Source organism: Hermetia illucens, chromosome 1 (genome assembly GCF_905115235.1).
Source record: "Hermetia illucens chromosome 1, iHerIll2.2.curated.20191125, whole genome shotgun sequence".
NCBI classification, from domain to species: Eukaryota; Metazoa; Arthropoda; class Insecta; order Diptera; family Stratiomyidae; genus Hermetia; species Hermetia illucens.
In genome coordinates, this window is record NC_051849.1 from 161,825,274 (window position 1) to 162,387,728 (window position 562,455).

Here is a 562,455-nt window from a genome sequence, read left to right on the forward strand (position 1 = left end):
CGCCTCTTGGCAGTCTTGGTGGAAGACTAATATTTCTTCAGGCAGTCCTTGTATCATCATCAACGGCGCAACACCCGGTATGCGGTCTAGGCTTGCCTTAATAAGGAACTCCAGATATTCCGATTTTGCGTTGAGGTCCACCGATTCGATATTCCTAAAAGCTGTCTGGCGTCCTGGCCTACGCCATCGTTCCATCTCAGGTCTGCCTCGTCTTCTTTTTCTATCATAGATATTGCCCTTATAGACTTTCCGGGCTGGATTATCCTCATCCATACGCATTAGCTGACCCGCCCACTGCAACCTGTTCAGCCGGATTTCATCCACAACCTGACGGTCAATAATAAAATCAAATTATGACTCCCCTCTTTCGTTGATCCCCGAGCTATTCCAAAGGAAAAAACAAATTTGTCAAATGACTTTTAACAGACAAAGGGGGGGGGGGCTGATTTCGTGATTTGTAACTTACTGTGTATCGGGGTCGATACTTGCTGCTTGTTTAGTTTCGAACTGAGTATTCAACAAAAAGTAGTAATTCCTCTGCGTTGAATATATTGACTTCGTCACATGAATTAGCCCCTTCAGTTAATCACAATACGTCTCATTTGTCCCTTTTCTTAAAAAAAGTAGTTCTACGAAAGCCGAATTCTTTTCAGTTATAAGTGCACGAACTAAGAAGGGCGATTTTGATGAGCTTCGCATTAAGGGCTAACTCTAGCAAAAATAAGTGAAATTAAGAATGGGGAAACACCCATTCACTTTCTTGACTCCTTCTCTGGGCAATTAATTTCCGACTGCAAGCAAATGTGCCGCGTTAAATATGAACAAGTTGAAAAGCAGAAACTTAGCCAGGTATGGAAGTTTTCGTATACTTCTTCTGTAAGAACACTTGATTGTTGGACTGTTCCGTTTGCATTGAGCTTGTAATGTGTTTGCATGTCAGATTACTGACTTTAGTATGATATTGACATACAATGTTTAATGCAATCAAAAACAATCGGACCAGAAGGGGAATTCTGCTATAAATTGTGCTGGAAATGTTTTACCAAGCATTGCAAATCACTTCGAGGTAACAAAATAAACTCATGGGAACTGTTCTGCCTCGAAACCTCCACTTGAATCCTGCCTATTTGCATCAATTGAATATCCTTTCGTCTATCAAGTTGAATTGAAGAACTTTATTTCTTACGCTATTTCATTATATACACCATGTTGCTTCTGAAAATTTTTAATGTTTTAATGATAATTTAAATGCAGCAAATGAGCACATTAAACTGAAACTTGCAATCATTTAAGAAAAAAACGGCTTTATTTCTGCACAATTGATCTCAAAAATAATTGTTGTAAACATATTAAGCGTACATTTCATATTAGCTTTCTAGATATTCGCCATTATTTTCTTTCTTTTGGTTGTGTACTTTCATATGTGCCTGTAAAAAAGTTAATGAGAAATATGTAATTCAATTTAGAACATACCCTCCCACAAACCGATAAATGATGTCTCCTTTTAAACCTTTTAGTGCATACTGTGCAAGAGAAAGGAAATAAATTCTGATGAACAGATTGAATGTGAATTTTTAAGGTAGCTGGGCTTGTGTACATTTGCTGACAATATTCGCATTGTATGGTTTTTCCAAAATGTGTATAGCGATGATTTTTCATATGGGTGTGGGCTCTAAACTTCTTATCTAGAAGAATAAAGTTAACAACAAAGTAAGGGAGAATATACAAAACCAATTCAGTGATTTCTTACCACAAATATCACACTGATAACGTCGCTCATCCGTATGCATCCTCAAATGGATTTTCAAATCGGACTTTGTCAGGAAACCTTTGCCACATAAGTGGCATTGTACGTCACGAATATTCCAATGGTTATTAATATGATTTACATAATGCACTTTCTGATTGAAGGATTTTGCGCATAAATCACATCTTTAATGCAAAGAATATTTATATTGAAGCTTCAAATGTTAAAAATGCTTTACTCACTGATAAGCCGGCAACCCTTGATGTACATTTAAATGCACTTGTAACTGCTCCTCGGATAAAAATTTCTTGGGACATAAAGTACAAGTAAATCTTTTTCGTTTGTGTTGAGCGGCTCTGCAAATTGAAATAATTGAATATCGGAGAGAATACAGCTTACTAATAAGACGTTAAATATATATTTAAAACGCTTCTAATTAACTACGTAATTTACTCCACATCGACTGGGCGAGGGAGGGTCACGTTCGAGCTGTCAAGCGATGTTGTGCAAAAGTTAGTTGCGACTAATGACCAACGAGTAAAACTAATCCATTCAAAAGTTAGTTGCAACTAACAACTAACAAAAATTCAATGGTTATTCGAAAATATGCAACTAATTTTTTGATTTCATTCAATTCATTTCCATTTTCAACTCGAATAATTTTCGTACGCACGATTCCTATAGAATTAGTTGGAAGGTTAATTGCCAATTGTGTGTCAAAAGCTCTTATGACGCATATATCAATCTGTTTATTCAAGTGTTCATTTCTGATGAAAATTCCAAAACCCTCGTACTTTACTTCACACTCCGAGCACAACGAAAGGTAACCACCAAATAAACACTCTTGAATTGCGACGACGCAATAGCATATGACGTCGCGTTCTCAATACACATCGAACTGTTGGCAATTTGTCGTGGTCTCGTTCGCTCGCTCGCGTTTAATGTATTTTGGCTTTAAGCTCAGGATACAATTAAGGCAGCAAGTTGAAGGACGATTCGTCCAAGTTACCTCAATTCAAATTTATACCACGCAATTGTACGGCGCAATTAAGGAGACTAAGCACAGGAGCTTCATCTCCCAGCGCATTGATCGAAATTGTATGGTAGGGAAAAATCATTGCGCGTGTTCGACCGTAATACGGTAAATGCACGAGAAAAATTCTGTGCGTTAAGTTTGGTGTTAGCCTTGTGTATATGATGCGGTGCTTTGGTGTGCAGCCACGCTCTATCAAGGGCCACGGACCGGTTAGCTGCCTGGTCCCTATCACATGAATGCGAAATTATATTCTTTTCCCCTTAGACACTTGGATTTGCTCCCCCTGTGTTCAGTCTTCTTGGACAGAATATATACCAAACCTCGCTCGCTGAATCACTCGCAAGAAATGTGGGGCAAGTTGAAAAATTGGTGTCCATGAGGCGCGATATGTTGCGGTGAGTGTTTATTAACTGTTCACGTCATTAGTACGTACATTAGGCCGTACGTTTGAAGTAGGTTTTCTTTCAGTAATATATATGGCGCCATAGGTATCGCAACGAACTGCGCTGGCGTAATACATATTTCATTCGTCGTTCACTATTGCGTTACGTTCACTATTTGCGTAACTAGAGCTAATTATTATTGTCACTTGCATCAGTCCCGTCGCTTCTATTCATAAAAATTGAATTTAAGCCGGAGGTATGTGCGCTCTTAGTGGCATTTAATTGTTGTTTCTTAGAGTCGAATTCAGTCAGTCCAAATGAGCCGAGTGCAACACACAATATTATTATTGCTGCCAAGCCTCAATCGGTAATATATAAAATTACTTAAAGCCAAATAGCAAATGACTAGACTCAGTGAAGATATCAAGTTCCTGAAAAAGTATATACATTATAGCATTACACCAAAAGGACCTAGGGTAAAAGTAGAAAATAAGAAGCGAGACATACAAGATAGAGTAAAACAGTGGGAACACGACTTTATTAAAACAGACATACGCAAATTATATTTAAGACTCAACACAATAACACTAATAGCGTATGAAGAACACCGAAAATGAGAGAGCCAGAATTAGCTGTCAAGAAAAATGGTTGATATGCGAAATGCATAAAAATGGAAATATTTACAACAACATAACAGTACGAAAAATATCAGTGTGTATGTCGTTTTTGTCTAGTTTGTTTATAGTTAGAAGAACCAGAAAAAATAGACAAAATTTTCCTAGAATGCCGAAAAAAATTATTTATCATTATTACACAGCATATATGCATGCATTATATAGCATTCTAAAAACAAGTCGGGAAACCGGAAGCTCGGCGCTTCAGGTATGAAAGGTTTTGTTTGCTTTTTCTGTGGGTATATTTGAGTGCAAAACTATCCAATTTGTACGTAACCCATTAAGTATATGCATTTAGCATGTCAGACTACTCACATCAGTATTATGTTGATGTTTAGTTGCACTAAATTTACACGGTAAAGTCAATTTTGAATTACTGTAACTCTGTTAGTAATAGTATGATTTTGATCAATAGTTGGCACAACAATCCATATTGGATCAGGGCCTTGAAGTGTGTTAGAGCACTTCATTCAAGACCGTAACTGTACACTACAATACAGTGTAGGAGGCAATGTGGTCATCACAAGATAATTACCCTGATTTGACTCAGGTACTTATTCACAGCTGAGTCGACAAATCCCACTGCCACCAGTGAGATTTGAACCGTGATCCTCTGGATGAACTTGGGGATAACATGCTTCCTATTATATTCTATACTACTACAAACTTTTATAACTCAGGGATAAACTTAAGGGGAGTTTTACTCAATTTCCTCAAAAATATGGCAATATACTATTCGTATTTTAATTGGAGCGGATATCGATATAGACAGCATTTTGGGGCCTGGACACCATATAGAGGCAGGTTCATGGTTTTTTTAGATTTCTCGGTTGGGTAGTTTCTGAGAATAATAATAATAAGTTGTTCTGTTCAGTCTGGTTCAAACCATGCAGAAGTACACCATTCTGCATACGTGCTCGATGTTGCGGGGAGTACTCGACGGATTCTCCCACTGACCTACCACCGGCCACCACCACCAGTGCCCCTTTTAGTTTTTAAGTAGGTAGGATCGTCCGAGCCTAAATGCTTGGCACTTAGTGCTAGTATTAGGTAAAATTCGGCATCTGCCGAAATTGTGATAACTCGGAAATAATAATCGTTGGCGCAGCAATCCATGTTGGATCAGGGCCTTGAAGTGTGTTAGTGCACTTCATTCAAGACCGTAACGGTACACTAGGAGGCAATGTGGTCAGCATTGCGCTCGCCCGAGATTATTACCCTGATTTGACTCAGGTACTCATTCACAGCTGAGTCGACTGGTATCCGACGTCAAATCACGATACAAATTCCACTGCCACCAGTGAGATTTGAACCGCAACCTTCCGTACGACAGCCTTGCGCTCTAACCACTCAGCTATTTCTGAGAATGGATCCGTTAAAGAAATCATCACTTTCCACCTCTCCCACCCCTCGCCTTTCTAAGAAATGTCAAAACTAAGACCGGCTTCGGAAAGTACTAATCGAGATCTTTCATTTGATACCCAACATGACTATATTTGGTGAAAAGAAATTTTACACCCTCCTTTTGCATATATGGGGACCCCCCTTAGGCTCAACGTAGAAAGATATCGCTTACTGCAGGTCTGGGCGTTCACAGTTCCCACCTTCTTACCAAATTTCGTGCCAATTGGTATAGCGGTTTCTGAAAAAATTGCGTGTGACCGACGGACAGCCAAACAGACAGACAGACAGACATCTTTACCGTCTAAATAAACTAATTGCCTAAAATTTGAATAAAGAAATGTTCATGGGGTTCATGGGATATCATTACACGACTTGAATTTATTTGTTTAAATGGAAGTAGTAATAACGACCAAAATGTTGGATAACCTAGAAGCATTTCCACCAGTGTATACATTTTTTCAAAATTTGTTCAAGCTTCTACTAGGAACGTCCTCATGAAAATACATATTTGACAATGGTTATTTCATTTATTTTTAAGAAGAAGAAAACATAATTTATATAAAAAGCGAACGACATCCTTTTCTTAGAGAACGCTAGAGTCAACCAGCAGATGTATTTTGTTCGATTTCGTCTTTATTTCTATCCTTAGAATGATTTTCAATGTGCCTCTGTAAGAATGGAAGATATTTCATAGCTTTCATACTAACTTGAAGGAAGCACAGGATATTACATTTAAATAGTACTTCCTAGTGAAAAATTTGTTGCATATGGAACACTCATATCGCATCGTTTTCTCATGAACGCATTGGATATGTGTTTTCAGGGTACCTGGTGAAGTGTACTTTCTCCTACAAACAGGACATTCGAATTTCTTACCAAAATGTGAAAACCGATGATAAGCCATGTGAGAATGAACACGAAATCGTTTGCCTGAAGTGATTAATAGTGATCAAAAGGAAAAGTTGGATTGGACAACAGAAATTTACCGCACATATTGCACTCGTAAGGCCTCTCGTCATTATGTACTCGTATGTGAATTTTCAAATCGGCTTTTGTTAAAAACCTTTTACCGCATAAGTGGCACTGAAGATTTCTTTCGTTTCTATGGCCTTGAAGATGGACGGCGTACAGTGCTTTATGTTTAAATGATTTATTGCATTGAGCACATCTGGGGGAATAGGTTTCTGATAAAGAGGAATCAAATATTAAAAACATGAAATTAAACTTACTCATAAGCTGCTAGGCCGTAATGTGTTCTCATATGAACATCAAGGAGTTCCTCAAGAAAAAACTTTTTCGGGCACAAAGTACAGAGGAATTTCGTACGTTTATGTTGCTCACTTCTGCAAATAGTGAAAAACATAAAATGTTGTAAATCCAACGACATCTAGTTATATTAAGTCGAATACAGTCTTTGGGCACGATCGGCCAATATTGTCATATTTAAGATTCTATTGAGAATAATTCTTATGCAGCCATAACGGGTAATTGAAATATTGGTAACAATGAAAACCAGGTATAAATGAAACATTTTGAGCTTCGATGTATACCAAACACAGAAAAGGTCGACAATCCACGATTTGGATTTGGGTTAGAAGCGCTTGCATGTGCTTACTTATAAAACAAGATAAACTGAGCAGCGGTCATAAGCGTATGTCGTCTATCGAAAGCCAAGTATTGGTTGTTAGTTGAACAGCTGTGCATCTTCTTATCCTTCAGTTCAATCGCTAAGGTAATAGTTCTTACATTACATAAGCTATGCAGTGATATGTTTTACATCTTACAAATTAGACAGAGTTTCACACTCGCCATTCATCATCCATGTTGCATGATTGCTGTTCCCCTGTTCGCATTGCTAGAGTGTAAGCCCGCATAACGGTTTTGCATATAACCGCATACTTTTCAGGATTTATGTCTCTATACGACTGAGGAGCGGGCTATTCTGTGGAGAATGCTGCAGACAATATTCGGAGCGAAGGTAAATCAAACTTCATTCTGCTCGGTTTATTAGAAGCGAAAGCCTAGACATGTTCCAAATGGGTAGAACACTTACATCTGATTAAATTAATTAGAGGCTAAAAAATTTGGAAAATTATTTAGAATCACTTTTTCCGCTAAGAATAAGAGAGAAACGGAAAGAAAGAAGGTTTAAATAAGGCACTAAGGTACTAACTCGCATAGCTAGGAAAAAAATTTCGTAACTCTTTTCCGCTTGCTCAAGCTCAATAAAAAACTAAATGTGATGGAGAAGAGAGATCTACAACACGACACTAAGAGTCCAAATAAAAATAAGTTGCCGTTTAAATTTTTACAATCGACCAATAGATGATGTTCCTGAGTTGTTGCATAACTATATTTAGGAACATTCACGTTTGTTATTGGCAAAAATAGAACTGTACTTTGGCATATCACAGACTGCAACACAATGAGAGATATTTAACGTGAAAGAAATATGTATAATCTCAGCCTATAACACTTAACCAAGAAGAAAGGACAGGGATTTGATTGATCTAGATAGGCTCATTGCAGAGGAAAAAATCATAATCCTGACTTTTTGAAGTCTGTCTCCCTCAGTCAAAAGTTTTTAATTAAAATTATCAAAGCACCTGGATTTTTAAAGAAAATCTTTTAGGAAAAGATGTAGCTATTTCATTTCTAAACGAAATACTCCATGTTTTGGTCATAAAACCGTAAAATATTTACTCGTTGTATTTTCACGGAAAACAAGAATACGATCATAGGTGCTTTTTATATGCGATGCAATGCTATTTTCTCTCCATTAACTTAGATAATCGAGTACTACAAAGTTTGCCAACCTTTTCGTAAGAAAAGAGCGTGCAAAGGTTTTCCTAAGGTTCAGCGTGACCCATAGTTGTTTCAAACCTGACATAGTTTCACGTGCGAAATCTAGCCTAGTTATTACCATCAACAAAAATAAGTCAAAACTTCCGCTTTGCCTAAAATCGCCACAAAAGAGGCTTTTTGATTGTGGCAAAGGATGAAGTGGAGTCTAAGGAAGAACAATCTTTCAGGGTGCTTCTATCCTTATTGCAGAGCTCGCATCATTTCGTAAAGCAATAGCTATTATTACCACAAATAACTCACTACTTAGATTATTTCATGTTTAAAACATTTTACACCATTCAGTATACAAGCCCAATTACATTTAGTATTGTGGAATGCCGAGAGTTTTATATGTTTATATGGTTATCAATCACCCCTTGGTAGCATATAACGCATCAATCACACCAACGCGCCATCATAATCACGGAGGCTTTTGGAGTTTGAAAATAACTGTCCGTTACGTTGGCGACATAGAGATTGCATCTTATATTCTGCTCTGTTGTTCAGTCACCGATGTTGGTCCGCCATTCAGGGTGCACACCGTGGATCAATGTAAACACCAATTTCGCTAACTTCAGAAGAAGAAGAAATGTCACAGAGTTTTTTGTTGCATTTTCAGGAAAGTCATGAAAGGAGTCAGGTAATAACCTCACATGATAGCCTCATTTGGAGGCAAGTTTTGATGTTTTCTGTGTTTAAAACATTTTTATAACATTCAGTATACTAGCCCAATTACATTTAATACCGTGAAATACCCAGAGTATTGGAGTTTAAAAATAAATACCGCATACGTTGGTAATATAGAAATTGCCCCTACTATTGTTTTGTCCTTTAGTCATCATCAGTCTGTCTCCCGTAGGCTACTAACTTTAGCCAGTATCGCCAAACGGTCTTTCGAGAAGATCACGAACAATTCTTTTATTCCGCTTGATTTACTATCCGGGATCACCGATGCTGCTTAAAAGCTTTGTACTAATCGAAATGTCATGTCGAATGGACTAACATCTTTTTTTGTAAAAATGAATCATTCTCTGTGGCGGAGATGAGTAACCCTCAAACCTCCAGCTCCTAAGGTAACACTTTGTGTGGAATAACTGGCAAAGCTGAGGGCTACCTGAACCTCAGGACGGCTATAAATAATTCAGGCATAGTGAGATACACTCTCCCAATATCATAGCAAAATCACCTTGTACTGGACCAAAGAATAGAAAAAAAGATTTCTAGAAAAAGCCTGGAATGAGACCCTCTACTTTAGTACTAATACCAGTATGAAAAGCCATGATAAAAGTAGCTCAAATCAATGACATTCAAGAGTAATCGTAGCAATCTTTAAATAATTTATAAATTGCACCAAGGGCGTGTAAGCGAATGTTTTTCGCAATAATTATTTGCTTTCTTTGTTTCGATCTTCGAAAAGGCAAAATTGTTATAATTTGCGAAAAGCCTTGATATTAGTTATTCAACTGAAACTGCACTCTGTAATCTTCAAAATCTTTCATTTTTTCTAGATAATAAAGTAAACAACTTACCTATGTTTAATCAATTCACTTTTCTTCGTGAATGCCATATCGCAGTTTTTGCAAGGATAAGCACCAGTTGATATCCGTAGTTCTGATTTCTTATATTCATCATCGACTGATTCGTGGGCTGCTCCAATTTCCAATCTTGTAGGGTCACCTGATTCAATATCATCTAAATACTGTACATCTTCAAATTCACTTTCTATTTCCCTCTCTTCGGGATCCTCCTCTTCGTTTTCATATAAACCTTTTACATCGAATGGTATTACATCCACACTAGTATCTACTTCAGATTCTTCTATGTCAACGGAATCATATTCAGACTTGATCTTAATGTCTTTTTCATCAAGTTCATTAGCTTTTTGTTCATATGAATAAGTGATGACCATGACGGACTCTTTGTTTTCGGTTTGAGTGAATTTTGCGTGTGATTCCAATGCTTTTGTTTTGAACTTGTGAAACAGTTTCATTTGTAAACTGCAGTAATTGCATAAAAGTTGCGGATGATTTGAATTATTGTGAATCTGAAAATGTATAAAATTGAACGTGAATGAAAAGACAAAAGCTCTGTGAAAATTTATTTGCAGGTATTGGAATTCAATTTGCCGAATATGTATATTTGTATTTTACACGACACCAACCGAGAAGTTGGTAAAATAGAAACTTGATATAAAGTTGCAGAAATTTATGTTGTTTGTTTGTTCCTTTGTAGTGCATAGAGCACCTTTAGTTTTTTTTCTGTATTGTTGTTTTTCACCTATTTCATTTACAATATTGTTGTGCAAATGGTAAGTCTACAGTTGCCAGGACTAGTCAAATATAAACATGACATTCACATTCATGACACGACCAGGGTATCCACCGCACAAGACAACGAGAGTGATGTTCAACAACTTCATCCCCACTGCCACGAACAACAAAACTTTAAAAACAAGTCGGAATGCCGGAAGCTGGACGCTTTGAGTATAAAGATTTTGTGTTCACCTTGTGTGAGAAATTTCCTATTCGCGTTTTCCCATTCACATATACCTCCAATTCAAAATACTCCTTGATTTACAGATGTGTTTTCAAACTCCAACTCCGCCGTTCATATGAGTTCACTTTATATGATGATCTGCATAAAGCAGTGTATAGTGCTGGACGTTGGATGTCAAGTATGACAGTGTTCATAACAAGCACAAAGAGGAGTGGTGCGAGGGCGCATCCTTCATAGGCAACTACAGAGACACCAAGCGGTTTTAATACTCCCGCCACACTTCGAACTTTATTTTTCGGATCGTGGTAGAGCAATTGAATCCAGCACACGAGTTCTTCAGGCACTAAGTGTTGTCGTAGAGCATACCAGATGTGTTCGTGTGGCACAGGGTCAAACGCTTTTTTCCAGATCCAAAAATGCAATGCAAAAAGGCTGATTTTTCATGAGTAATCGCGTAAGGTGTATTGCGGCTGAAGTTTCGCAGTTCTCAATAAATCCGGCTTGATTCACGGTTATTTGAACGATATCGTGAACACGATTGTCAAGAATACGTTCAAAAATTTTCACATTCGCATTTTGCTGGATTGTGAAATAAAACCTTATTAAAAACGATTCGATGTCGGTCTGTCTGTCTGTCACATCCGATTTATTCGGAAATGGCTGGACCGATTGTCACGAAATTTGGTGAGAACGTGTGATCTGGGAATCCCTTTGCATATAGCAAGTGGCATCATATTGTGTTGAGTTGAGTATTTCTTTAGCAATAGTGCGATTACCACCAAACCTGGTAGGATCATACTCTATGTTATTGCCTATACAGCTGCAATTTTATGATTCTAGGAATTACTTAAGGGGTTTTGGACTCAATTATCAAAAATTATAGTAATATACTATTATTAACTTTATTTGAAGAGATATCGGTCTGGAAGATATTTTGCAGCCTAGGCAATGGTGAAAAAAATCACAGTGGTGTACTTAAACAAATTCTAGGCCTCAAAATACCTCCCGTTCCGATACATGCACAATTAAAGTTAATAATAGTATATTAGCATAGTTTAGAGATTTGGCCTGGAACTACCCTCAAGTTCATGTTAGAACTACAAAATTTGGCACTTAAGGAATAACATAGGGCATAACTTGAAGTATGCAATCTAAGTATTATTAACAAAGTTATAGAATTTGTGTGAATTTCGTGCATTCTAAAATGTGTATGGCGTCATCATAACATATCAATTCGTCAATACCACAACAAAATGAACTCAGGTGAATGGGAGGTCGCAGGGAAACATTTCGTTTCATTTTTTTCAATCATTTATAAATTACTCCAGACAGACATATGTATGTACTTATATGTATATTTAAACGAAGCTTTGGAGTAGTGTCTAATACAAATAGATATATTTATATATTCAACAAGTGGTATTCAATCTACGTTCTTTATATGGTCATAAAAATATACATTATGCAGGAAGTAAATCGAAAATAGGTGTCCGATCAATTTATATATTAGGTTGTTGCACATGAAATGGCCGATTTGGTACTAACATTTGAAACGACTGTAAAGCTTATAAAAATTTATTTAATTAATCAAAATAGGTGCCTGTCGATTCAAAACACTTCTCCCAGCGAAATACGAGAGCATATATACCAGTTTCGTCAAAGTCCAATTTTCGGGTGTTGATAAACTCGCCGAAGGCAATTTTGATGGCCTCTTCATTCCTGTTTTTTCCGATAAAAAATAATCCAAATGCTTAAAAAAGTGGTAATCAATTGGCGAAAGGTCCGGTGAATATGGTGTATGAGGTAAAGTATCATATTGCAATTCGTTCAACTTTTGAACCGTTGTTCTGGATACATGCATTGTCATCTGTGTTGACTAATCGCGGCCGATGAATACTCAATTTTTGATGCATTTCCTCGAGTTGGACACAGTATTTCTGTGCATTTCTCCAGAAAATAATAGTGGATAACTCCAGCTGTAGACCACCAAACAGGCCGGGAAACTGTCGAATAGTGTACGCTCAGTTTCTCTGCAATATCTCTCACAGACTGACGTGTGTCGGATGGTCCTGGATGTCCACGTGGTTCAATTTGAAGGTTTACGTCGCCTGACCGGAGTTTTTCGAACCACCGCCGTGTGGTTCGTTCGCTTCCCGCATCAGCTCCAAATGCGCTGTTAATGTTAAAATATTGCAAAGTGGCTCTTGGAAGAAGTCAAAACGTTAGGCCTTAAAATAGGAAAACGAGCAGTGGGGAGCAGCAGAGAAGTCATTGCCAGATTCAACGAGGCCGGGGGGAGACAAAGTGATGAATGAGTGAGGATACTAGATCCTTGGACATAAAAGCGCTGTTCCTAATCTACCAATGAAGGAAGCCCTATACTTGTTCGAAGAATCAATCACGACACCCGCAAACACATCTGAATGGATGAAGAAGGCTAAACTCTGAATCCTATTTCAAATTCAGGAATAAATTTTATAAAACAACCTCCGCGCAGCAATGGGCAACCCCCTCTCACCGCTGCTATGCGAGGTATTTATGGAGAGCCTGAAGAAGGAGGCTGGGGCACTGTCGAGATTTTGGATTAGATATGTGGACCATGTATTAGTAATCATCAAAAGGGAAGAGGCAGGAACGATCCTCGAGAAATTTAACCGGGCACACAAGAACAAGGAATTCACCATGGAGATCGAAAAGGAAGGGCAGATACCGTTCCTGGACTTAAAAATAATCCGGGAAAGAGGGGATTTTGAATTCGACATCTACAAGAAACCGAACAGACACGAACCATCACATATACCTCAAACCAAGATTTCCACCACAAGATGGCAACATATAACTTTATGATTCACAGGATGGTCACAACACTGCTCAATGAGGAGAAAAGAAATAAAGAAATGAACTACATCTTGGAAACAACCAAAAACAACCGACACAACAGCAACTTCATCCAAAACCGGACCAAAAAGAAACTACGCCAAGCTTCAAGGCATCAACTTTCAACACTCCTCCAGGACGCGAACGCAGAACCTAGGCAATGGATAACATTAACCTACCCGGCTTGGACGCAGAACATCAAAAGGCGACTACACAAACGTGGATTCCGGGTTACCTCGACCAGCAAACGATGCCTACTTAGGATCCGGTTATAATCAGTCAAGAACAAAAACGAGTGTACGGAAAAAACGAGGGTATCGGAAAAAACGGCATTTATAACATTTCCTGCCCAGACTTCGACAAGGTTTATATAGGGCAAACAAAACAGCTAGTCCACACCAGGGCGCTAGAACATATAAAGGAGGTCGAATCCTCTAAAAATAAGAATAACCCATACATACAGTCCACGGTTGCCAGACATATAATAAAGCAGGGACACCATTTGTCGTTGAACAACGCCAATATTTTGAACGAAGTGAAAGACGTTAGAAAACCAGACTCTTACGTGAGCCTCCACATCTCGGAAATTGTGTGGGTTTTGTCATTTTCGGTGCTGACGTCACCACCATATACTTCGTCTTGCCGCCATTAATGTGCAGCTCAAGATCTCGCACTGCCTGCTCGGTGACAGACTATTTCTCGGGTTGTTCTTATCATAATGTCAACATCGGCAGTATAGGCCAGTAGTTGAATGGACTTGAAGAGGATGGTGCCTATTACATAAATATCTGCATCATGGATCACTTTTTCTAGGGCCAGGTTAAAGAGAACGCATGACAGGGCATCCGCTTTTCTTAGACTGTTATTGATGTTGAATGGCCTTGAGAGTGAACCTGTTGCTTTTATCTGGCTTTGCACATTGATCAGGATCAGCTTAGTCAGTCTTATCAATTTAGTCGGAACACCGGCTATCCGGCTTAGCAAGATAACGGAGAATATCTTATAGATGGTACTCAGCAACGGGATACCTCTGTTATTGCTGGACTGCTCTTTTTATATATGGGACGGATAATGCATCGTTGCCAGTCGTTAGACATTGATTCGCTGTTTTATTAAACCACATTTTTGTTAACTTATTTTTTCACTTCAATAATTTATTATTTGTTTTTTAATTATTTTTTTATTGTTTACTTAAAATTTTATTTTGATTTATTTGTGTCGAGCAGTTAGGCTCGGACGATCCTACCTGGTTAGAAATATAAAGAGGCTTTGGTGGTGATGGATGGTAGCAGATTAGTGGGATAATCCGTAGATTATCCCCCGCAACATCGAGCACATTTATAGAATGACATGCAGGGATTTGCATACAATACCTGAAACTAACAATATTATTGGGTCAACAACCACTCCCCATCCACTTTCTTCTCCATATATTTCAGTTCAATGCTGCTATTATGGGGGATAACAGCATTAATATTATACGCGGAGCAATTAAAAGCATTTCAGGCTTATTGTGTGGAATATGGTTATCAGTTAAAACTATCGAGTATTGTCTGCTGTTCATATTGGTAAACTGGATATTTTCCCGTGATCGGTCGAATCACATATTCTGCACTAGTCGTTCTCTACCCGTCTTTAAGATTTTGTGTTAAGTAAAACTTTATAAAAATCGGTTTACTGTCTGTCACACGGATTTTTCTCGTAGACGGTTGTAGCGATTCACACCAAATTTGGTGGAAAGAGGGGAACTGTGAACGCTCACGCATACAGTGAGTTGCATAATTCTACATCGAATTTAAGGGGGTTCCCATCATCAAATATAGTCATGTGAGGTATCAAATGGCTCGGTTAGTACTTTCCGAAGCCGGTCTTTGTTTTAACAGTTGTTGAAAAGATAGGGAGTGCGGGGGGTCGAAAGTCATCATTTCTTTAACGATCCCGTTCTCAGAAACTATTTAACCGAAAAATCTGAAAAAATCATGAGGCTGCCACCGCATGATGCCTTGGCTCTGAAATACGATATCTGTTCAAATAAAGTTAATAATAGTATTTTACTATAATAGAAAGAATAAGATATACATAGAATAGACTAAACGCCTGATAACGACTAGATTTAATGAAAACATCAAGGAAGCGGTAAGTAGCGTTCGGATATATTCGTGCATAAGATCATCAGTGGCAGCACACATAGTCGAAGAAGCCCATTCTATTGAACGGGAAAATCTTGAGCTCTAGCGTCATACAAACCGAACGACAACCTTGGACCCTTGGGAAAGTTTAGAAATTTTTATAGAAGACGCGACGGGATTATTAAACACAGATTGAGGTCACTGCCTCTCAAAATTAATAAGACTCGCCGCGGTAATTAACAGGTAATTGGGTTGATAGTTTAAACATTTTTTAAACGTAATTTAAGTAATTAGTGAACAAGTATAAAAGAACCGTATAATCGCAATTGTTTTTAGTAGTTTTGTATTGATGAAGGGGGTAATTTGCGCTCGATCGATTGGCTCTTGGTCTGACTTCACTCCAATCAGAGCATCAGTCAGTCCGCAATCTGTCTTACAAACGGCCACATGCAAGGGACTTGCATACCCTTTGTTGTAAAACTAAGTACGTAGCGGATTGATTTAACGATGTTGTGTCGAATGTTAGCTACACCCCTGGTTCCGATGTCCCAAGATAGGTTCATCCGCTCCACGGCAATATTTGAGCGATTCATTTGGAATTTGGACATAGTAGTCTGAATCCGATGTTAGACGTTTTCCAGATTCATCCATATTCTGTATGCATTTGCCATCTTATTTTATTTTTCTCCTTGAGACGCGATACCTCTTCGGAGGCGGATGGGCTCTGAAGTGGTAGTACCCTCAGATGAACGCATTGCCAAGGTGGTATGAAGCCCTTTCATCAATGACCTCGAAAACTTTAGTTCCCAATCAATGCAATACAAATATAGGACATCGATTAACCAGATGTGCAGGATGCTGTGGAAAGCCTGTGTAGCTCTTCTGCTCTGCTACAATAAAGTATATAATTTGTAATATTGTTGTTAGGATGCTTGTTCTCCTAATTATATGGAAAAAAGTTAATCATTTATCTCACTAAAGTGCACCAGATAATTAGTTTGTTTTCAAAGATGACTAGATCTTGTGAAATATTATAAAAAATTCGAAAAGCAGCGACTTTATATGAAAAAGTGAGATTAGGTCTATGAACTCCTTTCGATTGAATGAATCCAAGCCCACATACCGTCAATTGAAACAGCTCCTCGTACAGGAGCCCTGTAGGGGATAGTTCGGATTTTGTTTCATGATCGACATAAACACTTTCGAAATCTTCACGATAGTCTTGCAAACAGACACGGCACATTGTTTCACTATAATCGGGCATTGTTTTGCTGTGTTTTATAAAATTGGGGATGTTAATGTTCATTTGCGACGGAGCTGTCACATTTGAAAGATTTGGTTAACAGATGTGATGTCAACATGAAACACAACATACGGGATCCGATGTTAATCATAAAAAAATTACAATGAGAAGTTAAGAACGAACAAAATTATCATTTCGAGTTTGTATGTAAATATTTTTAAGAACTTGTGCTCAAATCGACTCGAATCATGAAAAATACAAACAATACATGTTCTTCTTCTTCTTGCAACTTTAGTGCTTATAACTTTGTTGCTTCAGTACGTATAAGATATTCACCTACTTTAGGTTAACCGCTCATATTACAAGATTTGTATCACACTCCGCTAAAATGTAAAAATGTGGGCAAAAATGTGATTACATTATAAAAATCATTTGAAAATAGACTAAATAAACCATTTTCGATGAGCCTAACAGTTCTTCAAAATAATTGTACTTGTAGAGTACAGCGCTTGTTAAACTGTAAATGTTATTTCTAGTCTGTCTGTCCCGCCTTATTATTGTTGTCATCAGCTGTATTACAAGTTGTCTTGTCACTCGCGGAGTATATAATTCGGGGATTCCAAACTCTGTCAAGGATTCGCCAGCTCACTAATATTACCGGTGTGACGTGCGCAGGATTTCATAGTCTATTCAAATGGAGATACCGTTAAGAAGTGCATTCAAAGAGAAGTTGAAACGCATTAGCAAGGAGGACTTGAAGTATGTGGAGAAGGATTTGCAATATTACGAGAAGGCAAGTGCATTTGATTTCATGAAAAGTGTGAACGCTGGAGTCCATGGTGGGTTAGGGTGAAGGAAGGTGGCTGGCAGGGTGGTATTTTCTGGGACAGTTAACTTCAAATTACATGATAATGCGAGCTACGCTTTGAAATCATATTTTCCGATTTGAATTCTCATTATCAAGTTTTGATTCACTAGACTTAGGTTAGATAGAAAACTTGGGGGGGAATTCCTGGTACCCAGGCCTAACTATGTGAGTTCATAGTTCGCTGCTGTATCTGTTCAATTCCGTGGTACTGCTCGCAAACATTCCTCGTTGAGGGGGACGCACGGTGATTCAAACGTTAAATCTAGCGCGAGAAAGTCTTAACTTCGCAATTGTTGAAATTCTGAAATTTTACACGAAGTTCTGCTTAAAAATTATTTTGATTACCGTAAAGCAGTAATCCATCGAAGAAGTGATCGTGGCCATTCTTTATGTATGAAATCTATACGAAGAAAATATGAATTAGTAGTTATTTCATCAGCATCAACGGCGCAACAACCGGTATCCGGTCTAGGCCTGCCTTAATAAGGAACTCCAGACATCCCGGTTTTGCGCCGAGGTCCACCAAATCGATATCCCTAAAAGCTGCCTACGCCATCGCTCCATCCCAAGAAGGGTCTGCCTCGTCTTCTTTTTCTACCGTAGATATTGCCTTATAAACTTTTCGGGCTGGATCAGCCTCATCCATACGGATTAAGTGACCCATCCACCGTAACCTATTGAGCCGGATTTTATCCACAACCGGACGGTCATGGTATCGCTCATAGATTTCGTCATTGTGTAGGCTACGAAATCGTCCATCCTCATATAGAGGGCCAAAAATTCTTCGGAGGATTCTTCTCTCAAACGCGGCCAAGAACTCGCAATTCTTCTTGCTAAGAACCCAAGTTTCCGAGGAATACATGAGGACTGGCAAGATCATTGTCTTGTACAGCAAGAGCTTTGACCCTATGGTGAGACGTTTCGAGCGGAACAGTTTTTGTAAGCTGAAATAGGCTCTTTTGCCTGACAACAACCGTGCGCGGATTTCTCATCGTCGTAGCTGTTATCGGTTGTGATTTTCGACCCTAGATAGGAGAAATTATCAACGAACTCAAAGTTGTAATCTCCTATCTTTATTCTCCCCGTTTGACCAGTACGATTTGATGTTGTTGGTTGGTTCTCGGTGCTGACGTTGCTACCACATATTTTGTTTTGCTTTCATTGATGTGCACCCCAAGATCTCGCGCAGATTACCGCCTGCTCGATCTGGATGAAGGCAGTTTGTACGTCTCGGGTCGTTCTTCCCATGATGTCGAATTTACCTCAGCATCACGGATCACTTTCACGAGGGCCAGGTTAAAGAGGACGCATGATAGGATATCCTCTTGTCTTAGACCGTTGATGTCGAATGGTCTTGAGAGTGATCCTGTTGTTTTTATCTGGCCTCGCACATTGGTCAGCCTAGTCAGTCTTATCAATTTCGTCGGGATACCGAATTCTCTCTTGGCCGTGTAAAGTTTTACCCTGGCTATGCTATCATAGGCGGCTTTAAAGCCGATGAATAGATGGTGTAACTGTTGTCCATATTCCAATAGTTTTTCCATCGCTTGCCGCAGAGAGAAAATCTGATCTGTTGCTGATTTGCCTGGAGTGAAGCGTCTTTGGTATGGGCCAATGATGTTTTGGGCGTATGGGGCTATCCGGCCTAGCAAGATAGCGGAGAATAAATTATAGATGGTACTCAGCAACGTAATACCTTTATAATTGCTGCACTGCGTGATATGTCCCTTTTTACGTATAGGACAGATAATGCCTCCTTGTCAGTCGTCAGGCATTGTTTCGCTGTCCCACACTTTGAGCACAAGTTGATGAACCACTTGGTGTAAGTGGTCGCCTCCATATTTAACTAGTTCGGCTGTAATTCCATCGGCTCCTGGCGACTTATGATTTTAAGCCGATGAATTGTACGGACTGTTTCTCTTATACTTGGTGGTGGCAGTATTTGTCCGTCGTCTTCAGTTGGCGGGACCTCTAATTCGCCGATGTTCTGGTTGTTCAGTAGTTATCAAAGTACTCAACCCATCGCTCCAATATGCCCATTCTGTCGGAGATCAGATATCCCTCTTTGTCTCGGCAGGATGAGCATCGAGGTGTATAAGGCTTCATCCTGCTGGCTTGTTAGTAAAACTTCTGCGCCTGGTGCGGTTGCTCCTTGTACTTTTCCAGTTCACAGACTTGTTGGTTCTGCCAGGCTTCCTTTTTCTGTCTGTGAAGTCGCTTCTCCGCTCGACGGAGTTCATGATAAGTCTCTGCGAGTGCCCGCGATCTTTGAGAATCCAACATTACTCGGTATGCAGCATTCTTCTGTTCCACTGCTAGCTTACATTCATCGGCAAACCAGTCGTTCCGACTTTTCTTGCGGCTGGGGCCAAGTATATTTGTGGCCGTATCAATGATAACGTTCTTCAGGTGGTTGTGAAGATAATTTGTTGATGCTTCATCTCCAGGACCCCTGTTAACTGCGGTTATTGCGGCATCCATTTCCCTCTTATAGGTGTCGCGGAGGGTTGTATTGTGGATGATTTCAGTATTCATTCTCACCTGATTGTCAGAGCGGATTGTAGGTGGTGTCGTAATTCGAGCTAGGAGCACCACGCCAACGAGATAGTGGTCCGAGTCTATATTGGCCCCCCTATATGTTCTGACATTCATCAAGGTTGAGAGGTGGCGAGGTTCAATCAGCACGTGGTCAATTTGGTTGAAAGTGGTCCCGTCTGGAGAGTCCCACGTTTGTTTGTGGACCGCTTTCCACGCAAACCGGTACTATTAACGGGATAATGCGCAATCCGTTATCATTGGTATCTCTATGTAAACTATGGGAGCCGACGTATCGCCTCAATACGGGTTCCGTCCCTACTTGACTTGACTTGAAATCTCCAAGGACGATTTTGATATCATACTTGGGATAGGCTTCGAAGGTTCGCTCAACTGCCTCGTAGAAGGTATCCTCCGAATCTGCAGTTTCCTCTGTAAGGGCGTGAACGTTTATGAGGCTTATATTTCTAAACTTGCCTCGCTAACGCGGAGTGCATAGCCTTCCGCTTATATTTTCAAAGCCGATAACAGCAGGTTTCATTTTTTGGCTGACTAAGAAACCTACTCCGAGCACATGGTTTACTGGATAGCCGCTATAATACATGGTGTAGCGGATTTTCTTTCACACTCGCAGTGCGAACATTTTTTTGGGGTATTGTATATACATGTCGGAAAAAGAAAAGAAAATGGAAAGAGTATGCTATCTAGAGTGTCATCACTATCATTGCAGTGCAGGTTTTCTATTTCTTTCATCCATGGATCAGCTATTAAGTTTATAGCTTCTACGCACAATGTATGGGAATTGCGTCTGCATATTCAACATACTTGAGACAAGCTTCCTGTAATACACAGTATCAAATATTTTTCTATCTATCATCGTTAGTTGAAAACTATGTTTTATATTATTGACATCTTTGACTTTCCCAATTTCCTGCAGTATTAAAGATTTTTTCTCTTTCGAAAATACAATTATGATAGGTATTCAGAATCGAGTCGATTACAGCCGCAGATTTTGACAAATAATTTTGAAATTTTCTTTAAGCTGTAACAATACAAACTTCGCACAAATGTTCGTCAGCTTTATCTGAACTGTTATCTCAGATTTTTTGTTTTTGAGTTGCATAGCCATCCATCACATCCCCATTTATCCAGTTCACGTTGCCTTGGTTCTTCTATTGTGTGTGTGTTTGAGATGGGGGGAAGCCTCTGAGCACTCAGAAACTAATGGCGATGGAACATGAATTTGGTGAGGCTTCAAAAATTCGTCGCAGGTCGATTCGAAGTCTGTGACTTCTTACCACTTGGAGAGTTACAATCCTTTGTTTATCGATCGCGGATATCCTCTTTTCGGATGTGATTATGGCGAGTTACACCACTGGTCCAACGTAACATCTTGCGATAAATTTTAGAATTGCGACATTCGTTGATACGTCGATCACAAAGAACAACAGTTATTGAAGATTACTTCATCTATTGCGCTAATCCGTGAAGTAATTTCATAACGGAGTTCTTCATTGGCGGATAGCATTGACCCGGAGTATTTAAAGCGCTCAATTCTGGGCAGATCACTGCCACTGACATTGATAGTGCCTGTTTATGAGGATCGGTCGATAAAAATTCTGTTTTATTTAGATTAAATCTGAGTCCATTTTTGGACAAGTTGATCAAGATCAGATGAGTTCATACTGTTGTTCACCATGAGTAAAGTTACCGCGTGTATTGCGTCAGTAGTTTCGCAGTTCTTGATAAACCCGGCTTCATTTGGTGGTGGTGGTTATTTGGACGATGTTGCGAATGTGGTTTGTGTACGGCATTCAAAAATCTTCATGGTATGGGACAGCAATCGGATCAAACGGTAACTTTCTTTTTCTTTATTGGAACGGTAGCACTTTTTTGCCAGTCAGATGCTGTTCTACCTTTTTGCTTGATTCACAATTTTGGAGTCAGTGACGGTGATAAAACGTCTGCATCTTATGAGGACATCGTCGAATTGCGTTTTATTGTTCCCACTTTAAAATGTAGGAAAATAAGATAATCGATGAATAGACAATCTATTTACAAGTACCAGGTCGTGAGTGTCGGCAAAATCGACTATACGCTTGCCACCCTTATTGGCCTTTTTCATGGCCGCCACGATTCACACTTGCATGCGTCCGACACGCAAGTTGCTGGGTTTGCCACAACACTTCACCCCCAGCTGAAATCAAAGGGGGGTTTCAGCGAAGAACCAGACGCATGGCTTCCTCAACTCGACTGCCGCAAGTCAAAACGAACATGCGGCGCGTCTCTCGCCCTGATTACGTTTTCTTGCCGGATGAAGGGTTTTAGTCGAGCTAGTTTAGTCGTTCAGGCTACAATGATGTCGGCTTCGTTCGAGGACTTCGAAGGGGTGTCTCCAGCGGCTTCCGAGGAGCGTCCACCCTAATTAGAATATGCGTACAAGATTCGAGATCCCTGGCTACGTCAGTCACGGCTTTCTCATGGTTGGCGGGCGAATTTTTTAAAGCACAAATGATGGTAACACTAGCGGAAGATTAATTGAAAAACCCTCAATTAACCATCTACAAAACAAAAGTAGATTTTAATTTGATCATCATCATCAACGGCGCAACAACTACGCCCGTCTAGCCCTGCCTTAATAAGGAAATCCCGACATCCCGGTTTTTCTCCGAGGTCCACCAATTCGATATCCCTAAAAGGAGTTTGTCGTCCTGGCCTTCGTCATTGCTTCATCTGAGGCAGGGTCTGGCTCGTCTTCGAAACAGTTTTTGTAAGCCGAAATAGGCTCTGTTGGCAGCCAACAACCGTGCGCGGATTTCACCTTCGTAGCTGTTACCAGTTGTGATTTTCGACTCTAGATAAGAGAATTTATTATCGGTTTCAAAGTTGTAGCCTATTATCTTTATTATTTCTGTTTGACCAGTGCGATTTGATGTTGTTCGTTGTTTGGTTTTTGGTGCTGACGACCACCGTATATTTCGTCTTGCCTTCATTGATGTGCGGCCCAAGATCTCGTATAGTCTGCTCGATCTGGATGAAGGCAGTTTGTACATCTCAGATCGTTCTTCCTATGATGCCGAATGGTGGGGTGGGCTTAAAGAGGATGATGCCTCTCGCATTTACTTCAGCATTACGGATCACTTTTCCCAGAACCAGATTTAAGAGCATGATAGGGCATCCGCTTGTCTTAGACCGTTGTTGATGTTGAATGGCTCGAGTGTTCCTGCTGCTTATAGTGCAAGTGATGGCCATATTCCAACAGTTTTTCCATCGCTTGCTGCAGAGGGAAAATTTGATCTGTTGCTGATTTGCCTGAACTCAAGCCTCTTTGGCCAATCATACTCTGTATGTATGGGGCTATCCGACCTAGCAGGATAGCGGAGAATATCTTATAGATGGTACTCAGCAACGTGATACCTCTGTAATTGCCGCACTGTGCGATATCTCCTTCTTTATGCATGGAATAGTTAATGCCTTGTATCCAACCGCTTGGGACAATTGGTTGCTTCCATATTTAACCAATTCGGATGTAATTCCATCGACTCTTTTCGAATTATGATTTTTAAAAGCGATGAATTGCACGAATTGTTTTTTCTATACTTGGTGGTGACAGCATTTGTCGTCATCTTCAGTTGGCGGAATCTAAACTTGACCGATGTTCTAGTTGTTGTAGCAGTTCATCAAAATACTCAACCTTTCGCTCCAATATAACCTTTCTGTCGGAAATGAGATTTCCCTCTTTGCCTCGGCAGGATGAGTATCGAGGTGTATGTTCTGTTGACTTGTTGGTAAAATTTCCGCACCTGGTGCGGGTGAAATTGTCAGCAATAATTCTGGGGCTGTGGTCTCTAGCGTTCAACAACAAGCCATCTAGGAACTCCTAACAATACACTAGTATTCCACTAGGACCTGTTGGTCCTCCGAGGCTACCTTTTTCCGTCTGTGAAGTCGCTTCTCCACTCGACGCAGTTCGTGATAAGCCTCTGCGCGTGCCTGCGTTTGTTGAGAATGCAACATTACTCGGTATGCGGCATTCTTCCGTTCTGTTGCTATACTAGCTTACATTAATCGTCGAACCAGCCGTTACGATTTTTTTGCGACAAGTATGTTTTTGCCCAAATCAATGATAACGTTCGTCAGGTGGTTGTGAAGATCATTCGTTGATTCTTCATTTCCAGGACCTCTGTTGACTGCGGTTATTGCGGCATCCATTCCCCCCTTATATGTGTTACGAGGGGCTGTGGTGTGGATGGCTTCAGTGTTAGCTCTAGCAATCACTACATGGAGGTGGAGATAGGGTTTGGTAGTAGAGCTGTTGGTGTTGGTTCAGCAGGCGTTTTCCAGGTATTATGCTCCATCGTGGGTACCAATCCACGTTTCGCCCTGGGACCTATATTACCCTTTGACCTATCTGTTGTAGTACATCTGCGGAAGGAGTACATCAAAGAAAACAATAAATAATTTCGCTTTGAACTGGTTTAAATGAAATTATGATTTCTTTTTGAATGATGGAAGAGTTGAATAGAGTAGTGAAAGACTAAATGGAATTGAATTGAAAATCGTTGTTCTAAACGCTCTACAACAGCTAGCTTGTTATTTTGTTCTACAAAGGAAAATTATGTATTTGTCATTCTTCATTTTAAACTATTTTTGGAAATTTTTAATATATTGAACATCATCGTATCAAGGAGCCTGGTTAGCTGGGAGGGTAAAATAGATTCGAATAGAAAATGTAATAGAAGGAAACAGTTTAAATTTGTTGGAGTAAAACGGGTGAGTAGGATTGAAAACTGTACCCTGATTGTAAGTTTGCTTCGAAGGGCGATGTTATAAAATTATAACAAGTTTTTTTTCCAATTCATTGTAACTTCTTATTTCCTTATTAGAATTCAGGCATTACGTTCATTTGTTCGCAGGTATCCCTTACATTTCTATTGTTCGGAAGTCAACAGAAGCAAAATGTTTTTTATGCTCTACAAAAACTTATGACTATGTTCAATAGTCAAAACGACGACTCTCAAATTTTGTACGACTTTGCAACGATAACACATGATGATGATTGGAAATTGCCACTCATCGAAGCTCTTGCCATTATCCAAGCTAATCGTGTTATACGAAAATTAGGTCTCGATAAGGAAGAAATTTATGAAATGTTCTTACCGCTCACACCTGAGCTCAGCACCAACATACACCCCATATTAAAGATTTTGTATAAAATTTGCGAAGTATTAACCCCAGCCGAAGCCGGAAAACTCCTATCGATTAACAAAAACTCGACTCTACGTTTCTATGATGAGTCGTATTTGGAGGTATTTTTTCTCGACTGGATTTCAAAAGATATTATTGCTATCGGGGACGTACTGAAGAAAAAACCACCAAATTTGGATGAACTTGTTGAATATTTCAAATTCAATGGAAAAATTGGACTGTATGACTTAACACTGAGTGCAATTAGCAGATTTAATGAGAACATACGCGCAAGGAGTAATGTCAACGATTCAGCGTTGGGGACCTTCAGTACTGATATGTCAAGAAGTCGAAGCTTTGATAAGAATGATAGTCTACATTTGGAGGAAGCTGATTTGTCGTATAAAATTGGATACGAAACGGCGGGATATTTGTTAATAATAAATCAAATGGAATTCCATAGGGAAACTGATCCTGAACTGCAGGTATTATTGGAATTCTATAGCGAGATTGCCCCACTTCATCAACTAATCATTTATTTCAGCATTTACTACCTAAAAAAGAATTGCGTCACCGTGAGGGGTCTGAACTAGATGAAAATATCTTAAAGGAAACTTTTGCCACATTTGGATACAAGGCTGCGGTAAAACCTAATTTGAAACATCACGAGATAACGTCAGTAGTAGCGGATTTTGTAGCTCGTAGCGCTGCTTATGATTCATTAGTAGTTTGCATATTATCTCATGGAGCACAAGGTGAAAAAATATTTGCTTAGCCTGTTTGCATTCGACATTTATTCTTTGCTTTTTTAAGGCATCGTTTACGGAAGCAATAGCATACCAGTTGAACTTTCGAAAATCGAAAAACTTCTCACCAACAATAGCCTTTTGAATAAACCGAAGTTGTTGATTGTCCAAGCATGCCAAGGAAGTGATTTGCAGGAAGCAAGGAGTGTAAGTAATATTTATTGGTCAGATAACAGATTTTAGCTCATGAAATCTTCAATTTATCAGAAATATTATTTAATCAAATTTTTCAAGTTGTTGAGTTTTCCAAAGAAAAAAGAGTAATTCTTGAGGAATAATGAAAAGTGGAAAATTTCAGATTAATTCAGAAGAGGAGATGGATGGTCCTGGCGATACAGCTGCTCCGCATGCGGATATGTTAGTGGTAATGTCGACAGTGCAAGGCTTTGCTTCCGTTCGCCACGTGAAAAAGGGAACATGGTTCATTCAATCATTGTGCAAACAAATACGAACCTATGGGAGAGAGTAAGCTCATTAAATAAATATGAGAGAGGTGGGCATAAAACTGTTAAATGTTTTTTCGTTGCAGAAAGCATATTTTGGATATTTTAACAATTGTCTCTCAAGATGTACAGAAAAAACGAGGAAGTGGCGATGAGTGCATGGTACCAGTACATTCTTCGACTTTGAAAAAGTTTTTATATCTTCCGAAATGTCCTTAAAATATCTTTACATATATCTGTATACTTTCGAAATATCACTGAAAAATTTTTACATATATGCAAACATATAACAATAAACAGTTAATTTAGTAAGAGGAAAGTACACATTTCTTCCATTTCTTTTGAAAAGCATGATCTGTTCATGGGTGATTCAAAGTTGCATTTTTACCAAAAATTTATTATTATTTTCAAAATATGTTAAATGATTAGGGAGGCAACCAGTGTTGTTTTTCTGCAAAATATAATAATCGACCGAATACAGTTTAGTTAGTTTTGGGATAATTTTAAGATTTTGTGTAAAATAAAACCTTATTAAAATCGATTCAATGTCTGTCTGTCTGTCACATTCGATTTACTCGGAAACGGCTATCACAAAATTCGATGCGGACGTTTGGTTTGTGAATCCCTTTATATATGAAAAGTGGCGCCATTTCCTGTTGAGTTTGATGGGGGCCCCCCATACATGATTTCAATTAATACGGCCGTGATAGGGGAGTGGAGGGTCACGATGTGTGCCCCAAAAAGTGAAACAGGTCTCCTTCTCAGAACCTATACAACCGAAAAGTTTGAAAAAAAGATTAATAATGTATCTATAAAATCGAGTCCTCAAAGTACATCCCATTCCTATATCTGCTCAAATAAAGTTAATAATAAAATATTACCATTTTTAGAAATTTAGCGGAAAACCCCCTTTAAGTTCATCCTAGAAGTACAGAATCATCAACATAAGTGATAAAATAGGACATCATTCTGAAAAGTTTGAAGTATATCCCATTATTATTAATAAAGTTGTAGATGGTCAAAGTTTTTTCAAATAATTAAGACTTGCTTTCTACTCGCTGTTATTTATTGGTCTTGCAAATACCCATATTTCGGGAACCACTTGTTCCATACATCAGTGCTAACAAATCTGCTCTTCAGTGGGTTTATTAGCTATTTTTATACTAATCTAAATCTATAATACTATATAATATTATTCTAATAATGCTGAAAAAGAAGAAATATTTAATTACATTTTAAAGACTTATTTATATATCCTAAAAGAAGAAGAGTCTTTTCTTAGTTTTTTTATAAGATTTTTAAAAAACGGGTTGTTTGCTAATGAATAAGCTTTCGTAGGCGTCCAACTGGTTAATTTTTCTTACCTGTTTTAATACTTTGGATCGTCGGTGCTTATTTTATGGTCACATTCCACCATATGCTAAACCACCATGGTTGCTAGCCAACTTTGCCTCCTTCGTATGCGCCCTAAATCTAATGGTTACCAGCCTTGTAACCCAGTTTCATGTAAAGCTCGGCGAATAGTACTAGTTCTTGCACCTTTACGGTCCTTCATGTCATGCGCTATCCTCAGTGTACTTTCTAAAGTGGGTTTTCCGGACTCTATGCACTATATTTCTTTTATCGCCACATAAAAAACTTTGTGGCCGTCCAGAACGAAGAAGATCTTCCAATTGTCTTGTGGCGGTGCTTATTACTTCCAGACATTTTTTCTGAAATTAGAATTTCAATTATCTATTCCCTAAAAGTTAACTAATTGCTTTACGGTTAAGTAGAACGGTCACTCGGTAGAAGAGACAATTTACTCACAGCTCTTACTTTGTGAACTCCATAATGAGAAAGAAGCAGGATCGATATTGGATTTAAATAAACATATCACACGGTTTTTATTCAACTTCTGTTATCAACCTCAACTGGTAATTCCCAAAGTCTAATATCTAATATTTATCCAACACTTTTTTCCGGCCAGTTTCTTAAATCTTAAAGACTTTTGCTGTTAACATTTACCAAACGACTTAATACCAAAAACGTTAATGCGGAATGTAAACAACAGCTAACAAAACGGTCAACGACACGATCATTTACAGTTATTTTCCCATTATACATAAAGTATATACTTTCTTTCGATGTGTGAATTTAGTGGTTTTCGCATATTTTTTGGATACTATTCATATTATCCGGAATATGTCCTTAATTTTTATGTTTCGAAAAGAGAACAAAATAACACATTCAGAAATACAAAATTGTATTCTAAACATCTGCGAGCCGCTTCGGTCACGCTGCTCCCAGGGCAGGAATGAGGCAGCGTCAGACGATTTGCCTCTGCCCTGGTAAGAAACCGTAAAGCCGCCATCGGATGATATGAAGAAATGTTTTGCATTTTTAGCTATGCACGAATTGAAAAAACATTATCAGCTTAAACACCTCTCTATTGTAGTATTTCGTGTTGCACCGGCCGTGTTTGCATTGTCAGAATTCAAGCCCGAACAAATTCTAATTTCATTTTATGTCAATGATGCTCCGTTTATTCTCTACATACGTACTTCGGCAGTTTCTTCAGCGAAATAATCCCAGAAATGTCCTAATCTAAATATATACCAACTATTTTAATCTAATTATCTAGAGGAAAAAAGTCGCATCTACAAGATGTCTTGCGAAGGTTGCCCTTGTACATACGTAGGGTAAACCAAACGGCTAGTCAACACTTGGGTCAAGGAACATTTAAAAGAAGCTGAGTTAATAAAATGGGGCAGAAAAACATATCAATTCTGGAGTCGCACGGCATATTGTAGAACATGCCCATAAAATGGAGAGAATAACGGTACTGAAAGAGCTCAAGCGCAAAGAATTGAACCCTTGGGAGAGTTTCTTCATTGGAAAAGAGCCTCAGGGGCCCCGATTGAATACAGTTATGGGTAACGCGCACTCATATCTGTATTCACTGATACCGCAGAGGTTAAGAGTTGATTAAGATATAATTAAGGCCTAGTCCTTAAGATAATTCGATTAAAGTAGTTAGTATATAGTTAGATTAAGAACATTTCTGGGATTATTCCGCTGAAGAAGGCAGCAAGTGACTGCCGAAATACGTAAACGGAATATCATTGACATAAAACGAAATAAAAATATTAGGTTTTTGGTAATATGATCTGTTTGAGTTTAATATAAAGCAGTACGAAGCTAATACGGAACTTGCAACTCGCGACGTAAATACAACCATCAAATATGGTCTCCGCAATCAGTTAACTTGGGGCTTCAAAGCGTGCAGATTAGAAAGTTTCGTATGTACTGGTTATAACATGAAGAGCAAATAAGACTAATGAGTTGTACTATAATTTGTTATAAAATGCCACCTTAGGCATGAAACAACCGTTTGTGTCTCAACAGAGCAACAATCACAAGTACACTTCCTTTTCGGTACGAGAGTGGTTATTGTATAAAGTTTCCGGCCGATCTTATATGTTTCCCCAATCTACTTAGTCCCACCTCTGAAAAATTTGCAGGTGTTTTTGAAGGGTTGCAAAAGTAGTTTTATGAGTATTATTATAGGAAAATTCAAAATATGTTCTCACCTTTATTTCTTTTTCCACTACCTAGGGTGGGACGTTAGAATAAAATTAGAACCGTTATTTGCTAACTAGTCACCTTTTGTTTTTTTTCGGGAACATCTCTTCTCGAGCTTTGTAGTGTGTTTAACGGTACATGTGAGTAAAAGCATTAATTTTATTTTGCATGCACATCTCAGTTTTTTTAATAACGGTAAATTAACACAAAAATGGGTAAATAGATGTTTCTTTTGAGAGAGGGAAGACCAAGCTATGCTGCGAACACCTTGAATGTCGGTGTTTCTAAATCATCAGTGGTTGAAATAGCAAGAAAATTCAGTATTGTTCCTGATAAACCAAAGGTTTTTTTCAGAGTAATCGAAAAAACGGAATGCTACTCACGGGGAAGGCCGACTAATTTCGCCAAGGTTTCAAGAAGATTGAACTATATACAGTGGAATGCAGGAGGCAGGCTAAAAAGCCCGCTTGCATGAGGATTGCAATTCGATCTGTGGGAAAGAGTTAAATTGATTAGAAATAATTTTTTTTATAGTGGCAGGTGTTTGATTTTTTTCAGATTTTTCGATTGGGTAGTCTCTGAGAAAGTGTTCGCTCGGGGAACTCGGTGGACGATGTTGTCACCGCGGACATTGTAGCCTCCTCATCTTGCATCGCTGTGGCCGCCTTGCTACTCACCTCAGGCGGTCAAGGTCAAGACGCTACTGGGGCGCACTTCGACGATTACCGCTTTTTCTATTGTGCTTAAGATAGGAAATTACCGGACACTTTTCAAAGTGATAGTGCAACACAACTTATTACAAATAATCGTGAAATACGTGTGAAAATGACGACGTTTGCTTTCTGCATTCGATAGGAAAACCGAAGATGTCCAATACAACGGCAGTCCATCGTATACTTTTCTCCCTGGGCCCGGACTTTTCTCGGGGGACCTTCGCCACCTGACGTTCGCGGCTGATAAATAGTGCGAGTAGATTTCGCCCTTGACAGTCGCCTGCCGAACTATACCGACTATACCCGCCGAAGAACTGCCAAGAACAGAGCCCCATCTGGCGAATCCATCAGCTCGCTCATTCCCCTCTATGTTCCTACGACCGGGAATTCAGAGTAGGGTGACCTTGAGCATGCCGCCCAAAATGCTTCGACGCGTTTCTGCACTGTCCCACTAGCCTGGAAGATGCCGTCGCTGAGTACAAGACCTTAATGACCGCTTGGCTGCCGGTGAGAATAGCTATGTTACGGTTGGGGCTCGGATCATGTCCTAGCCATCGACAAGCTTCCAGTATCACCAATAATTTCGCTTGGGACACAATGGTGAAATCTGGTAGACCAAACGACTCGGATACACTGTGTGTATTCGCGAAAACCTCCGCGCCGACTCTATAGACCATCTTTGATCCGACGTGAAGAATCCTGTGTGCCTTATAACATGCCGCCGGTCTTCCACTCTGTCCTGGTTGGAAAGTCCACAGCAAAATTTCTCGTGAAGTTCAGCTTGCATGTAGCATAGGGGATGCCCAGATTTCCCAAGGTACTTCGTCTAAGATGTTACTATGGCCTTAGGACTTCGCAGTCCATCATCCGGACTCACGTAGTCTGGCGGCACTACACGCTACAACGTATTTAATGTGGAGGTCTAGGCTGAGGAGGTGTAGGAGTACATTGAAAGTATCTGCCGGGCAGGACTGCAGAGCCCCGGTGGCACCTGCACACACGATTCAATCTCCAATTTAGTCTTGGATCTAGAATTACACCCAGATACTATACATGGGAGGAAAGAATCAATATTTGTTCATTCAGCCGCGGTAGGTGGAATTCCCAACGCTCCTTCCAAAAATGTCACTCATAATGAAGGGAAACATCCCTTTAATATCAACAAGTCGTCGGCATACGCCACCACCATCACCCCGCTGCTGTCCAATATTGGTAAAATTTCATTCGCCACTATTAAGCAGAGCACCGGAGAGATGGCGCCACCCTGGGGCGTGCCTTTGTTCTTGCCTTTATCTATCCTCGCACATTGGTCAGGGTCAGTCTAGTCAGTCTTATCAATTTAGTCAAGATGTCGAATTATCTCATGATCATGTACAGTTTTACCCTGGCTATGTTGTCATGGGTGGTTTTAAAGTCGATGAAATATAGTGCAACTGATGTCCATATTCCTACAGTTTTTCCATCGCTTCCCGCAGAAAGAAAATCTGATCTGCTGTTGGTTTGCCTGGAGTGAAGCCTCTTTGGCATGGGTCAATGATGGTCTGAACGTATGGGACTACCCGACCTAGCAAGATAGAGGGGAATATCTTATAAATAGTATTCAGCAACTTGTATAATTGCTGCACTGCGTGATATCCCCCTTTTTATGTATGGGACAGATAATGCTTCGTTGTCAGTTGTCAGGCATTGATTCGCTGTCCTACACCTTGAGCATCAATTGATGAACAGCTTGATGTAATTGGTCGCTTCCATTTTTAACCAATTCGGCTGTAATACCATCGGCTCCTGGCGACTTATTCTTTTTAAGCTGATCAATTGCACGGACAGTTTCTTCTATACCTGGTGATGACAGCATTTGTCGTCGTCTTCAGTTGACGGGACCTCTAACATGCCGATATTTTGGTTGTTGAGCAGTTCATCAAAATATTGAATCCATCGCTTCAATATACCCATACGGTTGGAAATCAGGTTTCCGTCTATGTTTCGGCAGGATAAGCATCGAGGTGTAGAAAGCTTCATCCTGCTGACTTGTTGATAAAACTTGCGCCTGGTGCGGTTGCAGTCTGTACTTCTCGAGTTCACAGACTTGTTGGTTCTCCCAAGCTTAATTTTTTATTTGTGAAGTCGCTTCTCCACTCGACGGAGTTCGTGATAGACCTGTGCGTGTGCCCAGTATGCAGTATTTTTCTCTTTCGTTGCCAAATTACATTCATCGTCGAATCCGTCGTTCCGACTGTTTTCGCAACTAGGGCCAAGTATGTTTGTGGCAGTATCAATGATAACGTTCTTCAAGTGATTGTGAAGATCATTTGCTGATGCTTCATCTCCAGGACATTTGTTAGCTTCGGTTATTGTGGCATCTATTTTCCTCTTGCAAGTGTTACGGAGGGCTTTGTTGTGGATGGCTTCAGTATTCACTCTTACCTGATTACCAGAGGGGATTGTAGGCGGTGTTATGATTCAAAACCGGAGTACTATGCCAAAAGGATAGTAATTTGAGTCTATATTGGGCCCCATCAAGGCGTTGATTCAACACATGGTCAATTAGATTGAAAGTGGTCCCGTCTGGAGAGGTCCACGTATGTTTGTAGGCGGCTTTCCGCGCAAACCAAGTACCTCAACAACCACTTCGTGTGACTCCGCTAATTGAATAATTCGCAGTCCGTTCTAATTGGTGGTTTTGTTTAAGTTTTGGCAGCCGCCGTATCGCCTAAAATATAGGTCCTGTCTCTTGGGCAGGCTTCGAGGGTTTGTTTTACTGGCTCGTAGAAGCTATTCTTTTCCGATTCTGCCGTTTCCTCTGTAGGGGCATGAATGCTAATGAGGCGTATATTTCAAAATTTGCAAATTGTGCAAACGCAAAGTGCACAGCCTTTCGCTTATGTTTTCAAAGCCGATAATAGCAGGTTTAATTTGTTGGCTGACTAGGAAACCTACTCCGAGCACGTAGTTTATTGAATGGCCTCTATAATATCTGGTGTATCGGCTCTTCTCCAGGGAACCGGTCCCTGTCCTGCGCATCTCTTGTATCATTAGCCTTATATTGTGACACGATATCGGCTTGCTGCTATGCAGCATTCGATCTATACAGAAAGCTTACGTTAGCCCATTTTCGTTGTGAAATCTGTCCAGACCGAGGCTCTTTCGTGGGTTCGGAATTTCGGTTTTCCGTGTAAGATTGTCAGTTTTACCAAACCTTCAAATTAGAGGACCAGTTGGCACAATTTGTACCGTCTTCAGATGCAGGAGACTCGCCTTCATCCTTCCCCATCTTCGGTTCTTCATTCAGAAAGAATTCCCACCGATCACCACGTGGAGGTGGAGGTAGGGTTTGGTAGTAGAGCTGTTAGTGATGGTTGATCAGCCGTTTTCCAGGCTTTATACTCCATCACTGGTACCAATCCATATTTCTCCCTGGGACCTATACTACTCTTTGACCGCCTTTTCAAAATATATATAGCATACACATATAAACGTAAAAAATCGATTTCTTGCAACCCTCACATAGGAAAACTTCGTTAAGTCTTTTCAAAGCTGTAAAATCGCAAGTTAAATTTGAAACAGGGGATGGGTCTTACTTTTGCCTACTCTATCTGCATTTTTTGATAATAATATCTTATGATGGATGATTTTAAAGTAGAGCAAAACAAATAATACTTTGGTACATTAAACAGACTACAAAATTGTTGTGTAAAATAACCCATTCAGCTATAAACCTGCCTGCTCATAAGCTAGAGTTGTTCTTATCATTAGAAATGAAATTAGCCTATCACTTCTTAATGTGCATTTGATATCAAAGTGTGTATCACATTCTCCAGAATACTGATTTTATCTTTCCCACCATCAAATAACCGATTATATATTTGTATCTACGCTTCTTTAAAATTACATAAATTAAGTTGGGGCTGGAATGGTATGAAGAACAGGTTTGACCAGCCCCTTTTCGCAACCTATGAAAATTCAGACCGAAGATTTTATTTTAATCAGTGCGAGACTTGGTAACTAGATGCAAATTTAAATAAAAATAATCTTGTTTACGCGAGATTATAAAAGCCAACGACAGATTTTAAACTTGGCTCAGTTCTGATTCGACTGTATCCTTCGCGTGCGTGAATATATTTAACAAAAGTGCTGTGTAAGCATTGCGACTTGTATAGTGAAATGAGTGACTATAAGGTATCGTTTATTGGTTTTATTATTTATAATTTAACTTTGATAAACGTATAAAATGCGTGTGTTATGTTTTGTGCTATAATGTGATGTGTTTCGCGGAACAGCTCTTAGTGTTTAGCTCTGGACTCTGAAATTTCGAGGAGTTATTCCGGCTACGTGCAAACTTATTTTGATGAATCTAGATAACAAATATAGTTCTAATTATAGAACCTACCAACTGCGCTATTATCTGGAAAAACAAGTTGACCAAGACTACTTCGAAATCATCATATCATGCTAATCGACACGTACCTACCCACCGGGACTATCTGCAGTTTCGAAATTACATTTTTACCTCACTTGATAGGACCGCTGAATGGATTTAATGTTTCTGGAAGATCCTGTAGGATTTTGCCTTGGGGCGAGCATATCTTCCAAATAATATTTCTTCGTTACTTAGAATTGTTTTCATTATTTCCACAAAAGTGGAAATATTAAAAGTGCGTCATATTCACATAGCAAAAAACTAAACTCATTTCAAGTGCTATTTAAAAATATAGGCTGGACTTAAATGACTGGGAACTGTACATCCTTTGGAGAAGCCTAGCCTATAGGGTTCAGAAGAATATTAGCTTTCCTATTTGTGCTTCGCTGTTAGTATAAGTAACAGAATTTTGCTCGAGGACTCGATCACACCAGAGACACTACTAAGCCTTCCATGTAAATAGACTACTCTACCTAAAATATAATATAATGGACATGGGCCAAAAAGTTCTATCATCAGTAAATTCTATTTTTCGGTGTAAATTCGCGACCAAACCGTCAAACTGCTTTTTTTAGTGTGTCTGAAAACAATAGTGTGGAATCGTCCTATTAAATCGCTTCTCTTTTCTTTGCTTTCGAAATTTATAAACAAAGTCAAGATGTTACAATGACCATGTCTCAGCAGTATTCCTCGAGAGGGGTTTGGGAAGGGGGTCATTCCTCCCTAGCCCGAAGTTTTCTTGGGGGCCCGGAATAGTAGCCTTTATTCCGGACTAAATGGACATCTTGGTAATATAGAAGGGACCCTTACAAAGCATACAAACGAGTGTTGACCAAAACAGACCATACAGAAATTGTAGGGATAAAAGGCTAGGCCTTTTGCCAAGGAGTGTAAAAAAATCCATGCTGTTCGAAGGATTTAAGGGTTTTAATAATCGTCACATTGCTCCTAGCGCCAGTTATCCAGGATTTGTATCCCTAGATTACTTTCCAAATTGTCATTACAGAAATCTTTCAATTAATTTGGAGATTGCCGATTAAATATGTGGAGCGCTAAAATGCGCCGCAGTCAAACCAGAGGGAATTGCAAGATGCAGCTTTATGTTCTATGGGTAGACTGCGTGCATTTGTATAACTGCAATGATCCTCCAGACCAATCCCAGTGAATTTTCGTTAGTGTGAATTACACGACCATTCCATGATCGGTGTAACCTCATATCGATCGTGGACATCCTCATTTCGAATCTGATCATGGTGTGTTACGCCACTAGTCTAACGCCACATCTTCGTCTCCATTACCGCGAAGCACTGCTCATTGCCTCTTATAGTCGGCCAACACTCATAACCATAGAGGGTGACAGGGTGGACGACACTGCAGTAAATTTTGGATTCGAGACCTTCGTTGATACGTCGATCACAAAGAACAAAAATAACGCAATTCATCATTGACTAATAGCATTCGTCCGAGATTCCTGTTTCATGGTAATCGGTTGTCAAGAGTCTGTTTCATTTAGAATTAATTTGAAACTTTGCTGCGTGAGGTGATCAAGTTGCTGAAGTGTTTGGGGCATTGGATGTTGGATGTCCGGTCTGTGAGTGTCCATAACAAGAACAAAGAGAAGTAGTGAGAGGGCGCTTTCTTGATGAACACCGACAGAGATACGAAGTGGTTTTGATGCACCCGCCACACTTCGAGCTTTACTTTTCGGATAGTGGTAGTGCAATTTGGCCCGGCGCACGAATGTTTCTGGTTTTAGGCGGTGCCACAGAGGATACTAGATGAGTATGTGTGTCACACGGTTAAACGCCTTCTTCAGATCCAGAAATGCAATGTAAAGAAGGCGATGCTTCTCGCGGTGTTTCTACATTAGTAACCGAGCTGCGTGTATTGTGTCAGTAGTTTCGCAGTTCTTGACAAACCTGACTTGGTACACTCTTATTTCAACGATATCGCGACTGCGGACTGCGGACTGCGGGCGGTAATTAAAACATTCTACTGGACTACCTTCCTTTTTCCATATTGGAATTGTGGTGCTTTCTTGGCAGTCAGATGGCGCCTCAATTACTGGATTGAAGAGCTCAGTGAGCCACGGTGTTGGATCTTAGGTTTTCGTTTTCCAGTGATCAAATGCGAAATCGTCAAGTCCTGTTGCTTTTCCCGATTTCATTCGTTTTATTACTTCTTTGAGTTTAGTTGCGCCGACAAGTGGAATTGCTGAAAATATTGACAGTGCTTGTAAAAGCGGAGAATGAACAATTTCATCTGCTTTGAATATTCTCGCCATTTATCCGTCGCGGCTCGTCAGTCGGTAAGCAAAGTACCGTTCTTGTCATTAACCCAACAGATATGTTCGATATCCTGTGAGCGTTCGTGTTGGCTTTTGACAAGTCAATACAGATCTGCCCCGCTATCCCCAGTGTTCAGTTTATCGTAAAGATCTTTGTAATGGACTACTCGGGTATTAGCGATTGCTTTCTTTCTTCCCATTTGATATTCTTCGTCAACGTTTTATCAGTAGTTGTTTGTATTGAGAAGTTGCCAGAAGGCATCTTTCTCAGCAACAGATCGGTGTGTGGTGCGAACGCGGTGAAGAAATGAATAGTGCGATCAGCTGATATAATGGTGAGCTTCATCAATCGGCCCTCAAATCGACTTTTTTAATTGCCCATTTCTCCACTGGACCGGGGCCCGTCGTGTCGTGCCGCGTCGACTGAGGTGAACGTCCTAGCATTTTTCTAAGGCTTATGACTCAGAACGATCATTTTGTTTTGAATGACATTGAATGCATCTCCTTGTTTGGCCTGTCGCGAGACCTGTCACCATAAGAAATCATGTAGAATTTAGCATAGTGTACTAACTTCCAACTATACTTTATTTATCTTTTTACCTGATCTCAGAATTTTATTTTTGTTGTACTGAGGGCAGTACAGAGTACGTTGCTTCAAACCCCCTCCTGCAAATAGCATGGCCAAGTTTATTAGTCAACCAAATCTTTTGTGACTTTTTTTAAGACGTTATAACTTAATCCTTATCGGAGATAAAGACGATATCGAATAACAGTTGAATCATGCAAATGGTTGGTGTTGAACTTTGAGAGTTGAAGACTGCTAACCCTGTAAGAAGTAGCGAACGCAACACGCAAATGAATTAAGAAAAGAACTAGGTATTGTTCCTTATTCTGGAAATATTTTTATTTTCCTTCCGCATACAATTGTTTCGGAGACCACGTCCCTCCTTCGTCAGTGCTAGTACCTTAATTAATTAATGTCTTAAACTACCCCTATTTATACGGTAATTTTTAACTCTATTAATTGCTCCCATCCTTCCCACTTTTTCTCCTATTTTTTATTACATATTGCATACCTTTTTTACCAAGGTCATTGCACAGTTTCCTTCATCGTGATTTAAGGTTGCCTGCCCCCTTCTTTGATGATACATATGCTTTTCGCTGCATCCAGAAGGTGTGTTTTATCAGCCTCGCTAAAGCGAGATACAAATGTGCTGATCTAATGTCTCCTAGGTAATAAGTATTTTAACCTGGCAAATAGATTTCCAATGCTTCTAGCAATAGGAGATTCCTTGAAAGTTTTTGGAGGGCTGCGGGCATATTAAAAAGTTTTCGATATTTTCTTGTTCTGTTTACATACAAAATAAATAATGAGTCTTGTTATAATCTAGCGAAATCTGTGCACCAGTTACAGCAAAGTTTTCGACCCTGTAATGAAACGTTCTGCCCTGTCCATGATAAAAAGTGTTTTAATCAACGAACTTTTAGGTCGATAAGTTGCAGTCCAGATCAGCCAAAATTATGAAGTTCTAAATCTGTAAAACGACTTTATTAGGCTTGTGAAAGCTATAGCTGTATCACAAATGGTGAACTAACATTCCACGTGTACTAATTTAAATTTATAGTATCAAACAGGGTTTGGGTCATACTTCTCATCAGAGGATCCACGATGTCCAAACTCGCTTCCTGAAGGGCAGAATTCCCCACAGAAATGCGCTTATGGTCTTTATGCAGAGCAACTGTCCGGATCAGCTTTTACAGCCCCTCGTACTGAAAACACGAAATCGTGGCTCTATAGAATCCGTCCAAGTGTAATACATGAACCGTTCAAACGATATGAAGAAGCTGTGCATCTAACCCGTAATTGGGATGAACAACATCCAAATCCAAATCAGGTGAGTAATTAAAGCTATGAGGTAAGTGTTTTTGCATGTACAATCGTGAAATTTTATACACTCGAACCTTTCTAAGCCGAAATTCCTCTAAGCCGTCTGTCATTCGCGTTCCCGTGAATTTCTTATCAGTAGAATCCGGATAATTCGTATCATCAAGGGATTGACAATTTGGTCTGAAATATCGGGATTACCAATTATTGGGAGCGCAAAATAAAGAAAATTAACTCTGGGGCCCGCAAATTTCTACGAATTAGCCGAAAATACGAATTATCGATGTACAAACTACCTGGATTGCACTCTATACAAATCAGCCTTTAATAAGTCGAAAATTCGTCGGGGAGCTATGAAAAAATTATATGTGGAGAAAGTACAGCAATCAGAAAACTAAAAGGAGATGAATGTTTTGATAGAAATCAACAACCCTTAGACCTCCACATTAAATACGGTGTAGCGTGCAGTGCCGTTAGACTACGTGAGTCCGGATGCTGGGCAGCGAAGTCCTGAGCAGTTTGGGCGGCACGCTCAAGGTCACCCTCCTCTGGGTTCTCGGGCATGGGAACATAGAGAGCAATGAGCGGGCTGACGAATTGGCCAGGCGGCAGCAGTCACGGTCTATCTACCTAAAAAGCAAAAAAAGGGTAACTTTGCCGATTAGAGCTGACATTGCTGGGTTAAGCAAGTTGAAGTCTTCAAAAAAAGGAAGAAGTAATCAATTGAATTCTTTCGACGTGTATAACTTATTCGTCGAAAACAACAAGATCGGGTTATCAATTATACAGTAAATAGGATGGCAGGGGATATCAACCAAGGCTCATGGGAATCATTCAGAGGAGCTTCAAAATGCATTACCAGAACCGCAGTTTAAAGAAAGTTGTGTAACTTTTATGAAAGTAAAAAGATTTTAGTCCATACTCAAGATACTATGCCTACCATAATTACAATTTTTTTCAAATATTTCGAGAAATTTCTGTGGGATTACCACAACTATTTACCTTTGCTTTTTTTTCCAACGTATGGCTGGAAACAACGAAAATAAAATAGGAAAAATTTGCAATTTATTGGAAATTAGAAAGGCCAATTGTTCTCAACGAATTCTGGAAGACAATGATGATGATAATGATAATGACGCTACAATAAAAATACTTGATAGAGAAAAAATCAACCAATCAATCATTAACTTGCAAATGTCAAATGTATTGTAATATTCTTTGCACCGAATAGATTTTTTTCCGACAAAAGATAAAGAAGAATCTCTAAGACAAAAATAACAAAATAACAATAAATTTCCTGGCAAATACTGTTTTGCGCAAAGTGCTCTTGTAGGTTCCTCTGCATGGAATGCATGTGCACCGACCAAGTCCTTGGTTTGAAATATTATCGTGCCAGCGTACTCGGATGATACTTGGCAGACAATTTTTCATAAAGGTTTGGAGCTTTTGAGTGAAAGTAGGGGATCACTTTCAATGTTCCATTCCCATATAGTAACATACAAAGTATTGAGATGACTGCATTTCCAGATTTTAGACAAGGTGGGAGAGGCGGTTCGAGCGCTGTTAATGCGTTTAGCGACAGCACGTTCGGTGCCATCATAGGCAGAAACGAATCTTTCTATATATACAAAATGGTCGACGCCATCGATGCTCTGCCCGTTAATGCAGATGGGGAGAGTGCGATGACTGGCGAACCCAGCGGTTGTACTTCGTTTGAGTGCATTGATGGCCGAAATGATTTTCCCTTTGCTTGGAGGAACAATCCGTATCCGCATTTTTCGCTGACTAGATATTTCATCCACAAGGGCTGGATCTTCACGAGATGAGTTGTACCTGAAAAAAGAGTATTATTGATGGCGACCCAGTGCTCATCGATATTCTCAGGCGGGTTAGTCAGAGTATCTGCCGTCCGATCAGATAGTCCTTTCACTGTCGAACGATAGCTGGATCATACATACGACCGATATTAAACTTGCAGGTCGCAGCTCTCCAACCCTGCGAGAAGTAGCAGATGCAGCACGTGAACCACTTTCAGATGGTGATCCCTTCCAAAGCCGATGCTACCCTCGTTTGTTACGCACATCAAGAAGACAACTGCTAAATTTACAACAGATCTCAAAGGGATTAATCTGATCGATCGCACGGTGTCGGTCAAACCCAACCAATCCTAGGCAAGTTTTGGTTTCGAACAACGTATTATAACTGAATCCACATATAAGTTAATCAACATTTAATTCGAATAAAACACGGAATTGTAAATATAAAAACAATTTATTCATACTTCAAGATGATCTAAACGGTAATTCGACTACGTTTGTCTCGTCTGATCGACTGGCCCTTTTCTAGAGCATGTCCGTCTCCTTGCCGCCATTCCTTTTTCTACCACATTCTTGTAAATGAAGTCCAAACATTTTAGTTTAAGTAATTATCAAGACCATACACACAGGACACAGTTATCTAACAAATGTGTGCAGGCCAGGCGTCTTCAAATATTGCCTAGCAATTTCATCATCATCAACGGCGCAACAACCGGTAACCGGTCTAGGTCTCCCTCGGTTTTGCGTTGAGGTCCACTAATTCGATATCCATACAAGCTGTCTGGCTCGACTTCGTTTTCTACTATAGATATTACTCTTATAGATTTTCTGGGCTGGATCATCCTCATCCATACGGATTAGTTGACCCGCTCACCGCCACCGTTGAGCCGGATTTTATCCACAATTTCTTAATGGGGAAATATTTATTTGAAATACCCGCAACTTCTGATGTCTAAACGTCTATGAAGGAATGCTACAAAATGGTGGAAAGAATGAGAAACCATTTTTGGCAGTGATGGAGCGTAGGATATCTCCACCGCCTACAGCAGCGACCAAAGTGGACTATTCCTCGAGAAAACCTGAAGAAAGGAGATTTGGTACTGGTGAAGAAAGATAACTTTTCATCAAACAAATGGCCATTAGCTAGAGTAGCAGAGGTTCATCCCGCAGCCGATGGAATCAATCGTGTAGTCACCCTGAAATTACATTGGAGAATGGCAAGATGTCCTATCGAAATAGCTAGCAGAACCGATAACCAATTTCTAAAAACAAATGGAGCAGAAACAGAACCAATAAGCTAACAATGTCGTAACCCATCCAGTGAAACTTGAACGTGTGCGAATTGCACCCATCAATAAAGCCTGGCAGGAGACTTTAAATTGCCAGAGGCAAGGGAGAAACCTCAACAAGTCTCCTCTCCCGGTCTCTTCTACTCTGCACTCTGGCATTATATTGTTGTATACCGGCGGTAATCGGCAGCGTACACATTACTCAACTTAAAAATGGACTGTATGTATATGTAGTTTCCGCTAACCTACATCGAGGCCCCCTACAAATTAATGTACATCTACCTTGGAGCAACCTTAGGGAAGACAAGTCTAGTATGGCCACCGTCAGCACGAACATATCAGACTTATGCATGACTAGTACCAGAATATCGCTAGGCATGGATTGTAGGAATCTCGTTCAACATATTGGAGAACTCGAAGAAGAAGTGAAACACAAGATAGACACACTCCGATTCCATAGAATTAGATCACGAGCGGACTTTTTGGTTCTCTATTAACTGCACTTTTCGGAGTAAATGATGAAGTGTACAAACATATTGGCCATCTATTCGAGAACCAGCAACAAGTGCGGCATACCATCGACGCCCAAGGGAACCTGATGTCGAACACGATCAGAGCCATCAACCGTACATCGAGAAGCATTAATCAACGGTTTACCCAGTTTCAGACAAAGCTGAAATTAACAACTTGGATGTATGGTACCAAGCAACAGATCATAACCGAATCAATATTAACTTTATAGCCTCATATCAACGAGCATTAAACTTTGTTCAAGAAGTTTTTGGCAAGTACGGCGCCATTCTAGCAACCGTTACCTCTCGAACTTTATTATGGGAATGCATCAAATTAAGTGATGCTGATATTGTTCGGGCACAAACTTTACTACCTGCTCACCTTCAAATCCTACATAGTATAACTGAACCTATCCAGATACAATTTGATGAAACTACACTCCGACTGAAAGGTTTATTACCCATTATCGATATTCGAAGTTATAAAGTGCTTAAACCAACGCCTGTTCCAGAATACCTGAGTGACGGTATCTTCACGACTTTCGACATTGGTACAACAATACTTGGAGTGAACTACAACCTTCAACAATACTTCGAAATCCCTGATCTTCAAATTTCTCAATTACCAGAGAGCAAGTATCTAGTGACCCAGAACACGCTTTACAATATCAACAACAGGCCGAATTGCGTCATTAATGAGGTTTATCATGCGTTTGGAAAGGACAAATGCCCAACTCACTCGTTCAAACTGAAGAGTATTATGTGGAAGTAATTGCACGCTACGAATACACGGATGTTTGTAATACCACACACAGTACCATACCAAACTGTGTGCCAGGACCATGGAACTAACATAGTTCTTAACGGCACCAAGATAGTTCAGCTTTTTCAAGAATGTAGTTTAGTTACGAACGAGTTTATACTATCTATTGATCAAAGCAGCCCCTCATCAAATTGTACTATATACATCAAATCCATGCTCCCTACAATCAATGCTTCGGTACATCCGGGGAAGGCCCCCGAGCTGATCGCTTCTATAGTCATCCCATCATCAGAGCCATTTTCTTCGTACTTTCTAGAAGAAGAGGACATAACCAGCATAGACAAATCTACCAGTACTACCAGTATTTGACATAAACAACGTTAGTGGGTCCTATATAGGCAGTTGGACCTGTTTATGTGATTCATATGCAAATCTTTCCATATTTTAACTTTTATATATGATTTAGGAAACTGAGAAAATATTTTTATTTAAATATATTTTTTTATGAATTAGATGAGATGGAATCCCTTCGAAATTCCAACATCTGGTAAAATTGATTTTGTTCAAGGACTTCATACAGTCTGTGGTGCTGGAGACGCGCGTAGCAGACATGGCATTGCTATCCATGTTTATCTTTGTAACTCGTCGATGGAAAATAAAGCGATGTATAATAGCGATGGTGACTTTCTGATTGGTAAGTTAATTCAACCTAATTGAGGTATACTATTGAACATGAATTTTTCTAGTTCCCCAACAGGGTATCCTGGATATTAAAACCGAGTTCGGCAGGTTAAAAATTGCACCCAACCAAATATGTGTCATTCAACAGGGGATAAGATTTTCGGTGGATGTAAATGGACCAACAAGGTAATTACACTGCCATTCTAAAATAAATTTAAGAAATTGAAGTTGTTCCCATGGTAAGTTGATTAGTCATTGTAAGTGACAACTTTGCGAAACATATATATTTCAACTAAATATACCTTTTTAATATAGAGGATACATTCTGGAAGTATACGATAATCATTTCAAGTTGCCTGACTTAGGACCAATAGGAGCAAATGGATTGGCCAACCCACGAGATTTCGAGACACCAACAGCATGGTTTGAAGATAAAGAAGTTGATGGTAAAATTTATGAATACCCGGTTAAATCATGTGACCATCAATTCATTTCTTTTCAGAATATAAAATTATATCAAAATTCCAAGGAGCACTTTTCATTGCAAAACAGAAGCACTCTCCCTTCGATGTTGTCGCATGGCACGGAAATTATGCACCTTTTAGATACGACCTTTCTAAGTTCATGGTTATCAATTCAGTAAGCTTCGATCATTGTGATCCCAGCATTTTCACCGTTTTGACGTGCCCCAGTTCGCGTCCCGGAACAGCAATTGCCGATTTCGTTATATTTCCTCCACGTTGGTCGGTTCAAGAACATACGTTCCGACCACCTTATTACCACCGTAAGATACAGTGCTGTTCAGTTCGTTTATGAAAAACTCATTTACAATGGTGTTTAGGAAATTGTATGAGCGAATTCATGGGATTGATTCTTGGCAGATATGAGGCAAAGGAAAGCGGTTTCCTGCCAGGAGGTGCTTCGTTACATTCAATGATGACCCCACATGGCCCTGATCGTAATTGCTTTGAAGGAGCTTCCAATGCTGTTTTGAAGGCTGAAAGAATAGCTGATGGAACACAGGTAAATGTTTACTTCAATTGGTGCGATTGCAATGGTTTTGTGACATTTTGAATCATTCCAGGCTTTCATGTTTGAATCATCTTTAAGCATGGCTGTAACAAAATGGGGAGAGGAAACTTGCCAAAAACTTGATAAAAGTTACTATGAATGTTGGCAATCTCTGCAAAAACATTTTAAAATTTCTGATTAATATTAATACTAATAACTCACCTATTATAAGTACCAATAAGAGCATATTGAAGGAATGGGCTTGCATTTGGAGATCGCCCTTCGTTTTTTTCCTGGAATGCTTATCTGATTTGTCCTTTAATCTGCAACCTTAAAATCTTAAAGAAAACCTTTTTTTCCAGTCTTATATATATTTGCTTTTATTTTAACACACAACATAAACGAACCACAATCCAATTCTTAACAGTAATTATTTCTTTTCTCCATTCTCACAATTATAATGTATTTGTATATAAACTATTGCACAAAAATATAGTATGCACTATGACTTAATGTTGCAAATAAAACGGAGACAAAAGTGTCGTGTCTTGGGTTTTATGGATTTCAAAATAGTAGAATGAAAACATTTTACCAAAAAAAGATTCAACTTACACTAAATTACTGAAATATTGTAAAACAAAGCATACACCTAAGTTGAGTTTCGAGCAACGATAATTTTGGAATTCAAGAATAAATGGTCAAAGGCTTGGATTAAGCAAATTTAATCTATTCGGAAATAATAAAAAAAGAACGCTTCGTAAGTGAAAACGATAACGTATATACGTAGATAAGAGGAACTCTGTCAAGGTACCGTTTTCTTGTGCAACTCTAATGCTAATCAGTGAGCTGCGTTTAGTCATTATGGAGGAATGGATTGAGATCGATACTAGGAAATTACGGGACTGGGTCCAGGATTTTTATTGATTAGCTGATTAGCTGTTGTAGCATTACAAGTTACAAGAGTTGCATCCGGACGGATTACCTCTGGAACTCGAGGACACAACAGTTGCCTTCCGCTCCAGTTCTTCCTTTTCCTTTTGGTAATACTTCAGGAATGTGTCAGAATTCCTCTAAAATTGGTTTACTTTGAGTATAGACTCAAAACTTTACTAGGTACTATAAATATTAATATGTACGTTTCAGAATCATAAAAGTTGTAGGGACAATTAATTTCTGTTCAGTTAAATTCATTAGGTGTTACTGGTAGTTTTCGACTCACAACTAGCAATGCTGAATATTAACGGGTTTTTTTCCAAATCTTAGTTTCGCTAAACATAGCCACAAACCTTATGGAAAAAAGACGGAGAGAGGGACAAAGAGAAGGTAGCTATCAGAATAACTAAAATCTAAGGACAAACAAGTTACACATTTTCAAATTTTGTTATTGCGAAAAACCGAACTCTCTTTCGGTTCTGATTTCTCACGTAACACGCGGCAGGCTACTCTGGGTTATCTAAAGTGATAGGTCAATCCAACTTCTACAATTTTCAGCACTTAGTACATCATTAACGGTTTTGGTCGAGACAAGAATTTCCCATAAAGAAAATTAGGTTTCAATTGACAAACAATATATTTAAGGTCTACTAGCGATTGCCTACCTAGGCGAGGTGGGGAAAACTTGAAATTAACTCAAACCCAGAGAATGGTTCTCTCGAACGAACAATTTCGAAATGTATCCCGAAGGAAAATTAACCTTTCATCGCAAGTAGAGTGTCGTGTACAAACTTGAAGTTCGAAAGAACATGTTTCCAGTGGTTGCTGCAAAAACTCGGTGTAAGTTAACAAGAAGGTGTCATGATGACTTAAAGGATTTGGATTGATTAATTAGAACAAGCAACACAACACGATACACTGTCCAAAAGAAGATCACGTTTACCAAATATGATAATGTATATAAGAGTTTCCGGGGGGGAGGGGCGTAACAGGGTTCACATCTTGGGCACAAAATGTTTTGTCCACATACTATAATTCTGAGAATCGTGTCGTCCCCAGGAGGTTACTGATTTATTACTCATCAAGATAAGCGAACACGTTGAAACACTAAATCCCAAATCTTCAAAGATTGATTTTGCAGAGAAGAAAAGCGAGGGTCAATTGACTAGCAAAAATACGTGTCAACCTCAATCGAGCGATGTCATGACACGGAAAGCACACGAATTCTCGGGCAAAATATAAAATCAATGATACTTGAGCCAGGAGTTTGTAGGGAGCTTAACGTTTTTGTAAGTGGGTCCTCATATTACATTAACTGGTTATTAGTTATTTCTCATAGTTTGTTGTTCAAGGGAATTTCTAAATAAAGGTATATCCGAGATAAGAATTCTTTCTGAGCACGCAAAAACATCAAAGATCCTGTTTGACTAAATCGCTTACTTTGTTAAATAGCGCATCTGCGTGACTTTCAGTGTTTGGCATTGGCTCGTATTATCCAATCAAGCTCGCTCAAAATCCAACTTCCCACACAAATCATATTATCGTTTATCACATTTTGTTCAAGAATAAGTCAAAGACAAAAAGCTTGAAATCCAGTACATTCCTGGAAATCAACAAGTAGTCAATATTTTTATGAAGAATTTTTGAGGATCATTTTTTAGTTTCTTTGTAATAAATTGGGAATGATGGAAAAATTTCAAGTTTGAGGGGAAGTGTTAAAATTCAAATCGGTAATGTGTGATATCAAAAATTGACATGACTTGGTTTTGCTTACTTTGCACCTTTTTTCAGGGCAGGGCAGCGTATCGGCTTTTTCTCGCAGTAAGCAAGCATGCCTCGGTTGTCAATAACCACCGGCCGCCGTGTTTTAGTAGTACGAAACCTACAAAAGATAACAGTGGAAATTATATCCACATGGGATCCTTTTCTGAAAAGTTCTAAGCATGAGAAGTTATCATATAGGACAACGACAGTAGCCGAGGAGGAGACTCTGTGCACTGTTGCCAAGACTTTTAGTGTAAATCGTGGAAAGGAGCAATCTGGAATAGTGTTTCCTCTTCTTGGGGATCTCAAAAATGAAACGTTTGAGTTCATAAAGAAGAAGCGTAATAGCTACCAAAACACTCGGGCTCTGCTAAGGAGAAACATCAGTGCCTGAAGGAAAAATTCTGGTATCCCCGAAGTAATCTTAAAATTAAAAACAGAATTGCTACAAACATATGAGGATAATAAGAACATGTTAGCGCTGCCTATAAAACTGTTGTGAATAAGATGTTTGGGCAAAAGTCACCATAAGTGACGCGCCTGCGGTTCTTGTTGAAAATAATTACAAGTGTTTTTTCTACTACAGCAGAAGGAGAGAACTCAGCCAAGGGTTCAAAAGGATGTTTTCTCGATGAGGTTACTGAGAAGAAACTATGACAGATCTGCGGATGAATTGGAAGGCTCTAAAAATTTAGAACATTGATCTATTCACGATGCGATGGCTGCGTTAGCTTCTCAAACTCGTTGCCCTGGGTTTGAATCCCAGTCGTACTGGATCGTTGTGTTCGTTTCGCTGCTGTTCGCTTATCATATGGACAGGATTAAGTGTGATGATAATGAAGTGGAAGCACAATCTGAATGGTCTCGATTAGTATTTTCCGTAGCCGGTCTTAGTCTTGACATTTGCTGGAAGGGTAAGTACTGCAGGGGGTCGAAATTGAGCATTTCTCTAACGGACCCATTCTCAGAAACTACCCCAACCGAAAAATCTGGAAAAAATCAGCCTAGGCCCCGAAATATCCCCCATATCGATATCCTCTGAAATAAGGTTAATAATAGTATATTACTATTTTTAGTAATTGGTTGTAAAACCCCCCTTAAGTTCACGAAAGTGCAGCAATGTGGGCTATGATATAGAGCATGATCCTACCAAGTTTGATGGAAATCGCACCATTAGTCACAGTTATAATATGCCAAAGTTGTCGCTTCTTTGCAAATTCAAGACTATGAATGTCAATATCACCCGGAAGTGGATACTCTCACATAATATATGCATATATTATCTTCTATGTACTAATGGGGCAAATGAAAAACTTTTCATACTTGAAGCGTCCAGCTTCCGGTTTCCCCGACTTGTTTTGTATTGTAAATTGAAGGATTAATTGTTGAACTACTTTGAATCAAGTAAAGTTAACGTAGTTTGGTCTGTCGGACTCATTCTTGAAGGCTTAACTATTCTAAAATTCTTCAAGGGGACTTTTCACAGTCAGCGTTTTTTTGCCAAATTTTTTTATTTACTAATTCGATAGAGTATAGTTTCACGAATCATAATTCAATTTTAAGTCGAAACTCGCAATAATTTGTTTTTGAAGATTTTTTTTTTAATGCAAATCAGGAAATTTCATGCACGTCGCTACCGACAGAAGGCACAAAGCAGCACATTTTTTATATGAATTGTTTTTGTGACACCACGTTTTTCTGGATACTTTTTGAGATTCCTTGTCCAGGTCAACTTTGAGCTACTGTAACTTTGCTAGTAATAGTACAATTCTGATCAAACTTGGCGATAACATGTTTCATATTATATTCTATAGTAATACCAACTTTTATAAATCTAGGATAAACTTAAGGGGGGTTTCTATTCAATTTCCCCAAAAATATGGTAATATACTATTATTAACTTAATTTGAGCGGATATCAATATGGGGAGTATTTTGGGGCCTGGGCACCATATAGACATAGCTTTATTTTTTTTCAGATTTTTTGGTTGAGTACTTTCCGAGAATGGGTCCGTTAAAGAAATCATCACTTTCCACCCCTTGCTAACAAATGTCAAAACTAAAATCAGTACTAATCGAGACCTTTCATTTGCTACCCAACATGACTATATTTGGTGAAAAAAAATTTTACACCCCCGCTTTACATGTATGGGGAGAAGTGTGTAGAACTGAAAGAAGATGATGTCAAAAAATAAAAAGTTCCAAAATATTGTAGGAATCGAAAAAGCAATCTCGGAGGAGGCAAAACTGGATGACAGGCGAACGCAGTCGTCGACCGAAGACTGAGATTAGTAATCTGAACGCCGTGAAGTGAATTTACATATGTATGAGAGATATGCAATAAAGTGTATTTTGACCATAGTTAAATTTACCGTTTGATCTATATCTCCCTACAATTCGGGGACCCAGCCGGGAAAATTCTAAATACTGGACGCGACGCGCAATAAATTGACAAGAATGAGGGTGTGATTTACAAACAATCAACATACTTTGCTAAGATAGCTTATCATTGCCGATAGTGAAAACCATAAAAAAAACCTTCACAAAGTCGTGTTTGGCAAGGAGTCTTCGAGAATCCGCTGGATATAAATTCAGTATCGGCTCGCCGGAATATTGCAAGAAAATCGTTTAATGGCGGAGATAACTATCTAGTGAAGAAATGGGTTGAAGAGATGGAGGAAACAGGGACCTCGTTCGGGTGGACAGAGACAGACAAACTGATTGTTATGAAAAGGTTATTGGAAGGGCTAGCAAAGATTTTTGTGCAAGACGTATCAAATCTAACAACCTGGAGTAGACTGAAAGCGGCTGTTTGCGAAGAGTTCGTAGAAAAGTTGAATGGCGCTAATTTACATCATCTTATGAATCGCAAAAATACAGAAAAAGAGTCAGAGTCAGGGAGTTGGAGAATAGTGGAATCCGGATAATTTGTACATCGATTATTCGATTCACATAAATTTGCAGGACTCCAGCGTTAATTTTTTTTATTTTGTACTCCCAATAATTGGTAATCCCGATATTTCGTACCAAACCGTCAGTCCCTTGACCGCATCTGGATTCTACTGTATTTGCTAAAAATGAAGGAGATAGTTAGTCGCGCTGAAATCGGAGAATCGCCCATGTTCACTATATCCAAACTGGTTGACACGGGCAGTCAAGTTAACCTGGTATTAGCGGAGACGTTGCAGCTATTAGTGTTCCGATTATGCGGCGAACAGGGGAATGACGTTTACCCAAAAAGGACATTTGGAACGAAAGTGAAAGGAGATGGCGATGATTATACTGCTAGATTTTCGTTATGCCTTTTGATATCATTGTTGGAAGCGGCTTTTTCCAAAAAGCTGCGTTGATTCTAAATTATGCCGGGCGGTTCATCAGAAAAATATAGCCCAGTGCTTCGCTAATGTACATCGATGTACGACATTATGAAGAATGGAATATTGGCGAAACAATTTCAATCCAGGAAAAGAAAGAGATCGAAAAAACTATCGCTGATTTTGTTCTCAAAAGGATAAAAGAAACTGAAGTAAAAATGTCTATCGTAGTAAAGGACACGAAACCAATATTCAGCGTACCAAGAAGACTTCAAATAAAAGAGCGTGAAATAGCCGACAAGCAAATCGAAGTTTGACTTCAAAAGGGTATCATCGAAACATCAGTATCGGAATATTCGAGTCAAGTCCAAGTAGCATTGAAAAGGGCAGATAACCTCGAGTTGTGATAGATTATTGTCGTCAATAAAATAATCAAAAAGGATTGGTTTCCAGGGGGTTTATTTATCTTCACCACATTAGACTTGAAGGACGGATTCTTCTTCCTCTTCCGACCAATATCAGTTTCGTCATATTTCGCTTGGCTTGAGTAATTCACCATCCATATTTCAACGATTTATGAATTGCATATTTTGGGACTTGTCGAATCGAGGAGTAGCATTTCCATACATGGGCGCTATTATTGTAACGGCATACGATGAACGTGAGGGAAATTAAAAGTTGAAAGCAGTATTGCAAGTAGTCAGGGACTATGGTCCAATCATTAACAAAAAGAAATGCCAATTTTTGGTAAAATGAATCGAATTTCTGGGAAGCATTTTCGAAAATGGTGGCATATCACCTTCTCGACAAGTGTTAAAGAAGTGCAAAACTTCCTGGGATTATCAGAAAATTTTCGAAAATTCATCCCGAAGTTCTCATTGATAACGAAACCACTGAATGACCTACTTCGAGACGGTGTAAAGTTTCAGCGAAAAGGACTTAACATGTTGAAAAATTCAATGTCGGAGCAACCAGCTCTACAGATTTACGACTCCAATCTCGAAACAGAAATACATACCGATGCCAGTAAGCAAGGACTTGGAGTTGTACTTTTACAAAAGTCAGTAGAAAACGTTCGATTTCATTACACGTACTATACCACGCGCAAGAAGAAAAGTTATCATCCTACGAATTAGAGGTTCTAGCCGTATTTCAGGTTCTACGTAAATTCCGGGTATATTTGCTAAGTATACCCTTCAACATAATGATTGTTAGGTTTCGAATAAACTATGAAAAAGAAAGATTTTGTTTCAAATAGCTCGATGGGACATGTTTCTGGAAGAAAAATCAATATGCCATCAAATATAGGTCTGGATCAAAGTTCAACATATGGCAACGGCGATAGAAAAGGGACTTGGAGATGGGAAATGTACCGTTGCATACTTATCATGCTGAATGTCTGTGTCCACCAATATCGTCGCACGAAGGATGTAAGATTTTGGTGATTGTGGATAGCTCCACGAAATATGCGTGGCTTTACTGGAAGAAACAACGATGGCAGCAGAGCTAACTGCAAAGATGGAATGGGAATCCGTTAAAAATCGTCACGGATCGAGGATCAGCGTTTACGTCCTAGAAATTTGAGAAAGGGAAAGGGAGAACATACAATATCTGCTCATAACGACTGGATTACCCCGGGCAAATGGATAAATCGAGCGATTAAATAGCGTTGTCGCATCAGCTCTGTCGAAATTAGCTGCGGATGAATCTACAAAGTAGTGCAAGTACGTATCATTTGCCCAGCTGGCAATCAAGTCGACTTTGAACAGAAGTATAGACGTAACATCATTTGAGCTGTTAGTGGACATCATTGAAACGCCTATCTCGACATTCGGTAATGAGAGGAACCGCAAACGTGAAACTGCAAAACACCAAATCGCTAGGTTTCAGAAAAAAACACTAAAACGTGCGTACGTCGAAAGAAACCTCATCGATATCAAAATGTTGACCTGATAGCGATAAAACGTACGCAATTTGGGCCTGGACTAAAGTTGAAACCTAAATATTTGGGGTGTAACGGCACGTATGATGTGATAAAGTAAGGGATTCATGACGGGCCGAAAGCTACCACAACCTGTCATGAAGCGGTGAAGTGTTGCGAGCCTTTTTCATTTGAGTCGTATGAATCGCAAGATGGCCGAATTGTAGGAACCGAACGAGTAATGTCGGAGGAGACAATACTGGATTGCAGGCGAGCGCAGCCGTCGACCGAAGACCGACAGGATTCGGAGCGCTGTGTATTTTGATCATAGTTAAATTTTCCGTTTGATTTCTCTCCCTACTATACATCGTTTTTCCTCCTCCTTCCTTTTCAAACCCGAAAAATCGGGTTGACTATGTGAACCTAGTTGAGAACTCCTGAGCTTAGCCATTAGAATGGGACTATCCATGCAAATAAATAATAAGCATAGGACCACAAAACTAGACCCTACATAAGTTACCTATTCATCCACCCTTTTCTTTCCTTTCTATATATTCCCATTAAAAGTTTGTCGAACAAGTCTAATCATAAGTGTGGTTGTGATCGAGAGATGGACTGCAATCTTCGATTCTCATAAAGTTTTGTTTTTACATCCTCGAACGTGAGTCCCTTCCTAGCTCTTTACATCAGGAAACACAAAACCTTTTATTCCTGAAGAGCTTAGCTGCTGGATTGTGGTCTCTTTTCTATTTAGTATAAACCCTGAGACGTTTATCTTGTCTGCGTTTTTATTATTCACAAAAGAAAAAAATATAATAAAGGCCAGGGCGCGTTAGGCTTCGCGGTTTTTACCTTTTACCATAATTCCTCAAACTCTGCATACTTTTCCCGCAACCTTTGCAATTTAGCTACCGTATTCGGATGAAGGGCAAGCTTGGTTCTACCTCTAATAGAAAACATTAATAGAGGCAGGCAAACTGACAACGACATCCATTCATTATACTAGTTTTGCCTGTATGAAGCCCACAGCCCACTGGGGTGTCATTCAATCTTAAAATGGGAAAACATATTTTCACCGAAAGCATAGAGTCACGCATCAGCATTGTATGATTGATATCGTTCCCTTTTGTCAGGAGGTAAAACGGGTTACACACATGGTTCACGCGTTCAATCAAAAACCTATTTAAGGTGCCGTCACCGCTTGAATTCCAAATTTCTCGTAAACTCAACAAACAAAATATTGGACGTTACACTAAATGACTATAGAAACTTCACAAAAATTGTCAAGATCAACAAAAATCAGACCAGAATATTGAATCACAGCTTGCATAAACAGAACAGCAGTGGGATGAAGGCTCCGATTGCGATGAAGACGGGCAGCATCACGGACGAGTCGTCCATCGAGTAGGGGTTGGGCTGCCGCGGGCCACTCGTCTTTCGTGCTTTCGTGGAGGTCGGCTTCTCGATGATATCCTCATTGATGATATCTTGCTCTACTGAGCGTTCAGTTGGGTCGTCATTGTTCAGGGGCGGCAATCTGGGCACTCGTTCGACGTCCCCTTTAAGCAGGGCAAAGGCGTTGATCTTCGGATTGTCGCGGTCAGTTTTCACGAATTCTATGGTAATCTTGGAGGCTTTGATATCCGATTCTTCTTCCTTGTAGAACAATTTACCGCGGGATACAGTGAAGAAAATGTATTCGTCATGGGCGACTCCCTTGCCAACTTGTTGAAAAATATCGAGCTCAGCTATGACTGTATGCTCCCCATTTAGGACCACATCGAAAACCTTCATGTTTGGAGCGTTGAAGTAGACCTCGCAGAACTTGAGCACGAGGACATAGTCTCCGTCGCCGCTGATTGGAATTTCGTAGCCAAAATTGGCGGTGTGGTAGCGTTCGGTTTGGTAAAGGATCTCGTCACTCTGGGGCACTCGGCCGATCATCAGCAGCTGTTTACCGTAGGCAGAAGCGGTGCCGATGACCCCATGCAGAGGATCCGCCTCATACCGTATTCCATGCCGGTCCGTATGCTCCTCGCCGCCGGCGTTTACGGCATAGATCACTTGCAGCGGCTTATTTGTCGCTTGCACTAAACTCAAAAATTGTACGGTGAAGGTGACTAGAACTAAGACTTTTATGTGCTTGCACGTTTGCGTTATCAAATCGATCATTTTTGTTGCGTTTTATATCGAGTTCGCGCTGTTAACTACTTCGGACACGTAAGAAAAACAAACTTTAGTCGTGGCGGTACGGGTGCGCTACTCAACCGATCGCTTTCGTTGCGTTCCCATGCATATTCTCTACGTGGCAGAATAGTTTTGGCGGCTACTTTTCGGCGTAAATAGGTTATACTGAGAGTAGTGTCATGTTGTAGTGATTGTGATAAGTGATAACAGCAGGTTTAAGTTAGAATTTATGAAAAAAACGAGCTGCCTGTCAATTACTGACACGACGATAAATGACGAAAACAACTTTAAAAAATCAATTTGACAGTTAACAGCTGATGGGCGTTTGAGGGGAATTTTGGATTTTGCGATTGGCAGAGGAACGATGGTAATGGGTGGGAATGGAGAAACATATGGGGTTCCTATTCGAATTTGTTTATTAATAATTAAACATCCCGACTCTGTAAAGGGAAAAACCAATTAACCATAAAACTTATTTTCAATGAGGAGTGTAGATGGTTTTCCCACCAGAAACCTAGTTTCAGCATTTCTAGCATTCTAAAGCATGGAAGGAATATTCCGACCCCTTTCGAGAATGTAAACCGCCCGCCACTGCCACAATAAGCACGTGTGTGTGCCGCTGTCATCAACTGACATTTCTTCTAATGTCAACTTCATAACCTCAAAGAAACAAGCGGTGGCGAGTGTCGTATATTGTCACGAGAGATTTTAGGACGTCGTCAATGGTTGAAAGCATTGCGAGGAGATGGTCTGTCTAGTGACCCCGGTGAAGGGAAAGGACACTCGTGAATCAAAGGCAACTGTGCAGTGTAAACATTCAGACGCGATGGGCGACGGGAATGAGGACGACAACCTTAAACTACGGCGACTGGCTGGTGGCAGTATCGTCGACTACCCGCCACTATTTTCCTCCGATGGAGAGTGAGTTTGGTAAAATCAACATCATTTTGTGGTCCTACAGTGTTTTGCTTCTAGTGCTATTCTCGTTATCTTCAAAAATCTGGTGCAAGTGTACTCGACAACGACAGGGGAATGGCTGCGGGACCTGGAAGGAGTCAAGGACGAAATCATAGGAATTCAATATGACCTGAACAACCCGAAAATTGTGTTCGCTCTTTCGAAAACGGGCGAAATGATTCGCTGGAAGTGGGAGACGGGAGAAAATCTGGGCACACGGCTGCTGCCTTTCGACAATTACACCGTGCTCTCGTTCCACCTGGTTGATGTGCTTCCGGAATCGACCTCGGGGTTCATGACATACACCAGCAGCGTAACAGGAAGAGTTGATTGGGCCGTAGTTGATATGCCAGTTGGCGAGAGGTTGACGAATTTAGGCTGGGACCTAGATTTGGGGTGAGAACTAGGCGTCGCTTTAGGAACGATTATTTCCCTAAATTGAATATTTCTTTCAGACGCGGCTGGGTTCAGGTTGATGTCGAGAACGTTCACTTCCACTATGTGGCGATCATTCAAGGAATGAGGATGTACTTAGTGAGCTACAAACACGGATTCGTTAAACAGTAAGTAACGCGATACGTCTTGCTTTCATTTTAAAAAAAGTTGAATTAAACTTAACTCGCTACTGTTGGACACTTTAGTTCTTAGAAAATGTTGGAAATCGCTTCATATTTGGCTATGTAAGTTTCTTGTATTTGCAACCTAATTTTGGGAATTTGCTATCCGTTGAAACTGGAGAACATCGGCACCGAAGATCTCATGTCCGATGCGTCTATAGGGGCATAGAAAATGGTCCGTGGATTTTCCTTCTTCATTACAGAAAGGACACGTATCATCTTAGAGAGTTCTCTAACATATGTCCAGCTAGTGAATTATGGCAAGACAGAATGCGGTATGTATGTTGTCTAGTAGTATTTAGACTCTGCCACCTCCCATTGTGGGAAGCTTCTTCCCAGTTTTTGAAGAAAGCCTTAGCTTTCAATTGCTCGTTCCGGCCTTGTCATGGAGGAGATTGAATTCTCTTTTGCTAAAGTATTCGAGATTTCATTTCCCTCTACAATACAGTGACCAGGTGTCCCGAGTAGTTCCATTGTATTGAATCTAGAGATAGAATTCAAACGGTTTCTTCATTTCTGAACGATTTTTGAGGTGGTCACAGGAATATTCAACGACCTCAATGCAGCCTGGCAGCAATCCCTGCGTTAGCATATCATAGATCCACTTAATTAAAGTATCATCAATACCATGCGCTCTGGCGGCATCACAAAGTTTTTGGAAAGGCGCACGGTTAAAAGTCCCTTCAAGGTACACGAACACCCCCATCGTGTACTCACCCTTCAGTGTTGCATCATCTATCTTTGAAACCAAAGAATGAAGAGCAGACTCACAGGACTTTCCACGCTGGTGAGCATGTTTGTTTTCATTAAGTGGGTGCGACCTAAGTGCCTTCCCACGAATGTGACACGCAATTAGTCTCTCCAAACCTTTCAGCAAGAATGAAGTCAAGCTGATCTGTCTGAAGTTCTTTGGGTTAGAAAGTCATCTTTCCCAGACTTCGGTATGAAGACTACCTTCACCTGCAAGAGCAAGACATGCTAGAAAAATATTTCTTAGCAATCGCTCTAAGTGCTTCACACCTTTCTTTAGCATTGCTGGATAGATGCCATCCATTCTAGGTGCTTTGAAGTGTTCAAAGGACAGTATGTTAGCTTTCACCTTTTCATAGGTTAAAACCGCTTTCGCAGTGTTCCAGTTAACCTTCCAACATTTGCGTGTTGAAGACGTTTCAAGAATTGTCTACTCTTCCCCTACCACTTCTCTCATCCGTTCGCGTGGATGGTGTATTTTCAGGAGCTTTTGAAAGTTCCACCGGGTTTTCTAAGAGAGTTCAACTTGGCCGACTCATCTCTTTTAAGGGCTCCGCACAGACTTGAAGTCTCTCTTTCACCTTCTAGTTCCTCACAGTACGCTCTAAACGAGTCTCGCTTCGAACACCTAACGAGCCTCTTATATTCACGCTGTGAGTTCTGGAAATTTAATCAGTCATCACTCTTATTGCTTCTACAGGCACGGTTCAGAAGTCGCCTGATTGATTTCCTGAGTTTTTGCAGCTCCCCATTCGACAAAGGAACCATTTTATGGCTTTGGCCTGGGGAAATAGGACAACCTTCTTCATAGCACTCTAAAAGTGTCCAATTCAGAGTTTCTAATTCATTTTGAAGCGCAAAAGCATTACTTAGCCACCTAAGGAGCTGCTCTTTATTGCCAAGAAGTTTATTGGAACTTTCTCCAATCCGTTTTCCTAGGGTTCCTAGGTTTCCTAGGCCTTTGTATTATAGGCTGTTTACCCGCAATAGTCAGATTCAATTCTAGGTATCGGTGAGCTGACATGCTCCTCCTCTTGGATTGGATTGTTTTTCCTCTCGCCATTAATCTGGTAGATCTGTTTCAGCATGGTTCTAACCGTCTTGACATCAGGATACAAACTCTCGGTTTTATCTTTCATCGTAAAAGGAGTCAGAAATGAGGCTGCAGCTTCTCTTCCTTCCCGCCTTCGTGTCCGTATTTCTATGGGAGGGACTAGTTTCGTTGAGATTTCTTTCGCTGATTTGATTACATGTATATCCTGCGTGCATTCCCGCTGACAAAAGCGTCTGGTGCGTCTAGTGTGGGGGGGGGGGGGGGGGGTGGTCACCAGGGTTATCAGTTTATCCCCACTTACTTACTTAGGTCCGAATTCTATGCACATTATCGCACTTAGTAGTACAGCCCCGTACATGTCCTCATTCCCAATCTCCATCTTTCTTTGCAGTGCCTTCTTCTTCCGCCGGCTTAAAGCCTTCCCAGGTTCACGGTGCCGGGCCGTTTTGGTCCATTTCCACAGCCAATAGTGTCCACGTCATCAGCTTCCCTTTCTTCCGGTCCTCCCGGTAAGGGTGAAGGACTTCTAACATGCAGGATTCAGCTTGTAGTCCCCCCTCTTTAGTGGCTGAAGTTCACTTTTGCCGAGTCTTCCTCTTCCGTTTGCGAGTAGATTTGGGCTGTATTACCGCGAACGGGCCGGTCGTAGTCGGATTTCCAGTTTCTCCCAAGTTGAGAGTTGCCGTACTTTTGGTTGGCTTCGCCGTAGGCACTAAATGCAGGCTTTTCATTGAGTCGGAAAGCATGTCTTCTACTAATTTCGCCGCGCCTCAATCGCGACATGGTTGCTCATGATCACGGATGGATTCGAATTCTGCGACTTCTTACCACTTGAGAGTTCAAATCCTTAGTTTCCATATTCATGTTTGGATACCCTTAGTGTAGTAGTAAACTACTACAGTCTACCCCACCACGACAAGGTGGTGTCCGGGGTAGTGATGGCGCTATCTTCTTCCACGGAGGCCACACTCCGAATTCCAAATCAAATATGACTAAGATCTTTCTAGCTACTAGAAGCGTTTGTGTCTATTTCCGAGCAAAGTAGTCCTCTGTACTGAGAAAAGATCGGGACATGATGTTAATGCAATTAGCCTTCGCCATTAATTAGTGGTAAATAGTAGCGATCCTCTGGTATTAACGGGGAGGTTTCTATTCACACCTTTGAATTCTAAATTAAGGAGAAGAGGGTTTATCTCGTCTGGTTTGTCATTGCTAGAGTTATAGATGCGCTGTGGTGCGTTGTTTTGATGCCACAAAACCCAGGACCGCGAATGCTATGGTAAGTAAGGAAGCGGAGTCCAGCCACGATCTTCAAAGCCACGAATGAAAGCAGCTTTCCTACCTCGCAGCTTGAGATTTCTCTGAGGTCCTCAAAGAATGGTTTACCTATGGTTTGTAGCTTGACTCTAGCTAGAGCTGGGCAATCGCAAAGGAAGCGCCTAAGGGTTTCTTCCCTTTCTTCGCAGCTTCGGCAATTCCAATTGCAGAGTATGCCGAGTCTATCAGCATGGTCCCTTATAGGTCAGTGCACCGTGCAGATCGCACGCGTCTGGCAGAAGAGCTCTCACGATCGGATTTTGCTATAGGTGGGCCACATCCTCCTTGAGGTGGCACAGGAGGTAAGTCTTCGCCATCTAAGGTCCGCGGCTGCTAACTAGTGGGTGTAGATTTCATCCTTGATAGTCAGCAGCGGGACAGATTGTGCCCATTGAAGGACTGTCAAAATGAGAACATCACCTGGCCAGTCTGTAAGCTCGTCGACCGGGAAGCCAGAGGAGGGTGACATTGCACGTGCCGCCCAGACTGTTCAGTCTATTTCACACTACCCCGCCAGTCTGAAGGATATCGCGCTGAGTACAAGGCCTTACTGGCCGCTTGACTGTCGATCAGAATAGTTATGTTACGTTTGGGGCTCAGATTATGCCATCGACAGACTTTCAGTATCGCCAGTACTTCCGCTTGGAATATACTGCCGATTCCTGGAAGACTGTACGATTGGGATATATTGTGTGTATCTGAGAAAACTCTCGCCTCGACTCCACGGACTATCTTTGATCTATCGGTGAAGGATACTGTGTCATCGCCTTTCAACACGCCACTGGTCCTCCACTCTATCCTGGTCGGAAAATATACAGCAAAGTTTCTCGTGAAGTTCGGCTTGCGTGTGGCGTAGCCCGTGGAGAATGCCCAGAGTTTACGAGCTACTTCGTCTAGGATGTTTCTGTGGCCGTAGGGCTTCGCTGTACAGCATCCGGATTCACGTAGTCTGACAGCACCGCACGCTACAGCGTATTTAATGTGGAGACCCTATGGGGAGGAGAAGTTGGAGTACATTGAGAGCATCTGCCGTGGTTCTTGAAATTTTATTGCTCAGTGCCTGTCACCATACAATAGCACTGTACGTTAGGATGGCATATACCACGGCACCACTCAGAGAACCATCTTCGGCCGGAGACTCCATTCTCTTGCAAAGGTCCTCTTGCACACATAGATAAGTGCTCAGGGGTTTGTAAAGGGTAGGACAGAGGTACATTGTGCTAAAAGTGTGGCGAATTCGGGCACGAGCGAAGACGTGTAAGTGGAAAAAATGCAGTGCAAGGACCGCGTCCTGCAGAAAGAATATGTGGCTCATGTTTCCGGTTCCAGGTGGTGCCAGGTCTTCGAAGTAGAGCTGCAAAAAGTGATAAGTCAAGCATCCTGCAATCGAATATAGGAGTGCAACTGCTGATGACCTGATGGATCAGATGGTGCAAGAAAAAATAGCTGACTTGTTGTTTCTCAGCGAGTAGCATCGGGATATGAATTCATCGTGGTATACCAGTATATCTGGTACTGTTGTCCTCTTGGTGAGAGATATGCCCAACTTTAAGATGCGTCCTTATGTTCGGGGAGATGGCTTCGTTTGGGTCCGGTGTGTGCAAGTAAGAAGAGTTATAATTGGAGGAGACGTTAATGCCACAGCTCTGGAGTGAGGCATGCCTTAACCAGATTCTCGAGGGACACAAAATTATTGAGATGACCCCCAGAACAGGACTTATTGTCCTAAATATCGGCAGCACTCCGATATTCTGCTCTGTTTACGAAGGCGCTCTCCCTGACATACCAAGATGAGATAATCTTTAGATTCGCAGAATACAAGAGAGCGAAAAAGGAATTTTGCCATGAAATCAACCGACAAAAAACACGCTGCTGGTGTCAGCTAGTAAGCGACTGTAACAGGAACCTTTTGGGCTTGGGGTATAAGTTGGTTACCGAAAAACTCGGTGTGCCTCAATCCCCTCAATGGGGGAGTACTGAGGAGTGAATTCAGTATAAAGGAACTGGAAGAAGGAGTCTTGTCCATGAAGGACAAAAAGCAGTAGGATCGGATGGTATTCCCAGAGAAGTTCTGAAACTTGAATTCAAGTATATGTGGGAGTTCTCTACTCAGCGCATTTAATGTATGTTTGGAAGGGGTGTTTTTCATTTCCCTCCTAGGATCGCTAAGTATGGATTCTCTCTAACTTTTGAGAAAACCGAAACGGATGTTATAACCAAGGAAAGGGTTTTCGCAGTTCTTTCTATTCAGGTTGGTGAAACCATGGTCTTCTCGCTTTGCTATCATCGCAATGGTTAAATTGGACTTCCGGGTGGGTTCGTGAGCCTTCAAATTTAAATCCTTTAATTTTCTTCATATAGTGCGCTCAGACACGTTTAGATTGCCTTCTTCTGAATAAGATTTTATTGTGTATTCTGTTCTTTAAACAAATTTCTGTCAGACATCTTATCTAGCTTTGGTGGGAACACTGACTTTCTTCCGTACTTTTTTTCCTTTAATTTCCTTAATTAAATAAGTATGCACTAGCTTCGGACAAATTTAACCTACGTGATACATTACGATTACAAGCACTTTGTTATTAATAAATGCTTTCTTCCGCGGTGAGAGATCCACTTTTTTGTTCATGACAATATATCACAACTTAATGAGTCACTCGATAAATATCAAGAAAACGAACGTTTGCTCCCATTTGATGGGTAATATTCGTAAATTTGCCCTAAATAAGCCTATCTTGTAGAGAGTTATAACTATAAAAGGATACTTAACTACTGTTCAACCACTTTTAAATATAAATCAGTTGCTTTTCTTCTTGAATGTCTCAACGTACTACATTGATTGGAAAGTTGCAAACCCGATCTGATGGCCGTGCCAATCTCGTCCTTCCATGTTTCATATAGCGCTTTCCCAGACAGTTTTCCGTGGGGTCATTTGGATATTCTGCGTGTCCTTAACCAGATACAGTTTCTTCTGATACCTGGAATTTTTTTCTCATATGACTTTAAACGTAAATATCGGATCAGTAAAGCGTGAGAAAAGGGAGACTTGTGAGCATTATTTACAGATTGCATTTAACCAATATCAGTATGCCCCGATTTGGATAAAACCTCCAGTTAGTATGTTTTTCGATCAATTCTGAGTAAAAAAATATCACCTTTTGAGGGGGATTATCTTGAAATCAAGCTTAGTATCGTATTAATTTTCAATTTGAAGCTTGCGAATCGGCCACTAAGAGGTAAGTTTGATCTGAGCTGGTGGAAAAAATATGAATGTCCTCCTTACGGTTTCGCAACGAGAGGGTGTTTTAATCTGTAGTTTGAGAAAAGAGCCCGGCGCTTTATGATCATTTCAGTTGGAAACTCTATTAGCGTCAGTTAAATGCGAGATATATTATCGGACGTGTCTATGAAAATTTTGCGTCTTTGGACTGTTATGAAAATGCGAACAAATTAAATTGGAAAAAAAACCGTAAAAACATTCAGGAAGAGCAAGTCACATCGTCCAGTCTCTGCTTTGTCTAAACGCATTAGTAGATGTTAAAAATAATTGATCCTTATTTTGCCTCTAAAAATAATGAAGGCACTGTACCATTCAGTTCAGTTCTGAAGAAAGCAGTAATTCTGCCACACGATTAGCCATATTGATGATGTGCTGTCTGTCATGATTACTGCTACGTTTCAGATTGCTTCCTCCCCTTCCCTGGTGGCGTATTTTATATCCAATTAGCCACCGGAAATTAGTTGGTAGCAAGCTGCAAGAACATACACTTTTTCCACTTCCCTCACGTATCTGATAAGACAACGAATTGCCCCTCCTTTTTTCACAAACGGCATTAAACCGCTACCTCTGGCTTAGTGTATAATAATGCAGTGGGGATTTATTAGTTTAGTTTCTTTTTAACAATTGACCTTTCCCATTCTTAGATAGCGTAATTCGAAATTTTTATATTTCAAAATTAAATACATTGGAAAGTATACAAACAGAAAACACAGTCCAGCTTCAAAACTTTTTAATAAAAATATAAAAAAATAATATCTAAAAAATGGCACTCGATTAGTCTTGTGACTTTTCCTTAAATTGAGTGTAATACTGCATTAATACTTTGCGTGTCCAACTTTTGCTTTTAAAATTACTTGAATTGGGCAGGACATGCTGTGAATTAAGTTCTACAAATCATCTGGATCAATTCTATCCCATTCTGCAACAGCACGAGCATAAATTTTAACGAAATTCCTTGCAGGGTCAGGATGGAGCACTATTTTCCCTTTTAGTTGTTGCTAAATGCGCTCGATTTAAATCGTCGATCGTGGTGGCCAGTTGACTCATTCAAAGGACTGATTTTGTTGTCATGTTTTCGTCACCCTAGCAGACTGCTTCCAGGATCATTATCGTGTTAGAATATAATGCCTGTAACGTTTTTTTTTATTCTCGAAACTATTATTTAAAACAGCAATGTAGCACTGCACAGTCATGCTTCCCCAAATACTCTCTCACACATACCGACCTCCTCTGACGTCATGCAACCCAACTTCATAACATTAGCATCATCCTTCCTTCTCAATTTTTCTCCCGCAACGCGCCATGTCCACTGACGTCTGCACGATCTCAATCTATTTATCGCCTGAAAAGATAACGCCCTCCCAGGCTTCTATAGTAAAGTGTTCGTATCTTTTCTCGAAGCTATGCCTTAGTTTCCGATGTCGTTTGATCAAATCGGTTTTTTTGACCTTTACGAGGCTCCGCAAATCGCTCTTCATTCAAACTCAATGCACTGTTTCTGTAATTTGAGTGGCAGCCCATTTCATCTTTGCGGTATTGCATATAATCCTTCTTTTATTATGGTTGCCCGATATTTACTGCCCGTGCTAATTGATATACCCAACTGTGTAGAAATTTGATGGTGAGAATGTTTGTTGTTTTTTTCTTAATTTTCGCCGCCAAATCTGAATTTATCGGTCTCATCGTAATTGGAAATGTAGGAACCACAACAACAACTCTTGTTGATTCAAAAATCCTTGAAAAATATCCAAACATAGTTTGAAGCTAAAAAAAGGAAGGAGACTTGTAAAAGGGACTCGAAATTTTGACTAATTAACATTATACATTTGGAACTCAGACAACTGATCGAATGTACGGTTTTTATTTTTACCAGAATTTGTCACTATTTTCATAAACGCGATCTATTTCAAACCTACCACACAAATGATAACAGCCTAAACTGAACACTTGCTTGGTGGTATTTTGTTTTGTTAATCCAATAACGGTTAAAAAACTTAAATATGTTCTGAAGGTGATTATTCGATCGGACTTGTAAGTCACTGTATAAGACCATATTTGGCAGTAATTTTGCTAAAAACCGTCTGTCAGCATGATATAATTTACGATTTTTTATTCAACAGATGGAGAAATGGAAATAAATCACCGTTCACTGTTGTTCGAGTACATCCTGAGGAGGAAATGATTGCAACTGGTGATTCAATGGGACGGATATTCCTATGGCGCAATATCTTTGGAGCTCATCAACCACAAACCGTGAGTAAATTTCTTCATATCCTACCGTTCAGTCCAATATTCCTTGCTTTTCCCGCAGTGTTTGTATCACTGGCATCATACACCTGTAACAAGTATAGCATTTACAAAATCAGGCTCTGGATTCTATTCTGGAGGCCAGGAATCAGTACTCGTTCAGTGGAACATGTCGAGACCGGATTTGAAAAATTTTTTGCCACGTATGCATGCGATTATTATACACATTGCCGTTGGCGAAAACAACCGAAAAGTCGCTGTTTGTACAGCGGATAATGGTAAGGCTTAAGGAAAAGTGAGGGTGAATTTATTAATAAGAAATTTCCTTTCTAGGCATTCAAATATTAGATTCACAGAACAAAGCGAAATGCATGCTCCAGGGGTTCACATATGTTTACAATGACAAGACTGGCTTGGATAAGTTCCCAATGGGGATGAAATTGAATCCACGAACCAATTCGTTAGCATTAAATGGTCGCATTGGGCATATACAATTTTATTCTACCTACACTAGGCGGTTGTTGCATAATGTGAGTTTAATAGGAGTTCGATCATAATTTGTAGATGATTTGATTTTGGCTTCTACCTTTAGGTGGATGTTGTGTTACAAAATCGACTCTCAATGGAAAGTGAGAAAATTCTCTATAATATTCGAGTAACTTCAGCAGCATTCAATGTTGATTGGATGGCGACAGTGGAGGAGTTGAATGATCAAGAACATTGCCCAGAAGTAAGATTGAAATTCTGGCAATTTGATAAGGAGAGTCAGAAGTAAATAAAATAAAATATTTTTAAAAAATGGGGAATGCTCAAAACATCTATTCACAGCTATACTCTGAACACAAATGTTGAACAACCTCACGAGGGAAGTGTTAAAGCAGTTGAATTCTCCAGTGCATTGGATACTGAAAACTTATTGTGTGCTACGGCTGGTTGCGATAACTACTTAAAAATCTGGGCATTAGAAGATTCTGCTAGTATTCACAGTCAGTTTGTTAAAAAAATGTGGTTTATTCTTAAATTTATATATATTATTGGTTCTTTCAGAGAAAGGAAAGGTGTGGTTCTGCATTGCTCGTACAAATTATAAAAATTTCAATTTAGAATGCATAAGTTTCTCACAAGATGGTTCATTATTATCGGCTGGCTTCCGAAATTCCCTTTGCATTTATAAGTCTCAAACTTTAGCTTTGAAAGCTGTTTTGAGTGCGCCTGGAAAATTCAATGGCACAATCCAGGAGGTCGACATACAAATCCCACAAGGAAAGTTAGAAAACTCACAAAGTGATTACAATGGCAAAAAAGGTGAAGTCTTGGAGAAACGTCGAAAAATTTTGGAATTGTTTAAAAGTCTTCTAGAAACTAATGATAATAAGTTGATTCAAGAGCTACAAAAAGGCGATGATGCTGTGAAGAAAAAAAATATTAACTCAGGACAGTCTTTATGTAATATGACTTTGGATACTGCGCAGCAAGAATATCTTTTCAAGAAGATTCGTTCATTGACTGATTTGAGTCTCTTCCAAAAAGTGGATTTGTACCAAAAACTTGGTATCTACTGTTCGGTTCCTAAAGAATCGAGAAATCAAATAGCAAAATACATAGCAAAAAATATCTTGGAAAAAGATAGTATAGAATGCAATCTAGATAGAAATATTAAATCTTTAAGCAAAAAATATAGATTCAAGGCGAAGTATCGCATTCATAAGCATCTTAGTCGGAAGGTAAAGCATGAAGACGATGATAAATTGATTTCTGTCATGAGTTTGCTTGGTCTGAGCGATCATCCTACAATGCACCACACCAGTCACAATAAAAAGTCAATAGTAGATAGTAAAGGCTGTAACGGTTTCATTGAAGATGATGCTGAGATGGAGTCCTCAAGCGATGTCATGGAGACATTAAAACCTCTTGAAGTTGTGTCAAATATTAGGCACGTTGCATTTGCTACGGGAGAATATGCACATTTGGTAAGGATATACTTTGTTTTAGGATACGTTGATGTTATTTCATGTTTTTTAATTACAGGTCATAGTTTGCACAGAAAACCGGGTACTTATTTGGAACATTCTAACACTTCGTCTTCAATCAGTGCTCCGACTGTCTGTGTTTAGGATAACTGTTGATCCGTTAACTAGTTTATGTGCAGCTTTCACAATAAATGACGAACGTATGTTTAGAAGCTTTATATTTCTGGATCAGCTTAATTAATTTCTTTCCTCTGATTCTCGCAGTGTATGTGTTTCCTCCAAACGCCCCCATGCCTCTATATCATCGAGTGAATATTCCTAAAATTCATGATGCAATATGGTTGCCAAGAAGATATCCAAAATCTTATTCATTGAATTTAGATTGGCAAGCAATATCAACTTTGTATTTCCTTACCAAGGACCAGGTGAGTTCTCTGTACCAAATAGTTTATTTTCGTGTGACTAATAGATTTATTATGCTAGGAACTTACGTACTTGGCTGATGATAAAGACGATGATATTACTGTTGCTGCCACATTCACCAACGAAGCTCAAGATGTGGCGCGGTATTCGACGTTTGGCACTTTTGCTGCGAAACAAGCAAATGCTAGAATAGTGCAATCTTCTAAGAATGCAACAGCGATTGGAGTGACTGGGAAGGCAGCAGTTAAATCGGTGAGTCTTTTTCGAGTTTCTTTTTTCAAGTAGCTATTTGAATGAACACTTTATCCCCCTTTCTGTCGGTTTTGTGTTAAATCACGTATTCTACTGTGATGAGACAATCAACGGATATACGAAATACATAAGTATTCGGAAAGGGGGTAAAAGGAGTTGTATGTGGATTGTTTTTTTACAAGAACGTAACGTACAGTTTGTTGGATACAAAGAAAATCAACGAAAAAGGATAAAATAAGAGGGCAAATAAAAACAAGTCGGGAAACCGGAAGCTGGACGCTTCAGGTACGAAAGGTTTTGTGTATTTCTTAGTACGTAGCACGTAATATATCCATATATTATGTGAGAGTATCCACTTTCGGGTGATATTGACATTCATAGTCTTCAATTTTCAAAGAAGCAACAAATTTGAGGTATTATAACTTTGTTAGTAATAGTGCGATTTCCACCAAACTTGGCAAGATCATGCTCTATATTATAGCCTATATCGCTGCAAAATTTCATGGTACTAGGATGAACTTAAGGGGGGTTTCCAACCAATTACAAAAAACTGTAGTAATATACTATTATTAACTTTATTTAAACAGATATCGGAATGGAAGGTATTTCGGAGCCCAGGCACCATATACTGGCAGCCTCCTGATTTTTTTCAGATTTTTCGGTTTTGTAGTTTCTGAGAATGGCCCCCTTAAAGAAGTGATCACTTTCAACCCTCCGCGCTCCCCACCCATCCAACGAATGTCAAAACTAAGATCGGCTTTGAAAAGTACTAACCGAGACCTTTAATTTGATACCCCACATGACTATATTTGATGAAAAAAAATTTTACACTCCCCTTTTGCATGTATGGGGACCCCCCCTTAAATTCGACGTAAATTCACTGTATGCGTGAGCGTTCACAGTTCCCACCTTTCTACCAAATTTGGTGTCAATCGCTATAACCGTCTCCGAGAAAAATGCGTATGACGGACAGACAGCAGTAAACCGATTTTAATAAGGTTTTGTGTTTACACAAAACCTTAAAAAGAACTCTATTGACGTATGCAAAATTGAAATTCGGACAGTGCCAGAAAATAGTGATAATGACATTAAAAACTCAAAAAATGACTAATTTACTCATATATTTCGTATGGGTACTTTTAGCATCATATACACCCTTCAATGGGCAGTATCATGAATTTAACCAAAAGTTGTATATATTCAGCTGGAATTTTCCTCCATTATTCGGAAAGACGGTGCATTAGGTACACATTGTTTGTTCGAAATGGGAACTTCGCGAAGCCTACCATCGACATAATCCGGCAGGTTCTCAATAATATTGCAGTCCGAAGATTGTGGAGAAGTTTTGAATAGTTTCGGACAATCAAACACTTCCACATACCTGTTTTTATGCTTCGGGTCACTGTTTTGGCATATCATCAATGTTTTATATACTATACATATTCGCATCCAGATTCCCCTCCACGAATACCACTATGTGCACACCGTTCGTTCCGTCAGAGCACTGTAATTTTCCTAGCCCTCCCGCTCTCCCGGCTTTGGGAGCCTTCAAGTCAGGGAATTCCTTTCACCAACGGGAGGGGAGGGGAAGAATGGAGTTGTTAGTTCAGGGAACCCCTTACGGTGCGATCCCTCTGCCGGTCGAGTTCAATCTTCTTCGTAGTAAGAAGAGCCCGAACATAATGCGCAATACGATTCCAGCTGCCAGCGCTCTTCAGTATCTCTCTGACAATGTTGTCTGGAGAGAGCTCCCCTGCGTCTGCATAAAGCTGCTGGCGGAGGCCGTCCCACCTCTCGCAAGAGAAAAAGGTGTGTTCAGCGTCATCCGCCACTCTATTGCAGAACACACAATCAGGAGATCGCGCCTTCCCAACCCTGTGCAGGTAAGACTGAAAACCTCCATGCCCACTTAGAAGTTGGGTAAGGAAGTAATCAATCTCACCGTGCTTTCTGTTCAACCATGGGTCTAATTTGTCGATGAGCCGCGCACTTGCCCCTTGGCTCATTTTGCCAAGCAAGTTGCCACTCTTTAAGGGTGCGTTGACGTTCTTCACGGGCAACCACTTCTCTTAAGTTTTCGCCCTTACGGCGATAGATAGCTTTGCGTTCCTTGGCAAGGAGGGCAACGGCGATCACTCCCGCAATCACCATCACAGCCGGTTCGGAGACGGTGCCATAAGCAGACGCCACTCACTTTTCCGTTGTTGGAGAATACATTAAATTTACACAAAGACAAAGAGTACATCATCACTTCATAAAAATAAATTTTATTCCGTGCGATGCTTGACATGTATGACGAGGGAAGATATATGGATATTTCACTAAAAAGCAAATCTTTTTTGAAAAATATTCATAGGGCCTTCCCTGGTGTATACTGGAGTCTTAATGTATTGAATGAAATTTTATGGATACTGCGGGTAAAATGTTAGTTCTCTGCTTATATTTACTAAAATTTTATACCCATTTTTCGGAAGAGGCGAGGACGGGATAAGATTTGCGGTTCGTGTGATTAGGGGTTTGGGCTTATAATAAGATATTCTAGAATCGTGTTGAAAAATAATTTCTGTTTTCAAAATCTATTCTATCTTCAGCTATACAGTGCACAAATGTACCTTTCATTCAGGGTAATGATCTTGTACGATGTATCATACTCATCAAGCAATTTTTAAGCGATTTCTTCGAAACACTTTGTAGACAGTGAATCATTCCACTTCTATGAATTTTCTATTTTGGTAAAAATGCCTCGATAATATAAAAAATTACCTTCGGGGTAGGGATGATAAATAAGAGGGTTCGTCAGTGATATTCACTGAGTCTTTTGGGTTAAATTCGGCTTCAACTACTGTTATTTACGATGATGCATAAATATCGGGCAGAATCTATTAATGGTATTCTCGGGGAAAGGCTTAAATATGGCAGAACAACATTCTTTATTTTTCGTTTGTCCTTTTAAATAAATTTAATATGTACAAAGCTGAAACGATAGAAGAAAACAATGAGTACATAAGCCTTCAAATTTAAACGATGTGCGCGTTTCTTTTCGATTCATACTCGAATAACATTCCATACGACGCGGCTCCCATATAGACTGACACATATCCTACCAACGCACTGCAATATTCTTCTTACTTGATCTCTTAGTCTAAAAATTAAAATGAGAGAATAGCATATTATGGCCCAAAACCACTTGTTCCCTTCATCAGTGCGGACAAGAAGACTTGTTGCAAGAATAAATATCCACACCAACGAAAAAGAAACAACAAGTTTTTTATTATTTCAAATGGAAGTCGTTTCTTAAACGTCAACGTAGGGAGGCTAAACTGCAAGTTGCCAAAGAGTATATTCGGTGAGCTACAGAGTGGAAAAAATTGTTTTCTCAGGTGAAAAAATGAGTTTACATGGTCCTGATTCTTCTGGCTGTTATTGCTATGACATAGCAAAAGAAGATCTCCATATGACGAACATCATTTTTGGAGGATGCAGTGTTATGGTTTGGGGAGCATTTTCAGCATCTGAAAAAGTGACTTTTCTCTTTGTCCCCCAAAAAATGAATTCCGTTATATACAATGATGTGGTGAAAGGAACTCACACTCCTTTCTTGGATTAGAAAATGGGTGAAACTTTAATTGCGGGTTTATGTTTCCATAAATGCCTCCAAGGCCCCAGTTTTGCAGTTGCCAGCGTGCAATCTCGATCTGAATTCCATAACAAATCTGTGGGTTTACATGGAGCGCATTATTTATAAAAATAGAATGTAAAATTAGATTTTTCTTTATGTCACGCGATTCACATTGAACATTAACGAAGTGTAGGGTCAAGAAGATTTCAATTTGCTCCAAACTCTAGTGAAATCCATGCTTGAAGTTATCTAAAACAAGTCGGGATAAGGTTTCGGTCGAGAGTTTGATTTAAACTTGAATATAGTGATAAAATGAAAGCGATAGCTGCAGCAAACGTAAAACAAAAGTATATTTACAAAAACGAAGCAGTTTTCATGACATAAGATCTGGAAAGGAGCGGTAAAACTAACAGCAGTTCAATATTTCGCTCAACAATAAACAAAAACGAAGTAATGCTTACGTACAATGTATTAACAGAGAAAGGTTCAATATTTGGTTGTGTGTCCTTTTACCTTAATAAGTGTTTCGCAAAGATGTTTCATCGAGTCCAAAAGCTTTTATTATCTTTCAACAGGCTCGCCTTCCAGGAACGTTCTATAACAGTCTAAAGCTTGCTGTTATTTTTTGGTTTTGATTTTAAACAAATTTTTCGACGTCGTTAGACGTCCCCCTAAAAATCTTATATTGGATTGAGATCAGGCAATTTAGCAGGCCACTTCATTACGGCAACTTTATTGTCCAAATACAACTCTTTTAGTTTCAGCCCGTATGTTGTGGGTCACTGCCCTGCAGTAGGACCTATTGAAGAGGCATTCCGTACTTAGCATATAGGAAGCTAATCCCCTGAAAAATATCTGGATAGACATTTTGATCTACAGTGCTCTGGATCCAGTAAAAAACAATATTAGGAAAGCGGGCCTACATCCAGTATCACGACACTGGCTCCTCCACTGTGCTTAATCGTTTTTGCCCGCCGCTTCAACATAAATCTTTGTGTTCGTCTTTGGGTTGTCCTGCTACTGTAGGCTTATCAGCTGCATAGCATTAAGTGTGATCATAATGAAACTGAAGCATACTCTTATTGAAATTATGTGAGGATGTCCTATACTTAACGAAGGAGTGAACAGAAGATATACAATTTTTTTTGTCAGCAAAGATGGGTGACAGTTTCGTCAGAAGGAGACTCGAAAAGCTTTGATATTATGGATAATAAGTTGATTGGACTATATGAGCTCGCTAGTGTTAGATTGTCAGCCTTGAAGGTAATTGTGACGTGAATAGCTGGGTTAGGATAGGTTTAGTTACTAAACTTAGGAACTTTTTTCGAGTCGACTTTTTGCAGTACACAATTTATAATAGCATATGCTTTTATTCGAAAGCCATTTACTGACCTGGTCGGGATAGGTATAATTAAGGATCGGTTATATCATGTTAAGAATTTGGTTGAAAAACATTATCTTTGTAACATAAGTCGTGAATGCTTTTCTTTTCCTCTATAGCAGCTTTCTGTCGACGATGTCTCTGAATCTACCACTACTGTTCGGCAGGGGAGTGGCATACCAGGCTACTGTGCCGACGTATTGATTTAATAGTTGGAGAGCACGATTGATAACGGGGCAAGTTTAGAGGGGAGCATCGGTGTGGAGACGAACGTTGGTGGAGTTTTCGTAATTTAGCCAGTTTGTACTTTTACTAGTTATGTTGTCGGGATTGTTTAAATTTATTGCTAGGCTGTTTATAGTAATTACCATATAACAGGAGAGTGATTTCATTATAGGGTGTGGCGCAAAGCTGCTCTTATCGTATATTTTTGGTGATCTCAAAATAATGAGATAAGAAAGAAGCTTTTTCTAAATTCCTTAACAACAGCGATAAAGAATGTAAGGCAATTTTTTTGGCCAATAATTTCTTTCATCTAACAGCCTGCCAACTGGGGGCGATTGAAAGACAGTTTCTGATTCACCGTATAAAAGATACAATCATCATCCTTTTTTGTAAAGGAAAGCAATATATGGGTCCCTGTTAGAGCTGCTATGAGTTTACCACGTGCACAGTGGTAAGTGTAATGATAGTAAAAGACAGCCTGACTGTGCCGATGCTCTATACTTCACTAAGGATTCTAAGAGGTTAACTGGAAAAACTAATATATGGGTATGGTTCAAATAGATTTCAATTCCTAGAACTAATGAGTGACAATATAATCCTATGCTACTGTTGAGGGGTTTTTGGACATTTATTCTTCTTTCACGTTATTCCTTTAACTAAGTTAAATGTGTCCGGATAGCTGAGTGGTTAGAGCACAAGGCTGTCGTGCGGAAGGTCGCGGTTCAAATCTCACTGGTGACAGTGGAATTTGTATCGTGATTTGACGTCGGATACCAGTCGACTCAGCTGTGAATGAGTACCTGAGTCAAATCAGGGTAATAATCTCGGGCGAGCGCAATGCTGACCACATTGCCTCCTACAGTATACTGTAGTGTACCGTTACGGTCTTGAATGAAGTGCTCTAACACACTTCAAGGCCTAGATCCAATATGGATTGTTGCGCCAACGATTATTATTATTATAAGTTAAATTTAAGTAGAAAAGCGAAATTTTTAGAAGAGACTAGATGATGAACATTGTAAATTTATTGCGTAAAAAAAGTAGTTTTTAATTTGTTATTTGTGCAGAGATCTTTCATAGGAAAGGGAGGTTAATTTATCCAGCTTCTTGAATTTCCCGTGAGATAAAATTCGCTTGTAGTTGTTTCGGGGTGCCTTTTCAGTCTTACTTTTTACTAGCAGAACATTCACTTGCTTCTATTATTGTCCTAGTTTTCAAATGTTCATGGAGATGACCGTCATGAAAATACCAAGGAGTAACACAGATTATAAACGTATTAGCGACAATTTGTTCATCTGCACCTGTACCTTCAGTTGTTATATATTTATTCATGTGTGGCAAAAGTGATAACGATGGAAAAAGTGTTGCGTATATTTGGAATTGGTAAAAAAATAACTGACGATTGTGTTCGGCGCAGAGACAATTCATTAGACTCTGCCTCACCTTTGCTCTGGGAGCAGCGTGACAAAACGTATCGACAGGGGGTAATCGCAAACACGACATGAGTGGGAATTACATTCAAGTGAATTCAGACTTAAATTGGACCGAAGTGAATTGAAAAATATATGTTGGAGTTGGTTGTTGTTGGTGTTGGAGAATAGTAGCACCACAATTGAGATTTGGAAGGATGTGTTTCTCTTAGTGACAATCTTCAAGATTTGCATATGGCGAGAGATTCTATGACAAATATTTTCAACATGATCCGCCTTTCCTATTCGTGATATTTTCCAGGGTACATATTTGTACGCTATACGGATTGAAGATACTTCATAGCTAAATTGAAAATGCTTCTTCGGTGATCATTCTTGGTAATATGTTCTGCGAAAGGCCAATCAAGAGAACGCGTTGAATTTCGCTAACAAGCAATGATCATGCCATTGACTAGCCCTTGAAAAGATAAAAGGGCGTCCATCATACTGTACGTGGGTAGACGAGCCCCGGTCTTGTCGAGAAATGAGCAAGGGTTCTTGACGCATGGACGGAGTTAGGAGTCTTGAACAGATAAATGAGTGTTGGTACGCTAAATGCTGTAACCCCAACTGGTAAGACGAGGAAATTTGTAAGGATGTAACAAACCCGATAGTGTTGTGCCAAAAGCTACAACATTGAACGCGAATGCGGTAAAACAAGTTATAAACTTCCCTACCTTGGTAGCCCATGCTCAGAATGTGGTGCCGGCGTTGCCATCTCTGAGGGTCGGGTCCCCATGACCCCTCGGGTACAATGGTCTGGATGCTCAGAGACTTTGCCTCTCCCCCACCTTATACACCCCGTGACCCTATTAAAGAAGCTAAGCTACTTGATGATCGCATGATGAAGTTCATTATTATATTGGCTGACGCACGATTTATTATTTCATCGCAAATAGATTGACCCGACATCGAGAAAGACGCCTTCTGGCAATTCCTCGATAGAATGACTTGCACGTGCATGTCGATGATTATATCGTCATTGCGGGGTATTTAAAGGTCATGGTGGCGAACGGGCAGACGGCAGCCATGGTTGTGAAGGATTTAGAACATGCATTGAGGGTATCGACGATATTGTCAATTTTGTTAACACTTATGACCTTGTACTTAGCTCATTAAATGGTTGCCTCAATTTCCCACATTTCATATTGCGAACGCAAATCGACGGTTCATCAACCGAGATATTTGTTTTAGTAATTCCGATACTCAAATGACGTTCCAGGAGACGAAGCATTTCTATTATAAGTTTCTCGATGAGAAAACGCTGGCTATTCGGCAAATTTATAAGAATCCAATCTCTGTTACCCGAGCCATTCATTATAAATGTCTTTACAATAAACTGGACACTTGAGCTGGCAAGAAAGATCTATATGCGTATCGATTTATTAAAAGGAGGAATCAATATGCAGGAATGTATAAACGACAAGGACGGTTCTTTGGTGATTCGGACAGATTGCCGGAATGCTTCGAGTAGATTTCAACGGAAATTGCTGATCCACCGCATTTGCAAGCATTGTCGACATTTGGAGCGATTCCACTTATTAACGTGGTAGGTGGTGGTGGGAGGGGGCAATTAAACAAGTGAAATCGCAGCTAAGCTCTGGAAAACGAAGACTGGGACCAAACATTGTGGCCCAGTGAGTTCTTCAATTGGATTAGTGTGGAGGGTAGAGCGTCATCTGATTGGAAAGAAAGCGCAACTGTTATAATATGGAAAAAGAATCTGCTGCCTTATTCAAATTATTGTCCGATCCGGTTGTTCTCCTATACTATGAAGACTTTTGGGTGCAATTTTGACAATCATATTCGCGACATCGTTGAAATAAGAGTGCACCAAGCCGCGTTTGTCTATAACTGTGGAACTACGGATGCAATATGTGCTGCATGATTACTAAATGAAGAAATTCCGTCAGATGTATTGACCTCTTTACATTGAATTTCTGTATCTAGGGAAGTCATTTGACCGTGTGCTTTGCGACCACACCTAGTGCCAGACGAACTCGTGCGCTGGGTTGAATCGTTTTACCGCGATCAAAATCGCTTCCTGTCTCTGTATGTATTCATCAAGGAAGCACCCTCTCCACACTCCTCTTTATTCTGGTTATGGATATCGTCGCAGGGGACATCCAACGTCCACCGCCCGTTGGACTAGTAGCATAGCACGCGTTGATCACATTGGAAATGAAGATATTCGTGATCGGTATGGGGTTGTACCGGTCGTGGAAAAATCGCGAGAGAGGTGTCTTCAACGGTATAGAAATGTAATCCGCGTTGGCGAAAACTCGCTTGCCGAGATTGGTATGAGCATCGAAGTCGATAGGAAACGTTCAAAAGGGCGATCCGTGTCTACGTCGCGCGTTCATGCCATTTCTCTTGTGACTGTCTCCCGTGACATCCAATGTCCAGCGCCCTATATACTACTCCATGTAGATAAATGTATTCATAGTGTCTCACACAAAGCTGATCTCGAACAACTTGCCCAAAAGTGGAATTATCACCTCAAACAACACGGTTTGCGACTGATCCAGATTAAAATAGAGTTTTCGACGACCGTCGACTGTCGTTGGCAGCGACCTGTTGAGAAGAGACAAATTGAAGTACCTCAGATCAATGTTCTGAGCCAACGGTGAACTGCGCTATGATTTTTTTTCACGCATCAGTGCAACTTGGATGAAGTGGTGTTTCACAATTGGAGTTCTTTGTGACCAATGCATCAACTAACCTCTGAAATCGAAAGTCTACCACAGTATCCTCAGCCCGGTGGCTTTCTATTTTCCTAAATGATCCTCGGCAGCAAGAATCACCTACTAGCGAAAATTGGTCTACACATCAAAGTGGATGGGGAGCATCCAAAGGCCGACCGAAACGGTGATGTATGATACTTGTTGCTATCTTTTATATTATGCAACTCTTAGGTTTCTCGCATTTGGCAGTTGGTATTTTATTTTAGTTTATGACAGAGTGAAGCGAATTCATCTTAGCAAGGGTAGTGCAAATTTCTTCTACTAGGTGATTTTGGAGTCCTTATAACGTATAACAGTGACAATTCCACGAACGTCGTCAAAATAGAGGCTACCCCTTCTGGGTCGTAACTGTTATTTGGGCATTCGTTTTTTGTGACCTTTCATTGTTGTATGCTATTTAACTGGTGGTAAACTGTACGATGCAGGACCTATGCCCTTACTGTGGCTGTTTTGCTGATTTGTGGGACGACTAGACTTCGCATGTAGTTGGCCGTGTACTTTTCTTCGCATTTATTGCGTCTTTTGTTATCAGGATGGTATTTATTAAGGTTTTGTGCAGCAGAAACCTTATTAAAATCGGTTCATTTGTTTGTCTCTTTGTCTGTCGTACGTATTTTTCTCAGAAAATTTTTCTTCCTCTTTTTCTTCAGCCTTTATCCCGTTCACAAGCGGGGTCGGCTCTTCGTGATCGGTTTCGCCATTTGACTCTATCGAATGCCTGGTCTGGGTGCAATCTCGAGGCTTTTAAATCCCCATCCAGCGTATCAAGCCACCGTTGTTTCGGCCTGCCTTTCGGTCGTTTACCATCGACTTCGATGTTGAGACCAACCTTGGCAAGTGAATTCTCGTTAGCACGAATTGCGTGACCATATCATGGAAGACGCCTATCTCGCATTTTTCCACGATCGGTGCAACCCCATAACAATCGCGGATATCCTCATTTCAGATCTGATCAAAACGTGTCACGCCACTAGTTCAACGCAACATCTTCGTCTCCTATTGTCGGTCGAAAGGTGGGAACTGTGAACCCCCACGCATGCAGCGTGTAATATTGTTCTACGTTGAGTTTAAGGGGGTGGGGAAATCTCCACACTGGTAAAAGAGGGATTGAAAATTTATTTTCACCGAATATGGTCAATAAATAATTTATTGCAAAAGGGGAAGTGCGAGGGCTGGAAAGCAATAATTACTTTCACGAACCCATTCTTAGAAGCTATGCAATCGAAAAATCGGAACAAAATCACCAAGCTGCAACCATATGGTGTTTAGGCTCCGAAATACCGATATCTGCTCAAATAAGGTCAAAAATAGTCTATTACTATAAAATTCAGCAATTGAATGCAACTTTGAACTTTTTAATTGTCCTGTGTTTCAATGTAAGCTCTGAGGAAGGGAGCAACTGGATCCTGGAATATCGATATCTGCAAATAAAAACAAAAGGGTTGTCCCTAATAAAAAAACAATCGTTTCGTTTAATTGAGTGCAAACTACTTTTAAGGTTATCCTAGAATCATAAAATTGCAGTAGTATAGGCTATTGCAGCATGATGCCACGAAGTTTGATGTAAATTCCACTATTACTAACATAGGCCAAGGTTGTCGCTTCTGTGCAAATTCATTGCAACCTAAGCCTTTGAATGTCAGTATCACGCTCAAGTGAATAGTCTGACATAATATATGCATATACATTACGACCTGGGTACAAATGGGACAGATGTCCTGAAATACTTGAATCATCCAGTTTGTTGGATGTAAGTTGTCACAGGCGGCATGAGCGCTCTACAGTCTATAATAAGTTTTGGTGTGTCCATACTCTTGGCATCGTTGGCACTGACTCCTTGATGTTTGCTCTACGGTTCAGCATACTCCGAATGTTGTGGATGGGGTGCGGTCTACTCTTCAGCGCTTTATTGACTTCTTATGTAGACTCGATTTTAAAGATCGTTTGCGCAACTATGGCTGTTTTTCAGATCTTATGCTCTCGAACTTCATAGATACTCTATGATGTCTTGGGAGGAGCTTCGGGCTCGATTTCTTTGATCATAATCGCTCTTCAACTGATACGCGTAGTACATATTTTATATTTTGGCTATATCAATTTCTGTGATGAACCCTTATCGAAGTTAATGATTCAATTAAGTTGATAGAATTTAATATTCTGGATACTCATCTATTGTCAATAAACATTGCCTAAGTAATTTAGTCTGTTTTATAGGACATTTAAAATAAGTCAATAATGGGTCACGAGTACCACACGACTAATGACTTCTTGAGAATGTATCCACTTTATTTTCGCCCTTGATAAATTGTCGTTGCGTGACTGCTGAGCTATGTACTGTTCATTTATTTCGTAGCACACCTCTTTCTGGTGTGTGAAGGTCCTTTTATGAAACCCATTAGAAAAGAAATTAACGGTTAAATCCCAGCAAAGGCCGTGTAATGAAAATACTATTCTAAAAATAGTTTCCAAATCAATATCCCATTCACCGAACCTTATATAGTTTTGTTTGTAACTCCACTAACGAGTAAAGTTTTATAATATTTTATTGATAGGAAGTTGATTGAAAATTGAAAATTCTCAATACAACAATGTATTGTTCGACAATAAAAGACTCTTCCCGACGAACAAATATTGGCCGGTATAAAATTTCCAAGCCTTTGCGTGTTCCACCCTACAATTGCCTCAGCTGCCTTCTTTCATTGTGGCAGAGTTACATGCTGATAGTTTCGTTTTCCTCATTCTTACGAGTAATGTAGCACAACTCAAGAAAGTCGCGTATTTTATAGCAAATCAATATCTTTTCAATGAACACAGAAAAAGTCAACGTAGGTCAAAATATGGTAGAAGGTCGATGATTAAGATTGAGAATTCCATTTGTGACAATATTGTGTTAAGCTGTGGAGAAGGCCGTCACTTTGGCTGAAATTGAAAGTGAAGTTTAGAAGGGTTTGGGAATTAGCTAGTATTAGGGTTGCTTTGAGTTCATAATAAATTTAGCGTTGGTTTTCTGCAAATAGACTAGGGGAGAGGAAGGGGTGTGTGATATGGATAAAATAGAAGACTGTTGGAAACTAAAGGGCTGCATTTGGTGGGGAATGACTGGAGTTGGCTACAGAAGTGTAACTTTAATGCTTGCTTGGTTTTTATTATTACTGCTTGTTCGTTGGTTCAAATAGAGATAAACTTGATAGAATATCTTTTTTTTGAAATATTGATTATTGATCACCTGCCCAGATAAAGAAGGACGGCTTGTTGCAACGGGCCTGGTGTTATTCTCAGCGAAAAAAAAAAAATAAAGAAATTTTGTTTACGAATTGAGAGAGTCCTAAGTCCGTCACCCGCTTGATGGCAGACCGGATCAGTTGAGAAGCAACTTATTTCCACGGTCCCTCACTGTTGGACAAGCACTCAAGATGCAAAAATTAGACCTGCGGTTTCGTCCAGGGCAGAGGCAACTCATCAGACGCAGCGTGTTTGAAGTGGCTACAAAGTAGGGGGTATTTGCTCCCAAATTCGTAAATTTATATAAGGGAGCAAATGCCGCTTTGCAGTCGGTTACGTTGCTCCCAGGCTGATGAGTTGCCTTTGCCCTGGACGAAAGAAAGAAAATTAAGAGACCAGGAAAAGAGAGAATTTCAGCATTGCAATGCTTAGCCGATGATCCCTAGTAGGCACTAAAAAATGAAGATGACATGGATGAAATCTTGGAAGGATGCCAGGGCTTTCACCGGAGTCGATATGATAGGGGGGACTTCGATCTGGCTAAGAAATAAAAGTGTCTCCGTGATCTACGGACGGGGTTAAGACATATAATAATAATAATCGTTGTCGCTACAATCCATATTGGATCAGGGCCTTGAAGTGTGTTAGAGCACTTCATTCAAGATCGTAACGGTACACAACAGTACACTGTAGGAGGCAATGTGGTCAGCATTGCGCTGACCTAAAAAAAGGAGGACAGGAAAGTCAGCAAGATTCGATTTTGCTCCTTCAATGAGAGATGCATCAATATATATGCTTTATAATGAACTTAATGGAATAATACCAAGAGCAACAATGGTTCTAAACTGTTGCATTTGGGTAGGCCCACCGACCAAAGTCCATCTCCGAAGGTTTCCTCGACAACAATAAATCGATGGCTGGCTGTGTGAAGATAACCATTGCCCTACCTGATCTATTACAAAGCCTACTGCAATAAACAGAATATTTGTGATCTGTTGACTAGTCAAAATCTGACATCGATGCACTCGCGCTACGTTAATAGCTAGGATGATGATTTCATTACCGACAACCACCATTTTCACTAGTACTGCCGACTTTCAGCGCGATTCCACTCACGAGCGTTACAAAATCGAAGAGGCAATTAAATACAAAAAGTCGCAAAAAGTGGTGCGACCTGATGATATTGCAGATGAGATCTGGCAAATGTGGAGGTGGAACCCAATATTCTGGCTCATTGAATTTTTCAATTGAGTTTCAATTAAAAGGAGCAGAATGTTACTTGATTGGCAAGACGGTATAACCATTAAGATATCTAAAGAACTGACCAATCCTGTCGAATGCCCAGACTACTGTTTATTGGTTTTTTTACACAAATCTTTATTAAAATTGGCTGCGCCCATTGACATTGGCACGAAATTTGGTGAGATGATGGGAACTCTGAGCCACCAAGCATGCAATGAGTAACATCGGCCTGCGTTGAGTTTAAAAGGGGCCCCATATGTGAATATGTTCATGTGCGGTATCAAATGAAAGGTATCGATTAGTACTTTTCAAACCTGGCTCCAGTTCTTTGTTTTGATGCTAAATCTTTCAGACCTGAAGCGCCGAGGCTTTGGAGGATATTCTCTATAAGCCATTGGAGATATCGCTGAAATTATTGGCAACCAACTTGATTTTGGAAGAACTGTGCTACTTTTGACGTAATTCACTCCTTTCGGTTTCTCATGGAGAAACAGTGTGACAAACTTCGGGAGACTAGACTTTACCTCATGCCACACAAGCTTACTTGATATGCATTGCGATAAAATCGAGTGCTAGATTAGCTCATTCGCCGAATTAAACTCCTCGATGGCGCTCCAAACAACAACATGTGAAGTGTGGCCTTCTCATCAGAAACATTCCGAGTTTCCACCAAAGATACGTTCTTTCGGGAGTCTTCTTCGGTATGTTGCTGTAGCTGTGGTACGAACTTATGTGCTTGTACATATTCAATTTAATTTCAGAGGTTTGCTTCGATCTTATTCGTATCGAAGCCATAGCAAGTAACGCCTTAATGAGATCTCCTTCTGCTTTAGTAGTGAATGACATGGGAGTTGCTGAGCAATTGAAAGTGTGTTCAACGTTATGGGGGAGCCGTTGCACACTGAATAGGTATTTTGGATGTACTGACTGATTCGTGACATGTACGAACTGAGGAGAGAAATGCCCTCCCCCTGGTCTGTTGATATCGGGTTTAAGTTCCATATTGATTTTAAGACCACCTAATGGCCCAGCTGAACAATGGCACGTAAATAGATTGTACTTTCGAAAAGTTTCCTCTTAAATCTCTGGACGTCCCTTTCTTGTTACCTCAAATGTTACGGGGAAGTGATGTTTTGTCCATTAGGCGTAGGAGGGATGATCACTTTGTTAACATCCTACTAGATGTTGCTTCGTAACCAGGTTAATATGATCTCCTAGTACAGATGGTCTGTTGCGAGCAGTATTCTGAATGTTCCTTCGTTGGATGTCATTAGAATGGGGGCTGTTTGTATCGATCGTTTTGTAGGGTACCAATATGGTGTGCTTGTCCTTCCTCTAGAAAGCTTCAGCTAAGTCTGAATTGGACTGGATGTTACTTAAGTTAACTAGATGGAAGCAGTATAATTTGCTAGATATTTACTGATTGCTGCCAATAGTGTTTCTTTACAATTCCTCCAGGAACTTTCAGTTAAGTTTTTGAGTATTGGCAGGCGCAAACGATCCAGGCATGTTATCACATAACATCGACAGTTCATTATCGTAGCTGATAATGTAAGCCGCCTTAATAGATGCAAATTGAACAGGATCGGCGAAAACACTCTTTCTCGTCTGGCGTCCTGTTCGATTCTTTGAAGTTGGGGCTGATTGAATCTAAAATTTGGGAAAGAGCTCATCACATAATTAGCAATTTATTTAATTATTTGATTCGAGAGCAATTTGGTTGATGAGGTGTTTGTGACTGTGTAAACAAATTTTGTTGGGTGAAGGACCACCAAAATTATCGGGGACAACAATGGAGCTGTTTAAGGTCATTGTGAATTTGGGTTGTTATAACATCCAAAGCCGTCGTGGTATTGTGGATCTTTGGAAAGTTGTGTTGATAACTGGACAGTTGAACATGGGTCCCTAGCATTGAGTCGATTAGCGCTTTGAGAGTGTTGCTTACAGGTGATAATGGGGCGATTGCTCGATAAGATTCATTTAGTGTTACGTTCTTCCTTGGCATTACGATCGAAATTACCTATGTATCATTTTCTCCAGATTCCGGGAATAATCAGTGATGGCATCGAGAGGCTTAGGGTGATAGTTCGGTAGTCAATGGTTGGCATCTCGAGGTCTTCTGAGCCAAGGTCCTAAGGCTTTTGGACTCAATGGATGTGAATTAAGCGCTTGGCCAATTTTTAGGTTCCCAATGTTCCTGCATATTTAGATTTATGCTCGACTACTTTTTTACAGATAATCAAAGTAAAAGTCGATAATTATTGAGGTATCGGGGTTGATTTTCTGGATGCAGTCATTTTCCGCTGAAGTGGGAAAATGTGTTAGAATTTTGGGGTTCGGTACACTAGAATGTATCTTTCATCCGCTTTTAGTGAGATTGGTTCAAAAGTAGTTTGAGCATTGCGCATTTCAGTAGGTATTATAAGCACTAGAAAAGCCGCATTAATATGTTTTCTAACGCTGTTTTACTCAGTATTGTTATAATTGATAAAGATGTGATGGTATAAGATTGTGTATTAGCTAATCTGCCGAGTGTTATGATAATTGGGAGAGCGGGCAGGGAAGGGATCGTGAGAACGGGTTGTCAATAAGCTTCGTGATGAAATCAGCACTAGCAGTACAGATGTCCGAAAGACTGGTGCGTTTACGGATAATAGAAGAGAAGTGTGTATGAACAGAAATGTCATCGTTCAGCTAGTAGTGCTCCTTTTAGCAGCCGGATCTTGGAACCCGTTTCACAACGGCCTAGAGCTGAAAAACCCCTGCAAGGCAAGACGGATTAATATTTTTTGCGTCTTCTGTATTATCTGTTTTTCATATGAATTGCGGGCAACATATTTGAAGGCTACTAATTGCAATTCTCTCATCTACATCGGCACTAAATTCAACTCTGGATCTTGAAACTACTGGGTATGCCACATCATGGACACGCGTAGGACCTCGAGTCAGCATCATATATGCTGCTTTAGGCAGATGATGCTTTCCCTGCCAGCAGTAACAAAGCTTTCTTTTCTAACTAATTTAAATTTGGAATATTCGCCTAATGCATCACCTTTTTTGGCTCAACCCGAAGAAAGTGGACCAGATTGGGACGATCGTTAACATAGCCAGTAACCTTCATAGAAGTACCTCAGATCGGTATTCTCAGCAAATGGTGAAGTACGGTATGAAATCAAAAAGCGAATTGGATTAACTTGAATGAATTGGGCAATGCAACTAGCGAATTTGCCTTCTTTCTGATTGGCGCATCAATGATTATCTTAGATGCAAAATTTACCCCATAATCGTTTGTCTCAAGCGTGTTTTCTGGTAAATATCCCTTGCTTTGGTTTTTGTTGAGAAACGCGCCTTTTTCCGTTTTATAAATCTTCATACTTGCGGCCTAATTTTCTTATATCTCCTTTGTGCTTTATTAATTTTACAGTCTCCTTGGAAATGGTATAGTTCAGTAAGACGATGTGTTACGGTGTGTTTCGATCTGAAGTCAGTCGATCCTTTTTTTCTGTCTCCTTTTTATGTTCGCTGGGGGTGGTCCAACTTTCCTTCTAATTTGCTAGATGTGCACTTTTTAAGGTTTTGTGTAAAACAAAACCTTATTAAAATCGGCTTACTGCCTGTTTGTCTGTCCGTCCGTCCGTCTGTCACACGCATTTTTCTCGGAGACGGTTATAGCGATTGACTCAAAATTTGGTAGAAAGGTCGAAACTGTGGACGCTCACGCATACTGTGAGTTACATCCTTTTACGTTGAATTTAAGGGGGGGGGGATCCCCATACATGCGAAAGGGGGATGTAAAGTGTTTTTTTCATCAAATGTAGTCATATGAGGTTGAAATGAAAGGTCTCGATTAGTACTCTTCGAACCCGGTCTTAGTTTTGACATTTGTTAGAAAGGTGGGGAGTTCGGGGAGTCGAAAGTGATCGTTTCTTTAAGGGGGCCGATTTCAGAAACTACCCAACCGAAAAAAACTGAAGGCTGCCACTGTATGGTGCCTGGGCTCCGAAATACCTTCCATACGGACATCTCTTCAAATAAAGTTAATAATAGTATATTACCATTATTTTTAGTAATTGGCTGCAAAACTCCCTGAAGTTCATCCTAGCACCACGAAATTTTGGCCATAATATATAGCACGATCTTATCCAGTTTGGTGGAAATCGTACTATTACTAACAAAGTCATAATACGTCAAAGTTGTTGCTTTTTTGAAAATTCAAGACTATGAATGTGTGGATACTCTTACATAATATAGGCATATATTTACATACTACGTACTAAGAGATACACAGAACCTTTCGTACCTGAAGCGTCCAGCTTTCGGTTTCCCGACTTGTTTATATTAGGTGTTGTGTATACTCCAGATGCAGCTATTTACTCGATCGGGTCCTTAGTTAATCCCAGAAGAGGTTTAATCTAGTTATTCCCCCCTACTGAAAACGACCTATGTTCAAACCATGTTTCTATAGCTTTTGTTGCAGTGCAAGCGAAATTTGCTTAACGTGAACTCCAGTACTAATCTCAGTTTGTACTATTGATCAGGAGGAAACTTAGTGATTTCCAGTTGAAAAAGAGCTATTTGATGCGCTGGTGACATTTCCGCGGAAACGACTTTCCTCACTTTCCTGGTTAGTTTATGGATTGTAGGAAGCTCATTGATCTTAAGTAGTGGCGGGTTAGAGACAGCGAGTTTAGTTGGCACTCCCTGATCACTTAGTCTACCTGTTTTGCAAGTTGCGGTAGAGGATCCGTGAGTCGTTGTTCCTGGTCTTCCGAATGTGTGCAGAAATCATCTGCTGTTGTAGTTCTGATGTGTTCTTGTTCTACTGATGAGCAATGATTCGTTGATTCCTGCTTTTGGGCCGGTGATGAGTAGTGGGACGTTTGGTTGACTTCGGGTGGCAAACTTGACCTTTTTTATTGTTCCGTGAAGGAGTTGCGCGAACTGGTTTACCATGAAATTGTTGATCTAATAAACATAAGGTCTCGCTAATGTATTCGGCTAATATTCTCTTTGAAAACTTCTAAACTTCTTATCGAGAGGTTTCCTTTCGGTTCGTTTTCATATCTTTCCGGTATTTTCAGTTTGGTAAGAAATAATGGGAACGTTTCGTGGTATTGTCATGGCAGTTTCAGGGTGCCTGGGATAAAATTTCGTTGTCAGTTTCCTGGAATAAAATTTCGGTTTCTAGTTTTTTTATTTTATAACAATCAAACGACGTTCACAACCTGACCAAAAAATAAAAATGTTGAATGTTGGGATGCGTTTTCACAGTCATTGCACTTTTCCAACCATTCAATTTGCAAGGCATTACTTGTTATTGTTAAGTTACTCAAATGATGAAGGTCTTCAGCAATATAGAGATAAAAGAGAAATCAGAAATGAGTCATTGAAAAACAGTCTGGGACTGTTATACATTTCATATGGGAGAAATGAAAAGTACTTTCTTATCTGTTAACTGTTTCAAATCCAGCTCATTCTAAAAATACTTTGCCATTCAGATAAGAAAATGACAACCTTCTCTGCCAATCGCTTAGTTTTTTCCTGTGGTGAAAATACATAGATACAATGTACCAAAACATGGGGTGTCTATTTCAAATATATTTTTATTTCTTAATAATATTATGAAACAAAGGCTGCTTCGTTACTTTTTATAATTATCATTAACTCTTCTTTTTTGAGAATTAAAAGTACGTCGACGATATGTCGCTACAGTTATCTTATCAAAGAAATAACTGCGGACAAAGTGTTATCAAAAATGTAATAAATGCCGGTATCATACCCAACTGCATTATTCGAATATTGGAATCGAATTTTAAACCTTTTCAAATTTCAACCATACACTATCCTTCGGAACGACCGTTAACGAAGATTCATCTACCTCCAAAGTAGTTGGAGTATTATCGCACGTTATTACCAGATAGTTGCTTAGTAATTTCACTAATGCAATTTTTGTTTGCATCATTGCAAATCTAGCGCCAATGCAGATTCTCGGTCCTTCGCCGAATGGAAGGAAGGCGAATGGATGTCGTTTCGATTTCTCCTCTTCCGTGAAACGTTCTGGATCAAATCGTTCTGGTTCCGGGAAAACGTCCTTATCGTGGTGCATTGCGTAGACTGGTAGAACTAGGAAAGTTCCCTTTGGAACAACGCCACCATTTGGAAGAGTATAGTCTTGGTTGGAAACCCGATGTACTGTTCCGACTGGGGGGAATAGTCGAAGAGTTTCTGAGGATTGAAAAATAAATGCAAACATTAATAAAAATGGTAGGATAAGGTAAAACATGATAGTCGATTTTGCAGGGGGTTATCAGATAATAATTAATATACGGAAAAGGACAGCTGGATCAATATTTTCATTATTATTAAGTTTCTGAATGGCAACTAATTTGTTACCTTTTCTATATTAGCCACCACCTTGCAATTCATTGAATAAAAAAAATAAACGGCCTCACATTTTTCGCTTTTCGATTAAGGGGGGCCTGACTGTGATTTAATATGTGTCAACTACTTGATTTTATATAGATAAAATTCAAGGTACTAAACAAAGTAATATTGTCGCAAAGGGAAGGTAGGCAGTGAAAGGGCTAGAGAGGATAGAAATCAGGCGAACTGTATCTTTAATGAAAATTGTAAGTGAATGTCATGCGGGATTTAATGAAAATAATCCTTCAGATTAGAGAATCATAATAATTTATCTTGACAGCTTTGAAATTGAAGATTTTCATTAGTAATTTGAGTGATCAAGCCAACAATACAGGGATGTTTTAAGACAATATATATTGAATGAATCACTTGAGCCGTTAAAATTCTGGTTTTATGTCTTATGAATATCCAAGGGTTTTGCAGGAGTACAGTAGTTGTATAGGCATAATGTCATGTCCGTCTTTGAATTTGATGATCCACCGTGTAAGAACATATTGTGGTCGATTTATTATTATGGGTGAGGCAGCATTCATATTCTTGAAATACCCCTTTTGTTACAAAGAGGAACCACCCCTAAGGTGAAAAGCAGATTTAGATTTATCGGGTTTATATTCAATTACTCTTGCAACAACAAATAACTTAATTGAAATCTTGCAGAAACTTCACAGCTTAGACCAGTTAAAATAAATTACCTGCAGGTTCAAGTTTTATTAAAGTCTGAGGTCATCTTTGAAAGCAAGGTGTGAGCTGGGGCCGAAAGATGTGCGTGAACATCACTGACAATATTATGCTACCTAGAAGCTAACTAGCTCAGCGATAGTTTAATGGACCTTCAAACTTGATAAGTGGAAGACTTGCATCAAAAGTGACAATTCGGTTCTAAAGAGTAGAGTTCACTTGTAGGATAGTAAGTTGATCCTACTGAGTAACAAGTTTTTCCCTGACTGTTTGTCTTACTGTAAAAAAGGAAACTGGAGAAGTCAGTTCGTGGTGTGGATATTATGACCTGATGAGACTAGGAAGTTTTGATACAGATCTGTGCAAAATACTCCTCTAGAAGGGATTGGTTAAGAGGCGTTCGATATAGCGGTCAATGCTGGTATTATAAGTTAGATGAAGCTTAATTTGATCGTCAAATATTTCATGCTCTCAGTTTATTCCTTTTTGAAGTGAATAGAGAAGTCTTCGAACATCCTCTTAATCTTCAACGGATGCCTACCGAATTCTCGGGCGGTTACTAAACTATGAAAGATCTAGTCGTTGTTATATTAGATTCTAATTCTACCTCGTTTCATCTGACACACTTTGCTAGTAAACAGAGCAGCTTAGGTTGATTTTCTGAACATAAGGTAGAGATCATGTCTTTGGGTCGGGCGATAGTTTGCGAATGGAGTACATACTTAGGTGATTTTGCTGATTAAAAAAAAACGATAATCTAAAAACAGTGTCCAGGAAGGGTATTATAAGAATAAATCCGAATTTCGCGATTAGGTGTAGTTGATTCGAGGCTTTTATTCAATTAGGAGAGATTTTTTTTCATGTCTTGTTTGCATAAAGATACTGGGTCTGGGGAAAGGTTAGTGCACAGATATTGAAAGGAATGTGTTAAATGTACTTATTGCAAAATATTGAGAGATTACAGAGGAAACGTTTGTTTTTCGCAAAAGCTGATTACAATCTAATTTCGTAGTTGGAGTAATTTAGTCAGGGAACTATTAAGTAGACCGGTAAGTCTAAGAATAATGGTATTACACTCTCCCATTATTCTTACTGTATTGAAAAGATGTAACGCAGAGATCCATAGTGAGAGTTTCTTAAATCTTTACTTCTCGTCATATGTTACAATTAAAGGAGCTAAGATTTTACGGATGCGTTGTAACTCGTGTCTTTCCACTACTTAATTCCATTTTAACAGATTTTTCAAGGGCTTGATACGCTGGATGGGGATTTGAAAGCCTCGAGATTGCATCCAGATCAGGCATTCGATAGAGCCAAATGGCGAAGCCGATCACGACGAGCCGACCCCGTTTGTGAACGGGACAAAGGCTGAAGAAAAAGAAGTAGAAGATGCGTGTTTTACAAATAAGGTCAAACTCAATCTATGCAGATTTTACAGTAGTTTGTTGTCGAATTGGAACTCTTTCTCCGGCCCATGGTGGCACCCCACAATGGATACCCTCAACATAATGGAAACAGTAATGACTGTCCGATCAGATTGAAGAAGCCCAAACAATTTGGCAATAAGTAGAAAACCTACCCCCATGGGATCTCAGCTGTATACTGAAGACCCAGTGAATTATTCACTTGTCAAAAGGTATTGGAAAGAAGACCAAATGTGGAATAGGGCGAACAATTGACTTATCTAAGGACGATCTTATAATTACAAATCAAATCCGCTTGTATTGTATGGATCGTAGTTACCAAGGAATCATTCAACAGAAGAGTAAGACTCTTGGGAAATCTGATCAAGAATTGCAGCATAAACCACTCCGATTCTGCCTGAACTGACTAATGTGCAGGATAACGGTTTTTTTTATTTGAAATTGTAAGCTACCTTTGTAAAGTAAGGTACCCAACATTGATCATTCAAAATGATCGTTTCTTATTATCGCTAACTTTTCGGTATCAATGTTTGGTGTATAGCCTTTTCTAGTTAACCGTTCGTCCCTCGCTACATATCTCTATTGAAATTGTCATAGTTAGCCGAACCGGAGCGATATTCTCCAATTTCTTTTTAATAAATTCATTTTTTGGAATCTTTAATCAATTAATGTGGCTTTATTATAGATAGTATTGGTAGATAACGGGGTCTAGCCACGAATCGATATAACACCTACAATATCCGGTCCTCTTAACGGTACCAGTTTCATTATAGACAAAACTGGTGAATGGTCTACAGCAGTCAAAAATCATCAGGTTTTATTAAGGTTTCACACAAAACCTTACTAGAATCGATTCGATGTCTGTCTGTTTCTTTGTCTGTCTGCCTATCTGTCATACTCGATTTATTCGAAAATCGTTGCCACGAAATTTGGCGAGAACATGCAGTCTGTGAATCCCTTTATATACAGAAAGTGGTGCCATTTTGTGTTGAGTTTAAGGGGGTTACTCATATGTGTGAAAGGGGGGTGTTATATTTTTGCACAGGATGTGGTCATGTAGGGTATCAAATGAAAGGGCTTAGTTAGTACTTTTCGAAACGGATTTTATTTCTGATACTGGGTGAAACATAGGGGAGTAAGGGCCCCGAAAAGTGTAACAGGTCTTGTTTTCAGAACCTATCCAATCGAAAAATCTGAAAAAAATCATAATGGTGCACACGCACAGGATGAATGCAAAACCTTTATGCTCGAAGCGTACAGCTTCCGTTATTCCGACTTGTTATTTTTGCGTAGTGAGCTTCTGACACGAATACGAGTGCGTATGTTTTCTCCAATAATGTTCTTTCTATTCTGCACTAATATTTTCTTTATCTGGATGAGAATGTTTTTGTTCGTTTTTGCAACTTCGGGTTTCAATATCGCTTCGACGATTTCTCATGATTGCTTTTGCTTCATCTTGGATAAAATAGATTGTTGAACTGATTGAGCATGGTATATTTGGGTTTTCTAGTGATTTGCGTTTTGTTCGTTTTATTATGAGGTTATTAAGGAGGATGCTTAATGGAATTCAACTGCTGTGCCTCAGAATGGCTATGAAGTCGGAAGAACGATGGATTCATATGCACGTGTGGAAAGTAAAAACGCAGCATTTTATTGATGTAAAATTTCAGACTTCGAAGTTAACAAAGTCTTATTTATGTTGTATGCGTGGTTATCTGCGATTGGCCTCTAATGTTACAAAGGAGAAAGAGAGATGCTTAGAGCCGATTCCAGCCATCCCTTTGGGGAGTGCCTATTGCGCGCATTCGGGAGATTGCACGGGATATAATGAGTTGTACGGGATATAAAGTGCGGTGATGAGTTGCACTTTCTCCCATGAATTAGTAATCTTAGTAGCTAGGTACTGATCTTCTCCTTCATTAAAACTACTTTCAGTAACAATGTATCTCAAACACAAAAGGGAACAGGATTGCTCTGTCTCTTTGAATAGCATCATCAATTTCGAATACGTTGTCCGTGGTTAAAGCTTTCTAACTGTCGCGCTCTGATCGTAGGAAATTTTTGTCTTTGGTGAAAATCTAATAAATCAATGGAATTATAAAGCTTTTTCTACAATAAACTAGCGACATCAACAGCACCAAGTATCCAAAGATATGTCCTTGTGTTGGCTACAATTTTTGAGGTCTCCGCTACTATTAAATCGACCCCCTTCTGAGCATCCTGTATAGGGGTATTTCACTGACTACTCTTCTGGGCATAACTTATGATCAATTTCATGCAAAATAAATGAACAGCACCCGACCATTGAATAGTTCTTTCATATGGATTATGCGCCAAATATTCATGTGCCATGAAGTTCATTTTATGCTGAAGGGAGCAATAAACACGCAAAATTTTGAATGTGAATTAAATTCAATTGGAAAATTACAGTTTGGTACGGTGTTCATACTGACAGAACAATTTCTCTCTACGAAGATAACTATGGTGGTAGTTATTGTTAATGAGATACATTTCAAGACAGGTATTATTCGGAGGTTAAAAACAGTCTGTCAAATCAACTGTCGATCATATGGGAGTCAAATACAATGAAAATAGTAAATATTTCAACCGGTCATCCGTAAATTCGATGGAAAATTTTAGACAACGGGCACATTACATAATATGGACTTGCGCAACCCTTTGAAAAGTGGTGGAAATCTAAATGGGCGAATTTGGATAATAAACATTGTGAATTTTTTTCCAGTTTTTCAGAGAATTTAGTCTGAAACTTGAATCGTTACCCCTTTTTAGAGAACTAAGAAAAGAATGAATTTCCACTATTATAACACTAAATATGCGCAACTGATGACTACTTTACAAGTAAATGCTAATTATATATATACATTTATCCATTTACAACCGTGGTGTTCCATCAAATTGTAGGGAATTAACATTAAAAAGTATTTCTAAATTGAATTGATAAAGAAATTCGACTTTCTTTATCTTTTAACCTTATATCTCAGATTCAATAGAAAAGAATGTCCGCCATAGTAAAAGGGTTTTTGCATTTGTTGCAAGTACTATATTTCGGTAACCAGTTGTGCTCTCCGTCAGAACGACCTTTTCCGAGACTGCTTTTTTTGCTATAAAGATTATTGCAATTACTTTTATGAATAATCTTGTCCATGATAGGGCGTCTTGTCAGTTGACATGCGCCAATGAAGACGTGTGCATCAGTTTCGGCTTTACCGGCGGGTGTTGCCAAATGATATGCAGTTGTATTGAGCGAACGAAAATTCGCCTTAAAAAGTGTTAAGTGCATAACTGGCTTCCGAAATGACGGCTGTAAATTTTCAAACGAAAAAGGAAACTATTATTTTGCTATTTTAAAACTGGGCTCGTTATTGGTTCAGAAGATGATTCTATATGAAAAGTCTATTTTTATAATGCATATTTCTGATATTTCTTTGGGATCAACTATAGCTCTCACATGCTTTCTTCGAAGCTGCGTGGTGCACCACTTAGAAAGCTTACCTAATAATATACGCTCCAATAGCTCCATTTCAGCTAGTCCCTCATAAGAAAGTTTATTATCGTGCTTGGATAGAACTGTTGAGATTTCTGCACGCGCTTGCTTCTGGATATTTGGATTCTTCGCCAGGTGATAAAGCGCTACTGTGAGTGTCGTAGAACTAGTCTCAAATCCAGCGAAGAAGAATATAAAAGAATTAGCAACTACTTCATCAATAGTCAATCCGCTGTCGTTACTATCATCTTCTTCCACTAACTTCAAGTGTTCGATCAAGATTTGCATTAAGTCGTTACGATGGTAGTTATTCTCTCGTCGGAATGCAATTGTTTCGTGAACCATATTCGTGAAAAAATCGGTGGTTTCTTCGTTGAACATACGAAATCCTAATGAGCGAGCTTGTTCTCGCATTATCATGGCTACGAATGTAAGAAATTGTCGAAGTTTTCCCAGTTTTATGGCGTTCAGGCCAATCCTGAGAAATTCCGAATTGGGCTCCTTTATGCTTTTTCCTTCCAGACCAAATACACAGGAACTGATAACATCAATCGTGAAACGTGCCATGAGGTTTTTCATGTCTACTTCTGTGCCTACAATTTTTTGTTCTTCCATGTAGGAAGTTAGTTCATCTGCGACTGCTGTTACGGTATGGAACATGGTCTTCATTTTGCCTGAAGTAAAGGCCGGGCTCAATTTTGATCTAAGAGATTTCCAATCTGGTCCTTCCAGGAAAAATAAGTTTCCAGACAAAGGATCATGCTTTGGATTTGAATAGACTCCGCGGTCCGCAAACGTGGCGAAGTCTCGTACTAGGACATCTTTTGCAAAATCCGCACTAGTGACGAATAGCATGGGTGATTTAAAAGACCAGATTCCTGCATAGTCTCGTTTTCCTTTCAGTTTCTCATATAAGTCACGGGTAATGTAGATAAAGTGGCGAGACTTGGTGATATCTTTTAGATTCCCGAATGGGAAACTGGGCTCCAAATATGGAACATTTAGAGAAGACCACAGTCGATACGATTTTTTAAAACTGATATACACATACGTGATAATAATCACCACTGCCGAAACCAGGTAGATTATTACCGCCATTTTCTCGCCGCCTCAACAGTACGAATGACGCAGCTGGCGACAGATAAAACGATACACCCAAAAAGATACTCTTTTTGGCTCCGCGAAGACCGAACGAGATAGATATTAAAGTTTATGTTGTGATTTATCTACCAATCATGGGAAACTGCAAGTTTCACTATCGTTTGTTAACCGAACAAAATTGAATACTGAACAATCAAGATTCCAACTAACTAACCACCAGGAGCCCGAACAAATATTGAGGCTACGCTCAACCGCGCCGTTGAATCATTAATTTGATTACCACGTTCGTCGGTCTTGAAAAGTTTATTCTTTGCCTGACTCGACTTGTACTGTGGACGGGAAAACAAGCTTTTGCAGAATATACGACTATTTGGCTAAATAAAATACTCGTGTCTCTATTTCTGTCTCGGCCATAGCCACGCTATGATATACCATCATCAAGTGGAAAGTTATCGCCTTTATTCGAATTCGATGGTTATATACGACTAAGCAGCTATGCTAGCGTTGGCGTGCATCTAGAAAGAATAACAAATTTCAATATGTTCGCATAGGGGCAACGGGGTACTCTGGGTTTTATAAGAAATTGGTTGAGGAAAGTAGGTTCATTTCAACCCTAATGTAATATGTGTCAACTAGGGGCATCCGGGAAAGACGATATCAAAATGATACATTGAGTGTATACATACTCCACTGAATAGTCTTCTGGGTCATTCTATAGTTTGTCTAGTTTTATTCCAAATATGGTAATTTACTATAATATTTACCAAGCCTTTAGACAATCTATCTTCATTTCGATGTTGCCATAGAGTTTCCCTATTAAAGCGCATCTATGGAGATGATGCTTATATTTCAAGGAATCTATCATTTCTGTATCTTTTTCCTTAACGATGATCCATTGTAATCCTCTTCTCAGATTCTGGTTCCATAACAAGAGTTTGGTAAGAAAAATACTTCTTTTTCGTTTTAAATTGACACTTTTATCAAAGACTTGGAATTCCATCAGTGTGTTGGTACATTTCAATGGTTTTCGGGAGGATTGCTCCAAAATACTGTATATATTTATGAGTTTATAAGAGAGGATATTTTGGACGATGGAACTGAGCTTGTCGTATCAATTTTTCGGGTAGATTTTGTTTACGTTTACACAGGAAAAGAACCAAATCGGGTCAATGTTAAAGAATCTGACTAAGGAAGGTTCTGATGACAATTTGCAGATTTCTACAATTTTCAGCCTTTCATTAGTGATGGCTGTTGCACAAAACACGAGTTAATTAGGTCTCAGTTGACGAGCAAGCTATGGAAGTAATCGCAAAGTTTCCCAAAGCGCCTGAAACGCTTGAAATGCCTGAAATGCTTGGGCGTTCCACTCGAAACCTGATATCAAAGCTGCCAACATTTTAATAAACCGGTAAAACCGTGGCAATTAGGTTTTGGCATCCAAGGATAAACGCGGGCTTGTATTGTGAAGGATTGGAAAAACTCAGACGTGCAAGTTAGAACGAGGGAAGAGGAATGTGAAAGACGGTTGTAAACATTGTCTACGACAGCGCCCGGTTAACCGTTCACGACGCATTCCCGCAAAATAGAATAATAGAACCACAGCATCCACCCAATCTGTAGTTTGAACTGGTAACTATCGCCACTTCGCTAAGCTAAGAAGATGTTTCAGTTCAAACGACGGGATGCAATATGGGGTTGAATGGTATCTCTCTTTTTCTTTAGCCTTTGTCCCGTTCACAAGCGGGGTCGGTTCGTCATGATCGGTTTTGCCATTTGGCTCTATCAAATGCCTGATCTGGATGCAATCTCGAGGCTTTTAAATCCCCATCCAGCGTGTTAAGCCGCCTTTGCTCCGCATGCCTTTTGGTCGTTAACCATCGACTTCGATGTTCAGATCAATCTTGGTAAGTGAATTCTCGTTAGCGCAAATTGCGCGGCCATACCATCGCCTCTTTCGCAATTTTTCCACGATCGGTGCGACCCCATAACGATCGCGTATATCCTCATTTCGGATGTGATCAAAAGGTGTCACACCACTAGTTCAACGTAACATTTTCGTCTCCATTATCGCAAAACGCCGTTCATTGTCTTTTATAGTCGGCCAACACTCAGAACCATAGAGGGCGACGCTCAGTTCTGGGCAGATCACTGCCGCTGACAGTGATTGTGCCAGTTTCATGGGGATCGGTCGTCAAAAATTTAGTTTTGTTTAGATTCAATATGAGACCGTGTTGCCTGAGGCGATCATTCCATTTTTGGATAAGTTGCCTGAGATCATTTTTGCTATTAGATGCTAGGAAAACATCATGTGCATAAAGCAGTGCATAGGGCGCTGGACGTTGGATGTCCCATTTGACAGTGTCCATAACAAGAACAAAGAGGAGTGGTGAGAGGGTGCTTCCTTGATGAACACCAACAGAGACATAAAGCGGTTTTGATACACCCGCCATACTTTGAACTTTACTTTTCGGATGGTGGTAGAGCAATTGAACTCAGCGCACGAGTTCGGTCGGACGGTAATTTGACCATTCTGCTGGGCTACCTTTCTTTTTCCATATTGGAACAGTAGTACTTTCTTATCAGTCAGATGATGTTCTTTCTTCCTTAATAACCAGATTAAAGAATTCACTGAGCAACAGTGTTGGATCCCAGCTCTTTGTTTTCCAGAGATCAGATGCGATGTCGTCAGGTCCTGCGGGTTTTCCTGATTTCATTCGTTTTATTGCCTCCTCGACTTCAGTTGCGCTGACAGGTGGAACGGGTCCAAATGTCGGCAATGATTGTGGAAATGTAGGGTTGAATGGTATAACGTGGGCATAAAAAAGTTTCATTTGTTTTCGATTATTTTCTATTGTTCAAAAAGATCCAATATTCCATCATTATAGAATTGCTGAAGTTGAGGCATGTGGTTTTTATGGCGATTTTATATTAGCAAGGTAATTTTAAAAAGATTGGAATAAATGATAATCCGATGATCCTATGTCAGGACTACGCAATGGACGCACCGAAACTCCTCAGTCAAGGTTTTCAACATTTGCGGAGTCAGCAAAGATGTGTATGGTTTGGTCTTGTCACCATAATCGATTCTTGTCAATTGTTTGTTCCAACCGCAGCAAGTTCAAGCAGTAGCTATTGGAGCCAATCGTTTAACTACACAGAAGCACTCTTCTGCTCGTCTAATTCTGACATTGCTACCGTTTGTAGAATATTATCATCTTTTCTTTGACCATTAAGTTGCTTATACGATGAGATTGTTCGACGTCTTCTATAATTTCATCGACATATTCAATGATAGCCAAAACAGAGCGAAGTGCATTTTTCACTTCAATATTTCTAGAGCGAAAGTAAGTTTTTTATAGGGTACTGTTATCGTAAGCAACATAAATCTATTTACACGCCTGCGCTATATTTTCTTTTCGCCGTCGTAGTAAAGTTGTTAGATACACTGAATTTTCTCGGAAATTTCACTCAAATGTTGATGCAGCCTACTTATCTCAATAAGATTAACCGTCAATGACCATCTGATCCCTGAATTAAACGAAAATGGTTGCCAGATACAATTTATATTTTGAAAGTTATGATATTTTGAGGTCAAGTGAACAGAAGACATCCGGTTTCATACCTGAAGTCGCAGGAAATAAACTACTTATTATTAATTTCGAAAAGTAGACGAGTATGATTATACTACTGCGGGTTATGTAACATAATGGAACGATAGAGAGGTCTTCGATAGATTTAATTCATGCTTAAGAGGCTTCATTAGCAAAGTTTGATCTGAAGATCGAAGTTGATGGCAAGCGACCCTAAGGGCGACTGGTACGTTAGATGATTTGAGGGCCTCTTGACTTCACTTTGACCGAGAAAAGTAACGAATCTGATTTTAACGGGCCGATCTCGCTACCGAATGGGACAAAAGGAAAAGAAGAAAGGACTAATCAACTTTTCCTTTAACTATATCTGTATCTCTAAGAAGAGGAGTATTCATTTCCTAGGAGTCTTGACCAGAATGGTGGTTGCAGGGACCCTGATCATTTTCCTATATCTGTCATCCGCCAGAATCATCAAACAAAAGACTTTCGCCAAATACCTAAATTTGCGAATTTAATCTCTAATAATCACTTCCAATAAAATATGATGATTTAGCTTGTTGCGATATTAAGAAAAAACAGAAAATGCCTTTTTTGAATATACGGCGGTTCACCGCCAAGTGTTGCATTCTATTTTTTCGGCTGCGGCTCGACATCCAAGCACCACTCGCACGATTGTTGACTCCATGTCAAATTCGTAGACCCACGTATCATCAGCAATTATACGTTTCATGAAGGGCGGGTCATTATTCGCTTCAGAAATCATGTCCTCAGCCACCGTTTTTCGATATGTTGTTTTTGGACGAAGTTAGGCAAAGCACAGACGGAAGTGTCAGACACAAAAGTATTCACTATCATTGCATTGATACAAGAATTAAATACTTGCACAAAGTCCCACTGGTATTCGTGGAACGTTGTACATGTGCAATAATTTCTTCCACCACACAAATTCAAGCTGGGAGGCTTATACGATGCCGTGTCTGACAGGCTTTATGCTGGGGATGGAACGCATAGTAAATGTATGGGAGAATTCTTTAGAGTCTGACACGTTAGATGCTTGACACGCTAGCTGCTGGATCGTATGAATCCTTTCATTTGTACTGTGCTGGGCACGCTTCGCGTTGGATACGCTAAGCAGTGGACCGTGTGAATAGAGCCTCATACGCAAAATTTACATAACAGTGTACTGATCGGTTTCATATGCAATGCCAAATTCACAAGCAATCTCTCATAGGCTTGTATGACGATTTTCAAGAACCACTTCTTTCCATTTTTTTGATGTTTTCGTCGGTGTTTGATGTGGACGTGTTGACAGAACGAAGCGAATCCTCAACTTCTGAACGGCTACTTTTAAAGTCTTTACACCACTCATGGGCCCGAGTTTTCGACAGTGCAGACCTCCAAAACTTTTTGCAGCGTTTTCAAAATTACAAACAAACTCTTTGCTCACAAAACAATCCATATTAGAATGTAACAAAAGGTAAAAGTTGATTGATATAAACAGACGCCAAGGAGATACTAATGATACATTGACACTAAAATATTGACATGTAAATTAGTAAATAATTTACAAAATTCTATGTCATTGCTGGGGATTCTTTGTATTAGGAATCATATTTTTTTTCCTTTTATTTATTATTTTGTTAAGTTTAAAACACATTGGAGAACACATTCTGATAAGAGGCCAACCCGTGATCAGTATTCATTTAATTGTGTAAAAAGAAGGGCGAAATAATCAAATTGTTGGTGGCGTAGATACCTTTTCGAAGTCCAACTCTTTTCAGCTATTTTCAGCACTTTTCACTTCCTTCAGCCATTATGGTGGGGTGACATTAGTCTAGCTAAGTATTTACTAAGGGACCGCTTAATTTCTTCTAGTATTATCCTGGTCTCCAAGTCTTTCAGGGAGCATCGGGTATTCATCTCAGAATTTTAGACTGAGACCTCTGCTGTTTGATACATAGATGAGTCCCTTAAGTACCGATGGATTTTGTGGAACATTCAAAAACAGTTTTTGAATTTAAGTTTGAGTTGTTTATTTTCCTAGGTATTTAACGTCAAGGCTGTCGTACGAAAGGTCACGATTCAAATCTCACTGGTGGCAGTGGAATTCGTGTCGCGATTTGATGTCGGATACCAGTCGACTCAGTTGTGAATGAGTACCTGAGTCAAATCAGGGTAATCATCTCGGGCGACTACATTGCCTTAAAATTGCAATATCGTCAGCATGGTAGCTGTAGTGGTAGCGCAATAACAAAAAAATTCGCCATGTATATAAAATACGTATAGTACCGAGTGTACTCCCCTCAAGTATACTCTGATCGTTCTAAGGTTCACTTTTATCTTAATGATATTTTGAACTTCATTCAAGGATATTTGCATTAATGGTTACCATGATCAAATAATTCATGTAGTTCGCGAACGATTTCATGAATTAGGGATATACATTTTTCTCACTAAACAGTCAATATTTTGATGCTGTTTACCGAAGAATGACTTAGCTCCGGTATTCATCAAATTTTGTACGAATCCCCGACCTGCTGATCTTTTTCGGAAGGCTTCCCGCCCTGCTTGAAGAGTACAAATACGTAAAAATTGCAATGGGGGGGGGGGGGGGGGGGTCTAGAAGTTGATTTGGGTTGCAATGTACGGTCTTGCATTACTAAGTAGCGGTAGAACGTGGTATCTTTTCGATCAACATATAAATTGGACTTAATCACGAACGTTAGGGTAGGTCCCGTTGTTTGCCAAATATTCAGTAAAGAAGTCGGGACAGAAGACTTCGGTGTCAAAGGAAACATCTTAGGCATATTTGTTTTTGAGTTTTCCATTTTGAGTTATTTTATTATTTGCCCTGAAAGGAGGGGGAAGCCATGTCGTTAAAGCGGAAGATTTTCCATTGTTATGGCATAGCAAATTCAGTGACATGCATTGTTCATTGTGCGCTCCGCTATATGAGTTGGTTAGTAAAGCAGAAGTTCTCAGAAAAAAGGAATGATTTCCTGCTACCAAAACTACATATGATATGCTACATGGAGTTAAAAAGTTCTAGGAATATGGAGACTATAGTGGAATTCTGCAGGAGTATTTTGTCATAATTCTTTTTCCTGTGGTCGATAAAGTACTTCATAATGTTCTGTTTGGCAGACTTTGAAGAATTTTGTGGTATGGGATTGGCATAAGTAGAGGATACCGCGCAGAACAAGCCTAGACTCCATCACACCTGGCTTTTGGTTAAAACCATTCGTTTTTGTGGGTGTTTTCCGAGAATTTTATATCTTTAATCAATTCTTCTGTATTATGTAGCCTAGGAACGACTCCTCGTTGTGCTTTCTAGAAAATTGGTGTCACAGCATAACATGCCGACCATTGTGCCATTGAATGTCATCCATTCGTTATGACAGTAAGTAGGTTGAATAAATGCGAGGAAAAGTTTCCCTATTGTAATATGTCTAGTTCGTCTCTTACACTGGCTGGCGTAAATCTGAGGAAGCCGGACAGGACAGTTGCATATGAAGCAGAGGCCGACTGCTCTCCTTTTTTACATTGACTTTTGGTAACCGAATCAATCACTCCGTTCGTCTTCGGATAATATTTGAATAAGCAGGGCCTTCTTAGAAGTCCCTCCGGTGTTTTCATTTCTTCCTGTTCTCAGGCCCCTTGGTAGAGATTTTTGCATGCCGACAGGGCTTCCAATTTCTCCATTTGGTTGCGTGAATCCTTTTTGTTTTGGGAGTAGGGTAGGTGAATGCGTTTACGCACAGAGTGTTGGACTACCGCTGTCCCAGCTTTGGGAGCCTTCAAGTCAGGGAGTCCTTTTCACCAACGAGAGGTGAGGGGAGAAAGGGAGTTGTTAGTTCAGGGAACCCCTTACTATCTGATCCCTCGGTCGATCGAGTTCAATCTTCTGCGTGAATCCTTGCTTCTGAGTAGACTTAATAGTAATTCCAAAATTCACTTTGCTGAAAATTGAAGTTTTGCGACCACCAAAGACGGTTTGTTTCAAAGCTGATGCCATCGCCTTTTTGTTACCCACAGCAAGGCAGTTCCTAAATTCATTGTTGAACACGATAATGTTTAATTTATTTACTGTATCTTATCGATTAGCTGAACCTCAAATAAGAATACAAAATTCGTTACTCGTTGTACGTGACCGGATAGAACGATTCATATTGAATTTGGTAACTTCTATGAATGAGTTATCATTTATTATATTCGCTCCATTAAATTTACATAAATTACGTTCTAAAGATAAAATTATCGCCGATTCGCCCATGCTTCCCCTGCTGTTAAACCCATTTTATGGTGAATATGTATCACTCGGTAGACTTGTACGTGGTTGTAAACAATATGTGGAATCTTAAAGCCGGTCTGATTATGTCACAATATTGTTATCGGCTTTCATTCTCGACTGTCCATGATTCAATGAACAATGGAAGACGACAGATGCACACTTCAATACCCATTGAAATTAAAGTTGTTTACTTGTGTAATATTCGAGTCTAAAGCTTTTTCCAAGTGTGGGTGGCCGTAACTTCTTATTTATTTCTTCGGAAGACTTTCAAGCTCAGACTGCAGATAAATTGCGCTTGAAGTTTGGTGTCGGTTTTTGGCTTTGCTTAGATTTCACCTCCAGTGGTGAATATATTTTTGATACTAAATAGAGGCATAAAGGCAAACTCAATGTTTGTTTTTCGCTATCACCTATCTTGCTATCTAAATTAGATACCAAAACTGCTTGAATTTTTCATTTATGTGCAAATACTATGGACCTTTATAGTGCTTATAAAGGTTTTCTCTCCATTTCTCCAATTATTTGTTGGAGGCTTTATCTTGCTGTTTATTTAAAACCTCTGTTCGTGGAATAAGGAGCGCCAGGTATTTGTCAGGGTTTTATTTTTCTTCTTTGACAAAATTCCCTTCCTTCTTCCCACTTGATGTCAATATTTGGTATGGCCTCTAGCTTTAGGGTCTGTCCTTATTCTTTAGTTCTAGAGCATAGTAGGTTCCATTGCATAGCGATGGAGTTGTCCCCTTTTCTTGTATCAGGTTAGAATATTCTGGTGACACGACCCAGACATGAATTAATGGAAGCTTAGACCTTTTGCGTAACAGTTTTGGTCACTTCTAATGTGCTACTCCTACATAGCAGCGCGGAACAGCCATCACTCGATTTTGGTGTTGAGATAGTTGCACTTCTAGATTTTTGACAAACCAGCGAAGGCGGATTTAATGCTGTTAATACGTCAAGCAAATTCGAAGCTGCCGTCCGCGGAAATAACGCTTCCTAGTCCGGATAGCTGAGGGGTTAGAGCACGAGGTTGTCATACGGAAGGTTGCGGTTGGAATCTCACTGGTAGCAGTGGGATTTGTATCGTTATTTGACTTTGGATACCAGTCGACTCAGTTGTGAATAAGTACCTGAGTCAAAATCAGGGTAATAATTTCGGACGAGCGCAATGCTGATCACATTGCCTCCCATAGGGTACTGTATTCCTGTGGTGTAGTATTACGGTTTTGAATGAAGTGCTCTAACACACTTCAAGACCCTGATTAAATTGGATCTTGCGCCAACGATTATTATTATGGTTGTTAGATATATGTACAAACTGTCCAACGACAGCATTTGAGGGAGATGACATTGTCTGTTGAATACCATTTAGGGAGGATAGTATGAAACATAACAATAGCAAAAAGTATCGGTTAGCTTTAGAAAGCCTCTCTTGAGCTGCGTGTAGATACTCATGGAAAGCCTCCTTCTCCTCTATATCGGAAATTCCCTGTTTGTATGTAGCACTACACAATTGCAATACTCTTTAACCTGGAGGGGAATCTTGCAATCAAGATTCTGTTAGAAACGGGTTTTTAGGACATAAGAATGTGCCCTCCAATCGTCGTCAGTAACACCTTGGTACGATCGATACAAAGGCATATTGCTGCAAAAGGGAGAGAAGTACTTACCAGAGTCTCACTTGGTCTAGGCCAAGAATGTTCAGCTTATATAGTTGGATTTTTTGCTGGAGTTTTAGAAAGTGAGTCATTTTTCGGCCCCTGATTCTGTTGCCGAGGAGCGGCCAACCATAAATAGCCAAAGTTAGCTGTTATGGCAATACACTTTAAAGTCAAATATCTGGAAAGCGCAATGATATTTTTTAATAAATTCTTGAAAGAAAAACAACATTTTTTATGTGCATTTTCACCGTTGTTATTATTTTATTAGTGTTATTTTTAACAGAAAAATAGTGATAAAACCAAAAAGTTGGCGATTTGCACAGTCAAAGAAGAAAGTAATAAAAAATTTAATAAAAAGAAAGTAAGTTTATGTCAACAATTGGGTAAATTACCCCAAATATTTTTTATGTGATATTCTAAATCCTTTTTGGTCCTTATCTCCCTTTTTCACAGCTTCTATTCCACGTGTGCACACAAGTGCTTTATCGGATTTAAACCCGGATTCTTAAGTGAATGAGGAAGGGTCTTATAAAGTAGCCATTCCTTAATGACCATATCTGTATGTTTTAGGTCGTTGTCATGAACTAACATAATATCTGATGGCAACCACAATATCGCTATCGTAGCTGGTATGTGCTTCCTTAGTATATTAAGGTAGCCTACTTAAGTGAGGTTTTCCTGGATTATATATAGGGACCCCGGTCCTTTAGGTGCCATAGCACCCCACACTATGATGTTGCCACCGCCGTGTTTAACTTCTGGTACAATGCTATCGTCTTCTAAGACAGGGCCCACTCTTCTCCGCACAAATCCCGGGCCTTGGGAACCAAGCATGTTAAATTTCGACTCATCGCAAAAAACAATTGATTTCCAAAATTCTTCTGGCTTATAAACGAACTCTTGAGCATATTCAAGTTGTTTTTCAATATTCTTTTGGGAAGAGAGTGGTTTCTTCCTTGGAGTATAGGTTCTGTATTCCTTCCTGTGGAGAAAATTTCGGACGGTTTGAGGATGAACTGTCATTACACCTTTGTTCTTCAAAGTCTGTGCAATAGATACTGCAGTTGTCTTCGAATTGTTCCTTATGTCCTGCAAAATTTGTCTTTTTTTTTGCTCCCACTCCCACAGGTCGGCCACTACCTGTTTGCGATAAACGGACCTACTTCCTTTAAAATTTTTTATGACGTAATACACAGTGGATTTTGGCTTTTCTATTATTTCAGCTATTTCCCGTACACTTTCCTACTATTGAAATATTTAATGATTAGTTCTTTTAGGTTACAAGACAACTGCTTATTGTCCATTCGCCTTTACCGCGCAATGCTTGCAAGGAACTATTCGGTGCAGTAGATGTTAGGAAGCCCAGCACTTCTATGCACAATACTAAATATAATGGTATTCCTTTTGAACCGCAATCACACTACGTGTTGCCGATATGAGAAGGCAACTCGAAGTGACCAATTTTTTGTTTGGCCACGATAAATACAACTTTTTTGTTTTTTGCCGATTTTTCTGTGCAATAAAAGATAATAAAAATAATAACGGTAGAAAACACACATGAAATGTTATTGTTTTTTCTTTCATAACTCATTTAGAAATATCAGCTGGTTTTCAAGTTATTTGACTTCAAAGTGTGTAACTGTCCAACTTTTTATTTGGTCGACTGTACGTCTTCCTATTCTATTCGCCAGCGGGTGTATTCTTAAATCTCAGTGGAGACTTAGTTATTATTATATAGTTTTATTGGAATGGGGAGATTGGGAGGTGGTTTTTACCTTTGAACGGAAAGGCAAGCGGACGCGTTGTTCAGATGGAAGGATAGAGTTCTTTTGATCTATATAAACACATAAATGTTGATATAAACACATAAATTTTAATTAATAAAGTTTTGTTAGTCCTCTCGAATGTTTATACGTACTTTTCATTGAATTAATATGTTAATATCTTCAATTATAGATTTTTAAAATGTTCAAAATTTATCTTAATTCTGTTTCCTTTCTTTACAGCTCATAGAGATGGCGACGCATACAATGGCACCTAATCATTTATTATGCGGCGATTTTATTGAGTCTATGCTTAAAACTCAAGCTGATCATACACCTGCGAATACCACAAATGTAAATGCAAAAGTAATGGAACCAGTGCATGAATCTGACAGTGATGAATCAGACGGTGAAGTTAAACGAAAATCCAAGAGGGCTGCACTAGAAAAATACACATCAGTTGAGTCAACAGAAATTATTAACAAAACAAAACAACTTAAGAAGCGAGAAAAGCTGAGAAAAATGCTGGAAGAAAACATTGAAATAATACTTTAAATTGACTTTTTAGTTATTAATTTAAGAGTAATATGTGAATATTCTGTTTCTTTCTTATAACATAGATTTTATGAGTATGTAAATCTTTTTAGAGTAATAGTTTTACAATATATAGTTTTTGAAAGAACAATTGATATTTGTTATTTCTCAAATTCTATCAGTGAAAATGGTAAGTAAGTCGCTGCTATAAACGATATCATAAACAAACCCACATTCCTCATTTTTAAACCCGATGAAAATTCGCGGCGGTTGAAAAATCGCAGTGGCTGCACAACGTGGATTTTCCGTATTCCGGAGCTTATTAAAATCGGGTTTTAATCAAATATAGTTATATGGGGTATGAAATGAAAGGTATCATTAGTGCTTTCTAAATCAAGTCTTAGTTTTGAAGCCAATTGCAAAACGGGGCAGTAAGTCGGTCATAAAAGGGTCACTTAAATTAAGGGGCCTTTCTCAAAGACTACCCACCAGAAAAATTTGAAAATCATGATGATGGCTCTATCCGAAATCTAGATTCCGAAATACGCTAAATCCTTCTATTATTGACAAAGTTAAAGTAGGTCAAATTTGTCTATTTTATGTCATATTGGTACTCACTACTCTAAGAAAGAAAATGTCAGTACCACATCGAATTGAATATTGGATACGTTCACCGTATATACACTACCCGAATATTATTACATGAAAGATCAACAAAACTGTTCATACCTGAAGGGCCGAGCTTCCGGTTTCCGACTTGTTATATAATAGATTAGAGTTTTAGTCATACCTAAGGAGCTTCTTTTATGTGATGCTTCATACTTAAATCTTTTCTGGATTTTTTTGGCAATAAAAAAACAATCTTTTTAATCTTTTTATATGTTATTATTTGGGGTCTTGAATTATGATAAAAAATTTTCAATTAATGAATCATTTTTTTTTTGTTTGTTTTTGGTCAAAGTTGACTCTGCCAAGAAAGGTGGATGGATGGTGGGAAGCACATCTCCATGTGTAGTAATCTGAAACAAAAAAAAATCCTTATTCCGTATACTCGACTTTATCGTCCAAAACACGATTACTGAGCGTTAAAATCATCATCATCAACGGTGCAACAACCGGTATCCGGTCTAGGCCTGCCTTAATAAGGAACTCCAGACATCCCGGTTTTGCGCCGAGGTCCACCAATTCGATATCCCTGGAAGCTGTCTGGCGTCCTGACCTACGCCATCGCTCCATGTTAGGCAGGGTCTGCCTCGTCTTCTTTTTCTACCATAGATATTGCCCTTAAATACTTTCCGGGTGGGATCATCCTCATCCATACGCATTAAGTGACCCGCCCACCGTAACCTATTGAGCCGGATTTTATCCACAACCGGACGGTCATGGTATCGCTCATAGATTTCGTCATTGTGTAGGCTACGGAATCATCCATCCTCATGTAGGGGACCAAAAATTCTTCGGAGGATTCTTCTCTCGAACGCGGCCAAGAGTTCGCAATTTTTCTTGCTAAGAACCCAAGTTTCCGAGGAATACATGAGGACTGGCAAGATCATAGTCTTGTACAGTAAGAGCTTTGACCATATGACGTTCCGAGCGGAACAGTCTTTGTAAGCTCGATCGATATCGTCAGCATAGGCCAGTAGTTGGGTGGACTTGAAGAAGATCGTACCTCTTGCATTTACCTCAGCATCACGGATCACTTTCTCGAGGGCCAGGTTAAAGAGGACGCATGATAGCGCATCCCCTTGTCGTAGACAGTTGTTGATGTCGAATGGTCTCGAGAGTGATCCTGCTGCTTTTATCTGGCCTCGCACATTGGTCAGGGTCAGCCTAGTCAGTCTTATTAATTTCGTCGGGATACCGAATTCTCTCATGGCCGTGTACAGTTTTACCATGGCTATGCTATCATAGGCGGCTTTAAAGTCGATGAACAGATGGTGCAACTGTTGTCCATATTCCAACAGTTTTCCCATCGCTTGCCGCAGAGAGAAAATCCGATCTATTGCTGATTTGCTTGGAGTGAAGCCTCTTTGGTATGGGCCAATGATGTTCTGGGCGTATGGGGCTATCCGGCCTAGCAAGATAGCGGAGAATATCTTATAGATGGTACTTAGCAACGTGATACCTTCATAATTGCTGCACTGTGTGATATCTCCCTTTTTATGTATAAGACAGATAATGCTTCGTTGCCAATCGTCAGGCATTGCTTCGCTGTCCCATACCTTGAGCACAAGTTGATGAACCACTTGGTCTAACTGGTCGCCTCCATATTTAACCAATTCGGCTGTAATTCCATCGGCTCCTGGCGACTTATGATTTTTTAGCCGATGAATTGCACGGACTGTTTCTACTAAACTTGGTGGTGGCAGTATTTGTCCGTCGCCTTCAGTTGGCGGGACCTCCAACTCGCCGATGTTCTGGTTGTTCAGTAGCTCATCAAAGTACTCAACCCATCGCTCTAATATGCTCATTCTGTCGGAAATCAGATCTCCCTCTTTGTCTCGGCAGGATGAGCATCGAGGTGTATAAGGCTTCATCCTACTGAGTTGTTAGTAAAACTTGCGCGCCTGGTGCGGTTGCTCCATGTACTTTTCGAGTTCACAGACTTATTGGTTCTCCCAGGTTTCCTTTTTCCGTCTGTGAAGTCGCTTCACGCTTTCGTCTTTGAGAATGCAACATTACTCCGCATGCGACATTCTTTCGTTCCGTTGCTAGCTTATATTCATCGTCAAACCAGCCGTTCCGACTCCTTTTGCGGTTGGGGCCAAGTATGCTTGTGGCCGTATCCATGATAACGTTCTTCAGGTGATTGTGAAGATCATTTGTTGATGCTTCATCTCCAGATCCTCTGTTGACTGCGGTTATTACGGCATCCATTTCCCTCTTATAGGTGCCGCAGAGGGTTGTGTTGTGGATGGCTTCAGTCTTCACTCTCACCTGATTGTCAGAGGGGATTCTAGGTGGTATTGTTATTCGAGCTCGGAGCACCATGCCAACGAGGCCCTCCTATATGTTCTGACATTCATCAAGGCTGAGAGGTGGCGGCGTTCGATCAACACGTGGTCAATTTGGTTGAAAGTGGCCCCGTCTGGAGAGGCCCACGTATGTTTGTGGACCGCTTTCCGCGCAAACCATGTACTTCCAACAACCATTTCGTTTGACCCTGCTAATTGAATAATCCGCAGTCCGTTATTATTTGTTTTTTCGTGTAAGCTATGGGAGCCAACGTATCGCCTGAGTACGGGCTACTTTCCTACTTGGCTGTTAAAATCCCCAAGTATGATTTTGATATCATATATGGGACAGGCTTCGAGGGTTCGTTCTACTGCCTCATAGAAGGTATCCTTCTCCGACTCTGCAGTCTTATATTATTTCTTCTTATATTTCTAAACTTGCCTCGCAAGCGCAAGTGCATAGCCGTTCGCTTATGTTTTCAAAGCCGATAACAGCAGGTTTCATTTTTTGGCTGACTAAGAAACCTACTCCGAGCACATGGTTTACTGGATGACCGCTATAATATATGGTGTAGTGGCTCTTCTCCAGGAAACCGGTCTCTGTCCATCGCATCTCTTGTAACGCTGTTATATCAGCCCTATATTGGGACAGGGTATCGGCTAGCTGCTCGTCAGCTTCATCTCTGTACAGGGAGCGCACGTTCCATGAGAAAATGCGCAAATCGTTGATCCGTTGTCGTTCCCGGGTCCGTCGTTTTAAAGTCCGTCCTGTCCGAGGCTCCTGTTGTGGCTTCGTAACAAGTTGTTTTCCGTTTAGGGTTGTCAGTCCTACACAACCCCCAACCTGGAGGACCAGTTGGTACAATTTGTCCCGTTTTTATTATAGGTGCAGGAGACTCGCCTTTATCCTTCTCCGCCTGCAGCTTTTCGTTAAGAAAGAGCTCCCAGCGGTCACCACGTGGAGGTGGAGATAGGGTTTGGTAGTAGAGCTGTTGATGTTGGTTCAGCCGGCATTTCCCAGGTTTAATGCTCCATCGTGGGTACCAATCCACGTTTTGCCCTGGGACCTATACTACCCTTTGACCACCCGCGTTAAAATGGAGTTAATGAATAATGTGTAAAGATTTCAGTCTGATCGGTCCATCAGAGTTTTAGTTGTGCTTCTAACCAATTGAAAATATATGGTTTCGGGAAGAGCGCGTTTAAAATGTTTGTTTTATACTTCGCTAATATGGTGCGCCCTCTTCCGGTTCTTGAAGCTTTGTAAATATTTTGAATTTCAAATAGAAAATTTCTACAGACTCCCAATATATTCTGCTTTCCAAATATACCATAAAATATAAAAGACCAAATTGATTTCTGGGAACTTCACTTAATCTTGATTACTTCGTTTGGCGAAGACAGTTTTGTATGGCTTAGTTCAATGCATTATATTTTTAAGTGCCATTCCCTCATTTTTCTATAGAATTTTGAGTTGCTATTAAGGTGGTTATCCCGTGTGAAGGCCGTCTTTTTTTGGCTTTTTTTAGAAATTTGTTGTGAAGGACGGGATAAAGATACAAATACGAATTTTTCACCATAGATTTATTAATATCTTGACAGTGCATAGTAATTTTTTCAGCCCGATCGTATAGGTCGTTATTAAAATACAAATCAATTTATTCACCCATCTCCAAAAAAAGGTGTTTTTCTGCTGCTACGCTAGAGGGGGCTGTGATCATCTTAAAGAAAAAAAGTAAACGGCAGGATTATTAAAAAATATTAAAAGCTAAATTTTTGGTGCTTTGTTAAACTTTTTTTATGAATTTTGACGTTTTTTCAAGGCTTTTTCAATGAATAAAAAAAACTACTGAATGAATCGTAATTCTCCTAGTTTGCGGACCGTAGACATATACAGACATAGACAGAATTTCGTTGGATAGATTTTGGGCTATGGTAGCAGCCGATTTTCAACATGCAGTTTCGAGAAAAAAGCATTTAAAAAGTAGAATGCGATTTTTAGCCATAAAACCTTAACTGGCCAATAATCTGCTATACCTAATCCATAAATCTTAGGTTTTTTTCAAGAAACACATGTACAGCCTTGGCTTCAATTCTTGTCCTTTTAGCGAAGTCATTTCAACATCATTCAGACCAACAAATACGGGCTTTATTACGGGGATCGACATAAATCTGGCATGTGACTGATCACATGTTTAACACTGTAATTTCCGAACGATTCCGAATATCAAAAAATCACTTCGCCCATATATTCTACACTATATCTAGATACAATTGATGCCAAAAAAAAACTTCGGTGCCTCGGATCCGACACACGGGATGACCCCCTTTATTATTGTCCTGTAGAACGTAAATTTATCCGCATTTAATCTGCCTGCTGTCTTGCATATTTGTCTTTAGGTAACTGTTTTAATTTAGATTCGCTGGTTTGCTAAGGTTTTGTGAAAAATAAAATTTATTTTCCTTATTTATTGACTCCCAACTTCCACCAATTTTCGTCCTAATCTGAGACACGATGACACCACTTCAAATGGTTTTTTTCACACAATACGGACAAGCAGCCGATCCTGGGTATCAATTGATTTCCTCGGACGTCCGCTACACTTTGTCTTGCAACGGAGTTCGCTTGCTTTCTTCAACTTTAGCGGGAATTCAAAAAATATAAGGTGGACATTCTGGGTCTAGATGAAGTAAAGTGGTAGGAATCTAGAGAATCCTCCTCTCCCTCTTGCCACACTTATGGTAATGTGTTTTTGTACTCCGGAAAGCCAAGTGGTACCTGATGCGAATTCAGTGTTGCAAGGCATACTCTCTTGATCTGGGAGCCGTTTTCTGACTGACTTCCTGCTGGAATATTCCCGTCCACGTTAAGGAGCATTATATTTGTGCAGTGCTATGCACCAGCGAAGACTTCCGAAATAATCGAGAAGGATGCTTTCTACGAGCAATTACATCCAGTTCAGGGAAGGCTTCCCAAATGTGACATTGTAGTCGTGGTGGAACAAGAGCGGTGCTAATATCTGCCTCAAAACGGATCATCATCTGATGGTCGCTTACATTCGCTTGTGTCCACCACTTCTGGCAGGGTTGAAGAGCCGTGACCCCCCAAGTTCATCATCGACTACTTGTGTTATCTACCTGTCACTCGACAGTGAGAGAGCTATCTTGCTAATCGGATGGCAGATATACTGAGTAACCCGCCTGAGAAAATCGGTGAGCATGGCTGCCATTAAAGATGCTCTTTTCTGGGGTGCTATGCAGGTTATCGGCCACATCTTAAAGGGAAAAGATCTGGCTGACTGCGGAATCGTGGGAGCGGATCAATGACCAGAAGGGATTGCAGGCTCTATTAACCGCTGCGAGTAAAATCAAGGGTGCGCGTTCGAACTCCGATACCGAGCGAAAGTCTGAGAAGTTGAGCTTAGTGAAAACAGGGAATTTTCTATTACATTGGTCAGGGATGCGAAAGAAGTCGCAGAACGTAATGATTTTAGAAGTGCATACCGCCTCATGAAAGAGCTTGCCAGTGGCCATACATTTTTCGATGGTCCCGTGAAAGACGTTAACACAATTGAGAACTTGGAAAGAACACTTAACTGTACCACACCCGCTGACGTTCCACCTCTTGTGGATGAAACATACCACCGCAACATGCGGATGTGGACTGCTGGTCCAACCACAAGAGAAATCATTTCCGCCATTAATGCACTCAAACGGAGTAAAGCCGTTGAGGTTGCCGGTCTCCCCGCACCTGCACTTACTGCATATCTACTGCTTATACCCGTACGGAATATTGGGAATTTGAGACTTTTCCCAGTGAGTGCAAGATGATGATCGTCAAGATCCCAAAGTAGGGGACCTATTTTGAGTGTGACAATTGGAAGGGTATCTACATGCACCTTACCGTTGCAAAGATAATAACTAAAATAATCCACTAAAGGACATCTCGAACACTTGATCGACAGAGAGCAGGCATTCGGAAAGAACCTCCGCATCCTCCTGCGTTAACCACATCAATCCTCTTTAGATCATTCTGGAACAGTGCACGGAGTTTAGATCTCCGCCGTAACTTCTCTTCATCGATTTCAATAAAGCTTTCGAGAGTATGGATAGGGAGCATATCGGACGTCCTCTACACAGGAGGGGCATTTCGGAGAAACTGATAGCTATTATCAGAGCGTCATATGAGGATTTGCAGGTCGTAAACGGAGCTCACCAGGGTTGCATCCAGTCAGCGATATTATTATTGGTGCCGTTTTTCATGCTACCTTGTCCGGAGGACGTGGAGGAATTCAATGGACGATGACATCTTTCCTCAAACACCTCGAATAAGCTGCTGAAAGCCTTTTGCTCTCTCACCGAGTCATAGACTTTGACCAACTGACTCTGGATTTGGAAATAGAGATAGGTAGAGTTGGGCTGATGATAAACACCAACAAAGCCAAGGTTCTCAGTCCGACGGGTCATCGCACTGTCCCTATCTGCCGCCATGGGCAGAGCATCGAAGATATCGATCAACTTGTCTATCTAGAAAGCGTAGTTTCTGCTGGCGGTGGCACCGAACTGGGTGTTGCCCAATGAATTAATAGGGGTAGATTCATTTTCGCTGTCCTGTCTGAAATCCGGAAATGCAGTTATTTCAACACCAAGATCAAGTTGAGATTGTTCTTTGTTAGTGTGCTTTCTGTGTTGTTGTATAGGATTAGCACCTGGAAAGTGAATCCCTTCTTACCCAAAAATTACAAACTTTCGTCGACATCTTTCTGCATCGCCTCATCAGAGTACGCTGATCTGAACTATCTCAAACGAAGAAGTTCGTTAGCTACGCCATACAGTGGAATCCATTCTTCCAAGATAGCCGACGAGTGGGTCGCCCCAAGGGCACTTGGCTCAGAACAGTATAGAAGCAGTACAGGCGTCTCAGGAAATCCTGGTGAGAGCTGAAGGGCATTTCAGTTAATCACGAACGATGATGCGTAGGTGTGGTTGACGCGCTGTACCCCACGAAGGAGTAAATGACAACTATATATTACTATTGTGATAAATCACGTAAAGGGATGTGGTGTTTTGTCAATTCTTACTATATGAGGCATGTTGTGGACTCTTTTTGTGGAATTTAAAAAAATATGATTGACCTTTGTCTACATGCTAGGTTTGGGCGAATTACGTTATATACATACAGTAGTGTGTATCTTCGTAAGTTGGTGTGACAATAAAAGTCATTGTTTGATAAGTAGATTGGTGTTTCCTTATCGCTGTTTGATAAAAAAAGTGTTACAAGAAGCGCAAGCATCGCCCTAAATAGAGTCACACAGAATAATTCTAAGGAATGGAACTGCAAAAAGTGCGGAAAAATGTATTCGCGGATTTCCTTTTGGTTCACATTTTCTTTACTTGTCACGTGGTGACCCAAAGCTCACGTTGACTCAATTGTAAAAGATTTGTACTATTATTTTTCGTTTAGCTGCCAAACTGAACTTTTTCCTTGTGTATTATTTATATCAATTCCTTTTTGTTTGTTATTTCTTGTTGATAATATAAATGGAAATCGAGTTGATTGTTTTGCATTTTATAGCCCCCTTCTTCGTCATATTGTTATTTTCAGCGAAACTATTATGAGAGGTGGTGGTAGGGCGGGTATATTTGGCTGCGTTTGAGCCAGTATGCATTTCCTTCGTTCTTTCTAAGGTTTCCTGTAAAACAAAACCTTATTAGAATCGATTCGATGTCTGTCTGTCTGCCTACATACAACGGATGGCATCATTTTGCACTATTTTTAAGAGGTTCCTTATACATTTGAAAGGGGGTCTACATTTTTTTCACAGAATATGGACGTGGGGGGTATCTAATGAAAGGGGTTACTTAGTGCTTTTCAAAACTGATGATATCCTTGATACCAGGTGGAGCATAGGAGGTCTAACAATGTCTCCAGAACCTTTCCAAACGACAATATGCACTCTAGGTTAACTTCATCCTATAAGTACGAAATTTGGTATGAGTAATAATAAATTTGGATAATAATAATCGTTGGCGCAACAATCCATATTGCATCAGGGTCTTAAAGTGTGTTAGAGCACTTCATTCAAGACCGTAACGGTACACTACAGTACACTGTAGGAGGCAATGTGGTCAGCATTGCGCTCGCCCGAGATTATTACCCTGATTTGACTCAGGTACTCATTCACAGCTGAGTCGACTGGTATCCGACGTCAAATCACGATACAAATTCCACTGCCACCAGCGAGATTTGAAGGGCGACCTTCCTTACAATAGCCTTATGCTCTAACCACTCAGCTATCCGGACACAATTTGACAAAAATTCAACTATTATTAACAAAGAAGATCAAAATTGTGTATTTCACGGGAATTCATTGCATTCTAAGACGTGTATGACGTCATGATAATATAAAGTGAACTAATATGAACGGCGGAGTTGTAGTTTGGAAATAAATATGTATTATCAAGGAATATTTTGAATCGAAGGTATACGCGAATGGAAAAACGTAAATAGGGAATTTCTCACATAAGATGAACCCAAAACTTTTATACCGAAAGCATCCAGCTCTTGGTATTCCGGCTTGCTTTGATATGTCCTGTTTCGAAGGAGTTAAAACGAGGCACGCCGATGACAGAATATCTTTTGACAGTGTCTTGTAAGTTGTCCTCAAAAGTTTAAGGCAATAGCATAATTCATTGCTCATTTAAGAATTTGCAGGAACCAGTATTCCATTCACCTTAGAAAGTAACTTACAATTCTTTAAATCTATAGATAGATGAGAATACGACTGATTTGGCACCGGGGCTTAAAGTGCTAATTTTCTGAATCTGTAGGCTACAAATTTCTGGTATAAGAGAAGTGAAGTCCTAGGTTACTATCATTCTATCAAAAATGTAATATAACCTTTGGCGATTTTTAATGGTTACCAAATTTGATCTTACTAAACTTCAATAAAAACGCAATTTCCATTAGACATTTATATATACATAGAAGTTTTCAATATATTTAAGTTATGCTCAGAAAAGATGTTTACATGAGACTTATTACAATTTACCTACAATGAATGGAGTATTGAATGCATTCGAATACATATACAAATATAGAAAAAAAAAATGCGAATAAAATATCACAAATTGAACATCTAAAGCAGTGCCATCTGTTCCACGGAATAAATTGTTAAGTATTTTTCAGAAAAATATATTTAAAAAAATGTGTAAAGTTGGTCTTGCTGCTGCTGCTGCTGTTATGGATTAATCCTTCTGCCAACAAGTGGTCCTCTATGCATTCTACATCTTCGCATCATATGAATGTCGTGTTTGAAGTAGCGTAAACAATGCCATTGTGGAATTTTAAACATTCCATTCTCCTGCATCTGGAAAGGAAAGATTGATTAATGGAGCTTGTAATGTTTGGGCTCTCGTGGTTAAATTTGGTATTTTTAAATTGCTTTGTATTTTCACATTACTATAATATGAGAGAAGTTATGAGGCCATTGATAATATGATGAGAGCATGGTATATGGTCTTAAGTTTCTTGAAAGGAATTCATTTTAGGTTACAAATGAGGCAATATTTTCTATTCACTTGATATATGTATGCATGCATTTATCAAAATAGAGATATTAAGTTAGGGCTTTGCAGATTCTGTGATTTGCCTATACATAAGTAAGCCAGGCCTAGACTGGACGTTGCGCCGCTGATGAGGATTGTACAATAATTTATAATACAAAAGTTACTTATTATATTCATCCTTGTATTCTTATTAAAGAAAAGTCATACAAAGTACTATATCCAAAGGTGGAGCGTACTGTTAAAGCTGCTTCTATAGTGAAAAATCGACCGCTAAGTGAAGCGACAGGCAAAGATTTCGCAGATACGAACTGTCTTCGTTTAATTTGGCGGATCTACTGTTAATCGTAGTTTGCAAGATGGGAAGCTCCGCGTATACATATAACACAAATATGGTATATTTAGATATTGTGATCCCTCATAATTGCAGGGCTGAACGGAAATATACACAAAACAATGGCGATATATTGAAAAACAAGTCGGAATACCGGAAAATCGACGCTTCGGGTATAAACGTTTTGTAATCATCTTACGGGAGAAACTTTCTATGCACGTTTTTCTATTGTTACATAGTTGAAAATTCAAATAGTCCCTCATATATTTCCAAATTTCAAAATACACACATGTACATATTTCTTCCCATTTTGTTTTGTTTCACATAAAACCTTAATAAACAAGTCGGGAAACCAGAAGCTGGGCGCTTCAGGTATGAAAGGTTTTGTTTGCTCCTTCTGTGAGTATATTTGTGTGTAGAACTATCCCATTTGTACGTAGCCCGTTATGTATATGTATTTCGTATGTCAGATTTAACACTTCGGGTTGTAAATTTACACGGTAAAGACAACTTTGAGTTAATGTAACTTTGTTACTAATAGTATGATTTGGATCAAACTTAGGGATAATATGCTTTGGATTATATTTTATACTATTACCAACCATTACCATTTATAACTCTGGGATATACTTAAGGGGGGTTTTACTCAATTTCCCCAAAAATATGGTAATATATTATTATTAACTTAATTTGAACAGATATCGATATGGAGAGTATTTTGAGGCCGGGGCACCTTATAGAGGCAGCTTCATGAATTTCAGATTTTTCGGTTGGATAGTTTCTGAGAATGGGTCCGTTAAAGAAATCATCACTTTCCACCCCATTCCCCGCCTTTCCAACAAATTTCAAAACTAACCGGCTTCGAAAAGTACTAATCAAGATCTTTCATTTGATACCACACATAACTATATTTGGTGAACAAAAATTTTTACAACCCCCTTATACATGTATGGGGACCTCCCCTAAATCTCAACGTAGGAGGATGTCACTCACTGCATGTCTGGGCGTTCACAGTTCCCAGCTTCTCACCAAATTTCGTGTCAATCGGGGTAGCCGTTTTCTGAGAAAAGTGCGTGTGACAGACAGACAGGCAGACTCCGAACATGTTGCGCCTACCGAACAACATCTTATGAGGCAGCATGCGTCATTGCGGCGATGATCTCGGTAGATATTCTAACCGATGAAGTAACTCGTCTGTACGAAAATCAGGAAACAAGCCTAAACAAGCAAAGTGAGCGTTTGCGGTCACATGGCAAACAGCATGGGATCAGACGGAGAATGGCCGGTGGACACACAGGCTTATTTCTCACATAAGCCTGTGGACTATGCGAAACCACGGTGAGACAAGTTATGATCTGACTTAGTTGTTACCTCGACATGGTGGATACAGGAGTTACCTCTATGTATGTAATCAAATACAACATGGGACGCGGTAGTTGAAATGACGAAACGGATCCACCAGCAACTAAAAGCAGCAGAAGTACTGCGGAGACATAGGAGGGAAACTACTGCAATTTGTTTTACAAACAAAACCTTAAAAATCAAATAAGTAAAGTAGGGTAAACATCTCTTATCTTGTAATTCTCATCTTGCCCGTTTAATGTTTAACTATTGTGATCTAACGGAATCCACCAACCCAACGTCTCCTATCCACGAAACTAATCCTCAGTGGTTTGACTATTTGATAATCTTATTAGGATGAGTTTGTACTTGGTAATTAATACAAGTTATTTAGAAAGTATGCTGACCCCAAGGCCAGGTAAAGGAGAAGGGTTTGAGGCAACGTACTTTGTACTATCCTCGGTAACACAAAAATAAAATGATGAGATCATGGAAAGAGATGAATAAAGTATAGTTAGAGTTATTCCACTATGCTAAATCCTACCTGATCTCTCTTGGTGATAGGTTCCGCGAAAGGTCGACCAAGAAAATACATACAATGAAGTTAGAAACAACATGATTGAATCGAGTAACAGGCCTCGAAAAAATGCTAGGACGTCCATCTCAGTCGACGGGGCAGGACCGGCGCCGGTCCTGTCGGGAAATGGGCAAGGGTTCTTGACGAATGGACTGCGTAAGTAAATTAGTCTGATCAAAACAAATACGTGTCTATACGGTTGGCACCCTAACGGGAAAGACCGAGGAACTCGCAAGAACCCTTCGGAAAAGGCGCCTTGATATCTGGACGCTGTAAGAAACCCGATAGTATAATGCCAAAAGCTGCGACGGTAAAAATGGCTATAAACTTCTCTATTTTGGTAGCCCACACACTCAATACTATATTGGCATTGCCATCTCAGAGGATTTCCGTGATGCCATTAAAGAAGTCAAACGATTTGATGATCCGCTGATGAAGCTGACCATTATATCAGCTGATCGCACTATTCACTTCTTCACCGCATACGCACCACAGACAGGTCGACCTGATGCCGAGAAAGATGCCTTCTGACAACTTCTCGATGGAAAGACTGCCTGCTGACGACTATGTCATCATTGCAGGCGACCTTAATGGTCATGTGGATGAAAAGGGAGACGGTAATAAGTGTCCTGGGGGAAAGGGGTTTGGAGCGCGGAATGAGGATGGCGAGCATATAATCGATTTTGCGGACATCCATGATCTTGTACTTTCATGACGTTCATCAAGCGATTGTCTCATCTTATATCTCATATCGACTATATTCTCATAAGACGCCGACATTTTACCACCGCCACTGATTGCAAAGCCGTTCTCTATCAGACCATCTCACCTCAACATCGGCCGTTGATTTCCGTCCTGAGAATTAAGCTACCGATAAAACACGTGTGGGGGCGCACTGGCCTGCCACGCATTAAATGGTGGCGATTTCGTCAGAAGAAAGAAGAAATGATCTCACTTACGCGATTACCAACCATTACGAATGTCGAAGAATCGCGAAATCAAATGAAAGGTACGATCCACAAAGCGACCTCTGCAAACCTCAGGGTCAAGCCAGGTAAGCGGTACATCAAACGAAATACTAAGCTTTGGAATGACGATGTTGAAATGACAAATTTATAAGAATGCCAACCGGGAAGCAAGGAAAGCGATCGCTGTTATCCGAGCAGTCCATTGCAAAGATCTTTATGATAAACTGGACACTCGGGATGGTGAGAGAGAACTGTATTGACTTGTCAAAAGTCGACAAAAATGTACACAGGATAACGAACACTTTTGTTGTGTTAGTGACAAGAACAGTACTTTGCTTAAAAAAAGTCAAGCGACGACGGCTTTACGGTTTCCTACCAGGGCAGAGGCAAATCGTCAGACGCTGCCTCACCTCTGCCCTGGGAGCAGCGTGACCGTAGCGGCTCGCAGATGTTGAATGCTCCTTTATATAATTCGTAGAACACGACATGCCTACGAATTATATTGAGCGCAAATCCGCCTTATTGACCAGAGCTTGGCCAGAACTGAAATATTTGTTTTGAGAATGATGGGGGGGGGGGGGGGGGGATCATCATGCTGCTCCCAGGGCAGAGGTGAGGCAGCGTCTGACGATTTGCCTCTGTCCTGGTAAGAAACCGTAAAGCCGTCGTCGCTGGACTTTTTTTAAAAGTTTGGGTGCAAGCCCTAAGCGAGGGGTCCGTGGACCAGGAAAGAGGGAGTAAGTTGCTCCCCATTTGGTCCGGTCCAGCATTAAGTTGATGCGGACTTAGGACCCCATCATTCTCAAAACGAGTACTTTGCTTACCAACCGTCGAACCGTGACGGATAGATGGCGAGAATATTTTGAGCAGATTTCAACTGAAGACTTTACTCTCCTCCACTTCCACAATCATTGCCGATTGAAATCGGGGAAAGCAACAGGTCCTGACGACACCGGATCTGAGCTCCGCAAAACGAAGGGCTGGGACCCAAAATTGTGGCACAGTGAATTCTTCAATCGGGTTATTCAGGAAAGTAGAACACCACACCATCATCATTGGTGAGAGAGTTCCGATCTGGCACTTGCGGAGGAAGGCCTGCTATCAAATAATTGGGAGTGATGATAGACGGGAAGCTCAGCTATAAGCAACACGTGCAGTATGTTTATGATAAAGCATCCCATGCAAGTGTGGCCCTGCCAAGGATGATGTTGAACGTAGGGGGGCAACGGCATGCTTCTAGGTTGCTTATTGCTAAGGTAGTGAGTTCGATCCTGTTCAATGCAACTGCAGTTCGGGGAAAGGCATTGCAGTTTACAGATGAACAGCCCTAAGGGTGTGCCCTGCATTCAAGACTGTCTCCGATGTGAGCAAAATCCCACGATTGCCACCTCCTCAAAAAAAAAAAAAAAAAGACGGACGGGCAGACAGATTGTAAACCGATTTTAATAAGGTTTTGTTTTACACGAAACATTAAAAACGTCCATTTATAAGAAATTTTAATGCAGTTTCCGAAAAAAATCTGGAATTAAATGATCGAGTGAGTGGAAAATTGTGATTTTGTTGGGAAGGTCTAGTTTTTGATACTATTTTCCGGAAAACGCTATAACTCTGTTATGCTAAAAGATAGAGTGCCTATTTCTGGGCCAGTTTTCATTGAACAAGTGGTTCTATCTCCTCCTAATGGGTGTATTTATGTGGTCAGGACAGGAAGATCTAGCCTACTCTCTATAGATAAAGCATTCAAGGTTTTTTTTTGTGCGCTCTAGGAAGACTCTAGCCATTATATTCACACCAACTGGTCGCATTGAGGACGGAATTTTAACGATCATCCCGTTTTTCTACTCTTTGGGAAAAATCTCAGATTCCCAGGATTTCACGAATGACTGGAAATAGTAACACAACAGAGGCCGCATAAGATGCGATGATCAGTTCAGCAAGGAGACCGTCAAAACTGAAGGGGACCGACGTCAGGGCCGACGTCAATGGCAAAGATAATTTCACTTCTGTTTGGTGAAGCAATTTGTATTCGCAGTAAGGAAATGGTTCATATTTGCGGGAGGTTATGTTTCCCTATCAATTCAATGGTGGAATTCCTTTTGTCACGGAACACTCAACTCTTCAATTCCTGTAACTTTCTCAGTAATGGAATTCCAGCGCTTGCCCTTACTTGCAGCCATCAACGGCAGTTTAAGCTCCTTGCATTTATCGATACATCCTCACGTCCCCGGAGTGAGAAGGTGTTGCGACGTCTTTTTGGGGCGTGGCCAATAACATCGTCCACACCAAAGATAAAGGTATTTTTGATGGTGGTCTAAAATTAAAGCATTTAAATGTTATTTTCTGATGACTTGTAGTTTACTGGGCGATAGCTGGATCGCCTAGACGACCCGTAGTGAATTTAGGGATCGACGCGTTTCCCCTGCAGCAGATGCTGCAGTCACAGAAAAGTGAAGGTAAGCGACCATCAGATGGTGGTACGCACATTAAGAAGACCGCTCTACTAGTGATCGCGATTTGATCGATCTGATTAAATGTTCATGTTTATTGCAATCAGTTGTCAGAGATTGAGCTACTAAGCCATGAATGGTCAATCCTAATCCGTGGCGTTTTTGATGTGTTCGGAGCAAGAAAATTAGTATTTATAAAAGTAAAAATCAGGATGTTATTACTGAAAACATATAAAGATTGACAGAGTGCAGCTGGCATGTCTCCTTTGAATTGTGGAAACGACGATTGGTACTATGGAATTAATCGCGCAAACTCAGCAGAACCGGTACGGTTGAAAGTCTCTTCAGCAGGCCAGCAGCTAAAAACTGAAGTGCTAGCAGTCCATTAAATAAAATAAGTTGATTGCGAATGTACTGCCAAGAAGTTGAACACAACTGTCCAAAGTGGTTAGCTGTCAGGAAAACAGAAGTGTGGAGTAGCCTTGATAGTGAAGATGGAGTTTAAGTCGAAGATTAAAGCCAAGTGTCAAAAGCATTTTTTTCTATATCTGGCCCAATTTTCTTTTCGATTAAAGTTGAAGACAACTTCTGTAAATTAAAGACAGTATCTTCGAGAGTCTGAAAAGATTTTTCGATTCACTGCTTTCAAATGGCATCAGCATCTAAGAGCGTTCTTCCGTTGTTTCTAGCGATTAAATTAGTTGAAATAATTAGACACATTTTTTTTCATTTTCGCTAGTATTTATTTAAACACGACACTGAAGAAATGAGCGAATGGTTCCCGCAATATTGATATGTTCCCGTCAAAATAAACAAACAATAAACAATAAAACAATTCGGGAACTATAAACTGGATGCTTCAGGTATGGCAGGTTTTCTGTATTTCTTTTATAAAAACATTCAAGCGGATATTTGTCCCATTAGTACCTACCACGTAATGTATGTGCATATATTAGGTGAGAATATCCACTTCCGCGTGATACTGACATTCAAACCGGTCAATTTGCACAGAAATGACAATTTTGACCTATTATAACTTTGTTGGTAATAGCGCAATTTTCACCACACTTGGTATGATGATTCTAGGATGAACTTATGGGGGGTTCTGCAGTAAATTACTAGAATTTTTAGTAATATATTGTACTAGTAGTAACTTATATGATGGTGTATTTTGGAGCTTAGGCACCATATAGGGTCAGCTTCTTGATTTTATAAGATTTTTTGAGTGGGTAGTTTCTAAGGATGGTTGGCTGAAAGAAATGATTACTTTCGACCAGTCTACTCCCCATCCTGCCATGACAAAAACTAAGACCGGCTTCGAAAAGCACTAACCGTGACCTTTCATTTGATACCCAACATAACTATATTTGGTGAGAAAAATGTACACCCCTCTTCTGCATGTATGGGGACCCCCCTCCCTCCCCTTAAATTCAGCGTAGAATGACGTAACTTGCTGCATGCGTGGGCGTTCACAGTTCCCACCATTCCTTCAAATCGGGCGTCAATCTTCATAATCGTTTCCGAGAAAAATGCGAGTGATAGACAAGCAAGCAGACAAACAGACAGACGGAACACTGATTTCAAGAGGGTTTTGTTTTACACAAAACCTTAAAAAAAGGTGAAGAATTTAACTCTGAGGAATCTTTCAGGGAGTCCTGGTGAGATGAAAGAAGTTCGAGGTGAGCAAGGAAAAAATGTATCGAGGAGCCAAATCATTTACGAATTGCGGATTTGCCAATTTTTCGGTTTCATTGATAGCTCTGTTCTTGCGGCTTACAACAGTCAACTGCGATGTTCATTTCGAACATCCCCTATCTGCACTGAGTCATTATCTTGTCTTTAGGAAATAAGTTTTTTAAATGAAAACAAGTGTTAAGATGGATGTAATAAACACAAAAAAAGTAAATTATAGAGACGTTGGTTAAAAAAATGCAATAGTCACCCATTTGAGATAAACGAAGATAGTTTTTTTAGGTAATCATAAACTTAAGATAAATCATGAGAAAATAAATACCTAAACCTAACCTTTTAACATTATAAGTTTGCTTTTATAAAATTCTCATTCTGTAGGTCGCGGCTGAAGCAAAATGAAAGAAAGTTCAAATTGCGGTGAGAGTTCATATTGAGGAGTGAACATTTGTCTCTACATCTTTAAATCCATTAATACAAATCATCTGAAATCTGTGGCCAAACTCTGCAAAGTAATAACCAAACCACTAATTAATATTCTCCCTTATAAGTGAACTTTTCCATTCTTTATGCATATCCAGCGAAAAATGCCTCACGGGGGTAGAATTCAATTTAATCTCGTGTGCTGCCCTTTTAAATTAAACTAAGAATAGATTGATGGCTGCTTTCCGATGCGATTTTCCCTTTGAATGAAATTTCAAAAGCGTTTATTCCACGAATAGGTCCAATTTAATTTCCTTTTTATATTTGACCAGACATGTCTTAATATATTATGATAGAGGGTACGAAATTGGATAAAGGTCAAATGAAATGGAAATTTGATAAATGCTTTTCGAAATTGTCAAGGTATTCCGGGACATCCGAAATTTTATAATACCTCAAGGAATTCAAGTAATTTGGTTAGGGAAATGGGGAAAAATATCAGTCATAAAAATAGAATTCTAGCGAATATTGGGCCCAATTTTCATTGGAGAGACATCAAGTTATTCTAATCTTACATGAGAAATACAATTTAGATATTTATAGGTAATATCTGCTTCGAAAATAAGCTAATTGGATCATCAAATTTATTCCCGTTTGGCATGAAGGTGTAATTTATTTTCTTGAGAGGGTAAAGTCAGTAGGAGAAGTTAACTCCTTCATGTTAAAACTCGTAATACTTTATAAACATAGGTCCAACTGGAAGTATCTAGTCGATACCATGTTCCAATAAAAGGCTATTGTAACAGCGTTACTGTCACCATGAAGAACTTCCGGGTTATAGTGGGAATATTCACTGGTCAGTGCCGACTAAACTATCACTTGGGGAAGCTAGGGATATCAACGAATACTGCCCGCTGATTCTGTGCGAGAGTGTGTTGAAACCTCCATACACGTTCTGGTATATGGTTTTGTTTGTTTCTTATATACTTATATTTCAGTGCGGAATTATATGTATACTTAGCATGTCAAATTACACACTTAATGTGTTATTGACATCTACTATTTTGATTTCCTGTAAATTTACATGGAAAGGACAACACTGAGCAACTGAACTTTATTAATAATAGTACGATTGGGTTTGGGATATCATGCTTCACGCTATAGTCTACATTGATGCATTTTTATTCATCATCATCAACGGCGCAACAACCGGTATCCGGTCTAGGCCTGCCTTAATAAGGAACTCCAGACATCCCGGTTTTGCACCAAGGTCCACCAATTCGATATCCCTAAAAGCTGTCTGGCGTCTTGACCTACGCCATTGCTCCATCTTAGGCAGGGTCTGCCTGGTCTTCCTTTTCTACCATAGATATTGCCCTTATAGACTTTCTGGGCTGGATCATCCTCATGTAGGGGGCCAAAAATTCTTCGGAGGATTCTTCTCTCGAACGCGGCGAAGAGTTCGCAATTTTTCTTGCTAAGAACCCAAGTCTCCGAGGTATACATGAGGACTAGCAAGATCATTGTCTTGTACAATAAGAGCTTTGACCCCATGGTGAGACGTTTCGAGTGGAACAGTTTTTGTAAGCTGAAATAGGCTCTGTTGGCTGACAACAATCGTGCGCGGATTTCCTCATCGTAACTATTATCGGTTGTGATTTTCGACCCTAGATAGGAGAAATTATCAACGGTCTCAAAGTTGTATTCTCCTACCCTTATTCTTCCTGTTTGACCAGTGTGGTTTGATGTTGTTGGTTGGTAGGTTTTCGATGCTGACGTTACCACCAAAATATATGGTGGTCTTGCCTTCATTGATGTGCAGCCCAAGATCTCACCTTAATTGCCGCCTGCTCGATCTGGATGAAGGCAGTTTGTACGTCTCGGGTGGTTCTTCCCATGATGTCGATATCGTCAGCATAGGCCAGTAGTTGGGTGGACTTAAAGAGGATCGTACCTCTTGCATTTACCTCAGCATCACGGATCACTTTCTCCAGGGCCAGAGGACGCATGTCGTAGATCGTTGTTGATGTCGAATGGTCTTGAGAGTGATCCTCCTTCTTTTATCTGGCCCCGCACATTGGTCAGGGTCAGCCTAGTCAGTCTTATTAATTTCGTCGGGATACCGAATTCTCTCATGGTCGTGTATAGTTTCACCCTGGCTATGCTATCATAGGCGGTTTTAAAGTCGATGAATAGATGGTGCAACTGTTGTCCATATTCCAACAATTTTTCCATCGCTTGCCGCGGCCTAGCAATATAGTGGAGAATATCTTATAGATGGTACTCAGCAATGTGATACCTCTATAATTGCTGCACTGTGTGATATCTCCCTTTTTATGTATGAGACAGATAATGCCTCGTTGCCAATCGGCAGGCATTGATTCGCTGTCCCACACCTTGAGCACAAGTTGATGAATCACTTGGTGTAACTGGTCGCCTCCATATTTAATTAATTCGGCTGTAATTCGATCGGCTCCTGGCGACTTATGATTTTTCAGCCGATGAATTACACGGAGTGTTTCTCCTATACTTAGTGGTGGCAGTAGTTGTAGGGACCTTCAACTCGCCGATGTTCTGGTTGTTCAGTAGCTCATCAAAGTACTCAATTCATCACTCCAATATGCCCATTCTGTTGGAAATCAGATTTCCCTTTTTGTCTCGGCAGGATGAGCATTGAGGTGTATAAAGCTTCATCCTGCTGATTTGTTGGTAAAACTTCCGCGTCTGGTGCGGTCGCTCCATGCTTTTCGAGTTCACAGACTTGTTGGTTCTCCCAGGCTTCCTTTTTCTGTCTGTGAAGTCGCTTCTCCGCTCGACGGAGTTCGTGATAAGTCTCTATGCGTGCCCGCGTTCTTTGAGAATGCATTTTTATTAGTTTATGATAAATTTAAGAGGGGCTTCTAGTCGATTTCCAAAAAAACCTAGTGGCATACTATTATTAACTTAATATGTACTCATGGGGATCTTTCATTTGATACCTAACATGACTGTATTCAGTGAAAATGTGAATGTAAATCTATACTCCCCTTTGGCATGTATGAGGCACACCCCTTAATTACAACGTAGAAAGACATAATGCGTGCGTGCATGCGTGGACGTTCACAGCTCCCACCTTCTCACCAAATTGGCATACCGGTATATCTGTTTCTGAGAAAAGTGCGTGTGACAGACAGACTGGTCACTGGCGTAGCTGAAAATGCATGCATGCACGTAAGGGGTGATACTAGCAAGTATTGTGCTGTGATTATCTTTGACGTGCAAAATGCGTTCAACTCCGCCAGTTGGAACCCTATGAGAAGGACATTGGCGGTTAGTGTACCCAGTTATTTAACTGCGCTAGTCGACAGCTATTTAACAGCTAGAAGGGTTTGGTGCGACATAGACAGTGGAATATTGCTTCCGCGGGTGTTCCACAGGGATCTGTGCTGGGACCACTGTTGTGGAACATCATGTATAATGATGTCCTCAACGTCTCAGTTGCTAGCGGGGTCACAATAGTGGTTTACGCCGATGACAAAGCGGTGATTGTTGATGCAAATGATCAGGCGGAGTACTCACAGAGGCGGTGCTTATTACCAAGCTTCGTAAGGAAACCACTGCCCGTATCAGTATGGGGAAGCATATCATCATTTCAAAACCAGCAATTAAATACCTTGGAGTGATGATAGATGCCAGGCTGAATTTCAAGTTGCACTTACAACATGTTTGCACCAAGGCGTCCAATGTTAGCATGACTCTGGCAAGGATAAAGCCAACCGTTGGGGGTCCGCGATACCGTCGTAGACTGCCTATAGGTAGACTGGTGGGCTCAATACTGTAGTGCCAATTTGGGCAACTGTTTTGAATATCGCATGCAGTGCTCAAAAGATGAGCGCGGTCTAGAGAAAGACCGCCTTAAGAGTGGATTCTTCTTATAGACCCATCTCAAACGAAGCGGCCTACGCGGTAGCTGAAATGATGCCGATCGACATTTTGGCCGATGATATGACACGCATCTATGATGAGTACCCGGGGCTTGTTTTCTTCCATTGTCTTAGATTCGCAGGGGAAAGGAAGAGTCTAGAGGAGATTTTGGGAGGAACAACACCGGAAAATATAATTGGGAAAATATTGGGGGGGGGGGGGGGTGATGGGAATGGGAAGTTGATCTGGTGAAGCCAATAATTCGTATAACGTTTTTTGTTGGTTTTGTTGTCGGTGGAACACGATGTATTATACTTTGTTCAAAACTTAGGAATGCAGTTGTATATGTCAACAATAAGATCGGAATAAGTTTGCTCCACACCAATATTCTCCCTGGGGGCCGCTGGCCTACTTAAAAATTCCATATAATCGTCGACTTTTTTCATCGTGGGTATCCTGGCCTAAATAGTCTTAGACGAAAAATTATGTTATCATACGCTAGTCGCTAGTAGACGTATTGATTAGAAGGTGTAGGCGATGCAATCTACTGTCTAGGGATGTGGCCGAATGGGTCGTCCTGGAGCTACAATATTGGAAGCTGGGAGCAGGTTCAAGGAAAGTTCATACACACATATGATGGATTGCAATTTTGGCCTCCTAGGGTAGTTTCTCGAGCATTTTTCCAGTAATATGCTCGCATCGCGGGAAATAAATAAAGCGATACTGTCTACTGTCTAGAGAAAGCGTTTGGCCGGGCGCCACTACGAGAGCACTTAGTGCCAGAGGAACTCGTGGGCTGGGTGCAATTGCTCCACCACGATCCGAAAAGTAAAGTTTGAAGTGTGGCTGGCGTATCAAAACCACTTCGTCTTCCGTTGATGTTCATCAGTGAAGCGCCCTCTCACAACTCGTCTTTGTTCTTACTGGGGACACTGTTTCACGGGACATCCAATGTCCAGCGCCCTATTCACTGCTTTATGCAGATGATGCTTTCCTAGCATCTAATAGCAAAAATGATCTCGAGCAACTTGTCCAAAAATGGAATGATCGCATCATGCAAAATGGTCTCAGATTGAATCTAAATAAAATTGAATTTTTGACGACCGGCACAATCACTGTCAGCGGCAGCGACCTACCCAGAACTAAGCGATTTAAATATCTCGGGTCAATGCTATCAGTCAATGGTAAACCGCGCTATGAAATTGCTTCACGCATTCGCATCCGTCCTGCCCCTAATGGTTTTGAGTGTTTTTCGACTATAAAAAACAATGAACGGCGTCTTGCAGAAATGGACACGAAGGTGTTACGTTGAACTAGCGACGTGACACGCCTTGATCGCATCCGAAATGAGTATATCCGCGATCGATATGGGGTTTTACCGATCGTGCAAAAATTGCGATAGGGATGTCTTCGGTGGTATGGTAATAATTCGCGTTAACGAGAATTCACTCGTCAAGATTGGTCTGAACATTGAAGTCGATGGAAAGCAACCAAAATGCCGGCCAAAACAACGGTGGCTTGATACAGTAGATGCAGATTGGACAGTGTCGCGATAGCATTCAGATCAGGCTTTTGATAGAACCAAAGGACGCAACCGATCGAGACGAGGGGCCCCGTTTGTGAACGGGACAAAGGCTGAAGAAAAAGAACAGTCCATTAGAAAAGTTATTCGCTAGAATCTTTATTTGGTTCTAATTGGTGGATTAGGAGGTGTTTATTGCATTTCCTGGTCTTTTTAAGGTTTTGTGTAAACACAAAACCTTATTAAAATCGGTTTACTGTCTGTCTGTCTGTCTGTCCGTCACACGCATTTTTCTCGGAGACGGCACCAAATTTGGTAGAAAGATGGGAACCGTGAACGCTCATGCATGTCGTAAGTTACATACTTTTACGTCGAATTTAAGGGGGGTCCCCATACATGCAAAAGAGGGGTGTAATCTTTTTTTTCATCGAATATAGTCATGTGGGGTATCAAATTAAAGGTCTCGATTAGTACTTTTCGAAGCCGATCTTAGTTTTGACATTTGTTGAAAAGGTGGGGGTGGGGGTTGAAAGTGATAATTTTTTTAACGAACCCATTCTCAGAAACTACCCAACCGAAAAATCTGAAAAAAATCAGGGGTCTGCCACTATATGGTGCTTAGGCTCCGAAATACCCTCCATACCAATAGCTGTTCAAATAAAGTTAATAATAGTACATTACTATAATTTTTGGTAATTGACAGGAAGACCCCCCTTGAGTTCACCCTAAAACCACGAAATTTTGCAACAATGTAGGCTACAGTATAGAGCATAATCCTACCAAATTTGGTGAAAATCGCACCAAAGTTATACTAGGTAAAAACTGTCGCGTCTCTGCAAATTCAAGACTATGATTGTCAATATCACTTAAAAGTGGACATTTTCACATAATACGTGCTACATGCTAATGGGACAAATGTGCACTCAAATGTCTTCATAAAAGAAATACACAAAACCTTTCATACCTGAAGCGTCTAGCTTCCGGTTTCTCGACTTGTTTTGTATAAATGCACCACGTAGATTTGACGTAGTGCTTTACCGATTGGTCTTTTTGACCATTCATTTGGGTTTACGTTTAGCTTTGAGTAGATTGACAATTTAACGAGTATAGAGAGGTGCTTTTGTATCCTTGAGCATTTTTTTAGCGATAGATAACATTGTATAATATGTAATAGTTGCTGTCGGATTAAGTAACGCGCGTTCTGTTTTACTGTCGAATTAAGCTTTATATGGGAACAGTACCCAATGTTTGCTTGAATGTAAACATTTTTACTAGATGAAGTAGTTTAGAAATTTAGTCAAGTTAGGTGTAAGCCTTGCATCTTTAAAATTATGATACGAATCGCTGGGGTTTTGATCACGTTGTTCGTGGATTTTGAGCAGTTTGTTCCGAGACATTAGGTCAAGTTATACTTAATTTAATTTATCCGGTCTCGTACCAGCCGTCCGAATTATTTAAAAATCCCATTAGAAGCAGAACCATGGACATAGGCCGTCGATTAGGCAATAAATTTCGCCGCTTTATGTTTTTATAAGTAATCCTATCGTCCGAGTTGAAGACATTTCCTATTATTATTATTCCTATTATTCGTACATCATTATTGTTCTATCATATCAGATTTTATTATTATCTTCAGACGTATTTTGGTGAAATGAATCTATGTAAAGATGTCAAGGACTGTTAAGGTAGAATACCAAAATTAATTAGTCTTGTAAGAACGTAATTATCTTGAGTCAGGTTCATTGAAAACTTTCCAAACACGTGTATTTATATCTATTGCGTGTGAGTAAGACATTTTTGAAGAAAACACATTTCCGAAAATCGCTAAAATATTGCTTCTCCTGGTCGGGTTACTATCGCCTCCAATTTCTTTGATGAAGCTTTTAGATGATGGCTTATTTTGATAAGCCAGGCGACTGTAATAATGTCAATGCCTCGTGTTATGTCATATTATTCAGGAGTCCGTAAATTGGTAGTTTGAATTTCCATACTACTATTTGTCCTGAATTATATTCGCGCATTCAGTTACTACCTGGTTTTTGGTGTTTAGAATATGATACGTAACCAAGCAATTTTGTATTTTAATTATGGCAATATAACCAGCAAATGAGGTTATTAAAATACAACAAGGACAATTCAGTTCTAGTCTGCGTTTTTCACTGATAACGAAGTACTCCACATACGTATGCAATATGCGATTTATTCATATCATTTCAACGAACCATAATTCATCATTGGATTAGGAAGTGTTCACACTAGTATCATTGTAAATAGGATCTGCTTTATAGCTGTTTTATGTAATCTGAAATAGACGGGCCTTTTGGTAACTACAAAAGGTTTTTATTATTCATCAGCGCCTTGAAAGCTCTGGGAGAGCACTCTATTTGAAAAGGAATGAGATGTTCATTATTCAATCTGAAATCATTAGAAATATGCAGATATTGGTGGTTACTTCGAATAAGTTATCGCGTTGAATTCAAAATATCAACTCTTGCTTTTGTGAACAATAAAATCTCAATATATTTAAAACCTTCTATAGCACACAATATTAGTTTGCACTTTGCATTTCTGCAGTACCTAGCTTAGCGCTTATCTGTTATCCGCCAAACGCATAATCGGACAAAAGGTGATTCATGTTTTGAACATGTTTTCAAGGTTTTGTGTAAAACGTTATTAAAATCGATTCAATGTATGTCTGTCTGTCTGTCACACGCACTTTTCTCCAAAACGGCTAAACCGATCCGAATTTGGTGAACAGATGGGAACTATGAAATCCCACACAGACAGCGAGTGGCATAAATTTAGGTGGAGTTTAAAGGGGGGCTCCCCATACATCCAAAGGGGGGATTAACAAAATTTTTCCACCGGATATACTCGTGTAGGATATCAAAGGAAAGGTCTCGATTTGTACTTTCTGAAACTGATATTAGTTTTGACGTTAATTGCAAAGTGCGTGAGCAAGAAGTCAAAATGTACGCACTTAAAGTGAGACAGGACTCATTTTCGAAAATTACCCAACCTAAAAATCCGAAAAAAATCAGGGTGGTGCGCTTAGATGAAATGTAGGCCTCAAAATATGTCCCATTCCGATATCGGCTCAAATAAACTTACTAATAGTATATTACTAACTTTTAGAAATTTACTGTAAAACCCTCCTTAAATTCATTCTAGGACTTCTGCATTTTGCACCAGCATAGAGGATAATATTTTCTATATATGCGCTAAATTTCATGGAAGTCTGGCTCTTAACGCCAAAGTTACAGCAGTTCAAACTTAGCACTTTCGCGGGAATTAACTGCTTCCAAAGCCATGCAAATAAGATGCTGACGTCATTAACGGGAATAATTGACATTCGCGTGGAACATTAATCTGAAAGCTGCCTTTATATGGTACCCAGGCCTCAAAATATTCTCCATATCGATATCTGTTTAAATAAAGTTAATAATAGTATATTACCATATTTTTGGGGAAATTGAGTAAAACTCCCCTTAAGTTTATTACAGAGTTACAAAAGTTGGTAGTAGTATCAAATATAGTATGAAGCATATTATGCCCAAGTTTGATCAAAATCATACTATTAGTAACGAAGTTACAGTAACTCAAATTTGTCTTTACCGTGTAAATTTACAACCCGAACTACTAAATCTGACATGGATATACATAACAGGCTACGTACAAATGGGATAGTTATGCACTCAAATATACTCACAGAAGAAGCAAACAAAACCTTTCATACCTGAAGCCCCAGCTTCCGGTTTTCCGACTAGTTTATATTTGATGTAGGTTACATTCTTGGCATTTGCTAATAATTCAGAGTGTGAAGCGTATGAGGTTGACTATCATCAATACACGGGTTTCCATCAAATGATTTATTTAAATCGCTTTCTAAAAAATACAGGGCAATGGAATTTTTAACTATGTGACAAGGAGCTGTCGCGCACTCATCGCTCCTCACATCCTTTTCTTTTTCTTCAATCGTTGTCCCGTTCACAAGCGGGTTCGGTTCGTCGTGATCGGTTTCGCCATTTTTTTTATCAAATGCCTGATCAGGATGTAATCATGAGGCATTTAAATTCCCATCCAGGATATCAAGCCTCCGTTGTTTTGGCTGGCTATTTGCTTGCATTGCTTTGATGTTCAGATCAATATTGGTAAGTGAATTCTCGTTAGCGTGAATTATGTGACCACACCCTCGAAAACGCCTCTCTCGTAGTTTTTCCACGATCGGTGGAAACTCATATCGATCGCAGATATTCATTTTAGACGTGATCAAAGCGTGTCACCACCAATGCAATGCAACATCTTTGTCCCCATTACCGCAAGACGCCGTTCATTGTCTTTTATAGCCGGCCAACACTCAGGACTATAGAAAATGGCAGAAGGACGACATTGCAGTAAATTTTAGATTTGGGAATCGAGATATTTAAATCGCTAAGTTCTGGCAATGGAAGTAACCTGCCCAGAACTGAGCGATTTAAATATCTCGGGTCAATGCTATCAGCCAATGGAGAACTACGTTATGCTCCTCACATAGGGAAACACAAAACCTTTTATACCTGAAGCGTCAAGCTTCCGGTCTCCCGACTTGTTTTTGTACTAATTTATCAATTTGTTTTTTTAAATTTATTTGCATCCTTTAGATAATGAACGGCCCTTTCAAGAGAAGCATATAACATAATATATTTTTAGAAACTTCCCTATAAAAAATGTAAAACCGGACAAACGCTTCAAAAGCGGGATTTCAATATTTTAAAGCACATCCTTTTCACAGCTTCTAAGCATTGGAGTATCGAGCACACGAGATTTGCATCAAATTTTGGAGAAATATTATTTCGCTCCTGCTTGATAGCTTTCTCAAACTTCTTTATAATTTTAAATCCTAATTTCTCTAATTTTCGTGCCAATTCTTTCCAAAAGTGTTCAATACCAGATCTGAAGGTGACTGCGAAGGTGTTTTCAGAAATTTCGGGCAGTTATAGTTGAGGCATATTTCAAGAATATAGCAAAAGGGCCTGGGATCATCGCCAGCTCCTCAGCACTTTGCTTTACATTTTGCTTTAAGATATGTAAACATTAGAATCTATCCATGTTACCGAATATAAAATAAATATTGTATTTAGCGTTTTCCAAGGGTCAACATCCTTGATAAAATATTTTTTACGGAGCTAAAGCCGTGAAACTCTTTTTATTTACTGAAGTATGCCGTTTTTCCAACTATTCTGCAATGAAAATCATATTTCCCTAGAAAATTTTCAACCGTGTCAGCACAAACATCTTTTTTTGAATCATTTGGAACTACATTTTTCAATTCATTTCCCGTTAAAAAATATTTTTATTAAGTTCTTTTAAAATATGCCGCTTATCATAATGTCTCCTGAGTAGTTCTACTGTTATTTTCAATTTGAAAATTTTTGTTTATAACGTTTTATAAGGTCTAAATAGTTAAGTGGCTTCCACCAACGATTTTTCCGATTCTTCGGACAGTTTTATCCCCTCCATCTAGCTTTATTATTAGGTGATGGATTTTGAGAATTGTTTGTTTTGGCACCGACAGCCATCGTTTTCATATTCTTTTCTTCTTTTCTTCTCGAACTTAAATAAAACTCCAACTCACGTACCAGTAACAAAATAATGTGATATGAATAAGGAGACCGTTGCTAATTTCTCCCATCCTGGGTCGAAAATCACAATCGATAACAGCTACGACGATTAAATTGTTGGCAGCCAGCACAGCCTTTTTCAGCTTACAAAAACTGTTCCGCTCGAAACGTCTCACCATGGGGTCAAAGCTCTTGCTGTACAAGAGAATGATCTTCCCAGACCTCATGTATTCCTCGGAAACATGGGTTCTTAGCAAGAAAAATTGCGAACTCTTGGCCGGGTTCGTGAGAAAAATCCTCGGAAAAATGTTTGGTCCCCTACATGAGGATGGACGATTCCGTAGTCTACATAACGACGAAATGAATGAGCGATACCATGACCGTCAGGTTGTGGATAAAATCCGGATCAATATGTTACGGTGGGTAGGTCACTTAATCCGTATGGATGAGGATGATCCAGCCCGGAAATTCTATAAGGGCAATATCTATGGTAGAAAAAGAAGACGATGCAGACCCTGCCTGAGATGGAGCGATGGCATAGGTCAGGACGCCAGACAGATTTTAGGGATATCGAATTGGTGGACCTCGGCGCAAAACCGGGATGTCTAGAGTACCTTATTTGATGATTTTTGATGATGATGATTATTCGTTTGACGTGAATTTTTGGCTATTTCTGATTGTTTTGATTTTTTATAATAATTTTGAAAGAAAATGTGTTATACTATATACATCACTTGAAAGGTAAGTTTATTATCTTAAAGCTCGAAATAAATTTTGAGAAAAAACTTACATTTTAATACAAATAAACATGTTCAAAACAAGGAGTATTCTTTATCCGATTATATATTTGACCTATGTACTGTGTGTGCATATATAAAATATTGTTGCAAGTGCGTTGCAATTTTATTACCCAAGAACGAGCGAACTGATTTTCACCAAAATTTAAGATTATGTTTATATAATTTGTGTTCGGACAGCTCAGTGGTTAGAGCACAAGGCTGTCGTACGGAAGGTCGCGGTTCAAATTTCTTTGGTCGCAGTGGGATTTCTATCGTGATTTGGCGTCGGATACCAGTCAGCTGCGAATGAGTACCTGAGTCAAATTAGGGTAATAATCTCGGACGAGCGCGATGCTGACCACATTGCCTCCTATAGGTTACTGTAATCCTGTAGCGTACCGTTACGGTTTTGAATGAAGTGCTTTAACACATTTCAAGGCCCTGATACAATTGCATTTTTTCGCTAACGATTATTATTATTATTATGTAGTTTGTGTAAAGTTTTCTTTTTTTTAATTTCCAGCTACACATCATTAACTAATTAGTTTCGTTTTGCCGTACTGTGGCAATAATTTTTTCACCGAAAGTCGCCAAAGTTACAATAATTCTATGGGATGAATATCTAATGACCCATCAAAAACGTTGGGAGCATTGAATCGAACATTGAAGGATCTACGTGGAAATCAACAGTTGTTCGGCGATGCATCAATATAATATATCTGGTGATTTTCGAGAAATGTTGTGCGTTGTTTCTAGATCAACTCCAGCTGATGAAATTAATGCATGTTTAAAAAGTTCTCTTTTGTGGGGAAATGTAGAGAAGTTATCCCTTAACATAAAAATGCCTGTGCTTCTTCTGTCTTCCAAATGATCCATCAGCACCTGAGTTTTCATAATAATTACTGGAGGTTGACGATTTCAAAATTGCAAGTGATTTGAATGGGTTTATCACGTTACTAAATAAGTTTTGCGCAATTTTACCATCAACGGTTTTTCCAAACATTGTTCAAAACCACAAAAATCATTTTTGTTTAAGAGAACGCTCAATTTTACCACCAAAAAATGAAAATATTGATCAAACAAATTTTCCAATGTTATAAAAATTGCCAAGTGACTTGGTATCATACAAATCCACTTTTACTGCTAACATACGAATGAAGAAAACGCAGTAAATTATCCGGTTGAAATCCTAATTAGGAGCCACTCGATATGTCACCGCATCTTTTGAATTTCAAAGTTGGTCAGACTTCTTCGAAATCTAAATTCCACCAAAACTTTGCAATGGAATGAGACTTTCGGTAAAAAAATGAATGCAAACTTGATCGGCAAAGCAAAAGAGAAGTTGTCCTGATAGAGTGAATCCCATTCCCGTGCGTTTATCCTACGAATTTGGAGGAATTGTGCTTTTCGCATGGACAATTATACGCAGCATTTTCCAGAGTGGGAGCACCAAACAAATTTACCAATACTTACAGATAAAGGAAGCAATAACTTAAAAACCAAATATACTTTATTTAATATTAGTATTTGTCAATAGCGAAGAACGCCGGGATCTCCAAGTTTTATACAAAGTCTATATAAGTTTAATATGCTAAGCCAGATGTTAGGTGAATCTTGATTGGTTAGACTACGTATTTGATATTCTAAAGAATTTACTTTGTAACTCAACTAAAAAGGGCCAGTATTGGTAAAGCCAAGAAGCATTTTTGGGTTTCTATATACAAGAGCGACGCAGCAGGAATCTTAAGGGTTTCGACGCTCGATACTTTAACTCCTGTTTAGAATTTTTTGTGGCTACAAAAAGAATTGTAATCTTTTCCATCTTTTTATACACATATTATTACTGCAGTCTTTTAATTAATGAATTGATAATCGTTTATAATTGTTTCTTGCGGTCAAAGTGGGCTCCTATAAACATGGTGGGTAGCTGGTGGGAAGCATATCCCCATTTGTAATAATCTGGAACCAGGCATTTAGATGCTCTTCTATTCTGTATACTTGCCTCTGTCATCCGAACCATGATTATAATTTTACACTACTAAACATTAAAATGACGAGCTTGTAAAGCAAGATCTTCAAAAATCGGCTCTGTTTTTCATTGACTATTCAGAAAAAAACTGGTAACTGGAACTTGGTAAAATATAATATTTTGAATTTTGGTCCAAAATTTCTAATACTCCCGACATATTCTGCTTTCAAAATGTATATGAATCGATTTCTGGAAACCGTTACATAGGAAAATCCCCTTAGCGGATCAGAATTTAAATATACATAATTTAGCGATTATTTAAATGAAACTTTAACAAAGCTGAACCAAAAATTAGTACAGGACTATTCGGTTCCACAACGAGTGACAGTAGTGTGAAGCACATGAATATCGTTATGAGTCTATTTAAAATACCCCAAAATCTGTTTTGATTGAAAAGCAACATGCTAATTGCAATTTGATACCCACACCACAAAACTACATAATAAATTTTGTTCAATTCGTCTGTGTTACATATGTAGTACAACAGCAAATGATTAGCTATCACTCTTTAGATCAAGGGATTAAGGGGCGGCAGAAAGAAAGATAATCTATAAGATATATTCAGTAAAGCAGGTTGTGGAAAAAAATTGGGAGTACAACTTTAATGTGCATCAAATCTTTTCGCGGACTTCTAGTAAACGTAAAATTATGTTTCAAACAGGAATACAATCGAACGTTGTCCTATATGAGAGAACTATGGAACTCTAAGAGACCCAAGTCAGAGTCAAGTATGAATTCACCGAAAGTTTTAAAACAAAATCAGGGTTGAAGTGTGTAGATGGTCTGACTCCTGCTGTTGAAACCTGTCTTTGGAATATGTTAGTATATCATTTATATCAGTTAACACCGAAGATACAAGTCCCCAGAAATGTTGTCGTTCGTCGATGACATGAACTTGATGGTAATGTCAATATCATATACGAAGGAGGCGTTTTGGATTTAGGTTTGTCAGCATAAGAAGTTTTTCAGGATAGTTTTGGTGTCGAAAACCGGCAGAGTAGTGGAGGGGAGAAGGTTTTTAAAGATGCAGAATTGAAATCATTACTCAATTAACACTTGTACCATGGGAAGTGGTTTAAGAGACTAGGCTACTGTAGAAATTAAAAAAAATATCCTTTTGTTTTTTTCTACTGAAAAAATGCAGTAACACCATAAGAATGACATGCTCAAAGGATTAACGTGCGGAAGATATCTAATTACTTCCATATGGCACAGCGTCTCTTATTCCGATGCGAACATACCTTTTTCAACTTGGCCGAACTCCTAGCTCGAACAAAACTTGGGCGTTTGATTTGATGTACATAGGACTTTTGGGATTTCTGGCAATTTTTTGGAAAATTTTGATATCTTGCTACTACAGACTACGTTGCTGCAAATTTTTGTAATTCTAGGATAAATTTAAGGAGACTTCTAGTAAATTTTCCAAAAGAATGAATGATAGTAAGGTACTATTATTAACTTCACTTGAGCAGAAAAGATAAGGGAAGTATTTTGAGGCTTGAATACAGTATAGATGCAGCTTCATGGTTTTTTTTCAGATTTTCTAGTTGGGTAGTTTCTGAAAATGGGTCCGTTGAACAAATCATCACTTTCAACCCCCCGGACTCCTCGTTTTTTCAACAAATGTCAAAGCTGGCTTCGGAAAGTACTCATCGAGACGTTTCATTTGATACCCAACATGACTACATTCGGTGAAAAAAAAATCAATTCCGTTTTGCGTGTATTAGGACCCGAATCCCCCCCCCCCCCCCCCCCCCCCCATCATCTTACCAAATTTTATGTCAATTGTTACACTCGTCGTCAATCGTTAAAAGTGTGTGTGTTATAAACAAACCCTTAAAAAATGATTTAGACAGTTTATCACATGTATGGTACCATTAAGGACCTTTTTTATTATTTTGATTTACTTCATTGTCCTGTTGAAAAAAAAATCCAAAATATGCTTGATTTATTGATCTGATATTGGGTATCAAGATGAAAAGGCGTTTATTTACTTGAGAACAGCTGTTTGAAGGGCAAAGCCTTAAAGGGTTTTTACTTCCCATTGTGTGAAGTCCTATTTTTGGTGGGGCCAACTCGGCCTAGTTTATTATGAGCTGTTGAAATCGCACAATCATAGGCGATTAGTATTGACGGCAATGATATGTTTAATAACGTGACGAATATTATCATTTATATTGTTGTAAATATGTTTGGCTCCAGTGTCGAAATAAGGCAAAACGACTGGTTCGACGATAAATGTAAGCTGACAACGGAATGGAAAAAGCTGCATACCGGGCAACGTTACACTCTCAAAGAGTGCGGACGCGTGCAGTAACCTATCACGAACTCCATCGAGAGGAGAAGCGACTTTACAGCCAGAAAAAGCCTGGGAAAACCAACAGTTCCGTGAACGCTAACAATAGAAGGTGAAACCTTATACTCGATGCACATCCTACTGAGATAATAAGGGAAATGTGGTTTTCGATCATACGGTCCAATATGTCCGACGCGATGAGTTGAATACTTTGGTAAATTGGAGGCCCCGTCAACTGATGACGACGGACAAATACTGCCACCACCGAGCATGAAAAAAACAGTTCGTGCAATTCATCGAATTGCAATGGGGCATTATTCGTTCCATACAAACAAAAAAATCAGCGCAGTGCACTAATTACAAAGATATCAGGTTACGCAGTACCACCTATTTTCAGCTAACTTGCTAGGTCAGATAGCCTCATATGCCCAGAATATTTATGGCCCATACCAAAGAAGTTTCGCCCGATGCAAATCAGCAACAGATTAGATTTTCGCTGTGCGGCAAACGATCGAAAAATTGTTGGAATATGGGCATCAATTGCACCACCCTTTCATCGATTTCAATGCCTATGATAGCATAGTCAGGGTAAAACTATACAATGCCATGGGAGAATTCGGTGTCCCGGTGAAATAATGATAAGAAATGATAAGACTGACTAGGCTGACCCTAACCAATCTGCGAGGGGATCACTGTCAAGATCATTCAATATCAACGGTCTAAGAGGGTGCCCTATCAGGCATCCTCTTCAACCAATCCCCGGAAAAAGTGATCCGCGATTCTGATGCTAATACAACTTTGCATTATGGGAAAAACAGGCCGAGATGTGCAATCTACCTACATCCTGATCGAGCAGGCGGTGATCGACGCGAGATCTTGGGGTGCACATTAATGAAGGCATGATGAAATATATGGTGTCAACGTCACCACCAAAATGAAAGAATCAACGGCATCAAATGGCACTGGTCAAATGAGAGCGATAAAGATAGGAGACTAAAACTTTGAGATCCTATCTTGAATCGAAAATCACAGCCGATAGCAACTATGACGATGAAATCCGTGCACGGTTGTTGGTAATCAGCACCGTTTATTTCAGTTAACAAAAACGGCTTCGCTCGAAATATCTCACCATGTATTACTTTAAGATTTGGGTTCCCAACAAGAAAAATTGCGAATTCTTAGCTAGGTTCGAGAAAAGTATCCTCCGAAATTTTTTGGGCTCTCTACATGCGGATCGACGATTCCCTAGTCTATATAACAATGAAATTAATGAGTGATACCTCGACGCTCTGTGGTATCCGTTTGGCTGCCGATGGTCCAGCCTGGAAAGTTTATAAGGACAATATGGTGGAAAAAGAAGACGTGGCAGACCCTGTCTCAGATGAAGTAATGGCGTAGCTAAGGCAAAGATTCGTAGGTGAGAATTCATTTGTTAGGTCGAGATGATGAGCTGTATTAGAGAAAAGATTCTCGGCGTCAATAGTTCGCTACCAATTACTTCGTTATGAAAATTAGTAAAGATCAGATGTAACCATTTGTCATTCTGTTTAGTCGAAATAACCTGCCATAAATCGCTGCCATAAAATGTACCGATGGGGTAAAAGTCGATTGTGTCTAGATTTACTGGTAGGTCGACAATAAACTTGATGTTTCGACGATAGAAGTCTTCAGCCGTTAGAATTTTTTCTTCGTTCAAGAAAGTATATAGTCAGAAAAGGGGGCGTCCCTATAAGTATATAGGAACCGCATAAAAGATTATGTAGGTGTGTTAGATATGGTTTGTCTCCGGAAACTTTGATAAAGTTAATTTCAAAACTATTGTTGCAGTTGGTTGTTTTATTTAGGTAATGAAATGTCAATATAGAGGAAGCCGGGTCTAGCTTCCGTCACAATACGAGTTGAGTGAGGAGCAAGTGAGAATCTAAAACGAATTGGCATATTAAAGTGTGGCCTTAAATAAGAAGGTGCTCTCGTCATTTTGCCCTTTAACTTGGTGCTCGAGTATATCTTTAGGAAGCTGATAGACGGTGGCATAAAAGCTAAAGCTCAGCTCTAAACAATTGGTGAACAACGTGGATATTTATACTGTGTGTGTGAAATAACTGACCTAAACGTGGAAAACTACTGAAGCAGTTTTTCATGATGGGCAAATACAATTTGGTGCAGACTACTCAGTTCACTTGCCTAGGGATTTTTCTCACCAGCGGGGAATCACGACTGCCCATAAATGATTTTTTTCGGTTTCCTCCAGGCAAGGAGGATCTATCAAAAGAAACTAGGTATCCATAAGATAGAGATACGCCATATAAATATAGTAAGGGTACGAAGGTTGGTAATCCTTGGAACAAATAGAGGCTGAGTAGGCTAACTATGTAACTATTTACTTGGTGTGGTTGGCTAGAATGATTGGAAAGGACAATGTCGGAAAATTAGTGTCGAAAAAGGTCTACAGCACCATAGAAGCAAGGATGCATAAATGCAAAATATATTCGTATATATTGTAGAATATCTGTTATTACTAGATCTCCTTTTGTTCAGGGTTATTTCTAACAATAAGAACTCATATCTTTGTTCTATCAAGTGAAATATTTGATTTGATTCATTGGAATTTCCAATAAACGACACAAATAAATATTTTTTACGACCGGCAGCATCTTCACTGTACGAATGTAAGAAAATTGTTACACTTTTATGACTGTTTTAAAGGTTTCTCATTGAATTAAATGTTGCAACCATAAATTCTTGGGATGATTGCCCAGTTCTCAGTATTGATTGTCGGCAAAAGATGGTTTAGTCCTGAAAACTTGAGCTATAAATGGGTATGAGGATTGCAACGTTTCGACGCCAAGCCCAGGATAATCGAATGTAGTTGCATATTTGTGGTTGGTTAGGAATTTGAGAGTATTAAACTGGAAAAGCGGAGAATTGTTGGAAGGGAGTTTATTTTATTGAATAGAAGTCAAGGAACGAGAACGAGAACGGCGACTTAGTAAGGCAATGACCTAAAGAAAAGCTGTATTGAAGAAAAAACACAAATTTGGAAAAGGTGGTTATGGGCATATGTATTTCTCTTATTTACCCCCTGCTGTGGATTTGTAAGTGATTATGTACGGCAAATTAATGGGTTACTGCTGGGGTATAGGATTAAGGAATAGGAGCAAGTCTCTGCTAATATGATAAGTTAGGGATTATTTTCTTAGAGAAATAAACTCCGCTATACTTTCCGGAAGGACGAGCCTGTAATTTTATTATGCAAAATAGTGTTGCTCATGGGATCCATTAGTTCCTTCTCGCAGAATATTCTTCAAAGAAAAGTCGCTTTATTTAATGTAATGTAGCCATTTTACGCAATTTGAAGCTGCTGCTATGTATTTTCTAAATCAGAGATAAAACCTGGTGGCGGTAATGTTATCACGTTCACTACACGGATATGGATTGGATAACCCACAATCCGATGTAATTTCATTCGTCCTCAGGGACGGAAAGTTTAGATTTGGTTTTGATTGGAAGTTGCGAATTTTAATGCACTTTTTCAAGTATGCATATATCTAATGGTTAACAATTTTATTTCAAAAAGTTGTAACAGTTTTAATCAATTTTGGCGGTTTTGAACAAAAAATGACTATGAGTATAAGTGTATTCCTAACAACATCGCGTGGAGTAGTTTTTTAAAAACAAAATTATAAGATGAATGATTATGGCTAATGGGATTGATCAAATTATTAATTTATGATTTGCCTTTCAATAGTTATTGTATTATAAAAACTCACCATTTGTGTATTTACGGCAGGCATTGCATCGGAGTCCACAAACATTAGAATTAGTACTCCCAGTGCAAAGCACAATGTTTTAAGATGCATTTTTAAACTTCACGTTAGAAAAGTGGAATAAGGGTTGAGTACTAGAACTTCAACGTATAAGAACTATTGAGAAATATTCTAAGTTCACAACACTAAACGTTCCTCACTCCCACTGTTCACTGTTTTTTTTCCAGCGATAATTGCTCAAATTGCGATAGTACGAATTTAAACTCCGATGGCCTCGGGAAACCCAAAAGAACCTTCTGAACGAATCTTGTGGTCACGATGATGATCTTTGCGGTAATAATCGGCGTTCTTTGACTTCCACTAGGAATACTCGCAATGTGATGACTATGACCTGACTCTTCGTCGTGCACAATTCAATTTGTCCATCACTTGGATGTCATGTACCCTTATATAGTGTAGATTGGACGGGAATCCATTCAGCTTGGCTGGTTGTTTGGCTTTGGGAATGACATGGACTGACTGTGGATTTGGGACTTCAGCTTGTTCTCTCGGCGGGAAATCGAGTGAGCTTTCATAACTTAATCGATGGTTCTGGCTCGGAACATTCTGTTAAGAATAGTCTCTATATTCCGTAGTACGATGAGGAAAAGTGAGTATATTACGAAGCTATAGGAAGTGGCAATCTTGAAATTCTACGAAGCAATGTTCAAGAGGATTAACCTATTCAGTTAAAGTGGATAATGATTTTTTGAAGAATTTTTATAGCTGATACCTCTTTCAAATAATTCTACAAAATATACTATGATACCGGACTGTTTTGCACATAAAATAGAAAATATATTAACCCAGTTGTTTATTTTCCTACTGGTACCGATGTTCAGTATACATATTTGGGGCGGGGGAGGATTTATTCCTCGTAGTGTTGGGACAAACACCGCAAATATCGTGTTTCCCATTCATTCATAGCCTGCACGCTCTACGCAGTAATTGTATTCACGATGCGTGAGTTCCATTTCCTGGTGGTTATTCTGCTTCATATTCTGGAAACTGCATGATGAGAACTGTTGGCAGGAGAGCTCCCATTTTTTCTGTGAAGAACGTTGTTATTATATTTTGCAAGAAATATGTATGTTCTGAGGGTAGAGAGTACCACGGTATACTTTTGAAATTGATAACGTATGACTTTGAAGTTGTTTGGGATATCAAGCAATTTGTTCTGTTTCTTGTGGGAGTATGTTGTTCGCAAAAAGCTTACTGTCGGTCCTCCATACTTTTAATATTGAATTGTAATTCACTCAAGTAGATGAAGTTTTCTTGTTAACTGTTATTTGATAAAAGCCATAAATACACATGAGGTGGGAGTGTCTAGAATTTAGTCTACCTTATGAAATATTAACCATGGACTACTACGCTATCATACCAGAAGCTGCGTAAAAACAATCAAGTCCCAAAATAGATAATAATAATTGTTGATTTTCTAAGAGACGTGGGGGTGGTTGCTGTATGAATGTATCGAGGAAACTTTTACTATAAATTATATACTTATGGCTTTGAACATAAAGCCAATTCGTTTTATGGAAAAAATGCAGGGACAGTTATAGAGATTTGTTAGATAACCACTCGAGAAAATTTGTATCGAAAAAGGACGGAGACAAAACGGATTAGATTCATAAATTGTTGGAATTAGATCTGTAATCTGTACTGCTTCTTTCATAGCCACTACTAGCATTTTCATTGTTACAACTACCAGCACTTAGTTGCCTTCTTGCATGGGTTAATGGCCGAAAGTTTTTATCTCTAATTTCTAGTTACTAGCGTCTGTAATTCAGACAGGCCGAAATGGTGTTCCTTCGCCATGTTGTGTATATTGCGTGCTATTCCCAAGCTCAGGTAAAGCAGGATGGGTTGGGGCGACTTGTCTATTATTGTATATGTTTATGAGGGTGAAGTTACTTCTTAAATGAGGCATATTTCATCAACCACAATTACGCACTATCGTTCATTGTCGATTCGCTGAAGTATATTTGGGCTCCCTCTAGGTCTCCCTGAGAAGTTTGCAAACATTCTGCGCCACGTGTTTCTAGATCGACCCACTCTTAGGCGACTCTGGGATAGTGGATTCAATTGCATAACATAGCCAGTAAGGCAGCCATCGTCCACTGCCGCTTCCACCATCTACCGGTACCTTATCCGTACGCCGACGTAGTTAGCCGTTTGTAATTATATCGTGCGAGAGTAATCCGAGGACACGATGGAGACGGATGTTAACGAAGGTCTGAAGCTTTCAAGTAACATTGGTGGTCATATGCTGCTCCCATAAAGCAGCAACAAATAGAACATTGGCGTGAAACAATCTCAACTTAATTTTGGGGATAATCATTATCATTATCAACGGCGCAACAACCTGTATCCGGTCTAGGCCTACCTTTATAAGGAACTCCGGACATCCCGGTTTTGCGCCGAGGTTTACCAATTCGATATCCCTAAAAACTGTCTGGCGTCCTGACCTACGCCATCGCTCCATCTCAGGCAGGGTCTGCATCGTCTTCTTTTCCTACCATAGATATTGCCCTTATTGACTTTCCGGGTGGGATCATCCTCATCCATACGGATTCAGTGACCCCCCTTCATTAGTGTACAGCCCAAGATCTCGAGCCGATAGTCGCCTGCTCGATCTGGATGAAGGCAGTTTGTACATCTCGGGTCGTTCTTCCCATGATGTCGATATCGTCAGCATAGCATAGTAGTTGGGTGGACTTAAAGAGCATCGTACCTCTTGCATTTACCTCAGCATCACGGATCACTTTCTCGAGGGCTAAGTTACAGAGGACGCATGATAGGGCATCTCCTTGTCGTAGACCGTTGTTGATGTGGAATGGTCTTGAGAGTGATCCTGCTGTTTTTATCTGGCCTCGCACATTGGTCAGGGTCAGCTTAGTCAGTCTTATCAATTTCGTCGTATTCCAACAGTTTTTCCATCGCTTCCCGCACAAAGAAAATCTGATCGGTTGCTGATTTGCTTGGAGTGAAGCATTTTCGGTATGGGCCAATGATGTTCTGGGCGTATGAGGCTCTCCGGCCTAGGAAGATAGCGGAGAATATCTTATAGATGGAACTTAGCAACATGATACCTCTATAATTGCTGCACTGTGTGATATCTCCCTTTTTATGTATGAGGCACATAATGCCTCTTTGCCAGTCGTCAGGCAATGATTCGCTGCCCCATACCTTGAGCACAAGTCGATGGACCACTTGGTGTAACTGGTCGCGTCTTGGTGGTGGCAGTATTTTTCTGTCGTCTGCAGTTGGTTCAGTATCTCATCAAAGTTCATCGCTCCAATATGCCCATTCTGTCGGAAATCAAATTTCCCTCTTTGTCTCGACAGGATGAGCATCGAGGTGTATAAGGCTCCATTCTGCTGACTTGTTGGTAAAACTTGCGCGCCTGATGCGGTTGCTCCCTGTACTTTTCTAGTTAACAGACTTTTTGGTTCTCCCAGGCTTCCATTTTCCGTGAGTTCGTGATAAGTCTCTGCGCGTGCTCACGTTCTTTGAGAATGCAGCATTACTCGGTATGCGGCATTCTTCCGTCTCGTAGCTAGCTTAAATTCATCGTCAAACCAGCCGTTCCGACTCCTTTTGCGGCTGGGGCCAAGTATGTTTGTGGCCGTATCAATGATAACGTTCTTCAGGCCTTTGTGAAGATCATTTGTTGATCCTTCATCTCCGGGATCTCTATTGACTGCGGTTATTGCGGCATCCATTTCCCTCTTATGGGTGTTGCGGAGGGCTATGTTATGGATGGCTTCAGTGTTAACTCTCTTGATTGTCAGAGGGGATTGTAGGTGGTGTCATAATTGGAGCTTGGAGCACCATGCCAACAAAATTGTGGTCCGAGTCTATATTGGCCCCCCTATATGTTCTGACACTAATCAAGGCTAAGAGGTGGCGGCGTTCAATCAGCACGTGATCAATTTGGTTGAAAGTAGTCCCGTCTGGGGAGGCTCACGTATGTTTATGGACCGCTTTCCGCGCAAACCATGTACTTCCATGTACAACCATTTCGTGCGTATTACCCGAATACGGGCTCCTTCCCTACTTGACTGTTGAAATCTCCAAGGATGATTTTGATATCGTACTTGGGACAGGTCCGCTCAACTGCCTCGTAGAAGGTATCCTTCTCCGACTCTGCAGTCTCCTCTGTAGGAATGTGAATGTTAATGAGGCTTATATTTCTAAACTTGCCTCGCAAACGCAGGGTGCATAGCCTTTCGCGTATATTTTCAAATCCGATAACAGGAGGTTTCATTTTTTGGCTTACTAAGAAACCTACTCAGAGCACATGGTTACTGGATGGCCGCTATAATATATGATGTAGCGGCTCTTTCCCAGGAAACCAGTCCCTGGCCATTGCATCTGTTGCAGCGCTGTTACATCAACCTTATATTGGGACAGGGTATCAGCAATATTCGGTGTGTACAGAAAGCGCACGTTCCATGAGTAAATGCACAAATCGTTAATCCGTTGTCGTTGCCGGGTTCGTCGTTGTAAAATCCATCCTGTCCGAGACTCCTTCCGTGGGTTCGTAACATCGGTTGTCCGTGTAGGGTTTTCAGCCCTACCCAACCCCCAACATGGAGGACCAGTTGGTACAATTTGTCCCGTTTTTAGGCGGGAGACTTGCCTTTATCCTTCTTCGTCTGCAGTTTTTCATAAAGAAAGAACTCCCAGCGATTACCACGCGGAGGTGGAGATAGGGTTTGGTAGCTGTTGGTGTTGGTTCAGCAGTCAGTCAGGTTTTATGCTCGATCGTGGATGCCAATCCACGTTTCGCCCTGGGACCTATACCTTGACCACCATTTGGTGGTAGTGAGATGGACAAATTGATCGACACCTTCAATGCTCAACACAATAACGTAAATAGGAAAATTGCGATAATCTGCCAGTCTGAGAAGCTTGGTTTTATAGGTATTTATCTTCTCTCAACTCCTCCCGCAGCCAATTTAGAGCAAGAGAGAGAACAGATATCATTGCACAGTCGAGATGTTCGAGAAAATATGTAATTTTTTATTGAACGACGTTACTATTGACGGTAGAGAATATTATCGGCGCAGAATACAGCCCTGAACTTGAATTGGGTCAGAGAAAAGAGTTCTTTTAATGGCGCCCTAATGCTGATCAATATACTATGGTGAGCAATTGATGTCAGCAAGATATTTTGTTCACTGTCCAATGACAGCCAGGTGTCGAAAGTGGATCGTGTTGAGCATAGGGGGTCGAGGATGCGAGAATATGCGATCTCAATATGCAAGTGAAGGCAAAAAACCGTTAAATGATGATCTTGGTCGAGGTCATTCGGAATACTACTGATCTGGATGTGGCTGATTGGAACCTGACCCTACGGTACCTTCTGTCGCTAATGACGAGGCGTTGGATGTTGCAGAAAACCACAAACCTCTCGCCAATATTCGTACAGTCTCTAGAACCGTGTTTTCCAAAATTTATGCGGGCAATGTATTATTAAAAGCCACCTTGGTGTTCAGATGACATATCACGATAGCAATGCCAACTTTAGGAAGTCTCTCCTAAACTACATTTAACATAGTTGCTCATAGAAAACAAAACCTCCTACTCTTTTGCATCGGAAATCTTCGTTGGTGAATCAATCTTACTATTGAGATGTTGCTACCGAAACGTCAACAACGCCTCGTACAGGGACTGACTGCTCGCTTTCTCCGCTTGAGCGGGAATTGCAGCGATATAAGCTGCACATTCTGGGCTGGTGGGACTCTGGAGAGTACTCCCCTCCCTCTTGTGACACTAATGGTAACGTGCTTTTATAATCTGGAGAGTCAAGTGGTAGTAGACGTGAGTCCGGTGTCGAGGTGCTTCTGAGGAATACCCTCAAGGTGTTTTTGTTTTACCCTGGGAGCCGGTTTCTGACAGACTTCTAACTGCGAGATTCCGGTCCGGGTTAAGGAACATCACAATTGTTTAATGCTACGCATCAACGGAGACTTCCGATATAATTAAATTAAATGCAGTTCAGAGGAGGTTTCCTAAATTTTACATTGTGAGCATGATCTGAATGTCAAGGCGGGATCTGACAACACCTTGTTCGGACATGTGATGGGGAAATACGGTCTTGGCGACGGCAACGATAATCATGGAAGGTTCGTGGATTTCTACAACTTCCACCGCATTGTTATTGGTGGCACATTATTCGAGCACAGAGCCTGCCATAAAGTCAGTTGGGTTTCAACTGACCGATGTCGTAGGGGCAATCAGATCGACCACTTCGTAATCAGTTGTCTTCTGGATGTGCGCAACAAGAGAGGTGCTGACAACGGCCTCAAGAACAATCACCATCTGAAGGTAGCTTAAGTTCGTTTGCTTGTTGCGTCTGCCACTTTCCGTAGATTTGGAGAGCTGTGACCCCCTCAGTTCAACATCAACCGCTTGTAAGACCCAGTTGTCATTCGACAGGGGGAGAGCTAACTAGCTGATCGAATGGCAGATATATTGAGTAACCCGCCTGAAAATATCGATGAGCACTGGGCCGCCATCAAAGTGATCTTTTCTTGGGTACTACACAGCTCGTCGTGTCCGAAGGGACGTCATAAGATGTGGCCGATTACAGGATCGTGGAAGCGGTGTGATGAACGGAGGGGGCTGAAGTCTCTACTGTCAGCTGCGAGCGATGGTGGGCTTGACAAACTCGATCTCCGACATCGAGCGAAATCCTGGGAAGTTCAGCAAAGTGTACGCCGTGAAAACAGACAATTTGCTATTGCACTGGTCAGGGAAGCGGAGGGTGCCGTAGATCGCAATGATTTCAGGAGTTCCGCATCATGGAAGAGCTTGTATGTGGTCGCAAATCTTTCGATGGTCCTGTGAAGAACGTCAACGGTTAACTTCTCATCCACAATGAAGAACAACTGAAGAATTAGAAACACTTCACCATGGTTCTTAACTATATTCAATCAAGAGTGTGTCTGGACTACTCTACGCAGGAGGGGCATTCCAAAAAAGCTAATAGCTATTCTCTGAGCGAAATATGATGGTGCAAAATGTCACGTACTGCACCGAGATAAAATCTTGGAGGATTTTGGAGTCCAAAGTCCAAATATCTGCTTGCTCTCTCCCTGGGTCTTGGACCAAATGGTTTTGAATTTGGAAAGAAGGGCAGAACTGGACTGAAGATAAACTCCAACAAAACCAAAATTCTTAATTTGATGAGTCAACGCACTCTCCCTACATGCATTAATGGGCAGAGCATCGAAAGTGTCGATCAATTGGTATATCTAGGAAGCGTGGTTTCTGCGGACGGTGACATGCCCAACGCATTAACTGCGCTGGATCCGCTTTCACTGCCCTGTCTAAAATCTGGAAATCTTGTTATCTCAACACCAAGATCAGGTTGAGACTGGTCTGTGCTAGTGTTCTTTCTGTGTTGCTAAATGGGAGTAGCACATGGACGTGAACTCCACCGTTACCCAAAAGCTTCAAGCTTTCGTCAATACTTGTCTGTGTCGTGCCATCGAAGTACGCTGGCCTGACACTATCTCAAACAAAGAACTTGGTCAGTGCACCGGGCTGGCACTCGTACGTACTGTGATGTTTTCATGGAAGATAAAGACCAAGCAATGAATAATCATTTCTATAGTTATCCAGAGCGAAGTTACAATATATACCATACCATGGCATAACGTTAGAATATTATTTGGGGACAACAAAGTCAAAAATGTTGATACTGGGAAGCAACAATTTGAATAAATGGGTTGGTGATATTCCGAAATCTTGGTTGCCCGTAGTCGACCTATCCCAAACAACTAAGAATTTGCTTAAGTTGACCGTGAAGGTCGGCCCGCAAATACTAAAGTTCCACTGAAGTGTTCAGACGACACGGGCTTGCTCGCTTCTTGGCTAACCGTTCTTGTAGAAAAAAAGGGGGGGCGAGGCGTCATTTGAATACTTCAGTCCCTCACGTGTTGTATAAATTCTTACGTTGGATTTGTTTTACCATCCTGTTTGTTGTTTGTCCAATAATCTGTGAAGTATGAATATAAGAATATAAGAATAATCTTAACTATTTTCTCAATTTAAAATTAAAAAGACAGCACTGTACTTTTACCAGTAACTTCATTTTTGCTGGCAACGATGAGGAACCATACTCGAGGCACTTTACGTCTGGATTCTAAAGGAATCTGACTGTGCTTATTCTCATTTAGAGCAAATTACACTAGTTGTTTGTGATGCTGAACTAATGACTTAATGTGACTTGAAATATTATGAAAAATATTCTACTTTCAATATTCAAAAATTAATACTCGTTGCTTATGATTGTAACAAATGGCCTATGGGTATTAAAAGAAATATGAAAAATACGTTTTTTATAATTTAAATGCAAATAATCATGGACTAAAGGTAGGTTTAAACAAACTCATCCACGGCAAGAAATTGAGAATGTGATAAATTTCAATACGTGTCATTTTATGAAACTTCACGTGTTCTTAAACCGATGCGAAGGTCCGAGCCGGAACAGAAATAACCAACAATCATGGGGATTTCGCGCTGACGTATCGGAATAACATATGCAAATAAAGGGAATTACAAAAAAGACAGCTTGACCAAGCGCGTGCAACAGTAAGATTCCGGACCTGCATGCCGCGATTGAGAGAGAAGATCTACCATGCATCAAAACTTGAATCGATGCTCTGGAAGATGCCTCTCCGTATACGGATGGGCTCTGAGGTATTAGCATCCTCAGTTGTAGGCACTGATGAGGTGGTATGCCACCCTTCCATGACTGTCCCCAAAAAACCTTATTAGTTTCGGATCAATGCGATACAGATGTAGGATATCGATTAGCCAGGTACGCAGGACGGTATTAAAAGCCTTGGCATAATCAATATAGCAACTAAAGAGGTTTCTTTGGCTTCTAGTTGCTTGTCCTACAACTACCGAGTTCTTTACAACCCCTTGACTCAACTCGACAGCCACCGGGCCTCAAATGTCTACTTCTTCGCATTTTATACCTAATTGCCAGCGTTCCTGCACTTTCCTCCCGTACCCCCTGAGACGCTGCGGTGGCGTATAGTCATTCCATCCATCCATCCCTCCTCCTTTCACAACCGGGCTTGGGATCGGCTACGGCGGAGTTTCTTATTATTATTCAATTTAAAATTTAAAAATAAAAGAAATTAAATAACTAGTGAATAAGTATAAAAGAATCTTGTAATCGCAATTGTTTTTAATACTTTTTTACTGAAGATACCCCCTCCTTGCATTGATGTACTCCAAAATACAGAACTCGAAAAATATCTGTCCTTCTGCTCGTAACAGCAGGTACAGTTGGTTTTTCCATGGGGCTATTGGTGGAGAAAACCCTACATGTCTTCTTTTGGAAAATTTTTATCTTTCAATCAATATTATTTGAATTATTTAACATTTCCATTTATCATTTCTGGAATTGTGTGTGAATTATGCTACTTTTTCTAGCTCCGCTTTTCATACGAGTTTCTTAGAAAGTTTCAAATTTGTATGCCTGCAAGTCGTATATCAGTCTAATGAACAAAGCATGTTTGTTCTAATATACAATATGTATGTAGGTATATGTGCATTTGCTCAATCATAAAGTTACAAATCGGGTCGGGTTTTCACTATAATTTGCTTTACAACACGCCAATTCCGCCTACATCGCGAGCACAAAAGAGTTCTTCCCATTGTTAATTAGCACATGAACTGCATTTAACCAATTCATGCTCGGTTGAGAAGTGGAGATCACGAATACTTCCATAGATGTGGAACTATCTTAGCCGAATCATCCAAGTTTGTAGGTTTCTGCGTCAACGCACTTTATAATTTATGCACGTAGTCCAACAGTTACTTTAATTGAACTGTTTACTTGGCTTGGCATGAGTAAAGGAAGCGAACCCTGGCTGACATCATGGCTTGGAAATTCCATTTGTTGGTAACTGCAGGAGGTATGTATCTAGTATCACCATAGCAAAAATAATCTTCTTTTGTGCGACTTTTAACAATCACATAATTCATCACGAGATTGACATGTTTATTTTTAAGAAAGAACAACGACATACGTACATATTCTTGTAAGTACTTACATACGAGTATATGAACGCTTCTACTTCTAAAGTTAGGAATCTGGAAGACGAGTTAGCGTAGGAATCTTTCACCTCATCATAAAGTGGGTTACGGTGTTCAAAGGAGGAGATGCAGAGACGATTTTTGCGGTTAACATGGCATGCTCTGATCAATCAAAATTTAAAACTTCTTTGTGTCTCTATCAATCATTTACCATATGGTAGATACTCTATAGGAAGAAGAAAGAAATTGAACGTAATTATAGTATGACCTATGGATATGGTAGTTACATAGAGATTTTCTTATTGGCAATCTATATAAATGCAAATAATAAAGGTTGAATTTTCACAAACCGTACAGAAACCTTGATGGTGGTGTATGGGTCACAGATTCGACTGGTGGAGCGGTGATATCCGGTTGTCAAGCCATACAATATCGCATGGGGTAGGCGGCGAGGACTTCACGTACGCTGTACCACCAGGCAATCACCTTTGAACTAAGTACGGAGCCATAAGGCAGGAGACGATGGATGATAAAACATTCACGGAGACCTAGCAAAGCAGGCACCTCTACGGATAGAGCTCTCCATGCCACACAAATCATCTCTAAAGCATGTGACGCGTCGATGACTAGGAGATGCTCATTCCCCACTAGTGAACTGGCGAGGCTCCTATCGATTTGCTACCAAGCCAGACGAACGGCCCAGAAGGCAATAAGTAGGATCGATCAAGGGCACAAGGGGAAGCCGGCAAGAACCTGAAGCCCGGAATGAGGGAATATTTTAATTAGCTCTGTTCGGAAGCGGACATAAGTCCGAGAGGTAGCGTTTATAAAATGGTGACCGGACGTTGAAAATAATCCGGGCGTTATTTCTATACTAACAGGGTACTGATACCAGTGCCTCCTGAATGCGACGCCGATTCCACCAGCCACCAGGAACGAGCTGTTGGAGATCAGCAGTCGAATAAGCCCTGCAAAACCCTGGGTCTGGACGGCATACCAAATAAGGCCCTCAAGCTTGCCGTCAAATGTAGACCGGCTATGTTCGCGAGGCTGTTCGAAGCGTACAGGTCTGCGGGTATCTTTCCTGCAACATGGAAGCGGCAGAAGCTGGTGCTGCTGCCTAGGCCTGACAAACCTCAAGGGGAATCGTCCTCCTATCGACCATATGTCTTCTAGCCAATTGGAACCTTAACGAAAGTCTCTGGCGACGATTGGTGTTCCCACCTACATCGCTGCTATTGTCGATAGCTAGCGTACGCTCTGGTATAATATCGATGATGGGCCCAAGGAGTACATTATTTTCGCGGGTTTCCCACAGGGCTCTGTACTGAACCTACTACTGTGGGACATCATATATAATGATGTAGTCAATCTTCCGGTTCCGGAGGATGTAGTAGGTTACGTTGACAACATAACATTGGTTGTTGTCGCAAAACATCTCGAAGATGCTGAGTTGTACTCAAGCGAAGCAATGTGTTTTGTTAGGGCTTGGTTAGAGAGTGCTGGACTGTCGTTGGTGGAGGAAAAAACGAAAACGTTCCTCATCACTAAGCGCCGCAAGAGAAATTACCTAGATTCGAATCGGGAATCGTATCATCACTTGCAAGCCGGCCATCAAACACTTGGAGTGATGATAGACAGAAAACCCAATTTTAAGCAGCACATAGAGGATACTTGCGAAAAAGCATCCACCACGAGTATTGCTCTGACAAGGATGATGCGGGATGTAGCAGCACCGCGTCATACTTGCAAGCTGCTCATAGTGTGTTCTGTCTTGCTGTATGCAGTCCCAGTTTGGGGAAAAGCGCTGCATGTTTTAGGTAATGCACATAAACTGAATGCGGTCTACAAGAGAACAGCCTTGAGGGCATGTTCTGCCTTCTATTAATAATCTGCCGATTTTAATAAGGTTTTGTTTCACACAAAATCACTAAATCTGCTTTCTATAATTTGTCGAAATTCTGAAAGTGCAGTTGCTATCTGGATACCAACCAACGCTCTGTGCTTGTATGAAGGGGCAACACATGCAAAATTACGCCTATTGATACTTGAAAACTTTGTTTGGCCTATTACAATTTCGCAAGAAGAACGTCATTGGTGTTCCTGGTAGATATCGGTAGACGTTTTGATTAGAAGATGTACGTGGAATTATTATCCATTGTTGACTATACCATGCAATAGTAGAGTGGAATAGTGCATTGTCCTTGAATTGCTTGATATAGAACCATAGAGAAGTGGTGTAGGCTTCACAGGTAGACCTGGATGGAGCTGAAACATATTGCGCTAAACCTACAGCGATGGCGCGTAGTTATAAAATGGGAGCAGCTGTAAACGTGACTGGAACGCTGGAACTCCTAATAATGGGTGTTAAAGTGGAATTACAAGAAGAGGGCCTTACGAAGCTTTGGGATCGCATGGAACAATGTTGAGAAACGAGACTTCCATGATGGGACGACAGCTCTTCATGCGAAGAAAGATGGGCAGCATTGAAGAAAAGATAGTATAAGTAGATATGGGGACGATATATTTAATTGTAAGGAAGCTTTAGAGGGCTGGTAGGTCTGCAGTAAGATGACATCCGACAATATTAGGTATTGATAAGAAGAGCATGGGCTTTTGTAATGCCATTACAGGATCAAAGAGAAATCTAGAATGAGGTAACAACCAAAATTTGGACACAATGTCGAAATATTCCGCAATGGAATGAACGTTCCTTCAAAGTTTGGAAATGGGAAGGACCAAGATAGACAATATTATTTTGAGTATGAGTAAGCCGCGAATGTTTTGGATCGCCAAATTCCAAATGAAGAACAAATAGTAGCTTCATTTAACTAGCTACCGTTGGTTATTGACAGAGTGGATAAGATTTTGTGGGTATAGTGTATCCAAAAAGGACCAAAGACGCAAGAAAGGAAGAGTGCTTTTGGGGGAAAGATGTACTGACAGGTTGAGCGGAATGCTTGAGACATCGCAGGAGGATAGGCTTGACGAATTTATCTTTATTTTGAGCGTTTTTTTTTGTTTATTCAATTCATTAAGTAATTCAATCATGCCTGTTCATTCATAGCCATTTCTTATTTCTTATTTCAAATATTTCCCTAAATTGAAAGAATGAGACCCACTTTTCAAAGTTTTGCTGACTTTTCATCCTTCTTATTATAAGAGCAGTTCCGGTTTAGAAAATTTCAATCAAAGCTGAAGAACTGGGGATTTTTGGTATAATCTTTGTTTTTGGCGGTCGGAATTACTGAAAGGAGAAAATAGGATTTGATATTTTGAGGAGGAGTTGGAGGTTGGTAATGACCGCCGGTAGTCATCGCAATCAGAAGTTGTGCTGCGGTATTTTTATTTTAGCACTAAGAACTGAAACTGAAAATCAGATTGCTCATTGTTTATCACGTCGATACAACGAGGTGAGTGGGAGGCGTTACAAAAACGTACGTTCGTTGTGTAAAAAATGCGGAAATGTGTTTATTTGGCTGACAAAGAGCGACTTTCATTTGTGCTCATTTGCGATGAGAGTGGTTTGGACGTTTTGAAGAGTACAAAAGTTGGCAGAGAGTTTTGTGAAGTGGTTAATGCCTTATTCTTATCGCCAATCGTACTGACTTTTTGCCTTATTTCTTGCAGCTAAATAAGTTTAATGCCTGCTGGTTGTGAATATGGAGTTGTATAGGAAAACCAGGGGTTGGGGTCCCGCCTAATCGATGTTGAAGCTGGCGATTTTAAATTTCTGATCGACCCGCAAGCACACTGCAAGTTACAGTGACTAGGTTGACAGAACAGAGATTGCACGGCCAGAATGTGAATCATCGGTAATGCATGCGGTTGTGATTTGCCTAGATACTGCAAACAAATATTGCTGTACTATCAGTATCTGGTATGCCATTGAATTTCTATCGTTGTGAATTCAAATCAATGATAATTGGAACTCCAGAGCTTTTCCAACTATAATTTGAACTATGAATCCCAATTAATATTTAGGTTTAGAAAACAAACACTTAATTGGATTTTATTTTCAGAAATCTATCGGTTGTGATAGAAGGACGGATAGAGAGTTTCAGTCTGAACGGCTGTAGTCTATCGCAGATTACTGCCCCTTGTTGCACTAAAGATTTGTTAAGCATTTCCGCATCCCGACAGTCATCAGAGAGCGTATTCGATTTGAGGTCATCACGGCAACTGGTGGCCAAAGATCAATGGAAACAGAAGCGGTGGCGTTAATGACACTTAGCGCACTGCGGGCAACAGTTTCAGTAGTCGTCGAAGCACACCTCTCTACCATCCGGCTGAAGTTTCCGCTTTTCCGAAATGGATCCTTTGCATAAACCAGGTATTCCCAGGCATTTTCAGCAGCTCCGAGAATACTATTTCGAATCAATGATGAGGTTATGCGTTGATCTGTTGCTACTGTATGGATAATTGGTCAGGAACGTCGACGGGACTGACTAAGGCAAGCCTGCTAGGTTGAGTGAATTTAGCACTGGCAATGTTCTCAGGGGGATGAAGAATAAAGTGCAAAGGGTTTTCCGGAACTACGTCATCCCCAACAAAACCTCAGTAGCTGAGATTCTGGACACACTAGAACAGAAGCTTTCTGTTGTATGCATTTGGTTGCGACGGTGTGGTGAAATTTATTCCAGACATGTTCGAAATGCAAACTATACGAGTAACCAGCGGAGGTTTTCCCAGATTACCCAATGAATCCCAACAGAGTATCCAGTAACAGCACAATTTTCGGTAATCGAAGAGAGAGTATTAAGATGAACTTTGGAGGCTACCCGCCCAGCATGCTGAGCGGATTGCCGCTGAGGGCACCTGGCATGACGTTATGCGGTGCATGAATTTTGCAGATGCAACCAAATAGGAGGTTCGACCGGCGATAAACAGTTCGAAGAACCGGAGGGTCCCTGAGCTGGATCAGGTGCAGAAGCGTAGCGTACCATCTTATCTGTGAGTTGATCTGAGAGTGTCAATACCTCAGAGCCTGTCCATATATGGATAAGTATCTTTCAGGTGGATTCGTTGAATCCCCTTTGGTTTTACATGGCAATGAGCCCCCTTTCATAACCGCTATAAACTTCTATAAGTACCTAGGAATTCTACAAGGAACCCATGTTCGAGCTTGTGATCTGAAGGATGCTCTGCTGTCCGAATTCCTGCAACGTGTGAAGGTGGTACTAAAATTGCATCTCTCGGAGAAGAATTAAATAAACCGACTGCCTCGCATGCGCATTCGGATTATTGCCGTGGACGAAGACCGATCTGGAAAACGTCCAACGGCGCATAGGGACTACTAATGCTGCTACAAATTCCGAATGCATCGTCCAAATTGTACGTAGAGTGAATGAACCTACCTCGTGACATCAGGGGGAGGGGCGTGGTTGAGGTTGTGGCACAAAATCACCGCCAAATCTACTCGCGATGCGCTTTTTATAGGAAGAAACAGGTGAGGTCTTCGTTTATGGCTGTTTGTAAAGGAGATTGAGAGCGAGTAAGCGAATCGATAGAAAAGAAAACACTTAATGAAAGAGCGCCGGAGAACAACCAGAGCAGAAAGTGTAGTTTGAAGTCAGAAACGTTGGACCACCTCATTTTTAGCTGCATTGTTATGTTATTATTTTTCCTTTCTTGATTTGAAATTTTATATCTCTCCATGCTGATAATATTTTGCGATTTATTCATCAGTGGACAAAGCTTTTGTTTCAGTGCAAGCGCATGTCATTTCAGTTGAGCTGTATGTAAGTGCCGGCAATCTGTACGGTCAACATTTGCCAATTCCTTCATGTGATATATTTTTGTCCTTTCGCTTCTCTGTCAGCCCAAATGTTCAATTGACTGCAAAAGGCATGACTGAAGGAAAGTCGTCATCGACTAACGTAAGTCAATTTTTGTTTCGTTCGGGAAAGTTGACTTTCACGAAAAGCAGCTAATATTATTCCAAAGTCATGAAAACTGTCAGTCCAACGGGAAGGACCATATTAAACAGCGAAAAGAATAATGTTGGTCAAATACAATGAAACGTACATAACGGGCCAGCGGACGGTGTAATGTCAGTCTAAATTGAAAGTTTTCGCAATCAGAAGTGACACATATTTAATTAGGGTAATGAACCATAAATGGTTCAATCAATCCAATTATAATAGAAATGATATAAGTTCCAGTCGAAATTAATTCAAACATAATTTTTTTACGAGTGAGTGTTCAAATTTTTTGTTCAAAATTATACAGTCGCTGATAATTACTATTAGGTTGTTACACATGAAATGGCCGATTTGGCAATCAAGTGAAGTTAGTTGCGATTTTCCTGTATCAAACTACCACCAGTTGGCGCTGTTGGTGTCGGATGATGAAGTATGAATCCTCCTATATTTAATCAAGGAGTAATTTCAGTTTTGACCATCGTTGTGAAAACAGTGAATAAAAAAAAAAAAAAGGATGGAAAAGAGCCAAGAACGTATACTTTTTTTGTATGAGCTTAAACTCGGTCATAAAGCAGTGGAGGTGACCAGGAACATTAACAGCGCATTTGGAGCTGATACGGTAAGCAAACGAGCCACACGGCGGTGGTTCGAAAAATTCCGGTCAGGCGATGTAAACTTTCAAAGTGAGCCACGTAGACTACCAGGATCATCGATTGACAACGACGAACTGCATTTGCTAGTCGGATCCGATACACGTCAGTCTGTGAGAGACATTGCAGAGAAACTGGATGTACACTATTCGACAGTTTCCCGGCGCAATAATTTGGAAAGGTGGAAAAGCTTGACAAATGGGTTCCGCATACCCTTACGGAGCAAAACATGGCCCTTCGAAAGGAAATTTGCAGTTCTTTACTCTCCTGCAACAGGATATTTTGCACATGATAGTGACATGTGATGAAAAGTGGATATTATACGACAATCGTCGCCGATCAGCACAATGGCTATGGGATGAGCCACCGAAGCATATGCCGAAACTGAGCCTCCATTCGAAGAAGGTAATGGTGACTGTTTGGTGGCCTACAGCTGGAGTTATCCACTATTCTTTTTTGGCACCTGGAGAAACGATAAATGCACAGAAATACTGTGCCCAACTCGTACCAAAAATTGAGTATTGAACGGCCGAGATCAGTCAACAGGGATGGTGTGATACTCCTTCACGAATATGCACGACCTCATGTATCCAGAATAACGATTCAAAAGTTGAACGAATTGCAGTTTAAGACTCTGCCTCACCGGATCTTTCGCCAATCGACTACCACTTTTTTAAACATTTGGATCCTTTTTTGCGGAAAAACAATTTCGGAATGAAGAGGTTGCCAAAATTGCCTTCGATGAATTTATCAACCCCCGACAGTTGGACTTCTACGAAACTGGCATACATGTTCTTGAATCTCGCTGGGAGAAGTGCTTTGAATCGACTGGCACCTATTTTGATTGAATAAATAAATTTTTGTAAGCTTTAAAGTCGTTTCAAATTTTAGTACCAAGACGACCATTTCATTTGCAACAACCTAATATTTTTACGAGCGTTTGGGAATATGTATAAGAATCCTGTCTGTTTTATTATGAGATTTGATTTATCGTGGTAGCAAATTGGACTTTTCTGTAGTGAGGAGATATGGATGACAAATTGTAAATAAACTTAGGGCTGCAGGGAGATGTTGGTGCAGTTCGTTTGCCACTTCTGTGGTGTGGTATTCAGGAGTGACTTATCTTAGTGGTGACGTTTTATGTGTTTGTTTTCCTATTGGTAAATGTGAGCCCCTGGGGTGTCCAAGGTTTAGTTGTACATGAGGTTTGTTCTCCTACGGGCCTCTATATTATTTTTCCCAATGGAACCTTATTCATGAAGCTCAACATTGTAACAAAATAGAAAAAAACATTTTATTATTCAGAATCATATAATAAAATGCAATAACATCAAAACGAATTAAAATTTACAATAAGTTTTATGTAAATGGATCATATGTACAATAATGAGAATCACAATGTTGTCTCTGCTCGTTGACGATTCAGTGGAAATTCCGCCTCCTTTCTACCAATCCTGCATGCGTCAGCACTGAATAAATCTCCCAGCGTGGTATTTTGTCTGAATGTCGGTCAAACACCTGCAGAAACATTTAGTCCTAGGATGAGAACTCTTGGGAAAAAGATAATCAATGAGATACCCACCAGCTGCTCCCCAGGTCCAATCCAACTAGCATACGCTAGAGCTTCCCTTATGCGTGGAGTTCTGTAGAAGGGGTTTCTTAAGAAGTCTGGTAGGGTTTGCTCCATTGCATCATTCTCCACCACGGCAATATTTTGATATTGAGCCAAAGCTGTACTGATGATTATCGTTACGTAGATGATTTTTCGCAACCTGAAAGCAGAGTAATACCTCGTTAAAATAATATGCAGTTGATAAATCTCTGTAGGTTCAAGAGAAAGGGAACGTGTTTGTATGGTGGATTTCGGAACGCGAGACGAGTTTTCATGATGTTGTTCATTCCATTCAGAGCAGTCATATTCCTCAATAGTCTCGTTTTCGGTCATTTAATCAAAACAAAATCACAAACTGAATTTATTACGAAATAAATATTGAATATAAAGAATGGAATGCTGCATAAAAACTGTTTTACGCTTTTATAAACATGAGACTCATGCATTTTGGATAATTCATATCTACTTTTTTGTCACAGTTCTGTAGTTGTATCTATGAAAAACGAAACTTCAAACAAACGAAAATATCTCATTAAATCCACTATATCTCAGATAATCACTAGCTTACAATGTTATTATGAATCGCAACTGGTCAGTGGATATATTTCATTACTAACAAAAGGAAAGAAGCATTAATTAAAAGCTTTCAGAAAAAAAAATTCAATTTTCCATTAGGCATTACACTCTTGGACAATCGAATGCGTACGTAATCTTCAATCAAATATGGAGATAAATCTCTTAAATCTTCGGTGATCTGAGCGTAACAAGTTGGCAACAGCATTCCACTCGGACATTTCTTACGCATAATAGCCGGCGCTAAAAACATTGCATAAACTCTGACGCCATTTGAAGCTTTGTTAACAATAATAGAAGATGCCCAGATGATGGTTGGTGACTTTCACAACTACTTCAGTAATTTTTATGTTTTTCCGATATTAGCGCGACTTTTTTGAGACAGGAGCCAATAACGGAGATGAAAGGCTGCAGGATTTTGTAATAATTCATTATCAATTGGAACTACCCTAAGGTAGCAGAGAGGTTGAGGTGGGTTGTAATAAAGCAATCTAATCATCAACTACTAAGCGTCTAATATAGTACACAGAAATTCGGTATTATTACAGATTGTGGGATGCTTTATGAGAAAATTGCAATCAATTTAGCACATTATAACTAAAAGTCTGCTAAATTCAATCACTATAAGATTAGATAAGTTAAAAAAACGTACTTTTGGTGCCCAGATCTTCATTATCTTCAATTAGAGCTGACACATTTGATTATGTAGGTGTTTCTGCACACTTTCCTAGGCATATTCAGAGGTTAATTACTCACAAAACAAACCGTGAAGCGTCGGCATACCTGGCCAAATAAAGTTGCCCAAGTGATTCACAAGAGCGAATTTGAATGCAATTATAAGTGGCGCCTTTTAAAATTTGGGATGACTCAAATAAATATTCGAGGTGACTATTGTTAATCAAACAAACCGCAAAAGTGGTGAATATTGACTGGTCAGAGAAAAGGGATGACTGACAATTTCGTCCGTCCAGAGGCAATGTGAGAGGCTGCCTATGACAGCGTAGCCACGGTAAAACTGTACACGGCCATGAGAGAATTCCGAATCCCGGTGAAATTGATAAGGCTGACGAGGCTGACCCTGGCCAATGTGCGAGGCTAGATAAAACCAGCAGGATCATTATCGCAATCATTAAACAGCAAACACGGTCCAAGACAAAGGGATAGGGGAGGGCAAAGAACCAACAACATCGAGTCGCACTGGTCAAATGAAAACAATAAAGATAGGAGACTACAACTTTGAGACCGTTGAAAATTTCCCCTATCTAGGGTCGAAAATCACAGCCGATAACAGTTATGACGATGAAATGACGCACGGTTGTCGGTTGTCAACAGAGCCTATGTCAGTTTACAAAAACTGTACTATAGGGTCAAAGCTCTTACTGTAGAAGACAATGATCTTGCCAGTCCTTATGTATTCTTCGGATACCTGGGTTCTTAACAAGAAAAATTGCGAACTCTTGGCCGCGTTCCAAAGAATTTTTCGCCCCTTGTATGAGGATGGACGTAGCCTAGATAAAAACGAAATCTATGCGCGATACCACTATCGTCTGGTTGTGGATAAAATCCGGCTCGACGGGTTGCGATGGATGGGTCACTTAATCCATATGGATGAGGATGATCCAGTTCGGAAAGTCTATAAGAGCAATATCCACGGTGGAAAATGAAGACGAGGCAAACCCTGCCTAAGATGAAGCAATTGCGTAGGTCAGGACGCCAGACAGTTTTTAGGGATATCGACGTCACACTTATCTAAAACAAGTCGGGAAATCGGAAACTTGACGATTCAGGTATAAAGGATTTTGTGTTTTCCTATGTGAGAAGTATAACGCACTTCTCCATTTGCTGACAGCATTGACTCGACATATTTAAATTGCTCAGTGCTGTCACCTTCAATAGCTTGCCCAGAATTGAGCGAATAAATATCTCGGGTGAATGTTATCAGCCAATGGAGAACTGCTTTTTGAAATTGCTTCACGCATTAATGCGACCTGGATGAGGTGGCGTTCCACAACTGGTGTTCTTTGTGATCGACGTATCAGCGAACATCTCAAATCTAAAATTTACCGCAATATCGTCCGTCTGCCGCTCTCGATTGTTCTGAGTGTTGGCCGACTATAAAAGACAATGAAAGGCCTCTTGCGGTAATGGAGACGAAGATGAAGTGCATGAGAGCTATGTGTCACGTAGTTAAAAACTCTATTGTCCTCTAGTTTTTAGAAAGCGATTTGAATAAACAGGAAGAATAAGGATAGGAGAATACAACTTTGAGACCGTTGATAATTTCTCCTATCTGGGGTCGAAAATCACAACCGATAACAGCTACGATGATGAAATCTGCGCACGGTTGTTGTCAGCCAAAAGAAACTATTTCAGTTTACAAAAATTGTTCCGCTCGAAACGTGTCACCATAGGGTCAAAGCTGTACAAGACAATGCCAGTCCTCATGTATTCCTCGGAGACTTGGGTTCTTAGCAAGAAGAATTGCGAACTCTTGGCCGCGTTCGAGACAAGACTCCTCCGAAGAATTTTTGGGCCTCCTACATGAAGATGGACGATTCCGTAGCCTACATAACAACGAAACTTATGAGCGATATCATGACCGTCCGGTTGTGGATAAAATTCGGCTCAATAGGCTACGGTGGGCGGGCCACTTAATCCGTATGGATGAAAAAAGTCTATAAGGGGTCTATAAGGGTCTATAAGGGCAATATCTATGATAGAAAAAGAAGTAGGTCAGGACGTTAGGCAGCTTTTAGGGATATCGAATTCGTGGACCTCGGCGCAAAACCGGGATGTCTGGAGTTCCTTATTAAGGCAGGCTTTGAAAGCAGTTAATTCCCGCGAAATTGCTAAGTTTGAACTGCTATAACTTTGGCGTTAATGGTCAGATTTGTATACGAAATATTGTTCCCTTTGCTAATACAAAATTTGGAAGTCCTAGGATGAATTTAAGGGGGCTTTTCCAGTAAATTTCTAAAAGTTGGTAATATACTTTTAGTAAGTTTAATCGAGCATATATCGGAATGGGTCATATTTTGAGGCCTAGATTTTATCTAAGCGCACCACTCTGATTTCTGATTTTTAGGTTAGGTAGTTTCCGAAAATGGTTCCTGTCTCACTTTAAGTACGTACATTTTGACTCGTCACTCGCGCACTTTGCCATTCACGACAAAACTTATACCAATTGAAAGTACTAACCGAAACCTTTCATTTGATATCCAACACGACTATATCCGGTGAACATTTTTTTTAAATCCCCCCTTTGCATGTATGGGGAGCCCCCCCCTTTAAATTCCAACTAAATTGGTGCCACTCGTTGTATACGTTGGATTTCATAGTTCCCATCTGTCCACTAAATTTCGGATCGGTTTAGCCGTTTTGGAGAAAAATGCGCGTGACAGACAGACAGACAGACAGACAGTGAATCGATTTTAATAAGGTTTTGTTTTACAAAACCTTAAAAAGTATGAAATTTAAATATCTATCAACATTTTGAAAGAGCTGATTTTGCTGCGCTATACGACCGAACAGGAATGTGACTGATTATGCTCCTTTTTAAGATTTTATATGAAACAAAATTTTCAGAATTGATTCAACGTCTGTCGGTCTGTTACAACTCACAGGTTTTGGAAATTTCTCACACAAGATGAGGCACAGCGTTCAGCTTCCAATATTCCAAGTTGTTTATCATGGAGAAGAGGAATGAATCCAAGCTATGATAATTTCTGCACTTGACGAAACTGCTCTTTGAATGCAATGAAATCCATAATCCCAGCGGAAAATCAGCCGTAACGCAATTTGGAGCAGACTGAGTCTTGATTCCGTTAAACGGCAACACCACATTAGTAGGGAGATTACCAAGTTTTGGATACTTGGACCTTGAGAAGTTAGAGTGGGCATACTAAAATGCTACAATAAAGGGGCGACAAATCGACTGCAATACTAAGTGCCACTATGCAGGTAGATAATTTTGCCTGCATCGTGACTATGAAGCTTAACTTTTCAGGAAATGGTCGAGATCGACATAGCTTTGAATATTTTGGGGCATGAATACATTGATTACAGAAGCTTTGGGAAGCATGCCGCAGCATATGGTGTTAATCACCAAGACGGCAGCGAATTCAGGTCGACGAAAATGAATAAATGAATTCGAACTACACAAGGATTAGTATTTGGAGTTGACGGTAGCGGATACTAAAATATCTACAGCTTCGACAAACTTTTTCCATCGCGGCGTAGCAGGATTCAGCAATTGGAAATTCCTATATTGGATGGTAGACAAAGACCAGGACTTAGATACTGTCGAAAAAATGCAATATTTAAAAATGCATGTGACTGGAGAGGCAGTACTTAGACATGTTCCACAAGCTAACTGGCAAGGACCAGTTTGTAGGCATTAGGACTGACTTGATTGCCAACATGCAGAAGCTTGGCATTAATGCAGGGAAGTGGGATAATCTGATAGCTTTTTCGACTATTCGGCGAAATAACTCTGAGAATCATATACCGGAGCCGAAATCCCAATCTAGATACGGTCTTGCGTTCTTTTTCAAGTAGCTTCAAAATGCTAAAAGCTTTGAATATACACAAGAAATCATTGAGAATCGAAGCGCTGGCACGTCCGTGAAGGAACAACATACGACACATCCAATAAATGCCCCTGTCCGCAACAATGTGGCAAGTTTAAAGCGATGAGCTGGGAGCAATGTGAAGAAGTGGTAAGGAGTGGGTTCTGTCACAACTGCTTACGTAAAGGAAGTACTATAAACACTTGCCCATTTATGTTCAGATGCCGCACGCATGCTAAACCCCATCGTTGCTCGTCAACAACCATGCGGCTCAGCCGAACAAGACTCTAGTACCAATCGCGGAAGTCACGAGAAATCGCAAAACCCACCAGGACAAGTGACCAAAGCCAGGATTAAAGCAAGAGACGTCTCTTTAGAGTTAACGGCGCTGAAGCCTCACAGCGGAGTCTCATCACTGAGCCAACAGTTAGAGCTCAAACATAAATACAGTCATGTGAGAATTTTGAGAACAGCCTTCAAGGTTCGATTGAAAGGGATCGTCACTTTCCAAATAGAGGCTAAAATATGGGAGGGGGTTATCAGCGTGGCAGAATTGGTAACACACTTCAAGGCCCTGATCCAACATGGATTGTTGCGCCAACGATTATTATTATTATTAATCTTGCAGTGACGCTTCATACGGCATTCATGGGCGAATCGACATCTTGCTCGGTGTAGATGTCCCCAATTCTGTGGCAGTGCTAGGTTTCCGTGCTCAATCAGTGTAAGGGTTCGGAGCAGCTTCTCTTGGATCCATCACCGACTCGATACATGTCAAGAATTCCACGTCTGTCGTCGTCATTGGAAAAAAAGTAGAATAGTACGATCACTCTTGCAAATCATCGAATCCACCAATTAGTGAGAGCTTAACCACAGAAGATAAGGCTGCAGTCAAAAGGGACCAAAAACAATGAAATGGGGAGAACCGGCGAGATTTAGAGTGAGGTATCAATTCAAGAAGGGTGATGAGCACGCACACAGTTCACGTGATTTTCAACAAAAAGTGCATATAAGTTTTTCCCAACTAGATAGCCGAGTAGTTAGAGCACAAGGCTGTCGTAGGGTAGGTCGCGGTTCAAATCTCACTAATGGCAGTGGGGTTTGCATCGTGATTTGACGTCGGATACCAGTCGATTCAGCTGTGAATGAGTACTTGAGTCAAATCACGGTAATGATATCGGGCGAGCAAGATGTGTGAAGTGTGGGATGAAGAGATCTAGCATAGCAATATATGGTAGTAATTGCAGTGCTGCCACTGCGGTATACCATTGAAGTCTGCGACATCGTTACAGAGTCGGTGGCAGATAGCTCATACAACTGCTTACAAGAATAATTAATGAATTGATCGTGTCAGGAGGAAAAAATGAGACAACTTATGCAGAGCATTTCCATGAGCCATTGGAAATCCTCTTAGTTTCTCCGCTGCTTGCACAGACTCAGAGCCACTGGTGCAAAATCTACGATTAAAGCGCTTACTGTTTGTCCTTCAACCCCCCACACTGAGGAGAGGAACACACTTAAGGTAGCGAGTGCAGTAATTGTCAACTCAAGTGGGAAATGGAAATAAGCGCAGAAAGTACTGTTCCTCCTAAATACAGGCGCTGATATGTGCATATATCCGGACTTCAAAACTGAAGGAGCAAATAACCAAATCAGTTATGAAAGATCTTTTTGAATTTTTATGCAAGAATATTTAGGTACACGATGCCCCCTTTAAAACAATATATAGCGTGCGTTGAATATAAGCGATATCCAATTCAATGTGATACTGAGTTTTCATCTCCGAAGGACTAGTTATTTGACGCGGAAGAGGTAAATCTGAACTATCATAACTTTGTTAATAATAGTATGCTTTCCGCAAAATTTGTCAGTATGATTCTTTAATCCAAAGCCTGTTTACTTAGGAATGAACTCAGAGGGGGTTCTCTGTAAATTTTCAAAATAAAATAATATGCTTTTCTTAACTTTATTTGAGAAAATATTGTAACGAAGGGTATTATATTTGGAGGCCTAGACGCCATGTGCACGGATCACCACATTTTTTCAAAATTTTCGGTTCGGTTCTGAAAATGGGTCCTTGAAGCAATTACCTCTTTTGGGCCCCCACATTCCCTTGACAGCCAATGTCAAAACTAATATTTACCTCAAAAAGTACTAATAGAGACCTTTCGTTTAGTATTCTACATGACAAAATTCGGTGACAAAAACTTTTGCACCTATCTAAGGTCAACGTAGAACAACGAAATTCACCGCATGGCTAGGGGTTCGCAGTTTAAATCTTCTCTCCAAAGTTCCTGTCAAAAGGTGTAACCATTTCTGAGAAAAGCGCGTGTGACAAGCAGATAGACAGACATCCATGATGTAACACCTAATCGTGGTTCCACAAGGCAGTGGGAGTTTTATAAAGTTTTGTTTCGAAGCGAGCCACGCACCAACTGCAGCAGCAATCACAAATTTGTCGCCAATAACGACCCCAACGGCTACAAGCAGAGGCACCAACATCTTACCAGCCGGTACAACAATGCATCGTGAAATAAATGTGCAAAAAATGTCGCTATCTTGGGTTTGGTACACAGTGTTTTCGTTGCAATGACCAGCGTGCCTATTAGTAGCATATCCAGGGCGATTACAAACCATGTCTTCAACCGTAACAACGGCCCGAAAAAGCCCAGGGTGTATATCCTGTGATTAGCATAGCGGACAAGCTTTTGAACTGAAAGTTGCCGGACTTAACTTCAAAGCGTTTATCGATCGAATCAAACCTGCTTACGAGATGATCGACGACATCTAAGGTAACTTAATATCGGGTCAACCGAAAAAAACGATCGTAACAATCCCCACCTCTGGAAGGAACATCCCGAAAATCGGTCAAGCTCTCACTTGACAAGCTGCAGTTAGAAACCCAACTAAATTCGGTTTCAAGTTTATTTAATGAGTTAGTGTAATGTTGTTTTGGATAATATCCAGGTGGATGACTCCCGAATATTGATTTCATTTTAAACAAGACGTTTCGTGCCTCTTCGATTCTATATTTTACCTCCTGGGAATCGTCCCAATATAGATGGGAGGCTACAACTTTGAGACCGTTGAGAATTTCTCCCATCTAGGGTCGAAAATCACAACCAAAGCTATGACCATGAAATCCGCGCATGGCTGTTAGCAGCCAACAGAGCCTATTTCAGCTTAGAAAAACTGTTCCGCTCGAAACGTCTCACCATAGGGTCAAAGCTCTTACTGCACAAGACAATGATCTTGCCAGGCCTCATGTATTCCTCGGAGACTTGGGTTCTTAGCAACAGGAATTGCAAACTCTTGGCCGCGTTCGAGAGAAGAATCCTCCGAAGAGTTTTTGGCCTTCTACATGAGAATGACGGATTTGGTAGTCTACATAATCACGAAATCTATGAGTGATAGCACGACCGTCCGGTTATGGATAAAATCCGGCTCAACAGGTTGCGATTGGCGAGTCACCTAATCCGTATGGACTTTGACAAGAAACATCATTGATTGAGCGGAATGTCTGCAGCAAGACTTGATGAGCGAAGGCATCAAATTACAGAAGTAGGATGCTTACCGCCATGTTCTCTTCACAGCGTCGATCGAGAAGTTAAAATCTGGGACGGCTATTAAAACTGTGCAGAGGGCTCGCTAATATATTCATGCAGGCATCCAACATAAAACGAGTTCCAAGGAAAACTGCGCCCGTTCTGAATGCAATTAGCGTCACTTTAGGCAATTCCATGACATTGCAATTTCTCACCCATTAATTCCATTGGCATTCATGAATTTTGTGTAGCAATTTTTTTACGGGTAGATCAGTAGCAGTGGATAGTTGAATTTTTAACCCCGTCTTCGGAGGGCCAATGAGTTTATGGAGGGCTTGCTGGTGAACCCAAAAGAAAATTAATGGCCCGCAGGGTCTTTTTATTATATCATTAGGGATTGGGAGAATATATAAGAGGAAAGGGAGTTGAAAGTTCAATTTTTACCTATAATCGATACCACATCTGTGATTATTAGCTCTAGTAATCGATTTGAGGTAGGATACTCTTGACGTTCACAGTTGGAGTCATCTCATACTCATGGATTCGACCTCTAACGGCGAGCTGGAAGGTTTTCCCGGCAAATAGAGTTAGTCAGTTGGAGTCCAATCTAGAAGAGCCAGATATTCTTGGCGGGCAGAATGTTTGGAAATAATAAGTTATAAAGATACAATAGGATAAGTTCGTAATATCATAAATAATAATCCATTTAGTTTGAATATTGTGATGATGTATTTCGGCTAAAACAAGTAAATATATAAACGTATTATAGCGTTAATTTACAACAATTTATACGCCATGTATTATTTCTGAATTATGTAATCAAAGTTTGCAAATACTACTGGATTCATGGTAAACATAAGCGGCTGCTCATATTACATTCAACAATCGAAACATATGTATGTACACAAGTAACTCAAATTCGTTTCTTACATAGACGTTAACGAGCTTGCATAAAAAATGCATTGCTTAAGGAAATTGCATGAGAGCTGACTATTGACCTAGGAACGGCATAGCATTTGTTAATGTAATATATGGGCTGTGTGAATCTAGTTAAATTAAGGAATTTAAAAAACAAGAAAAATATGTGCATCTAAACCAGTTTCGGTGCAATTAAATTTTAACGTTGTTTAAGTAATTGAAGTGTTTATTTCCAAACTTGCCTGGAGTCTGTTCCCGAGCTTGAAGACATTTCTTGACTTTCAGTCAGTTCGGTTTTGAGAATTATCATCAAAGTGACCAAATCTTGGTAATTCTTTCTAATCAAACAAACCAAAAAAGTAGTAAATATTGACCGCTCAGGTCCATAGGTGCCTACGTATAACTACAACGAAGGAGATACCCGTGAACGAATGATCGTTTGTTTTTTGGTAGCCAGTTCTAGAAGATATTTCGGACGCTTGGAATTATATTCCCTTTTTCGTCATTCATGTGTTTTGAGCCTGGTGCATTGGGGACTTTAACGAAACGAAGAACAATATGAATGACATGTCCTTTCGCTATCATGTTGATGAGTCCTGTCTGCATTCATACGTGTTTGACATCTCTATTCACTACGAAGTCATTAGGAAAATTTTTATTTTATGACATCATTTGTTCACTCTATTCCGAAATTTACGTAGATTTTCTTTACTTCCATCTCAATTACTTTTTGCTTCCCCGTCCAACCACCCAACCTCTAACAATTTTCTTTTTTTTCTCAAGCCACTTTCTTTCTTCAACTCTTACAATGTAATCCACATTCATATTTTCAATTTCTTTCTTCTCTATCAATAAACATCTTAAACTTGATTTTTTTAATATCATCATATATTTGGACGACGCCGGCACTTTATGTAAGCAAAGACTTTGAAACGTTGCTTCACAAGTAACTACTAAGCTCTATTTACACGATCCGGCAGCTAGCGTGTTCTGCACCTAACGTGTCAGATACAAAAGAATCCAGCAGCAGACGTTCCGTGTCCAGGACGAGGAAAAATATTCTTTTCAAAAATTATCACCTGTGCGGATACGGAAAGCCTGCTATGTATACTCTCATAGAAAATGTATAGAATAATTCTTTTGTGCTGGCGCGTTCAGTGTTGGACACGTTAGTTTCTGGATCGTATAGATAGAGTTTTAGTTGGCACCTTCATGCATTATGTACATTTAAAGACTGACTTGAAATTCATGTTACCAGCTTTTATTATACAGGGTGCGGCAGCATAACTTCCTTTCTTCAAAACTCAATAAAAACTATTGTATGCATCGGAAAATATTTATTTATTTTTTATAATGTAGGTATATGTCTAAAGTTTTTATTTACATTGTTTTGAAGATCAAATCTGTTAGGTGATGTCCCCCATTCTCCATACATTGCGTAAACCGATTTCTGGTTGGTGTCAGCCCAGTAGCGCATGTTTTGTTTGTTAACCGACCCACACAAATGAAAATGGGCTCCATCGCTAAAAAAACAATAGCACCCTCGTGAACGACATCAAGAAGAAGCTCACACGCGTTCATCCGAGAATTGAAGTCACGTTCTGGAAGTTCCTGCACTATCGCCATCTTATAGGATGAATAACCGAACATCCGCTTGAAAAGTAAACCTCAACGGCAAAGGCACGCTCCTCACTATTCCAACGCATGATGCCGACTGAACCGTGTCGGGACATCTTCCCATCTTGAACGAGACCACTAGCGCTCCGCTATGACATCAACTTACTGAGTGGCGCGCATTTTAAAAAAGGAAGTTATGCGCACCCTGTACATTAAAACTTGGTGTTTACTCCTCTCTCGAATAATTTAGACGATTGACAAGTACAATGCAGACAGTCAGAGCAACATCCACTTCACCAGAATACCTTCCAAAACTGCTACACAACGAATAGTAACCTCTATGGAGACTCACTTTTACTGGCTTTCACTGCTAACTCTCCCAGTGGAAGTTCTTTATAATGGTCTTTGCCAATCGGTCTGCTGTTGTTGATCTCGTACCAACCTAATTGCCCATGGGGATAATACATAGCGTAATAACAATTGAAAGTAAATAAACATTTTTATTCATTGCAACCCAACGATATATGGGTTGAAGGCAGTAGTAAACAGAAAGAGTTCTTGAGAATTTGAGAATTAAATTTTAACAGAATAATAATTTTGAATTCAGATAGGGAGCCGAGGAATAAAGGACTTGATGCAAAGGGACTCGTAAAAATGTTATTGGAAAAGAGGAGGATGTAAACAAGTAGATGAATTTGCCAGGAAACTGCGGGGTATGACGAAGGATGGAAGGGGATTTTCTGTGAGCTATGAAGCTAGCAGAAATGACAAATGGCTGGGACCCAAGATTGATGACATATGCGGTATTCTCCTACTAATATGCAGTGCTTACAGGCGATATCATAAAGCAGGGAACTCGCAGTAGTATTTATTGTTGGAAGTGAATTTAAAACAAAACTGTTTGATTCATAGCAACTTTCTGAAGAATTAATTTAATGTGTCAAAACTCAACTTAGATGAATTGAATGAAGTCTAGGAGAAACTGTCTTTAACTCATATGATTTTGGCTCGCCAAGGTGTTTTATATTTATGGTAGGTAGAACTTTTCAGGAACGTATTATAATTAAAATTTGAATGATAATATTCTTCGTGTTGGGTTGATTCTTGAAATATATGTATGTGTATATTAATAATACAAATTGTATTAATGTTCTTTCTGTGCTTCTACGTACGTGCAAGCTATTGTTACTATTGTTAGAGGATATCCAGCTCTTATGATCGATTTTCTGAGAAGATTTATTTAAGTAATCTACCACTTGAACGTGTCGAATGTATTGCGTCGGCGTGTTAGAAACCGGTTGGTGGGCGGGGGGGGGGGGGGATCTCTATACATGCAAAAGGCGGGTGTACATTTTTTTTCTCCAAATATAGTCATGTGGGGTATCAAATTAAAGGTCTCTGTTAGTACCCTTCGAAGCCGGTATTAGTTTTGACATTTGTTGGACAGGTGGGGAGTGCGGGGGATTGAAAGCGATCATTTCTTTAAGGGGGCCACTTTCAGAAACTGAAACAGAAGAGGCTCAATAGGTTGCGGTGGGCGGGTCACTTAATCCGTATGGATGAGGATGATGCAGCCCGGAAAGCCTATAAGGGCAATATCTATGGTAGAAAAAGAAGACGAGGCAGACCCTGCCTAAGATGGAGCGATGGCGTAAGCCAGGACGCCAGACAGCTTTTAGTTATATCGAATTGGTGTACCTCGGCGCAAAACCGGGATGTCTGGAGTTCCATATTAAGGCAGGCTTAGACCAGATACTGGTTGTTGCACCGTTGATGATGATGATGATTTTCAGAAAATTCTGAAAAAAATCAGGAGGTTGCCACTATATAGTGCCTGGGCTCCGAAATACCTTCCACAACGATATTTGTTCAAATAAAGTTAATAATAGTATATTACTGTCATTTTTAGTAAATGGAGGCAAAACCCCCTTTAAGTTCATCCAAGCACCACGAAATTTTGCAATAATGTAGGCTATGATATATAGCATGATCTTACCAAGTGGTGGAAATCGCACTATTACTAACAAAGTTTGGAAATTCAAGACTATGAATATCAATATCACCCGAAAGTGGATACTCTGACATAATATAGTATATGCATATATTACGTGCTACGTACTAAGAAATACACAAAACCTTTTGTACCTGAAGCGTCCAGCTTCCGGTTTCCCGACTTCTTTGAATATCGCTGTTGGTATAATGGAAATTGATTAACATAAACTGCATACTTTTCTATAGATTTTGGACCATAATGCTACGGAAGTTTATTCCTATCTAAATGACGTCATAGAGTTTCATAATTAAATTTGCAACGTTGTAAAATGGTCATTACCTTCACCACCATATATAGTTCATTCAAATCGATAGTAAAAAAATTACTGGTCCAAACTTTTAGTATGGAGGGGCCACCTTCAGCTGTTCAGCTTGTTACGATTCCTGAGAGTTAACCTTGATGAGGTCCGAGCGCCTCAAACAAGTTTTCAAAAAAAGTGACCTACTATTTATACCAAAGAAGGTAGGAATACCTCTATGAAATTCGGAACTACCAAAACATAGAAGAACGGTAGGGATATTCCTTCACCTAGTTTTGAAGATAGATCGGAGGACTGGAGGCTTTTTTAAAAGACGGATCTAGTCAACGAGTGTAGTGTTTGAAGAATGGGCGTTATTTGAGGTGCATTTACCTGGTGGCACGTGGTGTGAGTCTTCATCTGAACGTTATCCTCAAACCATAACCTGGTCCTTGACATGCAGTACGGACGTTTTCTTGTTCGAATTGGCAAAGGATGTTAAGAGGAAATCTCAATCTGTATTCATTTCCTAGTAGAATTCTTTCTACTATAACTTTGAAATTTTGTAAATAAGTAGATATGCCATTTACCACGATAGAGAGCTATTGTTTCAGGAGGGTGGCTAGTGCTATAAAAAAGTTAACTAAGCCTCTTATTCCAAGGGTGACTAAACTATAAATTTGCCCTGAAAGTTTAAGGCTGGATGAGAAATTGTAGAAAATAGAAGTCGAACGACCAATGGCGAGTCTCAGCTGCTTCAAAGGTCGACCTTGGTCATGGAAACAAACAAGAAATCATTAAGGAGAATCATGCGTCTGTTTTTTGTGCGTCTGGCTTCGAAAGTTGGAAAAAAGGTATGTGACTGAAGTTGGGTTTTACATATTGAATTCCGGCACTTTAGATGCATGGCAAAGTAAGTGGAATGCAGGATAGACTGATGCGAAATATAGCCCTTTCGACACCCTATCTCTCTCTGAGGTAGATATGTGGCCCTCCAGGAGGAGTGAGAAGTCGAGAAACACCTACCCCAATCCACGGTGTTATGCAAACCCTGACCATTGAATAGTTGGCAATTGAAATTAACCGATTGTATTCGAACGGAGCCGCGCTGATACCTGGTCGTCTCAGTGAGTAAGCTTGACTTTACCGTGCTACGGTGGACCTCCTAAACTCCAGGCTCGTGAGATTCATACACGCCACCTGCACCAAGCAAGAGGTACTAGACACAACTCTAGGGAATGTTCTGATGAACGTGTTGGTCAAGAATTGGAGGGTATTGGATGAGCACTTTATATCGAATTACAGAGTAATAATATTCGACATTAGGGGCAACTCGGGAGTAGATATGATAATAAGAAATGTCAGGAGAACTGATTGCGACTCCTACACAAGACACCAAGGTGACAACATGGCTCATCTTCAGACGAGCAGTGACGTCAAGAGCGAAAAATAGCTGCAAACTTCTACACAAGACACCTGAGTGACAACTTGGCTCATCTACAGATGAGCAGTGACATCTGGAGCGAAATAGAACTAGAAACAGTAGTGAAGAGACTCAGCAAAGTTGGTATTGACGCATATCAGGCCAGGTGTTCGGCTAAGACAGTGAAGTCATCAAGGGACGTACCTTTGTGGAACAGGAACAGTGTCAGGATGAGAAAGAAGGTGTGAAGTCTTTTCAACCGGGTGAAACAAACCCGGGACTGGCAGGGGTACAAAAGAGCGCTAACGACGTATGGCAATGCGATCAGGAAAGCAAAACAGCTTCAGCGAATTATGTGAATAGAAAGAATAAATCACAGAAGCATTCAGGGTATATAAAACTATAGCTAAAGACGAGGCATTATCTTCTGTTCATCTGAAATCTGTCTCTAAACCACTGAAATCACAAGTAGTAGATGGCATTTTCCTTGCACTATTGCAGAGAGTCCTAGAAATTCTCTTAGGATATTTCCTAAGAGTGATAAGGGGCAGCATAGGATTCAGATATATAAGGGCATGAAGATGCTGGTGAAAAGAATCTTTTTCACTCCAAATCTTGAAGACTAATCTACGGACGGTCAACCGAAACTGTTCTATATAAGCTGGCGGATGCAGCACGGAATCCCATAGAAACAAAGGAAAAAGCACTATGTCCGTCTTTTGTACATTGAAGGAGCGTTCGATAATACATCGCATACGAGAGAGAGATACGAGATGCCCTAATTCGTACGGGTTAATGCATTGGTGTGTCGGTGTGTCGATGTCGCCTAGAAGGTTTTTTGTGTGTGTTTCCCCATCCTATCCTAGCAGGAAACGAATGCATGCGAAAGATTGATTTTGGATGCGTCTACTTATTTACTTCTCACTTCTTAGGAGAGCAAACTTGGATCAATTGCTGAGAATGCTGTGCGTGATTGCTTTCGCTAAGCTTTTTATAGAGGAATTCTGAAGCATTCTCACCATCTGATTCCATTAAGATCAATTGCCATTAATCCTAAATGAATTTTTAAAGAAACTCTGCCTTTGGTTCCCGCTGAGATGCGGTAAGCCAGAAACAGCTGCGCAATGTCTATTGTTATGACAGATGCTGCCATGTGCTCGCAATAACTTCCAGCCAGTTGCAATGATTCTCCGTCTTCATAAAATTTCAAAGAATCGCTGGGAGTTGAATCTTCTGTATATAATCTTTTTGGATGGGCAACTATGGTCTGAGTGCTTAGAGGCTATGCTCCTCTCCCACCTCAAGTAGATACCCGCACAAATCTTGACCCTAAACATATTACGGAAACTGAAGTCTTACATATATGAACTGCGGTTGCAATGAGGACCAATTTTGGATTGTCTATTGAAGATGGAGTTATGATATCACAAGTGGGGTTGGTTCCTGCTTTGATAAAGGAGAAACTTTAAGGAAGATGCTTTTGAGCAACAATAAATTTTTATTTAGGATTATCGAAGACGCCTGACGTTTCTTTTACAATGAAAATTCAGTTGCGAAAATAACAGAAGGCTGGAGTTAAGATACTATTAGAAACATGAGCTACAAATAATATTGATTTTCCTACCTTGTCTCTACATCTACACTCAGTGTCTTTAGTATATGTTCCCATAATCTCATATCCTAGTTCCTTATTGGTCAAGGATAATATTGGAGGTATGCACTGATTATGGGGCACGTGTGACCGGCCTTTTACTTGCTGAAGGCTACACTGCGCGATTACGCGCAAATAAATTAGGTGAATATTCAAAGCAGAGGGAGAAGTTGAAGGATATTCTTCCAAGAAGGTTGAGCTCCACGTGGATTCTAACGAAATGCCACGTGTTGGTGGATTTTCATTTTAATGTTAATTCCTTGCTTACATAATGTTGGAATTTTCGATTAGAGCAATATTTTTATTGTGAATTAAAGTCGATTTCGACAAATTCATTATTGTCTGTTGCTGGCACATTTCTGCAGTGGTTAAGTTTACACATTTATACATGGAAGAGCTGTATAAGATTGATGGAAATAAATTCCTCTGAATGTAATTAAATTTCTCTGAGCTATTTGCAACACAATTAGCACCTCTACACTGAGCTTGGTTTCCCTCCTGGTGGCTATAAAATTGTTTAAAGTTGCATTCTTTTAGAACTTGATTGGGTGGGCTATAAAAACAAAACTTTGTCGAGTTGGTTTAGTCAAACTTTCGGTCAACTTTCGTAGGGATGAGGTTAAAAATTAGGGGTTGTTAGTGCTAACATGAAGGTATATTCACATCCATCTCAATTTATTCGACATTGAAAATATTGACTACTGAAAATATCTCAAGATAATGTGCAAATACTTTTTGTATCTGCGAGCAAACAAATCTATAGTAAAACATTTTCTTGTGTGAACTGCACTTGGATGTCAAAATAGAGCCATGACCAGTATTACTCACTGGCCATCATGCTAGCCCCTTCTTGGCTATACATCAAACCTTCCACAGTTGAATTTCTTTCAGAGTTTACGCAAGAAAACGATTAGCAGGTGATTGTATTCAATTGGATCCGCGATTTTACACACGATTCCAATGCGGTCAACTCACCTGTATGTATACGGTAAGAGGCGCCTATAATGCAACGGCGGGTGGTGCCTCAAGTTCAAGACTTCATTACGCAATTTGGTTGCTCAACTCTTGTCATACATACCATCGCGTTCACATGCCGGTAGCGACTGCTTTAACTGGATTTAATTACCATACATTAAAGACATATTAAATTTTGGGAGTTGGGAAATTGAAAGTGACACCGCTCACCGGGTTGCGTTATGCGAGGGTAATGATGCTGAATATTTCAGGGGCTTTGAATTGTCTTTTGATATCTAGTGTTTTTCCTTCTTATAGCATATGATTGAACGATGCGACTTCGTCACAAAAATTTAATTGTGGATTAAATCTTTATTTTGAGCCGTCCAGTTAGGTACGTTATCGAACATCCACCCTAGGTTCAGTCTTTCATGACCTGAGGTAGAATGGGCCACCATTCTTTTCCGATTATAATTCTAAGCTAAATTATTCCCATCATTTGGGGAACTACTAAAGGTTTGTTGTTAATGACCAAAAATATGCAATTATGCTATTAGCCTTGCAATTAGGACCTTTGCTCATTGTTTTTGCGGGACCGAAGCATGGCAACTGGCATCCCGAACGACAACCACCTGGAGGCAGCGCAGCATTACGTCAACTGGTTCCAAACCACTCTGCAGATTCATCAGTTGATTCAATCAGACGGCAAACTGGTGATTTCCTCGATTTACAAGCTATCATGTGGTTTCAGATTGATAAGTTGTCGGTTGGGTTTTTGGTTCTCCATTGTGGTACTTTCTGCACATTACATCCGACTATGAAATTGCATTAAATTGACACGGCATGGGACTGATTTTAAAAAGGTATTTCGCTCGCTTTCACTCCTGCATTTGTGGACTTGTTGCATTGTTCGTGCTAATGCGCACGAAGCGCAAGGACGCTAATTTGGACAACGAAACATTAAGTTGGTGTCGTAATTCTCGCAAACTTGGACGCAACGTTGTCACCATTTTAGGTGACCTACTACTGCGCCGATGTGCCAAATGAATTTAAATCACCTGAATGGCGATTATTTAATCGTTTGTTTATGTTGTTGCGGGTATCATAAACGCTTGAGTAGTACATCTGAAAAACTTAATTTATGGAAGCCAAGTGGAATTTTAAAATGGAAAGAGTAAATTCCTCCACACGACTATGGAGAAGCAATTTGATACCGTCATGGATAATCTACCGGATGGTTATGAAATTTTATGATGTGTGATATGCCTTTAATGGCATTTGATCGGGATCATCGTGCTAGTAAGATAATGGTAGAATTGCGGAGCTTAGTGAGTTTCATGTGCTGTAAAAATGAGGCGCTTGCAACTTTTATGGGGAGACATGTCTATCGTAAAGTGTGCTAATGGATGTTTATATAGGACTTGCGAAATTTCGCGTTGTCTTCAAAAGCTTTAGTCATGTCTTTTTCAACTCTTCTAGCAACGGGGAATAAGATAGTTTGCGTTGTGAACAGAGAATTATATATCTTACATCTTTGAAACCTTTGAAAATCTACGAAACCAACTGAATCTTTCTTATTGCGATATGAATTGCATCAAATTTGCACCAGATCTCTTTTTGGTTGGAATTTTGTATAAAACTGTAATTTGCTTTAGAGAAACAGGTAAAGTTTCGGAAAGTAACAGTTAGAATACTATTGGGATTCTCAAATGGTGCTTCACCTGATAGTTGATCAATTGTAGTATAGAGTGTGAAACTCCATGTTTTTAGGTACCAACGAAGGCTTAGCAGTTTTATTGGCTTGCAACTAAAAAATCAAATTTTACAATCACTTTAACTAGCTGTATTACGTTAAGGCACTGAAGGAGAAAAACCCATATGCCACCTCTTCAAGAGAGAGAAGAGAAGCTTGTAAATGAAGTAAGAGTAGAACAAGTTAGTTCTTGGGAGGCCAGAACCCGTCAATAGGAAAAAGCTTCTTCAGCGAAGAAAACACCCGCAACAGGCGAAAGCGCAAACGCTAGGCGAAGGCCAGCAGAAAACAGGAACAGAATAAAAGTTCATCAGTTTGTCTTCTGATAATATCTCTCCAAGGGTTGAAGGGTAATGTGTTCCTTAGAGGAATTGGAGACTGCAATTCTCAGAAGCAGCTGGGCAATGCAAGCTGACACCTATAGCTCTGCTAATGAATCCTGTTTTCACTTCCGCGTTGGTAATTCTTGAGCAATGCAAAGCAGCAGATGAGAGGTGAACAAGTTCTCTGCGTCATAAAGCAAACTGCGCAATAAGCTGGCAAGTCATGGAATCCGAAATTCAGCTTGAGATATGCTCAGAAATACAACAACGACAATGGTAACGGGAAAAGGACTACTGGCTTGGGACCTGGATTGTGCACTTCTTGTTCAGACCTTAGACCTTAGACCTTAGAGAACTAAATGACTAGGTTGAAAAGTACAAGATAGATGTCTTGGTAGTCCAGAAAATTTTTATACTTCACGTATTTGACTATCGAACGAATACTATTTTTAAAAGTGGCAAAAGTCGAGAACGCGAGAATGTCACATAGCTTTTGTCGCCTATAAAAATTTTGCCCGCAATATCATACACTTCGAACCAATCAGTGAAAGAATACGTGATGCCTGGTGAATCGAATATGGTCGGACATGCGAATGATTTTATGGCACTGGCTACTGCATGCACAGTTGAGTTAGCTCAGCACACACTGAGAATGATGATGCGGCGATTTAGCAAATGGAGGACTGAACATGAATTAGATGAATTGGATTCTTAATAATAATATCATTATTCGTTGGCGCAACAATTAATATTGGATCAGGGCTTTAAAGTGTGTTAAAGCACTTCATTCAAGACCGTAGCGGTATACTACAGTACACTGTAGGAGGAAATGTGGTCAGCATTGCACTCGTCCGAGATTATTAACCTGATTTGACACAGGTACTCATTCACAGCTGAGTCGACTGGTATCCGATATCCAGTCACGATAACAAACGTCTCCGCCCCCACTAAGATTTGAACCGCTTGAGCTATCCGGACACATGGATTGTCCTTAGCTCTAGAGAATACGGAAGTCGTTATCTTGACTAAGGAGAGAGTTCCCACAGTTCTCCCTATTCGCGTTAGTGCAGTCATGGTGGCAGTGAAATACTTCGCCGTGATGACAGACACGAAGATGAATTTCTTCAAGCAATTTCACAACACCGCAGATAACACTGCGGCTAGAATGCTTACGATATATGACTACACCATCAGCAAACAACGCCTCCTGGATAAGGAATTTCCGAAATTGGACATCAGCCGGCAAATTCCTTATCCGGGAGGCGTTGTTTGCTGATGGTGTAGTCAGATCGTCCTTCTTTACGATTCTGAAGTATGGGCTGACATACCGCAAGCACCTAGCGTAAGTACAACGGCGACGCGCTTTACGAGTTGTGTCCGTCTAGGGTACCGAATCGGAGCTAGCAGAAATAGTGATAGCAGGAGTTATTCCGCTCACTCTTCATGCTGCTGAGCGGGGGTTTATATATCTCAGCAAAAGGATTTGGTAGATGGTGCCTGTCGCACCTTTTTCTTCTGTAGAAGGTGAGAGTGCCGTCGCCATCACCTTTCGTTGTTCTTCATTCTGCAAAGCGAGGAGACATATAGAGACAAGAAACGAGAGCATATAAACGAGGGGATCTCCAGACTGAATGATAACTTTAATAGACAAAATTTAAGATCCACCTACAAATTGACAAAAAGAATGGCAACAAGATTCCAATCCAGAATCAAAATCGAAGAGGCCAATATTTCGAGGAGCTACTTTATACCACTACCTAAGCTACGCGTATCGTCACACCTGTCAAAAATAGTATCGAAAGAATGCTAGTTTAGGAATTGGAAGAGTCTCTAAGTCCGCCTCCCACTTGATGTGAACTGGACCAGTTGGCAAGCAACTTACTTCAACGGTTGTGGTTCGTGGACCCCTCAGTCTTGGGCAAGCACCCAAATGGCAAAAATTATGCGTTTATGTCCTGGACGACATCGCAAATCTAAATGTGCATTGTTGGTAAATACCAAGGAGGATTGCTATGAGCAGTTCATCAGATATACTCAGTAAAGCAGATACTGGAGAAGTATTGGGAATATACCGTTCATGACAATTAAATTTTCGTTGATTTCAAATAGATTTATCTGAATAACAATGAGTCAGTCTAGAGCTTAAACTAAGCAACAAGACGATTCGGCACAAACTCCGGATTAAAGCAAAGCAGTATGGCTTACCCATCTAAAGTCAAGTCCCCAGGAGAATCGTAAGTTCAGTGAGAGTGGACGCAGGACGCGAATGAGATACAAAAGTGGGTTGTACACGTTATAGGACCAGAAGCCGCCATCGATATTAAGATTGGAAAGCTCCAATGGGCAGGCTTTGTAGAACGTTGGGACCACAGAAGAATTCCCAGGCAGCTACTTAAATGTAGGGTGGAAGGGAACCATCCAACAGAAAAACCACGAAGCAAATGGGGGACTCTGTCGGATCGTTAAGAATAGAGACGAAGGCTTCCGGAGGCCGAAAATCGACATCGACATCTTTTGAATAAAAAGAATCCCAAGCTGAAGTACTTGGGTGATAGCGCGAGTGATATTAAACGAATACTTAACTTAAGGCTAGAATAAATAAATCCAATTTCCTCGAGAGGAAGAGGTCAATGAATCAGTAAGTTGCATTAAGAAGTCGAAAGTAGAAGATAATCACAGAGTACAAAAAGATTTTGGCCAATAGTTGCTGGAGATCGTGGCCTTGAAATAATTGCCGACGATAACATTGCGCCAGTATTAGAAGTTTGACCACCAAACGAAGGTCAGGGGCTGCGTTGTTGACCTTTTGTATTTTTTTATAGGTAGGAAATCCTGAAAAGACGTTGTTGGGCTAGAGTACAGAAGTATGAGGAATTCGAAGTAATAAAAGCCGTCAACATGTTCAAGTGGCGGAGCTGTCAAGGCTGTCTCGCTCGAATTTGCCTGATATTGCAACATTTCTTCCGTAAGTTTATGGGCTCCGATAACTTTGTTGAATGCATTGCGTAACCTTATTTTCTAACATGTTTCATAAGGAAATGTGTCAGGTAGTACTTTAATTACCCATGTCTTTGCTCAAAATATTTCTCAGTATAAGGGATCAGTGTGTGATCATTTTCCTTGTTATTTCACCGCTGTTGTCGCCTCCTGTACAGTTCCTTCTAATCGCTTTTTGGAAGTTTGCAGCCACTTTGGAAGTCCACTAGAAAATCGGTAGGAATCATAACGGTAACAAAATAATCTCTTCATCCGATGTTGTCCTAAATACGCTGCACACTCTCAGCGGAATTGACTCTACTCCTTTACTTTACATTGTTATTCACCTCTCCACATAGAGCATAGAGCAACTTTACTTTCAGCCCTCGTTTAAGATTGAATATTATCTTTGCTAGAGATCAACTAATCTTTGCTGTTTTTCATCGCTAAGTATTTAACGATCGATTTTGCTAAAGCTTCGTGATTACCATCTGGATATTGGCAACACCAACTAGCGTATTGACAGTATCAATATTTCGATATTGACTGTAATTTTATGGACCTTTTATACAAAAATAAAGCGAAAGGTAGTAGTAGGCTAAACAATTTAAATAGCCAACCATTGAAATAAAATAAAGTTAGATAAAAATAAAAATAAAGTTAGGTATATGTGACTAGTAGAAGAGTATTTAGTGTTTATAATTAAACATATAATAATAATAAATAATAAAATTCCGTAGCCTACATAACGACGAAATCAATGAGCGACACCATGACTGTCAAATTGTGGATAAAATTCGGCTCAATAGGTTAGGGTGGGCGGATCACCTAATCCGTATGGATGAGGATGATCCAGCCCGGAAAGTCTATAAGGGCAATATCTATGGTAGAAAAAGAAGACGAGGCAGACCCTGCCTGAGATGGAGCGATGGCGTAGGTCAGGACGCCAGACAGCTTTTAGGGATATCAAATTGGTGGACCTCGGCGCAAAACCGGGATGTCTGGAGTTCCTTATTAAGGCAGGCCTAGATCAAACACTGGTTGTTGCGCCGTTGATGATGATGAATTAAACTACTATCCATACATACAATACGTACATAATGTTTTATAGTAAGGACCTCTATCCTAAACCTTGAGAAATACCTATTCGCAAAATGTATTCTTTCGGTCCCTCAGAGGTTTCGTTTTAGAGAACCCGCTTCAAGAGGAAATTTCTGTTTATCTGACGTCAGTAGCCATCCAGTTTAGTCAAAGTGCTATAATCCAACTTCATTTGGCATATAGCATGACAAGCACTCACTACTTGCAAGAGGCCACTTCCTCCCAAGTTAGAGCTACCACTATTACTATCGCATCGACCGTAGAATGCGCACGATGAAACTCATAATGACGCCTTGAAAAATCAAAACCTTGTATACCATCTCTTTCAAAATCTCCATAATGCCTATGCTCAATCCTGCTTTTTGCAATCAAGCCTTTTCCAGAATCGCAAATATCTTGTAGTTTCCTCTTTGTGACTCCTCTTCAGACCTACCATATGTTAATGCAAGCCTGTCAGCCCCTCAGTGAAGTTCATTTGAAGCATTCCGTGCATACCTCCGTGCTAGTTACGCTTGGAAATACAGGCTAGGGTTTTGGAATACTTAGGAGCCTTTAGCGCCATTTACAAAAAATTAAAATGTCTAGGACCATGGCGCAATTAGAACCAAATGCAGTAGAAGCACCAGAATAGAACTAAAGTTTTACATTAGGAAAACCGCAAGAAGTTATATGTAAACGCGAAACTCTAATTCTGCGGAGCTAGAAACTTAGATCAAGTCTCATCAGATGCCTAATCAGTTTATGGTATTGGTGAGGCACGTCCTGAGATGCCGGGGTTGGGTAGAGGACCCCAAAGATCATTTCTCATTAACACCAGAAACTCTGGCAGATCTCTGGAAAGTGAGGAAGATAAATTGGGGAAAACATGAAAGTTGTTTTACGACGAAGCCCTAAAAATTACCTCACATTATATTTTTCAAGTAGTTGTTCTATCTTTTAGTTATTAGTGGAGCGATCTAGCTATGAAAATGCGTGAGATATGAGTTTCAGCGAGTTGATTTTATGGTCGATACAATAGCAAAAGTCATGGATCTAGCACAGAATGTGATGGATTTCTTTCAAAAACCCGTTAAATTTTATGTATAACGAACTTAGAACTTCTTCGATCCGACTTAGGCTTGAATTTTGCTAGGTCCTGGTTATAATTCATACACGTGTCGTATTTTTGAATTTATATAAGAAATCAAATACTACTTTGCAGCCACTTCGGTTACGCTGCTCCCAGGGCCGAGTTGCCTTTGCCCTGGATGAAATCGTAAGTCAGAAAATTTGGGTGCTCGCTCAGGAGTTAAGGCGGGGTGATGGTGTTATCTGCCTGCCTATATGGGGCTCTTTTTTAAGCGAAAGTTTTATCCAGCATTATAAGTCAGAGAAGAGTGTTTTGGTTATTAAATTTCCTTTCAGGAAAACTCCTGAACAAGTATTGAATCACGGGAATGGCCACCTAGCGACTGAGACAATCTACAGGAGAAGGAGAACCAGTCTATCTTATGATTGAATGATGCATTCTGAAAAGCTAAGGAATTTTGATGATAGAATGGTAAGAGCACGAAGCGTATAGAGCAACAACATGAAGAGGTAAATCATTACTAGATAAAATTATTTCAGGGAAAGGGGGGACATATGAAGAATTGGAATGCTTTCTGTTAGATGAGTCTCCCTACTGTCTTAAATGTATTCCCACAGTATAAAATTCGGACAAAGTCACATTCTGTTGTCCGAAGTTTCTGGAAGAAAGGAGGTGGTTGGGTAGAAATTAACGTGGTCACTTGGCCAAACTCTCTTAGGCATAGAAATACTACAACCTTCTTGGAGGTATCGCGATAGCGTTGGTTGGCTTTTGGCAAGCATGCTTTAGGAGAAATAGTTACGTTCATTAGATTGACCTTCATCATTATCGTACTTTGGGCATAAAGGTTTTCTGTCTTACCTGCACAATATCGGTAAGGCGCGATCCTCTGATCGGATGTACTACAATGGATTCTGCCCGATGTGAATTACAAATTTCTCTCTTGTAGAAAGTGGAATGGAAATTGTCAGCAATACAGGGAAGTTCTTTAAAAAAGTTGTCAGGGAGATCTTTTGGAACCTTAACAAAAGAGGTCTTGTCGGTTTGGCTTTTCTTCCCGCAGAGAAGGTTGAACACGACCGACAGAGGGGTCGGTGGCAGCGTGTTCCTTCAACTAATAACTCTGGTCTGCTCTTTCTCCCCTCTTGGTTATGCAAAGAATTCCCTGATTTGGGGATTCTCTAAGTCGGGGTCATAGAGAGGTCAATTGTTGCTCACACCGTTGGGTGAAAGCCAAAAGTCCAATGAATTAACAACTAGTGTGCGTTACAAACGCTCCTGCATTGGGCGCTGGATGGTGAGCGTTACTAAAGTTACGACTTACGATTAGTTGGAAAAGAGTTATTCATTCATCAATATAAGCTTTTTGTCTTTTTACTTCGTGTTTCTCATACCAGATTCCCCCCCCCCCCATTGTGCAATCCTTGCGACCTTTTGTATGAAACAAAACAATATTAAAATCGGTTACTATCTTCCTGACTAACTGTCCATTTTTAAGGTTTTCTGTAAAACAAAACCTTATTTAAAGCGGTTTACTGCCTGTCTGTCTGTTCGTCCCTCTGACTGCCTGTCCGCCACACACACATTGCTCTCGGAGACGGTTACAGCGATTGACACCAAATTTGGTGGAAATGTACTCCCCATACATGCTAAAGGAGGGTGTAATTTTTTTTCATTCATTTTAGTCATGTGGGGTTTGGTCATTTGTTGGAAAGGTGGGGAGTGCAGGGTGTCGAAAGTGATCATTTCTTTAACGGACCCATTCTCAGAAACTACCCATTCGAAAAATCTGAAAAAAATCAAGAGGCTGCCACTAGGCACCTAGGGTCCGAAATATCCTCCATAGCAATATCCTTGCAAATAAAGTTAATAATAGTATATTACCATAATTGTTAGAAATTGGCTGCAAAACCCCCCCTAAGTTCATCCTAGCAACACAATTTTGTAGTATTGTAGGCTATAACATAGAGCATGGTCCTACCAAGCTTGGTAGAAATCGTACCATTACTAAGAAAGTTATAATGGGTCAAAATCGCTTCTTTGCAAATTCAAGACTATGAATGTCAATATTACTCGAAAGTGGATACTCTCACATAATATATGCATATATTACGTGCTACGTACTAATGGTACAAATTCACACGCAAATGCCTTTATATAAGAAATACCCAAAACCTTCCATACCTGAAGCGTTCAGCTTCCAGTTTTCCGACTAGTTGGAGGCGGAAGGCTTTGAAAGACACTGGTAGAGCAGGTTGGAGTAGTGTGAATTCTTTCCCACTAAAAGCGATCCTTATTCTTTTCTACTCCTAAAGCATACGCTGGATCGTGTTTTGATTTCCAAAAAAATTTCTCTGAACCAAATTGAGGATAGTAGAATCTGACATGCGAGAAGCTGTTAAGATGTTCAGGCTGCTTCATTGAACTCAAAAGAGGAATCATCAAACGTGAATCGGAATAGATTTATTTATTTATTTATAAAAGACAATATATGTACAGAGTGCCCAGAAGGAGGAGATAGTAAGATAGATAGAAAGATGAGTTTATCGTGAACGGAAAAAAGAATACATCTGGGTTGTTTTACGTAAGGAAGATTAAAGTAGTTCATACGGGGAGGGTTCATCTTAAAGAAGAGGGATCAGGTGAATTAGGTTTGAACTTTTTAAAGGATAAGCCAGTCACAATCGCGGAAAGGGCATATCGGTACTTTAAATGAGGGTGAAAGGAGGTAACGAGGGTTGGAAACAATCAAAGTCAGAAGAGGATGCGCGCGGGAGTTGTGTCCAGCGCGCAGTTAATTCCACGTCGCTGAGTCGACTCTTTAATACAGGTAATCAGTTTGGGGTGTAGTAACGCTTTTGGGAGTTACCTAACCGTTGTTGTGACTTTTACGGTGATTATTGGTTTACCACTCTTCAGCACTCTACATTTTTTAAGTGGATTTACTCTCTTGTTTTCGTACAGGAAGCATACTTCACTTATACGCTAGAGCTTCATTTCAGACCGGAGCCGTGTATAATAGGGTGGAGCAAATTACTTTGGCGGTATGTCGAGCATTATTTCTACTCACAACCTATGACGGCGAAATCCGCGCATGATTGTTGGTAGCCAACAGGGCTTATTTCAGCTTCCGTTCGAAATCTCATCATAGGATCAAAACTATTACTCTACAAGACATACCGCATGTATTCTTCTGAGACTTGGATTCTTAACAAGAAAAATTCTGAACTCCTACCCACATTCGAGAGAAGAATCCTCCGAATAATCTTTGGCTCCGTACAGGAGGATGGATGATTCATATAGAACGATGAAGTTCATGAGTGAAACTGCGACGGTTTGGTTCTGGATAAAATCCGACTCAACAAGTTGCGATGAGTGGATTATAATTCATATGGATGAGAATAATTGAACTCCGAAAGTCTATAAGGGCAATATTTCTGGTAGAAAGGAAGGCAGAGATGTAGCGACGGCGCAACAGGACGTCAAACAGCTTTAGGGATACCGAATGGGTGGACTTCGACGCAAAACTGGGATGTCTGGCAGATCTAAAACAGGCTTATACCGGATACTGGTTGGGGCGCCGTTGTTGATGATCGTCATCTCTGCTAGCAATACGTTAGTATTTGACACTTTCTTGCAAGCATAATACTCACCCCTTGGTACTTAATAGCCAGTTTTGAAGTGGTGATGTGGCCATTAATCTGAATATCAATCGTGAGCCTTTTGTTCTGCTAGGTCCACCTATCTGTCTATCATACGTGATTTATTCGGAAACGTTTATACCCATTGAGTTCTGCAGGAATGTTGGAACTGTCAACTTTTATGCATGCAGTGAATGGCATCATCTTATGGCGAGTTTAAGATGACATAAAGAAATGAAGCCAATAATAGTATATATAGCTAATAAGTCCCCTGCTGTAATATACTTCAAGGGTAATATTATACTATAGTGAATAGTCTGACATACTAAATGCATGTTACAAACTATGTACAGATGAAATAGTTGAGCACCCAAACATTCTTGTTTTTACTTAGAAGACCTTTCAGAGCAATTTTCGCTTACGTCTGAGGAAACTATACTACGGCATATAAAGCACATTTCTGGTGTCATCTTCCGCTAAAAGACTATGATCTCCCGTTAAGCGGCTACTTTCTAGTCATTAATAAGCCTATTGGTAGGGCAATTAAGGGCAAGGAGTCTTCTCTCTGTAAAAACCCCTTTGAACATTGCGAGCATGATTATCCTGCCAACAAGCTAATTAATTTTACGAAAGTGCCCCTTTTCGGAGTGCCTTAACTTTTTAAAAGGTAGTAACTGCTGCAGGTTCTCTTCGAGGATAGAAGGGAAGGAGCCCCTTTCATGTCTAGATACTTCGGATTTGAAGTGCCATAATTTCTAAAGGTGGGGTGAACGCCTCGATTTTTCAACAAGGTTGAGGAAAAAGGACCTCCCGCTTCCACCCTTCCCTATGTCATGAGTCGCCGTGACTTTATAATATTTGTACATTACAATTAGTTCCTTCTATTATCCACGGACACAGTTTAAGATCATCTGAATATAATGATTCACTCTCCTAAAAAAATGTTTCCAAAAAAAATACTTTTCTTGTGCAGTATCTATCTACCACTATCAACGGTTTTCGCCGAAAATTTTGTAAAGTTGGAATTTACGCGGTTTGAACGAATTTTAATATGTACATATGTTGATTAGGAATGCTGAACGACTTTATTACGCAATATTGCTTTCTTTCGCGGAGAAAAGGTAAAATGAAATCATAATTCTCAGATTGCCATTTTATACGTTATATCACTTTTCATGCTTCAAAAACTTTGCAGAAATGCTGACTCAAAACAAAGCACCATTAGCGGAGCGTTGGATATCGTACTTTTTTCCATTGAATAATGATCAAAATTTAAATTTTATTAATCGAACGAGACTCAGTCTATTAAGTGTGTGGCATTTATGTAGAAAGCTAGGAAGATTTCGAAGGCAGCCCCTGCTGCTTCTCAGCAATCTAATGTGTGGCATGTGATAAACTTTAGTTTGGCAACAGAATGATACAATTGATTGATCAATACCGACTTTTTGGTATAATATTGTAGATAGGTGGCTTCCGCATGATGTTTTGTTTTTCTTTTGCAACCCATGCTGGGATCTCCCATGAAGTGCTCGAAAAATTCAGTTGGGTCACTGCAATATTTTTTGCACATTTTTCCTGGAAGTTCATATTATGCAGGTTCCTATTATGGACAAAAAGTTTAGGTGTGAGGCCTCAGGAGTTCTTTCTTGCTGCTTCCGTTATTTTAGTGTGTCAAAGCAAAAAGTGTTACCTTTCGTATCTATAGCACCATGCGAGCGGACTCTGTTATATAATAGTATTATAGACATGGCTCTACTTGGAACACACAAAACTTACAACGCAATCCTTGAGAAGATAAATCGGACAACCAGCTAGTTGCTTATATATATATGCGTGATCGCAAGGCATTCAAATGCGTTTGGAAAGTTCTTTGAAACTGAGTGTAATTATTTTCTAGCGATTAATTATTTGAAATGATAAAAAAATTGTTTTTTCCTTTTTCGCTGGTGTAGATATTTATTCTTGCAAATACCGATATTTCGAGAATCACTTGTTCCCTTCATCATTGTTAGGAAGTACGACCTATTTGATATCCGCTGAAACATAGGGAAGTAAGGGCTCAAAATGTGACCATCAAAAAGTGTAACGAAAAATCTGAAAAAAAATCATACTAGTGCATCTCTACAAAGTCTAGGGCTCAAAATACATCCGGTTCCGATAGCTGTACAAATAAAGTTAATAATAGTATATTTCCCACTTTTAGAAATTTACCCTACAACAATGTACCAGATTTAACGTTAATACTAAAGCGATAAAGAAAAAATTTGAACCAGAATACCATTGGGGAGCATTCACGGAAAGAGCCAGGATAATGGGATCCGATCTCAATGGCGAGAGCTGCCAACAGAAGGTCCCCTAAGGCGAAAGGCCCGTTGAGAAAGCTGTGTTCAGGGGCTGCAAGATGCGGACTCAACATACTTCCAATCATAAAGGAGCTAATACTATTTACCTCAAAGGTAAGGGTACCCAAATTCCAGCTCCTGCGGCTAAATAAAAAAAAATTGGGTTAAGAAGGCCTGTATAGCCGTCTTCGCCTGCTAGGGGACGTTTTTAAGCAAACGGGGTTTTCGGCCGAAGATGCTTCTCTGGATGTCTAGCTGCCCGGCAGATGGTTTCAATCAACTCTTGTACTTCCTCACCTTGGACCTCCACATTAAATACGTTGTAGGGTGCATTTCTGTCAGACTACGTGAATTTTAATGTTGGACAGCGAAGCCACGATTTTCCTAGACGAAGTACATCGCAAGCTGTGGGCGTTCCCAACGGACTACGGCATATTTATGCTGAGCTTCCTATTAGGGTATAGTGAAGAACCGGCACCGTGTGGCATGGTTATAACATAATATTCTTCACCAACGGATAATCGAGATGATCTGTGGAGTCGTTGCGGAAGTTTTCTCTGATATACATAGTATGACAGAGTCGTAAGTACTCCCCGGTTTCGCCAGTGTATTGCAAGAGAAGTTATTGGCGATTCTGAAAAAGTGCTGATGTCTGAAACATGAACCGAACCCGAAGGATAACTTTAAAATTCTAACCGACAGCCACGCAGTCTCGACATGGAATAAATTCACTTAAATATGGTAGTGTTAGTGCTTCGGTGCGTTAATTTTCTATTGTTCTCAATCAAAACTAGCATATCGAAGTCAATTTGTTCCATATCAAGACCACGTTTTCTTCCATTTAATGCATAATATTCGAAAATTTTCAATAATTAAGCCCATCATTTGTACTTGTTATTTGAAAGCCAATACAATGAGACAACTTTTATCAACTTTACAGATTTGTAAGCTTAAAGTACCGTTGTAATAATGCATATTGAAAATTAGATAAAAAATCGATTTTGAAGTTTCTATAAAATTTACACAGTTATAATGTTCGAAGTGATGATGACCTCCGCAATTAAAAAAACTTGCATTTATATGAAATTTCACTTAGTTTCCGAAAATGAAGGAGAAGGGAAGGGGAAGGGGTAGGTAGATAGGTATCAGTGGCCGCTCCGAGGAGCCCAATTGGCGCTTTGGTGCGCCGTTTTGATGCCACAAGCTCCTAAGACCGTGACTGTTGTTATGGGAGCAGGGAGGCATACTCCAGCCGGCTCGGATCTTTAGAGCTAGCCTGTAGCATCCACGAAAGAAAGCAGCTGTCCCACGTTGCAGCTAGAAATCTGTTTGAGGTCCCCAAAGAATGGTTTACCCAGTGTCTGTAGTCTGACTCTAGCCAGAGTCGGGCAATCGTAGAGAAAGTGTATAAGGGTTTCCCTTCCTTCTCCGCAGTTTCGGCAATGCGAATTGTAGGGTATGTCGAGCTTAGCGGCATGGTCCCCTAGGGGCCAGTGCCCCGTGCAGACCGCTGTAATCTTGAAAGCATTTGCACCCGCCTGCCACAGGAGCTCTCGTGATCAGGCTATGTTATAAGCGGGCCAAGTTCTACTTGGCTTGGCACAGCTCGTAAGCCTGCGCCATCTTAGGCTCGCGGCTGCTAGGTAGTGCCTCCCAAGAGCAGAGGCTTGCCTGGCCAATCCATCAGCCCGCTCACTCCCCTCTATGTTCCTATGCCTGGGAAGCCAGAGGAGAGTGACCTTGAGCGTGCCGCCCAGACGGTTCAGCGCGTCTCTACACTGCCCCACCAGCCTGGAAGATGTCGTCGCTGAGTACAAGTCCTTGATGGCCGCTTGGCTTTCGGTCAGAATGGCTATATTTTCTTTGCGAACGTTCTCTTGCAGGCATAGAAGGCTACACAGGCCTTCTTAACCCTCAGTTCTATGTTCAATTTCCAATTTAGCTTTGGATCCAGGATTACACCCAGATACTTTACATTAGAGGAAAGAAGCTATCTTTGCCCATTCAGCCGCGGTAGATGGAATTCAGGTATCCTTGCCTTGGTTGTGAATAGTTTCAGTTGGGTTTATGCTGAGTCCGCGTCTTGCAGCCCACAGGCACACCTTTTGCAATGCTCCTTCCGTGATGTCGTTCATAATGGACAGAAACATCCCTGATACTAATCACCAAGTCGTCGGCAAACGCCACTAACTTTACCCCGCTGCTGCCCAATGTACATACAATTTTGTCCATTACTATGAATCAGAGCACCGGTGAGATGGTTCCACCCGGGTGTTCCTTTGTTCACAGCTCTGGTTCTGGTAGTTGCCTCTCAGATCCGACTAGATTATCCTGGTGCTTAGCATGGATATAATCCAATGCGTGAAATATCCCTCCAATCCAATACCGGTCAAGGCTTCCTTGATGGCATTGGTACTGACGTTGTTAAAAGCTCCCTCTATATCGAAGAAGGCAGCTAGGGTATACTGCTTGCACTGCAGCGATCGCTCAACCGTGGCAATTACCTCGTGGAGGGCAGTTTCAGTGGAGATTTGTTTGGAGAGTTAAATTTTTGACACTATTCAGTAAAAGATAGAGTGCCGATTCCAATACTAATTTTCCTCAAACAAGTGGTACTATCCACTATTAAAATTTGTACTATAATAAACGGGACACCCTGTATGCAATAGGCCATTCATCGATGAAGGTGATGTTCTCTCAAAAGAGGCAAGATGGGATCTAGTGAGCTCGTTTTATGGCCGATTTTACAGTATGTGGTCTAATTCGAAATGCGATCATCTTCGACAAGTGCTGGATATGAAAAATATTGTGGCCAATGGGTTATTTTATGTGTTGTGAAATATGAAACATAGCACAACCGCTTAATACTAATTTTTATAGGTTTTGGGTCTCTTTTTTCAATAGGACTGTGTTTTAATTTAATTATCATCAAAGTTAATGCTATGAAAGTGGTAAGCTTACAACAGCGGGATAAATATAAACATCTCTAGAACCCCGAGAATCCGTGGCAATCAGATCGAGAAATTGACGCCGAAGCAACATATCGCGCTATCGGTGTTAATTGAGGTTATTTCGGACAGGGATGAGGGGTGTTTCTTGAAGAAACTACTATGGTGAGAGGTTCTTGAAAAACTGAAGGAATACATTCCTACTTGAGGAATTATCCTAAATCCGTTGTGGGTTTTATAGAATGAGATATAAAATGAAACGTTAGGTATTTTTAAAAAGAAGACCACTCATCGGTTTTGGCCATGAAACACAGCATAGTCGTGCAGCTATATAAAGTGAAACTATTCTTGGCATGAAAACATGACTGCGAATGGTCGGACTGGTGGTCCTTATAACTAAATCTAGGAGAAATATTACTGCCAATATCTAGGGTGCTGATTACGTGTTTGCCTGGGGTCAATTATTAAGTATCCGGGGACGGTGGTCCATGCCAGGCTTTTCTTCAGGAAGACTGCAAAATATATTGCTGTTACTTTGGGAGCATCTTACCATAGAGTTAAAGCTCTTATTGTACAAGACGCTGATTTTGGCCGTTCTTACATATTCCTCGGGGTTCTAGGCTTTCTACCGGAGGATAGATGATTCGGTAGCCTACATAACGACGTAATTTATATGCTATACCACTACTATCTGGTTGTGATTGAAATTCGACTCAATAGGCTGTAGTGGGCGCGTCATTTAATCCGTGTGGATGAGCATTATACAACCCGAAAACTCTATAAGTGTAATATCTAAGGCAGATGTTTGAGATGAAGCAATGACATACGGCAGGACACCTGATAGTTTTTAGGAATATCGATTTGGTGCCGCAAGGCGGGCAGGCCTGTATTGGACAAAGGTTTTTGCGCCGTTGATGATGATGAAGATGCTTAAATCGGAGCAACCCTGGGTCGTAGTAAACTTTCCAAACGTGACGATGTGAAATAAGTGAAGTAAAATGCACCCGCAAAGTTGCGTGGACGACTAATGTAGATATGTTGGATTAGACTAGAGTCCGTGCGGATAAAGTTGGGTCTAACTAGGTGTGAATTTCACCCAACAGTTTTTTAAATTTCTTACTTCCATCCATGAAAAAGAATTAAAAAACTTTTTTCAGATTTTTCGTTTGCGTAGTTTCTGAGGATAGTCCCCTTAATTCATATCATGATCATCACAACGGCCGGTCTAGGCCTGCCTTAATAAGGAGTTCCAGACATCCCGGCTTTACGCCGAGGCCCAACAATTCGATATCTCTAAAAGCTGTCTGGTGTCCTGACTTACACCATCGCTGCATCTAAGTCAGGGCCTTTTTCTACCATAGATATTGCCCGTGTAGACTTTCCGGGCTTTCCGCAACTTATTCAGCCGAATTTTATCCACAACCAGACGATCGTGGTATCGCTCATAGATTTCGTTGTTATGTAGGCTACGGCATTGTCCATCCTCATGTAGGGGACCAAAAATTCTTCAGAGGATTCCTCTATCGAACGCGGCCAAGAGTTAGCTATTTTTCTTGCCAAGAACTCATGTCTCCGAGGAATACATGAGGACTGGCAAAATCATAGCCTTGTGTGTGTGGTGGGACGTTTCGAGCGAAACAGTTTTTGTAAGCTGAAATAGGCTCGGTTGGCAGCCAACAACCGTGCGTGGATTTCATCATCGTAGCTGTTATCGGTTGTGATTTTCGACCGACGAGGAGAAATTTTTAACCGTCTCAAAGATGTACTCTCCTACCTTCATGGTTTTCGTTTGACCACTGCGTTTCGATGTTGTTCGTTCTTTTGGTTTTGGGTTTTGGCGCTGACGTAGCCACCATGGACTTCGTCTTGCCTTCATTGATGTGCAGCCTAAGATCTCGCGTCGCCTGCTCGATCTGGATGAAGGTAGACTGTACATATCGGGTTGTTCTTCCCATGATGTCGATATCGTCATCATAGGCCAGTAGTTGGGTGGACTTAAAGAGGATGTACCTCTCTTGCATTTACCTCAGCATCCGTGATCCGTGATCCGCACTTTCTTGAGGGCCAGGTTAAAGAGAACGCATCACAGTGCATCCCCTTTCAAGTCGTTGAAAAGGTGGTGCAACTGATGACAGTTTTTCCATCGCCTGCCGCAGAGAGAAAATCTGATCTGTTACTGATTTGCCTGGAGTGAAGCCTCTTTGGTATTGGCCACCGATGTTCTGGACGTATGAGGCTATTCGACCTAGCAAGATAGAGGAGAACAGCCTATAGATGGTACTCAGCAATGTGATACCTCTATAATTGCTGCACTGCGTGATATCCCTCTTTTTATGTATGCGACAGGTAATGCCTCGTTACCAGTCGTTTGGCATTGATTCGTTGCCCCATACTTTGAGCATCAGTTGATGAAACACTTGGTGTAACTGGTCGCCTCCATATTTAACCAATTCGGCTGTAATTCCATCGGCTCCTGGCGACTTATCATTTTTAAGCCGAAGAATTGTACGGACTGTTTCTTCTATGCTTGTTTGTGGCAATATTTGTCCGTCGTCTTCAGTTGGCGGGATCTCCAACTCGCCGATGTTCTGGTTGTTCAGTAGTTCATCAAAGTACTCAACCCATCGCTCCAAAATCACATTTCCCTCTTTGTCTCGGCAGGATAAGTATCGAGGTATATAAGACGCCATCCTGCTGAACTTCCGCGCCTGGTGCGGCTGCTCTCTGTACTTTTCTAGTGCATAAACTTGTTGGTTCTCCCAGGCTTCCATTTTCCGTCTGTGAAGTCTCTCTTCTCTCTCTTCTCCTCTCGACGGAGTTCGTGATAAGTCTTTGCGCGTGCCCGGGTTCTTTAAGAATGAAACATTACTCGGTATGCAGCGTTCTTCCGTTCCGTTGCTAGCTTACATTCATCGTCAAACCAGTCGTTCCGACTTTTTTGCGGCTGGGGCTAAGTATCTTTGTAGCCGTATCAACGATAACGTTCTTCAGGTGGTTGTGAAGATCATTTGTTTATGCTTCATCTCTAGGACCTCTGTTCACTGCGGTTATTGCGGCATCCATTTCCCTCTCATAGGTGTCGCAGAGGGCTGTGTTGTGGATGGCTTCAGTATTTACTCGCACTTGATTGCCAAAGGGGATTGTACGAGTTTTCGACAAAAACTTAAAAATGGTTAAATCTTGGTGTACTCTGGTTTTCCCAAATAAATACAATGAGGTACGCTAGTAAGGTCATGGTTAAAAAGTATTCTATCTTGGGCTACACGTTTTCTGGGGTAGTTTAGATACACTCAGGCACAAACGATACCGAACTTACTGTACGTACATATATCGTGTTCGATAGGAACAGCACCACTAGAGTAGTCAAAACTCTGCGGATTTTTAATACTGCAGAGAGGAACAAACAAACAACAAAGAGAGGGAACATATTCGAGTCTCAGAGAGTGTTGGAACTCGTTTTTAAAAGTTGTTCTATCAAAAAACTTTAAACAAATGGCTATGGAGCTTACAACTCAAACAATTCCCAAAAGGCGTCATTGTGTCTCTGTGAAATTTTTTTCCAGCGAATTCACACGTTTAACTGAACTGATTTATATTTTATAATACTAACTGGACGGACATTCGTACGAAAACATATGGTCTATAATTACACAATTAAGGTCAAGCCATTTGTTGTTAATACTTTGAACCTTTTTATTGCCAAAGCTAAATGACATATGTATGTACACATTGATCGTAAAATTTAGTTTAAGCGCTATTTGAAGAGTAAGCTCAGTCTTTTCGCTAATGATGTGGCCAAAAGTATATCAAAAAGTAATCATTCCACCCACAGAAATGAATTCGCCGCATATAAGTCGGCCTCTACATAATGCATTTAAGTGCATTCATTAGATTTGTAAATAGGAATTTAGTTTATTTGATTTTATTCAATATTTGTTATTTATACAAATTTGTCAAAACATATTCATTTGTTGGACAAATATGCATGTATTTGTCAATAAAAGTATATTTTCATCTTACCTTGAAAGTAATATCGGTTTCACTGGTCATTGCGTGTGAAATGTGCGTTGAAGGTTGCGGTACTTGTGAGTTAAGGTTAAATGGTGTACAAAATGCTTATAAGATACATTTGGATAAGCTCTATTAAGATTGTGATTGAGAGGCCAAATTGAGCATAATAGGCAAGGTGTACTCGGAAAGTTCATTATAATTGAAGTTGGAGTAATAACTCACTTAAATCCAATTGAGGAAATCAGTGGTATTTAATGCGTTAAGTTTTTAGGCGAATTTATGAAAATATCTCTTTCCTATTTGTATTGTGTGGCATTGCATTGATTGTAGATGCATATTTCGACTTGAGTTTATAATAGTTTTCTCGAAAAGGCCCGTATTTTTAGAGACTGTTGGAAGGCAATCATTTGTGAGATATAAAGCTATGGTATAACGGGAAGAACAATGGAAAACAAACGAGATGGGATATGCAGGAAGGAAAGCTTGTTCGGCTAGGATAGATCACTGCAAAACTATAAGTCGTTAGAGCTCCTGCTCTAGGGAAAAGCTAATAGAGTTTATGTAGACTACTGTTGAAGGCTTTCTATTTAGCTGCCCCAAATTTCCCAGTCCTACTTTAGGTGAAGCTGCACAGCCGCTATTCGCCAATTTCCATAGTGTGTTCTATGCCTGTTTCATCGTTAACAAATGTACTCTGATATACCCTGACAATTTCAAAGGAGCTCGGTCTAATCGTGCCAAGTAAGATAAGATCCCCAAGGCTCTTTTAATCCTCCTGAGCGTGAAAGGAACATCATACAAAAATATAAATAGTGGCGGTTTCGCCTGTGAATTTTGATATAATAAGTTTGAGGGGCAGAGGTAATAGCCTCAAATAGGCTCGCAAGAATGTGCTGATAATCAAAGTCTTCAAATTTCTAAAATATACAGGTTTTATTACTGAGAAAGAGTAATAAAGTTTTCAATTTCAACGAATGGCATTTTCTGCTACAAGAAAGTCGGAATACCGTGAGCTCGGATCTTCAGGTTTAGAGGTTTTGTGAGCAACTTTCTGTACACATTTTTCCATTCGCACATAGCTAAGAATGCAAAAATTCCGTCATATATTGCCAAACAAAATGTGTCAACGTACATACATATTAAAGCCATAAATATTGTGCTTTTCCTAAACAAACAAAAATTTCCTATTACCGTATACTAATGCGCAAAGAAAAGAAAGGGTCCCCTTGGACCTTGTCATGCAATGACTTCACTTCATACATACGATGATACACGTCCTAGAGTGTAATAAACTTGTTATATAGTTAGATAGCGTTCAAAGTTTCCAGAATTATGTCCTATATTATCCCTTAAACTGATGTCAAATTTTGTATTTCGATGATGGTCTTAAGGGGGATTTTTGGGTAAAATTCCAAAATATGATAATATACTATTATAAACTTTATTTGCGCAGATATGGAAACAGGATGTATTTTGAGGCCTAGATTTCGTATAGATGCACCACAGTGATTTTTTCATATTTTTTGGTTGGATAGCTTCTGAGAACTAGACCTCTTCCCCTTTTGTGGTACACATTTTGAACTCTTACTTCCTTACGTTTCACGCAATATCAGAAATAAGATCAGTTCCGTACCAAAGTACTAATCGAGCCCTTTATTTGATGCCCAACATAGCCATATTATGTGAAAATAGCAGACAGACATTGAATCAATTTCAGTTTTACTGAAAACCTTAAAAATGATGGATTAATCTAAATTTGAGGAGTAAAAGTGTATCGCATACGAGTGTGAAGCCTGTGCGCCGACTAAGGTGTTTGGTTGAGATAGTATCAAGCCAGCGCACCCCGATGATACAACGCAGACAGTTATTGACGAAAGCTTAAAGCGTTTGGGTAACAGTGGAGTTCAATTCCCATGTTCTACTCCCTTATAGCAGCATAGAAAGAACACAGAATACTCTCAACTTGATCTTGGTGTTGAGATAGCGAAAGCGAGATAGCGAAAGTCGTTCACCCGGTGAGAGAGCAAACATCAGTGTAGTCGAGGTATTTGAGGAAAGATGTCATTATCCATTGAACTCCTCCACGTCTTCCGAACAAGGCAGCGTCCCGACCGTCACTAATAACAAGAAGAAATAACATCGGAAGCAACCCTGGCGGACTCCGCTTGGGATTTCAAAGTTTTGCAGGTAAGCAAAGATTTAAATTCCGCGCACTGTTCCAAAATTATTTGTAGGGCGTTGATGTGGTCAATGCAGGAAAATCCCGAGCGGAAATCAGCCTGCTCTCTGCCGGTCAAGCTTTGGAGATGTTATTTGATGCATTCCAGAATTATTTTAGCTATTATCTTTGCTACGGTAGTGAGCATGGAGATTTTCCTTTGTCACGGCATACACTACGCCGGAATTTCGCTCGGTATCGGAGTTCGAACGAGTCATGCCCGTCATCGCTCGCAGCGATCAGCAGAGCCTTCAACTCCCTCCGTTCATCAATCTGCTTGCATGATTTCGCAGTCAGGCAGATCTTATGACACCTCTTCGAGACGTGACCGACGACCTGTGTAGCACCCGAGAAAAGAACACGCATTTTTTATTGCAGTTCAATGCTAATCGATATTCTTAGGTCACTTAGTATATCTGCCGTTCGATCAGCGAGATAGTTCTTCCACTGCCGAGTGACAGCTGGGTCATACAGGCCATCGATGTTGAACTTAAGGGGTCGCAGTTCTCCAGCGCGTGCTGGAAGTGGCGGCCGCAACACGTAATCGAACGCAAGAGACCACCAAGGGCTGATGCCAGAACCTCTCTGGTTATGAGCATCCAACAAGTAACTGCTAAATCTACTACTGATTGCGAAGTGATCGATCTGATTGTGTGTCCAAGCAAGGTGTTGTCAAATCCTACCTTGTCATTCAGATCACCCGTCATGATCACATCGTAGAAAACATCCTTTTTCACTATATCTGAATTCTCCACTGGCGCGTAACATTGTACAATTGTGATGCTCCTTATCCTGGACCGGAATCTTACAGTTAGAAGTCTGTCAAATCAGGTGGAAACTCTTAGAAAGTCACGTCCGCTCCAGTTCAGCGCCGCGAACGTCGATTTAGAACTGGCGTGTGCGAGCTTCGCACACTCTCCTGACCATGTGTGTGTCTATGCATAGTATAGCACACTTATTTCTTTCGCCAGAATGTTGACAAGGATCATCCTCCCAACCACCAGTATTGCTTTGTCTAATATCATTTTAAAAGCGCTGTAAACCTTCAAAGCATTAGTCGGTAAACCGAATCGTCTTTACTACAAACTTCAAGACTCTGTAAGCGACGTCATCCAAACTTGCGACTCTGTTATCGCCGATCTTACCCCATATTTCCACAGGTATTATGCACTTGTTGAGGTGGACCTTTCACCTTATGCTGTTTTGGTGCTGAAGAAACAGAGTGGCAATAATCACTTTCAGGATGCGCAGGTAATATTTGCAGATATTCTGGGCATCACCTGGCAGTACTTCAGTCTAATGATTCTTAAAGAATGATTCTATAAAGAAGAAAAGATGGGACCATAACGCAATATTCGTCTACCTGAAAACAACGAAGTATTAGGGGTTATGCATAACATCTCTCTATAGTTATGTGTTTTCAATTTGATACTAGCTCGCTCCACTTCTTTAACCCGACATAAAACAAAAGCTGTTTTAATTTTGAACCTTACATTAGACTCAGCAAGCCGACCTCAAGTGAAATACCTTCATTTCTAACCTGTTCGCCCTACAAGGCAGATCAAAATCCATGTTGAAAGTCACGAGGAAGAATCGTAATTTCAATAAATGCAAAGAAAAGCTTAATAGCTCGGGCGGTGTTACAGAATTCACGTGAAAAGGACTGTATTATAGACACCTATGAAGGGCTGCCTTGTGCTAACTTGAGTTATAACACAACGTTAATGAAGGGAAGGTTAGGGATGAAGTACACAATGAAACTCGAGGGCAATATCAAAATGACTGTTTACAAAGCACTACCGTTGGCGCCATTTGTTAAAAATGATGCAGCTTGGAGACTGCTATGATCACCACTTGGGTTTGCATTTATTAACCATTATTAAAAAATTATAGGACAAACGGTTTCGTCCAGGGCAGAGGCAAGTCGTCAGACGCTCCCTCACCTCTGCCCTGGGAGCAGCGTGACCGTGACCATTTGGTCTGGTCCAACAACAAGTGGTTGCGGACTTAAGATCCCTCAATTATCCTAAACAATTAACGATTATTATTTATTATCTCCAAAAATTTAGCAAGTAGTAGGTCCGCATGCATCTAATTGTTGCTCAACTATAGTGTCCCATCGAAATGCAGTTGCTTGCCCCTTGCCAAGCCGGAGTATGGAAGGGCTCTTGGGATAGTTCAGCCCGTCTCGTTTCATACTTAAAATAACTTGCCTTGTTTAGCGGTTGGGACTCAGACCAAGATAGATTTAGCATCAAAATATATTAGTGAATCGCGAAAAGGCAGCTACAGACGGATGGAAGCTGAAGTAAAATGCATGAGTGTTCAGTGTGCGTATAGCCGAACACTCAATGCAATCTAGGCTCACGAGCCTACATTCATTATATTTCAACTTTGACCAATCTAGTTAAGTTTTCATAATTCTCCAGTATACACTCACAGTCACAATTAGCAGCCCACATTTTATTTATGAGAAGTACGTTGAAAACTACCTTTGAGGTAATAAAAAAAAAAGGCTTGCAAATAATGTCGTTTATAAAAGGATAGTAATAATAATAATCGTTGGCGCAACAGTCTATATTGGATCAGGGCCGTGACGTGTGTTAGAGCACTTTATTCAAGACCGTAACAGTACACTGTAGGAGGCAAGGGGGTCAGCATTGCGCTCGCCGGAGACTATTAAACTGATTTGGCTCAGGTACTTATTCACAGATGAGTCGACTGGTGTCACCAATCACGATAATTTGAACCGCAACCTTTCGCAACGACACCCCAGCGCTTTAACCACTTGAGCCATCTGGATGCTTAATAAAAGTCGATTTTGTGGATATCATCAATGAAAATTAAAAAAAAAAGAAGTTTTGAAAACAAATGTTTCAGTGCCGCCCTTGGAGTCGGGTTGGCTATCCTTTCATGATATGGTATGTGAACGTGAAAAGTACAGGGAGTAACCGCACCAGGCGCGGAAATTTCAGCAATAGGTCAGCAGGATGAACCCTTATACAACTCGATGCTCAACCTAATCAGACAGGGAGGGAAATCTGATTTCCCTCAGAATGGGCATATTAGAGCGATGGGTTGAGAATTTTGATGAACCGCTGAACAACCAAAATATCGGCAAGGTGGGGGTCCCGCCGACTGAACATGCCGGACAAATGCTGCCACCACCAAGCAAAGAAGAAACAGTCAGTGCAATCCACCGGCTTAAAAACCATAAGTCGTCAGGAGCCGATGGATTTACAGCCGAATTGGTTAAACATGGAAGCGGCTAAATACACCAAGTGATTCATCAACTTATGTTCAAGGTGTGGGACTGCGAATCAATGCCTGACGACCTGCAACGAGACATTATCTATCCCATACATAAAAAGAGAGATATCATGCGGTGCAGCAATTATAGAAGTATCACGTTGCTGAGTACCATCTATAAGATATTCTCCGCTAGGTCGGATAACCTCATACACCCAGAACACCATTGGCTCATACGATGACCGTTTCGACATTATGGGAAGAACAACCCGAGATGTGCAGTCTACCTTCATCCAGATCGAGCAGGCGGCGCAAGATCTCATGCTGCACATTAATGGAAGCAAGACGAAGCATATGGTGGCAATATCAGCGCCAAAAACCAAAGCACGAACAACATCGAATCGCACCGGTCAAACGAAAACAATAAAGAGAGGAGGCTACAACTTTGAGACCGTTGAAAATTGCTCCTATTTAGGGTCGAAAATCAAAACCGATAACAGCTATGACGATGAAATTGGCGCGCGGTTGTTGGCAGCCATCAAAGCCTACTTCAGCTTACAAAAACTGTTTCGCTCGAAACTTCTGACCATAGTGTCAAAGCTCTTACTATAACAGACTATTATCTTGCCAGTCCTTATGTATTCCTCGGAAACATGGGTTCTTAGCAAAAAACATTGCGAACTCTTGGTCGCGTTCGAGAGAAGAATCCTCCGAAGAAGTTTTGGTCCCCTACATGAGGTTGGACGTTTCCATAGCCTAGATAACAATGAAATCTATGAGTGATACCGCGACCGTCTGGTTGTGGATAAACTCCCGCCCAACAGGTTGCGGTGACCGGGTCACCTAATCCGTATGGATGAGGATGATCCAGCTCGGAAAGTCAATAAGGACAATATGTATGGTAGAAAAAAAAAGACGAGGCAGACTCTGCGTAAGATGGAGCGATGGCGTAGGTCAGGACGCCAGACAGCTTCTAGGAATATCGATCCATTCCTCCACAGTCCAGTCAGCATATTCTCGTGTAAAAGCAGATCTAGTTCTATGATGTTTTGGGGCGCGAGTTCGGCGAAAAGCGCTCAGATTTCTATCTGCCAATCTTCTTCTAATGGTACGTTGATGACAACGAAGCGATCATCTAGAGTTGAAGGGCATCAATGTCGGCCTGGCGCCATTAATGTTTAATTAATTGCCAGAGTATCCACTTGAGAAAAAAGAAACAAAATAGTTGATAAACCGTAGTTAACGGAAACAAACAGGGCCATGAATTATATATGTGTAGGTGGGCGGTTAATTGCGCCTGGGTATGTAATTGTTAAATCCAATTTAGTGTGAGACCCGATTTCATCGGGTAGTAGGACATGTGGCTTTTATATATGACTCGAGAGCAGCTGAAGTATCCGAAGGATTTTTCCACATCCCGAAGTCTGGCTAGTGAAGAGGCAAACACGCCTGTATCGATTGGTTTGGGGCTTTAATTGAATTGCATCTAGATGCTAGGGGCCTTCGGTGTCTTATTTTGTCGCCTCCAAACTTAGCGTCACAGAAAGTGCTCGTACTTGATTTTTTTTTTAATTTTTAGCAGCTGAACTATTTTGCTTTACGTGCATTGTTACTTCTAGCTTATCCTAGGCAACGTTATAACTTAGGCGGTTGTTGAAATTGTGCTGTAAATCTCGGGACGGCATGGATAAACATTTATCTTAAGTTCAAACTTTGGCAATCGAACAAGCTTTGCCTTCATATTGTAAAATTTTCCTGATCCAAGTTATTCCAGATATTCAAATAATTTACATATTTTATTGCCACCTTCTGCATATTGTCTTATGCAACCAAAAATGAGAAAGAGACATTTTATTATTCACTTGATGTGAAGTTATCAAAATTTATAGCAAATTAATTTTAATTCCGATATTCATGCGGCATAAAATTATATGCGTGACTTCACCGAAAAAAAACACTTTTCTATGTTATTAAATTATGGGGAGAGAGTGTATACGCTGGGTTTATGGAAATCGCCTAATGCTTTTAGTTTCGGAAGACAATTTTTTAATACCATAAACTGATATCGTTTTTGTGATCGGAATTTTAACTAGTGAATGAAATGTTGACTGAAATTAATTTGCAAATGGCGATAGTCATTCAGCAATGATTATCTAACACTGCAAAAGTTAGACACGTTGTTTATTGAGCTTTTTTTTCAGATACTATCAATCACATGATATTCCGTCGAAAAAAACTGTATGAATATCTGATGAGAAGGTGTTAAAGTGTCAATTTTACATATGTAAATGATTTCATAGATAACCCTCAACACAATCCAATTCTTCACTTTCATTTTTTGGCCAAGCTTTTGGCAGCGGTCAATGAGTTTGTAAGTCTTTGTTTGGTGAGATGTGAAAATCTCTACTATCAATGGAATTTCCTCTATTATTGACTTTCTTTCATTAAAAACCAATTAAGCTTCTTGATGAATATGCATCAAGAAAATGATCACAGAAATTGGAATGCACTTGAAACAGGGTTCGCTTTGTTACATTTCTTAATTTTCATTTATTTTTCACGACGATTTTTCATAAGGGTTAGCTAACCCGATAGAGAACAGAATATGAGTTGACAACAATATTCTAAAATATTACTATATGTATAAATATGGTCAATAGGCAACAGAAACCTGAATTGCTCTTGGGAAAAATTTAAGATAATCCCTGAATAATAATGATAATCGTTGGCGCAACAATCCAATTGGATCAGGGCCTTGAAGTGTGTTAGGTCACTTCAAGCTCGTAACGGTACACTACAGGATTATAGTCTCCTGTAGGAGGCAATGTGGTCAGCATTGCGTTCGCCCGAGATTATTACCCTGATTTGACTCAGGTACTCATTCACAGCTGAGTCGACTGGCATCCGACGTCAAATCACGATCACGATCGAAGAGGGGTCGTCCTGAGCCATTATAGCGGCTTCCAGCGTCCTGTGACACTTTTCGAATACCCTATTGGACTCTGATTTCCGAGAAGCTGGCTCAATTTCGAGAAAAGGAAGGACTCGAACTGCATTCCCTGGTCGATGATTGTAATTGCTGGCACATCGGAGTGGGGAATCCATTCTAGACAGCGGGCTGCGCCACAGGGTTGTCCACAAATGTCTTTCAGAGATGTTACCATTCTGTGATGATCGTGAGTCAACTCCTGAAATCTTGTAAAAGGCCGATTATGTCGGGATGGATTGGGTGGTAGCTCTTTGTGCACCAAGGGAACACCCAAACCACTTTCCTCACCAGTTTTGTATATGGTTGTGCATCTTTGAAATGCGAACCACTGTCTGGCTCAAAAGCTAATCTCCTTGTTCATGGACGACCAGAAATATTTTACGATGACTAGCCAATTGGTTTTCCGGATGAAGGGGTGCGCTTGATTGTGAACGGCGTCAAATACTACCGTGAGGAAATCGGCCGGAATATATGGCTTTCGTCCCTTGACTGGGGCCTCGAAGAATATATTGAACGTTGAGGAAACTCCCTACATGTGTATTTGGAGTCGCTCCTAAGGCTCTGAAAAACTGCGGCGTGCTTCTACGCCCCACGATTATCGGAAAGCTTATGAAGGCGGGGATCTTAACCTCTCTACGAAATCTTTTCCACACACGTGTACTGGCTGATAAGGCTCAGGTGCCGAAATTGGCGAAATTACATTTGGTGGGGCTTCTGTTTCAAAGCAAAGATGAGTGGCTTATGGTCTGCGAATATTGTTAATGGCCTGCCTTCAAGACAATACTCGAAGTATATTATCGGTAGATTATTATTTTGTTAAGGGAAAGTCGCACCGCGTCCTTGAAGAACTATTGTGCCCCTTTTACTCGTTATAGTGTACCTATTGATCATAGTATCTCAAGCAGGCCTGTAACCGTTAGGAACTTTGGTATGCTCCCCATTTCCAGATGTTTAAGCTTTGCATCTGGTATTAAGTTCTCCCAGATGTCCCGACCTACTTTGCACAAGTGCCGGACACTGTCCCAGGACGTGTATAGAGGTTTCGTCCTCCTCCTCACAAAACCTGCAGGCAGTGTCCGTACATAGATATCCCTAGCTTCCCTAGGTGATAGTTCAGCCGACAATGACCAGTGAGAATTCCCACTATGATTCGGAGGTTCTTTTTGGTGAGGTTTAAGCAATCCTTTGTACGCATGGATTCATATCCCCCAATAAGCACCCTGGACTGCTCCATCCCTTTATCGCTAGATGCGCGGATAATTATCAACAATCGCATGGTGTTGTAGTTCCATTGAGCGGGATTCTGTTGCTTTGAAAAGAAACTCAACGGTTGCCAGATTTGGTTTACCTTTTAGTAAAGGGTAGTACCTACAGCAATGTTTAATGCATCGACGAATACGGTAGAGATGCATCTAGTTGAAAAATTGCCAGATATATAGCTTTCATCAGTTTGTTGCTTGGTGGTCTCAGACGCTTAGACAGACACTCTATTTGCTTGCTGTAAGCTTTCCGATACTCAGGGCAAGTAACTTTATAAATTCAGTTCATTTCTGTTAGGCTTTTTGGTTCCTTATAGTAAATAGGTTCGTTTACAGCTAGAATGTTCTATTGCGTCTTGTGGCAAGTTCGCTAAGCTCATTGTTATATCCGTTTTAAGTTGCCTTTCTCCTTAGTAATGTTTTCCGATGAGACTTCCCCTCTCTGTCAATAGCCGGAGGATCATCTTAATACACGCTGCCATTTATTGCTGATCCTTATGGATTGTGGGCACATTTTCGACGTCTTCGCTACGGGTGCGAGATAAACTCCGCGCCTCAGTCCTGGTGTTAATGTGCGGCCACGTGTTTGCATTATTGGATTATTGTAGAGGCTGCGATAATTTCCCTTATACTGACATGTTGCTAATTGTTCTAGGTAATAAGCAAATGCTGCTTCTTTTATGACATCGTTTCTAGTATAAGAATCGGCTTCGAACTTAATGGGAGACTTACATTGCCTAAGGTAAGGGAGAAAGAAAAACCCATCAACAGCGACTATTACATGGCGTTATTGGAGCATTTAAAGGATGGAATAGCGGAAAACGGCCCCGTTCGATTAATAAGGAGGCACTGTTTTATCAAGATAATGCACCATGTCACAAATCAATGAAAACGATGGCAAAATTGCATGAATTGGGTCTCGGACTGCTTCCACCGTATTCTCCAGATCTGATTCCAGTGACTTTTCAGATATCAAGACAATGTTCGCTGGAAAAAAATTTAGCGCCGAACTATATTGAATAATAAAATCAAATTTTATCAAAAATATTTTTATTCTATTCTATTCTTCTTTTCAACCCAACTGTCATGTATCATAATATAATATATAAAATCCAGCTTAATAGGCTTCGGTGGGCGGGTCACTTAATCCGTATGGATGAGGATGACCCAGCTCGGAAAGTCTAAATTTCTATGGTAGAAAAAGAAGACGAGACAGACCCTGCCTGAGATGAGCGATGGCGTCGGTTAGGACGCCAGACAGCTTTTAGGGATATCGAATTGGGGGACCTCGGCCCAAAACCGGGATGTTTGGAGTTCCGGTGAAGGTGGCGGTTTTGTATCGGAGGAAAGATTAATTATTCCTTAGAAATAGTCGCAATAGTTATTAGGTAGAATGAAGTATTCTCTTCGATGTGTTGACTAGCCCTTTGCCTTATCAAAGTCTTAGGGAGGAAAGCGTTTTCCGACAAGATTGTAGGATCTTTACAGAAAGAAACTGGTTGACCTGGTCAAATTATTTGAAGGATCGGACAGAAAAGATGCTTAGATCAGTTGAGTGTGGATAGCAGCACCAAAGGTTTGGCAGCAAGATTATGCAATAATACGCACTTGTTTAAAACAATTGGCCCAACAAGAGAAATATTCCTGGCAGTGACCATAACACTTCTGTTGATAGATCTAGTTTCGCCATTAAATGTACAGTTCCAGTATTCTACAGAGAAACAAAAATCCTTAATAAATAGTTTAGCGTTTTACTAGTTTAGCCTCAACGATGCAGATGATTCACTCCTGTGAGGCAAGAATTGAGAAGCCATGCGGTACACTTTTCAGTACCCTTAATTTTGATGAAAGCATTTAACATTCACATAGTTAAGATATTCTAATATAACATTGTATTCCTTTGCACTGGTTTTCTTCCCTTATATTGTAGTTGGTTCACATGAAGCGCTTATGGGTACTTCTAAGTTTTCTTGTGCCTCAGTTTGATCAAGTTCTGGTTTATACTGTCTAGAAACTTCAAAATTCACGATCACCTCAGAGCAATACAACTATGATTGGAAGGGAGATACTACACTTTTCACCACTAATCTTAACTTTATTAAATACAAGAAAATTATGGTCTGCACAAACTTGGTCAAATTTATTTGCATTTTATCTACACATTACATCTCGGTTTGCATAAATCCACTTTCAGACAGTCAAAACGCATGTCTGAATCGCTCAAAAATATAATTGACATACATACCATTGCCAACGGTCATCACTTATTACGTTTCCGATCGGTGTGTAATTACACATCAATCTCAACCGTTACATGTAATTCAGATACATCCAATCGAATGAAAGTGAAATGCGAAGAGTGATTTACTATCACTTCGAATGCCATAAAAGATGCAGCAATAAAAACAATAACAACAACAACAAAGTCTCTGGCAAAACCTGATACGGAGGCAACTAATTCACCACAAAGAACTGAGGAGACAAGTGGAAAGATTTCTGCGGAATATTACTGACTTACATGTTGCAACACTCAGGCGGATAGGATCACTCGAGATACTCCGATAATCACCAAGGATAGTTGGCAGCGGTTATGAACGGGACTTCCGTATGCGTGAATAAGTTGTAAGGTAACTCCCGAAACTGGTCGAGTTTTTCACTTATCGTCTACCGGGGTTGAAGTTGCGTCAGTTGCCAAACGGTCAGATACTTGTAACGGTCAGAGTGGATGATACCTGCAAGTCGCGACTGCGGTTGTGTTTCTTGGACGGTTACCCTGTAACTGGTCGGCACTCAGATGCGTTGAGGTGAAAATGATAATGCCGAGTCCGAATCTTAACCCCACTTAACCCATTGGCGGCAACTGGCGGATGTCTTGATGCAATCCGAACTTACATTTCTCGAAGCAGAGGCTGCGAATCTTAGTTTTTCATAGGTTACACTCTTTGCACTAGTTACCCAGTTGAAGGTCTCGTTATGATTAGGGAAATCCCAATTTGAACTCGGTCATTCTTTCCGCATCTTTTGCTGTAGTTTTGGTCTGTGAAAAAAGCTGGCATGGCTGCTGTGTAATTAGTGCAAGTCAAGGTTGAATATTTTAATACATTTCCAAGCAGTTGCAACGTCTTCCAATTTGTCGATAGACAATGAAGTCTTGATTATGTGTGGCTAGCATCCGGATGATTAGTCGTCTCAGACCAGTACCTTCAGGAGTTTTTGCTGAGTCACCTGATCAGGCAATAACGTATTCAAATTTGGAAATATTAATCTGAAGCCTTAGGAAGTGGAACCCTAACTACTGGTTAGAAGCAACTACGATACAATTGGTCAGCTACAACTATCTGAAATCTTGAGAACGTCATCCAATGTTCAACTACTACTATTCACGTAACTCTGCACAAATATCTCTGGGGAAGTGAAGAAGCCATGGAATTCGTGGATTCCATGGCATTTGTTTGGGTGTTTAGGAGTTATGCTATGTGACTATTACATCAAGAAATGACGATAATATATCAGATAACTTTAGTACCACATCGGCTTTTATGAAAATTGTACGGGATTGCGACAAGTTTTCCGCTTGCCAGCTTTGGTGCGGCATTCAATAGCGTAGACCAGTTGTGGGCTGTTGATGCTGGTCAGTGTTATTATTGTCGTTGGTGTCGTCATCGTTACCGGCTGTCTTTTCACTTTCTTCATCTTGTTTAGTGGCGAACATGGTTCCGTATGGGCGAATAGTAAAATAATAAAGAATCTCAACGAAGCTTAGAAGACTGGCACCAACAAATAGCCCGGTTGTTCCTCCCATGGACACTGTGAAATAGATAAGAAAATAGTTGGTTTAATTGGCAATGTTTCAAAAGCATGTTTGAAAGAATTAAACAAACAGTTAAAGTTGGACTTTTCAGTTCGGTTAGCAAAATGTTTTGACAAATATGACTGCTTAAGGAGGTCTTCTTCCGTCGTGGTGTCAATGAATGGATTTTTTGTTTTTCGCATATATTGAAAATAGATGATGTTAAGAATACGCCATAAAACGGATTTCCTGAAAAGCACATTTCTTCATGGGTATTTCGGAGGGGAATCTGAAGACTTGCGGCCAAAAAATTTGCAGTCTGGCAAATGGGTGTTTGAAATTATAATAATAATAATAACTCCGCCGAATCCGGTCCCAAGCCCGGTTGTGAAAGGAGGACGGATGGATAGCTTTAGTCTGAATGGCTGTACGCCATCGCAGCGTCTCAGGGGTAGGTGAGGAAAGTGCAGGAACTTTGGAGTCTTACAGATTACTCACTGAGGAAGCTATCCCCACATCTGAGAGTTAGGTATAACATGCAAATCCATCTATAAGAAGAAGAAGGAATTTAAGGTACGGTACGGATAACCAGCGGGAGTTGTCTAACTTGGTGACCGGGTCGGGCTCCCGTAATGGACAGCACGGCGTTGAAACCGTCAGTCGTGGAACGGTTCGACATCTAGGCGTTACGACGACCAGGAGCATTGCTCTGTTCGCATGCAGCTGTTTCGCCACAATCTGTGGCGACCACTTCAGCAGGTTCGCGGATGAAGTGCACTGAAGAAAGAAACCTCTTCTTCATCCGTTCCTACTACGAAATAACGGCGGGGCGGGTACAGCATCTTACCACCCCTTGTTGCACCAGAAATTGGTCGAGCGTTTCCCGCAATTCGCGCACGTAACTGTGCAGCGAAACGCAGACCAGTACCGCTTTATTACTCGCAGCGACAAAATCCCGGCCATCCTTTGTATAGACTAGGTATTTCTAGGCTCTATGCATCCACAGCAACTCCGGGAATTCGATCTCAAATCATTGATGAGATTGCATCTGGGCTGTGTGCTGACATGTCGCTGCTACAACTACAATCACTTGTGTATTGTGGTACAGTTTCGGCTATAAGATTGCACGGTGAGAAGATTCGCTTTCGTGTTATTGGTTTGGGTGACCAAAGAGATCCACCATGGAAAATTCATCTGGAACGTCGACGGGACTCGCTAAGGCAGGACATTGTTAGACTGATTCAGATCAGCACTGGCAATGCCAGCTGACGGGTGAAGAATAAAGTGCAGAGTGTTTACCGGAACTATGCCATCCCCAGTGAGACACCCATAGTTGAAATTCTGGGCACAATCAAGTAGAAACTTTCTGTCATATGCAGCCGGTTACGACGGTATGGCGAAATTCATTCCAGACGTGTCCAGAACGCAACATACGCGAGGAACCAACGGAGCTTTTTCAGATCTCTCAACGAATCCCAACAGAGCGTCCAGACAGTGCAGTTTTCGGTGACGGAAGCGAAAGAGTATTAGTGAACTTTGGGGGTAACCCGCCAAGCAGTCAAGGAGTTGCAAAGAGCAACTCATTATCATCTCGGTAGTTGTAGGACAAGCAACTAGAGGCGAAAGAAACCTCTTTAGTTGCAATATAGATTATGCCAAGGCTTTTGATACCGTTTCGCATACCTGGCTAATCGATATCCTACATCTGTATCGCATTGATCCGAAACTATAATAATAAAGTTTTTGGCGACAGTTATTGAAGGGTGGCATACCACCTTATCAGTGCGTACATCTCAGGGTGCTATTACCTCAGAGAGAGAGTGGCACCTTCCAGGGGGACTCATTGAGTTGCCTTTGATTTTGTATGCACTGAACCCCCTTTCATGTCTACTGAATGATGATCGAGGGTATGCTTTTGCAATAAAGTATAGCCTACGTGCTAAGTGCCAACTGACACACTTGATGTACTTAGATGACATCAAGCTGTATGCTGGTACTGACGAACATCTTAGAAGTCTGTTGCGAATAATAGAAATGTTCAGCCGTGATATTCGGATGGAGTTTGGATTAGACAAGTGTCGAATCCAAGCCATCCGCAAAGGTCATCACAAGCCGCATACCGGACAGACTTGTACAAGTACCTAAAAATTTAGCAAGGAACCCGTGCTTGAGTTGGTGAACTGAAGGATGCTCTGCTGTCCGAATTCCTGCGACGTGTAAAGCTGGTGCTGAAATCGCATCTCTCGGGGAAGAATAAAATAAGCGCGTTGAATGTATTCGTTATCCCTTCATTGGTTTTGCATTCGGAATATTGCCGTGGACGAAGACCGATCTGGAAAACGTCCAGCGGCGGATACGGACAACTATGTCCAAATTCCGAATGCATCACTCAAAGTCTGCCGTGGAGCGGATGAACCTGCCTCGTGACATCGGAGGTAGGGGCGTGGTTGACGTGGCGGCACAACATCATCGCCAAGTCGACTCGCTGCGCGCTTATTTTTACAGTAAAGAGCAGGCGAGCCCCTTGCATGCGGCTGTCTGTAAGGCATACTGTGGACTGACTCAACTTAACTTGAAGGATCGATCTTTCAATCCTCTGAGTGGGGAGAAGTCGGACCAAGAGCGGATCGATGAATAGAAGTCGAAGGCAATGCACGGTAAATACGTGAATTGTCTTTGGCAACCATTTGTCGGTTTGCATTTGTCGAACAGATGGCTGTTTGCTGGGGAGCTCTTCGTTGAGACGGAGGGTTCATGTGTGCCATTCAGGACGGCGTGGTCGCCACCCGAGCTTATAAAAGCTCATCATGAAAGAACGGGTGGGGAACGACCAGTGAAGAATGTGTGGTTCGGCGTTAGAGACATTGGACCATCTCATTTCTGGCTGTACTGTTATAGTACTGGTGCAATACATCACCAGGCATAATGCTGTATGTAAGGTTATAAATACATGGAGAAGAAGGTGAACTATGAGCCATTGGCTCGGGAAATCGAAGAAATTTGGCGTCTCGAGCGGGTGGTTGTAGTCCCCATAATATTGAACTACAGGTATTGTACCTAAATTCCTCACGGCTTCCCTTGATGTCTTGGGATTTTCGCACAGTCTGGTTCAAACCATGCAGAAATACACCATTCTGCATACGTGCTCGATGTTGCGGGAAGTTTTCGATGGATTCTCCCATTAACTTACCTGCCACCACCAGCGCCCCTTTAGTTTTTAAGGTAGGATCGTCCGAGCCTAAATGCTTGGCACTTTGTGTTAGTATTAGATAAAATCCGGCATCTGCCGAGATTGTGATAACTCGGATATAATAATCTTTGGGGGAACAATCCATATTGGATCAGGGCCTTGAAGTGTGTTAGGGCATTCAAGATCGTAACGGTCTACTACAGGATTATAGTATCCTGTAGGAGGCAATGTGTTCAGCATTGCGCTCGCCCGAGATTATTACTCTGATTTGGCTCAAGTACCCATTCATAGCTGAGTTGACTGGTATCCGACGTCAAATCACGATACAAATTCTCCTGCCACCAGTGAGATTCGTACCGCGACCGTACGACAGCCTTGTGCTCTAATCACTCAGCTACGACAAGGGGATGCCCTATCATGCGTCCTGGCCCTCGAGAAAGTGATCCGTGATGCTGAGGTAAATACAAGAGGTACGATCCTCTTTAAGTCCACCCAACCACTGGCCTATGCTGACGATGTCGACATCATGGGGAGAACCACGCGAGACGTACAAGCTGCCTTCATCCAGATGGAGCAGGCGGCAATTGGCGCGAGATCTTGGGCTGCACATCAATGAAGGCAAAACAAAATATATGGTGGTAGCGTCAGCACCGAAAACCAACAACATCAAATCGCACTGGTTAAACGGGAAGAATAAAGATAGGAGACTACAATTTTAAGACCGTTGATGATTTCTCCTATCTAGGGTTGAAAATCACAACCGATAACAGTTACGATGATGACATCCGCGCACGACTGTTGTCAGCCAACAGAGCCTATTTCAGCTTACAAAAACTGTTCCGCTCGAAACGTCTCACCATAGGGTCAGAGCTCTTACTGTACAAGACAATGATCTTGCCAGTCCTCATGTATTCCTCGGAGGCTTAGGTTCTTCGCAAGAAGAATTGCGAACTCTTGGCCGCGTTCGAGAGAAGAATCCTCCGGTCTGCCTTAATTAGGTCCACCAATTCGATATCCCTAAAAGCTGTCTGACGCCCTGACCTACGCCATCACTCCATCTCAGGCAGGGTCTGTCTCGCCTTCAGTGCTAACAAGTCCTCTGAAAGTGAAGGGAACAAGTGGTTCCCCGTTTTGAGTTAAACACCCAAGCTTTTTTCAAGACAAGTCGGGAAACAGGAAGCTTGACGCTTCAGGTATAGAAGGTTTTGTGTTTCCCTATGCCAGAAGTATAACGCAGTTCTCCATTGGCTGGCAGCATTAACTCGAGATATTTAGATTGGTCAGTGCTGTTAGCTTCAATAATCTGCCCAGAACTGAGCGAATTAAATATCCCGGGTCAATATTATCAGCCAATGGAAACTGTGTTTTGAAAGTGCTTCACGCATTAATGCGACTTGGATGAAGTGACATTCCATAACTTTTGTGTTTTTTGTGATCGATGTATTAACGAACGTGTCAAATCTAAAATTTGCCGCAATATCGTCCATCTGCCGCTCTCTATAGTTCTGAGTGTTGGCCGGCTATAAAAGACAACGGTAATAGAGACGAAGTTGTTTCATTGTACTGGTGGCTTGACCCGTTTTGATCACGTCCGAAATGATAATATCCGCGATCGATATGGGGTTGCAGCGATCGTGGAAAAACTGCGTTTGAGGTGTTTTCGATGGTATGGTCACGTAATTCACTTGCCAATATTGGTCTGAACATCGAAGTAAACGGTAAGTGACCAAAAGGCCGGCGGAAACAACCGTGGCTTGCTACGCTGGCTGGGGACTTAATATCCTCGCGATTACATTCAAATGAGGCGTTTGATAAAATAAAATAACGAAACCGATCACGGCGAGCCGACTCCGCTTGTGAATGGGACAAAGGCTGAAGAAAAAAAAAAGATATGACGAGTGACGAGTTTACGATAGCTCCGTGTCATATATATCAAATATAAACAAGTTGGGAAACCGGAAGCTGGACGCTTCAGGTACGAAAGGTTTTGTGTACTTCTTAGTACGTAGCACGTAATATATTCATATATTATGTGAGAGTATCTACTTTTACATTCATAGTCTTCAATTTTCAAAGAAGCAACAAATTTGAGGTATTATAACTTTGTTAGTAATAGTGTGATTTCCACCAAACTTGGTAAGATCATGCTCTATATTATAGCCTATATCACTGCATAATTTCGAGCCGCTAGGATGAATTTAAAGGGGGTTTCCAGCCAATTACAAAAAATTATAGTAATATACTATTATATTATGAAAGGTATTTCGGAGCCAAGGCACCATATAGTGGCAGCCTCCTGATTTTTTTCAGATTTTTCGGTTTGGTAGTTTCTGAGAATGGCCCCCTTAAAGAAGTGGTCACTTTCAACCCCCCGGGCTCCCCACCCTTCCAACGAATGTCAAAACTAAGATCGGCTTTGAAAAGTACTAATCGAGACATTTAATTTGATACCCCACATGACTATATTTGATGAAAAAAATTTTACACCCCCCTTTTGCATGTATGGGGACCCCCCCTTAAATTCGACGTAAAAGGATGTAATTCACTGCATGCATGAGCGTCCACAGTTCCCACCTTTCTACCAAATTTGGTGTCAATCACTATAACCGTCTCCGAGAAAAATGCGTGTGACGGACAGACAGACAGACAGACAGACAGACAGACCTGTGAGGAGTGGCCAGATCTCCCATCAGGCGCGACCCCAGCTGGCGGATAGGGGCATACCTATTGATGTGTAAATATGTGTTCATGCACTTTTCTTTTTTGATTGTGCATGGGCTAGTGTTTGCTCATCTCTGGTGCGTGGACCAAAATGGCTATGGGAAGGATACTCAGAACATAAAACCACCATGGAAGACGAGAGAAGGAGGAAACTTACGGTGCAGGGGCTCGGAACCCCAGTACCGGCGGCTTTTGGGAGTGAGCAAGCGGGCTCCCGGTCGTCGATATCCCTCGACCGCAGTGCCTCGGTGGTGGACAACTTGGCCACCTTGGCATATAATGCTACAAGTGATTTGGATCTGGAGAAGGAAGTATTCAAGCGAAGTACGACTTTACCGAGAACACCAATAACAAGACCAAACAAAGATGAACTAAAAGCAGCTTTTTGGACAACAAAAACCGTGACAACACCCACCGCACATCTTCAAGATGCTCGACAGCAGGAGGTGCTCCAGGAACAAGGAAGAGATCCATTCAAAAGAAGCTCATCAACTTTGAGATCTCCACCAATGCCAAAGACGATGAAGGATAAAGTACAGGCCAAAAGTGAAGGACCATGTAAAAGGAGTAACCCTGCCGGGACTTATAGGGAGCAGAGTCCCGATCCGGAGGAATTACCCTTCACCCAGCTGGGGGCAAAAATAGTTTAGCTGTCCGAGTTTATCAAGGACAAGCACAACGTGCATCAAGCCATAAAGAATATGGTGAGGGCTATTAGAGTTCTCTATAATAGATCACAGATGGAGGAAAAGAATAATAAGAACACGCCGAACCCCGCTGTGCCAACAGTATCACAAGCGACCCAAGTGACGCCTAACCGTACTACCATCGAATCCCAGCGAAATAAGCGAGTACGTGAAAAAGAGGGGGATCCTTTAAGTAATCAGCAGGCGCCTAAGAGAAAAAAAGGCGGACAGGACATCCGGAAAACCAGCACCAACAGGTCAGAAGGAGGAAACCGTACAGCGAATCTAGGAAACTCGACCAGCGTTGCGAAGCCTAAAACCAGCGAAAACGATGGATGGACTAAAGTTACCAACAAACAAGTCGGGAAACCGGAAGCTGGACGCTTCAGGTACGAAAGGTTTTGTGTATTTCTTAGTACGTAGCACGTAATATATGCATATATTACGTGAGAATATCCACTTTCGGATGATATTGACATTCCTAGTCTTGAATTTGCAAAGAAGCGACAACTTTGACGTATTATAACTTTGTTAGTAATAGTGTGATTTCCACCAAACTTGGTAAGATCATGCTCTATGTTATACTCTATATTGTCGCGAGATTTCGTGGTCCTAGCATGAACTTAAGGGGGGTTTTGAAACGAATTACTGAAAATTATAGTAATATACTATTATTAACTTTATTTGTGCAGATATCAGTGTGGAAGGTATTTCGGAGCCCAGGCACCATATAGTGGCAGCCTCTTGATTTTTTTCAGATTTTTCGGTTGGGTAGTTTCTGAGAATGGCCTCCGTAAAGGAATGGTCACTTTCAACCCCCCGCACTCCCCACCTTTCCAAGAAATGTCAAAACTAAGACCAGCTTCGAAAAGTACTAAGCGAGACCTTTAATTTGATACCCCACATGACTATATTTGATGAAAAAAAAATTTACACCCCCCTTTTGCATGTATGGGGACCCCCCCTTAAATTCGTCGTAAAAGGATGTAATTCACTGTATGCGTGAGCGTTCACAGGTTCCAGCTTTCCACCAAATTTGGTGTCAATCGCTGCAGCCGTCTCCGAGAAAAATGCGTGTGACGGACAGACAGACAGACAGACAGACAGACAGACAGACAGACAGACAGACGGACAGACAGACAGACAGACAGACAGACAGACAGACAGACAGACAGTAAACCGATTTTAATAAGGTTTTGTGTTTACACAAAACCTTAAAAAGCGGAACGAAAGGCAACAGTGCGAACTCGTCCAGATGTAATTGTTATCTCTAGTAAGGGCAATCTGTCCTACGCGGAGATACTCAAAAAGGTCAAAGCGGATCCCGACCTAAAAGATCTGAGCGGAAATGTAAACCGAATCCGAAGAACCCAGAAAGGGGATCTCATGTTCGAGCTGAAAAGATCCAGCGTGGGCAAAACTGATAACTTTCGCACTCAAGTGAAAAACGCACTTGGGGAGAATGCCGCAGTGCGTGCCCAAAAACATGAGATCTACCTTCAATGTAAGGATCTCGATGAAGTAACATCGAAAGAAGAAATTTGTATTGCTCTGAAGGAGCAATTCAAGTTGAAAGAACTCACCGAGGAGTCTATTGTGGGCTTACGAAAAGCTTATGGTGGTACTCAAACGGCCACAATACGAGTACCAGTGGAGGCAGCACAGATGTTATTGGCTGCCGGAAGGGTTCGGATTGGATGGGTTGTCTGCCGTTTAAGGGAACAAATCTCACTGAAGAGGTGCTTTAAATGCCTCATGTCTGGACACTTCGCGAAGCCATGCACCAGCAGCATTGATCGATCCGATCGATGCAGAAGGTGTGGGGAGAAAGGCCATATTGCCAGAGAGTGCGATAGGGACCCCAAGTGCCTATTGTGCGAAGTAAAAGAGGGACAGGATAACCGGCATATTGCCGGGAGTGGTAAATGTCCAGAATTTAGGAAGGCGCTCACTGCAATGAGAAAATGAGGTTTATTCAAATAAACCTGAATCATTGCAGGGTCGCTCAGGATTTACTTGAGCAGGCCACGTTCGAATCTGAGATGGAAATCGCCATCATAAGCGAACCGTATAGACACCGTCACGGTGGCATATGGGTCAAAGATTCGACTGGTGGAGCGGCGATATGGGCTTGCGGTCGACAGGCTATACGATGTACTGCAAGTCAGGCAGGCAGTGGCTTCGTGTGGGCGAAAATAAGTGGTGTATATGTATACAGCTGCTACGCCCCGCCAAGTTTGACACTGTCTGAATTCGAGCAAATGCTTGATAATCTTGTTCTCGACGCGAAGGGACGAAGTCCAAAGGTGATTGCTGGTGATTTCAATGCTTGGGCCCTAGAGTGGAGTAGTAGGGAATCAAATGCTAGGGGGCGCAGTTTATTAGAAGCTTTTGCGCAGATGGACATAGTTTTGGCTAACGAAGGTGCTGTAAACACCTTCCAGAAAGGGGGATCAGGCTCGGTTGTAGACCTGACCTTTGTCAGCCCTTCGTTGGCGCGTGGTATGTCCTGGTGCGTCAGCGAACGCTACACCCACAGCGATCACCAGGCAGTTTTCTTTGAGACATGTGTCGAACCTCAGGGCAAAAAGCTATCATGACCGAAACCGAAAAAGATTTCAGGCTGGTCTGCAAAATCTTTGGATGAGCAGAGCTTCTTAGAGGTGTGGTTGGATCAACCTGATATAGCAAGCGCCTCTACGGAAAGAGCTGTCCATCTGGCTCAATGCATCGCCAAAGCATGTGACGCGTCCATGTCTAGGAGGTGCGCATTCCCCCGTAGAAGACCAAACTACTGGTGGAATGACGAACTGACCGGCCTTCGATCAGCCTGCCACCGAGCGAGAAGAGCGGCTCAGAGGGCGGTAGGTAGAGCCGATCAAGGGCAGAAAGAGTGCGCCTACAAGGCAGCCCGCAAAACCCTTAAGCTCGCCATCCAGCGAAGCAATAGGAAATGCTTTAGGGAGCTCTGCTCAGAAGCGGACGTAAATCCGTGGGGGAGAGCTTACGGAATCGTGATGGGACGATTTAGAGGCCGTTCGTCTCATCTAGGGGTTATTCCCCCAGCAAGAGGAGAACACCGACACATTCCAACCACCTCTGAATGTGACGGCAATCCCGCCAGTCACCAGAGACGAGCTCCTGGAGATCTGCGGCAGAATAGGAGACAATAAAGCACCGGGTCTGGACGGAGTACCGAATAAGGCCCTTAAGCTTGCCGTGAAATCCAGGCCGGACATGTTTGCTGAGTTGTTCGAAGGGCACGACACTGATGACGGACCGCAGGAGTACGTCGTTTCCGCGGGTGTCCCGCAGGGCTCCGTATTGGGCCCACTACTGTGGAAAATCATGTACAACGATGTACTTAATCTTCCCCTTCCGGAGGGAGCCACAGTGGTGGGTTACGCTGACGACATTGCACTGGTTGTTGTCGTAAAGCATCTCGAAGATGCTGAGTTATACTCAAGCGAGGCAATCAGCGCTGTCAAATGCTGGTTGGAGAGCTCTGGTCTGACGCTTGCGGAGGAAAAAACGGAAGCGGTCCTCATCACGAAGCGCCGGAAGAGAAATTACACCTGTGTTAGAGTCGGGAATCATATCATCACTTCCAAGCCGGTCATCAAATGTCATCAAGTGTGGGAACACTCGGGAAAGGGTCGGTGGACTCACAGGCTCATTCCTGCCATCAAGGAGTGGTTGGAGAGACGACACGGTGAGGTTAATTATAATCTCACCCAGTTTCTCACGGGACATGGAGGATATCTCCAATACCTTCACAGGTTTAAATTGGAGACCTCACCCGACTGTCCAAATTGCGATGGAGACCCAGAGGACCCAGAGCATGTATTCTTCCACTGTCCGAGATTTGTGGAAGAAAGGAGGAACCTAGAGGAGACTCTAGGAGAGGTGCTGGTACCAGAAAATCTGGTGCCGAAAATGCTAGCACATCAAGAGAATTGGGATGCGGTCAACTCCATGATCGCATCAATTCAAGATAAATTGCGAAAGGCAGAGGAAAGGAGAAAAACGCGGTCACGTGCGCCGTGTATAGAAGAAATGGGATTAAGCTAGAGTGAGCTGACTCCGCCCCGTGATGTAATACCTTATGGTGGTTCCGCGGGGCAGGGAGGGAGTCGGGGGTGGTTTTAGTGGGTAAAAATCCCACACGGTGGTGTGTCCACACCAGTGTCTTTTGAAGATTTCCACCTCCTCCTCCAAAAAAAAAAGCCAGACAGACAGTAAACCGATTTTAATAAGGTTTTGTGTTTACACAAAACCTTAAAAGAGCTGGGGAGAATTAGATTCTTCTTGAATAGAATTCTAATATTTCACTTGTCAGCATCTTATTTGTATGGCTTAGGATGCTGTTAATTCGCCGGAAATTGATAAATTTGAACTGCTATAACTTTGACACTAATAGTTGGATTTTCATGAAACTTGGCATGCGTATGTACGAGGCTGTCCTCTATGTCGGTGCAGGTGCACCTAGGATGAAGTTTTTTAGTCAATTTCTAAAAGTTGATAATATATTATTATTATTTGAGCAAATACCGGAATGGGACATCTCTCGAAGATTAGATTTCACATAATTGTTTTACACAAAACCTTAAAAAGGGTTGCAGAGAAGTAGATTTTTCATAAATGCGACTTTAATATTTCCCGCAAATGTCAATTATTCCCGTTAATGATGACGTCAGCATCTTATTTGCATGGTTTTGGAAACAGTTGATTCGCGCGAAATTGCTAACTTTGATGTTAATGGCCAGATTTCGATGAAATTTAGCACCCATATACGAAATATTGTCCTCTATGCTGGTACAAAATAGGATAAATTTAAGGGGGGTTTTCTAGTAAATTTCTAAAAGTTGGTAATATACTATTAGTGAGTTTATCGGAATGGGATATATTTTGGGGCCTAGATTTCATCTAAGCGCACCACCTTGATTTTTTTCGGATTTTTAGGTTTCCGAAAATGAGTCACTGTAAGTGCGTACATTTTGACTTGTCACTCGCGCACTTTGCAATTCACGACTAAACTAATAGTTGCGGTACGTACTAATCGAGACCTTTCATTTGATACCCTACACGACTTTATCCGGTAAAAAAATGTTGGAATCCTTCCTTTGCATGTATGGGGAGCCCCCCTTTAAACTCCACCTAAATTCATGCTACTCGATGTATGCGTGGGATTTCATAGTTCCCATCTGTCCACCAAATTTTGTTCCGATCGGTTTAGCCGTTTTGGAGAAAAGTGCGTTTGACAGATAGACAGACAGGCAGTGAATCGATTTAATAAGGTTTTGTTTTACACAAAGCCTTAAAAAGGTTGATTGACGGTTTCTTCCAGGGCAGAGGTAACTCATCAGACGCTGCCTCGCCTTTTAAAAAACTTGGGTGATCAATCTTTCCGTGGACCACAAGAGAAGAAGTAAGTTGCTTCCCAAGTGGTACGGTCCGTCATCAAGTGGATGCGGACTTAGGACTCCCTGAATCCTCATCAAAAAAATCCACTTCAACCTAGTTTAGGTCTGAACATACGACGGATTTCACTTCAATATAATTCGCACTCATGCCCTGTTTGCGATTATATATAAATGGAGCGATTACCACCGGTCGCCACATTCGATCACGCTGCTCCCAGGGCAGAGGTGAGGTAGCGTCTAATGAGTTGCCTCTGCTCTAAACGACATCGTCAGTCAATCATTTTTCCAACGTATATTTGGAATGAAATAATATTAATTGCAAAAAAAAATCAGAAAGATAATGGTGGAAGGTAAACTTCCACCCGGAAAACTCCGAAACAGATGGGAGGACTCAGTGGTTTGCTTGGTTTTCAAAAGCTAAGGACGCGGTCGCTTGACCGAGAAGAGCAGAGCTGAAGAATTAAATATTTTTGTTACGTAAGTTAAAAGTATAATAATTTTGATCCTTTTCGGGTTTGTAATGCCATCCCAGGGTCATAAGTTGTAGATGTATAAAACAGTAATTCAAATAAAGGCGAAAATTCAAAGAAGGTTGGTTAGGCTAAGCAGTTGTAGTTCAACTTTTATTTGTGAACTGCTTATTGAAGTATCAAGGACTTCATCGTGGATACAGGTGCGTCTTGAAAGGTTATGCGCAAATATGTCCAATCTACAAAAAGAGATATCTCTTTCACCAAACGTTTGCTTGGACAGATATGAATTTACCACCTCATTAGCAGAGCATCAGATTTAGTTAATATTCAAGTAATATTCACAAGTGCTTAAGACTTTACGTCATCGAGTCTAATGGTTTCCGCATTGCTGCCTTTAAGTTTGGGTCCGAGGTTAAAAACTCGGATAACTTTTTACTTAAAACAATTGCACGATTGCATTCATTAAGATTAATGAGGCATTTGTGATAATTAAAGAGAGCGCTACACAGCTTTTGACCCAAATCTTGCCGGTGGTGGTGATTGTATAATATAAGTTCGGAGCAATTGGTTCAAGATTGAAAAGTTCCAAAACTGCAAGCACCTTACAATTGCACCACCGAAGGAATTATGCTTCCAGATTATGTAAAATTGTATGCATGCACTCACCAACCAAATCCAGTTTCCCACGCACGACATTTCTCTTGTACCGTTCCGTTGGTAATGCAACAAGTCCGATTTCAACTTTCGAGATAGGTCGCTGGTGCCCGTAAATGCTGTAATGCATAAAATGGAAAAGTAATTACACATGTGATTACATAGTGCAGCTCCAGCATCGCAAGATTGGTGGAGGCATATCTTTCCGATCAATAAATTTACTTGTCTCGGATGTCGTGGACCACGGAAATGTCCACTTCAGTACAAGATGGTAAGCAATCGCAGACGAGGCCTTTGCGTCCATTGGCATGCGACCAGCTTGCCACCACCACGGAGAGGTCTTCGTAGTGGTCGTTGAGGCATTGAAGGCCGGTCATATTGCAGTGGATTGACTCCGGAGTATTGGGGATCAGATGACTTATGCAACCGCACATGGCCATTTGCTTGTCCTTGCGGCACTGCACGGAGCAGGCGCTGTAGCTGTAGTAGCGATGCACGTCCAGATCGTTCTCATCACTGAAGCGACAATTCCTTTGGGCGATGCTCACTTCGCGGGTACCCTCATCGTTTTCGATGTTTTTTATGGAAATAAGTCGCCTGGAATTTAGATAAATATTATTTCAGTTAGTGTCACATCCTAACAGGTTTCAAATGGAAATATTTGAGAGTAACCACTGACGAACAAGGATCTGCGAATTAGGTGAGTGAATGTTCGCTATCAATTAACATAACAGAATACGAGTACATTATCGGATTAGAGTGAATTGCGATAATTGGGGACAAAACTGAATACAAAAACTTGATGGTTACATGTTCGTACGAGTATCTATGCAATAAGTTCGAACTGTGGCGAAAAAGTATGATTAGATAAGGCCCACCAAACACTAGGTCGTTTGAAAGGGAAAGGTTCTTGGGCCTGCAGCTAAAATTTCAAATTGTTTCGCATCTCCTTCTCGCAACGAGAGCATTTAATTATGTTAAATTACGCTGAAGATAGTTTGCTTGAAGAACTGAAGAAAGATCGTTCCGTGGCTGTTTGGAAAGCAAATGAATTCGTGCTCACCCAGTTTATGTAATGGCCAACTGCAGCCGCACAATTTGTACGCATTGATGAGTCAGTTAACCCTTTTTGATTTAAGTTGAGCGAAAAAAGTTACTATTCAAGTGTTGATGATTCTAAATTCTTTGCAAAATTTTGAAAGAATACCAAATCAATCATCATTAGTCCCATTGAAGGGAGGTCAGGTACCATTATCTCAAATGGTCTCATTGAGTGTTAAGGTTTTAACTTGTTTAGTTGAATTGTTGGCATTGTTCTCTACCAGCAGTTCATCTGAGCATTTCCAATTGGACTGAACTGCTAGAAGACACATTTTGGCTACTAAAATGCATAGAAGGTAATGAGACCCAGGGTTAAAAGAAAACCGCAAAAAAGTGGTTTCGCATAGTCACGATGGTGCTCATCTGAGAATGTTGGTATTACTTGTAATGTGATTATGTTACTTCGTGGTCAAACAATCAAATATTATATATGCACCTATGTAGAAGACCATGGGGCCTTTTTCCTCTGATAGTTTTCAAAAGATGCTAGTCATTCATTGAATCAATTGACTGGCTGGCGGCTACTGTACCCAGTAATAGTACAATAATCTGAAAATCTAGTGGGCGCAATGTAAACAGATCATCATCCCAGGAGGGAGCCTACCGGCGGCTCACTAGCGCATGGAAACATGGAGCTGAAATGGCGGTTGTATGTCTCAATTGGCGTAATTGCTATTTGAAATGTTTTGACGCAATTCAAGGGTGGCCTGCATGATTTTTGGCATGTTCAACATGTTGGAAGTGTTAAAAGATTCATTCAATTCTTTACTAATAGCATCTTTATTTGTTTGCAGACATATTGACCGTGCTTGTTTTTGCTAAGTTTGGTTCGAGGGCTGGAGAAGAAGTGTTTCTTGATGAAACAACTACACTTGTCTATGCTGTTTTTACTTAGTATGGAATTGTTAATTATTTTCTGCAGATTTAAATTTTCCTTTTTCCAGAGTTTGTAGCAGTGAATGTAGATGTAATGTATATGATCATCGAAAAAATTGAAAAAAAAATAGTTGGATGATGTTAAGCCATAAGTGGTACTATTGGTGCTACAAGTCTGTAAATTATATTGCGTTTGTGCTTTAGAAGGATAAACATATGTTTACGAAATAAAATAAAAGGTTATGTTATCGTAAACGGATTACTTGGCATACTTTGGGAAATCAAAAAATTAACGCCAAGCACTAGTCACTTAGGGTACTTGTAGTATCTGCGGCTTTGCGACATTTCATTCAGTTTGCCCAATGACAATCTTACAAGAGAATGCATTTGCTAATATACAACATTTATTTTTTCTCTCACGTTTTAGCAACCCTTAGCATCACCACACTCCTTCAAATTTCCATTCTCAAATTCACTTATATTAACAATTTCATCTTAAAATTAGCAATTTTATTTTGTTTACAGAAACTCTACCACTTGTACTTGTCCCCAAAACTTGAAATTCCATTTCCATTTAAATATTTCAATTGTCACTCCCAATTCTCAAATATTGTAAAACCGGCGATAACTCCGTCATGTTATTTACAAAGCATGCTGGTCTCAAGCCCAAGCGAAGCAGGAGGGTTTGAGGCAACCTACTCAGTAAAACAAAAATAAAATGTTGAAATTAGGGAAAAGGATACACAAAGTATAATTGCTCCACTATGTTAAATCCTACCTTATCTCTCTTGGTAGGTGACAGGTGCTGTAACAGGCCGACTTAGAAAATGCATCCAATGTCGTTAAAAACAAAATGATCATGCTGAGTCTTAAGCCTCGGAGTTGGTTGCTGAGGTAAAAGCTAATCAGTGAGCAATTCCGGAACAGGGACCCGGTTTCATGGTATCTTGACTTATCGGGGGTCCGGGACGGCGTTCGACTTCGTGTTCTTGCCCAAGGCCGAGGAAATGGCTTTGTCTGGATTTTTTGTTTGGGGATAACGTTTTTTAGTTTTTACTGAACGCGAGGGTGAAAATTGGGAAATTCATTAAGGCTCTTGGAACAAGCAGAGTCGTGGCTGCTTCAGGGGTGGTAGTGTTACAGCTGACACTGTCATAAATTCAGTGATAAACCTGATTACGAAGGCCCGTGAAGCTTCCATGTCCTAGACCAGCTCCAGGGGTGACAAGTCTTTTAAGTACTAGCGGATGGCAGAAATTGTCGACCAACGGAAGAAGTATCGTAAGCTCCGCCGTTTGACATTACGTTTACACACGAGGAAGCATGCGACATAAAGGCAAAGTATAGATCACCAAAACGGAGACTCCGCAGTGCGATAAACAAAAACAAAAATCGCGACTGGCAGAACCTAGTAAACGAGATAAATAAGGACCCGTATGGACTTGGCTATAAACTTGTCATCCAGAAAGTCGGGGCTCTGCGGAAGCGCTGCATACTAAATACCGACCGCATTGTATGGGCATTATTCAGGGTCAAGGATTGCCCCCTCTTCACAATGAAAGAACTCGAAGAAGCAATTCTCATCATAAAAACAAGAGGAAACCAGGTCCTGATAGTATCCCGGCGAAAGTTTACGAACTGGAGTTCTGTCAGCCGCCAGACTTGCTGTCCTTTCCTTGTCGCTGGAAGGAGTCTAGCCACGTGCTAATCAGGAAAGGAAAAGACGACCATCAACTGCGGTCTGAATGTCGACGGCTGTGAATGGTTGACACCGCCAGGAAAGTGCTCAAAAATCTCATCAGGATTCGACTCGCTGAAGCTATCCGCGCTATCGGGAATTTATCCCCAAGGCAGTCCGGGTTTAGAGCAGGGATTGTGGATATGGTCATGGAGGTCGTGGATGCGATTCATGTAGCCAAAGCACAAAGCCGTTGATGTCGACGGATGGTTCTCATAATGTTTGATGTCAGAAATGCTTTCAATGTTTTAAGACAGACAGATATGCCAGGCAAGTTATCTCTTGTGGGTATTGGAGTATTATCTGAAAGACGACTCCCAGAAGAGGATGGAGATCACGGCAGGAGTAGCACAGGGATCCATCCTAGGGCCGGACCTCCGGATCTTTCTTGCGCTAGTTTGCTGAGACTCGACATTCCAGAAGTATCGCGCCTAGTCGGTTATGCAGACGACGTTGCGGCACTTGTTGCCGGACCCATTGTTGAACAGGCGCAAAGCAGACTTGGCATATTGATATAAGCGTATGGCTGGCTGCTCATGGTTTCAGCCTTGTGCTGGCAAAAATCGAAGACCAGGAAGAGAATTCGGAATCTATGTCCTGACAAGAAACCCGTTGATCTAGTGCCAAAGGCTGCGACATAGTATGCGAACGTGATAAACTTCACTATTTTAGTAACCTACACACTTAATACGGTGCTGGCATTGCCATCTTTGAGGTTTTCCGTAATACCATGGAAAAAGTCGAACGATTTGATGACTGTCTGATGAAGCTCACCAAGAAGACTGTAAAATGGACGTTCACCTTTTTGCTTGAATATAAGCTTGTCCATTACATGTAACCCTGACGGGAATGGGAATGTGTTACTGCCATAATTTGTGCAAATGCCGTAATTTGACTCGGGGCGTCTGTAAGCAGTTGCTGGAACTTGAATAAAAGTGACAGCAATGGCGCTGAAAGTGTGTACTAGCTTTTGCGAAATGACCCAGGAAGGTGATCGTGTGTGGTAATTGGAAATTGCGTAAGATACAATATTCGATCGTTGAGGCTTCACGTGTCGATCACGGTGGTAATGGTTGCTTACTTATAACAATTTTATCACACTACAAGAACTGGATCTATTATGGGAACATTTCACAAGCGAATTACTGTCCTAATGTTGATAAACCAAAATTAATGTTGATTGTAAGTATGTCAGGTGGATCAATTAGATGGTGGTATTCTATTGATAAAACATACACTTTAAACATGAATCATCCGAGTTATAAAATTCATCCCATGACCAAATTGCGGCCGAAGACCGTGCTTTAGCATTACCCAATCAAAGAAACTTTGAAATTGTCTGAAAATAAGTGGCAGTATATGTGAAACATTTAAAGAAGTCGTCCTAACAGTTAACACAAAATGGCAATTTACATAAGCCCATATAATCATCATCATCAACGGGGCAACTACCGATATCAGGTCTAGGTCTTCCTTAATAAGGAACTCCAGGCATCACGGTTTTGTGTCGAGGTCCACCAATTCGATATCCTTAATAGCTGTCTGCCATCCTGGTCTACGCGATCGCTCCATCTCAGGCAGGGTTTGCCTCGTCTTCTTTTTCTACCATAACAATTGTCCTTATAGACTCTCCGGGTTGGATCACTCTTATCCATACGGATTAGGTGACCCGCCCACCGCAACTTATTACGCCGAATTTTACTCACAACCAGACGGTCATAGTGTTGCTTATATATTTCGTCGTTATGTAGACTACGGAATCGTCCATCTTCATGTTTGAGGACAAAAATTCTACGGAGGATTCTTCTCACGAACGCGGCCAAGAGTTCGCAATTTTTTTTTGCTGAGAACACTAGTTTCGGGGAATACATGAGGATTGGTCTTGTACAGTAAAAGCTTTGACCCTATGGTGAGACGTTTTGACCGGAACAGTTTCAGTTTACAAAGCTGGAATAGGTTCTGTTGGCTGCCAATAACCGTGCGTGGATTTCATCGTTATGCTTTTATCGGTTGCGATTTTCATCCCTAGATAGAAGAAGTTACCAACGGTCTCAAAGTTGTAGTTTCCTATCTTTATTATTCTCATTTGGTTAATTTGATGTTGTTGGTTGGTTGACTTTTTGGTGCTGGCGTTGCCAAGATCTCGCGCCACCTACTCGATCTTGATGAAGGCAGGGTCAATCTTCTCATGATGTTGTTATCGTCAGCATAGGTCAGTAGTTGGGTGGATTTAAAGAGGAACGTGCCTCTCGTATCTCATCATCACGGACCACCTTTTTCCGGTTAAAGAGGACGCATGACTGGGTATCCCCTTGTATTAGGCCGTTGTTAATGTTGAGTGGTCTTGAGAGTGATCCTGCTGCTTTTATCTGGCCTCGCACAATGGTTAGGGTCAGCCTAGTCAGTCTTATCAATTTTGTCGGTATACCGAATTCTTTCATGGCCGTGTACAGTTTTATGCTGGCTATGCTATCATAGGCGGCCTTGAAGTCGATGAAAAGTTGGTTCAACTGATGTCCATATTCCAACAGTTTTTCCATCGCTTGTCGAGGAGAGAAAATCTGATCTGTTGCTGATTTGCCTGGAGTCAAACCTCTTTGGTATGGGCCAGTGGTGTTCTGGGCTTATGGGGCAATCCGACCAATCAAGATAGCTGAAAATATCGTATGGATGGTATTCAGCAACGTGATAACTCTATAATTGCTGCACTGCGTGATATCTTCCTTTATATGTATGAAACAGATAATTCCTCGCTGCCAATCGGCAGGCGTTGATTCGCTGTCCGACCCCTTGAGCATAAGTTGATGAACTGCTTGAGGTAATTGGCCGCCTCCACATTTAACCAATTCGGCTGTAATTCCATCGACTCCTGGCGACCTATGATTTTTAAGCCGATCAATTGCACGAACGGAGTTCATATAATAGTTATCATAAATCAAGTAAAGCTATCAGCCAATGGAGAATTGCGTTATGCTCCTCATATAGGGAAACACAAAACCTTTTATACCTGAAGCGTCAAGCTTCCGGTTTCCCGACTTGTTTATTTACTCGTATACTCGAACGTTGAAAATTCTAAAAGCAATGAAGATCACATAATCAACTAAATTTAGTACGATGGTCATTGCCATCTTTTTCACTGTACAATATCGAAACATTAGACTAGTCATTTATTCATCTTATTTAAATTTGTTGATACATTATCATACTTTCCTGGGTAACTCCCCGCAAGGGAAAAGAAATGTGGAGAAATTCAAAAAATATTCCACACCGAAATCAGTCGTTGCCCCGCAAAAAAAAGGATTCAATAAACGAATGAACAGTTTCTGTGCAGTTGCACGCAAAGGGAGGTAAAACGCAAAATTTCTTTGTTGCATTTTCAGGTCGTCATGAATTTAAGGGATTATCTCATTGGTTGGTAATTGAGGATTATGCACTTTGGATAATAAACCCTGAAAATTTCAAAAATTTCAAAAATTTCCAAAAAAATGTATTAAGATTTGATCTTAATGTAATTGAATTAATTTAACGCCATTCCGCATGTCAATGGAGTACAGAACTTGTGATTTTTTCTTCGTGGGGCTCGCTATGTTCGATTTTTTCCGGATATATTTGCAGGCTATCACTATTCATTTTATCCCAGGTACAGTGACTACAATAGGTTTCATATTTTAATGCTGGGTTATTGTCCTTCTTGCCAGGTATCCTTTTTCGGATGTGATCAAGGCGTGGCACGCCACTAGTCCGACGCAACATTTTTGTCTCCATTACCGCGAGGTGCCGTTAATTGTCTTTTATAGCCGGCCAACATTCAGAACCATAGAGTGTGGCGGAAGGGGGACAACATTGCGGTAAATTTTAGACTTGTGACGTTCGTTAATGTCGATCACAAAGAACACCAGTTGTGCAACGCCACTTCATCCAGGTTGCGCGAATGCATGAAACAAGTTCATAACGCAGTTATCCATTGGCTGATAGCAGAGATATTTAAATCACTCAGTTCTGGGCAGGTCATTGCCACTTACAGTGATTATGCTTTTTTCATGGGATTCTAAGACCGTGTTGAAAGAGGTGAAAGGGAGAGAGAGCAATTGTTTAGTAAGTATAAATGATTTCAAGGATGCCTTAATGCTGGCTGTGATGTGCTGAGATCATTCACGTTTTAAGTAGAATACTCACGTATAAGCTACATAGGGGCCAACAGAAAGAATATCTGACTTTGGTGTAACGAGATTTGGGACATCCTCTTCTCCCAAAGTGTAGATCTGCAAATGAAGACCAGATTGAAATCATTTCTTATTGGGAAATAACAATATAAATCAATTACATGAGCTTCTGTTAAAATTTCCATCCTCAAAGAAGCTGGTCCCGTGTACTTGTCTGAGTACATGTTGAATTTCGGACCATTGCCGTTCCTAAATGACACTTTTTTAACAATAAAGGTTTGATTCGAAAATAATTATTTATTTACTTTGCCTGAATTGAGTTCAATGCATAACAAATACCCAACTCAGTTTCCATTATTTGGAAGTATTTACAGCAATCAAATGGTTTGTCGTTCCAAAAACATTCACTAATGGTGTCCTTGCATTCACTTCTAACCATTTTTGCAAACTGAGAGAAATTTCCCTGGATGCAGTTTTCGGCCGGATCATTTCCACCGCATTCGTGGACAGTGTGGTATGACTCGCCACGGAAATATGCGATTTCACTGAGAACTTCTTCCAGGGAGAAGTCATGGTCAACACCCCAAAGTCTGTGAAAGGAGAAATGTATTTTCTTTCATTAGTAGCCACATAAAATAACACAGCATCGCATAGTATAAATATTTTGAATTTGCTAGTAGTTTTTTTCCAATAAAAAAGGGGAGGGACTTACTCTTCAGCAATTTCCTGAATTCTGTCCATGTTTTTCGACTCACAAACAACAATTGCCGGAAAATTAGTTTTCCAGTCGCGATACGAAGATTCAACGACGAAACTAATTGCATTGTTACGAAAAGCATCTGAAAGAATGGGAAAACCAAGGAAATGATATATGGATGTGAAAGCCAAGAAATTTATTGCCTGATTTTCATTAATCTTCCTTGTGGAAAGTTCTATCGAATATGCATTGATCTAATTGAAATGTGCGTTACCAAGAGAAGCAGAAATAAGCATCCCGGAAGCAATCCACGAAGCAACGACACATATTAACCAAAATATTCGCTCAGCTGGACTGTTGTCGTCATCCGCAATGAATTTCGCGCCATGCAAGGTGGAGTTAAGCATATACTCTTTAACCAATCCTCGGATTCGCATCTTGGAGGAGATTTAGCAACTTTTTTTCGGGAAATAAGTTTACTTACTGACACACTCGGATGGAATAATTTTTCTTTTTTTCTCAGCAAAGTTTTATCCGATTTGATCCATAATAATTCCATTGAAATGGTTGTTACATGGCAGCGCTTATCGGATAATTAGGATCTTCCAGTTGCTGCAGTTCCCACAGATATCCTTCATTGTGCTCAGTGAATCGGAAATATACGTATGTACATATATGTATATGAATATTCATGTTTATTTAACAGCATAATTGCATTACCTGTTTCCCCGGTCAGGCTTTCGCTAAAAGCGTGCACTGCAAAGCATATCAGTGACATGATGAGGATATTGATATTGTTGGCTGCATGTAACACAATCTATTGTAGGATATGGTTTTAATATGAAGGGGTATGAAGTATTCATTCCATATATGTATATTCGAATTTGCTCTCTCTCTCAACAAATGCCAGTTGTATGGTAAGTACTTGAAAAACAAAGCTTAATGTTTAGTGTAATTTTGAATGTGTTGCTTGTTCCATGAATATGCTAGTGACATCGTGGCGTGGAGCTGGATCACTCAACCAGTCTCTCCAAACATTTCAGCAAAAAGTTCATTGCTGGATAGATGCCTTCCATGCCAGGTGCTTTAAAGTGTTCAAAGGATAGTATAGTAGCTCCCGATTTTCCATTGGTACAAACCGATCTCGCAGTACAGGCATACCTCGACTTATCACGTTAATTGGTTCCATGAAAGTGCGAAAGTCCACGAGCCAGGCAAAGCCAGATAAAAGCAGCAAGGTAACTCCACACCCTTATCATACGTCCTCTTTAATCTGGCCCTCGAGAAAGTGTTCCGTGATGCGGAGATAAATGCAAGAGGTACGATCCTCTTTAAGTCCACCTAACTACTGGCCTATGCTGACGCTATCGACATCATGGGATGAAACACCCGAGACGTACAAACTGCCTTCATCCAGATAGAGCAGGCGGCGATTGACGCGATATCTGGGGCTGCACATCAATGAAGGCAAAACAAAATATATGGTGGCAGCGTCAGCACCGAAAACCAACCAACCAACAACATCAAACCGCACTGGTCAAACAGGAAGAATAAGAATAGGAGAACACAATTTTGAGACCGTTGATAATTTCCCCTATCTTGGGTCGAAAATCACAACCGATAACAGCTACAATGAGGAAATTTGCGCACGGTTGTTGTCAACCAACAGAGCCTATTTCAGCTTACAGAAACTGTTCCGCTCGAAACGTCTCACCATAGGGTCAAAGCTCTTACTGTACAAGACAATGATCTTGCCAGTCCTCATGTATTTTTAATCACTTTAATCACTTTTCCATTCTTTACAGATTTAATCAAAATTACAATTCTTCAATGCACTGTTAATAATAATAATACTTTAATATAATAAATTTTCTTCGATCTTTATGAGTGTTACTCGGCGCGGTCGGATACAGAAGAGACCGGCTTATTTCCATGCGGTCTTTTCTGTCCCAACCAACGGCACTTACTCACCGCTAATTCTCCACTCCCGTGGCGAGTTCTAAGCGAGTTCTAAAGTGAGTGGAGTTTCGCGCCATCTACCCGTCCGCATCCGCGACATTCGAAATAAATTTCGAATGCTGCGGATCCTGCCGCGCCACATCACTCCGCCCCCAGACGAAACCTAGGGGGTTTCGGCGACCGATCCCGGAACTTCGTTCCCCGTTAATCCACAAAACGGACACGACGCTGCTTCGGGGCGCACACGGGTTTCAGTCTGGACAAAGAGACCGCCTTTTTGTGTCCACCGATCTCGAGCTGGAAGAAATGTTCTCCTTTCTCGAGAACGCGGTACGGGCCCTCATATGGAGGCTGCAGCGGCTTCCGGACGGCATCCGTCCTGACCAGAACGTGCGTGCATGTGTCTAGTTCCTTGGGCGAACAGGCAGGTGTGGGCGAGTGTCGAGTGGGTTGTGGCGCTTTGATGCGTCGGAAATTGTCCCTTAGCAGACGCACCAACCCCGACTCCGTGAGACCCGATCTCTTGTCGAAGACCGGATCGCTTGGGAGTCTTGGGTTCTCCCCGTATATTAGCTCCGCGGGGCTGGCAGCAAATTCCTCTCGACGGGTTGTACGTAGGCTGAGTAGGACGAGAGGCAAGACTTGAGTCCAGGACGGGTCGTCGCGTGCCATAATGGCGGCTTTCAGCATCCGGTGCCAACGTTCTAGCATTCCATTGGATTGCGGGTGGTATGCAGTAGTCCGCTGGCATTTAAAACTCAGGAGTTTGCCTAACTCCGAGAAAAGGGTGGATTCAAATTGCATTCCCTGGTCAGTGATGACCACTGCAGGGACGCCAAAGCGAGGTATCCACTCTCGGCAGAGGGCTTCGGCACAAGATTGTGCCGTAATGTCTTTCAGAGGTATTGCCTCAGGCCACCGCGTGAACCTGTCGATGATTGTGAGGCAATACTTGTAACCGTGCGAGTCTCGCAAAGGCCCTATTATGTCGAGGTGTATCGTGTGGAAACGCTTGGTAGTGCGGGGGAATGAGCCCATTTCTTTCCTTACATGCCTGGAGACTTTACACTTCTGGCATGCGATGCACTCTCTGGCCCAGGAATTGATATCCTTGTTCATGGAGGGCCAGAAGTATTTTCCGGTGACTAACCGGTTTGTTGTCCTGATGCCGGGATGCGCCAAGTCGTGAACTGCGTGGAACACTTCCTTGCGAAAGGTGGCCGGAATGTATGGCCGAAGTCCCTTTTCCGAGTCTTCGCAGCAGAGCGAGAGGTTTGAGCCGAACATGGGCAACTCCCGAAATTTGTATTTGGGGTTGGATTTGAGGCTCTGAAGTGCTGCGGATCCTGCCGCGCCACATATTCCTCGGAGACTTGGGTTCTTAGCAAGAAGAATTGCGAACTCTTAGCCGCGTTCGAGAGAAGAATCCTCCGAAGAATTTTTCGCCCCCTACATGAGGATGGACGATTCCATAGTCTACATAACGACGAAATCTATGAGCGATACCATGACCGTCAGGTTGTGGATAAAATCCGGCTCAATAGGTTGCGGTGGGCGGGTCACTTAATGCGTATGGATGAGGATGATCCCAATCGGAAAGTCTATAAGGGCAATAACTATGGTAGAAAAAGTAGACGAGGCAGACCCTGCTTAAGATGGAGCGATGGGTCAGGACGCCAGACAGCTTTTAGGGATATCGAATTGGTGGACCTCGGCACAAAACCGGTATATCTGGAGTTCCTTATTAAGGCAGGCCTAGACCGGATACCGGTTCTTCCGCCGCTGATGATGATGATGAATGATGGTCTTAGGTGAGCACAGGTGGTTTTAGAAAGCTGTGAAAAGTACATCTAGGTTCGGAAAACTACGAAGGGGATGAATTCCCTAACAAAATATACAATGAAAGACAACTCTCTTTAGTTTTTATTATAGTACATAATTATCCATAATTTCACTTATCATATCAGTCATCCTTTCTCTGTACACCTGATTGCTTTCAAATGCCTTTTTGCAGATTTCAAATTTATCCCGGGTGGCAAATTTTGCAAAATCTGCAGAGTTCTGGTGAATACTGTCAGCAATATCCGGTGGCAGAAGGGTAATATGCGAGAACAAACAGCTTTCTATCAGTCCAGCCAGTTTGAAATATTCAACACTATCGTTAAACTGCTCCTTTGGGATCTCTTCCTCGATGTTGATGTTATGATCCTTCAAAAAATCTTTCATGAACTCGTAATATAATTCCAGCAGGTTATCAAGATAATTTTTCCGAAATGCACTTGTTGTCGGTATGGTTAGAATGGTGAGAACATCCAGCATTGGCGGTGCATAGCGAACTAACTGGAAATCAACTAGCCGGCACTCTATAGGTTTGGGAGAATTGGGATCCTTAGTATCATATCGGAAGAGTAGATTGTTCGCCCATAAGTCTCCATGATTCACCACATTTCGGTATTTGTCCGATTTCCTTGCGAAAATGAAAATCCTATCCAAGGTTTTATTGAATTTTTTGATAAGTATATCCAGATCAGGGGAATCTCTGTACTTTGGAATCAAAGAAATGAAGCTACTAAGAGTTTTAATGGTAAGTTTAACAAAGCCGACCCACGTGCTGTTCTTGTCTTCAGGGTATGCATTTTCCTGCAAACATTGTGGGTAGAGCTCCAATAGGGATTTTTTGCTCCTGCTTTCCAGTATGATAGAAGCTGAATGAATGCTCGCTAATGTTTTGAGTGCAACTTTAAGATGATGGAAGTCCAGAATTGATCCTGGCATCGTGCCCAGACGAAACTGTTTCTCAGCTAAATTTTCAAAAACTAAAATATCGTTTCTAGCCATGAAGCATTTTGCTGCAAATTCCGTTCCCAAGTTGATTCCTTGCAGCCGTGGGAACAGAACTCGGTACACATTCGCTTCTTTGTCGAATACGTTGAAATCCTCTATGTAACTGGTAAGAGATTCGCTAGAGATCGGCATCAACTTTGCAAAGAATTTTAACTTTTCTTCGAAGATACCGTCTTTAGTTTGATGCTTAAGCAAAACGCAAAGGTACTGTTGATGCGAAAGGAACCCTTGGGTGTCATTGGAGAATGGAACAAAATCATAGCCAAGAATTTTTAAACTTTTCTCGTCAAACTCCCGATAATGTCTTTGGACAATTTGGAGCACATCACTGGAGCTAACTTTAACTTCACCGGAGCTACTCATTTCGTGCGAGATGAAAAGAACGACCGAGACTTTGACACTTGAATCTCACAGTAGCAGTGGATAGCAAACTATGGCCTGAAATCCAACTTTTTATATACATAGCGTGGTGTCATCCCTTTGGTTCTAAGTAAATCAAGACCAGTATGGGAGCTAAATCAAATAAGATATATCAAGAATCCGGCTGAGACAGGTGCGTCAATTTTATAAGCTCTTATTAAAAAGTCAACATTATCATAGATAGTAAGTAACTGGCGACACAGCTTAAGCTTAAGATGGTCCATAAAGAAGTGATATAAATATTGCGAAGACACACTTGTTTGCGCTTCTAATAAATTTAAGGTATAAATTTTGATCTTGAACCAATAAATCACAATTGGTGTAATGGAAATTTCTATGAGTGTCCATTGTTGTAGTAAAGCTAGAATAGGAACGAATGGGGTCTTTCCTATAATGTGAAAGCGGCAACAGTAAAAAATATGGTCTTAGATGACTACGTCTACAATTTGTTCAGTCGTGACGTTCTTTTAAGTGCATATTATAAAATTAGAAGGAGATATCTCGCAAGTGAGTACAAATTTTGTTCATGCTTAAAGTTGGATGACCTTAATTTACCTAAAATAATTTTACGTCTCAACAGAGCTGACATGAACAGTAAGTAGTGTAACGAAGCTTTTTGCTTTTTTTCCTGGCTCTTTCTCTTGTTTTCTAATTTTTTTATGGCTGAAATTGAAAATCTTCGAGAAGAGACTGACTGAAAGTTAGTAATGTCACCAAGGAAAGAATTTCTGTAGTCCCAACTTGCATAATCATTATAGTTGGGGAGGTTGGTCCTATACAATCCGTACCATACTAGATTTTTTGTTTAGGAACTTGAGGCAGTCCCTACTCCGCGATCCACTTGCTAGTGGACCGGACCAATTAGGAAGAAACTTTGTTCCACTGTTTTGATCCACGACCCTTTTTATTGTGGAGCAGCACCCAAATTAGCAGAAAAAATAAACGACTAGTGGTTTCGAGTAGGGAAGAGACAAGACAACAGATAACATGTTTGCCTTATCGAAATGGTTAGTAAGCATTGTTTCTCCCCATGAATCAAAGAAATAGAGGTTCCGTCACACGCCGTCCTTAAGAGCCCTTCGCCACTTGTAATTTACATTTTGGGAGACATTTCAATATTCGAGTAACGTTTTTAATGGAAAACATTCGGAGAATGTGGTACGCATTATATGCGGTGCGAAGAGAAATGGAATTTTTTTTTGAGAATTGCGGGGTCCTAAGCCCGCATCAATTTGATACTTACCCTTTTTTTGGTCCACGGACCCCTTGTTTAGGGCTTAGCACCCAAACCAACAGAGGCAAATCGTCAGACGGTGCCTCACCTCTGCTCTGGGAGCAGCGTGACCGAAGCGGCTCGCAGATTTTAAAGATTTTAGGACCCCGCATTTCTCAAAAAAAAATATTTTCACTTCACCTCAGTTCTTTTGGCACTAAGTTTTGTCGTAAAGTATACCAGATGAGTTCGTGTGGCACACGGTTAAACGCTTTCTCTAGATCCAGAAATGCAATGTAAAGAGGGCGATGTTTCTCACGGTGTTTCTCCATGAGTAACCGCGTAGCGTGTATTGCGTCAGTAGTTCCGCAGTTTTTGACAAATCTGGCTTGATTCACGGTTATTTCAACGATTTCGCGAATGTCAAAAATGCGTTCAAAAATCTTGATGGTATGGAAAAGTAACCGGATCGGACGGTAATTTGAACATTCTGCTGGACTACCTTTCTTTTTCCATATGGAACAGTGGTACTTTCTTTCCAGTCAGATGATGTTATTCCTTCCTGAATAACCCGATTAAAGAATTCACTGAGCCACAATGTTGGGTCCCAGCTCTTCGCTTTCCAGAGGTCAGATGCAATGTCGTCAGGTCCTGTGACTTTCCCCGATTTCGTTCGTTTTATTGTTTCCTCGACTTCAGTTACGCTAACAGTTAGGCCCATGAGTGTTTTACGTAGGTACCATGGCGGGGAGACTTAATCCTATGGTCCTCTTCAGACACAGATTGATTTTGTGACCACAATCAGAGCCCCGCTGAGACAAGCAACAACTGTACCAGTCTATACCAAGTGCATGGCTTAGCATTCATACTGGTGGATGCAAGAAGTACCTAAATCTCTACCGAACTATGGAGTACGGCACGGTTGATACGCAACACCACGTCGAGGCCCGAAGGTCTCTTCTCGCTTGAGCATAACCACAACCACCATGAAACTCCCACTAGGGGGCCAACCGCAAATAACCGAGCTGTCCTCACATACAACAGGAGTTCACCCGAAGTATGTGAGTCCAGGGGCTTTTCCGGTTCCCATGGTACCAGTATACCCCTGGTAAGGTTTCGTGACCAATTTGCCACTTCAGATGAGTCCCCGTGCAGACTCGGGTCTGATCGCCCTGATTAGGTCTTTGGAGCATTCGCCTACTGAATCACGGCCGGCAAACCAAATTGATTACAGCGTCTCCCGGTGCCACCACTATGGAGGTTCTCCTCGACCACTTGGTTTTGGTTTGGCCGATAGGGTTGCCGTCCCATCTTCCCCGCCGCCACCTCTGAGCATCAGTTGCGCTGACAGGTGGAACTGGTCCAAATGTCGGCAATGATTGTGGGAGTGGAGGATGAGCAAATTCTTCAGTTGAAATCTGCTCGAAGGATTCTCGCCATCTATCCGTTGTGACTCGACGGTTGATAAGCAAAGTACTGTTCTTGTCATTAATGCAACAGAAGTGTTCGATATCCTGTGTACTTTCGTTACGACTTTTAACAAGTCGATATAGATCTCTCTCGCCATCCCGAGTGTCCAGTTTATAGTAAATATTTTTGTAATGGTTCGCTCGAGTGACAGCGATTGCTTTCTGGTTGGCATTCTTATAAGTTTGCTAATTGGCTTTCTTTTTCTTTTCACGGACCTTCATTTCAACATTATCATTCCAAAGCCAAGTATCTCAGTTGATGTACCGCTTACCCGGCTTGGTGACGTCGAGGGTTGCAGAGACCGCTTTGTGGATCGTGTCTTTCATTTGATTCCACGATTCGTCCACATTCGTAACGGTCGGTAATCGTGTGAGTGAGATCGTTTCTTCTTTCTTCTCAGCAAATCGCCACCATTTAATGCGCGGCGGGCCAGTGTGTTCCTCACGCTGTTTTATCGGTAGCTTAATTCGCAGGACGGCAATCAATGGCCGATGTTCAGGTGCGATGGTCTCATGGGCTTTGCAATCAGTGACAGTGGTAAAATGTCGGCATCTTATGAGAACATAGTCGATTTGCGTTTTACTGTTCCCACTATAAAATATAGGAAGATGAGACAATCGTTTGATGAGCCATGTATTCATCAGTACAAGGTCATGGGTGTCCGCAAAATCGATTATACGTTCGCCACCCTCATTGCGCGTTGCGAACCCCTTTCCCTCATGGCGGCTGTTACCGTCTGCCTTTTCACCCACATGGCCGTCAAGGTCGCCTGCAATGATAATATAATCGTCAGCAGGCACTTGACAAGTCTTTTCATCGAGAAGTTGCCAGAAAGCGTCTTTCTTGGCATCAGGTCGACCTGTCTGTGATGCGTACGCGATGAAGAAGTGAATAGTGGATCAGTTGATATAATGGTGAGCTTCATCGTCAAATCGTCGTTCAACTTCTTTAATGGCATCACGGAAACCCTCTGAGATGGCAATGCCAACACCATATTGAGTGTGTGGGTTACCAAAACAGAGAAGTTAGTAGCCATTTTTACCGCGTTCGCGTTCAATGTCGTAGCTTTTGGCACCAGACTTGCTTGCAGAGCGCAGAAATCAATGGGCCTTTTCCGAAGGGCTCTTGCGAGTTCCTCGGTCGTTTCAGTTAGGGTACCAATATTTAGCGTGCAGACACGTATTTGTTTTGGTCGTTTTGTTCGGACTAACTTGCTTACGTCCTGACGCCGTCCATGCGTCAAGACCCCTTGGCCATTTCTTGACGGGACCGGGGCGATTCCAGCCGCGTAGACTGAGGTGGACGCCGTAGCATTTCTCCGAGGCTTGTGACTCACTCCGATCATCATATTTGTAACGACATTGTATGCATTTTCTTGGTCGGCCTATCGCTTGACCTGTCACCAAGGGAGATTAGCTAGGATTTAGCATAGTGGAATAACTCCAACTATACTCTATTTATCTCTTTCCCTGATCTCAGCATTTTATTTGCCTCAAACCGCCTTATTTACCTGGGCTTGAGACCAGCATACTATGTTGGCATGGCATGGCAGAGTTCACTTCGTAATAAAAGTAATGCATGTAAAGAGCCTGATAATTTCCACTTTGCTATTAAATATATGAATAGCTCCGTGCAGCTTTTATTACCTGAAATTTTGAACATGTTATGCACTTGAAAACGAGAACAGACGTCTGGGTAAGAAATGCCTGTAAATATTTGAGGCGTCTATCACCAGTTTGTTGATCACAATATATGGTAATAATCACTTGGGGAATAGCATCATACCTTGTGGATTCAATTTGGAAGTGATAAAGTATAAAATCTTCCCATGCTAATAATGTCATATGTCATACAAAAATTTTACACAGAACAAAGACAATGTGACCAGGCACCTATTAGCACCCTCGAGAAAAATTTCATCCCAACGTATTTGGGAAGGCTAATATTTAGCAAGAGCAAACCGAATGATTTATTACATCCCCGATGACTGTTGACATTTTTAATTCAAACGGCGCTGGTATTTATCTCCCATTCAGTAGCGCCCTGGGTAGCTTCAGGTAAAGATACTTTTAAAAAAAATGAGTAATCCGGGAGAAATTGCAATCAGTGCTAGTGAAGTTCTTCTGATAGTACAACGTCATTTGCTTGAAAATAACGAAGAGAATCTGGAAGTAATTAGTCATGAGCTGAAACCATTCTCAGCAACGACTCAAGGGTTCTTATCAAATCACCGATATTTGTGTATCGTATTGAAACAAAAGGTCAAGGATCGAGTGATCGGTCACCAACTGAAATTCTTCGCGAAGTTAGCACCGGTGCACAGTGCGGCTTTCCTGAAATATGTAGACGACTTGAATGTGTTCGAAAAAGAGTCAAACAACTATCACTGGCTGATTCCAAGACTAGAGAATATTAATATTGGGACTGTCTTTGCTCCAAAATGCTATTTAGCACGGAATGATATTTTGATCTTTGAGGATCTCACGGACAGTCAATATCGTCTTGGAAATTCAGTAGGCGGCATTCTTGACTACGAACATTTGAAACTTGCTCTGAGAACGCTCGCCTGCATGCACTCAGCATCTATCGTTCTAGAATCGAGAACCGGGAAATCTATAGAGGAACAATATCCAAAATGTACGCAAGAAAACTGTTATCCGGAGGATCCCAATCGGCTGAGGCACACGTTTTACCAACTTGGGGTGGAAACCTTGTCTGCTTTCATTCCCTTGATGCCAGAATATATGGACTCCCCAGATATTTGCAAAATTACAGACAGATTCAACGAACTTATGCAAAAGATATTTAGTTTCGTCCGAACCTCAACAAAATACCGGAACGTATTCTGCCACGGGGATGTCTATGCGAACAACTTGATGTTTCGATATGAAGAGTCATCTGACCAAGGATCAGTACCCATTGATTGCAAGCTAATTGACTATCAGTTTTCCAGATATGCACCACCTGCCTTGGATGCCTTATGCGCTCTGTGCAATTCGACGACCAGGCTGTTCCGCCAAAATAATCTTAACAGTTTGCTAGACGACTATTATGCGGTGTTAGGCTCATTCCTTGCCAATCACAATATCAATATTGAAGATGAATTTCCGAGGGAGGAGTTCGAGGAGACTGCGGAGTACTTCAAATTAGCTGCCCTAATGGAAAGTTGCTTCTTTTCTCATATATCCCTTTTGCCAGAGGAGATAGCTAACGGGATTTGCAATAATTCTGATAACTTCCAGCTATTTTTCAGTGACGATCGTATAAGTATGTGTGTTAAAGCCTTTGAAAATGATAGTAACTATCGTGAACGAATACGTGATACCCTTTCCGATATTATTGATAATTACATTTTAAACGAAAATTGAGACTATAAAGATATGAATTTTATCGTGTAGCCACAATAAATATGAAGTTACGAATCTAGAGGGAGTGTTTTTATGCTTCGTTAACGAGTGCAATGTTTTTGGAGGTATCTATGGCGGTAGGTATTGTAATGAAATTACTTGCATTCTGTTGTCACTATTCTGTCTGTTCTCTTAATTGACTTTTCAAATTTTTATCAGCCTATTTCTGTTCTGCTGTAAGCGCGAGACCATAAGCTTGAGCTATAAAGTGTAACGAACGCAAGCGGAGGGAGGGGGCAAGAAACGAGAATACCGTGGTTGTGAACTTTAATTCATCACGCTTTCAATCTGCGGACTATTTGCGAATAATCGATCGAGAGAATCGAACTTGCTGACCAGTAAGTATACGATGGATTCATATATTCGTCACGAAAGCGTCCTGGTCTGATTAGGTTATTGCATAATACAGCAAGTCCTCGAACGACCTCCTTGCTGTGGCTGCTGGAGAACATCTTCGGGCGGGCCTAGAATGTGTAGGCCCGGGCCGGGAGTAAGCTCATCCATCTGACGAGGATCTCTTTACCTGGTGATCATGTGTTAGGGGGATCTGGCGGGGGATGGACCGAAGCATAAGCCAGGAGATTGACTTCCCTGCACTGGAGAAGTTGCTTACAGGACCCTAAGCCAAGGTGGACATTCTTCCGGACTTTCTCGAGAGCCCAAAACATTGATTCAAATAGAAAAACGATAAAACCGACAATAGGAGAAGAAGTGGTAGAAGTGATAGTAGCCGTCGAGGGTAGATACTAGCCGAAGCACTGCGTTGCTGAAACCAACCGCACGGATCTCCCGGAGCGAGACGGCAGACGTACTAGTGGTTTCCGGCTTGGAATATATTGCCGTCGAGTTGAGTGCAGTGTGTGCCAGCTATAGCACTCCTAGCCCGAAACCTTCGACCTCAGAAGTAAGGACTGGCAAAAATGCCGATCACCGGAAACCGGCTAAAAAGCGGAGGTCCACTAGAGTTCTGCTCAAAACGCAGTACCAGAAGGCCATGCATATTCTGAGCAAGATTGCGAAGAATAAGTGGGTCGGTACTGTCGACGAACGGGATGAAAAGTACCTCGTTAAACACCGGACGATTGTTGAAAAATACAACAGCAAACCCTGGCAGAGGAGCACAAGGCGAAGCCCGCTGCTCTCAACCGCAATCGATCTCAGGACTAGGTCTAACAAAACCCAAATGGATTAGAGTGCGCAAAGGCCTGAACACTAAGCAGCAAGCCACCAACTACGAATCTCATCAGCGACGTGCCCAAGAGACACTTACTTGTAGCGCTGGCGAATGGTAATTCTGCTAAAGGCAAACTAGCGTCGAAGGTGTAGACTATTGTTGAGGTCAGAATGTCGGAGGTGGTCATCTAGCATCCCGCGGACGCCAAAGGCAAACATACGGTATTCATCCACTGCTTTTCAGGATCAGGACCAATTCTCCAAGAACTTTTTCGGTTCGTGCATCATTAAGATCAGCAATGCCTGGGAGGCCATAAACATCAAAGTCATCCTCTACGACGAGATCCTAAGGTAAACGGTCGCCGGCAACTAGTTGTCAAAGATCCGCATAGATAAGGACAAACAGGTCGAATTCCTGCTCCTTGAAATCTCCATGGACCAATGGGCGGTTATCAGGGTGAAGGAACCCCAACCGAACAGTCAAACTTTTCTGCTTCGTATAAATGGAAAGTGCCTGGAGGCACTGGAAGAGGTAGACTACAAAATGCGGTTCGAAGTCAGGAGCGCAAAGGTGAAAGTATTCCGCTCCACAAAACCGGACTTCGACCTAGATCCAGTCTATGCCACCAACGAGCTGTAAAGTGTTGGAGGAGATGAGGATCGACGGTCCGACGGGGACTGACGCTGATCATGCTGATCGTAGCGCAGATAAATTTGCAGCACTCGAAGTGCGCCTAGGCTAATCTGCTTGTTTTACCTAGAGAAAGACATCGACGTCGCACTAGTACAGGAGCTGTGGATCGGAGGCGGCCGAACCATCAAAGGGCTCCAAAAGGAAATATGATAATTTATTTGACTGCACAAAAGACGCTGGTCGGGACAGACCTAGAGCATGTACCCTTGCGAGGAAGAGTTTGCACGCTTTTCTGTGTCCGGAGCTCGGTTGCAGCAGTGCAAGCGGGACCAGAGTACGAGTATATTTCCTCGGCTTACATAGCTCACGACCGATTAGTACCATCAGAAGAACATTTGACAATGCCATAGTAGCAAAGAAGGACAACCTGTTGATAAGCTGCGACGCCAACGCAAGGCGTACGCTTTAGGGCAGCTGGGAAATCAACGAAAGATGTGAATCATTCTTTGATTTTACTATTAATACTAATCCATCGGTGCGTAACAGGGGCACCACATCAACCTGAAGAAGGAGGACTCTCAGTCAGAGCCTTTCTAGGAGGGTATGCAGCTGCCCCAGCAGCCGTGTGAGACTAAAATCCAGGCTCAAATGGCTTAATTCCGGTCATGCTACAGACACAGCAAGAAAGGGTTGTGCTGTGGCTTGTCGAGATTTACCGAAGGTGTATCTATTTGGAATACGTACCACGCGCACGAGTGGTTTTCATACCGAAAGCGGGCAGTTGTGATCATGTGGCTGCGAAAGATTTTCGACCAATTACCTCAGCTTTTTCATTTTGAAGACCCTAGCCCCAAAGAGGGTTACCAAATTACCATCTACGACTGCACTCCTCGTTTAGCGACACTTCAACAGGGACTACGCCCTATCAATTTTTACTTGGCTTAGTATGATTACCCATTGCAATACCTACGCTCTCGTGTCCGGATAGCTGAGTGGTTAGAGCACAAGGTTGTCGTATGAAAGGTCGTGGTTCAACTCCCATTGGTGCCAGTAAAATTTGATGTCGGATACCAGTCGACTCAGCCATGAATGAGTACCTGAGTCAAGTCAGGGTAATAATCCCGGGCGAGCGCAATACTGACCACATTGCCTCCTGCAGGGTACTGTAATCCTGTAGTGTACCTTTATGGTGATGGAATGCTTTAACATACTTGTTAAAGATTGTTGCGCCAACGAATATAATTAATACCTTCGCTCTGCGCCATGCTACTCTAGAATTGAGAAGGGGTAAGTTTTCTTAAGGACGAGGAGGAATAGAGGCACATATTTCTATCACGTAAGATGCATAAGAAGAATTATAATTCGAGATCTCAAGCTCGCTCGGTCTGGGAATATCGTGTGTAAGCAATTCCGAACAGTGCAATAAGAGCTAGAAGACGAACGGGCGTATCTGAGTTCAGTATATTGTCATCAAGCCAGGTTTCAGAAATACAAACTATTATACATGATGTTACTGAGCCATAGATCGCGGATAGGGTGAAGCTTGGTTCTAAAACCTTTTACATTTTGATAAAACGGACGGACAGTGAATACAGAACGAGTTATCGACAAGGCAGACGGGGTGGCCTGGAGTTCTCACATACACTTCTGCTGGTGCTACCAAAGACGCTCTCAAAATGGATTAAGAGGAGCTGAAAGGGAAATCTAAATTCCTCGCACTTTTCTAAAATGAACGACTGAGTGCTGATGTGGTTAACGCAGGAGAATTCAGAGCTAGCCTCCTCTGTGTCGATCAAGCTTGTTCCTTATTGTATTCCCGGATTATTTAAGCTATTGTATTTGCAGGCAAAGGGACTAATACACTGAAGTGAAGACGAGGGTCTTTATTCGGAATAGTTACGGTCATCTCCTTCTTCCACATACTGCGAAAGATCTCAGGTTGCCAGTATTTCCGGATAAACACAACTATGCAGTGGCTGCAGGGGCTGCACTGATAATTTCTGTAAGCAAACCATCAAGCCAACCGGCTTCACCTTATTGGCAAGCATGGTTTCACTGGTATGTGGAGAAGCAATTTGTATGATGACCTCATTCTGATCAGATTCTGATTCCATTCTGATTTCACTCTGATCTGATTCTGATCTGATTGTGATCAGATTATGATCAGATTCCGATTTGGGTTTGATCTGAGTCTGATCTGATTCTGATCTGATTCTGATCTGATGCTGATCTGATTCTGATCTGATTCTGATCTGATCTGATTCTGATCTGATTCTGATCTGATTCTGATCTGATTCTGATCTGATTCTGATCTGATTCTGATCTGATTCTGATCTGATTCTGATCTGATTCTGATCTGATTCTGATCTGATTCTGATCTGATTCTGATCTGATTCTGATCTGATTCTGATCTGATTCTGATCTGATTCTGATCTGATTCTGATCTGATTCTGATCTGATTCTGATCTGATTCTGATCTGATTCTGATCTGATTCTGATCTGATTTTGATCTGATTGTGATCTGATTTTGATCTGATTTTGATCTGACGCTGATCAGATTCTGAACCCTTTCAAGGCCGATATCAACGCTCGTCTTTTTACGCACATCCAGAAGACAATTTCCATACTTACAAATCAACTGCTGATGATTGCTCGTACAGTGCGGGCAGGGCACTAGCCGCAGGGGTGGAATAATGTGACACCAATGTTGGGTCGGTGGAAGCTGCGGAAAGTATTTGAAAATTTCCGCTTCCAGTTAGTATCCTCTTTTCGAGCATATTTTGAAGAACTGAAAGGGAGACTTGTAGGCTGTGCAAAGTCCTTAATAAGAAAACCGGATTATACTTTCATGAATTCCAGAATTGAGTCTATACAGACTCTCTTGGAAGTACATGACCCGGGGGAAAGGTCTCAGAAGTGGGAGGAAGAAAATTTGCAGTTTCAGGAAACCTTCCGACAAGAAGGTGTTGCAAGAAGGATTGGGACACTGCGAGAGCGGTTGTTACGAATGAAAAGGCGAGAACTGCTCCACTTCTATTTGAACACCTGGCATGGATAACATCCACCAGCCATACTAACGGAGAGAATAGAGCACTTGAGCGACTTCTAAGAAATATTTTTCGTGGATGTCTTGCTTTGGGCTACGTGCCTCCGTCTTGGCAGAAGGTGAAGGTGGTCTTCTACCTAAGCCTAGGGAAAGATGACTATTTAAATCCAAAGAACTTCAGGCAAATCAGCTTAACACCATTTTCGTGTCTGGAGAGACTGGTTGAGCGTTACATTCGCGAGAAAGCGCTAAAGTCACACCTACTAAATGAAGACCAAACTTGCTTACCAGCGTGGAAAGTCGTGTCAGTTTGTTCTTTAGTCTTTGGTTTCAAAGATAGAGGACGCAACTCTGAAAGACGAGTATGCAATGGGGTGTTCGTGGATATTGAAAGGTCGTTTGACTGTGCGTCCTTCCAAAACCTCTGTGATGCCGCCAGAGAGCATGGTGTTGATGAAACTTTAATTAAGTGTATCTACGCTATGCTAACACCGAGTTTGGTGTGTGCTGAATTGAGTTTTGATCGCTACTTAACAGCGGAAGCGACGAAAGAGATCAGGCATTTGATAAAATAAAATGGCGAAATCTATCATGACGTGACGACCCCGCTTGTGAGCGGGACAAAGATGTAGTATGACTATCAATTACTTGAGACAGCCATGAGTGTGTGCTAATTAAATGCGGGTAGTTTTCAATAGGATGGACATGTGTGTACATTAATACCAGTGGTTACTTTAAGTACTTACATGTATGCTTTTATGAACGGGGTGAAGTGGAAATAGGTGAAGATGTGTCAGATTAATTCAGATGGGTAACGTTTGCTTATTTGGTGTGAAAACAATATTCATGGCTTTAATTTGTATGTCCATATGTACATAGTATAGCCATAAGTTCTGTCAGTAGATGCGTATACCGAGAAATGTTAAGCTGTCGAAATTGATAACACTGCGCACGGAGAGTACCTAACCATACCCCACTTCCGTCAGACTTTCAGGTTCCGAAGGTCAGTAATGCGTGAACGACAACACGATGAAGTTTGGTAACTAAGTAAAAAAAATCGCGATTATTGCGTTGCATCAAAGTGGGAAGACGCCGAAAAAAAATTATAGTTTGTTAAAAAAGCTGTCAGTAAACGAACGATTCGTTTTTGGGACATTAGCTTGATACCGCAAAGTAACTGATGTGGTTGACAGGCCGCGGGAGAGGCGCCCGCGCTCCGTGCGGTGCCCGAATGTCGTGCATGCTGTTCGTGAGTGTGTTCGTCCTAATCCTCTCCGCAAGTAGAATCGAATGTCGGCGGAAATGGGCGTTTCACTTTGTGTCAGATATACCGAGTAGTCTCAAGAGAACCCCTGAGCCGGTTTACAATGACCAACTGTATCATAAGCAGCTGCGTAGGAAACTGCAAGTTGCTTTCAAGCATACGAAAGAAAATTTGATTTGATGATACTGAAAGATACGCGAAGTTCTAGTAAACTGGATTCTATCTTCCGAGGTCCGTACAAGGTTGTCAATATCCATTCTCCTGAAAATATATCCATTCTAGTGAATGGGAAGTTGCGAAGAGTTCACGTGAACAGAGTTAGAATTTTTAATGCCTAGAAGGTCAAATGAATAATTAGGTGTTCTTGACTAAGTGAACGGGCAGTTTTCTCAAATAGGCAAGCGAGCGGACTGGCGACGGGTGCTGCAATTGCGGTGAATAAGTATAATCGTTTCCCATTTGTATAAAAGCCTTTTTAGGCGACCGAATTGACTTTCTTTCTCTCTTTGCTGGCATCAGCTGCTGCTACTCCCACCATTAGTGTAAGATTTGCAGTAGTTAGTAGTACATAAGTGGGGAAAAGAAAAGATAAAAAAAAAGAAGAGACAAATATTGTACAATAGTTAGTGGTAGATGGTAGTGGGAAAGAACATGAAGTTTGTAAAATTAGGAATAACAACTGTTAGAAATAAGGCAACATGCATATTGCTGTTAGGTAGTGGACATTGGTTTGCGGCGGAATGCTACAGGTGAAGCAGGTCGAGCCTACAGGATCCCTGTTTGAGGAGATAGGGTGCTTGCATTTTTTCATCTTGACGAAAATCCAACTAGGGGATACAAGCGAATCGTGGGAAATGGTGGCAAACATCTTTAAGAATGCAGACAGGCTATGTGCACAGCTGAATGGAATTGACGCGAGGTGTGGAGTTCTCGCAGCAACCATACATCGCTGGCTGGATGAAGGGGAAAGCGAAAGGAGGCAATTTCTCCACGTGGCAACAGAAACCCCTCGGCGTGGGAGGCGATCTTTCTTTGATGGTATTGGGAGGCTTAACAAGACTCTCTTTGGTACTATGGATTTCACAGATGAGAAGCGAATTAATGACGGGCTGGCAGAGTTGGATGACAAGGGGAATCGGACTTTCGATTTACTGGAGGACCTTGGGATGGAATAATTAAAATCAGCACACCTAATTACTGGCTCTTTATTCTGAGGAAGGTAGTGGCACTTACGCTCCTCTGCTCGGATGGGCAAGGAGAAGATAGCACCCTCAGCGGAATGGCAGTGTTGGTACTTCGAGAGCGGTGCGTTTTGCGGGCGGACGGGTTTCGCTTGACGTCGCAAGATGTGGTAAAGAAAGAGGTGTTCATTCATACGGGTCAATGCTGTGACGTGATTCAACCGTTGCCAGAAGAGATTCGTGAGCCCGTGCGACTTAACGAAACAAGGCCCTTGGACGTACTGAGCACCGAAGAACTAGGTGAGCGGTGGCGCCGAAGGATTAGGTTGGGCGTTAGAGGAGCTAGCAAAACGAGTTAAGGAGGAGGAATTCGTTCGACAACATCAGGCAGCGGGGAGACTGCATATATACACATCAGCAGGGACACTAGGTATTATGTTCGTTATTATTATTGCAGTGGCGTTGATGGCATATGTCAGGCGGAGGAGGACAGCAGGATGAGATCAAGCGATTAAGTCAAATGCAGAAAAAGTGACGTCTTCGATCGACAGCCAGCAAGCAGATATACTAAGAAAAGGAACAATAAAAATTCCGATTCTACCACCTTTGCCGTTGGACATACACACAAGCAGCATATAAAAAGAGGGATTAGCATCATTTAGGGTGCCAGGCTTTATCAGGGAAAAATAGTGCGGAATGTCAGCAACATCCATCTCGACGAGAAATAGCTTCACACAGCGATATTGGACACTGTCCGCAGAAATCATCGGCATGTTGATCATTGTTTAAGTTAAGCTAAGTGAACTGTAATTATATAATATTAATAGGAAAACTATCTATTTCATATATATTGTTTGGGGTAAAAGGCATTGTAGCGAGTAAGGGAAAGTCGCACCGCATCCTTGAAGAACTACTGTGCCCCTTTTACTGGTTATAGTGTACCTATTGATCATAGTATCTCAAGCAGGCCTATAACTGATAGGAACTTTAGTATGTTGCCTACTTCCAGATCTTTCTTTCTTTGGTATTAAGTGTTCTCCCAGATGCCTCGACCTACTTTGCACAAGTGCCGGACACTGTCCCAGAACGTGTATAGAGGTTTCGTCCTCTTCCTCACAAAACCTGCAGGCAGTGTCCGTAGATATCCCTAGCTTCCCTAGGTGATAGTTCAGCCAAAAATGACCAGCGAGAATTACCACTATGATTCGGAGGTTCTTTTTAGTGAGGTTTAAGCAATCCTTTGTGCGCATGGGTTCGTATAAGCATCCCGGAATGCTCTATCCCTGGTAGGCCCGCCCAGTATAGTTCCCTCAACCGTTTCTCTTCATTTCTTAGATTCATAGCCATGAAACCGTTTCCGATTCCACAGAAGGGTTCTGACCCGTGTAACGGCGTCCCTGCTCCCTTTTTGGCTAGTTCGTCCGCTGCTTCGTTGCCTTCCAACCCAGCATGGCCTGGAACCCAAAGTATCCAGACCTTGTTGGACGAGCCGAGTGAATTCAGTCTCTCAAGGCATTCCCATACCAGTTTAAAGTTCACCTGGTTGGACCTAAGTGCCTTGATCGCTGCTTGGCTATCGGTAAGAATAGCTATGTTCTGCCCCCTGTAGTTCCTTTGCAGATTAAAGGAGGCACATTTGTCTATAGCGTATATTTCCGCCTGGAATATGCTAGTGTACCTGCCCATTGGCTCAAAGTACATTTTCCTTGGACGAATGACACCGGCACCCGTTTCCTCTGCTGTCACTAATCAGTTGCTGGTTTAAGACGTATGTCGCAGCCACGCTTTCCCAGTTTGCCTTGTTACTCCAACGTGTTTCAAACTTCTTATCGAAGTGAAACCTCGTTGTCATGTTATCCCTTGGTATCAGTAATTCGGGATACCGTCTAGAAAGAGTATCAATCTTCCTTCGATTTAGGCAGCTCCCCGCCTCACTCATACTACCGTACCTACCATCCTGAATATTGATCTCCTTGCCTGCATCTGTATGTGCAGATGGAGAGGGGTTGATAATATATAGAAATTGCAGTAAAATTAAGTTAGTAGTATCATTTAGCAGGCCAAGATTGACTCGGGGCAATTGTGAGGTCGCTCTCAGGGATAGCTTCATCTAAGTTGGGAGGGATGAGGTGACTCATTGAGCGCGAAAGGGAAGTGTGTAACCGATATTTTAATGGAAAGTGTAAGCTTTGTATTACAATATGCGGAACATACTTGTCGGTCAGTATTGTGTTGTAGAATGCTGAGTGTTTGCATAACAACACTGAAATGTAAGAAGGGTAATAAATTTAATTAAGCAACGGAAATAAAATGTTTTAGTGATTAAAAGAAGTGGATAGTGAAAGTGGAGGTTACGACAGTATGAATCATATTTTACAAGAAGATCTCGGTGTCGGTGAGTACCGGCGTTGCGTTAGTCATACGTTACCGTCGAAACTGAAGGAAATACGGCGAACTCGGTGTCCTGCTCTCCTGGAACGATTTCTCCGTTAAAAATATCGCAAAATTCTATTTTCGGATGAAAAAATGTTTACCATCGAGGAAAAATTCAACCGACAAATGATCGAATATATTCTCACCATTGTTACGAAACCTTCTTTCTTCTTTTTCTTCAGCCTTTGTCCCGTTCACAAGCGGGGTCGGCTCGTCGTGATCGGCTTCGCCATTTGGCTCTATCGAATGCCTGATCTGGGTGCAATCTCGAGGCTTTCAAATCCCCATCCAGCGTATCAAGCCACCGTTGCTTAGGTCTGCCTTTTGGTCGTTTACCATCGACTTCGATGTTCAGACCAATCTTTGCAAGTGAATTCTCGTTTGCACGAATTGCGTGACCATACCATCGAAGACGCCTCTCACGCAACTTTTCCACGATCGGTGCAACCCCATAACGATCGCGGATATCCTCATTTCGGATGTGATCTAAACGTGTGACGCCACTAGTCCAACGCAACATCTTCGTCTCCATTACCGCGAGACGCCGTTCATTGTCTTTTATGGTCGGCCAACACTCAGAACCATAGAGAGCGACTGGACGGACGACATTGCGGTAAATTTTAGATTTGAGACGTTCGTTGATACGTCGATCACAAAGGACACCAGTTGTGGAACGCCACTTCATCCAGGTTGCGTTAATGCGTGAAGCAATTTCATAGCGCAGCTCTCCATTGGCTGATAGCGTTGACCCGAGGTATTTAAATCGCTCAGATCTGGGCAGATCACTGCCGCTGACAGTGATTGTGCCTGTTTCATGGGGATCGGTCGTCAAAAATTCAGTTTTGTTTAAATTCAATCTGAGACCGTGTTGCATGAGGCGATCATTCCATTTTTGAACAAGTTGCTCGAGATCATTTTTGCTATCAGATGCTAGGAAAACATCATCTGCATAAAGCAGTGTGTAGGGCGCTGGACTTTGGATATTCCGTGTGACGGTGTCCATAACAAGGACAAAGAGGAGTGGTGAGAGGGCACTTCCTTGATGAACTCCAACAGAGACACGAAGCGGTTTTGATACACCCGCCATACTTCGAACTTTACTTTTCGGATCGTGGTAGAGCAATTGAACCCAGCGCACGAGTTCTTCTGGCACGAAGTGTTGTCGTAAAGCATACCAGATGAGTTCGTGTGGTACACGGTCAAACGCTTTCTCTAGATCCAGAAAGGCAATGTAAAGAGGGCGATTCTTCTCACGGTGTTTCTCCATGAGTAACCGCGCAGCGTGTATTGCGTCAGTAGTTCCGCAGTTCTTGACAAATCCGGCTTGATTCACGGTTATTTCAACGGTTTCGCGAATACGGTTGTCAAGAATGCGTTCAAAAATCTTCATGGTATGGGAAAGTAACCGGATCGGACGGTAATTTGAACATTCTGCTGGACTACCTTTCTTTTTCCATATTGGAACGGTGGTACTTTCTTGCCAGTCAGATGGTGTTCTTCTTTCCTGAATAACCCGGTTAAAGAATTCACTCAGCCACGGTGTTGGGTCCCAGCTCTTTGCTTTCCAGAGCTCAGATGCGATGTCGTCAGGTCCTGTTGCTTTCCCCGATTTCATTTGTTTTATTGCCTCCTCGACTTCAGTTGCGCTGACTGGTGGAACTGCTCCAAATGTCGGCAATGATTGTGGAAGTGGAGGATGAGCAAATTCTTCAGTTGAAATCTGCTCGAAGTATTCTCGCCATCTATCCGTCGCGGCTCGACGATCAGTAAGCAAAGTACCGTTCTTGTCATTAACACAACAGAAGTGTTCGATATCCTGTGTGCGTTCATCACGGCTTTTAGCAAGTCGGTACAGATCTCTCTCGCCATCCCGAGTGTCTAGTTTATCGTAAAGATTTTTGAAATGGTTCGCTCGGGTGACAGCGACCGCTTTCTTTGCTTCCCGGTTGGCATTCTTATAAATTTGCCAATTAGCAGGCGTTTTATCGTCGAGAAATTTGTGGTAGAGGCGTTTCTTTTCGCGGACCTTCATTTCAACATCATCATTCCAAAGCCAAGTATCTCGGTTGATGTACCGCTTACCCGGCTTGGTGACCCCGAGGGTTGCAGAGGCCGCTTTGTGGATCGTGTCTTTCATTTGGTTCCATGATTCTTCCACATTCGTAATGGTTGGCAATCGTATGAGTGAGACCATTTCTTCGTTCTTCTCACCAAATCGCCACCATTTAATGCGCGGCGGGCCAGTGCGTTCCTCACGCCGTTTTATCGGTGGCTTAATTCGCAGGACAGCAATCAACGGCCGATGTTGAGGTGCGATGGTCTCATAGGGAACGACTTTGCAATCAGTGACAGTGGTAAAATGTTGACGTCTTATGAGAATATAGTCGATTTGCGTTTTATTGTTCCCACTATAAAATGTGGGAAGATGAGACAATCGTTTGATGAACCATGTATTCATAAGTACAAGGTCATGGGTGTCCGCAAAATCGATTATACGCTCGCCACCTTCGTTGCGCGCTCCGAACCCCTTTCCCCCATGGCACCTGTTACCGTCTGCCTTTTCACCCACATGACCATTAAGGTCGCCGGCAATGATTATGTAATCGTCAGCAGGCACGTGACAAGTCTTTTCATCGAGAAGTTGCCAGAAGGCATCTTTCTCGGCATCAGGTCGGCCTGTCTGTGGTGCATACGCGGTGAAGAAGTGAATAGTGCGGTCAGCTGATATAATGGTGAGCTTCATCAGCCGATCATCAAATCGTTCGACTTCTTTAATGGCATCACGGAAACCCTCTGAGATGGCAATGCCAACACCATATTGAGTGTGTGGGTTACCAAAATAGAGAAGTTTGTAGCCATTTTTACCGCGTTCGCGTTCAATGTCGCAGCTTTTGGAACCAGACCATCGGGTTTCTTGCAAAGCGCAGATGTCAATGCACCTTTTCCGAAGGGCTCTTGCGAGTTCCTCGGTCTTTCCAGTTAGGGTACCAACATTTAGCGTGCAGACACGTATTTGTTTTGTTCGTTGTGTGCGGACTAACTTGCTTACGTCCTGACGCCGTCCATGCGTCAAGAACCCTTGCCCATTTCTCGACAGGACCGGGGCCCGTCCTGCCGCGTCGACTGAGGTGGACGCCCTAGCATTTCTCCGAGGCCTGTGACTTAATCCGATCATCATGTTTGTAACGACATTCTATGCATTTTCTTGGTCGACCTGTCGCGGGGCCTGTCACCAAGAGAGATCAGGTAGGATTTAGCATAGTAGAATAACTCCAACTATACTCTATTTATCTCTTTCCCTGATCTCAGCATTTTATTTTTGTTTTACTGGGGATAGTACAGAGTACGTTGCCTCAAACCCTCCTCCTTTACCTGGGCTTGGGACCAGCATGCTATGTTAATAGCATGGCGGAGTTCCATTGTTACGAAACCTAAGCAAATGTTCCGCGAGTTCAACGTCATGATCATCTGACTTCTGTCATGGTCTGGTGGGGCGTCTCATATCACGGAGTAACTGATATTCATTTCTACGAATCCAACGTCAAAACCAATGCGAGCGTGTACGAAAAGATTTTAGAGGATGTACTCGAGCCATTGAGTGAATCTTCATTCGCTGGAAAGACGTGGTGCTTCCAGCAGGACTCGGCCTCCGCTCACAAAGTCAAGATAATTCAGCAGTGGTTAGCGGCGCATGTTCCTGACTTCATAACCGCGGATGAATAGGCTTCAGGCAGCCCAGATTTGAATCCTCTGGACTACAGCCTTTGGGCTGAATTAGAGGAGACTGCCTGCGATTGAGCTTAAACCGATTTGGAGGCCGGCATCGTGCGTAAAGCTCGAGAAATATTGCTTCATACCGTGCGTGAAGCGATCGATGCATGCCCTCACAGACTTCGGAGTTTAGCAATCAGTGAAGGAATAGTTTGCACTTTTAGCTATGGACGAATGGAAAACTTAGAGGGTTCCTCACATAAGATGAACACAAAACCGAAGCACCCAGCTTCTGGTATTCCCACTTGTTTTTAAACGGGCTTGGAACCATCTTTGTTGAGAAATCGGTAATTTTTTGGAGAATGTCTTTAATTAATGAAAGGGTAAATAGACTGGGACAATTGTAGGTAGTGTTCAATTGCTAGGGTGCTTTGTACATCGGTTGCATTGTAACTAGTTAAATCCGTGATAATAAAGATATTTGAGTAAATCTCGGTAAATTGGTGCTAATAATTTGTGAACGGAAATGTATGCTTACAATTAGACTTAATTTCTATTACAATTGAACTATTACTAAAAGCGAAAAGGTCTTCGCCCTTCAAAACGGTGCTCTCCATGTAAGTCTAACGGTATTTTCCAACATTATGGAGCCTTTCGAGGTTTGAGCAATACATTTCAGTCAATTGTCGTATCTCCCCGCGATCATGAGTTTTAATTTGTTTAGTGAAAATTGTAACAAAAGTCTTTTAAGTGAGTCTGAATGTCTTGAAATTACCCGAAAATCCAATGTCCCTGGCTTGGTGGTGTACCACTGTTTAGAATATAAATCAGAAAATGTTATGGGATTTTTAGGAGAGTATATGAATCTGCGAATAGCCACGACCGTTGTAAGTAATTCCGACTCCAGATAATATCAGAACGGTTCAGTGAGATGTTTTCTTCCCAAAGGATGGTACTGTTTTCAGTCAGCATAGATACTTCGTTAAATCGTTACCGGTTCTAAAGGGAGAGGAACAATCCATCGAGGACATTTTCCAAAAGGAGTGTAATATTTACAAGGAAGTCCTGAGCAAATTAGAAAAATATAGTAAGTAACATTCACGTAAGCAGGAGCACGGAATAGTGTAAGTGCTTCATAGTTCCGTAATCTGCCTCATACTCTTCCGAAATGCATATAGATAGAAGGTCACATGAATTTTACAATTAATTCGCAACATATATTCTGCAAACAGCTAGAATAAAATGGAAACCGAATTTCTATCTGTCGCGCTCGAATTTGATAGTGTTGGAGGATTTACTATATTCAGGGCAGGAGCATGTACCTGACGTCCTCGAATTGAATGTCAACCACATGAAGAGAATAATGGAAAGCTTAGCTGCTATGCATGCTGCCAGCATAGTTCACGAAACTAGGACTGCTGAAAATTTAGGAGAAAAGTACAGGCCGCTGCTTTTCGAAACGACAGTGCGACAGGATGTTGAGTGGTTCACCACTGGTATTAAAGTGAGTTTTCCCTCTGATTTCGCATTATTTCATCTTTTCCCTAATTTGATCCTTTTCCTTCTTAGTGCCTGTTAGACATTGCAAAAGTACATCCAAAATTTCAATCACGGGAGCATCAAGAATTCATCATTAACGACTTCGAAACTATGCTAGACCCAGTCTATGAAATGGTCAACGAGTCGCAAAGGTACAGAAATGTGATATGCCATCGGGATACCTGGCGTAATAATCTCATGTTTGTCTTTGAAAATGAGGACTTTATGAATCCCTTGTCATGTACATTTGTGGACTTCCAGTTCTGCCGTTACAGTCCGCCAGCAATAGATGTTCTCCTCTCTATTTACCTGAATCTGAGCAAAGCAAAGCGTCAATTGCACGAGCAAGAATGCCTCAAGTGGTACCACCACTGCCTCACTAAAGAACTGGCTTATTTCGAAATTGATATCGATGACCAAATACCATGGGAGGCTTTCCTGAAATCATGTGAACAATTTAAACTTCTGCCCGTTTTGTACAACGGACTGGCCGCGACAGTTATACGAGCACCGAAGGCGGCCCTTCTGGAGATTAAAAATAGTGACCCGGATATGTATAGGAAGTTCCGGACAGTGGATAGAAGTGATGTCATTTTGGAAATAATGGATCGGGATGAGGCTTTCAAAAATTACATGCTTGAAGCAGTTGAGGAGTTGTTAGATGAACTACTCACAAGAAAGTCACTGAGAAGAGCCAACGAATCCAAAGAAAACACCCTTTAAATGTTTCTTGAAAAAAATTATTTATTTCTAATAAAATTATTTATTTTGCGATTTGAGTGCGAGAGTGTAGGATTTCTATCACTAAAACTACCTCGTCAAATTACGACCGTGATTTCCCCATCCAGCAGAATCCTTTGCAAATGTAAGTTTGGCATTTATAGGGAGAAGACCCTGTGGTCAATTACTAATATCTTGGTTGGGTTTGCTGGGAAACTAGCTATGCCTTAAAACCACATACCCTTAGGCAGTTGGTCCTTTATGATAGTAAGTTGTTTGACTTCACTCCTGTCAGTCGTCTCGTAATACTAGAGATATCTGTCAATTTTTGGAGTTCTACGCAGATCCTCATTCCTAATGTACCAGAGAGGGTCTGCTATGTTGTATATTGTTTGTAGAAGTTTTTATGACTTTTTAATTTAATACCTTGAGTGCCATATCTAAACATTTATGATGACTTTACCCGGATTCTCTTTTTTGTTTGGGAAGTATCACGAACTCCGTTGAGTCGAGAAGAAAAAGGAACCCTGGGAGTACAAACAATCCTATGAACTCAAGAAGTACAGGAAGCAACCGCACTAGGCGCCCAAATTTTACCAACAAGTCAGCAGGATAAAACCTTATACACCTCGATGCTCATCCTGATGAGACAAAAGGGAAATTAGATTTCCGATAGAATGGGCATATTGAAGCGATGGGTTGAGTATTTTGATGAACTGTTCAGCAACCAAAATACCAGCGAGTTGAAGGTTCCGCCAACTGAAGACGACGGACAAAGGCTGTTACTACCAAGCATGGAAGAAACAGTCGGTGAAAAGAAGAAAGAAAGACATAAGCCGCCAGGAGCGGATGGAATTACAGCCGAATTAACTTAATTAAGCTTGGCTGTTAAAATTCCCAAGTATGATTTTGATATCGTACCTGGCACTGGCTTCAAGGGTTCGTTCTACTGCCTCGTAGAAGGTATCCTTCTCCGACTCTGCAGTCTCTTCAGTAGGCGCGTGAACGTTTATGAGTCTTATATTACTAAATTTGCCTCGAAAGGGGAGAGTGCATAGTCTTTCGCATATATTTTCATAGTCGATAACAGCAGGTTTCATTTTTTGGTTGCCTAAGAGACTTACTCCGAGCGCATGATTTACTGGATGGGAACTATAATATATAGTGTAGTGGCTTTCCTCCAGGAAACCTCTCTTGCAACGCTGTTACCTCAGCCTTATATTGGGACAGGGTATCGGCTAGCTGCTCAGCAATCCTGCTTTGTAAAGGGGTGCACGTTCTATGAGAAAAGGCGCGAATCGTTATTCCGTTTACGTTGCTGGGTCCGTCATTGTGTTATCAGTCCAGTCCGAGGTTCTTGTTGTGGTTTCGTAGTAAGTTGTTTTCCGTGTAGGGTTGCCAGCCCTACCCAGCGCCCAACCTGGAAGACTAGTTGGTACAATTTATCCCGTTTTTAGGCGCGAGAGACTCGCCTTCATCTTCCTCTGTCTGCAGTCTTCCGTTAAGAAAGAACTCCCAGCGTTCACCACGTGAAGGTGGAGATAGAGGTTGGCAGTAGAGCTGTTGGTGTTGGTTCAACAGGTGTTTCCCAGGTTTTATGCTCCATGGTGAGTATTAACTCACGTTTCGCCCTGGGACCTATACAACCTTTTGACCAGAAAGCAAATATAAACTGCAAATTCGAAATAGCTGAAATATTTGCACATAGTGATAACCCTAAGCTTTTCAAGTCTTTATCTTTATATGAACCGGATACAGCTCGTGATAACACCGCAGTACATATAGCGCTATTCTACCGGGTAAACCTTAAAGATCAATGTTTTCTAAACATTAGTCTTGTCATTTCTTCTAAATCTTCGCACGGTAAAGAAGATTTAGAAGAAATACTCAACCAGTAGCGATGATCTTCAAAGAATAAACAAGTGTTACATGATCATGATCTCTTCTGTGTCTTTTGGAAGCAGCTTCCAACTAGATTCTTATAACGGTTCCAAGGATATGCCGCAAACTCCAAACCTCCACAAACATTTGCTCAAACTAAACATCGACAAGCCGAAAAACCGGCTGAGTGGGATGATCGTTGGACAGCCCGGTCTGGGACTGAATCCTAATGAAGCAGACATTATCACAGTCACACCATGATAACATCAATTAAGAATATCCACGATCGATATGGGATTGCACCGACCCTACAAAACTTGTGAGAAAAGCGACTTCGACGGTATCGATATGTAATTTGTGCGGACGAGAACTTACTTGCTAAGATTGGTCTGAACATGGAAGTCGATGGGAAGCGATCAAAAGGCTGACCGAAACAAAGATGGCTCTCTCAACTCCATCCAGGTCAGGCCCATGACTGGGCAAATTGACGCAATTGACTAAGATAAGTAGCCCCGCTTCTGAACAGAGCAAACGCTGATAAAGAAGAAAATGCCTACTGCCTAAACAATAATAATACCACACTCTTTAAGTTATGTCAGCCCCGATCTCCCCCACATTTACTTCTTCTTTCTGCTATTATCGGAAAATTAGCGACCCGTGCGTTAGGGCGTGAGAATATAAAAAGGCGACTAAGAGGGATAGAAACGTGTGGATTAGCAACCTGCAAATTTCGAAACTTTACTCCTTCTGAAACGTCAACGACGTTTCGAATAGGAACTGACCTCACTCCGAATACCGTTAACTATCGAAAACAGACTATGATTGATTTCAGGAATGCCCGCATGCTCCTCGATAAGGGTATCGAGGTTCTCAGAATGCTCGGTTTCTCCCATTCGAGTGAGAATTGCAATGATAAGCTAGAAAATCTGATCTTTAGCGAAGTAAGATGTGGGACCTGCTTTTGTACTCTGGAAAGTGGTAACACACGCGAATCAGGTATCGGATTTTTACTGCCGGCTACCAAAAGGTGCGTTCTCTAGACCAGAGCGGTTTCTCGCAGATTTCTAACTGCAACTCTCCGTTTCAGGTTAAGAAGCATCACAATTGTACAGAGTTATGCACCAATGGAGATTTCCAATATAGTGAAGAAGGATGCTTTCTACTAGTAATTACAAGCAGTTCAGGGGAGGCTTTCTAAAGGTGGCATTGTGATCGGGATGGGTGATTTGAATGCCAAGGTGGGATCTGATAATACCTTACTCAGACATGAGATGGAGAAACATGGTTATGGCGACGACATAACGATAACTTTGGGAGGCTTATGGATCGCTGCAACTTCTACCACTTCGTAATTGTAGGTACATTATTCTAGTGCAGAGCTTGCCATAAAGTCGGTTGTTTTTCAACAGGCCGACACTGTGTGGGAAATTAGATTGACCATTTTGCGATCAGCAGTAGATTTAGGAGTTGCCTTCTAGATGTGCATTACAAGAGAGACGCTGACATCGGGCTTAAAAGGAATCACCATGCGATCGTCGCTTACGTTCGCTTGTGTGCCTGGGTGGGAGACCTGTGTCAGTTCAATATCGACCGCTTATATGATTCAGATCTTTGACAGTGGGAGAGCTACCTAGCTGATCAAATGGCAGATGCACTGAGTAACCCGCTTGAGCAATGGACCACCATCAAAAATGTACTTTTCTCGGGTGCTACACAGGTCGTCAGCCACCTACCGAAGGGGCGTCATATGGTTGGCTGCGGAATCGTCGATTCGAATCGATGAACGAAAGGGAGGGACGAGCTTTCTTGATCGCTGTCGGTGATGGTGGGCGGAATATACTTGAACTCCGATATCGAGCTAAATTACAAGAGGTTGGACGTGGTGTCCGCCGTGACAAAAGAGAATCTGCTGTTGTGCTGGTCAGGGAAGCGGAAGATAGTGGAGAACGCAATGATTAAGAAGTGTATACCGCATCACGGAAGAACTTGAATGTGGTCGCAAATCTGCATGTCCTCAGCTTTTTGTTTCGGTATGGATGTTTCCACTTCGCTCTGGATGTGGAAAAACAAGTAAGTAGAGTTGGACTGATGATAAACACCAGCGGACCCTGAAGCGCATTTCGTTTAATCAAGAACGATGGCGCGTGTGCGCGCGTTCTATCCCACAACGGGTGAATGGAAATTATATACATTACCGTCAAATTAACAAAGCCTATGTAATAAACATTTTGCGTAAAACAAAATCTTATTAAAATCGGTTTACCGTCTGTCTGTCCTTTTGTCTGTCTTTTTTTTTGTGGGTGTGTAAATCTTCAAAAGACGCTGGTCTGGACACACTAGTGTGTAGGATTTTCACCCACTAAATCCACCCGTAACTCCCTCCCTGCCCCGCGGAACCACCATAAGGTATTTCATCACAGGGCATAGTCGGCTCAGCTTAGTCACCTTTCTTCTCTTTCTACGTCACCGCGCTTTTTCCCTATCCTCTACCTTTCGGAATTTATATTGGATAGATGCCATCATCAGATTTCCTGGTACTAGCACCTCTCCTAGAGCCTCCCCTAGATTCCTCCTTTTTTCCACAAATCTTGGACAGTGCAATAATACATGTTCCGGGTCTCTGGGACTCCAATTTGGACAGTCGGGTGAGGTCTCCAATTTAAATCTGTGTAGGTGTTGGCGATATCCTCCGTGTCCCGTGAGAAGCTGGGTGAGATGTGTCGTGTTGTATCTCCAACCACTCTTTGATGACAGGAATGAATCCGTGAGTCCACGGACCCTTTCCCGAGGGTTCCCACCGCTCTCGCCATCTATTTATGGATCACTCTCTCTCGGCCTTCTTCGCCAGCGATGAGGGAGAGATTGGCTTCACATTGTATGTGTTCGCCATTTCATCTGCCAAGATGTTAATTGACATCATTCCAGATATTACGATTGCTGCATAATCTGAGGCATTCCTGGAGGCAGAGCATACCCTCAATGCTGTCCTCTTGTAGAATGGACTCAGTTTGTTAATGTTAGCTGACATCCGCAACCCCTCCGTCCAAACTGGGGTCGCATAGAGCATGATTGAGGTCACCACCCTGGCTATAAGCAACCTAGAGGTATGCCGCCCCACAGTGTCTAAAAGACATATGGGTCCATATGACGGTGGTTTACCTGGAGGTTTGCCAGGTTTAGGCAGAAGTACCAACTTCTGCCGCTTCCATGCCACTGGAAATATCCCATCGGACATGCATGCTTCGAACAACTCAGTGAACATGCTCGAACTGGATTTCACGGCAAGCTTAAGGGCCTTATTGGGTACTCCGTCCAGGTCCAGCGTTTTATTTTCTTCCATTCTACAGCAGATCTCCCAGATCTCCAGCAACTCGTCTCTGGTGACTGGCGGGACTGGCGTCACATTTAGAGGTTGGGGAAATAACCCCTGGATGATTTTCAGCAAGAGGATAGGACACGTGATCTGCGAAGATGAAATGCCTCTGAATCGTCCCATCACGATTCTGTAGGCCAACCAACCTTGATCCCTTTTTCTGAAAAGTGTTCACAGCACCTCCATTAGCCAAATCTATCTCCATCTGCGGAAAAGATTCTAATTAACTGCGTCCCCTAGCATTTGACTCTCTGCTATCTCAGACTTGGTAGGGCGTAGCAACTGCATACATATACACCATTTATTTTTGCCCACACTGGCTGCCTGACTTGCAGTACATTGCATGACCTGTCGACCGCAAGCCCATATCGCCGCTCCACCAGTCGAATTTGTTCTCTTAAACGGCAGACAACCCACCCAATCCGAAATTTTTGACCGTCGACAATTTCTGCGCTGCCTCCGTTGGTACTAGTATTGTGGCCATTTGAGTACCGCCATAAGCTTTCCGTAAACCCACAACACACTCCTCGGTAAGTTCTTCCAATTTGAATTGCTTCTTCAGAGCAGTACGAATTTCTCCTTTCGATGTCAGTTCATCGAGATCCTTCCATTGTATGTAGATCTAATGTTTTTGGGCACGTACTGCGGCATTCTCCCCAAGTGAATTTTTCACTTGAGTGCGAAAGTCATTAGTTTTGCCTACGCTGGATCTTTTCAGCTCGAACTTGACATTCCCTTTCTGGGTTCTTCGGATTATGTTCACATTTCCGCTCAGATATTTTAGGTCGGGATCAGCTTTGACCTTGTTGAGTATCTTATCTAGATTACCCTTACTGGAGATAAGAATCGCATCTACATGAGTTCGAACTTTTGCTTTTCCTTTCGCTTTTTTGCTGGTAACTTTAGTCCATCCATTGTTTTCGTTCGTTTTGGGCTTCGTAACGGAGGTCGCTGTATGCTTTCTCCCTTCTGAACTATTGGTGCTGGTTTTCGGAATGTCCTATCCGCCTTTTTTTCTTGAACATATGCGGTGGGTGTTTTCTCGGTTTTTGTCGTCCAAAGATCTACCTCCACTTAATCTTTGTTTGGTCTTGTTACTGGTGTTCTCGGTAAGGTCTTACTTCGCTTGGACACTTCCTTCGCCAGATCCAAATCACATGTATCATTATATGCGAAGGTGGCCAAATTGTCCACCACCGAGGCACTGCGGTCGAGGGATATCGACGACCGGGATCCCGCTTGCTCAATCCCAAAAGCTGCCGATACTGGGGTTCCGGGCCGCTGCACCGTAAGTTTCCGCCTTCTCACGTTTTCTATGGTGGTTTTATATTCTGGCTATCCTTCCCAAAACCATTTTGGTCCACTTACCAGAGATGAGCAAACACTAGCCCATGCACAGTCAGAAAAGAAAAGTGCATGAACACATCTTTACACATCAATTGGTACACCCCAACGCGCCAACTGAGGTCGCAAACGATGGGAGAATCGGCCACTCCTCATAGGTCCGTCTGTTTGCCCATTTGACCGTTACATGTATTTTTCTCGGAGACGGTTTTAGCGATTGACACCAGATTTGGTGAAAAGGTGGGAACTGTGAACGCCCACCCATACATTGAGTTACATAATTCTATATCGAATTTAAGGGGGGTCCCCGTACATGCAAAAAGGGGGTGTACATTTTTTTTTCATCAAATATAGTCATGTGGGATATCAAATGAAACGCCTCGATTAGTACTTTTTGAATCCGTTAGTTTTGACATTTGTTGGAAAGGTGGGGAGGGCGAGGGGTCGAAAATGGTCATTTCTTCATTTCTTTAGAAATTACCCATCCGAAAAATCTGGAAAAAAATCAAGAACACCCCATACCGATATCGGTTAAAATAAAGTTAATAGTAGTATATTACTAGCTTCTTTGCAAATTCAAGACTATGAATGTCAATATCACCCGAAAGTGGATATTATCACGTGATATATGCATATGGAGCAAATGCACACTCAAATCTCTTTATAAAAGAAATACACAAAACCTTTCATACCTAAAGCGTCTAGGTTCCAGTTTCCCGATTTGTTTGTAAATTTTGGACGATTTTGACCCTACTCACGTAAGACATGGATTTCTAGAGCCCATAAGGGTTCTAAGCTGTACATCACATGCATGGAAGAATTTTAAAATGAAATGAGAACGACTACATGGAAGAAAGGTGTACATTTGGCGTGTTTGATCTATCAAACTTAAGGCAAAGATATGTTGTTTTTATACGAGGTGCATATTTTCATATTTCAAATTTGTTTTGTAATGATTATGGCATGCATATGTAAGAGGATTCAAATTAAAATTTGCTTTCCTTCCACCTTTTTGAAAGCCCTCTTAATCAAAATGAGGATGTGTTGGTTGATCACAGAATTCAATTCTGATTGAAAATAATGTAATGGACACACTTATCTCAAATTAAAGATTACTGCCAATCGAGAGACCACATGGGCTGAATAGCAAATATAAATGTAAATAAAATATGCTCTGATTGTAGGAAAGATGAAAGAGAAATTCTCAGCCGATGGAAGCACGCTTCCTCGTCAAATATCTTATCAAGAGTATCACATGGCGTGGCCGGCGTGAGCAGTTAGCAATATTCGGATACAAGTGTGGCAGCGTCAAACTTCTCATAAGACCGGCTAGTGTTAGCAGAATCGGCGTTGGAGGCCAGTTGTATTCCGTTGGGCCTACCTTACAGTTAAGTGTCGCTTGATGCATTTTAGAATTTATTTCGCAAATCCATAAAAAGTGTGCCTAGAATTAAAAAGTAATCTAAATTCTTAATGAAATGGAGCCTTCACTGACGCAACCAGAGTGTTTGCAAATCGCGCAGAAAGACTTTGGAAAAAATGCCACGCTTATCAATTATCACATCAAACCCGTTAGTGATGAAAAGAGAGGATTTCTTGGAGAATATTTCACTTTGGAGCTTCAAGTGAAAGATGTAAGTATCTTTCAATTGGTAATAAACTACAGAATTTGTTTTTGCAATAATGTGGCCTCATATAATGTGGCCCCTATAAATAGTGAGATCTTGTTGCTAAGTAGCGGATTAGATAAAAATAACTGATTGTTGATGTTCCCACAAATCCCACTAGATGTGGAGATATACGGTTGAGATTGTTGAGAATTTTTTGTTTACGTGCATATTTTAGCTTGTTCGAGGTTCAAACTGCAATGTTTGATAATTAGATAATAGAAGCATATATGATAATTCCTTGGAATAGATAAGTACGTAGATAAGAACCACTTTTAGACTGGCTTGATGTCGGTGCTGATAGATACCGCTAAGCCGTGACCAATTTGCAGAAGCGCAGCAAAATCAACCCAATTTTAGGATCCACACGCTGGTACATCAGATACTATTAACCTTAGGGCGCCAACGATCCAATTGAAATAGAGATTACTCTCTGAACGTGCCTTCAGCGAATGCGAAGCCAATGAGGTTAGATATTGGCTGATTGTAAATTTTGGAGCTGCCTAACATTATCCACGGCACGGATAAGGGTAAAGTTCTTGGTTGAGGATTTCGAGTTAAAATGGTTTTAGCAGCGAGCAAATGGCATGGCGGGCCCTCATTATGTTCGCTTTCTCCAGCTTGAACGAAAATTCCGCGTTTCCCCGTTTGTGCACAGAGCGTTTGACTCCCGCAAAGCTAGAGCGTGGACTATCAACTGTACAGCCTGGAACCGCTCACATTATTTCGAGGAAGTTCACCCGTTCCTCCGCTTTAGGGAGCCTTTAAGTCAGGGAGTTGCTTTCACCAACGTGTGGAAAGATGAAGAAGGGAACTGTTACTTTGAGGTTGCAATCCGGCTCCTCCAACGGTACAGCTCTATTTTCGTTGCAATAAGAAGAACCGTAACCTAATGCTGGTAATGTTATCTAGAGAGAGCTTCCCTGTGCCTGCATAAAGTTACTGATCAATGTTACCCGACCTTATCTATTGTGCTTGTACATGGGTTTACGTTCCTTATCAAAAGAGGCAATGGGAGTCACTACCGCGATAGCGTTCACAGCCAGATGCGAACCGGAAAACTCCTTGTCTCTGCCCTTGTGCAAGGCGCTTATGATACACTTTTTTACCAAGAGCACCAGCCCATATCTCTGCTTCGCAAAGCAGTACAGAACACATGTTCTGTTACATGCAGGAATGTTTACTATTAGCCAACTGAAGGCCAAAACTCTAGCTGCAGCCTTGTCCGCTACTGCTTCGATTTGCCCGAAAAAGTCCATCCTGGAACTTGGGCGTCAATCCAATCCGTTAGTTGTCACTCGATTATTGACTCGCCGATCGATATCAGATACAGTGCCAGGATTCTCTTCTTAGTCAGGACGGCTCCTTCAATTTTTTTTATGCTATCCCCAATATGGTCTCCGTCCTTCTCTGGCCCTCTTATGCGTCATAAAGCAGAGTCTGGTCTGGCAGAGAAGACAGTACGTAGAATGGATGTGTATGGTGGGGGAGAAGCTACAGCTTCTGAGCACTCAGGCCGTGTTGGCCCATTGTACTCGTGTACGTAGAATGGATAGTCTAATGTTTTCCCATCCTACGGAATTAAAGGTATTTCTGACATCAATTGTTACGAGGAGCACCACTTGCTGAGATCGACGGTTGCGTGCCTCAGCTTTATGAACTGCACCCATGACTGCTCGAAAATCAGACTGTCTCGGATGTAAGCCCCAGGCAGCACATATGCTTCAGTGAGTCTGCCCTTGATGAATTTTAAGCATACTGTCCCGGTCGTGACAAGCCTACAAATTGTTCGGTAGGCAGGCAACAGTTCCTTATCACCGCAAGCCAAACGAGAAGCTAAAGTGCCCTCTTTCAGGCAACACCAGTTTTTTTCTGCCTGGATACTGTTCGGTTCTGGCGTCTTTTTGCTTTTCATAGAGAGGATTGCTTTTTCAATTTTTTAATCGAGAAAAATGGGCAATTATCCACACCTCTTTAGGAATGTATTTCGTTGGGGTTCGAATTACAAGCATTTCAATGTGTCATTTAAAAGTTCTTCCTTCCAATTATTTCGCTTTTAGCACAAATAATACTGTTCTATTTTCGACGACACATAAATTAATTTTTAAAAACGTAGTGTTTAATTCAAAGTAGATAATGATGAATGAATGCATCAGAAAGGAATTCACTCGCATAAGCCTTCTTGTCAAATATTTTGAATTATCTCAACACTCAATTCTAAGAGAACCCTTCCCTTGGTATTTTAGGAATAAATCACTTCAACGTGTTTTCATCAAGAATTAAATAAATATAATCTGTTACAATTAATATTAATAAAGTTAAAATGGACGGAATTCCTAACTATGCTAAATTAAGGCGACAATTATTTATACAATTTTTTAAAATGTCAAATCAGTTGGCAAGGCCTACTCCACACGACGACTATTACTCCGCGTAAAGTAGTCCTAATTTTTTGAATCGGCCTCGTGGCGAGTTCAAATACCTCACGGAGAGCACCGGTGGTGGCATCTATCTGTCGCATTAACAACATTCGAAATAAATTTCGAATGTTGTTAACCCTGCTGCGCCACATCACTCCGCCTGAGATGAAACCTAGGGGGTTCAGCGACCGAACCCGGAACTGCCCCATCATTCGGGGAAGCGAACGCGATGTTGCTTTGGGGTGCAAACGGGCTTCAGCCTGGATAAGGAGACATCCTTTTTGTGTCTCCCGATCTCGAGCTGGAAGAAATTCTTTCCCCGCTCGAGAACGCGGTACGGACCTTCGTATGGAGGCTACACCGGCTTCCGGACAGCATCCATCCTGACCAGGACGTGCGTGCATGTGTCCAGTTCCCTGGGATCGTACGCAGGTGCGAATGTGTGTCGGGTGGGAGGTGTGGGTTTAAGGCGGTGGAGGTTGTCTCTCAGCAGACGCAGCAATTCCGAGTCTGTGAGACCCGATCTCTTGTCGAAGATCGGGTCACTTGGGAGCCTTAGGTTCTCCTCGTATACCAACTCCGCGGGGCTGGCAGCAAATTCATCTCGGCGGGTGGTATGCAGTAGTCCCCTGGCGTTTGAATCCCAGGAGTTTGCCCAACTCCGAAAAAAAGGTGGACTCAAATTGCATTCCCTGGTCAGTGATAATCACTTCAGGGACACCAAAGCGAGGGGTCCACTCTCGACAGAGGGCTTCGGCACAGGATTGCGCCGTAATGTCCTTCAGAGGTATTCCTTCAGGCCACCGCGTAAACCTGTCGATGATTGTGAGGCAATACTTGAAACCGTGCGAGGGCCTACGATGTCGAAGTGTATTGTGTGGAATCGTTTGGTAGTGCGTAGGAATGAGCCCACTTCTTTCCTTACATGCCTGGCGATCTTACACTTCTGGTATGCGATGCGCTCTCTGGCGCAGGAGTTGACGTCCTTATTCATGGAGGACCAGAAGTATTTTTTGGTGACTAGCCTATTTGTCGTCCTGACGCCTGGATGCCCTAAGTCGTGAACCGCGTGGAACACTTCCTTGCAAAAGGTGGCCGAAATGTATGGCCGTGGTCCCTTTTCCGAGTACTTGCAGCGGAGTCGAGCCAAAGATGGGCAACTCCCGAAATTTGTATTTGGGGTTGAATTTGAAGCTCTGAAGTGCTGCGTCATCCTCTTGCGCCTTGGCGATAGCCGAGAAGACGAGTGAGGCGGGGATGTTTACCTCGGAGACACGTGACAAAGTGTCAGTAACTATGTTGTCCTTGCCGGACACGTGCTGTATGTCTGACGTGAACTGGGTTATGAAGCTCAGGTGTCGAAGCTGATGAGGGGACGCTTTGTCGGGCTTTTGTTTTAAAGTATACGTGAGAGGCTTATGGTGAACACTGTGAACGGCCTGCCTTCTAGGGAGGAACGGAAGTATTTGATGCTCAAGTACGCGGCGAGCAGTTCTCGATCGTAGGTGCTGTAGTTCCGTTGAGCGGGGTTCAACTGTTTAGAGAAGAAGCTCAACGGTTGCCAGATTTGATTCACCTTTTGGAGAAGAGCAGCACCTACTGCGATGTCAGAGGCATTAACAAAAACCGCTAGGGGTGCATCTTGTTGCGGAAATGCCAAGAATGTAGCACCAGCCAGTTGTTGTCGGGATTTGTCAAACGCGTGGACAGCCTCTTTAGACCACACAATCTCTCGTGTGTCTTTTGTTTTGGGGCCAGACAAGTACGCGTTCAAAACGGACTGGTGTTGGGCGGCCTTGGGCAGGAAACGGCGATAGAAATTTACTATGTCCAAGAACCTCCGCAACTCCCTCACGGTTTTCGGACTTAGAAGCTTGTGATCGCTTGTACCTTGTCTGGGTCGGGTTGTATTTCGTCAGGGGAAATGGAGTGACCGAGGAATCTCAAGTGTGTCTGGAGAAACTTGCATTTATCAACGTTTAGGACTAAACCGACCTCAAGGAGAGGCTGTCATCAACCTCCATAGGATGTGGAGGAAATAACGTCGATACAATACAACCTGTGATTTGGGGCTTAAAAATACATGAAAACTCTTCCCTGTTTGCTGTAAGAGGCGACCCAAAGGGTGGGCTCTGATGGCACTTTGCTCGGACTTGTGATGGAAAACAGAGTCTTGACGACTGTAGCGATAAAAGTGAGAGGTTCGTGAGTTTCTGCAGTTTCCATCGCCTCGTGATTACAGTCATAAGATCAATTGGGCTTTAACTGATCGACACTGTTCGAACAATCGGATTGACCATTTTGCGATTAGCAGTAGATTGAGGAGTTGTCTCCTCGATGTGCGTAACAAGAGGGGCGCTGCTATCGACCTCGAAAAGGATCATCATGTTGCGACGGCCGCTTCTACCAAGTTTGGAAAGCTGCAACTCCCGGAGTTCAACATCAATCGCTTGTATGATTCGACTATCTTTCGACAGTCAGAGGGCTATTTTGCTGATCGGACAGCAGATACACAGATAAACTCGCATGAAATATCAATGAGCATTAGGCTGCCATCAAAAATGCTCTTTTCTCGTCCAAACGTAGTAAAAGCGCTGGGGTTGAAGGTTTCCCCGCGGAGTTATTTATCCTGCAGTTTCTAAGCAAATCCCGGAAATCAATCTTAATCTTGTGAAGTGTAACCGAGTGCTCTCTGCCGTCGCAAAAATAATAGCTAAAATAATCCTGCAAAACATCAAAGAACACCTGGAACACTTGATCGACAAAGAGCAGGCTAGTTTTCGTTCTGAATCTTCCTGCATTAACCACTTCAACACCTTACTGATCAGAATAGTGCGCGAAATTTAGATCTTTCGTTCATCTGCTCTTTATCGATTTCGAGAAAGCTTTCGGCAGTTTGAACATGTGCACTTGACGTGCTCTACGCAGAAGGGGCATTAACAAAATTAACAGCTATCAACAGAGCGACATATGATAGAGTAAAATGCCATATGCTGCATCTATGTAAGATCTCAAAGGGAATTTCAGGTTGAAAACGGAGTTCACCAGGGTTGTATGTTGTCGCTGATATTATTTCTTCTTTTTGTCGGTGAGGTTCTTGATCCTGTCTTATCGCTGCTCTCTCAGTCATAGATCTTGGTCAAATGCTTCTGGATTTAGAAAGAGGGGCAGGTAGAGTCGGACTGGAGGTAAACAACCAACAAACCTAAGGTTTTCAGTCTGACGGATCATGGCACTCTCCCTATTTGCAGCAATGGCTAGAGCATCAATTTATAATATTTATCTAGGAAGTCTGGTTTCTGCCGATAGTGACATTGAACTGGCTGTCACTCGGCACATTAATAGCAGCGAGGTCTGCTTTGGCTACCTTTTCCGAAATCCGGAAATGCGATGATTTCAGCACCAAGATCAAGATCATATCCTTTCTCTGTTGCTACATGAAAGTAGTACATGCAAAATGACCACCACCATCACTCAAAAACTCCAAGTATTCGTGAACACCTGTCTGCGAGGTGTCATTGAAGTACATTGACCTGATACTATCATGAAGAACTTTGTCTGTGCACAGGCCAGATTCCCTTGGACAATGGGAACGGAAGACGGAAGTGGCAGGGGATAGATGACTCATTAAATAGAGGTGATAATTGCATTGCTGGCTACTCCATAGACTCTACTCTCCCAGGATAGCCAATGAATGAGTCGCCCCAAGCACACTTGGCGTAGAATAGTAGAGGAGTAAATCGGACGACTAGGGAAGTCTTGCTCAATTTTAGGAAGTCCTCAAACATTTTGTTCACGTTAGAAAAAAAAAGAAGTGAAATTTTTTAAAGGAAATTGTAAATGATTGAAATATCTTAAACCGATACTTGATTGATTTCCCATCGGCAAACATAGATCAGAGTGGACTAGTTCTAATTCTTTCGTTCTGGGCATATCCTACTGGACTAAAAGAGATAATTAAATGGCAGTCGTCGAAGCAGATCTTGCTTTCCTCTTTTCTTCTGGGAGCGCCGGTTCTCTAATATTTTGAATGCCCAAATAATCGGTGTCACAATTTAACGTTCGAGTTCCATCTGTGAACACTGATATTTGCTGCGGCATATAAATGGATCTTTTCCTGAATGAAGGCCACCTTGAATCCAGCATTGAAGCTTTTGCTCATTGGCTAGAGGTTCACTGTGTTCTAAGGAGCATACACAGCGATTTATCCCCATTCAATCGTCGAGAGAATTTTCATCGTGTCAACAGTCTCGATGGACATACTACTCTGATAGGTTTTGGCGATTTCGACCATTTTTAAAGCTTTGAGTTATTCTGAATCTACTTTATTCATTTATAAGATGTGCTTAAGGGAAAGAATTAATATAACGAGTACCACTGTATTTTTGGAAGACAGAAAAAGTATAATGGTATATAGGCCAGAGACAACGAAGAGGGGAAAGCTATCCCAAAACCTAAAAGAAGTTGGCCAAATTGATCGTGAAAATCCGCTCGCAAATACTCTGCTCGCTTGCCGCTATGCTAGCTAGGAATTTGAGGGTGGTAAAGTCCTTTGAAAACTCCACTCCCTCGCGTGTCATTTTTCAAAAACTGCACGTGCTCTTAACCGATGTGTGCGTCCGCACCGAAACCTGAAAACTAACAAACATGGGCATTGCCTGAACCAAAGATCAACACGCAAGCCAAACCTGGAAATTGAAACATAAAAATGATAGCTCGACCGCACGCTTGAAGCGATAAAACTGTGGACTCGAGTCCTGCGATCGAGAGGGCCTTTGGGATTCCCTCCCTGCCTTGACATCTTCATGCTAGGCATGCTCTTTAATTAGTGTGAGCTTTGCTGGTTAGGGAGAAAGTGGGGAAGAGAGAGTCATCAAATAAAATTAAATTAGCTACAATCTACTACTTTATAATTCATTCATAAAAAATAATAGATTTAAAAGAAAAAAGAAAAATAAGGAAGGATGCTTTGCTATCCGAATTCTTGCTACGTGTGGAGCTGGTGCTGAAATAGCATTTTTCGGCGAAGAATAAAATCAGCGCATTGAAAGTATTCGCTATTCCATCAATGGTTTAAGCATTCAGAACGTTGCCGTGGGCGAAAACCGATCTAGAAAACGTTCAGCGGCGGATACGGACTATTTTATCTAAATTCCGAATGCATCATCCAAACTCTTCTGTGAAGCGGATGAACCTGCCTCGTGGCATTGGAGGCAGGGGTGTTGTTGACGTGGCGGCATAAAATCATCGCCAAGTCGACTCGCTACGCGCTTAATTTTACAGCAAAGAACAGGCGAGTCCCTTGCATGTGGTTGTTTGCAAGGCAGACTGTGGATTGACTTTACTTAACTTGAAGGGTCGATTTTTCAATGCTCTGAGTGGGTGAAGTGAAACCAGGAGCGACTCGATGAATGGAAGTCGAAAGCAATGTACGGTAAAGGCGTGAATTACTTTTGGTAGCCATTTGTCGAACGATGGCTGCGTGCTCTTTGTTGAACCGGAGTGATTTAAATGTACAAATCAGGATGGCGTGGTCGCCACCTGAGCTTAAAAAAACTTCTAATGAAGGTGAAGTCCAGAATGTGTGGTTTAGCGTTGAAGACGCTGGACCATCTCATTTCTGGCTGCACTATTACGGCACCGGTGCAATAGATGAGCGGGCAATAATGCTGTATATAAGGTGATCCATCAAAGCCTTTCGTATAAGCATGAGCTGGTCATGAGAATATGTCCAGTTCACCAGTATGAGCTGCAGACTATCGATAGTTCTGCTTACAGCATGTATTGGGATCGGCAAGTTCTAACAAGGCTGTCATACGGAAGGTCGCGATTCAAATCTCGCTGGTGGCAGTGGGATTTGTATCGTGATTTGAAGTCGGATACCAGTCGACTCAGCTGTGAATGAGTACCTGAGTCAATAATCTCGGGCGAGTGCAATGCTGAGCACATTGTCTCCTACAATATACTGTAGTGTACCGTTACGATCTTGAATGAAGTGCTCTAACACACTTTAAGGCCCTGATCCAATATGAATTGTTGCGCCAACGATTATTATTATTATTAAGTTCTAACTGAACGTCATACATCACACAAACACTGTTAGTTGACAAGATGGGTCGCTCCGCGTTTATTATTAATGTTGCTGTCTCCCATAATAATTACATGGAATGAATATACGTGGAGAAGAAGGTGAACTATGAGCCACTGCCTTGGGAAATCACAGAAATTTGGCGTCTCTTGAAAGTGATTGTAGTTCTCATAATATTGTCAGCTACAGATATTGTACCTTAATCCCTAACGGCTTCCTATGATGTCCTGGAATTCTTACAAAGCTTGAACCAGGCAAAGCCTGGTTCAAACTGTTCAGAAATAGGCCATTCTACTTGTCCGATATTGAGGGAATTCTCGACGGATTCTCTCACTTATATACTGCCGTCCGCCACCACCAGCTTTATTTTTTAAGTAGTTAGTTTTTGATAACTCTGATAATAAATTATAAAAACAAAAAAAAAAACAAAAAGGAAAGAAAATAGAATGAAAATGCTTAGATAAAAGACGAACAATAAAATATAAGCAAGAGTAAACTAAAAAAATAAGATGAAAATCCCGAAAAATACACATACCTTGACCGTCCTCCCCCGTCCACAGCTCTAAAGGGTTGATTTACATGGATCTAACTCTTTTTTTCTAATTTTCATCTTTATATATTCAGTAATCAGATACAAACCCTGATTACATCACAGTACATATGACGCTATTTAACCTATGTTTGCTCTAAACGTTAGAAGATTTAGGAGGAATACTCACACAATAGTGATTATCTTCAAAGAATAAACATGCATTACATGAACGTCTACAGTTCTCCCGCTTCCGCAATTTTCAAATTTATTGGATCGCATAAGATTAATTCTTCTATAGAATGAATTCATGTTTTGGGCTATGTGCTAGAAAAAAAACTAAGTCTGACTTGGGAAACAGACTCTAATCTCTCCAGAACAATTCATGAGCGTTCCGAGCATTGATAAAGCAGTAAACGGTTGTCATTTACAAGTTGCACAAACGATACAACCCTGATAAAGACCGTCGTGTTTAGGTAGAAAAATTCAGATGCCATTTTGCAGTCAGAAATAAAAATTTACCGAATCGAATAGGGTTTTCCTTTTGCATTTTATGGTATTGTCCACTAATTCAAGACTCCTCCTGTTTTGTTGAGGATCTCGCCTGCTCAGGCTACTACTGAAGGATAGGTATCGGTCTCTCGATGGCCTCAATTGCAAGGGAATTAATAAGCGCTGGAGACCCTAACGACTCTGTACTGGAATTTTGGATTCCCACGTGGACTTTTCAAATAGTCGCGCGATCAATTTAGGCTTCCCTTTAATGGGCGGATCCTCAGATTTCACTCTATAATCACTTTAAGCTCATTTGCAGTCAACAATGCACTTGCAGCGACCGTAATTTAAATAAAGTTGTTGTTTACTGTTCGGTTCTTTTCACGAACAAAGTAACTACATGTTGACTCTCACCTATTTCTTTATAAGTTTCCGTGTATCTTGATTGAACTTGACTTTGAACTTCAAATTCAACGTCACTGGGACCTTAGTAAAAACTGCCTTGATTTTTTCCTATCATAAAAACAAATTCCCATTCGCACCAGCCAGAAACACACTATGGGTATGCACCTAATAATATGCAGTATGAACAAGCCTATGTGAAAGCAAAAAGTCAATGGTTATTTAGCAATATTAAAAATGGAAATAGGGTTTAGAGTTTTCAGGAAAGGTACCACTATCCTTTGACTCACTAATATCTTTCAACTTGTGACGTAGCTAAAGTCACCTTCCGTCAAACTTGAATTGTTAAATTCAGTGCAAAAGTGCAAAAAGTTTAGTAGAACTACTAGAAAAATGCTATTTTCCTTATACATTGGATTTTAACTAACTGACGATTATCATCGTCATAACTCGCTAGTTATTTTCAAATTGGGTATTTTATCTCGTCGGTGGACCAGATATATTTTGAATAATTCAGTAGAGAATAACTACAGACCGTCACTTGATTTACTGTTATGGAACTTCTGGTAGTACTACCTGAAAGCATTTGTCTAACTTCCTAACAACATGTCATTTCTAAGTAAAACTATTAAAAGGAAAAGTTTCCAATTTAACTATAGATTCATTGATTTTAAGTTTCGTGTAAACACAAAACCTTATTAAAATTGGTTTACTGTCTATCTGTATGTCTGTCTGCCTGTCCGTCTGTCTTTTTTTTTTAAGGAGGTGGAAATCTTCAAAAGACTCTGGCCTGGGCACGCCAGAGTGTGGGATTTTTACCAACTAAAACCACCCCCGACTCCCCCCTACTCCGTGGAACCACTTTTAGGTATTACATCACGGGGCGGAGTTAGCTTACTTTAGCTAGGTCTCCTTCCGTCTTCCTGCGGGGTTCGTAATGGCGCCTTGCTCACTTCTTCTGCTTTTCGCAGTTTCTCCTGGATTACTGCGATCATGGAATTGATCGCATCCCAGTCTTCCTGGCAAGCTACCATACTCCGGACAAAATTTTCCGGTGATACCACTTCACCTAAAGTTTGGAAGAAGAATACGTGGGCTGGGTCCTCTGAGACCCCGTCGCAGTTTGGACAATTACATCCGGTGTCCAATTTAAACCTGTACAGGTGTTGACGGTATCCTCCATGGCCGGTGAAAAACTGGGTGAGATTATACTTGATCTCCCCATGCTATCTCTCCAGTCACTCCCTGATGGAAGGGATCAACCTGTAAGTCCAACGACCCTTTTTTGATTGGTTCCATCGCTGTTGCCATCTGCTTATGGATCTCTCTCTTTCGGTTTTTTTCACCTGCGATAAGGGAGAGATGGACCTGGTGTTATAAACGTTCATCATTTCGGTTGCCAGGATGTCAATTGGCATCATTGAGATGACGAACGCTGCATCGTCTGCGGCGGTCCTGAAGGCAGAACACACCCTTAAGGCTGGTCTTCTGTAAGCCGTACTCAGTTTATATGCATTGCTTAAAACCTGCAGCGCGTTTCCGCAAACTGGGACTGCATACAGCATGATAGAACTCACCACCCTGGCTATGAGCAGCCTGCAAGTATGCCGCGATCCTCCTACGTTCGGCATCATCCTTGCGAGAGCTATACTCGTGGTGGATGCTTTTTTACAAGTATGCTCTATGTGCTGCTTAAAATTGAGTTTTCCGTCTATCATCAATCATCACCCCCAAGTATTTGATGGCCGGCTTGGAAGTGATGATACGGTTCCCGATTCTAATGCAGGCGTAATTCCTTTTGCGGCGCTTAGTGATGAGGACCGCTTCCGTCTTTTCTTCTGCGAGTGCCAGTCCAGCACTCTCTAGCCAAGCCTTAACAACACTGATTGCTTCGCTTGAGTACAACTCAGTATCGTCGAGATGCTTTGCGACCACAACCAGTGCTATGTCATCGGCGTAACCCACCACCGTGGCCTCCTCCGGAACCGGAAGGTTTAGCACATCATTGCACATGATATTCCACAAAGTGGGCCCAGTACAGAGCCCTGTAGGACACCCGTGGAGATAACGTACTCCTTGGGTCCATCATCGGTATTATACCAGAGTATTCGCTCTTGCAAATAGCTATCTATAATAGCGGCGAGGTAGGTGAGAACACCAATCGTCGCCAGAGACTTTCGTATAAGGTTCCAATTGGCCGAGTTCAATACATTCCGCACATCCAGGGTGACCACCACACAATATTTTCTGGTACAACCCTTTCCGTGAATTGCATTTTCGGCCAAGCCAGTAACCATTTAGATGGCATCAATAGGCAGCAGCACCAGCTTCTGCCGCTTCCACGGTGCTGGAAAGATACCCTCGGACATGCACATTTCGAACAGCTCCGCGAAGATATCCGGTCTACATTTGACGGCAAGTTTGAGGGCCTTATTCGGTATGCCGTCCAGACCCGGAGCTTTGCTGTCGCCTATTCGACTGCAGATCTCCAGCAGCTCGTCCCTGGTGACTGGTGGAATCGGCGCCACATTCAGGGGACGCTGGAAAATGTTAGTACCCCGCTCCTGTTGGGGAAATAACCCCTGGATTATTTTCGACGAGAGCATAGGGCACGTGATCTGCGGAAATGATCGGCCGCTGAATCGCCCTGCCACGATTTTATAGGCGCTACCCGATGCATTTATGTCCGCTTACAAACAAACCTCCTTAAAACATTCTCTCTTACTCCGCTGGATGGCGAGTTTGAGGTTCTTGCGAGCTTCCCTATAGGCATGCTCCTTTTGCCCTTGATCGATCCTACCTATTGCTCTCTGTGCCGCTCGTCTGGCTCTGTGACAAATCGATCAAAGGCTGGTAAGTTCACTATTCCACCAATAATTGGGTCTTCTAGTGAAGAGTGAGCATCTCCTAGGCATCGACGCGTCACATGCCTTAGAGATGCTTTGTGTAACATGGAGAGCTCTATCCGTGGAGGTGCCTGCTTTGCTAGGCAGGTCTAGCCACAGTTCCATAAATGTTTGCTCGTCCATCGCTTTTGCAGACCAATCTCGTGTTCTTTTGGATTACGGCTCCTGGGGTGCGGATATCTTGCCTTGTGGCTCCGTCCTTAGTTGCCTTGTGTTCGCTGTACGTGAAGTCCTCGCTAACTTTCCAGGACATGCCACGTGCCAGCGCAGGGCTGACAAAAGTCAGATCTACAATTGAACCAGTTCCCCCTCTCCGATAAGTGTTTACATCGCCTTCGTTGGCCAGAACTACATTTAACTGGGCAAATGCTTCTAATAAGCACCGCCCCTTTGCGTTAGTCTCTTTGCTGCCCCACTCGATAGCTCACGCATTAACTGTCTGTCTGTCTGTCTGTCCGTCACACGATTTTTCTCAGAAACGGTTATAGCGACTGACACCAAATTTGGTAGAAAGGTGGAAACTGTGAACGCTGACGCATACAGTGAGTTAGATCCTTTTACGTCGAATTTAAGGGGAGGGGTCCCCATACATGCAAAAGGGGGTGTACATGTTTTTTTCACCAAATATAGTCATGTGGGATATCAAATGAAAGGCCTCGGTTAGTACTAAGACCGAAACCGGTCTGAGTTTTGACATTTCTTTGAAAAGGGGGAGTGCGGGGGGTTTAAAGTGATCATTTCTTTAAGGAGGCCATTCTCAGAAACTACCAAACCGCCACTATATGGTACCTAGGCTCCGAAATACCTTCCATACCGATATCTGTTCAAATAAAGTTGGTAATAGTATATCACTATACTTTTTAGTAATTGGCTGCGAAACCCCCCTTAACTTCATCCTAGCAGTGAAGTAGGCTATAATATAGAGCATGACCTCACCAAGTTTAGTGGAAATCGCACTATTCCTAACAAAGTTATAATACCTCAAAGTTGTTGCTTCTTTACAAATTCAAGACTATGAATGCCAATATCACCCGAAAGTGGATACTCTCACATAATATATGCATATATTACGTGCTACGTACTAAGAAATACACAAAACCTTTCGTACCTGAAGCGTCCAGCTTCCGGTTTCCCGACTTGTTTAAGAATTACAAATCGTGTTTCGGACATAACATGTGCTTGTTTTGTAATTTGTGATACGTGTCTGCAATTCTTAGAAAAACAATAAATTTATAGTTAAACTGGAAACTTTTGCTTTTAATAGTTTTACTTTAAACGAGCTATAGGAAACAAAGGATTTACAAAACTTTCTATTTCTTCTGCAGGAACGGAAAGCTAAAGTGTCAAAAACTTATTTCATCAAAATCCCACCACCGGAAACAGAAGATCAACAAGATGACACCAGGAAAATTTTTGCCAAAGAAACAGCCCTCTATCGCGGAATACTTAGTGATTTTTCGAAATATAGTAAGTATGTTTTAGGTACCTTTGCCTAGGTCTACGTATAAATAGAAATTCACATCCTGTTATCACTAACATGAAAGGTTTCCAATTTAACCATAGAATTTTATTCATTTTAAGGGTTTCGGACACAACATGTGTCCTTCTTCAGTGCTTATTTTGTAATTACAAAATAAATAAATATAGTTAAATTGGAAACCTTTCCTTTTAATAGTTTTATCTAAAAAGAACTATAGTAAACTAAGGAACTATCTTTATAAAACTTACTAACAGGTAAAACTAAATGGAAACCAGAATGCTTTTTGGCACGGGATGATATCCTCGTTCTAGAGGACTTAACTGCGGCAGGCTATCGAGGCCTTCTAAAAGGCGTGGAGCCTAGGGCAGATCATATGAAATTGTTATTAGCAAATTTAGCGGCCATGCATGCTTCCAGTATTGCGTACGAATTAGACGTAGGTAAAACCATTGGATCTCAGCTAGGGGATAAACTTTTTGAAACATCAATTTTGAAAGATTTGGATTGGTTTCGAGCAGGAGTCATGGTAGGTTTTGGTTATGTCATATTGAAGAAATAAATTTTCGAGAAAAATGTTGGTTATTCATTTCAGGGCTTTCAAGCTGTTTTATCTGCGCATCCAAAATATCAATCTTCCGTTCATCAAAAATTTATCCAAGACAATTTCCTCAAGGTTGTTGAACCTGTTTACGGAATGGTCAACGAATCAACTCGATTCAAAAATGTACTTTGCCACCGGGATACCTGGATGAACAACGTCCTATTTCTTTCAAAAGATGAGAACTTAGAACATCCAACAAAGGCTATTCTCGTTGACTTTCAATTCTGTCGCTATTGCCCTCCTGCTATTGATGTTACCCTAGCCATTTATCTTAATACTAGTCCATCTACACGTTCTGAAGTAGTAACAGCTTGTCTTGAGTGGTATCACCGACAACTGACCACCGAACTCGATGCTTTGGACATACAAGTTGCCGAGCATATTTCATTTGAAGCGCTTTTGGAGAGCTATTCCCACTTGAAATTGGTCTCTTTACTATATGTTGGTGCAGTTGCGACGTGGGTAAGATTGCCATCTGGATTTTTGGAAGAGTTGCAGAATAATGATCCCGAAAAGTATGTAAAATATCGAACTGGATGTCGCAGAGAGATCCTTTTGGAGCTAATTGGGAAAGATGAAAAGTTTAGAAAATATATGTTTGATGTAGCAGAGGATTTCATGAAGGTTGTCTATAAGAAATAAGTTCTCAACAAAAATGTTTAAAAGTTATTTTGGAAATTAATGAAATAAATGTAAAGAGGTGGCATATTCGAATTGTAAGTAACTGTAGTTTAATTTTTGAATAATTTTGCAGCTTTTTGATTAAAAGGAGACTTTCTACCGTTTAGACAAACTTTCCGTTTTCTTAATCATTAAATTTCTTATCAACCAGCCACATCAACCCATTGGTCTTGGTACACTGTCGACGGAAAGTTTGAGAACGATTGAAAAAAAGTATTCTTCGTATTTATTATCATATTTTGAGGACAAGTACCATATTTTACCCAATTATTAAAAAGTAAAAAAAAATACCCCATATTTTTAAGTTTTTCTGGGAAACAAAAGACCGACACACGCAGAGTGTGGGATTTTTACCCAGTAAAACTAACCCCTACTCCTCCCTGCACCATAAGGTATTACGTCGTGGAGCGGAGACAGCTAACTTTAACTATTTCTCCAATCTTATATGCGTGACATTCATAACCGTGCCCTTATCACTTCTTTCGCTTTTCGCAGTTTGTCTTGGATTGAAGCGATCATTGAGTTATTTCATCCGAATCCTCCTACGATGGTAGCATTCTCTTCATCACATTTACGTAACGTTATCTTCAGATTTCTCCTCTGGTCCATGACTCTCGGGAAGTGGAAGTGGGGGGGACTCTTTCGTAATTTGGACAATTGCCTCGTCAAAAACTGGGAAAAATTAATAGAAAGAATCAACCTGTGACAAAGCAGGGACTGACATCAGATCGTATAGTATATGCTTTTCATTTCATCTCCCAAGATGGGCATCATTCCCGCTATGGGGCATGCTGCCTCATCACTGTTCTGAAGGTAGAAAATATTGCTAGGTCCTGCTATAGAAAGCACTCGGTTTATGGGCATTGCATGTAGGTGAGATGTCTTTCCAGAAATAGGAGTGGGGACGCAGCGATCTGAAAGGCCTACTTGGCACACAATAACCGGAAACAACCAATTGCAGATTACGCGCTCTAACATAGTGTCCAGGAGACATATGCGTCTATAGGAGGATGGCTCAGCTGAGAGGTTACCAACCTTGTGCAGCAGTACCAGCTTTTGTCGCCTCCATGCTGTAGGAAATATCCCCTCGGGCATGTACGCTTCGAACAATTCAGCGAACATGTCCGGTCTGAATTTTAGAGCAAGCTTAAAGGCTTCGTGTCTGGACAAGGTTAGAGCACAAGGCTGTCGTACGGAAGGTCGCGATTCAAATCTCACTGGTGCAGTGGGATTTGTATCGTGATTTAATGTCTGATACCAGTCGACTTAGTTGTGAATGAGTATTTCAGTCAAATCAGGGTAATAATCTCGGGTGAGCGCGATTATTATTATTCTGTTAAGGGAAAGTCGCACCGCGTCCTTAAAGAACTATTGTGCCCCTTTTACTGGTTATAGTGTACCAATTATGTTTTTCGCTTTGTTATAAAAAACAGAGTTCCGTTCCTAAGATCATACGATCTTTTTTATTTCCGAATCAGAACTAACTACTAACATGTAGGATCTTAACTATTTATACTATATCTACGCAGGCCAAATATTGTTCTTTTCTTATGAAGAACAAGTCATAAAATTGATTTCTACGCAGGTCCAACTCTTATTCAACCAGCTGCGATGCAGATGTCATAATATCTAATACTCGTACATTCCCATCACGTGGTACACAAATGTTACACTGGGTCAGAGTGCATCTTGTAATCATGCGTTACACAGATGTTACATTGTTTGACGCGCAGGTCAAAGTACAAAGATATCTTATCTTAGAACTATGGTACAAGCAATATAAATAACATATGTTTGTACTGTAGATTTTCTTAAACAAATATTATTGTTGTACTATAATTACCCCTCCCGTTAAACGGATTCGTCCCGAATCTTCTGATGACTTTCGGCGATATTGCGTACGATCCTTTCTACCTCTGTCTCCATGTTGAAGTTCGTTGTGACTGGACTTATATTCGGCTGTTTGTGATGGCATTTTAGATAAATTACTAGGATACAACCCACAATTGCTAATATCGTCACCATTATATGCCATACCCTGCTTGTTGATCTTGCTTCCGAATTGAATTTGTCGATCTTGTGCAAGTTACGCAGGTGAACTTGGTGCAGGTAGGGTAATGTTACCGAAACCGAATGTTCTGTGAGGTTTAACTTCTGATTACCTTCGGATATTGTGACGTCATTTATTATGATTGTATTATCATCCACTCTCTCGAGAGGAGCAATATGATACGACGATGTAGTCTTGCATATAGCGGCGTTACATGGTGAGGCATTTGTCGAAGCGATCAATTCTGCAAGTTGGCATTCCACTTCCTTCTCGGCAGTTGTTCAAAGGATGTGTTTCTTTTTTTGCATTCTGCGACGTGCTTATTGCTTAAATCTATTATTGTATTATTATGTCTGACTGGATGTACAATGACCAGCGGACAGATATTTCTTACGTTTGGTACTTTATTCATATACTTAAACACTTTGTTACTTATATATATTTCTACATGTGATGAAGAAATTAAGTCGCTAATTGTTATTGGTAATTCTTCTTTTTTTTTTAAAATTGTGAGGACTTCTTCGTCCGTTAGAATAACAGGATTAATAACATTTAATTGGGCTAAAGCAACCGAGTAGACAGCATTTGTCAGCAAAGATATCGCTCTTTGGTTTCTAATTGAGGCTATTTCAAATAGGTCTGGAAATTTCATTCGCGTCGGTTTCCATAGACTCTTTTTGTTCGGATACTCCAAACATGTTTCTGAGATCGGTTATATCCGCCATAATTTGTTCAAAATCGGTTAGGTTAATGTTATGCGTCAGGTATATGTAGTCTTCATAGATCCCCACGTCCCCATTTCGTATTGGTATGTGATTTGAAGATGTATAATCGAAAATTTTGCAGTGGACGGTGGCGGCTAGTGTTAACCTGATAAAATGAAATTAACGGATGTTATCCTTGTGCACCTCCTTACCATCTACTAGTACTACAGTACCTAGATCCTTTTGCACTACTTTTCTATCATACTTGTTCGATAGTTTATTCCCGCGACGCTTATTCGTTTTTACATAAATTGTTTCACCCTCTCTGAAAACTTTACTAAATCGATTTCGATTCAGGTTTTTGTTTTGCATTATTTGCGCATTTTTTAATAATTCCTGAGTATTCAATTTACTCAAATCGGAAATTCCCCAAAGTACGTCGATTGGCCTTTTTTTCGTTACAGAATGAACTGAGCCATTATACTTTATTACAGCTAGTTGAACTATAATATTTCCTTTAGATCTGTGAGTTGCATTTCCTTTTTAATTAATCTTGATATCTCACTTAGGGTTGAATGGAATCTCTCGACTTGTCCATTGCTTGTGCTGTGCATAGCGGGGACTTTGTGATGGAACATTCCGAAATGGTCTCTTATAAGAAATTGAATGGTACTAGAGCAGAATGACGGTTCATTATCCGTCACTAGAATTGTCGGATTCTTAAAGTATCCTATTATTTTAATAATCAGTACTTTCAGATCTACTATAGAACGAGAGTCAATTTGTTCTACTAGAGCAAATTTTGAAAACTTGTCCACACATGTTAGGAAATATTGGTTCTGTGTGATATATATATCCATATGCAATATATCACCAGGATGTGTGGGAATTGGTGTGGAATGCAGTATTTGCCTTTTGGGATATCTTTCATACTTTGACTCTGCGCAAATTCTACAGTTGGCTGTGAATTTTTTTAAATCCTTGCGCAGGCTGGGGAAAAAATATGCGTCGAGAATTTGTGCATAATTTTCTTTGTATGAGCGATGTGCTCTGTTATGTTCCGATGCAATCGTTTCGAGCTGGTCTTTTTCATTAATCAAGTCCAGGACTAGTTTTTCGGTATGCCTAAAACGAGCTGAAGGGAAGCGTTGTACAATTTCATTTTGTACTTTCCCTAAAATTTCAAGAGGACAGTGCACACCATTTACTACCTTGGTATCAATTACCTTTTCCAATTTCATGCAAAGGATTTCCAAATCAGGAAATTCAATTTCATGACGCAGGTAACCGTTAAATAGGCGAATTGTTCTTAATTTTACTCTGTCCCCAATCGTAAGAATAATTTGATTCTTGAAACAATTTATAGGGGTCATCACCGATCTTATGACTTGAGACGACGAAATCTCACTATTTGTGCAGCTTTCCCCAGACTTGTTTCCTGTAAGGTTTTGAATAAATTGACGGGAGAGTGCATCTGCCACAAAATTTTCTGATCCAGGCTTATAATGAATTACCGGTGCAAACTCTTCAATAAAGCTTTTCCAACGTTTAAGCTTTGTATTCGGGTTTCGATCAGATATCGAAAATGATAGTGGTTGATGATCTGTGTATATATGAAGGTTAGTAACCCCATAAAGGTAATTTCTCAGAGACTGTAATGCCCATACGATAGCGAGCATTTCTCGTTCGTTGGTTGCATAATTCTGCTCTGTACTGCTAAGTGTTCGTGACACAAATGTAATAGGTTGTTTATTTTGGGACAACACGGCACCGATCGCCACTGATGAAGCATCTGTTGTAAGCTCGAAAGGCTTGTTGAAATCTGGAAAACGCAGAGTTACTTCTTCAGATACTAAAATTTGTTTTAACTTTTCGAATGCTTCCTTAGCGTCTTTCGATAAAGTAATTTTCTTTCTTTCTGATTTCCTAGAACTCACATTACCATTTTCTCCCCTCAAAATTTGGGTCAAAGGTTTTGCTATTCTTGCGTAATCGCGTATGAATCGTCGGTAGTATCCCGATAATCCTAAAAAGGATCTGAGAGCTTTGATGGAAGATGGCTCTTGAAAGTTTAGAATAGCGCTAACTTTATCATCGGCTGTTTTAAGTCCATTTTCAGATACGATAAACCCCAAAAAAGCCAATTCCGATTTGAAAAATTTGCATTTATCTAACGAAATGCGCATGTTTGCATTAAGTAGCTTCTTTACCACAATTTGTAGGTCCTTGAGATGACTCTCAACATTACGGGAAAAGATGATAACATCATCTATATAGACATAACAACGAACGCCTATGTCATCGCGCAATATATCGTCGATCGCTCTCTGAAAAATGCTTGGAGCGTTTTTGAGCCCGAATGGCAAACGGCAGTATTCATATTTGCCATTGTTCACTGAAAAGGCAGTTTTTTTTCGATCATCTTCGGCTAAAAGAATCTGATGGAACCCAGACTTCATATCAATAGTGGAATAATATTTTGATTTGCCTAGATTTGACAATATGACGGACGTTTCGGGAATGGGATATCTGTTGGAAGTAGTCTTTTCATTAAGCTTGCGAAAATCTATCACTAGACGAAGTTTTGGGTTACCGTGTTCATCTACACCTTTTTTATTCACCACCCATATGGGATTATTATACGGTGAAGAACTTTTTCTTATTATTCCATCACGCAACATGGCTTCTATTTCTGAGTTAACAAACTTAGTTGCCGTCATCTGGTATGGATAACTTCTAGAGTAAATGGGTTCATCAGTAGTAGTCTTAATTGTAGCAACTACATTAGTATTGTACGGTAATGCCTCATTTGGAACCGCGAATACTTTTTTATTTTCATTCATAATCACTTTAAATTGTTCTAACCCTTCTTTAGGAATAGAATTATAATCGATATTCTGAAGAACGTTAATTTGATAAGTAGTATCAATAGTAAGCTTTTGGCTTCCATCTCTATAGTGAAGATTGCTATTGGAAGAGTCGACAATTCCATTGATTTTTTTCAGAAAATCATAACCAATTATTCCGTCCATATCGTGGGTGATAGGAAGTACATAAAAATCAGCAATTTCGCCAAAAATACTTATTTGACATTTTGTTTTAATGGCAGTTTCACCATGTATAGAATGAACACTGAAAGCATTTTTAACCCTTGATACACCAACTAAAAATGGAAGATCTTTGATATAATTCTTGTCGGCTCCTGTGTCTAAAAGGAGTTTAATTTTATGTCCATTTAATAGAGTATGCTCGATATAGGGAAGATATGATCCTGATTCTAAAATTCGAATGCTATTGTTGGTTTTCGGTTTTCCTACCGTAAACGTATTCAGTTGGTGTTTTCTTGAAAAGTTATTTTTCGAAGAGCGTGATTGGAAATTGTTGTTTCTTCTGGAGTTCTGTCTAAATCTAGATGAAGATGGATCCACATCCATCGGTTCAGGTTGATCCTGATCTTTATTTTCTTGTTCTTTACGAACCACTCTATGTGGGCTTCTATTGGTACTATATTCGACATTGGAATTGGAATTTGCGAAAGCTGTTACAAAACTATTCCTCTGTCTATTAGACTCTAACTCCTGAGCCAAAGCTAACGCAGATGGTAAATCCTTTGGTTGACTAGCAAACAGAATGTCGCCAATAGGTCGTTTGAGCCCAGAAATGAATATGCGTAAAGCATCGTTTCTGTACTTTTGGTTCAGAGATTTTAATACTTCGCTATCATCTCCATATTGCATAATAGCTTTATTAGTAATTGAGGTCAACTGTTTTTCGACTGCATCGAAAAATTGTGTAATGGATAGGCGGCCTTGCCTAAGGGTAGACAGTTCCTGTTCCAACAAGTATAATGGTCTTTTGTCGGAATACGTGTGGTCAAGTCGAGCGAGAATGGCTTCAAAATTTAGTGGAGTGCTAAATGACGATAAGACCATATCGGCTGACCCAGTTACCTTGTTGCGAATTATAGCAACAGCCTGGTAATATATTTCAGACCCAAGATATCCTTCGTATGGCTTAATCGCAGCCTTTGCTGACTGTCGCCAAGATGGATATCTTTCCATGGCACCATTGAAATCAGGCATTGATTTCGGTAAATCGAGCCTTAAGTTGCAATCCATTTTTCTCGAAATACTGATTTCTTCGTATTTTTGGACGGACGGGCCTGACTGCCTTAATTCACTTAGCGAAGCTTGAAACTCCTGCCTAAGCTGAGTGGCTATAGTGTCAATAGCTACACTACTTTCAACAGACGGACCTGGCTGTGACCTTAGCTCCATTAAGGAAGCGTGAAACTCCTGCCTTAACTGATTAGCTACCGAAAGGGTAATCCTCTCTACCATCTCGGCAATAGCTTCGGCAGACAACGACATTTTTAAACGATCCTGAAGTCTTCACTCGGTCAATTTGCCCAATAAATATAACACTATATCACTGTTATCTCCAAAAAAATACACTGATCTTATGTCTAGTTATACAATATTTAGAATACCTACATATACCAAATAAACATTGTCCGTCTCCGCTGCCTTCTGGGTCCTTCTACGCTACTGCAAAGCTGCAACTCTCGTCCTTAAGCCCTTTTCGCTGCTGCTATCGTCTTGTCGTACGCTTTAACGCTGCTATCGTCTCGTCGTACACTTTATCGTTGCTATCGTCTCGTCGTACACTTTATCGCTGCTACTTTTTATCCCCCAGAACCATGGGTTTTATACACGTTGGGCGCCAATTATGTTTTCTGCTTTGTTATAAAAAAAAGAGTTCCGTTCCTAAGATCATACGATCTTTTTTATTTCCGAATCAGAACTAACTACTAACATGTCGGATCTTAACTATTTATACTATATCTACGCAGGCCAAATATTGTTCTTTTCCTATGAAGAACAAGTCATAAAATTGATTTCTACGCAGGTCTTCGCAGGTTCAACCATCTGCGATGCAGATGTCATAATATCTAATACTCGTACATTCCCATCACGTGGTACACAAATGTTACACTGGGTCAGAGTGCATCTTGTAATCATGCGTTACACAGATGTTACATTGTTTGACGCGCAGGTCAAAGTACAAAGATATCTTATCTTAGAACTATGGTACAAGCAATATAAATAACATATGTTTGTACTGTAGATTTTCTTAAACAAATATTATTGTTGTACTATAATTTACCTATTGATCATAGTATTTCAAGCAGGCCTATAACCATCAGGAACTTTAGTGTGTTCCCTACTTCCAGATCTTTTAGTTTTGCATCTGGTATTAAGTGTTCTCCCAGATGTCTCAACCTACTTTGCACAAGTGTCGGACACTGTCCCAGGACGTGTGTAGAGGTTTCGTCATACTCATCACAACACCTGCAGGCAGTGACCGTAGATATCCCAAGCTTCCCTAGGTGGTAGTTCAGCCCACAATAACCAATGAGAATTCCCACTATGATTCGGAAGTTCTTTTTGGTGAGGTTTAAGCAATCCTTTGTGCGCATGGGTTCGTATCCCCCATTAAGCACCCTGGACTGCTCCATTCCTGGTAGGCTCGCCTAGTATAGTTCCCTCAACCGTTCCTCTTCATTTCTTATAGTCACAGCCATGAAACCGCTTCCGATTCCACAGAAGGGTTCTAGCCCGTGTAACGGCGTCCTGGCTCCCTTCTTGGCTAATTCGTCCGCTGCCTCGTTGCCTTCCAACCCAGCATGGCCTGGAACCCAAAGTAACCAGACCTTGTTGAACGAGCCGAGTGTATTCAGTCTCTCAAGGCATTTGCACACCAGTTTAGAGTTCACTTGGTTGGGTCTAGGTGCCTTAATCGCTGCTTGGCTATCAGCGAGAATATCAATGGTCTGCCCCCTGTAGTTCCTTTGCAGATTAAAGGAGGCACATTTGCCTATGGCGTATATTTCCGCCTGGAATATGCTAGTGTACTTGCCCATTGGCTCAAAGTACATTTCCCTTGGACGAATGACACCGGCACCCGCTTCCTCTGCTGTCACTAATCAGTTGCTGGTTTAAGACGTATGTCGCAGCCACGCTTTCCCAGTTTGCTTTGTTACTCCAACGTGTTTCAAACTTCTTATCGAAGTGAAACCTCGTTGCCATGTTCTCCCTTGGTATCAGTAATTTGGGATACCGCCTAGAAAGAATATTAATCTTCCTTCGATTTAGGCAGCTCCCCGCCTCACTCATACTATCGGCCGTCTTGAATATTGCCCTCCTTGCCTGCATCTGTATGTCTAGATGGAGAGGGGTTAATCCCAGGAGGACCTCCAGGGATGCCGTTGGGCATGTCCTCATTGTCTCACTGAAATATACGCAAGCCAGCCTTTGGAACCTATGTGATTCTTTGGCTTGTGTGCTAAGTTCGGTTCTTTCAGCCCAAATTACCGCTCCATAGGTAATTATTGTCATTGGCGAGCGCGATGCTGATCACATTGCCTCCTATAGGGTATTGTAATCCTGCTCTAAAGTACTTTAAGGCCCGGATCCAATTGAATTGTTGCGCCAACGTTTATTATTATTAAAGGCTCTGTTTAGTATACCGCCTCGGCCTGGAGCTTTGTTGTCGCCTATTCTACTGTAGGTCTTCAACAGCTTGTCTGTCTGTACAAGAATTTCCGTCACATTGAGAAATCTCTAAAACGTGTCAGTGCCCCTCTGTTGCTGGGGGAATAACCGCTGGCTGATTTTCAACAAGAGAGTAGGGCATATGATCTGTGGGGATGATCGGCCTCCAAGACATTCAATCGTAATTCTATAGGCGCCCTCCGATGGATTTCCATCTGCTTCCGAGCGGAGATGCTTAAAACATTCCCTACTGCTCAGTTGGATGGCGATGCGGGCTTCCTTGTAGGCATTTTCCTTCTGTCGCAGATCGATCCTACCTACCGGCTGGCCAATTCACTATTCCACCAGTAGCTAGGTCTTCAACTGGAGGCTGAGTATCTTCTAGGCATGGACGCGTCACATGCCTTGGCAGTTCAATGTGTCATATGCAGGGTCATTTCCGTGGGACTACCTGTCTTATAGGTTGGTCTAACCACACTGCAGCTCTCCTCATCCAATATTTTTGCAGACCAGCTTGATACTCTTCTCAGTTTTGGTCGCTGTCCTGTGTCTCTTTTCGTAGTTCAAAGATGATTGCCCATCACTATGGATGTAGTTCTTACTAATATCTCAGGACATACCAGTCACACTTTCGTTGGCCAAAACTATAACAGCCTTGGCAAAAGTCCCTAATAAATTTCGGCCCTTTGCGCTACCCTCCCTGTTTCCCACTCGGGGGCCCAAGCATTGAACTTACCGACAACCACCTTTTGACTTCGCCTTTTTGCGTCTAACTTGTATTCAAATTCAGACAATGGGAGATTGGGGGTTTTGAATAAGCCTCATTTTTTAATAGCAGTTAATGTATTCCTAGATCCCAGGCCTTTGCCATTTCCGACAAAATAGGCTTTTCGTAAGCTCGCGATGGATTCTTCTTCCAGTTCCTACAATTTAATTTGTTCTTTCAACGCAGTGTACATTTCTTTTCTGGATGCCATTTCATTGAGATTCTTGCCTTGTATGTGGATCTTATGCTTTTAGGCCCAACCGGTTCTTTAATTTGGTGCGAAAGCCATAAGTTTTGACCAAGCTGGTTTCTTTGCAGCGCAAACCGCCGGCATTTTCACCCAAATCTTTTAGGACGGATTCGGTCGTACGACAAATTGCCATTACTGGAGATAACAATTGCCTCTGAGCGAATTTGCACTTTCGCTTTCTTCTTCGTCTTTTTGCTATCGATTTCCATCCGTTCGTCATTTTTGTTCCCCTTAGGTTTCCCATCGATTGTTGCTTGTGGTAAAGACTTTCCTACCATCTGTATTTTTAGTTCCGTTCTTCTCAACTGCTAGTGTTTTTTTTGCTTTTAAGTGTCTGCTGATTCTGCTATGATAATATATAACCGTCTTGCTCCCGACAGGTGACAGGTCGCTAACACTATGGTTCGGTGTCACTTCGCTCGCTTGTGACACTGTTGATATGAACATATTTCGGCTTTCCCTTGGAACCTCTTTCCTCCACCTGTGACCTATGATAAAGAACCCTAATGGCCCTCACCATGTTTTGCTTGGTGTATGTTGTGCTTGTCTTTGATAAACTCGGACATCTCGACTATTTTAGCTCCAAACTGGATGAAAGTTTGTTCCCCCGGGTCAGGCTCTATTTTCTATTAGCCTTGGCCGGATGACTCCTTTTAAATGCATATTCAATTTTAGCATTTAATGGACTTCCCTGCGTTTTATTTCTTGTCGTCTTTGCCATTGGTGGAGAGCGAAGAATTGAGGAAAGTTTCTCCTGAATAAATCAATTTCTTCGTCTTGGAGTACTTGCTGTGGACGTCCTTCTTGGATAAATGTGTCGGGTGCCGAAACGCCTTTACCCGGGTAGCGATCTCCTTTCTTAACTGTGACTTCTAACTGCAGTCCGGGAGAGCTGCTTTCCTTCGTGAATGCTCCGTTTTTCAAGATCTCAGCGGCTGAACTCTACCTACCTGGTCTCATAACAGCAGCCTCGGTCTTAGGAATTCGGGGCATTAAAACGCCCACTGATACCTACCTACCTACATCAAGAAATGATTTGAACGGTTGTGGATTCTTATTTTAAGAAGACAGCTATTCAAAACACTACTGATCTTGTGTGAGAATTTTCCTATGCACGCTTTCCCATTCGTAGTATCCCCAATTCAAAATATTCCTTTATATATGTATTGCATTTCCAAATTTCAACTCCACCGTTCATATCAGCTCACTTTATGTGATGAAGACATTATAGACTTCCTAAAGTGCATTAAATTAACGTGAAATGCAAAACTTTGGCCTTCTATACATTTGTTGATAGTAGTTGGATTTCATTGAAACTTCCTAAGGTTATGTCTTATATTATCCCTTATACTTTGTACTTCTAGAATGACATCACGGATAAATTTGTAAAATATGATAACATACTATTATTAACTTTATTTGAGCAGGGGGGATGGGATGTGCTTTGAGAAGGAGGAGATTTCGTATGGATGGACCATTGTGCATTTTTTCTGATTTTTCGGTTGGATAGGTTCTGAGAACGAGACCTGTTACATTTTTCGGGACACATATTTTGAGGCCGCACTCCTCACCCAGTATCGAAAATAGGATCAGTTTCGAAAGGTTCTAATTGAGTCCTTTCATTTGATACTTCATGTGACTATATTCCGTTTAAAAAAATTACACCCCCCTCCCATTTTGCATGCAAAATGATGCCATCCGTTGTATGAAAAAGGATTCACAGACCACACGATCTTGCCAAATTTTGTGAGAATTGGTTCAGCCGTTTTCGAGTAAATCGCGTGTGAAAGGCAGACAGACAGACGGATAGGCAGACATGGAATAGATTCTAATAAGGTTTTGTTTTACACAACACGTTAAGACGAAGGTGTACTGGAAGTAATGAAATGGCCACCATAATAGCCCGATTTCAATCTAATTGAGCTGTTATAGAAGGAATTCGATTGCCAAGTAAGAATGGTAGATCCAACCAGAGAAAAATTTTGCAGGCAACTATTTAAATTCAGTGGTTCGAATCTAAAAATAGATATCATATATCAATATAGAATATTACGTAGTTTCTGGCCTGAAGTGGGGATTCCCCCGGGCCTGGATTTCTGGAAAGTTCCCGGACTAAAAATTTCAATAAACAGATAGATAATAAGGGTGCGCGCATAATTTTGACTTCACCTACGTATAATTTTCACCTCGGCCCAGCGTTGTTTATATAATTTGTAAGAAAGATGTCAAGGGTGAAAAGAAAGTAAGGTCGATATGGGAAACAGCTTTTCCATTGAATCGCAACATAAAAACATTTTCGGCTCCGCTAACGAAATTTGGAGGCTGTACTGATCCTGTACTGACCTGCTGATAATTAAAATTTAGGTTTATTTGGTGACGATTATGCTTTCTCTATTCTTTTTAAAATTGTGGACATTCCCGCTAATACGAAATAGAGTGAAATATTTGAGGCCTTTCGGCAGGGATAAGATTATGTATATCACCCTGGCTATGCTAAAACCGCTGCCAATATATGCTATCTATTCGACCAAAGAATCGTCGTAGAAGAGCCGCAATTTGTGGCGGACTATGCAGGGCTAGGGCCTAGTCTTCGTTGACATTAAGCAAAAGTTGCACCCGAAACAATGATTTCAATACGCCCAGACAAAATCTGCAAAATATAGTTCCGCAGAAAGCCCATTAAACCTAGCGGATTTACGCCGTTTGAGCGTGTTGACAGACGAGATTATATTAAGGCAGGTAAGTACGTTTGAGTCCGGATAGCCAAGTGGTTAGAGCACAAGGTTATCATACGGAAGGTCGCGGTTCAAATCTCACTGGTGGCAGTGGAATTTGAATCGTGATTTGACGTCGGATACCAGTCGACTCAGCTGTGAATGAGTACCTGAGTCAAATCAGGGTAATAATCTAGGGCGAGCGTAATGCTGACCACATTGCCTCCTACAGTGTACTGTAGTGTGCCGTTATGGTCTTGAATGGAGTGCTCTAACACACTTTAAGGCCCTGATCCAATTGGATTGTTGCGCCAACGATTATTATTATTATTAAGTACGTTTAGATCACATCCGAAATGAGGATATCCGCGATCGTTATGGGATTGCACCGATCGTGGAAAAGTTGCGAGAGAGGCGTCTTCGATGGTATGGGCACGCAATTCGTGCAAACGAGAATTCACTTGCAAAGATTGGTCTGAACATCGAAGTCGATGGTAAACGTCCAAAAGGCAGACCTAAGCAACGGTGGCTTGATACGCTAGATGGGGATTTGAAAGCCTCGAGATTGCACCCAGATCAGGCATTCGATAGAGCCAAATGGCGAAGCCGATCACGACGAGCCGACCCCGCTTGTGAACGGGACAAAGGCTGAAGAAAAAGAAGAAGAAGTACGTTTGTTGATGAATCCTAAAGATTGTGCCTACCAATCAACATAACCAAATCCCAATCTATATTGTTCAAAGGAAGCAGGGCAATACCCCTTCTCATTAAAATTAATAATCTTACCCTTGCCCATGTCAAATCCATCATTTTTAGGTAGGGAGATAACGCGGATGAGTTCGGTCAGAGACAACTTGAACTCCGTTATTCCTAAAATCGTAAAGGCAGGCAGGTTGATTAATTTTGCAACTGGTTTTTCTTGGGTTCTTACATCCCGTGAGGCCATCAATCTCTATAGATCTCTCTCCAGAGAACTTCTGAAATTAAAGGAAAGAAATGCCAAAACCTATCATTTGGTGGTTCAGAACTCGGATGCTGAAAATGGTGTCTCTTCGATCTGTAAGTCGTTTCGAAGCTTGTTTGGCACTGTACTTCCCAATGTTGTTCCCGCAACCTCTAATAAGATTCAGACTTTCCTGTCGTATGATTTGGGGGGACCTGTGGCAGAGCCCAGGTAGCAGCTGCGTATGGTAGGGCGGTGGAGGGCCTCTAATTACGGGGTTTTCTGGTCCTGACCTCTGATGCTGTGTTCATGGGTGGTGGATCTGCCTGTGCGGTGATTGGTCCGGATGGGACGCAAATCTGACGTTTTTTATGTCAATTCGGTTTTAACGGCTAAACTTTTTGACGTGCTTCAGGCTATCAAGGTGGCTTTCACGGTGGGTGCATCATTATCATCATTATACATGCCCTTGTTTCTGCCCCCTTTTTAAGTCTTTAAAATTTCTATGCAGCCCGTCGCATGCCGGGCATCCATTAAATGAACTCGTCCATGTAGATGTCTATAAGGCTTTGGGTTCTTGTCCAACAATTTTGAACAAACCCTCATCTCTAGATGTTCTGAAGGCAATTTAGGAACACTACTATGGAGAGTAGGGGAATGATTTTTCGGCAATATCACGTGTCAGTTTTCTCTAACATTCACGCTGCTTTACCCATAATTCAATCGTAACCTACGCGTACGATTACAGCTTCCGAAGAAAAATTATTGAATCGTCTTCAGACCAATCACACAAATATAATAAGTTTTTCTCAAAACCTTTGGAAACATAGATTCAGACAAATGTAACACTTGCATGGTTTCAGGTTAAATGTAGATGGTATAATAAGTTTTTTAACCTTCAACAAATCTTTTTTGAGTAGAGATCCTTGCATAATTTGTGGCTTTTTATATTTTTTTAAGGAGGCAAGAGTCAGATTATAACACATATAGTTTCAGTTTCTTCGCAGCACGACATTTCCTGCCAACCCGTTCTTAAAATAGTTATAGCTTAAGTACTGAGGAAGAGAGTAAGTAGCTTTCGAAATACGTATTTACTAACTATTAAAATATATTGTAGTAGGAGCAAGCTACCTAGTTTTATTTTTATAACCCGTTCTTGTTTCTTGTATTGATCTATCATTACCTCTCGGCGCACCAAGAGTCGCACCTGATCCACACAGTGTCAGATCTCGGTAGGTATCTTAGCTAGCTATTTGTTCGTGCGTCAAGTTGCTACTGGCTTTCTAGTCTGCTGGGGGCCTATTGGATGGAGGATGCAGGCAATCTTTTATTGCACTCGAAGGAATACTGAATCTTGGTTTGGTGGACCTCAATCCTCCCCGATTCTACAATGCATCCTGTTTTCCCTGTTTGTATACTAAAACTTATAATTCATGCTGGTCATCATTATCAACAACGATAACAACTAAAAAACACTAATGTGCATCGCGTGCGTGAATTTATTCTTTCAACTTAAATATTATTAACTCAATAACGAATAAACATTCATAACCCTAAAATACCAATAACTAATACCTGTTTGCATCACGTGTCCTGTTTGTTCGGGCAACCTTTGACACTTATGTGTTTTAAGTGTCTCGGCTGAAAAAGAATCAAACTTAATAAATTTGCGTTTGGCTGTTTTTGATCATAAACGATAGTTTCTGGCAACATAAGGTAAGTGCCGGCCATCAGTCCTGTTGATGCACTTCGTGGGTGATATCAGGTCTTGTTTGGACTGTTAGCCCGCCGGGTCCCGGAGGACAAGTAAAAAACAACAATAACATCGTCTGGAGGAGTAGTATATATCCGTATAGCCCTTTTAGCCAAAGCGGGTGGGGATTTACTAGATATATACAGTTTCGTACCGTGGTGAAATCTTCCCACCATAAAGCTACTCACCGCCCTGAATGAGATGTCAACCGTTATCGCCCCTAATAGGACCATTGAGAGACTTATGACTACCGGCTAGAATAACTAGCCGGTGGTGCGGTATACGGTATCGAAATTGTTATTATTTTCTGCAGCTTTTGTATCCCTGACTACCGCAATAACAAATTACTTTTTGTCATGGCGTAACCTATATTGCATCCCTCGAAATTTGCCGCGGGACTGGAAGTCAAATGTATCACGTTCGCTTCAATTCCTACCATTAAGACAGATCTTATGGAGCCTCTTTGGTACGTGACCAACAACTTAACTTCCATCGGAGAAAAGGGACCTCCTTCGCGAGTTGTTCGAGATATTTGCTTTCCGATCATTTAGCTAGTTTTTCCACTACTCAATGACAGCCAGGTTCCGAAACCAGATCTCTTTGAGACTAGGAAGACGAGGCTTCACACTCACGAGAAGGTGTGAACGCGATATGCAGGAGAAGGCAACCGATTATCAAGTGAAAATCTATCTTGAGGCCGGTGTTAGTGGCTCTCTTGTTTCGAATGTTCAGAAGACAACTTTTCTGCTAATTGGGAAGTCATCAATCTGAGTAGATATATGTTCCTGTTAAGTTGAACTTCAACTCATCGTTCCGCCGCTGGGTTCAAGCAGTGTGCCATCAGTGACGAGAGACCCCTCACAATTTCCATTGCGCTCTTCAAGACCGTAGTTTTGTCTATGTAAGGTGCTATTATACGATTGGCCTTGGCTTGGCATTCAGGCCACACAGAACAATCGCAAGGTTACCCTCATGAGTTTTTCCTAGACTGCGTTGAATTGGGCAGTTAATACTCTGTCCGATACAGGTTCCCAGTATATGCGGGTATAGCTAGTGGATGCAGTTAGCATTACTCCGACATTGGATTTACGCTTGCTCCTGGTAGAGTTTTCAGATTAGTGTTCCCAAGAGACGCACCATCTTACCTCACCTTGTAGCCTTTGTTGGAGCAAACGATCATTCTGGGGATCCTCGATCCTCAGCCATTGACACCTTGTCTTAATAGACAATACAATTAGTCGGGGTATAATCACCCCACCATCTTCCTGAGGCAGTTAGGTGTTTCACAGCCATTTAGAGTGTAGTGACTCTTCCGTTCTCTCTCTTAAATCGGTTTGGGACCGTCTACTACGACATAGTTACCTTTTAATTCAGGCGTCTCATTTTCACTGTGAGAAGTGACAATTTTTGCTTTGTAAATACACATGGCCTGCACAAGTGAATTCTCGTTTATTTTATTATGGCTGCTTGGCCGAAGAACAGAAGTTACATCCAAACACTTGCCCGAAAGATTACTTCCAATCAAAATATAGCATGAGCTGAGCTGCTCTTAAAGTGAAGTTTTTAATCAATGAAAATAAGCTTCTTCCTCAAACATCTATATATTCAAGCGTATCTACATATGTTAGCTTGTCATTACGGTCTTTGCGCGATTAGTAACAAGATACGGAAGTATACATAGTTTCGCGGCGTCCAGCTTCTCGTGAGGGTGGTTAGTATTACAAGATTTGCCGTTGAGCTGCAATCGTATTTCGCTGAGTTTACTTTTCTGTTAAGTGTCCTTTAATACACAATACGATCATAAAATCAAAAAATCTTATGAAGAGAGTGTACAGAATCAACAAGTGATAAAGATATTTCTAACAGAATGGAGCCTTTACTCACATCGCTAGAGTGTTTGCAAATCGCGCAAAAAGATTTCGGAAAAGATGTTACTCTTATCGATCATCGGATTAAACCCATCGGCGGTGAGAAAAAAGGTTTCTTGGGAGATTACTTCATTCTGGAACTCAATGTCAAAGATGTAAGTATCGGAGGATCGTGGTTCTGATCACTTTTAGTAGCGAGATTTTATTACTACGAAGCGGACTAGATAAAGGTAACTCACCTTCATTGTTTTAAATAGGTACATTACTCGTATGTAGATGCGGGAGAGACACGGTTGAGACATGAGTTTTTGTTTACATTATTTTATTGCGTTCGATGTTTGCATCGTAGACTTTGTTGATTTCAATATACAATAGATGTAGTTGTTTCTTGTACAGACGAGAAGATAAGGAGTCGTATTAAAGTTGGCACTACTAGCTAGTGCCAGCGCAACTGAGAAAACTACGTTGCAACAGCTGATATCAATTCTATCTTAGTAGCTGTTCCTGGGCTAGTAAATACGAATCATCACCAACGGCGCAGCAACTGGTATTCGGCCTAGGCCTGTCTTGATAACGAACTCTAGACGTCCCCCCCTAAAACCTGTCTGGTGTCCTGGTCTATCCAAGTCGTAGTCACCTTCATTTTTATTGCCCGTTTTTGACCAGTGCGATTTGATGTTGTCGGTTCTTCGTTCTTCGGTTTTGGCGCTGATACTATGTATGGTACTCCGCCTTGCATTGATTAATGTCTAGCCCAAGGGCGCCGATTACAGCCTGGATGTAGTTTGCATATTTCGGGTTGTTATTCCCATAATATTAATATCGTCAACATAAACCAGTAGTTGGGTGGACTTGAACAGGATCGCACCCCTAGCATTTACCTGAGTATCACGAATCACTTTTTGGGCCAGGTTAACGAGGACGTATTATAGGGCATCCCCTTATCGTAGACCGTTGTTGATATCGAATGGTCCTGAGAGTGACCCAGCTGCTTTTATCTGGCCTCGCACATTGGTCAGGGTCAGCCTAGTCAGTCTTATCAATTTCGTCGGGATACCGAATTCTCTCAGGGCCGTGTACAGTTTTACCCTGGCTATGCTATCATAGGCGGCTTTCAAGTCGATGAAAAGATGATGCAACTGATGTCCATTTTCCCACAGTTTTCCATCGCTTGCCGCAGAGAGAAAATCTGATCTGTGCTGATTTGCCTGGAGTGAAGCGTCTTTGGTATGAACCAATGATGTTCTGGGCATATGGGGCTACCCAACCTAGCAAGATAGAGGAGCATATCTTATAGATGGTACTCAGCAACGTGATACCTCTAATAATTGCTGTACTGTGTGATATCTCTTTTTTTATGTATGGGACCGATAATGCCTCGTTGCCAGTCGTCAAGCATTGATTTGCTGTCTCACACCTTGTGTATAAGTTGATGAACCACTTGGTGTAATTTTTCGGATGGACCATATTTAACCAATTCGGCTGTAATTCCATCGACTCCTGGCGACTTATGATTTTTAAGTCGATGAATTGCACAGACTGTTTCTTCTATACTTAGTGGGGGCAGTATTTGTCCGTTGTTTTCAGTTGGCTGGACCTCCAACTCGCTGATATTCTGGTTGTTCAGTAGTTCATCAAAGTACTCAACCCATCGCTCGAATATGCCCATTATGTCGGAAATCAGATTTCCCTCTTTGTCTCGGCAGGGTGAACACTGCTGACTTGTGAGTAAAACTTCCGCGCCTGGTGCGGTTGCTTCCTAAACTTTTCGAGTTCACAGACCTGTTGGTTCTCCCAGCCTTCCTTTCACCGTCTGTGAAGTCGGTTCTCCTCTCGCCGGAGTTCGTGATAAAATAACGCATCTCCTGCAACGCTGTTACATCAACCCTATATTGGGGCAGGGTATCGGCTTAGCACCTACAGGGAGCGCACGTTCCAGGAGAAAATGCGTAAATCGTTCTTCCGTTGTTGTTGCCGGATTCGTCGTTGTGTTGTCAGTCCAGTCCGAGGCTTCTGTTGTGGCTTCGTAAAAAGTTGTTTTCCGTGTAGGGTTGTCAGCCCTACCCAACCTCTAATTTCGCAATATATAAAGAAAGAAAAAAGAAATATTTGGCATGCGTAGCTATGTCCGAATAGGAAAACGTGCATAAAGTGTCCCTCACAAGACGAAGACAAAACCTGAAGTGGTCAGCGACTTGTTTGTTGTTGGTGTACAGAATTGTTTTACGGAATGCATCGTAGATGGCATACACAGTAAAGAATGCGCAGTACGTTTTGGCATAACCAAATTGCTGACGGTTCATGCACTGGGCGGGACCACTGCGTTGTTAGCTTTGAGAAAGATTATTATATTCTGATCTGATTCTTCTTTGTATACAGGGTGCAAACCTTTGCAGATTTGAAACAAGTCGGAAAGCCGGAGGCCCGGCTTTTGAGGTGTGAAAGGTTTTATTGATCTTTCATGTAATAATATTCGGGTACATTTTATCTATTAGGAGTAGGATAGTTTCTGATAATGGCCATTTAATTTAAGTGAACCCTTTATAACACCCTCCCTCCCTTGTTCCGCAATCAGAAAAACTGAGACTTGACTTGGAAAGTATAAATCGGGTCCTTTCATTTGATACCCCATATGACTATATTCGGTGAAAAAAACTTTTACATCCCTCTTTTGCACATGTCAGAACCTCCTTAAGTTCCACATAGAAGGATGTTCGGTGTAACCGTTTCGGAGAACAGTGCGTGTGACAGACAGATAGTAAACCGATTTTAATAAGGTTTTGTTCTCAAGAAAGCCTTAATTATTGAAAGATATTTCCGAGCAAGATGGCAAGGAGAATGATCATATAATTAACGCTGTTTTGTGAAAAGTTTGACGTAGTTTCATTCAAAAGTTATGTAGTGACAAACATGCTAATCTATGTCCTCTCTAAAGAGGTTTCATATGGTACTTCCTCCGGTTACCGCAACAAGAGATCTTAATGGGAAAGGAGGTCGACTACTTATTATTTGGCCAAATGATGTGGATACCCCAGGATATTTTGCTTTAAAGACAGTTTCAAAACATCAACCAGCGAATATCAACGAGCACCGATAATTTCTTAGCATAATCATTATGGAAGGACCTGACAGTTTTGTTCGATTGTATTTGGCTAATCCCAACTACCGCAATGTTACATTACATTTTTGTTTTCTTGACAGGGATGGGATGCTACAAAGTTCAAGACTTATTTCATCAAAATACCATCACCATTAAAAGAAGACGAACAAGATGACCTTGGGAAGATTTTCACCAAGGAAGCAAAGCTCTATTTTGGTATACTTAGTGATATTTCAAAATATAGTAAGTGTGTCTTCTTGAACTCTAAATGGAATTATATGCAAAAGTTGACGTTCCGTTGTCAATAATTACATTTTTTAACAGGCAAAACGAAGTGGAAACCAGAGTGCTTTTTAGCACGGGATGATATTATCGTTCTAGAGAACTTGACCGCAGCAGGATACCGATGCCTTCCAGAAGGGGTGGAGCCTAGGGCTGATCATATGAAATTGTTGTTATCAAATATAGCAGCCATGCATGCTTCCAGTATTGCGTACGAGTTAGACGAAGGTAAAACAATTGGATCCCAGCTGGGGGATAAACTTTTTGAAACATCAATTGCGAAACACTTGGATTGGTTTCGAACAGGAGTCTTGGTAAGTTTCACTTATATCAGTCTATAGAATGCCTCAATTAGCTTTGTTGTTCCGAAACAGTTTCCAAAATCAATTTGCGCTCACTCATTTCAGGGATTTCAAGCAGTTTTAGCTGCACATCCTAAATATCAATCCGCTGAACATCAACACTTTATTCAGAAGAAGTTCCTTGAGGCTGTTGAGCCTGCATACGAAATGGTCAACGAATCAAGCCGATTCAAAAATGTACTTTGTCACCGAGATACTTGGATGAACAACGTTTTATTTATTTCAAAAGATGAAAACTGGGAACACCCAACAAAGGCTGTCCTCGTCGACTTTCAGTTCTGCCGCTATTGCCCGCCTGCTATTGATGTTACTTTGGCCATTTATCTCAACTGCAGTCCAAGTACTCGCGCAGTTATGTTTCCTTTATGTCTTGAGTGGTATTACAGTGAATTGACTACCGAACTTAATGCTTTAAACATTCGAATTGATGAACATATTCCATGGGAGGCGTTCTTGGAGAGCTGTGACCACTTGAAATTGGTATCTTTACTATATAATGCCGTGGTTACGACGTGGGTAAGATTGCCATCTGGGGTTATGGAAGATATGCAGCTCAATGATCCTGAAAAGTTTGCTAAATTTCGAACTGTGTCCCGTAGAGAAGTCCTTTTGGATCTTATTGAAAAGGATGAGAAATATAGGAAATATATGTTTGAAGAAACGGAATATTTCATGGAAGTTATCTATAAGAACTGAATTTTTTACAAAACTGTAATTTTTTAAGTTGAACGTGTCACTAACTAGAGCTTTTCGTATTTCAAAAATCTAGATATAAATAAACGCACATCTCCGGTCGCAAGACGACCTTTACCGTTCAAATCACATTTCGGCTTTCTTTTCCGCAAACTTTCTTATCAACCAGGCACCGGGTTGTCTTTATCTTATCAATAGTTGAGATACGTAAGTAATTAAAGCGAGTGCTTGGAAGTGTTTTGAATCTAGAAGTGTTTGAGTAGCAATTCGACAATATAAATTATTTCATAGTTTGTTTAACAGGAAAATATCAGTGATGGATAGTGTTAACAGTTCAAAAGAGGCTGATATGGAAAGCATCTTCCCCATTGAATTACCACAAGAAACTATTTTGGATGTAGTCATCAAGTCTAAAGATTGTAGCGACCGTGGCCTTGTTAAAGTGATTTCTTATAATATTGCGCCTGCTGATAACGATTTAGGTTTATCTGGAGATTATTACTCTCTTTCTGTTACTTTCAAAACTGTGGGTATTGAAGACAGTTTCTATTTGAACAGAAAACGTTTAACATGGCATATATATATTTAGGACGAAAAAGATGGTGAATGTAATCAACAATTTTTTATAAAAATGTTGCCAGTGCGGTACCCAATGGAACGTAACAGAGTGAAATATTTAAAGCTCTTTGACAGAGAGAAGATTATGTATGCTACCATGAACCGATTGGAATGTAAGTATTGTACATGTATGCAAGTATGCCTACTTGTATCTAATGGCTCCCCCATAGCTTCTGATAAGGAGTTTCTGCTGTGGATGGATACTCTATGTACTAAGGTTCTGGGTGAAACAAAACCTTACTAGATTTTCAGCTCATGTTGGGATGGATACCGGCATCGAATTGAATGTGTCTCAATCAGGAAAACTACATACAGGAGATTCGTCTTCCGCCGCGTTTTGTGAATATGTATGGTGGAAAAAAAGCATCGCTTATGTTCGACGTTGTCCAGTCACTTGCGCATGAAGAGTTCTGTTTTTCGTTTTAATGGTAGTAGTCTCGAGTATGTAATACATGAAATGGGAAAACATACATAATAAAACAAGAAGTCAGTTTCTCACCTTACCCGCGTATATGCCATCACATTCCGTGCGCCTAGGAACTCGAATTGCTCTTCCTATTGTAGTCTCCTTAGTCTCAATAGCCCTCACATGCGAGCATTTTCCGCATTAAATTTTCGGGTATAACCAATGAGGATTTGTAACCTCTTAAGAAACTACGGGAGATTATAATTGACCTTTCATACATTTTTTGTAAACATTCCCTAATGGCAGGAATCAGCGTATAGGTCCACCCCACGATGTTAATGCGCATTACTCCCGAGCTGATGCCATCATTATAATTGGTTGGCCTTTTGTACACTGAATGAACCGGCACTGCAAAGAGCAGGATAGATGCAGCACCTTGACTGTAATCAATATGCAAGGAGCAATTACCCTTAGTGGTCCAATATTCGCGACACTTAATCAGAAGCACACAGCAGCTATTATAATATAATATGGTTGCCATTCACCGCTTGACTATCGCTATTGTTCGCGGCTCCTTGACATGTGCTTCACGCTTGCTAGATATTCAAATTGAACGGCGCTTTCGATCCCATTAATGCAGATGGGGAAGTGCGATGACCCGTCAGACTGGGAACCTTGGTTTTGTTGATGTTTATTTTCAGTCAAATTCTACTTGGCTCTCTTTCCAAATCCAGAATCATTTGGCTAAGGTCGATGACCCGATGAGAGCACAAGGAGATTCAATCAGCGTAGTCGAGGTGTTTGAGGAAAGATGTTATCGTCCACTGAATTCTCAGCATAGATAGGATGCAACCCTGGCGAACTCCCCTTGGGATCTTAAAATTCTCCGAGCTTTTACCTGGATGGAGCACGTGACATTTTGCGCCAACATATGTCATCCTTCCTGCGTAGAGCACTCCAGAACACTCCCTTTTCAAGGCATCGAAAGCTTTCTCGAAATCGATGAAGAGCAAGTGCAGAAAATATCTAAACTCCGCGGACTGTTCCAAAACGATCCGTAGGGTGTGGTCAATGCAGGGGGATTAGTCTGCTCTCTGCCGATCAAACTTTCGAGATATTTTTAATGCGACCCAGGATTATTTTAGCTATTATCTCTGTGTCGGCAGCGAGCACGCAAATACTCCTATAATTGTCACATACAAAACTAGCCCTCTTCTTTGGAATCTTAACGATCATCCCCTTCTTGGACTCTCTAGGGAAAGTCTTGGATTCCCAAGATTTCCGTACTAGCGGAAACGGCATATCTGCAGTAACTGCAGCGATAAATAACTCTGCGGGGTGGTCGTTAAGCCCAGCGACTTTACTTGGTTTGGGTACATTGGTGGCCCAAATGATTTCTCTTCTGCTTGGAGGAACATTCCGTATCCGCATGTTACGGTGACTAGCAATTTCCTCCACAACATGTGATACGGTTAAGAACCATGGTGAAGTGTTCTTTCCACCTCTTTAGTTGTTCATCATTCAAGCTGTTTCGTGGTGCGGTATACATTTTGAAATTATAGCGATCTGCGGCATCTCCTGCTTCTCTGACCAGCCCAATAGCAAATTCTCCCTTGTTATGGCATACACTATGCTGAACTTCTCGGGATTTAGCTCGATATCGGAGTTCGAGCGCGCAGCCTTCAATATAACCTTCAACCCCTTCCCTTCATTGATCCGCTTCCGCGATTCCGTAGTCAGCCAGATCATATGACGTCCCTTCCAAACGTGGCCGACGGCCTGAGTAGCACCCGAGAAAAGATCATTTTTGATGGCACCCCAATGGTCATTGATATTCTCAGGGTAACTCATAGATCTACCGTTCGATCAGCAAAATAGCTCTGCGCCTGTCGAGCGATAGCTAGGTTATACAAGCGGTTGATATTGAATTTAGAGGGTCGCAGCTCCCTAACCCTGCGAGAAGTGACGAATGTAACACACAAGCGACCATCAGATGGTGATCCCTTTTAGGGCCGATGTCAGTGCCTCTTGTTATACACATCCAGTAAACAACCCCTAAATCAATTACAAATCGCAAAGTGGTCGATCTGATTGTTCGTACGCCGTCGCCCAGTTGAAACCCAACTGACCTAAGGCAGGCTCTCTGCTCGAACAATGAGTCACGAATGATGAGGCAGTGGAAAATGCAGAAATCATATCCCACCTTAGCATTTAGTTCCCCCATCACGATCACAATGTGAGCTTTAGGAAGCCTCCCCTGAACTTCGTTTAATTGCTCGTGGAAAGCACCCTTCACCACTATATCGAAAGACTGAATTGGAGCATAACATTGTACAATTGTGATGCTCCTTAACCTGGATTGAAATCTTGCAATTATTAGTCTGTCAGAAACCAGCTCCCAGGTCAGGAGAGCGCGCCTTTCGGTAGCTGACAGAAGCAACCCGACACCGGATTCGCGTCTGCTACCACTTGGCTTTCCAGAATACCACAAGAGGAAGAGAATATTCTCCAAAGTAACACCATTTTATATCGCTTAGCCCCAGGATTCCCAGTTTACATTGCTGGAATTCCCACTCAAGTTGAAGAAAGCGAGCATTCGGAGGACCTTCGCTATGATCATCGAAGAGCGCGCGAAAGTTCAAGAAACCAAGTATTCGATAGCCAAAGGTTGTTTCCGTGAGGTCAGTTCCTATCCGAGGCGTTGCTGATGTTTCGGTAGCAGTAGAGTTTCAAAATTTGCATGTTGTTAGCCGACAAAGCCGCCTCTTACAACAAGCAGGGAATATTCTTGAGCCCCAACGCCCAGGGCTCCGCAGATATTGCTTAAAGTAATTTTATGGAACGCTTCACCATTGGCTGAGAGCGTTCATGCGAGTTACATATTTGCAGTCCTCAATTTTGGGTGCTCACCCTTATTATGATCGGTCGCTAGAATGTTCGCTTTGCATGATGCCATCATTCTAAGTTTAAAAGAGTTACTTAAGATCAGGTTGGATATAACAGGTTAGGAAAGCATTCTCTGCGTAGAGCAGATTAAAGGGCGGCAGACGTTGAGTCCCTCATTGTTCACTACAAGGGATGAGCAGAAGAGGAGTGATGAGAGGACAAAATGGTTTTGGTGTACTTGCCACCGCTAGTTAAAGGTGGCGAGCAGGTAGACGGCCGAGTCAACACCAAGGGGCTAAGTAGGACCTCCAAGTAGTGGCATCGAGAATCGCAGTATTCACATTGGCCTGTTGGTCGTGATAGAGCAGATTGCAGGGCGTAGTGGCATTTGTAACAAACGGCGAAAAAGAAGTCCAGTATAAAATAATATCTAATAACGGTCCGCGGTACCAGACACTGAAGGCTACTTCTGTCGTGGTCGCAGTCCTTGCCTTACGTCCTCCTCGGCCTTCGGACAGCTCATCGAGAGGAGTTCACGATCAGACCCGCAGAGATGGTGAACGGGGAGAATCTGTGACACCCCGCCGACCCTGATCAGATAACAGAGCAGAGCTAAGTGACTCCAGCATGCTATGTCTGTTCAGGGACTCACCTTCTCCACATACAACCTCGGTGGTCGACACCTCTACGGACCCTGAGACATGCGCACAAGTCCTCATTAGACCCTTCCTGGAGGCCATTGTACCCGTGATATGAGGGCCCTTTTAAAATATTTTGGTTTGGATAATCGATGAATTTAATTCGAAGAAAAGAGTGCTGTGATGTGGAAGTCTGAATAGTAGGCATCGCTACATTATTATTGGATGGATGCAGCCGTCGTAGGGAGGCGTTTTCGATAGTACAGTTATTTTGTATGTACCTAGCTAACATTGGTCTGAATTTTTAACCCGATGGGAAACAACGCAAAACCAACTGAAACAATTATGACACACGCTAGAGAATGGTTTGAAGTGGAAAATCCCAGCGAAATAAGCCCAACTTGGCATTAGATTTACCAAAGATTAAAGATGTAGAAGGAAAATGAGGTAGATATTATAGAAATAGATCATTTAAGGTGACACAAAAGGTTGTATAGCCTTTCCAGAGGAAGATGAGCTATACAACAGGTTGCACACGTAAATAAACTTGTTGTCCTGAGATATCTCTGTGGGTTGTCATTGTCTTTATAAAATCTCTAGTAAAATCTTCAAGGAGGTCCTCTTCATGTATCATGTCGCATATCGAGGAATTTGGAGGAAGAGTGATATTCCAAGGTCTTTTTAAGAAAGAAGAAAATGCTAAATTGGTTAAGTGTGAAAGGGATCAATACTAGTTAGCAAATTTTGAAAAAGCTGATTGGAGTATTGATACTATTCGTAACAACGTCGACAGAAAGCGGGACAACAAGGTTCAAAATGGGCTTTAACGCCCAGAATATGAACAAATTGATAGAGATGGAGAACTAATTTGGTTGATAATATTATTTTTATGATAGATTGCTCTTGTTTTATATTCAAGTGTTGCTTACTTTTATAAGAATTTGCGTGAAAAAGATATCACAATTATCTACCAAAATCTTTCTTTGCAGCTGAGATCAAGCAGAACTGGCGGCCAAACTTTTACTTCGCGAATGACAGTCTACTTGTTATGGAGGATATAAAAAAAATGAATTTTCAGTGTTTAAGTTCAAGTCAAATATCTCCAGAGTTGACGAAAGCCTGTCTTGAACAACTGGCTCAGTTGCATGCGAAAGGCATTGCAGAAAATATTTCGAAAGGAATAAGTAACCTTCAAAAAGATTCCCCTTTGAACGATTGTTTACTGGAAAGATACAATCCTTGGGTTCAAACAGGATTCATGGTAAGCAATTCCTGTAATTTGAAATTTGTTAAAATAACGTTTGTTTGCAGGCAATTCAGGCATTAGCTCTAAAAGATGCAAGGAATCAGTCCGACCAGCGACAGAAATTTATCAAGGACGAACTAATTCTGTCAATGAATAACATTTTCGATTTACTGAAGGCAACAAATGATACCCTGAAGATATTATGCCATTGTGATTTGCGCCCTAAAAATATCTTTTTCAAGAAAGTAGAAGATGGACAAGATTCAGACTCTAAAATTCAATGTCGGTTCGTGGATTTTCAAGAAGTTCGATGTCTACCACCAGCCATAGATGTTCTGCTATTTCTCTACTATAACTTGCGGGAACCCATCCTAACAGATGATATTTTTACTGAATATACTAAATATTATTATGCAAAACTGAAAAGTTGCTGCGAAAATATGAATATTGATTTAGGGAATCATTTAACAGATGCGGATTTTGAAGAAACTTTAGACCGGTACAAAGGTCTGGCGCTGGTGATGAGAGCCCTTCATGCTCCCTTTTTGTGTGATCCTAGTTACACTTTCCAATTGAGGAACAAGGATATTGAGAAGTACATTGAATGTATGTCTGCAGATAGGTTGGAAATGATTGCCGCTGTATGTGAGAAAGATAAAACTTCTGAACTATTTATTTCGGAATCTATTCAAGCAATTGTTGAATTTTTCGATAGAGAGCAGTAACAAAGAAAATATTTAAGAGTTGAAAATTGAACATTCTATTTATTTTTGTAACTATTTTGGTGGTCATATATTTAGTATATATTCAAAATCAACTTGAATTGTGTTCACAGTATTAACAAAAAGAAATAAAATTTACGATCGTTTGAAAACATTTAGAAAATTATTTTGGTGCAATTCTTTCGAATATAAACCGGATACTTACTTCCGAGTTATCACAATCTCGGCAGATGATAATACTAGCACTAAGTGCCAAGCATTTAGGCTCGAACGATCCTACCTATTTAAAAACCAAAGGGCGCTGGTGGTATTGGCCGGTGGTAGGTTAATGGGAGAATCCGTTGAGAACTCCCCGCAACATCGAGCACGTATGCAGAATGGTGTACTTCTGCATGGTTTGAACCAGACTGTGCGAAAGTCCCAGGACATCAAGGGAAGCCGTGAGGGATTTAGGTACAATACCTGTAGCTAACAATATTATGGGGACTACAACCACCCGCTCAAGACGCCAAATTTCTTTAATTTCCCGAGCCAATAGCTCATAGTTCACCTTCCTCTCCACGTATTTCCGTTCAATGTTGCTATTATGGGAGATAGCAACATCAATAATATACGCGGAGCGACGCATCTTGTCAACTAACAGTACCCCAGACTTATTGTGTGGAATATGGCGATCAGTCAGAATTTGCCGGTCTCAATACATGCTGCAAGCAGAGCTGTCGCGACCACGCCGTTCTGAATGGCACACATGAACCCCTCAGTCTCAGCATAGAGCTCCCAGCAGACAGCCATCTGTTCAACAAATACAAATTCAGAGGATGGGAAGATCGATCCTTCAAGTTAAGTGGATTCAGCCCACAGTCTGCCTTATAGACAGCCGCATGTAAGGGACTCGCCTGCTCTTTACTGTAAAAATAAGCGCGCAGTGAGTTGACTTGGCGATGATGCTATGCCGCCACATCAACCACGCCCCTATCCCCGATGTCACGAGGCAGGTTTATCCGCTCCACGGCAGACATTGGATGATGCATTCGGAATTTGGTCATAGTTGTCCGTATTCTTTGCTGGACGTTTTCTAGATCGGTCTTCGTCCACGGCAATATTCCGAATGCAAAAGCCAATGAAGGGATAACGAATACATTCAACGTGCTTATTTTATTCTTCCTCGAGAGATGCGATTTCAGCACCAGCTTTACACGTCACAGGAATTCGGACAGCAGAGCATCCTTCAGATCGCCAACTCAAGCATGGGCTCCTTGCTGAATTTTTAGGTACTTGTAGAAGTCTGTCTCGGACATAACTTCGTTGTGGAGGTCACCAATGCTATGTCCGGCAAGCGGCCCGTGATGACCTTTGCGGATGGCTTGGATTCGGCACGTGTCTAATCTAAACTCCATCCGAATATCACGGCTGAACATGTCTATTATTCGTAACAGACTTCTAATATTGTTGTCAGTCTCAGCATACAGCTTGATGCCATCTAAGTACATCAAGTGTGTCAGTTCGCACTTAACACCTCGACCATACTTTATTGCAAAACCATGCCCTCTAGCATCATTCAGTGCCATACAAAACCAAAGGGGATAGCATAATTTCAGAATCTGTGACAGATAACTCATTCAGCCGCTTACGAGAACAATTGATAAAGCGGTTGTGTGCCAAGAGGGATAAACAAGGCAGCTCAAGGAAAGTAAATCCATGAGTGACGAGAAATCTTTCCAATTCCTCCGTCACCTGCAGTGTCTCCGCCTTACCGAATTTCCAGAACCGTTATTTCGTAGTCTATGGATAAGACGCCTACCATCTGCTCTTCAATATCAGTAATAATATGTCGAGTATGAATGGTCAGCCACTACAAACTGTAGCTGATAAGATCCACGCCACGCTTCCTCTGACGCTAAGCATCGCGGAAGCAAAATCAGACATGCAAACATCTTCTTCAACAGCGGAAATACAATTAACACAGTCAGTTCAACAATTATTAAGTCAGCTCGCGGAGCTGCAAGCGGAGACACGCGCAGTTAAACGGCAGATTCAACATTCTCAGTCCAGGTCGCGCACACCGCGTAGCTCCAAAAAGGTATATGTTGGTACCACTGAAGGTTCAATTGCGGAACTATCAAATGCACGAAATTACGTAAATGGACTTTGAAGAATATAAAAATGACACCATTACATCTCTTCATGACGTCCGATCGAAACACGAAAATACGGTTGCCTATAGGTGCAGCCACCGATATAAGTATTTACCCGCGTGCCGGAAACCAAGGACCATCTAAAAAGAAACGTTGCAAGGTTAGCAACCGATTCAACAAAGCTCATCGGAAAATTAATATAAAAACGGTGCTGCTATCTCGAGTTGAACAGACAGTGCTCCTGCGGCAATGATTGACGTGTCTATTAGCAACATCGATGGACTCGGGCTTCTTACGCGATGATTAATGACATCAAAGGAAACCCGATCACGAATCAACACTAGGAAGCCGTCGTGATAACACACGCTCCCGAGAGAAAAATACCGAAAACCGGCCAACAAGCTGCAGTGGCAAACCCAAGCAGACGTCAACCTCTAGGAGATAACCTACAATGTGGCGATGTCTAAAATAAAGGGGAAGGAAACACTGCAGATAACATGCTCGATAATCCTGCAATCAATACTGGAGACACTGTTCTCGCAAAGATTAAACACCCTGATTGGAGCAATTGGACCAACCAATTCAGAAATCATTCCTTGCATCACCGAAGATGAATTGCTCAAAGTGTATAAGAACATAAGCAAGACGAAAAAGCACCGGGGCTTGATGGCATTCTGAAAAAAGCAGTCGTCCGCACTAGAGCAGACATGTGTATACGTATTATGCAGAAGTCCTCGACAAAGGGATTCTTCTTTAAAAATGAAAGCAGCAACGTTTGGCTTCGGCCAACCCGGAAATTCCTCGTCATACTGTCTTATATATGTGGTTTGTAGCGTTGAAGTTTCTGATTGTCCTGTGTTTCAATGAAATGAAAACCGAGTCCCAACGAATAACATTTGCTTTGTCGCCTATGTCCTGTCAGCAGAGAACTTGTGTTTTCGTTTATCACTATAAATAGTATTCCGAGTCGCTATGAATTTCCCACCCGGAAAATCGGGACTCTGCAAAAATCCGCCATCAGCCAGACCTACTCAGCGCATTAAGACCTTGCGGGAAGGCAACATTTTCCCTTCCTGCTAGAAGGTGGCGAAGTTGGTATTGATTTGCAAAGGAAAGTAAGAGCCTGAACTGCCATTTACATAGCGAATACTGTTTATGTTTGATCCAGCTGGGTTTCACAGTTAAAAACTCGGTATGAGCGGACTCGTTGAAAGGATGCGTGCTGTCGGGGGTTCTTTCCCAATACACTTCGATTTCCTCAGGGAGATTAACTGCAGAAGCTATTATGGAGGTCGTGGATGCGGTTCATCGAGCTGAGGCACACCTCCATCGTTCTCGATGGATAGCTCATCCCGTAATGCTTCATGTTATAAATGCCTTCAATTTCGTAAGATGGGCAGATATGCAAGGTACACTAGAAAGTTCATTTTACGTCGCATCTTTTGTGCCAAAAAAAACAACAGCCAAAATTACCAAGTCCCAGGAAAGGGCAACAAAAATCATCAAAACCGACAACGGTGACCACCGTAAATACGTACACAGGAATGGCCAGGACAAGTTTGAAACGTGCCCAGCTTGCCAAGGCCAAGAAAAAAACGTAAACCATTCTTTTGAAGACCAAAGCGGACACGACGCTGCTTCGGGGCGCACACGGGTTTCAGTCTGGACAGAGAGACTGCCTTTTTGTGTCCGCCGATCTCGAGTTGGAAGAAATGTTCTCCCCCGCTCGAGAACGCGGTACGGGCCCTTATATGGAGGCTGCAGCGGCTTCCGGACGGCATCCGTCCTGACCAGAACGTGCGTGCACGTGTCCAATTCCTTGGCGAACAGGCAGGTGTGGACGAGTGTCCGGTGGGTGGTGGTGCTTTGATGCGTCGGAGATTGTCCCTCAGTAGACGCACCAACCCCGACTCTGTGAGACCCGATCTCTTGTCGAAGACCGGATCGCTTGGGACTCTTGGGTTCTCCCCGTATACCAGCTCCGCGGGGCTGGCAGCAAATTCCTCTCGGCGTGTTGTACGTAGGCCGAGTAGGACAAGAGGCAAGACTTGAGTCCAGGACGGATCGTCGCGTGTCATAATGGCGGCTTTCAGCGTCCGGTGCCAACGTTCCAGCATCCCATTGGATTGCGGGTGGTATGCAGTAGTCCGCTGGCGTTTAAAACTAAGGAGTTTGCCTAACTCCGAGAAAAGGGTGGATTCAAATTGCATTCCCTGGTCAGTGATGACCACTGCAGGGACGCCAAACCGAGGTATCCACTCTCGGCAGAGGGCTACGGCACAAGATTGCGCCGTAAGTCTTTCAGAGGTATTGCCTCAGACAACCGCGTGAACCTGTCGATGATTGTGAGGCAATACCTGTAACCGTGCGAGTCTCGCAAAGGCCCTACTATGTCGAGGTGTATTGTGTGGAACCGCTTGGTAATGCGGGGGAATGAGCTCATTTCTTTCCTTACATGCCTGGAGACTTTACACTTCTGGAATGCGATGCGCTCTTTGGCCCAGGAATTGATATCCTTGTTCATGGAGGGCCAGAAGTATTTATGGGTGACTAACCGATTTGTTGTCCTGATGCCTGGATGCGCTGAGTCGTGAACTGCATGGAACACTTCCTGGCGAAAGGTGGCCGAAATGTATGGCCGAGGTCCCTTTTCCGAGTCTTCGCAGCAGAGCGAGAGGTTTGAGCCGAAGATGGGCAACTCCCGAAATTTGTATTTGGGGTTGGATTTGAGGCTCTGCAGTGCTGCGTCATCCTCTTGCGCCTTGGCAATAGCCGAGAAATCGAGTGAGGCGGGGATTTTAACCTCGGAGACACGAGACAAAGCATCAGCAACTATGTTGTCCTTGCCCGCCACGTTCTGGATGTCTGACGTAAACTGGCTTATAAAGCTCAGATGTCGAAGCTGACAAGGGGACGCTTTGTCGGGCTTTTGTTTCAAAGCATATGTGAGAGGCTTATGGTCCGTGAACACTGTGAACGGCCTGCCTTCTAGGGAGAAACGGAAGTATTTGATGCTCAAGTACGCGGCGAGCAGTTCGCGATCGTAGGTACTGTAGTTCCGTTGAGCGGGATTCAACTGTTTTGAGAAGAAGCTCAACGGCTGCCAGACCTGATCCACCTTTTGGTGAAGGGCAGCACCTACTGCGATGTCAGAGGCATCAACAAAAACGGCTAGGGGTGCATCTTGCAGAGGAAATGCCAAGAGTGTAGCATGAGCCATCTGCTGTCGGGATTTATCGAACGCGCGGGCAGCCTCTTTAGACCACACAATCTCTCATGTGTCTTTTGTTTTGGGGCCAGACAAGTACGCGTTCAAAACGGACTGGTGTTGGCCGGCCTTGGTCAGGAAACGACGGTAGAAGTTTAGCATGCCCAAGAACCTCCTCAACTCCTTCACTGTCTTCGGACGCGGGAAACTTGTAAATGCTTGCACCTTGTCTGGGTCGGGTTGTATTCCTTCAGGGGAAATGGAGTGGCCGAGGAATCTCACCTGTTTTTGAAGGAACTTGCATTTCTCAACGTTTAGGACTAAACCGGCCTCAAGGAGACGTTGAAAAATGCACTCGAGATAGGCTAAGTGCTCAGACTCAGTGGAAGAAGCGACCAAAACATCATCCAAATATACGAAACAGAAATCGAGGTTTCGCAAGACTGAGTGAATGAACCTTTGAAAGGTTTGCGCCGCATTTTTTTTTTGTTTAAAATTGAATATAATATGAATATTTAATTTAATATTATTATTAAACTAACTAGGTAGTTAGTTAACTAACTATTTTTTTTCAAAATTCTAAGTAGTTCTTTAATTAACTTTTTCGATAGTTCACTGCACAGTTGAAATAAAACTTGGAGCAATATTATTCGGCAAACTCAGCACCGTAGGCACTTTTCGTTGTTCTGGACGTTGCAATGGTCCTTACAATTAAAGTTACATAAAAAATACTAAAAGTAATGAAATTTCACTAATTCCCCAAAGGTTGGTTCGAATAGAGGTTGCTGACGTGTGGGGCTGCGGTGATGGCGTCGGGGCTGTAGCGACGGCTTCTACGGTGGTGGTGGCAACGGCTGTGGCGTCGACTACGGCGGCGGCACCTTATGGCTGCGGCGGCGCTGGCGGTGCTGGAGACGGCGAGCGTGGGTGCGGCGGCGTCTCTCGCCCTTTTCGTGTGTATTCTCGGGGTCACCACGTTAGTTTTTGATTACACATATGCTTCTCCATGTGACTTTAGTGTTAGATTACACATATGCTTCTCCATGTGACTGCCGGCCGTTGTTGACGTTGCGCACGACTATCCTCCTTGCTGGTTGAGACAGAAGAGACCGGCTTATTTCCATGCGGTCTTTCCCTGTCCCAACCAACCGCACTTTTTCACCGCTAGTCCTCCACTCCCGTGGCGAGTTCTAAAAAAGTGGAGAGTTCCGCGCCATCTATTTGTCCACATTCTCAACATTCGAAATAAATTTCGAATGCTGCGAATCCTGCCACGCCACAACTCCGTGACGCGAAAAGACTGAGGCGAGTGATATTGACGTAAGCGTAACAGCATAATTGCTAATCGGTCCCGCAAAGTAATATCTAATGACGGTTTTATGGGTTGAGCGGTTCAGGTAGTACCCGAGAAAGCAATTGGAAAAAGAAACTAAAAGGAAATAATTAAAGTAATAAAGTCTGATTGTGAAAAAAAAACAAGAATATTGGGCCCAATCAATATGAATAATGGCTGAAGGTTTCTGCAGACTACTTTGAAGTTTTCTACACCGATGGCACAAATGTTATAATACTTTCGGTCACACTGCTTCCAGGGCAAAGGTGAGGCAGTATCTGATGAGTTGACTCTGCCCTGGACGAAACCGTCAGTCAACTTTTTCGTTCTTTTTTGAAAACTTGGGTATTTAACCCAAAAAAAGATTCCATGGATTACAAAAGAGGAAGTAAGTTGCTTTCCAAGTGGTCCGGTCCGTCACCAAGTGGATGCGGACTCAGGGCTTCCATCATCCTCAACAACAAAACTAAGTTTTAGAGCAGAGGTCTGCCCTTTGGATAAAAGCGATAAGTGGGCTTTTAGCTCAACCAATTCGATATCCTTCATCTGAGACATGGTTTCCCCCGTCTCCTTTTTCTGGCATAGATATCGCCCACATTGGCTTTCCGGATTGGATCATCCTTACCCATACGGATTAAATGACCCGCCAGACACAAACTATTGAAACGGACTTTTCCATCGCTTCCAGCCAGGAGAAAATCTGATCTGTTGCTGATTTTTCTAGGAAAAATTCTCTTTGATATGAGCCTATGGTATTCTGGGCGTATGGCGCTATCCACCCTTGCAAGAGCCATCAAACATTGATTCGGTGTGCCAAATCTTGAGCATACATAAGTTGATAAACCGTTTGGTGTAGTTGGTAGTAAGTCCATTGCCTCTTGGTGACTGACGATTCTTCAGCCGATGAATTGCACAGACTGTTTGATCCATGCTTGGTGGGTTCAGTTGGCGGGACTCGCCGATATTTTGGTTGCTGGCCACTTCATAAAAATATTTAATCCATCGCTAAAATATCCCCATACGATCGGAAATCAACTACTCTTACCGTTTCGGCAGGATAGGTTGGGAGGTGTTTATGACTTCATCTTGTTGACTTGTTGGTAAAATGTTCGCCCCAAGTGTGGCTGCATGCTCAGGACTCTGTTAGCTACCGTTATTGCCCCCTTATAGGTTTTATGAACAACTTTGTTTTGAATGGTTTCAGTGTTCACTCTCACCTCATTGTCAGAGATGGTATTGTGAATCGAGTTTGAAGCATAATAGCCAAGAGATAGTGTTCCGAGCCTATATCTTCTGATATTCATCAAGGTTGAGATGGCAGCGTTCGATTAGCATAGGGTCAAGTTGGTTCAAAGTGCTTCCATCTGGAGACGCCCAGGTTTGTTTATAAACAGCTTTCTGTGCAAACCAGGTACTTCCAACAAACATTTCGTATGACATTGCTAACTGAATAATCTGGATTCCACTATCATTTGAAGTTTTATGCAAGCTATGCGAGCCAAAGTATTGCCTGGATATGGTCTTCTACTTGGTGTGATTTTGATATTATACTTTGAATGGCTTCAGGAATTCGTTGCACTACCTCGTAAAAGGCATTCTTCGCTGACTTTGTAGGGGGGTGAAGATTAAGTTATGTTTTCGGGATCGGAAACAGCGCGTTTAATTTTTCGCTTGTAAGGAATCCTACTCTGAGAACATGGTTTAGTGGATGGCTGCTATAATATATGGTGGTCTTCTCTAGGGAACTCGTTCATCGCATCTCTTGTAACACTGCGACGTCAACCTTATATTGGGCCAGGATATCGGCTCTGACTTTCTAAAGGAAGCCCACGTTCAATGAGAAACTATCCGTCGTCGTTTCCCCATTTTCTTTGTCGAGTCCGTCGTTATGAAATCCATCCAGTCCAAGGCTCCTTTCGTGCCAACTCGCCGTTTATAATTGTTTCGAATGTTGTAATGAATGTGAAGTTGGCATGGCTAATTAAACTCAACGTTGCTAACGCATGACATCTCTATGACATTTTTATTTTTGTTAAACGAGAACAAACTCTTTTATGCATTCTACGATGAAGATCTTTCACGCACTTGAAGAATCCAAAGAGACCAGGTTATGACTCGTGTTCCAAGGCAAGAATATCAATAGAAGGAAACTGCCCTACTTTCACTAAGAGTCGAGTCACCAGATGGGATTCTTTGCTAGTTAAGTAGTCGTCAAGCACGCCTTCCTGGAGAAAGTTCCCAAGGAATAGCATGTTTACCTAGACCTTCCAAGTGGAACCTGAAGTTTACCAGGTCAGTAGAATTAGCCGTAAGCGTACACCGACTAATATGCAATTTTACCTAAAGTGGACGTAAGATCACGCGGAGTAGGGGAGGTCACTGAACCGAAATTTGGTGGTTTTGAACATTTCAGTTTCTCATGTATCTTTTAACCGATACTTGTAATCGGATCGAAGCTTTAAATACACAAAAACTCAGGTGCGGCTAACCTGAAAATTGAAAAAAAAAATCCGAATCGACCGCGCGAATAAAAACGAAGAATTCCGTCGATTACGACTCCTGGCCCTTGAATTTTACCGATCCACGTGCGTGGCCAAGGTAGTATTTATTAAAGATTTTTTGAAGACCACATACAAAGCATCCTTTCGAAGATAAAACGCCTGCTAATTCGCAAATTTATAAGAGTGCCAACCGGGAAGCAAAGAAAGCCGTCGTTGTCACCCATTGCAAAAATCTTTACGATAAACTGGACAGTCGGAATGGCGCGAAAGATCTGTATCGACTTGCTAAAAGCCGTAACGAACGTACACAGGACATCGAACACTTCTGTTGCGTTAATGACAAGAACGGTACTTTGCTTACCAACCGTCGAGCCGCAACGGATAGATGGCGAGAATACTTCGAGCAGATTTCAACTAAAGAATTTGCTCATCCTCCACTATGATTTTGGAAGTGGATGGACCAGTGTCCGGATAGCTCAGTGGTTAGAGCGCAAGGCTGTCGTACGGAAGGTCGCGGTTCAAATCTCACTGGTGGCAGTGAAATTTGCATCGTGATTTGACGTCGGATACCAGTCGACTCAGCTGTGAATGAGTACCTGAGTCAAATCAGGGTAATAATCTCGGGCGAGCGCAATGCTGACCACATTGCCTCCTAGTGTACCGTTACGGTCTTGAATGAAGTGCTCTAACACACTTCAAGGCCCTGATCCAATATGGATTGTTGCGCCAACGATTATTATTATTATTATGGACCAGTGCCACCTGTCAGCGCAACCGAAGTCGAGGAGGCGATAAAACGAACGAAATCGGGGAAAGCAACAGGACCTGACGACATCGCATCTGAGCTCTGGAAAGCGAAGAGCTGGGGCCCAACACTGTGGCTCAGTGAATTCTTTAACCGGGTTATTCAGGAAGGAAGAACACCATCTGACTGGCAACAAAGTACCACTGTTCCAATATGGAAAAATAAAGATAGTCCAGCAGAATGTTCAAATTACCGTCCGATCCGATTACTTTCCCATACCATGAAGATTTTTGAACGCATTCTTGACAACCGTATTCGCGAAATCGTTGAAATAACCGTGAATCCAGCCGGATTTGTCAAAAACTGCGTAACTGCTAACGCAATACACGCTGTGCGGTTACTCATGGAGAAACATCGCCATCTTTACATTGCCTTTCTGGATCTAGAGAAAGCATTCGACCGTGTACCACACCAACTCATCTGGTATGCTTTGCGACAACACTTAGTACCAGAAGAACTCGTGGGCTGGGTTCAATTGCTCTACCATGATCCGAAAAGTAAAGTTCGAAGTATTGCGGGTGTATCAAAACCGCTTCGTGTCTCAGTTGGTGTTCATCAAGGAAGCACCCTCTGGCCACTCCTCTTTGTTCTTGTCATGGACACTGTGACACGGAATATCCAACGTCCAGCGTCCTACACACTGCTTTATGCAGATGATGTTTTCCTAGCATCTAATAGCAAAAATGATCTCGAGCAACTTGTCCAAAAATGGAATGATCGCCTCATGCAACACGGTCTCAGATTGAATCTAAACAAAACTGAATTTTTGACGACCGATCCCTATGAAACAGGCACAATCACTGTCAGCGGCAGCGGGAGCGATTTAAATACCTCGGGTCAACGCTATCAGCCAATGGAGAACTGCGTTATGAAATTGCTTCACCCATTATCGCAACCTGGATGAAGTGGCGGTCCACAACTGGTGTTGTTTGTGATCGACGTATCAACGAACGTTTCAAATCGAAAATTTACCGCAATGTTGTCCGTCATGTCGCTCTCTAAGATGCTGAGTGTTGGCCAACTATAAAAGACAATGAACGACGTCTTGCAGTAATGGAAACGAAGATGTTACGTTGGACTAGTGGGGTGACACGTTTTGATCATATCCGAAATGAGGATATCCGCGATCGTTACGGGGTTGCACCGATCGTGGAAAAGTTGCGAGAGGGGCGTCTTCGATGTTATGATCACGCAATTCGTGCTAACGAGAGTTCACTTGCAAAGATTTGTCTGAACATCGAAGTCGACGGTAAACGACGAAAAGGCAGGCCGAAACAACGGTGGCTTGGTACGCTGGATGAGGATTTAAAAGTCTTGAGATTGCACCCAGATCAGGCATTCTATAGAGTTAAATGGCGAAACCGATCACGATGAGCCGACCCCGCTTATGAACGGGACAAAGACTGAAGAAAAAGAAGAAGATACAAAGCATCCTTTGAAGGACAGCTGACATTTTTGTAAAATGGCACACGAGGGACTGAAGTGTTCAAAAGGACACCCGCCCAGAGCACGTGCTGCGAGTATACTACGCATGCTGTGCTCTAGTTACATAGAAGAAATTCGGTCGAGCCAGCTTCAATGAAGGGTTGAACTTACAAGTTTTGAGAACGCGTGTGTGGACGATGAAATATCCACTGTTCGTAGTATTGGTCTTGGGTCTTGGGGACTAAAAATTATTGTCGTACACCACCTAGAGGCTGCAAATAGGAAACGTGTCTTTGCAACTTTCACAAGGGAATTGACAAGCAAGACCCTAGATGACATAGAAAATGGTTAGCGAAAGAAGAGGAAAAGAATCCATTCATTACGCAGATTATTCTGCTAGGAAATGTTCAGTTCCCTGGCCGATTTTTCTGGAACCTACTGCCAGACAGGCAGACACTGCAGGGATTTAAATACGGCAATCAGTTAGCGCGGCAAACAGCAGAACATCAATGCAATTAATTCAGATTAAGAATTTCTTTTTCAACCCCATTTTTCCCCACTGCAATGTTAGTGATATCTGTATCAGCTTGAACTGTCGTACTCAGTTAGTTCATATGCAGACAATAGAGTATCTAAGCGGAGCTATTATTTCTTAATAGAATATAATGCAAAGATTAAAGAGTAAATACTAGATAAGTTTGTTGATTTCTCATAAATAAGTCGACATATGCCATAAGTGTGGGGCGCTTTATCTCGCGTTATATCACTAGAAAATGAACCGTCTGCCTGCAGCTGGATGCCCTTTTCATTACAGTTTTGTCGTTCAAAAGGAACATGTCGAACACCAATTGCTGTGCAAATTTATTATCCCAAAGTGAATGTTGCGAAATTTTAAAAAAGGCTGCCGGTGATGTAGATTTATTGAAGTATGTGATTCGGCCTGTCTCTAACAATGTTGTGGGATTTCTCGGAGAATATTATAAATTGCTCGTTACATATAGAAAGGTATTTCACAGAAAGGATATGAAATATCGGAATACATCTAATTTATTTTAAATTAACATATTTCCGTTTGCAGGAAAACAATGAAATTTGTGAAAAATCATTTTTCGTGAAATCGTTGCCGCTTTCCAATGAACTACAAAGGAAAGAGATTAATTCGTTAGGATTTATGAAAAAGGAATCTGTTCTTTACAGTTCCCTTTTCGTGGAAATGGAACCTTATTGTAAGTAGCTAATTAGTCTATGGAATAACATTATGCAAGAGAATTTAATTTGAATGCTTCCACCATCCCTGCCGGGACCAATGTAATAAAATATGAGACGTTACTTAACAGAAAATCATCAAAAATGTTCAACTATCTGACGGTAAAATCATGGCGCGGCATTATTTCTATCAGTATGGTCTCACTTTATTAACACCTGACACTATGTAGTCATTTTGAAGGGAAATTTAACAAACTATGCTTTCACCTCTAACTCCGATAAACACGGGTGGCCACAGATCAGTCGATTTGGCAGCCATTCGTACTTGTAGATCCAATTGCGTAAATACCGTGCCGTGAGTGAGAATCAGAGTCAACATTAGATTGGCTCAGGGTCCTTTCATGAAAGTTTCAATGAGCTTAGCCTGCAGCGGTGTACGATAAAGTCACCCCCATATTCTTGAAGTCTCAATAGTAGTTGTCAAAAAATTCGTTATCTCCAAGTGGTCTGTCAAAGATCTATTCCATAGCTGTTGTTTCTGAGAGTTTGCTTTAACTCCCCGTTCGCCCAGCTTGATAATACTTCCAACATACAGAACTATTAGAGCAGCATACGAACTCACATAAAAAGTTAAAATTATTCTGAAAGGTTGTAACCTTCTGTGTATCCAGCCGGTAGAGGAATCTGTTTGTGGTCAAACCCGTAAATTTGAGACCTTAAGAACCCAAAATGCGACCAAATTTCGAATTCTTGAAGTATAAAACTTTGGGATCTGATGGTTTACTAAATTATCTGTGGAAGATAGGCTCTCCACTTTTGTGCAAAACCTGCACCCGTACGGCGTAGTTAGCCAAAAAGGATAGTACAAGAACTCCGTTCATGAGAAGAACTGCAAACATAACCGGTGGTCTGTCGGTAACACTATGTACTAACTTTCCAAACAAACGAGAGAGGAAGGCTCGGTAGAGAGAAACTTCAGTTGCAAAAGTGAAGGGATTACACGCCTGCCTGTCAGAAGTTTCCTGAGAATGAGGACATCAGAGTTTCTACACCATCAAGTGTTGTGATACCCAGAGAAATCGAACGTAAGAAAGCGGAACTTTTGACGGAAAGTGGGGGCAAGATGGTAACCCGGTAAGATCCACGATGAACTCAGCAAACTTTTCAGTTAAGGGAGGTTTTCATATTCCACTACACTTATGTCTACAAACATAAATGTTAGTCAAATTAAGCAGCATTCCAAAGCCTTTTCCTATTTACTGGCAGGACGGCTAACGAAATTGCAGTACTGTTCTGACTGAGACTGAGGGCCTGATGTCAAAATTATTAGAGGCAACCACGTTGAGACAATTCTGTTCCGAAGATCTTGTTGCGTTCAACTTACAATACAAGGTTAATGTCAGGGGGAGAAACATCATAGTTGCCTCTACTTATTTGCTTTATGATTTGTGTCCTCCGTCGACCCAAGGGCTAAGGGATCTGGTAGTGTATGTAGAATCCAATGGTCTTGAGTTCTTAATAGGTTGTAATGTGATCATATCATCATATTTGTGGGGGCAGCAGCAAAAGCAATCCTACAGACTTTGTGGTAGTCTAAAAAATGCGTTATAATATTAAGAAAATGTAGCAGAAACATCGGATTCTTTCCGGCGTCTACTTTGCACCATGAAAAAACTGGAAGAGGCAAGCGGTGTCCCGGCAAAAGTACACAAGTTGGTGTTTTATCATCTACTGCTACCGCTACAGCCACTGTTCCGTATGTTCCATATAACGATTAAGGTGCTCGAAGGTTCACCAAAAGTAGGCTCACGTGTTATCGGAGACTTATCCTCAAAGTAATTCAGTAGGGAAATCCACACCGTGGATGTGGTTCAAGGAACTGAGGCGTGCTGCCATCCATCTCGACGGGTAGTGATCCTCGCAACGGTTGATATCAGAAAATCCTTCAGTTTCGTAATAGGGGCTGAAATGCTAGAAACGCTACAAATACTGCATGTTGGGCTACCTTTTGCCGATATTGATAGATTATTTGAGATATCACCCCCTGCTTTGCTCCAAGGAAAATGGAATATCGGGGATAGCACAAAGACCTATCCTTAAACGAAATCTCTGGAACACTTCCTATAATAGTCTTTTAAGTTTCGTCATAAAAGAAGAGTCGCATTTGATTAGTGATTCAAATGATGCTGCGGCACTCATTGTTGGATGTACTGGTCAAAGCAGATTTAGCATACGGATAAGCGACGTTGGGTGTAAAAGGTCATCTTCACTAGAAAGAGAGTCCCTAAGTTAAAGTGAATTCTGTTTACCAACTGACTCTTATTGATCAAATAATAAAGTGGGTACAATTAGTACAATTAAATGCTGATTCGCATCAATTTTCAGACTTTCAAAGATACAATTGAACAATAAATGTTGACAATAGTTTAACTATTGTCTATTTATTTATTTTAATAAATATGGAACACGAACAAACAATTGTAGTTTGAAATTTTGATACTACAACTATAATTTAAGAGAAATTTTAAGCTGCAATGTACTTTGTTCTACTGGCCTATGCTGACGATATCGACATCATGGGAAGAACCACTCGAGACGTACAAATAGCCTTCATCCAGACCGAGTAGGCGGCGCGAAATCTTGGGCTGCACACTAATGAAGGCAAGACAAAATATATGGTGGCAACGTCAGCATCGAAGACGAACCAACCAACAACATCAAACCGCACTGGTCAAACAAGAAGAAGAATAAGGATAGGAGAATACAACTTTGAGACCGTTGACAATTTCTCCTATCTAGGGTCGAAAATCACAACCGATAACAGCTATGATGATGAAATCCGCACACGGTTGTTGTCAGCCAACTGAGCCTATTTCAGCTTACAAAGACTGTTCCGCTCGAAATGCCTCACCATAGGGTCAAAGCTCTTACTGTACAAGACTATGATCTTGCCAGTCCTCATGTATTCGTCGGAAACTTGGGTTCTTAGCAAAAAAAATTGCGAACTCTTGATCGCGTTCGAGAGAAGAATCCTCCGAAGAATTTTTGTCCCCCTACATGAGAATGGACGATTCCGTAGACTACACAATGATGTGTGGATAAAATGCGGCTCAATAGGTTACGGTGGGCGGGTCGCTTAATCCGTATGGATGAGGATGATCCCACCCGGAGAGTTTATAAGGGCAATGTCTATGGTAGAAAAAGAAGACGAGGCAGACCCTGCCTAAGATGGAGCGATGGCGTAGGTCAGGACGCGAGACAGCTTTTAGGGATATCGAAATGGTGGACCTCGGCGTAAAACCGGGATGCCTGGAGTTCTTTATTAAGGCAGGCCTAGACCGGATATCGGTTATTGCGCCGTTGATGATGATGATGATGAATGTACTTTGTTCAGCGGTCCGCTTCTCGTGGCTATCGGAAAGACAATCACCAAAATCATCAAAACAGCAACGGAAAGAATGCGACCGGAGTTTCTCGTTTCGATCAGCAGGAATGAGCTCTATTTTGTAGAGTTATGGGTATACCGTCAACGCCTTTTGCAAGTATGGAGGCAGGGAACTTGCCGGGGGCACTTTCCTATTGCACTGTCTCAAAACCAGCAGTGATCGCAATTGCAGAAGTAATCACACTTTTTTTTGTGAAAAAAAGGGAGGATTATCCCGAAGTAATGTGTCATAAGGTCCCAGGCTAGTTTTCAGATGTTAGGGAGGTGTTTAGTTGCTAGTTGGGTGGCATACAGTTGCGGAAGTTCAATGGGATAGGCATCAATGGCCGCTCCGTGGAGCTGAGCGCTGTGATGCCACAAACTCCCGTGACCGTAACTAATGTTATGAGAGCAACGAGACAGGGTCCAACCGGCTCAGATCTTCAGAGCCAGCCTTTAGCATACGCAAAGGAAAGCAGTACTCCCACCCTGTAGCCAGAAATCTCACTGAGGTTCCCAAAGAATGGTTTACTCAGTGTAATTCTTACTAGAGCTGAGCAATCGCAAAGGAAGTGCCTGAGAGTTTCCCCCCTTCTCGAAAGCTACGGCAATGCGAATTGTCGGATATAGCGAGCCTAGTGGCATGGTCCTCTATGGGCTTTGAACGCATTTACACGCGTCTGGGACAAGAGCTCTCGTAATCGGATTATATTATAGGCGGGCCAAATCCTCCTTAACTTGATACATGTGGTAAGTCTTCACCATCTAAGGCCCGCGGCTGCCAAGTAGTGTGAGCAGATTCCGCCCTTCACTATCGCCAGCGGGACACTAACTGTACCCGCCAAGAGCATAGCGCCGCCTGGTCAATGTCACATCCCAAGTAATGAATTACAGTTGTTTCAGCTAATTTCCGATATCAAAACAAATCCCTCTGCTAGCAGTAAGAATTAAACCGCAACGTTTCGTTACTGCAGTTTAGTCCTCTTCTAACCACTAAGCCATCCAGGCATTGACTGCGCCTTCAAAGATATTTTATTGCTCTATTTCTCTCTTCCTGATCATATGCAGACCATTTGGTGAATAATTTGATTTTTGTTTGTGCTTATAATTACAAGAAATGTAATGTTATGAAGAGCAACGATTATAAAACCGAAGCTATTTTCATATCCATTAACTCCTATGAAGCTCGATCAAAGCAACGATGGCAAACTAAAACTCTGGAAGACTCGGGTTACACTAATGGTACTTTACCTTCACTTCACTTATACTGGAAAGTCGGAGAGCTTCAATAGTTTCACTTCTAAAGTCTGCTGGATTTTAGGCTGCTTCTGCTAGCTATGAATGCATTGTAAAGCGACCAGCGTTCTTAAAGTTTGCAGGAACAGCCCATATTTATCCAAACCCTAGTTTTCGTGTTCGTTATAATCTTCACTCGATACGTGCTCACACGCCATTATGCTCGATTGTTCATTGATGTGGACGACCGTGTTGAGGCTTCTGTCCTTAGACGTGATCCTATTAATATAAAAATCACATACTTCAACCCATTGTCTCTGAGCGAACGAAATAAGTCTTGAATTTCAACGTTACTGAAAATGATAACCAAATTCTTGGAAGAGTTGCAAGCAGGTCAAAACGTATATCCAGGCAGTGAGGTTTCTTTGAGTATTCTTACCAGCTTGGCGACTTTAAACACACGGCGGCACTCGCAAAACTAGCATCTCATCTGTCTTCTTCTATGGCACTAGAGTCTAATGTCAATATTTTTCCTTTCGCAATTTTCACTCCCACTTTCTAGATCTGCACGGGCATGTGCAGAGACTTCTCACGAACTCCGTCGAGGAAAGTAACTTCGCAGACAAAAACAAATCGGGAAACCGGAAGCTAGACGCTTCAGGTATGAAAGGTTTTGTGCAGTTCTTTTATAAAGAGATTTGAGTGTGCATTTGTCCCACTAGTATCCAGCACGTAATATACGCATATACTATGTGAAAATATCCACTTTCAAGTGATATTGACATTCATAGTCTTGAATTTGCCCAGAAACGACAGCTTTGACCTAGTATAACTTTGTTAGTAATAGTGCTATTTCCACCAAATTTTTATAGAATTATGCTCTATGCTATAGCCTACATTTCCTGACTCTAGGGTGAACTTAAGGGGGGTTTTCCTCTCAGTTACTAAAAGTTATAGCAATGTGTTATTATTAACTTTATTGGAACAGGTATCGGTATGGAGGGTATTTCGGAGCCTAGGCACTATATAGTGGCAGTTCCTTGATCCTCCTCCTCCACCTTTTTTCAGATTTTTCGATTGAATAGTTTCTAAGAATGGCTTCGTTAAAGAAATTATCACTATCAACCCCAGGCACACCCCACCTTTCCAACAAATGTCAAAACTGAGACCGGCTTCGAAAAGTACTAACTGAGACCTTTGATTTGATATCCTACATGACTATATTTGATGAAAAAAAAATGTACACTCTCTTTAAATTCGACGTAAAAGGATGTAACTCACTGTATCCGTGAGCGTTCACAGTTCCCACCTTTCTACTAAATTTGGTGTCAACCGCTATAACCGTCTCTGAGAAAAATGCGTGTGACGGACAGACAGTAAACCGATTTTAATAAGGTTTTGTATTTGCACAAGGAGGGTGAAGCTCATCTTGTCGAGACAATGAGGGAAATCTGACTTCCGACCGCTGATCAAAAACCAAAATATCGGTGAGTTGGAGTTCCCGCCAACTGAAGACGACGCACAAATGTTGCAACTAAAAGTATGGAAGTAACAGTCCATGCAATTAATCGACTTGAAAATATGTCGCCATGAACCGATGGAATTAAAGCCGAATTACTTAAATATAGAGGCGTCCAACTACATCAAACGGTTTAGTAACTGATGCTGAAGGTGTGGGACAGCGAATCAATGCCTGATAATCAGCAGCGAGGCATTATCTGTTTTATACATAAAAAGGTAGATATCACGCAGTGCAGCAATTATAGAGGTATCACGTTGATGAACATCATCTATAATATATTCTCCGCTATCTTCCTAGGACAGATAAACCCATACTTCCAGTACTTCATCGGCTTATACCAAAGACTTCACTCCAGGTAAATCGTCGAATTTTCTCTCTGCAGCAAACGATGGAAACACTTTTGGAATATGGCCATCAGTTACATCATTTTTTCATCGAATTCAAGGCCACCTATGATAGCATACCCAGGGTAAAGCGAGTCTCCGAAGGAGGAGAGATGACTGGCAAGAGCTTTGACCCTATGGTGAGATGCTTCGACCGAAACAATTTTTATGTGTTGCCAACAACCGTGGGCGGATTGTATCGTCGTAGTTGTTATAGGTTGTAATTTTCGACCCAAGATAGGAGAAATTACCAACGGCTTTAAAGTTCTAGCCTTCTATCTTCATTGTTCTCATTTGACCAGTACGATATGATGTTATTGTTTCTTTGTCTTTGGTGCTGACGTTGCAACCACCAATGCTTCTTCTCCAGCACCTCGGTTGATTTTAGTTGGTGTTGTCATTGGAGTCCGGAGCACCATGCCAACGAGATAGTGATTCGAGTCTATATTTGCACCTCTATATATTCTGACATTCATCAACGCCGAAAGGTGGCAGCGTTCAATTGTTGGTGAACCGTTTTCCGCGCAAACCAAGCACTTTCAACAACCATTTCTTGCAACACTGGTAATTTAAAGGCCTGCAGTTCATTATCCTTGGCTTTTAAAATTTACAAGTATGATTTTGATATCATACTTGGGACAGGCTTCGAGTGCTTCGTAGAAGCACTCCGACTCTGGAGTCTTCTCTGTAGGGGAACGTTAATGAGGTTTCTATTTTCAAATTTGCCTCGCAAGCGCCAAGTGCATAGCCTTTCGCTTATGTTTTCAAAACCGATGACAGCAGGTTTCATGCGGATGCATGATTGGCGATGCGAAAGCGCCATAACCTTCCAACGGGGGATGACCGCAACATTTCTCCACCTGTGTTAGAAAGGAAGGACTTTCCTCTTTTTACGTACCCTATTTATTTCCTCCCTCTCTGGCAATTGATGATACCAAAATAACCATCATTTGAAGTGCCATTGCTTCTTAAGGAGAAGTGACCGTCGCAATTTTTCAACGGAGTTTGGAGTTTGTCTTCTTTTCAGCCTACGGAAATGCCGTTTTAACGTGAAAATTGCTCCACTTTTGGGCGTCAAATCTTTTTAGAGTGGGTGGCCACATTTTTCTGATCGAATTTAAAATACTTTACTTTAAAATAACTCTTCTTCAAAATTCAACCTTTACCATTTTTAAGGTTTTGTGTGAAACAAAACCTTATGAGAATCGATTCGATGTCTGTCTGTCCGTCTGTCGGTCTGTCTTTTTTTTTTTTTGAGGAGGTGGAAATCTTCAAAAGACTCTGGCCTGGGCACGCCAGAGTGTGGGATTTTTACCCACTAAAACCACCCCCGACTCCCCCCCTACCCCGTGGGACCACCTTTAGGTATTACATCACGGGGCGGAGTTAGCTTACTTTAGCTAGGTCTCCTTCCGACTACCCGCGGGGTTCGTAACCGCGTCTTCCTCACTTCTTCTGTTTTTCGCAGTTTTTCCTGGATTACAGAGATCATGGAATTGATCGCATTCCAGTCTTCCTGACAGGCTACCATTCTTCGGACAAAATTTTCCGGTGATAGCACTTCACCTAGAGTTTCCTCCAGGTTCCTCCTTTCTTCCACGAACCTAGGACACTGGAAGAAAACGTGCGCCGGGTCCTCTGGGACCCCGCAGTTTGGACAATTAGGCGAGGTGTCCAATTTAAACCTGTACAGGTATTGACGGTATCCTCCATGGCCGGTGAGAAACTGGGTGAGATTATAATTGATCTCCCCATGCTTTCTCTCCAGCCACTCCCCGATGGAAGGGATCAACCTGTAAGTCCAACGACCCTTTTCTGACTGGTCCCATCGCTGTTGCCACCTGCTTATCGATCTCTCCCTTTCGGCTTTTTTCACCTGAGATAAGGGAGAGATGGACCTGGTGTTATAAATGTTCATCATTTCGGTTGCCAGGATGTCAATCGGCATCATTCCCGAGATGACGAACGCTGCATCGTCTGAGACGATCCTGAAGGCAGAATACACCCTTAGGGATGTTCTTCTGTAGACCGCACTCAGTTTATGTGTATTGCCTAAAACCTGCAGTGCTTTTCCCCAAACTGGGACTGCATACAGCATGATAGAGCTCACCACCCTGGTTATGAGCAGCCTGCAAGTATGCCGCGGGCCTCCTACGTTTGGCATCATCCTTGCCAGAGAAATACTCGTGGTGGATGCTCGTTTACAAGTATGCTCTATGTGCTGCTTAAAATTAAGTCCTCCGTCTATCATCACCCCCAAGTATTTGATGGCCGGCTTGGAAGTGATGATACGATTCCCGATTCTAATGCAGGCGTAATTTCTTTTGCGGCGCTTAGTGATGAGGACCGCTTCCGTCTTTTCCTCCGCGAGTGCCAGTCCAGCACTCTCTAACCAAGCCTTAATAACACTGATTGCTTCGCTTGAGTACAACTCAGCATCCTCGAGATGCTTTGCAACCACAACCAGTGCTATATCATCGGCGTAACCCACCACCGTAGCCTCCTCCGGAACCGGAAGGTTGAGCACATCATGTTCCACAATAGTGGGCCCAGTACAGAACCCTGGGGGATACCCGCGGAGACAACGTACTCTTTGGATCCGTCATCGGTATCATACCAGAGTGTCCGCTCTTTCAAGTAGCTATCGATAATAGCGGCGAGGTAGGTGGGAACACCAATCGTCGCTAGAGACTTTCGTATAAGGTTCCAATTGGCCGAGTTAAATGCATTCCTCACATCTAGGGTCACCACCACGCAATATTTGCTGGTACAACCCCTTCCGTGAATTGCATTTTCGGCCAAGCCAGTAACCATTTTGATGGTATCGATGGTTGATCTGGCTTTCCGGAACCCATACTGCCTATCTGAAAGGCCCCCTTGGCTCTCGACGACTGGAAGTAATCTATTATAAATGGCTCGCTCCAACATTTTCCCCATAGTGTCTAGAAGACATATGGGTCTATAGGAGGACGGTTCACCTGGAGGTTTGCCAGCCTTAGGCAACAGTACCAGCTTCTGCCGCTTCCATGGTGCAGGAAAAATACCCTCCGACATGCACGTTTCAAACAGCTCCGCGAACATATCCGGTCTACTTTTGACGGCAAGTTTGAGAGCCTTATTCGGTATGCCGTCAAGACCCGGGGCTTTACTGTCGCCTATTCGACTGGAGATCTCTAGCAGCTCGTCCCTGGTGACTGGTGGAATCGGCGTCACATTCAGGGGGCGCTGGAAGGTGTCAGCACCCCCCTCTTGCTGGGGAAATAACCCCTGGATTATTTTCAACAAGAGCATAGGGCACGTGATCTGCGGAGACGATCGGCCTCTGAATCGTCCTGTCACAATTTTATAGGCGCTACCCCACGGATTTATGTCCGCTTTCGAACAGAGCCCCTTAAAACATTCCCTCTTACTCCGTTGGATGGCGAGCTTGAGGTTCTTGCGAGCTTCCCTATAGGCATGCTCCTTTTGCTCCTGATCGATCCTACCTATTGCCCTCTGAGCCGTTCGTCTAGCTCTGTGGCAAATCGATCGAAGATTGGCAAGTTCACTATTCCACCAATAATTGGGTCTTCTAGTGGGGAATGGACATCTCCTAGGCATCGACGCGTCACATGCTTTAGAGATGCTCTGTGTGACATGGAGAGCTCTATCCGTGGAGGTGCTTTCTTTGCTAGGCACGTCTAGCCACACCTCCATGAATGTCTGCTCATCCATCGCTTTGGCAGACCATCCTGGTGTTCCTCTGGATTTCGGCTTCCGGGGTGCGGGTCTCCTGCCTTGTGGCTCCATCTTTAGTTCAAAGGTGATTGCCTGGTGGTCGCTGTACGTGAAGTCCTCACTAACTTGCCAGGACATGTCACGTGCTAACGTGCTGATAAAAGTCAGATCTACAATTGACCCAGTTCCCCCTTTCCGATAAGTGTTTATATCGCCTTCGTTGGCCAGAACCACATTCAACTGGGCGAATGCTTCTAATAAGCACCGCTCCCTTGCGTTAGTCTCTTTGCTGCCCCACTCGATAGCCCACGCATTAAAGTCACCGGCTATCACCTTTGGACTCCGTCCCTTTGCATCGTGAACAAGATCGTCTAACAGCTCTTCAAACTCGGGCAGTGTGAGGCTCGGTGGGGCGTACCAGCTATATATAAATATACCGCTTATTTTTGCCCACACAAAGCCTCTAGCCGCCTGACCCATGCTATATTGTATGGCTTGACGACCGCGCGCCCATATCGCCGCTCCACCAGTCGAATCTGTGACCCATACAGCACCGTCAAGATTTCTGTACGGTTCACTAATGATAGCAATCTCCATTGCGGATTCGTAAGTGCGGATTGGTAAGTGGTCTGTCTGTCTGTCTATCCGTCTGTCTGTTTGTCTATCACACCCGCTTTATTCGGAAACGGCTGGACCGATTGTCACGAAAATTGGTAAAAGTATGTGATCTGTCGTTCCCTTTACATACAGCAACTGCGCCATTTTGTGTTAAGTTTAAGGGGAGGCCCCCCATACAGGTGAAAGGAGGCTGCAAAATTTTTTTTCAGAGAGTGTAGCCATGTGGGTTATCAAATGAAAGGTCTCTAGTACTTTTCGAAACTAGTTCAATATTTGATATTGGGGGAAAGATAGGGGAGTGAGGGCTCAAAATATGACCATCAAAAAGTGTAACAGGTCTCGTTCTCAGAACCTATCCAACCGAAAAATCCAAAAAAATCAAAGCAGTGCATCTCTATGAAATCTAGGCCTGAAAATATATCCGGTTCCGATATCTGCAGAAATAAAGTTAATAATAGTATATTTCCACATTTTGGAAATTTACCCGGCACTCCCCCCTATGTTCATCGCAGAAGTACAAAATTTAACATAGGTGTAATGAAGAACATGGTGCATAATTCGGTCAAGTTTGAAGAAAATCCAACTATTATTAACAAAGTTGTAGGGGGTGAAACTTTACAATTTTTTGTGAATTTCGTGCACTCTACAACCTGCATGACGTCATCATCACGTCAATACCACAACGAAGTTAGCTCGTATGAATTGGGTGGAAAAGGATTATTTTGTTTTAGTTTTTTAATCATTTGTATATGAATATCAATTATTCCAACGAGACATGTGTGTATGTAAGTATATAGTATATGCGTGCTAATGGACTTTGGGGGTAGTGCCTAATTCAGATAGATATAAGATGTAAATCGGAAATATGGGTACGATCAATTTATATACGTGCATATATGTGTACAGTATTCGGAAATAGGCAGTTTGTTTAGGGTGAGTGTAATATCTACGGCTGTAATATGGATATGGAAGGAAAATATGTTGGATTTGTAGCTATATACGGATAGAAAAATGTGCGTTGAAATTTCATAGATAAGATGAACACAAAACCTTCATACCCGAAGCGCGAGCTTCCGGTATTCCGACTTGTTTAGAAGTTGCAGTGGCCCAAAAGTACCAACGTCTTCAATTTTTCATATTTTATTAAATAATTTGTAGCAGACAATAGTGCAACCAGTTGGGAAAATTTCAAAAAATACCTTTTGAAATACTTTTAGATGACAATAACATACATGCAAAGTTCCATGAAGATATCTCTTTTCGTAAAAAAAAAATATAGCATTTGCTAAATAAAGCAATTGGAAAATTTAAACCCATCACGTTCCCTGAAATCACCAATCTGCTGGCAAATGTGATTGAGGTTGTGGTGATTGTTCGGTTGGTTCTTGTAGTTTCTTCAGATTTTTGCTCAATCCTGGCATATCAACATGTCATTTCAGCTTCTTTCAACTGGCATCCTGTAATATATTTACGCCGGGACGATGTGCTAGTCCTGGAAGATCTCGCCCAATCCAACTACACACACGAGTGCTTCAATTACAATAGTCCCCCAAAATATATTCGAGCTGTTCTGGATTGCATGGCGGCCATGCATGCAAATAGTATTGTCTACGAAGTGAAAACTGGGACGAATATAGGAAGTGACTATGCAAATTGTGTATATGAATCGAGTGTGCGAAGGGAGAATTCATGGATTATCGCAGGGTTGCAGGTATGTATGAATATGTAAAGATGCTGAGAACATAGGAAGTTGAAGAATCCAAATACCGAAAAATGCCTTTCTCTTTACCAGGCGATTCAACACGTGGCCAAACATCATCCCAACCTCCAGAGTGAGGAACATCAGAATTTCATCGATATGAAATTAATACCCAGATTGGAGTGCATATTCGATTTACAGCCTTCATTTCAAAAATATCGGAGGACCTTCTGCCATCGGGACTTATGGGAGAAAAATATATTCTACACTAAAGCACCAGAGGATTTGCGATGTCTACTCATCGATTTTCAAATTGCGTGCTACTGCCCACCCGGCGTGGATGTTTTGTTCTTTCTTTACTTGAACACAAATCGGTCTAACAGGAAGGAAAATTTACAGGATTACCTGGATTACTACTACAACTGTCTAGAGAAATTCACTGCGGAGTTTCAGGTGAACGTACAAGACCACGTCACTCGCGAGGAGTTCGACGCAAGCTGTAAAGAATACAAAAGTTTGGTTCTTACTCTAACGGGTATTTATACACCTGTCGTCTTCCTGCCCGAAGGATATTTGGGAACTATGAAAATGGAGGATCCTAAGAGATATCATAGGTTGATGCACGTGAATCGGAATGATTTTGTGCTCGAGTGTATTGAGAAATTCAGAGACGCTGGAGTGATAGCCTTGGACGCTATTGAAGAGTTAGTTGAATATCTTTTCAACGAATGCGCCCTGAATTGAATCACTTTCGCTTGGTTTTTCGTTTATAGATGTTATTTATGAAAAGATCGATTCTTCTGTTATTTGTTTCTCGTTAAATCATGAAACTAAAGTAAAAATAAAAATTAAATCAATAAAAATAAAGTGAATACGTTTCTAATTCTTGAAAAAAGCATTAAAAGCAAAACTATACAGGGTGGCTCAAAAGCCTTTTCGCACTTTTGAAAAGGTGAAAAGGCGAAAAATTCTCTGCTAACACCATAGCATGTACGAAAATGGTACAAATCAAACGTGCACGGTGTTGATGTGTGCCAGTGCTATGTATGCCATCGGCCACGGTTGATACATGACCTCAATGAAAAGGATCCGGCCCGAAGATGTCAGTATCGTGAGCTTATGAAGAATCGGTTGACAGTCGATTCTGCATTCTCTTCGAGTATCCTGTGATTCGATGAGGTTCAGTTTACGTTATCGGGACACGTGAATGGTCATAACTGTCTGTATTGGGACTTCACAAATCCACATCTCATGTTGGAATAGCAGCTAAACCCGCCAGGATTGACTGTGTGGGGTGGAATTTCGGAAACAGGTGTTTTCGACCCTTACATCTTTGACGGTAATAGCAACGTTAACAACTACCTGGAGATGCTGCAAGGTTGCTTCCTCCCAGGAATATAGCAGCTTCCAAATTTTGATGACCTGTACTACCAGCAGTCATGGTTCGTAGCTACTTATATGACATATTCCAGTCGGCGTGGGGCCATTGGATGGCCTCCTCCTTCTCCTGACCTGACCCACATGGATTTATATTTCTGGAGTGACGTGAAGGACAAAATATTCGCTCGTAGATCACGCAATCTCTAAGAGTTGGAGGTGTACATTTATGACGGTTTTGAAGACATTGAAAATAGAATCTGGAAGAGTTCATTCAGCGCCTCGATGACTGCATCAACTGCGATGGTGCGCAACTCGAACAATTACGATAGACCCTACGCAACATTTTGTTCTCCCTTTTCGTCAATATGTCGATCTTTCAGTTGTTTGCCGCGTTTTATTTTGGTGTGAAAACACTTTTGGACCATGTGATACTAAATAGAACCTTTATATGAGGGTACCTAGTTCAAACAAAAAAAGGGTTGTTTAGGATAGTGAGGGATCTTAAATCCACATTCATTTGATGTTGGACCGGATCAAATGAAGAGCAACTTACCCTCACGTTTTTTGGTTCACGGATCCCTCGTTTGGGATATGGCACCCAAGCATTTAAAAATAGGGACTAACGGTTTTAATGGGATTTTTATATCTGCTCACGTAAATCGTGCATGTGACTACTTGTATTATTGGTACACTGCGAAAAATTGGCTTTGGAGAGTGGAGATTGAAGAGCGCACATTTAAACCTGTATGAGACGCAATGAAAAGACCAATTCGCCCCCACGTAATATTATATGACCAACCAAATTTGGACTTCAATTTTAATGTTATGTATGCAATTATGATACAATTGTAAGTAGGAATTCACCAAGCTGATTCGTGTCCATCCTGCAATGAGGAAGCGGATTCCACGGAACATTTTGTACGTGAGTACCGACGCATCAGTCATTAGATTTTTCGTACTGATGTGCTCCAACTGCAGCGGGTAGCAACACAGCCGCTAACGGAAATCCTGAAATACAGAAACGAATCCGCTATATTCTGTTAGACGTGTTAGCCGGGAGATTAGAGTTTTGTCTGCTATTTGCAGCCTAGCCTTAAATTGATAAACAAATGGTAGCATCCTCCAAACTACAATTTTTAGGTTATATCAGTACAAAGCTATTAAAAACAATTGCTATTATACGGTTCTTTTATACTTATTTACTAATTACTTAAATTACTTTTACTTTGAATTGCGGAACAACCCGCTTCTCGAATCTATCAAAAGGGTCGATCGAGCGTTGAAGGTAGCGAATATTGGGCGACACCGAATGCCTTACCCTGCGCTTTCAAGAATCAGATGTCAACCAAAAATCCACAAGGAGAGGGAGGAGAGCGGACTCGAACTCACCGACGTACAACATGGCTAAGTGGTTGATGAATGAGTGAATGGGACGACGAATAGTAAGTATTCAGTAGCTAACTCCCATGAGCTAATACAGAAGCTACAACGCATTGAGAGGATGTGGAAGGACGAGGTGATGGCGTCGTTCGACGTAAAGGCATTATTTCGCAATACGCCAGTGAAAGAGTCAATTTTCGAACTCGAGAGATGACTGAGCCAGTTTGGATTTAACCCGGAATGCAAAAGAAAAGGTAGAAGCTATGCGAAGCTAACGTTGCCAGCATCAGCATGAACGAAAACTATTTTACGTTTTATATTATTCTACAAAACTACTTCCGAAGCAGTGATGGGGAATCACCTCTCGCCGTTACTCACTGAAAGGTTCATGTCATCAATCGAAGAAGAAATTGATTCGAGGGGAATAATGCCTAAAGTATGGTTTAGATATGTAGACGACGTATTTGCGATTGTTAGATCAGACGATATCGGCTTGGTCATCTCCTCTATAAACAAGATTCATGATAACATTGAGTTTACACTAGAGGTAGAAAAGGACCGCGCTTCCTAGATCTGAATATCGTCAACTCTACAGCGAACAATACCAGCAACTTCATAACATACATTTCCCCAAAAAATGGCAGCCTATAATTGCATGATTCACCGACAGATCACATACCCTCTTTCGGAATCCGGCTTCAATAAGGAACGACAGCATATTATTGACGCCGCTATTAAAAATGGGTATAATCCTCAGGCTATTGAGAAGGTGATCGTAAGGAAAATCAAGCAATACAATAGGCATGCCTATACAACACTATTCTCGCAGCAGGTAACCACCAGACGGATAAGTATCCCGTATTTCTACCTATTTAACAGCATCATGAATTGGATAAAAAAGTTTCAACTGGAAGTCGTAGGTTCGAGTCGATCGTCCACCTTTCGGAATTTACTGGGAAGCGTCAAGGATCCTTTGACAGCGGAGGAAAAAAGCGCAGCAACTGAAATAAGATTCACATAGGACAGACTAAACGCCTGATAAAGACTAGATTTAATGAACACATGAAGGAAGCGGCAAGTAGGGCTCGGAAGCAAAACTCGTGCATAAGATACCATTCAACACGAAAATCTTGAGCTCTTGCATCATACAAACCGAACGACAACCTTGGACCCTTGGGAAAGTTTAGAAATTTTGAGAGAAGACGCGCGCGGTTATTAAACACAGATTCAGGTGACTGCTCCTCAAAATTAATAAGACTCCCTGCAGTAATTAACAAGTAATTAGGTTGATAGTTTAAAAAGATATAAAAGAACCGTATAATGGTATTTGTTTTTAGTAGCTTTGTACTGATGAAGGGGGTAAGTTTCTCCGGAAATATATATTTATAATGAAAATTAAAAATTGTAGTTTGGAGGTCTATCAATTTTAGTGTTAAATGGGGGAATAAAGTACAATGGACCACTAGGGTCTGCGCGATCTCCCTCCCGCCTCAAACACATACAGCTGTAAGGCATCGAATTGGAAAGGATTGAACCACAACGGGTGAAGCTTCCTACAACGCCTTTTGGAAATAATTTTTCGAGGGGATGTGCCGTATGTGGACCTGGAGATCACGCAAATGCTGCAGATGTTCATACAGGTTATGGTTTACTGCATACAAGGTCGGCGTGGCGCAATGTACTATATACCATTCCGGCACCGAGGAGGAAGTATACTTGGGGCTGTTGTTCTGATGGAAGACAAACGAATGATTTGTGCTTAAGGTGGGACACAAAACATTCCACAAAGCATATTAGAGTATATTTCCTTTTCATATGTTAGTCAATAAATACCGATCTATTCACTCCGGTCACATTGGAGCCTCAATTCAACTGATCCCCCTCTGAGCACAGAAGTGAATTCCAAAAGTTTAAGATTTTTATAGCACACTCTTTCACAAAGGTAGGCCGTTTTCTCGGTTATTTTCGATGAATGCTTTTCTTTTGGCCGAGAGACTATGAAACCTCGCTAAATTGCTAACTCTTTCTTGCCCGCATTCGGGAGAAGAACCTCCGAAGAATTTTTGGACCCCTACATGAGGCTGAACGATTCCGTAGCCTACATAATGATGAAATCTATAAGCGATACTATGACCGTCCGGTTGTGGATAAAATCCGGCTGAATCACTCAGTTACTTAATCCGTATGGATGAGGATGATCCAGGCCGGAAAGTCTATAAGGGCAATATCTATGGTAGAAAAAGAAAACGAGGCAGACCCTGCCTGAGATGGAGTGATGGCGTAGGTCAGGACGCCAGAGAGCATTTATCGACATCGAATTGGTGGACCTCGGTGCAAAACCGGGATGTCTGAAGTTCCTTATTAAGGCAGGCCTAGACCGGATACCTTTTGTTGCGCCATTGATGATGATGATGATGATGAAGAATAAACCATCATCATAAACATGAACGTGAAAAGAGTTGTTAGGACATTCCGAACCAAATTAAATTACGCGGCATTTGTGGTACCCATTGAAATTTTTGGTAAGGAGAAGCAAACATGTTACGATTAAAAGATAGGTTTAAAGTTACCTGTGTTGTCAGAAGCGAAGAAAACATGTTATAAAAAATGTGACAAAAAGGTCCTAAATGATACTTTCACCTGATATTGTACTTTGTAGTATATCCATGTATGCATCTTATATCTTTTAATGTGACTACCAATACTGTTGGTATACTATGAAAAATTGTTCTATGAGAGAGGAGGTTGAAGAACGTATATCTAAACACATATGAGATGATACAATGAAAAGATGAAATTATTTATTGCCTCATAATACAGCAAAAAAGCAAAAAAAAAGTATTAGCTCAGTAAGAAACATGAACGGGTTATAAAAATGTGGCGTTTATGAACCTGGAGTCCGACCAAATGTTACAAATACTCAACTAGCTTAAGGATTATCGATTGGGGTAGCATACAGAGTCCATTCTTGGGGTGAGAAGTTATCCTGTTGGAAGACGAGCGGGTGTTCTACGCCAAAGGTGGAGTTTTTTAATAAATTAGGATATGACATTCGTATTAGAGTATATTTCCTTTTCATACTCTAGCATATAAATACCAATCCATTCACTTTAGTCGCTTAGAAGCCTAAAGTTAGCTGATCCCCTCCGACATGTTTGACGGTATGTATGACGCGAGTTTTAAGCTCCGTTTTTGGTTACCTACAAACATATTGCAGAACTCAATACCAAAAATCTGAGATTTTTATAGCTCGCTCTTTCACAAAGGCAGATTTTCGATTATTTTCGAAGACAAACGGTTTTCTTCTGGCCGGACAACTATGAGAAATCGCTACTCACACAACTCTGTGTATGTTTTAAGGTTGAACCTGTCTGTACCTACGTTTTGCAACATCTTCCTTCATAGTGCTGTTGAATGAACTTTTCTGTGAATCGCAAGATGGGATCGCGTTGTTTTCGAATTGCCAGCTTCTGCTGTGGGGCCGTTCCCCTTTATGTCGAACTTAATGGTACCAAAATAAATAAGCGCTATCGAGAAGGAAATCTAGTTATTAATATTCACATTATATTGTATTTTGTTTCTGCGATTTTATGGACATTTAAAGTTTTAAAAGCCTTCTAAGGAGTGCTTAACAGTGAACGTAACAACATATGTATGTGAGTCAGAAAGCTCTAGTTGCGAATGATAGCGCGATCTGTTCGTCAAAATTTACTTCACAGGTGAAATTACATTAAAAAGCTTTTTATAAATAATTTATATAAATATTCAAAGCTTTCAAATTGCGAGAATATTTATATAGACAATTTATTATTAATAGTTTTCAATGTTTGGAGCAGAGAGTAGTCAGTCGATTTTCATATTTTACTTCTGCTAAAGGCTTTCGTTTGTCCATGTCTCATTTATATAGTGTTTTGAGTAACTCCATTATTTAAATATTTTAGAGTATGTGCAATTGGCATTGCTATTTCAAGGCTTATTAGGCCATATTAGAAAATAGTGAAGTTTCAGTCATTAAAGCCTTAACTTATAAATTATATGCATATTCATCTCTTCAATGTTTACGCATTCATATTAGTGTTGTGTACTAGTGAACTATATTTTGATAACTAATTATTCAACTAATAACTATTAGTTGAGCAACTAGCAATTATAAGCAAAAGTGAATATTTCTTCAAGCAAAGACTAATTAGACAGACAAACTAAAAAAAACAGACAACCAATAAGCCGCAGACAAAGGGAGGAAAATACTTTTAATACATATAATTACTTAGATTTATATGTATATAGTAACGCGGCAAGCACTCAACAACTAATTAATAATTAAAAAGCTGTTGTTAATTTTGTTAGTAATTACATTTGTAGCTTTGCAACTATCTCATTAGTGCAGTATCCATGGATAACACTGGTTTAGATATATAAATTATTAATAATTCCGGTAAATGTTTAAGTCTTCGTCTGAAGCATTATCTCCGCGGATTCAAACAAGTTTGAAATAAAAGATAATGGCTTGACAGTTTCTGTGATGTTTGTGCAAATAGGCTGATATGATAAGTGATTCATTGTGCGTTTTATTAGTTGTGTTTACGTTTCTTATGCAAAGATCTTTCTCAAGTGATTGAAGTGCATAAGCAGTAAAATGGCGAGTGAATCTTGCTATGAAAATCTGTTGTCACAAACTGAGTGCCAACACATCGTTGAAAATGCTCTGGAGGGTGCGATTCTTACTAAGTATGAAATAGTCCCAGCATCAAGTGATACCATTGGTTACTTGGGAGATTATTATAAATTGAAAACGACCGTTTTGTTGGTAAGTAAGAGATTAGGTTGTACGCATTTTGAAAATAGTGATAACCAAAAATCAACCTTCAAAATATTGGAAAAGAAAATTAAAATAAAAAAAATACTCTAGTTTAGATTACATTGATCAAGAAAATTCTTTGGTTGTGTTTGATATGGGAGAGGTAATTGAACGACATTACCCTAGCAGTTATGAAACTTTAAATGGTTTTGCAAGGTTGACTTTAGCTCCTTACAAATCACCTTCTATTTTTAAATAAAAGGAAATACTATGAGGTTTGTTTAGGGACCCCGGCAGCCGTCCTTACTGCAATGCTATTTATTTTATTTAACTAGTCCAAATAGAAGTTAAAAGTAACACTCCAGAAAAACAACTCTTATCAGAGCTATTTTGTGAAAGTCATCCCTTTGTAGAGATTGACAATAAACTGCTCCAATATGATGATCGCAGCGGTTCTGATAGCTTTCCTTTGTAATTTTCTAGCTTGTCTATTTTTATGCTTCATATTTGCTCGAAGAATTCCTAAATTGAAATATCTTTTCTATAATTACAAGCTACATTGGCATTGAAATCAAATCATTCCAAATTTCAACTTTCACAGACATTACCTTTACAGAGTCTGAAATCTCATCGACATTCATACTTGCGAGCCACTACTATATAAATTATAGCTTTTTAATTTCACCATAATCAACTTGAGAAATATTTTGCATATGCAGCGGCGGATAATTGATAAACTTTTTTGGATGGCGGTTGTTTTTGTTACTTCCTGTAATTCCTTGTTTGCCATCCCGACATTGACTCAATGAGCAATGATCAATTGTATTCCCCATTTGCACATTTTTATCTACAGAACCCTATCGTCACGGTTAATATAGAAAGTTATTGTTGTTTACCCATTATTCTAAATCATGTTGCGTATTGTGAAATGCAATCCTAACGCTTGCTTCTGGCGAAAGAAAAAAATGTATACCTGCAAATACAGCGTAAGCAAAATACCTTTTTAAATTCTTGAGGTTAGGCTGTCAATTAAGGACTTAAGGAGTCTCCTGTGGTATTTTCGGTTTCACCGGAAAATTTTAAGAGGCTGGCTAGGGTACATACATTTTGCGGGTTACTTTGCTTGAGTGCTTAGTCCTTTTGTTTTACAATTCCGCCCAGCTAGGTAAGGAAACAATCAATATAATTATATTTTCGAATCAGCCGCGCCTCCCGCAAACCTCCCAATATCTGGGCAGGGCATTTACAACACAACTACCAAGAACATCAGGCCAAACCTCGCACCATAGGGAAGGGTGGACTGCGTTGCACTGCAGGAAAATGGCGCCTGCTAAACGTAAGACCCCCGGTTGACATTGGACATTTTAAGACCGAAACACAAGCTACGGCTTTGTGCCGACGGTGTTATTTTAAAAAAGCTAAGCTACTCCGTTTTTAAAGTCTGCCTGGGAGTCAGTTTCTGAAAATATTCTGCAACCGAGGTGGAAGAAACTCTTGCATCACTTTGCCAAGAGCACCGTCATGAATATGGCCAATAACCGACTTTTAATGTCATTTCATTGCAATCTAAGGCTTTGGCAGGAAACGTAGAACTATTAAAACTTATGGATTGATTGATTGATCATAAATTCTTCAAAATTTACCGTAATGTTGTCCGTCCTGTCGCTCTCTATGGTTCTGAATGTTGGCCAACTATAAAAGACAATGAAGGGCGTCTTGCGGTAATGGAGACGAAGATGTTACGTTGGACTAGTGGCGTCACACGTTTTGATCACATCCGAAATGAGGATCTCCGCGATCGTTATGGGGTTGCACCGATCGTGGAAAAGTTATGAAAGAGGCGTCTTCGATGGTATGCTCACGCAATTCGTACTAACGAGAATTCACTTGCCAAGATTGGTCTGAACATCGAAGTCGATGGTAAACGACCAAAAGGCAGACCTAAACAACGGTGGCTTGATACGCTGGATGGGGATTTAAAAGCATCAAGATTGCACTCAGATCAGGCATTCGATAGAGCCAAATGGCGAAACCAATCACGACGAGCCGACTCCCCTTATGAACGGGACAAAAGCTGAAGAAAGAAGAAGATCATAAATTCTTCAAATAGCACAATACACATTGTAAGGATTCTTGATTCTTATAAGAAGTAACGAGAGCTTCAAGCGGTCAAGCCGTTATTTTTTCAATTTCTAAGTTTAGTTCGCGTGTTGACCTTTCGGTATGTCCGCACGAAATATGGAATGTTTGTTGATTTTTCAGGATCCTGTTCGGATGCACACATCGATTGAGGACACGTAGATTTTGTAAAATGACATGGGGACTAAAGTGTTTAAAGGACCCCCCACGTTAGCATAGTGGCAACCAAGCACGTGGCAACAGAATACTTCGATGGATCTTCAGTATTTACGGGTTAGCTTCGCCAACTTTTTTCTGGAGTTTTGGATAGCTCTCCACTGCTGGTCTGTTCCAGCTACTAAGAATGGACGTTCGACCATCGACCAATCATATTAATTCATTTCACAACATGAAATTTAGGCCTCAAACTTGCAGTGACCGCAGCTTTGCGACGGGGGCGGGATCTCATTTGCCTCTTTCTGAATTAATGTGCTCAAATACTGCATCCCATAAGTGCAATTACCCTAATGTTCGTCGCAGATTGCACATTATTGAATGCACTTGGGCAAATTGATCTTGACAGAGGGGAATGATTTGTCCGCATCCGTGGGCGCACGCGCATGTTGCTGCAATATAAACTGTCGGAGTTCAACCGAGCTGAAGGCGAGCGTAGCGACATGGGGACCGGTTCGTGGGTGGATACCTGATCAACGGCCGGTGGCCGCCCCGTGAGAAACTGAGTGAGATTATAATTAATCTCACCGTGTCGTTTCTCCAACCATTTCTTGATGGCAGGAATGAGTCTGTGAGTTCACCGACCCTTTCCCAAGCGTTCCCACCACTCTTCCATCTATTTATGGATCTCTCCCCCTCAGCGTTCTTCGTCTGCGATAAGGGAGAGATTGACTTACCCCTCAACGCTGCCCTCTCGTAGACTGCACTCAGTTTGCTAGTGTTAACTGACATCCGCAACGCCTCCCTCCAAACTGGGGTCGCACAGAGCATGATTGAGATCACCACCCCGGCTATAAGCAACCTAGAGGTATGCCGTGGCCTTCCCATGTTCGGTATCATCCTCGCCATCATCCTACTAGCAGTGGATGATTTATCGCAAACATACTGTACGTGTTGTTTAAAGCTGAGCTTTCCGTCCATCACCCCCAAGTATTTAATGGTCGACTTGGAAGTGATGATATGATTCCCGATTCTAATACAGGCGTAATTTCTCTTCCGGCGTTTAGTGATGAGGACCGCTTCTGTTTTTTTCCTCCGTAAGTGTCAGACCGGGGCTCTCTAGCCAACATTAACAACACTGATTGCCTCGCTTGAGTATAACTCAGCATCTTCGAGATACTTTGCAACAACAACCAGCGCTATGTTGTGAGCGTAACCCACCACTACGGCTTGCTCCGGAAGGTGAAGATTAAGTAAATCGTTGTACATGATGTTCCACAGTAGTGGGCCCAATACCAAGCCCTGCGAGGAACCCGCGGAAACAACCGGGGGTAATCTATTATACATTACCCACTCTAACATTTTCCCTACAGTATTCAAAAGACATATGGGTCGGTATGAGGATGGTTCCCTGGAGGTTTAGCAGTAAGCCTGCAGAAGTACGCTTCCTGGCCGCTGGAAATATTCCCTCGGACATGCACGCTTCGAACAACTCACCGAACATTTCTGGCCTGGATTTCACTGCAAGCTTAAGGGCCTTATTCAGTACTCCGTCCAGGCCCGGTGCTTTATTCTGTCCTATTCTACTGCAGATCTCCAGCGGCTCGTCTCTAGTGACTGGCAGAATTGCCGCCACATTCAGAGGTGGTTGGAATGTGTTGGTGCTCTCCTCTTGCTGGGGGAATAACCCCTGGATGATTTCCAGCAAGAGGGTGGGACACGTGATCTGCGAAGATGAACGGCCTCTGAATCGTCCCATCACGTTTCTATGAGCACTCCCCACGGGTTTACGTCCGGTTCTGAGCAGAGCTCCTTAAAGCATTTCCTCTTGCTTCGCTGGATGGCGGGTTTGAGGGTTGTGCGGGCTGTCTTATAGGCGCACTCTTTCTTCCCCTCATCAACTCTACCTATCGCCCTCTGAGCCGCTCTTCTGGCTCGGTGGCAAGCTGATCGAAGGCCGGTCAATTCATAATTTCACCAATAGTTTGGTCTTCTGCTGGGGAATGAGCTCCGCCTAGGCATGGACGCGTCACATGCTTTGGCGATACATTGAGCCAGATGAGCGGCTCTTTCCGTAGAGGCACCTGCTTTATCAGGTTGATCTAACCACACCTCTATCATCCAAAGATTTTGCAGATCAGCCTGAAATCTTCTTCGGGCATGATAACTCTTTGCCCTGTGGCTCGACATATGTCTCAAATTAGATTGTGTGGTGATCGCTGTGGGTGTAGCGTTCGCTGACGCACGAGGTCATACCACGCGCCAGAGCAGGGCTGACAAAGATCAGGTCTACAACTGAGCCTGACCCGCTTTTCTGTAAAGTGTTTACAGCACCATCATTAGCCAAAACTATGTACTTCTGCGCAAAGCTCTAATAAATTGCGCCTCCTAGCATTTGATTCTCTATTACCCCACTCTAGGGCCCAGGCATTGAAATCACTAGCAATCACCTTTGGACTTTGTCCCTTGCGTCGAGAACAAGATTATCAAGCATTTCCTCGCATTCAAACAGTGTCAAACTTGGTGGGGCGTAGCAACTGTATACATATACACCACTTATTTTCGCCCACACAAAGCCACTGGCTGCCTGACTTGCAGTACATTGTATGGCGTGTCGACCGCAAGCCCTTATCGCCGCTCTACCAGTCGAATCTCTGACCCATATGCCATCGTGACGGTTTTTATACGGTTCACTTATGATGTCAATTTCCATCTTAAATTCGAACGTGTTCTGCTCAAGTAAATCCTGGGTGCCCCTGCAACGATTCAGGTTTATTTGAATAAACTTCATTTTCTCATTGAAGTGCGTGCCTTCCTAAATTGCGGACATTTACCACTCCCGGCAATATGCCGTTTATCCAGTCCTTCTTTTACTTCGCACAATAGGCAGTTGGGGTCACTATTCGATCGGAATCGATCAATGCTGCTGGTGCATGACTTCGCGTCTGTCCGTCTGTCTGTCTGTCTGTCTATCCGTCACACGCATTTTTCTCGGAGACTGTAGTAGCGATTCACACCAAATTTGGTGAAATGGTGGGAACTGTGAACGCTCATGCTTACAGGGAGTTACATCCTTTTACGTTGATTTAAGGGGGGTCCCCAAACATGCAAAGGTACTTTTTTCACCAAATATAGTCATGTGGGGTATCAAATGAAAGGTCTCGGTTAGTACTGTCCAGAGCTGGTCCTAGTTTTGACACTTGCTGAGAAAGTGGGGAGTTCGGGGGTCGAAAGTGATAATTTATTTAACGGGGCCATTCTCAGAAATTGCCCAACCCAAAAATCTGAAAAAAAATTAAGAGGCTGCCACTATATGCTCCGAAATACCTTCCATACCGATACTGGTCAAATAAAGTTAATAATAGTATATTCCTATAATTTTTAGTAATTGACTTTAAAATCCCCCTTAAGTTCACCCTACCAACTTTGGTGGAAATCGCACTATTACTGAAAAAGTTATATTAGATCAAAGTCACACATCACTTCCAAAAAACCAATCAGTAGGCCATCCACTACTCACCTCAAAAAGCCCAGCGAATCTCATTCTTGTGTTCCCAGTTTTATAATAATTCGTACAAAACTATTTCTATATAGCCTGCGCTTACGCACAATGCAATTAATTGCGCACGAGCATAAAAGATACGTAACATTACAATCCTAAAATAACAAAGGGATGAATTACTAGTTTGGTTTTCAATATATACAATTGTTTTATTATAATATGATATTGGGGGTTATCGTCATCATCAACGGCGCAACAACCGGTATCCGGTCTAGGCGTGCCTTAATAAGGAACTCCAGACATCCGGTTTTGCACCGAGGTCCACCAATTCGATATCCCTAAAAGCTGTTTGCCGTCCTGGCCTACACCATCGCTCCATCTTAGGCAGGGTCTGCCTCGTCTTCTTTTTCTACCATAGATATTGCCCTTATAGACTTTCCGGGCTGGATCATCCTCATACATACGGTTTAAGCGACCCCGCCCACCGTAACCTATTGAGCCGGATTTTATCCACAACCTGACGGTCATGGTAACGCTCATAGATTTCGTCGTTATGTAGGCTACGGAATCGTCCATCTTCATGTAGGGGGCTAAAATTCTTCGGAGGATTCTTCTCTCGAACGCGGCCAAGAGTTCGCAATTCTTCTTGCCAAGAACCCAAGTCTCCGACGAATACATAAGGACTGGCAAGATCATTGTCTTGTACAGTAAGAGCTTTGACCCTATGGTGAGACGTTTCGAGCGGAACAGTTTTTGTAAGCTAAAATAGGCTCTGTTGGCTGAAAACAACCATACACGGATTTCCTCATCGTAGCTGTTATCGGTTGTGATTTTCGACCCTAGATAGGAGGAATTATCAACGGTCTCAAAGTTGTATTCCCCTATCCTTATTCTTCCTGTTTGACCAGTGCGGTTTGATGTTGTTGGCTGGTTCGTTTTCGGTGCTGACGTTGCCACCATATATTTTTCTTTTGCCTTCATGTAGCCCAAGATCTCGCACCGAAAGTCGCCTGGTCGATCTGGATGAAGACAGTTTGTACGTCTTGGGTGGTTCTTCCCATGATGTCGATATCGTCAGCATAGGCGAGTAGTTGGGTGGACTTAAAGAGGATCGTACCTCTTACATTTACCTCGGCATCACGGATCACTTTCTCAAGGGCCAGGTTAAAGAGGACGCATGATAGCGCATTACCTTGTCGTAGACCGTTGTTGATGTCGAATGGTCTTGAGAGTGATCCTGCTGCTTTTATCCGGCCTCGCACATTTGGGGTTATACGAGATTTAAATATGAGATTCCAGGATTTGGCTAAATGGTCAATTAAATTCAAGGTAGAAATTAAGTTGAAAAGACATTCGCAAAATGACAGAAATTTACATTGACAACGGATAGATGATAGAATATTACTTTTCAATAACGCTAATTTTAGTTTGGAATTTCTACTTTGCAGAATGGGACTGATTCAAGGGATATATCATTTTTCGTCAAATCTTTGCCACTCCGAAATGAGGTGCACAAAGCTGTCATCAGAAGGCTTCAATTTATGGACAAAGAAACTACGCTATATAATCTATTCCACAAGATGAAAAAATATTGTAACTTTCCCATCAATATTAAATGCCACTCCATAACTAATAATATGCATTTTCTTACAGCAAATTACAAATGGCATCCGGAAGTCTACCTTTGCAGGGAAGATGTTTTGGTGCTAGAGGATCTTATTCAGTCCAACTATAAACACCATAAATTCAATCTAAACTTGCCGGATGTCCTTGTTTGGCCAGCTTTAAAGTGTCTGGCTGCAATGCATGCCAACAGTATAGTGTATGAAGTGAAAACTGACACCAACATAGGCGCGGACTATGTTCATCTTTTCAACCGAACCATTACTAAAGGAAACACTTGGGTGAATAGCGGATTAAAGGTAATTTTAGGATAATTGACAGTAAATATCCATTATGGAAGTTCAAAAATGGAACTACATTTTGCATTCTCTGTATTCATATAATACCTTTTCTTACAGTCCATCTACACTCTTGCAAGGATGCATCCGAAATTCCAAACAATCGAATACCAACATTTCATTACCAATAGCCTTGCAACTGAAGTGGAGAAAGTTCATCAGCTAGGAAGGATCTCAGAACAATATCGCAATACGTTATGTCATCGTGATCTTTGGGAAAACAATATGATGTTCCGGGATGACGTGGCCGGATTCCATTGCATATTAGTCGACTTCCAAGTTACCCGATATATCCCACCGAGTATTGATATTGGATTGTTCCTTCATATGAACACGGACAGAACTAATAGGAAGGAGAACTTGACTAGATATTTTAACTATTACTTTGACTGTTTGACGAAATTCACCGCAGAAATGGGCGTCAATATAAACGATCAACTTCCACGAGTGGAATTCGATAAAACCTATGAAGAATTCAAGTTGATACCATTAGTGTTGACTTGTGTATATGCTCCTATAGTCTATTTGCCGGATTTCAAAATTTTAAATAGGATTAATAAGGAAGACCCAGTTAAATTCCAACATATCATGAATGGAGACAGAAGCGACTTCACGATTGAACACATCAATAAATTTAAGGACTATGGAGATCGAGTGATGGAGGCTGTGGAAGAGCTAACTGAATACTTGTTCGAAAATAGGGAACAATAGTTATGGTTTTGCATTCATTTGAGACATTTTGAAGATATGTGTAATGTTATAAATGAATGTTGTATGAAGACTAGTCTCAAATTCCTCTCTTCTATATATATTTGTCATAGATTACACGAACGGAGGATTTAATATAGAGTGAGTAGGAAAACTAACGGATTGGAAAATACAATTTGCGTTGCAAGAGTAGGTGAGAGCGAAGCAGGGAAAGATATTCTTGGAAATTTAGTGGACATGGAGAGTTCCTCTGGTGCATAGGGCGAGCTCTGCGTTAAACATATAACGATCGTTGATGTAGAGGATGGGCAGCCACATCATCAATCCTTGTTGCAGAGCTATCCAAAAAATTCAAAAAGTTGCGTAAGTTCATCTTGCAAGTAGACAACCACCGACGACACGCTGTGTTAGTTAAACGCGTAGATGCGTGCGCTCCTCTGTAATCCCCCTGTCATTCGCGAAAATAATATTTCTGCCAATAAGCTTCTTAACGGCATGAAAGCAGTCCTCTTTTGGGCTGCTGTAACCTCTTAACAGAGGGTTGACTGCTTTTTTGATAGGGCTAGAGAGGAGGAGTTTCCTCTCCCTTCTATATATACATACATTAACCTAGCCGTTGAAAGTTTCACCAAAACTCTGTGCCTGGCTGTACGATTATCCTGGGTAACCAACCAACAGAAGCCTTCAGCACATACCTTAAAAATGTTCCAGGAACTCCAAGGTTAAAAGCCGAACTATCACAGGCAATACAAGGTCTATGAAAAGGTCTGAACGATAAAAATCAGCAGAGTATGCAAAATTACTTCCACAGCGCACACCAACTATTTCCTTGAAAAGCTTGTAGAAATCTGAAAAGACCGAAACAACATTCACCACCCTTGCGCCTAGGAAATGACGAAGAGGAACTGCACTAGTGACTTATCCAAAAAATGTTTCTACACGCAACCCAGTGAAAAACATCGCCCAACTTCTGCAATTTTCCTTCGTAAAAAACATGAGGCCACAATAAAATTGTAGGCAAAATGGTCAAAGAACTCCCTCTCAATGCTATCAGGCAAAGTTCTTCAAAGCGATGACATGTATTGGCCACTTCCCGAACATATGGAGAGCATCTGTTGTAATTACGATCGCAAAACCGGGAAAGTATGCGACCGCAAGTAGTATCATACCGCCCGATAAGCCTGCTTTCTACCTTATCAAAAGTATTTGAAAAAACTGCTGACATGAAAGATTCTGTCATTCCTTACAAGTCGGAATACATTTCCCGATCATCAATTCAGCTTCCGGGGAAAAGTATGGCACAACAGAATAGTTCACCTCATCGTTTCGGCAATAATACAAGCTTACAACCAAAAAAACATAGTTCCACCCGTCTTTCTCGATATTGCTTTGACTTTCGACAGAGTGTGGGACAAAGGACTATTGGATAAGATTAGAAAAATTCTACTGACAAATGTATACGGTATGGAGTCTTATATAACTGATCATTTCAATTAGGATACAAGATGCAAATAAGGTGGTCCATGCATATGGTATCTAGGCCCCAAAATAACCTCAATTGCGGTATTTACTTGAAAAAAGTAAATAATAGTATGCAATTATATTTTGAAAATTTACTGTGAACCGTCTTAGGTTTATCCCAGATCAGATCGAAGAACTGGAGGAGACCAGCTCTGGATTGAGTGCAGAACTTCTGGTACACCAAAATACATGGTCGGTTGGCACACAGCATATTCAGAACCCCGCAAACACAAAACCGATTATTTGTTTACCAACCATCTGCAAATTCATAGCGTCCATTATTAGTGGAAGGATGAGTACACACCCTCAGCCCCACAACATTCTGTCCGAGGAGCAGAACAGCTGCAGAGTCGGATCAAGAGGTTGCAAAGAGCAACTCATTATTGACTTGATAATTGTCGGACAAGTAGCTAGAGACCAAAGAAACCGCTTTAGTTGCAATATCAATTATGCCAAGACATTCGATAGCGTCTCGCATACATGGCCAATCAATGTCCTACATCTGCATCGCATTGATCCGAAATTAAAAATTATTTTTGGTGACAGTCATGGAGGTTGGCAAAGCACCTTATCAGTGCATTCAATGGAGGGCACCGAGACTTCAGAGCCCATCCGCATTCGGAGAGGTATCCTCCAAGGGATTCGGTAAGCCCGTTTGGCCTTTCTATTGCTCTGAATCCCCTGTCATGGCTACTGAATGATGTTAGAGGGCATGGTTTTGCAATCAAATATGACCTACGTGCTAAGTGCAATCTGACACACTTGATGTACTTAGATGACGTCAAGATGTATGCTGGTACTGACGACCAACATGAGAAGTGTGTTGTGAATAGTAGACAGGTTCAGCCCTGATATTCGTAAGGAATTTGGATTAGACAAGTGCTGAATCTAAGCCATCATCACGTGCCGCATGTGGACATAGCATTGGTGACCTCCACCTCCCAGCCATGGCCGAGATAGACTTCTTCAAATACCTAAGGATTCTGCAAAGAATCCATGCTCGAGTTGTTAATCTAAAGGGTGCTCTGCTGTCCGAGTTCCTGCGACATGTCAAGCTCGTGCGGAATTCGCATCTCTAGGAAAAGAATAATATCAGCGCATTGCAAGTATTCGCTATCCCTTCACTGAATTATGAATTCCGAATATTGCCATGGACGAAAACCGATCTGGAAAACGTCCAGCGGATTACTGTGTGCACATTTCGAATACATCATCCAAATGCCATGAAGCGGATGAACCTGCCTCGTGACATTAGAGATTGGAGCATGATTGACGTGGCGCACAACATCAGCGGCAAGTTGACTCGCTACGGATGTATTTTTCAGTAAAGAGCAGGCGAAGCCCTTGTATACGGCTGTCTGTAAGACAGATTGTGGGATAACTCCACTTAAATTGGAGGATCGATCTTCCAATCCTCTGAATTGGTTGAAGTCGGACCAGGAGCGGATCAATGCACGAAAGCCAAAGAAAATGCGCGGCAAACAAGTAAATTGCCTTTGGCAGCCACTTTCGAACAGATGGCTTTGTGCTGAGGAGCTCTTTGCTGAGACGGAGGGTTCATGTGTGCTAATCAGGACGGCGTGGAGAACGACCAGTGCAGAATGTGTGGTTCGACGTTTGAGACGTTAGGCAATCTCATTTCTGATTTCACTGTTATGGCACCGGTGCAATACATCACCAGGCACAATGCTGTATGTAAAGTGATTCATCAAAACCTTCCATACAAGCATGGGCTGATCACGGAAACATATCCGGTTTACGGATATGAGCCGCAAGCAATACTTAATAGTTCTGCTTACAGCGTGTATTGGTACCGGCCAGTTCTGACTGCTCGCCATATTCCACATAACAAGCCTGATATATTGTTAGTTGACAAGACGGTTCGCTCCGCGGATATTATTGATACCCCATAAAAGCAACATCGAACAGAAATGCGTGGAGAAAACGGTGAACTATGAGCCACTGGCTCGGGAAATCAATGAAATTTGGCGTCTCGAGCTCCGACATTGGTCGAGATTACGACAACTTTGAGAACTAAATATACATACATGTTGACTGGTGTTAGAAACTCAAACTAGTTATTCAAGACTTAACGAAATAATTCTAGTCTAAAGCAAAAAATGAAGGAACAATCTGGAGATTAAAATTTCCTAAAAAGGATTTATTACACCAAAAAAAGAAAGAGGAAAATTAATTAAAAATGATGGGGTGACATCATAGTCGGAAAACGAAGTATCTTTGTGATTGCCAGTTTTATTCAATATTTGTGAAAAGATTTGTTGGATAGAGGAGTTGCCTAGTGCGAAATGACGCACTCACACACCTGACTTTGCCCGGATCGACATCCTTGGCACCCTTTCGCCTTTGTTATGGAGAACCGCCTCGACACCTTTTTTAGCAAAGATTCGTCGACGAGCCAGCATAACATACTCCACGGAAATGTTCGCAGCCTTGCAGCGAATCTTGGCTAAGGAAAATATCAAGGTAGTATTATTAAGCAGGAGTCATATGCTCAACGGGCTATTAGGTCATGAAAAAGACCCTAAGGAGCAGGAAGAAAAAATCGGCACCCATAGAATGTCTTGCAAGGGTTGCCCATGTACCTTCTACTTTTTCTTCAGCCTTTGTCCCGTTCATAAGCGGGGTCCACTCGTCTTGATCGTTTTCGCCATTTGGCTCTATCGAAAGCCTGATCTGGGTGTAATCTCGAGGCTTTTAAATCCCCATCCAGCGTATCAAGCCACCATTGTTTAGGCCTGCCTTCTGGTCGTTTACCATCGACTTCGATGTTCAGACTAATCTTGCGCATGTACCTACATTAGACAAACTAAACACCTAGTCAACACTCGAGTTAAGAAACTTTTTGAGCTAATAAAACGGGAAAGAAAAACTAGATATCAATTCTGCAATCGCACGCCACATACACACATGTGGAACATAATCATAAATGGAGAAAGTGACGATATTCAAAAAGATCCAACACAACAAATTAATGTGCACTTATTTTTCTTTTCATTAATACGGCCGAAAAAGCCATTAAATAGGTTTTTGTTTACTATTCCCCACCTCCATGTTGGAGAACTAAAATCAGCGATAATACTATATCTCTCATTTCGTTTCCTTCCTTGTGTATCTTCAGTTGATATTTTGATCTTTGACCGAGCTAAGCAGGATCAAAGCTGCGCCCTCGAACCTACCTATTTCTCACTTAAGGTTGTCTACAAGGACACCGTTAATGTCGAGCATGGTAGTCGATGAACTCTTAGGAAGGCTAATAAACACTGGAATACAGACACCCTATGTGACAGAACCCGAACCGTACTACGAATCACTGGTAACTGGTGCAGGAAGGTGGGGTTGCGCAGAAAACCTGCCAAAGCCAATAGAGTATCATTAGTCATCATGTGATGAAAGGATGATCACAAACGACCCTTCTTCCAAGAAGGTTGTGTATTTTCCATAGTAATTATAAAATAATTAGGATCATGGGTCATAGGCAAATGTGTTATATATTTTTCCCTATCTACTCAATCCTGTTTAAGGGATTAGAATGTAAGAAACAAGTTAGTTGTTTGAGTATCTCCAGTCTGTATAGTCTGGCCCTCTGCAACGAATAACAAAATAAACGTTACCAAATAAGAAAGGTTATCATTTACGTTAACTGGCGCCCAACTAACCGGAAAATTCGCGTTTTCAACACCGTTAATATCGCGGATAAAAACCGGGAAACCCACACTGAATAAAAATAGTATCGAGTGACATTATAAGGACCGTGTGACATTTATAGTTTGTGATTTATAGTTAGTGAAAAGAACAAAAGTGGCCAAACAGGAAAAAAAAAAAATATTAAGTTTAATGACTGGTTGTCAATACTCAATGGAGTTTCTTATTCTGTAAGTACAACTTTATGAAAACCGTTTGGACGACATTTTACATTTTTTTTTTACACTAGAACTACACTAAAAACTACATTTATAATGTCTTTGACCGCGGAAGCTATTAACGATTTGGTGGTTCGGATCACAACCGAAATAGTTTCACGTATGCAAACCGAAATGCAAAGTCAAATTAATCACGTGGCCTCTCAGTTAAGTTCGACTGTAGAAGCAACTAATTCGACATTAAATTCTCGAATTAGCGACCTTTCCACTCGAGTCGAAACTGCATTTCCCTCGGTTTCGATAGAAAAATATGAGGATATAGAAATCAATGATGGTATTCAATGTGATATTTCGCTTGAAGTTGTTAAATCCGTTCCCGAATTTTCAGGAATTATGGAAAAATACCCTTCCTGGCGACAATCTGCCAAAGCTGCTATAAAGCCGTTTGAAAGATTTTCCAACTCTAACCGTCATTATCAAGCTGTAGCAATTATTAGAAATAAAATTACTGGAGCAGCTGACACGGTTCTGTCTTCATTCAGCACTCCATTAAACTTCGAGGCGATTCTGTTTAGGTAAGACCATACTTATTCGGATAAAAGATCACTTCATCTCTTAGAGCAGGAACTGTCTACATTACGACAGGGTAGAATGTCTATTGATCAGTATTATGATACTGTCGAGAAACAACTTACGCTTATTACCAATAAAGCAATAATGCAATATTCCGGAGACGTAGATTCATTAAAGTTACTCAATAACAAATATAGAGGCAACGCGCTTCGTGTGTTTATGTCAGGGTTAAATCGTCCGTTAAGTAACGTCCTATTTTCAAGCAGGCCTGTGGATCTACCTAGTGCTTTAGCTCTAGCCCACGAACTTCAAATGAATCAGGAACGATCAGCTTTTGCAAATGCATTCGCGGAAAGAAAAACTCATAACACGATACCTCGTAAGAATTTTCCACAATATAGATTAGTATCTGAAAAAAAACCGTCCACTTTTCCTGAACCAATGGAAGTGGATCCATCAACATCTCGTTTTCGCAATAGCGCAAAATTTCAAAATATGGGAAACAGGAACTCTTCTTTTAGACAAGAAGCGATTCCTGCACTTAGTTATGCCAATCACATCCCTCATGGGAATCAGAGACTTCAATATACACAGCAAAATAAAAATTAGCGGCGTAATAGATATAATAACAATACACAGCGTCTTAATTACACAAATGTACAAAACGCTGAACGCATGTGCAATCGAAATCAGGCAAATTTTCAAGAAAGGGATGTGTATCAAACCGAAAGTGAATCTGACCACTACTCATATACAAGTGATCAGCTCAACCTTTTAAGCATTAGTTCCCGCTTACCGTTCATAGAAAAAACGGCAGGCAATGGTCAAAAGTTAAAAATACTGATAGACACTGGAGCGGCTAAAAATTATATAAAGGATTTTCCGTTTCTAAAAACGGTCGAGGCTGTTAAGAAACCTTTTTACGTTTCATCCATTAATGGTTCTACATATGTATCAAAAAAACGCACAATACGAATCTTAGGCAAGGAAACAACTTTCTTTATATTATCAAACCTCAATGATTTCGATGGAATTATAAGCTATGATTTTCTAAAAGAAATCGGTGCCTCTGTAGAGACAAGTTCCAATGAAATAAAATACAAAGGAGGCGTTGAACCCCTTCGTTTTATGGAATGTGCTCAAGTTAATAGGTTGGAGGACACATATAAGAATATCCCTGAAGAAGTCTGTTCTGATTTCAAAGCTGTTGTAAACCGTAACTCTGAAGTTTTTGCCGACCCAAATGAAGCCTTACCCTACAATACATCAGTTGTGGCTACAATTCGAACCACGACGAATGAGCCCGTTTATTCTCGAAGCTATCCTTATCAAATGTCAGCCAAAGACTGTCGATAAAGAGGTTCAATCTATGCTTCACTCTGGTATTATCCGTAAAAGTAGGTCACCGTACAATAACCCAATCTCGTCGTCGATAAAAAAGGAATGGATGAATCAGGTAATCGGAAAATGCGACTAGTAGTCGATTTTCGTAAACTTAACGAAAAAACTATTTCAGATCGTTACCCGATACCAGATATATCAGTGATCCTCGCAAATCTCGCCAACTCGACATTTTTTTCAACCATAGATTTAAAATCAGGTTTCCATCAAATATTCTTGGCCGAACAAGACAGAGAGAAAACAGCATTCTCTGTGAATAATGGCAAATACGAATTCTGTCGCTTGCCTTTCGGTCTTAAGAATGCCCCTGCAATTTTTCAACGAGCAATTGACGATATTTTACGGGATGACATAGGCATTCGTTGCCATGTGTATATCGATGATGTCATAATCTTTTCTAAGGAGGCAAAAACTCACACAAAAGATATTGAAATTATTTTTAAAAAATTACTTAACGCGAACATGAGAATAGCACTGGAAAAGTCAACTTTTTTCAAAACAAGTACAGAATTTCTTGGATTCACTGTGTCTGAAAAAGGTTTGAAGACATCTGAAGACAAAGTCCGCACGATTTTAGAATAAAAAAGTCAACGACCCTTCGTTCCTTGAGGGCATTTTTAGGCTTATCTGGATAATATAGACGCATCATAAAGAATTATGCTGCAATCGCAAAACCACTAACGTAATTATTACGTGGCGAAAATGGTAATATTGGAACAAATCAATCTAAGAAAAAGGAAATAACTTTATCCGTAGCCGCCAAGGACGCTTTTAATAGGCTGAGAAAGATCCTGGCATCTGAAGATGTGACTCTTCTTTTTCCAGATTTTTCTAAACCTTTTGAGCTCACTACAGACGCATCTTCTGTTGCTATAGGAGCTGTACTATCGCAAAATGGGAAGCCCATCACTTTTGTATAGCGTACCCTTACGCCTACAGAAGAAAACTATGCGACAAATGAGCGAGAAATGCTGGCCATAGTATGGGCCCTCCAAACTCTGCGAAACTATTTGTATGGGGTTACCAATCTGAGTATATTCTTCGCTTACATTCTCTATATCTGATCGTAACCCCAACACGAAACTCAAGCGTTGCAGAAGCTTTATTGAAGAATTTGCTCCAAAATTCCACTATAAACCTGGCAGTAGTAATGCAGTAGCCGACGCGAACACATCCAGCACTTAGGTGAGAGTGAAATTACGGATGAAGCATGTACGAATAGTCAAGTATCATTAACACAACATATTCGAACGGTATCCCAACCAATAAATGGCTTCAAGAATCAGATGTTTCTATCGTTTGCAAAGTCAACCGAGAAGGATTCCACAACACCATTTCCGGGTTATCATCGACATAATATTCGATTTAAAGATATTCATTCACTACATTTGGTACTGAAAAAAATTATAAATTATAATGTAGTGAACGCAATTTTTTGTCCACAGGAGGTACTGGGAAAAATTCAAAGCGAACTGATTATGCTTTTCCCGGCAGTACGTTTCAAGCATACTACCAAGTTTGTAATAGATCTTCCCAATAGAGACGATCAGCTCGAAACCATCGCTAAAGAACACGAAAGAGCCCATCGCTCAGCAGCTGAGAACTACCAACAAATTCTTGACAATTACTTTTTTCCGGAACAAAGGCAAAAGACTAAGGCCTTTGTCGAAAATTGCAGAATCTGCGCACAAGCCAAATATGTTCGACATCCAAAGAAACAAATTCAGAATTCTACCCCAATACCTAGTTACCCAGGAGAAATCCTGCATATGGATATATATAGTACAAATAATATTCATTTCTTAACATGCATTGATAAATTCTCCAAATTTGCCATTGTAGAACCAATACCTTCCCGTTGTATAGCAGACGTAAAAAATAGTATGCTTAAAACTATTGGATTTTTCAAAAACCCGAGAATATTGGTCACTGATAATGAACCATCATTTTGCTCAAAAACTATTAGAGCTCTTATTCAAAACCAATTTTGTATGTCTCATCATACAGTACCAGCTATGCATAGCGAAAGTAACGGGCAGGTTGAGAGATTTCACTCAACGCTTAGTGAAATTTCAAGAACTCTGAATATCGAAGGTAACAATCATGATCCTGAGGAAATAATACTCACTGCAACTATTAAATATAATAACTCAATCCATACCGTCATTAAACGAAAACCCATAGACGTTATCTTTGCATTGTCCGAAAAGGAATCACAACAAATTAGACAAGCCCTTCAACAAAGCCAGGAAAAACAAAACAGATTAAAAAACACTAGACGGATAGTCCGTACATTTTTACCCGGACAGGAGATATTTGTTAAGAAAGATAGACGTAGGGGTACTAAACTATCAAGTAGATACATTAAAAAAATTGTACAGGAGGATTTAGGAACCACCGTCCTTGTAGATGGAAAACAGATTCACAAAGACAATATACGATAATATTTCTTACGAGGACTAGCGCAAGACTCCTCGATTACACACACGCCATGTATATTCCGTTCCAAAAGGGTAATGTAGCCATTTACGATGACTATACTTACCTAATGCACACTATCAACTTGACCGAATTCGAAATAATAGCAGCCGATATCAACAATCTTGAGAAATTATTCCATAACCAGGAGGAGAAGGCATCTCTTGAAGCGGATTTCAATGAAATGAACAAATTGCTTAACTCTTTGCGCTTCCATAGAATAAAAGATCAATAGACTTTATAGGTTCTGTTTTAAAATTTGTCGCAGGAACTCCTGACCATAGCGATTTCGTGTTAATAAACGAACGACAATCAAGGTTGATCGCAGCCGAAAACCAACAGATCGAAATTAATAGCGAATTCATGAAGAAAATAAACGAACTTACAACACAAATTAATGTGTTACGTCGCAATTATTATTCTCAAAGCAATGACTCTATTGGGCCCAATCTACATATTTCAACTCATATCCGTAAGAAATCAAAGAGCTATCAGCATGTTAGATAATGTCGTCTACTCGCTCATTTTTGCCAAACTTAACATTGTAAACCCTACTATTCTACAAAATGTTGAGATAGAACAATTAAATAATGAAATATCTAGTGTAAGTATTAATGAGATATTGTTAGCCTCAAGTGTAACAGTTTATTCTGATCATAGTTTATTAAAATTTCTTGTTAAAATACCTAAAATTAAGGAAATTTGCCCACTAGTTAGAATTTTTCCTGTGGTCCATGAAAATATTATGTTAAATTTAAATAATAGTCACATCGGTATGTGTAAATCGGGCAGTAAACCGTTGCATTTATGCAAAGAATCGACAGGAATACCATTTTGCCAAGAGGATGTACGCGATCACTGTTTGCGTCAAATGTTTAAACAATGACACGGCGACATGCGGAATATCAGCTGCACATCACATACCGCCAGTGTTGCAGATCGACGAGAACACCCTGCTTATTAAGGACGGGGAAACAATAGTCAACGAAAATGGTCAAGATTCATTCCAACGACGTCTTTATTAACGGAACCCTGTACCCGACATCAATAAAAAAGTCAAGGATTGAACCATTAACAGCCAGCATCTTTAAATTAAAGGTATCTGAACATTCTACACTCGTTTCCCTTGCATATCTTCAACAGGTCCACATACAAAATTTGGAGAAAATAAGCCAGAAGACCGAACATGTCAATTTGTTCAGCGGCGCTATTTTATTAGGCATCTTTGTCATCACTGCGACTTTCTACTACAAACACCGTAGGCAACAAATGGTCAACAACGAACAAGTCGACGAATCCAATATGGAACCAAGGGTTCAATTCATTTTGAAACAGATTGAAAATAATTTGATGCAGATCCGGGACGTCTCTGTTTAAGAGGGGCGATAGTCATCATGTGATAAAGGATGATCACAAACGACCCTTCTTCCATGAAGGTTGTGTATTTTCCATAGTAATTATAAAATAATTAGGATCATGGGTCATAGGGAAATGTGTTATGTATTTTTCCCTATCTACTCATTAGACATAGACAATCCTATTTGAGGGATTAGAATGTAAGAAACAAGTGAGTTGTTTGAGTACCTCCAGTCTGTATAGTCTGGCCCTCTGCAACGAGTAACAAAATAAACGTTACCAAATAACAAAGTCTATCATTAACGTTAACTCATTCACTAAAAAACTTGAGAACCATAAGATTACATGGCATGTAAGTGAAACGAGTAGCGAAGATCAAATCTTTGGAAATCACACTAGACCAAAAACTACTCTGGAAACGTATTCCGGGAAGCCACAGGGGTTTTCATGACTTTTCATGACTTAGAGGTTTAGAGCAGGGAAAAAATGGAGATGCATCCAGAAAATGCTTCACTGGGTAATCTGAGCAAGCCGAACGAAACTCAGCACAACAAGCAGGGGTTACACAAAATTTAAAGACTGGTTTGCGTCTGTATCGCAATGGAGCAATGAGAGCAATGAGAATTTTCCCAACGGTATCTTTAGAGGCTTTTCTGGGATTGACATCTCTCCATCTGCACATACGCATCCTGGTAAGAAGGGTAATATTCAGAATGTCCGGGAATGCCAGTGAGGCGGGGAGCCGCCAATATCGAAGAAAAATTGATATTCTTTTTAGGCGTCATCTCAAATTGCTAATACCCAAGGAGAACATAACAACGTGGTTTCACTTTGATAGGAACTTTGAACCAAAGAAAACGTACTTTGAACCAGTACCTGCTCGATGTGCCTCCTTCAAGCTCGAAAGCAACTATAGCGCGCAAAACATTGCTATTCTAATCGACAGCCAAGTGGCTATTAGAGCACTTAAGTCCCACCAGGTAACTTCAAAACTGGTAAGGGAATAGCTTAACAGACTAAACACGTACGGAGCGCTCAGCAGCGTCTGGATACTCTGGGTTCCAGACCATATTCGGTTAGAAGACAGTGAAACAGCGAACGAGCTGGTTAGGAAAGGAGGTGTGATGCTGATATAGAGGTCAGAGCTATTATGTGGAATCGAAAATGAGTTCATGGCTACTACACTTAAAAACGAAGGGAACTGCCAAAGGAACTATACTGGGCGAACTTATCAGGAATGGAACGGTCCAGGGAGCCCATGGGCGAATTCGAACCCAAGCGTACGAAAGATTGTTTAAACCTCACCAAGAAGAGCATCCAGATCATAGTGAGAACACTCACTGATCACTGCAGGCTAAACTATCCGGGGAAACCAGGGATATCTACGGACACTGTCTGTAGATTCTGTGAGGAGGTTGATGAAACCTCCACACATGTTCTTGGACAGTGCCCAGCACGTGTACAAAGTAGGTTGAGGCACATGGAAGAATACTCAATAAAAAATGCCAGGTTGTAACACTTGGAAGTAGGGAACAGAATAAAGTTCCTGTTAGCTACAGGCATAAACGACATACTATAGTTTATAGGTAAGGGACACAATAGTTCTTTTAGGACTCAGTGTGACGTCCTTTGATAATACTATGTTTCCCTTATCAACCGATCCTAATGCAAAACAGAACACGTCATTTTTAACAAACTTTCCAAACCCTCATTTCCACCTCTTCCATCAGCCGTTTATCAATACAAATCGACGATTTGGGTTTTACTTTCTACTTTCCTCCAACATTATTCTATAACTAATCTCTGAGAAAATGTTCGTATTGGAGAAATCAAATTAGACTCGTTTGTGTAAACACAAAACCTTATTAAAATCGGTTTACTGTCTGTCTGTCTGTCTGTCCGTCTGTCTGTCTCTCTGGCTGTCTGTCTGTCCGTCACACGTATTTTTCTCGGAGACGGTTACAGCGATTGACACCAAATTTGGTAGAAAGGTGGGAACTGTGAACGCTCACGCATACAGTGAATTACATCCTTTTACGTCAAATTTAAGGGGGGGTCTCCATACATGCAAAAGGGGGGTGTAAAATTTTTTTTCATCAAATATAGTCAGGTGGGGTATCAAATTAAAGGTCTCGATTAGTACTTTTCAAAGCCGATCTTAGTTTTGACATTCGTTGGAAGGGTGGGGAGCGCGGGGGGTTGAAAGTGATCACTTCTTTAAGGGGGCCATTCTCAGAAACTACCAAACCGAAAAATCTGAAAAAAATCAGGAGGCTGCCACTATATGGTGCCTGGGCTCCGAAATACCTTCCATGCCGATATCTGTTTAAATAAAGTTAATAATAGTATATTACTACAATTTTTTGTAATTGGTTAGAAACCCCCCTTAAGTTCATCGTAGTACCATCAAATTTTGCAGTGATATGGGCTATAATATAGACCATGATCGTACCAAGTTTGAAATTGCATTATTACTAACAAAGTTATAATACCTCAAATTTGTTGCTTCTTTGAAAATTGAAGACCATGAATGTCAATATCACCCGAAAGTGGATACTCTCACATAATATATGGATATATTACGTGCTACGTACTAAGAAATACACAAAACCTTTCGTACCTGAAGCGTCCAGCTTCCGGTTTCCCGACTTGTTACTGATAAATTGGGGTACTTTCCAAAAATCAGAATGCATCCTTATGCAATTCTAATAAGTCATTGTTATCTTTTCATGAATATCAAAGCAACAATTAACACTGTTGCAACCGCGATCCAGTTTCCGCACCACTTGACATTCACTCAATTAACTTTCTTCAACATAATTGAATTCCCAAGTGCCACAATATTCTCCCTAACTTCGATATGGCTGGGTTTAGTCAAACACCGTGTGCTAGGGTTATATAAACCCAAAACAAAGCAACCTTCTGAAAAGCTAATGCTGGAGTTCGTAGTAAATTTCGACCAGAATCTTTCGACCTTTCGTAAAAGCCACCCACCTCTCCCCATTCATAAAGCTTCTTGCCATGTGCTCAAGGTCCATCTACGCATGACTACGCTTTCCGTCGGTTGCCGACTTTTCGGCATTAGATTCAAAGCTCCGCAGTCAGCAACCTAGTTGGTCAGTAAGCTGAAGATTTCCACCTTGACATGGAAGCTTTCCCATTTTCTCCGGTGAAAACTAATTTTCGTTAGAAGAACGGTGACTTCTTTGCTTTATTGTGGTTACTATGCGATAGAGTTCGATTATACATTTTCCGGAAACTTGCGGTCGATAGTGAGATTTTCGCGGGCAATATCTAGAGATAGTGAATTATTCCTCGGTGTTTTCTGGATAATGATAGTGGACAAGTGCGTCCAAGGTCGGCGAACCTTGTCATCTGAGTGAAACCCATAAAATTGTGTCTACACAACAAACAAAAGCAACTGATAACGCAGCAGCATACGTAATGTAGGTGACAGAATTCGGGAATGGGGTGGATTGAGTTGCCTCCGAGACTACATTAGCAGCCCTCTAAGTGCGTTTCATGTTTGACGATAATTCATTTCGTGCCGGATCTTTGCCAACGACTGGCACCACAAGGACTGTTACTGCAAAATGAGTGGTCGATGGCGAAGCAGAAGAAATGCAAAATGCCAAAATGCACTTCGTTGGAATGTGGTGGTGTGAAAATCGATTTCACAAATTAGCGTCATGGTAACAAAGGGCTTCAGCTACCCCGTCTCAAAGGTCCCCAATGTGTCCACTTTAATTCCCAGCAATGGAGATTTGATATGTTCATCCACTTGCATTTTTAATTCTGGCATTGGGGGACCAAGCGAACACGTGTATCAATCCATAGATCCTTGTAGAACATTTGAATTGTGATTAATCTCAATGTGTCCCCCTTTAATCGTTTTTTGTCATAACTGCAGCAGATTCGATTCTAATTTTTTAGACTTTTTTAGACTTTTTTAGACTAATTTTTAGGACTTGATGATTGAGATCCATTGAGCGGCGTTTTTCGGTAGTTCCCAGTTAGCGGGAATACCATAGTAGTAAGTTTTCAACAAAACTGTGTATTATTGTATCCTGTGTTATAAATATATTTTACAAATAATTCAAAAATAGAAAAGTGGTCCCCATCAGAATACTACCATTCCCAATAACGCTTAACTCCGATGTTCTCAATATTTACGAAGCAAATCTTCAGCTTCAGACGATTTTAACATCGGTTAATGAGAGAATTTCACTTGAGTGTGATTTCAGAGCGATTGTCCACGTCCAGTAAGCTAAGTTTAGAGAAAATGAAAAGAAACACCAGCTTGACCACGAGAATTAGAGAAAAAGGGGAAACAGGCCACCTCAAATCAACAAACTTCCATCACCTTAGGCACGACTTTACGCAGATGATGTTTTCTTATTTCACGGTTCATCATACTTGGCTTTGGATAATCGATGTCTAAACGAAGGTCAGTGAAAAGAAACGCATGTACCAGAAATTTCTCGATGATAAAACGCTGGCTAATTCGAAAATATACAGGAATGCCAATCGGGAAGCAAAAAAAGCTATCACTATTACCCGAGCGGTCTGTTACTCATATCCTTAGGATTATTAGGACACTCGGAACGTCGAGAAAGATCTATATCGAGTTGTCAAAAGTCGACACCAACCCACACAAGATATCAACCACTTCTATTGCGTTAATGACAACAACGATAGTTTGCTTACCGATCGATAAGCCGCGGCGGATAGATGCGAGAATATTTCGTGCAGTTTCAGCTGAAGAATTTGTTCATTCTCCACTTCCATAACCATTGCCGATATTTGGAACAAATGCACCTGTCAACACCACTAAGGTCGAGAAAGCAATAAAATGAATGAAATCGGAGAAAGCAACAGGATCTGACGGCATCGCATCTCAGCTCTGGAAAGCGAAGAGCTGGGATCCAGTTCTTTTTCTGGGTTATTGAGAAAAGTAGAACACCATCGGTCTGGCGAGGAAGCACCCCATTCCAAGATGAAAAAAAGGTAGCCTAGCAGAATGTTTAAAATACCGTCCCTTCCGGATACTTTCCCATACCGTGAAGATTTTTAAACGCACCCTTGACAACCGTACTGGTGACGTCTTTCAAATAACCATGACAAGATTGTCAAAAACTGCGGAACTACTCAGGCAATCCACGCTGTGTGGTTACTTATGGAGAACCGTCGTGAGAAGCATTGCCCTCTTTACATTGCATTTATGGATCTAGAGAAGGCGTTTGACTGTGTGCCACACGAACTCATCTAGTATCCTGCAGCAACATCTAGGATCAGAAGAACTACTACGACCCGAAAAGTAAAGTGTGAAAGCTGGCGGGTGTATCAAAACCGCTTCGGCTTGCGTCGGCGTTCATCCAGGAAACGCCCTCTCACCACTCCTCGTTGTTGTTGTTATGAACACTGAGACACAGGACTTCCAAGTCCAGCACCCTATACAGTGCTTTATACAGATGATGTGTTCCTAACGTCTCATAGCAAAGTTTATGTTGAGTAACTAGAAAAATAGAATGGTCGATCACAATGAAATAGGCGCTATCACTTTCAGTGCCAGAACTGAGGGATTTAAACATCTCGGATCAACGCCATCAGCCAACGGTGAACTGCATTCCGAAATTGCATCATGTAATAGTGCAACCTGGATGAAGTAGCGTTCCCCATCTGACGTTCTTTGCGATCGACTTATCAACGAACATTTTAAGTTGAAAACTTACTGGAGCGCTGTCCAGCCTAACTCGCTCTATGGTTCTGAGTGTTAGCCGACTATAAAAGACAATGAACGCGTCTCGCGGTAATGGAGACGAAAATGTGATGTGGGACCAGTGGGATAACACATCATGATCACGTACGAAATGAGGATATTCGCAATCAATATGAGATTGCATCGATCGTGATTGTGATGTGATTGTGAAAGGGTGGTATTCGGTGATATGATCATATAATTTGAGCTAACGAAAATTCACTTGCCAAGACTGATCTAAACATCGAAGTCTGTGGGAAAAGACCAAAAGGCCGGCCGAAGCAATGGTGGCTTGACAGGCTGGATGATGATTTGAAAACCTCGCCACTGCTAGCCGTCTGTCAAGGGCAATGCACGGTGATTGGTGGTAATTGACGCAAAGAAGATCATTGGATCAGTGGTCCATTGGTCTGTAGACCGAAGTCGATGGGAAATGACCAAAAGGCAGACCGAAATCACAATGACTCGATACACTAGATGGTGATTTGAAAGTCCCTTTTCTCCATCCAGATCAGGCCTACGGCCGAACAAAGCGCTTTTAAATAGGATACAGTTAAAGCAAGAAGACGAGAGATGCCAAAACAAAAAAAAGAGAAAACATTCATTTGAGAACAACCTAAAATCATAAAAAAAGATAATGAAAATGTTCAATATATATTAATTAGTATTGATATGTTTAGGTAATAAATAAAAACATTAATAAAAATGGAAATATAATGAGGGGAAATGCTATAATTCCTAAGATTAAAAGTGATATAAAAATTAAATAAACTTTGTGTGGTATGCATTTGGTTGCGACGATACGGTGAAAGCTACTCCAGGTGCTTTCAAAACGCAACGCACGCAGAGGACCACCGGACTCTTTTCAGTCACTTAACGAATCCCAATTGAGCATTCAGACAATGCAGTTTTCGAAAACGGCAGCAAAAGAATATTGGGGTATATGCCCAGCATGCTGATCATGCTGACTGTATGACCCACTATTCCGGAGAGGCATCCTCCAAGGGATTTGGTGAGTCCGCTTTGGTTTTATATTGCACTAAACCCCCTTTCATGGCTACTGTATGATGCTGGAGTATCTAGAGTTTCAATCAAACATGATCTACGGGCTGAGTACGAACTGATACACTTGATATACTTAGATGATGATCAACTTGGAAGTCTATTATGTATAGTAGACATGCTTAACCGTGATGTCGAATGCAAGACATCCGGAAAGATCATCACGAGCCACATCCTGGACATAGTATTTGTGATCTGAACATCCAAGCTATGATCGAAAAACACGTCTATAACACAAGAACCTAGATAATTCACAAGGAACCCATGCTCGAATTGGTCATTTGGAGATTGATTTCCTGTCCGAATTCCTTCGAGGTGTGAAATTGCATCTTTCGAAAGAAAATAAAATAAGCGCGCTGAATGTGTTCGCTATCTCGCCACTGGCGTATTCATTCGGAATATTGCCGTGAACGAAGACCGATCCGAAAAATGTCTAACGGTGGATACGGACTACGAGCACTATGTTCAAATTCAGAATGCATCATCCAATTTTAGCCGTGGAGCGGATGAGAACTTCAATTTAATACTGGCATCCTATGGCGTAGTGTGCAATACATGTATACGAAATTAACAAAGTTGACCTGCTGTAACTTGTAACTAATGGTAGGATTTCCATTAAACTTTTCATGATCATGCCCTATACTGCTACATTTATTTCAACTGCCAAGATGAACTTAACCTGGTTTTCAGTTTATTTTCAATATAGAATAGCTTATTATTATTAACTTTGTTTGAACAGATATCTATGGGGGTATTTTTATGAGTAGGTGTTTTAAAGAGGCATCACCATGGTTTTTTTAGACTTTGTGGTTGGATAATTTATGATAATGAGTCCATAATTTATTTAGCCTTTTTATCCCCCTTGTATTTGTGTGTGGATAGGACGGCATAGTGACCCAGCCTCTGAACGCTCCGAACGTAGTGGTCCATGTCTCCGTTTAACGGAATATCTCAAATTCGTCAATGCACTGCAAGATTTCCTTTAGTGAACGAGATGTTTGCCACTGCAGCTGGAGTAAATCAGCACCAAAAGTCTTATTTGATATGCCCGTGGATTTTCTCACCATATTACAGGATAAGCAAGGCGTGATCCTGTAGAATTTTTATTCTGAACATATGTTTAGCCGGTAAATTATGACCAGTCAGAATACCTACAATACTTCTGAATGTCTTCCTGATTTGCGATAGGATAAACTTTGTTCTTTATTTGTTTGATCCTGACCCTGTTCTTAGGGGAAGCCTGTTTCCAGCTTCTGGCGAACGATACTGACATCTTAATCGGTTCTGATCCTAGAATGGACTTTTTTCGAACCCTCAATGCAATGAGGTTAGGTTACAGTGGAAACTTTTTTTCTCACTTTAACCCACCACACTAAGCATGAATCTAATGATTTTGCTCTGAAATTCAAAGCGCTACTAAAGTTCTAAATGTCGGCTAAGCAAGACCGTGACTCCCCAAGGTAGCCGCATTCCTCTTCTACTGCTCCCAGTGCTCTTAGTCGTCAGCCTTCTTGGAAGATTGGATTCTATTTCATGACGTAGCTAGCAATGGAGTTTTCGCGCCTCCTTAATGTATGGCATATCCACTGCCGCTTTTGCCTTCCAATGACTCCGTACATAGGTGACAGGGGTGCGTCCCGACTAAAATCCTTGTTTGAAATAATACCAGAGCCTGCGTTCTTCAATGATAAGCCGCAGGCAGGTGTTGACGAAGACTTGGGGCTTTCGAATGACAGCGGTGGTTACTTTTTATGACTTTCTTCCAGGCAAACAGGTGTTATCAACGCCCTTCTCACTCTTCGCGCAAGGCAGCATGATAAACGTCACCGATGACAAGAAGACTATATGTTATTTAAGCCAGGTTCTTTATGTTGAAAGATTTGCAAGCACCGCAAATTCTTTCCCCCATGTCTGCCATCTATTCTCTCGGATGGTGTACTTCTGGAGGAGTGTTACTGACTGAATTCTGTACCTTGTAAAAGCGCCGTTTGGCTTTCTAAGAGAGTGCAACTTCTTTGACTCATCTCTTTTAAGGACTTTGAAATACTGGATAAAATTCAACGGTTAGAGTAACGTTATTGAATAGCCACTCTCATTACTAACTCAAGTAGATTAAGTTTTCTACATTGTTATTTCCTCCCTTCCTCAAAAGAGCATCTAAACCATTTGGGATATTTTATGTTAACTTGTTAGCTAATTGCATAACAGATTCTACTCGCTGCTACTCTCAGCTAAATGTGCATAGGACAGAACGGTACATAATTTTATCCATCAATTTTTAAGGTTTTATGTAAGACAGGACCGTATTAAAATCGAATCATTATATTTATGTCTGTCCGTCTGTGACCCACACTTTTACCATCATCATTAGTACAATGCAACAACCGACTGCCTTAGGAAGAAACTCCAAACATTCCAGTTTTGTGCCGCGGTTCACTAATTCGAGATTTCTCACTGCTGTCTGACACCCTAACCTGCGCTGTTGTTCCATTCCAGGTAGGATCGACCACGTCTTATTTTTCTATCATAAATGTTGCCCTTATAGATTTGCCCGGCGGGATCATCCTCACCCTTAAGGATTAAATGACCCACTCACCGCAATATATTGAGCCGGCTTTTATTAACAACCAGGCGGTCATGGCATTCTTCTGAAAACTCAAGCCTCCGAGGTATATATGATGACTGGCAATATCATTGTTTTCAATAGTAGGAGCTTTGACCCTATGGTGAGACCTTTCGAGCACGACAGTTTTTGGAAGCTGAAATAGGCTCTGTTAGCTGAAAGAATCGCAGAATCGTATAGCTGTTATCGATTGCGATTTTCAACCCCAGATAGGAGAAATTATCCACGGTTCTAAAGTTACGTTCTCCTATTTTTATTGTTTTCAGTTGACCACTAGTTTCTTTCTTTTGTGGCGCTGCCATTATCACCTTGTGTTTCACCTTGCTTTCATTAATGCGTAGACCAAGATCTTGCGCCAATCGTCACTTGCTCGATCTGGATCAAGGCAGTTTGCACATCAGATCCATTCATTATTCTTCACATGATTTCGAGATTTTCATCAAAGCCTAGAATTTGAAGACGACTTAAAGAGGATGGTACTTCTCGCATCTATCATCATCATCATCAACGGCGCAACAACCGGTATCCGGTCTAATAAGGAACTCCAGACATCGCGGTTTTGCGACGAGGTCCACCATTTCGATATCCCTAAAAGCTGTCTAGGTCCTCACCTACGCCATCGCTCCATCTTAGGCAGGGTCTACCTCGTCTTCTTTTTCTACCATAGATATAGCCCTTATAGACTTTTCGGGTGGGATCATCCTCATCCATACGGATTAAGTGACCCGCCCACCGTAACCTATTGAACTGGATTTTATCCACAACCGGACGGTCATGGTATCGCTCATAGATTTCGTCATTGTGTAGGCTACGGAATCGTCCATCCTCATGTAGGGGGCCAAAAATTCTTCGGAGGATTCTTATCTCGAACGCCGCCAAGAGTTTGCAATTCTTCTTGCTAAGAACCCAAGTGTCCGAGGAATACATGAGGACTGGCAAGATCATAGTCTTGTACAGTAAGAGCTTTGACCCTATGGTGAGACGTTTCGAGCGGAACAGTTTTTGTAAGCTGAAATAGGCTCTGTTGGCTGACAACAACTGTGTGCGGTTGTGATTTTCGACTCTAGATAGGAGAAGTTATCAACGGTCTCAAAGTTGTAGTCCCCTATCTTTATTTCTCCCGTTTGACCAGTGCGGTTTGACGTTGTTGGTTGGTTGGTTTTCGGTGCTGACATTACCACCATATATTTTTGTCTTGCTTCATTGATGTGTAGCCCAAGATCTCGCACCGCCTCGGGTTGTTCTTCCCATGATGTCGATATCGTCTGCATAGGCCAGTAGTTGGGTGGACTTAAAGAGGATCGTACCTTTTACATTTACCTCGGCATCACGGATCACTTTCTCGAGGGCCAGGTTAAAGAGGACGCATGATAGAGCACCCTCTTGTCGTACACCGTTGTTGATGTCGAATGGTGTTGGGGGTGATCCTGCTGCTTTTATCTGGCCCCGCATATTGGTCAGGGTCAGTCTAGTCAGTCTTATCAATTTCGTCGGGATACCGAATTCTCTCATGGCCGTGTACAGTTTTACTCTGGCTATGCTATCATAGGCGACTTTAAAGTCAATGAATAGATGGTGCAACTGGTGTCCATATTCCACCAGTTTTTCCATCGCTTGCCGCAGAGAGAAAATCTGATCTGTTGTTGATTTGCCTGGAGTGAAGCCTGTTTGGTATGGGCCAGTAATGCTTTGGGCGAATGGGGCTATCCTGCCTAGCAAGATTGAAGAGAATATCTTATAGATGGTACTCAGCAACGTAATACCTCAATAATTGCTGCACTGTGTGATATCTCCCTTCGCTGGCCCATATCTTGAGCACAAGTTGGTGAACCACATGGTATAACTGGTCGCCTCCATATTTAACCAATTCGGCTGTAATTCCATCGGCTCCTGGCGACTTATGATTTTTTAGCCGATTAATTGCACTGACTGTTTCTCCTATACTTAGTGGTGGCAGTATTTGTTCGTCGTCTTCAGTTGGCACGACCTCCAACTCACCGATGTTCTGGTTGTTCAGTAGCTCATCAAAGTACTCAACCCGTCGCTCCAATATGCCCATTGTCGTCAAACCAGCCGTTCTGACTCCTTTTGCGGCTGGGGTTAAGTATCTTTGTGGCCGTATCAATGATAACGTTCTCCAGATGGTTGTGAAGATCATTTGTTGATGCTTCATCTCCAGGATGACTGCGGCTATTGCAGCATCTATTTCCCTCTTGTAGGGGTTGTGGAGGGCTGTGTTGTGGATAGCTTCAGTGTTCACTCTCACCTGATTGTCAGAGGGGATTGTAGGTAGTGTCGTTATTCAAGCTCGGAGCATCATGCCAACGAGATAGTGGTCGGAGTCTATGTTGGCCCCCCTATATGTTCTGACATTTATCAAGGCTGAGAGGTGGCGGCGTTCAATCGGCACGTGCTCAATTTGGTTGAAAGTGGTCCCGTCTGGAGAGGCCCATGTATATTTGTGGAATGCTTTCCACGCAAACCAGGTACTTCCAACAACAATTTCTTGTGATACTGCTAGCTGAATAATGCGCAATCCGTTATCATTGGTATCCGTGGGAGCCAACATATCGCCTGAAAAGGGGCTCCTTCCCCACTTGACTGTTGAAATCTCCAAGTATGATTTTGATATCATACTTGGGACAGGCTTCGAGGGTTCGCTCATCTGCCTCGTGGAAAATATTCTTCTCCGACCATGCAGTCTCCCCTATAGGGGCGTGAACGTTTATGAGGCTTATATTTTTAAACTTGCCTCGCAAACGCTGCGTGCATAGCCTTTCACTTATATTTTTAAAGCCGATAACAGCAGGTTTTATTTTTTGGCTGACTAAGAAACGTACTCCGAGCAGATGGTTTACTGCATTACCGCTATAATATATGGTGTAACGGTTCTTCTCCAGGAAACCGGTCCTTGTACATCGCATCTCTTGCAACGCTGTTACATCAGCCTTATATTGGGACAGGGTATCGGCTAGCTGCTCAGCAGCATTCGGTCTGTACAGGTAGCGCACGTGAGAAAACGTGGAGGTGGAGATGTGGTTTGGTAATAGAGAGAGGTGTTGATTCAGCAGGCATTTCCCAGGTTTTATGCTCCATCGTAGGTGCCAGTCTACGTTGGCATCTATACTACCCTTTAATCGCGTCGCATATATATCAAGGCAAATTTAAAAAGGCTTCATTTAAGACCGGTGTTGAAGGTGAAAGGTCTGGAGCGTGATCCTGCTGATCCACCTAGTCAGTCTTACCAATTTAGTCGTTTTAACCTGGCTCTGCTATCATAGGCGCAGTCTATGAAAAGGGTGTGCAGTTATTGGCCATATTCCAGAAATGAGCAAAACCTTAAATTTTCGACTTGGTTGTATCTACAATATTTTAATTCTACCCTTTTCCAGAAAGAACTCGACTTTTAATCTAGTCTTGCAAAATACTGCACAATTGAATTTCTACATAGCTACGTGCAGAGGGAACGGTCGAATGTCCGCACTTTTTTAATTACGACATCAAATCCTTTCATACCTAAAGCCCCAAGCTTCCGCGTTCCAATTAGTTTTTCTTTTAGAGCCGTTCTTTAATTGCTATTAGGATTGGCCCAAATGAATGACGTAATTTCCAATTTAAAAGCGATTATGTCACAATACATGTAGGCATGTTGTATTCAGCTAGAAACACAATGTATGTATGTAAAGCTCCAATTATGCAGGGATATTTCAACATAGATCCATGATAAAACCCGGTCCCTTCACATGAAATCTTTTTTTTTGTTGTTTTAAAAACCAAAAACTTCAATTATTCATGCTTTCGTCGGTTGTTGTTATCATATAAAATGCCTGCAACTCAGTCCACTCCCACCTGAGCGAATCATAGCATGAAAAGGAATTAATTCAGCTATTGCTGGCCGCACTTTAGGTTATTTGAAACGGTGCCCACGGGATCTGGGGGCCGGTGGGCTTTAGGTACCGTCATCCTTGTGTACTTGATTGCGTGTAATGAAACCAACGGGCCCACAGCTGTTTTTGCAACAATTTTTGCTGCCTTCTATGGATTGCTTGCTGGTAAGTATCTTTATATCTTTTACATGCTATATTTTAATCACATACAGAGGATAATTTGAAATTCATGGTTGGAATGGAAATATGGTTATGGGGTAGGTGCTGGCTATCGAAATACCGCTCACTCAGGCTTCCGTTGGAATTCGAAGCATATAGTCGTATCAATTATGTGTATATATAATGTAAAATATAGTTTCATCTATGTATGTATTTAATCCTTTAAGGACAAAATCTTATATCTTGAACTGGCATTATGAAACTCGATTTTTAAGGTTTTGTGTGAAACAAAACCTTATGGTGACGGTGTCTGTCTGTCCGTCTGTCTGTCTGTCTGTCTGTCTGTCTGTCTGTCTGTCTGTCTGTCTGTCTGTCACACCCGATTTATTCGGAAACGGCTAGACCGATTGTCACGAAAATTGGTGAGAGTATGTAATCTGGCGATCCCTTTACATGCAGTAAGTGGCGCCATCTTGCGTTAAGTTTAAGGGGGGGCTCTCCGTACATGTGAATGGAGGGTGCAAATTTTTTTTTCACAGAATGTAGCCAAGTAGGGTATCAAATGAAAGGTCTCAATTAGTACTTTCCGAATCTGGTTCAATATTTGATATTAGATGAAACATAGGGGAGTAAGGGTTGAAAATATGACCCACAAAAAGTGTAACAGGTCTCGTTCTCAGAACCTATCCAACCGAAAAATCTGGAAAAAATCACAGTGGTGCATTTCTACGAAATCTAGGCCTCAAAATATATCCGGTTCCGATATCTGAACAAATAAAGTTAATAATAGTATATTTCCACATTTTAGAAATTTACCCGGCACCCCCCCTTATGTTCATCCCAGAAATACAAAATTTGGCATGAGTATAACGAAGAATATAATACACAGTTTGGTCAAGTTTGAAGAAAATCCAACTATTATTAACAAAGTTATTGGGGGTGAAACTTTACAATTTTTTGTGAATTTCGTGCACTCTACAACCCGCATGACGTCATCATCACATATCAATTCGTCAATACCACAACGAAATGAATTCTTATGAATTGGGTCGCAGACAATTATTTTGTTTTAGTTTTTTAGTTATTTGTCAACCAGACATGTATATATGTAGGTATATAATATATGCGTGCTAATGAACTTTGCGGCTAGTGCCTAATTCAGATAGATATAAGACGTAAATCGGAAATATGGGTACGATAAATTTAGATACGTGCATATATGTGTACAGCAGGTAATAGGCAGTTTGTTTGTTTAGGGTGAGCGTGATATCTATGGCTCTAATATGTACGTATTTCTCGTAGTTTGGAAAAATATGAAGGATTATGTTGGATTTGTAGCTATATACGGACAGAGAAATGTGCGTCTCTTACATAAGATGAACACAAAACCTTTATACCCGAAGCGCGAGCTTCCGGTATTCCGACTTGTTTGAATTGTAAATCTTGCACAGGCGGCGAATGGCGTCGAGTCATATGAGAAGGCAGACTTCAAAGATTTGGGTCACTAGATCCTCTCTACTATAAAATTAGGATGTGTACACCCAACAATAAGATCTAACTGTGGTTAGATATTCAAATTTTATATGTAAACAACAGAATTTATGTACACACATATATAGAATCAAATAGAATTTATAGCACATGCAGATAAACGACGTTCTGCAAAATTATACATAATTCACTTTAAAAGTTAAGTGTTGGCCAGAGTATTTGTCGTCTAAACATACCCACAAATATTTGCATATATGTATAGATAAAACTACTATGTTTATGCGATTCAACTCAACTTGCTGCCAGAGAAGTCATGAATGAAGGAGAATGATGTGGTCAATATTTGCTCCAAGCTCCTGAAAAGAATAAAAGCTTGGACGAGGTTATATATTCTATTTTAGTAGACCCATTATGAGTTTCCGCTACTTTCCTCTGAATTGCGGTTGTATCTACATATATCCTGCAGGCCACTTGAGGGCGTATGGTAAATATGTTTTTCTATTTGGAATTTATCTTTTCTTCCATTCTTGTTGGATAAAAACACCATTTCTTCTCAATTTTGCGTGAACAGATGGAGTAATTGGTTGGATTATTACGTACGTAAATCTGATTTCCCATGCAAATAAGATAGCGTATGGGAAAAACAAGGAAGTTTTAACAAACACTACAAAAATCACAGGTAGATGATAACAACTGAATCGATGAGGACTATCTTGAGACTATATTTCTCTCGGAATAATCACCCGATGTGCGTCCGCGAATCAAACAGGTCCCGATAGATATTAATCGTTTACTTTTTTATTTAAGACCAGCTTATTGGCGGAAGCCGCATTGCTATTTGTATCGTAGGCTCAAAATCGATGGAGTCACCACCCTTTCCTAAGATGCGATCGAGGACTAAAAAGTGAATTTAAGAACAAAATAGGAAATATTCTCTGACCCAACCAGTCAAATTATGGGATAACACCTTCCCCATTTTAGAAAGAAGTTACGAGTGTCAGCATTTAATGCGACCAATGTCTCAGATCAAGTTGCATTTATCAATTTCGATCATTTTCACGTTTCCATTTCATCTTCTTGAGCGACAATTTCGTCGATACTGTACTGATCCTTGTCCACCCCCTCGCCTCCTCTTTGCTGTAAAAATAAGCGTCTAGCGGGTCAACTTGGTGTTGTGCTACGATTCATCCACTCCACGACAGAATTTGGATGATGCATTCGGAAATGGGAAATAGTGATCGGTATCTGCTGCTGGACCTTTTCCGGATCGATTTTCGTCCACGGTAATATTCCGCATACACACGGCAGTGAAGGGGCAGCGAACGAATTCGGTGCGCTTACTTTATTCCTGCCCGAGAGATGCGATTTCAGCATCACCTTCACACTAGACAGGAATTCGGACAGTAGAGCATACTTCAGGTCACCAACTCGAGCATGAGTTCTTTGCAGATTTCTTCGGTACTTGTAAAAGTCTTTCTCGATCATAGCTTGGATGTGTACCAATTCCACCTCCGGCGTGTGACCCGTGACGAACTTTACGGATGACTTGGATTCATCACTTTCATTCGAATATCATTGCTGAACATGTCTACTATTTGCAACAGATTTCTGAAATGGTTATCAGTACTAGTTTACAACTTACCGTATCAGCATTATTAAATAGTCATGAAAAGTGATTCTTTGGAACCCTCCTCGAAAATGCCTACCCGTATTCGGATGGACTCTGAGGTGTTAGTACCCTCAGATAAATGTACTCACAAGGTGGCATGCCACCTCTTCATGATTGTCCCTAAAAGTTTTATTAGTTTAGGATGAATGCGATACCGATGTAAGACATCGATTAGTCAGGTCGAAACCCTTGGCGTAATCGATATAGTAAGTAAAAAAATTTCTTTGGCCTCTAATTGCCTGTCCTACAATTAGCGAGTCGATAATTAGTTGCTTTTTCCAACCCTATGATCCAACTTAGCAGCCCTTCTGCTCCTCGGACAGAATGTTATTGCTTTCGAGGTGCCATTGACCCTTTCACAAGTAATTGGTTTTGTGCCCCATCCAGGCCAGGATCCTTCCAGTTCTTTGAGCTGTTTATGGCTCGTCAAACCTTTCCTTCGGTGACATCCGTAAAATTCATACTCGGCATGGCGGAGGCCATCGGTGGTAATCCACTCAGCATACTGGGAAGGTGACCCTCAAATTTCACCCCAATATTCTTTTGTTTCCGTTACTGCAAACTCTACTGTCTGGATGATTGCTCTGTTAGGATTCATTGAGTGATCTGAAAAAAATCTGCTGGTTCCTCCCGTACGTCAAATTGAAAACACATCCGACTGCATATGACAGAATTTCAACTGAGGGTTTTTTTTACTGAGGATGGTATTGTTCCGGTAAATTTACACCTCTTTTTACCCCGTCTGATGGCGGTGCCAGTGCCGATTTGAGTCAGCCTAGTAATGTCATGCGTAAGTGAGTCACGCCAACGTTTCGGACGAATTTTCCATGGTGGATCTTTCGCTCACTCAAACCAATAACATGAAAGCTAATATTTTGAACGTGCAATCTAACAACCGCAAATGCACCACAATACACAAGTAATATCAGCACACAGTCGAGACCCAATCTCACAATTGATTTGAGGTTGAATTATCTGAGTTGCTGGAGATGGATAGCGCCTGGGAATATCTGGTCTATGCAATGAGTCCTTGATGTTGTGCCGCCACGTCAATCAGTCCCATACCTCCGATGTTCCGAAGCAATAGAAGCGTACCTATTAATGTATAAATATGTGTTCATGTACTTTCTTTCCTGATTGTGCATGGGCACATGTTTGTCATCTCTGGTGCATGGACCAAAATGGCTAGGGCAAGCACACCAACATGCAATAAGAAGGAAGAAGGAAACATACTGTGCAGGGGCTCGGAACCCCAATACCGGCGGCTTTAAGGAGTGAGGAAAGAGTTCTCCACAATTGATATTCGTCGACCGCATAACCTCGGTGGTGAATTACTTGGCCGCCGTGGCATCTAATGCTACAAGTGAATTACAGTTGCAGAATGAGCTGTTCGAGCGAGCGTAAGAATACCAATAATAAGGTAAAAAATGATGAGTTGAAAGGAAATCGCTGCCCGACTAAAGCGGTACCACAGGGGGTGCTCCAAGACCAAGAAATTGACCTAAGTAGTCCGGACAAGGTTCGTAGAGAGCAGAGCCCTGTCTCGGAGAATTTGCTTTTCATGCGACTGCTAGTGGAAGCAGCAAGGTTCGAATAGAATGGATTGTCCGCCGTCTGAGCGAGTTATTAACAAGTACAATAAGGACCCCATATGTCGATTGTGCGGGTAACCAACATTATACCGGAATGCAATAACGAGTTTAATCCAAATAAACCTTAATTATTGGAGGGTCGTTCAGGAGCAGGCTCCTCAATGAATCTAAGATGGCAATTCGCATTATTAACGAACCCTACAGAAACCGCGACAGCAATGGAGTGACGATATGGGCGTGCCGTCGCCAAACTGTATATTGCTTCATGAGTCAATAGGTTAGTGATTTCGTGTGGGCGAAAATAAGTGGTGTGTACGCGTAGAGCTGCTACGCCCCCCCCCCCCCAACTCTCACATTGTTTGAATTTGAAGACATGTTAGGCAAGCTTGTTTTCGATGCAAGCGGACGAAGTTCAAAGGTGATTGCGGGTGATTTCAATGCTCGGGCCCATGAATAGGGAAGCTGTAGCGCAAGGAGCCGAAGTCTATTAGACGCTTTTGCGCAGTTGGATATAGCTCTGGCCAACGAAGGTGATGCAAGCACGTTTTGTAAAGTGTGATCTTCCTCAATCGTATACCTGACCTTTGTCAGCCCTGCAATGGTACGTGGTCTGTTCTGACAAGTTAGCAAAGACTACACCCACGGCGATCACCAAGCAATCATCTTTGAGCTAAGGAGAGAGCCACATGACGGGAAATAGCATACCCAAAGCCGATAAGAGCATCCGACTGGTCTGCAAAAACAAGGATGAGGAAAACTTCTTGGAAGCGTAGCTAGATCAACCCACTAAGGTAGATAGTCTTACGGAAAGAGCTCTCCATGTGACATAATACATCGCCAAGGCATGTGACCCGTCCATGACTAAGAGATTCTCATTCCCCAGTAGAAGTTCCAACTAATGGCGGAACAGTGAATTGCCCAGCCTTCGAGCCCTTAAGGGCATCAGAATGGTCTGCAAAAATAAAGGATGAGAAAAACTTCTTGGAAGTGTAGCTCGATCAATCCACTAACGTAGATAGTCCTACGGAATATGTGACGCGTCCATGACTAAGAGATGCTCATTCCCCAGTAGAAGTTCCAACTAATGGCGAAACAGTGAATTGCCCAGCCTTCGAGCAGCTTGCATCGAGTCAAACGAACAGCTCAGAGCGCGATAGATAGGATGAATCAGGGACCAAAGGACCATGCCTACAAAGAAGCCCGCAAAACCCTCAAACTTGCCATCCAACGGAGCAAGAAAGAATGGTTTAAGGAGACCTGCTTGAAAAGAAATGTAAGCGAATATATCATAGAATTGTGATGGACCGGCTTAAAGGCAAGTCATCGCCACAGATCATGTGTCCTAATCTCTTGTTGAAAATCATTCAGGGGCTAGCGAAGGAGATGCACTGACATATTTCAGGGGCATACGAATGTAACAGCGACGCGCTGTTGGCGATCTGTAGCAAAATAAGAGAGAGAGACAAGAAAGCTGCTTATGGAAAAGGTAATACTCCGGATATGTGGAACGTCTTCATCCTTTTCCAAGAACCAAGAATTGCAAGTAGTAACAATATAGCTATATCATAAAGTATGATACTGGAGGATTTGTCGAAAATCCTACTATTTCTGGCGAAGTTATAATAGGTCAAAGTTGTTTCTATTGGGTAAATTTATTCCAATCCAAGAGAAAATGTAGTTGCTTTCATGGAATGTGTGTGCTATCCTCGACATCGATATCAATGGCTTCCAAAATGCTTACTTTCTCCAGTTCAAGCTCAAGTTTTTCGAAAAATTATGGAAACCACATCGACACATTATATTCCATAAAGCATAAATATCTGTTAAACTGGTTAGCCCTAGCAGAAGTTAGCTAACTGAACATAAAGATGGATATGCTCAGTTTTTTGTTAAAACTACAGAGACATTTCACTAGTCTGTTCGTCCTCTAAAATACTGACGAAAATTCCGAAAATAGAATAAGACCATATGCCGAATGGCTAGTACCAAGGCGGTTTCTAGCCAGGTCGCTCCCCAACCGACCAGCTTTTTACCGTTAAACAATCCAGTGCTGGTAATATAACGATGACATGTACCATATCTTTGTCGACTTCAACCAGACATACGACATATATATCGCGGAGTACTATACAACATAATGCTGTAATTTGGTATACCAGCTACGACTGACGAAGATGACTATGACCAACTCCATCTCAGAGGTCAAGATCCAGAACAGGACGACGAACTGACGTCGACGCTTTTCAACCTAGTACTCGAATATGCTATTTGAACAAGCGACGGATACAGCTGATATCGAAGCATGTGCACGGAAACACGAAGCTCTGCGTACACAAAACCATGATACGACCAGTGCTATGCTATGGGTGCGAAACCTGGACCCTAAAACAAGCCTCCGAAAATTTGCTAAACACATTCGAAAGGAAGGCCTTCGGCGAATTTTCGGAGCAATCGCGACCGTGATGAATCGCGCATCCGGTACAACCATGAGTTATATGAACTGCACAATGAGCTAGAAGTCTCGAAATTCGCAGGGCATGTCCAACAAATGAGCGGCGATCGCATGCTTAAAAAGGTTAGCCCTTAGAATGAACGACGTGTCAAAGGAGCGAGACTGTGGCGCAGCGGAGTTAACAATATTCGAAATTTATTTCTTCCCGTACCCCGGCAACATTGACTATTTCCTCAACCATTGAAACTGGCGGCACCAAATTCCTCACGAATTAACACCTACGGGTATAGGCAAGTGGACGTTTTCGTGACGGTTCTTTCTGCCAGATCTCAACTTCCCCATTGTAGGCGCAGACTTCTTGTATCACTATGGGTTGCTGGTGGACTTGCAAAATAAGTCTCTTATAGACCCAAGACCAACCTTAATTCGTCAGGCCAAATGGCATCACAGCCAAGTAACAATATTTTCGTACTTTTGAAGGACATTACTAACTCTCGTGTTCGGACACTCCTCCAAAAATTCAGCCAGATTACTACCGAATGTAGTCTCTCTAAACTAGTGAAGCACAATGAACAGCACCACGTTAACACTACTGGTTCCTCTATCTTCTCGAAGGTGCGTTCCCTACCACCCCAGAAGCTGGTTATTGCACGGAAAGAGTTTGAACAACTTATGCAACAGGGTATCAGCAGACCTTCGGACAGCTGTTGGTCTTCCCCACTCCACATGGTCTCTAAGCCAAACGGCGAATGGCGCCCATGTAGGGATTACAGAAGGCTAAACGCGCAGACTGTTCCAGAACGATATCCAATTCCTCTCATCCACGACTTTGCGCATCATCTCGCAAACTGCCGCATTTTTTCGACCTTGGATTTAACCAAGGCATATCACCAAATCCCTGTAGCTCCAGAAGACATTCCAAAGACGGCAATACGCACACCCTTTGGAATCTTCGAGTTCACACGGATGACTTTCGGGTTGTGCAATGCGGCGCAAACCTTTCAAAGGTTCATCGACTCGGTCCTGCGAAACTTCGACTTCTATTTCGTATATTTGGATGATGTTTTGGTCGCTTCTTCCTCAGAGTCTGCGCACTTAGCCCATCTCGAGTGCATTTTTCAACGTCTCCTTGAGGCCGTTTTAGTCCTAAACGTTGAAAAATGCAAGTTCCTCCAGGCACAGGTGAGATTCCTCGGCTCGCCGCGTACTTGAGCATTAAGTACTTTCGCTTCTCCCTTGAAGGCAGGCCGTTCACAGTGTTCACGGGCCATAAGCCTCTCACATATGTTTTGAAACAAAAGCCCGAGAAAGCGTCCCCTCGTCAGCTTCGACACCTGCGCTTTATAAGCCAGTTTACGTCAGACATCCAGCACGTGTCCGGCAAGGACAACATAATTGCTGTTGCTTTGTGACGTGTCTTCGAGGTTAATATCCTCGCCTCACTCGACTTCTCGGCTATTGCCAAGACGCAGGAAGATGACGCAGTACTTCAGAGCCTCAAATCCAACCTCAAATACAAATTTCGGGAGTTGCCCATCTTCGGCTCGAACCTCTTTCTATGCTGCGAAGCCTCGGAAAGGGACCCCGGCCATACATTCCGGCCACATTTCGCAAGGAAGTGTTCCACGCGGTTCACGACTTAGCGCATCCAGGCATCAGGACAACAAATCGGCTAGTCACCGAGAAATACTTCTGGCCCTCCATGAACAAGGATGTCAACTCCTGGGCCAGAGAGTGCATCGCATACCAGAAGTGTAAAACCACCAGGCATGTAAGGAAAGAAATGGGCTCATTCCCTTGCACTACCAAGCGGTTCCACACCAGACACCTCCACATAGTAGTACCTTTGCGAAACTCGCACGGTTACAAGTATTGCCTTACAATCATCGACAGATTTATGGGGTAGCCTGAGGCAATACCTCTGGAGGACATTACGGCGCAATCTTGTACCGAAGCCCTCTGCCGAGAGTGGATACCTCGCTTTGGCGTCCCTGCAGTGGTCATCACTGACCAGGGAATGCAATTTGAGTCCATTTTTCTCTCTGAGTTAGGCAAACTCCTTGGTTTCAAACGCCAGCGAACTACGGCATACCACCCGCAATCCAATGGAATGCTAGAACGTTGGCACCAGACGCTGGAAGCTGTCATTATGGCCCGCGACAATCCATCCTGGACTCAAGTCCTACTCGGCCTACGAACAACCCGCCGAGAGGAATTTGCTACCAGCCCGGCGGAGCTGGTATAGAAATCGGGTCTGACAGATTCGGGATTGCTGTGCCTGCTGAAAGACAACCTTCGCCACATGAAAGTCACAGCTCCCACACGACACTCGTCCGCACCTGCCTGCACGCCCAGGGAGCTGGACACGTGCACGCACGTCCTGGTCAGGACGCATGCCGTCCGGAAGCCACTACAGCCTCCATAAAAAGGCCCGTCTCGTCCCCCATCGGGGGACAGAAAAAGGCGGTCTCCTTATCCAGGCTGAAGCCCATTTGCGCCCCAAATCAACGTCACGTTCGCTTCGCCGTATGATGGGGAACGCAGTTCTGAAGTCGGTCGCTGAAACCCCTAGGTTTCATTTGGGGGCGGAGTGATGTGGCGCAGCGGGGTTAACAACATTCGAAATTTATTCGATTGACAGTGGCCACCATCGGTGTTCTCCGTGGCAGAGCAGGCCATGATAAAAATGACAAATTTAGGAAAAAAATGAATTGTTTATTTTTGTGGAATGTCAGTTTTAGAGTAGAGAAAAGTCTTGTTCATCGAAATAATAAAATAAAATTACATGAAACCCAAAGTACTCCGTATTTTCTCTGAAACGAAGCGAGTTTAATTTAAATAAACATAAATTACATCCAACCAAAGAACTCAGAAGACGAAGGAACTCAAGATTTTCCCAGAAAGAGCCAGCATTATACTCAGGATTTTCTAAGAAAGAGTAATTTTAGCAAAAAGACTACGAGAAAGAACGAGAGCACGGTGTAAGAGTACAATACATACGGACATCGAGCGACTACTAGGCTTCCAAGGTTGGAGGACGTCACGTGACCGAGATAATTCCAGGAGGTCAGGGCCCGTCGACGATGATGCTTAGTTTTCTAGGAATACCAGTCACAATACCACTATAAGGTCATCTATTATCAGCTTTGCTTTCATAAATAGAGGAAACCTCTAGCCACAACAAACGATCCGTTTGCAAGGAGACATAAAATTGTGGTTTGCAGGAGCAGAAAGTCTAGATAGATTGTAACATGTTCCAAAACTCTAAATAACAAAGGCAACAAATCGTTTATCTATGTAAGACTTTTCAAAAAACATCAAATAAAATCCTATAAGTCAATAGTGCAACAATACCCGTTACCAGACGAGGAAATTGCTAATTGTGGACAAAACGTTTCCTTGAAAACAAATCAGTAAATCTAAAGATCCAACGCAAAAGTTGTGACACTTGACGCCGTATCTATCTTACTTGGAATAAGAAAGCAAATCTGACTGAATCTAGGAAGATGGATAATACGAACACGTGAAGGATTTAAGTACAAAAGTTTCGTAATATGTTGACTTAATACCGAATCCTTCCAGGACCAAAGCTCTTGCCGCATTATTGCGAGGCAATTTTGGGAACCGGTTACAGCCTTCAATAAGGAAGGATCCTATTTTGCCAAAAACTGGTTTTCCGGATGAAATCAATCGAAATACACACCTGCACATATTCCAGAACTCCTACAGTCCATTAACAGAGATTTAATTAATTTCCCTCCCGTGAAACAAACAACCATACAAATAGGTGATTCCTGTGCTAATCTCCATCAGGATTCCCATTAATTTGTTTGGAAAGCATTGATTTCAGTCGTAATGGTAGGTTGGCACGTATAGACTAATGGCATGTGTGCATGTAGGTATATAATATTTAATCATATATGCACATGTGGTGGAATATACCGAGCATATAAGCTTCTGAAAATAAACTTTGTCATTGCAATCAAATACCCACATCAAATAATTCTCCCAATGGACGTATTTTTCAAGACAATTTTTCCTTCGGGGCTATAAAAACAAGTCAAGTGCGTATCAATATAGATTCAAGGATGGTTAGGAATAGTGTAGCCATTTGTCTGGCTGCAAACTTCCAAAGTTCCCGACAAACAGATAATAAAGAATGAGTTTATTAGTGGCTGGCAAATTTGCATAGATCGACATCGACTTTATTAGGGCCGACAATACGTATGTATGTGACATGAGTTCAAATAGTCCTTAAAATAAGTTTAAATTAAAGCAGGAAATCTCAGATTGTGCATCTATATTTCAACGCAACAATGTATTACGAACTGATATATTCATATTAAATATTCGCATAAGGGTACATACAACATGTATATGTGTATATATGCATACACTTGAGTATGGTATTGAAAAATTGGAGGATTAGTTTGGTTGAAAACGAAAGGGTATATGAGACTTAAATAAGAAAGCTTCACGAAAAGCTATAAAACGCAATATTCCAAACTGTTACTATTTTGGGGAGCATCCACATTTAGAAACAATTCCGGACAAAATTTGGCCCTTTCTGAAACTCGTATCCGCCGATATCCTGAGGAACGACTTCAGAATCTGAACAAAATAACAGCTAACAGTTCCCAAAGAATTGAAACTTCAATTCCAAATCAATATGCCTGAATGAGTGAAATCATTCCACGTTCCGTTCCTCATTCAAGGATTTTTCTATTTGTAGGCGCTTATCAATTTTGAAATCAACATTGGCTTAGTTACCCCACCTATTTCTGTTTATTGAACAAGCTCTTTATCTTCCCGATATTGCATGGGGGGTACCATCGAGATTCAATCATTTCTTGAGAGATTTCCCAGTTTAGATTTATCTTTACTTGGATCGAATTGAATTAAGTTGGAGTTTGTTGGAAAATATAATATCTTGCATAAAATATCTGAAATGTTGGTTGTTGGTTGATTATGTACAAATTTAATAAACATGTTTTGCCTGGAGTAAAAGAAATAGACAATTAAATATGCAGACTGAGGGTGAACGCCGAAAAAGGCTCCTCTTCAATAATCAGGTTAAATGCCTTCTACTTGCTCTCTTTAATAGGAGGGGACATAGTCCAGATGTCCAAAATAATTCAATTATAGGTTAACCCGAAGGAAACCGAAGGACCATGACCTGATTAGTGAAAATGATTCAAAGGCTCTCTCAATGTGCTGTCGTCCACTTGTTGTACATATGTATGTATGGTATGTATTTAGCAGCATAGCACTAACGACATGAAAATGGGTGAACGTTCGGGATCTAAGTACATACATAAAAATTTTTCAACCACGCATTGAATAGCATGATTTTGCATCGAATTTAGATGGGAGATGGGAAGGGACTATAAACATTTCTCTCTTCGAATATAGGCATATGGAGTATCAAAAGTCTTGATTTATATTTTCTGATTTAATTTCTAAACGAGGGAAGTAAGCCATCTAAACGTCAGTTCATTCTTGTTTCTTCGAATTTGGGGTGGTTGGCAGTGTCTAAATGATTTTCTCGATTATGTAGAACGGTCCCCCGAGGCCGGTTTTCAGGCTGTGCCTAAAGCTCCGGCGATGTCGATAAGTTTTTTTGGTTGTTCCTACAGTCTCTCTTCTTACATATTGGCGTCTCGAATGTGTCGCCAGGACCATAATAGCACACATACATAGGTGGTTATTTAGCTTCTTTCCTTAACATTTGCGGAAAGGATCTGCGAAGTGTGAAGGAGGATTATTAGAACAAAGGAGAACGTCATCAAGTAGAGCAGCGTTTAGAGATAATTAAAGAGGAAAACGGATTCCGCTATAACCACAGCTAACAGAGGTCCTAGAATTGAAGCATCGTCAAATGGTCCTCACAACGGAAGAACGCAGCAACCTCAAAGAACGCTAGCAAACCTAGAGAACCGCCACCAACTCCAGATTTATATGGTCATCAGCTGCATCATCTTTTCACCGACTTTACGGCCGCCAATGATATCATAGCCATAGGGTAAAGCTGTACATGGCGACGAGAGAACTCGGTATCTTCACCAAATTGATAAGACTGACTAGACTGAACCTGACCAAAGTGCGAGGCCCGATAAAAAGACCATCACTCTTCAGACTATTCGACATTTTCAACAGTTTAAGGCAAGAGAATGCTCTATTATGCATCTCTTTCAACCTCATCATTATCATCAATGGCGCAACAACCGGTATCCGATCGAGGTCTGCCTTAATAAGGAAGTCCACCAATTCGATATCCCTAAAAACTGTCTGGCGTCCTGGCGTCTTCTTTTTCTACCATGAGCTGGATTCCCATCCATACGGATTAGGGGACCCGCCGACCGCAACCTGCTGAGCCGCCATTTATCCACAACAAGACGATCGTGGTATCGCTCATAGATTTCGTCGTTATGTAGGCTACGAAATCGTCCATCCTCATGTCGGGGGCTAAAAATTCTTCGGAGGATTCTTCTCTCGAAAGCGGGCAAGAGCTCGCTGCCCAGGTTTTTGTGGAAAACATAAGGACTGACAAGATCGAAGCCTTGTACAGCAAAAGCTTTGACCCTATGGTGAGACGATTTGAATGAAACAGTTTTTGAAAGCTGAAATAGGCTTTGTTGGCTAACAACAACCTGTGTCAGTTATGATTTTAGACCCTTGATAAGAAAAATTTTCAACGGTCTCAAAGTTTATTGTTTTCGTTTGACCAGTGCGATTCGATGTTGTCCGTTCTTTGTTTTTTTGGCGCTGACTATGTACTTCGTCTTGTCTTCATTGATGTGCAGCCCGAGATCTCGCGCCGCCTGCTCGATCTGCATGAAGGTAGACTGTACATCTCAAATTGTTCTTCCCATAATGTCAATATTGTCAGCGTAAGTTAGTAGTTGGGTGGACTTGAAGAGGATAGTGCCTCTCGCATTTACATCTCCATCGTAAATCATTTTCTCCAGCACCAGGTTGAAGAGGACACATGATAGGGTATCCTCTTGTCTTTGACCGTTGTTGATGTTGAATGGTCTCGAGAGTAATCCTGCTGCTTTTATATGGCCTTGCACATTGGTCAGGGTCAGCTTAGTCAGTCTTATCAATTTCGTCGGGATATCGAATTTTCTCATGACTGTGTACAGTTTTACCCTGGCTATGCTATCATAGGCGGATTTAAAGTCGATGAATAGATGGTGCAACTAGTGTCCATATTCCAACAGTTTTTCCATCGCTTGCTGCAGAGAGAAAATCTGATCTGTTGCTGATTTGCCTAGAGTGAAGCCCCTTCGGTATGGGCCATTGATTTTCTCAGCTATCCGGCCTAGGAAGATAGAGGAGAATATCTTATAGATGGTACTCAGCAACGTGATACCTCTTTAATTGCTGCACTGTGTGATATCTCCCTTTTTATGTATGAGACAGATAATGCCTCGTTGCCAATCGTCAGGCATTGATTCGCTGTCCCATACCTTGAGCACAAATTGATGAACCACTTGGTGTAATTGGTCGCCTCCATATTTAACTAATTCGGCTGTAATTCCATCGGCTGCTGGCGACTTGTGATTTTTTAGCCGACGAATTGCACGGACTGTTTCTCCTATACTTGCTGGCGGCAGTATTTGTCAGTTGGCGGGACCTCCAACTTACCGATGTTCTGGTTATTCAGTAGTTCATCAAAGTACTCAACCCATCGCTCCAATATGCCCATTCTGTCGGAAATCAGATTTCCCTCTTTGCCGCGGCTGGATGAGCATCGAGGTGTATAAGGCTTCATCCTGCTGACTTGTTGGTAAAACTTCCGCGCCTGGTGCGGTTCCTCCCTGTACTTTTCGAGTTTCCAGGTCTGTCCCAGGCTTCTTTTTTCCCTCTGTGAAGTTATTTCACCACTCGATGGAGTTCTATCAGACTGCAACATTACTCGATATGCAGCATTCTTCCGTTCCGTTGCTAGCTTACATTCGTCGGCAAACCAGCCGTTCCGACTTTTTTTGCGGCTGGAGCCAAGTATGTTTGTGGCCTTATCAATGATACCGTTCTTCAGGTGGTTGTGAAGATCATTTGTTGATGCTTCGTTTCCAGGTCCTCTGTTGACTGCGGTTATTGCGGCATCCATTTCCCTCTTATAAGTGTCACGGAGGGCTGTGTTGTGGATGACTTCGGTGTTAACTCTCACCTGATTGTCTGAGGAGATTCTAGGTAGTGTTGTTATTCGAGCTCGGAGCACCATGCCAACGAGATAGTGGTCGGAGTCTATGTTGGCCCCCCTATATGTTCTGACATTCATCAAGGCTGAGAGGTGGCGGCATTCGATCAACACGTGGTCAATTTGGTTGAAAGTGGTCCCGTCTGGAGAGGCCCATGTGTGTTTGTGGACCGCTTTCCGCGCAAACCGGGTACTTCCACCAACTATCTCGTGTGACACTGCTAATTGATTTGTATTTTGGTGTAAGCTATGGGAACCAACGTATCGCCTGAATACGGGCCCCCTCCTTACTTATTTGTTAAAATCCCCAAGTATGATTTTCATATCATATCTGAGACAGGCTTCGAGGGGTCGTTCTTGCAGTTCTCTGCAGTCTCCTCTGTACGGGTGTGAACGTTAATGAGGCTTATATTTCTAAACTTGCCTCGCAAACGCAGAGTGCATAGCCGTTCGCTTATGTTTTCAAAGACGATAGCAGAAAGTTTCATTTTTTGGCTAACTAAGAAACCTACTCCAAGCACATGGTTTACTGGGTGGCCACTATAATATATGGTGTAGCGACTCTTCACTTCAGAAAATGCGCAAATCGTTATTCCTTTGTCGTTGTCGGGTTCGTTGTTTTGTAATCCGTCCAATCCGAGGCTGTTGTGGCTTCGTAACAAGTTGTTTTCCGTGTAGGGTTATCAGCCCTACCCAACTTCCAACCTGGAGGACCAGTTGGTGCAATTTGTCCCGTTTTTAGGCGCGGGAGATTCGCCTTCATCCTTCTCCGTCAGCAGCTTTTCGTCAAGAAAGAGCTCCCAGCGGTCACGACGTGGAGGTGGAGATAGGGTTTGATAGTATGGCTATTCGTGTTGATTCAGCAGATATTTCCCAGGTTTTATGCTCCAGCGTGGGTACCAATCCACGTTTCGCCCTGGGACCTATAAACCGTTCTATTTGCAGTGTTAAGTTATTGGTCTTGCATATACCAATATTTCGGGAACACTTGTTCCCTTCATCAGTGCTAACAAGTCCTCCCATGTTTTCAGCCAAGGAAGCTTTACCAGAAGCTTAGGGGAAAGCCTGATAGCGACGATCAAGTAAAAACTCACAGACAACTACGGGCCCACTTAAATGAGGTCAAGCAAAAAAAATGATTCAACCAATTCTACGGCCGTGGCAATATAAACCATCGCGTTGAGGGTTACGAGGTGGTAGTGAAAAGGTCACCTCAGGTGACCTAGCCACGCGTTTTGAAAGAGATTGTTTCCACTCTGTTTCCTCAACACCAAAACAACCGAAGACACACGGTCGTTCAGTTCGATGAGTGTATGATACCTCCAGTAACCAAGGAGGCAAGGCGGGAAATATGTTTTAGGATCGGCGACATCAAGCCTCGAGGTTTAATAATGCTTTTGAGCTAGCAGTGAAGACTAGGCCTAACCTTTTCGCTAACACCTTGGACGCGTGCTTGAAGGAAAGAACATTCCCCGCTCAGTGGAGAAAGCAAAAGTTTTTGTTGCCTCCCAAATCCAATAAGTCCGCATCATATCCCTCGTCTGCCTGAATATAATTGTTAAGATGATGGAGAGAGTCATCTCCACTGTTATCTGTCGTCAAAACAGGGGATGCCGGATCGCCAGTATAGGTTTCGGCGCACCCAATCTATGGTGAATTCAATAAATCTGGTGGTCAATCTGGCAGCAAACGCGTTGAGATCTGCCGGATGCTATGCTGTGTTGACATTGGATATGCAGGAAGCTATGAAAGAAACGACAAGACAAGAAGAGGGAGGGTGTGACCCCTGAGCTGGCTAAAAACTCGAAGGAAAGTATCGATTCATACAGCTTGAAGAAACCATCCATTCACTGGATATGCAAACAACTCATTCCACAGTTTCAATCCAAAAGAGTAATCATTTCGCAATTCGCCTAGTAAATTTCAACATAATCAGAAAACAAAATTCCGCTGAATATGGATCGGAAAGACAGCTTCAGAATACTAACGCCCTGTAAGTTGCATCTTACAATACACTCAATGTCTTCCCTGCTTGTCGTCAAAGGTGAATTAGAAATGAGAAATCTGTGGGCTAGCATCTTACAAAGTTCGAAACTTTATTGCTACCAAAACGTCAAAAACGACTCATATAAGGACTGACCTCATGGCTGCGACCGTCCACTATTGAAAACGAACTGTGATTGGTGGCCAATTCCACTGGTTCCACGGACCGTTTCTTCCATATTTAATGGTGGTATCATCTGTACGCCGTCTGCAGTTGTCAGATCCTGAGGCTTAATATGTTTATGTTCGTATTGCTGATAATGTGGCAATGGTTGCGGTGGCAATTGTTGCCGTTTCGCCTCCGGCTCATCTGATAGTTACTATTATTTAGGCATCCACCCCTTACAGTTATCACAGACGACTTCTGGATGGTTTGAGTATTTACTCTTCCCGGATTGTCAGAAGGATTTGAGGTGGTGACCTTATTCGAGCCGGAACACCAGTTAATGAAACAGTGATCGAATTTTATATTAATCTCCTATATCTTTTGATCTCATGAAGGTTGAGAGGTGGCGGTGTTCAATAGCACGTGGTCAATTAGCAGAAACTCGTCCTGTTTGAAGAAAACCGCATTTGGTTGCCGATCTAGGTTTTCAAGAATTCATTCCACACTAAAGGTATTCTTCTCCGAGTGTGAAGTGTCCTCTCTAGAAGCTTGAACCTATAACTATATTCATATGCGAAAACCATAATAATAATTAATTTAACTTAACATAAAGCTATGTGAAACCAACCTAAAATGCACGAACTGGCGTCCATTTCTTACTATCTACTATTAACAAGTTAAAAACGTACTGACTGATCTGTTGACATAATTCTGATCTCAGAGAGATTAAGAAAAACACGTTGGACTATGAATTCCAGGTTTGCATCCAGAAGTATGCTCTAAATAAAAGCAATGTTTATCAATAAAAACGTTATCTCAAATGAATCGCGTTGTTGATTTTATTAAAGTGCCTATTCATTTTCATTTCCTTCTCGTCATTTAAAATTCATTATTCCCACATTATAAATTTCGGTTTTTCGGCATCCCTCCTGGGTCTCCTTATTTAATTCTAAGTTAAAACCTCGGAGAAAATGTTCATGCAAATGAGCTAAACACAGAACGAATTTGTAGGGTGTAATCAGGAATTACTTCTTTCTGGCATTCAAAAAACACTGAAGACATTGCAAAGCTTCTGTACTGAACAGGGATGTACCTTGCGGATAATCAAGCTCTCATGTTTAGAAGGTGAAATTCGTTGAAGCCGTTGCTAATTTGAGCTTGATGAAATCGATAAACAACAAAATGCAAATGATATTGAGATACCAACTTACATTTTCCGTAATCTTGTAGCTGTGGCTGTTTGCTTGGGAAGCATATCACGCTTCATTTAAGAGCTCGTAGGACTTAATTAAATTCGGCAAAAGGAATGATCTGGTATGCCGTGATGTGTTTACATTTCATTATGAAAATTTTATTAGGATGGGGGTTTAAGGATATACGGATGAAATATTCTGTAATGTAAATTTTGAGAGGTTTCCGGTTGTTTAGTCCCAATAAAAAACTTAGACAACTTCAGAATTATTGACTAATTGATTCAGAACTAAATTACAACCAGAAGCCAAGAAAGAGTACTTTAAGAAGAACAACAGTGCAGTGAGTTTGATAATAACGCTTCTTGACATCCTACGAAGCGATGAACATTTTTTAGTAACAGTGGTTTTATTCCCGCTAAATACTATTTCCCTGGTGCAATCTATGGACCAATAAGTAATTACTGCCGTAACACCATATCGCGTCGCAGTTTCAAATAACCACTGCAACATTTGAACAAAGATAAGCAACTGCCAACTAAAGAAACTTTACGGAACTTTGATTTCCTGAAGACTTTTGAAAGAACATGTTAAACCTGTTTCGAAACCGAAAGCGGATAGTTGCACGCAAAGAAAGAGTGACTGAAATTGGCGTTGACAGACCATACAAAAAATTGAAATACAATATTAGGTCTATAGACATAGGCAAGAAGTTTATGGAGGGATTGGAGGGAGATCTAAACGCTTCAATCTCGAAGAAAGCTGTTAATGGTTATCACTGCTTTTGGCAGCTCAAAGGAGAATTTTTTTGATATAATCATGGTAAAATTTACATTTTCCGCCCTACTCTCGAAGGGCGATCAGACAATGTGGGATCAAACCTTTGTGCCTTAGTGCCAAAAAGAGCCATTCATCCACGTTTTTGTTGCCATCCACCAGCCGCTTGCACTTTGCAACGCCGAGGCGCGTAATTTGTAGAAAAATCCGATCAACAATCTAGGTAGGTAGGTAGGTATCAGTGGCCGCTCCGAGGAGCCCAATTAGCGCTTTGGTGCGCCGTTTTGATGCCAGAAACTCCTAAGACCGTGACTGTTGTTATGGGAAGCAGAGTCCAGCCGGCTCGGATCTTCAGAGCCAGCCCGTAGCATTCACGAAGGAAAGCAGCTCTCCGACCCTGCGCTTAGAAATCTCTCTGAGGTTCCCCAAGAATGGTTTACCCAGTGTCCGCAGCCTGACTCTAGCCAGAGCTAGGCAATTGCAGAGAAAGTGCATGAGGGTTTCCCTTCTTTCTCCGCAGCTTCGGCAATGCGAGTTGTAGGGTATGCCGAGCCTAGCGGCATGGTCCCCTATGGGCCACTGCCCCGTGCAGACCGCCGTAATCTTGAATGCATTTGCACGCGTCTGGCACAGGAGCTCTCGTGATCGGGCTATGTTATAAGCGGACCAAATTCTCCTCGACTTGGCACAGCTTGTAAGCCTTCGCCATCTCAGACCCGCGGTTGCTAGGTAGTGCGAGTAGACTCCGCCCTCGACAATCGCCAGCGGGACACCGACTGTATTCGCCGAGGGACTGCCAAGAGCAGAGCCTTGCCTGGCAAATCCGTCAGCCCGCTCATTCCCCTCTATGTTCCTATGCCTGGGAGCCCAGAAGAGAGTGACCTTGAGCGTGCCGCCCAGATGGTTGAGTGCGTCCCTGCACTGCCCCACCAGCCGGGAAGATGTCGTCGTTGAATACAAGCTCTTGATGGCCGCTTGGCTGTCGGTCAGAATGGCTATATTACAATCTAAAATAATCCAATTGAATCAACGTTCTAAAATGTGTTTTTTTTTTGTTTTTGGAAGTAGGGTAGGTGAATGTGTTTACCCACAGAGTGTTGGACTCCCGCAACATCACGCTGTCGGATTAGCAACTAAACACCTCCCTGTTATCAGAGAACTAGCCTGGAACCGTTTGACACAATACCTCGGGCTAGTTCTCCCGCTCTCTCGGCTTTGGGAGCCTTCAAGTCAGAGAATTCCTTTCACCAACGGCAAGGGAGGGGAGGAAGGGAGTTGTTAGTTCAGGGAACCCCTTACCGTCCGATCCCTCCGCCGGTCGAGTTCAATCTTCTTCGCAATAAAAAGAGCCAGAACATAATGCGCAATACGATGCCAGCGCTCTTCAGCATCTCTCTGACAATGTTGCCTGGAGAGAGCTCCCCTGTGTCTGCATAAAGCTGCTGGCGAACGCCGTTCCACCTCTCGCAAAAGAAAAAAGTGTGTTCAGCGTCGTCTGCCACTCCATTGCAGAACACACAATCAGGAGATCGCGTCTTCCCGATCCTGTGCAGCTAAGACTGAAAATCTCCATGCCCACTTAAAAGTTGGGTAAGGAAGTAATCAATCTCACCGTGCGTTCTGTTCAAACACGGGTCTAATTTGTCAATGAGCCGCGCAGTCCATCTGCCCCTTGGCTCATTTTGCCAAGAAAGTTGCCACTCGCTTAGGGTGCGTTGACGTTCTTCACGGGCAATCACCTCTCTCAAGTTTTCGCCCTTACGCCGGTTGATAGCTTTGCGCTCCTTGGCAAGGAGGGTAACGGGGATCACTCCCGCGATCGCTATCACAGCCGGTTCGGAGACGGTGCGATAAGGAGGCGCCACTCGCAAAGCTCCCCCCCTCTGGACTTGAGCAAAGCGTTTACGATGCACCACCTTGTCAAGGGCATCACTGCATACCTCCGCACCGTAGAGCAGAGCCGACTGCGTTGCTCACATACGGAAACGTCTCCTAGTTGATATAGGGCCCCCAACATATTCGCCATTAGCCGACTCAAGGCCGCGACTCCAGCTGCAGCCCTGGCCGCTGCTCGAACAAGCTCATCTTCGAGTTGATCATTGAACCAAGGTATTTAACCGGTAGTTTTGACTCTATAGTCACATCGCCGATCGATATGGGACGCAAGGTCGGGATTCTCCTCATAGTACTTCGATTTTTTCCAGCGTAAGGCTGAAACCGTGAGCAGTCATCCATCCGCTTACCCGTCGCATCAATATGCCAAGTCTGCTTTGTGCCTGTTCAACAGTGCGTCCGGCAACAAGTGCCGCAACGTCGTCTGCATAACCGACCAGGTGCGACTCTTCGGGCATATCGAGTCTCAGCAGACTATCGTAGAAAGCGTTCCAGAGGTCCGGCCCTAGAATGGATCCCTGCGCTACTCCCGACATGATTTCCGTCCTCTCATAGAACAGGGAGCGGTATTTCAGATAATCCCTCAATATACGCAAGAAATAGCTTGGCACGTAAAATGAGTTTTCTAGTGTGCCTAGCATATCTGTCCATCTTACGGAATTGAAGGCAGACTGACATTAAGCGCTAAGAGGAGCACTATCCGTCGAGATCGGCGGCTGTGTGCCTCGGCTCGACCTTTATAACAGCATCCACTGTAGATCTCCCTGTTCTGAACCCGAACTACCTTGCAGATAAGTCCCCGGCAGCGCGGATCGCTCGTGGAGTCTACTCCTGATGAGCTTCTCGAGCACTTTTCCGGCCGTATCAAGTATACACAGCGATCGGTATGCAGACGGGAGCTCCGGGTCTCCTTTACTCCTACTGATCAACGCGAGTCTGGCCACTTTCCAGCGACAAGGAAAAATGCCCCCTTCAAGCAAGCGTGGGACACTTCAAGCAGCAATTCTGGCCGTTGGAGGAACACAAGTTTGTAAACTTCCGCCGGGATACCATCAGGGCCTGGCGCCTTCTTGTTTTTCATAATGAGAACGGCTTCTTCGAGCTCTCTGATTGTGAAAAGGGGCAATCCCCGACGCTTTCCGTGCTATTTACACCCCGACACTACCACCCCCTGGTTGCGCCCTCCAGCGCGGCTCTGCCTGCTCCAAGAGCTGCGACGAACTTGCCGATATTCATCCTCGCGACATTCCACAGGCAGGGGAAGTGTCGCGTTGGTGCCGGCCGACAAGTAGCATCAACCACCTCGAACGCGATGTACTGGTGATCACTTGCCGAGATGTCATCTAGGACTCGCCACCCGTCCACCGATGATGCCAGAGGTTCCGACGCAAAAGTGATGTCAGGAATGCTTCTTTCACAGCCTGGGCGCCGAAACGTTGGCGTGGATCCGGTGTTTAAAATTACGAGCCTGGTTCTCGCCGCCATTCCCAGAATCCGTTTTCCTTTGGAGTCTCACTGAAGCATGCCCCATTCAAGAGCTCTGGTATTAGAATCACCGCCTACCCGTCCCTCCGTACTCGAAACGGCGTCCTCCAGAGCACCAAGCCGGCGCCGAAAGTCCGGCATCGTCTCGTTCGGCGTCAGGTAAACGCTAAAAAACGTTGTCCCTAAACTCCAGATCCAGACAAACCCGTTCCCCCGGCCTTCGACAAGAACACACGGTTCACACTCGGAATTTAATATTATTAGTAAATGTGAAGAACTTAACCAACAACAGATACAGAAAAGGGCTTGAGAGATCTCACTAGAATGGTATTTGCATGGCTTAGGTTGCAGTTAATTCGCACAAAATTGTTTGAACTGCTATAACTTTGACACTAATAGCCGGATTTTCATGAAACGTGACATGCTAGGATATACTTAACGGGGGTTTTGTTAGTCAATTTCTAAAAGTTAGTAAGTATATTTGGACAGATATCGGAATGGGACATCTTTTGAGGCTTAGATTTCACATAAGTGTTTTACGCGAAACTTTAAAAAGAGCTGAGGAGAAGTATATTCCTCATAAATACGACGTTAATATTATATTACACGCGAAAGTCAATTATTTTCGTTAATAATGACGTTAGCATCTTATTTGCATGGCTTTAGAAGCAGTAAATTCGGGCTAAGTTTGAACTACTATAACTTTAACGTTAATGGCCAGATTTCCATGAAATTTGGCATGTGCATGCTATCCTCTATGCTGCTGCAAAGTTCAGTCAGATTTATTAGTCAATTTCTAGAAGTTGCCCACGACTTCCGTCAATGCAAACGCCACCCCGCAGACAAATCCAATGGGGACAGAAGATTCGAATTCCTTCACAAATCCCTCAGAAGACCACCGGGCAGGGTCCTGGTCTAAAACTTCAAAACTTGATCGCCACCGACGCCGCTAGGATTGTAACAAGGAACTTCGATTATTTTTTCCCACTTAAATTTTCACTGTAAGATACATTACCTCAATTTTCCTAAATCTTATACCACAAAAACTGATTAACTTGTGCAAACGATGCAACCGAAATTCCGGTTCATTTTCCTATTGCTACCCAATGTCCTGCTAATTTTGTTTTTGTCCTTGACCTTAAGCTCAAACAGGTCCAATTACAACAACAAACATTTGCATTCGAATATATTTCGCTCTAGCCAGAAATAGCGCTAGGATGGGATTTCGCCATATGCAACATGATTCAGAAAGGCGAGAATTCCTTTTACGCTAGAAGTGGCTGCACGGTATACCAGATGAGTTTGTGTAGCTCACGGTTAAATGCCTTCTCTAGGTCTAGAAACCCAATATAGAGACAATAATGCTTCTTACGGTGTTACTTAACACAATATATTTTAAATCTATATGCAATGTTAATTTGGTTCCCCCATTAACAAAAGACGATAACCAAAAATTCTGCTGGTCTGCACGCAGCAGATGTCTGTTTACCTTCCATTTACATCATTTTCGACTTAACTTGCATTTTCATAAAACCAGCCGGGGTTCTAATTACAGGTATTCCTGTATACATATATAAATAGGGTTTCCAACTTTAAATGACAGATTTCCGAATCATCATCAACCTAAACAATTTTCTACTTATTTTCAGCAACATGTAAAACCAGCATTAAAAACCTTCAGATACCATATATTCGCGCAAGTAACAAATTCGATTTTATGTGCCTATTCCTTGCCATGTGGCTGGATGCTCTGGCGATACTGGCAGCTTGTGGAGCAATTGCAAGGACACTCAGCACCTGTTTGGATGCAATGACTGGTGGTTTAGCTAGGATTTTAATATTAGGTAAGTAAGGGTGAAATTGAATGCCAACTTGAAGACATTCTGATTATGTGATTTGATGGCACTCATGTCAAGTGTCCTTTAATTCTGAGATGCATGCTCCAAACAATCTCGCTGAGTTGAATACACACAATGCGACGGAAATTTGCATTTATGAAGGAATACATGCTTTCTCTGCTTCATTGATTTTTCTCGAGTACATTTTGTGAGTGGTCTTAATTTTTTATTTTTAGTGGCCTTGATAATAAGAAAATCTTTTTTGTGTCTATTTTAATTTGCGAATTTATTTAACATAATAACGATTTTTTTAACATATTAGCTTCATCATTTCATAGAAAAATGCATAAATTCTTATCTATGTTGAAATTCTGGAGATTTTCCTCTCGTATGGAATCCCAAATTTGTAGATCCACAATTAGATCCGAGGCTAGGCGGATAAAGCTACTTCACCCTTTTTAAAGATCCAGAGTTAACCCTATCCTTTGCATACAGCTCCAGGAGAGGTTTAACATTTTTTGTTTCAAAATATAGTCATAGCTCAGTGTCTAGAGTCTTAAAATCTGATCACCATAAAGTGTAACAGGCTTCGTTTTCAGAAAGCTGATCTAAGCAAAATCACAAAGATCTGGGCCTCGAAATACAGCGTATTCTGGAAGTCCCATAAATAATGTAAATAATTTTGTATTGCTCTATTTTCAGAATTTGAACCCACTTAAAGTAAACTACGTTTTGAGATCATTATCGGTGTCATAGTTTACGCTTAATTTGGTTTGGCGTCGATGGGAAAAGTGATTGTTAATCATATCGATTGATCCCTTTTTGCTGAATCCATTCGTCCACTTAATGAAGCTAGGTAAAATTGCCTTCCTTTGTGACACTCTTCTTCAGCAATTCCCAATAAACCACCCCTTAATCATCCCAGCAGATGGAGATATTTGTCTTCTCTGGGTGAAGATCCTACTTTACTCTTGGTACCTTATGGTGCTGTCTATTCTTTTCTCCCTTCTATAGGGCGTCATAACTTATACCCAGTGATAGATACAGAAATTGTTCCTTGAGACCGTGTATAGTTCGATATATGCATATGACAATCCTTTGAACTGCGTTTGCACGATATTTTTGCTTGTTCAGGTAACTTGAGTTATGTCGAACACCAAGTTTGTGAGTAGCGTCCATGGAGTTAAGATGGTTAGGGACCGTTTTAAAAGTAAAGGCCAACACCATCTTTTCTGCTAATTCTCATAGTAGAGAAAGGAACTGGCCACCTGGCAGATTTTACTTGCTAGGAACCGACCGATGGTCTTCCTTTTTTTAGCTCATAGTATTATAGCTAGCCTTCTGACATTACTTCCATCTTATCATTCCACCAACTTTCAGCACAGAAAGCTAAAGACTGAAATCTATCCAGAGGTGTAACCGATCACAATCTTTGATGCAAATCATAAATTAATGATGATGGCATCATATATCCCAAATAACAGATCATGCTTCCTGCAGAACAGCACATTCAACAGGAATATCATACTTCTTCACCGTCTACGACGGTTCAGCAAATCGATGCTTGTGAACAAACGAGGGCCATACTACATAGTGCGAATGATTCACGCCAGTTCAGATTTTCCGCATGTTTTAAAACGTGTACTGGTGACCACGCGTATCTGGCACAACGAATGTGGTGATAGAATAATTATGGAAAAAATATATCTATTCTTTGAGGAAGGAAGTTGGTTTCAAGGAAGTACAAAGCAAAAGCGAAATCAGCGAAAAGTGAAAAAAATAGCTAATTGACGGAAAATAAAGTTAATGGACAAAAAGCAATCTGAACTTCTACCTCCTTTTCAACCTTTTTCCCGTTCAGATGTGGGGTCAGCTCGTCTTGATCAGTTGCTCTATTTTGTTCAATCAAGGCCTGGTTTCGATTGAATCGCGAGGCTCTCAAATCACCCTCCAACATATCAAGCCATTGAGGTTCTGGCAGCCTTTTGCTTGATTCCCATCCACTTCGATGTTCACATCAATCTTGACAATTCTCGTCAATGCGACAATACCATTGAAAACCGCTCGCTCGTAATTTTTCCACGATCAACGCGTGTTATGCCACTGGTCTAACGCAACATCTTCGTCTCCATTACCGCGAGACACGGTTCATTATCGTTTATAGCCGGTCAACAAGCAGAGCCATAGAGAGCGACAGGGTGGATGACACTGCAGTAAATTTGAAATTTGAGACGTTTGTTGATATGTCGATAACAAAGAACGCCAATTGTGGAACGACACCTCATCCAAGTTGCGCTAATGTATGAAACAATTTCATAACGCAATTCACCATTGGCTGTAGCATTGATGGTTCTTCTTCCTCAGACTTTATTCCGTTCAGAAGCGGGGTCCACAATGACCCGAGATATTTAAATCCTGCAATTCTGGGCAACTTATTGCCACTGACAATGATAGTGCTTATTTCATTGGGATCGGTCCTCAAGGACTCTGTTTTATTTAGATTTAGTCTGAGATCGTGTTGCATGAGGCGATCATTCAAGTTTTGAACAATTTGTTCGGGATCAGTTTTACTATGAGACGCTAGGCAAATGTCATCTGCATAAAACAGTGTATAAGGCACTGGATTTCCGGTGATGCTGATGAACACCGACAGAGACGCTAACCGGTTTTAATATACCCGTCACAATCCGAACTTTACTTTTCGGGCCGTGGACGTGCACGAGTTCTTATAGTACTAGGCGTTGCCGCAAAGCATACAAGATGAGCTTGTGTGTTTGGTCAAGGAAGCAGGAATGTAAGGTGAATTGGGCGATGTGTCTCACAGCGTGTACTGCGTCAGTAGTTCCGCAAATCTTGAAAAATCTGGCTTGATTCACGGTTATTTAAACTGTTGTCAAGAATTCGTTAAAAAGTTTGATTATAACCAGATCGGAAGGCTATTTGAATATTTTACTGGACTACCTAGGGGGGGGGGGTCGTTTTGGTAAATTTCACGCCTAATTGGTATCTCTCCTGATGTTTGTGAGGATACCGATAGCGTCGTGCTCTAATTTTTCTCAGGAAGAGAACGATACTCGGGTTGATTTTGTACCATTGTAGTAACCACAAATGTTATGTGTCAAAAGCTGGTTTATAATCGTTGTAGGTTGCTGAGATATTAATTTTTGGTGAACAGCCTGCTTTGAAACTACACATCTCCTTAGCGATCAATTTGTGGACAAGAACTTTTCAAATGGTAGGAATTCAAATAATTGGTCGACATTTTGAAAGCAAGAGGCACTCTGTGCCTGGGAATGATATAGGTGGAAATAAGATCCCCTCCGTGAAAAGCGGTGCAACTATTTTTGGATTGGCATCCTTTCTCTTCAGCATTTCTCTCGTCCAAAAGCCCCATTTTGTTCTGCCAGAGGAGTAAGTTGGATGCAGTCGTGAGGCTTTCAAATCACCAATCTCCGTAGCTACCGTTCTTTCAACCGCCATTTCCCATCGACTTCGATGTTCAGAACAAATTTGACAAGTGGTTTCTCGTAAGCGCAAACTATCATATATAACCACATCACCGAAAACTCATCTCCTGAAATTTTGTGATTGTTTGTGTAATCAACTGATTGAAATAATTTGCCATTAAATACGCTGTGAGTGCTTTTTAACAGCTTCAGCCCGAAGTTGTAAATCTTCTCAGCTGGAGGAATTTTGCAATTACCTACCTTTTCAAAGACTGTTTCAATGTCAAGGATGTAGATTGCAACGGCTGAGTTGATTCCAAACACGTCTCCAAAAGTCTTCTGTCTGATCGAAATCGAAGTTATATTCTCGCACTGACTTGCTGAGATTTGTATCAAATCCTCTTTGTTTTCGAGACAACAGAGTGTTTCCTTTTTTTCACAGAAGGCTCTTTTGATACCTGTGGATGCGGTTGAAGCATACCGCAAGTTTCTTCTTCACCACCCCAAAGTTTTCAGAGTTTATCATATCGCTGGAGAGGTGGTAATTTCAAACGATGTTCGCAATACATCCATGTACTCTTGGTTATGTATTTCAAAAATACGCTTATGTATGGCGATCAATCTCCTTCCTCAATTTTTCACCTATTTTGTTGAGTCGAAACATCCAGAACAGGGAGGCTCGTAATTCTGTCAACGGTAGCAATGATGTTATGAGTTGCCGAAGTAAACTTTAGTTTTAGGATGTTTGGCCTAGCGTCTGGCAGAATCTCAGCATATTCTGTGAATGCGGCTTGGAATGCCATCAAGGCCTCATTATAAATTGGGTCGACATCCCCAGTTACTAAGCCTACCCTCACTACTAAGTTCATTAAGTATCTTACAGATGGAATATTTGGGTTACTCATTTGGTCAGTCTGGTTGTTGATGACTCGTCACCGAGCTCAAATGCAATTTCTAGGAAAGCTTTTTGGCTAGTTGGCGAGACAACTCGATTATTGTCAGCTATTATTCGGTACTGATTAACGCTCTATTGGGGAACATGGCTTAGTTCCAGAAAGACGATTATAACAGGTCTTCGCTCGTTGGTACTTGACGGCATTACCTTCAAAACATCTAAGGGCGAGTAGGCCCGTGTTGAGTTCTATCTTTACACGACTACCAAGGAAACAGTCAGCCTTGTAAAAGAACCAAAATGTGACAATGCCGCATGGTCACCTCAAAAAGTAGGCAATGTATTTAGGGAGCAGCCGTTGAAATAAAGTGTAACGTCACTGCGATTCATTCAACAAGCGCGTAGATTCCTTCACCCGGACTACAGATTTTTTTAAGGAGCTTTTCTCTCGCAAAAGAAAACAATAGGTACAGCAAAACCGACACAAATGAAAACGTTCTGATTCTCCGCTAACCCGTGATCATGATCCTCACGACACACGCCTGGTCGCATGCAGTTCTATACTTAAAACTCAGATCGAGATTAGCCTGGTACACCAATGTGTATGTACATATATCTATTTACATAAAGCGCTGAAAATCCTCAATCATAGACAGATGCAAAAAGCGGTCATTCTTACAACCTGTGCTATATCCTATCTAATAACAGTGTGGCCTAGTGGGTTCTATTTTAAATTCACACTGCCTTCCATTTACAATTTACTTACCTCTGTAGCAAAGAACACAACCGTTAGTGCTTGAAGTGTTCACAACAATCGGGGAAGTAGCAATATATATATAATATTTTCAGTCTTTGAACTCCGGCAAAAACTTTCCGGAAACCTACTGTCCTTCTCAACCATGCTATACGAAGTGCTTCCAGGGTAATCCCCTCACAAGTGAACCTGGGATGATGGATTCCATTCCTGAGAATCTAAGGTTTGTTCTCATCATATTTGAAAATTGTCAACGGAAATTATTAACAGGTGGTGAAGCGAGCAATTTTCGTAACGAACGCAGTCAGTTTCGAACGCAACGAGAACAACAGAAGCAACGCCGTTAACATCGCCCCCATTTTCGTGGACCAGCCAGCATAAAACGATTGAAAGCGCTTCCCATTTCATATAAAATCAAATAAAAAGCTTCTAAATTGAAAGTAAACACTGCTATGAAATTGACATTGAGAAGTAGGTGCAGGAAACACTAAAGGAGGTTTTGCTTACAGATTGAACGTTGGTTTTGGAGAAAATTGTAATTAACGCTTTTGAATAAAATGATAAAAGCGAAGGCACCGCAAGAGACGGCACAGAGCTCTTGTCTCATTCCAGTTGCCTGTCGTTTCTGGAGCGAAAAAAAAATGTCTACAGACAAAGCCGAGACAAGATCATCAATAAGTATCTTAGCAATACAGATGCCACCATTCTGACGAAGACATGGATTGCACGTGCTTTATCTACGGTGGGCCTTATCTATTACGGTGGGCTGAATGAAGAGACAATTGTGACTGTCTCCGACGTGTTAGAGAACTGCTCCTCAAATAGGCTGAAAGGAGCAGTTCATTAAACACCTGTTAGTATGTGAAACGGCTATGCTTGATTACTTACCAACAGAGTTCACGTTTGGTAACCGAGCGCCAAGTAAACTGCCATGTGGGATGAAGCAGTTGGATGTTGACAAAGTTGACATTGAGCAATTACAGTTTTTGTGGCTGCAGAAACTTTCGGAGAACACACATTCTATCCTAGTATGTCCGGATTCAAGTTTCTGGATATGTTGCCCACCAGTGTCGATAAAATCCATGAAATTGACGCAGCGTTACCGGACACCATTCATGCACACACTTCTTCAGAAATACCGTAACATCACTACCAAGCGTAGTCTCTCGGAGCCCGCCCAGCGCCACATCAACACTACTTGCTCTTCTTTTTCTAAGTTGCGTCCTTTACCACCACAGAAGCCCGAGATTACGCGGAAAGAATTCAAATAACTTCTTAAGCAGGTATTCGCAGACCTTCAAACAGCTGTTCGCTTTTGCCACTTCACATGGCCCTTAAACCCAATGGCGAATGGAGACCTTGTGCCGATTGAGAAAAGCAAATTCTTACAATCGCAGGAGAAATTCCTCGGCCGTCTGGTAACCTCTAACAACATTCAACCGGACCCAGTCAAAAGGTAAGCGATTTTGAGCTTCTCGCTTTCGAAAACAGTTAAGGATTTGAAAATGTTCTTGGGCATGTTTCTTCTTCTGCCGTCGGTTTTTGCCCAAGACCACCCGCCATCAATTGTTGCTTAACGTTGAACTCTCTGGACCGAAAATCAATACCTTCCGCGAGACTCAGAAACTTATCTCAAAATTATCGATAAGTTCATGCAGTGGCCTAAGACGGTACCTCTGAAAGACATCTCTGGATAATCTGGTGCCCGGCTCTCTGCGGAGAATGAATAGAGGACCGGAAAACTGCGTACCACCCACATTCCAATGGGATGCTTGAAAGATTGCACAAGATGCTGAAAGCTGTTCTAATAGCGAAACTTCTTAGTTACAAGCCATGCCACTCGTCCTACTTGGGCTCCAGACAGTCAATCGCGAAGAATTTGCTGTAAGTCCCGCGGATATACGAGGAGAACCTGAGACCTCCCACCGATCCTGTACTCGATATTGATTTGAAGCCTAACATCATGAGATTGTTGCGTCTGCGCAGTGCGGAAGATAAAAGTGCACTCACGTGCTGCAATTTGGCGAACGCTTTCCAGAGGTCGCTGCAGTCACCTTTAGAGGTCCACACCATGTTAGCCTTGACGTCAAAGGAACGCTCAAGCGAGTTTGCCTGGTCCAGCTAAAGTCGCCCTTCCCGGAAGACAGGAAGAGGGGGTGTGCCTATTGCGCTCGCTTTGACTTGCGGTAGCTAAGCTGACAGAGCCTTAAGCCTGGTTCCCCTTCGGTTTCAACTAGGAGGTGGAGTGCTGTGGCGGAGCCAACAATTTTCGTAAGGGCAATGACTACGAATTATTAATATATCAGTCATAATTATTATGTTTCGCATTATCCAGAAACACCAGTACGTCGTTTTACTTTTTTAACCACAGAATATAAAATAAAGAAACTTACTGCGAGGCAGAGCTTAGCAGGTTTAAATTCTGTCACCCATACCAAATGGCTTTGAATTTGGAAAAAAAGCAAAAAATACGCCTGTCTTAAAAGACGACTAAAAGGGATAGAAATTTGTAGGCTAGCGAGCTGAAACTTTATTGCTACCTTACGCCGAAGACCTTTGGCTACCGAAAACGGACTATGACTGGTTTCTTAAATATGCTCTTCAATGGTGGTAGCGAATGCAACTTTCCCCAACTCGAGTGGGAATTCGAACGATATAATGCGGAAATTCTAGGCCGAATTGAAGTAAGATGGTGTGACCCTGAAGATTACCCCCTCCCTCTTGCGAGAATACATTTTTCCAATTTGGAAAGCCAAGTGATTGCAGACGCGAATCTGGTGTTGGTTTATTTATAATTTCTCTCTTGACCAGGGAGCCAGTTTCTCACAAACATCTGACTGCAAGATTCCAGTCCAGGTGGAGAAGCATCACAAGTGAACAGTGCTACGCGTGCTCTTTGCCGTTGCAAAAATAAGAGCCAACATAATCCTTAAAGAACATCTCGAAAGCTTGCTCTTCATTGAAGTCGAGGAAGTTTTCGTCAGCGTGAACGGGGAATGTTCCTGGCGGGTTCTACGCACGTCGCTACACTGGTAACATTTGCATTCTTTCTCACCGGGTCATGAACCTTGACCAAATGACTCTGGATTTGGCGCAAGTAGAGTTGGATTGAGGATACATACCAGCAAAACCAAGGTTCTCAGTCTAACTGGTTATCCCATTCTTCCTATCTGCACTAAAAGACAAAGCATCGACAGCGTCGATCAAGGTATATCTAGGAAGCGTGTTTTCAACTGACGGGGACATTGAACTTGAAGAATCTGAATATATCTCAACCCCAACGTGAAGTTGAGACTGTTCTGCGTTAGTATTCATTCTATGTTGAGTGTGAGTAATTATTTATTTATTTATTTAATGAGGACACAGAAAGCAAATTCCTTATTATATATTGTCCTCAGAGGGAGGAGCAAGTGAATGGCTTATTTTACGCGTAAAACTAGAGAAGGAAATAGAGTCAAAGGACCCAAGCTATAGGACGTTGTAGGATCGGCATAGCCTCGGGATCCGAGAGTGGATGTAAATCTCGAGCTCCGCAGGGTACGTAAAAAATGTCCGCACTACGTGTGCCATGAGACGAGGCGATACGGAAAGTAATATACGAATTGACGGAGCAGTCCATCAGACAATTGCAGAGTTTGAAAAGAGTACACATATCAAGGAAGATATGGCTTGCTGTAGGGAGGGCAAATTGAGGATGTGGAGTCGTGACGGATAATCAATCCGTGGAAGGTTCTTTTTGTAAAAGAGGGTCCGGGTGAATTTGCGTTGTACAACTTCAAGAGCGCGGCACTCACGGAAAGGGAACCAGACAACACAGACACACAATATTCAAGGATGTTTCTGACAAGGGAATTGAAGAGTGTTAAGGAGGGCTGGATTGAGGTCAAGTCGGAGGAGAAACGTAGGATAAAACCAGACATTTTGCAAGCTCTCTTGATGAAGTCAACGAAGTGGGCATTGAAACGAAGTTTGTCGTCGAATATTACACCCAGGAGTTTGAAGGAGGTCAGTAGTGAAAGGGGTTGTCCACTGAGAGAATAAGAAAATGATGTTGGGGAGGGTTTAAGCGAATAGCACATCCATTGATATTTGTTGACATTCAGTGTTAGCTTGTTGACCGAACACCAATGGACTCAATTATCAAGGTTGGACTGTAAGAGAGCACAGTCCAACGGAGACGAAAGAGAGGCAAACAATTTAAGGTCGTTTGCATAAAGCAAATACGAGCAGGTGAGGATGGAGGAGAGGTGATCGATAAAAAACAGGAAGAGTAGCGGGCCAAGTATAGAACCTTGGGGAACACCAGAGGAATGAAAGATGGAACGAGATGAGTAATAATTAAAAGAAACTTTGCAGGAACGGTATGAGAATTACGAGGAAAGCCAGGAGATAACTAAGGGAGGGAAGTCTAGTAATGAAAGCTTAGAGAGGAGAATGTTATGGTCAACGGTGTCAAAGGCTTTGGAGAAATCGATATAAATAACAGGCACCTCCTGTCGTGAGTTCATTTAACAATAAAATTGGTAGGTGGTGGTCAAGATTACCAATGAGGAACTCAACCAAGGAAGGCGTAAGGAGAGGAATGGCCAGAAATTCAGAGCAGTCTGCAGTTATGAGAGGTGTAGAGTGTGGAGGGCTCGAGAGAGAAAACACTGATGAGAAGTAGAGTAGTAGATAGGGTCGCAGGATTGTTGTGGGGAATTGGCAGTGGAGTCGGCGAAACTGATAGAAGAAAGGAGAGATTGAGTGGAATTACAAGAATTGCGAGCGTGAGACCAAAAGGGTTTTAAGTTGCCGCGAGCAAGGGCGGCTTCGACACTCAATAAGTACCTTTTACGCGCATTTCTGACCGTTGACTTCCTAGTAGAAGTCGGCGTCATTATTAGAAGCCCGAAACTTCTTCCCGAGTGTATGTTTCAGACGAATATTAATAAGAATTTTCGTTGTGAACCAAGTTGGGTACGAACGTAGGCAGTGCGGGAAGAATGGACATAACAGAGGAGATTGGGCAGGATATTGCAGAAGGTGTTTAGAGCTTGATCACACGATGAGTTGCTTAATATATGTACCAAGTTGAAAGACGCTAAAGTTGAGTTTAGACCGTCAAAATTGGCTTTGCAGAAGTTGAACTTAGTGAATTTACACTTGGTTTTGGGTTTTGAATGAAGGAGCTCCGCTTCAAATTCAACCGCGAGGTATTGAGCGTCACTTTTGACATACGGGGATGTGCAAGGAAATAAAGAGAGGTGGTGCTCAGGCAGATTGGAAAGGAAGAGATCGAGAGTGCGGCCCAAGGAGTTTTTGGTGGTATTGAAAATCAGGGCAGAGCAAGTGTTCATAAAGAAAGAAAGTAGAAGGGAAGAATGGGAGAAGGAATTAGAAGGCTAGGAAGAAAGGGAGGGAAGGGAATCTTACAGTAAGGTGTTCAGACAAACTGTCAAACAATTCTTCATACAGGTGAGAAGGGCAAGCACAGGAGACATATACACAAGATAGAATGAACGGGAGGAAGTTGGGCGGGGAGACACGAAGAGTAACACAATCAAAAGAAAAGCCAGAGGAGGAGAAGACGAGTTCGGCGGGGAGTGTTTTATTGCAATTAGGACCCCACCGCCGGTGGACTTACGAGAGGCATCCCGGAGTTTAATATGGCAACGTCCAGTCAGGTTTCGGAAATACAGATGGCAAGGTGTTACTGAGGCAGCGCGGATAAATAGAAAGCACCCAGCTTGGATCTTAAACCTCTAACGTTCTGACAAAACAGACGGACAGGAAACATGAATCCAATTATATAGCTCGACGAGGCAGGCGGGTTGCCCTGAAATTTACCCGCGAATTGGAGAGCTTGTAGTGCTTGATGAATACATCTTCAGGCCAGAAAGAAGGGTTGTCGAGGACGTCAACTTCGTGTGAATAAGTCACTTTGAAAGATGCAATCACCCGGTCGGTGTTGCTGTCATTTGTCAGTTTAACGCAGGACAGAGGAGAAAGTAAACCAACTTTGCTCTTTATATACTCCAGAACATCATAAAATAAAAAGCTGGAGCCTTCGTCAACACTTGTTTTCGTCGTATCATCAGAGTACGCTCGGCAAGATGCCCGACGGTGGGTCGGTTGACGCGCTATACCCCACCAAAGATAAATGGGCACAATAAATATAGATGTATATATCTAGTGTAAATCCCTCAAATTCCCCCTACAGTTATTACAAAGGCGAATATTTAAATACATTGGAAAAATGAAAAAAAAATATAAAGCCGATAAACATAGTCTCGTCGAAATTCTCAAATGCACTATATTACGAGGATACAGTTTTAGACACTGAAAATAATTGAAATATTGTACATTGTTTTACCGTTCTTTAGACTCAATATACCTAATACGATACAGTGGTATAACTTTTCTCATCTTTAAAAGATTATGGCCCGTAAAAGTTTCTAACCACAACCTTGTGTGCAATAAAGTAATGAAATATCAAACGTAAATTCTTATTCGAAAGGATCTAAAGTTTAAAGCATTTAAAAAGAAGGAGCACAAATGTTCTTAAGAAAGGTCATGCCAATTTGGTGAACAGATTCCTGAAACACTTTTAAGTAACGCCACTTGATCTAAAAACACCTTCTATCATATAATATGCAGGCCCGAAAAGAGCTATCCTAAGACGCTTCATCCCTTTCTAAGCTTTTCAAAAGTGTTGAAACACGTCATTATCCCCTTTCCATTGTTTGTGTTGTCTCCCCTAATAGCAAAATATACATCAGAAAATTTAACAGCGTTTGCTTTCTCTCGGAAACCTGTTTAAAATCCTGCATAACGTTCCTCACTTTCTTTTACAAGGTAGGAATTCCCCAACAAATGAACCGTGGCCCGATGTCCTGGGAGTAGCCGTAGTTTTCCTAGTAACTGGCATGTTTATGCTAGGGCTTGAGGTAAGTATCCATTCAAAATGGGCTTCACAGCTTAAAATTTCATTCTTCCTGTTATTCTCCTTTTTCTGCAGAATAGCAAACAGCTTAATGTATAATTCTTTCCGTTAAACCTTCCTTTCACAGAACACAAAAGTCTTCAGTTTCCTCATGACACTCGGAATGTTTGGCATAAGTGGAATCCTCACAACGATGTCGTTGCTTCGGGGCACCGCTGACGAATGGAGCAAGGATTTTCTCGTTCCTAGTGGGTTTTGGAGTGTGAGTGTCGAAAGGAGCATGCTTTGAAGTGTACGGAAAATGCTGCTTGGAAGTATTATAGTTGCCTTCTGCGGTGAACCAATTTTCCTAACAGTTCTTGATGTTAAATGTTATCATGGGAGGACTACTAAGCTTGATTGGAATCCTGGTCCGACTTTAATTAGAACTTCAAAGCAGGGCTAACTAACAATAAATAATATTTCTAAGATATATACATACACATGTGGAATCATTCAATTTTTCCACCCCAGTTGCTGACGGCATCCTCACTGAGTGTGTTCTCATACCCAAGCGAAATGCCAAACTTTCAAGACTGGAAGCAGTTGATAGGATTCTTTCTCGTCGCCGCCGTGGGGATCTCACATGCACTGTCAGCAGGATGCCTGTCAATGATTGTCCATTATAAGTACGCGTCTCTAGGACATGTGGAGCTTCCCATTGAGCATACATGTCTAACATTTCTCCAACTTTTTTCAGGCCTGACCTAGAATACGTAGCCGTTCCAGTTTTTCAACTCCTCGAAGCAAACAATCTTAACAAATTAGTGCCAGCCACAGCGTGCCTTCTAGTGCTTTCATGTTCGGGTGCATTTTTGGAGCTATTCCCTGAACTGTGCAATATAATAGTTCGTCTCGCGACAGCTGAATGGAAAATCCTTTCACGGCAAATTAGTTATGAGAGTCCTGATAGCGGTAGTCCTATGTTGGCTATTTTCATTGCAGGTAAATGGAGAAAGGAAGGATATGTCTCAAATGATTTAAAATTTTCCTGTTTGAAGTTGGAATTTTGAAACGCTTTTCTTTGTTTGCCCATTTCAGGAAGTCTATGTGCAATGTTAGCATTCGCTTGTCCTCTGCAGAACTTGACTCATATTTTGGCTGCTAGCCATCTTTGTGCGGGACTTATTAGAGCATTCTATTTGCTCTATTCTCCATTTCGACCGAAATTTCTTCAGCAAACAGGTGAGTATTTTGACGGTTTAGACACAAATACGGAAACAGATAAAATTCGGGCTTTCTATAATAAAAAATGAAAGTTTTAGACAGATAACTAACAGCGTTAGCAAATCATCTAAGTATTCATTAAGTGTAAACAGAGAAGATATAACCATATGAATACCTGATTCGGAAAAGTATAATTATTATAATTAAAGTTCGAAAGTATAAAACAACTCAATAAATTAACTTAGAAAGATTGTGTCCAAAGATCATAGAGCCCATCAATTTTTAAAAAGTCGAAACGCTTCTGAACAGAATCTTCTGGTGAAACCCTGAAGCTGCTGGTTCACTCACGCCAGCAAGGAGGACCGCGAGTCAGAGTCTTGTTTGCGGCTCGAGTTGTGGGAGACTATCGAATCGGTAATTACCGAGAATAAGATCAGTTGGGCTATAAACAACTTCTTCGCATATTAAACTCCGGGTACAAATAACATAATGCCTGTCATGCTACAGAAACAGCAAGGCAAGGTTGTGCCGTGGTTTGTCGGAGTTACCGCAGTTCAATCTCTTTGGGATATGTACCACAGTCTTGGAAATGTCCACGCGTGGTTTTCATTCTCAAAGCAGACAGGTGGGGCCATGGGTCCGCGAAGAACTTTCGACTAATCACCCTCACCTCTTTCGTGTTAAAAAGCCTAGAGCACATCCTGGACGCTTAGACGATTATGGAGAGAGCGACTTCCTTTAAGTGCCAGCACGCTTACCTCAAAGGCAACTCCACAGAAACCGCTCTTCATAAGGTAATTGGCATGGTTCAATGATCACTGCCGCAAAAACAGTACATTCTAGCTGCCTTCTTGGGAAGGAGAAGAGGGAACATGCCTACGCCATCAAGATAGAGTGAACCAGTATTAGATTGAAGGAGTATCCTACGCATTGAATAATATCCATGCTAAAAACCAGGATAATCCAGTCTGAGCCGGGAGGTAGCCATTTGACGTGAGCTGTGAGTAGAGGTATACCCCAGGGTGGCACCATCTATCCGGTGCTCTGGTTGATAGTGATGGACGAAATTCTATATATTGGAATTCTATATATTGGACAGAAGCGGAGTGAAGGTAATATTGGTGTCAGGGATGTTTCCTTTCATTATAAGAGGATGAAGCTATGGGGCGCAAGATGCGGATAAGTCAAACCAAAACGGAGCTGATGGTACTCGCCGCCATATCAAGGGTAACCGAATTCCGCCTCCCGCGGCTAAATAAACCAAGATTCGTTCCTCCAGGTCCAATCCTAACGTATGGTTCTATTCCGTGGTGGCAGGCGCCGCGTAAAAAGTACAATAGAACGAAACTTCATAGGATTCAAAGAACCTGCCAGGCAGATGATCTCAATTAACTTCTATACTTCCTCATAGACCTCCACATTAAATACGCTGTAGCGTGCAGTGCTGTCAGTGATAACTACGTCACTATGTGAATGCGAGGACTCGAAAGCGAATATCTGGGGCCACAGTGATGTCCTAGATACCTAGAATACTCTGGGCATTCCCGATGTACTAGGTCACACCCAAGTGAAGTTCCGCTTTGGGCTTCGCTGTGTACTTCCCAATCAGGGCTGAGTGGAAGACTGGCACAGCGGCGTGTTGACACAGTATTCTTCACCAACTAAAGATGATCTGTGGAGTCAGTGCAGGAGTTTTCTCAGATGCACACAGTGTATGCCAGTCGTACGTTATTCCAGGATTCGCCAGTGTATTTCATGATCTGAGCCCTAAGCGCAACATAACCTTCCTGGCCGATAGCCAAGCGGCCATTAAGACTTTGTACCCAACTGCAGCATCCTCCAGGCTGGTGGGATAGTGCAGAGCCGTACTGAATAGTCTGGACGGCATACTCAATTTCAGTCACCTGAGGGTTCCCGGTCATAGAAGCATAGAGGGAAATAAGCAGGCTGACAGGCTGGCATGTAAATGCATACTAGATCACGGTGATCTGCACGGAGCACTGGTCTATAATGAACCATGCCGTCAGGCTCGGATTACCTCACATTTCGCATTGTTCACGCTGCGGAGAAGGGAGAAAAACCTTGAAGTACTTCCTCTGCGGTTGCCAAGGCCTAGCTAGAACCAGGCTACGGACATTTGATAAACCATTCTTTGACATATGATAAACCATTCTCTTCAGGAGTTCTGTAGTTGCAGGGTGGGAGAGATGCTTTCCTTCGAAATGCTACGGGCTGGCTCTGAAGATCTGAGCTGACTGGATTCTGCCATTTTGCTCTTACCACTGTGGTCATGGTCTTAGCAATTTGTGGGGTCAAAACGGCACACCATAGCGCTAACTGGGCTCCTTGGAGTGTTCACTTATACCTGCCCTACCCATTACGTCGCAAGTCAAGATCAGTTACGAACTATGGTTCGTGTTGTTATCTACTACTTTCTTCTGAAGCTTCTCCTTCTTGAGCAGATTGTGGAACGCCTCTTGAAATGTTCAGCTCTACTTCTAGAGATCGCTGCTAGCAGTTTTTTCCTTGCCTTTGTATAATATTTTAATTGTGCAACTCTTCAGAATCAGGTCAGTTTCTGCTAGATTGGCTGTGTCTCCTGGCTTTATGACAAACTTTACAAAGATCTTGAATTCCGGAATTCCAGCAGAATTTGGCATTCATTTGTTGAGTACAGTGCGGCATGGCATGGAAGGGTCACGTTCTTCCTGTATCCATTCAAGAACCTGCGTCACCTTTCCTTCTGCATGTCCCATCGGCATCGTCTTCTGTAAAAATATTTCTTCGAACATTTGGTTATTAAGTTTCTTGGATGTCTAAACTGCTACTATAATTTTCTTGATATGTTTTGCCCCTCCATTTGGAAGATGATTGCCTGATGGTTGCCGCGCATATATTCCTCGATCATCTGCCATTGTCGCTAACAAACCTAAGGTTTACCACCGTTCCCATATCCTGTCTCCGAGAAGTATTGACGACGTCAGCATGTGCCAGAACGCCATTTAGATGTGAAAATACTTCGTCCAATATGTATTTGTTTCGCGGCTGCCCTAATCTTCGATTTAAGCGTTAGAATCGCCACCCTTTCTTACTGAGTATTGGTGGCTCGCTCCGGAAACTAATATTTACACCAGCAATATGAATTCATCTAGCATGAGGCGTGGCGCAGGAACTGAATATGCGAATGCCCCATACCTGAGCTTGTGTGGATTCGTCTTATGGGCTGTGGCTCGTGTTTTCGATTCCACAGCTCAAGATTGTCACTTTACCGTTTCTGCCTGATACTAAAACACCACTGTGGAGGCCTCTGTAATATTCGCATATGATGGCAACGTCAATTTTATTTTCAAGCGCGTTGTGGGAGAGCAGGTCCTAAATTGGCTGATAATGGTTTGAATCCAACTATAGGAACTTCATTTTCTTGATCGCCGGACATCTGTAACTGTGTGTGATATGGTCGATGTTACTCTCCTGTATTTCTCTGCATAGCAGGCATTTAAGATTCCCATTGCACTCTTTGGTAATAAACCCTTCTTCTCCACATCTTCGATATAACTTAAATTTATTGTATTTGCTTGATCAGTTTCTGGAAATTTGTACAAACTCCAAGCATTTGAAATCAGCCTTTGGTGATATCTGTTCTCAAAATCGACAGTTGGCCCAGCTGACGCGAATTGTGCCAACAGTAATAGCTTTTTTTCCGGGCTTCAAGTGCCAAGACTTTTATGGCCATCCAAGTACCATCATTACGCGTGTGTAGTCTTAACACATTGAACTTAAGGATCGAATCTAGCCCAAGTTGAGTCTTGAGGTTGCGCAGATCTTGGGTTTTGTGGTGATCTCACTTAGGTCCTTGCAGTCCTGGCTTGTTCAGTGATGTTTCGATCTTTTTATTGAAATCCTGAGATTCCCCAGGCCAAAGCTCAAAGAGTAAATCTTTCTGCGTGCGTCTTATCCGGTTCACGTGTTCACCCAAGTCCAGAAGTGAAATGTATGTCTTAACATTTCGCAAGATTTCCGCATATGTCAGCTCGCTTGTTGTTGATATAATCAGCGCGTTCTTTTTTGCAACCCCTCTCTACTTTAGCCCTAGTAGACTTATTAATGCGTTTCTCCAAATGGTTCAGTAAACTTTCACTGGGTAAGTTTGCTGATTACACCGGTTGTCGTTTCCTTGGATCAGTGTGGCTTATTTCGTGCCTCAAAACACATTGATCGTATTGTACGTACTTCACGTTTTATTTCATCGTGCGCGTTGTCTGTCTGTCTATCACTCGCACTTTCCTCAGGACGGGTTATACTGATTGGCACGGGATTTAGTAGGATAAATTGCTATGACTCGTGGATGACAAAAAGGTCAAGCATTTGCGGATGATCTAGCCGGAATTTTTTCTGACAATTTTGCGGGCATAGCATGTGATCGCTTGAATGCAACTCTGCATGAAATCCACAGTTGACACCTCCGCAATAGACTCATGATAAACACTAGAAAGATTGGACTAGTTGTGTTCACGGTGCTAACGCTGGAAGGAAGCTGCTAACGCAGATTTAGAGGTTCGCTTGCCTAAGTTTTATTACGCCGGCTGCGGCACTCGAAGTTATCCTAAATATAAATCTAATTATCATTACAAAAGTAAAAAGAGAGAGCCTATAAAGAAAATTAAAAAATACAAACAACTGTAAAGAACCGGGAGCCTATCGAAATGAGATTGAAAAACTGCCACTCTACCAACTCGGTCATCGCACCGTCATGACTGTGGCAACATTCATAATACATAAGTAAGGGCTACATGTGCATCAATATTCCCTGCCTCCATTGCGGAAACCCAAGTTAAATCAAATTACTTTCCTAATTCATATAATGGAATTTATGTACAGAGAAGTGCAATGTACGAGTAATAATTAGACAGAATCAAGTTCAATCACAGCAATATTGAAAAAAAATGATTGAAAAAACTGGTTTCGTTACGAACCAATAAAGGAAACAATTCAAATCCGGATGATAGACGGTCATTTGTTGTTACAAAAGAAATACCAACATTAATTGACGCATTACTGGGGTACCACCCACAGTCATCCATTGATAGATTGCTCGTCGAATAATTCAAAGATCATGCAAACAGCTCGTAATTAAGCAAAATATTTCCTTGAATGATACGAAATAACGAAGGTATCTTCTATGGCTGCAGCGTTGTTCCACAATTATTTAGTTTTACTTTTAGAAGTGTGGTTGATACAGATCTTTATGAAGACTTTCTTGGTTCCTCCCAGGTATTCAATTAAATACCTCGTTGAGATGATGGGTCGTTTGCTAAGTAACATGATTCTCAACGAGTCTAACAGAAATGATGACCATAAAACTTTCTAGAGTGAATTTGTTAAAAGTTGTAAACATGATCTGTAAGTGACTGTGCTGATTTTGTGCATTATACATTTATTTCAGAATTCCACTTCACTTTCATTGCATCTTTTTGAAGATTATGATGTGAAAATGGAAAAGTAACTCGATGGGCCATGACTAGCTATTAGGAAACAAAGATTTGAGGGTCCTGATAAGATGCAGCTTAAAGCTGAAAAAGTTTTGTTTACTGGGATCGACGGCGAATTCTTGGAAAAACCCAAACTTCCAATTGAAATTTATAATAAATAGTAAAAAGCTTATCTAAACTGAGTTTAAAGTGAATTGTTAAATCTTTCCCTTCACTGCAATCAGCTCCAAGCTCGGTTTTCAAAGTCAGGGAGATATTTAGCTTCATCACTCAAGGAACGTTGTCGAAGTTGAAAAAAAAACTTCATTGCATTGTTTTCAAAATGTATACAGATACAGGCGTCAAAATTGTCCAGCCATTGGTTTTTAACTTCACCACTCATATTATAAGAAAAAGAGGAGATCATCATCTCGTCTAGGTCGCTTTCAATGTAGAAACTATTGAACATATGTAAGTTCGTTCTGAATCTAAACATAAACTGCCAGATTTTCAGAATATCACTATTCTAGGTTTGAATAGTAAAAGTAGTAGGAGGTTTTCAGAATCGATTTTCTTTATTGGCTAGATCGTTAGCTTCGCTACCACAGAATACGCTAAACCGAAATTTGTGTTCCTTTAGATTTTATGAGCGTAGAACCCAGCGATTACCAGGTACAGCCTATCAGCTTTACGTCCTTACATTATCTTGTAGTGCTATGTAAATAGCGTATTTATAAATTCTTCTTCAGACTGAAAGACTATTCTGTATTCTTCTAAGGAAAAACTCCACTTCTCGTTTTTATTCAAGAGATAAATCCTTGCTCCGGAACCTTGTTCTGTTTTCAAGCCATCGGTGTAGAGAACGTCAGTATATCCTGACGCGCATTCTTCTGGTTTGTCCCGGTTTTCTCTTCGTTTCAAGATAACTTCGTATCTTCTACCAAACAGATGTATGAGGATCTGAGAATCAGAAGCCATTGTGAAAACCGGATTCAGTTCTCCCAACAACTCTTCCAATGATCTGTTCCCCCACTTCCATTGTTTCTCCATAGACCTAATCGAATTAGTCTACGATCTGCTCTCATTGCAGTGCACTGAATAAACAAATCCAAGGATGCAAATTGAGTAATGTAGTCAAAGTTACGCCGGATGTCGTGCCCATAGCATCGATTATACCCAGATACAAAGTTCTTTGAAGTGTGGCTATTTTACAGAGAAAACTTTTTCGTTTCACCTTACCCCATCACACTATGGATGCATGAGCGAACAGTCGCCTAATGATAACAGCATATATTCACATTACTGCCTGGGACCTAAGTCCCCATGTAGAGGCAAAAATCCGCCTACACAAGCCATGAGCTGTGAGAGTCCGTTTCATCTTTATCTCTATATATCTTTTTCCAAAGAAGTTTCTTGTTTAAAATAACTCCCAGATATTTCACTTTCTTGGAGATTTGAAAGGTTGTATCCCTCATCGGCAAAGACTATTCAGTTTCATCCTTTTTGTAAATTTGTTTTGTTTTATTGGGATTTATTGAAAGTGCATTCTTGAGGCATCAACTCTCAAACAAAGCAACGGCGCGTTGGGTATTTCTACACACCGTTCCGAGATTTCGACCAACAGCTAGCACAGCTGTGTCATTCGCATAAACTTCAGCGTGTATGGGCAGATTTTGCAGTTCGCATAGTAGTGTTAATAGTTTCGTGGCTTACATAACGACGAAATCTATGAGCGATACCACGACCGTCAGGTTGTGGATAAAATTCAGCTCAACAGGATGAGGATGATCCAGCCCAGAAAGTTTATAACATCTATGGTAAAAAAAGAAGTCGAGGCGGACCCTGACTGAGATGGAACGATGGCGTAGGTTAAGACGCCAGACGGCTTTTAGGGATATCGTGGATCTAGTCGCAAAACCGGGATGTCTGGAGGTTCTTATTAAGACGGGCCTAGATCGGATACCGGTTGTTGCGCCGTTGATGATGATAGTAGTGGGTTAATCAACATACTCTACAGAAATGGCGATAGCACACGTCCTTGAAGGGGTACTCGCCTTTCATCTTCTACCTTTGAACCTAAGGTGTGAAGAGCTGACTCAAAAAGCTTCCCACATTGGTAGGCAAGTTCCTTTTCATTTGATGGTGCTATGGAAGCACCGACCATTGCACCTTCACGCGAATATGACGCTCAACCAATCTTTTCAGAAAATTCAGTGATTTTTCTGAAGCTCTGTGGATTTGAATCATCTTTCCCTGGCTTAAGTATGAATAATACCTTAATCTTCTGCCAAGAGGAGGGGACGTAGCCCGAAGCAAGATATTCTCGAAAAATATTTCTTAGAAGTCGCTCTAAGAGCTCTACACCCTCCTTTAGCATTGCTGGATGGATGTCATCCATGACAGGTGCTTTCAAGTGTTCAAAGGATAGTATATCAGCTCTCGCCTTTTTATTTGTAACAGCCGCTTTTGCAGTGTCCGAAATTCCCTTGCAACATCTTCTTGTTGGAAGGTTTGCGAAAACCGCCAAATCTCTTCCTCTCACTTCTGAGAACTGTTCTCTCGGGTGATGTATTTCTGAGAGACTCTGTATTGACACAACTCTAGAGTTCATGGAAATACCATCTAGTTTTCTAAGAGAGTTCAACTTGATTGACTCATCCTTATTAAGAGCTCTATACAGCCCGGAAGTCTCCCTTTTACCTTTCAGTTCCTCACAGTATCCTCTAAAACAGTCTCGTTTCGAACGTTCTATGGGCTTCTTATATTCACGCAGTGAGTTCCGGAGATTCAACTAGTTTTCATTATTATTGTTTTTGCAAGCACGATTTAGAAGTCGTCTGGTTGATAAAAGTGTGCGATTCATAGTTTCCATTTGATCTTCTATCGTCAAAAGCGCGCTTAGCCGCCTTGAGAATGCCACTTTGTCGTCATGAAGCTGAACTTTGTCCAATCCATTTTCTTAAGATTCCGTCTTTGTATTATAGGCTGTTCGCCTGAAAAAGTGGGACTGAATTCTAAGTAGCGGTGATCTGAGAGTGAGAATTCATCTAGTACTGACCAGTTTCTAACCAACTCCAACAACTTTGAAGTGCAGGTTGTTAGGTTAATTATTTCACTTCTTCTGGGCCCCACGAATATAGGGGTACACTCTACGTTGACGCTCATCAGACCAGCTCAAGTGAAAAATTTAAATAGCTTCTCCTGTAGGATTGGATTTACTACTGCCCCAAAAAATATGATCAGCATTCCAATCATAACCTATTAAGAGTTCAAGGGTGCTTGATTCTGCGTGCTCTCCTAAGTCTCTTGGTTCTTTCGTCGGCGGAGGACACAGAGAATTCAAGGGTAACTAAGCAGAAGCAACTATGATGTTTCTCTTCCTTCCATTAACCTGGTATTGTAAGTTGACCTGCGAACAGAATTGTCTCAGTATGTTTGCCCCTAACAATTCCGACTTGAGGATGCAGGTCCTCCGTCTCGAGGATCTCTCATCGAAAAAGATCCTAGTCCCTTTTACTGGTCCAATACCGCAGATTTTGTTAAAACGAACCCATAACTCTTGGACCAGAAATATATAAGGACAGTCCTGCAATTTTGCCATCCTTAGTGCCAATAGATAGGAAGAGGATCCTTTCCACTTGACCACGTCGTAGACACCGGGCGCAGCTTAACTACTAAAGTGGCGAGCTTGTCTTCCACAGATTTCTTTGTGGGGTAGCATGCATCTGATGAGGCCTCGAAAATCTGTGCTTCGACCATGACCTGATTTCTCAAAGTCGCGGGTGGATTCGAAGTCTGTGGCTTCTTACCACTTGGAGAGTTACAATTCTTTCTTTCCATATTCATGTATTACCACAACCAGGTAGCGTCCGAAGGGAAGCCAAAAATGACTAATATAATGTTCAAATTTAAAATTTGTTGTTTTCTGCGCACGGTTGTTGGCAGCCAATAGAGCCTATTTCAGCTTATAAAAACTGTGTCGCTCGAAACGTCTCATCATAGGGTCAAAGCTCTTACTGTACAAGACAAGAATCTTGCCAGTCCTCATGTATTCCTCGGAGACTTGGGTTCTTAGCAAGAAGAATTGCGAACTCTTGGCCGCGTTCGGGAAAAGATTCCTCCGAAGAATTTTTGCAAATGAAATGGCCGTTTTGGTACTAAAATTTAAAACGACTGTAAAGCTTACAAAAATTTATTTAATTAATTAAAATAGGTGCCAGTCGATTCAAAATACTTCTTCCAACGAGATTCAAGAGCATGTATGCCAGTATCGTAGAAGTCCAACTGTCGGGTGTTGATAAATTCGTCGAAGGCAATTTTGACAGCCTCTTCGTTCCTAAGTTGTTTTTCCGCCAAAAAATGATCCAAATGTTTAAAAAAGTGGTAGTCGGTTAGCGAAGGGTCCGGTGAATATGGTGGATGAGGCAAAGTCTCATACTGCAATTCGTTCAACTTTTGAACCGTTGCGCCTGCGCGTTTTTCTGTAATGTCTCTCACAGACTGACGTGTGTCGGATTCGCCTAGCACCCGCAGCTCGCCGTTATCAATCGATGGTCCTGGATGTTCACGTGGCTCACTTTGAAGGTTTATGTCGCCTGACCGGAATTTTTCGAACCACCGCCATGTGGTTCGTTCGCTAACCGTATCAACTCCAAATGCGCTGTTAATGATCCTGGTCGCCTCGGCTGCTTTATGACCGAGTTTGAACTCATACAGAAAAAGTATACGTTTTTGACTCTTTTCCATTCTTTTTTCCTTTTCATTCACTGTTATCACAACGATGGGCAAAACTGAAATAACTCCTTGCTTAAATGTAGGATTATTTATAATTCATTATCATTATATAATCTTATCTGGAGAATAGCAGGAATGCCAAGTTAGGGGATAAATTGCATACAGAGTATCAATTTTTGTTTACATAATTGCAGAAGACCTTTGAACATTTGAATAACGTCTCGTATACTTGGCAAACCGAGGTTTTCCATTTTTACTGGTTTTAGAGGTATAAAGTGCGGAACTATTATACCCAAATTACGCACGAAAAACCCCAAATCTACAAGACTGTATATCTAGTTAATAGTGTAGGGAAAGAATAGAGAACAGACTCATTTTACGCCCGTTTTTAATGAAAAGAGAAAACAACTACTTCTCATGCAGCTATTTTCAACAAGACAAAGTGCAGGTCAGCTTGAAGCATCGTACATTCAACACATTAAGTAAGAGACGTCATACCAATGGTGCTTCCGTTAATCGCAGCACAAGAGGATATTTTTAACAACAGATAGTTCTGAACGGAATTTCTTTACTAAGATTTCTGGACAACTAACTTTTAAGTCCGCCCGAACCTAAAAGCGCCTTTACCGTAGTGTCCTCATCACACGGTTGTGTCCCACTTTGTTAGTGACGCAAGGAAGATGAGACACTGGTCCCTTCACACATTATTGTATAAAATGTATATATCCTATGCCTGGCAAATGGAAAACGGTATACAACCAGAACCGAGATGGCTATGCAAAGGGGAGTAGAATAAAATCACAAAAGGGAGAAGAAATATAATGTTTGACCACTCACGTAGAGGTAAAAGTAAAAAGAGTAAAATTTGATTTAAGTGAACCTTTTCATCTTAGCCCATACTGAGATGCATTCTTTAAGGTCTTTAGAATTCCTAAGAATCTATAAGTCCTTAGAATCCATAAGATATATGCAAACAGTCGAATGGGAATCCGATCCTAATCTAGCCGTGGCATACTTTTACGATTTAGCAGTTCCAAAGTGATTCGCAGGCTGAGGGGATCCAGACCGGAAGCCAGTCTGTTCTCTGTTGACTAAGTTTGCAAGGTGTTCTCTGATGTATTCCAGAATTATTTTCGCTATTTTCTTTATGACGACAGGGGACACGCACATATCCTTCCAATTATCCCTCCTTTAAAAGCTCAACAACCATCCCTTTTTTTTACTTTTTGGGGAAAATTTCGAATTGTCAGGGAGACCGCCAAGCCAAGAAACATGGCGAACTGTTCTTTTCACATCTTCAGCTGCTCGTAATCGTGGATGAGGAGTAGACCGTCAACGTCCCTCTCAGCACCATCGAATGCTGCATCGATGTCATTAATTCTTGAAGAGGAAAAATTTTTTTTGTTAACAATGCCTCTATCTATCCCACATCATAAATAGTGCAGATAATATATTGGTAATGTAAAAGATATAAACTATCACTGAATGCAAGTCGAAAATCTAAAACTTACCTTCAGGAATGAAAGATCTTGAGCATTTCTTTTGTAACAATATTTGAGTGGACATTCATCCCCTTTGTACGTGGCTTGTAATGTTTATCCATTTAGTATTCTTAGATTGCAGTAAATTCTGCACAAAAGAGGTAACTTTGGCCTACTATAACTACAACTCGCCAGACTTGGTAGTATCATGCTTTTTATTTTAGCCTGTATGATTGTATTTTCCAGAAAAAATACTGTAACTTTGCATTTAGGGGTTAACTCCACTTGAAACTTTGAAAAAAAAACTAGTTTCACCATTTTAAGTCGTATAACTATCTGAGAACAAGTCCCTAAAATTTCAAGTCAATACGAATAAAATTGATCGTTGAAAAAGAATAATCCGTTCCATAAACGATCTGAAGTTGAAACTTTGGACACATTTTTGCGCAAATGACAGGTTTGAAACCGGTGACCAGAATTTCTCGAAAACGGCTCAACCGTCAACTTTTTGAAACTTGCCAGGCTTATTCTATCATTCTATCATAAACAAATCGGGATACCGGAAGTTCGCGCTTCGGGTATAAAGGTTTTGTGTTCATCTTATGTGAGAAACTTCTACGCACATTTTTCTGTCCGTATATAACTACAAATCCAAATGTACTAATATATCTACCTGAATTAGACACTACCCGCAGACTTCATTAGCTCACACATACTATATACCTACATACACACATTGATATTCATATACAAATGACTAAAAAACTGAAACAAAATAATACTTTCCGACCCCATTCATATGAACTCAGGATAGGTTCAGAGAACGAGACCTGTTTCAATTTTTTTGATGGCCATATTTTAAGCTCTCACTCCCTTACGGTTCACCCGATATCAAATATGGGACCACTAACTGAGCACTTTCATTTGATACCCTGCATGGCCATATATTGCGAAAAAAAATTTGCACCCTCCATTCACATGTATGGGGAGCCCCCTCAAAATCAACACAAAATAACACCACTTTTAAAGGAGACAACAGGCCACACAATCTCACCAATTTTCATGATAATAATAATAAATAAATCGGGTGTGGCAGACAGACGGACAGACTTTAAACTGTTGTTTCAAAACGTTGTGTCAACCATCACACCCAGATTATTATATAAATAATTAATTGAAATGGGAGACGCAGTTGCACCCACACTGATCACTGATGAATGAGAAAACAAATGTGTTTGATTTTTAGAGGAATTGTAATAAAATTTATTTTGTTTTTCTTCGCAATGACTTTCAATGTCAAATGCTTTATAACCCAAGTAATATATACGAATTTCGATAATTAGCAAGGAAGATCAGTGTTAATTTGTTTTCACTAATAGTCGTCCGAGTAAATCAGAATTTCATTCAACGTATTATCGATTTCAATCAGTTAGGCAGTCGCCTTTTTTATGTTATTTTAACAGTTAAAACTTTACACTTTTGTAGTTTTGTTCACCGCCGCGGTTGGAAACAGAAGAAACCGGCTTATTTCCATGCGGTCCTTACTGTCCCAACCAACGGCATTTTTCCACCGCTAATTCTCCACTCCCTTGGTGCGTTCTAAAATGAGTGAGTGGAGAGTTCCGCGCCATCTACCCGTCCGCATCCGCAACATTCGAAATAAATTTCGAATGCTGCAGATCCTGCCGCGCCACAAGACAAAGATCGAAAAAAAATTTAATCGTTGGTTTTTTTTTCAATAAAAAATTATGATTTTATAGCCCAAAAACCAACGTTTGGGTTGTATATTTGTAAAGCAAAACCTTATTAAAATCGGTTCAATGTCTGTCTGGTTGTCCGTCACTCGCATGCAGAAACGGCTATACCGATTGACACGAAATTTGGTGAGAAGATGAGAACTGTGAATGTTCAGACACGCAGTAAGTAACATCATATTTCGTTGAAATTAAGAGGGGTCCACATATATGCAAAAGAGGGGTGTTAAATTTTTTTCACCGAATATGGTCATGTTGGATATCAAAGGAAAGGTTTGATTACTACTTTTTGATGCCGGTTTTAGTTTTGACATTTGTTGGAAAGGCTGGGAGTGGGGAGGTCGAAAGTGATGATCTTTAACGGACCCATTCTCAGAAACTATCCAACCTCCAACCTCAAAATACGCTCCACATCGATGTCTGCTCAAATTAAGTTAACATTAGTACCAATTACTATATTTTTGGGGAAACCCCCTCAAGCTTATTCTATAGTTATAAAAATTTATAGTAATATATATTATAGTATGAACCATGTTATCCCCCAGGTTTGATAAAAATAATACTAATATACTAACAGAGTTACAGTAGCTCAAAGTTGACTTTACCATGCAAATTTACTCCAACGGAATATCAATATCACACTAAAGTAAGTAATCTGACATGCTGAATGCGTATACGTACAAATGGGATAGTTCTGCACTCAAATATACTCACAGAAGAAAAGTGGAGAAAAGAGTCACATCGCCCAGGAATATGACAACCATTTCAAATGCACGATGTACCTGTAGCCGATCCTACAACTGGATTGGCTGGGTGGGCTTGGTGACCAGGCCATACAGGAATGTATCAGAAAACCTACAACCAAGTTTATATGGACAATATAGACGGAACAAATGCTATGTTTTTTCAAGCCTGATGTTGGTTGAATTCTAGGACATACTGAACAGATTGGTCTTGGACGCGGAAAGACGGAGACCAAAAGCCATTGCTGATGAATTCAATACATGAGCCACAGAAGAGGGGTGTTCAATTTCGAATGCAGGAGGGTGTGGTCCAGATAGTCGGGGAAATATCTACCGAAAAGGAAGGTCCGGTTTGATTGTGAGATTGACTTTGTTGGTGCTCCACTAGCTAGTGATATGTTCAGGAAAGTCGGTAAACACCACACCGACAGTGATCACCAGGTAATCGACCTGCACGTCCTGGAATAAGTAGAACGTCAGGTTACTCTGCAAAAACAACTGGTGGGCAAACATTTACAGATGTGTTGTTAGATCAGGACACTCTACTAGCCACACACGGAAAGAGCCTCGTGATCGGATGCGACTCATCAATGTCGAAACGTTATACTTTCAACCAGTAGAAAGCCTTGCTGCTGGTGGAGCAGTGAACTGATTGATCCTCCTTGGCATGCCATCAGGCCAGATGAGTGGCCCAGGGAGCAATGAGTGGAACTGACCAAAAAGTCAAGCAGCAAGTCCACATAGAAACTCGAAGGAACCTCATGCTATCTACACAGCCAAGCAAAAGAGACTGCTCCAAACAACTTTGTGCAGAGGCGGATATAAACCCGTGAAGAAGTGCCTAGAGGGAGGACTGGAAGACAACAAAACAAAGTCCTTAAGCTGGTTGGGGCATATGGAGTGGCTTCAAGCATTCCTGGTGGTATGGTGAGGTATGGAAACGCCGAAAACTAGTCTTTGTGCCTAAAGTTAATAATAACCATCTGTTCAATTTACGGGGGAAGGGGTTGGAACTAAAAAATATGGAATACTAAATTTTTTCACGGACTACAAGATACTGTCCTCGATTTCACGGGCAAATTTATAGCAAATTCCATAAGGGAATTGTTATCCAATGGGATGGGTCCTGTTGTTCTGACCACGCGGTTCAATAATTACGACGCGACGTGTCACGATGCTTCTGCTGTTTCTGCATCTTCTAGGAATTTTGGTTTGCAGCAAGATTTGAAATTTGTAGGTGTGAAGAATCAAGTAAAGTAGATAATTCACTTGATGGAAAAGTACAGAAATCCTTTCCATCGCCCAACAGCTCAACACCATTTTAATACAGACCTATCTGTCTGTACGACACTATAGGAAAAATGCTACAGTGAATAATAACAGATAACAGATTGCTCCCGACTGTAGAGAATCTCGGAGGCTTATCAGACTGACGGATTCTGTACGGCACCGTCAAGCTAGTTGCTGGCTTAAGTGAAAATTTGATGTAAGGTAAGGTAAGGTAAGGTAAGGTAAGGTAAGGTAAGGTAGTGCTAGCGAATATGGCGCAGTGATTGCCTTTGATGTGTACAATGTGTTCAACTCGGCCAAATGGAGCTCTATGCTGGAACCACTATTGTGAAACATCATTCATAACAACATCGTCAACGTTCCAGTTGCACGTGGGTTACACCGATGACAAAGCAGTGATTGTTGTTACAAAACATCTCGCGGAAGTGTTGAATTCCGAAGCAATCACTGCTATAAAGAAGTGGCTGAAAGATGCGAATCTTGCATTCGCGGTGGACAAAGCAGATGCTGTGCTGTTCACCAAGCGGTTAAGGACGTAACGGCTCCCTGCAGAATGGGACTTACCACAGGCAATACTTAGAAGCTGACCGCGGCCTGTAGGGGAACTGCATTAATAGTGCGCTGTGGCTCTAGAACCATCTCAGACAAAGCGGTACCTGGAAAAATGCCGTTCGGCATTTAGACCGATGAGAGCGGCAAATGAAAAATGCCGAAAGGGAGAAATCGCTGAGTAGGTTGCAACAACGATAGAGCACAGGGTTCCAAAATACCCAAGTATGTCGTCTTACATTACCCTGGATTCACAGAGGACAGGAAGAGTCTGGACGAAGAACTCTTTTAAGGCAAAGTCTAATTGGGGAAATGCTTGTGTGCTAGGAAAACTGGAATCCAACATAGCACATGTAGGGCCGATTCAGTGCAGGTTGAGATCAATGGGCGAAGGGAGAGCTATATCCACCTCGCGACGTAATACTTTGCGGTGGTCCCGCGGGGAAGAGGACAGCAGTTAAGGAGTGATTTTAGTGGGAAAATGCTACACGCGCTGGAATATACAAGGTGCAGCAGCATAACTTCCTTTTTTAAAATGCGCGCCACTCAGTTAGTTGATGTCATAGCGGAGCGCTAGTGGTCTCGTTCAAGAGGGAATACTGTAAAGTTTTGTCCCGACACGGTTCAGTCGCCATCATGCGTTGGAATAGTGAGGAGCGTGCCTTTGCCGTTGAGGTTTACTTTTCAAGCGGATGTTCGGTTATTGCAACACAGCGTGCATTTCGGAATCGCTTTAATTTAGCCCCGTTGGCTCCCGTCCCAGACCGTAAATCAATTGTTACATGGGTCACTACATTCAGACAAACTGCAAGTGCGATAAAAGGAAGAACTGGAGTCCCTCGGCCCGTTAGATCACCTGAGAACATTGAAGCAGTGAGAGCGTCAATGTTGCGATCGCCACGGCGTTCTGCGCACAAACACGCATCTGCCCTTGGATTATCCGATTGTTCTGTGAGAAAAATTCTTCGTGATGATCTTCATTTTCATCCCTATAAGATGGCGATAGTGCAGGAACTTTCAGAACGTGACTTCAATTCTCGGATGAACGCGTGTGAGCTTCTTCTTGATGTCGTTCCCGAGGGTGCTATTGTTTTTTTTAGCGATGAAGCCCATTTTCATTTTTGTGGGTCGGTTAACAAACAAAACATACGCTACTGGGCTGACACCAACCCTCGAGAATTGCATCAGAAGCCTTTGCATTCACCCAAAGTCACAGTGCGGTGTGCAATTTCCTCAGCTGGAATTATTGGTCCCTGGTTTTTTGAGGAAAATGAGGTTACAGTGACAGTGAATTCGGACCGGTATGTAAACATGCTACAGAATTTTTTTTCCCACGGCTAGAAAATTTGGATTTTTGAAATCCCGTGTTTATGTGAACCGTCCAAGAAGCCTACAAGATTTGAAGACCAACAGAAATTGCCAACATAACATCTGCTATGCTAACAAGAGTCATGACAAACGCCAGAAATCGGTTTACGCAATGTATGGAGAATGGGGGACGTCACCTAACAGATTTGATCTTCAAAACAATGTAAATAAAAACTTTAGACGTGTATCTACATTATAAAAAATAAATAAATATTTTCCGATGCATACAATAGTTTTTATTGAGTTTTGAAAAAAGGAAGTTATGCTGCCGCACCCTGTATGTACTGGTGTTTTAAAATGTCCACCTCTAGAAAAAAACGGACAGACAGTAAACCGATTTGAATAAAAAAACAAAAAATAAATAGGTACTTATTGATAGCTAATAACAATGAGCCAAATTTAATGTGTTTTTTCTCCTTCTTTGGGAACGGGGGGCCACTTTACATGATTTTTATGCGGATAACGATCTTCAAAACAACGAGAATAATTCGTCTACTTGGTCCTGCTGAATTAATATAAACTTTTCTTTTACTAATGACCATTAGTCATATCGTCTTCTTCCTATGTTACAATATTACAATTGCTCCTTCGAGGCACTGGAATGTTCACAACATAGAGAGGAGAATTATACAAGTTCATCGTATCTTCTTTCCATAAAGCGCGGTTCCTTAAAAAGATGCAACATTCATTGGGAAAACAGGATTTGATTTTACACCAAGACTTCCTGAAGCAGGTCTTCCGGCCTTCCTCAACCGTACTTACCGTCATGAGTCGTTCTACATATGCATATACTCGTATTATGAACAACTTTTGCCATTGGATGGAATGCTTTTCACTACTAGAAAAGTGATGTCAGAGAACCGAAAACTATATCTAAGCCGGAAATTGTTATTGTTATAAATGTAGAAAATTGTTTCAGTATGTCATCGCTAAGAAAAATTATACATTGAGCTCTTAATAAGAAGAGAGTGGGGTGGAGTTTCTCGTTATTTCAGATTAACTATTTTCTACCGTATTCACAATTTGTTCCATTTAACCAAGCCATTTTGTAACAATCGAACCCATTAAGGTCGTTGGGGCCATAAGAACTAGTTCACAAATTACTCAAATACAAAGATAAGATTCAATTCAATATGGTTTCAAATTGAACATCTCACATGACATGAATTGATAAATTCGATAAACTTTTTGGATAGTACCGTTTTTCGGATGGAAGATAAAATAAATTGTTAATGCGTTGTTTTTCTAGAAAAGAGAAAAACATAAACATGATGTTCACAAATAAATTCATTCCCAATTCTCCCACACTCTTAGGTGAAACAAGTCTTTCCTACAGCCGCCTGTCAACAGTTCCAACGAATCATCCAACAGGCCGTCGAAGAAGTCTATGGAACTTCCAAAAACCCATCCAGACTGCGATAAAGAAGTCAAAATCAAAGACGAAGAATAAAAACAATAGCGAACTAGAACGGGAATGGCTCCTTCTCGGGGAGCCGTCTTCGCCCCGCCCAACAATTTCACAAAGAGATGCCGAATCGACAATTCTATCTGACGGCGAGCCTCAGGTGATTATTATTATTGATTTTGCTTTAATTTCAATTTTTATTTCTCAGTACGCTCAAAAGAAATATTTCAGAGCGTTCGTCTTAAGTGAAAGTGTTTTTCTTTAATGTTGCTATTATTTTTGTATCTTTTTCTCGGCACGTTCGAATGATGGTCAGGTCTCAGATATGGAGTACATCGCAAAAACTGAAAATTCAGATTCGGACACTTCAACGGATATTGACGCCATTGTTGATGAATATCGACAGAAAGTTAAGGTAAATAATAACAATGATTAGTGGAATTTACCTATATTTTATGCTGAAGTCTTTACGTAACTCAATTATTGGTGATGCTAACTGGATGCAAATCGTGATGATTCAACGAGTGATTTTTCGACAGATCTTTGATGACACTTGTCGCAATTTTGAAATGGTCGCACTTTCGCATGGTTTTTGTTCAGTTAAGTGAGTCAAAAATTCCGGTTAAATCCGCTTTTCTTTGGAAACATGATTTTCAGAATATATACACACTCCTCGGAATACGAAAGTGTTATTGAATAGTAATCAATTGATCAGATACTATTACTTTTTATGAGCTTACCATCGAATCAACCTGTGTGTTTGGTTATAACCTTTTTCTGCTATGTGAAATCAAGTGCGAATGGACCACTCCTGAATTATAACTTAACCAACAACAAGAGCAAAACGAATATATTGAGCACTATTAAAACGTAATAACAACAAGAGAATAATATTTCATTGCTATTTGTATGGATTTGAAAATACCATTTACAACCTACAACTCTAACAAGTGTATGTAATATGTTTATGACTGCGCGAATTCGGTTAACGTTCATATAGAATTGATTGCGACGGCCGAAAGGCCATTCTGAGTGGGCAGAAGAGACCAAGAAGGGAAGAGCTGCCCCAAAAACCTGAAAAGATGTGTCCTTTAAGCGATACGTGGGCCTGCACTGGATCCTGAGAAATCCCAAACCAACACGTGAGCTAGGTATGAAACTTCAACACGCCAGCTAAATCTAGAATTGAAAAAAAAATAACAGCTCAACCTCGCGCATGGGGCTGTTAAACGAGTGCCGCGATCAAGAGGGAATATCCACGATGGATCTCTAATCGCAGCTTCTCCTGCCTATGAGACGCAACCTTTGAGATTCCCTCAAATTAAAGTCGGAATTTATTACAGAATTGTAAATTAAAAGCAAAAGTACGAAACAATATTCATGTAAAATTCATGCAAAATTGTCATACAAACAATCAAAACGAAAATCATTAAATAAATGAAAACAATTCAGGAAACCGGAAACTTGACGCTTCATGTATAAAAGGTTTTGTGTTTCCCTTTGTGATGAGCATACCGCAGTTCTCTATTGGCTGATAGCATTGGCTTAAGATATTTAAATTGCTTAGCGCTGTCAACTGCAGTAACCTGCCCAGAACTGAAGAAATTAAATATCTCGGGTCAATCCTATCAACCAATGGAGAACTGCGTAATGAAATTGTTTCACGCATTAATGAGATCTGGATGAAGTGACGTTCCACAACTGGAGTTCTTTGTGATCGATGTATCAGCGAACGTCTCAAATCTAAAATTTACCGCAATGTCGTCCGTCTGCCTCTCTCTATAGTTATGAGTGTTGACCAACTGTAAAAGATAATGAACGGTGTCTTGCAGTAATGGAGATGAGATGTTGCATTGGACTGGTGGCGTGGCACGTTTTGATCACATCCGAAATGAGGAGTGTGATCAGACCCGAGTCTGCAGGGGACTGATCTGAAGTGGCTCTGCCACGAAGCCTCACCGGAGGTTATCTGGTACCATGGGAACCGGGACGGCCCCCTGAGAGCATATGCTCCGGGGGAGCTCCTGGAGGATGTGCTCTCGGACCGGTTATTTGCTGCTGGCCCCCTTGTGGCAGTTTCATGGTGGTTGTAGTTGTGCCTACATCGCGGGCAGAGCTCCTCGGAGCTCAAGGGTGGAGTTGCTCTGTACAACTCGGATCCCGTATCCCTTAGTTGCGGCAGAGGTGTTAGATAGGCCTCTCATCCACTAGTATGAATGCTGAGCCTGCACTCAGTATAAACCAGTACCGCTGTACCAGTCATGGCGGGGCTCTGATTGTGGTCCCAAAATCAATCCGTGTCCGAAGAGGATCGTGGGATTATGCCTACACGGCAGCTACTCACGTTAAACCCCCAGGACTTTCACATCCGAAATGAGGATATCCGCGATCGATATGGGGTTGCAGTGACCTTGGAGAAAGGCGTCTTCGATAGCATGGTCACTTAATTACCAAGATTGCTCTGAACATCAAAGTCATTGTAAGTGACCAAAGGGCCGGCCGAAACAACGGTGATACGCTGGATGGGAATTTAAAAGCCTCGCTAGGTCAAAGACAAGGGCTGAAGAAAAAGAAGAAGATATGAGGAGCGACGAACGCATGACAGCTCCGTGTCACATTGTGGAAAATTCCATTGCCCTCTAGTTTTTAGAAAACGATTTAAATAAATCATTTGATGGAAAGCCGTGTATTGATAATAGTCAACCTCATACACTTCAGACTCTGAGTTTAATATTATTAGCAAATGCGAAGACTTTAACCTACAACAGATACAAACAAGTCGGGAAACCGGAAGCTGAGCGCTTCAGGTATGCAAGGTTTTGTTTGCTTATTCTGTGAGTATATTTAAGTTTAGAACGTGTACGTAGCCGATTATGTATATGCATTTGCATGTCTGACTACTCACTTTAGTGCGGTATTGAAATTCAGTTGCAGTAAATTTACACGGTAAAGTCAATTTCGAGCTACAGTAACTTTGTTACTAATAGTACGATTTTGATCAAACTTATGGATAATATGCTTCATATTATACTTTATACTACTACCAACTTTTATAACTCTGAGATAAACTTAAGGGGGGTTTTACTCAATTTCCCCAAAAATATGGTAAAATACTATTACTAACTTAATTTTAACAGGTGTCCATGTATAGAGTATTTTGAGGCCTGGACACCATATAGGGGCAGCTTCATGATTTTTTCAGATTTATGGGTTGGGTAGTTTCTGAGAATGGGTCCGTTAAAGAAATCATCACTTTCCACCCCTCCCACTACCCGCCTTTCTAACAAATCTCAAAACTAAGACCGGCTTCGAACCTTTCATTTGATACCTCACATGACTATGTTCGGTGAAAAAAAATTTTACACCCCCCTTTTACACATATGGGGAGCCCACCTAGATCTCACCGTAGAAGAATATCACTGATTGCATGTCTGGGCGTCCACAGTTCCTACCTTCTCACCAAATTTCATGTCAATCAGTGTAGCCGTTTCTGAGAAAAGTGCGTGTGACAGACAGACAGACAGTGAATCGACTTTAATAAGGTTTTGTTTTACACAAAACCTTAAAAAAAAAATGAAAATAAAGAAATATAAAAGTAATATCGAAAAGAATACAGCATCAAAAAAATTAATAAAAATAATATGAAACGGATTAAAATAAAGTAAAATAAATCCAAATAAAATATCAGAAAAACAAAAGCAAAAAAATTACATTTGAACACCGAGAACTGAGAGAGGTTGATTCACATCATAATTTATATTTGCCGAAATTAAATTGCTAGAGGTTATTTTGAATTATGGCATCATCTGTGCCCATGTCAGTAGTAAATATACGACGCTGTACAAATTCCTCCACTCATTCCGATTCAAAATCTGCCTTTTATGATTTAACGATTGTTTACTTCGCTGGAAGTTGCTTCCGATTTTTTGCCAATTTCTATTGCAAGTCGCACTGCAATCAATTGATCCTGATTTGGCGTAGGCATACTTTTTCGCGTTGCTTTTCAACAACCGTCCTTATCCTCCGCGCAACTTATTCGCTCGTTCCAAGAATATACAAATTTCGGCCGAATAGATAAATACAAAATCTAAAGGATAGAAGCACCGTTCAGCCTATGACCAAATTTGTGGCATAACACTGAATCAATCACTCAAATTCAACGTTAACAGCTTTTTAAATTTGCATATGAACCGAGTATATACTTACACAATGTGCGCGCTCACTTTCAACACACTTCCTTCAAAAAAAATTGCCTGAACCATCATCATCATCAACGGCGCAACAACCGGTATCCGGTCTAGGCCTGCCTTAATAAGGAACTCCAGACATCCTGGTTTTGTGCCTGTCGGAAGCTTACCCCCTATTCAAAATCATTATCTTGACTCAGAAAATCTTCAGCTGAGTAGGACGGTTTATAAACAAAATTTTGGAAATGAAAATTTAAAAAAAATTAAGTTTTCATATAAACGAAGAGCGGATGGAAATTATTAGAAAATTGGAAGGAGTGTATTGGAGAGACAAAGGGTGCTAACATGAAAGAAAAGAAATAGCAAATACACTCTCTCGCCAGAAGGAGAGTGCCCGCGGACACTACAACTAACACCTGAGCAATCTGGATTCAATTATACTTTCTTATTCCTTTATTTAACTCCTTTCTTATCCACTTTATTTCCCCAAATATCCACTACTAGAGTGCAATTTCTTTAAAATTTCGGACTGAAAATTATCCGGTTGCCAAACTATTTTTCTAGGTGTCCCAACAAAATGCGATCGCTGAGATGACCAGCTGTTCTTCAATTTTGCGTCTAACATTCACACTCACTATAGTTGGAGTTTTAGCAACCGCATAATAGTAATTGCAATGGCAACAAAAGCATAGTGTCATTTAAAATAGATATCAAATGGCTACTATTTACCTCTTGATGGGGTATAACGCATCAAACACAGGGATCTATTCTAGGCCCTTTGTTATTTTTATTTTTTATCAACGATCTTCCCCCTTCTTACTTGTCCCTGTTTGCTCTATGCCACGACCTTAAGCTGTTTTCCACTATATCGTCGCCTATGGACTGTGCTTTCCTTCAATCTAATCTAGTCACTCTGGTTCGTTGGTGCTTGGCTAATGGTTTAGCGCTAAATATCAGAAATTGTCACTCTAGGTGCTACTCCCCAAAATCCTCACCCACTGCTTTCTCCTACTCTATTAACGGACATTTCTTATCCTGCTTAAATCGCACTCAAGACCTCGGAGTCATTTTCGACAATAAGCCCCACTTTGACACCGATTGCCTCGAAGTCACCAATCGAGCAACAAAATTGTCAGGTTTTATACTTCGCTCCTCGTATGATTTGGACTCCATCCAACCCTCCTTGTAATAATAATAATAATCGTTGGCGCAACAATCCATATTGGATCAGGGCCTTGAAGTGTGTTAGAGCACCTCATTCAAGACCGTAACGGTGCACTACAGTAGACTGTCGGAGGCAATGTGGTCAGCATTGCGCTTGTTCGAGATTATTACCCTGATTTGGCTCAAGTACTCATTCACAGCTGAGTCGACGTTAAATCACGATACAAATCCCACTGCTACCAGTGACACACACAGAGCGACATAACGGAAAATGCGATCTGCAGCGAGGTAAAATAAAATATGAAGTCGAAAGCAGAGTCCGCCGGAGTTGCATATTGCCACCGATATTATTTCCTTTTGTTATCAATGGCGTTTTTCTTGCCGCCTTGTCCGAAGGGCCTGAGGGGCTTCAATGGACTACGACATCTTTCCTCAAACACCTCTACTATGCTAATGGCATCTGTTTGCTTTCTCATTGAATAAGATGTCAAAGATGGCCTTTATTTCGTGTTCTGATGCACAAATAACTCTACTAAAACCCCGCTAGAAGCCTTTTAGCTGCTTCGAAAGCAGATATTCAGAATAAGTGGATCGTTCGACGAAATTCAGTTTCTTTCCGGCCAGGTTTATATGTTTGTTAAGATCATTTCAATGTGAGTTAGCATTTAACGGCTCAAAATTCGAACCAAATTGCCTCCTACAGTGTTCTGTAGTGTACCGTTACAGCCTTGAATGAAGTGCTCTAACGGATTTGAAGACCCTGATCCAATATGGATTGTTACGCCAACGATTATTATATGTCGTTCTGGTAATAACTATTCATTTCTCCGGAATACTATTCCTGCGTAGATCACTCCAGATGCACTCCTTATTGACGCTATCGAAACCTGTAAATCGATGAAAAGCAGGACAAGGGAAAATCTAAAATCTGCACACTGCTCCAAAATGATCCGTACAGTGTTGTGTGATTATGCTTTTCAACGTTCTCTGATCTCTTTCAGGATTATTTTAGCTATTATCTTTGCGGCGACAAGGAGTATGCAGATATCCCTTCAATTGCCACACTCAAAACGAATGCCCTTCCTTCCCGACGGTCATCCTCAACCTTCGCTCTCTGGCAAGTTCTCAGATTCCTAGATTTTTCGTATGAATAGAAGTAGGAAATCTGCAAAAACTGCGGATGCAGCGATAAATAACTCTTCGGAGAGATCGTCAAGCCTGTGGCGCGGCAGGATTCGCGGCATTCGAAATTTATTTCGAATGTTGCGAATGCGAGCGGACAGATGACGCTACCGGCGCTCTCCACTCCGTTTAGACCTCGCCACAGGAATGGAGAGCAGAGTGCCATGACTTGACGGCAGGACGTAAAAAAAGAAAAACATGGAGAGTCTTCCGTCAGCCGTCAGATAAAATAAATATAATCAGATTTATTAATTATGCAATATAACTGTAATTTAACAAAAAAAAAGGAACGACTAAGAAGATTAATTAATTTGTAATTATAATGTATCGAATTTATCACGAAATTATTGAATATAAGCCCAGCGGCTTTCCTCCGTTTGAGTGCACTGATGGCCGAAATGATTTCTCTTCTGCTGTTCTTCAGCGTGGATGAGGACTCGACTATTAACATCCTTCACACGGCCATCAAAAGATTTGCGACCACATAAAAATTCTTTCGTGATGCAAAATACATTTCTGAAATTATTACATTATGCGGTATATCCACTTCCGTAAGAAATCCCCTTTTGGTGCGGTGGCCGCTACGTTGAACTTGATAGGAATTAGTTTAGTATCGGAATTTGTGCGTGTCACGCTCATTATCACTCGTTCATCAGCCGTTCATCAGAGTCTTCAATCCTTTCCGTTCATCGATCTGTTTCCATGATTCCGCCATCAGCCAACTTATCACGCCCTTCAAGGCCTAGCCGAGGACCAGCGTAGTACCCGATAAAAGAGTATTTTCGATGGAAGCCCGTCGATATTCTTAGCCGGGTTACTCAGAGCATTTGCCGCAGATAGCTGGATAATACAAACGGTCTGTCTTGAACTTAGGTGGTCGCAGCTCCCCAACTCTGAGAAGTCGCGGAAGGCAAAATGCAAGCCAAGATGAGCCAATATCAAATGGCAATCCCTTTCAAGGCTAATGTCAGCACCTCTCGTGTTACGAAAATCCAGGAAACAACTCCTAATGCTGATCACAAGGTCGTCAATCTGCTTACTTGTATGGTGACGGTCAATTGAAACCGAAGTTACCTTATGGCAGGCTCTGTGCTCGAATAATATTCCACAAATGACTTCCACTCTCCTACTACTCCCCCATCACTGTGTCCGAGCAAGATGTTGTCAGAGCTCACTTGGGCATTCATTTCACCCATCACGATCGCAAAGACACCTTTAGGAAGCCCCTCCTGAACTGCGTCTAATTGCTTATAGAAACTACTTTTCCCAACTACATCGGAAATCTCCTTAACCAGGTCGATGGCATGCAGGCAAAACCGAAGGTCAAGAGAGCGCATTCTACGGTAGTCGTCACTAGCAATCCGAAAATAAGTTCGCGCCTACTGCCACCCGGGTTTCCAGAGTACAAAAACACATTCTCATAACTGTGACAAAATGGAGAGCAGTACTCCCACCATCTTATTTCGCTTAGGACCAGAATGTTCAGTTTATATCGTTAGGACTCTCGCTCAAGTTGGAAAAAGCGAGCATTCTGAGGACTCTCGACATTGTTGTGCGTGCGCACACTCCACATTCCAATCATTGGCCGTCTTCGACAGGCAAAGGACTTCGACATGAAGTCAGTCCGTATCCACGGCATTGTAGACGCTTTGGTAGCTGTAAAGTTTCGAAATTTGCAGATTGCTAGCCCAGAAATTTCTATCCCATTTAGTGGCCTGTTACGACAAACATGGAAGACTAAGTGCTTTCTTAAGCATCAATACGGGGCAGAATACGGTAGAATTGCTCTGAGTACCTGCTCACTCATATAAAACAACGAAATCTCGTAGCAAAAGGTAGATCAATTTCTTCCATACGAAAGAATTGGCAAATGCTGCTATCAAAACTGAAAACAAGCTTCATATAAGGAGAAATGGCAGAACCAAAATGCTGCTGAACAGACCCAACTTTTACTGCCACAACTTAACACACATACTGCAAAATTTATTCTGTCGAAAAGCAGGAGTGTTTACAAGAGTGTTGTGAGCGTTCTTATTGGTCATGATTCCCTAGGTGGCAAGTGGAATCCAGGGAACATTTCGTGACCAGACGTCAGACTTTTGGTGCTGATGCACTTTAGTTGCAATAGATAATATCATATCCACTAACGGAGACGGTGCGGAACACAAACGAGTCGGAAATATTTTGTTAGACGGGCCCTCGAATGCAATAGATCAATACAGCGTGAGTACTCACGGACGAAGCTTCCCCCACCCTATATACATTCACGCTAACTCTAAAAAGGCAAACTTCAATAGGGGTATAGGGATTTCTAGATAGTTCTCAGGCATGACGAGCTACAATAAAAGTCGTCAGGACTCATTTATCTAGCCTGCTTATGCATATGTACATATGTAATATATATAGTACCTGCAGGAAGGAAAGGAAAGGATGTATGGTAGAAGAAGCCGTGCCAGACAATACATCACATGTAGCAAATGCGTTGGCTAGGACGATAGGCAGCGATTAGTGATATTGAATTAATGAACCTTTTCATAGAGCAAGAATATTTAGAGTTCTTTACTAAACATGGCCTACATGGAATCGGGTTGTTGTGTCGTTGATGATAATGAAAACTGCCAAAAGCTATTTTACAGAATTTTTACCGTAGAATTGCACCCGATTGTTAGTCTATAAAGATTTAGTCTAAATTTTTTGTTGGCTGGAATCGATAGGTTGTTTGCTCTTGATGTCCGTAAAAATACCATCAATCACCGCTATACTTCCTTCGTAAACATATTGCACAAAGCCTTGGATATTTTGATCGGAACTATAAAATGTCATCAAGCCGATGTCCTTAATTTGGTTTGTATTGACTTATCCCTTTTCCTAAATTGATATCCAAAGGAAATCTTATGTGTGTGGACCACACACACACGTTTTTTTAACAAGTCAGATGATGGGTTCCTTTTAGTAGATAAATGAACTTCCAACGCAAACTTGCCACATTAATGAAAAACAGACGAAGTGGGGAAGTCAATTCTTCGCATTGTTTCACCCCTCAAAAGGCAGGGTAAGTCAATATTGTCATAGCGCATGACAACAACAGAAAAGTGATTATGTAGTCCACAAAAAATCTGATGTGGAAAGCGATTATTGTTTCGATCATAAGAACATAAAAATTTCTTTAAGGGGGGTCATCCCGTGTAAAGACCGTTTTTTTTCGCTTTTTTAGAAATTTTTTTGTGAAGAACTGGATAAAGATACAAATACGAATTTTTCACCATAGATTTACTAATATCTTGAGCGTGAATAGTAATTTTTCCAATCCGATCGCGTAGTTCATTATTGAAATACACCCATCTCCAAAAAAAGGTGTTTTTCTGCTGCAACGCTAGAGGACGCTGTGATCATCTTAAAGAAAAAGAGTAAATGGCATTTTACAGTCCCCAAACTAGGATTATTAAAAAAAAATAAAAGCTAAATTTTTGGTACCGCGTTAAACTTTTTTTTGTGAATTTTGGTGTTTTTTCACGGCTTCTTCAATGAATAAAAACAAACTACTGAATGAATCGCATGGCTATTAATCTGCTATACCTAGTCCATAAACCTTAGGTTTTATCAAGGAGCACATGTCCTTTTAGCGAAGTGATTCGAATACCATTCGGACCGATAAATACGGGCTTTATTACGGCGATCGACATAAGTCTGACATGTGACTTATCACGTGTTTAACACTATAATTTCCGAACGACTCCGAATATCAAAAAAATACTTTGCCCATATATTCTACACTATATCTAGATACAATTGACGTCAAAAACAAAAAATCGATTCCGCGGATCCGACACAGGGGATGACTCCCTTAATGGGAACCGCTACACCGAAAGCCAGGATTTCTACACTTCACGTGACCTAATACTCCTAACACGCTGTTACCTTATGTACTCAAGGATTATTGAAAGTATCAATATGTCAATTTAGAATTAATTTCCTGAGTGGTCATGTATCCATGTCAGTACTCTTCTCTCTTCTGTTTGAAACCAGCCTCTAGAACATAAGTTTGGCAAGACAGGGACAGTCTGAAACTAACGAACGTGAACCAACTACGTTAGTCCTTTTCGTCATTAGCCATTGAATAGCGCAATCGTTGATCCGAGCCAAATGGAAGTGCTCTACCAGAGTACGTAATTAACCAAATACTGGAACATAAGACTCAACTGTAATTTCAATTAGCAAATTCCATCTGGTCATTCTTCTTCTTGTGATATTTTTTAATAATTTGATATTTTTAACTGAATTTTTTTCTGCATTTCTACCATAATTTCCATCCATTGAATTATCTTACTTCTTCATTTCATAGGTAAATGACTAACTGCCCATTTCCAGTTTCATCATCTTTAGTACCTACGCACGCCTAGCATTGTTGCCTCCCAGCCCAGCAACATAAAATTGTTTACTTGACTTGCCTTCGTACGCAAACGCAATTAGATCGTTTCAGTCATTGTCACCTACCGTTAACAGCATTCAGCCAAATCTTTTCACTATCGTCATTCATACATATTCTTAAGCAAGGTCACTCACTTACTAGAAAGATCTAGATATGAATGAACTATCTTTACTTGAATACCGTATGCTGGATACATAGATCAATGAATATCCGCACTCAAATCTCGAAATTTGTGGTTGCTTCCAGTTGGAGTACTCATACAACGCTGGCAGGCATAGACCATCAAGAACCCACAAACTCAGTTCATGGGGTTGCTGAACCTTTACGTCTAAAGGATCCATTCAATTGTCACACTCAACGGCGGCTCTTCAGAAGATTAAGAAAATTCATTCAATTTGCAAAGTTGGTTACAATTCTCTGAATGGATGGATGACTCTTTCTGAGCCAAGATTCAATGGCTACCATGTGACTATTGAAAATGCATACACGCAGATAATTTGACAAAACTGAGGTCAGCTGCAACACTAAGTATCTTCGGAGGTTATAATTATAAATGCAAATAACTTTATCTACTTCCACCTGAATGTTCTTTGGAAGATGCCACACGCGCCTCAACTATCAATCAAAGTGGTCAATTGGTCCGCGCATGGAATGCAACAATTGCTTCGCAAATTACACTTGGTTCTCTTTGTTTGACTAATCACCAAGCAGTATCTTTAAGATTTGAGCGCATAACATGCATATACCGAAACTTTCTCGTCCTCATTATCATATCAATATTTCACTTAGCGCAATTACCCCATGTTATGGTCATGCTGAACCGGGGGGCCGAGGCACGTGTATAATGTATCATAAACTTATAAAGATGTCATTCGTATTTCTACCAATCACGAGTTTCTGAAAAATGTTTATATTCTCCGCTGAATAAGATCCGGCCTTCACAGCGTAATAATATTGTAATTGAGCTATTCAAAATTCATACTGTCTTCATGCAAGGAAGGAGAAAGCTCAAAAGAATGTTTGTATTTCTTATCATTCCTACTTTTACATATCTACATAATTCGTGATGTTTAAATTAATTCAATTGAAAATTGGAGGACACTTGGAATGGCGCCATAGAGAAAATCTATTTAAGGATGTACATGGCATCTGAACCGAGCAATTTTGAATGTAAACAAATAATAATGAGCTCTTGAGTAAGGTGAGATTTGTAGATTATGCAAGTGTAACAAGAGCTGAAAATCAAATTCAAATATCTTAAATTTATTCACTTTGAAATTCGATTTGTCGGTTTATTCTTCCAAATTTGTTATTAAATGATTGGATTGATTGCTACTTTCGAATCCAGTTTGCTTTTTTGCAACATAAAAGGGATAATTTCCACAAACGAGCCTTAAGCACGAGGTAAAGCACGATAAGCAGGAAGACGACCGCCTTCAACCACCAATAAGCCTTAATAACTGCTGATGGATTAGATAAAATCTATAAAGAGTCCAGTTTCATAAGGCGAGAAGCAGAGGCCCAAGGAACTAGAAGAATAAAAGTTAAAACTGCTCAAGATGCAAGAACGGAATCGGATAAGGTTAGAACAACCAACCGTAAAGTCTCATGAAAAGACCCGAGTCCAAAAAGACGCTTTCTGGCAACTAGTCGACACAAAGGTCTGTAACGTCCCCGACTCCATCGCCATAGTGGTTGCTCTGAATGATAATCTCGGCGAAAAGCCAGGCGGCAATCGGTGCCCTGGGGGTAAAGACTTTGGAGCACGCAATGACCGATGACGATTGTCGATTGCCTCTACGTTCGCCCCCTGCCGCTTCCAACATAATAGGGGAACCCTACGCTTTGTGAGGAATCTGATCGAAATTACAGACCTAAGTCCCTCCTAGACTAGGGCCATCCTTCCAACTTCAACTAGTCCGGTCGAAAGTCAAAGCCGCAATCCAAATCAGACATCCACATAGTCAACAAAACGCGTCAACGAACTTTAGTTTAAATATGTGGTGAGTCAATAACTTGAGCTAACTCCTCAGCTAACATTTAGAAGGTGGAGCTCCTGAGTTTCGGATAGGCAAGTGAATGGACAAGATCCATTCTACTTCTTCTTACAACCTCCACTCAGGCACCTTGGTAATAGTTTCGGCCGGCTATGCAGAGGAATCCACTGAAGAGTCCTGTTTTGACCATCAAGCTCGAACTTACAAAAGGAAGTGGTGAGCAGAATCCTCCTAACTTCGTTTAGGCATCAGAGTATTCGCAAGCGAAGGAAGCTCTGATCCTAATAATAAGAAGCCCGCTGGGTGTAAACCCCAAAAAATAGCGGAAATGCCACTTTTCGGACCCACATTGGATGCCAACTCTGTTATGAGCACAACAACTGTGGTCCCACGTTGGGCGCCAACTCTGTTAAGAACGCAATAGCTTCACATTGGGGACTCCCATCAGGAGCTCCACCTTCCGGCAGCACGTCCGGTTTCTCATATTATGTATCTCACGTAGTCTGTGTTCATGACTGGCAACCTGTTAGGGGAGTTTGGTTTGTTTTGTTGACAGCCTTGGCGACCATGTTAGTACCAAGGTAATGCAACGCAGCACTCTCATCGTTACAATTATATGAAGCATCCGATGCCTGACTTCAACAATTGATAGTAAGATGGTATGGGAATCGTTCATCCACATTATATAGACCTTTCAAGGGGTATCGTCATGTTTTCCGAAAATGTGGATCGCAGCTACGCGCGTGTCGGCTTGTATGAACGTTTTAATATTGTGTCAATCGCATAGTTACGCACCTCATTAATGTGTTTAATGAGTGAGCACAATAAGACCTAACTGAAAACGGTTACATGATGAAAGCTCATCCTCAATGAGCTTGAAATAGCTTACGTGGTCATAGTCAGCGGTGATCGCGGGGGTGTCGATCTGAGGAACCAAATATCGCCCCTCCTTTTACTTGCGGAGCTGCAGTAACATGAAACAGCCGAACCCATGCGGCCCAATTATGCAGAGTAAGTCGAAGATTCTCATCTGTTCGCCCTTTCTAGGGAGCAACACGCGCTACTGCGAAATTTACAAGATTTCGAACAAAACATCTATTTTGTTACGGGCGTTGGCAAGTACCTCTCTAGTTATCAGGCCAAAGAGATCCCCGCGGGCATAGACTAGGCTTGAATCCTAGTGCACTTCGTGTACAGCTCGCCGCAATAATCCACTGCCATTATGTACGCAGACATCACCTAGACACTTAGGTTGAGGTTTCCACCCAACACCTTTGGGTCTCCTAGCTCCTCTACATAGAGCCCAATCTTCAGTGTCCATAGCTTGTAGTGGCTCATCGGTGCAAACATTATTCCACCGGCTGTGCAAAACCTTTTTGCTTAGTAAAGGTTGCCTTGGAAAATCCCGCTTCATGGTCGTTGGGTATCTCAACTGTTTCCTCAAAGATCCATGATACTGAACTGTAACTTCTCGAAATATGCCATCGTCTCCAGAAGGAATACCGCCAATACGTGCTTTTGGCTATTTTCTCCTGGATGTTTCCCTTTCCCTGACCAGTATTTAGTCTGCCAGTGATGCAAATATTCCTGAGACCATATCCACCAGAACGTTCATAAAAGTCCCGTTGGGTGCAATCGGCCTCCGGGAGAGTGTTGGTCGACCGCTGAACTAAGAAGTGGTCAGGAATCAGGACTTCAGCGTCATCAAGATTACTAAAGAGCGGAACAAGCGGTCTCAGGTTCAGACATGCCCCGATCTGACAGTATATTGGAGTAAATTCCAGGAACGCTGGAATAATCTTCCCTCATCGCATCATTGCTGATTTCACGGCTGTTTCCTAAATGCCGCAAAAATGTGGTGGGGCAACCGGTATGAATTTTCAAGTAACGCATCTCTACCCGTCATTGCTGCGATCTCCTCTGATGCTGCCATTATTGGCTCTTGTATCTTCTTGTCGATTTGGCTTTTTGCTTCAACAAAATCCTTTCGGTGATCGTGGTGTATCTCATAGCTCAGGCATCCTTCAAAGAACCGCTTAAAAGCTCTCCTTTCCAAAATATACAGCATTTGAGCAAAGACGCAAACATTTCCTTATAAAGTATTTGCATAATCTATCCCGCAGTGCAGAAAAAGGAGGCTTGGCGAGCTCCGGAAGCAAGGCAAATCACCCATCAACTATCCACCCGAATATTACACAAATGTAAGACATCTATGCAGCTCGTTGAGAATCGGATGCTGGTCGGACATATCGTTGGATATGTCCCCGTTCTGCAGTCTGCCTCTTGCCTTAGGAGCCTTTTGGTGATTCCAGTCGTCGATGACCTTGGAGAACTCCGTTGCTTGTAGTAACCGCAGGATTCTCAACCGACTTCAATCGTATTTTATAGGGCAGGTGTGCCGCTCCTGCCGAGTAATAAGAGAATATATGTGGGCCACAAATTTACCAGCATTTCAAATGTTGAGTAACACACCACCAAATTTCCTTCCTTCCATCGTGAAACAAACTACCCTATCGCAACTTTTGTTTGAGTTTACCCTATCAAAGATTCGAACTTCCGGCGGCCATAACGGGCCTACCATCATAAATGATGCATCAGCCACTTGGTAGAGGAAAGGCCTCTTGAAGGACGGTCCGCAGGGTTCTTCTTTGGCTTGACGTGACCCCAAACCCATTATTGCAGAATACCTATCCCAGTTTGCAGCATACTTATCAAGCTGCGAAGACTCTTTCTTTACGCTAATGTGATTGTTGTCCTCACCAGGTGCATTAGTTCAGCAAGAAGCTAAGCAGCGCTCAATTCTAGTTTCAGCAAATTCATCTTGGCTTTTAATAGTTTTACTCTCTTCTTAGTGCAGGGCAGTGATATCGTCCCTTTAACACTTAAGTCAATGATCCTATTAAATACTACTGCCATGTATGCCGATTCAGATGATTCGCAGAATCCGTGAAGTAGACAATGATCCATATTGCCATAATTAATCCATCAACGAATTCGAATGGCTCCCAGGACCAGCAACTCTTCCTTTGAAACGAACGAACATTCCAACAATATTTCATGGAAAGGAATTCTTTGTCAGCTCACTTGGTGGACCATACATACGGGTTCCATTTTAAACTAAGGGCGTTAATCGTAGAATCTTGTACGATCTCTTGTAACCCCAATTCCTTGACATACAGGTTAAATCACCGGAACTCAACATGTCCAATATTTGTTTAATTACAAATCCCTCTCAGCAAGTGGGAACCTCGCTTCTTCATGCTTGACAAATTTTAACAAAGTTCTGATGGACAGTAATGTAGCAGGGTCTTCTCCGAAGGAAACAGTTGCGCGGTTGTACCCCTGGACTGATGGTCTGCACAGCACACGGTGAAAATCGTGGTGGCAGTGTTGCATTTTAACGAATGATGCGTGCACACGACCAATTCCGCTAATCGAGGGGGGAAGGGGGGGTTCATATCAGTGATTGCTAGAGATCTCCCAAGTGGGTTCCAGTTGGCCGCATTTGATGTATTCCTTAAGTCCACACGTTTTCAACGAAGCCCGGAATAAATTTTATGGTTTAAATAGTTAGATCAATTCACAGAAATCGAATCTGACAAATTTCTAGGGCATCAACTACCCAAAGCAGCCATTACATGAACCAATAAAAGGTTTCGCTTGAATATTTATCATCTTTAGGTACTAACATAAACTTCTGCCACTCGCACAATACCCCTCCTCTACTATTCATATTCCACACAATTTGGCAAACGTGACTCGCCCTGTCCCTGTGAGGTTGAACGCATTACTAGGTTTTCCTTCCGGGTCTGAAGCTTTACTTTTCTATATTCTGTTGCAAATTTTGCTGGATTATTCTTAATACCTTACACGTCTGTGAAATTTTAATGGACCGCCGCTTTCGCTAGCTTTTTTGATAGCCTTCCATTTTTCGGCCTGTAAGTTTACAGTCACGACCCTCCCTAGCTGGAACAAAATTGCTGCTGATTGCTATGAGGATAATCCTCATTTGAGTAGTAAAACATGTTCATCATTGCACGCGAACGAATGTCCGTCCAATAGCTTAGCGAGATCCTAATGTTGGGTTCGTACTTATGCGACTACTGAAAGCATAACAATCAGCTACGGTTCCTTGAGTTCCTGCTCATCATCATTAATCAAGAACGTCAGGGAACAGGTTCTGCTTGAGCTCTAAGTAAATAGGAGGAAATTAGCAGATGCGCAAATCTGATAGAAAATTGCTTCTTTCAATCACGTGTGGTTTGACCGCCGAACAGCCGTGTTGCAAATCCTCCAGTGTTATTACTGTGCAGTAGTTGTCTAGGAAACACAGTGACACTTTAAAAATTGATGTCAAATGAATTTTATATTTCACTATGTAGCTATGTAAACACTTCTTTTCTCTGCATAATACAGAGTTGAAGTCATGCCACATTCCTTGGTTGAACGGATCAATCACTAGCATTTTGCATTCCACGAAGTGCAACCACATGAGCATATATTACCAAACTATGTTATATATCTAATCACGTTAAATCTCCATTTAGGGCCCAGGGGAAATCACTCTATTCCCTCTCCTCTCTCGTCAGACTTACTGACTGCCAAAGACAATGAACCTCGCGGTAATGGAAACGAAGATGTTGCAATGGTTCAGTTTGAGGGTATGAGACATCCCGATATCCCAATCGAAATGTAACACTTGTATCAATGTAAAGCATCCCCTTCTAGCGAAAATAATTTCCTCTTCGCAAACCCCCCTAGTATTTGCAATATATGTAGCACAGGTTTTCACCATCCATCCACGCTTTTTCCACTTCTTTCTGTTGCGCTATTCTAAATGATCAAAATTTTGGCTCGCTATACAAAATTCGCACAGTTAAATATAGTCTCTAATTTTCAATTAGAGCACTAACACTCGTCAGGTATGTAGCACTAGAAAGCCTTTTGAGAAGTTCCTGTAGGTTATAACGAAAATTAGTGCAAACCAGTGTTAAGAACGATGCCAATGGGCGTTTCACAAGTTGAGAGTTCATGATTGATATTACTAAAAGTTTTTTCAATATTATCCATCTCCACCACAACTCTATAGAAGGACCAATAAACGACTTTCAGAGTAATATCCTTGACAACATCTAAGTAATGTTATCCAGACAACCAACCGAAAGTCTAAGATGTATCCCTGGAAGCCCCAAAGGCTACTAGGACGGCATCCCTAGTATAGAAATGCAAATTCTATCGTAAGAATGCAAACTTGACACCCAACATGAGCATATTTGGTTACAAAAATTTTACGCCCCTCCCCCTTTTTAATGTATCAGCCAACCCTTCCTGAATCTCAACGTAGAAAGATGTAACTCATGGTCTGGCCGTTCACCAAATTTCGTGTCAATCGGTATAGTAGTTTCTGAGAAAAGTGCGTGTGACAGACAGAAAAACAGACGGACAGTCGGACAGACAGTTATTGAGCCGATTTCAATAAGGTTTTGCTTGACAAACAAAATCTTAAAAAGTTTATTCGTTCGGAATTGGATAATAGCAGTCAATCCACTCGACAAAAAAGACTCAATTATATTTGACGTATTTACAGGTTACAACCGCGGGCCCTATGGAAAAAACTCATCGTGTCCCATCTCTAACATCCTGGAAAATAACGATTTTATCAATCGCCACAATAGCACTCACTATCCTAGTAGCCATCACAGGTATTACAATGAGCATTCCAGTTTTGTCAATCTCTGGGATTGTCGGTAAGTGAAAATACCCTTTCGAATGAACACAAAACCCTAATATGAGCTTTATCCACAGCTTCATTCATCGTAAGCTTGCTGATGTCGTTCCTACCAAAAACAGCTGGTAACGCAACCAATGTCCATCCAATAATCTCCACAGCGCTATTTTGCCTAGGATCACTCCTTCTTTCAGCTTGCTTGGCATACTCATGGCCTGCTATCGTCTTTTGGATACTTGCGGGTTTAGTGCTTTTTGCCCGATGTGATACATGGTGCTGCCTCTGTTTAGATCGTCCTTCTTCACAACAAATCATCCCCAGTGTGTCGGGAAAGACTGCAACTATACGCATTCCACGACCACCACGAGGTCTTCTTGTCCCAGGCAGAGTTCAGGGGCAAAGATGACAATTAGACTCCTCAGAAAGTGAACCATTCAATGAGGATACCACGGAAGAATGGACCGACTAAGAGATGTAGACACAAACTAATTCGAATACGTCATTTCGGAAGAAACTACCCGGTTGCCCCGTAAGTAAAACTATGAGAACAGTAGAACTATAATATTAAAAGTCACCTGTATCATAAGCAAAAAGAATCAAGTCAAACGATTTTGATACATGTTGCATTGGTTATTTATTTTATAGATAGCTGACCCCTTAAAAATGAGAGACATTTTGTTAAATTTGGTAGATTTTGCAACAAATAAAGATTAGATATATTAACAAATTGAACGCAGTCCGTACACTTATGTATTCAAAATTTGTCGGCCTCAACAGTCAATTGTATAAAATTTGGAATTATATGTATTTGTCCCATTTGCCTAAAATAAGAATATGAAAAATATCTGCATGTATTTTTAAAAAAGCAATTCCGAAAAGCATATATATTTCAAGTTTGACTATATAAATGTTGTATTGACTTTTTAATAAAATGTTATTCAAAAATGGCCTTTTGGCAAATTCTTTTATTCAATTTATCCGCTAAAATGTTATTGGAGTTCTTCAGTCCAGAGAAGAACGTCAGTAACGATAAATTAAAACTTGTTTGCCGAAGGTTTAGTACGTCCGGGCAGTGACAAACTCCAAATCTGTTCAACTGATAGATCGAAGGGAGAGGGAAGCAAACAAAACAGACCCCTCTATTAGAGGGTTTCCACCAAATTGTACGTCAGTAGGCATAATTGTTTCTAAGCAAAATGCGTGTGACAGATAGACAGGCTGACGGGGAGGTAAACAGAGGTTAAATAATAATATCTGGAGACTTGTGAACCGCTGCTGCAAAATCGCGCAAAACAGGCAATACATTCCTGGAAAACGAAATCAGCTATAGCTACACTACGAAGTGCTATTCCCACCTGCTTGTTGTAAGCGTCAGGTAATGTTTATCTGTATCATATATGGTAAGGAATCCAAAAGGGGATGATATTAGGCAGGAACAATTCGAATGTCTGAATGAATCAACGACGGAGAGGTGTATGGAGGCACTCGGTTGACCACATACAGCGAAATGCTTCAATGACAGCAATGATCATAACCACAATGGTCTACGACAAGGGGATGCCCTTTAATGCGTCCTCTTTAACCTGGCCCTCGAGAAAGTGATCCGTCAAGCTGAGGTAAATGCAAGAAGTACGATCCTCTTTAAGTCCCCCAACTATTGGCCTATGCTGACGATATTAACATCATGGGAAGAACCATCCGGGACGTACGAACTGCCTTCATCTAGATCGAGCAGGCGGCGCGAGATCTTGAGCTGCACATCAATCAAGGCAAGACAATGTATATGGTGGCAATGTCAGCACCCAAAACTAACCAAACAACAACATCAAACCGCACTGGTCAAATGGGAAGAATAAAGATAGGAGAATACAACTTTGAGACCGTTGATAATTTCTCCTATCTAGAGTCAAAATTCACAACCTATAACAGCTACGACGATGAAATCCGCGCACGGTTGTTGTCAACCAATCGAGCCTATTTCAGCTTACAAAAACTGTTCCGCTCGAAACGTCTCACCATAGGGTCAAAGCTCTTACTGTACACGACTATGATCTTGCCAGTCCTCATGTATTCCTCGGAAACTTGAGTTCTTAGCAAGAACAATTGCGGACTCTTCGCCGCGTTCGAGAGAAGAATCCTCCGAAGAATATTTGGCCTATCCGTATGGATGAGGATGATCTCACCCGGAAAGTCTATAAGGGCAATATCTATGGTAGAAAAAGAAGACGAGGCAGACCCTGCCTAAGATGGAGCGATGGCGTAGGTCAGGACGCCAGACAGCTTTTAGGGATATCGAATTGATGGACCTCGGCGCAAAACCGGGATGTCTGAAACTCCTTACTAAGGCAGGCCTAGACCGGATACCGGTTGTTGCGCCGTTGATGATGATGATGATCATAACCAGACTAAAAATCAGCAGGAAACGGAAGAAGGACCTGGCCTCGAAAAATGTTTTCCATTGAAGTTCCCTACTATCTCGAACAATCCTAGAAAATAACGCAACATCAAATACGATAATACCCCGAACCAGGCGCTTACTCTGCCAGAACGGAAAAGTTTGCCAAGCTGAACATTCCCATCAAATAACTAATAGAATCCGCCAGCCAGCCACGAACTATAAAACATCCTTAAAATAAAGCTCGAGAGCAACTTCATAGGAACCGCCAAACACAATTGCTCCCCCAAAGGAGAAATCTTCCTGAAAACATTATTCCTCCTCAAGAGAACGTTCAACGAACCCCAACACCGTCAAGTTTAGAACCGGAAAGCGTCTTCCAAAAGAATTTTGTTTCCAAGCGAGAGGACAGAGGAATTATAGGATAAAGAGGCAAGTGTGTAAAGTTGACACCACTGGAAGGTTGATCCAACGAAGCTCTGGATGGGATTACTAAAGGTCAGATTATTTTGTTTAGTTTCATTTTGGTTTCTTTTTTTTTTTGATTATTTGCTTTTATTTTCCTTTGGTTATTTATTGTTTCTTTCTGTATTATTTTAACTTTAATTTCATATGATCAATTATTATTTCATTTAAGTTATATTATGTTTATTTCTCTCTTTACCTTATTTATAATTATTAGTCCATTTTTGCTTTGGATATATGTAGTAGAAACACGAATTTCGGTAATTTTTTTAATTTGAGGACTACCATTTTCCTTCCTTCTCTCTAGTCCCGCAGAACTTTTTTTATAAAGGAACGTCCTCCAATATAATGGCCTGAGGATGTCACGGCAGGAAGAGAACCTCAAAGACCGCGCCTCATCATACATCTGAGACAGGGGAAATATCCATGGAGGATGTGATCCGTCGTGGATCTTCCTTTTCGATTGCGGCACTCGGGTCCGGAGCTTTATGGCGCGCGGTCGAGCCGTTATTTTTTTTTAAATTTTTTTTCAGGTTTAGCTCGCTCGTTAGGCACGCATGAATCCCCTTTTTTTAATTTACGGGTCCAGTGTGGATCCACGCAACAGAAAAGACACGTGAATATTTGTAATATGACGCGGAGGGAACGACTCCCACATTCCCGGGCCTGGCTAGCACAGGGTTGTGCAAGCACATGTCGACGGAGCACTTTGATGGAACTTCAAAATTTGCGGGTGGACCTTCATGGTTAATTTCGCCATCTTTCTAGGTTTTTGAGATAGATCGGTCGTCTACGACCCCTCAGATGGTCTTTAAACCTTCGCAATCTCATATTAGTCATTACATTCACAGTCTTTGCTAGCAGCTGCAAATAGACAGTCAAAGCTGTTTTCTTCAGAATTCAGCCCCTCTTTAATTGCTCGTTGGTCTTCGACGATTTTCTCCGACCATACCGTTGTAGTTTGATTCCAATTCGGTCCATTATTGTCAAATTTGTTCTCGATGCTTCATTGAAAGCGCAAGCTGCAGTGCAAGGCGCTATACTTATATGTATACCACTTTGACCTTTGACCGATTTAAGGCATATTTTACAATTTGCAATTTTTAACTATTATAATTTTCAATCAAATAGAGCACTTGGTTCTTTATTGATGTTAATTTTAATTTACGGTGAACAAAGATTTTTTTTTTGGAAAAAACAAAAAACACATGAAGAAGTTGACCAACAACAGATGCAAATAAGTTCGAAAACCCAAAGTCGGCGCTTCTGGTATGAAAGGTTTTGTTTGTTTCCTATGTAAGGTTATTTGAGTGTAGAACTATTCCATTTGTGCGTTGCCCGTGATGTATATGCATTTAGCATGTCAGACACACTTTAGTGTGATATTGATATTTAATATTTTGGGTTACAGTAAATGTACATGGTAAAGACAACTTTGAACTACTATAACTTTGTTAGTAATAGTACGATTTTGATCAAACTTGGGGATAGCATCCCTCATACTATAATCTACATAGGTAAGGGTAAACTCAAGGGAAGTTTCTAGTCAATTTCCACAAAAATATAGTAACATACTATTATTAATTTAATTTGGGCAAATATCGACATAAAGAGTATTTCGATACCTGGGCACCATATAGTGGCAGCTTCACGATTTTATTCAGATTTTCCGGTTGGGTATTTCTCGAGATTAGGTCCATTAAAGAAATCATCAATTTCAACCCTCCGCACTCCCTGTCTTTCCTTGGAATAGCATCGAAAAGTATTACTCAAGGCCTTTCATTTTATGCCCAACATGACTATATTCAATGAAAAAAATGTACACCCCCTTTTGCATATCTGAGGACCCTCTCTTAATCTCAACGTATACGTTCACAGTTCCCAGCTTTTCACCAAATTTCGTGTCAATCAGTATATCCGTTTTTGAGAAAAAAGTGTGTGAATGATAGACAGACAGGCAGGCAGACAGACAGACACTGCCAAGCGGCCCAAGACCTGCTTTCCCAGAGCGTGTTTAAAAGCAACGTCGATATAGCTATCGTATCCGAACAATATAAAAGTCTACTTAGCGGAGTATGGGCAGAAGATATAAACATGAAAGCAGCAATATGAAGTTGAGAAAGTCGAGCTATGGAAGATGTGAAAAAACTTCCAGAGGACGTATTTACACGTGCCAAGAAAGGAGGTATAAATATATAAAGCTATTACGCAACCCTGAGCCTCATGTTGAAGGAATTCCCTACATTGAGAAACCATCCTTCGATGTAAGACGCTACAGTCGATGATTTCAACGCATGGCCAGAAAAATGAGGAAGCAGAAAAACAAATGCAAACGTCGTACTTGCGAACTCTGGGGCAGTCAACACTTATCCGAGGGGAAAATTACAACCAGTAGTGGACCTCACTTTCGTTAGTGATACCCTTATCAAAGACTTGCAGTGCATATCGGCGAGGAATACACACACAGTGATCATCAGGCTATCATCGTCCAAACCTCGCATAGGAAATATATGAAGCCATCAAACAAAATAACGATGAGTTGAGTAACTAACAAATTTGACGCAAAAATATTCAAGGAGGTACTTCTTAATGGCAAATTATTATCGCGAAGTTTTACAGGTCACGGAGAAATTGCAGCGGGCATGCTATGCTTCTATTCCTCGGAGTAGCGCTTTCCGAAGACAAAATCCCAATTTCTGGTGGAATTAGGAAATTGAGGAATGTTTCAGAGCTGGCTCTGATCCAGACAGTGGCGCCTACAGGTCGGTAATGTCATCACTGAAACGCAAATACTTCCCACCGATTAATAATGATAATACTAATAATCGTTGGAACAACAATCCATATTGGATCAGTACCTTGAAGTGTGTTAGAACACTTCATTCAAGACCGTAAACGGCGTCAAATCACGATACAAATCCTACAGCCACCAGAGAGATTTGAACCGCGACCTTCCGTATGACAGCCTTGTGCTTTAACCACTCAGCTATCCGAACACCGATTACTTGTCCTAAATTATTGCAAAACGTAGAGGACACTCTTTTCCCAGAGAATGTAAACTAGACAAATCTGCCAACAGTTCATGTAACCCCAACTAAATTCCTGTAGTGGTAGAGGAGGAAACTCTAGATGCAGCATGTAAATTCGCTGAAAATAAGACCCCAGGATCGGATGAAATCCCGAATGTGACCTTGAAAGTGGCAGCCAGTACAGCGGCAGGTATGCTTGCCCTAGTTTTTACGGCATACTTTAGAGAAGGAGAGTTTCCCGAACCATGGAAACTACAGAAGCTGATACTTATTCCGAAAGCAGGTAAACCATTGGGTAACCCCTCCACATATCAGGAAGGATATGTTTGGTCAATACCATTGGCAAACTATTTGAACGAGTAATATATTACGGAAAAGGAAGGAGGCCTATCTGACAAGCAATTTGGGTTTCGTAAGGGGAGAGCAACCTTCGACGCAGTCAGCATGGTGACTGGCCTGGCTCGGGCTGCAATACCAGAGGGCAATTACTAGTGCTGACACTCGATGTAAAAAAGTGTATTATTCACAAAGTTGACGAAAATCGTAGAGACTTTAGCCAAACTACAGGCTCCGAAGTACATTGTACACGATTGTACACGATGGAGTGTTAATTCTACGCCCTCCGGGCAACGTGAGAACTATTGATTTTGCGGATATCGGGGTAACAGTAGTTGCAAAACGCGAGAATCGAGATCTACGCAAATGAAACTATATGGGGGATCAATTCCTGGTTGAAAAAGTTCGATCTATTACTGCCTGAACATAAAACGGAACTAGTGCTAGTCAACAAAAGAAGAAAGGAACACAGGTTATTTCCGCGCTACCCTACGCAGCTCTAGTTTGGGCAACTGTTCTGGAAAACAAATCAAACTGCGGAGAAGCAGTATGTCTACTAGCAGGGATAATCCCCATAAATATCTTGGCGAATGAAGGTCGGATCTCTACAACAAAATGTATGCAATCGAGGAATCTAGCATACTTCGACGGCAACTAGCACGGGGGGAATCCATCACAGAATGGCAAAAGAGATGAAATGCCGCACAAACTGGCCGTTGGACCTACCGCATCATTCTGCACATTTGAAGATGGATTGAAAGAAGCCACGAGGAACTAAACTACTAAAACGCAGTTCTTAAATGGACATGGAGGTTATCGGGCTTATCTACATCAATTTGGTCATATGCGTGGTCTAGAATGCAGAGGATGTTGTATTTGATTGCATTTGGTTTGCTGCGCACCGGAGTCAATGGAGGCCTGGAATCAAGTTGAAAGGGAGCTGAATAGTATACATCAACATCTTAGGCAAGAAGAATTGCGACGAAAACAGGAAAGGGAGAGAACTATAATGACGCGCAGTTAAGAACTGATCCAGCCTCGTGATGCAATGCTTTCTAGCAATCCCGTGGAGAGAGTGGAAGAAGAAGGAGGTGATTTGAGTGCGTAAAAGTCTCACATAACTACAAGACTGTAGCCAGCAGTAGATTTTGAGCCTTTCGACCTTTCCATTAAAAAAAAAACAAACAACAATTATGTCAGTCACTTTACGCATAGGATTCCATAGTTCCCATATATCCATCAAATTTTGTTCGGATCGGTTTAGTCGTTTTGAAGAAAAGTGCATGTGACTGTGAATCGATTTTAATAAGGTTTCGATCTATACAACGACCTTTTTGCCAGAACATCAGGTGGATTTTAATTGACTGGAAATTCATAACAAACTAAATCGATCAACAACAAGTTGGCTTCCACCTCTTGTTCAGATGTTTTTATTTCATGATTGGAAATGGAAGATTTTTGGAATTCTTGTTCCACTGATTCTCGCAGCTTGAACCATTTCATTAAACATTGTTTTTTGCCAGTATCTTTTCCCTCCAACGGCCGCCTGAGTCGAAATATGCACTATATTTCGAAGTAATAGTAAGCGTTCGTTGATTTCGGAAGGTCCCTGCAACACCTAGTGATCCTCAATTTATTCTAGAAAGCGCCCAATGTGGGTATATTTTATTAAGCGTTATTTAATGTTGTTTGAGTTTTTTCGAGATTTTGTCTTTAATAATATATCAATTCACTCACCTTACTATAATTAGAGATATCCCAGTATTCCGAGCGAGCAAGGCGAACATGTTATCAATATGCGAGAAAATATACAAAACGTGTAGCTAATAGATTTTGATAAAAAAAAAATAAAAATCTTTCGAGAATTATTTTCAACAAAGGGCACATGCTTACAAACGCAACCAGCAACTGTCGTATTCCCATAGATGTCTACCTTCTCAGAAAGGAAGAAAGTGAAAAGCAAAGCCCCTTTAAAAAGTAACTCACCATAATAGATCTTACTTCCAGAAACGGCACTGAGAATTCGTAGCAATGGCAATCTACTAAGCATTAACCCATAATTCTATGGATTGTACTAACTTAGAAGATAGCGGTGAATTTACCAGTGAAAGAAAGGGAACATTTTGAGAAAATTGCTTGAATCAAAATTTGTATAGAATGAAGAATAAAAGGTAAATCGTTCCTATTATTAGTATATGAGCTAATTTTAGACAAGACTAGCAGTCTTTTAGGAAATTCAGTGCAGGTCACAGGGACATTTTTGCCAAAGTTCGTAGAATTCCAAGCATTGTTTTTTTTATTAAATAGTGAAAGTATCTTGTATTATTTTCTTCATTTAACCTGAAATCTTTACTCTCCCTTTCTGCGTCCACAATTTAAGGATTCATGTAAAGGGGGCTGATAATTAGGCTTGCATCAACACGCACCTGTTCCCATTATCAGTTGCTGTTCTTTGACCATTAAGAAAGTTCTTATACGGAATCCAGGAACTGTACTTGATTTCTCTGAACCGAAATCGCATACCAGGCACTAAACGCGCCGTCACGATTTTCATGTCTTTATGTTTGCTCTCCAAGTGATGATTTGATATGTAAGAATGACCAATTAACAATGATTTTCTTTATTATGATATCATGTTCACAGCCGGGTGCATGTGGTCGTTTTAAGCGAAAGACTTACATTACGAGCATCGGTTTTTTGCTGCTCCTACACTAGCTCCGAGCATATAAGCATACGTGAAATGGCTATTTGAATTGAAGTACATACAAACTGGCATATTTGGATTACTTAGTTCAAATTAAATGTGGATTAACCTACACAGTACTACCGTGTTTACGGGAGGCTGGCCTGAAACGAGATTCAGTGAACCACATCGGCAAACCTATTGAGAGATGAGATGTGGACAACTTACAAATGTAGATATGCAGTGTTTCTGGAACGGGACATGAAATAGGAGGATGAAGTTTATCGTTCTGTGAACCGGGTAGATATATGCATAACCGGATCCCTCGACCTTGGTCGCTACTTTGCGAACCTGCAGGAAACTAAATTTCGGTTGTACCCTCATTCACGTATTCGCCGGAACGCACTTAAGGCAACTTTACCTTAAGAAACTTCAGACACTATCGTCTATTGTGGGTTTCTTTTCATAATAAAAGCACTTGAATGACCATCATTCTGGTTTCATTTTTACAATGTTTATCAAGAACATACTTTTTATGGAGCAACAGTTAAAAGGTTAAGTGCGCTGTTGACCAAATTTATCTGCACTCGTAACGACTTTCGGGCCGACTGCATTCTGCATCTTGATCTCTTTCCTACCCGTTTCCATTGAAAATGACATTATTCTAAGCAATAGTCATTGTTTCTAGTTTTATGACCTTGGCGTGAAAGTTGACATTTTTCTCCAAAATGTTGTGCTAAATTTAACATCACGTATTTGTGGAATTTTTTGCGTAGCGACATTATCGAGATTTTGTACTCTTTCCTCCCAATTGCGTCTGTCAGACCCAATCGAATAAATGGAAATCCAAAATTTGCATATTGGAGGCATTTATTCATTTTCACTTGTCCAATATTTGTGTATGATATTTCGCTTTTATTGGTGGTACCCATAAGGAAGTTAGCGCAAATTTTTACAGATCATGAAAAGATAGTTATTAGCAATATTTCTATCAAAGTTTTGCTGAAGTTTTGTTGATGGTCGTGAATACATTACAGATACACACAGTTGATGGATGTGGGTCAACAAATGACTAATAATTATTTTATTGGTTAATAAATGCTTACTTACCAGCGCAGAATATTTTCTAAAATCAAAATGGCACCAGAAAGCGAAACTAATTAGCTTAAACTAGCCATCTTAGGGCATAAGCTTAAAACGTGGAAGGTCACCACCGAGATCAACATTACCCCTCGGAATGGAACTTAAATAGTCCCCGGATCGACACGATTACTAATGTTGTAAAAGGCGAGTGTAGAAGGCAGCAAACTGCAACACGTTTCTCTCGCTGGGAGAACTCATAAAAAAAGTTCATCAAGGAAAGGCGGAATATCCACCAAAATATCAAGGCTCTGACACGGAGTATTAAGTAATCCTATATTAGAGCGGTGAAGGAGTTTTTCTCCAAGCTTCTTGTGCCAAAGTTATGCGAGAGACACAAGTGACACTACTTCAACAAAAAGTAGGAGTAGGGAAGGAATAAGTGAACCCCTTGGTACCCAGCCAGTAGCGAAGAAGAAAAAGCCCTTTCGCCGAAGGAAGCTTAGTCGGCGAATGTTCCAGGTAATTCTTCAATTGGGGTCCCAACTTTGACAAAAGGAGAAGAATCTACAAGTCGCAAACCCGAACAATGGATAAAAGTTGTCGGCTAAAACGACAGAGAGAGAAAAAGAAAATTCTTCCGGAAATAACCATTATTTCCAAAAAAGGAAATATGTCTTAAGCGAATATACTTTGGAAAGTCAGTTAATTGGAGCTAAATAAATTCAGCGAGAAGACAGCGGATAGTTTACGCGGCCAGGTGGAAAATCAACAGATAGTAATTGAGTGCAAAGACCTAGACGAAGTCACATCACGACAAGATATTTTTGCTGCGCCAAGGGAGCCAGTCAGGCATATGGAGGTACACAGACCGCTGTTATTAGCTTGCCGGTTGAACCAGGAATTAAACTGATTACCGTGGGCAAGGTAAGAATATGTTGGTTCGTGTGCCAACTTAGGGAGCATGTATCGCTCAAAATATGCTCCAAATACCTCGATGTCGATAGGACGAAAGCCCAGGAACTATGAAGAATAGGACCATCTTATCAAAGATTGCACTGATGATCCACGATACATATTGTGCAAAGAGAAAAAGGAGTGGATTTGTAAGTCGTGGCGAGTGTCCGGCATATAGGTGAAGGCTGAATTTTAGGGCTAAACGAGGTTGATACAAATAAACCTCAACCATTGCAAGACAGCTCAGGACTCGCTCTCCAAAACCATTCAAAAGTCGAATGTGAACGTGCGGTAATCAGCTACCTGGGTGAAATACTCATCTAGAAACAATGACTTTCCCGGAAGCCCGCTTTGTAAGATCAAAAGTCAACCGCGTCCATATCTACCGCTGTTACACTTCTCCTAGTACAACATTAGCGCAATATGAGGAGATACTAGGCAACTCCGTGTTGGACGCCAGGGACACCAGCCGCAAAATTATTGCCGGCGATTTCAACGGATGAGTGTTTGACTGGGCAAGTCGAGTGATGAAAACGAGGGGCCAAATACTGCTTGAAACCTTCAAGACCCTGGGTATAGTAATAGCCAACGTTGGATGCCTGCTCACCTTCCGAGGCTCCATCCTCACTGGCGAGAGGGATGGTCTACCGAGTGAGTAAACACTTCACCCACAGTAATCATCAGGCCATCTTTCTCGACATCATAAACGGAGGAGGTGACAGCTGAGAGCAATTGAAGTGAAAATCCAGGATAGCCGGGTGGCCCACTCGAGCTTTCGAGGAAGAGTCATTACCGGCGGCTTTAGACGCAGATCACGATCCAAAGAAAACGGCGCTGAAAAAAGTGGGCCAGCTTTGTCGGCGGATAACTGAATCATGCGACTCTACAATGCCACGACGGAAGTTCCACCACAGTAGCAAGCTGGTGGAACCAACAAATCTCGCTGTTAAGGGCATCGTGTCTCCGAGCGGGGGGGCTTTGCCAAAGGATGAGAAGGAAGCCAGAAAGAACATCGGTAGTCGGAAAAAGATTACCGCGATCTTCAAAGTAGCCTTAAGAAGGCTTTACGGGAAAGAAAGCGGAATTGCTACAAGAGTTGCACCTTGAGGCAAATATGAACCCGTGGGGCACTGCTTACAAGGTTGTAATGCACAACATTCGTGGACAAAAATCACCCCAAGTGATGTGCCCGTCACTCTTGTTTAAAATAATCGCAATCCTTTACCCACAACAGAAAGAAAATGGACCTCAGCCAACGGTTCAATAGTATGTTTTCTCAATCCCCGGGGTGACCAACAAGGAATTACGAGGGATCGACGGAAATCCAAATAGAGCCCTAAAGTTGGTCACTAAAATCCTATTCATCCTAAAGCAATGGCCACAAATGGTGAAATTGGACCTGGGGGACGATGAGATGGAGGCGGTCCTTACTACCGTAGGAAAAACAATACTGTCAAAATACGGCTTGGTAATCACGAAGTCGTTTCAAAGCCGATCATTAGATCCCCGGGGGTAATCATCGTGACCAAGCTCAGCTTCAAGAGATTTCTGAACTTTGCGTGCGAAAAGGCAGTAAAGGCTAGCTCATCTCCAGCAAGCATGAATGTCTAATATTGGAGGGCACCCTGCTATACGCGGCTCCTGTCTGGACGGGAGCATTGGACCCAGCCAAAAACGCTAAGGGTTTGCAACGCAAATCGGATAGTATCCGATGAGGTAGTCTGTGTCATCGCGAAGATGATTTCCTTGAATCTTCTAGCAAATAAGACACACTGTGTCTACCGGAGAAGATGGACGAAGCCGGCCGAAAGGAATACGAACTTCCAAAAAGCCACAGGAAAGAGCTGAACAGGAGATGGCAGCAACGGTGGGATATTTCCAAAAACCGCCACTGGCCTCATTCACTAATCTGAGCGAAAACATGCGGAATTGGTGGCAAACCTAAGACAGTTGCCTACGGAGCACGATGGATACAGAAAATACTTGCATCACTTCGAATTGAATGAGTCTCCAGACTGTCTCGAATACACCACTATACCCAAGAACCCGGAGCATGTTATATTCCATTGGGCGAAATTCGCGATTGAAAGGAAGAGGTTAAACGACGCCCTCAATGCAGTTATCGGACCCCATCATTTCGTGGACGAGATGCTGCGGTCGGAAACAAATTGGAATGCGATAAACGCAACACTAACTGCAAAAGCTGCAGGAAGTGGATCGAGCCCGGAAAGCGCGATGGACACGTGACTTAATCTTGTTGGTGTAAACCTCGTGAAGTAATACTTCACGGTTGTCCTACCGGGATGTGCACGGAGAAGTAGAGGTGGTTTTAGTGGGTGAGGATCCCGCAATAGCGTCTTTTTAAGGTTTCTACCTGCACTCATAGAAAAGAAAACAAAAGAGACTAACCAAGAGGCCTTGAAAATGAACATAGTAGGGCATTTGTGAGGTCCTCCAGGTTGATTGTTACAAAAAAAATGGTTCAAAAGGAAATAGCAAAATGAATATCCACCATTATTAACCAGAAGAGCAGATCTAAATTAAAACATTGGGAAATGTTGACTGTTCAGGTCCACCAGCACCTTACTGCAACCCAAACGAAGCATTCGTCGTTAACAAACAATAACATATCTTACGTCTGACGCTTTTGGAACTCGTATCAGGATAGATCTTATAATAAAGTCCAAATATCTTTACCTATCATCGCGCAATATAAGATGCAAAATTTAAATAAAAACACAGGCAAAAATAAATGCCCAAACCGTATCCGTCTAGGCTATTTGTTTCAAACCCGGATGGCTGATGACAAAATGAGAATTAAATACGGAAAGCTCAATACGGATGAAATATAGATAATGAGAAAATAAATACAATCAAACATTTAGTAATAAGTAATAAGGGACTTGAAAGAATAATCGGATATAAAAAACAACCTGTGTTGGGACCGAGATATTTTAATTGATTAATTCCGGTAGCCTTGGTCCCGTTCGCAAGTGAGGTAGGCTCGTCGTGATCGGTTACGCCATTTTGTTCTGTCATTTGGCTGATCTGGATGCAGTCACGATGCTTTTAAATCCCCATCCAGCATATCTTTCCACCGATGTTTCAGCCGGCTTTTCGTTCGCTTTGCGCTTGACAAGTGAATTCTTATTAGCGCAAATTACATTACCATACCATCGATCACGCCACCCTTACAATTTTCCCGCAATACTTCTCACAGTATTTCTCCATGGAAAACTGCGCAGCGAATATTGCGTCGGCAGTTCCGCAATTCGTGACAAATCCGGCTATCCCTTCATAAGTAAAAACGAATTATTCTATGAGCTGATCTTTTTGCAATGAGTTTAATATATAAATAATTAAAAAAACACTAGCCCTCTTCCCATAATGATGCGTTTTGACGCAAAATTTGCGTTTATGTATTACAGGATTTCCGTTAGTGGATGTAATATTACCTGCTATAGTTGAAACATAGCGCCGAAAATCTAATATCTGGTGCGTCCATAGGCAGTATACTCAGATAGCACATGTTTCGTAGATTCCGCTTCCTCATTACAGGATGGACACGTATCATCGTGTAGAATCCTTATTCTGAACACACGTCCAGCTAGTGAATTGTGGCCAGCCAGAATGCCCATAATACCCCAGAAGGTTTTCCTGCTTTTCGACAGAATAAACATTTCATTATATTTGTTTGATTCTGAAAGAAAAAGTTTGATGTGTCTAGCAGCATTAAAGCTCTACCACCTGTCATTATGGGAAGCTTGTTCCCTATTTTTGATAGTAGCATTAGCTAATGCCATTCACACCCCAATTGCTGGTTCCGGCTCGAGCATGGGGGAAATTAAACCCTCTTTTGCAAAAGCATTCGAGATTTCCTTTCCCTCTACACCACAATGACCGAGTACCCGGAGTAGTTTCACCATATTCAATCTAGAAACAGTATTCATTCGGTTTCTGCATTCCTGAACGATTTTTGAAGTGATCAAAAGACTGCTCCACGATCTCATTGCAAGTTGACTATCGCTACAAATTGCAAGGCGTCTGCCCTTCAACCACTCGCCAATCACCCAGGTTGCCGCACTTAGGAGTGTATACACTTCAGCCTAGAATACCGTTGAATACTGCCCAATTGAAAAGCTCACTTCTGGTTTTTATTTGAAAGATAGACTCCTGCTTCAGAACCCTGTTCTGTTTTTGAGCCATCAGTTTAGAAGAAGTCAGTATATCTTGACACGCATTCTTCTGGTTCTTCCCAGTTTTCTCTACACTTCAAGATAACGATCTTCGATCTCTTCAATCATATCTCCTATCGTCCATCAAGAAACCATAGTCCCCGATGTTTTCTTGCTGTTGTTTAGCAGTATTGCCCTGCATCTTCCTTGAGTACCAGAACTATATCCGGTCTATTGTGGTTAACAGTGTGATCTGTGGCAAAAGTGTGATCCTACAATAGTTCATATGGTTTCCTTTCACCCTTTTCCCTTTCACCCCACACCTATGCGCCCTCGCTTACGGTTACCTAAAATACTCGTATGTCAGCTTCCCCCACGATCATCACAATAATTTGACTCCATCATTTTGCGAGAATCTCTGCGGAGTATACTTATAATAAAGATGATAGGTTGCCACTAAGTTATATTGTACTTCAACGCAAGGTTTTGATGTAGAATCTTACTGACTCAGTATTCCTCAACATCCGGCATAACAACCTACAACTGGAGTTGGTGATTGAGGAGTCATGGAGAATTACCATTTTTTATTTAAAGCGAAGAATTCCCAATTGAAGTGAGGAATGCTTCGGTCTCATAAAATAGTACCCAGTGGGTGTTCCATGTTAATATCTCACAACAACAAAGTTTTGATGTGGCCTCAAGGAATGGGTTTTACTTTCCATATGTCCATCTTCTGTTTGTCTGAATTTGCATTCGGGATGGGATTCCATTCTCTGCTTCTCAAGTTCAAAGAAGACAAATTATTATCATTCATGGCGGTAACCTGATGTTATTGGCTAGAGGATTGTTTCTCATAGAAAAACTCACAAAGAGAATGCACTTAATTGAAGTGCAATGTTTTTAAAATCCATATACCGGCGGGGGTAGTTCTTACAAATGACGACGGATTTAATAGAGTTGCCAGAAAATTGAAGATCACTATCCCGCGACATTAGGGGTTATTGCTCCTTGATGACGTAGAATAGTTGTCTATTGACAGATTCTAAATCAGTATTACTCCACCGTATCACACTGAGAGGAAACTCCTAGAGGAAACTCCCACGGCATCAGTCAGAAATGAGACTGGAACTTCCCAGGTTCACAGTGCCTGCCATGGCTCCATTTTCACATATTAGAATTGGAATATTAACTTCCACATCACTAACTTCCCTTTCTTTCGCTCTTCATGGTAAGGGTGAAGGAAAGTGTTTTGGCCGAAGGACTACCGGCTAGGTAGTCTCCCTCTTTAGTGGCTGAAATTTCTTTCTGCCGAAGTTTCTCTTCCGCTTTCTGGGCAATTTTGCCAATAGTGGCGTAGACGGATCCGCCATATCTTACTTCCAATTTCTCTCATGATGAGAGTTGTAGTACGCCCCTTTGTAGCTATCTGCGCATCAAATACAGGCTTTCCATTCAAGTGGAGAGTACTATCTGCTGCCCCACCACGTTGTGCTAGTATTAAGTAAACAAGTGTCGACCTTGTGGCTTTTCGGAAAAAAATGTAACTATTAATAAGAAATTAAATAAATACTAGGAAAACCAAGGATATGAAAAGTTTTTATGTATTTCATAAGTAAAATTATATGCGCGGCAAAAGAGATAACTTTGATCTATTGTAGTTTTGTTGATATGGTAGCGCTTCCATCAAAGTTTTCACAATCGTACTCCACATTATGGCTAATATTATTACAAAGCCTTATGATTTAGAATGAATGAGGCGTTTGGTCAGGGTCCTTTCTCCATTCCACGCTTTACAATTGCAAAATCGCAAAAAAAGAATGTCAAAAAACCTTCTACAACTGTGGCGCCGAATCCCTTCTTATGGGAACCATCGAGGAATGCTTAGCAGTCGGCAAGAGAGGGGCACTGCGCCGAAAAACAGCAAATCTTCATGAGGTAAGGGAAGAAACCCAAAACAAAGAAGCAACTGTAAAAGTTAGTAAAGTAAATTAAATTAAGATGCACTGTGTTATGGCGCGGCAGGATTCGCGGCATTTGAAATTTATTTCGAATGTCGCGAATACCAGCGGACAGATGACGTCACCGGCGCTCCACTCAGTTCAGACCTCGCTACAAGAGTGAAGAACAGAGTAGGTGACGAGAAACGTCAGATAAAAAAAATAATAAATGAAGTTAAGAAAAAAGAGGTTTGATATGTAATTTTCAAACAAACTAAACTAATTATTGAAGTTGTGAAATTATTCGACTGAGCCAATTATTCCTTTATATCAATAAAATCATTTAAGCTGTAAAATATGTATGTTCAATTAAGTCGTACCAAAGACTAAAGTGTATTGTAAATATACCCGGCCGGAATATTTGCAACAATGTATAGCTGGCTGATTAGACTAGTGCAGTAGTAACATGAGGGTGTGGCCACATGAGCAGCTTTGTATTATCTAGAATGGATCTAGTGTGTATAACTGCCACCATCTTTGACAGAATTGGAGAACATGGTATCCTCCCTCCCTCCCTCCCCCTCCCATGTAGACTGCCCCCCGACGACCAAGTGACGAATTAGTAAAACGCAGAAGCGGAACCCATGGTTGGCAGCTGGACATACGATTGACCAACGAAAGTGATATGACTACCGAACACAAAAAGTCTTGCTATTGAGCAATTGTATTGGGCTGACATTCGTTAGGGCTACACTGGTGCTCCTATAGAGGCAAGGAGCGTTTTTCCACCTGTTGCCACTTTCGGTCACGCTGCTCCCAGGGCAGAGGTGAGGCAGCGTGTGAAGAGCTGCCTCTGCCCTGGACGAAACCGTTAGTCCTTTTTTAATTTTCTTTTTTTTTTTTTGATTTTTGAATGCTTAGGTGCTATGCCCCAAACTAAGGATCCGTGGACCAAAAAACGTGATAATAAGTTGCTCCCCATTTAGTCCGGTTCAATATCATGTGGATGCGGACTTAAGATCACTCATATCCTAAACAATTACATGTTTGTTTTATTGCGCGCACAGAGAGCTCTCTACATAACAGAAGATGACTTGGTGATGATTCATACTCCTCAGGAGAAAACCTAATTACTGGTGCAATATCGAACTGTGTAAACTACACACACTGCTGAAAATCGTTGCGGGTTTATTTTGTCAGTAAGGAAGGAGGCATGACCAACATCAGGGACTTAAATGACAATAGGAGTTCAAGAGATACACGCTTGATGAAGTGTACGGAGCGTTCACTGTGGAAGAAATCTTCTCTGCATTATGACAGCGGCAGAAGCTTGTATAGGTACCGAAAATTAGGGAACCTCTAGATGATCTATCATCTTATGATCCTGTACATCCTCAGCTGTTACAGAAAAAAAAAATACTGAGGCGAATACTAGCTTCTCTGGTTTCTATAATACTATCTTGCAAATGAAACTGTAAAATTGGTTGCCAGCTGGAAATATTTGGATATACCAACTGAAACTAGAATCATTTTTAAGACAATATATGGGAGTAATCATAAGGGTAACGTTAAATTTTCAGCAGGATCTACATTATTCTCATTATATCCAGTGACTGTATGAACCACGCAAGAAATATGCAGGCATATTTGTAAGTTGCTTTGACGTAAAAAGAAGAGGGAGGAAGAAGGTGATTCCTTTCAAACCTATAATTTCTTCTAGAGCTCGGAATAGACGCACACAACGAAATAGCTCTCGACGCCCTAATTAGAGGGGCGGCTAATAAAAAGCTTCAAGCGTTCATTGATTGTTGGCCTCTATAACTGCAAATCAGCATTTGTTGTCTTTAGTAACCTCCTCTCACTACCAAATAGGGCAACAAGACGGACAAGGCTCTGATAGATATTGAATTTACAGCGTTTGTTAATATGTCAATCGCATTCAATGAGTAGACTTATGTGGAGAAATTTCATGATGCAGTTTATCCCATCACACTCCATTGAGTTGGGGTTTAGGAATATACGAAAGGCGATAAAAGGATTAAAATTGGTGGGTACACAAGCTGGCAATTTCAAATCTTCGTTCTTTCCAAAACGTTAATACCGCCTTAGATATGAACTACTCTCGGCTATGACCTTTGACTATCTAATTTTTGATTTGTTTCAAAAATGTACGCATAATCCTCAACAAAAGTTTCGCGTGGCCCTTTCTCCACCATGGGCGAAATTTTCGGCGATATAAGCTGAATATTTTGAGCCAAAGCGAAATGAGATGGTGGAACTCTAGTATTCTAAAAAATCGTGTGCTAGTGAACGCGAAACTGGTGCTGGACTGTTATAGGCCTGGAGACCTAGGAGCCGGTTCCTGGCAAGATCTTAACTGCGAGAATCCGATCCAGATTAAAGAACATCACAATTGTGAGGCGAAGTGAAGATTTCCTATATAGCTACAAGCAGAGAGAAACGTCTTCAAGGTGACAATGTGACAGTGATTCATCATCATCAACGGCGCAACAACCGGTATCCGGTCTAGGCCTGCATTAATGAGGAACTCCAGACATCCCGGTTTTGCGCCGAGGTCCACCAATTCCATATCCCTAAAAACTGTCTGGCGTCCTGATCTACGCCATCGCTCCATCTTAGGCAGGGTCTGCTTCGTCTTCTTTTTCTACCATATATATTGCCCTTATAGACTTTCCGGGTGGGATACGGATACGGATTAAGTGACCCGCCCACCGTAACCTATTGAGCAGGATTTTATCCACAACTTGGCGGTCATGGTATCGCTGATAGATTTCGTCGTTATGTAGGTTACGGAATCGTCCATCCTCATGTAGGGGGCCAACAATTCTTCGGAGGATTCTTCTCTCGAACGCGCCCAAGAGTTCGCAATTTCTCTTATTAAGAACCCAAGTCTCCGAGGAATACATGAGGGACTGGCAAGATCATTGTCTTGTACAGTAAAAGCTTTGACCCTATGGTGAGACGTTTCGAGCAGAACAGTTTTTGTAAGCTGAAATAGGCTCTGTTGGCTGACAACAACCGTCCGCGGATGGTGATTGCTGATTTAAATACCAAGGTGTGCTCTGACAACATCTTGGCTATGAGAAGGCAAGGAATTAGCGCCCATAACCACGACGAAGAAAGCATGAAGAAGGAGAAAATGAAGGTGGTTTTAGTCAGTGAGAATCCCACACACTGCTGCAACCTGGCATGGCATCAAACAAGCAAACACCCATTGAATTGATATTATAAGATTTTGTCTGACGCAAAACCTTAAAAAGACATCAATTAGGCAAAACATCACCAACCGATTACAAAAGGGAGCAACCATAAAAGACACTAAGAAGGACCAGGTCAAAGGACGGATCACTATCAATATTAGCGACCTGCCGACAACTGTGCGATTTTAATACCTTGGCGCAATGCTCTTTGCCAACCGCATTATAAAATTACTACACTCATCAGCGTAAGTTGAATGAAGTGACGTTCCACAACTAAGGGTCTTAATGATCGACGTGTCAACGAAAGCATCAAATTCAAAATTTACCGCAGTGTTTCCCGCCTTCTGGACAAGACCATGAACGGTGCCTCGCGGTAATAGCCCCGAAGATTGTCCGTTCGACCAGTGGCGTAACAATCCATGATTGCATTCGCGATCGATAAAGGGTTACAGAGATCGTGGAAAGATTGCGAAGGAGGCATCATCATTTGTATGGTCAACAAGCTGAGCGCGGGCTCAGCAACACTATGCCATCTGTACCTCTGAAAGCTGGCAGGACGATGCAATAATAAACTTCGAGCTCCCCGAAGAGTACTCCACTTTCCGCTATGACCGGAACCAGGATGCATCACGTAAGTCCACCGGCGGTGGGCTCTAATTACAATAAAAGATACACTCCGTGCCGAACCCGCCTTCTCCTCCTCAGGCTCACCTTATGACTGCATTGCTTTCGTGTCTCCCCGTCCAACTCCCTCCCGTTCATTGTATCTTGCATATACGTCCCGTGTGCTTGCCCTTCTCACCTGCACCAAGAACTGTTTCACAATTTGTCGAAACTACTTACTGTCAATTTCTCTTGCCTACCTTCCTTTAACCTCCCCACGCACAACTGACCTAATCAGCCTAGCCTTCCAATTCCTTCCAACAACCTCTCCCATTCTTCTATTTTCTGCTTTTTTCCTTTATGAACACTTGTTCTACCCTGTATTTCAACACAACCAAAAACTCCTTGAGTCGCAATCTTAGTCTCTTCCCTTCCAACTCCCCGAACCCCACCTCTCTTTGTTTCCTTGCACATTCACGTGTATCAAAATTGACACTCACTACTCCCACTTGGATTTGAAGCGGAGCTCCCCCGTTCAAACTCAAAAACTGCGCAAAATCTACTAACTTCAACTTCTTACCCAACTTCGTAGAATGATGCCGACCTTGCACACTTTAAGACTATGCTCTCCACTGGCTCGCGGTAAATTAAACCCGCTTCGATCCCAAACTCGCTATTCCCATAAGCCCACCCCACTCTCTCCCTTTTTCCATTAGTTTTGTTGACTCCACTGCCAACTCGCAGCAACAATTCTGCGACCTTCTCAGTTCTTATTTCTCTTCCATGTTTTCTCCCAAAACCAATGCGCTCTCTTCGTCTGTTCTTGATGCAAACTGCTCTGAATCTGTGGCAATTCCTCTCCCTACGCCTTCCTTGGTTGAATTCCTCATTGGCAATCTTGACACCAATGTCGAACCTGGTCCAGATGGGCTTACTAGCTTCTTCCTCCTTAACTGTAAAAAGCACATTTCCCTTCCACTATGTATAATTTTCAACAAAACTCTGGAAAAATATTACAGTCTCCATCTCTGGAAAGATCCTCAAGAGCGGCAACCCTTCTCTTGCTGTAAACCACCGTCTCATTTCTCTTACCTACTCTTGCTCCAAAATCCTCGAGGGATACGTCAACGACTGACTGACCAAGCATTTCGGTTACCTTATTGCCAAAGAGCAGTTTCAAGTTTCATGAACCATCGATCTACCTTCTGGTCTTTACCAATTTGGTTGCTAAATGCTTCAATTCACGACAGGAGGTACGGGGTTTTTAAACCGATTTCTCCAAAGCCTTTGATGCTCTTGATCATAATATTCTCCTCTCCAAGCTCTCTCTATTTAACTCCCCCAACCATCTCCTGGCTCACTTCCCACCTCTCCCACCGCTCCTGCAGAGTTCCTTTCTATAGTTACTCATCCTGTTGTTTCTCTCCTTCCTCTGGTGTTCCCCGAGGCTCGATACTTGGTTTCCTATTTTTTATCGATAACTTCATCTATATCCCCACTTTACTTTTACTTTACTTTCCGCAGACGACCTTAAATTGCTTGTCTCTGTTTCGTATCCAGTGGACAGGGCTCTCTTGCAGTTCAACCTTGATACTTTGGTCCGTTGGTGCTCGGTTAACAAGTTGACACCAAATGTCAGCAAATGCCACTGGATGTGGATCGCTTAAACCCTCCCCAATACCCTTTTCCTTTCAAGACCTGGCTGTAGTATTCGATGATAAACTTCGTTTCAATTCCCACTTTGTTGGCATCATCAATCAAGCTTCCAAAATGTCTGGTTTTATCCTCCGTTCCTGCTCTCACTTTACCTCAATCTAGCCCTCCTTAACGCTTCTCACCTCCATTGTCAGAAACATACTTGAATATTGCTGTGTAGTCTGATCCGAGCACGAGACTATGCCGGTCCTACAACGTCCTTCAACTCGGGTCCTTAGCCTATCTCTTTCCGTAGTTTTCCTTTCTTTCTGTGTATTGCCATTAAATAAATAAATAATTCGTGCTGATGAAAACTCGCAATTAATATTGGCCTAAACTTCAAAGTCGATGGGAAAGCACCAAAAGCCGAACCGGATTAATGATGATTTGATCGTTGGATCGTGATTTGATAGCCCCTCGACTCGACCGAAAAAATAACACATTCGCTCAGAACAAGCCGAACCGACTACTGAACAGAACAAGCCGAACCGACTACTGAACAGAACAAAGGCTAAAGAAGAATACAGATACTATGCACCACTACCGTGTTCCAACTTATGGTCTATGTTAATGCAATATTCTATGATCCTAGGATAAACTTAAGGAGGTCTCCAGCCAAATTCTAAAAAAAAGCAATATACTCTCATCTATAATACATAATAAATAAATTATTATGTCTAGACACCGAATAGGAGAAGCCACCCAAATTTTTTGCACGTGACTATATTTAGGGAAAGAAGTAAAATCCCCTTTGTGCATATATAGGGACTCCCTTTCCCCACAATAAAGTGAGCGTAACACGATGTCATTACAGCGAATCATCATATGAATTTTAGGTATATTGGCGTAGAAGAATCGATGGTGAACCGGATAAAACAAGGAGTTGCTCTTGTTATTAGGTGGCAGGCAATGTAGAACTTCACAGGCGCTTACCCTAAGGCAGGGTAAAAGATAGCTGATCACCTGGATAGCCTCGAAAAAAATTAGATTATCCGTTTGACAACCTGTGTCATATTAAAGTACGCAGTCCACGGATTTTAACCCCGTACATAAGTGAACTTATGCTTCAAAGCCTGACTAGCAGAACATTCTTAAAAAATATATATATTGATTAATTTCAGAGATAATTAAGGGACCAGATTCGATTAAACCCGCAAATCTCCTTTAAACTTGAGGGGCTAATAAATATCTGATCTAGCTCATGATCCTACAGAAAGAAAGTGAGAGTTATTTACCATTCGGTCATTCATCGAATATAAACTTTATTTACATTTTCTACTATTTCTAATATAAAAGATTGTAGCTGCATATTAAGCGTTGCTGAAGAAAGTAGTAAGTTGGTTATTGCGGAATAAGACGGATATGTTATAATTTGTGGGCATATCGTGACAACGTTGATCCTAAGCTTTCATGCCGAATGAACCCTTGCTTCCTAATGTCTCGCTCACGAATTCGCCATTTGCATTGCGCGATTATGTAAAATTATCTAAGCACGTAGCAGGAGTTGTCAAATTGACAAACAAATAAGCAGTTAAATTATAGAAATTCGTTGTAAAGTGCATTGACTCTTATGGCGCAACGAAATTTCATCATATCACCCGAAACGATGCACAAAATGTAAGCGGCAAATTGACCAGGTATCAACAATCTCAAGAAAAATACTAACGGCCAATGGTCAAAACCATTTACACTCACGTTCCACTAGAGTCCATGGAGCTTGACCAATGATACGCGCAAAAGCAGGAAAAGTGAAAATTTCACGGGGCCAATATTTACCGAAACAATTCTCGAGGATCACCACGCAGAGTCTTGCCCATGCTCAATAACAGCATGGGGGTATACGCAGTCTTCTCCACAGTTATGGCCCAGTTTAAATTCGTGCACTTCCCAACGTCTTGCGCGACGGCAACGCATCGCTAAGATACTCAGATGCCCCAAGAAAAATTACGAGTACTTCGGGCGAGATAGCAGCACTCAAGAAGTTGCAAGGTGTGCAAAAGAAGAGACCATTACCTGTCGTTACATCGCGATTGTTGGGGAGAATTCGGTGGATTTACCTTGGAGCATCAACGAATTTTCAATTCATTTGACGAGAAGACCTGGAAGAGTGCGAAAGTATCTTAAATATTCGGGAAATTCAGACGCGTTCTCTGAATGGGTTGATGGACCCGAATCGATAAAAACGCGCGTTTTCTATAGTGCAGTGTCGAACCATGAGCTCGTTTGTGATTGCTACGCTGATTTTTGTGCTGTTTCATTTTTCAGAAGGTAAAGTGTTTAAAATAATCAAATTTTTGGACCATGTTGAAGGAAAATAGTGAAATCTGTACCCAGTGGTGTTTGGTCCTAGTGCGCGGATTGGTTTTGCAAAGGATGCAGAATAAATCCTAAAATTTCAAAATCTAACATCTTCTGGGCATTTCCCATTCATCAAAATTTATCAAATTCTCAAAAGAAAAACTTTTTCCGAAATCTTAATTGTTCCCATCAGGCCAACGTTTCGATTATCCTTGAAGTTGCGACGGCCGGTACCAAGTGAAGATCTCTTTGGAAATACTGAACTGAGTAAGTTAGGATATTGATATCCTATACGGACTTACTATGTAGGAAGTATCCCAGATTGCTATGTAGGAAATATTTCGTGGCCTTTAGAATGATTAGTATTTCCCGTAGTAGTAGCACTTCTTGTTCTGTGCAAATTGTTCCTTACTCATGCGCCTTCAGTTAACTTTGAAGATAAATTTGAGTATCTAACTTATTTGTTGTTACTTCAATCGGTTTGTTAAAGTTCGTAGTCAATACTAGATGTAGGACTAAGCAAATGACTTTGCCAGACCTACATTGTATTCTCAACACACCTCCAAAGAATGAGCAAACCTTGCCAAGAGAAGACCTTCCTCCGTTATCTAGCAACTTTATCCTTAACACTTGATAGATTGTAAAGTTTGGCTACCTCCTTCCGACGCTTTGACATATTTATTAACATCCACTTTTCTAAACTTTTAAACCTCTTGTTTTCGGCTAAATTCTGAATTAAACTGAGTGTTTTCAGAGCAGCTCTGCTTAGTTGGTTGCGAAATCCATTGAGAAGCTAATGTCTGCCATTGTTCGGTGAAGATGGAAGAGTGCAACATGTTTTAGAAGCAGAGAATTCTATAGCATTGTAGGTCTCAGAATAAAACGGTTGCTACGGACTGCGTTTGTTGTAGATTTCATTGGATGGGGAGAGATTATGATAAGGTTGTACAGAACAGATTTCCCCGCTGAAACCGGGTCATTATTGCGGGCCTACTGTCTGATACTTAACTGGAGTGGTCTGATGGTAGCCTCTGACTTATATCACTTACTTTGATGATTTATTGCAACATTTCTAATCCATAGGCCCCATGTATCCGATGGTTTAGCGTTAATTTGTTCATTAAAACACCAACGTATTGATTCTTGATTAGAAAGGTTGCTTTTACTTTCTGTCGTACCACTCCTTGCTTTCTCAATATGCTTACTGTAGCCCCCACTTGTTCAGCTTTTCTACCACTTTAATGAAGGCCAGATTGTTTGTTTCCGCAAATAATTCTGCAGTTAGTGTTCGGATAGAAAAGAACCTTAAGGCACCGCATAAATCAATAATAACAATGCACCTCAAACGAACTATTGTGCTCCTTTACTGGTTATAGAACCGACACAAACTTTATTATATTCCCTGACATCTAGTATTAAATATTCTCCCAAGTGCCTGAACTCACTTTCTCCAAGTGCCAGACATTGTCCCAAATCATTTCTCTAGGTTCCATCACTCTTCTCACAGAATCTGCAGAATCTAGTTTCTCCAGATGACAGTTTAGCCTGAAGCCACCGGCAGCATTCCTTTCCTTGGATCAATGAAATCGGCGTCTGCTCCTTCTGCTGTGAAGGATTTATCAGTGTACTAGGTAATCAGTTGTTATTTCAAGCCGCATATCAATGCTACACTCTCCAAATGTACTCTGTTAGTCCAACGTGATTCAAACTTCTTATCGAAGTGAAACCTCGTTGTCATGTCATCCCTTAGTATCAGTAATTCGAGGTGCCGCCTAGAAAGAATATCAATTTTACTTCGATTTGGGCAGCCTCCCGCCTCACTAGTACTTCGGGACATTCTGAAGATCGCCCTCCTTGCCTGCAGCTGTATGTGCAGATGAAGAAGAGTCAATCCTAGAAGGGCCTCTAAGGATGGTATTAGGAAAGTTCTCATGGCCCTGTTGATACATGCGCAACCCAGTCTTTGAACTTTCTGGAACTCCCTGGCTGTTGCTTTGGATTCAGTTCTGTCTACTCAGATTACTGCCCCATTGGTAATCAGTGGTCTTGCTATTACAATGTATATCCAGTGCAGCATTTTTGGGGTGCATCCCCATTTTTCCCTGCTATGCAAGTTATTAGAACCTCGTGGCTTTCCGGCATGTTTTCAACATGTGTCTTCCAGAGTAGTTTTTCGTCTAGTGTGATTCCCAAATATTTGACCGTTGCTACTCGTTTCACCTCGATACCATATAATCTAATGGCTTTCAAATAATCAAGCTTACGGTTCCTAGTAAATGGAATTATATTGGTCTCAGTTAGATCAATGCGCAGCCCCGCCTTCCTGCACCAGTTACTAGTGATTCGCAGTCGGGTTTGAGCTCTAAAAGATAGAATATCATCATATTTGACTTACAGAAAACAATGTAATCAGGGCAACCCTGTTCTCCTAGAAGTTCATCAATTCCACCTTAACGGTGATAATACCTCAAATTGCGGACAATCTTGAGTAATTTTCATGAAGAATCGGTACTTTTATTTGCCTACTCTCTAATATTCTGCCTATCCAGAAGGCTAGCGTGTTGCCTACTCCCTTGAGGAATAGGGCATCTCGTTTGTCGGTTCACGATGTGTTGTCGAACGCTCCTTCGTTTCTATGGCATCCCGTAATACATCCGTCAGCTGATGCAGAGTAGTTTCGGTTGACTACCCTGCCCCGTAAGCGTGCTGACATGGATATAGGAGATCGCATATTAGAACGTCAGTTCTAGTATGATTGTCTATGACCTTCTGCACCGTCTTAGATACGAACGATATCAGGCAGGTTGACCTGACACGTTTCGGGTAAAAGGGATCGTTTTTGCCCGCTCTCGGAATAAAGACCACTCTCGCCCTTCCCCAGCCAATTTTGCTGCCCCTTACCGCTCTTAGGAGAGATCGTAAGATGATTTCTAGGCCTCTCGGTAGTTTCAAGATTGCCACTGCCCATTGTACTCTAGCTTCCGAGCGTACCTCTTTCGCTCCCTTCCACGAAGCCCGCAAAGTGAGTTCTGAGAAGCAGATACGTCCTTTCCGCTACAACCTCGGTAAATGTCAGCCAGTAGATTTCGCATCACATTACTTACATTTACATCTTCTTCAACAAAGAATCTACATGTATTCTACCTTCAAGAGACGTTTTGTATCCGCTGAAGATTGCAAAGGTCACAACAAGGAAACCGTCTAAATAGTATAACATAAAAGGCCTAACGTATCAGGCCTTAGCACTTGGAACTACGACTCACCCCATTTCCTCAATCTAAAGTAGCCATGTCGATCCAATAAATACGCGTATATTCCTCGCAAGTGTCGCCGCAACATAATGATGGGTATAAGAAACCTACATATTCATCTACGAGCAAATACGTTAATGTTCCTGGGTAATTCGCCAGGCTAGCCAAAGTTTACCTCTGAAATAGGAATAGTATTTCTTTTTAGGGATTAAGAAGTCCTAAGTCCGCATGGGCGGATTTACGCTGAACACAATTCGTACCCGTTTTTTACGAATTATAAAAGGAAGCCTACATGACCTGCAAGCCGCTTCGTTCACGCTGCTCCCAGGGCAGAGGTGAGGCAGCGTATGAGGATTTGCCTATGCGCTGGTAAGAAACCGTAGCCGTCTTCGTCCCTCCTTTCATTTAGGAATAGTATGGTAATGACCCGACGATGAGCGCAGAATGTACACGGCGACAGCAAGTGTACTACAAAGTACAGGTATTTTACCGTAAAATGTGATTTATTTGGAGGTGATTGTATTTCCCGTCTCCTAAAAACTGCCAATGCAAGAAGATGACTACTTCTGAGCAGAGCCTCCGGGGCGAACTCGTAGAAATGAAAGAACAAATTCGATTTACTACCGCCGCCTTGGGAACGTGGAAGGGGCGAGGTCCTTTTATACACCACGCACCTATATGTGTTTGCGATTATACATAAAGGAGCGATTACCAGCTGTGATCTGTAGCCTTTGCCCTCGACGAAATTCTGTAGAAGATGACCTATTTGGACTCTAAAATTCATACGTTTGCCGGATAGATATGACATCGGTTTCTCAACTTTTTCCCACATGGACTCCACTTGCGCTCGATTTTGGGTTATACCTATAAGAATCTATACATAAAACCGTCATCTTACGCAGTTCATTGCAAGACAAAAGGCTGTTAGAGAAAAGAAGCGGGCCATTTTAGAAAAAACTGAACTAGAAGACCTAGAAGAGCTAACATTCCATTACCAAAGATTCTAAACTGTACGAAGTGTAAATGTGTGTTGGGAGAATATAGTTGAGGAGATGCTCAAATGAAGGGAAGCAGTCTTGCAATTATTTCCAGAATTGAAAGAAGTTGAATCATGGAAGGCCAATAGCGATGAAAATATGATTCTTTTGAAATATTGATCCTGCCAAAGTAGGGTTGATTGATGGGTTGGCTTTTAACGGGTAAGATTCCCACATGCACCCGTTCTAGGTGGGGCGTTACCCTTACGCCTGGTATACACGGTCAGACCAGCCTATTACCCAAGCATAATTGCCAAGAACACTCCCAGTCGCTTTTCCAAATGGAAGTAGAATACTGAAAACATTTTAGAAAATTATCTACAACAGGCTACTATCCTTGGCAAAAGATTCAAATGGCCGTTCGTAAGTGACATTATGGGATTCTGAAACTCGTTCCAATTCTAGACGCATTTGCAAGCGACCAGTTGAAAGATGTGGTGAGTTCTGGCAAATTTTACTCCCTATTGACGATAAATCTAACAGTTTGCTAACCGGAAGCTCGCCGCTTCAGGTATGAAAGGTTTTGTGGCGTTTTATGTAACAATGCTTAGGCACACAATACTTCCATTTGTACACAATTCGCAACATAAATGCATTGAGTCTATCCGACTATTCGCTTTCCAACTTTGATTTGTTAATAATAGTAGGATTTCCACCACATTTTCCAGGACTAAGCTCGGCATAATTACCGATAGTTCCATTTTAAGCTCCCAAAAATCTAGCAATATACTATTATTAATTTTTTTTTTTGAGCATTTATCGGCTGAATGATATTTTGATACCGTATACAGGACTTGGAACGATTTTTTTCAGATTTTTCAGTTGAATAACTTCCAAGAATGGGTGAACCCCCCATTCCTCCATTGTGTGACTAATGTCAAAAATAAGAACTGCGAGTACTAATCAAGACCTTCCACTTGGTACCTCACATGCCTATATTTGGCGAAAACAAATTTTACACCCATCATTTAGCAACCCACAACTTAACTTTAGAACCTAAACTTAACCATGTCATTTACTGCAGGCATTAGGGTTCACACTTCCAACATTTTCACCAAAATTTGTGTCAATCGGTCTCACCGTTTCCGAGAAAAGTGCGTGTAACAAATAGACAGACAGTGGATCGATTTAAAACCTTAAAAAGTGGATTCGGCACAGCTAATTACGGCAAACTTGAAAAATACCTAGACTAAAAGACACTTTGTGAAGCTGCTGGAACACTACCTCCCTGGACCGCAATTTGAGTCCTTCTAAAAGGGGAGGGGGACTTCATATTTGAATTATACACAACTAATTTGGTTTTAAAGTAGAAGAATTCCCGATTCCTCATTCACTTTATGACGGACCGATTGATTTTCAGACATGGAACTTTCGTTTTAGGCTAAACACCCACTTTTCCATAATGGTTTCGTCCAGGGCAGAGGCCACTCACCAGATGATGCCGCACTTCTGCTCTAGGAACAACGTAATCGAAAGTGGTTCCCAGGTATCTAGTTCAAGTCTAAGCCGACCGAAACCCAAGTAATTATTTTAAGGAATTTGGTAGTTCTGAGTCCACATCAACTGGCGGAATGAATCAAGTGGGAAGCGACTGCTGGTCTACGAGGAAAGACGAAGTGGTCAATTAATCCTTTCCACGTCTTCCAGCCATAATGGAGTGTAAGATGTCACCGTAGGGAAGTAAAGAGGAAATCCTGGCGTATTGGGCGATACCATCTTTCCAAATAAATTAAACCTCTGAGAAGAATAGCAAAATAGTTCGGGGTCGAATAAATGCGCCATTCAGCTATTACTGTCAAGAATATCGCACAAATGACGAAGAAATAATTTCGATAAACAGTGCAAATTCACAAAGTAAAAGCTATCAATGAAGGTCTCGTATTGACGGAAGAAAATTATCTTTTCTTTCACATATTTTGGAATAATAGCTCATGATGTCTTACCTTACCTCTGAGTTGACCCAAATATGTAAGCAGAGTCTCAGTGCCCCAGGTTGCAGACTAAAAAGAAAAAAATAGAAATAGATGTAAAAACGATATAAATAAATATTTAAGCATAGAAACAGGAGAAAGATACGACCATTTCCGAAAGAGAAAACAAGATTTACGAGAATATTCTTCAGCACAACAAAATAAAAACCAAACGGCATTAACCTAGGAATGAAGAAATCATCGAAATGCCAGCTCATACTGAGACTAAAAGGGTACTAGGATATAAACGCAAACAAGCTCTTGATAAAAGCCTTATCAAAAAGCCTTGCAACGAAGATGGAATTACTGCTGAAGATACATAACGATCGCATGTAATAATTTTACCCAATCGATTTGAAAACTAGAGAACAGATTGCTGTAAATATCTGAACTATAGAAAACTCTTCAAATAGTAATTAAGTCGATTAAGTATGGTCGCGGTTCAAATCTTACTGCTAGAAAAAACGTTTATATCGCGACTGGAAGCTCTTTCGAGATTAATTTGTCAGGCATTTGAACAGTCTTCTCCTCTCAAGCTCTCACAAATGGCAGCTATCGAATAGCACAGTCGAGGAGGAAGTCGTAAAAACTACCCAATGGCTGACAGAACACAGACACACGACAGCACCATGCCCAGAAGGCAAGTGTCCCAAAATGTTCATCGGGGGATGACAGACGATATGAGAATAACAAACAAAAGGGGACATATCAAAACGTATAAACCAAAAAAATTGTGGCTGCTACTCAATCGAAATGAAATACCAGAAAAACCAACCCCTTATCGACCAACCTGGCATTACATGGATAAAATGGAGAGGTTGCATCGAGTCATCATAATGGAGGACCGTAATCACTTATCGGAGCGGGAAAACGTAACTCAAAGAGCTCAAATTCTACAGATGCAATTACATACGGCAATGGACCTGACAAGAAAAGCTACAATTCGAATCATGATGGGTTAGCTGAGAAAACTTCCCTGGTTGAAATTTTGGCTGGAAAAAGCCCGCGAAGCATTAGGTATGAGGCGTACAAATGACTCTTTTAAAATACATATCAGTAACCCAACGGTCATCTAGACGTCGAATATCAAACTCCTCGGTGCTGAAGAGACTTTGGAAGTTTGCGCTAAGAGGAAATTAACAACGATGAAATCCTGAACATGAACGGATAAACATTGAACATTAACTTAAAAAAATAAAAGTGATCATAATTATAAACCGTAAAAAGAGCCAACGAATGTTCGAACATCTCCGAGCCAGCTATCAAGGATACTATTAAAATTGAATCACTCAAGAGTTGCTAAACGATTTTATATTGCCAATGGCTGTAAAGTTACTGACTTATTCAGTATAACCTTTATGGCGAACGTCTTGCTAGTGAAATAACGGAATATTGTCAGCTATGTTTCCGTTTAAGCGTAGTTAACAATCATTATGATAATACATCCGTTTAGGCTAGCCCTTGTATTATTCGCCGAACCCTAGAAGTTCTGCCTTACCAAACGATACCTCGCATTGTCTGTATCTTCTAGCGTTGATAAGAACACCTCCCCTAATAGAGGTCCCTGAAATTCAATGTTCTTACCGATAATTAACACAGTTTTTCTTCCTTTCTATCGCTTAGTATTCCAACTGGAGCTCAATTTAACTGCAGTCTATTGCAGAAAGCTAAGCAATCTACAGCCTTATACGAGGGCGGTCCGATAAGTACTTAGCCTCTCCGCCCGATGGCGCTACTATCGCAAGAAGTATTTACTGTCGTGTAGAACATTCTCGTAGACGGCTACTGTCAAAATTTTAGTCGAATAGGACTTGTAGTTTTGTTTTTAGCGCGTGTAGAAGCGGGCGTGCGGGCGAATTTTAGAAAAATGGAAAAAGAACAATATCGGTCGGTGATTCGATTCTTGTTTTTGGAAGGGAAATCGCGCAGCGAAATCAAAGAACGCTTGGATGCTGTGTACGGTGACGCTTCTCCTTCGATGGCGACCGTCAAAAATTGGTTTAATGAATTTCAACATGGTCGCACGTCAGTTTTTGATGAGCACGCCCCGGTGCCCCGAAAACGGCTACTGCGGAGAAGAACGTTACAAAAATCCATGACCTTGTATTGGCAGACCGCCGATTGAAGGTACGCGAGATAGCCTAGACAGTAAGCATCTCAAAAGACCGCGTGGGTCATATCCTGCACGAAATTTTGGGCATGAGAAAGCTGTCGGCGAGGTGGCTGCCGCGTTTGCTCACTCCGGACAACAAGCGCAACCGTGAAACCACTTCAGAGCAGTGTTTGACGCTGTTTAAGCGCAATTCGAAGGAGTTTCTTCGTCGTTTCGTGACCGTCGACGAGACATGGATCCACTGGTACACTCCAGAGACCAAGGAACAGTCGAAACAGTGGACTTTACCCGGCAAACGTGCTCCCAAAAAGGCAAAGACTGTGCAATCGGCAGGAAAGGTGATGGCCGCCGTTTTCTGGGATTCACAAGGTGTGATCTACATCGACTACCTGGAGAAGGACAAAATGATCACAGGGCTGTACTATGCCGAATTATTGAGCCGATTTGACGCCGAATTGCGGAAAAAACGGCCGCATTTGGTGAAGAAAAAAGTGCTCTTCCACCACGATAACGCACCGGCTCACACTTCCGCCGTCGCCACGGCCAAATTGGTCGAATTGGGCTACGAACTGCTGCCCCATCCACCGTATTCCCTAGATTTGGCCCCGTGCGACTATTATTTATTTCCTAACTTGAAAAAGTCACTCGCCGGGCAGAAATTTGAGTCGAATGAGGAGGTTATAGCCGCCACGGAAGCCCACTTTGCAGACCTCGAGAAAACGTATTTTTCAGACGGGTTAAAGAAGTTGGAGCATCGCTGGGAGAAGTGTATCGAGTTAAAAGGAGACTATGTCGAGAAATAAATCGCCACTTTTCAAAAATTTTCGTTTTTTTTTTGGTAGGCTAAGTACTTATCGGACCGCCCTCGTATAAGGTTGTGATACTAAGTTCTTCGGGTCTTTAGTAATTTGGGATTTGATATCCTTTATAATTATATTCAGGACAGAACTGGCGAATAAAACCTCAGGCCAAAACCCGGCCGAAACTAAATTTTGTTTAGGAATTAGGGGAGTCTTGAGCCCGACAAGCCCGACGGTTTTGTCCTGAATTCATACACATGTCGTGCTTTTGAATTTATATAAGAGAGCAAAAACAACCTTGTGGCCACTTTGGTTACGCTGCTACCAAAGCAGAAGTGAGACAGTGCCTGATGAATTGCCTCTGCCCTGGACGAAGCCACAAGTCAATTTTTTCCAAGTGGGGGGTTGCCCAAGACTCAAGGGTTCGTGGACCACAACGGTGGTAGTTAGTTGCTTCCCAACTGGTCTGGTCTCCCTCAATTGCTAAACAAAAAAAAAACTAAGTCAGTAGCTGCAAAAAAAACGACAAGTGTCACTACGATCAATGCAAAGATGTTGTGTGTGTGAAGTCTTGTGTTTGACGAGAGGGGGAGCATAGCATCTGAGCACTCAGATAGTAGTGTCCCATTATACTCGATATCTCAGATATGTTTATTTATTACAGAATTTCTGTTAGCATCTAACAGGAAAAGTTTGATGTGTCTCGCAGCATTTAGGCTTTGCCAACGTAGAGGACTTCCGTTAATTCCGCCACGCATTCTCTGGGACGACGGAGCGTGATGGAGCGATGGTGTAGATCAGGACGCCAGACAGCTTTTAGGGATATTGAATTGGTGGACCTCGGGGCAAAACCGGGATGTCTGGAGTTTCTTTTTAAGGCAGGCCTAGATCGGATACCGGTTGTTGCGCCGTTGATGATGATGATGATTACTCTGGGATTTCTCAGTGTTCTCTACTTTTCAGAATAACTTCATATTTTCTACCAAACAGATGTATGGGGACCCGGGAATTGGAAGGTATTGTAAGGATTCAGGCCTTCCATTAACTCTTCCAATACTATGTGGCCCTACGTCCGTTCTTTCTCGACAAATTTAAACAAATTAGTTTTTGAGCTTCTTTCATTTCACTCCTTTGAATGATTATATCTAAGGGCTACAAATTGAGTAATCTATTTAGAGCTGCCCCAGATATTAGGCTCATGGTAATACCCAAGCACACAGTTCTTTGCAGAGCGGCTAGTTTACAGTAAAAACTTTTGTCTCACCTTAGCCCACCACACTATGGATGCATAAACGAACTTCCACGTAATGATGGAAACTTATTTCCACATTACCATATGAGGCCTAAGTCCCCAAGTCGAGGCAAAGGTCCGTCTGCACAGCCTATAGGCTGTGAGAGCTCGTTTCACCTTTATTTCTACATGGAGCATTTTATTTGGAGTGACTCCCAGATAATTTTCTTCTTCGGAGAGTTGAAGTGTTGCACCCCGTCATCTCTGGGGGGTAAAGTCCATCCAATTTTCCCTTCTTTTTAAAATAATATAATTGTGGTTTTATTTGAATTTACTGAAAGTCCATGCGTGAAGCACCATCTGTCAATCAAATTAACGCCTCGTGCTATATGATTATTCTGTTATGTACCGGTCGACACACAGTTCAGCCCATAGCAAACTTTGCGTTTGCATGGATCCACTTAATTGAAGTATCATTGACACAATGCCCTCTGCGCGTCCAGGAACACCCTTATCGCGTACTCACCTTCCAGAGTTACTTTCTCTATCTTGGAAACCGAAGAATCAAGAGCAAATTCACAGGACTTTCCTCGTTGGTAAGCATGTTGATTTTCATTTAGTGGGTTCAATCTAAGCGCTTTTCGCGAATGTTCCTGCAAGCATTTCGGCAAGAATGAGGTCAAACTGATCTGTGTGAAGTTCTTTGCGTTTTAATAGTCATCTTTCCCAGGCTTCGGTATGAAGACTATGTTAACCTTCCGTTAAGAGGTAGATGTGTAGCCCGAACCAAGGCATGCTAGAAAAATATTTCTTAGCAGCCGCTCTAAGTGCTCTATATCTCCTTTAGCATTGCTGGGTAGATATCATACATGCCAGGTGCTTTGAAGTGTTTAAAGGACAGTATGACAGCTCTTGCTTTGCCATTGCAGTCATGGGACCAGTCGAAGTGATGGAATCAAATAGCTTCCCTCCTCTGGGATTTCATTTTCTACTGCCCAACAAATATGTTGAACGTTCGCATCGCAGCACATTAAGAGTTAGAGACCACTTGATCCGGCGTATGCTACCAGCTGCCTTAGCTCTTGCGTAAGTGAAATACACAAATAATCATAGAGAAAGTATGCATAGGCAACTATGATGTTTCTTCTCTCGCCCTTAATCAGGTATTGCAAGATGACTGCATCTAGGTACTGGGAACAAAACGTTCTCAGCATGGTCGCCCCAACCGTCTTGACATCAGGACACAGGTTCTCGGTCTTATGCATCTTTCATATTAAAAGATCCCAGCCCTTAACTGATTTTATTAATTCCAACCCATGAGTCTTGTACCAGAAAAATATAAGGCGATCCTGAAGCTTTGTCACCCTCGCTGCCAGCAGATAGGAGGATGCTTTGGCATGTTGTAGATTATTTTGACCAGCATTTATATTTGTTGACAACAACTTATACTAATGTGAAATGAAAAACAATTAGAAGCGTATGTCATGGCCGGTGTGTGACCATGTTTAACCCAAATCGAACCGCCGGAAACTCAATCTCCTCATGTTTGATTTCTTTGAGAATTATCGAATTTGGAGGTGCAGCAGTGCCCAGATTCCCATCCATAAAGAGTCTCATCTCATCACACAGAACGTTTTTCTATTTTACACTTAACACCTTCACTGGTTTGCGGAGTCCAGTTTGCGTAGATCCGATTACACAAACTGACATCAAGTTCCGTTCCGTCTCTATATTCTCTTTTTTCCGCATATTAAGTAAATGGTGTAGAAGAAGTTATTAACAGGTAAGATTTACTCTGTAGTCCCTTTGCCAGTACGGGCCACACGTGCAAATCCATTGTGGGAAAGCGTATCAAATTTGCTCTATTATATTTTATGTGAGTTCTTCGCTCTCATATATGATATGATTGAATTTCAATCTATCAAGGAAAAAGTGAAGCACGATATGGTGACTATCCCTGAGCACATTCAAACTCTTTTGATCTACTTCGAACACCAAGCTGGAACCCTCCATTTTTGTAGATTTGTCCTTCCTGTTATTCATAAACTTGTAGCGGCACATCGGAGACAAGAACCACATACTGCATTGCCGACGGTGGGAACACCTCCGCCTACGCACTGAACTGGCGCCAACACAGCTGGTAATCTCGACGTGATTTGAACACACAACCTTCTGATGTGTCCGAAGTCCATGCCTGTTCACCTAGCAAGCGAATACATCCCCCTGCTTTCTTTCGAGGGCCAGGTATCCAAAATCCGACATGTTCTGTCCTGCGCAACTTGATATTCACAATAATAAACATAAGCCGACTACCAAAACTCAAAGCTGGGATTACCAGCTGGAGCCCCCTTAAGGTAGCCACATCAGTGCACTCCAAATGAAGCCACCCATCACGAGAACCTTGATTGTTACAACTTGGCTTCGTTCCAGACTCCAATATTTTTTTGTCCAGGCACCTTCGGGGGATGGTAAATTGTCGCTCTGACATTCGGCCAGCTGAATTTTCCTTCTGCCAAGCCTTCCTCTTCCGCTTACGGATAGATTTGGGCTGTAATACCGCCGCGGTAGCGTACTTTCCATTCTGGCTGGCTGCCCCGTAGGCACTAAATGTAAACTTTCCATTGAGTTGGAAGACATGCCTTCTACAGATTTCTCCATATGAGGACATGAATTTGGGGAGTTCAAATCCATAGCTTCCATATTTATGTTTTTGAACACCCTCATTGTAGTAGTATGCTACTGCAAGCTCCCCTACTACGCCCACTTGATGTCCAAGAGAGAGAGAGAGCAATACAATTACTATAAATGAAGCAGACCTGTTCCCTAAGAATCTTTGAGCTTTCTAATATTAAAGATTTTCTTGAGCAAGAACAGAAGCAAACGAATAGAAATTTTACTTAATTCCGCATGGAACACTGCGCTTATTATCTGCTGGATACATCCCCAATTGCCGTTCTACTGTCCAACATTCGAACCTGCAGACTAATTGACAATGTCGAATCACATGACATATTATTGACACCCGGCTGAAAATACAATCCCGTAGCACAGTAATCGCCGAAAAATGGCAGGATTCATACCAAAGTGGTCCTAAAGCCGAACAATCTACAATGATCAGTTTCCCAGTCCTTTCCAGAATCCCGTGACTTTTTTAAAGGGCCACCACTATTAGTTTTCATTGCCTTCCGCTCAAACTATGCAATGAAATTATCAGAAGCCATAACTATTTTTTCAACGGGGTTTGATAGCGAGATTAGCGGTCTGTTTCCTCCTCCGTATGCTCTTGACTGCCTCCGGCAGTGGGTTTCAGAATTGAACCCTACGGTTATGGCATCAAATCAATCCGAATTTTAGGCAAGTTTTTAAGGGGAAATCGCTGCCGGGATTCTTTAATGGGTTTCCTCTTTTTCCCACATACCTTCCCGATCCCTCTCCCTCCGGTGGTAAGGTTCAAAATTCAAACTTTACCATGATGTTATGAAAAAAAAAACAATTTGAATTGCCATTACTTTTTAAGGAAGGATGACTCTTCCTTGTTGTGATTTCCCTTGCCTTGATTAAAAAAGCAACTTTTTTGCGGAAAATATTAACTTTACACTTTGTTTACTTTTCCAGGGAAACCATGTCCGGAAGAGACACGTCAACATACAAGCAGATGTGATACCTACTTCCGCTGCGTAGTTCTACCGACTAATTCACATGTTTGGGTTCCAACAAAATGTGAACGAGGTCTCATCTACGAGCCAAACTTGCGCCTCTGCGTGCTACCAGGAGACGATTGGGAATGTACTTTAGGCGACACGGCACCATCCAAACCTGACGAGAACAACATCTATGGCATCAACTTGTTAAAAAATCATCTTAATCAACAAAATCTTGAAGAATATAATAAACAAACAGTGCAGTTAGTGGAAGAATCAAAAGTTAGTGATAATAGTGAAGAAGGTGATTATATTGAAGTGAACAATGTAGTCGCCGTGAAAAATAACATAAGTGCTAGCTTCGCGAGTGACAAGCAGAATATAGAAGATAGTTTCGAATCTAGTGGCGACGGAGATCCAAATGAAACAGTGGAGTTGAAAGACGGTGGCCTTGAAGTATCAGAAAAATCGAAAGTCGATCCTAAACTGGCAGCTCATTTGCAACGACTGTCTCAGTTAATAGATGGGTTAAAGCAGAAATACCAGAATAAACCTGACGAAGCTGCCGATTTGCGTCCTGATCAGCTCAATGCGTTTCTGGCGCATTATAATATTCGGTCGCAGTTTGACGCCTTAAATCCTTCTTTGTTCGATAAACGGCCAGTGCCCCATGATGGTCGAATAGAGCCTGATGTTTTACATCAAATTTTGAGAAAACAACAACAACTTCAAGCCCATCCTCCTAATATTTCGATCGCCCTTCCTTCACTCAGCAATAAATATGTTCAGGTTCAAAATATTCAACCTCCCCAGCAATATAATAATAAGATTCTCTTACATAATTCTGTGCCTGAAAAACAATATCGCAAACCAGATGGATATTCAACGTCTCAGATAGTCGTCAATAAACCAGAAGGATCTGTTGTTTTTAGCATTCCACCAAATGACAAATACCAACCACGTCCAAGACCCCAGGAAGACGACGAACCTCGAATTTCTGAGGAAACTCTAAAAACTGTACTCGAACTATCAAAACAGATGCTCGCAAATCAGAACATACGCCAGGTTTTCCCAAACAATGGAGTCTTCTCACAAATGTTGCAGCCAATGTATGTACCAGTTCCATTGATTAATCCTCATCCAAATAATGCATATCCGAACAAATACCTTCCACAAACTGCCTACGACAACCAAGACAAATATCAGAAAATATCTTCATCAACATACTCAAAACCAGAGCATAAGAGAAAGCCACCTGTTTCGATCATTCAAAACAATGTACCAGTCACTATCGCTACGGGTAGCGAAAGTGGGATGATACCCAGGCCTATTTTCTCTGGATCATCAGTAGGATCCAATAATGAGGATACTAACTCATTTTACCAAAGTCAGAGCAATGATAGAGTAGACAGCTACGGGAATAAAGTGTATAATGACTACGAAAATGAGCATAATTCAGAGCGGGATCCACCCCATTCTTATCAGGTTGGGAACAGCATAAACTCGCAAAATTCAATATATTCAACAACCTTGCATCCCCCACTTAATTATGACCTTGCAACTCCGCCAGCCCAAAATACTGGAAACTCTCATTTCGGTACCTCAAATGCAAATCACATGTATGACACACAACCGCCGCAACCTCCACCTGCACTACCTCTCCCGTATCCCAGTGACCTCAATATTATTCAAGAGATGCCGAAACCGATGCTCCAACAGTCAATAATGCAACTACTCTCACAACGTCCACTTTATACACGACCTTCGGTAGCGAATACTCCCAGACCCCCAGCTCTTCAGCCCTCCGACCAATCCCCTTACAACACTTTCAACTCTATGCCATCACCACCCCAACTACGTCCCATCAATCCAGCTTCTGTTAACATTCGCCCAAATAGCATTCAAAGCAGTGGAAGTGGTGCGAGTATGACGGGCCCCAACTCAGATAACAACGTTTTACCAGATTCACCGGAATCTCATTTCAGTTACAATCAGAACAGTGTCAACAACCAGATCGTGAGCGATCTCTTAGCATCGAATTTAGACCAGAGCAATGCTGACGATAAGACTCACCTGGTGAATTTGGGCGGCAATTTTATAAGTTATGATGTGTATAAAAATCAGATTCTTCCGGCCTTAGGTGCATCTGGAGCAGCTCCAGTGGATCATAAGGTTGAAATTATCACGTGCGCTACGGGGGTGCGTCAACCGAACACGACAGATTGTTCCAAGTACTTTGTGTGCAGCAAGAAAGATGGGAAGGTGCTATCTTACTCGTGTCCACCGTATACCGGCTTCAATGCCCAAACTCATATATGTGACGCCAAGACCTACGCCTTTTGCAATCCTCAAGCACTTTACAGCCGTTTTACTGTGTCCGAGAACCGCAAAATACAAATGGATGCCCTCCAAGCGCTCGAGGAGGCTAAGAAAGTTCGCGATGAAGCCATTCAAGCTCAAAACCTAGCAAACCTCATTCGTCTTGAAACACAGAAGATTATCGATAATACTACTATCCCACAACACCAGGGATTGCAGAATCCTGTGATACTCTCGAACTATCTTGGAAGTCTGCCGCAGCAACCACCTTCCTTGGAAAATAGCCTAGCAGCCATGGCGCTGACTCAGACGACTCCGAAATCTCCTACGTTAACGTCCGTTAACACAGTCACTACCCAAAAACGACGTCGTTTCCGGTGCTCTGATGGTGGCAAAGTGCCTGATCCTCAATCCGTACTGAAGTACTATGTTTGCTTCAAGGCGAGTGATGGCAAAATGAAACGCAGGAAGATGGAATGCTCAGCAGGACTCATGTTTTGCGCGAAAACTTTGCTTTGCACGCTGCCCCGAAAATGCAATGCGCAGTAAAGTGTAATATGGATGCATAGTGATAGTAGCCAAATATTTCGTGATCGGGATGAGAAAGGTTCAAATTCTTTCTAAAGTTTTAGATACTTTTGCCAGAAAAGGCGTTCTAAAATCTTTTTACGTCATAGCCATAAGCCTCGCCGTTGGAAACATACTCAAGCCTGTATTTGATAAGTTTGAAAATCATCCCCGACTTTCTCCTGGCCTGTCTCATGAAATATTCGAAAGATACAATATAATGCCCCCGTTCCTAGTAGTTCCTGATTAATTATCGAAAGGGTCATGTGTATAACGTGAACTCTTAACTATGGAGTGAAACTCTTCACCTCCCTAAAAGAGGATAATTGATAATTGCGCTTCATAGTGCGCAATGCAGAACAATGCTCGAGTAGTCATTCCATGTACACGTAAGAGATGTATATTATTTATTATTTATACACTTAATAGTGCTTGCCTTATCATAAAATCTAATTTTAACACGAAATGTAAATTAAAGTGTGTTCCTCTTGCCTGATAAAAGATAATCACTGATGATAGTGTGGAATGTATTTGAATTTAAGTAAGCGAAAACTTAGCCTTAGTCATTGTTGTTAGATTTGTAATAAATTATTTTTTATATTTTGTTTTCTTTTCTTACAAACAAATGTATTTTTCTCTACCAAACATTCGGCAGAGCGATGACGATCGATCTGATGTGGGTGGTAAGTAGTCTAGATTTGATTTACTTATTAGATACTTCGGACTCTAGGCTGTTTCCGAATAATATTTAAAGGTATTCAACACTATTTGAGAATGTGGTGATAATTATTATAGACCACAAAATTTTAATTTAAACTGTAGTAGCAGCCATTTCTAGAAATGGAAATCCTCGGGAAAATGCATACCTTGCTTGCAATAAAGCGAGAAAAGTGAAGATTCAAATCATCTGATATTTCGGATTTCTTCATTGAAGCATGTAAGTTCAGGTATCAGCAGTCACCGGCAGAGACCACCTTGATGTGGAAAGGAAGCCGGTAATAGTTTACCACTAAACTGCAGTACCCGTTGTTTTGGAGCATACATCTGCTCAGCTATAAGCAGCATTTCTTCCTTTTCCTCCTATCTAGTATCTTCAGTACCTTCATTATTTCAAATTTCTATTCCCCATCCAGACTTTACAATAGCATTCCTGCCTTTAAGTTTTCCGAAACCCTAAAACCCATCTAGATATTCTTCTTTTCTTCAGTCTTTGTCCCATTCACAAGCGGGGTCGGCTCGTCGTGATCGGCTTCGTCATTTGGCTCTATCGAATGCCTGATCTAGGTGCAATCTCGAGGCTTTTAAATCCCCATCCAGCGTATCAAGCCACCGTTGTTTCTGCCTGCCTTTTGGTCGTTTACTGTCGACTTCGATGTTGAGACCAATATTGGCAAGTGAATACTCGTTAGCGCGAATTACGTGACCATCCCATCGAAGACGCCTTTCTCGCAATTTTTCCACGATCGATGCGCAAAATCTTCGTCTCCATTACCGCAAGACACCGTTGATTGTCTTTTATAGTTGGCCAATACTCAGAACCATAGAGGACGACAGGACAGACTATATTGCGGTTAATTTTAGATTTGAGACGTTCGTTGATACGTCGATCACAAAGAACACCAGTTGCGGAACGCCACTTCATGCAACCTGGATGATTAATGCTTTAATGCGTGGAGGAATTTCATAACGCAGTTCTCTATTGGCTGATAGCGTTGATCCGAGCTATTTAAATCGCTCAGTTCTGGGTAGATCACTGCCGCTGACAGTGATTGTGCCTGTTTCATGGGGATCGGTCGTCAAAAATTCAGTTTTGTTTAGATTCAATCAAAGACCGTGTTGCATTCCATTTTTGGACAAGTTGTTCGAGATTATTTTTGCTATTAGATGCTAGAAAAACATCATTGGCATAAAGCAGTGTGTAGGGCGCTGGACGTTGGATGTCCCGTGTGACGGTGTCCATAACAAGAACAAAGTGGAGTGGTGAAACGGCGTTTCCTTGATGAACACCAACAGAGACACGAAGCGGTTTTGATACACCCGCCATACTTCGAACTTTACTTTTCGGTTCGTGGTAGAGCAATTGAACCCAGCGCACAAGTTCTTCTGGCACTGAGTGTTGCCGTAAAGCATACCAGATGAGTTCATGTGGCACACGGTCAAACGCTTTCTCTAGATCCAGAAATGCAATGTAAATAGGACGATGCTTCTTACGTTGTTTCTTCATGAATAACCGCGCAGCGGGTATTGCGTCAGTAGTTCCGCAGTTCTTGACAAATCCGGCTTGATTCACGGTTATTTCAACGATTTCGTGAATACGACTGTCAAGAATGCGTTCAAAAATCTTCATGCTATGCGAAAGTAATCGGATCGGACGGTAATTTGAACATTCTGCTGAACTACCTTTCTTTTTCCATATTGGAACAGTGGTACTTTCTTGCCAGTCAGATGGTGTTCTTCCTTCCTGAATAACCCGATTAAAGAATTTACTGAGCCACAGTGATGGGTCCCAGCTCTTCGCTTTCCAGAGCTCAGATGCGATGTCGTCAGGTCCTGTGGCTTTTCCCGATTTCATTCGTTTTATTGCCTTTTCGACTTCAGTTGCGCTGACATTGAGTCCTTGAGGGTTTTATGGAGCACCTGTCTTGCGACTTAATCCCACGGTCTTCTTAAGACACGGATTGATTTTGTGACCAGTCTATACCAAGTGCATGGTTTAGCATTCATATTGGTGGATGCAAGACATACCTAAATCTCTACCGAACTGAGGAGTACGGCACCCGCGTTGTAACGCAACACCACGCCGAAACCCGAAGATTTCTTCTCGCTTGAGCACAACCACAACCACCATGAAACTCCCACTAGGGGCGCCAACCGCAAATAACCGAGCCGTCCTCACATACAACAGGAGTTCACCCGAAGTATGTGAGTCCAGGGGCTTTCCCGGTTCCCATGGTACTAGTATACCCCTGGTAAGGTTTCGTGACCAATTTGCCACTTCAGATGAGTTCCCCGTGCAGACTCGGGTCTGATCGTCCTGATTAGACCTTTGGAGCATTCACCTACTGCATCACGGCCGGCAAATCAAAGTGAGTACAGCGTCTCCCGGTCCCACCACTATGGAGGTTCTCCGCGGCCACTTGGTTTTGGTTTGGCCGATAGGGTTACCGCCCCATCTTCCTCACCACCACCTCAGAGCACCAGTTGCGCTGGCAGGTGGAACTGATCCAAATGTCGGCAATGATTATGGAATTGGAGGAGGAGCAAATTCTTCAGTTGAAATCTGCTCGAAGTATTCTCGCCATCTATCCGTTGCGGATCGACGATTGGTACGCAAAGTACCGTTGTTGTCATTAACGCAACAGAAATGTTCGATATCCTGTGTACGTTCATTATGGTTTTTAGCAAGTCGATACAGATCTCTCTCGCCATCCCAAATTTCCAGTTTCTCGTAAAGATTTTTGTAATGGTCCGCTCGGGTAACAACGATCGCTTTCTTTGCTTCCCGGTTGGCATTCTTATAAATTTGCCAATTGGCCAGCATTTTATCGTCGAGAAATTTGTGGTAGAGGTGTTTCTTTTCACGGACCTTCATTTCAACATCGTCATTCCAAAGCCGGTTGATGCACCGCTTACCCGGCTTGGTGACCTCGAGGGTTGCAAAGGCCGCTTTGCGGATCGTGTCTTTCATTTGGTTCCACCATTCTTCCACATTCGTAATGGTCGGTAATCGTGTGAGTGAGATCATTTCTTCTTTGTTCTCACGAAATCGCCATTTAATGGGCCGCGGATCAATGCATTTCCTCACGCTGTTTTATCGGAGGCTTAATTTGCAGGACGTCAATCAATGGCCGATGTTGAGGTGCTATGGTCTCATAGGGAACGCCTTTGCAATCAGTGACAGTGGTAAAATATCGGCGTCTTATGAGAATATAGTCGATTTGCGTTTTACCGTTCCTACTATAAAAGGTAGGAAGATGAGACAATCGTTTTACGGACCATGTCTTCATAAGTACAACGTCACGGGTTTCCGCAAAATAATACGCTCACCACTCCCATTGCGCACACCGAACCCCTTTCACTCATCGCACCTGTTACCATCTGCCTTTTCACCCACATGACTATTAACGTTTTAATTAAAATACATACATCCTGTATCATTATAATGGCTAAATGCATACTCAAAAACCATCAAAGTTAATCAAAGCCGGCCTAGAAGGGAAAAATATCAAAAAACCTAAAAATTGGCGTGAATGTTGAGGAGTGATCCTTTTGAACATCGTTTTAATTCTCTCATTCTACAGTCGTTGAAGCTAGCGGAAAAAAATACACAAGCTAAAACTAGATAATAATAATAACTCTTTTTCACCGTCTGGCTCAGATTTCCGCTGAGTTTCAGGACGAATTCCAAGAAGCGCATCTCTTGTGTATTGTGGTGCAGTTGCGGCTGTAAAATTGTACGGTCAGAATTTCATTCGCTTTCGCGTTATTGGTTTGACTGACCGAAGAGACCCACCATGGAAAGTTTGTCGGAAACATCGACGATACTTATTAAGACAGGACATTGCTAGGCTGATTCGAATCAGCACTGGCAATGGTAGCAGACGAGTGAAAAAAAAGTGCAAAAGGCCTTCAGGAACTATGCCATCCCCAGTGAAACACCCATAGTTGAAATTCTGAACACACTAAAGCAGAAACTTTCTGCCGTATGTAGTTGGTTACGACGGTATGGCGAAAGTCACTCCAGACGTGTTCAGAATGCAACTCACGCGAGGAACAAAGGGAGTTTTTTCAGATCACTTAACGAATCCCAACAGAATGTCCGGACAGTTTTTGGTGACGGAAGCGTATGAATTTTGGGTTAGCCTTTGGGTGTTACCCGCCCAGCACGCTGAGTGGATCACCGGCGACGGCAACCACCATGCCACTACGCCTGGCATGAATTTTGCGGATGGCACCGAAAAGAAGGTTCGACGAGCCATAAACAGCTCGAAGAACTGAATGAATGAAAATTTACCAGGTCATTAGCCGGCCGGAGGAATTCCTACCATTCCTCACTGCGGGAATTAACTACCTTGCCCCTAAAAAGGACATGGTCTAGGGCCCCGCGAATATAAGACCAATTACTTGCTTACCAACCCTCTACGAATTCATAACGTCCATTCTTAGTGAAAGGGTCAATGCGCACCTCAAGACGAACAACATTCTGTCCGAAGAGCACAAGGGCCGCCGACTCAGTCAAAGGCTTACAAAGAACAACTCATTATCGGCCAAAAATGCAAAATCGTCGGATTTCTGAAAGGGGAGGCGACCCAGATTCAGGAAATGCAAGAATCTTTACTCTACGACATCGGGAACGCGAGATATTGTAGAAAATCGATGGTCGGAGAGCCTAAGAAAAATCGAGGAGAATTGAAAATTTCCACGACCCCCGGGTCGTAAAAATGGCAAAAAATGCAAAATCGTCGGATTTCTGAAAGTGATGTCTCGTTCGAAATGGGAGGCGACCCAGATTCAGGAAATGCAAGAATTTTTACTCTACGACATCGGGAACGCGAGATATCGTAGAAAATCGATGGTCGGAGAGTCTAAGAAAAATCGAGGAAAATTCAAAATTTCCACGACCCCCAGGTCGTAAAAATGGCCAAAAATGCAAAATCGTCGGATTTCTGAAAGTGATGTCTCGTTCGAAAGAGGAGGCGACCCAGATTCAGGAAATGCAAGAATTTTTACTCTACGACATCGGGAACGCGAGATATCGTAGAAAATCGATGGTCGGAGAGTCTAAGAAAAATCGAGGAAAATTCAAAATTTCCACGACCCCCGGGTCGTAAAAATGGCCAAAAATGCAAAATCGTCGGATTTCTGAAAGTGATGTCTCGTTCGAAATGGGAGGCGACCCAGATTCAGGAAATGCAAGAATTTTTACTCTACGACATCGGGAACGCGAGATATCGTAGAAAATCGATGGTCGGAGAGCCTAAGAAAAATCGAGGAAAATTGAAAATTTCCACGACCTCCGGGTCGTAAAAATGGCCACAAATGCAAAATCGTCGGATTTCTGAAAGTGATGTCTCGTTCGAAAGAGGAGGCGACCCAGATTCAGGAAATGCAAGAATTTTTACTCTACGACATCGGGAACGCGAGATATCGTAGAAAATCGATGGTTGGAGTGTCTAAGAAAAATCGAGGAAAATTCAAAATTTCCACGACCCCCGGGTCGTAAAAATGGCCAAAAATGCAAAATCGTCGGATTTCTGAAAGTGATGTCTCGTTCGAAAGGGGAGGCGACCCAGATTCAGGAAATGCAAGAATTTTTACTCTACGACATCGGGAACGCGAGATATCGTAGAAAATCGATGGTCGGAGAGTCTAAGAAAAATCGAGGAAAATTCAAAATTTCCACGACCCCCGGGTCGTACAAATGGCGAAAAATGCAAAATCGTCGGATTTCTGAAAGTGATGTCTCGTTCGAAAGGGGAGGCGACCCAGATTCAGGAAATGCAAGAATTTTCACTCTACGACATCGGGAACGCGAGATATCGTAGAAAATCGATGGTCGGAGAGTCTAAGAAAAATCGAGGAAAATTCAAAATTTCCACGACCCCCGGGTCGAACAAATGGCGAAAAATGCAAAATCGTCGGATTTCTGAAAGTGATGTCTCGTTCGAAAGGGGAGGCGACCCAGATTCAGGAAATGCAAGAATTTTTACTCTACGACATCCGAAACGCGAGATATCGTAGAAAATCGATGGTCGGAGAGCCTAAGAAAAATCGCGATCTTTCAATCCTCTGAATGGGGTCATTGGCCCATACAAAAGAGGCTTCACTACAGGCAATTCAGCAACAGATCAGATTTTCTCTTTGCGGCAAGCGGTGGAAAAACTGTTGGAATATGGACATCAGTTGCACCATCTTTTCATCCACTTTAAAGCCGCCTATGATAGCATAGCATCATCATAGCAACAGGAAGCGCTAGATCTTGGGCTGCACATCAATGAAGACAAGACAAAATATATGGTGGCAACGTCAGTACCAAAAACCAACCAACCAACAACATCAAACCGCACTGGTCAAACGGGAAGAATAAAGATAGAAAACTACAACTTTGAGACCGATGATAATTTCTCCTATCTAGGGTCGAAAATCACAACCGATAACAGCTACGATGATGAAATCCGCGCACGGTTGTTGGGAGCCAACAGAGCCTATTTCAGCTTACAAAAACTGTTCCGCTCGAAACGTCTCACCATAGGTCACCAGGCCTTATGTATTCCTCGGAGACTTGAGTTCTTGGCAAGAAAAATTGCGAACTCTTGGCCGCATTCGAGAGAAGAATCCTCCGAAGAATTTTTCGCCCCCTACATGAGGCGGAGGAGACGATATGTCCAGTAGCCAACGGGCCATAAAAATAATGCGACGTAGCCTGAGCTTTGAGAAGACTTCAGACTTCATTCAGTTTTGCAAAATGAAAACGCGACTGAAGGAACTTTGCTGCAGGTATGGCTGCAAAATATTCAGCTAGAAATCGGCAGTCATCTTTAAATCATTGCTAGGCACCAGCTTTATACATTGACTTAGATTTGTCCGAAAGGAAGCATACACTTTTCAGGTATGCTATTAACGGTCTGCATAAAGACTGCTTTCCCAGCCTATACTTATTTAAAGAATGCTTTATTCTCTCATCAAAACGTTGCAGATGGATTTTCGATTCCGATTTTTTGCAGCTTTTCCAACTGAAAGCTCAAAATATACTGGAAATTGCAAGTTTAAATGAAAGGGAAGAGTTAAAACTAACATTCAAATGGGGAATCAATGATAGTACCAACCACAGCCAGTAAACGGTCACCAATGACCCATCAAGCACCAATGAATTTTTGTTTCTTATAGTTATGGTGCTACTAAAATTGATGGATTTCTTATCCAGCAAAAGTAGTGTGGGTCAATCCACGTCCATTACCTACCAACTACTGTTTTTGAACTCCAAACAAACGAAATTAGCTTACAAGGCCGCCTAGAAGCGAGGGTGAACTTCATGTTGCTCATCTTGTTGGATTGTAGTGTTGTTAACTTTTGTCTGACGTAAACGCCATTTGGTGTTATATATTATGCTCTCTCGTTTCGGTTTACCAACCCTGCATAGTTAGGAATAGGTTTTTTGAATGTATTCTATACATGAACTACCAACTGCCTACAAAAAAACAAGTCGGGAAACTGGAAGCTAGACGCTTCAGGTATGAAAGGTTTTGTTTACTTCTTTTATAAAAACATTTGAAGGGACAGTACCTAACACGTAATATATGCATATATTATGTGAGAATATCCACTTTTGCGCGATACTGACATTCAAAGTCTTGAATTTGCATAGAAACGACAACTTTGACCTTATATAACTTTGTTAATAATAGTGGGATTTCCATTAAACTTGGATCATGCTCTATGCTACATTCTGCATTGTTGCAAAATTTCGTGATTCTACGATGAACTTAAGGGGGGTTTCAAAGTCCATTAAAAATTACAACAATATTAACTTTATTTGAACAGATATCGGTATGGAGGTCATTTCGGAGCCTAGGTACCATACAGTGACAGTCTCTTGATTTTTTTTCAAATTTTTTGGGTTGTGTTACGTCGATATAATTTTCCTGGCCGCTTTTGAAGCTTGAATATTGCTTTTCGAAATTTAAGATTTGGAGACTTCGGCCACGGAAGGGAGGTTTTTCCGCGTGGCGCCCTGCTCTGCTTTGCCGCACCACCTGGTTGGGGAATTGGGATTGGGAAGAAGAGGAGGAGGAAGAAGACGAGTTCGACAGAGAGTGCTGTGACGTTTTTGCATATAGCGAGGTCGCGATCGAAGTCGCGATTGCGTTACGGTGTGGGGATTTTTTCGTGCCAGCAATCGAAGTGCGAAATTGTGTGTGGCGCCGGAGCGTTTCTTTTATTGATGGCAGCTACCCATTAGAGGCAGGAAGACGTCAGCCGGAAAAAATAAATGAAAGAGAAACACGAATATTAACACGAGTGCTGGATAAATTCCGATCCAGCCCCGCGACGTAATACCATATGGGAGTCCCGCAAGGGGAGTGGAAGGAGTAGGATCGGTCGCTAATATCCTCATTTCGGATGTGATCAAAACGTGTCACGCCACTAGTCCAAGGAAACATCTTCGTCTCTATTACCGCAAGAGGTCATTCATTGTCTTGTATAGTCGGCCAGACGGTCTTTGTTATGTCGATCATAAAGAACACCAGTTGTGGAACGCCACTTCATCCAGGTTGCGTTAATGCGTAAAACAATTTCATAGCGCAGTTCTCCATAGCGTTGATCCAAGGTATTTAAATCGCTCAGTTCTGGGCAGATCACTGCCGCTGACAGTGATTGTGCCTGTTTCATGGGGATCGGTCGTCAAAAATTCAGTTTTATTCAGATTCAATCTGAGACCGTGTTGCATGAGGCCTTCATTCCATTTTTGGACAAGTTGCTCGAGATCACTTTTGTTATCAGATGCTAGGAAAACTTCATCTGCATAAAGCAATGTAAAGGACGTTAGATGTCCCCTGTGACGGTGTCCATAACAAGAACAAAGAGGTGTGGTGAGAGGGCGCTTCCTTGATGAACACCAACAGAGACACGAAACGGTTCTGATACACACGCCATACTTCGAATTTTACTTTTCGAATCGTGGTAGAGCAGTTGAACCTGACGCACGAGTTTTTCTGGCACTAAGTGTTGTCGTAGAGCATACTAGATGAGTTCGTATGGCACACGGTTAAACTCTTTCTCTAGATCTAGAACTGCAGTGTCAAGAGGGCAATGCTTCCCCATGGGTTACCGCGCAATGTGTATTGCGTCAATAGTTCCGCGCGCTTGACAAATCCGACTTGATTCACAATTATTTCAACGATTTCACGAACGTACGAATGTACGGTTATCAAGAATGCGATCAAAAATTTGCATGGTATGGGAAAGTTACCGGACCGAACAGTAATTTTAACATTCTCTGCTGGACTACCTTTCTTTTTCCATATTGGAACAGTGGTACTTTCTTGTCAGTCAGATGGTGTCCTACGTTCATGAATATCCCGATTAAAGAATTCACTTAGCCACAATGTTGGGTCCCAGCTCTTCGTTTTGCAGAACTCAGATACGGTGTCGTCCAGTCCTGTGGCTTTTTCCGATTTCATTCGTTTTATTGCCTCCTCGACTTCAATTGCACTGACAGTTAAGCCCATGAGTGTTTAACGTAGGTATCTATCGTGAGACTTAATCCTACGGTCCTCTTCAGACACGGATTGATTTTGTGACCACAATCAGAGCCCCGCTGAGACAAGCAACAACGGTATCAGTCTATACCAAGTGCATGGCTTAGCATTCATATTGGTGGATGCAAGAATTACCTAAATCTCTACCGAACTAAGGAGTACGGTACCCGTGTTGAAAAGCAACACCACGCCGAGACCCGAAGGTCTCTTCTCGCTTGAGCACAACCACAATCACCATGAAACTCCCACTAGGGGGGCCAACCGCAAACAACCGAGCTGTACTCTCATACAACGGGAGTTCACCTGATCACAGTTCCCCTGGTAGCAGTATAGCCCTGGTAAGCTTTCGGGTTTAATCGCCCTAATTAGGCCTTTGGAACATTCGCCTACTGCATCACGGCCGGCAAACCAAAGTGAGTACAGCGTCTCCCGATGCCACCACTATGGAAGTTCTCCTCGGCCACTTAGTTTTGGTTTGGCCGACAGGGTTGCCGCCCCGTCTTCCTCACCGCCACCTCTGAGCACCAATTGCACCGACAGGTGGAACTGCTCCAAATGGCGGCAATGATTGTGGAAGTGGAGGATGAGCAAATTCTTTAGTTGAAATCTTTTCGAAGTATTCTCGCCAGCTATTTGTCGCGGCTGGACGCTTGGTAAGCAAAGTACGGTTCTTGTCATTAACGGAACAGAAGTGTTCAATATTCTGCGTTCGTTTCGGCTTTTAGCAAGTCGATAGAGATCTCTCTCATCATCCCGAGTTTCCAGTTTATCGTAAAGATTTTTGTAATAGTCCGTTCGGGTGACAGCAATCGCTTTCTTTGCTTCCCGGTTGACATTCTTATAAATTTGCCAATTAGCGAGCGGTTTATCGTCGAGAAACTTGTGGTAGCGGCGTTTCTATTCACGGACCCTCATTTCAACATGATTATTCCAAAGCTAAATATCTCGGTTGATGTACCACTTACCCGGCTTGGTGATCCCGAGCGTTGCAGAGGCCGCTTTGTGGATCGAGTCTTTCATTTGGCTCCACGATTCTTCCACAACCGCGTGAGATCATTTCTTCTTTCTATCATGCGAAACATTGATCTTTCAAATTAAGTCCAGATTGCCAAACCAATGCAAATGAACCACAAACTCGACGGTTTCGATTTTTGACCGCATTTTCCATACATGCACTGTGCAACGTGTTGAAGTTCGTAGTCAAAGTTAACAAATTTGCTTGCATAGCTATGTCCACAGGCATTTTATTTTTCAATTTCCCATGAAGCTCAGATCGACATGCTCATCTACCTTCGAATTGTTTGATGATCTAACGTCCATTCACAGGTAACGAATGACACAAGTGAACCAATAAATAATAAAAACTAGTGGAAAAGTTTGCTTGACAAAAATAAGAAAAATAAGACAGATGTCCAGATTTCGTAGCGAATTTATTGAGACGGAAACAAACCCTCTAACATAAATATATTGACTCCTCCAGGACAGGAAAAAATGTTTAACCTAAACAACGATCAGAAAACAATACAAAACCGTAATTTCTCGTCTAGCTTCTATGGTACGCGTCGTCCGTCTTGCTCTGGTGGTAGATCGTCGCGCCCTCGGATGAGTTAATATTTGCCAGAATTTCAGCTTCGACACCTTTCAGTGCACTTTGGTATTCAGTGATTTCTAACGCCTCCCACTCGGCCTTAAACGCTGCCTTGGGGTCTTGAGGCATCGCAACGGCCGCGCCTGACATTTGGTCTTGCATTGCCTGCGTTTGATCCGCTGCATTGTTTTCCCCCAAAACTAGCGTATAAATGCTCCGCAGACCAAAGACGTTCAGGAAATACCAAGACGCGGACGACACCCAAGCAGCGTCCAAGGATGCCAATTCGACTCCACGTTGGAGCATTGGCTTGAACCGGAGCGTCAGCGGGAATGGAACTTTGGTCGTTACGAACCCGGAAAACATCCAGTTGATCCAGCCACCGATAATTACCATCGGCAGGACGTTGATGAAATTGCCTTTGACCAGATCGGAGAGCATCGCCGTGGAATTGGGACTCACAGGCGGCCTGGTCTGGGTTTTGAAGTAACCCGTCTCCTCGTTGTTGAAGTAGTGTCGTCGCATTGCGAAGGAATGTGCGGTAAGGTACTTTCCATTTTCACGAAGTAGTCGTGCGCGAATCATAGCTTGACTGAAATGCGGGGAAAATCAGCCGAGGAAAATGGATAACGTGGAATTTAGCCTCTTACCTGTCCTGTATTTGAGTCAATTCGACTTTCTTCTGGGATGAGATCAGAATTGAGACATAGTGTCTTATAATTCCTACTAGAAACGTAATAACGACTATAGGTAGAAAGACCCATACGCGAATCTTTGGATCGATTAACAGTTCAGTCATATTTTCCGATAAAAATTGATTCTAGCAAGACTATCTGAAAATTATCAATGGACTGTCACCTGTCAATCCACTGACATTTGTCATATCATTCTCTCTATCTTCTTCTTGATGGTTGGTGACAAAAACGAAGATGTCTTGCATTATTAAATGACATTAGTGAAATCGTTCATTGTTTCAGATACTGACGGACATGTCACGCACAACTACAATGTTTTCTAAATTTGGTAAACAAATAAATTTCGGAATTTACAATCTGGCATTTTAGCAGTAGTTCGACGGCGATTTTTTCGTATTTGTAATGCTACGTGTGAACCAGAATTAGACTTCCAACAGCGATGCAAGCAGACCGTATTGCAAACTCAGGATACTGACGCTAATGACGTTTATAAAGAAGAATACTTTAGAGAGAATTTCAATATAATCGAAAAATTCATTCAATTCCGGCGTAAACAATTTCTCTTGTTTTAGCAGAATTTGCCTAAGAAAATCTCGGTTTCAAGAAGACTCCTAAAATTACTCGGCTCGAAAAGCCATAGTCCATCCTAAGAAAATGTGTAAGTTGCAAAATTCTCCCTACGATCAATCAATGCCTAATTAACCCGTCTCGTGAATAATTTTTGCAGCCACAACAGAGAAACCTGAAACGCAGCCAACTCCGCAACAGCCGAAAAAGGCTCGGACGGACTTACAATCACTGCCCACACGACAGTACCTAGACCAAACCGTAGCGCCTATCCTCCTCCAAGGCCTGCAAACACTAGCCCGCGAGCGGCCACCGGATCCAGTCAGTTTCCTAGCCTCGTATTTGATGAAAAATAAAGGACGGTGCGAGGACACGCCGACGGAAAACTCATGAATTAACCTCCGGACGACCACATGCCAGCGAAACAATCGCATTTTGTTAAATCTAAGAATAGTATTGTATTTTATTTGTAGCGGGTAAGTTTTCCTTCGCGGCAGAGCCCCCGCACTCAGGGCGCTGGCCTTCACCGAAAGGCAAACCGATTCCTGCAAATACTTATTACCCACTTCACTACCTCCTCCTCTCCGCCTACTTCGTTCCCCGCAAAGTTTTGACGGATTTGGGCTTATTTGGTGGCTTGATCGAATATGAAGACAGTTCACAAGGATTCTACGTAAAAAAATTGTTATTGCAAGGATCATATATTTGAAGAATGTTTGAAATATATAAAGGAAATAAGGAAAACCTTTTGTTTTTGTTCTCCGGAAGTAGCGTGCGCCCTTCTTCTAGCGGACCCTGCATACTCGTCGAAGATCTTTCCTAATTGATCGTGATTGGTAACGAATCTGCTAAGAGTCAAGCTCTCACCTGGATTTCAGCTTGACTTCATTTGGTCTCCATTTAGTAACTTAGATCTTGAATACGATTGGTGATGATGGTGGGCAGAATAGTCTCCTAAGGGATTTTGTTTCCGAAAACTAGAGTTTAGCTTTAATAAGTGCGGATTACTATCATTGGAACGGAGACAAGCACCCCCCAATGAACAGTTGGTGAGATTAAGGTTTTCAAAGGATATAGGTCTCGGAAGGATGGCAAACAAAAAGGAATATAGTTTCCAATGCTAAACGTGGATTGGTACCCACGATGGAACATAAAACTTGGGAGGAAACCTCTGCTGAATCAACACCAACAGCTCTACTACCAAACCCTTTCTCCACCTCCACAGAGGTAATCGCTGGAAGTTATTTTTTCAATGAAAAACTGCAGACGGAGAAGGATGAAGGCGAGTATCCCACAAAAAACGGGGCAAATTGTATCAACTGGTCCTCCAGGATGGGGGTTGGGTAAGGCCCTACGCCGAAACAATTTGTTACGAAATCACAAAAGGAGCCTCGGACTAGATGAATATTATAAAGACGAACCTGGACACCAAAACGGACAAACGATTTGTACATTTGTCCCTTCCTATACAAACCAAGTGCTGCCCAGTAGCTAGCCGAAACTCTGTCCCAATAAAATGCTGATATAACAGCGTCGCAAGAGCCACTACACTGTATATTATGACGACCATCCAGTAAACCACTTGCCCGGAGTAGGTTTCCTCAGCTAAAAAATGAAACATAAGCGAAAAGATATACATTCGGCGTTTGCGAGGCAATTTTGGGAATATAAGACTCATCAACGTCAGGACCCCTATAGAGGAGCCTGCAGAGTCGGAGAAGGATACCTTGTACGAGACAGTAGAACGAACCCTCGAAGTCTGTCCCAAATATGATATCAAAATAATCATCATCATCAACGGCGCAACAACCGGTATCCGGTATCCGGTCTAGGCCTGCCTTAATAAGGAACTCCAGACATCCCGGTTTTGCGCCGAGGTCCATCAATTCGATATCCCTAAAAGCTGTTTGGCGTCCTGGCCTACACCATCGCTCCATGTTAGGCAGGGTCTGCCTCGTCTTCTTTTTCTACCATAGATATTGCCCTTATAGACTTTCCGGGTTTGATCATCCTCATCCATACGGATTAGGTGACTCGCCCAATGTAACCTATTGAGCCGGATTTTGTCCACAACCGGACGGTCATGGTATCGCTCATAGATTTCGTCATTGTGTAGGCTACGGAGTCGTCCATCCTCATGTAGGGGGCCAAAAATTCTTCGGAGGATTCTTCTCTCGAACGCGGCCAAGAGTTCGCAATTTTTCTTGCTAAGAACCCAAGTTTCCGAGGAATACATGAGGACTGGCAAGATCATAGTCTTGTACAGTAAGAGCTTTGACCCTATGGTGAGACGTTTCGAGCGGAACAGTTTTTGTAAGCTGAAATAGGCTCTGTTGGCTGACAACAACCGTGCGCGGATTTCATCATCGTAGCTGTTATCGGTTGTGATTTTCGACCCTAGATAGGAGAAATTGTCAACGGTCTCAAAGTTGTATTCTCCTATCCTTATTCTTCCTGTTTGACCAGTGCGGTTTGATGTTGTTGGTTGGTTCGTCTTCGGTGCTGACGTTGTCGCCATAGATTTTGTCTTGCCTTCATTGATGTGCAGCCCCAGATCTCGCGCCAATCGCTGCCTGCTCGATCTGGATGAAGGCAATTTGTACGTCTCGGGTCGTTTTTCCCATGATGTCGATATCGTCAGCATAGGCTAGTAGTTGGGTGGACTTAAAGAGGATCGTACCTCTTGCATTTACGCCGGCATCATGGATCACTTTCTCGAGGGCCAGGTTAAAGAGGACGCATGATAGGGCATCTCCTTGTCGTAGAACTTTTGCTGATGTCGAATGGTCTTGAGAGTGATCCTGCTGCTTTTATCTGACCTCGCACATTGGTCAGGGTCATCCTAGTCAGTCTTATTAATTTCGTCGGGATACCGAATTCTCTCATGGCCGTGCACAGTTTTACCCTGGCTATGCTATCATAGGCGGTTTTAAAGCCGATGAATAGATGGTGCAACTGTTGTCCATATTCCAACAGTTTTTCCATCGCTTGCCGCACCGAAAAAATCTGATCTGTTGCTAATTTACCTGGAGTGAAGCCTCTTTGGTATGGGCCAATGATGTTCTGGGCGTATGGGGCTATCCGGCCTAGCAAGATAGAGGAGAATATCTTATAGATGGTACTCAGCAACGTGATACCTCTATAATTGCTGCACTGTGTGATATCTCCCTTTTTATGTATGGGACAGATAATGCCTCATTGCCAATCGTCAGGCATTGATTCGCTGTCCCATACCTTGAGCACAAGTTGATGAATCACTTGATGTGACTGGCCGCCTCCATATTTAACTAATTCGACTGTAATTTCATCGGCTCCTGGCGACTTATGATTTTTAAGCCGATGAATTCCACGGACTGTTTCTCCTATACCTGGTGGTGGCAGTATTTGTCCGTCGTCTCCAGTTGGCGGGACCTCCAACTCGCTGATGTTCTGGTTGTTCAGTATTTCATCAAAGTACTCAACCCATCGCTCCAATATACCCATTTTGTCGGAAATCAGATTTCCCTTTTTGTCTTCGCAGGATGAGCATCGATGTGTATAAGGCTTCATCAAAATAATAATGGAGATATGGATATGGAGATACCACATATATATGGTTGCCATTCAACCCTTGGTTGCGACCTCCGTCTTTCGTTGACAGTGCGTACGAGTGGCTGGCCTGTGCGTTCTTCGTTTGAGATAGTGTTAGGCCAGCGTACTCTGATGATACGATGGAGACAGGTACTGACAAAAGTTTGGAGCTCTTGGGTAGCAGTGGATATCACTTTCCATATGCTACTTCCATATAGCAACACAGAAAGAAAACTAGCACAGAGCAGTCCCAACTTGATCTTGGTGTTGATATAACTGCATTTCCAGGTTTTAGACAGGGCATCGAAAGCGAATCTAATGCTTTTAATGCATTGGACCAGATCTAGTTCGGTGCCTCGCAGAAACTACGCTTCCTTGATTTATAAATTGATCAACGACTTTGATGCTTTCCCCGCTAATGTAAATAGGGAGAGTGGGATGACCCGTTAGACTGAGAAACTTGGGAGAGAACGAAACCCTGCCGGACTCCGCTTCGGACCTTTAAATCCTCAAAGATTTTACTTCGGTGCAGCAAGTTACATTTTGCACCACCATAGATCACTCTGATCATAGCTATTAGCTTCCTCAGAATGTCCTTCATGCGTAGAGCCAGCCGACTTTATTCCGTTTGAGTGCACTGATGGCCGAAATTATTTCTTTTCTGATTGGAGGAACAGTTCGTATCGGCATGTTACGGTGACTGGCCATTTCATCGACAAAAGGAGGAATTTCACCGGGTGTGATATGGTTAAGAACCATCGTGAAATGTTGTTTCCACCTCCAGTGGTTCATCATCATGGATGAGAAATCGACAGTTGACGTCTTTCACAGAGTCATCGAAAGATCGTGACGCGGTATACATTTCTGAAATCATTGCGATCTGCCGCATCTTCCACTTCCCTGACCAGTGTAATAGCATATTCCCTCTTGTCAGAGCGTACACTACACTGAACTACTTTTAATTTTCCTCGGTATCGGAGTTTGAGCACGTCACGCCCGTCACCACTCGCAGCAAGAAGAAAGTATTTTTGATGGCGGCCCAATGCTTTTCAATATTCTCAGACAGTCCGATCAGCAAGATCGCTTTCCTACCTTCGAGCGACAACTGAGTCATACAAGCGGTAAATGTTGAGCTTAGGGGGTGGGTCGCAGCGGTCCAACCCTGAGAGAATTGGAGGAGCAACACGACCATCAGATGATGATCCCTTTCGAAGCCCATGTCAGTGCCTCTCTTGTTACGCACATCAAGCAGGCAACTCCTAAATCTATCACTGATCGTGAAGTTGTCGTTTTATTTGCTCGCTCGGCATCAATCAGTTGAAACCCAACTGTCCTTATGGCAGGCTCTGTGCTCGAACAATGTGCCACCAATGACGAGGCGGTGGAAGTCGCAAATCCATGAAACTCCCACCAGTTGCGGTCGCCAAGACGGTCTTGCCATCATATGTCCAAGCAAAGTGTTGTCAGATCACACCTTTGCATTCAGATCACCTACCATGATCACAATGTCACCTTTAGGAAGCCTCTTCTGAACTTCGTATAATTGCTCGTAGAAAGCATCCTCTCCGCTATATGGGAAGTCTCCGTTGGTGCATAGCATTATTCAATTGTGATGTTCCTCAACTTCCTCCTCCCAGGCCAGCAGCCAGAAGCAATCCGATACCAAATTGGCGCCTGCTACAGAGTGCTTTGCAGAGCACAAAAGCACATTGCTGCAAGAGGGAGAGGAGCACTCTCCAGAGTCTCACCATCTTACTTCGCTCAGGTCCAAAATGTCCAACTTATATCGCTGGAATTAACGCTCAAGTTAACGAAAGCAAGCATTCTGAGCACCCTCGCTACTGTTGTCGAGGAGCATGCCCACATTCATGAGACCAATTATAGTCGGTTTTCGATAGCCAAAGGTCGTCGCCGTGAGGTCAGCCCCTATCCGAGGTGTTGTTGACGTTTCGGTAGCAGACGGGACTACTTCGAATCAAATTGGCCAAAATATATATGGGGGCCAATATAGACTCGGTTCGCTATCTCGTTAGCATAGTACTTTGGGCTCGAATTACAACTCCGCCTACAATCCCCTCTGATAATCAGATGGGAGTGAATACTGAAGCCATTCACAATAAAGCCCTCCTGACATCTATAAGGGGAAATAGATGCTGCAATAATCGCAGCTAACAGAGGCCCTGGAAATGAAGTATTTATAAATGATCTTCACAATGAACTGAAGAACTTTGATACGGCCATAAATATAATTCGCCCCTGACGCAAAAAAAGTCGAAACGACTGGTTCAACGATAAATATAGCCAGCAACGGAACGAAGAGGCCTCATACACCTCGAAGCTCACCCTACCGAAACAAAGAGAGAAATCTGATTTCCGATAGTATGATCAACAACCAAAATATCGACGAATTGGAGGTCCCGCCAACTGAAGAGGACGGACAAATGCTGCAACCGCTATGCAGGTATAAATGCGAGAGATGTGCAATCTACCTTTATCCAGATGAAGCAAGTGGCACAAGATCTTGGACTGCACACTGATGGAGGCAGGACGAGGGATATGGTGACCACAGTTAGATACTAGACAGCTACCACGCTCCCCCTAGCCCCTCAAGGGGGGAAATCAGTGCGAGTGTGCACGATTTCAAATTGTTTTGCCCTTGAGCATGAGCGAGATGTAACGAAAATCCGATCAGCTGTGTTTGACATACCGCCCGGACTTGCCAAATTATTGATGAGATCGGCAAGTTTTTGCTTATGTATAAGTGAATACATGAAACAACTTTTTGCTATATGGGTGAGCACGCCGTAGTACCAGAATAGCAAAAGCTCACCGATCTCTCTCTTACCAATACGATTTGACGAAGATTATGCCTTTTTCTTGTTTAGCGTCTCTGATGTGTACAGATAAGCTCCTGCAAGCACATTCGCAAGTAGGGTCATTTTAGTGTGGGTACTGCCTATAGTAGATCTACTGTGATGGCGACAACATCAGCACTAAAAGCCAAAGAAGCAACAGCGGCAAATGGCACTGGCCAAATAAGAACAATAAAAAGAGGAGACTACAACTTTGAGAGCGATGATCACTTCTCATATAAAGGTTCGAAAATCAAAATCGATAACAATTACGACGACGACATTCGCGTACGATTATTAGCAACCAATAGAGACTATTTCAGTTTACAAAAACTCTTCCGCTCGAAACGTACCACTGTAGGGTGAAATCTCAAACTGTATAAGACAATGATCTTACCAGTTCTCATGTATTCCTCGGAGACTTCGGTTCTTAGCAAGAAAAGTTACGAACTCTTAGCCTGGTTCAAGAAGAGTAATTCGAAGAATTCTTGGTCCCCTACATGCGGATGGACCATTCCGTAGCCTATATAACGACGAAATTGATGAGCGATACTACGACCGTGTGGTTCTGGATAAAAATCGGCTCAATATGTTGTAGTGGATGGCTCACTTTATCCGTATTGGTGATGATAATAATCCAGCCCAAAAAGTCTAGAAGGGCATTATCTATGGTAGAAAGAGAAGTCGTGGCAGATTAAGACACGAAGGCTAGGACCCTAGACAGCTTGAAGTGATATTGAATTAGTATACCTCGGTGGACAACCAGGATAGGAGCTCCTTATTAAGGCAGGCCTAGACCGAACACTGATTGGTGCGCTGTTAACGATGATGAAGTTTACTTAGAGCCGAAGTCCGCCTAAACCTCAAGCCATGTTATGGTAGCTCAGGAGTCAAGCGGTAGACTACAGAAAAAAATAATGGGGAATTTGACTCTCTGGGAGCCAAGAGCCAAACTTCTAGTCAACCGAGCCGTTAATACGTGCTGATAGACACACCTTGTATGAGGTACCTTGCTATTAAGAAAACGTTGTGGATATAGACTGGGGAATTGAAAAATATTTCTCTAATCCAAGTGTTATACAAACCATACCAATTGAATAGTCTTAAACCGGGGGTGATTGATTGGATCCGAACTTAGCCTCAATAATATCTAATCGCTTCAATGAGAAAATTTGACCCCGTGCTACGGAAGGGGGGTGGTTGCAATCAAATAAGTTAACAAATTAATAACACAAAAGAAACAAACAAGCGGGACCCCATACCGCACACAAAGTGGTCAATTACGTGGAAGCACATCTCGGAAATACTGATCATTCTAGATGGGAGAAGTTGGAATCAAATTCAACATCAAGAAACCCAAATCCGATCCCAAGGAGGAAATCTGTGGTAGATCAACTGCAAAGATGAAGCCAAGAGGTCCGGTGTTACCTATGCTGGTGCTATTACTTTAATTTTTTTCGAAGGAAATACTCACTTACACATGGTGATAGTCTACCTACCAAAGCCGTTGTGATGCAGACGGAGGATCTTCTGGACCCTTCAATCGTTTAAATGCTGTTGAGAAAAGCATTCAGAAGAAAAGTGGAGGGTAAAGATTAACTCCCCACGGCAGGGATAGATGACCGATTCTTGGAGGCAATTAAAAGTCACAAGTGCCGTCTCAATTATAGAAAACCGACATCCCTAAAGAAATTGTGGAGCTCATAGAGAGTGAAATGGGGGGAAGTTATTTTATTTTTATTTTTTTTTAGTAATTTAACGGGCAGTACACAGAGTAAACTTCTATTATTTATTGCCTTCAGAAGGAGGTGCTCTGAGGTGGACCTTAACCTATGCTAAAAACTACTGAATGAAGAAAAGTTTAAGGGACCAAGCTGTTGTAACATCGGCAAAGTCTTAGAATCGGTGAATAGAAGTAGTTGTGGCTTTGTAAAAGGTACGTTGAAAATCTCTAAGTTGCGTCATCAAAAGAGAGGGCGGCAGGATCAGTAAAAAAGTAAGAGTCAAGGAAAACTGTGGTGACCGGGTTAATATTGGCGCCGAAATTTCCATAGAGGTATTCGATAAGGAGAATTTAATGAGAGGAGGAAATAGCTGGGTGGGATTACGGTAGTTGCGAACGTGAGAGCAGAGTGGATTGAAGTTTCCGGCTGCAGTAAGACTTCAGCACTAACTAAATATTTGACTATATATAAACACGGTGAGCATGGATTCCAAGAGACTGGAACTTTTTACTGTCAGTAAATTTTTAACGAAGCTTTTGTGGATTTTATTGTGGAATCAGACTTAGTAAGAGTGTAGGGACTTAAGGCAGGAGGGGACGTTACAAGGTATAGAGCTAGTCGCATGGTAATAAAGGGAGAAGAGGGCCTAGCAGAGCTGACTGCTTGCCCGACCCAGGTTGGAGACGACAAGATCAGGAGTGGAACTTAAGTGATTTCTAGAATGGTTAAATGGGAGGTCGGCACAGGTGTTCATGAAACTAGAAAAAAGGCCTGGAGAAGATACTTCAATGAAAATAAAATGGAATATTTTCATCCCGGGCCCGGGGTTTCCGGATAGGTTTCAGTTTTCTAGCCCACAAATTTCTATCCCTTTTAGTAGCCTCGACAAGCTGGAAAGACTTTGAATGTATCCTTAAGCCCGAACCCACGACCAAAATGCCGACTGAAACAGCGATTACTTAATACGTTAGATGGTGAATTGAGAGCCTTCCCACACCTCCTAAACCAATCCTATCACCGAGAAAAATGGCGAACTCGGTCTAGACGGGCCACTGCAATACTCAATGAAGGCCAAATAGAAAATGAAAAACTATCCTCGAAGCATCTTTCCTGGTTTTTGTTTTTTCATGTTATTTATATAGTATACTGCCCTCAAACTTAGATAAAGGAGGAGAGTTTGAGGCAACGTACTTTGAACTATCCTCTGTAAAAAGAAAACCAAATACAGAGATCAGGGAAATAGATAAATAAAGTATGGTTGGAGTTACTCAACTATTTCAAATTCTATCTAATCTCTTTTGGTGAGAGATCCCGCGATAGGCCGACTAAAAAAATGTATTAAATGTCTTTAAAAACAAAAATGATCGTTTTGAGATATCCAAGCCTCGAAAAAATGCTAGAGCGTTCAACTCAGTTGATGCGTCAGGACGAGCCCCGGTCCTGTCGAGAAATGGGCAAGGGTTCTTGACGCATCGGCGGCGTCAGGACGTAAATTAGTTCGAGCAAAACAAATACGTGTCTGCACGATAAATATTGGCACCCTCACTGGAAAGGGGGGAACTCGCAAGAGCCCTTCAGAAAAGATGCATTCATATTGGCTATGAACTTTATAGAGTTTCCGTGATGCGATTAAAGAAGTCGAATAATTTGATGACCGGCTGATCAGGTTCACTATTATATAACCCACCACCCGCCATGATTCATCAAACGGTTGCCTCATCTTCCTATATTTTATAGGGAGAGCAGTAAAACACAAATCGATTATATTCCCATCAGATGCCGAAATTTTTTCACTGTCACTGACTGTAAAGTCGTTCCCTATAAAACTATCGCACCGCAACATCTGCCATTGACTGCTGCCTTTCGAATCATGCCAATGGAATGGTGGAACCAAGTTCAAAACACGATCTACAAAGCGGACTATGCAGTCTTTGGGGTCAACAAGCCCAGTAAGCGGTTCATCAAACGAGATACTTGGCTTTGGAATGATGACGTCCAAATGAAGGTTCATGAAAAGAAACACCTCCACCACAGATTTCTCGACGATTAAGCGCAGGCCAATTGATAAATTTACAAGAATACCAATTGGGAAGCAAAGAAAGTCATCTCTGTTACCGGAGCGGTCCATTAGAAAGATTTTTACGATAAACTGCACACTGGGGACGGTGAAAGAGATCTGTAGCGATTTGCTTAAAGCCAACACAAACGCGTAGGAACATAGGAACAACATAGGATATGGAACACTTTTGTCGAATTATTGAGAAGAACGGTACTTTGCTTACCGACTGACGATCCACGATGACCATGGCGAGATGACCAGAATATTTCGAGCAGATTTCAACTGAAGAATTTGTTCATCATCAACTTCCAAAAGCGCTACCGACGTTCGGAGCAATTCCAATTGTCACCGCGAATGATGTCGAGTAAGCAATAAAACGAATGAAATCGTCAAAGCAACAGGACCTGACAACGCCGCATCTGACTTCTCGAAAGTGAAAGGCTGTTGGAACCCAGTGTGTGACTCAGTTAGTTATTCAATCTGATTATTAAGGAACACCAAATGACTGACAAAAAAGCGTCACCGTTCCAATATGGAAAAAGAAAAATAATCCAGCAGACTGTTCGAATTAGCGTTCGATCTGGTTGGTGTTCCATACCATGAAAATTTTTGAACGCATTCGTGTCAACAGTATTCGCGAAATCGTTCAAATAATTGTAAATTAAGTGCGGTTTGTCAAGAACTGCTGAACTACTGACGCAATATGCGCCGCGCGGTTACACACGGAAAAACACAGTGAGAAGCATCGCCCTCTTTAGCAGAGGAGGCGTTTGACAGTGTGCCACACGAACTCATCTGGTATGCTTTGCGGCAACACCTAGTATCAGAAGAATTCGTGCACTGACTTTAATTAAAGTAAAATGCAAAATATGACGGGCATATCACAACCGCTTCGTTTCTCTGTCGGAGTTCATCAAGGAAGCGCCATGTCGCCACTCCTCTTTGTTCTTGTTATGGACACTGCTACCAGGCATACCCAACGTCCAACACCCTAGATATTGCTTTAATGCAGATCTTCTTCTTCAGCCTTTGTCCCGTTCACAAGCGGGGTCGGCTCGTCGTGATCGGCTTCGCCATTTGACTCTACTGAATGCCTGATCTGGGTGCAATCTCGAGGCTTTCAAATCCCCATCCAGCGTATCAAGCCACCGTTGCTTAGGTCTGCCTTTTGGTCGTTTACCATCGACTTCGATGTTCAGACCAATCTTTGCAAGTGAATTCTCGTTTGCACGAATTGCGTGACCATACCATCGAAGACGCCTCTCTCGCAACTTTTCCACGATCGGTGCAACCCCATAACGATCGCGGATATCCTCATTTCGGATGTGATCTAAACGTGTGACGCCACTAGTCCAACGTAGCATCTTCGTCTCCATTACCGCGAGACGCCGTTCATTGTCTTTTATGGTCGGCCAACACTCAGAACCATAGAGAGCGACTGGACGGACAACATTGCGGTAAATTTTAGATTTGAGACGTTCGTTGATACGTCGATCACAAAGGACACCAGTTGTGGAACGCCATTTCATCCAGGTTGCGTTAATGCGTGAAGCAATTTCATAACGCAGCTCTCCATTGGCTGATAGCGTTGACCCGAGGTATTTAAATCGCTCAGATCTGGGCAGATCACTGCCGCTGACAGTGATTGTGCCTGTTTCATGGGGATCGGTCGTCAAAAATTCAGTTTTGTTTAAATTCAGATGATGTTTTTCTAGCGTCTCATAGCAAAGCTGATCTCCAACAACTTGTCCACTAGTCGAATGATCGCTTCATGCAACACCGTCTCAGATTAAATTTGGATAAAACTGAATTTTTGACAACCAATCCTATTAAGACCGGCACTATTGGTGTGAGGAGCAGTGATATACCCAAAAACTGAGTGATTTAAATATCTTGAGTTAATGCTATCAGCCAATAGTGAATGGCGTTATGAAATTGCTTGAAACATTAGCGCAACCTGCATTAAGTGGTATTCCACAATTGGCGTTCTTTGTGATCGACCTTATAACGAACGTCTTAAGTCGAAAATTACCGCAGTGACGTCCGCCCAGTCACATTGTATGGTTCTGAGTGTTGGTCGACTATAAAACGCAATGAACGGCGCCTCGTCATAATGGAGACGAAGATGCTTCGTTGTACCAGTGGCATAACAGCCCATGATCCATCAGAAATGTGGATATCCGCGTTCGTTATGGGGTTGCAGAGATCATAGAAAAAGTGCGAGGAAGCCGTCTTCGATGGTATGGTTACGTAATTCTAACACTAATGACAATCCACTCGCCAAAAATGGTCTGAAAATGGAAGTCAATGGGAAACGACCAAAAAGGCCGGCCTAAACAACGGTGGCTTTATGCGCTGGATGATGATCTGAAAGTCTGACAGAACAAAATGTTGCAACCAATCAAGATGAGTCGATCCCGCCTCTGAATAGGATAAAGGCTGAAGAATAAGGTTTTGTTTTTGAACAGGGCGACACCTGGGTCGGATTCGCATGCTGCTTGCATCCTATAAGCGCTGCATGGTTTATATGTCCAGGTGCGCTCGTAAATTCTCCCTTCCCTTGATGGATTCGTAAGGTCCCATTATTCTACTATCAAGTAATTAAAAGTTGTTTCCACTTAGTCCCTAGGGTTCGCAACGCCTACTTTATTGGCGAGAGTAGCCAATTCGACGTCGCACGATACATAGGTGCGAGTTAAACCTGCTTTGTTATGCATTCTGTCTTTTGAATTTGAAAGTATAATTACCTCAGAATAACTATCAATTTAAGGATCCGAGCCAAAATATCCTCCGTGCTGAATTCCAGAGGAGGTATTAGGTGGGGATTTTTTGTTATGAAGTAATAAGTATTTTTTTGAGGTTCCCTGGAACAGATGGAAGAGCTTAATGAGCAGCATAACGTACATGCTCGTTAACACCTTGGATAGGCGAAATTTTTTCAAAGATTCAGTGGCAGGAGGAACTTATGTAATGATATCAGTCATCTGAACAAAATAGGATTGATATTATGCAAGTGCGCCGAAGACATTAGGATGAAAACAGTGCCACATTGCACGACTAGATAAAATGTATTCTACAATAAATCGCTTACAGGTACAATACATTCCCGTAAATAGATAAATATGTCACGCTTCCGTACACATTGAATTTAGCAGAATTTTATTTTCGACATCTTGGATTCAATACTGCCCCGTAGCACACGCAGCCATACAAACTTTTGGTTCCTTCTCATCCTCTCTCCCTTCTTCAGGAGGCCTCTCGATGGTTCCATGATCACCCTTTTCCGGTGTTGGAGGACGTGCCTCCGGTCGGATATCTTTCTTTTGCAATCCCGAACCTCTTCGTACATCGGTTTGTGATGTCATTATCCGGAATTCCGGTGGCAACTCCTCTTCCGTGTATAGTCGATCCGTAAAGTAAATTCGTCGAATACGTACGTTGGCGTGAATCTGCACTCGACAAGTTTCCACATAGTTTGAACCATAGGCTCGCCGTGTAAAATCGGCTAAATTGAATTGAATCTGGTTCCAGCCAGGAGACAAGCCCAAAGGCATACTAGTCGAAAAGGGCTTTACCCGGGTCGTACTCTGATAATTGGAAACACGAAATCGACGATGCATGTTTTTGTCGTCCAATATCTGCAAAAATGGTTCAATTAAACCCTGAAGGCTGAAAAGAACGTTACAGTGAGATGATTTTGGAGAAAGTGATCTGAAAGTGGACATTCATTGTCCTTTTTCCAAAACGTGAGTTGTCTCCACGTGTAAGGAAGAAACGAGTTATATCCATATTCATGAAGGACTTGAGATATTCTTATGGAATTTTTGGAAACAGAATGATGGACTGATAATTGGTACTGGGCCTCATCTGGTACCAACCAATCACTCATAACTAGACTACCCTTTTCTTCAGGGTAAAGGATATTATTTTCCAGAAATTGGATGTCCCCATGACGTACCTATTTTCAGGTCACTTTCCATCTCGAATTCACAGCACCACCTCAAAGGGATTACATACCGTAACTTCGAACGAGAAAAATTTCCTCATATTTTTCACTAGCAATACCAGAAACGGCAATTTTATCCCCAAGGACTGTTTAGGGTCGATAGGTGTTGTAATATATGTCGTTGCAACGTTCGAACCCATTATTTCCAATGCAATGGACTGGACGCCATCGTCGAGAAGTCTCTTGATGTGACCATTTTGCACCTACGGAGGAAAAATCATTCTATTATTCGACTTTATCCTGACCGTTCGGATGAATATAATTGAAAACACTCCTGCGGCGCCGGGCTGGGAGCTGGACACAATTTTCATCACTTCAATGTTTCGTACATTTGTCTTCCATATCGACAATGGCTTACTTCCTAAGCTGTAAAATATTGAAAGGAATCCCTTTTGATACGTATTTCGGAACATGATATCCTTTTTGACTATAAAAATAGATTTTAGATAAAGATGACGGATTTATTGAAGGATTAATGTTGGCATTATATCCACAGGCAACTTGAATCTATTGCAAATTCGAAGAAATTGAGGAATGACTAGGGAATAGCGACTTGAGAAAATTATGAATTTTCCGAGATTGATATTGATTTTTCAAGGATTAGATGAAATTTGAGTGGTTAAGTGTATTTGCGTATTTGAATCTGAAAAAAGTGTATTTTAATTCGCAGTATTGTAGGCGCTCAGAAGTATCTGCATTTTTTTTGGTGAATGAAGCTCTTCCTAAAATATATCCTTATTTTTCAAAAAGTTATTGGTGAATTCCAAATTTTCAGCTAAAAAAATAATATTCTTTCATCAGATATGTGTCCTAATTACATTTAAAGGTTGTTCTGCGGATACGTATGAGTATAATCATGTGTTCAACCGTAGATTGCGTGCATGAACATCCTCGTGATTGGACCGTAAGGAAGGGAGCCCCTGTGATCAACAAAGGACGTGACAATTTCCAAAGTATTTTTTGAGATTCGATCCATAAATTGCAAAAGGGAAGCATGTGGCAATAAAATACTAGAACGCAGGGAGGCAGGAAATCTGAAACCAATTACTGGTGGTTTCTAGGAAATGGAAAGCGTGCTCACGCCCACCGATATCTAACGACCGCAGTACTTCAGTGATGGTGATATTCAGTTTAATGGGATGTTACTGTTAAGCTTATATTTTCGGAGCATTTTAAATGGGGAGCACTTAAGGTCCCACCAACAAAATCGGTAGAGGGGCAAAACGGAAGAAAAAGGCAGAAAATCATCTGCGACTTCTGGAAAATATGTAGTTCTAGAAAGCCTTCTCGAAATCGACGAAGAGTGGATATTTGAACTCCGAAAGTTGCTCCAAAATAATTCGAAGGGCTTTGATGTGGTCAGTGCGGAAGGAGCTTTCGAGATGTTCCAGGATCATTTTTGCGACCGCAGGGGGCACACAAATTCCCCTCCAATTACCACAGTCAAAAAGGGCACCCTTTATTAGAACCATGACAAACTTTCTTCTACTCACTGGAAAGATTCCCATGATTTATGGATAAGTAGGGTAAGCAGCTACATGGAGATCGCAGAAGCTGCACGGAACATTTCTGCAGGGAGGCAGTTAAACCCAGCAGCCTTGCTGCGTTTGCTTAGAGGACAATCCGTATCCGTGTGCTACAGCGACCAGCCATTTTATTCACAAGACGTTAAGACGGCGCCAGCGTAACACTATACTATTGAAATATTCCTCTTCCTGGAACGAAAAACATGAGTACACGCCTATTGGATGCGGTAAGAATCTAACAGTAAATTCACGCTAGTCAGTCTGGGGAGCTCCTCCTGGTCGCGGAGCTTTTCCACATTCCAGAATCTAATCATGAACCGTTGACGAAATCAAAAGATCGTAGCCGAAAGATCGCTCCAGTTTCGAGGCGTCGTAGTCGTTTCCGAAGCATAAGAAATTTCAAGAATAGCAGGTAGGCTTACAAATCCAAGAAAATCTAAGAAACAATGACCAGCACCAAGATAACCCAGGTGAACAACCACCATTGGAAGGCTGCATCTGCAGTGATTGCAATGGCAATTTCCAAGGATAACATTGCTTGTTCAAAAACTCTGAGCGTACCAAAAGTAGATTCGGTGTGTGCAAAGGGCAAGCATGCAAACAATTTGGGATTCCTCTTGCGAAAAACAAGGTCTTCTCCTTTTTCTTAAGCCTTTGTACCGTTTCCTAAAGGAGTCGGCTCGTCGTGATCGGTTACGTCATTTGCTTTTATCAAATGCTTGATCTGGATGCAATTGCGATGCTTTTGAATCCCCATCCAGCGTATCAAGCCACCGTTGTTTCAGCCGGCCTATTGGTCCTTTACCATCGACTTCGATGTTCAGACCAATCTTGCCGAGTGAATTCTCGTTAGCGCGAATTACGTGACCATACCATCGAAGACGCCTCTCTCGCAATTTTCACATGATCGGTGCGACCCCACACCGATCGTCGATATCCTCATTTCGGAATAATCAACGCGTGCCGCGCCACTAGTCCAACGCAACATCTTCGTCTCCATTACCACAGGACGACGTTCATTGTTTTTTGTAGTCAGCCAACACTCAGAACAATAGAGAACGACAGAACGGACGACATTGGGGTGAATTTTAAATTTGCAACGTTCCTTGATACGTCGATCCCAAAGAACGCCAGTGGTGGAACGCCGCTTTCTCCAGGTTGTGTTAATGCGTAAAGCAATTTTATAACGCAGTTCTCCATTGGTTGATAGCATTGATCCGAGATATTTAAATCGCTCAGTTCTCGGCAGGTAATTGTAGCTAACAGTGATTGTGTCTTATTAGTGGGGATCGGTCGTGAAAAATTCAGTTTTATTCAGATTCAATCTGAGACCATATTGTATGAGGCAATCATTCCGTTTTTGGAGAAGTTGCTCGAAATCATTCTTGTTATTAGACGCTAGGAAAACATCATCTGCATAAAGCAATGTATAGGGCGCTGGACGTTGGATGCCCCGTGTGACGGTGTCCATAACAAGAACAAATACACGAAGACACGAGACACGATGCGATTTTGATACACCCGCCACACTTCGAATTCTACTTTCCGGATCGTGATTAAGCAAATGAACCCGGCGCACGAATTCTTCTGGCACTAAGTGTTGTCATAGAGCATACCAGATGAGTTCGTGCGGTACACGGTCAAACTCTTTCTCCAGATCCAAAAATGCAATGTAAAGAGGGCGATGCTTCTCACGGTCTTCCTCCATGAGTAACCGCGCAGCGTGTATTCCGTCAGTAGTTCCTTGACAAATCTGGCTTGATTCACGGTGATTTCAACGATTTCCAGTTGTCAGTATGGTTATCAAGAATGCATTCAAAAATCTTCCTGGTATGGGAAAGTAACCGGATCGGACGCTACCTTCCTTTTTCCATATTGAAAATGTGGTACGTTTTGCCAGTTAGATGGTGTTTTACCTTCCTGAATAACCCGATTAAAGAGCGAAAAACTAAGCGCACGCATCATCCTTAAACGCACTTTAGAGTATATATATCTTTTGGAGTTCCTGACTGAAGATCCTGTGACCGTCCAACTATCGTTTGAAGCCGGGGAAGGCTGCGGGAGGAAGCTGTGGTCTCGGGCTACTTCCGGATTTAACCAGAGTAAGTCGTTAGACTGGTGAATTTCTTTCTTCGGCTGCTCTTCCAACGCTCAGCATGAACTCTTGGGAAGCAGCAAAATTAACTGAAGAAGTGGGTACCTTTCAGAATTTATCTATAGCGATAAGTTGGTAATATATAATATAGAAAACACGTCAATATTCGTGACCAGCACTAAGCAAGCGGTACTGAACATAACTCTGGGGAATACTCTGATGAAAAATAGAAGGATGTTGGATGAGTTATCTATTTTGGATCATAGAGAAATCACACTCAACATTGAGGGCAACTCTAAAGTAAAGACAGTAGAAAGAATGGATTGCGAATGTAGTACAAGCAATAACATGGCCCGTCTACATAAGGGGGGGGGGGGCGATGATATCAACAGCGAATTGAAGCGGTGGAAGATTTCAAGAAAATCGTCATTGACGTACATGAGCCCAGTTATCGGGCTAAGACAATCACGTTCATCAAGGGATATACCTTGGTGGAACAGGAGTCTAACCAGAATGGGAGCAGAAGTCCGAAAACTCTTGATCCGGGGAAAACAAACCGGGGACTGACCGAGGTACAAAATCACTGATGACTTATAGCAATGCGATCACGGAAACAAACCAAAACAGCTCAGGGAATTCTGGAAATAATTGAACAAGCTATGGAAGTATCTAGGCTATACAAAACTGTACCCAAAAATAGGGCAGTATCTTCTGTCTGTCTGAAGAGGGCAGAATGCATCTTAGAACTTATTTCCCGGGGTTCTATGGCGGAAAATAACAACATTCTGCCTGGCACCTCAACAAGGGGAAAAAGAAGAACCTTTAAACCACCGAATCACGCGGGATTTTATTATCTTAAGATATTTTCTAAAGGCGTTATGGAGTAGCATAGTCTTGGGATATGTATCAAGGACATGGAGATAGATAATTGGAAAGCGAAGGAAAAGAACTCTTTTCACCCTGAATTTTTCACACCAATTTACCTTATATCGTTAATACTCAAAACGGTGGAAAAGGTCATGGGGAACTATATTAAAATTAAAGTTCTAATGACTAATGCGCTGCCCCTTATATCCATATCAACATGCTTACCGAGTAGAAAGGCCCAGCGAAATTGTCTGTATCAGCTGACGAATGTATTATGGGTTGCCACAGAAACAAATGAATTGGCACTGTGCGCGTTTTTGGATATCGCACACAGAGATATGGGATGACCTAATTCTCAAGGTAGTTGGAAACGCCCTGGCCAGGACATCAGAGAGTAGGCAAATAGTAATGTCATTCAAATTCAAATTCTGTTGTCATGACTTTGCGAACTATTGTGTTTTGTCGACACTGGATCTCTCCAAGGATTACCAACGAATTTTTGTAGCTCCTGAAGATATTCCAAAGACAGCAATTTGCACACCTTTCGAACTCTTCGAGTTCGCGCAGATGACTTTTAGTCTGTACAATGCGGCACAAACCTTCCAAAGCTTCATCCACTTTGTACTACGAAATTTGGACATATGTTTCAATTACTTGGATGATGTTGTGGTCGCCTCTTCCACCGAGTTCCAGCATTCGGCACATTTCGATTGCATTTTTCAACGCTACCTTGAAGACCTCTCCGGGTGAAATTTCTAGAACATTCCATCACCCCTGATGGCCTGCAACTCGATCCAGACAAGATACAAGCGATGGCAAATTTTCCACTGCCTAAGCCGATTAGAAGGCCCTTGAGCATGATGAACTACTACATCGTTTCCTGCCCAAAATTTTTCACCTTGCTTAGGTTCTACTTAACGCCTCCCTGCCTGATCCCCAAAGGCTCCCCCTCCGTCAATGAAGTTCCATTCTGCTCTCTACCCGGAGCTCAGAAAGGTCCTAGAATTGAAAGCCTGCATACCATTCGCAGCAAAATGGGCTGCAGAAACGTTAACTTTGGACGCTTAAGGCCGCCATTTTGGTGCGCCACGCTCCGTCCTGGGCACAGGTCTTGCGTTTTGTTTTACTTGGTCTCCGGATAGCTGCCCGTGAAGAGTTTCCTGCCAGCCTTGTCGATCTAGTGTACGGGGAAAACTTACAATGACAGCAGTCCGCACCCAGAGGGAGCTCGAAGTCTAGTTCTACGTTCTGAGACTGATGCCACGCAGAAGCCCCTGCAGCCACCATAAGAGGCAAAAATACACTCATTATATAGAGACGGGACATAAAATTCTTTTTATTTTCTTAAACTGACATTTTTAAACTTATCAATATTCATATTTTTTTTTTTTAATTAATTAATCATGGCCTGCTCCGCCACGGAGAACACCGATAATGGCCATTGTCAATCGAATTAACAACATTCAAAATTGCGCCACACTCTCGCAGGAGCATACCACTCTTAATTGCTCGATTAGGTGCAGGTGCGTGAAGTGCAACCCATGTGCGTGGGTTATGCCCACAACCCGCGGCAGAAACACCTCATTGTTGCAATTGTGGCCAGACCCCACTTGGTTGAAACTCTTGCTTCGGCCCAAACCAGTGAGCGCGGCAATTCGCGGTCATCCAACTCATAATGAATTTATCACATTTAACTCCCCGCCCCTGGTCTCACGTGCCACCGCACAAGAATTGGTAAACTCTCTGAAAGCGGACTTTTACTGTGCTTCAGAGACAAGATTACAAAGCAGGGATAATGTTAACTTCACGAGATATAATATTATCCGGAACGACACCAACCGTGGTACCTCCCTGTTAGTCGGAAGACTATGAATTTGAAGAAGTTTTCATCAAAAACCTGCAAACCTGCCCCGCAGCATCGGCACTAGTAAACACCAATGATAATAAACGCATTCTAAAAGCTGCAGTGTACGTCAAATGTAACTCTCCAACTCCAATTTAGAGCAACCTCCAGTTAAAATCCAAGCACCTTATTTTTGGTGGCGACTTCAACTCGAGGCACTCCTCCTGGGGCGATTTGGCAACAAATCGAAATGGGTTAACCCTTGCAAAATGAATCCATAACCAAAATCCATTAAATCAATTTGAGATGGCCTTGCCTGATTCACCCACAATGCCTCAAAGTCAATTCATACTTGACCACCTCCTGGCGTCGGCAGAAGCCAGACTCAAACTACAGGTGTTAACCTGCAAAACTTTACTAGGCATATCCGACCACTTTGCAGTGCAACTTAAACTTTCCTTCTCCTTGAAGTTACAAAAGTGATCACCAAACAAAATTAGATCCTTCACCCACAATAACTGGGACAAGTACCGGGACAGTACCAAAGTAAAACCTGAAAAAACTCGCAATCACTCAAAATCTAACCTAACGGACGAAGGAATTGATGAGGCTATAACTTTGGCTACATATGCCATCAACTCTGCTACATGCAGAAACACAGAACTCCTCAAAGTCGAAGAGATTTTACTTAACAAATTGCCGCAGGATGTAATGAAACATCTGAAAGTCAGGCAGATTTGTCGCAGAGATCTCAAGCGAAATTTCCATAAAAATGGCAACAAAATTAATACCGAGTATAATCGGATTACGTGCCTAAGCGCACTAATCTGACAAATGGTCGAACAATTCCGTAACAAGGAACTCATTTGCAGATGTGAAGCCCGGACCAAACAAGTTTGGACAGATAAATAGGTTGACTGGCAGAAACAGAGCCAGAAACTTTGTTCTTACCAAGGACAACGAAAACATCCGCAGCGACGCTAGCAAAGCGTAAGTACTTGCGAAATCATTCCAAATCCAATTAAACGCACCTGCAGTTAGAAGCAACCCGACTGTCATTTCGATTGAAGAATCGAAGGCTTTTTTCATGAGCACTCAACTAAACTACCTTCTCCGTCTCAAACCGATGTTGTAAACCATCGGGCTCAACAATCTCTTTAAGTTTAACTCAACGGCAGCCATCACTAAAAACTTAACGTCAAAAATGGACCGGGTCAGATGACATAGCAAATATTGTTATCAAAAACCTCCCTAGGACATCACTGAAGTTCCTACTTGCACTCCTGCACTCTGCTGCTGGGTACTTTCCCAGCACTTGGAATGTAGCAACAATTATTGCCATCAAGAAACAAGTCGGGAAACCGGAAGCTAGACGCTTCAGGTATGAGAGGTTTTGTGTATTTCTTTTAAAAAGAGATTTGAGTGTGCATTTATCCCATTAGCATGTAGCACGTAAAGTATGCATATATTACGTGAAAATAGCCACTTTCAAGTGATATTGACATTCATAGTCTTGAATTTGCTGAGGAGCGACAGTTTTGACCTAGTATAACTTTGTAAGTAATAGTGCGATTTTTACCAAATTTGGCAGGGTCATGCTCTATACTGTAGCTTACATTGCTACAAAATTTTGTGATTCTAGGGTGAACTTAAGGGGGGTTTTCCTGTCAAGTATTTCGGAGCCTAGGCACCGTATAGTGGCAGCCCCCTGATTTTTTTCAGATTTTTTGGTTGGGTAGTTTCTAAGAGTGGGTTCGTTAAAAAAATGACCAATTTCAACCCCTTGTACTCCCCACCTTTTCAACAAAAGTCAAAACTAAGACCAGCTTCGAAAAGTACTAACCGAGACCTTTAATTTGATACCCCACGTGACTATATTTGATGAAAAAAAAAATTTACACCCCCCTTTTGCATGTATGGGGACCCCCCCCCCCTTAAATTCGTCGTAAAAGGATGTAACTCACTATATGCGTGAGCGTTCACAGTTCCCACCTTTCTACCAAATTTGGTCTCAATCGCTATAACCGTCTCCGAGAAAAATGCATGTGACGGACAGACAGACAGACAGTAAACCGATTTTATTAAGGTTTTGTGTTTACACAAAACCTTAAAAAGGCAGTTCTCACGAACCACAAAACTTCAGGCCCGTTTCTCTCCTCTCTAACTTGGGCAAGCTTTTCAAGCAAGCATAGACAGTGGGACTGGTCCAACACTGCAATCAGAAAAGCATTATCCCGAACCACCAGTTTGGGTTCCGGGCCACCTCGAGGATACCAAGGAAGAGAGGCAACCTCAGAAACCGCGCCTCAATGAACATCTGAGGCAGAAGAAACAGGAATCGAAACTGTGATCAGTCATGGATCTCTCCTTGGGTCCGGATATTCACAGCTCCACGCGCGCGGTCTAGACGTCGTTTTCTTTTATTTTCGTGTTTCAGTTTTAGCTCGCATTTCGGTTTAACTCATTAGACTTGCGCGATCCTCATGTTTGTGCGGTTTCAATACTCGGTACGGACCCACGCACTGGTATTGACACGTGAATTTTGAGCGCTCCAAAGGGGGAGTATTTGCGGGCGGACCTTCACGGTCAACCAACTTTTTAGGCTTTTGGGACAGCTCTTCTCTCTAGATCGTCTTCGGCCACTCAGGGTGATTGTTTGACCATTGTAATTCCATAAGTTCATTACAAATGGCGCCCAACGTGGGGCTAAGAAGAAGCGCTCAAAGCGTCCGTCGGACGCTTTGATAACCGGAAAAAAACGCACGAGCCGTCACGAGGTCGGTGAGGAAGCGGACCCAGTCGAGTGGAAGTTGTCTTTAGGAGCCTTGTGAACGCTCGCCATTGTAAATACGAATCCCATAAAATACCGGGCGTGAATTTCGAGATTCGAAATTAAACTAAAATAATGAAAATTTTTGTTCAATAAATTGTAAGAAAGTGGCTTCAATCGAAATCCAATTTGTCGAGGATGCTTCTTTCTGTGGCTAGGGGTCTTGTTTACACGTAATGATATACTAATTAATGGAACACCAAAAAGCTAAATATACACCTATGTGTGTGCATTGGCGCATGGCAATTAAATCCTTTCCAATGAATCAAAAGTAAAACCCACCAATGCCGCACTATTAAGACACTAGAAAAACCTCCAAAAATTCTTACTAAAGAATTTATAAAATTGGAGTAATAATAATTTTTATATTAAAATTCGACTTTAAGGAACAAAGCAGGTACAATTTGACCGTGCGACACACGTATTTCATCTTTATTGTAAATTTTAAAATCTTTCTGTAAGGAAGTTCTGTTTCGTACATTGTTTCTTTTTTTAGGCGAACCTGGCTTAAAAAATTATCCCAGGCGCAAGTGTCAATAAATCGAATGCCATTAATTTCAGTTTCGATGACACTAAAAAACATATTTGTAAAGATACCAACTTTTCACAATTGAAAAGATAAACCTTGCAATTTAGGAAGCATGAACTGAGGGCGTTTCATCAGAATTTTCCGAGCTGGTGAAGTAAATCCTTCGAATTCGAATGTTAGGATGAACTTGCAATCGCACAGTCTCCACATATTTTGTTCCGTATGCTTCTTTGGTGAAATGAGCCAGATTAATTTCGATTTTATTCCATCCCAGCATCATTCTTAGAGGAATTGTCGTCACGAAAGGGCTAACATTCGATTTCGTCTCGCTGCTTGTCACACGAAATCTCCGACGAATGTTCTGATCGTCCAATATCTATGGAACAACTGCTTTTATTCAGTCCTAACTTCACCAGTAAAGTGGTATTTTACCTGCACTTCAAAGGTGAAAGCCTTCCCAATGCATTTTACAAGGAAGACTAGTATAGGTAACGTAATTGCTAATGATTTTCCCAACTCCACAGGGGTCATTATAAAACACATGGCTTGACTCGCACTAACCAACTCTAGTACTGGGCACTGCATATCTATATCTCTTAATCGAGTTATTTGGCCGTTCATCACCTGAGTGAATTAAAATTTGATAGATACAGCCTATACTTGATATATACAACATATTATTACCGTTTTCTTCCATGCCTTCAGAGGACGTTCTTCTTGACTATAAAAGATGGATTGAAAAGTTTCTTGAGATGGTTGGCTATTTTTATCCATTTTGGGTGCTAATAGAAGATATCCGGCAAAAACTCATAAATAAAATTGGCATCAACAATCCAGCTGCTAATTTGGCGCAAGAAGGTAAACCAATCTCATGACCACTGGTTACTTCGACAAGATTAAGAAAATTTAAATATAACTTGTAATTTATTTTTTATTATTGTAATAAATATAAAATGGGCATCCGTTTTGTTTTATTGGCTTCTTTGACAATTTGATGACGGAACCCTTTGCAGCCCTGCAATTTTAAAAACTTTTGAAGCTTTTGCAGAGCCGTCTCCAATCCTTTTTGTTGGCCAACGCCGTATTTTGCTCGCTATTAACCTGAAGAATTTGAATGTTTCACATACTAACGGACTGTAAGAACTGTTGCCCAAATAGAGGTCTGTGAACTATTCCTTGCCACTAGAATTATCTGCTAGTAATTCAGTAATTTCAACTGGATATTAAAAATTAGAACCGATAGCTCTTTCCACAGTTTACTAATATCAAGGTCGCACACAAGATGTTTTTGAATAACCCAGGTGTGTCAGGAAAGATGGTAAAGTCCGCTAAGTACCTTCGGCTATTGCAGATAATGGAGAATACGAAATCACAAGAATAAATATTGTTGATCAAAACAGTGCAAAATAATTCTGCTATGTTACTTTTTAGACCTACTCAACTATGCACTAAATCCCTTAAGGTTTTCCAACCTGACAATATTTTCTTCGCCTTATCCAGGGACGATCTGGCGGAGAATGCATTTAATAATATTCAATATTCCTTCATTTTCTCCCGTCCTAACACTCCTTAGCTTTCCCAATTTAATATTTTCAATTTACCCATTCCCATCCCTGCATTCCAATTTGAACTTTCAACTTCAAGATATAACCTTTAAAATGAGTAATTTTATTTCTTTTATAAAAAAAACCAACCCTTTTCCCTAATCCCAAAAGTTTATTTACATCTGCATAATTCCAAATTCTATTTCAATTCCCCAAATAGGGCAAGCCAATTTTGAACCGTGATAATGTACATTCATCTCAATTGCTGTACCTACTTAATTTTGGAACGTTGTTGTTTTCGCAAAGCACCTTTCCAAAATAGCTGAAGCATGAGGTGTTGTTGTTATCGCTGAGCCGATATGAACTTCAAAGTTCAAGGCCAAGTTTAGCGGGACCGGCTGATCTGGGAGACCGCTGATGAGCGGTAGATGGGATAGAATATAGTTTTTGTCTTTGGGAGGAATTATTTTAGAGAATTTGAGGGATATGAGTGAAATAATTGGGACAATTTCGTGAAATTTTTCTGATAAAAGCTTAAAAAATTCCTTCTGATAAATTAAATAAATGGTAATGCCGTGGAGTGAAACCCAATACGCTCGTAAAGGAAAAATAATAAAAATGGCAGGTGTGTGAGCTGTTGGGAAAATGACGTAGGTAGACGATCTAGTATGGAGTTTGCAGATTGCGTGATTTATGTCTGAAATCTCGTGAAAGTTTCCTACAGTAACCGATACCACTTGAACTCAAAACACCACTTATTACATGCGGTGATATACACGGACGATTTAATTATTTTAATTTGGTGGATTCCCACCGGTAACTAACTTCCTGAAAATAATTTATTTAATTTATTTATTCAATAAGGACAATACACAGAAAACAAATTCCTCAAGCTGTAGGGCATTGTAGGACCAGCATAACCTCGGGATCGGAAAGTGGAAGTAAATCTCGAGCTCCGCGAAGGGTACATCAAAAATGTTCGCACTACGCGTGTTATGAGACAAGGCGATACGGAAAGTAATATCCGAGTTGTCCATCAGGCAATTGCAGAGTTTGGAAAGAGTACACGTATCAAGGAAGATACGCTTGACAGATACGGTGCTGTAGGGAGGGGAGAATGAGGGTGCGGAGTCGTGACGGATAATCAGTCCGTGGAAGGTTCTTTTTGTAAAAAAGAGGGTCCGGGTGAATTTGCGTTGTACCGCTTCAAGAGCGCGGCAATCACGGATGCGAGGGGGACCAAACTAAACAGCAATATTCAAAGATGTTTCTGACAAGGAAATTGAAGAGTGTTAAGGAGAGTTGGATTGAGGTAAAGTCGGAGGAGGAACGTAAGATAAAACCAGACATTTTGGAAGCTCTGTTGATGATGTCAACGAAGTGGGAATTGAAACGAAGCTTGTCGTCGAATATTACACCCAGATCTTTGAAGGAGGTCAGTAGTGAAAGGGGTTGTCCACTGAGAGAATAGGAAAAGGATGTTGGGAAGGGTTTAAGGGAATAGCGCATCCAGTGGCATTTGTTGACATTCAGTGTTAGCTTGTTGACCGAACACCAACGGACTAAATTATCAAGGCTGGATTGTAAGCGCAGTCCAACGGAGACGAAAAAGAGGCAACCAATTTAAGGTCGTCTGAGTAAAGCAAATACGGGCACTAGATCATCGAAGTGAATTGTGTTGCAATTTGTACAATGCGGGAAAATTTTAATATCGGCGTTGGCGAATTATACGTATAATAACAGCTTACGAAAATGGTAATGACTCCTTCCGAATCGCAATCAATTGAGTGGTGCCTATCTAACTATTTGTAGGAGTCTCATTACGAAGGGGTTGCAGAGCTAAGTACAAGTTGATAAAGATATATTAGATGAAAAGACCTAAATACTCTGTTACCGGAATTGATCGTCGTCGTTGATAATATACTATATCGATTAGGAAGATTTGGGGATCAGGGATGGCAGTACTTCATTGAAAAATCGTACAAATGGTCGGTACTTTAGGTTTTTTCCCATTTTTTTCGCTCGACAATTTCATGCTAATTTATCGTTTTTTCGACTTGTGTGTACTTGCGGAATTTCAAGATATTTTTTTGTTGGTTATAATAACCCATTTTCCTTTTTAGGAATAGAATCGATGATCACGTAGAGCTCCGAGGTGCGAAATCGTGAGTTCTTTTTGAGTTTTCATCTTAATAATTTTATTATTTATTTATTTCTATATATATATTAATCTTATTAATGTTTTTATATTTATTTTTTTTTTATTTTCATTTTATCATTTTATTATTTCCTTTTATCATAATATTTTGTAGTTATTTTTTTTTTTTAAGAATTGTTTTGGTTCTTTCTCTTTTGTTTTTGTTTGCCAAGCATTTAAGCTGGGACGATCGCACCTACTTAAATTATAAAGGGGCGCTGGTGATGGTGGTAGGTCAATGGGAGAATCCGTCGAGAATTCCCCGCAACATCGAGCACATATGCAGAATGGTATATTTCTGCATAGTTTGAACCAGGTCATGTCAGAGTCCCAGGATATCAAGGAAAGCCGCAAGGGATTTGGATACAAAACCTGTAGCTGACAATATTATGGAAACTACAACCACCCGCTCGAGATGCCAAATTTCTTTGATTTCCCGAGCCAGTGGCTCATAGTTCACCTTCTTCTCCAAGTATTTCCGTTCAATGTTGTTATTAGGGGGATAGCAACATCACTAATATAGGCAGAGTGACCCGTCTTGTCAACTAACAGCACGTCAGGCTCGTTGTGTGGAGTATGGCGATCGCTTAGAACTTACGGGTCCCAATACATGCTGTAACCAGAACTATCAAATATTTCTTGTGGCTCATATAGACATATTTCCCTGATCAGCCTAGGCTTGTATGCAAGGTTTTGATGGATCACCTTGCAAACATGATGCATTCGGAATTTGGGCATAGTTGTTCGTATCCGCCGCTGGTCCTTTCCCAGATCAATTTTCGACCACGTCACGTTCCGAATGCATAAGCCAACGAAAGGATAGCGAATACATTCAATTCGCTTACTTTATTCTTCCCCGAGAGATGCAATTTCAGTACCAGCTTTACACGTCGCAGGAATTCGGACAGCAGAACATCCTTCAGATCAACAACTCGAACATGGATTTCTTGCAGAATTCCTAGGTATTTGTAGAAGTCTGGCTCGGTCATAGCTTGGATGTGGAGGTAGCCAATGCTATGTCCGGTATGCGGCTCGTGATGACCTTTGCCGATGTCCTGGATTTGACGCGCGCGATCGAGCCGTCGTCTTTTTATTTTATTTTCAGGTTTAAGCTCGCGTGTTGTTTATTTCGTTAGGCTCACGCGAATCCCCATGTCGGTGTATTTATTTTCAAGATCCCTTGAGGACGCAGACACTGATATAGACACGTGAATTGTGTAAAAATAACATGTGAGGAATCAATTGCTTGCGGTGTGCCGGACATTTAATCCGTATGAGTGAGGATAAGCCAGTCCCGAAAGTCTATAAAGGCAATATCTATGGTAGAAAAAGAAGGCGGGGCAGACCTTGCTTCAGATGGTCGATAGCGTGGGGCAAGATACCAGGCAACCTTTAGGAATATAGAATTGGATAGGTAAAGTGTAGATGAATCTTTAAAGATTGAATCCATCAATAATTTAGATGCTTGACGCTCCCAAGTTCAAAATGAGAAAGGCAGTATTTGCTAGAATGACAGATATTTGGTATCTGGAAAACGTATGTTTTCAAAATCTAAATCTGTGAATACATTCCTGTTTTCAGGATGTTGGTAAAGTTTTCCACGATCCAACACCCCAAGACTTTCGGCATTTTACATGAATAAATTGGCGATAACGTAAGGACGTAAGGTACTTCTATTTTCATTCGTTTTTTCGTCTGGTATTCCGTAAAATGTGTTTGCTGCTATCTATAATAGCATAAATCGTTGGCATCGAAGTCTTTTTTCATTGACGAGTCATGTACTCCAAACACCTACTAGTAAAGGGTCAACAGAAAGAAAATCTGTACCGATGATGGCTCATCCTACTTCTGCCAAAATTGGTTTGCCGCTATCGTTCTTCCCGTATATTAAATTAACATTCAAATTTCACCCGTGCCGTACATTTCTTCAGGATTACCTGTCCCCACGTAAACTTGTGCGATGGAGTTACCACCCTTATAAGGCTATTTTTCGGAATCTTAACGATTCTTTCCCTCTTCTGCCCTCTGAAAATGGTCTCAGAATTTCAGGATTTCCGTATAAGTTCGTCGGGGACGTGGCCGACAATTTGAGTACTTCTCTACAGAAGAGCATTTTTAATGGTGGCCCAATGCTCATCAAGATTCTCAAATGGGTTATTCAAAAATCGACCGAAGGACATCTAGTCCCCCAAGTGATTCTCGTGGATCTGCTGCATCATTTCATCGGCACTGTTGTAACAGTGCGCATCATATATGATGAACCCTAACTCCCAACGCGGGAACCACTTCGCGCATGACCACCTGCGCGACCTCCTTGTTTTGTTTTTTAACAACAATGGTCAGCTGTCAGCCGGCTTAGGAGTGCAGGTAATGCGCCAGCAACGGTCGCAATTGGTCTACTGCCGCCTACTACCAGAGTCACAGCCCTTCTTTTTATACAAAGCCACCTTATTGGCCATCTTCAGCAAATTTCTGTATTCCAAAACGACGAGTCCACTTCACCCATTGTTTCTTTCGACGCGGTACTTTCCAGCTTATCGCTTATATCTCTCTACCCTCAACAAGCGAACTAGGAGATTCATCCTTCCCCTTCGTAAATCTTTCCTTCGCCCCTGCACTAACTTCTTCAACACCAGAAGTAGGGTAATTTTAAGAACTCTGCCCCTCCTCCTGGGACTCTCTCTAATCTCCTTCCTTTTGGCGGCATCCGACAAAGCTAAAAACGCTTTCTTCAAATTCACTTGAGAAACTTGGCAGCAGTGGTCGAGAGCTTCCATCTCACTTTCACTAGACGAACACCCTTTACCTGCTGGCTTCTTCTGAGTCGGCTCAACTTCAGAGGACATATCTGTTCCTCCAACTCCAAATTGTACTACTCTCCTGTCATCACCCATCTTTTTTGGTTGTTTCTCTTTTTTTCGATCCCGAAATTAATTTTTCGCAGCAAAGGGGGGTGTAATTTATTTTTCACCACATATAGTAATGCAAGATATCAAATGAAAGGTCTCGAATAGTACTTTCAAATGTCGATCTTAGTTTTGACATTGAATCAAAGTTGGGGAGCGCCGGGGGTCGAAACGGACCCATTCTCAGAAACTAACCAGCCGAAAAATCTGATAAAAAATCAAGAAGCTGCCACTATATGGGGCCTAGGTTCGAAATACCCTCCATACCGATATCTGTTCAAATAAATTTAATAATACTATATTACTATAATTTTTAGTAAATGGCTACGAAATCCACCTAAAGTTCATCCTACAATCACCAGCGATATACGCTATAAGATAGAGCATAATCCTACCAAGTTTGGTAGAAATCTCACTATCACTAACGAAGTTATAATAGGTCATATATGTCACTTCTGTGCCAATTCAAGACTTTGAATGTCATGCGAAAGTGGGTATTCTCATACAATATATGCATATATTATGTGCTAGGTTCTAATCGTCCACTCAAATATTTTTATATAAGAAATGCACAAAACCTTTCATACCTGAAGGTCATTATCACTTCACAATTCACCCGTGTTCAATTATCTGTCTTTATGGAATGTCGGTATATAATTTTCCGTTTAGTCAATTCGTGCAGGAAACAACAAGTTGTTTGCAATCGCACATCAATTAACTTTGCATACTAGAAAAATATAAAGTAACCGCTTCTCGCAAACAAGAGGAAAACACGTCTACGCATCTCGAGTGCTAGTGAACGAGTGACCCTTCGACTTCGACAGGAACTTTATTATGTTCCCTACTTCCAAGGGTTTCACCCTGGCCTCTGGTACTGGACACTCCCAGAACATGTGCAAAGGTTTCGTCACTCTCCTCGTAGAATCAATGAGCAGTGCCCGTAGATAGCCCCAGCTTCACCAGATGATAAAATGGCCTGTAGTGAGTATTCCTATTTCGATCCACAGGCTCTTCTTGGTGAAGTTTTTCGGTTTTCCAGCTATTCCACTCCTCTATTGTTCATTCAGCCGTTCCTTCTCGTTTTTCAGCGTCGTAACCATGTATCAATTTCCGACTCCACAGAACATTAAGGCTGGGGCGGGCCGCCGCTGAGCCACCATGTCATCTGGCTCCTCACGAAGAGGAAAGGAAAACGCGGGCCACTCGTCTCGTAGGTGCCCGAATTATATCAGGGCAAGTCCTTCCTCGTCCATCCCGCGCGAATTAATTTTTGTTTAGTGACTTTGTCCCCTCCTTTATTAGGTCGTTTGGCAGTTTAGCGCCTTTTGTCAAGAAATGTTCGGTGGTATCAACCGCCCAAGAGACTACACTGTCTATCAGAGTAGTTTACTCCAGGTGGGTTTGATTTTTGTGACTATTGCAAGTTAAATTTCCGCCTCCTGACAGGAAGATAATATTTGAGAACCAAGAACCCCGGCCCTCAATTCGCCGAACTGCTAGCATTCGGCTAGCTCTAGCACGTGCCGTCCGGTTCCACATATTATCTCGCGCAGTCGGTGTTCGCAACTGGGAAACCTATTAGGGGAGTTTCGTTGGTTGGCAGTCTTGGCGACTGTTTTGTCGGCAAGGTGATGTAACGCCCTACTCTCATTATAACACGGTGCAAAATTGAATTTTAGCTATATATTAATAGAACAGCCATAAACTGGGTTTCTGACATAAGAAAAACACATTTTAATTCCGGTTGCAATAGCATAACTTTTATGATTTCTCATATGAATGGAAAGAGTACATTTATACGATGCTAAAATATAGTATGCTATGCTAGGATGAACAGAGTTGGATGAAATAATTGCTAGCCAAGCTATATGGATAAGAACATCTAAAATCGAAAAAGTCGACGAGCCCCATATTTTTCTACAGGGCTTTTCACGATACCTGGGTATTCCACTGCAAGCATGTTTCGAGTGACAGTCCTTTCCACGATTCCGCATTTTTTCCGAGCCACTCAATCCTAAATTGATTCCTATCATTGTTCCGTTACATGTTCAGATTTGACGAAAATATGAAGACTCGTTAGCACTGATGAAGGGGACAAGTGGTTCCCGAAGTATCGGTATTTGCAAGACCAATAAATAACACTAGCGAATAGAAAAAGAAAGTTTTAATTATTTCAAACAATGTTTGGTATCGTCGGAGGCGCTGCAAAACAAAGGACGTACAGTGAAGATACTGATTTTGAAAAGCAAGACACATACATATGTGTGTTCACTTCTCTTCTTTACGGAGATAAGTTTCTCGGACACCTTTTAAATATTGTCGAGGTTATACATCCTTGTTTTATCATGGCTGGATTTGATAACTCTTAAAACTTCTACTAATAACACTCTTCATGCTTTATTAAATTCTAAACTTCTTTTCAATTTTATACCTTTTAGTCAGTATCGTAACCAGTTTTTGGTTTCTTCAAGGTATGCGACCTTTGATCTTATCTGACGGCATTGTTTATCGAGAGTAGGAATGTGGAGGTGCCTTCAAACATGACTGCCTGTCGTTTAGATTTTTGACAGAGTAATTATTTTCAATCCTTTCAAGTCATTCAGCACATACTCCCATAATACGTTCCAATGGAAATTGACTCACACCGGTAAGAGCTAATAATAGGAACACTACTCGCATAACGCTCAGCCTCGAACACAATTTGCTCGCTTTGAACGGGTGCTCTCTTTTCACTAAGCCTTTGAGTTGAATTTCCACTTAATTATTTTCAATGTCCTCTAAAAACCTATTCACGTTCAGGACCTATTAATCTAGCAAATCGCATTGAAAAGGCTTTTTAATTAATTTCAATCGACGCAATCATAATCCAATCTAAGACCGGAAGAAAACAACCTACTTACGTATGCATGTAGTTATCTAATTAATCCCTAATCATAGGGATTAGAGCTAAATAGAAAGTTATTTTCTTTCTTTGCTTTATCATTCAATTTCAGGCGAGTACATTGTGCTGTAATAAACAACTAACTTTCGTGTTCATGAACGGTGCTCACCTGTTAGGTACCATGTCGTATGTGTGTTTGCCGTAATATTTTCGACAGGGGGGAAAACGATGAAGCCACGGTTTAATTACTTGATAATTCGTCGAGGAGCTTTGTCGCAGCAACTTATGATGTTTTCAGGCACTAATTATTATCCTCTAATAGTCCTAAGTAGATAAATGATCACTTGCTCAGTGGTTCCACCTAGGAACTTCCGGAAATGGATGTAAACGATAAAAGGAGGTATCTAATCTAGACGCTACTGCCAGTTGCTAATTGGTAACATGCATAGGGATCTTAACCTTAAGTCTTGAATTCAAGCTTGTCGCCAAAAAACTCAATGTAGACATATTGATCTCTTAAACACTTCTGCTTTCATATCCCTCCTAATTGTAAGAATAAATAACTTTTGGCATATGCCGCAATATGGAAGGGAATTTGCGAAGCATCCTGACGAACTATTGTGCTTATTTGATGGTTATAGTACGCACATCTGCAGTTTAGTTTGAGAAACATTTTCTTATGTGTTGCTGTAAAACAGCGAAAGTTCATGCAATATTTACACAGAAGCAGGCGAAAGCCTCTACATTTTATTGGCTCTGATGGAGTGTCAATTCTTTATGTCACATCAGAGTGATGACCAGCTTAAATGTGAGCTAACAGTAATCTGAAACAAAGATAAATGAATCCCTTTGCATCGACAGCTCTGTTTGGGGGGAGGCAATTGGGAGATTGGACCAATCAGCTATAGGAGCAGCATCGATTGTGGATAGCAGCAGCTGTGTTTCGATTTGAGTATTTAAAAATATAGATATTTGACGATGTTGCGGGGGAAGTTTCTGAAATCTATCATTCAATGAACAGTTCTACTTCATATTATTGTATAAACTTGCTTATCGTATGCACATCCAAAATTTTCAAACAATAAAATTTGACAGTTTTGCTGGTTTAACTAAAGGAGCTGATAATCTTCTTTAGGACGGTCATGTCTTCTTATTTTTTATGATTAGTTGTACTTTTTGGATTTATCGATGGGAATCAGAACGGAATAGTTTGCGAAAATGCCGACGCGGGCCCAAAGACCACGACTTATTAACTTCTCAGGAGAGAGAAATTTTCCTGACCCACGCGCTCGGCCGAGCTCAATTTTTTCCCCAATCGTTGCTCCTGCGTTTTCGCAATTTCTCGCGATATTCCCCGCTTGGTATTTAAGGTTCTAGTGCTTTTCGAATACATCGGATAAAAGACAATTTCAAAATTTTGTTGGTGGCAAAAGAGAAACTAAAGTGTTCAAAAGACTCCCACATTCTCGACCGTGTGCAAGCACATGAACTGGATTTAAGTACTCGCGAGCTAGCATGATTATTTTCGCCAACTATCTTTAGATTTTGGGTTAGTTTGGTCCTCATGATTGAACATGGTCATCTCTATTGGTCCAGACCTAGCTTCTGAAATAGATTACAAGGCGCCCTAGAGTATCCCATTCCAGGTAAGCTCACTTAGCATAATTGGATCTACCATCGCTCTTTCTTCCTGGGAGTCATGACTGTGAACCCCTTCCTAATTTTCCAGAAGAGATTCATAAACCGAACTTTCCAATTCGCTCATTCCTAGCTGATCTGCTACTTCATTACCATCTATGCGAACATGGCTCGGAGCCCAGAGTATCCAGACCCTATTGAAAAAGCGAAAAATGTTATATTGATCAAGATTGGATTTGAGTATCATGATGTGCCCTTGGTTGTTGGTTAGAATTCTACTTCCTGTAGTTGTCCCGTAGTCTATATCGTATACTTCCGCCTTAAATATGATATGCTCACCCATTAATTCAAAGTACTTCAGCGATTTGCAGAGATTTAGATAGGTTTCCACGGCATGAATGTAAGCACTTGGATGAGACTACTACCAAGGAAGAAATTTGCAATGATCTCAGCCAGGCATGCAGCCAATTCAGGAGACGGATATTCTACGGCTAGGCATGCGTATAGCGACACGCAAACTACTTTGATAAGCCTACTTCTTTCAGCGACGAAAAGAACTATCACTGCCAGCAAATTCCGGATCAGTTGGATCGTTTGCCGGCTGAGAATAGATTTCACGGAAAAGATACTTAACGTATCTAGAATTTGGAAACATGACAAAAAAATTGGAGTATATACGACAGGTCTGACCTGTGCGTAAATGCGAAAAAGGTCACATTGCGAAGAATTGCGATGAAAGATCCAATTGTCTGTTTGCAGGTAAATGAATAACATCAGTATCACCCACATCACAGACAGCAGCACATGTCCGGCATATAGATCAAGCGATCAAGTCTATCCACAAATGATGTTCTCACAGCCAAACTTGGACTATTGCCAAACAGCTCAGGGCCTGCTCTCCCAGACGTCACTTGAAAACAAAGTCAAATAGTCTGCGAACAATACAGTGGAATTTGAGTTGGAGATGAGAACTGATATCGACCCATAGGAGGAACGATGATGATCCTCGAAAGTAGCTTCACGAGAGCAAAAATTGGTGGTATATTTATCTACAGTTGCGCCGCGGCACCAAGTCTGACGAGAGAGAGTTCCAATCAATGGTGGAGGGGTCAGCGGTGGATACAAATCGACCCTAAAATCACAGCTGAGGCAGCCAAGAAACGAACGAGGACACGTATTATTTGAAACTCTTTCTGATCAGAACTTGTTCTTGCAAACACTGGATGTGTAGGGGCACAAGCCGGAAGCAATTGTAAAATGGGCAGTCAAAAGATTTGACGAGGCGGTTTTCGAAGAGGGTCTCCTGCAAAACAAAATCCTAGAAGGAAACAATAAGGCCTACGATGTCGGCGAAAAATTACGATGAGCATGCGACGCGTCAGTGCCAAGGTGTACTGGTTCCCAAATGGGAATACTAAACTTCTGTTGGAACCCTGAAATCGAGTAATGCTGCAAAGCCTGCCTCAAGACCAGACGACGCAGTCAGTGAAACGGAAACCGATTTGGATATGAGCAGTCACGTGAATATAAGTGGCTATACTAGTCAGTAAAAGCGAACACTTCAAACGGCTGTGTAAGGGAGCTGATTCGTACCCATGGGGTGTCGCCTACTCTCAATCCCAGGTCAGACAAGCATTTGGGTGATTCTCCATCTTACATACCGATATATCTTCTCAATAATACTACGAACGGATAATTTACAACAAATTAAGTCACAATCGGCTTCGCGGACGACATTGGGCTGATGAGAGAGAGAGATTTACGCCCATGAAACAGTTTATGACATTAAGGCCTGGCTGGAGAACGTAGGCCTACCGCTTGCAGAGCGTTAGACGGAAATAGTACTTATCACTAAGCGGAGGAGGCGTACATCTATGAAGATTAAAGTTGGGACGCAAATAATCCACATTCCCAGCTTGCGCTAAAGTATTTAGGCATAATGATCAACCAAACGCAACAGGTGTAGCAACCACGGTATCTAACAGCAGAACACTTCTGGGGAGGATGCTATCAAATATAGGTCACCCAAGGCTAAGCCGTCGTCTTTTTGTTTTGGGGTTGGTCAGCACGATCCAACTTTATGCAGCCCCAGTGTGCACGGATGCACTGAAAAAGAAAGTAAAAGAAAAAAATTGGAGCTACATATCACTTAACTGCACTCTGAACATATTGCAGCTACCGAACAATATTCTACGAAGCGGTTTGCCTGATAGCAGGGGTGAATCCAATTGATATTCTGGAGAGAGAACGGCAATGCCTTTATGACAGAGCGAATCTCACTAGAGAACCTCCTGCCCGTTGGCGGCAGTTCGCACGCAGTGATGTTAGACTATTGCCGAGTAGTAGGGATGGTGGGACGAACCAGAGAAAAGCCCTTGGACTCACAGAATTACATAGAAAAATCGGAGGTAAATCGTGCGACCCCAATGTGAAATAGATCTCACACTGATACAAGTGTCTAAGTGTCCACCAGGCGTTAGCAGCCTTCAATTCTGAAAATATGGCTGCCATGTATGAACAACTTTTAATGTACTAAGCTTCCTGCTTCGAATCTCAAAGGAGCCTATAGTACTGACACTATCTTATCAGGGTTAGTAGGGAAGACGAAGGGACAGAATCGATGTCGAGGTCAACTCAGGCATTCATTCTCGGTGCTAATTTGTGAAACGTCTCAAATGATCATTTCCCTTTTTGTTTTTTGTGCTTAGTGCAAATCTAGAATGGTAATGTAGAATGTGACCCAATATATAGGTGGTTCCAAACATATTCCCTATAGCTATAGAGAGAGGACACGCGGGCAAACACAGCAGAGAGACCTCGTACCTCCGCAGAAATTGTCGGAATTTTCGTTTGGTTTGAGACGACAATGAATCTAGCCAACATTCATTAATAATAATAATAATCGTTGGCGCAACAATCCATGTTGGATCAGGGCCTTGAAGTGTGTTAGAGCACTTCATTCAAAACCGTAACGGTACACTAGGAGGCAATGATTTGACTCAGGTATTCATTCACAGCTGAGTCGACTAGTATCCGACGTCAAATCACGATACAAATTCCACTGCCACCATTGAGATTTGAACCGCCACCTTCCGTACGACAGCCTTGCGCTCTAACCACTCAGCTATCCGGATACAACATTCATTAAACAAGGCATTATTACGTATCTGTTGGGGTCACGAAATCTATTAAATGGTTCATCAAACAATATACTTGACTTTGGAATGGTGTCCAAATGAAAGTCCGAGGGAAGAAACGCCTCTATCATAAGTTTCTCGTCGATGAAACACTGGTCAATTGGCAAATTTAGTAAAATGCCTACCGATAAGCAAAGAAAATAATCTCCGTTTCCCAAACGGCGCATTATAAAGATCATTAAGATAAATTGGACACTTAGGCCGCCGAGAGAGCTATATCGACTTGTCCAAAACCGTTACCAGCGCGCACAATATACCGAACACGTGTATTGCTTTAATGACAAGAATGGTACTTTGCTTACCGATCGATAAGTAAGTAAGTGGTGGCAATATTTCGAGCAGATTTTAATGGAAGAATTCACTTAACCTGCGCTTCTTGAAACACTGGCGACATTTGGAGCACTGGCACCGAGAAAGCAATCAATGCCACCAGCCAATGGTTAACGGCCTTGGCAAATTGCTTTAAATATTGGCACAACTTGGATGAAGGAGCGTTCTACAACCGGCGTTCTTTGTGATCGGCATAACAACAAACGTTTCAAATCAAAAACTTACATCAGTGTCGTGCGTTCTGTTACCCTCTATGGTTCTGAGTACTGACCGACTGTAAAATACAATGAAAGCGCCTCGTGGTAATGGAGACGAAGGTGCTGCGTTGGATCTGTGGTGTAATATACCATGATCATGATCGGTGGATCGTGGTAAAATTGCGAGATATTGTATGGACATTTAATTTGCGCTGACGAGAACTCACTTGCCAAGATTGAACATCGAAAGCTGATGGAATGGACGAAAAGATCGGCCGGAACAACAGTGGCTTGGTACGTTGGATGGTGATTTGAAAGCTCAGAAAGCTCAGCGACAGGCGAAACCGATAAAGACGAGCCGGCCCCACTTCTGTACGGAACAAAGACTGAAGAAGCAGAAAGAGAAGAAGAAAATTGGCTTGCAACGAATGAGACGAGATCGAAAAAGCCGTCGAAAAAACGCCATGTTCATAGTTTTCCTTGATTAGGACGGTATTGCACATCGTTACTTTTTGCCAGAACTTCAGATAGTGGACAGGAGTATCATTTGGGTGTTATGAGACAGGACGGATTTGTGGGCAAACAACTAGGGGAACCGCTTCTTCTGTAATGGCGAGCCACCGGCTTTGTGTTGTTCGAGGTGTATATTTCAGCTCGCATACAATACCTAGACGACTGACTAAACCTAATCTGCACTCTAATGTTCTTATTAACGGCCCTCTCCTCACCGTAGCACACAGAGCAGCTCAACTCCGCTTTATTGGTCAACATTCTGCCTAGACTGAGATTGAATAGGCCTCTGTTCTCTTCTCAGGCGAGTGTAGAATTGGCCTTCATACTTGAGATGGATACAGTTCGAAGGAGGATCGGTAATGGAGTGGGAAGGGATTTGCTTAGAACCGAAAATAGACCTCCAGGTGTTACGGAGACAAACTTGCATAAAAGACATCCTCGAAGAGTACGTAGCCCCTTTTGCGTTGCATTGCCACACGTCGCCAACGATGTCAGGGACGACCTTGATGAGATCCCTATCTGAATAAAAAGTGGCCAGCTTTCAATCCCTCAATCTCCCCTCCTTACAGGAGCTGAGGACTGCCACAGAAGAGAAATGAGGTCTAGATTTAGTGGCCGATCTTATAAGGGCAACGATTCAAGGGTTATTCAAGCAAGAGAAGGAAACACTCGATATTAAAGACTATGATTTTGTTATCTTTCTTTGTTTTAGATAAAATTTAGAGAAATTTAATTCTAATAAATTTCATTTTGTTCTATGATAATTATTTTGTATTAAAATTGCATGTTTAAGCTCTTGTCTTTTTATGCCACATATGCAGAATATGTACACTGCCTAAGGATAAAAACATCCTAAAACTCGACTTTTGCACTCGAACGTATTACAATGGCCGTCGAGTAAACCATGTGCTCGGAGTAGGTTTCCTAGTCAGCCAAAAAATAAAACCTTTGAAAACATAACGGAAAGGGTATGCATTCTCCGTTTGGGAAGCAAATTTCGAAATATAAGCCTCATTAATGTTCACGCACTTGCAGTGGAGACTGCAGAGTTGGAGAAGGATACCTTCTACGAGGCGGCAGAATGGACCCATGAAGTCTATCCTAAATGTGGTATTAAAATAAAAGTTTAGTTAAAAACACCAAACGATAATTGACAGCGGTTTATTCAATTAACAATATTACCCAAGGCGGTTGTTGGAAGTACCTGGTTTGCGCGGAAAGTGGTTCACAAACAAATGTAGGCTTCGCCATATGAGACCATTTTCAACCAAATTGACCACTTGCTAATCGAACGCCGCCACATCTCAGCCTTGATAAATGTCAGAACATATAGGGGATCAATATAGGCTCGGATCAATATCTCAACGACATAGTGGTCCGGGTTCGAATTACAATGCCACCTAAAATCCTCTCTGACAGTCAGGTGAGACTGAATACTGACGCCATCCACAACGAAACCTTCCGTATCACCTATAAATAGGAAATTAATGCCGCAATAACCGCAGTTAATAGAGGTCCTGGAGATGGAACATCGAAAGCAAAAAAAGTCGGAACAGCTGGTTCGATGAGGAATGTAAGCTAATAAACTTAACAGACATAAAAGGAAGCCTGGGAGAACCAACAATTCTGTGAACCACCAGGCGTGGAAGTTTTACTAACAAGTCAGCAGGATGAGCCCTTGTACATTTCGGTGCTCATCCCGCCAAGAAAAAGAGGGAGATCTGATTTCTGACCGTATGGACATATGTGAGCGATGTGTTAAGTACTTTGATGAACTGCTGAACAACCAAAATATCGGCGAGTTGGAAGTACCACCAAATGAAAAGGATAGATAAATGCTACCATCACCACGTACGGGAGAAACAATCCAAGCAATCCAAACCGTAAGTCGCTAGGATCCGATGGAATTACAACCGAATTGGTTAAATATCAAGGCGACCAGGTGCAACAAGTAGTTTATCAACTGATGCTCGAGGCATAGGACAGCGAATCAATTCATGACGACTGGCAGCGGCACATTATCTGCCCCATACATAAACATATCGGGAAACCGGAAGCTGGACGCTTCAGGTATGAAAGTTTTTGTGTATTTCTTATATAAAAATATTTGAGTGGACATTTGTCCGATTAGAACCTAGCACCTAATATATGCATATATTATATGAGAATATCCACTTTTGCGTAATACTGACATTGAAGGTCTTGGATATGCATAGAAGTGACAAATTTGACCTATTATAACTTTGTTAGTAATAGTGCAATTTCCACCAAACTTGGTAGTATTATGCTCTATTTTATAGCGTACATTGCTGAAAAATTTGGTGATTCTAGCATGGACTTAAGAGGGATTTTGTAGCCAATTGCCAAAAATTATACTAATATACTATTATGAACTTTATTTAAAAGTATATCGGTATGAAGGGTATTTCGAAGCCTAGGCACCATATAGTGGAATCCTTCCGATTTTTTTCAGATTTATCGGTTGGGTAGTTTCTGAAAATGGATCTGTGAAAGAAATTATCACTTTCGGCCCCCCACACTCCCCACCTTTTTAACAGATGCCAAAACAGAAAGTACTAATCAAAACCTTTCATTTGATACCCCATATGATTATATTTGGTGAAAAAAATTTACACCCTCCTTTTGCATATATGGAAACCCCCCCCCCCACAGTTAAGTTTATCCTAGAATGATGTAATACGCTGTATGCGTAGCGTTCACAATTCCCACCTTTCCATCAAATTTCGTGTTAACCGCTACAACCGATTCCGAGAAAAATGCATGTGACAGACAGACAGACAGCAAACCGGTTTTAAACAAAACCTTAAAAAGAGGGATATCATGCAGTGTAACAGTTGCAGAGCTATCGCGTTGCTGAGTACTATTTATAGGATATTCTCCGTTATTTTATTGGGCCGGATAGCTCCATACGTCCCTAACCTCATCGGCTTATACAAAAGAGACTTCACTCTAGGCAAATCACCAACAGATCAGATGTTCTCTCTGCGGCAAGCGGTTGAAAAACTGTTAGAATAAGAACATTAGTTGCATCATCTTTTCATCGAATTCAAGACTGCCTATGCTATTAGTCAGGGTAAAATTCTACACGGGCATGAAAGAATTCATTTTCCCGACCAAACTAATAGGAGTGACTAGGCTGACCTTGACCAATATGTGATGCCACATAAAAGCAGCAGGAACACTCTCGAGACCATTAAACATCAACAACGGTCTAAGACAAGATTCTAACACGCATCCTCTTTAACCTAACCCTGCAAAAAAATATCCGCGATACTGGTATTAACGCGAGAGACACAATCATCTTCAAGTCCACCCAATTACTTGCTTACCTTGAAGAAGACCCGAGAAGTATTATACATTCTACCTTCATCCAGATTGAGCAGGCGGCGCATGATTTTGGGCTGTACACCAGTAAAGGCAGGACAAAGTACATGGTGGCAACATCAGCACCAAAAGCCAAAGAAGCAACAGCGTCAAATGGCACTTGTTAAATGAGAATAATAAAGACAGGAGTCTTCAATTTTTAGAACATTAATCATTTCTCCTATCACAAATGATAACTTTTACAACGACGAAATCTGGACATGGGTATTGGCAGCCAACTCAGCTGAGCTGACAAAAAATGTTTCGCTGGAAAGGTCTCATCATAGGGTGAATAGCAAAACCGGTTTCCAGGGTTGGATGAAGCACTGGCATAAGTACTTCGCAGTCAAAAAATATTACTTTCATTATGTATATTATTATATTATATAAAACCACAAAATGTGTGGTTGTGGACTCAGCTAATTTCAGAAATTTTTCTTGTGGCATGCAAATGTTATACGAGACGAGAAGCAAATTCATTTTCCACCCTTGATAAAATACAGAGTTCTGTCTGGTTCCATTATTCATCTACGCGGTTTTTTATCTCAAGCATTTAATGCGAATAAAGACTATTCAAAGTCCTAATAGAACAATCAAAGACCAAGCATGAAGCCGTCCCTATTAAGCATATCCTTAACTTGAGGAAAAAAACTTCGAGTACTATGGGTGAAATCCGATTAAAACTTTGCAGCCACAACACTTTTATCGAAGTTGCTGCACAATGACCTGCTCCTCCATTATCTACACGTGCCAAGCTCCCCTCACGTGCATTCTCTTCAAAATCTCCATGGAAATGTTGATATTTAAAATTTCAATTATTTTCGCTTCCAAAAAAGTGTTATCCAGTGAGGAAGCATCCTCATAAGACCGAACTACCCTAGAACAGCTCACCCTGTTTGAAGGTTGATGCGTACGTACAACGTGCAGAACGTTCCCCTATGGCGATTGCACAGGGAACTTCTGCCTAGGGGGTAACTTCTGCATGAAAACCTAAGCCTTTCGTTTATCACGATGAGGTAACCGACAAATCGATAACCTTAGCTTCTCATGTAGCGCGAAACTAGAAATTGTGCACTTTTACACTTGTCATCATTGGTGAGCCCTTGCCTACATCGATGCATACTTACAGATATATAGTCTATATATGTGACTGCTTATCATCAGATGTACGAGGCAGAACCAATCCCTTCATAAAGGATTCTAGCTACTTGTTTTATATGTAGCGTCCGGCGAGTTCAAGAAAACGTGAAATTATGCAAGAAGGGGGCTGAAATATGCTGTCCCAGCTGATTGAGCAATCTAAATCCCATGAGCATTTGCAATACGCACCCATACTCTTATGTACATCGGTAGCAGAAGGGTGCGAAATACCTCAAGTGGATAATTAAACAAAATGCAGAAGGAATGCATAACATTTTGATAGTGTAGGGTGGCGTTGGTTTTTGGATAATAGTATGTTGCCCTTTTGCGTGTATTTTATATTGCGTGAATTGCAAAGCGTACGTTTTTCTACAACCGGTAAATCATAAGTTCCCCAATTCATTGCAGATATATCCTGGGGATTGTACACGAGCAACATACATACACATGATTGATGAGTAGGGACTGAATTCATTGAGTATTCAATACACGAACCTTGACTTGCAAGAAAAATACAACAAAGGATACGTCGGAAATGGCATACAAACAATAAACCGTGATTCAATTGCGCCTGAAGGTTTGATATGAGAAGATTGTATACGAAATATCTTAACGGGATGGGCTCTATCATATCATTCGAAATGGATACCGACACGGATAACAACTTAGATGCAACATGCCTCCATATCAAAAACTAACTTCCAATCCATGTAAATATCCCAAATCTTTGCGTTGAAGTCATACTCTACAGCTGGAAGTCAATTGATATTTGGCATTGAGACGGCACTCCTTGCTCGGAATACGTTCAGAGATTTTCAGGGAATTTTTCCACTTTCATCCATTTTCTGAACATGTGGGCCCCAGCGTTTACCACTGGGTGATCCCTGCCTTTTCCATGAATTTCTCATAGTGTATAAAAGCAACATTGAAGTTTGAAGTTTTTGAAACGTAACGTTTATATTGGTATTTCCGAATTCCACTGCTTCTGCCTGAAAGCCGTAAATGCGTTATTCTAGCATTTACAATTTTTCGACTCCAGAATCTATCTATTACTTGTAAAACCTTTTTGACCTGGCTAACGACCATAAAATTCACTTTTCCTCGAAATCAGGATAATAAAGGAGAGGAAACAAAATTTCGTTAAAATCGGTTCATTGATTGTCTGTCTGTTACCCGCATTTTTCTTAGAAATCGTGAAGTCTGGTGATACGAAATTTGATGGAAAGTTTGGTACTGCGAACAAATGCGCATGCAGTGAATGACGTCATTCTACTTTGAGTTTAAGAGACCTGTGGGCATAAATGCAAAAGGGCGCGCAAATTTTGTTCAACAAATATCAAATGTATCATATGAAACATATAAATATAGATTATCTAATATACATTACAACATAAGGCATCATACTAGAAAATTTGGTGAAAGTCCTATTATTATTCAGAAACTTATAGTGGGTCAAAGTTTTGCTTGATGTATCGCAGGACATCATATGTACATAACTGGATCTACTCGATGTATAAACATTATTATTTTTATTATTATGCGGTTTTTACAAATTGGGCCTTATGTGTACATAAATTTGTTATTCAGCACTTCTTTTTTTCTTCAGCCTTTGTCCCGTTCACAAGCGGGGTCGGCTCATCGTGATCGGTTTCGCTATTTGGCTCTATCGAATGCTTGATCTGGGTGCAATCTCGATTCTTTCAAATTCCCACCTAGCGTATCAAACCACCGTTGTTTAGGTCTGCCTTTTGATCGTTTACCATCGACTTCGATGTTCAGACCAATCTTGGCAAGTGAATTCTCGTTGGCACGAATTGCGTGGCAATACCATCGAAGACGCCGCAACCCCATAACGCTCGCGAACATCCTCATTTCGGATTTGATCTAAACGTGTGACGCCACTAATCCAACGTAGCATCTTCGTCTCCATTACCGCAAGACGCCGTTCATTGTCTTTTATAGTTGGCAACACTCAGAACCATAGAGTGCGATTGGACGGACGACATTGCGGTAAATTTTAGATTTGAGACGTTCGTTGATACGTCGATCACAAAGAACACCAGTTGTGGAACGCCACTTCATCCAGGTTGCGTTACTGCGTGAAGCAATTTCATAACGCAGTTCTCCATTGGTTGATAGCGTTGACCCGAGGTATTTAAATCGCTCAGTTCTGGGCAGATCACTGCCGCTGACAGTGGTTATGCCTCTTTCATGGGGATCGGTCGTCAAAAATTCAGTTTTGTTTAAATTCAATCTGAGACCGTGTTGCATGAGGCGATCATTCCATTTTTGAACAAGTTGCTCGAGATGATTTTTGCTATTAGATGCTAGAAAAACATCATCTGCGTAAAGCAGACGTTGGATATCCCGTGTGACGGTGTTCATAACAAGAACAAAGAGGAGTGATGAGAGGGCGCTTTCTTGATGAACACCAACAGAAACACGAAGCGGTTTTAATACACCCGCCATACTTCGAACTTCACTTTTCGGATCGTGGAAGTGGAACTGAACAAATTCTTCAGTTGAAATCTGCTCGAAGTATTCTCGCCATTTATCTGTTGCGGCTGGACGGTTGGTAAGCAAAGTATCGTTCTTGTCATTAACGGAACAGAAGTGTTCGATATACTGTGTGCGTCATTACGGCTTTTAGCAAGTCGATACAGATCTCTCTCGCCATCCCGAGTGTCCAGTTTATCGTAAAGGTTTCTGAAATGGTTCGCTCGGGTGACAGCAACCGCTTTCTTTGCTTCCCGGATGGCATTCTTATAAATTTGCTAATTAACGGGCATTTTATCGTCGAGAAATTTGTGGTAGAGGCGCTTCTTTTCACGGACCTTCATTTCAACATCATCATCCCAAAGCCAAGTATCTCGGTTGATGTACCGCTTACCCGGCTTGGTGACCCCGATGGTTGCAAAGGCCGCTTTGTGGATCGTGTCTTTCATTTGGTTCCATGATTCTTCCACATTCGTAAGAGTCGGCAATCGTATGAGTGAGATCGTTTCTTCTTTCTTCTCACCAAATCGGCACCATTTAATGCGTCGCGGGCCAGTGCGTTCCTCACGCCGTTTTATCGGTGGCTTAATTCGCAGGACGGCAATCAACGGCCGATGTTGAGGTGCGATGGTCTCATAGTGTAATCAGTGACATTGGTAAAATGTTGGCGTCTTGTGAGAGTATAGTCGATTTGTGTTTTACTGTTCCCACTATAAAATGTAGGAAGATGAGACAATCGTTTGATGAACCATGTATTCATAAGTAAAAGGTCATGGGTGTCCGCAAAATCGATTATACGCTCGCCACCCTCATTGCGTGCTCCGAACCCCTTTCCTTCATGGCACCTGTTACCGTCTGCCTTTTCACCCACATGACCATTAAGGTCGCCGGCAATGATTATGTAGTCATCAGCAGGCACGTGACAAGTCTTTCGATCGAGAAGTTGCCAGAAGGCATCTTTCTCGGAATCAGGTCGACCTGTCTGTGGTGCGTACGCGGTGAAGAAGTGAATAGTGCGATCAGCTGATATAATGGTGAGCTTCATCAGCCGATCATCAAATCGTTCGACTTCTTTAATGGCATCACGGAAACCCTCTGAGATGGCAATGCCAACACCATATTGAGTGTGTGGATTACCAAAATAGAGAAGTTTATAGCCATTTTTACCGTTTTCGCGTTCAATGTCGCAGCTTTTGGCACCAGACCATCGGTTTTCTTGCAGAGCGCATATATCAATGCGCCTTTTCTGAAGGGCTCTTGCGAGTTCCTCGGTCTTTCCAGTTAAAGTACCAACATTTAGCGTGCAGACACGTATTTGTTTTGTTCGTTGTGTTCGGACTAATTTGCTTACTTCCTGACGCCGTCCATGCGTCAAGAACCCTTGCCCATTTCTCGACAGGAGCGGGGCCCGTCCTGCCGCGTCGACTGAGGTGGACTCCCTAGCATTTCTCCGATCACCATGTTTGTAACAACATTGTATGCATTTTCTTGGTCGACCAGTTACAGGGCCTGTCACCAAAAGAGATCAGGTAGGATTTAGTATAGTAGAATAACTCCAACTATACTCTATTTATCTCTTTCCATGATCTCAGCATTTTATTTTTGTTTTACTGAGGATAGTACAGAGTACATTGCCTCAAACCCTCCTCCTTTACCTGGCCTTGGGACCAGCATACTATGTTAATAGCATGGCGGAGTTCGGAGTTTGTTATTCAGGACTTGGTGGAGTATAACGTCTCAACCACGCTTACGCGTCATTGCCGACCTTCTATCCATTACCATTTCCGCCTTCCGATCACATCGTTCACGGCATCTAGTCTGTGCGCTGACAAAGTGCTTGGCCGAAATAGTATCAGGGCAGCGTACTCGGATAACATGTCGCAGACAAGTGTACACGAACGGTTGGTGCTTTTGAGTAATGCTTTCCAATTGTTGCTAATATATAGTAGCACAAAAAAAACATGAACACGTAACAGTCTAGTTTAGACACGGCAGCAAAGGCGATTCTAGCACTGTGTAAAGTGTCAAGCGACGTTCAGTTCGGTCCCACCGTCGGCAGAAACCTCCCGTGCAGCAAGCAGATGTCATGAGCATGATCGAAGTATTTGAGGAGCGATTTGATGGTCCATTGAACTCCTCTACATTTTACGCCATCATATGTTCCTATGATAATAGTTATTAGTTTCTCCGGAATCGCCTAGAGTACGACAGATACACTCGATGTGCACACTATCGAAAGTCTCCCGAAATCAATGACGAGGAAGTGAGCCGAAGATTTAAACATCGCGCACTATTCCAAAATGATCTGCAGGGTATTAACATCGTCAATGCAGGAAGATTCGGAGCGGAAACCAGCCTGCATTTCTGTCGATCAAGCTTTCAAGATGTTCCTTGATGCGTTCCAGAATTATTTTAGTTAGTATCTTTACCACGTTAAGCAACAGGCAAGTACCTTTCCAATTGTCATACACTGAAAATGAGTGGCCTTCTTTTGAATCTTAATGACCATTCCTTTTTCCACTCTCTGGGAAAGGTCAAAGATTCCCAAGATTTCCATACGAGTGGAAGTAGTAGATCTGCCGAAATTGCAGGTGCAGCGATGCATAAATTTGCGGGAAGATTGCCAAGATTGATGGCCAAGATGATTTCTCTTTTGTTTGCAGGAGCGGTCCGTATCCGCAGCCATTTCATCCACAAGATGCGGAACCTCACCGGATCTGATACGGTTAAGAGCCTTGGTAAAGTATTCCTTTCACTTCTTCAGTTGCTCCTTATCATGGATAAAAAGTCGACCGTTAAAGCCCCTCAAAAGATCTGCGGCAGTTTCCACTTCCTGACTACCGCAATAATAAATTCCTTTTTATCATCATATTACAATTCGTTGAAATTCCCAGAATTTCGTACTGCATTGAAGATCGCGCCCGTCGATCCGCTTCCACAATTCCGCAGTCAGCCAAATTTTGTGACACCCCATCGAGACGTGGTCGAGAACTTGCCTAGCATTCGAGACAAGAATATTTTTTATGGCGTCCAATACTCATCGATATTCTCAGACAGGTTACTCATTGTATCTTCCCGTTCGATCCGCAAAATATCGTAGCTCTCCAACCACCGAGCTGCAGAAATTACACCTCCAACCAGTATCGTCACAGTCACTAAGACCACACTTCCTCACCACAACAAAGTGTTGTCGGCGTCTACATTCGCATCACCCTTCACGATCACAATGTCACCTTTAGGAAACCTCTCCTGAACTGCGTATAATTCGGTTCGTAGAAAGCATCGGAAGTCTTCGTTGGTGCATGAATTAATCCTTAGCCTGGACCGGAACCTAGCAGCGAAAATCCTGAAAGAAACCGATACCAGATCAAAAGAGCACCTCTTCCGGTAACCGTCAGATACAGTGCACTAGAACAGATTGCGCAAGCGGGGGAGAAGTACTCTTCAGATCTCCACCATCTTACTTCGCGTAGAACCTAAATATCCAGGTTATATCGTTGGAATTCTCGCTCGATTTGGAGAAAGC

At 41.5% G+C, this 562,455-nt stretch overlaps 22 protein-coding genes across 34 annotated transcripts; 12 read left to right on the top strand and 10 right to left on the bottom strand.

Annotated features, from left to right (window-relative positions):
- Positions 1 to 1,287: 1,287 nt before the first annotated feature.
- LOC119659376 (zinc finger protein OZF-like) lies at positions 1,288 to 17,134 on the bottom strand. Of its 4 annotated transcripts, XM_038067461.1 has the most exons (7): positions 16,714 to 17,133; positions 9,618 to 10,132; positions 6,474 to 6,587; positions 6,231 to 6,412; positions 6,121 to 6,174; positions 1,990 to 2,103; positions 1,791 to 1,932 (listed from the first exon to the last, which is right to left on the bottom strand). In XM_038067461.1, the coding sequence occupies exons 1-6, from the start codon at positions 16,894 to 16,896 to the stop codon at positions 2,018 to 2,020; spliced, it is 1,134 nt and encodes a 377-aa protein (XP_037923389.1). In that variant the 5' UTR covers positions 16,897 to 17,133; the 3' UTR covers positions 1,791 to 1,932; positions 1,990 to 2,017. The 4 variants fall into 4 exon arrangements, with proteins under 4 accessions (XP_037923374.1, XP_037923389.1, XP_037923367.1 ...); XM_038067446.1 differs by lacking the exons at positions 6,121 to 6,174; positions 6,231 to 6,412; positions 6,474 to 6,587 and adding exons at positions 1,288 to 1,427; positions 1,486 to 1,685 and having other exon boundaries at positions 1,751 to 1,932; positions 16,714 to 17,131; XM_038067439.1 differs by lacking the exons at positions 1,791 to 1,932; positions 1,990 to 2,103 and adding an exon at positions 5,761 to 5,912 and having other exon boundaries at positions 5,975 to 6,174; positions 16,714 to 17,134.
- A 270-nt stretch (positions 17,135 to 17,404) lies between these two features.
- LOC119659367 (caspase-8) lies at positions 17,405 to 27,213 on the top strand. Its single transcript, XM_038067426.1, has 6 exons — positions 17,405 to 17,626; positions 25,153 to 25,908; positions 25,968 to 26,178; positions 26,237 to 26,376; positions 26,528 to 26,694; positions 26,759 to 27,213. The coding sequence occupies exons 1-6, from the start codon at positions 17,528 to 17,530 to the stop codon at positions 26,889 to 26,891; spliced, it is 1,506 nt and encodes a 501-aa protein (XP_037923354.1). The 5' UTR covers positions 17,405 to 17,527; the 3' UTR covers positions 26,892 to 27,213.
- Positions 27,214 to 34,976: 7,763 nt separating this feature from the next.
- Positions 34,977 to 46,154, top strand: LOC119651331 (homogentisate 1,2-dioxygenase). 2 transcript variants are annotated; one of them, XM_038054876.1, is made up of 8 exons: positions 34,977 to 35,125; positions 39,279 to 39,548; positions 44,433 to 44,613; positions 44,666 to 44,786; positions 44,916 to 45,046; positions 45,103 to 45,384; positions 45,442 to 45,623; positions 45,685 to 46,154. In XM_038054876.1, the coding sequence occupies exons 1-8, from the start codon at positions 35,111 to 35,113 to the stop codon at positions 45,811 to 45,813; spliced, it is 1,311 nt and encodes a 436-aa protein (XP_037910804.1). In that variant the 5' UTR covers positions 34,977 to 35,110; the 3' UTR covers positions 45,814 to 46,154. The 2 variants fall into 2 exon arrangements, with proteins under 2 accessions (XP_037910804.1, XP_037910814.1); XM_038054886.1 differs by lacking the exon at positions 39,279 to 39,548 and having other exon boundaries at positions 35,027 to 35,125; positions 45,685 to 45,825.
- Positions 46,155 to 50,364: 4,210 nt separating this feature from the next.
- Positions 50,365 to 56,022, bottom strand: LOC119661248 (malectin). The gene has a single exon (XM_038070487.1). It carries the CDS (start codon positions 55,712 to 55,714, stop codon positions 54,860 to 54,862), a length of 855 nt encoding a protein of 284 aa, XP_037926415.1. The 5' UTR covers positions 55,715 to 56,022; the 3' UTR covers positions 50,365 to 54,859.
- Positions 56,023 to 56,376: 354 nt separating this feature from the next.
- LOC119650636 (WD repeat-containing protein 75) lies at positions 56,377 to 107,607 on the top strand. Its single transcript, XM_038053559.1, has 13 exons — positions 56,377 to 56,650; positions 56,705 to 57,082; positions 57,142 to 57,249; positions 65,822 to 65,954; positions 66,013 to 66,226; positions 66,282 to 66,478; positions 66,541 to 66,719; positions 66,777 to 66,934; positions 66,996 to 67,918; positions 67,977 to 68,118; positions 68,183 to 68,343; positions 68,402 to 68,593; positions 107,172 to 107,607. The coding sequence occupies exons 1-13, from the start codon at positions 56,475 to 56,477 to the stop codon at positions 107,481 to 107,483; spliced, it is 3,273 nt and encodes a 1,090-aa protein (XP_037909487.1). The 5' UTR covers positions 56,377 to 56,474; the 3' UTR covers positions 107,484 to 107,607.
- On the bottom strand, positions 88,102 to 96,091 carry LOC119650643 (probable cytochrome P450 6a13). The gene is made up of 2 exons (XM_038053572.1): positions 94,534 to 96,091; positions 88,102 to 88,720 (listed from the first exon to the last, which is right to left on the bottom strand). The coding sequence occupies exons 1-2, from the start codon at positions 95,621 to 95,623 to the stop codon at positions 88,308 to 88,310; spliced, it is 1,503 nt and encodes a 500-aa protein (XP_037909500.1). The 5' UTR covers positions 95,624 to 96,091; the 3' UTR covers positions 88,102 to 88,307.
- A 9,775-nt stretch (positions 107,608 to 117,382) lies between the features above and the next one.
- Positions 117,383 to 146,176, bottom strand: LOC119659095. The gene is made up of 2 exons (XM_038067016.1): positions 145,661 to 146,176; positions 117,383 to 117,786 (listed from the first exon to the last, which is right to left on the bottom strand). The coding sequence occupies exons 1-2, from the start codon at positions 145,748 to 145,750 to the stop codon at positions 117,658 to 117,660; spliced, it is 219 nt and encodes a 72-aa protein (XP_037922944.1). The 5' UTR covers positions 145,751 to 146,176; the 3' UTR covers positions 117,383 to 117,657.
- A 17,442-nt stretch (positions 146,177 to 163,618) lies between these two features.
- On the bottom strand, positions 163,619 to 214,147 carry LOC119646797. Of its 3 annotated transcripts, none has more exons than XM_038047388.1 (3): positions 213,888 to 214,147; positions 163,921 to 164,110; positions 163,619 to 163,856 (listed from the first exon to the last, which is right to left on the bottom strand). In XM_038047388.1, coding segments are annotated over exons 1-3 (288 nt in total). In that variant the 5' UTR covers positions 213,890 to 214,147; the 3' UTR covers positions 163,619 to 163,760. The 3 variants fall into 3 exon arrangements, with proteins under 3 accessions (XP_037903316.1, XP_037903314.1, XP_037903315.1); XM_038047386.1 differs by lacking the exon at positions 213,888 to 214,147 and adding an exon at positions 213,615 to 213,811; XM_038047387.1 differs by lacking the exon at positions 213,888 to 214,147 and adding an exon at positions 164,382 to 164,422.
- Positions 214,148 to 214,298: 151 nt separating this feature from the next.
- On the bottom strand, positions 214,299 to 237,350 carry LOC119646795 (sodium channel protein Nach). The gene is made up of 8 exons (XM_038047384.1): positions 237,156 to 237,350; positions 236,897 to 237,023; positions 236,490 to 236,774; positions 236,346 to 236,433; positions 236,198 to 236,283; positions 228,529 to 228,903; positions 228,319 to 228,425; positions 214,299 to 215,176 (listed from the first exon to the last, which is right to left on the bottom strand). Exons 1-8 carry the CDS (start codon positions 237,316 to 237,318, stop codon positions 214,965 to 214,967), a joined length of 1,443 nt encoding a protein of 480 aa, XP_037903312.1. The 5' UTR covers positions 237,319 to 237,350; the 3' UTR covers positions 214,299 to 214,964.
- A 3,390-nt stretch (positions 237,351 to 240,740) lies between these two features.
- Positions 240,741 to 242,121, bottom strand: LOC119646796. Its single transcript, XM_038047385.1, has one exon. It carries the CDS (start codon positions 242,045 to 242,047, stop codon positions 240,767 to 240,769), a length of 1,281 nt encoding a protein of 426 aa, XP_037903313.1. The 5' UTR covers positions 242,048 to 242,121; the 3' UTR covers positions 240,741 to 240,766.
- A 4,713-nt stretch (positions 242,122 to 246,834) lies between these two features.
- LOC119646425 lies at positions 246,835 to 263,949 on the top strand. The gene is made up of 5 exons (XM_038046872.1): positions 246,835 to 248,153; positions 262,303 to 262,523; positions 262,585 to 262,723; positions 262,869 to 263,140; positions 263,206 to 263,949. The coding sequence occupies exons 1-5, from the start codon at positions 246,866 to 246,868 to the stop codon at positions 263,896 to 263,898; spliced, it is 2,613 nt and encodes an 870-aa protein (XP_037902800.1). The 5' UTR covers positions 246,835 to 246,865; the 3' UTR covers positions 263,899 to 263,949.
- A 7,824-nt stretch (positions 263,950 to 271,773) lies between these two features.
- Positions 271,774 to 287,801, top strand: LOC119647079. Its single transcript, XM_038047836.1, has 4 exons — positions 271,774 to 272,127; positions 286,326 to 286,467; positions 286,735 to 287,006; positions 287,073 to 287,801. Exons 1-4 carry the CDS (start codon positions 271,972 to 271,974, stop codon positions 287,721 to 287,723), a joined length of 1,221 nt encoding a protein of 406 aa, XP_037903764.1. The 5' UTR covers positions 271,774 to 271,971; the 3' UTR covers positions 287,724 to 287,801.
- Positions 287,802 to 305,093: 17,292 nt separating this feature from the next.
- Positions 305,094 to 309,930, top strand: LOC119646339. Its single transcript, XM_038046765.1, has 4 exons — positions 305,094 to 305,519; positions 308,566 to 308,707; positions 308,789 to 309,060; positions 309,154 to 309,930. The coding sequence occupies exons 1-4, from the start codon at positions 305,364 to 305,366 to the stop codon at positions 309,802 to 309,804; spliced, it is 1,221 nt and encodes a 406-aa protein (XP_037902693.1). The 5' UTR covers positions 305,094 to 305,363; the 3' UTR covers positions 309,805 to 309,930.
- An 80-nt stretch (positions 309,931 to 310,010) lies between these two features.
- On the top strand, positions 310,011 to 316,474 carry LOC119646338. 2 transcript variants are annotated; one of them, XM_038046763.1, is made up of 4 exons: positions 310,011 to 310,327; positions 310,391 to 310,532; positions 315,339 to 315,610; positions 315,661 to 316,474. In XM_038046763.1, the coding sequence occupies exons 1-4, from the start codon at positions 310,118 to 310,120 to the stop codon at positions 316,318 to 316,320; spliced, it is 1,284 nt and encodes a 427-aa protein (XP_037902691.1). In that variant the 5' UTR covers positions 310,011 to 310,117; the 3' UTR covers positions 316,321 to 316,474. The 2 variants fall into 2 exon arrangements, with proteins under 2 accessions (XP_037902691.1, XP_037902692.1); XM_038046764.1 differs by having other exon boundaries at positions 310,246 to 310,331.
- Positions 316,475 to 328,489: 12,015 nt separating this feature from the next.
- Positions 328,490 to 342,412, top strand: LOC119656549. Its single transcript, XM_038062916.1, has 4 exons — positions 328,490 to 328,729; positions 328,803 to 328,950; positions 341,270 to 341,541; positions 341,623 to 342,412. The coding sequence occupies exons 1-4, from the start codon at positions 328,559 to 328,561 to the stop codon at positions 342,271 to 342,273; spliced, it is 1,242 nt and encodes a 413-aa protein (XP_037918844.1). The 5' UTR covers positions 328,490 to 328,558; the 3' UTR covers positions 342,274 to 342,412.
- A 5,724-nt stretch (positions 342,413 to 348,136) lies between these two features.
- Positions 348,137 to 357,715, top strand: LOC119646325. Of its 5 annotated transcripts, none has more exons than XM_038046747.1 (5): positions 348,137 to 348,204; positions 348,466 to 349,096; positions 356,330 to 356,474; positions 356,535 to 356,803; positions 356,903 to 357,715. In XM_038046747.1, the coding sequence occupies exons 2-5, from the start codon at positions 348,926 to 348,928 to the stop codon at positions 357,551 to 357,553; spliced, it is 1,236 nt and encodes a 411-aa protein (XP_037902675.1). In that variant the 5' UTR covers positions 348,137 to 348,204; positions 348,466 to 348,925; the 3' UTR covers positions 357,554 to 357,715. The 5 variants fall into 5 exon arrangements, with proteins under 5 accessions (XP_037902675.1, XP_037902674.1, XP_037902676.1 ...); XM_038046748.1 differs by having other exon boundaries at positions 348,141 to 348,285; positions 348,652 to 349,096; XM_038046750.1 differs by having other exon boundaries at positions 348,142 to 348,285; positions 348,902 to 349,096.
- Positions 357,716 to 371,869: 14,154 nt separating this feature from the next.
- LOC119646935 (probable cationic amino acid transporter) lies at positions 371,870 to 458,653 on the top strand. The gene is made up of 12 exons (XM_038047626.1): positions 371,870 to 372,206; positions 382,110 to 382,255; positions 406,803 to 406,997; positions 418,921 to 419,012; positions 419,136 to 419,270; positions 419,522 to 419,676; positions 419,748 to 419,992; positions 420,089 to 420,232; positions 438,916 to 439,166; positions 439,323 to 439,421; positions 457,553 to 457,712; positions 457,771 to 458,653. Coding segments are annotated over exons 1-12 (1,953 nt in total). The 5' UTR covers positions 371,870 to 372,204; the 3' UTR covers positions 458,100 to 458,653.
- Positions 458,654 to 482,372: 23,719 nt separating this feature from the next.
- On the top strand, positions 482,373 to 500,048 carry LOC119647258. The gene is made up of 2 exons (XM_038048139.1): positions 482,373 to 482,537; positions 496,585 to 500,048. Exons 1-2 carry the CDS (start codon positions 482,483 to 482,485, stop codon positions 499,476 to 499,478), a joined length of 2,949 nt encoding a protein of 982 aa, XP_037904067.1. The 5' UTR covers positions 482,373 to 482,482; the 3' UTR covers positions 499,479 to 500,048.
- An 11,118-nt stretch (positions 500,049 to 511,166) lies between these two features.
- Positions 511,167 to 512,231, bottom strand: LOC119661388 (ER membrane protein complex subunit 3). Its single transcript, XM_038070711.1, has 2 exons — positions 511,994 to 512,231; positions 511,167 to 511,935 (listed from the first exon to the last, which is right to left on the bottom strand). Exons 1-2 carry the CDS (start codon positions 512,140 to 512,142, stop codon positions 511,299 to 511,301), a joined length of 786 nt encoding a protein of 261 aa, XP_037926639.1. The 5' UTR covers positions 512,143 to 512,231; the 3' UTR covers positions 511,167 to 511,298.
- A 277-nt stretch (positions 512,232 to 512,508) lies between these two features.
- LOC119661390 (protein dpy-30 homolog) lies at positions 512,509 to 513,349 on the top strand. The gene is made up of 2 exons (XM_038070713.1): positions 512,509 to 512,696; positions 512,766 to 513,349. The coding sequence occupies exons 1-2, from the start codon at positions 512,693 to 512,695 to the stop codon at positions 512,996 to 512,998; spliced, it is 237 nt and encodes a 78-aa protein (XP_037926641.1). The 5' UTR covers positions 512,509 to 512,692; the 3' UTR covers positions 512,999 to 513,349.
- Positions 513,350 to 525,859: 12,510 nt separating this feature from the next.
- Positions 525,860 to 527,347, bottom strand: LOC119661162 (cilia- and flagella-associated protein 20-like). The gene is made up of 3 exons (XM_038070379.1): positions 527,146 to 527,347; positions 526,828 to 527,019; positions 525,860 to 526,448 (listed from the first exon to the last, which is right to left on the bottom strand). The coding sequence occupies exons 1-3, from the start codon at positions 527,227 to 527,229 to the stop codon at positions 525,990 to 525,992; spliced, it is 735 nt and encodes a 244-aa protein (XP_037926307.1). The 5' UTR covers positions 527,230 to 527,347; the 3' UTR covers positions 525,860 to 525,989.
- Positions 527,348 to 536,369: 9,022 nt separating this feature from the next.
- On the bottom strand, positions 536,370 to 537,618 carry LOC119661499 (cilia- and flagella-associated protein 20-like). Of its 2 annotated transcripts, XM_038070866.1 has the most exons (4): positions 537,191 to 537,617; positions 536,939 to 537,130; positions 536,602 to 536,882; positions 536,371 to 536,549 (listed from the first exon to the last, which is right to left on the bottom strand). In XM_038070866.1, the coding sequence occupies exons 1-3, from the start codon at positions 537,278 to 537,280 to the stop codon at positions 536,610 to 536,612; spliced, it is 555 nt and encodes a 184-aa protein (XP_037926794.1). In that variant the 5' UTR covers positions 537,281 to 537,617; the 3' UTR covers positions 536,371 to 536,549; positions 536,602 to 536,609. The 2 variants fall into 2 exon arrangements, with proteins under 2 accessions (XP_037926793.1, XP_037926794.1); XM_038070865.1 differs by having other exon boundaries at positions 536,370 to 536,882; positions 537,191 to 537,618.
- Between the last annotated feature and the right edge of the window lie 24,837 nt (positions 537,619 to 562,455).

Excerpts from the sequence above, each read along its gene's own strand:
- LOC119659095 (XM_038067016.1), bottom strand. The coding sequence starts at position 145,750 with ATGCATCTTAAAACATTGTGCTTTGCACTGGGAGTACTAATTCTAATG. Across the intron at positions 117,787-145,660 it reads CTGCCGTAAATACACAAATG|ATGCAGGAGAATGGAATGTT; the intron begins GTGAGTTTTTAT and ends TTTCCTTTCCAG.
- LOC119646795 (XM_038047384.1), bottom strand. The coding sequence starts at position 237,318 with ATGCGAATCCGAGGATTGGTTAAAGAGTATATGCTTAACTCCACCTTG. Across the intron at positions 236,434-236,489 it reads TTGAACTCAATTCAGGCAAA|GAACGGCAATGGTCCGAAAT; the intron begins GTAAATAAATAA and ends AGTGTCATTTAG. Across the intron at positions 236,284-236,345 it reads AAATTTTAACAGAAGCTCAT|ATCTACACTTTGGGAGAAGA; the intron begins GTAATTGATTTA and ends CTTCATTTGCAG.
- LOC119659376 (XM_038067439.1), bottom strand. The coding sequence starts at position 16,896 with ATGAACATTAACATCCCCAATTTTATAAAACACAGCAAAACAATGCCC. Across the intron at positions 10,133-16,713 it reads AGGAGCTGTTTCAATTGACG|ATTCACAATAATTCAAATCA; the intron begins GTATGTGGGCTT and ends ATACATTTTCAG. Across the intron at positions 6,413-6,473 it reads TACGGCCTAGCAGCTTATGA|ATGTGCTCAATGCAATAAAT; the intron begins GTAAGTTTAATT and ends CTATTCCCCCAG.
- LOC119646339 (XM_038046765.1), top strand. The coding sequence starts at position 305,364 with ATGGAGCCTTTACTCACATCGCTAGAGTGTTTGCAAATCGCGCAAAAA. Across the intron at positions 305,520-308,565 it reads TGGAACTCAATGTCAAAGAT|GGATGGGATGCTACAAAGTT; the intron begins GTAAGTATCGGA and ends TTTTCTTGACAG. Across the intron at positions 309,061-309,153 it reads GGTTTCGAACAGGAGTCTTG|GGATTTCAAGCAGTTTTAGC; the intron begins GTAAGTTTCACT and ends CACTCATTTCAG.
- LOC119656549 (XM_038062916.1), top strand. The coding sequence starts at position 328,559 with ATGTCGAACACCAATTGCTGTGCAAATTTATTATCCCAAAGTGAATGT. Across the intron at positions 328,730-328,802 it reads TGCTCGTTACATATAGAAAG|GAAAACAATGAAATTTGTGA; the intron begins GTATTTCACAGA and ends TTCCGTTTGCAG. Across the intron at positions 341,542-341,622 it reads GGATTATCGCAGGGTTGCAG|GCGATTCAACACGTGGCCAA; the intron begins GTATGTATGAAT and ends TCTCTTTACCAG.
- LOC119661248 (XM_038070487.1), bottom strand. The coding sequence starts at position 55,714 with ATGATCGATTTGATAACGCAAACGTGCAAGCACATAAAAGTCTTAGTT.
- LOC119661499 (XM_038070865.1), bottom strand. The coding sequence starts at position 537,280 with ATGGATAAAAATAGCCAACCATCTCAAGAAACTTTTCAATCCATCTTT. Across the intron at positions 537,131-537,190 it reads TGAAGGCATGGAAGAAAACG|GTGATGAACGGCCAAATAAC; the intron begins GTAATAATATGT and ends TAATTCACTCAG. Across the intron at positions 536,883-536,938 it reads CTTTCACCTTTGAAGTGCAG|ATATTGGACGATCAGAACAT; the intron begins GTAAAATACCAC and ends GTTGTTCCATAG.
- LOC119646935 (XM_038047626.1), top strand. Across the intron at positions 419,271-419,521 it reads TTCCTAGTGGGTTTTGGAGT|TTGCTGACGGCATCCTCACT; the intron begins GTGAGTGTCGAA and ends TTTCCACCCCAG. Across the intron at positions 439,167-439,322 it reads TATCTGACGGCGAGCCTCAG|GTCTCAGATATGGAGTACAT; the intron begins GTGATTATTATT and ends AATGATGGTCAG.
- LOC119650643 (XM_038053572.1), bottom strand. The coding sequence starts at position 95,623 with ATGGCGGTAATAATCTACCTGGTTTCGGCAGTGGTGATTATTATCACG. Across the intron at positions 88,721-94,533 it reads ATTGGAGCGTATATTATTAG|AAACTCTTCGACTATTCCCC; the intron begins GTAAGCTTTCTA and ends TTCAATCCTCAG.
- LOC119646797 (XM_038047386.1), bottom strand. The coding sequence starts at position 213,667 with ATGTGTAATTACACACCGATCGGAAACGTAATAAGTGATGACCGTTGG. Across the intron at positions 164,111-213,614 it reads AGTGATGACCGTTGGCAATG|GTTGCGAAAAATCATCTACG; the intron begins GTATGTATGTCA and ends CTCTGCTTTCAG. Across the intron at positions 163,857-163,920 it reads TTGGACCTGGGGAGCAGCTG|GTGTTTGACCGACATTCAGA; the intron begins GTGGGTATCTCA and ends ATGTTTCTGCAG.
- LOC119647258 (XM_038048139.1), top strand. The coding sequence starts at position 482,483 with ATGAGCTCGTTTGTGATTGCTACGCTGATTTTTGTGCTGTTTCATTTT. Across the intron at positions 482,538-496,584 it reads GCTGTTTCATTTTTCAGAAG|GGAAACCATGTCCGGAAGAG; the intron begins GTAAAGTGTTTA and ends TTACTTTTCCAG.
- LOC119650636 (XM_038053559.1), top strand. The coding sequence starts at position 56,475 with ATGGTCTGTCTAGTGACCCCGGTGAAGGGAAAGGACACTCGTGAATCA. Across the intron at positions 57,083-57,141 it reads GGCTGGGACCTAGATTTGGG|ACGCGGCTGGGTTCAGGTTG; the intron begins GTGAGAACTAGG and ends TATTTCTTTCAG. Across the intron at positions 68,594-107,171 it reads GGAAGGCAGCAGTTAAATCG|CTCATAGAGATGGCGACGCA; the intron begins GTGAGTCTTTTT and ends CTTTCTTTACAG.
- LOC119647079 (XM_038047836.1), top strand. The coding sequence starts at position 271,972 with ATGGAGCCTTCACTGACGCAACCAGAGTGTTTGCAAATCGCGCAGAAA. Across the intron at positions 272,128-286,325 it reads TGGAGCTTCAAGTGAAAGAT|GAACGGAAAGCTAAAGTGTC; the intron begins GTAAGTATCTTT and ends TTTCTTCTGCAG. Across the intron at positions 287,007-287,072 it reads GGTTTCGAGCAGGAGTCATG|GGCTTTCAAGCTGTTTTATC; the intron begins GTAGGTTTTGGT and ends TATTCATTTCAG.
- LOC119646325 (XM_038046747.1), top strand. The coding sequence starts at position 348,926 with ATGGCGAGTGAATCTTGCTATGAAAATCTGTTGTCACAAACTGAGTGC. Across the intron at positions 356,475-356,534 it reads CCACAAGATGAAAAAATATT|CAAATTACAAATGGCATCCG; the intron begins GTAACTTTCCCA and ends ATTTTCTTACAG. Across the intron at positions 356,804-356,902 it reads GGGTGAATAGCGGATTAAAG|TCCATCTACACTCTTGCAAG; the intron begins GTAATTTTAGGA and ends CTTTTCTTACAG.
- LOC119646796 (XM_038047385.1), bottom strand. The coding sequence starts at position 242,047 with ATGAGTAGCTCCGGTGAAGTTAAAGTTAGCTCCAGTGATGTGCTCCAA.
- LOC119646338 (XM_038046763.1), top strand. The coding sequence starts at position 310,118 with ATGGATAGTGTTAACAGTTCAAAAGAGGCTGATATGGAAAGCATCTTC. Across the intron at positions 310,328-310,390 it reads TTTCTGTTACTTTCAAAACT|GACGAAAAAGATGGTGAATG; the intron begins GTGGGTATTGAA and ends ATATATATTTAG. Across the intron at positions 310,533-315,338 it reads TACCATGAACCGATTGGAAT|CTGAGATCAAGCAGAACTGG; the intron begins GTAAGTATTGTA and ends CTTTCTTTGCAG.
- LOC119646425 (XM_038046872.1), top strand. The coding sequence starts at position 246,866 with ATGAGTAATCCGGGAGAAATTGCAATCAGTGCTAGTGAAGTTCTTCTG. Across the intron at positions 262,524-262,584 it reads TGCGAATAGCCACGACCGTT|GATGGTACTGTTTTCAGTCA; the intron begins GTAAGTAATTCC and ends TTCTTCCCAAAG. Across the intron at positions 262,724-262,868 it reads GAGCAAATTAGAAAAATATA|CTAGAATAAAATGGAAACCG; the intron begins GTAAGTAACATT and ends TTCTGCAAACAG.
- LOC119661388 (XM_038070711.1), bottom strand. The coding sequence starts at position 512,142 with ATGACTGAACTGTTAATCGATCCAAAGATTCGCGTATGGGTCTTTCTA. Across the intron at positions 511,936-511,993 it reads TTGACTCAAATACAGGACAG|TCAAGCTATGATTCGCGCAC; the intron begins GTAAGAGGCTAA and ends CCCGCATTTCAG.
- LOC119659367 (XM_038067426.1), top strand. The coding sequence starts at position 17,528 with ATGGAGATACCGTTAAGAAGTGCATTCAAAGAGAAGTTGAAACGCATT. Across the intron at positions 17,627-25,152 it reads ATTTGCAATATTACGAGAAG|GTATCCCTTACATTTCTATT; the intron begins GCAAGTGCATTT and ends ATTTGTTCGCAG. Across the intron at positions 26,179-26,236 it reads ATTATCTCATGGAGCACAAG|GCATCGTTTACGGAAGCAAT; the intron begins GTGAAAAAATAT and ends TGCTTTTTTAAG.
- LOC119651331 (XM_038054876.1), top strand. Across the intron at positions 44,614-44,665 it reads CGATGGTGACTTTCTGATTG|TTCCCCAACAGGGTATCCTG; the intron begins GTAAGTTAATTC and ends GAATTTTTCTAG. Across the intron at positions 45,624-45,684 it reads GAATAGCTGATGGAACACAG|GCTTTCATGTTTGAATCATC; the intron begins GTAAATGTTTAC and ends GAATCATTCCAG.
- LOC119661162 (XM_038070379.1), bottom strand. The coding sequence starts at position 527,229 with ATGTTCCGAAATACGTATCAAAAGGGATTCCTTTCAATATTTTACAGC. Across the intron at positions 527,020-527,145 it reads TGTCGATATGGAAGACAAAT|GTGCAAAATGGTCACATCAA; the intron begins GTACGAAACATT and ends TTTCCTCCGTAG. Across the intron at positions 526,449-526,827 it reads TTTTCTCGTTCGAAGTTACG|ATATTGGACGACAAAAACAT; the intron begins GTATGTAATCCC and ends CCATTTTTGCAG.